This window comes from Ornithodoros turicata, chromosome 7 (genome assembly GCF_037126465.1).
Source record: "Ornithodoros turicata isolate Travis chromosome 7, ASM3712646v1, whole genome shotgun sequence".
NCBI classification, from domain to species: domain Eukaryota; kingdom Metazoa; phylum Arthropoda; class Arachnida; order Ixodida; family Argasidae; genus Ornithodoros; species Ornithodoros turicata.
Genome location: NC_088207.1, coordinates 21,648,910 through 22,185,810, shown reverse-complemented (window position 1 = coordinate 22,185,810; position 536,901 = coordinate 21,648,910). Strand labels below are relative to the sequence as shown.

The 536,901-nt window shown below is 46.3% G+C and overlaps 8 protein-coding genes and 1 non-coding gene across 11 annotated transcripts in view; 7 read left to right on the top strand and 2 right to left on the bottom strand.

Annotated features, from left to right (window-relative positions):
- Positions 1 to 29,839: 29,839 nt before the first annotated feature.
- LOC135400332 (sushi, von Willebrand factor type A, EGF and pentraxin domain-containing protein 1-like) lies at positions 29,840 to 43,435 on the top strand. Its single transcript, XM_064632163.1, has 6 exons — positions 29,840 to 29,965; positions 32,729 to 33,148; positions 34,586 to 34,705; positions 38,525 to 38,731; positions 38,821 to 39,027; positions 40,722 to 43,435. The coding sequence occupies exons 1-6, from the start codon at positions 29,911 to 29,913 to the stop codon at positions 40,979 to 40,981; spliced, it is 1,269 nt and encodes a 422-aa protein (XP_064488233.1). The 5' UTR covers positions 29,840 to 29,910; the 3' UTR covers positions 40,982 to 43,435.
- Positions 43,436 to 47,813: 4,378 nt separating this feature from the next.
- LOC135399678 (uncharacterized) lies at positions 47,814 to 82,667 on the bottom strand. Of its 2 annotated transcripts, none has more exons than XM_064631413.1 (16): positions 82,556 to 82,667; positions 81,721 to 81,872; positions 80,576 to 80,617; positions 77,898 to 77,939; positions 77,823 to 77,838; positions 72,789 to 72,880; positions 71,394 to 71,477; positions 69,678 to 69,914; positions 68,864 to 68,929; positions 66,802 to 66,933; positions 62,119 to 62,357; positions 59,650 to 59,765; positions 57,962 to 58,085; positions 56,412 to 56,582; positions 54,827 to 54,946; positions 47,814 to 48,074 (listed from the first exon to the last, which is right to left on the bottom strand). In XM_064631413.1, exons 1-16 carry the CDS (start codon positions 82,570 to 82,572, stop codon positions 47,886 to 47,888), a joined length of 1,839 nt encoding a protein of 612 aa, XP_064487483.1. In that variant the 5' UTR covers positions 82,573 to 82,667; the 3' UTR covers positions 47,814 to 47,885. The 2 variants fall into 2 exon arrangements, with proteins under 2 accessions (XP_064487483.1, XP_064487482.1); XM_064631412.1 differs by having other exon boundaries at positions 68,864 to 68,935; positions 82,556 to 82,665.
- A 1,544-nt stretch (positions 82,668 to 84,211) lies between these two features.
- On the top strand, positions 84,212 to 91,844 carry LOC135399677 (cell death-inducing p53-target protein 1 homolog). Its single transcript, XM_064631411.1, has 4 exons — positions 84,212 to 84,389; positions 86,523 to 86,853; positions 90,413 to 90,577; positions 91,689 to 91,844. The coding sequence occupies exons 1-3, from the start codon at positions 84,383 to 84,385 to the stop codon at positions 90,564 to 90,566; spliced, it is 492 nt and encodes a 163-aa protein (XP_064487481.1). The 5' UTR covers positions 84,212 to 84,382; the 3' UTR covers positions 90,567 to 90,577; positions 91,689 to 91,844.
- A 16,058-nt stretch (positions 91,845 to 107,902) lies between these two features.
- LOC135400331 (uncharacterized) lies at positions 107,903 to 452,007 on the bottom strand. The gene is made up of 5 exons (XM_064632162.1): positions 451,926 to 452,007; positions 245,086 to 245,217; positions 151,860 to 151,916; positions 113,909 to 114,323; positions 107,903 to 110,519 (listed from the first exon to the last, which is right to left on the bottom strand). The coding sequence occupies exons 2-5, from the start codon at positions 245,166 to 245,168 to the stop codon at positions 110,493 to 110,495; spliced, it is 582 nt and encodes a 193-aa protein (XP_064488232.1). The 5' UTR covers positions 245,169 to 245,217; positions 451,926 to 452,007; the 3' UTR covers positions 107,903 to 110,492.
- Positions 452,008 to 453,136: 1,129 nt separating this feature from the next.
- Trnaa-ggc (transfer RNA alanine (anticodon GGC)) lies at positions 453,137 to 453,209 on the top strand. The gene has a single exon. It is a non-coding gene; the product is annotated as a tRNA-Ala (tRNA).
- A 20,361-nt stretch (positions 453,210 to 473,570) lies between these two features.
- LOC135400525 (uncharacterized) lies at positions 473,571 to 476,939 on the top strand. The gene is made up of 6 exons (XM_064632358.1): positions 473,571 to 474,275; positions 474,838 to 475,024; positions 475,108 to 475,441; positions 475,509 to 475,773; positions 475,879 to 476,401; positions 476,461 to 476,939. Exons 1-6 carry the CDS (start codon positions 473,571 to 473,573, stop codon positions 476,937 to 476,939), a joined length of 2,493 nt encoding a protein of 830 aa, XP_064488428.1.
- Positions 476,940 to 476,955: 16 nt separating this feature from the next.
- LOC135400524 (uncharacterized) lies at positions 476,956 to 477,651 on the top strand. The gene has a single exon (XM_064632357.1). It carries the CDS (start codon positions 476,956 to 476,958, stop codon positions 477,649 to 477,651), a length of 696 nt encoding a protein of 231 aa, XP_064488427.1.
- A 26,671-nt stretch (positions 477,652 to 504,322) lies between these two features.
- On the top strand, positions 504,323 to 508,853 carry LOC135399676 (prolyl 4-hydroxylase subunit alpha-1-like). Its single transcript, XM_064631410.1, has 2 exons — positions 504,323 to 505,664; positions 508,266 to 508,853. Exons 1-2 carry the CDS (start codon positions 504,385 to 504,387, stop codon positions 508,480 to 508,482), a joined length of 1,497 nt encoding a protein of 498 aa, XP_064487480.1. The 5' UTR covers positions 504,323 to 504,384; the 3' UTR covers positions 508,483 to 508,853.
- Positions 508,854 to 536,443: 27,590 nt separating this feature from the next.
- Positions 536,444 to 536,901, top strand: part of LOC135399675 (uncharacterized) — a 2,376-nt gene continuing 1,918 nt past the window's right edge. For both annotated transcript variants that reach the window (XM_064631409.1, XM_064631408.1), the window contains exon 1: positions 536,444 to 536,901. This exon is cut by the window's right edge. In XM_064631409.1, the coding sequence (XP_064487479.1) occupies positions 536,792 to 536,901 (110 nt within the window). In that variant the 5' untranslated portion in view covers positions 536,444 to 536,791.

The window sequence follows — 536,901 nt, the reverse complement described above, 5'->3', positions numbered from 1 at the left end:
GTGACAAAAGTGAAGGGGGGGGGGGCGTTAACGTAGAACGGACACGTGCAGAACGATTTGCCATGCGACCATGCCAAATATCGAAGTGAGAGCGCACGAAACACGGACAAAGAACGCAGAAACAGACAGGACGGGTGCCCGTCCTGTCTGTTTCTCCGTTCCTTGTCCGTGAACAACGTGAACAACGTTAAAGAGCAACTTACCATGAGCAGGTACACCTTCCCGGCCTTTCCATGTCCTTTGACCGGTCAACTTAACTGTGCGAAGACGACGGCTTCCTGATCACAAATAACCTTCCCAAGCAGCACAATGTACCGAAAGTCGAGTGCAATAGGGGTGGACGGTATGTGTCTTATCAATGTTCTTTAGTTTCACAAGCCTGTTCAAGGCCTTCCACCTACCCGTCCACCCCTATTGCACTCGACTTTCAGTACATTGTGCTGCTTGGGTTCACACGCGGACGCACTTACAACACATGTTTCTTCCGTAGGTATCAAAGGTTCGATTCGCTAGATATGGGGCAAGATAAGGAAAAATAAGAAAGTGACCCGCCTGACCTCATGAACCCACTGGAAGGTGTGGCTTGTCGGTTCGTCGACCGTTTATCCGTTCCGGAATGTTCTTTTCCTTTTAGTTTTCATGTTGGCCAAAAGAAAACCTGCCTCCTTCACGAACACACGGAGAGAGTTCAACCTCCTTCTCTTTTATCAATGTAAATACCCAATATGCAATAAACATCATATATATACCGAACGGCATTCTCCTTGCTCACTATCTAGCCTGTGTTCGTAACATACTTGAAACAGACGCAGACGAGACGAGTTAAACAAAAATACCACGGTTGAGGCTCTTTAGCTGACGACACAGACAGGAAACGTTTTATCATCTGCCGTGAATGAAACAATCATAGTTGTAAATCAACAGCTAATCTCCGAGTCCGTGCGATGTACATGCATTATCTGACTGCATCGAACCCTTTGGCGCGTTACTTGAACGCAAGAAGTGCTGAGAGCAGCAGAAAGCACAATAAGATTTTGCGCAAGAGGTACTGCTTTATACGGTACAAGGCACGGTACCTCATAAACTGACCGTGTACCCTTATAAATATGCTTGTACCTCATACATACAAAGCGGGATCCTTTGTCTCTCCCAGTACCTCTTAAAGCAACTGCGGAAAAGCACTGATGTACCTGATATTTACCAGGTACAGCTCGATATGAGGTACGTTATAAGGTACCGAATTTAGAGTGCAGGAGGGCCGGGTGACTGCCCACTGTTTGGAGTGCCGAACAGGTCCCAGCAGCGTCGCCAGGGAGAGTTCCCTGTGGCCTAGGGAAGTGAAACCTGAGGCGAGAACGGCTCGGGGGCCGGCGTGACGGGCGGCCATTTATTTAGTGTACTTAATCACGCATAAAACATGTTTCCATTGTGGTATGAGTAAGCTTCGGTGAACTGGTTCAAACCAATTCTAACCTTAATGTTTTTCTGTTCTGTGGGCCCGAATCCAAACTGAACGGCGCGCTGTGTTTTCCGCAGATGGCACTTCAGCGGCAAGTGAGAGCTCATCTTCCTCCCACGTCAAGGCAGAAAGATCGCGCACCGCCGCCCCGGCCTTGCTGATTTTTCTGAAATGAATTGTGCAATGATAAAGGCAATGCAGATAATGATAATGCTTAGCGAAAATATTTGGCATGGTCGCATGGCAAATCGTACTGCACGTAGCCGTTCTACCTTAACGGCTCCCCCTTGACTTTTATGGCGTCGCGCTGATACCTAGGTCTCATACTTGATCGTGACCTGACGTGGTCCCATCACGTGAAAATGATTGCTACAAAGGCAACAGCCTTAGTTCACGTCCTCAAACGTATCGCTGGTGCATCATTAGGACCGTCTTGCTCTGACCTTCATCGCGTCCACCAGGCCGTCGTGTTGGATACACTGCATCACGGGCTCCACGTCCTGCAAGCCCTAAGCCGAACACGGGAGGGAGCGCTACTTAACATCCTGGCCCGCGGCCTTTGCATTTGTCTCGGAGTACCACGAACATCAGGGGATCATACTATACTACTCTTACTGGAGCACGCGAGACGCCTGTTCCTCTTCTGCGGGATGCCGATAATCAGTCTGTCACGTACACAATATCCAGCGAAGTGCACTTTGCCAATGACAAGATAAACAGGTGAATTTGACTGATCTGCACGCTCTCCTGTTAAATATTGGCACTTGGCAGTTGATGGAGGACAGTTTTCGCAACTGGGTGTTGCAGGCTGCAAGCATTGTGTTCCTTAAACTGGAGTTCTGCTATGTTGCCCACTTTATTTTCCCCATCATTGTTTCAATCAAGCATTCCACACACCTAGATCGAAAATCTTATTGTGAATAAGTTTTAGAAAATAATGGGGTTGTGTCGCAACCAAAAACTGTTTAGAGCGCGGGACTACTCACATTTATTGATAAATACTCCCCAACCGTACACAACCACAATACCACCACCTTTATCCGTCTCAGCCTTGTCTTTATGGGATTACAATCAATTTAATTTATAGCTATATTCTCTGACCTAGACAATTTGGAATTTATGATATCCCTTGATGAGGTTACACATCGTATGTTGCTGAATACCGTTCTAAATCTCCTCAGCCAGCCACGAGTCCCCCCCCCCCCCAGCACGAAGTGTGTGTGAGAATTTACACCAGTCAAGTCACCAAACAATCAATTCACCACTCACCAATAAGCCAGGGGATTTCAATCAAGTGCTGCGCAGAAACCACAAATTTCCCACAGCGACACCATGGCCAGCCCTGTGCTAGGAGGCGACGGTGCTGTTCTATCATTGGTGGCAAACTGCACCTTTTTGATGGCCAGTTAAGAGGCAACGTTTTGGGAACCAGCATATTGTTACAAGAAAGCTCTCACAATAGTGTCGAGTAAAGTGTGAAATCACCCAACAGGGAAATGTCCACGTGAACAAAACGTGAACGTGCTAAAAGTGTGTATGTCAACCTTCGTGGTGACAGATGCTACGTAAAGGGTTGCTAAATTTGGGACAGGGGATTTTCACGTGATCCGCATTGTCCCGAATATGACACCCATTTCGGTGAATGCGAACAAATGTGAACAGAACGCATATGTGCATGTAATTGGGCCCTGACTTTTTAGGGTCTGCATAAAAAACAGGAGTAATGCCCGATATTTCACCCCCGGATGGAAATTGACGATATCAAGGTACCAGGAGCGTCCAGAGTCATCACAACTAACACAGACCATAGAAACTGTGTTGTAAATGCATAAATAGGCTTATGCACACTGTCAAAACAGAGACCCTGCCCCTTCGATGCATGGATAAAACATTGATACTCTGTGTCTACTGGTGTGTCATGTGTGTTATGCTGTGTAAATGTTGTTCAGTGTAAATGCTGGGGGATATGTTTTTCTTAATAAACATATCCCACCCCCACCATGTGTAAACTGAAGATTTACACCTGATTGAGTTCAGTGTAGCCAGAATTGGGTTTAATCAGGCTCGGTTCAGCTCGATTACACCTGAATTATTGAAGTAAAATATAACCCGGTATTTACCCCCTCCCCCCCAATGTTGCAGAAAAATATAACCCTAAAAAGTCAGACCCTTCGAATAATGACTGAAACGTTAAGTTTTAGTTGGTACAGCTCGAGGAAGAGTTAACTGGAACGCCATTTGGACCGGTGGAGTGAGACATTTTGAGGATGCACAAAGCCTAGTGGAAAATTTCGCTGTCCACCTTTACATGTATCCATAAGGTAACTAAGCTGAATGCGAGGAAGGGAAAGGGGAGAACTCTGTGTCATGTGGAGAAGTGTGAGGGAGGCCACAATAGCCCATGTGAGCGGTGTGTGTTTTTTTATTAAAGGCGATGACATCATGATACACATGGTCGACCCTGTTTATCTAGCGCTGCAGTCTCCAGCAGAAATGTTCAGACGGCAGGGGATCCGGCAAAATTAAACTTGAGACTAGCCGACCCATACAATCAGCCCCGCTCTTATAGAGGATGTTAAGAAAACATTTTCACCACCCTGTTTGCTTCCTATAAAACTGTTAAGTAGGCCAGTAACATGCACCATGCGAAGTAATAATCAGTAGAGGGCGGATCCGTATGCAAATGCATATTTTTCCTTGAATATGCTCTCGGGTCTGAGCGATACATAAGCGCATTTCATAGCAGGTAGAGACGATTCAACATGGTTTTTTAGGTGCATGAAAATGCATATTCCGTACATAACCGCATATTTCGCATTTTTGATGCATATTTTCCGTCGTGTCCGATATGACGCATTGATTTGAGCTCCAGGCAACTGCTACCGGTTCATGCTAACCCCACATGATCGTTCCCCGCTCTAGGCCTGGCATTTTTCAACCACTGCTAACTTCGAAAGGCATAGTTTTGTACTGCAAGCCGACTATCTGACGTGCTGCTCGACTCATACCGCCTCTTTGCCTGCTTCCTCAATTTGTTTCGCGCGACGACACTATGACCTTTGACTTGCACGCGCGTCAGTCGCTTGGGCGCCGCCGAGCCGGGAGTTGTCACTTCAAGCGTCTGCGCCTGCCTGGCATGCAAGCGTGGAAAGCGTCCTCCCGCAATGCAGAGACCTAAACCTTCAACTGCGTGTCTGTACAAGAGATGGACGACAGAAAACCCGGATCTGTCTACGGACGGAAAAGGGCTCTTGTGCAGGATATGTGAGAAAAAGGTAAGGGTGGAACCCTTTTAGAGAGACAGGCAGTGGCGTTTCTAGAGCTACCTGCGCCCATGGCAACATGGTTAACATGATGTCCTTGGGGATGCGTTTTCATGTGGTCCGCACTAGGTTTCACACTACAACCTCTCTAAGGCAGCACATCGCAACCCCTACTTGCCCATGCCCTGTCGTCCCACCTGTATTTCGACGAATTCTGCTTCGATCTGTCAGAAACTTTCGTAGCTGCTAATATCCCGTGGAAGAAACTTGAGCACCCGATGCTCAGAAGGTGCCTTGAAAAATATACCCGCCGGAAGTTACCAGCGGAGTCAACTCTACGCAAGAATTACTTGCCTATTTTGTATGAAAAGGTTCTCGATGAAATGGGCTTCTGTTGCAAAGGGCCCAATGTGGGCTGGTGCGGACGAAACGACGGACGTTTCCGGCCGCTATGTGGCACATCTTATTTTTGGATGGCTCGGTGACGACAAAAGCTCTAGACCCTACCAACTGGCATGTCACGTGCTCGAGAAATCCAACTACAGTACGGTCGCTAGATTCGTAAATGACTCCCTCAACACGTTATGGCCAGACGGAGGCGGAGAGGACTTCCGGATTTTTTACACTGATGCCGCCGCCTACATTATAAAGGCTGCTGACTCCCTGAAGGTTGTCTACCCAAACCTTGCGCACGTGACGTGCTTGGCGCATGGTATCAACCGCGTGGCGGAGGACGTACAGAACCAGTATCCACTTACAAACATGATGGTGTCGGTGGTAAAGAAAATATTTTTGTCAAAGCGCCAAGTCGCAGAGGAATATATAGAGCACTTATGCCAGACATTCCTTTGCCGCCCGAGCCCGTTGTCACAAGATGGGGTACTGGCTCGAGGCAGTCAACTTCTACGCAGATCATTTCGACAGCCTGAAGGACGTGGTGAGCCGATTCAATCCGGAAGACAGCAGCGCAGTAAGAGAGGCGCAAAAGCTTTTCGAGGATCTACTGCTTGCTGTAGAGGTCAGGCTAATCAAAACGAACTTCACATTTCTCGCACGCTCCATACGAAAGCTCGAAACGGGTGGCCTGCCCCTCTTGGAATCCCTGGACGTTGTGACCCAAGTTGGCGAAGAGGTGGCAAAAATCACCAGTCCGGTTGGCCGGCATGTTTTCAGGAAATTCGAAGCCGTGCTCCAAAAGAACCCTGGATATAGCACCGTCAAGGCAGTTGGCAACGTTATGGTATCGGCGTCCAACGCTACCCTGCCCGAAAACGTGCAGGACTAGGAGGAAGGACGTGCAGGACGTGCAGGGCGTGCAGGACGCTCCTTCTCCAATTACAAGAATATTTTGAGCGATAGGCGCCAGAAGTTCACAGAGGAGAACATTGAACGCTACATTGTGTCAAACGTTTTCTACAACGGCTTTAGCCATTGAAACCTGCGTTTGCCTAACCCTGGCATTTTTCTGTGTTTGCGAATACGACGTTTTCTCTGTATTATCTGCAATAAAGATGTTGCTGTCACGTTATATAAACTTTATTTCGACAGCTGTACGACGTAACTTAAGATATAGTCAAAACTGTCAACTCAGAAGGTGCATATTTTTACTGCATATTACGACCAATTTTAGTGCATAGTAGCATGCCATATTCCCCGACTTTTTAGTGCATATAGATCCGCCCTCTAATAATCAGAGTCATAATTATCGCAGAAATTGAATTTAAAGTATGTAGCAAAAGGCGTCCGTGCGCATCGGCGGTGGAAAGCAGTATCAGCCTGTGATCTGCCTGGGACCTCGCGCATACGCTACAATGAGAACGCTGCCCGAATGGTCTTGAGACATGTGCCACAGCTCGTCAAAATATAGGTTGAAGATAATAACCACCGTCTTCGAGACGTCCTGTCCTCCATGAGTCGTGCCTGCCTAACACTCACTCACAAAAACTCACTTTCGTTGAAAGATGAAAGTCACTGAAAAGGTTAGCCAGCTGTAGGGATCGAACCCACATCTTCTGGATTGCCGGTCCAGGGCTCTACCAATTGCGCTAAGCTAACACGCCTCTCCAGCCACTTTCGGGGTGCTATGTTGTTCCAGCCTCAGAACATCAGTTTATCTCTTGTTTCACTTTGGTTGTCGGATATTTATTTACAAGATACAGCAAGATACAAGACTACATTTACGAACGTTTTCCAAAAGACTTGACAGATCTGCTGGCTTCCTCTGTTATACCGTAAAAACTTGCCAGCTTGTCTTTGTAGCCTCCAGATTTCAGCACCTTTGAAGATGCACCACCACATCTCTAGGGCTCACCAACCATGCCATCTGTAGGGGAAACCGTGCATTGTGAAATTGTTCCTGCGCTGTCATTTGTCAAAGCTTGCATCAGAAGATTGCACAGTTTTGTGACGCGCTTCCTGGCTCTTAGTTTTGGCGCCTTGTCACGTTGGTTTCTATGCTGTGTTGAGGTTGCTGCACATATAGCCATGAGACATGCCTACCAGGTCTGGCTTTCTCTGCTGTACTGTAGAAACTTGTCAGCTTGTCTTCGTAGCCTCCAGATGCCAACACCTTTGAAGATGCACCACCACATCTGTAGGGCTCTGCAACCGTGCCATCAGTAGGGGAAACCGTGCATTGTGCAATTGTTCCTGCGCTGTTATTTGTCAGAGCTTGCATCAGAAGATGCATAGTTCTGTGGCGCGCTTCCTGGCTCTTAGTTGTGGCGCCTGGTCACGTTGGTTTCTATGCTGTGTTGAGGTTGCTGCCCATATAGCCATGAGACATGCCTATCAGCTCTTGCTTTCTCTGCTGTACTGTAGAAACTTGTCAGTTTGTCTTCGTAGCCTCCAGATGCCAACACCTTTGAAGATGCACCACCACATCTCTAGGGCTCTGCAACCGTGCCATCTATAGGGGAAACCCTGCATTGTGCAATTGTTCCTGCGCTGTTATTTGTCAGAGCTTGCATCAGAAGATGCATAGTTCTGTGGCGCGCTTCCTGGCTCTTAGTTTTGGCGCCTTGTAACCTTGGTTTTCATGCTCTGCTGAGGCTGCCGCCCGTATGGTCTTGAGACATGCCTCTCAGCTCTGGCTTTCTCTGTTCTACTGTAGAAACTTGTCAGGTTGTCTTCGTAGCCTCCAGATGTCAACACCTTTTAAGATGCACCACCACATCCCAAGGGCTCTGCAACCGTGCCATCCGTAGGGGGAACCGTGCATTGTGAAATTGCTCCTGCGCAGTGATTTGTCAGAGCTTGCATCACAAGATGCATAGTTCTCTGGCGCGCTTCCTGGCTCCTACTTTTGGCGCCTTGTCGCGTTGGTTTCCATGCTCTGTTGAGGTTGCCGCCCGTATGGTCTTGGGACATACCTCTCGGCTATGGCTTTCTCTGCTGTACTGTAGAAACCTGTCAGCTTGTCTTTGTAGCGTCCAGATGTCAACACCTTTTAAGATGCACCACCACATCTCTAGGGCTCTGCAACCGTGCCGTCCGTAGGGGAAACCGTGCATTGTGAAATTGTCGCTGCGCTGTCATTTGTCAGAGCTTGCATCAGAAGATTGCATAGTTCTGTGGCGAGCTTCCTGGCTCCTACTTTTGGCGTCTTATCGCGTTGGTTTCCATGCTCTGTTAAGGTTGCCGCCCGAATGGTCTTGAGACATGCCTCTCAGCTCGGGCTTTCTCTGCTCTACTGTAGAAACTTGTCAGCTTGTCTTTGTAGCCTCCAGATGGCAACACCTTTGAAGGTGCACCACCACATCTCTGGGGCTCTGCAACCGTGCCATCCGTAGGGGGAAACGTGCATTGTGAAATTGTTCGTGGGCTGTCATTTGTCAGAGCTTGCATCAGAAGCTTGTCAGCTTGTCTTTGTAGCCTCCAGATTTCACCTTTGAAGTTGCAACTGTGTCATTTGTAAGAAATGCCATGCATTGTGAAACTGTTCCTGCATTGTCATTCGTCAGTGCTTGCATCAGAAAATAACATACTTCCGCGGCGCACTTCATGGCTTTTATATTGGGCGCCTCGTTGCGTTGGTCTCTGTGCGCTGTCAAGATCGCTGCCCGAATGCGTTTGCCCTTGAAATTGTCAATGTCTAGGGCACATATATCGGGCACTTATTTACAAGATATATCAAACCTGCGCCTCACTGCATTGTTTGCAGTCCTTCGTAGAGATTGTTGAGATGACGATTTGTAGATTGTCCTTTCTAGAGATTGTTGCCCGGATGGTCTTTGTGACAAGCCCTCCTAACTTGTCTTCAAGAGTCACCACTGTCAGTCAGCTCCAATGTACAAATGATGTCAAACAGGCTTTCTGCACCTCTCAGTGGTTCTCTTAGCTTGTACAACTTTCGATATTTCGGACTGAGGATTCCAAGCATACCTTGAAGCATTTTTGAAGCATTGAAGCAGTGTTGTTGCCAATATTGTCGTGTGCATGACTGAATGCACGGCTGAATGCACGGCTGAATGCACGGCTGAAGATCTTGGAAATCACTGAGGGAAACCGATCACACCCAGGTGAAATGGAAAAATGGACAGGGCCCCTCCCCTCCCTGTCCGTTCCCGCGGCACAACGCCGCACCACGTCGGATGGCAAGACGTGGACTCAATCTTCGATCTCGTGGATTACACGAGATCGGGTCCGGCCTCATAAATGGGAACCGGGTCTTCCCTCAGGATGTCAGACATCCAATGGACGTGTCTCGACGAGGTGGTCACAGAGAGCGACGACGTTAGGGAAGGTGTTGAAGACCACCAACCGCCGCTCTCTGGAGACTTCGGTGGTGTTGGAGTTGCCGGGGGTGTTGGCGGGACCTCGGTGGTGATCTGGTCCCAGGCGTAGCAGCAGGTACAGATCCCCATGAGGACCAGGAGGGCACCTGCTGCGACTACCTTCCACCTCGTCGCGTCCGTGATGAACCCTTGGTCCCCCTGGGCCAAGGCGTTGCCAGCCATGCGCACAATGAACACAGAGACCTTCATTGTTTCAAAAACCTGTGCGTCAGAATGGAAACTGGTATGCCCATATCTCATTTTTTTGTGAAATAATAGTACCGAATTTCACCATAGAGGGGGTGGAATGATGTCCATCTCATTGTCTATGGTGAAGTGGTAGTACCGCATTTCACCATAGAGGGGGTGGAATGATGCCCACCTCATTGTCTATGCTGAAATGGTAGTGCTGCATTTCACCAAAGGCGTGTCAGAGACCAGCTTGTATAACCTCTTGAGCCTCTCATGCAAACCTGTAGGGACGTTAGGGTTCCCTGTGATAGAGTAATAAATAATTATAATAAGATAATCATAAAATAATAAATAATAATAAACTAATAATTAAGGAAGAATAATTACAAAGAAAGGCAATGAGGGAGCACATTGGTGGACCTGTCTGACGCTAAGAGACCGTACGTAAATTACTTTACTGGTTGGGCAATTCTTATATCTAATTCTGGATGAAAATTAAAAGAGCAAAGGAGATTATATTTGACGTGGCTCGAATCCGTGTTACATTCATAAAGCGAAAGAAGTGTACTTTAAATTTCTTTTTTCTTGTTCTTCTTCTTCTTTTTTGTGTTTTGATGCCATCAATCTACACTCATCAGTCGGACTCATTTTCCCGGGCCTGGATTTGTAGGCACAAACAGGAGGCGCTCTTGACCGCATAGCACGCAGTATGCCAATCATCATCGCGGATGATATCGCTCTGTCTCCCGATAAGCTGAGAAAGGGGGCGCGCCCCGTTTTATGTATCAACATTCCTTCCAATCGAAAGATAAAACAATATGGTTCTAAAGGATGGTTGGCCTAGAATGAATTATCCGACGAGAGCGCCACCTGTTAGCGCCTAAAAATCCGGGCCCTATGACGTACGAGAAGGGCCCTCAGTTTTCAGAATTTTTTATTTATGTCTGGGTGGTGGTGGTGGTAAAAACTGAGTTTTGTTTCAAGAGCACAGAGTAACACTGTGTGATAGCGAAAAAAAACAAACAAACTAAAAGAGCATTTCTCACATTGTAGATGGACAGAACAGCCATGCTGAATATACAATACCATGTAGTACTATCCTGCACCCATATTGGGGGCCGAACTGGCACTTTGCTAAGTTAGCCTTCTAGCTGTAGTCTAAATAACGATGACGAACATTGAGGTGTAAAAACTGGTTTTACCAAGCGTAACCCAAAAAAACACAAGGCCCTACCAATGTGAGGTCTCAATGGCAAAGGCGGTACTTTCCAGCTCACTGAATTCGGTGTAACTGCATAAAAAAAGAAAAACATAGTACTACCGTACTTAGTCACATAATTTGCACACCCTCTGTCACAAAAAGAAGTCTGAAAATATGAGAATGAGCGAACTGCGGAGGAACGTTCGTTACAATGTCCAAAAGAACGCAACATTTTAGTATCCCAGTCCTATGGGTAGTGCCGGATTTACAGTGGTGGGGGCCCCGGGGCATTGTGCTGTGGGGGTCCCTCGTGTATTCTATGTCTATCCAATGTGTTATTCAGGGTCGATAGGCGTGGGCAGAGGGAGGACAGATTTTTACCAAGCTTCCGTTTCAGGGATGCGTTTCAGGCAGATAACAGATTTAAACAGAAAAAAAAAGTAAAACAGATTTACTGGTGGGGGCCCCTTTGTGGTGGGGGCCCCGGGGCAAGTGCGCAGTGTCCTAAATCCGGCACTGCCTACAGGCTCCCCTGAGAGCAGATACTGACGTTATGACTGCATCGCGTGAGCGCAAAATAAGTACAAAGATACTGCACAATCGGTCGCAGTCAGCCTGGTTCTAGATGCAGTGGATGAGTTATCATGAATTTAATAATTAGCATGACAAACATTAGCATATAGGAAGAGAAAGTTTCCCACTTTATTAACTGGGTTTCTTATGCAGGATGTAGCTTGTTAGGTCATGTAATCTTGAAGCATTTCGTTTCTTAATACGCAATGAGAACACAAGGGCCTTCATAGAATAAAGCCAAGCTCCTGTGCATGTTTTCAGCGAATTCGGTAAAACAAAAGTAGTTCTTGAAAAGGAATTTTTCTTCAGTTCAACAAATGTCATCGCTACATCGAACAAAACTATTTCTGAAGGAAACTTTTGATTTGCAGTGAATTTTTTAAAAATTTACTCTCCATTGTGTTGAACTTGAAAGATGAGAAAGGTGGTTAGATTCTTCACAGTTCAGATTATATGGCCACCAAAATCACACCTAACTTAATAACTTTTTTTTCTTGTGCGCCCTCATATTCGCCTATAGCTCCGGCGCTGAAGACTTTAAGCCTCCTGGCTGTGATCGAGGCACAGACAGACATTTCAAACTTGCCACAAGACATCAGGTGAGATGGCAGACGTCTCAGGATATATCATGTTACACTTGCTAACACCAGTATGTGATTTCTGCATTGCAGGTGGGAAACATCAACGATGATAACAAACAACAATATCTCACACCCACTCAAATGACTGGCTGAACGGAGAACTTCACGGTGTTACATTTGTTTGGTTCTGCATGTCATTTCCAAGGACCAGCCACGAAACGTTGCTGGAGAACACAGTGCTGTAAAAAGTGTCAGGTCTTGAGAGAACTGATGATCTGAGGCTGGAACAACGTAGAAGGGGCAAATACGTACAAAGCCTTCTATGTCGAGCCTGCTCCGTCCCTTCTATGTTGTTCCAGCCTCAGACCATCAGTTCTCTCACGTTCAACAGTTGCTGCTTGCGTCGATCCCTGTCGTATGAATGTTTGTATGAGTGAGCAAAAATGTAAGAGTTAAAGGAGGATGAGTAAGAGAGAGTGACTGGTTTGTCCCTTCAGTTGACGTACCCTGGAAGTCGCTGGGAAGGCGCGTTGGCTTAGCTCAATTGTTAGAGCTCTGGACCGGCAATCTAGAAGATGTCGGTTCGAGTGCTACGGCCTGCTAACCTTTTCAGTGACTTTCATCTATCATTGTCAGGTGTGCTAAATGTTCGTCGGCGATCGCTCGTAACTGATCGTCATAGTCCTTACAGAAGAGGCCGAGGATCAGAGAATCCGTGTCAAAGTAGCAGGTCACCAGACAAGTGAGTTTACTCAGCAGGGTTTCATAGTAGAACGAGTACATGGTTAACTTACTCAGTTCTAAAATCGTGAAGCCAATGTGCAGGGGGAAATCGCATCGCACTTTTCTTTTGCGCATTTCGTACATGACGCAATCGGGGACAAAATTTCCATTCGTACATATTCCGCCCGACTCCCGAGGAGACTCGCCGTCTCCTCATCGAGGGCTACTCGAGTATCCAGCATATTAAATTTGTTTAGTAGCGTTCTCCCGAAGACCGCATTATTTGAGATTTTATAAAAAATTTTCTCGAACGTCGTGCTCGAGGCGACGCGTCTAGCAACACTGTCCTCGCTGCAGGGACGCAGGAATGGTGCCTGACGAAATTTTCGAATTCTGTGAATTTTCTTCACCCTCATGCCCAATCTACAATAGAGCGCGAGCAGTGCGTAATGAACGACGTACTCGACGTTGTTCTTGCACATGAGCAGCAGCTTTTTGCTGTTCGCTGGCTGATACATTAACTCTTTGAGGAGCCCTCGCTGGAATGGTGAGAGCCATTCCTTCGGGTCCACCGCCTTCTCGGGAGCCAGGGGGAAGTACCGCGTCAGTGCGTGGATAGGTTTTGGATACTCCAAGTCGCACACGTAAACGTATCCCCCGTCCGAATCCGTGGGGTGACGCTAAAATCCTCGACCCATTCGAAATCGCCGACGGGGAGGTGCTTTATCACACTGAATCTGTAAAGATTGTTGCAATCTATGTACGATTAGTGTCGATGATCAGTTCCAATTTTGCCTGCATGTAATTTAGAGCGCATTGCCATGAATAGGATGCCAGAGAAACGCAATGAAGCAATTGCAAACCGCGCGCAGTCGTAGCACAGACGTCGGAAGTGCTGCATTACGTCAGCATGTAATAAGGCATCCGTTTTCTGGTACGATGCATTATAAACCCGCAGCATCCGTACTGGTAGCCTTCGTCGCTTATATCCTCCCCCGTCAGATCGTTTCGGAATGCGGATTTTGCCGGCAGAGCCAATTCGTCATACACTGAGAAAGAGCTAACGTGACTGTACGGGAATACACCCTTACGAAGCAAAATTTCATAGTCGTCTCCAAATACCTGCTTCAGGCATTGGAACGCCTCTGTGTCCCCCATGGATTTGACGGTTTCCACGAGCTCTCCCAGCGACGAATTTAGGTACAGCATGGTATCTCTGAATAGGAAGGTGCCAATTTCGAACGATTTCGGTGACGTGACGCTGCATGCCAACACCATTAGGTGCGAGTACGCTCTCCGTGTCCAACGCGACGACATAGTTGTACTACTGCATGCACTTTTGCCCATTTCGCATAATTTCAATATGGTTTCGTTTACGTCCGCGCACAGGCGACGATGTTTCACCATGCTCTCTTCCTTCAGGAAAGAGCGTGTGCAACGCTCGCATACGAAACGCTTGTCTTTCCTAATGAGTTGCCGCTCGAGGGATTGATTTAAAAAAAAATGCTGGTCTATAGCCAATAAGTGAATTTTCTTTTCATACTCGAGTTTTGGGGGTCGCGACACGTGCACTCCCTCATAGATGTACTCATACACGTACGCGGATTTCTCGTTCTTGCCTTCGAATTCGTCCAGATCAGAGTACGAAACGGGGAACCCACAAGGCCACCAATACTCCGATGCATAATTGTCATATTTTTTTGACCATGTATTCCAACTCTGTAGACGCAGGAGGGCGAGCGTATTATATTTAAAACACTAACCCTCCTTACATGCCGGTAAATGAATATTCGTCAGAACGTTCCTGCGTTTAGCCAAATGAGCCTTTTTTAAGTAGGGCGATACATGTTAAAAGAGCGGAATAGCGAAACCCCCGAGCTGAGAAAAGAAATTGCCTCCCCTCTGGTACAAGTGCAACCCGTACAACGTCGGAACGTCAAATCCGTAGGTTGGTACCGCTTTAGTGTACATGTTTGAAGTGTAGCGTCAGCGTCTATCTACCGCGATTTTGTAGCGGTAGCTTGCGACCCGTGTCATCTCGTATAGAGACGGTGATTGAGGAAATTTCGCGCTGCACTAATTTAAGGTACTGAACGAGAAGAAAGCTGAAACTCAGTTGTTCATTCGTTCTATCGTATACGAATGGAATTAATTTCAGTTCGAATGCCGCCATATCCCACTACGCAGGGCATGATGAGATTCGTTTATATCATAATAGAGTTAGTGGGAAGATCTATGGTCACTTCGTCGACGTCCATATCGTTTCCGGTAAATACGGTTTTTGTACCAAAGCAGAGTAGGTACACAAAGTAATCGGATAATGTAAGCCACACGTTTTCCCGCAAGCTCAACAAACACTTCCTCGCCCATGCATCGTACGTGAGGGAAGCCTCCGGCTGTGGACGTTCATGAATGACACTCACGAGAGCTTCGGACGTTTTGTAGTAATTTGTTGGAAGTGAAATGTGTCGACTCTCCGTTTCTCGAGTGTTTATGTGAATGCGATATGTCTTTACTATGGGATTACATGTGATGCGCTTTTAGGATCCTTCAATGTGGATGTGCTTCGCCTAAATGAGGTCCAGGAACTCGGTCGACAAGTTGAAATTTGCCGGGGGAGAGAGCAAATAAGTGTTCTCTTTGTATTCCACGCTTGATTCTGTATCGTTCGTCGCTCTGAAGAATTCGTTGAATGTGTCGATAATTAGCGATCGGGGTTCCAAAATTAGATACTTATTGATCACTGTCACCCAGCGAACTCACAGTCAGTCGTTATAGTCGGCCACTATCTTCGGCACTGTGTTGATATAATTAAACTTCCCCGTACTAGTGAAATGTCTGGCTATTCTTTCTCTAACTGCTCTCTGCACACGTTCACAGGAGGCAGCCTTCATTCCACTTTGTGTGGTATAGTCATTTAGTAGTGACCGAAAATACTAACAAATGGGGGAACACCAAAATTCGCTTCCGCGATCCGTGAGAAGAATCTTCGGAATCCCATGACGGAAAACTCGTTGGAAAGCTTTCTCTATGTCCTGCGTGCGCTTTGTGCGAATGGGGACCATGTACAGGTACCTCGATAGCGTATATACAACTGTTAAGATGTACTTGCTGCCCTTGTTAAATTTTGGATATTTACACATATCCAGAAGGTCTGCCTGATATAAATCCCGCACGTGGGTTGCGATGATGGAGCGCCGCTTAAAGTTTTTCTTCACGGGCTTGTGAAGGGTGCAAGCATCTTTTTCAGCTGTTGGATGGCTTCTTTGCGCGTGAGTTTGTGATAACGTCGGTACTGATCCACTCCACCTAACCGTTTCTCTTTGATCTTTCTACAGGGCCCCATATTTGCTCCAGCGAGCAATTCAGTGCATTTTCAGAGCGCTTATAATTTTCGATACTTTTTTGTACCGACTGGGTTTCTTGATGAGCGCGCTATATGATGTGCTAAGTAGCTCACATGGGCCACAATGTTTTGAGCGATTGATTCGCTTCCCTCTATATACTAGCACATTATCCGCCTGCCAGGCGAGAACTTTCTTCAATTCTTTTAGTACAGATTTGGCGCATGCTTTATCAACGCCAAAGGGTAGAAGATTAAAATCGAATTGATTGGGTTCCGGTTCGGGTGCTGAGTGGATAGGTTCCGGAGGAGGAGGAGTATGATAGTGAGCGCGCTTGAGCAAGTAATAGAGGGCTTCCCATATTTTGCCCACCTTTACATCGTCTGAATCGTTGGATTTAAGAACTTCACCTATTTCTATTCTGTGTGCCATGAACGATGACTTTGGATATCGCTCGCCCGGTGACTCCACCCACGAGACTTGATAGCCCTGAGAGGAGCAGTGGAAGTACAGGAATAAGACCACCTCGTTGTCCCCTAATATATTTCTTCAAGTGCCGGGGACACTTATGAAGTAACTTGTAAGCGAGGAAGCGAAGGATTTTTTTGTGTTTCTTCAAGTTTTTATGAAGTTCCATCGAAAGTGGGATATTCCCACGTAGAATGTTAGACAGATTTCTGAAAGGATTCGAATGTCGTCGCAGCTGAGCTCTTTAAGTAACTCTGCGCGGTGCGCCGGTTTGCTGGTGGCCAATACTTTGAGGAGCGTGAGATGTCTTCAAAGGTCGGTTGTCATTGCGCGGGCGTAAACAGGAACTGCCGGTCGTGTGGTAAAATACCCGTTCGCAGGCTATTGGAGGTGGCAAGGAGGTGTTTACGAGTGAAGATCTACAACTAAATAACCGTGTGCCTTCTCCGTCGCCTGGTTATACGCATCGCGAAAATAGCAGAGCCCCTATTTTCCGAATACTTGGCATCCGAAGGTTTCGATCTGTTGTACGGACCGAGCGTTCGGAATCAATACGATATAACTGGTGTTCAGCGATATTGTTCGAAAAGCGGCGTTGTGATAGAACAAGGCTTGTGTGATCAGGATCACAGACGTATTCTTATGGTGGCTACCATGCACAAACAGTGACACTACTTCCGATAGAACCTCCTTTTCCATGATTTGATCGTCAATAACTATGAGAGTGGGATACTGTTCATCCCAATTTGCGGCTATCCTGTCCATAAACTCCACGCCGGCGAAATCCTTTTCCCGTCAGGCTGCATACTTTCGTACCTAGAGTATCTTCTGCGGTGGAATGCTAAATAATCCGGGTGTCTCATTATGTCCTACGTGGGCACCGTCTTGCCACACATGGACCTGCCAGAGATGAGAATTCGAGCGGGGTGCTGGAACTGCATGCGCATCGTGGAATAACTTGAGCAGACTGTGTAGCAAGGTGTGATGCGTCTTTATTTTCATCCATAGCTTCTAGCGCGATTGATGATCGTCTCCAGGACTCTTATTTCTTCCTGACATAGTTCCTGAAGCTCGCGCAGTGATTGCACCCTGTAAGCCAACAGGTACTCATCCAAGATTTCGTGTATGATGTCCTTGTTGCAGCTTGTTTGCAGTGAAACGGGAGCGAGATATGTGGCAAGACATCTCGACGAAGTCCTCTCGCTCGTGTGACGCCTCAAAGCAGAACCGCGTGAAGTTGATGCACCTGAGTCATGACATCTGGTGGCACGAGGTAAGTTTGGACGTATGAGATAAAGCCGCAGCGGGGTCGCTGCCAAGTGCACCATATGCGAGGGCGCTAATGAAGGTTATGTTCAGCGGGCTTAATCAGACAATCAGTGGGCTTAGAACGGGCCAATCAGTAGGCTTAAATTGGGGACGGCCAATCAGAGGGCTTAGAAAGTCTGGAAAATGTGGAAAGTCATCAGTAGGCTTAGAACGGACCAATCAGCAGAGCCGGTTAATTAGCATAAAGGGGTGGAGCTGTGCTCAGCGATCCGCATGCACCAATCAGCGTGAAGTGGGCGGGGCCAAGTAATTAGCATAAAGGGGCGGAGCTATGGCCAATCATCAATGATCAGTAGGCTTAGCACACGCTATTCAGCATGAAGTGGGCAAAGCCAAGCTAACTAATTAGCATAAAGGAGCGGAGCTACGGTCAACCAATCAAAGATCAGTAGGCTTAGCATGGGCCAATCAACGTGAAGTGGGCGGAGCTAATGGCGGCCAATCAGATGGCTTAGAATTGGCTTGTGTTGACTTAGAACTGTATTATGACTTAAAATTTGATTGGAATTGGATTAGAGAAAACTCTTGGCTATAGGACATATATTTATACTACTCTCTTGTGGGGATCAAGTATGGCTGTTTTAATATTTTCTTCAAGAATATGAATCTTTAATGAACTCGCATTGGTTCCAGATAAAGAATTTGTTGGAGAAGGTGGAGGTCATGTGGAAGAGGATACTTCGAGTGTCTATTCGCTGCCTCACTATCTCTGCCACATTGACGACGACTGCCCGGACTCTGCCTTCAGCAAGGTCATCGCGCGCTGCGCGTCACCTTCTGCGCTACCTCTTATATGGCGGCAATGTGGACATTGGCTCGTGCACATATCTGCCCATCCATCCTCGGTCCTCACCGCAAGCGTGAAATTCCCTCACCAGTGGCCCTCCAATTCACTCTAGACTTTCTGCACGCTACGTAACAACCATCGTCTCGTCGACACGGACCGCTCAGTCATGGCAGACAGCTCGGGCGCTACCTTTTTGTATCCCCGACTTCAGCATGCCGTTGCCCTCTCTTACACAATGCCCTCAATGGAAGCATACCTCCTCGGCATACTGTCGGCTCTAAGGCTCTCGCTCGGCCTGCCGGCTGCACAGTGGGTTCTTCTGACTGAGAGCACAGGTTCTCTGTCTCTCTGGCTCTCTTATCGCCCAGCACCATATGCACTCTACACCAGTGGCGTAGCCAGACCTCCAAGGTAGAGGGGGCTCGATACCTAAAAAAAAAAAAGCCCTCCTCCGCTGATCCTGGGTACGCCCACAAACTCATGCTAGACAAACTCATGTTAGACAGACGCCGGTAAGTGATATAACTTTTGCGATCGTCCCGCTGGAGCCCAAGGGGAAAAAATTAGCAGGAGCTCTTTGGCTGCACGTATAGCATATGTTTGTAAGTCAAACGTCGCTATGCCAGTACTGGACAGCTGTTTCGGCCTTCTTGGGCCTCATCAGCAGTACGCAGGCAGGCAACGTTTATATATATATATATTTATTACTTAGGGTGAGGTAAAATGATTATCAAACGGCCACGAAGTTTGACAGAAGTTCAAAAAAAAAAAGACGCGGAAACAGATTTTAGGGAAGTTACAAACACTAGCTTATTACATAGGGAGACGTTAAAAAGTAACTTCCCTAAAATCTGTTTCCGCGTCTTTTTTTGAACTTCTATATATTACTTATATATATATTATTAATGTGTGACGGGCTCGTTATTTTATTCTCCACATTCCCAATAGAGCAGAATAATCACTTCTCCATTGCCTTCTAACGAATCATGCGCGCACATCCCCACTCCTCTATTAAATGTGCCACTGGAACTCCCCCAACTTTACAGCTTGCTGCGCGGAAGCCAACACTCAGCAGTATCTGTTATACTGCATCCAATATCTCCTTAACTTGGTTACACCATTCTTTTCTTTGGCCACTCTGCTCGACCCAGTCCTGCACAACCAGGGGGCGGCTATGACAACCCTCCTGCTTTGATTCATCTGTTTGATTTACCCCCCCCCCCCCCTGCGCTTTCTTCATGTCCTCGGCCTCTCGACCGGCTTCTCAGTACGCTTTTTCTTTTGAATTGCAACGTTCTTAGTTAAACAATAGCGAGTTGAGCCGTACCTGACTAAATATTCCTTGTTATTGACTAAATTGACTAAATATTCCTTGTTATTGTTTTTCAATAGACATATCCCCCTCTCTAGTTTAATCACTAAAATTTGGCGGAAAGTTCGTCATTGTTTTGCAAACGATGTCAGTATTAACTTACCGGTGACTTATGTGCTATGTATGCGAATGCCGGAGAGCTGTCACGCTGAAGAACAATCATTGCACAGAATGATACCATAATTTCCACCTGATTTGTGAGGGACGCGTGGCGTACACCCCTTTGTCGCAATTTTACATCACTAGATAAGTGGCACAAAAAAGCGTGCACCTCCCGTGGGGTGAACAGTGTCAGTCAGAGTTACGGTTTGCTAGGAGCGTGGTATGCGGTGAAGTTCTGTTTAAAGACTACAGTAGTCAGCTCCAGGAATATGCATGACGAAGGCAGAATTTGAGAATGGGAAGATTTCTATGCCCAAAAAAGGCATATGATGACGATTGCCTTTCTGGCTGGACAAACAGAGACACTTTAGTAGGTTTGCGTGTGAGGAAATACGTTTACTGGAACGTACTCAAGCAAAAGAAAGCAACCCAAGATACCCCTTAAGGCACTCAAGGCCCCTCTAGGGCCCGTAGACCCCAGACACTTCAGCACGGTTGTATGCAACCTGCTCCTAGGAAGGAATCCAAGAGTCGCCCCCAGGACGGGATTTTATGTCTTCCGGAAGGAGATTGCATTCATCTTCTGGGATACATGGCCCATCCCTGCTTCCAGAACGAATGAAGCCTTTCTTGCACTTGCAGGCATGGATGCACAGAAGGACGCACCCCAATGGTCGCGGCTGGCCGCAGACGCGCGGACATGCAGTTTCGCACCCGTTGTACTCCATTCCATGCTCGCATTGCGGAGGCTTCCAGTCCTCAAGGACGCTCGCTGCAAAATGGAAAGTGAGACCCCCAGTCGTTGTTCTGTGACCGTCATGTGACGCAAATTGGTGCAATAAATTATACAACGAGTTCTTTTTTATAAAAAATAACATTTGCTTCTGAGTGGGCCAAAAATTTAGAAAAGTACCGCAGCACATATAAAGTTAATATCACGGCCTAACTAAGACGATAAAGCGTTAAGTCTGTTAAAGAAACCATGTTGACCACACTACGCACACACAAACAAGGACAAATTCAACAGGTGTGTGTTGATCTCGTTTCACTCTGTTTTAATATGCATTCAATAGCCTCAGCTTGGTTGCTTTCCGTCAGGTCCACCACATGCCGCCGGCTTTTGTCTGGTGCACCATACGTCTGCCTGTATGTGAGAGGTTATGAAGCAGGTGAGTGCGCTTTTCGGAACGTCTAAATGGGACCCTCAACAAGTCGTCGAGAGGGTTGATCAGCACGGTGTGGTTCGTTGCCGGCACTTCACCGTAAATCATGAAGTGTGGGTTCAAGTACCACCACTTTCTGGCTTTCTCGACAAGTTATATATTATTAATCTACAAATATTGGCTAAACTGTAGTGGTTGCTTGCTCACATTGCTGCTCAGGAGTACTTTCTCCCCGACATTGCATTTATCTCCTTTATTCACTAAAGGAGTGTTGTTGTATACTGATACTGACTTTGTTGCGAGGATCTCTGAGCACAGTCGCGGATAGCATTATCCCCTACGTCACACTCTCCGAGAGAATAGGAAGTTTTAGAATAAGGGGCGCATGCATGGAGTGCCCAAGAGATGGAGCGCACTGCGGAAGCAAACCAGAGCCGTTTATAGAGAGAGTTTGGCCATTAGGAGGAGCCTAACTTGAACCGCGTCATGCAACGTCACGGCTGAACGACCTCCCTCGCCGCGCTCTATTGTTGTCCAGTCGTCAACCGGTCGCCGACGCCATGTTGATGCAAAGCGTTGGTCACGATGCAAGGGGGAAGACACGTGCGTATCGCGTCCTTCGGGACCCCTCCGTCCTTGAATCCTTTCAGTTTGGTAACAAAGCCCCCATTTCACAGGCGCCTGTGGGCCATAAGCCGGCGACTCTGGGAGATTACATTGAGCGCGACAAAAGTACATGCCGACCAGCCGGCGACTCTGGGAGATTACATTGAGCGCGACAAAAGTACATGCCGACCAGCCGGTGAACTGCATCAAGATGGCGCCTACCTGCTGGCTGATAAGCGGATTTCGCTTGGATTCACGCTTTTTGGGCGGTGCAACACCGACTCTGACGTCAAACCAGGCTCCGCCCGTGAAGCGGTAAAAGATCAAAAGATGGCCAAACTCTCTCTATATACGGCTCTGAGTCGGCTGACGTGCGCGCTTGAGGTACAGAAGGCGAAACGCAGGTGATATCAGCATGAAACTACCGCCCTTCGAAGGGGTAGGAGAGGATGTGACCAATCCTGAAGGAGAGGACGTGACCTGTTATGTCATGAAAACATAACTCGAGCTCATAAGGAAGTACTCTTGCTTGCTCCATCCTGTGGGTGAGGGGGTATTGCCGGCCCTGACAATACAATATGTTCAACTATAGATTACGAAAGATACAATTTGCGGGAGAGTTGAATAGAGTCAGACGCTCCTGCCAGACATGTTTATTTCAATTACTTCCCTACCCTTCCTTTTAAAGGAGCAGCGAAAGACCCCTCCGGAAACTTTTCGTTTCTTGTCACGGCAGGTTTGCACAAGAAACAGCAAGCGTCATGCACAAGAAGCAATGATCCTAGGTGACCTGTAGATGACCTTCAAATGGAGCTGTGATCCATGTTCATGAGAATCTGTGAATGTGGCGACATTGTTAGGAAAGTCATTCCAGTCCAGTGCGATGGGAGAAAAGCGATTTCGCTTTAACTTCATATGCATCTACTAAATTTTGTAGCCAGGTGAACTAAGTGACAGGTCGCTCTACAATATTATATTGTCTTGTCTCACAAAGACAATACTTGCATATTAAATTAGCTTTGTACAGCATTTGGAAGCGTTCTGAAACATTACAGAGTTTTAGAATAGGCACTTTTCAGTATCCGCTGCGTCTCGTCGCTGGGCATGCCCAGAACCCAGTCCTGAGTTTTGGGAAGGCGCACTATTTATCGACTAACGTGGCCTCCCAAACTCGTCCCAAAGTGGATCTGCATCGCCCATGCCGGGAGCTAGATGATGCGCGAGAGCACGGAACAAAAATACGCACATAGTTTGGTGCAACATTTTTTTATCGACTACATTTGGGACCGAAACTAGTTGTGAAATTCAATTATTTTCATCCACAAAATGTATACTGTGGCTACCGGTAGATGGTGTTCAAGCGCATGCACTGCAGTGCCGTGTATGCCAAAGGGAGTCTGGTCATTAATGGGACCTGCCTATACCTGAGGCTCCACCCACTTTTTTAAGATACCTAGCCAATCACGGGTTGAAATACTGTTGTCAATTATTACATCCATCCAGTACTTATACCTCACCCTTATTTACTGGGCGCCACCATTTTGGAGAAACTCGATTGGATTCGGATTGGAACGGATATCACTGTGACAGACCAAAACAATGGATTTTGCGCCCACTTTTATCAACGCCATCTGCATGGAGAGAGACATGTTGGGAAGGTTCAGAATTGTAGAAATGGTTGCTGGCAGAAGTGATGGGCCAGGAGAGCGGAGCAACCGCTTCTTCGTAGCAGACGACTGCCGCTATGAAGTTTTAAACCACGTAATGGAAGTAGATCGAATCAAAAATGAGTAAAGAGGCATGTATAAGTAAGATGCAATTATAGAACGCAAGATCCTACGTATAAGGGTCCTCCTTCTTGCTATTTTCTTGGTATCACGGTCTTAGCTAGGCCTAACGTTAGCGACGAAACATCCCATTTTCGCGTAAATAATGCTGGCGGAGCGAAAGATGAAGCTCATTTTGAAGATGCGTACATGAAGATATATACTCACAGGGTGAAATTAAACTAGTCTGTGAATTTTTTTTTGCCACGAAATCTCCGCTTCGCGCTTCCAAGAACCATCCTCCATTTTGGAGAAAAATGGGTGTCATGGCAGCTCCCATGAAAAACAGTAACCAATGAAATGCGCCTAAGTTTGATTGACAGGTCGAGCCTCTTTTTTAGGCTCCTCCTAATGGCCAGACTCCCTTTGGCATACACGGCACTGATACACTGAGGGTTGCGGTAAGGAATCCCTATCCTTGAAATCTCGCATCGGGTTCGTTTGCTTCAGAGCCGTATATAGAGAGAGTTTGGCCATCTTTTGATCTTTTACCGCTTCACGGGCGGAGCCTGGTTTGACGTCAGAGTCGGTGTTGCACCGCCCAAAAAGCGTGAATCCAAGCGAAATCCGCTTATCAGCCAGCAGGTAGGCGCCATCTTGATGCAGTTCACCGGCTGGTCGGCATGTACTTTTGTCGCGCTCAATGTAATCTCCCAGAGTCGCCGGCTTATGGCCCACAGGCGCCTGTGAAATGGGGGCTTTGTTACCAAACTGAAAGGATTCAAGGACGGAGGGGTCCCGAAGGACGCGATACGCACGTGTCTTCCCCCTTGCATCGTGACCAACGCTTTGCATCAACATGGCGTCGGCGACCGGTTGACGACTGGACAACAATAGAGCGCGGCGAGGGAGGTCGTTCAGCCGTGACGTTGCATGACGCGGTTCAAGTTAGGCACCTCCTAATGGCCAAACTCTCTCTATAAACGGCTCTGAGCCGACTGCTCAGGGAGCGCCATCTCGGGGATGCCATCTCGTTTCGCGCCAAGGCGCGCGCGGGAAAATCAAAGTGAAGAAAAAGAAGCGTCTGTTGGTCAACATCGTTGTCCTTTGTTGATCGGATTTTCTAGACTATCATACGAGGTCTCATACGAGATGTTTTGACATGAAATGTACAATGTCGGGCTTTGCATGACGCAGGGACCCAATTGATTCCTAGACCATCATACGAGGTGATGTTTTGACAGCAAATGTGCGCTGGTTTCATACGTGTAGTACCACCCTATATCTTGAAAGGTAAACGAAATATTCGTGAAAAAACTGTCTAGCGGATATCAGGAAGATGTCATGAGGCACAGGACAAAGTATTATGACAAAAATGTATTCTAAATGTAGTGCCCTCCAAAGGGCTACACCACCTCCTCGCGAGTTTTCCGCAAACATGACGCCAGATCATTGACGGAGCTGAGGCCTGGTGAAAAAGGCGACAAGGGAACGCCTTCGTGTCGTCACAGTGTCGCTATACTAACGACACGCACACCTCTCTTTAGAACCGCGTGTTACTGTACCCAAAGCGGAATACTAGTGTGTCTGGAGTAGTGTCCATGTAACTCTCTCATTTGCTTAAAACGACTCTGATCCTGCACTGGCCATCACAACAAATATTCGATACTAGTAACCTCCGCTATAAAAGGAACCCTGACAACACCGAATGTCCTCTGGATGTACGACTCGGATTCGTACGTCCGATGGATATCCGAGGGATGTCCATCGGACGTATGAACTCGTCAGGACATTATCGGTACATCCAGAGGACATTCTGTGTTGTTGGGGAAGTATTCCGGACAATGCACGTACCATCGATGTTCAGCGTTAGCATGCTCAACGCCGCAAGGAAGCAGATTGTGATGAGTGATGACATCGTTCTGAACCTGGTCGCTTGAGTGTACTGAAGCAGCACGGAAACACACTCTGGTTCTCTGAAAGTACCAAGAAACCATTTCTTATGAGATGATGATGATGATAGCGAAAAAATAAAATGGAGATGTTGGCTGCACCAACGTGCAGACCGGTTACTGCGCACACCACGTACCAAAATCAAATCTCAGATTTTGCTCAACATTGACAAAAAGCTTGTTGAACATTGACAAAAAACCGCATAATGTATGTGATAAGCGCACTGAAAATGTTTGTCTCATGAAACTGACAGTCTTATCTTCTCAGGCTGCTGTGCTCTTTAAAGGTTCAGTTGTCACATTGGTCGAGAGCATATTTCAATGTGGCATTTTAAGATGCATATCTGGAACAGTGCACGAGAACGTATTCAGCATGTTCCACGGCAGCACAAAGGGTACAGTTCACTGTACCAGCTCTTCCAACTTTATGGAGGAATTGGCGTTCGTGCGGCGCGTTCAAACGGAACCAAAGAGCGTCTGAATTATAGTTCGAGGTAATATGGACGGAACACTGAATTTCAGTTCCGAAACTACTATAGAGGAGCGAGGAGTGCCCATCGCCTTGGAACCATGGCCGTCTACATGACCGTCTGTGGCTATAGTTTTTTTCTTTTTTTAACTAGGACAGATGTGCAAGGTCCGCCACTGAACCGGCCGAGCACACTATCGTGACGAAGTAAGAAATTTTACAGCTGGAAAAAGCCAAAAGAATGTCGCAGCGACAACTCGCTTTATCGTATGGCTGTACGTATGAATATGCATAAGGTTGAATCGCAGATGATGTGGGTTTCATGAGTGCTTTCGGATACGCCGTAACGTCACCCACGAAACGAAAGGAAACGCGTTCTACACGTATGTCTGACTCCTATTGACAGTATCTAAGTTCTTCCATGCACGCCATACAGAAGTGCACAATATTATTTGTTCTCAGAACTTGTTCTGAGTGCTCTTACGTACATTCCATAAAAGACTTCTCCTCGGGTGGAGTATAGAATCGAGACGTATGCGCCCCTGCAACTAGTTCATTGCACAACTGTACTGCACAATAGCCTAGGCTACCTTATGATTCACATATTGGGAAAAAGAGTACACTTCGAAGAACATGATACCAATTTGAAAGTCAGAATAAAAACGTACAGGACAGACACGAGCCGTACCACCAGCTCTGACTGCTGACCAAATTATCAATCCGTGACTGCTACGTTTCTAAGACATTCCAGTGTCGTACGTACCTACAGACATTCAACTTGATGGTAGAGGTTCCTTTCCCGAAAGTCAAAGGGTAGAGCGATCGGATCGACAGTGTTGTTCCTCAAGTGAGTAGCAGACCTATACAGGCTTTCGTTGGGTTTGACCAAGTGTTCCCTCCTATGTTTCTAGCGCATGAGATAAGGCGACGCGGTACGCGTTGCAACAATAATTACGCACCAAAAGCCAGACATCTCAACATCAAGGCCATTCCGTAGCCGTTGAGAAACGCAGTGTTTCCTTCCCGAAGCGAAAAGCGCATACCTATCGTATATAAGATTATGCGTGCCACATCCGGGCTGAGCCAGGATCATTTGGTTGTTTGATTTCGCTTGTGCATGGTGCAGCCCACTTGAATAAAGTACCAATTTGAGCCTGTTGGCCACACATGATAAAATCTCTAAAACCAGTGACGCATTGCACTTGCAACAAATGTTTAATAATCCGTCACCTTACTCAACATTTCAGCGCCCCGTCGCTCCACTTAAACACACGTGTTTAGTTCGTGTTTTCGAGAAATGCATGCATCTTATCAGAATAAAATACTGAACATGAACTTACACAGTTATCAGCAAACAACCTGATCTACCTGAAGGTGCACTTTCGGACCCGAGTTTCAACATTGTTATCCCGATAACAAGATCGACACAAACGTTTCACTAAAAACTTATCAGTGGCTTGCCGTTGTCGATCTTACAGACGTGGGCAACGTCACGGCTAACGCTCTGAGGGAATGTGCGTCCTGGGCCGACTTCTAAGGGAACTGTGCCAACATATGTCTGACAGTTTTTTTTTTTTTTGACAGCCTTTTTGTCATTTTTGCCGGTGGCTCGACAAGTGTCCCCTCGTCCACCATATGGGCAACACTGTTGCAGTCTTATATGGAGGACGAGGTGGTACTTGTCGAGCTACCGGCAAAAAGGAGAAGTGCCATATGGAAGTACTTCGACTACTCCAAAACGCCCGGAACATGTAAAACGTTTGGCGCGACGCTACGTAAGCCGACGGACACAACGTCAGTTCTCGTTAACCATTTGAAGCGGCAGAAACCTTTCAACGTTTATGAGAAGGAGAAGCAAGAGTGCAAAGACACAAAGCGAAAGATAACTGACACGATGCAGGCCAAAGATCGACTCCCCGCGCGAAGGACAGACGCACCGGACGCTGAAGTTACGCGAATTGTTGCAATCGACTTGCAGTCGCCCTCCCAGCGCAGTTCTAAGCAGTATCTCCCTGTGCGAGCCACATCGGCATCGAGTGAGCGCCCCTTCTCAGTGTTGGCAAATATCTTCATTTACGAAGAAGTTCCGTCAGCCCACAACAGTACAACAGCTTGCTTTCCTGCATGACAACTTGTAGTACTCGTGATGCGTTCTTATCTATGTCCACAAGCACAGTTCTACTATACATGTACAGGGTGTCCCAGCTAACTGTGAACATATTTTTAAAAATATATATAACACTTTTTCCAAGTTGAAATCAATTGCAATATAGCATATGCTGAAGGGGCACTCCCTAGGAGGGCATTAGCAAAGTCCAAAGGCAATGTCTTAATTAACTTTCATTAATTAACTTTTTAATTATAAAAGCTACAAAGTTGTCCCAATGACAGCATCTGTTTTTTTCGGTCACCTGATATCGTAGCCGTTTTCAGAACAAAAATCCGTTCGATAGATCGCCCGCAAAAAATTAGTGAAGGAACGCCATTTTTTCTTTATTTTGTTGATTGCGCTTCTTAGAAGACACGTCTTTCCTTCACCCCCAATGTGAGAGGGAGAAAGAGCACACTATGGCCTCTCGCGTCCTGGAAAGAGATTAAAAGGAAACAGAAAATAAAACCCCAAGATAAGGCCAGTTCCGATAGGGTCACCCGATACATTTGTTTTTGTTTTGTTTCCGCACGTTAAAGCTCATCTTCGACACATGTCGCGGCACTGTACTCCTTTCCCCTCTCAAGTTGGGGATGAAGGAAATACGCGTCTGCGAAGATCCGCGATGAACAAAATAAAGAAAAAAATGGCGTTCCTTCACTAATTTTTTGCGGGCGATCTATCGAACGGATTTTTGTTCTGAAAACGGCTACGATATCAGGTGACCGAAAGGAACAGATGTTCTCATTGGGACAACTTCGTAGCTTTTATAATTAAAAAAGTTAATTAATGGAAGTTAATTAAGACATTGCCTTTGGACTTTGCTAATGCCGTCATAGGGAGTGCCCTTCAGCATATGCTATATTGCAATTGATTTCATCTTGGAAAAAGTGTTATATATATTTTTAGAAAATATGTTCACAGTTAGCTGGGACACCCTGTATGTGACTGTGTGTCTCAACTATATATTACTGTAGTCCCTAATATATAGTATACACTACAGCTCTCAAAAATCGTATTCACAGCTGCTACAATTGTATTCAGCAGTAGAACGAAATAGTCAGACCTATATAGCTTGTAAGCTGACGTAGCGTCGAAACTAGAGAATACGTATTGCTGCGGAATGCAGTGGATCTTCAGACTCCCACTGCCAACATGTTTCATCCCGGCCACATAATGCACACATCAAAGCCTGAAGTAGAGGAGCCTCTTTTTTTTTTTTACTTTTTTGTTTACATCCCGACAGAAAATTCCATGGATGAGGAATAGCTGTTTGCTGACGGACATACTACGACAATTATCTATTCGAAATATTCGAACTAGCATCAACACCAATGCAATTCGATTATTCCAAATGCAAAAGAAAAAAAAAAGTCGAAATGTATTCGATTCGCAATGAAAATTTTGCGATTCGCCCAACTCCAGAATAAAGCGTGCAAACATAAGGCCACACAGAAGATACTCAGCACGTGAGAAGCAACACATCCTTTCATGCTGTAATTCCCATCCGACAGGAAGTGCGATAAGGATGCTTCGATGACGTCCGCGTTTCTGCGAACATTTGTTACCCGATGCGTCATTGTACCCCGTGCAGCTTGATTCTTTTACACCGTGTTTCTGTCGACACACTACATGAATGGCGACGACAACGATACTCTTCGCCATCTTGGCAACTGCATGGGGAGGACACGGTAAGTGATCACACTAAATTGGCTGTTCCTTGTAAATAGTTTTCTTTTATCCTCTCGCCGGTCGTCGTGCACACGTCTGTCTAGCGAGTTTTATTGGAATGGAAAGTGTTCATGAGAACGGTTCCGAGAGATCGCCTTATTCCTTTGAAGTGACTGGCCTCTCGTTTATGATCTTCGATTTGACATATCTTCCTTTTAGCTTATCGCTTTCATTGAGCTCTGCCCATCTCCTAGAACTCCCTTTTTGAGTTTTAATGTTTGGAACTCCTTACCGCGCCCCTTCTACGCGTGGAATGTCTGATCCACCGCGAGTGCATTCCTGGGCAATGGTCGCATACTACACAGCATATAAAAGGAACCGAGATATTCTCATAGTTATTGTTCGACATAAGCACTATCGGCTGCGAGGAGAGCCCATAAACGATAGGTTCCTGAACGCGTCCCCGATGTCACACATGGCGCGTTTACCACATTTGGACCGTCTTCCATGTCTGTTCTACATCTTCACTACTTCGACACTTTGATCTGGCTGTGCGCATATACCTTTCGACCAAACTGCAAGAATGCTAGAACGACCGCTAAGAGAGCATGCGGCTTCGCTTAAAGTAGTGGGAGATCGCTCATCTTCCAATGTACTGTAGCTGTTAGTGTGAACCCGGCTTTTGAAAGGACTCAGGTAATAGGAAGAGCAAAAGGTCATTTCGAAAGATAGATAATCGAAGCGGCTGAAATGAGAAGCGGCTCTTCCAGTTGTATCAGTCCAGTTCTATTCATTCTGATGGATAAGGAACTTGAATTTTTTATTCCAATCATAGGAATTTTGTTCCACTTGTGTCACGCCTTACCACTTCCGTTAGAGTTTTGTTTTTCACGTCCCTAAAAATGCCATTTTGACGGCCTTATCTGACACGCTTGTACGTGTTGTTTTGGCGTGGTGCAATGAGCTTGCGCACATAATTGTGTAGGGTTGTCCTATCATTAAAGTCTTGTTTTAGGCAGGGCTCGGAACCGTTATTTTTTGTGGTTCGGTTCAAGTTCCGGTTCGAGGTTGTCGGATCGATTCGGGTTTGGGTTCAGCGCAACGAAAATAACGGAGAGTTCACGTGTGAAATCTTAATGCACGAAAAACAAAGAGCGTCGCAGAGTGTCAAACAGGTCCGTCGAGACGAGGAATTGCACAAGGATGCTTATGGCAGGTATCAGCTGATTTCCGTGCCAGCACCAAAGAACCTTTTCGGTGGAGTATGGCCGGCGGGCCAGCGATGACACAAGGGTACAACGGCGGTGTGCACTGTACCTCGGGAAGTCTTGGAGTACAGATCCCGACGAAAGCTTACGGAACACCAGAACGACGTATTTCTTGATCGAAGAGACACCCTAGCTGCGAGCGGGAGTGGACACACAAGCTGAGAGGTGCATCGGGTACCCAGTCACCTGTTTGTAAGTCTATCTGCTCATGTTTGCAGCAATGGTGTCGCTCCGTAAACTATATATACACCAATCCGGTGTTCCGCAAACTTTCGTCGGGACCTGTACATGTCTCTGGGAGTACATGATCCACTTCTTCAACTACATCACACAAACCTCAGTTGGGGGACGAAACCTTGCCGAGAAAGTATTGCAGTATATGAGAGTATTGCATAATGTAAAACCCCGCGACTAGCGAACACGAAAGAACAGACGCAACACGAAATCTCTCTCTCTCTCTTTTGAGACTTCGTGTTGTGTCTGCCCGTTCGTGTTCCCTAGTCTCGGTGTTTTACATTATGTATCACCTTCACCAGCTCGCTTGCTTCCTAGCCATTTTTTCATGGGAGTATTGTTTACTGTTCCTATCACCAAAACATTCCGTGTGCGTGTCGCTCGTGTCATCCCGCGAGTAGAGGTCTGTGTACTTTCGTGCCGGTCAGAGCCGTATATTTAAAGGAAGTCTGGTCATTAATGGGTCATGCCTATACCTGAAGCTCCACCCACTTTTTCAGCTTTCCGACCAATGACGTCTTGAAATATGGGGCGCTATCAATCAGCCTATCCTCACTATTTGCCCCCCTATCCAACATGGGCAGCGCCATTTTGGGTGGCAACTGGATTGGATGGGATTGAAATGGATACCTCTCGCAATCTGCAAAAGTAGTGGTTTGTTAGTGCAGATTTGATAAGCGCCAGCTAGGGAGCGTAAGGCACGTCGGGAATTGTCGTCTGCTTCCGTCGTTGTACCGCTGCCGGCAGAACTACCTGCTGGGACACATCCTGTTGTCGGTATGATTTTTAAATAAATCTACATGAATAGTTGGAATATAAGAGGCAAGAATGTTTATATCCATGAAATCCAGCTGTTAAATATAAGATTGTACATCACAGCGCCGTTTTTGTTATGATTTCGTTGTGACCACAGTGTTCACTAGACCAAACACCGGCGACAAAACGTATTATTTTCAGTTAGATATCGATGGATGAGCATAAGATGAAACTGATTTCCGAGAAATTTATGTTAGGATGTACATTTGCAGCGCAAAATCAGGTTAGTCTGTGAAAATCTTTTGTGACGAAATCCCCGCTTCACTGAGTTTGTTTTCGTCGCCATTTTGGGTGGCAGTATGGTGTCATGGCGACCCCCTTGGTAGAAAGCAAACCAATCAGAGGAGCGAAACTGTGATTGACAGGTCGAGCCTCTTTTTGTGACTCCTCCCAATGGCCAGACTCCCTTTTAATAAACGGCGCTGGTGCCGGTGTAACTCCAGTTGTTGTTCCTTACACTTTCAGGATCGAGCATCCCGGAAACACGAAGTACTTCGTGCGCTGTCAACGACGCCTACGGGTTAACCAAGGCCTTCGTCGGCCTACAGAGGATCAGAGATGACGCGAGATTTCCAGATGGGTTTGCGGCTATATTCCACTGCGAGCCTGTAGGCCTAACGAACGGAGATCCGGTACACATGACCTGCGAGAAGGGAGAGTGGATTAAGAACGGTACAAACGTAACGGTACCCACGCCCATATGCTCTCGTGCCAGAGTAGACGATGTCCTCCTTCATGTTCACGGTGACTTCGTAGTCGGTCCAGCTGGTGTGCTGTTCACGAAGCAGAGGACGTTCCTGAATTTGACATGCGAAATTGAAGCGTCGTTGCGGAACAACAACACTACGTGGAAGTTGAAGAGCTACGTCACAAGCAACCCACGGAGTATGTATGTATTTAAGGAAAAGTCACTTGCATATAAATTAAGGGATCGGAAGATTTCTACTGAATTTAAACGCCTGCAGATTTGAAGGCAAGACCTAAACCAGTGTTTCCCAAAGTGTGGTCCGCGGACCCCTGCGGGTCCGCGAGAGTGCCCGTGGGGGTCCGCGACAGTCACTCACATTTCAGTGAGGATTTTCGTCCCCACAAACACGCGCTCGTACATGCTGCCCGATTTCCAAACACCCAGAACTTCCAAAATTGCTACAAACATGCTTCAACGGCTAGCTTCTAATTTCTGATAGAAAAGTCCTGCAATCCACGTTTGTCCGCGTCATACACATACAAACAAGAAGAAGAAACCAGTCCGGAATCGTTTCTGAAGCTGTATCGAAAGCACGCAGCAGCTGACGAGGTTGCTGGTTATGCACTGGCTGTGACGGTGTGTGTGTGTGTGGGGGGGGGGGGGGGGGGGGGGGGGTCCGTGAATTGGTTCTCATCGCTTCCGGGGGTCCGTCACCGCCAAAAGTTTGGAAAATACTGACCTACACAACGTTTGCGTTATGTGGGCGTCTCAGGCCTCTCTACTCGACATGCCGAACCTTTGCAGCCTTGGTAACGGCTGGTACTGCCTGTCGTCCTATGTTGTATATTTTCACCAGTATTCGTGATCGCTGCACGCGCTACGGGTACGGAAAGTGCGTTCACTTCAAAGCCCTTGTGTTTAGCTACCTGGTGGTGGTGGTGGTGGTGAAAGGGCTCGTCGTTGTCGGCCTCACAGAGGTGGGCAATGTCACGACTGACGCCCTGGGGGAATGTGCGTCCTTGGCCGACTTCTAAGGGAACTGTACCGACATATGTCTGAAAGCGTCTGAGGAAAACTCAATGAAAAGCCCCAGCCGGCACAGCCGGCACCGGGATTCGAACCCGGGTACCTCCCATCTACGGGTAGCTACGTGTGTTGCCTATATGACACCATGTTACACCAATAAGAAGCCAGACATGATCCATATGAAGTCATGCGTGCTACATATAAATGCAAATACCTTTCGCATGGCTGCTTATGGTTTTTCAACAGTCGAGCAATCCAATTTTAATAAGTGAATGAAACAGTGAAGACTACGGAGCTGCTCAATAGTGGCTCAGTGCTTACGCAACGTGATTGCGTTTAAAAGCCGAAAGAGTAATTCAAAGGCAAAGTGTCATCTTCTTCCAACAGTGTATTCGATTATATGGAAAAGGACATACATTTACAGCCATTGCCCTGAGGGAATTCGAAAATTGCAAGGATATTCCAACAGACGTTAGTCCGCACACACAGAGGAAGAAAAGAAACACTGCTTTGTCATAACGCCTTCAGTTTCGTCAGTTGAGCATCTGCTGTGACTACTTAGTCCGGTCATATTGAATTTGTTATTGAACTCTGTTTTCGTCTTACAGCACAAACAGTACGAATCATCAAAGGTTCAAAAGTCTCTGTGTCGCTCAACGATTCTGAGGTTGTGGAATGCCAGTGCACGGCGTCTAATCGAAAGAGGAAAATCACAATACAAGCAGGAGGTACGTAGAATTTCAATAATACACCTCTTTGGGCTTGTTGATTATAGGCAGTTACGGTGAGAAAGAACAAAATTTCACCCTACACAAACACCACACGCAAGAAACCTCGCACGCACTCCGAGCGCCCACTTTCGACAATTTTGTCAACAAGATAGGTCGACTCAAATACTAGTTAATTTGTCTGTTCATAGATGGGGCTATAGGGATAAGGCTTGCTGAGAAAACGTTCACATTATCTGTGAAAACGTTTATTCTAGACTGGAGGATGCGACAATGCGCAATGCCTGACCACATCGCGTTCCAAACATATTTATAAAAAAGTAAAAACGAAAGCGAAGTTCAATTTTAGTGCATAAAATTCACATTTAACAATTGCCAAAAACTGGGTGGTCTCTTAGCATATGCTAGTGACGAGTCCACTAAATTCATACATGGTGTGGTAGAATGGCAAAGTAGCAGATAATATGAAGTATCGTCATATCGAGTTATATCTATCGTCATCGAGTTATATCTACATTCACGAACATAGTAAATGACTGCAACCATAATGCTTCAGGGGCTACTAGAGTACTGAACAATACTTAAAGCACATGACTGCAAGCATGCTACAGTACACACAACTACAAACACAAGACTATCGTATGAGGAACATACAGTTCAGGTGGACTTGATCTGAACCATGCATGCTGATTTGTGCACTTAGTAAATTGCGTAACACTCTTGGCTATCAGCTTTTCAGAGATTAAATTTTCTGGCGCGAGTTCGGGCGACAATTGCTAAGCACATCAGGATTGTCGGGGGGGGGGGGGGGGGGATATGTTTGATGCAAAGTAAAAAAAAAAGAGAGAGAAGGGAAAGGTCAGGATTGTCGGCTTTAAATATAGGGACTACCATAGCTATAGTTTCGATGCATTGGATATACTGCACTACTTATGGCTTGGTTAAACAGATAACTCAGTGGGACAAAGAATGTCTATGGTACTCTTGACTACAGGAATATTGATCGCATCTACTCCTGGAGTCTCACCACTCTGGGTACTCTTCATCTCACGCACAATACTGATTATTTCTTCCACAGTAATAGGGTCGAGTACAAAATTAATACTTCGTGCATGATCCAAATAACGTAAGTAGTCACTACAGGGGGTAGCATCAAAAGGATGTGGTAGTCTTTGACCCACAGAAACACAATAACCATTTCGAAATTGTTGCATAGTTCTTCGTGTGTGAGTTGCAGTCCATGTAGATCAGGCGGAGGTGTGTCGATAATTGAATTAACAATCCTCCACATCTTTTTTTTGTTTGTTTGTTTTTACTCTCACTTCTGTATTTATATATTTGTTCGCAGAAATATTTTACTTTAGCATTTCGTATTTCCCTATAGTTGCGATGTTTTACTGACATCAGTGATTTCCTCAGAAATTCACTGCTGGGGGGGGGGGGGGGGTGCCGAGCTTTCAAGGGGGGGGATGCTTGGTGAAGGTTTCACTTGCGGAATTTTTCTTACACACGGAAATAATGGTGGCACAATGCTGACATATCTGGACAGCTTTCCCGTTTTATTTGTACATGTTATTACGTTAGAACACAGTACATTAGAATATAGATTCATTATGAACGGCATATGAACATTAAGATGCATAATCATGCGACCGACAAAGAAAACAAGACTAGCGCCTTGTCTCACGAAGTTCAATGAATACCTAGCAACCAATGGTGAAAACCTTAGACGAAAAAAGCAGAATACCTCGCTCGATTGAGTTGGGCGTAAATGGTTCTTGATGATCCACATTGAGTTTGCGTGCCCGCACGCATTTTTGCTCTTATATGCGCGCAACATATGCATTGAACAGTCACTTTCAAATGATTTTGGACAAATGCATGGTACGATCATCTACATGTCTGCTGTCCTACAGCCCAAGTTTGACAGTACAGGATGTAATTCGCTACGCCGGACTCACTACCAGAACGTGTTGGTGGCCAGCTGGTTGGGGTCACCTGAGAAATTTCAAGGGGGGGGGGGGGGTTGCAAAAATGCAGGGAAATCCCTGATTGACATATATAGTATTATGTATTACGGTCGACCCGCGTTTATCCGGAGGGCTTCGTTTCCTGTGAAAATGTCCGGATAGTGGGGGAACCGGATAAGTGAAACGCGAAATCCCACAGTGATCCTAAAAGGACATCTTTATTGACCATTACACAAAAACTATCCATTGTCATCTGTTTCATTCTAATACACGCATCCAGTTCTTGCAAACCTCTGCGAATGGCATTGACTTGCAAACATATTGTTCTGTTGCTCGATAAATAATAGCGCTGTTCTCAGTGCCGCCCGCTCATATTCTACCGTCACAGTTGCTGCATCTACGCTTTCATCATCCCATTCTTTTTGAAAACTATCGGAAGCGACGACACTGACGATGTCGTCATCTATGATTGCAGCGCAGGGGTCCTCGTTGTGGACCTTCTCAGTCTGAAATCACCAGACTGCTCAGTGCATTACCTTTGTGTAACGTGAAATGTCGGAAAGGGAGAAAATTCTTCCCAGCAACACAGTCTGTGTGTCAGTAAACAGGAGGCCACGACCAAGGTTCTCAACCTCGCTTGACTAAGTGTGCGCCAAGTGTCATTCCTGGATAATGACCGTATAACTGAAGCCGATTGTTGGGTATTAGTCACTTCTGTTCCCTGGAATTCTCGTCCGAGTCCGGAAGCTGAAGTCCGGATAAACGAGGGTGAAATACGTGGGGAGAAATCCGTCCCCGCGCTTTTTTGTCCGAATAGCGCAGGATCCGGAAAAATGAAGTCCGGATAAACGCGGGTCGACTGTATTATATTGACAACTGGAGGGTGGAACATGACTGAAAATATTACAATGTTACAAACATGTTATTGAAATATTAGCTGTATCGGCATTAAAGTTGAAGTCCAGCCACATGGACTGGCTCCAAAGAAGATATGCCAGTATTCGCATCGAAGTAGAAGACCAACCACGTGAGCTGGCTCCTTAAAACGTCCCAAACGGGCTCATACTAGCACAACCTGAACGTCAACCCTCGTTCAGCGCCTATATTTGCTAGGAGGTTGATGTACGTGCGAGTTGTCCCGGTGCAACGGCCCATACCTTCGGAGAACTGCATGCAGGATAACGACACGAGAACAAGGACGGTAGAGAAATTATTGTAAAAATTACAAGTGGTATACTCGGAACAGGACACTGGATGTCACCAACCGCCGCTCGAACCCGACTGCGTCGGGAATGGCAATCTCTCTCTCTCTCTCTCGCTCACTGCAAAGAACGGATTGGGTCACCTCTGTTACGCTACGAGAGTTGCTCGCGTTCGAAAGCGCGCGAGCCAAACCTGGTAATTTATTTCAGTTCTCAGGAGAACAAAGTGCCGCCGGTCTTGTCGTGAGACGAAAAGCTGCGAAAGGCGCTGAACAGTTCTCCGCTGGAAGTCTGGAAGGCCATACAACATTGCGATACGGTACCATAGAGCCCCCCGGGAGAAAACATAAGCTAGAGTATTCGCAGGCTAGTGTGTATTATCACCAAGTAGCAGAACTACTGTATTGTCCTCAAGTAGTAAGACTGCCCCATGACAATACACCAGTTATCCTCCTAGTATATGTTCTTAATCGAGTAGAGAACCTACCAATGGAGGTAGGCCCCATTAGACGTACTCAGACTATTACTACCTGGAAGATGGGACAAGTCGCAACGCTTGACATGCCACGTCCTCCAGGTCCCACTGGATGTGATACGGCGCTATGTCCTAGCTGTAACGGGTGTAATATTGTGCTATTTCACTTCAGATTATCACTTCTGCACTGAGCCAGTACTGTACGGTGGGCTTCGAGTACTGAAAAGAAATGCCACAACTATGGAGTTCATCTGCTTAGATGAAGCGAAATCGTACGGAGAAATGACCATTACATGCTTGGAATCTGGCCAGTGGGATCGTTCGCCTCCAACGTGCCTCCAGACTGAGACCACCAGGACATTGATTGCTTCGTCAAAAGGTAGCCAAATTGAGAAGTTGTGGAGCATACGTCTTAACTCTGAAATATGTTAATTAATGAATGCCAACTCAACTCTCGTTAAATTCCAGGTGGCCGCGAAAGGGTGACCTGTCCCGTCTACGCGTTTCACGAACAAGTTGCGCAGGGTGTTGTCATCGACGCTCAACAGGAGAATGTTCCAGAGGGTTCTGCTTTCAAGGCCCGATGTGATAACCCTGGTTTTGTTGTTGTCGGAGACACAGAAATGGTAGCGTGTCAGAAGAATGGAACATGGAGTTTTGCGAAGAACCTGCAATGTAAGTACTATATTCTGTTTTCTCTCAAATGGCGAAGCAAAACTACTCCTTTGCTGGTCTATCTTCGGCAGAGTGGAACAATGCTACAATCGCATCTGCTGTATTAGAAATGCCTTTGATATACAGTATAGTCCTGAATCCTTCAGCCATGCACTACAACTGCCCTGCTCAAGCTTTGTAATCAACGTTAACCGCAAGCAGAACTTGAAGAAACTAAATATGGATAACAAAATCAAGGAGGTTCAGGGCATTGTTTTCTTTATTAGTATTTTTTTGTCATCGGTGCACATGTAGTCGAGTTGACTGATAAAGTAACAAGCGATATTTCATTCTCATGCATGCAGCAGCGCTTCAATTTGCCCAACGGTGTGTCGGAAAGTAACTGTGCACTACAACAGAGCTTAAATGAGAAAAGATTGTGCCTATAAATATCGGATCGTATTGAGTACGTCAATATGCATGGACTTGTGCTTTGACGTTGTCGACAATCGTCCTCAGGAGACCTCCATATCTTATTGATACCCCTTTAACAAATATGTTGCTTTTGTGTGTCAGAGTGCATCGCTATACCAATTTCGGTATGGTGCACACGCTAAAACAGGAAATATCTACTACTTCCACGGATTTTACATATAACGTAACAGAACGACGGGACCCCTATATGTATGTTGTAACCTCTTGTATGATATTGTTTTTGTGAAAGATATCTGAAATCTGAACGTAGATGACGTAATTATTCAAAGGACGAACACAACACAAGCCTCAGAACAACGCCAAGTTGCCAGATCAGCTGCGATTATTCAATTTTATATATAATTATGGGTACTCATCTGTGCAGCACTATGGCAACGAGGTACAGATAAAACCATTTTTATTAGCGTCGAGGACATCACCACATAGGTATACCGCTACTTTCATGACCCCTAGATCAGTGTTTCTCAACCAGGGTTCAGCGTGCCTTGTCCTGAAGTTCCACAAAACAAGATACTGTTAAGCACCCGCGGGCGTGACTTGACGGTCTACAGGCATTGGGATTGACATTGAGATCGCAGGACTAGACTGCCGCGAAAAGTGGAGCCAGGAGCTGTGGTCTTCATCGGTTTGCTCCACCCACAACTCAACCGGGCAATTTTGACGCACGACGCTTTTGCTCTTCTCTTGTGTTTCGAAACCATTACAAGCACAAAGTCGGAGCTACTCTCCTCCCTAATGGACTTTGGATTTACAAGCATCAGTGGCAATTCACAATGCGTTATCTGCGGGGAAGTATTGTGAAATAGTTCAAAGAATCTGGTAAATCTCAAGCGCCGTCTTACGACAAAACAATGAACAGTTAAATCAATTATAGTTAAACAATTAAATAATCAGTTATACAGAATGAAAATTTGCTACTTGTACGACATCCAGTTCCACCTCACCCACATCTACACAGTTGCCCCAGTGTAGTAGGTTCCTTGAGGTCGTGCCTGCACGACTGTGGGTTCCCTCGAATAACACAGGTTGAGAACCACTGCTCTAGATGTCAAGGAAACATATATACTTTTTGTATATTTTATAACAGTGAATAGAGTAGGTAGCACTCATGACACGCTGTGTGTTGTCACCAGCCGTTACAACTAAGAACAGGAACGTTTGAAAGGACGCGCTAGTCAAGAGACGCAAAGTGCTGACGCTATAAATGTACTTTGTTGCAGGTGTTATAGGCTGTCACAACGTCACCGTCAATGATGAATCACTGATCATCGAGGGATTAAAACGCACGTACCTGTTCGGAGACTCCATTACCTTCCATTGCCCAGAAGGGCAGCGCTTGGAACCGCACGTCGAAAGGGTCATCTGCATTGATTACGGCTGGTTACCAGACACAGTGCCAAAGTGTGTCGTAAAAGAAACGGACACCGAAAAAACCAAGCGAATCATGCATTCGACCAAAGGGACAAGAAGGCCTAGATAATGTGACGACAGTCGTTTTCATGATGTGGAAACGAGTCCCAAGTGCAGAAACGTTCAAGGTTGTGGATTCAGTGGCCACAATGGCGTCCGTGGTCATGTGTGTTCAAGGCGTCAACGTTCCAGACGCCCAGAACTGGCTTTATGTTAAATGGGAGCGGTGCTTCGACCAACGTCTGTTCTTTTTTACATGACACGTGGTACCTCTTATATCATACAGAACACAAAAAATATAGTTAGAAACACAGAGACATATAAATACACGTACATGAGGTGAATATGAGATGTAGTACCTGGAGTGTTCGTCAGATCTTGGTTAGTTCACTTGAAGAACGACGACACGAGGTTGCGGACTGTTGACTTTGCTGTGCGAAAGCTTTGTTTCAATTGCCACTACACACTAAAAAACAAAACAAAAGAAAACGAATATTTATATATATGTCATATAATAAATCAACTTCGGTGAAATACTCAGTGCACAAATGACTACTGCTAGTATAAAGGGGGGAAGAGTGTGTGAAGCACCCAGTAAAGCGCTTCCACCCGCGCCTCATAGAGGGCGCCATAGTCTCACGTTGTACAGAGCCGTATATTAAAAGGGAGTCTGGCCATTAATGGGTCATGCCTATACCTGAAGCTCCACCCACTTTTTCAGCTTTCTGACCAATGGAGTCTTGAAATATGGGCGCTATCAATCAACCTATCCTCACTATTTGTCCACCTATCCAACATGGGCAGCGCCATTTTGGGTGGCAAGTGGATTGGATGGGATTGAAATGGATACTTCTCGCAATCCGTAGAACTAGCGGATTTTTGGTGCAAATTTGATGAGCGCCACCTAGGGAGCGTAAGGCACGTCGGGAGTTGTCGTCTGCTTCCGTCGTTGCACTACTGCCGGCAGAACCACCTGCTGGGACACATTCTGTCGTCGGAATGATTTTTAAACAAATCTACATGAACAGTTGGAATGTAAAAGGCAGGAATGTTCATATCCATGAAATCCAGCAATTAAATATAAGATTGTACAGCACAGTGCCGTTTTTGTTATGATTTCGCTGTGATCGCCGTGTTCACTAGGCCTAACATCGGCGACAAAACGTATTATTTTCGATTAGATATCGACGGATGAGCGTAAGCTGAAACTTATTTCCGAGAAACGTATATGACAATGTGCATTTGCAGCGTAAAATCAGAGTAGCCTGTGAAAAATTTTTGTCACGGAATCCCCGCTTCACTGTGTTTGTTTTCGACGCCATTTTGGGTGGCAGTATGGTGTCATGGCGACCCCCCTTGTAAAAAGCAAACCAATGAGAGGAGCGAGACTGTGATTGACAGGTCGAGCCTCTTTCTGTGACTCCTCCCAATGGCCAGACTCCCTTTTAATACACGGCTCTGACGTTGTAATGTCGGTTGCGTCGGCGGAGAGCATGCATGGCATGCATGGGGAAGCGGAAAGAATCCGTCGCTTTGAGCATGCGCTCTGGCTACGGTCTCGCCTTGACTACAAAGCAAAACCGCAAAACAATCAAGCCATGTTGGTCGTCGAGTTGTGCGTTGTGCTGTTGTGCTATGAGTTGTCCACTTGAGGGTTGAGCATGTCTTTTCGTGTGTTGGTTGTTGTGCGATGAGTTGTCCACTTGAGGGTTGAGCAGGTTTTTTTCGTGTGTTTCCTAATCCGTGTGTGTGTCTTTTTTGTGCTCCTCATACTCGAGGAGTATGATTCTTACAAGCCGACGCTGTCATGCGTATTTTTGTGTAGTTCGGAGACTGCTGCATGAGCGCGAGATCTACGAGGCCATGTACCTAGCGCGTACACAGCGCGACGGATTCGCGTTAAGCCATAATTTGTGTACTTTTTCGGCGTTGTGAAATGTTGTCGTTGCATTGTTACTATAGTGACTACAAAGTTTCGGCTTACTGCGCAGTTTGGCGATAAGGTGACAGTGGCACTGTAACGTCGGACTACGAGGCCGCCTCCATGGTGGTTATACCCACAGAGCTGTCGCTTGAAAATCATAGCTAAACAGCGTAGGAACAAGACGAAGGCACAGAACCGACAAATACAAGCGCTGACTCCCAACTGAAATTTTATTTAGAAGAGCTCCAACAGGTACGTTAGTCAGACATCACAGAACCTTGTTCACCGTCCGTTCCTTGTTCCGTTCCGCCAGTTCATTGTCCGTTAGCATAATAGACGGGGTGCACGTCGAGCTCAATTTACAGATTTCTTGGGCCTCAATGGTAATATGTCTCCCTATCAGATAAGGTAAGATCAGCTATCAGAGAAGCTTGGTTGGCGCCCCCAGGTGTCACACTGTTGGTCCAACCATCCTCCCCTTTTGTTCTTGACTTTATTATGATGTTCGCGTAGTCTGTCATTAAGCCAACGCCCTGTCTGCCCTATATACTGCTTACCACATGTGAGAGGAATTTAATAAATGATATTCTTTTTGCACTCCTTTTTTGCACATTGTTTTTGTGGTTCTTCTTGCATCTCTGTGCGTTGCTGTTTTTTAATGTGCTACGCCTATACAGTTGTCTCAGTTTCTTGGGATCAGAAAAGACCACTTGCATATGAGACCTTCCTGGTATATTCTTAAATTATGGGAAACCCCATGTATATATTGTATGACAGTTACATACCCTCTCCTGCCTGGTTGTGGCTTCTGCTTCTGGTCACAGGTATCGAGCTGTCTGAGAAACTCCTCGCATACTGATGTTAACCGCTGGACCGGATAACCTCCAGTGCGCAACGTCCCTATTTGGTAAGCAAAACTATCAACCATACGATGTGAGAACGACTTATTAAGTCCGTTACCGAGACAGAGGTGAGCAATTTCCCTTTTCACAAGTTTAGAATGGTTGGAACTGTACGTGAGAAGAAAAGTTGTTCCCTCAAGGGAAGCAGACCGAGCGCGCACGTCCTCTATGAAAGATGAAGTTCATGTCCAAGGAACTTGAACTGTCGTGCGGAAACTCATGCGTCGCCACTAGTGACCCTAGGCCAGCCTTGACCACATCTAGCACACCATTCACTTGCGTCTACAGAGCATCAGAATCTCCCGTAAGAAAACGAGATACTCATCCACAAAACGAAATGTCTTAACGACTCTGACGTCATGTAGCACACCTGACAGTCTGGTCAACAGGAAATCACTGAACTGGGCACTGGGCAAAGCAGGATCCCATACCTACCCGCTCTTTTTGGATATAGGCCTATGTACCCCGGGGTTCCCATTCCTTTGAACGTATAGAAAGCGAGAAGTTCCAAGAACCCGCCGGTCGGGGCCCCCGCAGCATTTTGAAAGGGATGGCACCATTCCTGTCTATGCTCTCTTGTACACAATCCACCAGCATGTCATGAGGTAACGAATAGTACAAATCCTTGATGTCGACAGAAAAAGCGTGTAGACTGTCGCTTAACTGTCGATCTGAAGTTTCTCCTGCAGAAACAATGCTACAAATTTCTGCGATGCACACCTCTGGGACAGGATTACTCTATGAGGTATATCCAGCTTTTGTGTTTTAGCAGTGAAAAACACATTGTCATCTTTACCATCACCGATTGCCTTTAGCGCCTTGCGAAGGTCGAGTCAGTTACACACTTCCCTGGCCTCATGTTTCACACGGACGATGGAAATCTTCTCGTGGAACTCGAAAGCCGAAGAAACTGCCTCGTGACTTTTAGATTGTTCCTCTAATAGCACAGCAAAAAACCCTTCTTTGTCTGCAGGGATGACTGAGAGCCTCTACGGAGTCAGGTATTCCTCAGTTTTCCTTACTGGTAGCATCGAGATCATGTCCCTTCTTTTTCTTAGAACATCTACTCCGTCAAAGATGCACCGGTCCTATTCCGAATCGGGAGCCTGTCCTGCTTCCTGATGGACGAGTGATAGAAGATCCGGTGCAGTGAGGCTGGGCTCAACAGCGAACTTCGGTTCCGGGGAAAGCACTGTAGTCAGATTTGGAGGAAACTGCACCCCCCTCCGGTGTATGAATATAGTCTTCTTCTTCGTTGCTCTCATAAGGACAGCCAGCTGCCCGGATCATATAGCCTCTGTGATTTTTTTTCTCCGACGTTTTGATGTTCTCAGAGAACTTCTTTAGCTCTAGGGGCACTATATGTATGAAAAGCTTGAACTGCCAAATAATGTCTGTCGATTCTGACTTGTCTATTCCACTCTGATCTCAAAATCTTGCAGATTACCTTGCCCCGGTGACGGAAGATATGCCAGCGCTACTCTCATCCAGATCAAGGGCGTGGCAGCATTATCGCCATCGTGGTGGCAGGTCAAGACATGAATGATACCGCTTCAACAAGAGTGCTGCTTGTCACAAGAGAAAAAGTACACAGCGACCACTCACAAAGCTGCAAGACGCGGCAACGAAGAAAATAATGCATCATAAGACAGAATTAGGCTTAAGAAATGAGACAGGTCCAGGCATGCAGGAATGCCATTGCTCAACGAGCACTGTCACGCAGGAAAAAATACAGGCTCGGACAACTGCTAGACGTGTCACAAAGGGATAGCAAGCACAGAGAAAGCTCTGATCAGCAGAGTAGGCCTAAAGGAAATACACTTCAACAAAGTGGAAAAGACACTCACCAGCCCAAGCCCATGGTAGCGTCTTTTGGCATCTTAGATGGAGAATACTGAAATGACAGTGGTTGGAGTACGTTCTACGTGAGTAAGTACAGTGGGGTGAGCTATGCTCGTTACGGTGAAGACGACTGGAATTATTTAGTTTGTTTGCCAACAATACCAGAGTATAACCGCTGATACGTCTGGCGTCCATTCCTCATAAATATTGTGTTTTTAATTCAAACCATCTCTCATGATGTGATTGCTCTGCAAATAAGGTTGTAAAACCAAAATGTTTCTCTCTTTGCTACGTCATTCCACTAAACATCACGTGTCCCAGATACGTGCGCCAAATATCACTCACTGGGACAAGTCTTTTCACATCCTGCGGATGTCCTTGGGACATACAATGTCAGACGATATTCAACGTCACATTGTGGACGTCCAGATAACGCCTGGTGGACCTCTTGGACTACGTTATGAAGGAATGAATTGTAAGTGGAATTACAAAGCGTAGAACAATATTACGCCTGTAACACCCGTAACTAAGTACGTGCAGATAGGAGGTCTTACGTCATTTAAAGTGGCACCAAATAGGGAAAGGGAAATAGAGGTGCAGTACAGGTACAGGCAGAATTAAGGCGAATCCTCCGCGCTATTTCACCAAGAGCGATGGCTGTCGAGTCCACCTGGGGCAAAGTTTTCTTTTGTTATTGTTTGGAGGCGTGCTCTGTGGTCGGTGAAGTAGGTGGTGAGGGCCCGTGTGTGTACTTGCGCAAGTACGCGCCATGTAAAGACGTAATCGATGTTGGAGCTGTGTCGAGTCGTGGCCTGTTGAATGTTCGACGTGGGGTAGAAGTCGAAGCCCTTCATAGTGGTCACGAAAGTGGCGTAGTGCGAGTGTGGCGGTATAAGGACTGGGTGGCAAGCCGCAAATCATTGTTGATTTTCGTTCATCCCTCTACCTACCCTTAATATGGTTTCCTCGTCAAGAAAGGGCCTGAGGTCTCGTAACGAAGAGACCCTGGGTACCGGCTTACTCTCCTGTACACAGTCGACTACGTATCCGAATGATGAATGCTGTCTGTTTTATCCGATAATTTTTGGCTTACGTCACTTCGACGAGTGTGGGCGTACGAACTTTGCCGATTTCCTTACATTTGTGGTACAGGAAACTGATTGGTTGCTGAATCTCTCCATCCACCTTCAATATCAGTTGCAGGGCTGTAATCTGTTGCTTAAGGGTCCATTACAAGGGGAGTTACAGGACAGTCTTCCATTGGCCACGTGTTGGCGACGCGTTGGCGGCGCTTGCAACCGTGACGGTTCTTTCCATGACAACTTGTCTCAGGGAGATGGCTCTGGTTAATATGTTCGCAGGGTTGACGTACGTCGGTACATATTGCCAGTTGTCTTTTCCGACATTTTGGTGTATTTCCTCCACTCGGTTTAGTACAAAAGGAAGGGTATCCAGCGTGCTGGATATCCGTGTATCCAGTGTTTAGTGCAATCATTGAGTTGGTCCAAATATAGTTTTGTAGCTCCGGAACAGATGCTATGTATCCTGAGTAGACAGATTTTACACTATCGTTTTTCATGGTGAGCGACCCTGTCCCACTCGTGTCTATTTCTGAGGCTGTAAAAGATTGAATTGAAAATGTCCTCTTTGGAGACCCTGTGCGGTAGGTCATACAGGGCGGTGTATGAATTTTTAGATCGCTACTGTCTGCTTCTTGTGTGAAAGAGTGGATGCATATGTGTATGCATTAAGTCTTCTGTGGCTAACGTGGACACGATTTATAGAACCGGATCCTCAATATATCAATGATACCCTGCTCCTCCAACTCCACGTGAACTCAAAATGTTTGAGCAGTATGATATAGGGGTCCAAGGTGATAGAGGTGTCTGTTGGTGAACCGCAACGTTGGTGACCCATAGCACGTCAGTTTTATCATTGAATGTAGATGCGCTATCACCTGACGCTGCAAAGCAAGAGTTTTAGCAACATCTCTGCTCAAGTATTCTGTAATCATCGTCAGGTAATCGGTATCATTGAGCGAATGTGCGAGTGATGAGCTACCTTGAGAGTTGTCGCTACCACGTTCAGACTCAGCTACTCTTCTACCACAGGTATTTCGCAGGCTTCGTAAACAGTGCCTTCATCATAACTTCTCACGTGATATGTTTGTACTTTATTATTCGAAATTCCACAAACTATGCTAGTAAGGAAGAGTAATTCTATACAGAGTCAAATCATTGATTCAATTTTATTTCCAGCCAGCTGAACTGAGCTAATGCGATATATTCTCGATATGTTCAGTATGATTAACGGGCAGTTCTTTTGTCCCGAAGAAACTCCTTCACCCACATGATTCGAGTGTTGAGGTTTCCCTGATAGTTGGTTGGAAAGAAAAGATTGCATGCCCCTTTCTGATCCTCCAGGTCTACGTCGTAAAGAGCCCATCCTAAAGAATCTTTATGAGTTGGATGAAGTTCTTCGAAAACCTTTTCGATCTGAAACAATACGCACATGCTCTCACTTTATTGGGTTAAACCAGACTCCCCCAGATCATTCCCTCCCGAATCAGCTGAGGGCCAATTCAAATTCAGTTCAATTTCTCCCCGCAATTCAATTCAATTCAGGCAATTCAATTTCTCCCCGCAATTCAATTCAAACTAAGCCATTCAATTTCTCCCCGATTTGCGATGCCATATCGCGTTGTGTCACGTGCACTATTTTGTAGCAGCTTGTACGTACGTTTGATGCAAATATTGCTTGAGTGCAACAATAACACCATGTGGTGCCCGTCACTATAACTGGCGAGGTATCTACGTTTCATCAATGTATGCACGTCAACGGCGGGCGGCTTGGTTTAACTCAAACGGAGGCCACTTCGGATTGACGAACAGATATCAAGTGATTGTAAATCGGTAGAAATCTAGCGAACCCATGGGCGTACCGAGAGGGGGGGGAACAAGGGGTCGTAGCCCCCCTTGGAGCTCCAAGGTCGCTTGTGAAAAAGTCCTGTCTTTAGTCATGATTATTCTCAGATGTCGTAATAGGAACCTCTAAACACCCGCGCAGTCTGGAACACCTGCCTCAGCCTCCAGAACAAAAAAGGCGGGCGGGGCGCTGCACGCTTGCCCCCTTGGAAAAAATCCTGGGAACGCCCATGAGCGAACAGGCTGGGAAGTATGAAGGGAATTGCCTCAGGACGAGAGCCGTCGATATTTCGGAGAGACTGTTCTGTGCCTAGACTGTGTCCACTGTGCCCAGAAGAACAGTCTTTGTTCAAAATATCGGCGGCTCTCGTCCTGAGGCAATTCCCTTTACACAAACCACGTGATTGTTTGATTAAGATTACGAATCACTAATGAAACGTATTTTGGTTTAAATATTTGCCATCTTCAGGAACATCTGGCTCTCTTTGTCCCATCATACTGCTCCCAGTGCCGTCACACACTGCAGTCGTCATGACCAGAAAGCCAACGTCACTTCTGTGTTACTGCTGAGCTGGACTTCGCGTGCTGTGTGTGTGTGCTGCGTTGCGTGCGTCCTCAACAGGTTGCACCACGTCAGCGCATAGCCTGCTATAGGCTTAGGCTATAGTTAAGTAAAGCCCATTGACATTTAGAAGTCGCGACACTTCTAGCTCATTGCTTACGGAGACGAGACCCTCTCGTCACCTCGACCGCTCCGTTCGCCCGCGCTTTTCTAACCAATCATTGGCGCCCCGTGCCGTCGTCCGGACAACACTCGCGATGTGTATGCTTTTCTTGTGGTTTCATTTTTCGTCGGCGCTATTTTCGGTCCATCTGCATGTTTGACGTTCGTATACCAACACAAATGGAGTATCGCTGATATTCCGTGTTGCTGTGTGCTCCACTATGCATTTCAGCCCGGCTACTAAACCGGACTGATACGGGATTTGCGCGGTTCCCAATCAAGAGGTACCAAACTTCGCCTACCAAATGTGCCATGTACCAAAGTTTGCACCAAAGCCCGTGAGGATAGTACAGCATATCTGAATGAGAATGTTGAATTATAAAGATGACAGATAAAGGTGACAGTGTTGAATTAGTTTTTAAAAGTTATATTGCTTCTCACAGAGAAGTCCATTGGAAGCCTCTTCGAACCAATATAATTTTGGGACCACTCGGTGCACTCGAAATGCAGGACATGCTTCTCTACAAACATAACTTTCAGTACGTTTTGTGAAACAATCTCAGCAAATGCAGCGTCGTAACTCCGACACTAGTTCAGTTTACGAGGTAAAGTAGGCACGGCACGATCCGACTGTCGCGCATGCGCGTTAGTTGTAGGACGCATTGGCATTGGCATCACGAAGCAAGATGCCGGCTGTTTCCAGAAAGTGGAAAGTTGATTTGATGAGTTCTAGTGAATGCAATGAGATTGACACGTATGTTGACTGTTTCGAACAATGTGTATCATCTGTGGGAAGTTGTTGGATGTAACGACGTATTGAAGTGGGCATTTCACACGCTTCAATATGAGGCGTACACGGGCAATATGAGGCCCATTTTGGCAGCATTTTCCCTATATTGGCTCAAACCGGGCAATGTGGGGCCCATATTGCCAGGATTTTCCCCATACTGGCGAAACGGGTCCCATATTGGACCCGTATCGCCAACGACCGGCCAATATGGGCCCAACATTGTGTGCTGCTTGGGATGGGACACGAAGTGCTAATGAACTATGCAAATTAGTTTTTGCAATCCCAGCAGACAAAGTAAAGCCCGTAGGCCTCTACGCAACCCCCTTGAGCCCACCGTCAACATGATGTTCAATAAAACCACACAGAACCCTGTACTATTTCGCTCCACCGTTGTTTACAAACAAGACACCGCCAGCCTGATGCGTCTCTGGTCGCTCGCTTTCGCGTGCGCTTCTGCTTTGCTGGAAATATCCTAGCAAACAGGAAAAATTGCTGGAAAATTCTAGGCAGTATGCAAAAGAGGAATACCCGAGGAACAAACATAAAGCCACCTAATAATTGACTGATCAGTTTCTAAATTACATTTAATTTTAATACCATCGAATTTAAATTGTATTTAATTGTCGCGTCTAGGCCGTGCCTATCATCGGATGCATTATTTTTCCTGTTCAACACCGGATAACAATAAGCGCCCGTATTTTGCATATGTCTAGGTGAATGAATAAAGAAATAGGATGCAGACTTACATTGACAGAATAAACCTGCGAAACACGGCTGCACAGATGACAAGAAAGAGGACTAGGAAAAATCTTGCCTTTTTTGCGGGTCTTTACATTTCAGGCAGAAGTGAGATTTTTGTTTCCTCTTGAACGCAAACACCAATCCGGACAATTCTCACGTGCAATAAAGCGAACGTGCAGAGGTACTTGTGAGTTCATGCGCATGGAGCAGCGCCTCTCTGAGACAGGCGGCGTCGAGCAAAAAATGTCGGGTATTGCCCCGTGTCTCATCTTGCCCCACCTTACCCTAGTTGCAACATTCATGTCAGCGAGCTGCTAGATAACAGCAATGTGCGACTTTCTAAAGCACTGGCCACTTTTTATGCCAGCCACCGATGAGGAACTGCATAAACCGTATGTTGCAATTCAGATGCCCAAGGAGTGATGTAGACAGTGCGCGACGATTTTTACGGTGGCTTACCAACGTTGGGGACAATAAATGTTGTTTGTACTTCTGCAGTTTCGCATGATTGCAGTTGTGCCCGGCAGTTTTCAATCACAGGAAAAAAGGGATGGGGCAGCTGGTAAACGAAGGTGCGAATGTGCCGAGTCAGTACACGAGAAAAGGCCATTTGGTCTGTTGTGTCGTGATATCGTCTGAGGTATCATAATATGTGTGTATCGTTAGGAAATAAAAGTGAAAAAGCCCGTATTGCCTTTGTGTTGCTGAATAATGCAGGTCAATAAGGTACCACAGAAATTGAATTGAATCTATTGAAAATTCTGTTTCACGCGTAACACTTGTGTACCAGACTACGGATCAAGACTGTGCAGCAAAGAGCTCAGGTCAAAGTTCAGGACAAGTGTCGTGGGTCTAACCGGAGCCTGGACCGCGGCCAAAGGCCAAAGAACTGTGGGATCGGAACCCAGCCTGCGGGTTCCGGTTTTCTGGTGTGGAGAGCGTTCCCAAACACGAAAAAAAAAAAAAAAAAAAAAAAAACTGTACCTCATCGGCTCGGGTTTTCGGGCCAGTGCTGCTCGTTGCAGCACCCTACTGGCCCTGCTTCGAACGCTAGCTTCTGCTTCACGTGCCTACCACTTTGCTTCGGCAAATTCCCGCTAAGCCCGCTACCGTCTTGTCATCTTTTCTCAAATGGCGGATTACACGCGCATGTCCCCTTTTCTCTGTCGTGCTCCGCTAATGGGCTCAGTGAAAAATCCGCTGGGTCCGTTCAGTTATCCGCTAGGTGAAAAACTATTCCTCCTTGGAGCAACTTTTTTGCCCATGCTCCACCGATGAAACATTCATGCCCCGCTCCTACCATTTTGCCCGTCCACGAGGTAAAACTGACCCGGCTCTGCCAATGGAATGCGTCATTACGCTCGCACGGGACACAGAACAACGAGGATAACATTCAGGCTCCAGATGACTTGTTGACTTTAGTCGCAGAGTGGTCATTATCATATCTCGTGACTACAGCGCAAGGACCGCTGTGCTTTAGTAGTTGCTACTGATGCGCACCATACGGGTTAATTGAGCTCAACAGCTACTCCTTTCAGTCACTGACTAGGCCAGGTGTCGTTGAAGCGGTAAAAATAGCAGAAAGCTTCTTCTGTGCCAGCAACGAAGCTATCTTCGTAGGAAACATAATGTTAATGGGTCGGAACATTAAGATAAAATAGTGCAAGGTATTCTGGTCAACATGCCCCCCCCCTCCCCGGCTTAACATAATCAGGGATATTGTTCATGTCCCTGTTAGGATCCGTGTGCAGATTATTTTTTCACTTTATTGACTATTTGTAATAGCCCCAAGCGCGGAAGTAGAAGTGGAAGACTTCCTCTTCATGGCAGCAGCGTCAGAAATACAGTGAAACTAGGGGATTTTTTTTATTGGTGATTGCTGCCTGCAAAGCTTGAATCTCTCTGCCGTTGCTTTGAGACAAGCGCATGCCGCAGAAAAGGTTCACTCACTTTATCACTTTCCTGTACTTCCGCGCGGGGGTCTTAACAGTTTGCAGAGGAGTTAGAGGTTTGCACGAGGAGATGCAGCGTGAGACAGAGCCTCGACCGTGTTCGCAGAGCTTCGACCGTGTGCGAAGCTTCGTGGATATCTGATAGCTTCGTGGGTACTGAAAGCCCCAATGTCCCCAATGTCCAGGAGAAATAAAATAAAATTGTAGTTCCGAAATGGACTGGAACAGATGCGACCGTCCCTTTAAAGCATTTAATGCACGTAGCAGCGGAATTATGCAATAAACTTATCGGAAAAGTGGCATCCGACATAGCCAAGGTTGTCATATCGTTCTCCTCTCATTTTCCTCTCACGCTGCACGAAGAGCTACAGCGTGAGACAGAGCTTCGACCGTGTGCGAAGCTTCGTGGATATCTGATAGCTTCGTGAGTACTGAAAGCCCCAATGTCCCCAATGTCCAGGAGAAATAAAATAACATTGTAGTTTCGAAATGGACTGGAACAGATGCGACCGTCCCTTTAAAGCATTTAATGCACGTAGCAGCGGAATTATGCAATAAACTTATCGGAAGAGTGGCATCTGAACGATCTGACATAGCCAAGGGTGTCATATCGTTCTCCTCTCACGCTGCACGAGGAGATGCAGCGTGAGACAGAGCTTCGACCGTGTGCGATGCTCTGATAGCTTCGTGGGTACAGAAAGCCCCAAAGTCTCTTTAATCTGGACTTCGCACGCAGTCGGACTGAGTGAGATTTCAATCCGCACTTTCTGTTGCACACAGTTCATTGTGAAGCCACCCACGGCGACAGTTCACCCACCGTAGCAGCCCCCTACTTCAGACGCACCTATTCACAAATATCAGTTTCCAGATAATCTGGCTCGAAGTTTCTCGAAACCAGCTAAAGGGTAATAGTTCTAAAGTGCTGCTGAAGCAAGGACGTTGTTGGAAGTAGCGCCTACGTGTTGTGTAGTCCTTGTCCCAGTAGCGGTTTAAAACTATGGTCTCGTACAGTGCTGGACAAAAGTTTACGGAACACGCTCTGGCACATTCCTTCCTAAGAGTGGCACGCTAGCAGCGAATGCTACCATACGTACTTACAAACAAAGGTGACTGGGTTACCTATAGGCATATGTCTAAGTCCGTACAGCTAGCGTGTTACTCTGACGAAAAAATGCGCCGGAGCGTGTTCCATAAACTTTTGTCCAGCACTGTACGAAAAGGCCCACTTCTCCTCGTTGCTCAGCAAAAGGGGAATGTCTGAGAGTTATTGCCGTATTCACAATGAGGGATATGAAATATCAACATATACACCAACAGATGTATACTGTGGGATATCAACGTGACCTGGAGTCCTGGACAACATGTCTCCAACTTCACATGATGGCGGCTTGTTGAATACGATGTAATTGTTACAACCTAAATAACACTGTTCGAAACCGAGCTACCCTTGGTATGCTATGCACGATGAACAAAGCATCGACATGGACGATACAATTTCCTTGAGCATGAGGATGTGGCAGGGACAGAGTCTTGCCTGGTTGTGTTTTTTGGCCCTATACCACCTCCACATGCTCAAGGAAATGACACTGTCCGTGCCTTTTACATCACGCTTGAAACGCAAGTGTACGTACTTGAATATGCGGAACGAGAATCATTCATCTGTAATGATCTCGCATCGCTTGACCGTTCTGAGACCTATTGCAGCAAATTAACATTCTGGTTATACGCTATAGTAGTACCGGTATGTCACCTTTCCCTTCTGCGATGAGTACAAGTACCTTGCCCCGTACGAATACCAAGTTCCGTGTGGATTATTTGATTAAACCGTCATTTTTCGGCATTGTACAGCTCCGGTCAACCTTAATAATAACACTAGAAAAAATGTGGTCTCGTTCCCGAGCGCGATTACAGCAACCATTGGGGATATGAGGAAATCTTAATTGAACAAAATTATTCAGTTCGTTTAACGCAAGGATTTTGTTCACTTAACATTCCCCCAGTTCGCCAAGGGTGGCTGTTATCGCGCTGGGAAATCAGACCGATTTTTTTCCAGTGTTATTATTAAGGTTGACCGGAGCTGTACATTCATGCATACAAATAGTATATATATGCTCACCTTTACGCGGAGGCTGTCCACGGTTTCGTAAGACCTCCACGTGTTTTTGGCCTTATTAAAATCGTACACGATGTAGTCGCCAGTACCAATGCTGCCAAAGGTCGCACGCGTACTACACTCCTGGAACCCAACAGAGAGAAATACATATTGATACTAAAGGTTACACTAAACGAAAGGGAGACGCAAAAACACTTGCTCTCTCGATGCTTAAGGGCTGTTTATACTCCATCGTAACCTCGACGACCAAGCGCGCGCAACAAGGATGACTGGAGTGGTGCAGAGAATGAGCACAGTCAATCAGCGTGCTTTGGCACGAGCACACTGCACGAGCACACTGCACGAGCTACGTTGTTTGCCGTTGGAGTAAAAACAGCCCTTTACTCGCTATACAGACAGCGATGTCCACAGAACGATAGTAAAGCGCACATTTTTATTATTGCCATTATTATTATTATTGACCGCTGTGGCTTCGATTAAACAAGTCTGAACCAAAAACGACAAGATAAGCAAACGGCGGCGTTCGTAAGAAGAGTGGCCATACTGGAAGACTAGAGCGGGAAGACGTGTCGGACAGAGCGACAAAGATCCGAGTGAGGATTCTGTCAGGCGTACTGGCTCTTCGTAGTGTACGACCGGGTCTTATGTTGCAATATCAGTGTGATTATGAGCACCGCCACATTGGTTGATAATGAACGAATTTTCGGGAACAATTATCACTGATGAAAATAACACCGTTGCTTGATCAATGACGGAGCAACTGCTACATATCTTGCTTTTTCGGATCACCAGGGTGAAGTCCTGAAAGAAGAATGTCTATGGGACTCTAATTCCAATAAAAGCTGAACAGATGGATGGCCAGCTTGGGGGTCTCAATTGCGTATAGCTTTCGTGCATGAATGGCGTAAACTCCGGTCTTTCTGGTATTGATACGGAAGTACATGCACGAGTATTGTGCATCAAGTATCACGCAAATATTGCTTTGACCGCCACTTGGATATTCGTGTCCACAATGAACAACTCAGACTGGTAAAGCCTATGGCCCGTTCGTCCTCTCCTGCGTGCGACTGTCGAAAGTGAGCGAGAGCCCCTGTGTTACCAGCACTCCGTTCCCTCCATGATATTCCATGGATCTCTATGATGCCGCTAAATTTATGGCCTCTTCGACAGTATCAGGGTCATAAAACTTGTGGAGGGGACTGTCTGCTCCCTTTTGAAATAAGAGCGACGTCATTAATTGGGCGCACTTCACCTACACGGTAGAGGGCAACCTAACAGGCGTGGTGCACGAAAACGTCGCCAGAGGTCGCTCGCTAGGCAGTAGTAGTTTGGACGTTATTGCACACCATCTGTAGCCATATGCATATCCACAAACAGAGAGTGAAATAGAGCAGTACTACTACACGTATCCGCTTGCAGTTGTAGAGGAACTCCACCTCCTCTACATTTGGTGACCAGTATTCCTGAGATGTCCGGCTTATATTTGTGAACGTTTACATGTCCTCTTTTGTCAGATCACGCTGCAGAAAAATTCCCGTTCGTTTCTTAACACACCTAGCATCTCTGGTGTTTCAAAATCAGCACGTACATTTGGAAATGGTTCCAGGGCGACGTCTGTGCATCGGACGTTCCAGATGCCCTCAATACCCTTGTTGCTGCCTGGATGGATCTTGTACCTCAACACTCCCATGGACGAAGATAAGGCGAACACGGTTGCGTTCTTAGTTTTCACTCGTCCAATCATGCCAACGGCAGCATCCTAAAAAGTAAAACGTAGTCGTAAGCTGTGTAGCTGGCAGTGAACTAGTGGTATGAAGTTGACCGAGGCGAGCTAGGAGACTGTGGATGGAAAGACGGAAGGGAGGAGCTCTGATTGGAGGATTTTCCTGAGTTAAGGCCGAGATTTGGGCAAGTTGGTACTAAACTACGTAAAAACAGCCCAGAGATGGGACATGAAACAGAAACAAGTGCACACACAGAGCGCTGACTAGCAACTGAAGCTTTACTTCCCAAAGGGGGGGGGGGCAAAACCAAATAGGAGAGAAGAAGAAGAACATGAAAGGAGGACATTAATTGTCCGCCTTCCATGTTCCTCTCTTATTTTCGGTTTTGCCCCCCCCCCCCCTTTTTGGGAAGCAAAGCTTCAGTTGCTAGTCAGCGCTCTGTGTGTGCACTTGTTTCTTTTTCGTGTCCCGTCTCTGCTCTGTTTTTACGTAGGATTTTCCTTCAAAGCGCGTCTCAGTAGCCGCTCTTCGCCGATCTGGAAACGCTGCGTGCGGTACTCTTGGATGTTTTCCAACAGGAGTGCGTATGAGTGAGAAAGACTCCGCGGAGTACCGCTTCTAAAACGCTTCACGCTGCTGAATATTCAACTTGGTTTCTCTTAGCTTCATCTCCAGTAGGGTCCGCATGCCTTTCGGAGGCCAGCAAAATCGCATAACCTGGCCCTTTTCTTTGTAATCTTCACATAATATCTATTGGATGCTACTTCAGGAAACCTCATTGGAGACGAAATAATTTACCTTTTTTTATTATCTTATCTGAAAATAGCCTGCCAAGTGTCGATCGTCAACACAGGTTCGGGATTACATTTCCATCTGTGAGAAAGCCGTGAAGTATAATTTATCTTCCGTGGATTGAGGGCTCCCAGTATTAAAAAACGAAAACTTTGAATGATACCGAAATGATTTGCCATTAACAAAACGACTGATGTGTCAGTGTGGTACTGACGCTGTTAACTTCGTATTTATTCGAAACTGATTTCTATTGCAGCGTACAAATAGGGAACCCTAATTCACGAATAAAATAACTAAAAGCAATCGATCAACAGCGTTCGAAATACATTTCTTTGTACTTTTTGATATTTCCAAAGGTATTACTGCCATTGTAAAAAGTAAGGCTTGATAGTGAATATGTACTAATTAGAACGCGGAGAAGGGCCAGCTACTTCATTTCCTTCTGTGCTTTTCTATAAATGAAATCTCGACGGAATTTTCAGCCTCCAGAGAGGTGTCACTAATGTTTGGAATCATGTTCATTACGAGCGACAGTACATCGGTGACATTGAAATCCAGGGCGAAAAGCCCGGGAAACCTTAGGATATATTCACTGTTCAATGGCGCGATATATCTTCTGTACCATGGTCTGCAGGCTATTGTCGTTCAGGTGTTCGGTCGACCAGCTGCTGATTGGCTGCACCAAGCAGTCCGGACTCTTGGAAGGAAGGGGTGTATGCGAGATGCCGATAAATATATTGACGACTCTGAAACATTGAAATGAACAGTTTTCAGTGCTGTAGTGCATAACCGAAAGTCGATTATTAGGTACTGATTAGCCGGATATACGAAAGGTTTCCTAGGTCATCGGAGCATTCTACTTGTAACCTATCGCCCGGTTTGTTGTTCCTAATTGTGCCTAATTTCTTTGTAGAAAAATGGACAATCCAGCGATCGAGTGAAAGTATAGGTTGAAGCAGAAGTCGCAAGCCCGGTGGCGCAGATATTTCGAAAACGGACAATTATTCGAATCACACAGAAACAAAAAGTAACCGTTCCTCGAAATTTCTCCATGACGTAAGAACGTTTCACTGACCCTTTCCTATCTCTGAAAAATAAGAGAGTCCCCTAAGCTTTATTCTCCTCCTGGTGACCTGCATTTGAATACCTTTTTAAAGGAAGCGTAGAGTGAAATATAACCACCACGTTTTTTGGATAACATCTTATAGAACTCGGCTGTGTGATGACGCACACCGGTCATCGCCTCTCAGTTCTTCCTACTTTTCGTACTAATCGATTTTGAGCATGTCTAAAAACTGAACAGTGACGACGTTTTATACGGCATTTTGCTAGAGAGCAGCCATCTTGCTTAACGTCACCCGACCGCCATTACAGCAGTGTGGCGGCGTCATGCCCGCGCCCACTGATATGCGGCGCAACAAATACGGCAGATTCCTCGAGAGGAGCTATCTTGCCTGACGCCACCCGGTCGCCATTACAGCAGTGTTGGGGCGTCATGGCAGCGCCCGGTGATATTGCGCCGAAACGGATACGTTCGCCGACGAAAACAGCGGGAGCCAGACCCGGATTGGCGGACAGGTATCACGTGACATTCACGTAGTACGTAACGCACATGTGACTGGTTACTAATTACTGTTAGACCTGTGTTGAAGAATAACAGCAACTTTTGAGAAGTTCCGTTTAAACTATTGTAACCTATAAGAAATATATGCACGATGTGCGCCATCTGTTGTCCTTTCTCTCTCTCTCTCCGCGTATTCATGTCGTCTGCTCCTTACGCACTGTCTGGGCGTGAGTAGATTGACCAGAAGACGAAAGCTGTGAAGGTGAAGATATCGACGCTGTCAACGTGCTGCAGACTGCGTGGGAGGCTGGAAGAACACAAAAGCGTGACGCAGACTACGTTGACCACCTGATTGGCCGACGATGCGCTGCATGCCGCTAAAAATCGTCCATTGCGCGATGAAGGGAAAGCGAAACTCGGAGGCGGCTTCTCCTCGGCAGCGCGGCAAGAATTTTCCGCCTCGCGTACTCGTTCCGCGCGCATTTACCGCATGTGGTTACGCTGCCTGAAAGTCGCTTGGTACCGTTACAAAGCGCCATGCCACGTGGACCTGCTCCCATGCAAAGCACCGCAACAACTAGGAAAAGCGGGTCACCAGCGGCCATACCCGGCCTATTCTCCCGGACGGCCAGTCGGACCTAACGGGACCTTGGAGCCTCGGACTATAACGGGGTGGCATCGTGACCTACTTGACTCGTGACATACTAGCGCTGCTGTGCAAAATGGTACTTCGTACTATAACTTACCTCATTAGTCTTCTAATAGCGTTTTCCACCTTCGCACTTCGCTTACTTCTCAGCAGAACGCCAATAAAATAGGTTCCACCGGATGTCGTCGCTGTTTTCATTCCTTGCGCAATGTCCTACGTATATAAAGGGGGTTCTTTACTAGGTTGAACCGCACCTGCTTTCAACAAACATAACAAAATACAGTTAACGTTTCGGGTCCCATTCGGGTCCCATCATCAGAATGACGCTGTCCTGGTCGTCACCGGGTATTTACGTAGAAGAGGAGCGTAGCATTCTGGGAGGGGGCCTGGTTGTCGACTGATAGCTTCTTTCGTTTTCTTTATGTGCCATGGCTCCAGCTGTCTCCTCACCCCCCATTTGTTCTTTTTCGCCAGAATGCATGGGTTGTCCAGGTCTAGTAAAGATGTCCACTCCCGGCAATTGGACTATATTCAGACAACGGGGGTTATGAATCTTCTTTTACGTTTTTGTTCATGACTTCAAGGGGTATCGCGAGAGAACCACACCTGCTGAAAACAAATTACAGACGACCACGGAAAGTGTTGCGATTTCCGGCGGCTGACTTCAGGGCGAACTGTGCCGTCATTCGTCTGGGAAGTCTGCCGCAAAACGCAGGGAAAACCTTAGACAGTAAAGCCTATTGCGGGTTCAAACTAAATCTTCCGCACGACCTTGGCTATACCACCAACGAGAGGGCGCTTTTACACATTCGGCAATGCCACTGATCACTCAGTGTCGCTGCACAGCGCGTCTCTCGTGACAGCGCGTCTCACTGATCTATGGTCGGGTTTGCGGCTGCACCGTATGTAACTTATGTACGGTCACAGCGAAGGGACCGCCCTGTACGCTCTGCGCTGTGCGACAACCATTGCCACGAATGACAGGGTTATCGCTTGTGATTCGAAGAACAAACGGGGCGTACGCCTTTTTGTGGCAATTCGGATATCTGAAAAATGTTGCCACAAAAATGCGTAAGCCCCCTCTGTCTTCCATTCACAAGCGATAACCCTATCATTCGTGGCAATTGGTTGGTGCGCAGTTGGTGCACTATGCGTTGAAGGCCTGTTTCTAGAGTGTGGAACGCTTCTGATGTGTTAAAACTGCGTAATAAGTGCTTTCTTTGCACCGGAAGCAGATACCGCTCTCTAGCGCCGCTTGCGCTTGCCACGCCTGTGCGCGCACCTGCCACTCTGGTTTTCGCCCCACTAGAGAGGAGAGGCGAGGAGGATTTTGGCACACGGACACGGCGATCTCTTTGAACCTTCCCGTTAACAGGTACCACTGTAAAAGGTGCCTGGCATAATACAGGTTGCTATTGGGTGCAGCGAAGGGGATGGTGGGCTGCATCCGGATGCAGAATGACTCGGTGAAGGCCTTCGGATAATTAGGCAGTGCCTAGTCTTCCTCTAGCATAATGGATAGTCATATTTAGTGTCGTATTTAGGTTAACGAACATGTCTTGTCTCAGAGTGGAAATAATGATACCAGTGAATACGTTCGTTGCTACTACAGAAACTATGTCTGCAGTAAGCAAAATTCATACAAGTGAACATGAAAATGCTGTACAAATCTGCCTGATAAAAAAGGTGATCTTGCGCAGTCCTTATTGCATGAAAGGGGGTGAGGTCCTCACAACCTGAGCTTATGGGGGAGGGAGGAGGGGCCCGCCCTCGGATGCCGCCGGTATTTACTGTGGGTGCACAATTAGCATCAGAATATGATGAGGGCCACCTATAACTTGACATGTTCGGCTGGACACTATAGGACTTCGATCCTTATTGTGACGGGGCTCATTGTTTCATTCCCCACATCGCCACCAGCAATGGGGTAGAGTATCGCCCCCTGGCGATGAAACTCCCCATCATCATCTCACAATAAAGTTGTTGTTTAAATTGGCATGTAAACGGGTTAAGCATAACCTACAGAGCAGCCATAGACGAGCTATAGTACATCTGTATAATGCATCTATACTGTTAAAATAGAACTTCACCACATAGCACGCTCCTAGCCAACCACCATTCCGAATGATATCATTCTGTGTCATGACTCCTTCAAGACAGGGGGAGGAGCCTATTTGGGACATGCATAATGTGTCCAAGATATAGGCGCTCCCCCCATTTTCGGCAAATAGGGACACAGAATATCGTTCGGAATGATGGTTGGCTAGGATCGTGCTATGTGGTGAAGTTCTGGTTTAACACTGTACACTGTTAAAACAGAATAATTTCACCACACAGCTCCCTCAAACTAAACCCCATTCCGAATTATATCATTATCTGTCCCGATTTGTTCAAAAGAGGGGCAGACGTCTATCTTAGACACGCATAATGTGCCACCGATAGGAGCCTCCCCCCATTTTCAACAAATCAGGACAGAGAATGATGTCATTCGGAATGATGGTTGACTAGGAGCGTGCTATATGGTTACGTTTACGGATAATTACCGCATCGTATGGCAGATGCTTACCTTAAAAATGTCATTGTAATGATGTGCATCGGCGGCGAATTTATCAGCGTCATTCTGAATCAAGGCGAACCCATAGCCCCGGATATTTCGTTTCAGGTACCTCCTAAGGAGATGGAGTGAAGTGGCGGTGGTCCGAAAGAACGACTTCACTTCCAGGTGTATTTTGGCTGGGAATGACAGCATGTACACAGTCCTGTTTGACCTCGATGATCTGTCTAAAAACGGGCGTAATCTTCCTTCTGGAAAGAAACCAGTACAGCAAGCGATAAGCAGGAAGTGAGAACCCATCGTTATAACGAAATCAACGAGACTAGAAAAATGTTCGATATAAGCGGCAATTCGATAAAGGCGATACAAACGATGTATCCGACCAAAACAAACGTTGTTGATGAGAACATTATTCGCATCCCTTTCAATTTGTGCGTGAAAAACAAGAATACGGGAGCGGGGTTTGCGACCCCACTAATCGGTGGGGGTATACTAACCGGTGTTATACTAACCGGTGTTGCACTAACCGGTGTCGGCTGTCTGTACATTTTGAATAATCCCGTTTGAAACGTATACCTGTCGCCAAAAGCAGCGCGAAATTTATTTTAATGAAAGTGGTGATTAAAAAAAAAAGCTTTCGTAATCCGAGGGTTTAGTACGAACAGCGCACTCGGTGCAGAGCTTAGTGGTGCTGAAATTAAGCTTGAAATCGATAACCAAATATCTTAAAAGCTTATGCGTTTGACGCGTCGCAGAGAATGAGCCACCGTTAATTGAAGAGACCCAATGAGCCACTGTCACTTTTTATTTGCAAAACACTAGGTCCTCTCTTAATGGTTTCGCCTTTGTCTGTGGATGAGTGAAATAGACCTTTCACTGAACGTTGAATGCGTCCATCTGAACTCTCAACTAAGCAGGTTGCGCAAACGTTGAGTCTAAAAAAAAAAAAAAAAGACAGGAAAACTTCCACTGGACCTAGAAGCTTTCTTTATTCCCCATTCGAACTCCGACAATCAACTTCTTAAGGAATTTTTTATTAGTGTATCAGCATCCCCGCGTTACTTTTATCTATCACTATAGGCCAGTGCGGTACCATTCTTCAGATTTGAACGAGCACGTTTCTTATGTTATAGTTTCTACAAAACGAACTTGATCTCATAACACGCTCAGGGTCGCCCAGCATTTAGAATGATATTGCTCCTCCTCATTTGCTGGGGACGAGGGGCGCACGAAAATTTCGTAACAGTTTGCCTGTAGGTAGAGTGTTACATGAAAAAGCTGTTTTCAACAATCAGAAAAAAAAATAACGATATCATAATGAGTGCTTCTTGGTCACGAGCATGTTATGCGTTGAAATTGTGTTTGTGGTGGCGCATTGTCTATGGTGGCGCTATTCGCTAGCTTTTCTACAAACAAGCTATGAAAGTAGCATAGAAACCGTTTTTATAGGCGGTTTATGCGTCCTGGAGGACGTTCTCCCGAAGAGAGTACGGGCTCCTGGATTACTAATTGTCCAAAATTCATTCTTTGATTTGGGTCTTTCGGTCAAACGTAAGGTGACGATTCTCACTGAAGGTCAATCTATCTTTTAATAAAATCCCGAAACAAGCACTTGCGCTGAAATACCCGCTGCCGAATTTCGCATTAGAAATGTGTGGAAACACAAAGCGCGTATCAGCAGCGCAGGAAGGACAGCGTCAGAGGACCTCGTGCTTTGGAGCGATGAAGGAGATTGCAGCACGAGCAGACAAGCTGGTCAGGTCAATTTCTTTGCGGCCCAGACAAGCCGGCGACTGCGAAGGTGACGCGCTCCTGAGGTGCGTGGTTCTGGTTTCGGCTCATTTGCATGGCAACGTTCTGCTATTGATATTTCAGCGAACGCGCTCGTGGCCATGGACGAAGGACGTATCCACTGGCGGTCATTCGAGTCAAAACCGCCATTACCCCTTGTCCACCACGTGACTTTCTTTTCAGTTTGGATCGCTTTGTTATGAGCCCGCGCAATTAATTCCGTACCACCATTTACATGCGTATTCTCCTATGTTGACCTCCGGACAACACCAGATTCACCCGCGGACCCATGCCCGGTTTGCTATTCATCCATGCAGGACGCCATGTTATTTGTATCACGTGTGCGATCACGCGGTATACGGGACTATCCCACAATCCTGCGCGCCGGCTGCAAGCGGAGGCTACGCCGGCTCTCCATAGAAAACCATGCAAGGGGCCGCTCCTGTGTTTCCTTTCCTCCCTGCTCGTGGCTTTCAACGAGGATTTGCAGTTGTCTCGCGACGTGAAGAACCGAATTACTATTATTATCAACAAGGATTGTGTCCCATTCTATTGTCTCAGTTTTGCAGGAGTTAAATAATGAATTTTGTGTAAAAATAGTCGTCTAGTAGTTCAATACTCTCTCCAATAGGATGTCTCCATCGCCGTATAACTCAATTGCAAACATGGCATACTTTTTTAAATGCGCAAAACAGGTCGACGAACATTCTCCAATTATTATGCTCAATGAAAGGACGTAGCTCACGATATGCACACGAAACAATGCCATTCAAAGAGCATAATCCGCGCGAGTCTTTCCTTATCCTCAGAACCGGGGCACGTCACCATGTTCCAACGTATAGGAACACCGTTCTCCAGGCTCTGGGGGAAGTCTCGCTCTCCTACCCAATGACGGACCCCACTGAGACAAGCTGCAGCTCGCGAGGGAACCGGTTGCGGGAACATCACGGTGACCTCGCGGAGCAATACAGCACTGAAAACGTAGTGCGCACGTGAGTGTTTTTGGTGCGGTTTGAACTAGCTATCTTGGATTTGACAAGTGGGAATATGTTTACAATTGACCTCACTTCTCGATATTACAACAAAATTAATGTCTAAGCGTCCCGCATTCTTCTAAGGAGCTGGTCATGCGCGACGTCAAAATGACGTATCGCTATTGTCTCCAGGACATGGCAGGGCTGGGCATGAGGGCGAAAGGGTGCAGTGAATGTTCAGTCGGTTTGGAGCCATTATTTAGTTGTTGTTTTTTTTGCGACAACAATTGTTTGAAAACGTTCACCGTCAGCAACGTATCACAGTGAATTTTATTAAAGTGTGCCTCGTATACCTGTTTATTGCCCCTTTAATAACTAAAATGTAACGAATAGGAAAAAATAAGACCCGGTATACTGTCGATCACCCAGAATCTGCGTGTATCTTCGTGTGAAATTGGCTACTCACACTTGTCGGTTTCCATAGGCTCGTTATGTACTCAGATACTTTGTTGTTGACCTGCGTTTTCACTCGCTACCAGGCGCAGGCCGTGTTTAGGCTTGACGGGAAACAATAGGGATAGCGGTAGCAGTGAGATTTTTGTCACAGTACTCCTCTCTTGTCCATTCTTATCTTATTTTCCCGAAAAATAGCGGGAGATGTAGTGTCGTTGAGTTGAGTTGATTAGAAAAGAAAAAAAAAATGGAGAAATAGGCACTCATTACGAGAGCCGGCTAACTCCAGATCACTTAGGAAAGCACAAATGGCTATCTACAATAAAACCAATGATTGAACAAAGACTCTCAGTCAGCCAGTCACGCACACTGTCCACACACGCTGTGTCCACCAACTTGAAGTGTGCGCAAAATCGCACAAACGCTTGCATGGCGTGAAACTGATGTAGTGTCGTACTATCGCGCCGTTCCTTGTTTTCCGATTTCGTGTCCGGGCAACCAGTGGCTTACTGAGCCAATAGACGGACGAAATAAATTATTCCTTAGCGTGTCGACCATGTGTCCAGTGTGGAGTGTAAACTCACGTATACGTCACTACCAGGCGATGTCTACGTATCCATTGCCTCCGCTGGTATAAATCTGGAACATGGGTTCACATGGATGCAAATAATAGTCTATTATATTTATTCGACTCGTATCATTGGGCGAGGTTTGATCCGTTTAATGTGGAAAGGGGATCCTATATGTGCCTTTGGTGCCGATACTGTTACAGGTGAATCCAACGAAAGGCGACACACGAATCAAGGGACAAGGCATGCTGTGCAAATGACCATGTATTCTATGTACAAGACTCTATGACATACGTACACTCACTACACTGAAATGTATGGCTGGAAAAGTACGTCTGGAAAAAATAAGCCTGCGCGTTTCATCGCAAATGACTATTTACCGTATTCTAGCCTACCACAAATTAAAAGAGAACTCAACCTGCATGACCTAGGAGAACGAAGGAAAAAATCTCCTGATTTTTTCTTTCATAAGTTATTGTGCTCATATCCGTCACGACGATTATTATACTGTACTGTACTGTATTCCTGATATACTGTACTGTACTGATATACTGTATTCCTCCACCTCGGCTCTCATCCCGTCATACTCACTAATGCAAAGTGCTGGCCTCATCAGTTCGCACTAACCGATTCCTGTATTCGCCCCATCAATTTATGATCATTATGATGGAATAATTTACCGTGTGTCATTACCTGTGATCAGCACTCGGGAGAATGTATTGACCAGTGTGTATACTGTTTTTGTTGCCACTAACCAAGCTGAATAGACATTCAAACGTTTGTGCTATTACCTTTGTAACCCCCTATCTTATGTCACGCCCCACCCAGGGCCCTTAAGATCACCATAAAGATGTGATCGAATAAATATGATAAGCGTATGAATATAATGCCTGGTGAAAAGTTCTTACTGGTGGTGGCGGAGACCCACTCTCCATCGCCGAGCGTCACATCTCGAAATACGAGGAAATCGCAGAGCCCATCGTCCGGGTAAGTGGCTCGCCTCCCCTGTTGACTGGTGACACAGACCAAAGGCCGAGATTCTAGAGAAAATATCATCAGGAGCACTGAGCATTTCAGTCGCACAGAGGCAGAGACTCATAAATGATATATGTAGTGTCCAGTGGAAACAGAACGAGGAAATAGCGACGAAAAAGTAAGGAAAAGAAAATAATTGAGTAAGTGGCATTCGATATAAAATAAATTGTTATCGGACATCTGTGGATCGGACATAAACATCGGAATAAAAGAATTGCTACCGGACACGCTATGTGGAATCTAAGCAAACTTCACTATTTAGGGACATCATTTTTCTGCCGAAGTAATGTGTCAGTGCTGACCTGTTTTAGAACGCTCTGACATGAGCGACATTACGTAATGCAACAGTTGCAGTTAAGCGCGACGACGGGAAAATGCAAGTCACGCCGTCATTCCAGCCTCCAGATGTTGAAATCACATGGCACAGTCATCACAGCGCGCACACTCTTAAAAATGAACTTCACCGCATAGCATGCTCCTAGCCAACCATAATATCGAATGATATCGTTATCTGCCCTGATTTGTTGAAAACGGGAGGCGTACGCCTTTTCTGTGACAATTATGAACAGCGTAAGTGTCACAGAAAAGGCGTACGCCTCCCGTTTTCAACAAATCAGGGCAGATAACGATATCATTTGAGATGATGGTTGGCTAGGAACGTGCAATTGCGGTGAAGTTCATTTTTAAGAGTGCACATTTCAGGTTTATGTTTTCATGTATAAGCTGAACCATTTCTTGCAGTAGGCTCCTAAAAATGAACTTCATCGCATAGCACGCTCCTATATAGCCAACCATCATGTCCAATGACATCGTTATCTTCCCTGATTTGTTTAGAATGGGTGGCGTACAACTTTTTTGTGACACTATGCTGTTCATAACTGCCACAAAAAAAGGCGTACGCCTCCTGTGTTCAACAAATCAGAGCACATAACGATATCATTCGAGGTGGTTGGCTAGGAGAGTGCTATACGGTGAAGTTCATTTTTGAGAGTGCACCCACTCAGCACTGCGAGAAATGGGCGTATTGAGATACTGCACGCGCGGGAAGCTTTCCATAATCTCCTGTTCCCTAACGAGAGTCTTTATCCTTCAATTTTTTTTTAATTACTCTCACGTATCCCGGTGAAAGGACAGTGCATGGTTGCATGCGAATCCTGACGCCTCGCGATCAAACTTGATCTTGTCGCCACCACGCTTCAACCTCGTTTTAATTCCTCATCGCAATCAGATAGGTAGTTTCAACTTGTTGGTATCTTGAGAAAACATCACACATATAGAAGCATAAAAAAAAACAAACTCAAATAGACACTCACAAGCCCCTACGACCAACACTAGTGTATTGTACCACATGTCTGGGGTTTTCCCTGGGTTTTTGGCAGACTTTGGACGAATGTCGGCACAGTTTCCCTTGAAGTCCGCCCAGGACACGTACTAACCTCCTGTCCCCAACTCCTTCCTCCTGTCCTCTCACCATCTGTCCACGTGAGAACTTAGGCTAAGTCCTAAACTAACACAGTCCTAAGCTAACCTAACTTAAGTCCTAACACAGGCAAAAATAGCTGCACGGGTATTCGGCACGTCCAACGTGCTCGTGTGGAATTTGCTTTATCATAATTTCCGGTAGTGCAAACGCTATCTGAATATTTCCTTTTAATTCACAACTTCAGTGGTTACCGCGCCCACCGCTTCTGTCCGATGGCGTCAGATGGGTACTTCGATCACCAATGTCAAGTGCAGGCTACCGGAGCATGTCGAACGCGGTAGCCGCGTGATCGAGTGCCTATCCACATTGTGTGGCAGCGCGAACGGGGTATTATCCTCCTAGCTGACGGGTTAATCCTCATCATTCATCGTTCGTCCAGTCACTAACCAATCTCATTCTCGCAAGACTATAGATATTTCATAACAAAATAATTATCACTACTTAATACTTACTTCGAGGTATCGGAGGCAGCGCTATAACTGTCACGTCTTCTTCTGTAGGTGGTGTTGAGACTTCACCTGCACCTGGTAAAACCCAGGTGAGAACTTAGGCAAAATATACCAGGGTCGCTTGTATACGAGCCATTTTTCTCGTTTAGCTCAGTTAACGAAGTTTATAAGCTTTACAGGCCATTAAGACAATGCAGTCTCCATTCGAAATATAGGCAGTTCTCGTCCTAAGGATTTCCCTTGAAAATTATTTTATAGTATTGTTTTCCTAAGGCGGCACATGTATCACATGTGCCGCTGCTGTTGAAGTTTCCTCCTGGTGACGTTTAGATTTACTGTCACACAACAACGACAACACAATATTTATTTTAATGATTCTCGTAGTTTGGTGATTTGCTGAAAATATTCTCACAATTCTCACACATCCTACACTGCCCAGAATGGCGAGCAGTGCTTTTCTGGCAGGGCCTTAGTGAGCCGGATTTGATCGTGGACCCAGAAATTTCATCATAGTGAGGGGTTGAGAGTCTAGCCGAAATAGCGATAATGTAACTGTAGTCATGAGAGGGTCGTAGTGCGGACAATGGGAAATGATGTGAAGATTGAATGATTTTCCAAGTTATCACTGCCGTCACACCATGCAGGTGGTAAACTGAATAGATTGAGGCTTACATAGCCGACCGGTCAACCACTTTCGAACACTGATTACTACACCTGCTTGCCAACACCTTTTCGGTGGAAAATTAAGGAGAGCATGGACCTGCTTCTAGTTTTCATCTCACTAAGACAGGTAGTTTTCTCTCTGGTCTGTTAATACCTGTAGAACTGGCATGGCTTTCGCTCGGTGTTGAAGTCAGCTTTGTTGCCGTACTCTGAGATGTAGCCCCGGCCGTAGTCTTCACGCTCGATTCTGTTGATGTCGTCAACATTCCAGTCGATCGCGTGGAGGACTCCGTGCGTTCTACGTACGGCCCTTCGCGGTTTCCAGAGTCTCCCGTCGGTCGCTTGTACACCACCGCGCGGCGCCGTTCGTTCTCTGGCTCGACGTACGGTTCTGGCAGAAATGTACGTTGGTGGAGATTATTGAAGTGCTACACTGTAACTGAACACTGTATGAACGTTCAAACTGGTTGCGTAACATTGCATCTCCAGGATGATATTTTACAAAATTTGGAAAGCATTACTAAAGATCAAGTGTCAGTGCAAATCTTGCTTCCATTATGTCTTGGATATCGTAGGTACGAGCTAATGCATATATGCATCGCTATCGATAATCGAGCACGCGCAAGTGTCTACAATACTGTTGAACAATGTTGAGATGTTGCAAGACTGAATTTTTGGAGGACAGACAACACTCGAGTAAAGAAAATTTGTGCGAAACCGTGCTCCATTATGATGTTACCAAAATTACACCTGAAAAGGCGTGCGCCATGCACGTTGTTACACCTTTAAAGGTGTCAAAAGATTTAGAGTGTACGCACCGGTGCACAGATGCGGTCGCGCAAGAAATGGTGACGGTAATGAGTTACAATAAGCGCGAGGAAAATATTAGGAGAGGAATTTTATGAAATATTATAGACAAGTGCTTCGGAAGATGGGGGCATCATGTGCGTCCCCCCCCCCTCCCATTCACGGCCACGGGCAGCGGGGGATTTGCCCTCCTTACATGCATGGACATCTTCTGCCTTGTTCTTAGAAGGATTTTATGTTCGCCCGCATCCATTTTGCTTATTGCTGGTGATGCTTTTTGTAGTGGTGAGGAAAATATGTTGGTACACATAAGCGTATTTCGCCCGTCTGATAGAATCATTACAGTTCTGACACGAAACATATTGCAAACGCGTAAGAGGGGAAACCGTAACCGCAATTGCAAGCTGGAAATATTGGAATTAATATATTGGAAATCATTTTGCGTTTCGTGTAACACACGTCTTTCACTTAGACCTTTTCCGTATGCCCTTCGTAAGCAGCGCATGCAATACTTTTTCAGCTGCTTTCGCGGAATGCTCCTGTTATTTTCGACGACTTTGTGTTGTGTGCTTACGCCCAGAGGAAGAAGCAACTGTCCACGTTTGTTTTAAATTGCAATTAATGTAGAACCTTTGCAGGTTTACAGCTCCTGGCAATTTTGCACACTGCGCCCTCCTCTGTGTCTGCTGGTCGATACACTGTTGCGACTTCATACACATTCTAGACACATTGCCGCTTACATAATGTGTTGGAAATAGGCGGATCCATTCAAAACATTAAGAGAGATAACGATGTCATTAAGATCGACTAGGGGTAGTAACAATATATGCGTGCGGCAATAAAGGTAAATCCTGCACGTCTGTAAGACGACTCGACGCCACTGACATAAAATACCTTATAGGTCATTTGCAACTAAATCGGACCTCAGAGACATTCCTGGATCGCCGCCGCGGCTGCCAGCTGTGTGCCAGCTAATGGTGCCATACGTTTAACGTTAACTACGTTGCTACGTTTAACATCAGTGAGTCAGTGAGTTTATCAGCCGAAAGCTTAGGCGCGATACCTGGGATATCATCACGCTTGCGAGGTGTCCCTGAAGTCTTGCGTTCCACAGGCCTTTCTTCGTAGATCACGGCTGACCTGCGCCCTGTGCACAGGACGAAATGTCATTGCGCTATTAAAACAGACCTTCCCCCACACGTTACACGGTCCAAGTCAGGCATAATTTCGCACGATATCATGATGCCTCCTGGTTGGCTGACAACAGGAAGAAGCACCCATTTTAGACATGCGCAATATCTGACAAAATGATATTCTGCCCCAGCATTCGGAATAGGAGTTGGCTAGGAACGAATAACAACAAATAACAATACGAGATAACAATGACAATAAATAACAATAGTAGGTAACACTGACAATAAATAACCATACTATATATGACAGAGGCAAAAATACAAAAGGACGAAACAGATATATTTCGTGAGCACTGACGTGGATGATATTCCGTATCTCGCGTCAGAGTTGGGGTCCGAGCAGACTTCCAAGGAACTATGGATGAACGTCAATTGAACAATCAGCGAGTGCTGTACTTGTGGAGGGTGTACCTCGAAATAAAGTCATCGAAATCCCAGTCGTTGCAAAATAAACTACTGTAAATAAATGTCATCTGCCTATAAAATGCATATTCGCACGCGGGAAACTGCCAACAGCGAACTTAGACTAACCTGGACATAGAAATGCAAACACCCAACAAGGACTAATCTGTAACTAACTTAACCATAAACTAACCAACGTGCTGTTCCTTCATGTCCACCCTGCTAAGCCTAACGGCTGCTAAAATGTGAGTTTGGATCGTTAAACGACTTAGGAAGACATCGAAAACCCGGTGGTTTCAGTGGTTAGTAATGTCTCGTTTTCAAAACACGGGATTTGCAAGCGGCGTCGACTCAAAACACTACTGTGTTTGAGGTTGTGTCTATTTGTCCGTGTCTGTGGGGTTTTTGCCACCTTCCAAAGCAATGCATTTATCGTGCGTTACGAAATCGCGAAAAAATTAATCTTTGGGACCCTGTTTCATGCACGTGTTGCCACCTAGTACACATGCTATCGGGAACAAGCTGTACTATTGTAAGAGCAGGTACATTAGAATGTTATATTGACTGTTCTCTGTACTTCATATTTTACAAAACAAATACAGGTTTTTCACCTAACGTGTTAAAAAAAATTTATGAAAAAATTTACTTGTCTGAAAATTAGGGGGTCAACGGAATCTACCTTTGGCGAGCCCTTGACAACCTTCATCAATTTTCTATCGCAAAAATTTTCTGAATTCAATTGCGAATTGCGCAAACTGAACGTCTCTTGCCAGAAACAGAAAGTGCTAGTCGTCACCGACGGAAGACCGAAAGCCTCTTTGCCAGTGTGGCGATCACAATAATGTGTGCACTGAAATACATACCATACGGACCACCGGTGTGAAAGAAGAGTATCAAGCCGAAAAGAATCGCCAGGCTCACTAGTCCAATGGTCAGGGCTTGAAGGCCATTCGACCTGCATTATTAGAAGTTACCTTGCTTAGAGTCTCACTTGAGGGAACATTGAAAGAGCATGTTTTCTTTTCTCTCTCTCTCTCTCTCTCGTGTGTGTGTTCTGGTGTTTTTGTTTGTTTTTACATTTTCGCTGCTTTAGGAAAGCTTCCACGTGAGGAATATCCCTGTATCGTGTAATTAGTCACGGAAAACGGTGGCCATCATTTCACTTGACCACGAGACATTCGTAGGACGACAGCATGATAGCTCTAACAAAGTACCAGGCGCGTGTTCTGTCTCTTCGTATACTTCACACGTCAGGGGGACGCGAAAGTTACTGCCGAATGCGCATCCCACGTCTTTGCAAACAAAGCACGTCGCAAACTTTTTTGAAACTGCAGTGTTCGATACTGGCTTTTCGACAGATTCAAACAAATTTCAACAGTGTTCAATGGCACTGTAGAGCGAAACGCTACAGCAGTTCATGGAGAGTTTCAGCAAACCGTTGATAACGTGGTTTGCGTCGAACCGGAACCAATCAGTGGATAAGATATTGATTCGCATGCGACTGCGATTGGTTCTGATAGACACGATAACCTTACGAACGGTTTGCCAAAACTGCCTTATAGAGAGTTTTGGTTCATCGTACGCTAGCGCCTTTGCGTACGTAAGGCATAGTGTTGGTGGTTCAGCGCACGCGCGAAACATGAGAGCTTCACAGAGCAAAACATAAAGCAACCACCACGCAATTACGTGCGCTATCCGTTTGCGTATGCTATGATGAGACGGTACACGTTCAAGGTCCGACGGAACAGCAGCATGTTTAAGGTAGTCTGCGAAAGCTCCCGAAGCAACTGTCATCGAGCTGTCACCAACGCTGGTTAACTTTGAACCGAGATCAAGGGTTGCTAAAACTTCAAATTAACACTCAATTCTTTTTTTACAAACGTTACTTGGTGACGTGATGACTATTTCAGTGACACTCTTTTTTAGTAAAGCAGAGTTAAGTGTAAAATTCGAGTAAAGGTACCGTTGATCTCGGTTCAAATGTTAATCGGCGTTGGTGAAACCGGGCCCTACCCAGCCAAAATGTAGCAACAAATGGTTTGGCGCTATTAAGCAGGATGTATGACTTCATTGAAGCTGAGGCTTCGAATACTCATCGAATTAGTATTCTGTTGGCACATCAGCGTATTTGTATTGAGGCTAGTTCGCGACATCACATTTGAGAAGCAGTAGATAAGAAGGAATCTTCTGGTGCCCTAGAACGTATACCCTGGAACATGTCCTCGGCACTTTCGTCATTCGGTCTATACGCGTATGGCCAACCCTAGTACTACCTGGAAGTCAGAATAGGGGACGAAATTTAGGTCTCTATCACGTGAACGTTTCGCTCGTCCATGTTTTTAACGGAGGCAAAACCGACCCGTTGGGACCTACGGGGATCGATTCTCCTTAGCTTCTATTTTTGAACGGATGCAATCGGACGACAAAAACGGGCGTGTGAAAGAGCCCTTAAGGGGGAATCACTTCCACGCCAATAGAGAACGTTTGTTCGCACAGCGCTCAGAAACGGCGTAAAATATCATCAAAACAGAAGTACTGGCGTGTGAGAGATGAAAGTCACTGAAAAGGTTAGCCAGCTGTAGGACTCGAACCCACATCTTCTGGATTGCCGGTCCAGGGCTCTACCAATTGAGCTAAGCTAACACGCCTTCTCAGCGACTTCCAGGGTGCGTCATCTGAAGGGTATTTGTCCCTCCTATGTTGTTCCAGCCTCAGAACATCAGTTCATTCATGTACTGGCGTGTGTTCTCCTTGCTTTCCCCTTGTCAATGACACGTTTCGTAGAATTCCAGGGCTATCCGTTGATTTCTATTGAGCCCGAATTCGCAAATATTTTAGTGTGCGACGCTCTATCGAGATGGCAGCACATGTTCGAGACGCGCCAAACTTTAATTTATTAAAAATCACCGGCTCAACCTTGTCCTCTAATAAATGCGTCATTGACTAGAGAAAAGCTAAGAGAAAACACCGGTACCAACCTTATGATGATAGTTTTGAGCGTTCACGTGTCTTGTGCGAACGAAAATCATCCATAGATTTCTGAAGAAGTGATTCCCCCTTAAGCCTGGTCCGCGCTATTGAGTGTTGCGACGAACGACCCCTCGAAAGCGACGGACGCAGAGGTTCGCGGAGTTCAATTTTTGGACGGAGCGACGCAAGAAATGACGGTCGTTGCCCCGGTAACCGTGCCGCCACGCGCTCTCATCTCACCTCACTTCATGTAGTCGGCTATAAGTCCATAACTTAAAAACCCGAGACTAGGGGACAAAAAACGACAACCACAGACAAGGTCTCAAGACCTTGAGTCTCTTGAGACGTTGTCTGTACATGGTTGTCGGTTTTTTGTCCCCTAGTCTCGGGTTTTTAAGTTATGGATCTATACCACCAGCTCGCTTGCTACCTCTCTATCCTCTGGCTATAAGTCGTTTCTCGTAAAGCAGCGACTCAAAAGTGCGGACGTGAATTGGAAACCTATGCGTCCGTCACACAAAAACTCTGACTGACGGACGTACTGGAACGCCATAGTGCGGACCAGGCTTTAAGCCTACCCAAGCGTACGTGCGACGGACGCAAACGAATACAACGCTTGAGGGAGTTTGCGAATGCCGAAATAGCCTATCCGTGAAAAGCAGTCCTGTTACATCTGATACCACCCAAGATGGGACAGGATATGATTTCCGTGATAGCAACGCTTCAGTGTAATGGTTCGAAATGAAAGGCATTTGAAAGCAATGCACAGTTATTGAAGCCTATCGCAGTACGCGCGTCGCAGTACCACGGCGCGGTTAACCGTAACTGTAGCGCGGGATCGCGTGGCCTGCTTACATGCCACCTCCACCTTGCGTCGACCCTGGGGCGAGCTGGGGTGGAGACTCTGGGGATCTCAGAGCCGTATATTAAAAGGGAGTCTGGCCATTAATGGGTCATGCCTATACCTGAAGCTCCACCCACTTTTTGAGTTTTCTGACCAATGAACTCATGAAATATGGGGCGCTATCAGTCAGCCTATACTCACTATTTGCCCCCTTATCCAACACGGGCAGCGCCATTTTGGGTGGCAAGTGGATTGGATGGGATTGAAATGGATACCTCTCGCAATCTGCAAGAGTAGTGGATTGGTAGCGCAAATTTGATGAGCGCCACCTAGGGTGCATAAGGCACGTCGGGAATTGTCGTCTGCTTCCGTCGTTGTACCGCTGCCGGCAGAACCACCTGCTGGGACACATTCTGTTGTCGGTATGATTTTCAAACAAATCTACATGAATAGTTGGAATATAAGAGGCAGGAATGTTTATATCCATGAAATCCGCCAATTAAATAAAAGATTGCACAGCACAGTGCCGTTTTGGCTACGATTTCGCTGTGATCGCCGTGTTCACTAGGCCTAACATCGGCGACAAAACGTATTATTTTCGGTTAGATATCGATGGATGAGCGTACGTTGAAACTGATTTCCGAGAAACTTGTATTAGGATGTACATTTGCAGCGTAAGATCAGGTTAGTCTGAAAATTTTTTGTCACGAAATCCCCGCTTCACTGTGTTTGTTTTCGTCGCCATTTTGGGTGGCATTATGGTGTCATGGCGACCCCCTTGGTAAAAAGCAAACCAATCAGAGGAGCGAAACTGTGACAGGTCGAGCCTCTTTTTGTGACTCCTCCCAATGGCCAGACTCCCTTTTAATATACGGCTCTGGGGGATCTCATACACGAGCGCCCCCTCTCGACGAGGACTATGCAAGCACGCACGTATCACCTACAAGGCTACCTACTCTGCGGGCGCAACGGAGCAAAGGCACGCTCCGGCAAAGAAGTGCCATGCGGCACTGAGATAATATGCCACTGCAAAGCATGGAGGATGAAACAAAATAAAATTTCAGATAACACATATCACAGTGAATAGAACGCTCAGAGCAAACATGGGTAAGCCCACAGTGTTTGCGTGCGCCTGAAATTTATAATTATTTCAGAATATTGTGCCCCTCAAGCTCGCCCGTTCGCAAACCGGCATTGAGATACTTTTTTGTTCCATGTGAGCGCCGCGAAGCAACTGTGGCTACGAGCGGCGTACAGACGTGGACAGATGGAGAGAAGACAGCAGGAAGGAGCGCGGAACAGGAGGGTTAGTATATGCGTCCTGGGCAGGCTTCAGAGGGAACTGTGCCGACCCTAGCCTGGAAAGTCATTTAGATAAAGTGTGTGTTTAGATAAAACGTACAAATGGACTTGGTGTGCTTGTTGTGCGAGAGCTTTTGGTGACACTATACACAGCTGGAGATCCATCCTACTACGCAGATTCCCGAGCTCATCCCGTCGAGAGGGGGCGCTTCACCCCAGCATCGACACTAGGCGGCGCTGGCATGCAAGCCGGCCACATGGTCCCGTGCTACGGTTAAACATTGGTGGCGCCTGTACTAGAGGAGCCAGATGCATAAACATCAAGGACAACAACAAGGACAACAACAAGGACAGCAACAAGGACAACATCAAGGACAACATCAAGGACAACATCAAGGACAACATCAAGGACAACATCAAGGACAACATCAAGGACAACATCAAGGACAACATCAAGGACAACAACATTATTTGGAGATGATGAATGGGGATCTTCATCGCCTGGGGCGATACTTCCCGCAATACCTTGTAGCAGACAAGATAGCGGCTTTTGGTAGCCTTTCGAGGATTGTCGCGATGTCCGCGGACGAACGGACAGTTCGCAGTTCAACATTCTTCGCGGTTGCGAATTTGTGTTGTCGGGGACGTGACATGGGCGTTCGCTAGTTCCTCGAAGTTCTACTCTGTTCTCGGGTGTGGGAACTAGAACGCAATTCGCGTTTTGTTTCGTTTTTGTTTTTTCTTTGTCGCGTTTTACGAGTGGAATGTCGTGTATACTTACTCCTCAATATCTGAAACTACATCGTATAAATTTATTTTTACAATCCGTTTTGGGTATACCTGAAACTAAACTTACGGCTGTTATCGTCCTCGTCGTCCTTGCGATTGGATTCAGAATCTGCATCGAAAGGAAAGGAACATAGTACGGACAAGCTTCTCATTTCATATACTGCACAACACGATATCGAAATCAACCTGGACTGAGGGACTGAGAATTGTCAGTCCCAATAGTGGCCTTACCCAACCTGCACTCTAAATCCGATAGCGGATAAGTCGTGTTTAATACACAGTAGTAGTATGTGGAAGCAGCGGATAAAAGCGTTACACTGCAAGCTGTATGTACTCTGCATGACCACCGTAATGCATGAACTAAAACCATGAACGCTACAATTTGACGACAACGGAACAAAGGTGCATATGCGAGTCTTCTAGCGTCCATGTTTCTGCCGCACACTAGCGTAGCGGTATGCGATATTTTACCGTTATTTGTGAGCTTTAGTGCATCGTACGCTATCGCCTTTGCGTACGCAATGTATAGCTTTGGCGGTTTTGCGCACGCGAAAAATCGAGCGAGAGCTTTAAGGCCAGTTCCCACATATAGCGCTTTGCTACATAGGACTAGAAAATTGCGCTATATTTTCCTCCTCGCATTGCTACGAACCTCTATGAAACCGCTCTTGTCGAAGTACAGCCCCGGTCAACTTTTCTAGCGCTGTATTGTGCGGTGAGTCTGCGTTAACCAATCGTGAGCGTCTTTCAGCCGTGACGTCGCGGAAGCTGGGGTCTGTTTTGCTTCCGATCACTCGAAGCAGTAAGGCGGGAATGCGGCGACGACGACGACGACGACGACGTGAAAATGGCCACGAGTTTGATTTGCCAATGCATGGGTGTTTGGTTACGCCCGCCATAGTTTGGTTACTACAGTCTGGTATCGCGATCACAGCATCGAAAGTGTCGTCCCCCTTCATGCTACGGATACCCGACGCCGACAGTAAGCAATCACGGTAGCACAGGTACATCACGTCGCAATGAGATATCCCGTGACTCCAGCAGGATAGCGCTATGTGCTCGGTTGTATGTGGGAACGGCAGGCGGAAAAACAGCGCAAGATTTTTAGGGCTATTTTCTAGCGCTATAAAGCGAAGCGCTGTATGTGGGAACTCGCCTTTACGCAGTGCAAAGAGCCACGCGTCATACCCCTTGTGTATACACAGATGCGATAGCGTACGAGGTATTAAAACTCGCTTCGTAGACGCTCGTATTTCGTAAAGAAATAACCCTTAAAACAAAGCTTCATAACGTGACAGCCCTCGGCCAACAATCATCCCAAATGACATCGTTCTCTCCCCTGATTTGTAAAGAGGGGGGCAGAAGGAACGGAAAAGATCTTGCTTAGACCCTATGCTAACCGCATGCAATGTAATTTTGCTACCGCACTTTGAGGGACCTTGCCCTACAAGCACGCCTCAGTCTCAGTGTCTACTTCGGCACAGTGTTACTCGTAGTTTTCAACTTCGATTTTCTAAAAAAAAAGAAAAAACTATAGGTGTGATTGGGACGAAATTTGTGATGTTTTAATCTTGAGGACATCGCCAAGGAATCAACTCATTTTGAGATTGTGCCTCAACTGGTTTCCACTACCTGTAAAGGGACGTTTTCGGGAGTCGATTTCGAAACTGTGGTGTCATTTCATTCATCGTACCACTGACTATGGTATCGAAAGTCCTACGCGAAATAGTGGAGCAGTTGGGCTGCTATTCGATGGAATACACATGACAAGAGCACACGCCGGATGTTGAGGGTTTGCCCGAATCCCCTTTCTGGAAAAATGCAAAATCGTCATTACCTCCACCGCCAATCAGAGCACGCCATTTAGAAAAGGGACGCCGCAGCGGGATGGCGCCTTTCTCCTCTGAGCGAGACTCTCTCGCACCTCGTGTAAGGAAGTGACGTCACACTGATCTCGTTGTCGCCGGAGACTCCGCAGCTGCGGCAGCAGCGCTGATCTTCGAGATTCGTTTATTTAATAAATAAGCTCTTTTCGTCCGAAAAAAAGCTAAGTAGATTGTCGGCAGGTGCCGAACATAGTGGTACCAGCAAAAAGGTGCTAACGCCAGGATACGAACCCGGACATTCCTGATCCTTCAGGTCAGGACGCTACCGTTACACCACGACAGCAGGGCTTTGTCCCGAGCACTTTTTTCCTGAGTTGTTTGATTTCGTTGATTCTGGGCGTTGGAGGCTTACGTGTTTGTCTCGTCCGTGTTTGTAGCCTGCCTCGGCTAATTCTCGTTCAAATCCCTGCGATTTGGTGATCCATTTTAAAAGCAATAAAAATCCCCAATCCGAGGGGACAACGAAAGGGACAAAGGACGAGACAGTACTGCGTTTGTCTCGTCCTTTGTCCCCTCGCACTAGGTTTTTTTTCTCGCTTTTAGAATAATTCTCGTTGTTTTAGTGGTACCTGCTTCATAGACGATATTCCGGATGCGACCATTCCCTTGAGCGCCACAAATGTGCAAAAGATATAGCGCTCGTTTTTTATCGGGTACCGGACTTAGGATTATACGTCCTTATCGATGTTTGGGTATGCACTTTTGCACATCCTCGCGCAGCGTATCTTGTAGAGAAGGGTACTAGAAAAGACATACGTCAAACCACTAACATCAGATGACGTAAACGCTAGCGAGCGGTTTTTGAGTACCTCTTTGTAGTGGCCCTTATCAGGCACATTCACTGAAAACACATGCTCACCTGGTGAAAAGTCTACTGTTTCCATGTCGTCCGACGCGCTGTCTGCAAGTGTATTGAACAGCAAATATTTAATTAAACATATGGGTACCGTATGCACGAGGCATAAGCCATTGTGGCAAACAGAGGACAACAAATTTCATTAGAAAGCATAGCGTTATTTTCTGTTGTTTTTAAGTACTGGTATTTAACGTACTGCGCGGAATCCTAAGAACGGAATCCGCATTTTAATCCTAAGAAATCAGAACTGCAAGCATTGCATGACAAGTGCGCTTAAGTCATTTTACGTGAATGTGTCATTTTACCATTGCGTTTCAATGGGCGCGTTAAGTAGGCACCCTTTTGGCGCACTCAAGTCGGGAGTACGAGACACCCGGAACGGCAAGTAAACAGCGAAAAGCAACTCTTAGCAAACAGCAATGAAACTTTGGGGCGCTACCCCAGCTCGCTGGCTGATGCCGGTTCCTGTTGTCTGCTCATGCAGTGCACAGATGGAGGACACATTCGCTTAGTTTGGACCTATAGTAAACGTTGGAAGAGACTGACGGCGGTTGTCAAGACCTCTTGTAACAGCGAATGGAATCGAAAAGATGGGAATTTGTAACATTCGTCATAGGAGCTGTTTACTGCGAAGATGGCTGCATGGCAAAAGATGGCATTAAAGCGCTGCATTTCCCGCGAATAACCGCCTATATCCGCGTGGAAGTTATAAAAAGTTATGAGTCCGCTAATAAAAAAGCATAACGGTTATAAAAATATTACAGGTTACTGCAATCGGAGCATTGGGTAACGTAACAAGTCCGTACTCTTTGCTTCCGAGCCTACACATCGAAGTTCGTCTTGCCAGCGCTCAACAGGAAGTACGTCACGGAATCGCACTCTTGCGCTTGTCGTCTGCTTCCATGCACCCATTGGAAACGGGAGCGCGAAAAGCGGCACGTCTCACAGTGTCTCACTCTCGGGTGCGTGAATGGCGCATGTGTCACGTTAAGTGAGTGGAGTCTGAAACACTCGCACTCCGGGGCGCCTACTTAACGCACCCCTAGAGCGTGCACGAAATAATGTGAACTCCATGGGCGTTACTCTCACATCGTGTAAAAAGTACAAGAGCTAGCTAACCCCGAGGTACAGAGTTGAATTCTTCCTACCTGATACATAGCGATGTACGAGAGGGCTGCTACGTCGACTGGCCAGCAGTATCTTGTCACGCCACGCTTTTTCTTGCAACATTCTCGCTTTTATCGCTTGTTCATTTCGCGCCGGCACAGGTACGTTCTTGGCTGCCTCTGGTTGTTCATTGCTGGAATATGATTTCAATACTTCGGGAATAATAAAACACACAACAGGCAACACCTCTACCGTACCGGTCCAACTGTTATGGAATAACAGGAAATATAATAGGAAATGACACAATGGCCAGACTGTCTTTGTGAGAGACGCTTTTGCCCAGAGGCGGTGGTGTAGTGGTAACAAACGCAGCGCAGGACATGTCTACAGGGTAACGGGATAAGTGCGTGAACCCTGTAGTACGAACCCAAAATGGCGGTACTCAGTTGTGACAGTTGTGGCGCTGCTCTTCACACGGTGACGTGACGCATAACACTGAAGAGGAGCAGTCTCAACTGCTCAACACAGCCATTTTGACTATTTTGCCTGTCGGGTTCGTACATTCCGCATTACGACTCGGCACCGCGGTGCTCATTCACTGCAAAATTGGGGGGGGGGGGGGGGGGGGGTTTGAATGTTTTTCAGCTCAGAAACAGAGCTTCCTATGTAGATAACGGAATGCTCTGCGTGTACTGGATAATGTCTGGGTATACGGCATGCGCCGGCACGGGTACATTTTCATTCACGGGTAAATGTATATGAGGTACGTTAAACGAAGCTGCATCATCAAATTAGGGGCGTTAGCGTCAGGATCGGCGAGCTAGGAGGTGGAACAGAATATGAAAAATCCCAACGAAGTTATAGTATTGTTATTACCTTCGTGGGGACGCCATGGTGCAGGAACAACGGGTGGAATGTTGTCGCACGTGATCGAGAGCAGTTAAATGATCTTCTTTTTCTCCTGTTAGTGGTCTTCTGACCGTCAAGGATTTATCCTGTTGTCGTTCCCGACGTCCTGTGTTCTAATGGATGAAGAAAGCTAAGTGTTAAGCCTCTCAGGGACTGTTGAGTGGGTAAGGCTTCCATTCTGTAGAACATGTGAAGTAGAGGTGGTGGTGGCATCCCAACTACCGAGTTTTCTGCCTGCCAGACATGGTGACATGCCGCTCGGGGAAAGCGTATTGTTCGTCCTTGGCCGACGTCTCAGTGAACTGTGCCGGCTGTGTTACATGGATGCTTTCCCCTGAGTTTTCCTCAGACACTTTGTATAGACGATTTTAAAAAGATGCGCGCGCCACCCAGCGCGCGGCGCAAAGCTGCATGGGAACTTAACGGACGTTGCTGTCGTCTGCTTCGGTTATGGTTTACCCCGGCTGATGCTACTGCTGCGCGCACCGAGAATGTTGTTGTTCTTCCTCTACCTCCGCCTCTGACCGTTTCGTAATGCTTGAAGGCGCTTGAAGTTCCCATGTGCCTTTGCGTGCCACAGGTGGCGCTAGCTTTTCTAAAGGTCCATTGTCCCATCCTCCAGTTGGCGATACAAGGTCCATTGCCAACTGCAGGATGGGACAAGCTCAATGCCTGTCCACATCACATCTACAAAATAGTACTACCCTCGCCCTCAAAACGGCGAGCAGGCATGCACTACTTTGCCTCCCTTCACGGCGACAATCAGAACGCCCATATGAAGGGAGGCGGCCGTTTCGAGCTTGTTGGCTCTCATCGACACGCATTAAGACAAATGTTGGCACAGTTCCCCGTGAAGTCGGCCCAGGACGCACGATCCCTCCTGCGATAGTCGTGACGTTGCCCGCGTGGGCGTGGCCGAGTACGGCAAGCAGTTCCACCGGTGTACCAGCAGTTCCGTCGGCTGAGCATTTTATTAGGGATACACGCGCTAAAATGAAGCCGCCTTCGTTCTGCAACACGGAACAAGGAATACTTGCGCCACATATAAATCATGCAGCTGAAGGTTTTGCTTTCGGCACTGCATTGCACAGAGTCGATTAAAACGCCGAACGCCGCTCGTCTTCGTAACCGTAAAGGACGGCCCATCGGTCATACATGCAGGGTGGAGCAGCGAGGGTAGGGGTTTAAGGACTTTCGCGAAACAGGACCCGAAGCCTTGCCGAATACTAGCAAAATTTTTCATGAAAAGCGAGGTAAGCTCTAGCACCTGGCCATTTGAACATAAGAAGGCAAAATATGCACTATGCATGCATTTTCATGCGAAACATGTCAATGTTTTTCGTATGTCAATGTCAATATGTCAATCGTCCACGGGCGCCGGTCCCAAGGCTTTGGCTTTTCTTGGGCACGGTACTGAATATATTATTATTATATTATTGATCGTCGTTCCCCCTTCTCATTACTCTCTACATATGGTGTTGAATGAGCGTGAGTTCATAGGGTGGCTCGATATGCTGATAACAAGGTAGCTGGCATGATGTAATGTTTAACTGGTAGCGAATCTGAGCAGAATTCGGAGGGTGTGGATACGAATCCCCACTGCTGGTGCATTTTCAGCAACGGCCTTTGATTAATGAAAAAGATGTTTGATGGAAACAGAAGAACGGGAAAGAAGTGGCTGAAGAAGAAGAAGAAGTAGCAGTCGATGAACGAGGACGAGGAAGAAGAAGGAGCCTAATTGCGACTGGTCTGAATAGTCCCTCGTGTCGCTCATTTTTCGAAACCACCTAAACAATGGCAGGTAAGCAATGCTGGAACTACTGGAACTATAGGTTTACAGACGCACACAAAACGATGGGCTAATGGGAAAGCTTGTCCCAGACCTCTAGATCAGCCCTAAAGTTGATATTCGTATGCATGAGGTGGCATATATCCTGGGCTGTCAAACAAGAGGAAGTCTAGACTCCTCCAAAGATGCCGTCAGGTTATCTCACCGGCGGCTATACTATAGCGAGGGAACTGCGCAAGAGGGCGCTGGAGAGGTGGCGACTTCGCCGGTTTCGATGAGGTTAGGTGAGGTTAGTCCAGGCTGTGTCACTACATTTCACCGGGAAGGAGGGTTTGGGGGCGGATGCCCCCAGCCCCTCTGCGCGATCCGTGTGGGCGGTGCCGGCATTTCTCTGACCCCCGTGTCGGTATCAAACCACTTGCTGTTAGCAGAGGCTCGCATAGCTTGTGAGTATGCTAGGTACGTTGCTTTCATATTTAACCCTTAAAACGTTTCGTAAATATTGCTCATTTCGGTTTATTCACGACAAATTATTTAAAGGACATTCGTACATGTGTAATTTTATGACTTTAGGTTGTGTTACTTCGAGAAAAATACATAAGTCACAATGCTATAGTACTATACCCTTATCGGCTTACACACGGCAGCTGATAAGCTCTCAGTAGGAGCTCTCACAGTGCTAACAGGAGTACTGTATGATAGTCCCTCTTTTATTATGTGTCGTACTTTAGTAACTGTACTATTTTTTTCTAAATGTATGTCGTATCTGCAGTGCAGTACAAAAATCGAAATACTACAAGGATTATAAATTTATAACGCACCGTGTAACGCGTAGTATCTCTGTCACACACTGGCAGTGTAATAATTGAAATTATAATAATTGAAATTAATGGCCGTTGGGCATGCGCGTGGTGCCACCCAGCGTCACCTAGTCTAACCATAATTGAGCCTCTGTATGCAATAAGGGGATAAGTCGAAAAATCCCAAACCGGGAAAACTGCAAGTGAATTTGGTAAAGTAATCGCAGATAAGTTTCCATGAATAACACAAACGCCAAATGAATAACACACATGCATGTGTCTACTCTACATGCATGTCCCATTCGCATCATTTCTGTGTGTGTGATTTAGCAGAAAGTGAACAAAATCCTGGAGCATGACACATCCCCTTTTTCTATATAACAACGCACGCGCAGGGTTTTCGTGCAGAAAAAAAAAAACAGTTTTCACGGGTCGGACTTTCATGGTGACGGCAGGACGGCCGAAGTTACCTTTGTGCAGTGGAGCAGCCTATCGTAATTATCGAGTTGCTAAAGGAGCACAATCGTGGAAATAACGTTCTGTATGGCCAGCAAAATATGACTTATTAGCACAGTGCGCACGTTTTTCCGATTACAACGCTCAGTAGCACTGCTGACACGGTCACGTGAGGTAGGAGGAACATGTTTTTCGAGTGGAAGTCGAAGTTCATTTCCGCATCGTAGCAAATTTTAAGCTACACCATTTGTATGCATGTGTAGAAAAGGGGCCTGATCTAGCTGTCCATCCCATTGACACACATGCATTTCCCGTTCCTTACGTTCCTGTAGCGAGTCAATAAATTGCAATATGGTCATAAATTTTATTTAGCAGGTACATACTGGTGTGTAGATGTCATTGCAACAAAAACATTAAAAAGGGGATAATTCGACTTATCCCCTTATTGCATACAGAGGTTCAATTGAAATTGAATTTAACCTGAAATTGAATCTTCTGGTACCCCTCGTCATATAAGTACATCTATCTGTCCATGCCAAATGATTATATACCTGATGAAGCAGTGTTTCGTAAAGGCCGTCGTGTGCACCATGTGCATGGTTCTTAATTATTTCGTTCCTTATTACCCTCGCTATAGAGGTGGACTTCAATGCGTTACTTGTATTAATGGTAACGTAAACAAAAACAAAGCATATAGAAAAGCTTCACCCCATAACGGGCTCCAACCCAACCATCACAATAACAGCCAATAACATCGTTATCTTGCTAATTGTGTTTCAAAACGAGAGGCATACGCATTTTTGTGGCACTTACCAGGACGTGTTCAGCGCGGTTCAACATCACGTGTTTCAACCAACGACTCATTACCGTTACTTGAATGTCTGTTTAGTGTCAGTGCCTCGACCCCGTGGTCCACCTTCGGCAGCCCCTAAGCCAGCAGTGCCTGGTCCACGTGCACAGCAAGCTTCATCCGCACAGCCGCCAGCTGCTAAACCCACAAATCCTCCACAGCAAGCTCCGCCGAAAGCAGCAAGCCCCGGTAAAGAGGGCTTCCGCGATGTATTTGTAGCTCCTCCACCAAAAAAGCTACCCGTCTTCGGCGAAGATCCCGTTGTTCTGACCTGCCCACAGTGCTTCCGCAGAGGCAGGACCAATGTCGAAAGAGAAGTGGGACGGTTCGCCAAGCTGGTGGCGTTCCTCCTCTTTATCAGCATCATAGGGTAAGTGACTGCATGCAATCTAAGCTGCATATAAACAGATAATGTTCATCCTACAGCCTGCTGGTCGTGTGCATTAAAGCAATAGGTAGCTTTGAAGGAGCAATGAGGTGACACTTAACATGGCTGGAAGTCCTGTTTCGTTTGTCAAGTTGTCCACCAGAAGCATCCATTCAGAATATTCTCTCCGTGCAGTGTATTTAAAGAAACACTCGCAGAAAGCAGCCTCGGAGGGACTGCGCGATCACCTCGCGTCCCGTCGGAATCTCCCTGTGCGCTTTCCTCTTTGTTTCCTTCCTCACGCGACGAAAACCGGCGTATTCAGCATCACGTGAGGAAGCAAACAAAGATGAAAGCGCACTTCATCTCATCTCATCCTTGCTCACGCGCTTATACACCGGCCTCTGCTGCGCCGATCATCGTCACGAGTCACATGATCAAGGGGGATAGCTGGTAGCACGACGTACCCTCCTCTTTCCTTCATTCTCTCACATGATTTTCCATAGAGTGGAGGGTTTTTTAAAGGTGTACGGAATCGAGGTACCGCGCGAGCGCACTGCAGGTCACGTGAGCTCATTTGCTTTGTTGCAGAACACGCCGCGGCAAAAAAAGAAAAGAAAAGAAAAGAACAAAAGAACAGGAAATTGAAAACAGAGAAAGTACGGCAGAAATCGCTGCATAGCTTGTCGTTGAAATGCGTTGCACTTATGAGCTCATCGCGGGCACGTTCCATCACCACGGGTTTCGTTTCTGCAATGAATATGTAGTATCGTATATATAATGAATAAATATAGTATCGCATTTCAACGTCTGTTTCTGCGCAGCGATTTCTGCCGTAATTTTTGTTATGCGGAGTACTTAAAGAAATACCTCAGTGCTGCTTTAATGCGGTTGTCTGGAGCCGTCGACTGACGGGAGATATATGCGTAGTACATGCATTATGCCATATTTTCTTCCACAAAGCCTCCTACGTTTGGAGATAGTTACAATAAACAAAAAAACATGTTCACATCTACTTTCGGTTTTACGACGATTTAGGCGTGAACTGCTGCACCTTCGGGGAAGGCACGAAGCTGAGCTACACACATAAATGTCATTAGGACTGTTTTGAGGTAGAATAAAACGTGATCAGCAAGTTCTGTTTGGCATCTTGCTTCGCAGAAAATTACCCGAACACCCCATAAAATTTTCCCCGAGCATATTTTTCCTGTGTCAGGAAATTCGTACGCGAGACATTTTTCCTGGTTAGAGTGCGCCGTATGTAGCCACGCGATATTCCGTAGCAGACGACGGGACCGATAGTGTCGTCTGCTGCGTGTGCGGTACGCTTCTATCGATATGTTGGTACCGTGCGAATGCTCAACATAACGCGCGGCGGAACTTCTAGCCCCATCAGAGGTTTATAGTTTTTCCCTTTCACTAGAATATTTTGTTGAAACGTAACTCGTGCGAATACACACTCTTCGTCAGCAGGAGAACGAGTGGCCGTGGTCATAACAAACAGAGCCGTGTATTAAAAGGGAGCCTGGGAGGTGCTTGAGAAACAGGCTCGACCTGTGAATCACAGTTGTGCGCTTCTCATTGGTTTGCTTTTTACGATGGGGCCGCCGTGACACCTGACTGCTAGCCAAAGTGGCGGAGAAAGCAAAACTGGCTGTGTTCCAATACTTTGTGCAGGAGAAGCTTTCTGAGTGGACAGCTAGGTAGACTCCTTATGGGCGCAGATTTGGAACAGACTTGCGAACTTGACGCCGCTGTCGACATCTGTCATGGCCCGTAGGAACTGAAATAATTCAGCTCGCATGTCAATGCATTCTCCCTGCGTATCTTTATATTTCAGAGCACCTAGCGACCTCAGTGTCATTAGTTTGCAATGGTCGGCAAAAATGCCGTCACGGCTCTTTGCTGTTACGGCGTAGTCTTTCAATAAATGCGTGTTTATTTTCTTGATGCGTTCCTATCATTCGTATGTGTCTCTATTTCCTCAGTGTTCCTTGCATCCCACTGTTCTTCGCGTTTTGCAAACCTTCAATCCGCCGTGTATTAACCCTAGGCCCTTACTGTACTACAGTAAACAAATTCAATAAAATATCACTTTTTTTGGCCTTACTGTTGAACGCTGTAAACACACCAGACCTAAGAGCATCGGTGTCGTCGAGAAGCGTATTAATTTTCATGGCTGCTGTCAACGACAACCATTCAGACGCATAGCTAGTCTGCATCGATGCAGACTAGGTCAAAGACGCATGAATAGTAGTCTAAGCGGGAATTAATTGGAATGAAACTTAACATGGCGGCGCTTCCGATTAGAGCGCCAAGTATAGTCGACTTACCGGAGTATTGGAACGCGGAGGAGGAGGAGTGTCGTTGGGAGGAACCCGAGAGGTCTGCCTGCCTGATTAGGCGGCATGTTTCTCGGGAAGGGAAAGGTGGTGGAGAGGAGGAGAGGAAAGGGTGAAGTGGAAGACCGAGCGGAATCCGCTCGGGGGGAGGATAGCTGCGTCCATGGGCCGACTTCAGGGGAACTGTGCCGGCATACGCCTATTACACATCTGAGGGAAACCCAGGAAAAACCCCAGACGGCACAGCCGGCCCGCGGATTCGAACCGCGGACCTCCCAGTCTCCAAGCGCACGCGTTAGCGCTGCGCCACCGGAGCTGGTATATTGGAACGCAGCCACGGTAATGCGGGAATTTCGTGCCAAAACATTTTCACAACCACTTCTGATTTTACACAGCAGACGTACATCCTCTTTTTAGTTTTTTGAGAATCGGTTTCAACTTCAAATATTACGTTTCTTTCGTTGTTGTTAAGCTACGTGAACACGTCAGAACGAGGTCATGAGGAAAACGGCACTGTGCTGTACTATTTGGAATTGAAGTGCCGAATTTTATAAACATTGCTGCCATTTTTATTTCAACAGGTCATGTAGTTTAATTATAAAAAAAAATGCACCAACGGCCGAATGCGTACCAGCAGGTGGTTCTGCCGACAACGGAACAACGACGGATAACACAGACGGCAATTCCCGACGTGCCTTGCGTTGTCTAGGTGGCGTTCATCAAAGTGAAACAAAATCCACTAGTTTTGCAACTCGCAAGGAGTATCCATTCCAATCCTATCCAATCCACTTGCCACCCAAAATGGATAGGGGGACAGATAGTGAGGATAGGTTGATTGATGATGTCCCGTGTTTCAAGACGTCATTGTTCAGGAAGCTCAAAAAGGTCGGCGGAGACGGCTGTGATAGCAAGCGCTGGAAATTTCACCGCGAAATTTGAGCTTGCTGGCTACCCGTAAGGGTACTGCTACTGCAAGTAGAACTACGCCTCCAAGGCTACTCCACTCTGCACATGGCTGATGTATAGTGAGAGTGGATGTCTATAGGGGATGCTAGACGAAGAATATTTTGAACCACGAAGTAACGTAACGACATCAGTAACAACAGTTCTAACTGGAAACTAAACGTACAGTATACCTTTCTTTGTGCATAACTGTGAATAATGTGATAAAAGATAAAATGGGGCATGACGCGTGTTTTGCTTTTTACTCTTTTCTGCAGGATCCCGTTCTGCTGGATTCCGTTTTACTCAAACTACTTCATGGACCTGTATCACGTATGTCCAAATTGCAGCGGAATTTTGTACGAACGCTGCGTCATAAAGCCGCCACCACCACCTACTGTAAAGGAAGCCATGGCCAACTGGGCCTATTGACGAATGCACAAGTAAGAAACGCATGACTTTCTGACACATTCAAGTCAAGTCTGAAATCGGGCATAATGTTATCGGCCAGGTAGGCCGTGCCATGTTCGTGCCAGGTTTACATCATTTTTGCTCGAGACCTACTTGTAAACTTCGCTACATACCAAACATGCCTACATACAAGATGGTTCTGCAAACATGTTCCAGCCAAAAGCACGTGCGACAACGGCATTTACCTGTAGGAAACTTTTGCCACGTAGTACGAGTTATTTTATAAAACTCTAGTTGAAATAATAATATTTGTTCGATTGAACTCTGGAAGCTTCCAAGTCGAAGTGGCGTTTTCTTGCCACATTCAAGAAGCGCATTGCGGATTTGCCAAAATCCACCACACAAGGCGGTACCTGGTGTAATGCCAAGTGAAAAAAGGAGAGAGAGAGAGAGAGAGAGAGAGACAGAATGGTTGCTTGAGAAGTGCGACTGCTAAGTAGCGCTCAGTTCGACGTCACATTTTATCGCAGCATGTTGTTATTAGAATTTTTCCATGGTTGCAGAAACACTCTGCATTTGCATGGCGCTACAAGGCTTCCGCACAAAGTTTTTATCGACACAACACTAACTCCAAGCACTTTATAAAGATACAGGCCAAGAGTAAATAATAATAATGCGAGATAAATATTTCGAACATTACATGAAGCAAAAAACATTGCATATTGTGTTCAATATCCCTCAAGAGCCTACTGTGGTAGTGACAGAAGAAAATATATTTCGCGTATTTTGAATGCTATTGTATAATCCTCCGTTTCGCACGTCAACATCATGTCGTCATGTCGACATGTGACATGTCGTCTACCAAATGGGCTGGTGCAGAAATATGAAACGGAACGTTACAAAAATTATGATCAGAAATTGCAAAAAAAAAAAACTAAAACATTTTCAGTTTCCGAGTGTTTCTAAGACAAAACGCGCTGACCATACAAACACGAGACCGTTTGCGCACATGCGACATGTTTATACGGATATATAAAAAAATGTAAGACAAATGCGAAAGATACAAGCCTGAAAATAGAACTACCCTCTCTTGTCCAGCCTCCACGATGTGTGTCTTTAAAAAATCTCCTGTCGTTATTGCAGGTACACGTCTCCAAGGAACGGCTAGGGCTGCAAGTGAAATGCGTCATCTTCCAGAAGGCCAAGGTTGTTCTTAAATTTCATTGATGTCAAGAGTATTCGGAATTTGAACGCAAGACCTGTTAGACAACTAATAAACCGTACACTTGAATCCCTGTCCTTTTGAGTTGATGGTGCATGCCCTGGAGGCTGGAAGTGACCGACATGTTCACGGGTGCATGCCATTAAACAATTAGGTACTTACCAAGTCCAAGCCGTCGCCTTCGTAGGCGTCCAGGCAGTATAGCGAAACTGCAAAAGCTTGAGTACCGTTCTGAAAGCACTGCAGTGATTAGGTCGTCAAAAAATGGACTGCAACCAATGACACCTAGATAACTGGAGGGCGCACTCTTTCAATCGACGTCACGCACCTGGCCCTTCTGTCGCTGTTGGCGATATATAGATGCGACATCACCGATAGAGCGAAGAAGAGAAAAGCTGCCCCATTGAAAATATATGGCTGCCGGTCCAGATGCGTGACTTTATCGAAAGAGTGCTCAGGTCTTCTCTTATCTAGGTGGCATTGCAGTAGCTATCAACATAGTTGTGATACTGGCTATGCGACAAGAAGTGGTTCGCGTGGCGGAAGGGGCAATAATCAGTTGAGGACAGGTCTGGCGAATATGAAGACCGAATATGAAGAAGGTTCTCGTGTACCCAAATCACGGAGCGCCACCTGGGGTCTTTGGCACACGGGTGCGAGCGTTAGCATCCAAGACAAAAGCATCATGTCTTTTCGCCAGTGCTGACTACTTCTGGTGAAGCTGTTTATTTACTTCTCGCATAAGACCGGAATAACGATTCCGATATTCCGATTTCATGGCCTCACCGTGCCCGTGGTTTCATATTGCGAGGTGACCCGGGTCCGAATCCTAGCGTAGGGCGTGCCGTCCGGGTACCTTCCACAGGTTTTCCTCGGGAGCCTCCTGCAATCGTTATTGAGTGCCCTACAGGGACCTGTGTGACAAACTGGTGGCACCGTTGTGGCCGCCGGAGAAAGTACCTGGCGTGACAGCCGTCGGGTATACCCAACTGTGTTCACATGTGAAATGCAAGCGTCATTTTTCGCCACACTGCAACTGTTGCATGGCTAAGTGTGCAAACTCTAAACCCATTTAACACCTCTTCACTAGGAACCAGATGTTTCATTTCTCGTGATTTCTATGCTTCCACTACCACCGAGTGCACCAGACTCGCAGCGCATAGCGTTCGTGCGTGACGCCAGAGCCCAGAGGTGATATTGCTCCCGGTAGCTCTGTTGACGAGTCTCACAGTGAGAACGGAAGTCCTACGTTGTCCAAAAAGTTTAGTATTTACGCACTAACCATTTCACAACCACGGCGGCAGCCGAGGTAAAAAAAAAAATGTCAACGGTGGGCTGCATATTTGTGGTCTAGTACCCATCCGTATAATATCTTCTTTGAGGATATCTTTAGCGTTATTGTTTCTGAAGATATTGGAAAAACTGCAGCGCAAGTTTAGACAACATGTTGTAACTACATGTGTATAGATAAAGCGGACGCACGTTGTAGATTTCAGTGAGGAAGCTTTATGCGCAGTGATGTGCCAAATGGACGAAAGAACTACAAGACTCAGTCTAAAACATGATGTCACAAGTGGCTGGAGTCAGAGAAATGTGCCTAGTCTTTACTATCAAGCCAGGATTTTGTGAGACATCAAATAAGCATCCTCTCGAAGTATCACTTATATGTGTATTGACACAGACGGACGCGAGTGGCTGCATCTCCTTGCGCACTGTTTAGATACACTATAAATATGGTGGTTGCTTCTGTGCAGTTCTTCTCCCTCCTCTTGGTTCGCACCCATGACAGATTCCACATTATTCGCACTTCGAAAATCAGCCCTTCTACTTACGGCGGTCACCACACAAACGTGCGGTTCCACTTGAGAATGTATAAAACGACTGGCGTAGTGTCACGTCGAATATTTCCAAGACCACCGCTGGCGGCGCAGTCGCGACGGAGCAGCGCGCCCCCTTTAAGTGTCGCACGGTCCCTATTGCAAAAACCCGGAAAAAGAGCAGCTCTAAGTCCTCCGTTGCATACAAGGGCAAGAGAAAAGCGCATTTCAGGCGCTGCAATAGAAATGACCTCCAAAGATTGCGTTATTTCTGGGGCCATTTCCTGGCTTTATTGCTTCCATTCTTTCTTCAGAGTACAGCAACGGCATTACCGCATCAAAAGGTAACAGACGTTCAATCTTTTATAGTTAAAAAGTTACTCAGTGAAAACAAATTACGGCAACGCCCCGCGGCGCACTTGGCCTATAACATATTAGTTTATTGTAACTGAAAAAGTATTTCCCTATTTTGTAAAATTTTGTCCATAGTTACCACGGGCACCATCTATATATGTAGCAAAACACCACTGTAGCTCTGTATGCATAGTAGCGTGGTGCTATACAAGCAGTGCTCGTATTACAAAGTACAGTAGTCGTATACGAATACACTTATGCCTGGCTCACACTGACACTTCTCTCCGCTGTGGGTACGGCACACAGATCGAGTGTGGATGCAGTTGCCGTACGGCACGCTGTTCAGACACATGCGTTCTTGATACGGAAAACTCCTGTGTTTGATCAATCGTGTCTCCACTCTTTCTACGGCTATCTCTTTACTCTTTCTCTCTCTCTTTCTTTCTCTCTTCACTGTCCAGTGCAGAGAGTGCAGTGCTCATTGGTCGGCCACGTAGTCGGAGGTAATGATTACCGCATAGAGTTCGGTCGAGCCTACCTCTAGCGGTGCGTGTGCTATTCGGTTCGCCGTACTTCGTTGCCATGACAACCGTGCAACGCCATATCCGTAATTCGTGAAGATCCAACAGTGTGAAGAAGGCATTACTTTCCCAGGCAGCACAATGTACTGAAAGTCAAGTGCAATCGGGGTGGTCGGGTAGGTGGAAGGCCTTCGACAGACTCGTGAAACTAAAGAACATTGAAAAGACACATACCGTCCACCCCTGTTGCGCTCAACTTTCAGTACATTGTGCTGCTTGGGTTGTTCCCAGGCGAATAGCACGTGGAAAGATTGAACAGCGAACATAAAACGTGAAAAAGGTACGAGGTTTCCAATTTTTCACCTGACAAATAGATCGCAATGGCGTGATATCGCGCCCGTGCGATTGCTTTGGCATGAATCGTTGCATCAGCATGATTGCGTGCGTGGAAGCAACCCGTTCATCGTAAACCGCGTTTCCGCCACCAAGTTACGATGAAGGTTCACGAAACTCATTTCCTTCTTCCTGTTGTTCTAGTGGACCATAAATTTTGCAACCCCCTTTGTATTCCCAAAGGCATCCAGGTCATTCCATGCATGTGTTTGACTTACACTGGAATGAGAGTCACGTTATCCAGTCAACATTGGCTTTATCTAGTTTGCCGGCCGTAGCGTCGATCAAGAGGATGAAAAGTCCCTGAAGCAGTTTTGCAACATCGGAAGAGACCCTCATGAGATATGGCTGGTGTGGCTACGCCCACTGGTGGGAATTGCATCGGAACTACAATCGCGACCTGCCCAGTAAACCGTAGACGTCTAGGAAATGCCCACCTGATATCCGAAATTGGATGTCTGGATGGATCATTGCAGAGAGCCCGTAGACGTAGCATGTACGTCCTGGCGACTATGGTTTGTCCCACTTTTTCCACATTCCACGAACGTCACAGAGACGATACTTCGGGACATTTGGATATTCACAGGACGTTTTCAAATCTGCACATATTATTGCTGTAAATATGCTCTTTCAGAAGTTTTCTTTTTTTTTTTGCACCATAAGCGTATGGTAGATGGCAGCCCAGCAAACTTCCACAACCTTTCGGCCTTCCACAACAGCGACATTTCGGTCATAATCCAGAGCGAAAGAGCTTAATGTCGTCTGCATACATCAGAATCCTAGAATGCTGAACGATCTTAACTATATCATTGATAAATATAAAAAATAACAAGGGCCCAATATTTGAACCCTGCGGCACACGGGACCAGGAGATATACAGGGTGTGAAGAACAGAAGGACTCAAAGCGGGTCTAAGTCTTCGCTTTAATCAGAACAAGTGAGCGAGCCCACGCTAGGTTAACTAAAAGAAGAAGCTAAAAATCCATGCAGGTCAGCTGACCACCAGCTCCTCTTTTTCCACATACGAGTTTCAACACAGGGGTTCAAAATTAAGCTTTCACGAGCGCTACGCAAACACAGTGATGACAGGAAACCGGATGATAACTTTACGCTACTTGTGTAAGAAACAGGTGCTGCTAATTATGTAGCACCTGTTTCTTACTCAAGGAACAGAAAAGCAGCACTCATTTTGCTTTTGTTCGCCTATTTATAAAGTGCTAGTGAAAGCTTAATTTTGAACACCCTGTATTCATCAGAGTAACTGCTCAATACTCGCACAACATTTTTCTGCGAGTCCAAATACGACCTAAACCAAAGCCAAAGTCTGCCACACACTCCATACTTGAGCAGCTTGTCGAGCAGTAGTACATGATTGACACGGTCAAAAGCTTTTGTTAGGTCAAAATACACAGTGGCTACCTGGCCACAATTCATTACATAGGGGGCACAGTACTCTACAAATTCAACTAAATTTGTTTCCACCGATTTTCTTGACATAAAGCCATGCTGAGCATCATTTATCTTTTGTTTCAAATAAACAAGCATTCTTGAGTAAATTATTATTTCGAATACCTTTGAAAAGTTACATAGGGTGCGTTTTTTTATTCTACCGGGGTAACTCGGGGGTAACCCTTACTGGGCGAAAAATCGAGGGTGACTGAAGTGACGTCATAACCTACCGGGGAAAATTCAACTTTCGTCGCTCGAGGGATACTCAGGGTACCTACTCTCACTGACCAAGCTCAGCAGGTGGGTAGCAGACGGTTATGACGTCACACGACGTCAAGTGAGAGTCCCGCGTCTTTTAACTTTCGGATTCCGAGCATATTTCGGTGGCTTTAGCACGACTGTTGTTTCGTTGGATGCGTGCCTTTTTCTTCCTTCGTCATCACCTTCCCCTTCGTCAAATGCGTCAAGCAGCACAAGTGCCGCAACTTCTACAATCATGTCCTCGTCAAGAACGTCGTCTGCCTCTGCCGCCATGTTCGCTGAGACTGGCGTAACTCCTAATGGGCGAAAATTTTTAAACGGGAGTACCTACCCACAGGTCACGTGGCATCTCACTCAGGTCACGTGGTGCGTGACCCGGGGGTTACCCGGGTAGACTAAAAATACGCAGCCATAATATCGAAACTGGACGGTAGTTATTTGTCGCAGTAACAAAACCAGATTTATGAACCGGCACTACCACAGCCTTTTTCCACAGACTAGGAAACACACCAGATCGCAAAGATAAAATAAACAGATGGAGTACCGGTACCAAGAGTAACAGCCCTTGATAAGAAAAGCGGGAACGCGATCTACGCCACAAGTGAGTTTCGGCTTTAGCTTCTTGATCGCCTGAACTATATCATCAGCGTCAATCTTATCACATGTTAAGGAGTCGAAGTAACTATCATTGATCTCGCCCAGTTTTGATCCCTCGGAAGGGTAAAAAAAAAAAAAAAAACACTTGCCAAAATGCGAAGCAAACAGATTTGCCACCTCCCGGGGCGCAGAATGGCAACCTGCTTCATCAACCAAGCGTATGTTCTCGTAATGACCACGTGTATGTCTTCTCACATATTTCCAAAATGATTTTGGCTCACGATAGAAGCTAAGCTCAGTTGCAGTATAATACGCATACAAGTCGCGTTTGTACAGGTATTTAACTAAGGCACGACATATTTTGAACTTTTCATACCACACATTGAAACCTGATTTTTTTAACATTTTGTGAAAATGTGTCTTTCGGCGCATGTAATACTGGAGGCTCTTAGAAAACCATGAAGGGTAGCGAGATTGGCAAGTTGTGCCCATGGGTATAAAGAAATCCATGGCTTAAACACCGCGGTGACCTTTCCGGTGACATTTTCGGTGACCGAATCAACGGAATTGTCATCCAGAACAGACGCCCATTGATACCTCTCCAGGGATCTGTACAGACTCAAGTAATCGCCCTTTGGAAATTGCTAAAAACTAGTTGCTGAATAATATGTTTGCCTACCCCGGGCAAAGGACGCAACAAAAGGAGGGTGATAAAGATCAGGCTTGACCAGACAGTATTTAAGAGGCATAATGCTATCAATTGAAGTGTTTGAAAGAAAAAGATCAAGCGCATTCCCTGAACAATTCTTACATACGTTACCAAAACCATAAAAATTCAAAAAATTCAACAATCAGTTAACTTTCTCTCCATCTGGTGAGCCGACATGGAGCAAGTAGCGAAAAGACCGGTCCATACCAGATAGGTTAAAATCGCCATATATGTGCACTTTATACTTTGACACATCTAGAGCCTCGCTCAAATGTTCAAAATGGTCACAAAAAGCCCGTTCAGGAAAACGAGGAGGGAAGTATTAGTTCCCAACCAGGTAATTAAAACCATCACCAGACTGAATTTCAACCCATACACATTCTGGTAAGATTCAAGGTCTTCCCTTCTTATTGTACACATGGGTGCTCGAACCGCAACCAGTATGCCCCCCCCCCCCCCACACACACACACACCAAAACGTTGACCAGTTCTCTCATAATCTCGATCCCGGCGATGTACGACATAATCAGGATGTAAATAGCTGCTGCTGGTCAGTCCCTTATGGAGCCAGGTCTCTGTTATACAGACGACATCATACTCATTTAAGACGACGCTCTCCATGAATTCCTCCAACCTCATACGAATGCCACGGGCATTCTGGTAATACGTCAGCAAATTATTACGCATTAGCAGTTAGCTTGTCGTTACCCTTCCAAATCTGTGATGTATCCAACCTTCCAAAGAACTGGTGAAAAATACATCCTCTGGGCCAGACCTCAGCCTTATTGATATCTTCGAAAAAACGGTCATCGACACATACGTGGAAAGAGGAGTAGCCGTCATACTTGGTATTCAATTTCGTACAACATATAGGACCATCCTGAACAACAGTTTCCAACAGGGCTTTCACGTCATCCACAGATGTGGCTGGTGCAAGCCGTGACACAAATACGGCCCTAGGTACGGTTTTACGGGGAACTGCAGTAACTCTCGATGTCTGAGCAAGACCAACCAAAGGTTTCTGACGACGTTTTCGACTCACCATAGTAAAGCCATCTTCCGTCATCGCGTTAACAGTAACAGCATTGCGAACCGACTGAGGAAAGTTGGATGTCATGCTTCCTGGAACATCATTTTCCACATTAGATGGTGCTTGAAGCGTAACATGCTTAGTTTTTGAAATTTGAGCAAGTTGAGTCGGTGTCAAAACTGCAGCCGAAGCATACGAGGGTGGCACTGTATGCGACACGGTTGTCTGAAATCTGCGAGCGCGCGACAGGCTGGTGTAGCGAACCGAGGTCGTCAGTTAGCACCGCCTTCGCCTCACTTCCGTGACTAGTAGGGCATCCTAGCGGTGACTACGCTGTGACAACGCCAGCAGACGGGAGAGATGGTCTGATAATGTCGCTTCGTCTGCAAGCTTTTCCTCGTGCGCTCTGTTCAGGAGGCTGAGTAGATAAGGAATAATGACTTGTCCGTTTGTTCTTTCCATTCGTTATGTAATATGCGACTTGCTGCATTGCGGTGGCTGTTCTCGCAAGAAGTGAAAGTGGAATGTAATATTGTTATGAGCGTTTTATGATCGTGGGGCTTGTTTTCTGATGTCGCTCTGGCTTAGGCAGGTGGAAGTGTTTGGGCTGAACGCGTTCATCTCCGTTCATCTGTATGAGAAGAGATTGTGAGGCAATTTGATGGTATTAAAATCTCGGCAGATGAACGCGTTCAGCCCAAACTCTTCCACCTGCCTAAGCCAAGGCGACATCAGAAAGCAAGCCCGGTGATCATAAAACGCTCAATATTACTTTTCACTTTCGCTTCTCGCGAGAACAGCCACCGCAATGGAGCAAGTCGCATATTACATAACGAATGGAAAGAACAAACGGACAAGTCATTATTCCTTATCTACTCAGCCTCCTGAACAGAGCGCACGAGGAACAGCTTGCAGACGACACGACATAATCAGACCATCTCTCCCGCCTGGTGGCGTTGTCACAGAGTAGTCACCGCTAGGGTGTCCTACTAGTCACCGAAGTGAGGCGAAGGCGGTACTAACTGACGACCTCGGTTCGGTACACCAGCCTGACACGCGCTCACAGATTTCAGACAACCGTGTCGCATACAGCACGATGCTTGCATGTTGCTGGCATTGTTTACTAGCAATCAAATCACGGAGGTCATAGATTTCCGAACGAAGGTCACGATTTTCCGCCCTCGGACACTTGTTTTCAGCAAGCAAGATACGAAACATACTTTCTGTATTATCAGCGCTTCCTGGTAGCTGTGAGCGTATGCTCTCCTCGTGCGATACACCACCATCACCATCAGCCGTTGTATGCGAAGATTGCGAAGAGTCCACCTCCTCCGGGTTAGGCCTAGTTGGGGAACGCCGCCGCTTAGAACAACATTTGCACTTCAATATACTGCTGCCACTTTCCATTAAGAGATTGTATTCAGTCTGCCCAATATTGACGCACGTACAATGAAAAACTCGCTTGCATCCAGCACACTCTATAAATTGCTGCTTGCCGACAAATCTCATGGAGCAGCTGAGACACGCGCCGTACGGTAACGGCGCCATCTTGATCTCATGAATATGGCCGAAGGAGAAGCTTCACTCGAATGTTTCTCACATCATCTCCAAATGGACTGTTTGAGATAATTTATTCAACGACTCACACTATATAGCACACTAGCACACTGTTAATTATTAATACGCAATTTCTCTTCCACCACCACCATCATGTGACAACACCATGTAGCACCACGGTGTTGCAGTCTAACTTGTTGTGTTTGGCATTTCCAGGCAGCACTTTCCTTTTTCGTATCGTGTACGGCAGGTATTCATTTTGTATGAACAGCTAACCCTCGATTAATGAGCGTTTAACGTTCCTGGAAAAATCATTCATAAATCGAGCGTTGGCAGTATTTTTCGTTCCCATCTATGTCCTTGCATTTTGCAGAATAGCTACCTTCTTATTATAATATCGTGGATACACAATAATCCCCCACCTCTCTGTTGTATCTTCTCTTCCCCATCCTCTGAGTACCATCTACGGACACGCGGCGAGTTTCCACTTTTTGATACAAAATATCAAAGACGTTCTTCTCGAGTTTACCTGTGAACTCATCAGGCATTTCGCGATTACCAGTAATAACCGAGTTTGCTCTCCGGCTTCTATCTTCTAGGTCAGCTACCTAAAGTGCTTGTAGGTCAGTTGTTTTCTGAAGTTACGATACACCCCTATCAGGTGTCTCGGCCTTGTCAACTATAGGATAGATAATAATAATTGGAGGTTTACGTCGCGAGACAACTGAGATCATGAGCGACGCCACAGCGGTCGGTCTGTGGATTGCTTTTGCCCACCTGAGGGTTCTTTAACGTGCGATGAAAGCTCACCACACGGCACCCCGTATTTAACGTCCCTCGCGGAAGACGGCGTGTCTAAGCAACTTGTACCCTGCCACCAAGTTGCTGGCGTCCTCGGCCGGGTTCGAACCCGCGATCTCGGGATCAGAAGGCGAACTACTACAGGATAGAGATGAGCTAACTGGTATCAAGGTCTTGAATGTTAACCGCATGTATTAAAATTATGTTCGGAGTAGGTTTATCTTCAGTACCAGCCTGCTTGCACCCTATATCTCTCTCAGTAATATTCTGTAGAATATCCTTCTGTCCGTTCATGAGTGACTGCAACACCCGTTCCATGTGGTCTGGGGGCGTAATCGCTTCATCGTCGTTACGGTCGTTACAAGCTAACGAGTGGCGGGAAATTAAAAAAGATGGGCACGTGACACATTGCGCGTGACGTGTACCACGGCCTTCACGTATCGCGCGAAGAGCGCCGTGCACGTGTTTTATCACGTGCCCACCTTTTAAATTTCCCGCGAGCCTTTCTGAATTTCCCGCCACTCGTTAGCTTCTAACGACCGTAACGACGATGAAGCGATTAAGCCCTGGTCAGTTACGGTATGCCCACGACAAAGCAGCCACTTCGCAACAAGGATACACTCACGGCATCACTTCACATGTGGCTCTGGGATCGGCAATATAACGAGAAAGCCACTGTCACTAAATATAGTCGGAAAGCAACTAACCTCAACAGTAAAAAGGGCCTGCTTAGCGAACATACTCCGTGGCAATTCGCGCCCTGCTCACTGAAGATAAAACACTGTGGTGGTTCTCAAAGTAGCGCTGCAAGTGACGTCGATATAGAGGATCCAATCAGAGCATCAGCTGATAACTCGATGCTCAAACGTGGCACATACTGTGTGGTCAGGGATCTCAGGTAGACAGGAGTGTTTTCTTGCAGAGTGTTTCAGCAGCACGGATATTATCACTAGGGCTGTTTCCAAGCACAAGACCCAGGTGAAACCACTTTGTACGGAAGCGGTTTAAAGTGGAAATGGTTTCATAAACCACTTGGGGGGGAAATCGCAGACCTTTTCCACCAGGGGAGTTCTTTGAACAATGAAAAGAGCCTGCTTAGCGGACATATTCCGTGGCGATTCGCGCCCTGCTCACTGAGTATAAAACACCGTTGTGGTTCTCTAAACGCGTTGAAAGTGACGTCGATATAGAGGATCCAATCAACGCACCAGCTGATAACCCGATGGACAAACGTTGCACGTACTGAGGAAGGTCAGGGATCTCGGGTAGACAGGAGTCTTTTGTTGTTGAGAGTGTTTCAGCAGGACAGATATTGTCACTAGGGCTGCTTCCAAGCAGAGGAGGTCTTTGAACAATGAAAAGAGCCTGGCTAGCGGACATCTTCAGTGGCGATTCGCCGGGCCCGCTGATAATAAAATATTGATATAGTTGTTTTAGTTGTATGTTAAGTACAATGTATATAAACACTGTCGATCCCTGCTGCACGTGCACACGCACGTACTCTGAAATGGTCCGTGACAAAATTATGTCCAAAGTATAAAACTCTTGCTATGCAAGGATTTTCCCAGCAGCACCCACATCCCCCTCAATACTCCAACGATCTCAACCCACTCCCCCTTCAAAGAAAAAAAAAAGCAGGACTAGGCCTAAATACTTCCAGACTAACAACAATAATTTTCAGAAAAAAAAAAAAAAAGAACAGCTGATAAGGTGACCCATAGGCTCCCACAGAATCCCCAACACCTTCCGTGGCGACAATCGAGTGCATATCCCTTGCAAGAAACAACCTGCTCCAGATAGGCTAGCGTGCATAGCGTGCCCTTCCCCGAACAAGTTCATTATCACCCGTGTTGGAGAGAGCAAAACAATAATTTCGCTGGAGGCGTAATTTCAATGAAAATAACGCTCAACGTACTTTATTTTGATGCACGTGTCGACGTGCTACCACGTTGGTGCCCTCCGTCGTCTTTAGGTTTTTTTTTTTTCATGCTCTTTATGGTTGTTATGAACGTAGCGTTCCACTTTACCCCTGATTACGGAAAATCAATGCAAGAGAATCATTAAAGTAACGAACAACGTCCGTTGAGCAAGAGGCCGTGGTTATCGAATTTCGTTTTACTCTTGAAGCGACATACTTGTGCGCTGGCAATTTTATTTTCGGGGTCATTAGCACCGAGATAAAAGTGTGTTAATTGTTTCCTCCACACACGTGTCTATTGCAGTACGTGATCAGCGTCGAGGTCGGCTTTAGACGAATGACGGGCTGTATTGAATCCGAGGAGCAGTGAAACCCATGGTGCACGATTTTTTTTCTTTTTTGCCTTATTTGGGAGTTTGTTTACATTGGAAGCAGTCTACAAAAACGATACGATAAAAGAATCTGACACATTAGCAATGTGACGTGATATACTTGGACTGAATAAAGAGACCGGAACAGTTCATCATGAACACCCTCCGATCTACAATGACCGTTCAAGGTTCACGGATACTTTCATTTCTACAGATGAAATTGAAGGTCCGCCAAGCCCGAAACTATGACGGTTTTTCAAAGTATTCCTCATGTGCGTCCAGACACCGCTGCCATCGTTGTGGCAGCTCCCTTTTCCTCTGGCGTAGAAATAAATGTGCTGTTGTCGTCGCCACCGCAGGACACCTCTCTTCTGTGCCTTCGTCTGTCTTGAATTTCCTCCCTCCCATAAGAAGGTCCTAAAGAAATGATAATCACTGGGGGCTAAGTCCTGAGGGGCACGGGGAAAACGTACTGTCAAATTGGCCGTACAGGGCCTATCATTGTCACGGAGAAGAATGACAATTTACAACATGTCAGGGCTTTTCTTGCGAATGTCGTATCATACGGTATCCTTCGTCAATGTGCAGCAATACTGGTAATGAATTGGGGCCCATTTCTTCAAAGCATTCACACGGGTAACACCTTGCATGTCCCAGAAGACAATCCCCATGGGTTTTACTGGCATGACGACGGCTATTTGTTTTTCTTGGGCTGCGGTGAAACCTTACGTCTAGTACCGCGTCCTTTTCCAGCACTCTCCCGCCGCGTGAAGCTGGACGTTGCCTATACACTTGCCTGCAAACATCGTCTCGGTTCCACCTTCTTTCCCCTCTGCCCCACCTGTGGAGTGCACGCGCGGCGACCTCCACCACATCATCTTGTCTTGTGGACAGCATCACCAAGACCGTATACTTATGGGCCTGCGACGTATCGATCAACGATCGTTTGACATCATAGAGATTCTCGGACCATGGTCGAACGCTACCCACCAGATGCAAGGCCTTCGTGTTCTTGCGGAGTTCTTGCGCTCCACCGGACTGTCGACAGATCTTTCAAAGTACCCTTTCCATTATCATCCCCTCATTCGTTTCCACAAAAGAATGGGGCAGTGTACCGCCACAACGGCGGTGAATCGCCTACCTAATCATCATCCAACGTATATATGTGCGTATGCGCCCCCCCCCCCCTCTCCATGTTGCTTGTTTTGGTCTCTGGGGTGAAAGGGTGCATCCATGTTTCATCACACGTGATGATCGATTCCAAAATGTCACGACATTTGGTTCGAAACCGATTCAGGAGCAGTATACAGATCGTCATGGGTGTCCCCTTCTGATCGCATGTTAGCTGTCGGGAACCCACCTTGCACCGATACTTTGCGGAACAGCAAGTGCACATGAATGATTGTCTCAACACTGCCGACACAAATACTCACCTGTGTGCCGCAATGTCCCGCACTAGTACTTGCCGATTGTCAAGGATGGCTTGCTTAACACGTGTGACATTGCTTGACGTGACTGCTGTCGGACAAACTTGTCTATGCGGTTCATTTGTCAACGGCTGTCGTCCTTGGCCACTGTTGGCAACTGTTGACACCATTCGTACGCTCTTGACCGTGGCATCGTCTGTTCCCCCCATACTATGCTTGTAATATTCTCAAAATCTGTGGGGCAGAAGGTGTCTTATTGAGGCACGCGGCATACACAACTCCCACGCACAAAGATGTTAACAAAATAAGTTTATTGAACAATCGACATTAGAATCTAATTACAAATCTTCCCGGCATGGCATGGAAGCAGGAAGAATTAGCACTGGACAGCTACACATTGACTGCCACATGTGTGGAAAGACGAGCACTCGGGAGATTGAAATTAAATACTGACAAAAGTCGGCTCTTCCTTTTCAATACAAATCAATGAAAAGTAAAGCTAAAACAATCTCTCACCAAGTGCAATGGACAACATACGGTATAGCATCTGTTTCTCCAACCAGGGATTGTCTGTGTTCTCGGCATGTACAAGCATATTTCCTCTGGACGCCAGAACCTGCTGCGTCATTTTTTCGCATAATGGCATGCCAAGCAAACAATACAAATACACTCAATGGGTAACACGTTCCACGCGAAATTGAGGACCAGCCATCGTTAACCATTGTAGCACGATGTCTGCACTCTGCACCATGAAAGAGCCTGCGTACGACAGTTTTTTTTTTTTTTTTGTTAAATCCTTAGAGCACGCAAGTACCATTTGCTTGTACAGGGAATTATGAAACTGAATAGGATTATTTAATTCGCAACAGTCGCATGCAATGGCCGAATATTTCGCATTTTGTTACTATTTCTTCTATTATACGTGCAACATTGTGACCGCTGTTGTTAGAGGAACTACGGAAAGGTTATTTTTTTTTTTTACAGTTGATGGGTCTCGCGAAACAGCTTGGTAAGTGTCACGTGTACAACAGTGTACAGAATTCGCTACAACGCCTCATCGCGTGGCTTCTCTGGAGCAACGCCAGCTTAGCAGTACATCTGCAAGAAACTCCCAATGCCCTATTTCAGGGATGTGTCATGTCAGCCTAACGAGGCACCGTGCTAATCGTAGCTTCACTCAAGCTTCACAATCAGCAAGCACCAGCGAAGCGCTGCGATAACGCGTTTCAACACACACACATCGATCAGTAAGTAAAGCTGTTGTACGTTAACGAAATCTAATCGAGGCTTTTAAGGAGCAACTAATGAGCGCAACAAATCCACCAAATACTGTGGAACCGATTTAATTCGTTGCACATAAAAATTAAGACGTAACCGAGCTGGTGATTCTCTGGACACGGTGACATTCCTTGAGATTGAGAGACCACAAACGGAAGGGCACGACGTCTGTCTGCTTCATGTCCGTCGTCGTTTGTCGTCCCTTGATGTCATGGAACGTCGCAGTGTCCTTCTCCTTGCTTCCTTCTCACTGCTCTATACCGGAAGGATACTTTTGTTCCAGGGAAACCATGCTACATGGGACTCTTCCCACGCTGTAGCCCCATAACGACGCGTTGAGGTTGACAGACTTCGTCTGCGTGTGTCTGTTCTTGTCGTCCCCATGTCCCGGGTTTTACCGTCATGTATTCTGTTCACCAGCTCGCTTGCTCTTTAGAAATTAACTCGACAAACATTGCTTCCTTGAGCCTTGAAAATCGGTCCATAGTCATGCTTTCAGGTGCTCTTCGTTTGCAACAGTTCTGTCGCAAAGAAAGAAGAAAAAGATTGTCTTCTACTCAAAATACATGATTCCTGCAGTGTTTAAGGTTGCGACTAACATGGTGTGCCATGTAATTTGCCTCTCGCACCCGTCGGTGTAGCTTTACATCTCCGCTTTGCATTTCACGAATGTTGCATAAACCAAGAGTTAACAAGTCCCAATCGTGCGCACTCTCTTCCTGATACACTTTCTCTGCGGAACGTTCAAGCAACCAAGAAGTGAAAACTCAACAAAACATGTGTACATATTTACAATCGGAAACGTATACTCTGTGCACACAAATAAAAAATACGTCTATCTATATTATATATATGTATATTTATGTATAATAGCATTATTAATAGGCGCGGTTATTATTTACAGAATATGACATGCGAGCAGTATTTGTTGATACTAGCTACCTCCGAAATTGAAACACATTAGGGACATTGACGCTTTTGTTCTGCATATCAAATACTATACGAGGAGCAAATCTGGCAAAATTCGTGTGGTAAGACTGTTACGGAGTCGACGGAGTTATCTTAACATCGTTACACCGTGACCGGATCCATACGCAATGACATGGAACGCTTTCAAAGTGTTTTTTTCGAACCGCTCAGAAGAAGGAAATGCCAAGCAAGTACGAAGCATCAACGAATTATCATTGAAAATCCTGATGAACTTGACGTAAGGCGAACCTTTCCCAAGCAAAAGAAGTCCAGACGTTCTCTTTCCGGGATTCGACGTGCCGACAAGGACGCTAAGACACACATCTGGGAAACTAGCTGTAACACGCATTGGCTAGTGCTGTACCACGCAGTTCTAACGAGGAACAGGACGAGTGAAAATTATAACTCTACTAATGTAAGTGGGTGGCTTTGCTTCCCTGACTTCATCACCAGTGCATATTTTGTGAGAAATTCAAGTGTTACCAAAGGCTGCATATAAATTGGGCATGTTCCACTTGAATGGTCCAATGAAAAGTTAAGTGGTGGTGTGCTTCTCGTCGTCACTTTGACGACGTTAATCTCACCAAATCCAGCGTTGGGTGTCGTTTTTCCGGTATTCCTTATCAAAGTATGGTAGATCGTGAGGCTCAAGAACCATGAGGGACAGAAACAGTTGACCAAGCTGTTGATAAGAGCAGTCTTTATTTCAAAGCTCCTGTTTAGCTTACACCTTTTCAGTTTAACCTTTCACAAAGGTTAGGGCACTGTCCAAGCCAGATCGATTTATTGCGGTATCCAAAAATACTTGAATAATGCAAACTCTATGCATCAATACTAGAGTTCTTTTATCGGTACCATAGGCCACAAAGTTGGATAATTGAGCTCTTAAACCTAAGCACTCTGTCAGCTGGAGTTTGCAAAGCGTCACGCATTATACATCATACCCATACGCACAGCTTAATAGCATGCGGAACGTAAATGCATTTTTTGATCAGGAATGCCCACAGTGAAACGGCACTGTAGCATATCTTGACCGGCAGCGTACCTCGTACTACTCGTGTCCGTGTAAGAATTGAGACGCCGCCGCCTACCAGTCATAGACCAGCAACGGCACGTTGCAGGTATGACAACCGCTGCCACCACCCTTCATGATTTTCACCCGTCCAGTCCTGGTACCTAAGCAATTACTGGGATTCGCATGCACATGAAGGGGCGCATCACAGGGAGAAAGAGCAACGCAGGGAGGAAGAGCAACGGAGCAACGCTCCAGTAACACTGAGAATCAACTGTATAAATATTTCTTGCCATGAAAACACACACCCATGGTGGAATTTACGGAGCATTCGTGGGTTTGTATATCTGCCAGTTGGTTCCTGGCAGACTAGGTGCTCTCATGTCATCTGTGCCGGCATACCTGCAGCTCTACACTACGCAACAGTAAACAACAATACAAGGACAGATTCCCTTGGACAGGATAGGCGTTCGATTTTGCATAACTCTCACGTCATGTCAACAGGGCATGACATCAAATTTTGTTAAGATAAAACTGAATGTTGCGTCTTCTTTTTCCTTTTGTTGAAAGTTCCCTAGAGACGACACCTTGCGGCGACAGCTGCCCCTCCAGAGGGCAGATCGTTCGTTTTTATGAAAGGGGTTCAAAAGCAGTAGGTAGACAGATTGTTGGATCGCCGAAGGATATCTAAAACCAATAAACTTATCATCATTAAGCTTCCACTTTATTCTCCTGCAACGCTGTGATCTGGTAATACCTGAGGACCGAATGGTCTGGTATAAAATGAGTCACCTCCACAGGCAGATTTCGTTGATAAAGAAATTGTCAAGGAAGTCAGTGTCATTTTTTTCTTGCATGGGAAAACGCGTATAGGGAACACATTCCTGGAGGCATCATAGAAGTGATTGATACCCTGACACACTACTGCCATGCGTAGGTGCATGAAGCTACGTGGCCTGCACCGTTTCTGGAGTAGTTCGTATCTTAAGAAGTAACACTAAACATATGCGATTGAAGGATGAGCAATGAAACTGTCCTAATACAAAACAAAAAAGAGAAATCGCTGCCCCAGATGCTGCGAGGGAGGCGCCTGAGCGACTTTTGTTCCTCCGATGGCCTTAGAGCGGGACGCCAGCCATTCGATGTATTCATATGGGAGCGACATTCCGCAGAATCTGCCAGCGGAAGATGCGCAAAACAACTTGGCTTTCCTCTGCCACGTGAGCCAAATCGCTCACCTTCACGTCTTTTCGTTCTCTTCTAACCACGAGTAATATCCTTCGGCTCAGCCACAAGATATTCTGTAGCAGACGACAGTGCGGATGGTGTCGTTCACCATGTGTGCAGTGCACCATTTCCGATATTCTAACGCCATGTGCAAGTGCTCAACATAGGACGCGGCTGAGTCTCTCTCCACCCCCCACCCACCCGTGAGCAGTTTTTCATTTTCGTCCAGTAGAATATTCCTTGGGGAAGTCGCTCCTGTGAATGCACCTCTGGTGTTCACTTTCCGGTAGATGACAGTATAGTGGCGTGTAACGACCCCGAAGTCCATACCGCAAGAGGGTGAGCCTAGGAGCCGCCCTCTACGCTCACTCAGGTTCTTTCACAGTGCTGATAGTGGCGTTTCATTGCGAAACAGATGTGCTGAATGCGCACTGTTGAGAAATTTGCGTAACTTCCCTGGCGTATAAAATTACTGCAAAGATTGCGACATCCTAGAATTTGGTATTAATGGAAGCATCAGCAACCTTCGGCATACACAATCTGCGTACTACGAAATCCACTTCTGAACCCACATGACACGACAACAACGTATGAAAAGGACAGAGAATATTTCATTCGGGTAGATCCCTCCCTAGCAATCAAATCATGTTTTGTGGTATGTGCCACGACCCTACGGTGTTGCAGCTCCGAACAACATTTCTCAAGGTTTCTTCTTTAATATAAAAGTCGACCAATTTGTCCCAAAGGCAGCAGCATAGACACTAGATGATGCATATCATCGCAAGAAAAGTTTGCCAGTGTTCTCCTCGTAGTGTATTTGTGCGGTTCACCTAAAAGTTGAGAAACATCCTAAACAAGGGCGCTTCGGGATGGCATCATGGCATTGGCATGCCACTGACAAAATGTACAATGACGTTGGGAGGCAAGAGGCAGGTGGCTTCTGTACAGTTAGGAAGAGGAGGCCGTGTGGGTTCCTGATGCATGCTGGCTTCGCAGTCCGGACAGTCCCTAGGTGGCGTCGAAGTTGGTGTGTTTCAGACCAGTTCCTCAGAATAGGATTCCTGCAACAAGAGACAGCACGATTTACAACAAGCGTTGAAAAAAGTGGAGAAAAACCTCAGCAGCGACTAGGACGACTGTTCGGAACGTTCTGCTATGCATCAAATACATTTCTCGGAAGAGGGTGTCTCTCATAAAGTAACTATACAAGTAAATGTACAAAGTGCGAAAGTAGAGTGCGTCCGTCATACGAAAACACTTAAAGGGGTACTAAAGTGCAAAACATTTTCGTCGCGGTACGAAAAGTGCTGTTACCTTGACATCAATACAAAAGGAACGGGTGTCATCCGGGAGTCATCCTTGCATCGTTCGTAATTTATAAGTGCAAGAACCTGGGACGCTTTCCCTCTACATCTCCTTCTCAAGCAGCCCGACAAGAGAGGCCTTCGATTGGGCTCTGCAAACAAACTTCCGCGATGATTTGACAAATGGCTTGCGGGGACCATTGAGAGCGCACTCCGCATTGTCGGCCATCATTAGACGAAGAGAGAGAGGGAAAGCTTAAGTCACAGATTCTTTTCGCCCAGAGATTACGAACGGAGCAACAGATGACTCACTCCCGTTCGTTTTGTGTTGGTGTCAAGGTAACCCCATCTTTTATTCCGCAAGTAGAAATTATTTAAGCTTAATGCTTTACTGTTGCAGAGAGCAAGGAAGTGCCGGAGCCTTTAAAACAGCGCTATCATGACCCAACTCATTAATGATCGCACAACAACGTACCAACAAAAATTGTAGCACACTTACGAGGAGCGACTTTCGCATACGCTTCTCATAGTCTAGTGGCACATGCAACCGCTGAAAGGACAGTCACGGTCTGGGCTGTAGGGTACTAATATTAGTGGAGGGTTAAGCCCGCCCGCCCTCACTCACACGTGCCACGTTATTGTGCATCCTTGTGCACTGACTTTTCTGTGAACCGAGGTGTGACCGGGCGACCAATTACCATACCTGACCTAAAACCAACGTACGAAAAATGTTGCGGGGTGTAGCATTTCCGTACAATACTGCGCATTTACATGATCAGGCTGAATTCAGTCTTTGTCGACTACGGGACCAAGAAACCTGCCCGTGCCACCAGATCAAACGCATCTCGTGTGTTTTCTGCGGGCATGACAGGTTCCCTTCGTGGACCACGAGGCTATAACTATAACTTGTTATAGTTATAACTTGTCTGCTGTCATACATAGCCTAGATAGTAGATGGGTAGAAATCCAGCGAACCGGTAGAGATGTAGGAAGGGAGTTGCCTCAGGACAGAAGCCGCCGATATTTCGAACAGAGACTGTTCTTCTTCCCAGAAGAAGAACAGTCTCTGTTCGAAATATCGGCGGCTTCTGTCCTGAGGCAACTCCCTTCCTATAGCCTAGATAGCACTTTTACAAGTTGTAGTTTATATATGATGATGATTAGGGCAGACAAAGAAAAATGTGGAGGTGAGTCGTAACTAAGTCGGATTGGCTAACCCAGTACACCTACGTAGTGCAAAGAAGAGAAAGAAAAAAGAAAAAGGAATGACACTAAGAAGAAGAGTTCTGTTGGTGAAAGAAGACGAAGAGCCACGCCATCTAGACATCGTCTATACATGGGCGCCGGCGCAGGCTCCCCGTGCGCCCTTTCCCAGGTTCTCGGGGGAACGTACCCTTGGTGTCTCCACTTAACGCTGCTTGTGAGGCTCTATGGGAGCCGGCACCCCGCACGCGCGCCACTGCTCGAGTTTCCCTCTGTCGTCTGCTTTCTGTTGGTAGTGGGTGGTGGTGGTGGTCGTGAAAGGGCTGCCGTAAAACAAGTCGCCCACCAATCCCGCCAAACGCCATCTCTATGGCCAAACGGTGCATACACCGGAAAATGCGTCACAAGCCGGAAGTCGTACCGCTTTACCCTGGCATGAGACAAGGGGCTCGCAGGGGTACCCGGAAACGCGCATCGGAAGTTGATTTGGTGCTGTTCAGTGATCCCGGGAAAGAGGGAACGTTCCCGGAGCATCAACTTGACGCGCTTCATGATGGCATCGTACCATGAAACTGTCCTTGCGAATACGAGATGTCAGAAGGCAAACCCTGTGGATATGAAACTTTCTCCTTTCTTTGTTTAATTTAACTGTTTGCTTATGTAGTGTGACTGTTTTTTTTTTCGTAGTCCTTTAGCTCGTAACTATTTCCGTAGTGTGTAATGTACGAAAGCCTAGAACTTGACTTTTGACAACTTAGCCCCTACTGTTGCGGTAATCGCAGGTTTTAAGGAGCTTGCACTGAGCAGCTACTGGGTCCGCTACAGCTAAGTAGCGGTGTTTAGCTCCGCCCTCGGTCGCCCATCGTGAATTTCTGCGAATGTCCTGAATGATAGCAAAAATATCTTCACTCTTCTGGCTAAACTGAGGATTCCGGCAGGTATGAAGATGGAGCGTTCCCAATATAGCTTCGAAAAACACCTGTCGCCCTGTGCCCCTCTGTTGTTGCTTGTCAGACTGCCTATACATCAGTGCAGGTCAGTTTACAATACCAAGAGCTTCCTTGCACTGCGTGTAGCATATGTCATTCTGTTTCTAATGCACCGATCCTTCAAACTTCACCCCGTACGGCAATTTGGCCAATCCACATTACCGATATCGAAAGGTAACACCATTCCCAAAACGAAGCTATAGACAGTACAATTTGAAATATTTCGACTTAGTTGAACTGACGTGTGTCGTGGAAGTCGCACTAGTACCCTTTTCAACTCCATACCATTCCCTCTCCAAAAGGACATCAAATGACTTAAAACGAAACGACCCTCAGCACAAATACGCTTCACGAAGTGCTTCGGAAATTTGTTCGTTTACCCTTACATACCCTTGCGGCACTTTCTATTCACGACAGGCATGGATATTATAAGATGAGGTGCCAGAATCAAAGCTGTAAGAGAAGTCAAGTAGGGGAATCAAAGAATTTGTGATGCCCTGTCCGAGCGTACATGTACGACAGCCACCATGACAGACAACGAGTGAAACGCCGCTTCATCACGGCGCTCTCATCCAATCCAATCCAATCCTTGCCGTGTAATTTCGTCTGGGCTGCATGTGTCTTGCCGCCTGCCATCGGGTGCTTGGGTTGCTTTCAATTCTGTGAGGGAAGGGTATTGTGCTGAAGAAATCTTCTACTGCGATATGTGAGATTTATGTTCGGAGATTGTAGGAGGTGTCAATCGTAACACATTTGGGCCACCGTATTACCATGGCGGCTCAGTTGTTGGGTTGTCCTCTCCGGACACCTAGTTTCTGGGTGTCGGGGAGACACCCAGATTACGATCACCAGACAGTTATCCAGACCGTGTTACGCAGTGAAGGTAGAGGCAAGGTTACAGAGGAAGGGTTAGAACGGGATAGTATACTCTTTAGGTATCAATCGCGTCCTGACCTGTGAGCTGAATGCAGACTGATCCACCCGCTGTTGTTGCTGTTTGGGAAAAGTGAGCAGAGCTGAAGCCTCTTCGTCGTTGAAGGTCGGCATGCTGCGCTTGCCGATCCTGTCAAGAATTTGCTGGTTTTTCTGCGCGGTGGCAGTGCGCATCCGCAGTGCCATGTCCCGCGCTATTTGATTTCGTAGGGCGTCTAGTGGTCCAACGATGGACAGCGATGGCATGGAAGACCCCGTCCTGCTGTGCGGCAGGAGGGCCATACGCTTCCACAGTTCGGCCAGGTCCACGTTCTTTGGTGTTGTGCTCAGACGGGGACCCAACCTGGCACCCAACGTCGGACTCAGCGCCACGTCCGCTACCAATAGCGCAAGAAGCAGTGAAGAGCATACCAGGTGCTGAGCGCTCATGGCAGATCTGTATGAGAGAAAATGATATATATTTTTTAGCAATTCATACTATTGTTCTCCTAGTGATTCTGTAAACGTGTGTGTGTAGGGGGGGGAGAATATACATTTATTAAAAGGAAAGGTGTGTAAACGTGGGTTCTTGCGTTCACAGTCACACTTTTTCTCTCTCTGTCACAAGAAAATTTATTGAAAGCTGCGAAACCAAAACTCCTGAGGCGCGCTGCTTTGGTTTCGCCTAATTTCCGTAGCGAAATTTGGCGACAGATGTTTCACGGCACGCGTTCGTTTCAGGATTTTGAACAGATAGAGCATCTTTCAACAAGGATTGTCTCCCGCGCTGTTATCTAGCGCTTTGGCCCGAAACGTCCTCATTAGAGACTTGACTAATGAATTTTAAGTAATTATTCATTTTGTAGTTAGGTCCATACTCTCCCCGTGAGGATGTCCGCCTAGCCGTAGAACTCAAGTAAAAAAAAACATCTAAATAATTAGGAGTAGATTTACACGTAAGGTGAGTCAGCCTAATTGTGTGGCGACGTGCTGCACGTGCCGCAGGGTAGGACCGCGGATAATTTCGACCACCCTTCTTTTGAAAATATATGCTGCTCTCATTGCCTTTCTTTCTTTCTTTTTTGTTAAATCAGTAGATGATGAAAAAATCGCCTTGTATATATACTGTTTGAGATGCTTTCTGCTCTCCTTTAAGAGTGCAGTAATATCTGTGCATTTTCCTACATTGGGCCGACTAGCTCATATCCGCAGTTCTACAGCGTTGGGCGTTGGGCGTTGGCGATCTGATGAACGCCATCATGTTAGCGGAAGTTCCAGCTACAAAGCTGCAACCTAAAATTGTACAATGTGCACGTGCGAAAGCGCCATTAAGTACGACGCGCAACGTTGTGAGACAGCGTTTCTTCAAAAGTATGCCTCAATTATAGGAACGCTTTCGTCACCGTGCCGCGTTGCGTGTACGCGAATTCGAAATAGAAAAAAATATGCAAATTGCTACACTTCACGCGCGATTATAAAACGCCGTCAGAACGAGGTGCGCAGACAGATGTTCACAGTTTCCAGCAGGAAACCCTTTCGGCGGTGATCAATTCCGGCGAAAACGCAAAATTAAAAAGATAACTCAATTCGCTCGGAACGAACGGTATAGGGCTTTCTGGACTACCTTCACGTGATGGCGAAATGATGGAAATGTTAGCTCAGCAGGGGATTGTCCATATTTAAGGCGCGGCTCGTGGAGGACAATGTGCACCTGAATTGGCCCTTCAGCAATGTACGTACTTTGCGAGGCGAAAAGGCAGCAAGACGTCTCTGTGCCTCGCACCACTAACGCACCTCGCACGAGCAATCACACAGCTAACCCCGTTTATTTTGATCCCACGTTATCCAGACGAGGAGACGGGGACTGATTTAATTTCATGCAGTTTGACTCGCTTGTCCCGGTTCGGATTCAGGATCCGGACGTAAAATTTTATGGAACTCCTGAGAATACCCAACAACCGACTTCACGTAACATCCGTGGATGTAACCTAGATAATAGTAGAGAGTTGTAGTACACCGTACACTCTTAAAACTGAGTTTCACCACATAGCACGCTCGTAGCCAATCATCGTCCGGAATGACAAAGTTCTCGCCCCTGATTTGTTGAAAACGGTAAGCGGAGCCTATTTTGTACCATTATGCACGTAATGGTACAAAATACGTGCACCATTGCACGTAATGGTACAAAATAGGCTCCGCCTACCGTTTTCAACAAATCAGGGGCGAGAACTTTGTCATTCGGGATGATGGTTGGCTACGAGCGTGCTATGTTGTGAAACCCATTTTCAAGAGTGTACGCAAAGGCGATACCGTACGTAACAGATAGCGTTGGTGGTTCTAGTCCCTGCGCGCAACCACCAACGCGATCCCTTTCGTACGCAAAGGCGATAGCGTACGTAAGAGATAGCGTTATCGCTTCTGCCCACGCGGATAACATAGAGAAAGCTTTGCGCATTGCCCAGAGCCACCACTTTATCCCTTACTTACGTAAATGCGACAGCGTACTTAGGGGATAGCGTGGTGGTTCTGAGCAATGCGTCAAGCTCTCTTTATGTTTTGCGCGTACGCAGAAGCGACGACGCTATCTCTTACGTACGCTATCGCCTTTGCGCACGTAAGGGATCGCGTTGGTGGTTCTACGCACGCGCAAACGCTAAAGAGAGTTTGGCGCATTGCGCACAACCGCTACGCTATACCCTGCGTACGCAAAGGCGATAGCGTACGATGCAAACTCTCTATTGTCTCGTATATCCTATGTTGTGGCTTTCAGCCACATGCCGAACCCGTGTCAGCGTTGTAGTGTAGAAATTAGTTAGATTTAGTTGCATCAGTACCCTATCCCCTTTGCTTACGTAATAGATAGCGTTGGTGCTTGCGCGCACGCGCAGATCATAAAGAGAGGTTCACGCATTGCGCAGAACCACCACGCTATCCCTTCCGTACGCAAAGGCGATAGAGTACGATGCTCTAAAACTCTCTATTAGCACGGCAAGGAATACCGCGGCCTACAAGGCGAAGAACGACAACACTTAGGTTGGTTATTCCCACGGTGATCTGACCATCCCATTCTCATGCATGTACAGCTATTCTTGCTGTTCCTTGGCACATTATCCACTGTCCAATGAAAACGGCAAGTAGAAAAGCGGCTCTCACTAAAGCCAGTCTTGAATTTGGCAGCTGTGGACGAATCGACCGCTCTGAAGTATGTTACCGTTAATCGACATGATGTCTGAAGAGCCTCGACTGGCCTGTCTGACCTTTCCCCCTTTCTTTATCTTTAATAAACATATCCCCCCCCCTCGACTGGGGATGAAGATGTCATTAATATTATGGTTCCAGTGAAGACCAGCCGCATGAGTCTGACGATGACAGTGAGGAGGTGTTGTGACTCTTCAGAATACGTCAAGTACTCCTACTAAGTACTTCCTGTACAGCTGCCGCGACACTTGTTGAGCAAATGAATAACGATGGTCGTTTCGTCATCGGTTCGTTTTCACAAATGAACTAGCTGCCTGCAATAAATTTACCCAAATTATAGGTGACAATTTCCGAACAAGCATAAGCACCATTTGAAACTGCAGATGCGACGATCTATTTCTTTGGTACCCCCAAAGCAGGGAGCGAATCCTGACGCTAGCTTTATTATTATTATTTATTTATTTATTTATTTATTTATTTTTTGTGGGGGGCGGGTTCGTTAACGAAGCGCGTAACTGGAGAGGAGAGACGGGGAAAACTAATGTTTGACGTACTGAGTTTTAGGGGGCGTCCCCCACCCTTCCCTCCACTGCTCCAAAGCGGCATGGGTCCTTTATTCTAAACCTTCTTACGAAGCCTGCAAGACTTTTCGAAACTAGACCATGTTCCATATACATTAACAGGACTCTGTCAGTGAGACCAAAGTGCGGGCCTCGATTGAGTCCACCGCACAGGCAATCTCCCTTTCCGCGCGTTATATCTTATGCCGCGCGTATCTTGATACCGCGCACGTGAATGCGGGAATGTTCTGTGTACTTGAGCGAGGCTTCGTGTGTTGATTAAAGGATCGCAGAGCACCGTGTAATTGGAAACATCTCTGATAGGTAATCGAGGGATTCTCTTTCGTGTCCCACTGCTGCTTACACGCTTGATCCGTCGTTATTCTATCGTAATCCAACACAGCATTCTGAGACAAGCATTGTGTTTGTATTTTCTGTGCTTTATCAAGAGTGAGTTTTGGTATATCGTACGCTGTCGCCTTTGCGTACGTATGGTATAGCGTGGTGGTTCTACGCAATGCGCAAAGCTCTGCTCGTGTGTTGCGCGTGCGCAGATCCACCAACGCTATCCCTTACTTACGCAAAGTATAGCGTTACATGTTACAGTTACATGTCGTAATTCGTTTTTGGCACGAACATTCAACCCACATCTTCGTTTATAACAGAATATATGCACTTTATGCAAAGTTGCTTCGAAGTTGACGCAAGAAGAACGACCACAGCACATCAACATATTTTTGCGGAACAAACATCCTTTTGGACTCCTTGGTAGCCAGACCTCGTTACCATAAGCGCACTGGAGCAGCAGACACAATGTAGAGTAGGACCAACATCTCCATATTTTTCTTTTTTATACACACCAACCAACCGAGAACGATCGCCCCGGGTGCTGAGCGCCACGGATGGGAGAACTTTTACTGCAGAACTTCAAATCGATTTTTCCTACTAAAAGGTAAAGTCAAGCAGTCGAGGTACAATCTCAGAAGGTTTATCTGTTGGATAGCCTGAGCCGTCACTACTCTTACGTCCCAATTTTCGTCCCAGTTGCTCTCTTAGTTCTTTAGAAAATTAAAAAATTGAAAATTACGGGCAACATTTGTCAAATGCCCAACACAAGAACGTTCGCTTTATTTTAGGCCTTTGCTCGAGTTGTAACTAATCTATTCTTCGCTTCTTCTTCTTCCGATCCGTCGGCGCCCTACATAGGCCGGGGGAGCCTGAAGTTCATCCCTCCTGGGATGGTACTTGCGGATATTTCCAACAGAGGCCAACTGAAAGCGATCTGCTTCGTCGAGGTAACCAATTGTCTTCAAGACACCCTGTTTAGTGGCCGTTTGGACCACAGTAAAGGGACCTAGAAGTGTTCAACGAGGATCGGGTAATCCCTTATGGACCAAAACTTTGTCTCCGACTTGCCGTCTGTCGAAGTACTTCTTCACGGTGAGTCGGTATCTGCGTTCTTCTTGTGGGTCCGTGCGTTTTTCTGTGAGCTTTAAGCCGTCGCAATTCCCAAGTCGTGGTCCGCTCGGAGGAGGGGCGTTGACCGACGAAAAGCGAAGTAAGGTGTGCAGCCAATTGCGTTGTTATGTGACCGATTATGATGGTGGGTGGCTGCTTCCAGGCAGGGACACCATCCGCCAGGAAAGTCGTGATACATATAGATGTACTGCTTTATGTCCCTTATTGCCCGCTCTGCCACACCGTTTGCCACAGGATGGTAGGGTGCTGTAAACTTAATTCGCATCCCTCTTTCTCGAGCCCATGCTTGCATGCGTTTGGGGGCAAAACCCGGTCTACTGTCGCAGACAATGACCTTTGTAGGCGCGGATATATTTCTCTCAAGCAGCTTGATGACGCTGTGGGTGTCCTCACCTCCCGCGCGTGTGCACACGATGGTGGCCTCGTCGACGGCCAGAAAGAATGACTGAGTCCTTTTTACCCACTCCGACTTCTTTCGGAGCTCAGCAAAATCAAAAGGAACCACTTCGAACGGTACCGTCGAATGGTGAGGCAGGACCATCATGTCTCGTCGTCGGCGATATTTGACTTTATGTATTTGACATATCTTGCAGTACCGAACATAGTCTCTGACATCCTGTTTCATTTTTGGCCACACGAAACGTTGACATAACTTCCTGTGTGTATACACGCTACACCGTCATGTCCGTCCGGTTGAGGGCTGTCATGATACACTTGAAGAATCTTCGTGCGTAACGTTGGGGGCGTATCATAACGTCCATTGACCAGTTTCAGTTGTTCTGTGCCCTCCCACATGAGGGGGTCCTCAAACAAGGTTGCTACCACTCCATTCAGTGCAAGCCTTGACAGTGCGTCTGCGTCGGTCAGGGTCTTTCCCTCCTTGTATTGGATTCTGATGTCAAAGTATTGGAGTTCCAAAGCCCACCTTGCAAGTCTGCCTCTCAGTTCAGCCGAGGCGAGAATGCCCACAATCTGCTTGTGATCGACGCAAAGTTAGGAACGGTCAGCCTTCAAGATAGGTGCGAAAGTAGCGCACCGCCTGAACCACGGCTAGTAGCTCCTTCTCTGTAGTGCAGTAGTTGATTTCGGCTTCGTTGAAAGTGTACGAGTGATAGCCGGTCACAGACAGTATAGCTGCTGCGAGGGCATAGATCCGTCACGCTGATACAAAACTGCGCCACTCCCGTATTGTGATGCGTCGGTATGGAGTTCGAAAGGTAGACGGAAATCAGGAATCGTGAGGACCGGGTTTGAGGATATGGCTTCTATGATGTCAGCATACGCAAGCTCGCATTCCGTCGTCCACACGAACGGGACTTCCCATTTCAGCAAGGCTGTGAGACATTTCGTTTTTCTGGCGTAGCTTTGAATGAAAGCGCGGAAGGCTGCGCCTGCGAGCCTCAAAAAGACCCTCAGCGAGTGACCCTCTTCTTCGCTTCTTCTTCTTCTTCTGACCCGTCGGCACCCTACGACATTGTGTCCAAGTGGTCACTAGATGCGCATTGCTCGTGGAGTACGGTGGCAAAACTACATTGCATGCGGACAACACTGGGTCTGAAACGTAAGAAGTTGGCTACGTGTCGGCTACGTAGCCATCATGAGCAGGAAGTCAGTTGTTGCTAGAGGAATTAGCGATTATTTCTCACCAGACGTCGCTTCGAACCGTTATACCTCGATTTTGGTAGCAAATTAAGAAATATTGAGCGTTCTCTGTCGCACGCGTAACTTGTTGCATTAGGTATACAAGCAACAAACAAGTACGCCGTCAACATAAACTGCCATTCTGCTGCTTTGCGGTAGCTTTAACATTCCATCATTTCACTTCTTTGACATTAGAGTTTTCGGGTACAGGTTTAAAGTGCAGAACATCTATGTGGCAGGGTAAATTACCAATCCTATACGCCCCAGCTAAAGGTAGGGAGCACATAAGTAATTCCAACGCCTAAAGTTTTTTTCTGCCTATTGTAAAATCTATAAAGAGTGATTTTAAATGGACAATGAAGAGATCCTCAAAACCTCCTTAAACATACGTAATGCATTCCTGGTCGCTAATACAATGTCAATGCGGACTATGAACCAAGCATTCGTTAGAATAACAGAAATATTAACCAAAAACACCAGCTAAAAAGGCGACTGCAGTGACCTGAGTGCTGGCGTGACGAAGAAACTAGATGTGACGTACAAGCAACCTTGGAGTGATTAAATTATGCATGTGACGTCAGGTCGCTTGTAAGGCCAGGGGGGGGGGGGGAGAGAGGGGGGCGCTCGCCGCTGTTTTTGCGCGTTAACTGCGCCCACGTTGAATGCACTACGGCTAAAATGGCATATGTTTAAGATAAAAGTCACGATTGAGAAGACAACCATTCTCCACCGAGAACTCAAATTCTGGGGAAACCTCTTCATGTCCCTTTAAGGGGAAGGGATGCTTCAGGGCCATCAAGCCCCAGGTGGAAGTTGACCTCAGGGCAGCTTTGGCTTTATAGCTAATCCTCCCACTCCCCTTCATGACGGAAAGGTGTCCAAACAAGGCGCTGATATTGGACTGCTACCCTAAAATTATTCGCATGGCGCGTATTTCCGATGGCGAGTGGCAATGAAAGGTCCCAAACGTTATCTCTACGCATTTGGTCAGCGTCCTCACACACACATCCCCACATCCCCATTTTTTCTTTATCACATAACCATCATCATCACCTTAAAGATGAGTCATCAAGCCAACTGAAACAGCGACTTTAGTTACAAGGAGTAACTAAACTCAGCGATAAACTGTTGCACAGTTCTTCACAGCTGATTATGTGTCATTCAATTTCAGTCAACTCAAGAGCGTGTCACACTAAGAAGAATAAGGTGCTCACCGAGTCCGAAATAGGTCAGCACATCGGGACAGCCCACACTCGTGGCCCACCAGCGCACACAGGAGCATCTCGCCTCAACACACCGACTAAGTCGCCATAGATACACTGATGGCTCATGATAGTTCGAGCGCGGCTTTCTATACCCCGGATGAAGACCTGGGGCACGGTTTCAAACTCCCCTATGTAGTGTCCTCGATAGAAGCCGAACTGTTCAGTATCCTGGCAGCACTAGAGCATATTATGGGATCAGGGCATGAGACGTGGGTCATTCTTACCGACAGCAAGGCATCTTTAAATATATTGTCGTCATCTCGCCCCAGCATAATAAGCGATTTGCACACCACGACACTTCAGAAATGCAATCAACTCTTAGCCACTGGTTACAACATCACGTTTCATCGGGTCCCTGGCCACATAGACCTGTATGAAAATACCGAAGCAGACGCAGTAGCGAGACGCGCTGGGTCTTCGGTCTGGGACACTTCGGCCCTGGACCCTCTGCCGCTCACAGCCTCCACATGCCGTCTACATATTCGCCGTCGGTGTGCCACATGTGCTCGGCAGTTCCGGGCCGAAACTACGACTTACAACCCATTCCTACGGTTTATCGACCCATTTGTGGAGTTTGTCATCGCTTGCCACCGCAGTCGTAAAGAAGAATCCCTTCTCCACAGCCTATGACTCAATGTTGTCTGCACACCTCCAATCCTCCTTAAAATGGATCGGCTAAATTCACTAATCTGCAATGTCTGTGTCGTGGAAGCTGACATCCCACACCAGCTCCTGCATTCTCAGCAGCACCCTCCCCATAGGAACACGCTCCGTTGCCGTCTGCTCCAGATTGGCTGTAACGACTTTTCGTTGGCCGCTCTCCTTGGCCCCGTCCTGCATCCCAACCACTGCCGCTCTCAACGGCTTTCTACGAGTCTCTGGACTCGTGAACTGCATGTGACATTGTTCTGGTGTCTCTTTTCTTCTTTCTTTCCTTATCATTTCTCTCCCTCTTTTTCTTTTCCGTTTTTGTTTATTTTTTCCTTTTGCCTTTTTTTTTTTTAATAGCAAGCCGTCTCTTTGCCTGGATAACCTTTCCTTTCTTTCTTTTCGTAATAAACATATATACCCCCCCCCCCCCCCATATCGCATTTGTAAACACGTCCCAAGGCAAGGGCGAATAAACGATCGGAGTCCCGTTATTTGGTTAGCGAATACGTCAATCACGACATAATAAATGCCTGATTCTGACCATCAATTCGCAACGGCTGTCAGTGGCAGTCCAAGTTAAGGGGTGCGTTAATTAGGCGAGTAAATACGGTACATAATATACTGAACTAAAATTTCAAGGCGGGGTACCCGCTAGTTGGTAATTATCCCTCGAATAATATAGTTCAGCCAAACCGTAAGAAGGACAAGACATACACCAGAGCAACTGACTGAACTCACAACTTCTTTAGAGTTGACACTGGCAAGAAGAATGACACATAGACCAAGTCCCAAGCAGCACAATGTACTGAAAGTCGAATGCAATAGGCGTGGACGAGGGAGGTGGAAGACCTTGAACAGACTAATGAAGCTAAAGAACATTGATAACACACATACCAACCACCCCTATTGCACTCGACTTTCAGTACATTGTGCTGCTTGAGGCTGTTGCTTCAGAATATGCAGAACTCACGTCATCGTACTCCTCCTTGGGGAATGACTCATTATCTAAGAATTCTATCTCACGTTTCAACAGGTATATCGAAGAGCTGCTGATACGCTGGCTTCCTAACTTAATAATGGCTTCTCTTATCTCTCCTTTCGTTTCGCAGAACCTTTTTACAATAACGCCATTTTCCAAAGCAGGCTTGTACACACAGGGATGTCCGTGCACAGCAATGGTGGCCTGAAGGGGACCGCTGTAACGAGGCGTTATGCTCACTCAGTCTGATGTTTATACATTTGTATAAACCTTTTTCTTATTCCGTGCTAGCGCCGCGAAGCAACTGTGGCTATGAGTGACGTACAGACGTGGACAGATGGAGAGGGGACAACAGGAAGAAGTGGGGGACATGGGGTTAGTATGCGTCCTGGGCCGACTTCGGAGGGAACTGTGCCGACACTCGTCTGAAAAGGTTTCGGAAAACCTCGGACCGCACAGCCGGCGCCAGGATTCGAACCCATGTCACCTCCCAGTCTCGGCGAGGAAAGCGATCATCCCAACCACTATGCCACCGGAGCTGGTGTGTATACACCTTCCTGTTTGACCAACATAGCAGTTGCCGCAACAACGCCATGTTCGATCCTTGGCAGTCTTTTTGTCGTCTTTAGCTGCCGTTACGAGGACGTAATTCGACAATACGCATTTGCTGAGGAGTCCTATGCAAGCGTTTCGTAATCGTCATTACAACTACGCCCACGGAGAGCGATCTCTCTTCACCCCTTCCAAGTTTCATTGCGTAAATGCGTCACATGTAAATTCATGGGACCGAAGTTGATCACAAAGCTGCTTCACAAATGTAGCCCCGCACGTCATAATGCAGCCTCCGAGGAGTGGTCAAATGGGCAAGCGATCCCTCGCGTGATTGCAGTGCCGCAGTAGTTTAAATTAGCAGTTGAGTCCCAAGGCCTTTGAGAGCGCCCTTAATGGAGAAGCGAGCGATCATGTAATTGCCCTGTATAGCTGTTCCAAACCCACGGTCAAGAGACCTTTGTCGATGGGTCATCGTTCCCTTGCAGACCACGTTCCAACGTTACCCCCCCCCCCCCTTGCAGACCGCGCACACTATCCAGCTTTTTTTAAATAGTTACTTATACATGGAGTCTATAGTGTGGGGCACTTCGTTCGCTACCACAAAGCCTTTATACGATGACGTTCCCTAAATGTTTTTATTTTCATTCCATGCGAGACAGCGGGTGACTCCGCAAAATATCACTCCTTTTAATTGTTCAAGGCAAGCGTGGACGATGAACACGCGTACAAAGCCATCCTTCATGGCCGTAGAATGAGGTCGCTTTCGCACAAGCCGCGAGCCTCTCCGCGCGACGAACACTGGGAGACTAAGTTCGTTAAGTGTAGAGATAACTTCATGTGCCGAGAAAAATAATGGGAACGCGTTGATTGGACAGCGGGGGGCATGGTGCGCAACTCCGTCCAATAGGCGCGTTCCGATTGCTTATTTCTTTTCTCTTAAAATCGTGGATAACGAGAGATCATCTTAACATTTTCGTAGCCATATGCCCTTCATTGAATGTGAAGACTGAGCTTCGTGCAACAAAACCAAAGAGAAACACCAAGGCAGACAAGACAAACATCATCCGTGTTCGCCCAAGCTCAGGCTTCATCTTGATTGATTTTAAAAGAAAAAAATGGAGATGGTAGTCTCGAGCCACTCGGGACTGGCTACTCCAGGACGCGTTCATCTTCACTGGATTCTGTTCACCAGTTGCATGCTTGTATGACATCTTCAAGCGCTCTCTCTCTTGTAGCTGCTCTGGAGCAGCCGGTTCCTCGATACAACAACAACAACAACATAGATGAATGGATGATGATGATGATGATGATGTATGTTTCCCTGCGTTGAGTGCAGGACCCTACCCCATTCCAAAAAGGTTCACATGAAAGGATGACCTCGATAAGCGGGCCCACATCTCCATATTTGCGTTATCATTATCATCGTCATGTCCATCATTGCTTCAGCATTCGCATATTGCGGAACCCCGTAATTTCGAGGATTTGCTTTTTGGGACGCTTCGCAGCTGAAACATCACGTGGGATGGTTCCGCACGTGGTCTTTGCGTAGTTGTACATGCCACTATGTGTATTTCTACCACTAATCCTGTCTCTTTCAGGACGTTTAGCGTTTTAAGAAGTGCTAGCAGCGAATAACAACGACAGCAAATATGTTATGAGATTATCATGGGCTGTTTCATTGCTTGAGCTGCGGTACCCAACACCATTTCATGAGAGTTGGTATGAGTGACACGGAGATGTATGGAATGTAACGCGCACACAGGGACAGCAGCGCAGACGTCGTAAGGAGCACGAAGGTTCAGTAAAACATACAATATCACTATAGACCCGTGCGACTAGTGGTTTGAAAACCGAAGCGAATACGAAGCGAATAGTTATAGGGCCGAAGCGAATAGACAATTTGGATATTCGGGTACGAAGCGAACAACGTAGAACCGAAGCGAATGCGTAGCGACTAACTTTAGAACCGAAGCGAATACATAGCGAACAACTGTAGAACCGAAGCGAATACGTAACGAATAACTGTAGAACCGAAGCGAATATATAGCGAATAACTGTAGAATCGAAGCGAATGCATAGCGAATAACTGTAGAACCGAAGCGAATGCATAGCGAATAACTCTAGCAACAAAGCGAATACGTAGCGAATAACTGTAGAACTGAAGCGAATGCATAGCGAATAAGTATAGAACCGAAGCGAATACGTAGCTAATAACTGTAGAACCGAAGCGAATACATAGCGAATAACTGTAGAACCGAAGTGAATACATATCGAATAACTGTAGAATCGATGCGAATGCATAGCGAATAACTATAGAACCGAAGCAAATACGTAGCTAATAACTGTAGAACTGAAGCGAATACGTAGCTAATAACTGTAGAACCGAAGCGAATACATAGCGAATAACTGTAGAACCGAAGCGAATACGTATCGAATAACTGTAGAATCGAAGCGAATACGTATCGAATAACTGTAGAATCGAAGCGAATACGCAGCGAATAACTGTAGAACCCAAGCGAATTCGTAGCGAAGAACTGTAGAGCCCATGCGAATACATAGCGAATAATTGTAGAACCGAAGCGAATACGTAGCGAAGAACTGTAGAACCGAAGCGAATACGTAGCGAAGAACTGTAGAACCCAAGCGAATACGTAGCGAAGAACTGTAGAGCCCATGTGAATACATAGCGAATAATTGTAGAACCGAAGCGAATACGTAGCGAATAACTGTAGAACCGTAGTGTATACGAAGCGAATAGTTGAAAATTTGCAGAACCGGACTTATTTGCAGGCAGGCTGAGTGGAAATAAAGTGCAAACGCACAGGAAACGTAAGCAGAGAACAGATATGTTTTAATTTGCGGCGGTATAGAAGACCCAAATATCTGTCAGTGTGCATCCAGAAGGTGGCGCATTGGAGGCGTGCGAAGCATTCGAGGACGAAACAGGGTTCTGCACCACTTCGTTTTGGCTTAATGAACGGGATAGGACGAGTCTACTAATGTACTTAAACGTTGTATCTAGCGGTTTCGCTGTAGATTAATTGTTTGGTCGTGCGTAGCTTCTTGCGCGGCAATTATTCGACTATGTTCGATACGGAAGAGGCATTCGATTCGATTCGCAATTGTAATACCGAAATTCGTATTGGGTTCGGAATTCGAATCGAAGATATAAGTATTCGCTTCGATATTCGAAAAATTTGAATATTCGCACGGCACTAATTATCACCAAGATACAAGCGAAACAGAAAAAAAGAAAGAAAAGAAACAGACAAGTCGCAGACTATAGCCAGGCCGCTTCATGGCTTGTCCATTTTGTACTCACACCTTCACGTACTCACCTCCGCGTACTCACTCCAACAGATATTGTTTTTCTTTCTTTATTTATTTTTTCATCAATCAAAACGGACAACAGAAGAAAATCACGTTGTTCACTAAAGCGTCTGGAGCAGGCTGGTGGTTGTCGGGTTGCATAAATTAACCAAGACTCCGACGATATGAATCCCAATAGTCACACTTCTCTGCGAGTGGCGACTGCAGTTTACAGTTGCGTTTTACCTTCGCTGTCTGTGGAACCGCATGGGCGCGCCCATTATCACCTTAAACAAAAAGGCCTTGATCCACTAATAATAGGTTCTGACACGCGCAGCTGCGAACGCTTTTAAACGAGAATTTCCTCGATTTCGAGGGCTTGCATGTGAGAGGGGGGATGGAAACGTGATGGATGTTCTGCCCTGCTGGGCATGTAAAGCTATTCGCAGCATTCTGTGGCACACCTCTCGCCATAGCTCTGCACACGAAAGTTATACGTTCGAAGTCTTATTCGATGTTCACTATTTTATGGAATACAGTCGTCCGGAACTGTAATTCCATGTTGTTATCAACGCACTAAAGTAAAGTAACTAAAGTAACGCAAAAAAGTAAAGTAAAGTGAACTAAAGTAAGGTGTGTGTTGAAAAGCTTTTGATGTCGACCCAAGCGAAACAACTCATCTCTTGTAGCGTATGCCTCAAAAAGAGAACTTCACCGCATAACCCACTAACAGCAAGCCACCACTCAGAATATCATTCTACCTTCTGATTGTTGACAAGGGAAAGCACAGGGATATTGCCAGTATATTCATCTGGGGGGGGGGGGGGGGGGTGGAGGGGGTCCCGTAAGGGGTGGAGGGGTGACGCCCGTATCTGCTACGTTTGCGGCGTTTTTGGCCTTTCCGGCCAGTATTTTGAGGGGTGCTGCAAGTGCTTTTTTTAGGGGGGGTAGGGGGTATTAGCGGGGAGCGAAGGGTGCTGGGAAAATCCCTGGGGAAGCGTACCCAACCCAACTTAACCTAAGTTTTCCTTCCCATGCTAAGTCACTGTCAGTGGCATGTCACCGGATCTCATGTCAACATCACCTGCACATTGTGCTGTGCCTAGTACAGACAGTCTTGTAGGAGCCGTAGACAAACTAACAAAGAAGAACACCATTTGCATCGCCTGAAGGTCGCAGCATCGTAATGCCGTTAGTGCTCGTGCAATGAGTGGCGTTACGATGCTCTCATCTTCAGGCGATGCCAGCAATGCGCCCCTGGACAACCGCAACTTTCAATCTTTTTTACTAACGACGATACAAAAATAACAACCCCAAACCAATACCACTCCCGCGTTATCTTTCCGGCGACTCATTGATCCTCCTTTTAGCAATCTATTTATCCTATCCACGTCGAACTAGCGATAAGAGCAATCTGTTTTTCCGTGAGTGCAGCCAGCTGCTTTGCTAACACATTTCTATCCCCGTTATTTATCATTGTTGTTTCGATAACATGCCGTATAGATGCCAATCTTTCGATCTAGGTATGATTTCCGTATTTTCAAATGCAGGCTGGCACCCACAAGACTGTATATGTCACGCCAAATGGGACCCTTGGACATACCTATTTTTTACATTCCTGCTCTCTCAATATCTCAATTATTATTAAAGTGAGGTTATAGAAAATGCTGGACAACTACGTTTTACAAGATATGAGATGCTTGGGTTTCTAAAAGATGGATTGCTTGTCCTACTTGATCCTGATAGATCTGCATAGCTTGCTTTTCATGCATGGCTAACCTTGTTCCCTGGTCCCTTTATTAATCGTTTCCGCGCAATAAATTTGTCTGCTGGTTAGTGAGTTCATCGTGTCAGTTCTTTCCGTCACGGTTTGTCCTCTGTGTTGCCCCCAGGCGCAAGACCGTGTTACCCCCGTCATGCTTACACAAGCTTACTTGCACCCTCCTTCTGTGTTCAAAGAGGTCTAGTAGAACGGGAGGTATTCACCATAACCGTTTTGAAAACAGAATACGCCTACTAAGAATAAGCTATCTTATGCTGTTCGTTTTGTGTTCTGTCCGTTCGTATATTGCAAGGACGTGTTGCCCAAGGACATGTTACCAACGGCAAGAATAAGCCAACAGCCGTAATCCTTTGAAATGGCTGACATCACGTCGGAGGTCTTTGATTTGACGACTTCCTTTTATCCCATCGCTTTCCTAGAGTGCTCCCGACCGACGAAATATTCCCCAGTGTATTCGCCAGTTTTCCCGGTACGCTGTTAAAAGAGAACTTTGCCATACACATAAGAACGCCCCCAGTCAAGCATCACTTAGCATCACTGCTGAAAACAGGTGTACGTATGTCTTTTGCGGGGAGTGAACGCAGAATGCTAAGAGCGAGATAGAAGTGGCCAACAGAAACGATCAACAAGAATGCTCGTGGGTCTATTATGCCGTTGTAAAACGGACTTTTCAATGGAATGAAATGAATGGCGATAGAAAGTGATTGGCCGCTATTACGCGTCTATTTTCAACTACCATTGACTCGGATGCTCCTCGACTCGAAACGCCATTGAGGCGCTCAAGGGTCCTCGAAGAGTGTAGCGCTCGGTGAACGCACAAGCACTGAACAAAAGCACGAGAACTGGAACTGATTCAATGAAAACTGATGAAACTTGAGGATAACAGTTAGTATTAGTACATGTAGCTACGTTCGCATTTTCTACTCTGGACACCACACACGGTCAAATAAAACGGCATATTAAATTAGTGCTTACCTATAATGAGCAACTCAAGCACTATTATAATTCCAATGTAGTTCTTTCTCCTTTTTCTTTCTTTTTTTTTTTCGTTACCATCTCTATGGCTATGGCCGCCATTTGTCCACGAAAACCAAATATTGATGGGCGAACGGATGGCTGTCCTCCACGCCTACTGTTAAACAGCCAACTATCATCCCGAATAACAGCGTTCCCTCTCCTGCTTTGTTGACAATGGGATGGATCCGCCAATTATGGACACATTATGCAAAATGCAAAGTATCACAAATATGTGCATTCATCGATTTTGATTATTTTGTTCCGATTACTTTTAAAGTGCACGCTCAGATTTCTTAGGGAAGCGCTTATCTGATTGGCTGAAACCTGTTGCGCAAAGTAAACTTACGTTGTTAATTATATTATGTACTTCCTCTAGCTTGCCGGATTCTAATTTGTTACCCCCAGTGTCATTGTTCCGTCACAACAAAGAACGTGACCTGAGACCGGGCGGAGATGGTTATTCGATGGAAGAAGGAGACGGAGAGAGGAAGGAAAAGGAAAAGAAGGGAAAGATTCCGACAGGGAAAAGGTATCAGGATGTATTGCACGATTCATCTCACCATCCTCCACTTGTAACACTTTCGCATCAAGCTCATAATTTGGTAACCAATAAGCGTTTTGTTTTAGCTCCACTTCTCTACCCATATTACAAAGGGCGCGTTAAGTAGCGACTCCAGAGCGCATGGAGCGCCGTTGTTTTTTACTAAATATCCTTTAGCGGAGTGTGGCGTACCCACAAGTCGAACTGCTTCTCGCGCTCTCCACCCTCTTATCCGGTTGGACCCACGTGTACCTTAATTTAAGGCTGCAGACAGGTGGATCAGAATACGGCTCTGCCAGACAGTGACACAGACCTAGAGTCGATTCGCACACGCAACGCGCTCTTGGCTTGAAAATCCGTTTACCAAGGGCTCCGGTGCTCCCAAAACTGAATGCCAATGCTCGCGAGGTATATTTTCTTTTCTTAACGTGCGCAATTCATCCCTCTAGCCAGTTTCCGGCAGTACGCGCCTGCGTAAAAAAAATTGACAAAATTTATTGTCGTCATACAACTCTAGCGAGCACAAGTCTGACTCCACGGAGTTTTGTTTCCTTTTTTTTTGTGTGTGTGTGTGTGTGTGTATTAACAGGAGCCCTTGCGAAAGACCGACGAGCGCAAGTGGCCAGCAGCGCGCGCGCGAAGTCACCTCTGCTCCGCACATTTTTCCGCTCTTGGTAGGAGCGTATTGGAGAACGAGGGAAGGAGGTGGGCACGTCGTGACGTAGCCCGTTCCTCTGGCATGTGACACGTGACGTAGGCCATTGCAGCACAAGCGGGTGTAATCAGCGCGTGAGCTGAGAAGAAAGAGACAAGGGAGACAGGCACGGGGACTTTGTCGACGTCACGTGAGGATAGTGTCTGCTGTCTACTGCCGCTTTCTCCTACTATTTTTCTAGCTTTCGGTGCGCAGTGACAATACACCGCACAGAGGGAGGTGGGGCATAATTTGTACGGCGAATCCTGACAGCGAATCCTGGACAGCATGACGAATGAGATAGAGTTCCGAGCCATGAGAAATGTCACCTCTTACTCCTTTAAGTATCTTTGCACACCACTAACAATGCGTCGCAAACACAAACTGCGTGGCGCGTATCTTGCGTATTTACATTGTAAAACGTATCTGCTACGGGGGAAAAAAAAGTAGGATCGGACTCCAGTAATCCAGGAGCCGGCTACTCCAAATAACAGCCTACATGTGAAAATAAGCGAGTACAGCTCTCTGAAACGTTATCTTCAACTCGGAGCAGTTGGAGCCCCGCATGGACCGCCCCGGGTATGGGGAAACAGATCGGCGGCGAGGACCGGACGACGGGCCGAGCTGTCAGCCACGGTATCCTGGCGAAGTCGCGCGTCGTTGTTCTGACGGGTCGGGGAACCAACTAGGTGAGGAGTACGGGAGACGTATAGGTTGCAGAGGTGTCAACGGGACGGTCGTACATAGACTCGAGGCCGCGTCGTCGTCTCCTACAATATCGAGCAATGTGCCGCGAATACCGCAGTAGAAGAAGGCGGGGGTATTGTCCGACGGCATCGTTCTGGTTAGTTTCTTGCCAGAACGAAGTTCCAGAGTGAAGGTGAGGGTGTAAGTGAGGTTGACGGTGAATCGGTCGCACCTCCACCAAGATGTGAGCAAGAGAACGGTTTGTGTTTCTGGGTAAGAAACTATTTATTGTGCACGGAGGCGGAGCGAATGGAGCAGGCGTATCATCCAGGGAGAGCGTGGGAAGAAGAACAACACGACGATGGCGCTGGACGCAGGTCTGTCTCACAATATGTTGGCTCGCAGCGCAGACTACTCCACCAGCCGTCACCGCGTTAAGGTTAACGTTGCAGAGAACTGTACATACATTTCTGTGTGTGTTGGTAAGAAGGGGTGTGGTTGGCAGGGGCAAGGGGTTCGTCACCCCGCCCCCCTGTACGTGTAAAGTATTGTGGGAAGTGCGTACGCTTTCCCCCTTCAACAATCAGAAGACAGAACGATATCGTTTTGAGCTCTTGTGGACCTTGACCGCGTTTTTAGAGTGTACTGCGGGGATATCACAGAATGTACTGTTCAAAGATGCTAGGTAGAACAAGCAGCAGGTAACATATTAAGCTTGCTGTCTTCGCTTTCTTTTCCTGTTTTTAACCGCGAGTCGCCTCCTCCATGGACCACTCCCAGCTCCGAAATGTCTCCCGGACTACGGAGTACACCGGGTCCCGTGCCATAGTGGTTAGGATGATCGCTCTCCACACCGAGACTGGGAGGTGACGCCGCTTCGGATCTCCGCACCGATTGTGCTGCCTGGGGTTTTCCCTGGGTGTTTCCCGACAGACTTTCCATACTAATGTCCGAAAACTTCCCCTTGAAGTCGGTCCAGCGCGCTTGCTAACCCCCATGTCTCACACTGCTTCCTGTTGTACTCTCTCCATCTGTCCACGTCTATACGGCGCTCATAGTCACAGTTGCTTCGCGGCGCTAACACGGAGCTTAAAAAAAAAACTACGGAGTGCTCCGAGTTGTTGCAGCAGGAACAGTATTATTGTCTACCATCCTGATTATTAGCACCACAATATTCAGCTTCTTTCGTCCTTCTAAGTCGAAAATCAATATTTCTCGCACTACCTTAACCGTATAGTTTCATTTTCACGTCGAAACTTATTCCTGGAACCATTAATGCACGGAAGCAAAACACCACCAAGCGGTAGCTCCAATTGTCGCTCATTACGGTCTTCTCGGCTAATTGATCATTCACGACGGAATCCCAGAGTCTCAGCCCCAACGGCTTCTCGAAGACACTGGTTACGCGCGAACAATAAGAGCCGTTTAACCGCGACTGCCTTTCAAGCTGAACGGCGCTCAAAGTAAACCCAGGGTCCGAGCTGGTGTGGGTAGCGGACGGTTATGCGCTAAGGAAGAATTAATTACCGAAGACTCGAGACGCGTGGATTAGCGAGGAAACCGTGGAGCTGCGGCGTCTCATTTAGAAGTCTAGGCTTTGTTCGCAGGAATTCGGGCGGGGAATTTCTTGAAGTGAGGTGTGGAGTGTTTGGATTAAGATGGATGTGGGACGTGTCTCGGAGGGTCAGGGAGACACACTGAGATGTGGAACGGGCTAGTCCTAAGACGCTGGTATGGACCGACGAGTGTTACATTCAATGTTGGAGGTGGAGGACAGATGTGGTTATATGGCTGACAAGTCGTAGAAGGTTCTGTGAGATGGAGTCGCTCAGTAGGTTGGTTGAGTGCATCGTAACATGACAGTGACGTCGCTTGCAAGGAGAGAATGATGATGATTATGACGATGATGGTGCCGACGGTCAAGGAAGATATAGAGATGTAAACCACGTGAGAGCAACGACTGCAAAGCGATTATAGGTGGAAGCACATTTAAAGTAATGTGTTACAATTATGTCTCCTCGTCAATTGCAGTAAGAAAAGAAGGAAGTGAACGTTGTGCGGTCTGTCGAGAGAGAGGAGGCAAATGTGCCAAAGCTTTCACGGTGCCGAAAGGTCCTCAATCGATTCAGCAAACGGTTCTTCGTAGCGGCAGCTGACTTGTACACTCTAAGAAAAAAGAAAGAGTAAAAGCGGAAGTAATTGCAGCTTCTGGACCCCCAGACAGCAATATTTTAGCCCGCTAACCCCGACACTTACTCACCAGGACTGCAAATTATCACTGAACTTCGCAAACGGTCTTGCGAATGCAACAGTCTACGGGACAGCTTCAAACGGGATACACCCGTATACCGTTTGAAACACTTAGAAATAACCTTTCAAAAATAAACGCGTAAGTAGCCACGGCCAATGCACAAATATAATCGCTCAAATATCCACGTGTAAATAACAACGCTAAGGAATCCGCGGTTAAGAATATGTCCTTAAAGATAAATCGTTTCAGGACCACCCCCAAAATCAACCATACGGTTGCTACTGTCACGTGGTATGGCCGCGAGTGAAATAGACAACCCGCTTCGACAAATAGCCCCAAAGTCGTCGAATTTAATTGGACTCCTGCCTTGGAGTATACTTCGGACATCGGACTTCCATACTTCCTACGTGAAGCAAGCGTACTTCACATGAATGTCAGTGTAAAGCGAACTCAGAGCACAAGCACGAACGAACGAGTGCTCAGCACTGCCACAGGTCCCGTCGATGCTTTGTCAAGCGAAACAACGCGGTACATGCATATAATGCATGAGCTTTTCTACACTAGGAAGAGAAACATAGCAACAACACACACACATAACAAATACGGCAGCCATGACAGAGTACTAGGTAGAGGGTGAATGCTAACAAGGGCGAAAACCACCAATATAAGCTACGTCTTACTGCTATCCTCTGCGTAGAGATACAGATCTATCACTCCGCTGTCGTGTGGGACTAGAGGATATATTTTGAAACAGTTTATTTGTAACGATATATTTTGCAACGATATACTTTCATGGGGGATTCTTGAGCGATTGTTTCTTGCGCGGTTGATTCCTTATCGGGGAATTTTACGCGGTTTATTGTAAAACAATACAGTTTGAAAGAATTTTTCTTAAATGATTTATTCTTAAAGATTTATTAGTGTAACACCCCGTTTAGCAAATCTCATCTTCAGCACGCCTGTGACCTTCAAGGAGCCCGTTTGCACAACACTTCGAAGGGTATGGGGTATTTCAACATTTGTCGAGTAATAAATCAGAGCGAAAGTTTAGCAGAAGAGAAGGGATGCAAGCCAATGTCACGATGACGTACGTTCGTCTTCTAGCAATTTAGTGATCCATTGCTTCCACACTGAGATTATATATTTTGTGTTTCAACGAGTATATGATAACTTCTAGCTCCAAAGAACGTATGGAACTGGAAGCAAGTTATTCGGCCGCTGCACGTCTCCGCATTCGGGTAAGATACGCCACAGGCATGGAGGACGCCATGTTTTGATGAAGTGCTGCCGTCATACCTGGGTAGTAATGTCATTACTGTAATGAAATTACACTAATAAATTACTTTTTCTGGTAATTTTTAATGTAATGCATTACTTTTGATATTATGTAATTTGTATTGTAATTTAATTACATTTTGGCAGTGATTTTAATGACATTACGCATTGCTTTTTACAAAAGAATCGACTATGTGCTTTGTGTTGTCACTTTGGCAGAAAGAGAGTTGCCGACTGGCGAGTTAAAAGAATTCCAACGCCCACTATGAACGGTGACGCACTCAATCTGGCACAGAATAAAATATGTCTTGTTTTTACAAAGTACATAGTGTTGTCTGACAATGAATTTCCACATCCTCAATATCATTACGATTAAACTCGCAGTAATGACTTTGTAGTGTCATTACTTTTTCGTAGTAATTGTAATGTAATTTCATTACATTTCAATTGCAGTAATGAGTAATCTAATTTAATTAAATTCTAACTGGAGTAGTGAGTAATGTAATTTAATTACATTTTAGAAGTAATTTACCCAGGTATGGCTGCCGTCACGTACATGGGCAACTAACCACAATGTCATGCACCGGTCACAGCCCGCTCGCATTGGGAGAGGCGCTTAGGGTATCTCCTTCGTTTCTTTCCTCCAAGGCTGCCACCTTCGCTCCCACGTGTACCACCCCAGAGCGAACGTCATGCTACGTCACTTACGCGGATAAGAGGTACCCTACACTCTTAAAAATGAACTTCACCGCATAGCACGCTCCTAGCCAACCATCATCTGAAATGATATCGTTATCTTCCCTGATTTGTTGAAAACGGGAGGCGTACGCCTTTTTTGTGACAATTATGAACAGCATAAGTGTCACAAAAAGGCGTACGCCTCCCGCTTTCAACGAATCAGGGAAGATAACGATATCATTCGAGATGGTGGTTGGCTAGGAGCGTGCTATGCGGTGAAGTTCATTTTTAAGAGTGTAGTTTCCTCCTCACTGCAAAGCGTCACGAATCCTGCCCCCTGTGTAACGACAAACATCGATGTATCCTCATTTTACAGCATAAACCAGAGCAGAGCAATTACCAGCACTTGAAATGTTCCGAGGCTTGAGGCAATTCTCCCAGAATAAACGATTCACATTCATGTACATGAAAATGAGACCGCTATTTGAGCGATATATTTCCCTCCTCTCTAGCTGGTTTCGGGAAAGAGCAAAACAAACTGAAACTTTCTCTCTTCTTTTCATTTTGCGTTCTGCAGCTATTCATCTGTGCGTTACCTCATAGTGCATAACTGAACACATCGGTACTTTTTGTCCATTCAAGAACCGTTTTCCTCCCCTATTCACGGGCAACCTGAAGAAGATGCGCTCAACAGTCTATCACAATAGAAATAGGAAAAAAGAAGGCTCCCTTTGTGCACTCCGTTAGGTTATACGAGAAAAATGGGCTCGGCTCTTGCGAAAACCGCATCGTATAGGGAAATGTAGCCCAAGACCCGTTATCGTTTCACACTTCGGGTTGTGTGTTGATGGGCAGCTTTGCCCTGCCCATACTGTATAGGGTTGAGGCGTCGGGCATATATACGCAATACAATGGGGTATACGAAGCGTAGGCTGCGTTAGACTGCATAGATCAGCTGCGTAGATGGGGCTCTGTACATGAGGAGGCTGTTGGCGGGAACACGTTCGATCTGTAACTGACAAGATGACGTTTATGCTGCTCAGAGTGAGGCTTTTACATTATGAAGTTCTATCGGTGACCCACAGTGAAGCGTGTAGGCGATCACAGTAAGTTAGGTGTGTTTCGTCGGACATGTTAGTTCGAATCCTGTCTTACGCTGTTCGTTTCTCTGTTCTGTCTTTCTGTCAGTGGCCGAAGATCGGGGATATGCTTCCTACATAACGTTTTGAATTTCGTAGTTGTGTCGTGGAAGAAATAAACAAGGAGTGTAGTCTGCTATAGGGAGCTGAAACAAAGAACAACTACTTTAGTTTGTTGATGATGGTTGAGGTGTGTCATCGTCGCAATACTCTATTCCCATTGTTCGCTTACGGGCTGAAGGATCCGGCGTTGATCACACAACTACTACTACTACTACTTTAGTTTAATGATAATGATGATTGTGGCCTTACATCCCGAACGTTCATTTGAGAATGGAAATGTTAGAAATGAAAAAAAGAAAAAAAGCCAGAGGCATGAATTGACGAAAAGGTTGCTGAGGGCAAATTTTAGCATTGTACATAGCAACGCTACTTGCACCGCTGCTGTTCTAATCGTTACAGAATGTGCAAGAACGTTTTTAGGCCAGTACGGCGAAATGTGTTTGAGTTTATCGTAGCTCTCTGCCTGTCTGTGAGTGTGCGCGTGTGTGTATGTATGTATGTATGTATGTATGTATGTATGTGTATGTGTGTGTGTGTGTGTGTGCGTGCGTGTGTGCGTGCGTGCGTGCGTGCGTGCGTGTACGTGTGCGCTGCTAAAGTGATGAGAGGAACAGGCAGCGGAAGTAATGTTATATAGTTAATATGAAGCGGATATCTGTAAGTGAAGCAAGTGAGGATGTGGCTTTGGAAAGCTACCGAAGGTCAAAATGGATATCATTGACTGAAGAATCCGGGTGCAGGAACTGTTTACAGATTATAGGTAGGCTACGCTACATATTGTCAGTCAGCTCCCAAGTAATCGCAGTGACGTTACAATTATGCGAAAACGGATTAAGCAGGAGCAGTTTCTATTCGGGCACGTGCAACTGGAAAGTGCGGATTGGAAGTCTGAGGAAAAGTCCTTACCACTTAATATAACGTTAATAACGCTAAATGTTGTTACGAATAACGTTAAATATGTTCCCGGTTAACGTTAACAGTTAGCGTTATCACGAACGTTAACGAACAAAGTTATTCTTCCCCCTTAGTTATCATCCCACACTCAAGTGAACTGCCAAAGCGATGATCGGGAAATTCAATCCCAGGCAAATGGGCACTGACAGAGTGTGTCGGCGATATCAGGCTCATAGAAACTGTTCCCTCGCAAAGATCTATTCCCGCTTGCGTTCAGGCTCATTCTCAGTGCCGTACACCGTAGCTTTGATAGTGCTAAAAGAAAGAAGTACAACGAGCGTAGCACCGTGTGCAAAATGCACTACCGAAGCTACGGAGTATAGCACTGAGGAATAGCCTCAACGTTCCTGGAAGTGGGCCCAGGTACTGTAGATGCCTGCATCCAGCCGGTTGCCTGCAGCCGGTCGTCTCGCCACATAAATCATGAGGACAGCCAAATTTTCCTCACCCTCCAGCCTACCATTCCCTTCCTCCCGGCGTCTCTGCTTTCGAAACGAAAAAAATAAAAATCTCGCTGATTTAAACCATGAGATGGTGATGTGATAAAGTAAAAACATGGGGATGTGAGTTTCGACGAAGTAGCGTAGCATCCAGTGGCGTAGCCAGAAAAATATTGGAGACTTTACATGGGAGTGGAGAATTTCACCCTCATTTCCCTCCCCCAAATAGAGTGCCAAAAGTACGATTGCGCGGGAAAGGGGGGTGAGGGGCTGAACCCCCCGAAACCCCCCTCAGGCTACGCCACTGCCGGCATCATCTGCTATTCCGGCACTCAGACGTGAGAGCTCCTTATCTCATGGTTTCAATCAGTTCGACATTTTCCGTTGCGAAAGTAGACATCACGGGGTAAGGGGCACGAAGACTTACTAAGGACTAAGGACTTTTAAGGACTAGAGATAGGACGAATCCGGAATATCCCGAATCCATGGAAGGTTCTGCGAATCCGGAAGAGAGAGCGGAAACAGAAGTTTAAAGGACCCAGGCGCAAAGAAAAAAAAACAAAAAAAAAACCACCTCTACCGAAAAGTGTTTTCAAGCGGAATTGAGCGGATTTTTTTTTTGTTGTTGTTGTTTAATGAGAAAAAAAAAGAATCGTTCACTTTCAGGAGAAAACGCACCCATGTACTACCATATAATTTATATAACATGTTATTCATCGACTCCAGGAATTACACAAACTCTCGTGCATGAGTACTTCCCAGAGAACTATAAGAAACAATCAAAACCAATACCGACCACCACAGAATTCCAGTCTGCAATAGTAACGCCGCCGGCGAAGTTAGTTGAAAATTCTGCATATCGGTGCAAATGCTTCTCCTGCCGCATATTCGAACTACACTAGGATTCCCAGAAGAGCAGCGGAGGATCTACGCTTGTCGGCTGACTGCGCGCCCGGATTACATTTCATAAGGTTTGTGCGCTTCCTACTTTATTTGTGTTTAGGTTGCGGACTCCGAATACACGTTACGGCGTGACGGCGTTTAAGCTGTCGCATTATTAAATTCTTTCGCGTGTTCATAAATAATTTTTGCAATGTAAGGTATACGAAAGTGCCCCGCGCGTTTTGGGAAACAAAAGAAACGTAACCACTGCTGTAGTGTGGAGGAAAAGGAAATAACGGGAAAAATGCAGATTAGGAAAGATGTTCAGAGTTTTGTGTGAGTCTCATACCTCTCTTGCCTTGCACATGGGACAGGATCAACGAATATCCTAAGCTGTATTATCTTCAAAGGCCTGCATTCTGCATTAGAAATAACCCCAGAGGTTTTCTCAGTTTTATATTTCGATTCCTTCTAAATATTACCCTCCTCCGCACGAGGTCGGAAGGAGTCGGTTATCTAGTAGGGTGAGGTGGGGCAAGATGAAGCAATGGTGGGGAGAGAGAGAAAAAAGATGGGGCAAGATGAAATTTATATGTTTCGTGTTTAAAAAAAAAAAGTAGCAATATAGGCACATTCTCCGGGGTCTAGAGCTTCTGACCTGTAAATGCAGAACCAACGTAGCCGGTCTATAAACACGGAACAAGAAATTCAAAAATACAGATTGTCTCATGTCAACCCCAACCCTCGGGGAAAGACGAGACATCGCGTGCGACAAGGTGAGACACGCCGTGGTAATGAACTACTTCGGCACACCTCGGCATAGGTCGGCCCACCTCTGTGAGGTCGGCAAGGGCAAGCTCTTTCATCACCACCACCACCGGATGCATTACGCAGGTCATCTGAATAGGTGGCGTTGACCATATGGAGTACCCAGTGCCGTGTATGCCAAAGGGAGTTTGGCCATTAATGGGACCTGCCTATACCTGAGGCTCCACCCACTTCTTGAGGTATATAGCCAATCATAGGTCGAAATACAGATATTATTACATCCATCCAGTACTTCTACCTCATCCTTATTTACTGGGTGCCACCATTTTGGAGACACTCGATTGATTCGGATTGAAACGGATACTGGTGACAGACCAAAACGAGGCAGGAGTGATTGGCAAGGAGAGCGGTACAACCGCTTCTTCGTAGCAGACGACTGCCGGTATGAAGTTCTAAATCACGTAATGTAAGTAGATCGAACCAAAAATGAGCACAGATGTATGGATAAAGAAAATGCAATTATATAATGCAAAATCCTACGTATAAGGGTCGTCCTTCTTGCTAGTTTCTTGGTATCACGGTCCTAACTATAGGCCTGACGTTAGCGACGAAACATCCCATTTTCGCGTAAATAATGATGGCGGAGAGAAAGTTGAAGCTGATTTTGCAGATGCGTATGTTGTGACTGACACGACAAACAGGTCAGGAGAGGAAGTAGCCTTTTTAATGTATCGGTGGTCCTAAAGCCAGGGCCGAACTAACTGCTCTCGCGCCGGTGGCGCGTAGCTTGAACCGACCGCGCGGGACGAGAGTTGGCCTCCTCTACACGTACATCACAATATATACTCACAGTATGAAATTAAAGTAGCCTGTGAAAATTGTTTGTAACGAAATCTCCGCTTCGCCGTTCCAAGCACCATCCTCCATCTTAAAGAAAATTTGGTGTCATGGCAGCTCTCATGGAAAACGGTAACCAATGAAATGCGCTAAGTTTGATTGATAGATCGAGTCACTTTTTTAGGCTCCTCCTAATGGCCAGGCTCCCTTTGGCATACACACTCTCAGAAAAAAAGGTAGAATTTCCTATCCAAAGTTGCAGCAGGACGGTACTTCTACCATTTCGTGCCAATCCAAACGCGACTTCTCCCCCGCTGGTATAAGGCGGCGGCGTCCCTTTCCCTTGCTTCTCTCTCTCACGTTTGCTCTAAAAGAAAATGGTAGAATTTCCTACCCAAGCTGGTAGAACGACAGTTTCTACTCTGTAGTTATACCCAAAAGCTAAAACTGGTTGGAGGAGAAATGGCTAGAAAATCATACCTTTTTTTTCTTAGAATGCACGACACTGGGAATACCCAGCTCCATATTTGTGGCACGAAACACAATCGCCAATTCATTTTTATCCAATCCAATCCAATCCCAAGCCATACTAAAATCACGCACATACTGCAACCGCACCAGTGAAGGTGGTGCCCCTGAATATTTCCGCTATTGCCTCTACATGCTCATTTATCGAGTACGAATTTCGTTCAGCGAAAATATGTCATCGTGACAACATAATTGGCAACTGCGCTCATTAACAATACGAGTCCCTTGGCTCTTTGTGGGAATTCTGCAGAGGCGTGGGAGAGGCGCAGCTTCGGGCGGCGAAGGCAGTAGTCACACATTGGTGTTATATAGGTCTCTAAATGCACGCCATGGTCGGACGTTGCGTGCCTGGCTCTAATAAACGATCTATGGTTTATTACTACATCTCAGAGAGACGTTCTTGCTTCCGCACGCACGCATAAATTGCGCGTCCTTGCCACATACATGCATACTTTTCAAACGTGCTGTCGATATTTACAGTTACGTGTTATCACGCGGTGCTGAAGCAGGGCCCGAGAGTAATGGGAATATGTTGTAATGACACTAAGGCAACTGCTAAATGTATTTTTTGTAAACGTTTGAGCTATAAACTCATAGAGCACTATCGCTGTAAACGTTTTCACACCTTTAAAGGTGTGCGCTATGCACATTCAATCTGGTTGCGTAACATTGCATCTCCAGGATGATATTTAACAAAATTCGGAAAGCATTACTAAAGACCAAGTGTCAGTGCAAATCTTGCTTTCATTATGCCTTGGATATCGTAGGTACGAGCTAATGCATATATGCGTCGCCATCGATAATCGAGCACGCGCAAGTGTCTACAATACTGTTGAACAATGTTGAGATGTTGCAAGAGTGAATTTTTGGAGGACAGACAACACTCGAGTAAAGAAAATTTGTGCGAAACCGTGCTCCATCATGATGTTATCAAAATTACACCTAAAAAGGCGTGCGCCATGCACGTTATTACACCTTTAAAGGTGTGAAAAGATTTAGAGTATACGTACAGCCACAGAGCGTCAGCCTGCGTACCATAGCGTACTCTCATATGTTTTGCGCTTATGCTCTCGGTTGGTGAAGCTCTTGCCCGGACGGGAGGACTTCACGTTCCACGTGACCTTGGTTTGGTTTGGTTTTCAGGAAAGATAAAATGGAGAGTTTGGCTTCACTAGTGTGACGCACGGAACTCCACATCACTTTCATCATCCCCATCACTCCCCATCACCAGTTACTTTCGTGGAGAACTCCCGGAATGATGACGCCGGTGAAGGGGGGCAGGATGATGGCGATGCTGATACTGATGATGATGATTCGTAGTGGTGGTGATTCCAACAGAAAGCCCTTCTGATGCACTTCCCCGAACGTTTCCCACATATGCAACCAGGTGGTGAGGTCCAAACGAGACCCAAACGTTACAAGGTTGAGAAATATTTAGAAATATTTAGGAAATACATATACCGTAACAGTAATTGGAAATCAACAAAGGTTCATTCTGCTGGTGCGAATGCAACTAACTTTTATTCAGCTTATGCTACAAGGATCCGGGCATGGCATAAAGCCGACTGTTGGGGTGAAGAAAGAATGCGAAACATTATCGGCTATCACGGACGAACATAGCTCAGGCGGGAAAGCACATATAGTTTAAAGGACAAAAGTACAACCTATGGGAACAAAAAAGTTCATAGAACAATGGCAGTGTAAAGGTTTCAGTGTGGCTGATCGGGTCTATGGAATTTAAATTATAAGACCAGTTGCATGAAATTAAAAGAAATTGAATATAACCCAGAGAAGGGAGGTACTACTGTAATCTTGAGACGGGTAAGTCGGAGGTATAAAAGCGTGGGAAGTCTATAGAAAAGACATGATGCGCTGTTACACTGAACTGCAAAGGCAAAGAGGTGCAGATTTAGAACTGGCATTAATTCCTTGAAGAGACGCATCTGACTGACAATTTGAGGCACCTTCTGGTCCCTCAGTTATGATAAGTGTTCGCACTGGTTCGGGATGCTTGTCTCTCTCCCCCACCCCCAACTAATCGGTACCAACAAGTACTTTTTTATCCCACTGCTTTTCGAAAGGAAAACAAGAGGGGAGAGGACAGGTCAGAAAAGGATATGCATACACGCGTCCTCTTTATGGGTGTTTACGAATTACAAGGCAAGATTACTGATATGTAGCAATAAAGTTAACAACAGATCAATAACAAGAGAAACAACAGCAATCATGCTATTTGATCCCCATCCTTATTGAATGGACCACTACCGAATTGAGCAGAGAAATGGGTAAAAAGCGCGTTTTCCAGATAGGTAACAAATAAGCTACTGAATTGAATTTAAGAAAGCAGAAAAATCTATTTTCATAATTGGCACGCATTTCTAACACAACTTTCACAACGGACATTCTTTTGCAGTGGAAGCAAATTGCCAAAGTTGTTATTATTCATAATGGGGGCGATGGAGGCGAACCCAATTGCAACTGGCCCATTTCCATCCTATACCGATATTTTCTAAGGGTCTCAAAGAAGTAATCTGTCCAGAATAATTTCCCTTCAAAATGTATTTTCGTTACTGTCAATGTGGGTTTAGAAAACACCGTTCAACAGAGCAAGAAAAAGAAATTAGTAGCTCTACGGGGTTTTCTACATTGATCACACCAAAGTATCCGATTTTCTGAGCCCCCAAGCATTATTTACTGAACTCCTGCTGTATGGCGTTTGTGGCACTGCTTAACTAATCCAGTCTCTTAGAAACCGTCAACAATATATTACAATTCAAAATTATCCTTCCGCTTTCTATGGCTCCAGGATACCGCAGGGTAGCGTCCTATAGGGCCATTGTTGTTTATTCTGCATGTTTAAGGCGATGCTAGGCGTGAAAAGTATTACTTATGCAGATGACACTAGCCTCTTCTATAGTAACCACCAGATCTAGGAACGAAAATGAAAATTCCTTAAGGATAAACACTTCTAAAACCAAGGATTTTTCTTACCACCCAAAAACATGACTGTTACTTGTCATGATGAGTTAACGATATCAGATGTTGAAATAAATATCGTGGACAAAATTAGAAACTTGGTATCTTTGATATCTCTTTTGGTGTCTTTCATGTGGTGGTGTACTAACGTTGGTTTTGCTTTGGTATTTTGCGTTGTAATATGTTTGATATTGTATTTGGCGTCTTGCACGTTCCCAGCTGTACGGGTGCCATACCGCTGTCAAGCTGTCTTCATACAGCTTTTTGTCCGTGCCCCCGCGCCCTGTTTTGATGAAATACATTGAAATCGAAACGAAAATTACTGGAAGGAAATATTGATACGAAAATTGTAAGGCAGACGACACACGGTATGTTTTGGAGATCTAGCAGGGAAGCCTTCAACGCTCCTACTGTATTTTCACGCACTTGCCTCCGTCGGACGCATGCGGGCCCAAAGGATATGTCTCTGCCTCGCACGAACTGACGAGCTTCTTTCATGCTGCATCTGTATACTGCATTAAGCACAACCCTGTCCATACGTTGCGTAAACTCACGCGCTTGCGTGCAGCACCAAGCTAAGCTCTTAGATTTTTGTCCCTCTTATTTCATCGGCTTGCCTCAAATCGCTTACCTCTTCCACCCTCGTGCGAATACAAGTGCTGGTCTTGCTGACCTTGTGCTCCCACGATACTACGTCACTCGACGACACTATACTTCACTTGACTGTACGCACCTTCCCTTGCGCCGCATGGAGTGCTAAACTATCCCCCAACGTCCCCTTACCTCACGCGAACTAGCGTTCCTGTATTCTACATTAAATTCGAAACTAATAAACCACCAAACCAGCAGCGTTGCCGGATGTGTCGTAGTTGCTTCTGCTTCTCACAGATGGCAGGAGGCGCGGAAGGGAATCCGATCTGTTCATCTGCTATTTGTCATTACTTTTTCGTTTGCGAGATACGGCACTAGGTTGACTCCTCCATGCCTGAAGGACCATATGTACACTGGAACTAGCTGCTGTAGATCTGCAAACGTTGCACGACAAGATCGAAAATGGATGTACAGGGTGGGTGCAGATAAAGTAGCCCCACAATGCCACACGTGCATGAATGTGGGGCTACTTTATCTGCACCCCACCCTGTACTTCAACGCGGCAAGGCTGCGGCTTGAAATAACTGTAGAGCTGATATTCGTGAGTTTTACAATGAATTGATCTTGAGTTGTCTCGCGACGTAAATCCCCAATTAATAATAATAATTAGAATGAACTCCACAAAAATGATACGATAAAGAAAGTTATCAAATCCAAGCCCAGCAATGTGACGTCACCCGTATCAAAGCAACATGGCGATTGGATTATCATGTTCGGAAACGCTATCATGAACAACTTCCGACCTACTATATCTGGTTATTTACATGGTTGACACGCCAGATTACACAGCAGTACGGATGCTTGATGGTACCCCATTTAAAAACAAAAGAAAAAGAAATACATATAGATAGGGGAAAAAAGACACCAGAGACCGAAGTAGGGAGTGGGGGAAAGCTATTTATTAGGCTGGCATTTAAACTAAGGGTCTGGGGAAGTCTACGTTTCGGCGGAAGCTCCGCCTTCTTCGGGACTCGGGACATTTTGTAGCGTATATATATATATATATATATATTGTCGGGCAAGCGGGGCTTTGATTAGCACAACCTGTACGTGTGATGAGAGACGGCTCATGTATATGAGCCGTCTAATGAGTCTAAGCCGTCTAAGCCGAAAAATGAGTTCGAACTAATTCATTACGTGGATGGACGTGTAAATTTGCCAAGATACCTAGGATTTGCCTAGATTTGCCAGAGTATCTCCTCAGTTTTAAAGAATATTCCACCGATAACACGCCGTTCCCGCGTTTGCAGGTTAGGCGACGCACCGACACACTAGATAGATAAATGTGCGGGTTTTGTACGTCGTTTCAAGAACGCGTCTAATATTATCTTACGAGAAAGTGAACCGCACAATGTCCCGCCTGCACCATGAGCCGTCTCTCATCGTTGAGACAAACGCAAGATTAATGAGTTCGAACTAATTCATTACGTGGATGGACGTGTAAATTTGCCAAGATACCTAGGATTCGCCTAGATTTGCCAGATTTGCTAGGGTACCGAATTGGGAAAGAACATGTCACGTAGGATTTCACAAATCGGGCGGATTTATTTCTTTATTATCTCCCGTAGTGAAAAATTAAAAAGAAAGCTTAATAAGCGAGTAATTAAGGCTTATAATGCTTCGAAGGACTACAAGTGGAGACACCCTGCCCTCGTATTAAAATTTATTTGAGTAAAACGATGAAGCACGGCTTTCTTGTTACCATCGTCATCACCGAATAAGAAAAGCATCACCGTGAAAGAAATTTAATCTCAATGGATCATCGTCAAGACACGCTATCAATGTTGAAAATTTCGCAACAGTTCTCACCGCCTGCACAATAGATTGCCGGGATCCGCAGCTCATACTCTATGTATACCCTCGAATTGTTTTTCCACACTTTACGGTTTTCTCTCATTAGTTGTTATTAGGTTCTCGTCTGTGCTTGCTTGCTTGCGTCATCTTCCGCGTCTCTCCCGGATGTTTTCGGCACGGAAACAAATATAATGAATCTGGCGAAGACGTTGAGCGGTTTTCTTTATCTGTGTCCCGTATTTTGTGCCCTCAGTTTTAAAGAATGTTCCACCGATAACATGCCGTTCCCGCGTTTGGAGGTTAGGCGACGCACCGACACACTAGATAGATAGATGTGCGAGTTTTGTACGTCGTTTCAAGAATATATTAGCGTCTAATATTATCTTACGAGAAAGTGAACCGCACACTCTCACTTGTAGTGGGGTGGATGCGTGTAATCCCCGTGCTATCACATATAGCGACATGAGGCAGGCCTGGAGTGTCTCGAACTCCTTTTACATGGAGGTGTGAACGAAAATTAATATTGTATGGGAAGAATGTGGTTAAAAAGCAAGGGGGGAGCTGCTGGCAAATACCCGCGACGAAAATAAATCAGTAAAAAGAAGGAAAGGGAGGAAGAAGCTAGCGGTCTCTCTGCTGATGTAACGCTGACACAACGGGGAGAAATGCGACGGCGTTGCTGCTGATTCGCTGAACTCCCAAGGAATTACGCGGATATTTCAAAAATTCCGCACAATGGTTTCTAGATATTGCAGAAGTTTAGCAGCAGAATCGCAATGGCTTCCGTTGCAATGACATAGAGAGTACGAAAGCTATCATTACGTTGCACTCCAAGAAATTACACCCACACATATTCTTAATTTGCGATGTTTTGCTCTTTTTTTTTTTATTCAAATGCTGCGTCGCTTCTTCACTACGCACAGCTGCAACACATGCATAGTATAAGCTTATGAGTGCTATTGTAAACTGCAAAATCTGTGCACTTCAACGTACACAGCATAAACCAGAGGCCTCAAACCCAAATCGAGTCGTGGGCGGCATTAATCTTGGATCACATCATGGAGGAACAGACAGGAAAGAAATGGCGGTAATTACCATAAAAGAACCCCGTATATACCGTAAAATAAAAAATGTACACAAAAAACAGCAGGAGTAGTTATTGTGGAGCCTGACGGTGTGTGGAGAATTCATGACTGAAAAACTTCACTTGACGCACCAAGAAAAATATATAAGCTGCCTTTCAAATCCAATACTGCAAATATATTTTAAAAAAACGTTTTTCAGGAAAATACGTAGTTCCTCACAAGGGATTATGACAGTGTTCAGGAGCACTGAAATTACCTCGTATTTGCTCTATCGTTGCCGTTCCTCACAGTTTCAAGTTGTAAAGAGAAATGGAGAAATCCGAGCGGAAGTGTTAGCTGACAATATTGACAATGGAAGCCTTCGAGTTTGCTACCTTAATATCCCTCCTGCAAAGTAAAATACGGTGGCCTTTTGTACATAACTGTTCCGTCTCTTATTTTTTATTTATTTAGACACGAATTTGATCTAGTTACGGTGGTAGTTCACCAAGGTGCTCGCGTAGACCAGGAGTGTGCACGAAACGTAGTGACGTTCATGAGCCACAAGAAGTGCTCATGGGAAAACTCTGGCTAACATGGACAGGGGCATCAGTGCGCCAGGCAAGGCTAAAAGCAATGTCTGAAAATCTGCTTTTACTCCTAGTTCTTCATTAAAGCTCTTGAGAGGGTAGCTTCCTTCTCGTTGGTGGTCAAGGACCAGAGGGCCACAGAACAGGCCATCGAGGGCCATATGTGGCCCGAGAGCCGCATGTTTGAGACCTCTGGTATAGATCGTTGTGATACGCCGTAGTGTTAGTAGGCGATAGATACAGTGGTGTCCGGGTATGACGGTGAACTTTTGTCCGCTGCAAGACTGGGTCCAGGCCCGAACGTCCTTGTTAATGCTGGGCCAAACATGGCGGGATACAATGGCCTTGTGCGTTGCACGCACGCCGGGGTGTGCAAGATTATGCTTGTGATGCGTCGGGACGAAATGGAAGCTTGATACCCGTCAGAAGCAAACCACTGTTAAGGTTTACGAGCTGGTAAAATAAAAAAAAATCGATCCGTATATACTATGTATATACTGGAATTGTTTTGTTCTTCGCTGTCGTGCTAGCACGTTTTTGCCTGCGTTGAGACGCGAAGGCTGACGTCATTTATCTGGGACCCATTCCCGATGATGAAGTAGAGGTGTTTACGCCCTTGTTTTCTCTTCTACTCACTTACTTCACTGTAAGTAGGACACTCCAGAAGGGTACTGTCTCGAGAGCTGCAGAGGAAAAACGGCATTTTGGATATAGTATTCAGCCGGTGACGGTATGCTGTTTCATATTACGTCAAACCCGTGACGGTTTTCAATGTCATACGCCATTTTTTTACACATAAATGTGACGTTGTTATGACGCCAAAGCTTTATATGTGAACAGCAGCATGCTGTACTCGCAATGGGTAATTGCTGAGCACAGCGTGTCGGCACGGCTAAACTTTTTATGGGTCGCCACGCTCTATTTTATGTAGATATACCCGGGAATAACGAGCCTGCTCTCACAGCACGGCCATGGAACTGCAGCACTCCCATAAGACGAAAAAACCGCCGCAAATCACTGCATTCAAGGCTACCGTTTAGAGGGGTCGTACGCTACGTAGTTTGCTGATTACTCTGAGAGAAATGGATAACTGCGCGACATATAGAGCCGTTATAGGGCCAATGCTAGTTAACTTTGAACCGAGATCACGCGTTGCTAAAACTTGAAGTTAACGCTCAATTCTTTTTTTGCGAGCGCTAGTTGGTGAGGTGACGAATGTCACAGTGATATTATTAACTGCCTTTTGTGAAGCACAGTTAAGCGTTAAATTCAAGTTAAGCGACCGTTGATCTCGGTTCAAGTGTTAATCGGCGTTGGTGAAACCGGCCGGGCCATGGAGGGGCAACGGTGTTCGTGTAGTAAGCACGAAGGAGACGTGTCAAGCGTAATTTTTTTCGCTCCTTAATCTTCAGAACATCGTAGGGATGTGACATCATAGTGACACCCTCTAAAAGCGTAACTTCACCGCATAGCACACTCATGGCCATGAAGCGCTCAGAATGATATGGTTATGTCTTCTGATTGTTGAGATCAGGAGGAATACGTCTTTTCTGTTGCACTTTCCACCCACGCCAAGTTCTACAACGTTGATGTACGCGCCTCGTCGTCAGCAAATTGGGGGACCGCGTGGGTGTATCATTCTTTGTCATGGTTGGCTTTGAGCGCGCTCTGCGATGATGTTCTGCTGTCTTGCTCAACGACCCATCTAATACTTTGCTCTCCCCGACGAACTCATGCACCCTCTACGCATCTTCATCCTTCATTCTTCATCCTCTATCCTCCGTCCGTCCGTCCTTCTTTTTTCTTTTTTGGCTATTGTCGTGACGACGCCCACTTCTGTGTGGCCGATCCTGCCATCACCCCCGCCCCACCCCCTCTGCTGTCAGACATATAGTCGACACAGTTCCCTTAGAAGTCGGCCCAGGACGCACATTCCCCCACAGCGTTAGCTGTGATGTTTCCCACCTTTGTGAGACCGACAAAGGCAACCTCTTTCGAAAGCACCACCACCATCTGCTTTTCGATAGTACAACATCTCACTTCCCTGCCCATATGTACTCTAAACTCTAAACACTCACTAACTGTACTAACTAATAACTACTAACTACCTAACTAACACTGAAACTTCACTCAAAAAACAGACCTTCACCGCATAACACGCACATGGCCACCCGTAATTCAGAATGACAGTGCTCTCTTTCCTGGTTTCCTGGCGTCATAGCCATAGACGCTTTTGCGCCAAGGAAAAAAAAAAGAAATAAAAAGAAAAAAGAACTCCAACTCATTATCCTTGGTGTGTATGAGTGAGCAAAAAATGTAAGAGTGAAAGGAGGGTGAGTGAGAGTGAGTGGCTGGTTTGTCGTCCCTTCAGATGACGCACCCCGAAAGTCGCTGGAGAGGCGTGTTAGTTTAGCTCAATTGGTAGAGCACTGGACCGGTAATCCAGAAGATGTGGGTTGGATCCCTACAGCTGGCTAACCTTTTCAGTGACTTTCATCTTTCACCAACTCATCATCATCCCCACCATGATTACTAGTTCATTGAAAATTCGAAAGTGCGCGCCTGTTTTGCATCTTGTTTGGAAGACTGTAGGATGGGACAAAACGATTATCGTGCCAATTAACACATACACAGATAATTTATTGATTTTCTTTGTTTGTATGTGTGCTGTTGGCTGATTAGACGAGTCCCCTTGATTGAGTTCCCTTGAGTGCGAAATACTGAGTGAAATGTAAAGGAGTGTTTACCTGAGCCGGCCCCCATCTTTGTTTACAAAAGCCGCCATGAGAAGAACAGTCCAGGAGCTGGAAAGAGAGGGAAAGAAATGTGCTGCATAAGTCACCAGTAGGTGTCACCAAAGAGCCATAGTATTTCTGTTTTTTTGTGGAATTCCACGTAATTGACCTTCCCGACCCAGTATTGCTTTGTTGCTAGATGAGGGAGAAACCAGGACAGCTGTTCGCTGGATGCTCGTCAGAGAGCAACCGAACGAGCGCCGATTTATTTCTCGCGCGCGTTAACAGGCTGCGCGCTGACGATGATAATAGCGCTAAACTTCATTGTTTATCGTATGTGATATATCGGTGATAGAGTGCCAGTGGAAGAGAGCTCAATTGTTGTACTTGCACATAACTTTAACTTCATTCCAGTGTCGTCACTAAAGTATGCGTCACCCGGTGTGGAAGCTCCGTCCCCCCCCTCCCCCCCCCCCGCAATAATGTGTCCCTATCCATTCGAGGCGATACACGATAAATAACAGTATCCTATCGTACGCAGAAAAAAAAATCACATGCTCGCCAAGGGCTTCTTATGTTGTTTTTGGCGTCACCTCGCTACAGAAAAAGAGAGGAGGAGGCGGTACTGGTGCAGCACGTCACCCCCTTCTGTCTCATCACCCGGTGCGGACTGCACCCCCCGCACCCCCCTAGTGACGCCACTGCTTCATTCTCATATCTCACATCTGATGTTTCGCGTGTAATGGGGTTGTGTGGTGCTCTCCAGTGGTGAATCACCACAGGTCATAGTCATGATTTATTTTTTGTTGTTCTGTTTCATCCTTGGTGTCTGGGGGTTTTCCTGGGCTTTCCTCTGACGCTTTCAGACATATGTCGGCACAGTTCCCCTAGAAGTCGGCCCAGGACGCACATTCCCCCAGTCGTGACGTTGTCCACCTCTGTGAGACCGGCAACGGCGAGCCCTTTCGCAACCACCACCACCGCGCGTTAGTTTGTTTTTATTATTATTCCCAGCGTTGAAAGAGCGCTTTATTCACGCTACGCGTACTACAGTAAAGAGTACTACAGTTTTACGTGCAAATTTACGTGTTCCAGTCTCAAAGTCACGAGCAGAGACAAGAGAACCACGGCTAGCACGGGTGCCATTAAGACTTGAAAGCGGCACCTCCTAGGGCTGCCGAAACAAGTATTTGGCTTGAAGTGCATCAAAGGATGGCAAAACACCAATACGCTTTTTATCCAGTACGTGAGGGACAACGGAAAAGGTGCATATTTGCTAAAGTTATTAGCCAGTTTCGTTGCGTAATTGAATTCCATCTAACTACATAGGGAGCCGTACTCGCGTGCTCTGCAACAGCCTTTTCTCTGCGACTGTAACCCTTCTTTTTGACTGACGGCTAAATAACCGTTCCGTGCCCCTCTTACGTCACGTTCGGCGCGGATGTGTAAAACGACGTCAGGCAGACGGATTTGTAAGACGTCTAGCCGCGATCACACATGCGCTGTTTTGATGGTTGTCTCCGATGATGGATGCCATCGCGTGAAGATGACACGTAGGAAAACTTGCTGTGCGAGGCAGATACCGCACTGACCACGAAACGCGAAAACGACGAAAAGTTACACGACGGCAGCACCAACGTGTGCTTGTTTTCCCAACGATCTACCCTTTCCTAATCACGTGATATATTGGTGTGAAGTGGTGCGGCGGTGCACTACACTACTCGCGAGACGGTTGTGCGCTGATGGAAGATATCTGATAGTTTTCTGATAGGGGCAGGGACAAAGGATCAGAATAAAGTTGTTGTGTTCGCGCTCGGCGGATGTGTAAGAGATAGAGAGGGAGAAGGAGAAGAGAAGTAAATAAATGGAGGGGGGTTCACCATGTTGGAGACGTGAGCGTAGAATTTACTTTGGTGCACTTTGGTGATGTTAATTGCGTGAAAGGGGGCACTGAAGTGCGAAACTTTCTCCACGTGGAATGAAATATGTCGTTACTTTGAAAACAACGTAAAAGGAACTGGATCCATTGGTTGAGCCGTTCGTGATGTATGAGCGCGAGAAACTGCTTTTTTCGCTTTCCCTCTTTCTCTTCTTCTGAAGAGAGGCTTCGAATTTGGCCCCTCAAACGATCACCGGCGATGATTGGACAAATCATAACTGAGGCGACCAATGAGAGCTGGAAATGAGAGATCAATGGTGTACGATGAATCTGATAACAAATAATCGCTTGGCATCTTCTGCAGCCTTTCTTGTAGTCAGATGACGACTGGCGCAAGTAATTCCTTCCACGCGTGACAGGGTGCCGTCGGCTCGGCTATAGGCGGTCCACCTGCCCGGCTGGGGTCGATTTCAGAGTATCGGCCTCCACTTTTGAAACGGTAATATCACTCAAATGTGTTCGATCGACTTGGGTAAAACTTTACTGCTGCTGCTTAATGCATTTCGCGGCTTTCAGCACCGGGTTTCACTAGATTGAGAGAGAAATCGATGCACAAGTACTTCTGAACTGTTTCCTCGATGCAGAAGTGCGATGCGCACTCCATGTAGCTGTTCACCGAGTTTTGTTCCAATGCAGGGTACAACGGTTTATGTACAGTTTCCTGGAGTCGCCAAGTGTCTTTCCTGGAGTTGTTGATGCTTCGTGTCTTGTCGTACACTCTTAAAAATGAACTTCACCACATAGCACGTTCCTAGCCAACCATCATCCCGAATGACAACGTTCTCGCCCCTGATTTGTTGAAAACGGGAGGAGGAGCCTATTTTGTGTAAAATAGGCTCCTCCTCCCGTTTTCAACAAATCAGCAGCGTGCTATGTGGTGAAGTTCATTTCTAAGAGTGTAGTTTCCAAAATATTTTTGGTAACGTTAATCTCCAATTGACAACATGATTTCGCATTTCACGTAGCTTATCCGCAATTATCATCCGTATTTCCGAACGAGAACCTCTCTCATTCCTATCGAAGCTATTAATGGGGCAGATCAATGGCAGGATCCCATCAGTGCTATTCTTAGGTTCATCTGTCCGGTGCCGAAAGGAAGGTAAACAACATCGCCCAGTGAAGACCAACAGCCCCGCGGCTCGAGTGTACGGAAGTGGAGAAACAATCACGGACAGTAATTGAACGATTCGCTCCCGGCGACTCCAAATTGCAGCAGGCTAGACGAGAGATGGATGTCGATTCGCCTCGCCTCACATTCTCAGAAAAAATGGAGGAGCAGTTACACCTTTTAGGAGGTAATAGTTGTAGCATATGTTGTGCCTAAAAGGTTGCAAAGTTCTACCTGCTATACCTCACTCTCTGCCACGAATGATAGGGTTACCGCTTCTGACTCGGTGAGCGAGAGGGGCGTACGCCTTTTTGTAGCAGTTTGGATATTTGATAATTGTTTTTACCACCCATTCACACCCTTTATCAGACGCTCTGTTGACCTACACTCGTAAAGATGAACTTCACCGCATAGCACGCTCCTAGCCAACCATTATCTCGAATGATATCGTTATCTGCCCTGATTTGTTGAAAACAGGGGGCGTACGCCTTTTCTGTGACAATTATGAACAGCATAAGTGTCACAGAAATGGCGTACGCCCCCCGTTTTCAACAAATCAGGGCAGATAACGATATCATTCGAGATAATTGTTGGCTAGGAGCGTGCTATGCGTTGAAGTTCATTTTTAAGAGTGTAGGTGATAACTATAGAAGTTACCACCTTTTCACACCCTATTTTCTTAGGGTGCACCCTTTTTTCTTAGGGTGCACCGGCTATACTATACGCTTTTAGTTTGTCTTTACAAATGTGGGAGGTCTACACTCTACAAACAGGACTTCACCACATAACACGCTCGGAGTCAGCCGTCAGTCAGACTGATATCGCTTCTTCCATTCCTGATTTGTTGAAAATATGAGACGTATGCGTTTTTGTGGCAGACACTTTTGCGCATTGTGGTGATGGTGTGGAAGCTAAGATGAGAAGGTCAGAAGAGATGAGCCGATTAGAAGGATCTACGATTGAACGGTACTCCAAGTCTAAGATACGCCAGGATACTAGAGGTCAAAGGCAAGCCAGGATGCTATTTGCCAGACACTCGTTATAGGCAGACGACATCGTTAGATCTCTACGCGAACGAGAGATCACGCCTTTGTCCCGTTAACGGAAACAGCGCGTCACGTGAAACGTGTCACGCGCCCGTCTTAACGAGTGCGTCGCCCCTCGTTAGCTCGCTAGACGTGAATTAAAGGAGTACAGAGGGCCATCCAAAAAAAATTCAGATTAAGATACCTGATGAAAGTGTGTGTGTCATTATACCGAATAGCGCGAAAGGTTTTGATGTGTGCAATTTGTTTCCCAGAAAAAAAAACTCACATAAACATAGCTCCGCGCCTTCACCCTTAACTCGCCACTCCAGCTATAACGAGGATGAGGAGGTATGATGCCACGTCACCGATGACGGCATAAGGAGACTCGTTCTGGTTTGCCAGTCAGTGGGGGTCAGCGGGGTCCCTTTGCCGCCGTAAACCTGTTTTGCCAGTTTTCTCGGAGAATTGGGGAGAGAAGGAGCGGCCGAAGCATTACCGAGCAAGGAGAAAGGCTTTATCAGAACCCCGAACAGCCGAGTAGCAGACGACAGCGGAGTAGCAGACAACATTTCTCTAGGCCAATCAGCGAGCGTTCTCCTTATAGCGTCAGCGCGAGGTTCCAGGCAGATCACAGGCTGGTACTGCTCTTCACCACCGTTGCGCACGGTCGCTTTTTGCGGCGTATTTTAAATTCAATTTCTGCGATAATTATGACTCCGTGGTGTAAATTACTTCGCAAGGTGCATCTTACTGGCCTACTTAACAGTTTTATAGGAAGAAAACTGGGTGTTAGAAATGACTTCTGTGCTACTTTAAGCCCTCAGGGCCTCTTGTCAAAGGTCATGGCTCTGGAGGGACAAAAGATTGCTTGAACTGGAATAGAATTAGAGTACTGGCCAACCGCAGACCAATCCTTTTACCGAATCCTACCCTCATCTCTGCCCATCATTTTGACGTGAAAACGTCTGTAAGTTCAGTTCGGTAGCGAGGTCAGAATTTACGATACAACGAAATTATATGCCGAATTTCATGACGCGATAACTCGGTGAGTAATAAACCGATAGCAACCAACAGGCTATATTCAGATAGCTTCCACATGTAAGAATCGAGTTAAACCAGGTAATTGCAGCGGCTGACGCAATCTCGGGGTGTGGCGTGCTCGCGCGAGAGAGACGGGAATACAGGGGTACGCGTAGCTTCCGGGCAGTCCATCTCGCGAACGCGTGAAACTACACTCTTAAAAATGAACTTCACCGCATAGCACGCTCCTAACCAACCATCATCTCGAATGATATCGTTATCTGCCCTGATTTGTTGAAAACTGGAGGCGTACGCCTTTTCTGTGACAATTATGAACAGCATAAGTGTCACAAAAAAAGGCGTACGCCTCCCGTTTTCAACAAACCAGGGCAGATAACGATATCATTCGAGATTATGGTTGGCTAGGAGCGTGCTATGCGGTGAAGTTCATTTTTAAGAGTGTAGGACGTCGATCGAGGTGCCGTTGGAAAGCGCTTGAGAAGGTCTACACGGACCTTATGCGATATCGCCTCCAACAGCAGTAGCCAAAATTTTATAAAGTTGCAAAGTTGAAATGTGACATTGTGACTTGTGAAAGTGACCTACAAGGACGATGGAGCGCATCCAGAGGTTGCAGCCTCAGCACCGTGTAGGAACCAGAGCTGAGCAAAGGAATCTGAGATCCTGACGTTTTCATGTAATACACTACTGCTTGGACACGACTGCGCCCCCTATCTTCCAGGTAGTATGGTGACGTTCCCACAATTCTGAGCGCTACACAAGCACTACAACCCTTACCATCGTAACTGATGCCACCACCATATGGCAAGTAAGGGCCACCCGAAGGCCAGAAGGAGGCGTACGCAACTGCCATTTTCCACAAATCAGGAAATAAAACGATGTCATTTCTGAATGACGTGGTGGTGGTGGTGGTGGTGATAGGGCTTGCCGTTGTCGGCCTCACGTATGTAGGCAACGTCACGACTCACGCCCTGGGGGAATGTGCGTCCTGTGCCGACTTCTAAGGGAACTGTGCCGACATGTGAATGACGTGTATTGAATGACGTCACGTGAATGTGTGTGAATGACGTGTAGTCCTGAGAGGGTGACGCGGTGAAGCAAATTCCAACAGCAAATCATCACTTCTCATCTTCTGGCACTTGGCCCGATCGGCGCGAGTAATTTGTTCCATGCGTGCCATACGCGTGCCATCGGCACGGCAGGCGGTCCACCTGCCCAGCTATAGGCTCGATTTCAGAGTATCGGCCTCCACTTTTGAAACGGTAATATCACGCAAATGTGTTCGATCGACTTGGATCCACTTGGACTTGGACGCAACTATCGTCTTTAAAGGGAAGGCTCCGAATGTCCCGGTCGAGACCTTTTCGTCCAGCAAGCTATATGCGTGTTTTCTTGCTTGCTAGCTTTTTTCCTTGGATTCGATACCGTGAACCTTTTGCTACGGTACACTTTTCCCCACAGAAATAGTAGACAACAACAACAACAATAAATGAAGAAGTGATGATGACATGGAATGTTTTCCCGTGGTAGCCACAGGACACTACCCCATTTCACAGTGGTTAATGTGAGAGGATGAATTATGGTGAGAATGAGGCAACGACAGGTCGGAGTTCTGTTTAGAGCTCTTCAAGGAGTCCAGTGGCCTGCATGAAAACAAAAAGGGAGCGAAGAGCCCGGCACTGATGTTCAGGGGAGCTCCATGGGCCAAGTACTTTGGACAAGCTGAATGGTCTATGATCGAGGAGTTCAAGTTGGCGTCGAAGTACCCGGCGTTCACACGTGTACCGCTCACAGTCCTCGATGATATGGGGGATCGTAGCTGGGGTGCGGCAAGCTAGGCACAGCGCCGTGTTACTGTAACCCAGCTTAGCACGGAACGCAGGGGTGAAGGCGACGTTGAGTCGTAGACGCCGCAGGAGTGTCGTAAAGCTGCGAGGGAAGCCAAAGGGGGTAGACAAAGAACAAATGCGAATCCTTGAAAAGGGTCAACGAGACGCGTTGTGCGTTGTATACTTCTACACTCTTACAAATAGGGGGGGGGGGGGGGGGTCGAGGTAGCTTGCCGTTGTTGGCCGCACTCAAGTGGGCATCGTTACGACTATAGCCAAAAAAAATGGAAAGTGGGAGAGGGGAGTTGAGGACTTCAAAGTGATGCATAGGCAGGATGACTGATACTGATGGGATGGAGGCACACTGTAGGTGAGAGGTGCACTAGAGTGGTCTTTCCGCTAGGCCCGTTTCTTGAAGAAAGCGCACCAGGCGAACTTCACCACATAGCACGCTCCTAGCCAACCATCAACCCGAGTGACATCGTTCTCTCCCCTGATTTGTTGAAAACGGTAGGCGTGCGCCTTTTTGTGACAATTAACATTTCCGCTCAAGTGTATCCCTCGCTTTCCACAGATGAAGAGTGATAGAGGTATCACTCGGTGCAGTGGTTGGCCTTCAGCGTGATATGTGATGAAGCTTTGTTTTAAGAGCGTACATCTGATCACAACTTACAGCACCAAGACCGACAGAATAAGAACAGAAGAAAGTCCACAAGAAAAGAAAGAAAAATGAAAGTACCCCAAAGGCCTCCCATGAGGTGCGCTATGATCGTTTTTACCTGCAAGATCATGTTTCGTATTTCGTTCAGCGTCAGCTGTTTCCTCTCGATCTTCTCCAGCTATTCCACTATCTGACGGCGAGCCGCTTGAAATCCGTTCGGCAGTTTCGTTCGTATCATTTCGGGCTTGCGAAGACAGAAAAAAAAAAAAAAAAGGAAAATTGAAGAAAAGAAAAAGAAACGTAGAAAAGATCTTCCGTTACGACCTGGGTGCCGTTCGCTCCTATCTTTGTTCTGCTATATAGATACAGTTCTTGTTAGCCTTCTATATTATTTATAGTTTTCTTCGCCTTTTGTCACGTGACAGTTTAGCTGTTTTCACTTTTCAGTGCGTGTCGCGGAGACGATCACCTTGCAATACGAAGTACAGATTCGTACCACGCGAATTCTGTTTTTTCTTCTTTATTTGCACTTATAGATGCCGCAAAATGCACCGGGTACCAGTGCTTCCCGAACTCTGCTAGCCTGCAACCCATCAAAAATATATAGGATATCGCGTCGCGGCCCCCTACCCTCCGGGCTTTTCGCGATGCCGAAACTTTTCGATTTCAGTGCACCAACAGTAATATCAAAACTGATGTTGGCATTTCATTTGACAGTCAGAGTGAATCAGCCGGACTAGGAACCTTAGTAAAATTTCCTGGGTTTTCCTCAGACGCTTTCAGACATATGTCGGCACAGTTTCCTTAGAAGTCGGCCCAGGACGCACATTCCCCCAGGGCGTGAGTCGTGACGTTGCCCACATACGTGAGGCCGACAACGGCAAGCCCTATCACCACCACCACCACCTTAGTAAAAAAAAAAAAAAAAAAGAGAGAGAGAAAGAGAGAGAGAGAGACGCATGACAGCAGGAATGGCTGTTCCTACCAAAGGGGAGAGGGTGTAGGCAAGCTGGTATAGGCTGATGGTATAGGGGACCGAGAGACACGGAACAAGAAGGACGGACGACGAGATCTCAGACTATCCAAGCTTTTTTTCGGTCACAGCGTAGTGGGTATAGAGTATGGTCTAAGGACATCATTTGCTGTCCCTTGCAAGTACATCGGGCCGTTTAGCGACCCCCCGCTAAACCTGTCACGACTCCCTTGGGTTTGGGTGGTCGCGACCCGCAGTTTGGTAATTACTGGGGTGCTTGTTTCTTCGCAGGTAATGTCATGCATCGTGTATGTTCACTACCAGTTGCATACTATGTGAAAGGCGGTAGCCCGTTCCATACGTTACCTCTATAACGCGGTGGGTTAAATATAGTAGAAGGTTTTAGTGTAGCGTACGCTATCGCCTTAGCGTAGTAAGGGATGGCATTGGTGGTTCCGCGCACTGCGCGGAGCTCTCTTTCTGATATGGGCGTGCGCCGAACCTTCAACGCTACCTGTTACGTACGCAAACGCGAATAGCGTACGATGTAATAAAAGTCTCTAATCTATTTCGCGCACAGAGTATGCGGTATGCGTAAAGATAGCGGACGTCTAGCAGACGGGCAAGCTTTCCGGTGACTGATGACTTGGCACTTGATGATTAGTTGTGTATTATGTGCACTTATAAATCGTGTATTGTTATCTTATTGAAGTTGTATTTTCTCTTTACTTTTCTGTTCTCTAGCAGGACACTTTTTCATGGTCATCCCTCTCTTATGTCTTCCGCAAAGAAATGGGACAGTGCACTCCCATAACGGCGGCGAATGGCCTATCACACATCATGATCCCATGTATACAGGGTGTTTTTTTTTTTATTCGTTACAGCGTTTTTTATTATGAATCAGCTTTTCGAGCAGCAACCATGCCATTTGTTCAGGCGGGTTGTACGGCCGGACGGACGTCCAGTAGCTACACTCTTAAAAATGAACTTCACCGCATAGCACGCTCCTAGCCAACCATCATCTCAAATGATATCGTTATCTGCCCTGATTTGTTGAAGACGGGAGGAGTACGCCTTTTTTGTGACAATTATGAACAGCATAAGTGTCACAAAAAGGCGTACGCCTCCCGCTTTCAACAAATCAGGGCAGATAACGATATCATTCGAGATTAATGTTGGCTAAGAGTGTGCTATGCGGTGAAGCTCATTTTTAAGAGCGTACTGGACAACAAATTAGGTGATATTCATGGATTACTCATTAATGAGACTTGTTTTTCTTTTTTAAATGCGAGATAGCAGAATTGGATCCAGTCATTATTCAAATCCATCGTCCATGTTGAACACCTTAAGTAGCGGACGTACCTTGAGATATAAACTGAAAAATTTTGCTACGCAAATGAGCCCAAACCATAACTACGCACTACCCGAGCGACAGAAAGAGCGACAGGCATTCCACGCGAGAGTGTCACGTGCTTATCAGCGATGGAGATGATTGGCTAGTCTGTTGACCAGATAGACCCTCTCCGGCTCAGGTAAGGCCGGAGAGGGTGTCGTTTATGCGCTCGAAAAGTGCGTATAATTCTGGTCTCGGCGCATTTGCATCCGCGAAATTTGTCACTTCATATCTCACGGTACGTTCGCGTCTCTTAGGGTGTGTTAATAAGGACGATTAATAGAATAACTACAGGCTCCAATCCTGCTATCTCGTTTTCCCCAGAAAACGTCTAATTAATAAGTCAATTAATGAATGTTCGCAAATTAGTCGCCCAGTAGTTGCGTACGCTGTCCTATACAGTATGCCCACCTGGCCGCATAATGTGCCTGCCAAAATTGCATCAGCGGTGCTCTTACAGATTTTTAAAGAAAAAAAAATCTGCAACGAATCATATAAGACCCCGTGTGTGTGTGTGTGTGGCGCTCCATAATAACAAACGACTTCGGTCCCCTTTACGTATCATCGATCAACAAGGATAAAAAAAGCTCATTTCTGGAAATTCATTCTTATGAAAAAAGTGCTGAAAGCATCTTTTGCTATATGGCATCCACCCGGAACCAAAACCATGTCCGCTTTACGCGCAAACCCTCCATTCGTGTCGGCTACTTATCGCGGCCGGTTTACCGAGCCAGCAGTGACGTTATGCAATGAAGTTCTGTTTCTTCATTGCAATCGCGTCTTGCATAACCAGAGCCATTCTTGCTTCATCTGCACAGAAGAACGCTATATCGTCAGCCTTGTTGTGAGCACGCTAACCCGGACACGATGAAAACGAAATTCTCGCACATGTCGTCGTTCAAAAATTGTGCAGACAGGATGTGAAGAAGAGAAAATAAATGTGTTATATAAGAGTGTATAAACTGTATAAATTCCACATTGAACAGGTGCAACGCCGTCCGAACTCCAGGCGGACGTCATCGTTCTGCTCAACGGACTGTGCATTCTGTCTTCTCTGTAGAGAGTTCATAACGGAGAGTTATTTATCTTTACTTATATGGTCGCGTATGATATATTGACTTATATGTGGGCGCTGCACCGTACTGTCTGGGCCGTTTTCCGGGTGGCCGACTAGCCATTGCACAGGACCCCTGATGTGATGAAGTGTCTAACGAGGCGGAAAAGCAGCGAAATTCTTCATAACCTTAAGCTCTGTCTGTAGTTGTGCTCTTCCTGCAATGATGTCCTGTCACTTTGCCAGATACTCCATTTATATTTGACTTTCCAATGAAATATACAAGCGATCCGAACTCCAAAGCGGACTGCAAACATTTTTAGTTTGGAGTAGTACCCCCCCCCCCTTCTTTATATATATATATATATATATATATATATTCGAGCCTACAAGGTAAGCTATGCTCTCTGCTGTTGACTTAGTTTATAATACACTCTAAATCTTTTCACACCTTTAAAGGTGTAATAGCGTGCATGGCGCACGCCTTTTTAGGTGTAATTTTGGAAACATCATAATGGAGCACGGTTTCGCACAAATTTTCTTTACTCGAGTGTTGTCTGTCCTCCAAAAATTTAGTCTTGCAACATTTCAACATTGTTCAACAGTATTGTAGACGCCTGCGCGTGCTCGATTATCGATAGCGATGCATATATGTATTAGCTCGCACCGACGATATCCGAGACATAATGAAAGCAAGGTTTGCACTGACACTTGATCTTTAGTAATGCTTTCCGAATTTTGTAGAATATCATACTGGAGATGCAATGTTACGCAACCAGATTGAATGTGCATAGCGCACACATTTAAAGGTGTGAAAAAGTTTACAGTGTATAGTCCCATAGTAACGGAAACTCTGCAGCTTTCAGCCGACGAAAAGTGTAAGAAGATTTTGTGTGCGGAGTTTTCGGTGCCACGTTGCCTGATCTGCCACCTTCGGCCGGTGTCTTATAGAAGGGAACGACCCAATGAGAAGACGTCATGGATGGCAAAAATCGACCGACGTTAAATAGGTACTAGTAGCCTCCTGTACGTTGCTGTAAGAGCTGTCTATAAGGGTTATAAACAAGGTATCAAGCAGGGCAAAGGAACATATCTATACCTTATCATCATTTGTTGCGGGGAAGGTTTCGTTACAGTTAAACGGTAATTTCAGTAACAAAAACACAATAATTAACACGGAAGTACTTTAATGAGTAAAGGAGTGATTTACGGCAGCTTATTTTCTGTTCCTGAAGTAACCAAATCTACGCGTCTTCACATGTAAATTCACTTCTCGGGTGAAAACGTCCCCACAGTTTGGGAAAGCGCTGTGTATTATATGCGTATCTCTTCTCCAACAAATACCAAACTCTCCCACATTTCTTACTGCTCGCGTAATCTGCACGAGCTTGCACACATGCTTTGTGAATATACGTTTCTTTTACCAATCGTATTCCAGCACACCAGTCTACACAACAGTTAAAAACAAGCTGGTTTCACGTTCCGGAAGTCCTTCGAATTCCATCATCTTTTTTTTTCTTGTTAAGTTGAGTTTGTGTAGATATTCTGTCCAAATATTTTATTTCCTTTCTTTGCTCTTGTGGTTGTTGTTATTACTAAAGTACATTTCCTTCTAGTTCTTTTTTTAGTTTGTTGCAACTTGACAGGGGCAGTACCGATTTGATACAGCACTCAAATAACGTCATAGGAAAAATCATTTCGAGCCACCATGGATCTATACCACCAGCTCGCTTGCTACCTCTCTATCCTCTCATTTCGAGGTCATGTGACTTTGTTTACATGTCGTTCTAGCGGTTGCCGAGATATTCCCGTCGGCATAAAGCCAAGAGATGAACGTACTCCGCCAGCGAAAACTATACGGTGCTTCTTCCGTGACATGGTAGCCCATTTCTCCTTGGTTTAAGTAGATCGCATCGGCTTAGTGTGTCATAATGCCGGGTCGTCATCTCATCTGTAAAAGTAGTCACAGTACGAGGCCTGATATACAAATCTGCGCGCTTAATGCGAGATTATCGGATGAAAATAATTGCCGAGGTCCAAAGACGCCCGAAATGGTGCACAGAAACTGTAAACGCTTTGTTTCCAAAGGATTTTGCCGCCGATCGCGGGTGCGGCCATCTTTAAGGTCACGTGTGCGTTGACGTTTGCTGTCACGTGTGACCAGAACCTGTCCAGAACGCGTTGCGTTCGCCCAGCACACTTTCATCTATCGAACAATACATTGGAGGCCACCGCTCTGTTGGGGAGTGACGTGTTCTCGTCTTCCCAGGGAGGCAATTCCGGAATACTCTCAACATCCGGCGTCTGCTCTTGTCATGTATCCTGCCGAATAACAGTCCAAACTACGCCGCTATTTCGCGGGTGATATTCGGTACGGTGGTCAGTGGCCCCGGAGTAATGGTCTCGATATCGTATCGACTGGAACGGATGCGACCATCCCTTTAAGGAATGTGCCATTAATACCTCAAAACACCATTAATACCCCGAAGGAGAGCACTAAAGGCGACGCTGCTGGCTGGCGACACGAACAGACAAGCAGTAGAATCTGTAGAGAGCGGACAGAATATTCTCGACGCGTAGGCCATGCTTTCTTCGCACTCGCGTCTTCACCGACATCTCGCCAGACAAAGTCGCTCGCGCAAATAACCGGTGAGAGTTTCAGGATGGACATCACTGTCGTACACCTCTCCACCCACCCGTACACCTCTAGGACGTCATTCAAGAAGTGATCTGTCGCGGGGTACATTTCCCTTTGCCACTGACCTCGTAATTTGCAACATTCGCCAGAGTATAGGGTAACGTAATCTGTGTAAACGTCCAATGCGGTCGAGACATGTTCTAGCAGAGGCTTGAAATCTGCAGATATTGCGAAGACTTCCTTAGGAAAAATAAATTTAGAATTTACAAATGCAAAATTACAAATTTACGATTAAATTGACAGAAACGCCATGAAGAGGCAGCCATGAGCTGTGCAGTGCGACCTCAGAAATCCGGCCCGATCTCCTCACGTGACGTAATGCGAATTGTGTGCTGTAGATTGAACTGTTTCACTTTGGCCTTTTTCTTTTTTCAGATACAATAAAATGAAGCCAGCAAGCTTTTTTTCGAATCGATGACTTAATAGTCGTAGCAGTAAAAAAAGCAGAAGACATAGAGACTGACGCAAGGGCTGCGAGGTCGTTGGTTAAAATACAATAATAAATAACAGGGTGTAAATTTAATTGAAACATTTCACACGGTGACGCTGAGCATCATGAGAAAGAATGCGACACCGTAGGGGGGGTGTCGCCTTTAATACCACATACAAATTTTAAGAAGACAGCCTTTCGAACATGCAAGCACGCGTGTGTACTTCGTTGTTCCGTCCCTTGCGACTCTCTCTTTCTCTCTCTCTCTCTCTCCCGTAAAACACAAGGAAAATGTCACCTTATCCGACAGCCTTTCCGTGCGCGATGTCTCCATTCATAAGGTAGGAGTACATCACTGCACGCAGCAGTATCTTCTTTGGTTTCCCATCATGGCTCTTTATCTTATTTCAATTTCAGATTTTTTCCGTCGTTAATGCAGTTTTCTTTTCCTTTTTTTTTGCGAACATTGTTCTGTGTATTGTTGACTCTATGAGATGAGCCACAGAAGATTGTGTACTCATCTTCCTAAACTTTCCCTAACCATTTATCCCGCTTCTTACCCCACTTGTTATTCGTATATCTTGCCTATTTCTATCCTTGAGTCAACAACTGAGACAAGCTCTAAAACATTGCCACATTGTTATCGCACTGAAGTGCAGCATCCCATCGCAGCAACGTCGTTCTTGTTCGTACATGGACCATAGTCCATCATTACGTCGCAGTCGAGCTTAGCAGCTTAGCAGACACGCTAGACGATTTGCGAGCCTGATCACCGTTCCATTAACACGCTTTTGAACGGGTGACCCAGGAAACGCTGCAAGCACTTCGCTATTCGGAAGTTTCACAGCCAACCACAGCTGGAAGGGTTCCCGCGGTTGGCGCGTTCCGAGATCCCAAACTAATGACCCGTCGGCGTCATTCGAAAAGCCTTTATTTTTCCCCTTCGCCAATTTGCAGGCGTTATACGGGTAGTGTGCGATAGCAAGGCAAAGGTGTCAAGGACGGAGAACGCGGTTAGCAATGCGAAACCGACCGTGTTCGAGCGGGCGTGTTCATAGCAGAAACGGTTCTCCATTTAGGTAACTCTGGGAATTGGGTGTAATAAGTTATCAGGAACATGCTGTTAGATTGCGTAGGCTAAAACAGGAGCGAAAACTCAACTATATTTGTGGAAGCAGATACTCCGCATCTGTTATGGAATTGTCAGCGGCTCAGTTCCTGTTCAGAGCTGTCAGTTCCTCGTGACGTTCTCAGAGGGCGCCCCGGCCTAATGTGGAATGTGCGTACTTCCTTCCGCAACATTATTCGGCATTCGCTGCGAGATCGACCTATAGGAGGCGACACCGGTCACCTTTTTAGTGTGGATAACACGCCGGCCGATGTTCGGAGTCGGTTCTTTTCCGTATTTCTTCGGTATATTCACCGGAAAATCACTTGTGCCGCGATGGTACGCGATACTGTTCAGTTCCCCAATGCTGCACCTGCTGCACTGAACGCGGAATAAACGTGTAAAAGCAGACGACGCGAGGAAGCTATCCACACTGCGGTAGTTCATCGTTTCTCCGCAGCGCGCCGACACCGTTCGATCTCGGAGCGAATACGGCACCTGCCACAGTCGAATGCCAGTAAAGCGGTACTCCGCTCCCTGAGAGACGCCGATCTTGTGAATATCAGCTGAATTAGTGGTGGTGGTGGTGGTGGTGAAGGAACTGCTTGCCGTAGTCGGCCACGCTCAAGCGGGCAACGCACGACTATCACAGAGAGGATCGTGCGTCCTGGGCTGACTTCACAGGGGACTGTGCCGACATTTGTCTTAAAGCGTCTGACGAAAACCCAGGGAAAACACCCAGACAGCAATGCCGGAGCCGGGATTCGCACCCGGGTCACCTCCCGAATTAGTGGACCGCATTAGTGACGAATTATTCTGAACCAATGGCCAACCGCCAGTGAGATTTTTCCCTTCTCCTCTTTTCATTGTACTTTTTCCTGTCTTCTTCTTCTTTTTAGCAAATAGCAAATCCAGCTTGTGTTTGACTGACATTTCCTCTTCTTGTAATAACAACAACATATATATTGTGATGATGAAGTGGGGAGGTTTTCCACTCTAGGAGTGGAACGCTACCCCATAGCTAGGGGTCCAAAAGGAGTGGTGACAATGATGAGTAATGACGATGAATGATGACGGGAATCTTCGAAGCGGCGACGGCGATGCTGAACGTGATCGTGATGGTGGGAATGTCTGAGGGCGCTGCTGGGGTCATAATGAGTCCTTTAGGCCTGTCGCCTCAAAGAACTCAACCACATGATGTAAGGCCGCCCTGGAGTCGGCCGCGGTGTCCCAAGGGCCGAGGATGGTCGACAAGTTGAAGGGGCGGCAGCCTAGGGTGGCAAGCTGTGACTGCAGTGTACGCCTCTCGTTGATATAGGTCCGGCAGCGGAGGAGTATGTGCTCAACGTTGGCAAGTACACCACACTCGTTGCACATAGGGCTAGCCTCACAGCCTAGCTGGTATCGATAGGACGGAGTGAAGACGTAGCCTGTGGATGAGCGACTTCAGAGGACGAGGAAGCTTTGCAGGCAGCCGGTATGACAGCGTTGGGTGTACACTTCCCAAAGAGGACCTAGTTGGAATGTCGTGTTGCCACTGTAGGGTAGACCAGGAATCGGACAAATGCCTGAGGAGGGATCTTCTGTCTCCTCTCGAGAGTATAATGAGCATAGAAGGTCGTTGTTGGTGTGCAGCGGCAGCGTCGGCCTCGTGGTTCCCAGTTATTCCGCAATGCCCTGGAACCCACTGAAAGGCAACGTAGTGGGAGCGATCTGGTAGGGACTTCAGGGCGCACAGGATGTCTATCACCACTGAGGAAAGGAAACCGCGGATGCCCATGTTTTTAATGCACAGGAGAGCTGCTTTGGAGTCGGTGTAAATTACCCAGTGCCGCGGTTCGCAGTCTTCCGCATATGTCAAGAATAATAAGATAGCATAAAGTTCAGCGGAGGTCGATGAGATACGGTGAGATAGACGACACCCACGTGTAACAGACTCTGATGGAATGGCAACGGCAGAAGATGAAGTGTCCCTGGTCGACGATCCATCCGTATACAGCGGTACTGTTGTGGTATTGAGCCTCGATGAAGTCAAGGGCAAGTTGCCTAAGAATAAAATCAGGATAGCTGTTTTGTTGTTCTTGAGGCCGGGGATGGAGACAGTGACAGGCGCCGATGTCAACGTCCATGGAGGCACTCTGGGTGCCGTCGGGTCGACTATGAATTTGGGGATATGAGGTCTGAATGATGTCACAGCAGCATGAACCATCGCGTTCCGTCTAGCGTGAAGCTTGCGAATCAGAGAGTGATGGTTACGATGGGCACGGAGACGCAGATATTGGTGCAGTTTCCCGAGTACGGAGAACCTCAATGGGGATGTCCCTGGCCTCAGCCACTACTAGACGGGTTTCAGCGCCTCGCGGGATCCCGAGACATACCCGAAGATTGCGCGCGAGCAGGGCTCGAATAAACACACTATATTCCCTGTCGTAGACAAGTAGTTGTAGACCTTATACGATGCCTTTCTATTGCACTAACGGATCGCCACATCGATTTGAAACCAGCATTCCTGTCCGTTGTGCCTCTCAAGCAGCTGATAGAAGTTACAGAGCAAGTATTTAAAGGGACCATGAAAGGATATTTGACAAGCCTACGATCATTTTCAATTCGTTCCTCTGTACTAAAGCATCCACCCTGTGAAATATGAAGTTGGAAATCGTTCAAACAGCGAAAATATTCGATATTAACCACGGCCGTGAACGGCGGCCGCTACGACCCGCCTGCGAGGCAAACTGGCCGTGACATCATACACAGAGGATGTTCCCGATTAGCGGACGGTCTTTTGCGAGCAAATTGCAAAATTTCCAAGCAAGCTTGCAAACTTCGCCATGAAATATGTTTAAATTTGACCTGGAGCTAAGATCGTATCTAATCGTTGACACAGAATCCTACGAGAAGTGTAATGTAGCCGTTCTTTGCTTCTTGAAAGCGCAGAGTTTGAGCTTTGGTGCGGATCGAGCGCCGCTTGCTCTCCCTTCCCAGTATATACAGACGAGCTCTTTAATCAGTAAATGTCTTTCTATAGTTGCAGCAGCGTGTTTCGTGTGCTGTATCCCTTTAGTTGTCTGTATACTGCGTGATTGCCTGGAAGTGACCTTCTTTTCCCTTTGTCTACGGTGTCACAGCATGAATCCCATGTGTCCTAGGAGCCATACGATGAAGCGAGCTTGCGTGCCGTCTTTTTCCGACTTGCTTAGTCTGCGTGCTTTCGACTTACCCTTTGGCAAGGATTCGGCTGCGGGTTCCATTTCTGCCGATATCTGGCTTTTTTCGATGATATCTTTCGCCATATTTATCTTTCATACTCTTAATTTTAGGCCGCCGTTAAACAAGACCTACCAGGGTCAAACGACATCCGTGCGTACATATGCGACGCAATCCGCAGTTCCAAGAAAGAAGTTCTTGCGCCATTTTCGCAGTCGTTTGCAGCATCGTAAAACGTATCTAATCCTCAGGAGGCCTTATTGGCAAAGTTTTATCGACAACGCGTGAATGCAGCGAGATGTCGCGGGGTAAGAGCTTCACGGTGGAGAATTCCATTATCGGCTGGGTAATCGACAACCGACTCTTCCCATTGGCAACAGAAGGCTTTTGTGGGATTTTTTTTTTCTTTCTTCTTTCACTCTGGAGAAGACGTCGTCTCGAACGAGAAGCCCAAATTATTTTCTACGCCCGGAAAAGGATCTGGTGGGAGACTGCAAACTAGAAAAGAGTTGCGATTTGAGCTGGGTCATTACTTAACTGCGCGCGAGGTGGGATTCGCTGGGGATACCAACTAAGTACTCATCAGCCTTGCACTGTTAATGAAATGGAAACGGGATTTTTTTTCCTGCTACATACATGTAATCTGAGTGAACTCTATGGCTGTGGTCACATACGTTGCTGTGCGATCTTAGTGGCCAAAATCCTGGGGTCGTGGCATCAACACGGGAGGTAACAGGTATCCCAAAATTCCGGAACGTTGACATTGACTCTCTTCGTTCCGAGATCGAACGATGTCGGTGTGCTGCGGAGAAACGATGAACTACCGTAGTGTGGATAGCTTCCTCGCATCGTCTGCTTTTACACGTTTATTCCGCGTTCAGTGCAGTAGATGGAGCATTGGGGAACCGAACATTATCGTACCATCGCGGCACAAGTGATCTTCCGGTGAATATACACTAGAATTACGGAAAAGAACCATCAACACAGCCGGCGTGTTATCTACACTAGAAAGGTGACGGTGTCGCCCGGTATAAGTCGATCTCACAGCGAATTGCACTCTCTTCTTTGCCCTTCCTTTTTATTCTGTTCCTTCTGTTGACGAATGAGAGCGCGTAGCAAATAACTAACGAAGAAGCAAACACATCACGGGACTGATTCGCAACTGAAAATACTTTATTTACATGGACACTAACTGGTTAAACACTACTTCCTCTAATTGGTTTTCACGTGTGCCTACCGACATGTGCAAGGCGTAGTATCTTCGTTCCCATTCTTCAGCACAGTTCTTTTCTCTCGAGTTTGGAATAACAGAAATACTACTCACGCATTTCTTTTGTCCTGGTCATCAGGCATGCCTGCTGTATCTAACACGCACTATTTTTCTGGTTAAATGTCAATAGCTTTTGTCCTGAGACCACGAGAATCCGCCACTTTTTAAAATGTTAACGGAACATGCGCAAGGCAGTCGCGTATCTCATCGGGACATTGGCGAAACACTTTGGTTGTCATTCGTCGTCGGCCATCACGTATGCACATGATATTGGGTTGCACATTTTTGTGGTAACAGGCAGCATTTCGTGAGTCTAAGGAGCGGAAGGCTTTTTAGTAAAGATGGTAGTAGCATGTTCGTTCAGCAGTTGCAAAGTACAACAACGGGGAGAATTTTGACTTTCTTCGGTTCTCGTGCAAACGACTGAACTCACGGCGGAAGAAGTAGTCCAGCATTTGCTAGCTGCTCGGGCACAGAACACCGGTAATAACCTCGTTCCAGCCTGCCATAACAGATAAGTACCCCCAGATACGATGTTGCATCCCGGACGCTCCACATGAACTTCAGATTATGTTCAATTAACCCTTTATGACAAACGGTGACACATTGTTTTAGTTCACGCCGTGATTGACGACCGCTCTATTTCGCCAGTTAGCCATGCGGGGGCGCCAGCTCTTTCAGAAAAGGCGGATTCCACAACGGACCCGCATTGTTGAGAAATAATGGTCATACGATCCGACGGTGCGCCCTTATAGCCTGCTGCTATGCTGCTGTAACCTGGTGTCGATATATCACACCGTTTGACCAATGCATCGTCTCCAGCGCTGCAGGAGTACAGTGTACACACTGGTGGTCATCTGCTGTCCGTGTAAATAAATAAAGCCTTTCCGCGTGTTGTGTTTGCTTCTTCGTTCGTTGTTCCCTTCGCGATGTTATTGCGAACATTCCGCTGCACCAGCTACCCCTCCTTCTGAGTGGCACCTACTTGTGATGTGATGTGATGTGATGTGATGTGATGTGAATAAAGACAAAAATGGGGATGTTAGTTTCGACGAAGTCAAACTGGCTACCCCAGTACACTTAATACACCTACCTACCTACTTGGATTGGATTGGAAAAGAAAGAAAAATATGGAGAGGTTAGTCCCGGCCCAGTCAGAACTGGCTACTCCAAAACGCGTTTGTTGGTAAACCAAAAGAAAGAAAAAGGTCAGCTACGAAAAATAGGACAAACAAACAAACAACCAAGAGGATAAAGCCTTCCTTTACCTACCTACTTGCTACAGTTGCCCCCATTACTTCTTCAGATTTCAATGTTTATCCTTCAATCCCGAAGCAGACAGCAGCAGGAACCACGTTTGTGGAGCTATCAGCTCCATATTTTTCTTTCGAATATCCATCAATCCATACACCCGCCCAATGTACGCCACGTGTGTCGACTGCTTTAGTGAATGAACTGCGCATCGCTTCATGTAAGCCCATATTCCTGCCACCTGGCTCATCTGCTACATTGCCTACGATTTATGCGAATAATAAATACACTGCTTTCCTAGTCCTCCTTGCGTCCCGGAAGAAAGAATAATGCGACGCCATTATGACTTAGATCTCCGAGAAGGAAGCTATCGAGATATTGCATCGCCACCGCACACATCAAGGGGGGGGGGGGGGGGGGTCGAGGTAGCTTGTGCCGTTGTTGGCCGCACTCAAGTGGGCATCGGCAAGACACTCGGCTTATATGCTTGGAGACCGAATCATAGCTACCCTTCGTCCCTGATTTACAACCGCATTACCAGAGCCAGGTTTCCCACGGCCAGTAACCGCGCATTTCTAAGGCGAGGGTGTACGAAGCGTGGCGTTGCCCCATTCAGCTGTCGGGAAAGTGCTCTGCACGCTGGGAGCGCGGACGTCGGCGGGGAAGCGTTGAGAGAGAGTAGATTGACTGTCTTATGGGCGCGACGGTAGGTAAAGACCTTATCTTCAGGCTCTGAAAAGGGACGTTTCGGGTAACTTGAAGTCGAAGCCTAATGCACACACCGAAACGCCAGCCCTTGCACTCAGGCTTTCTTTTCCACTCTAATTGCAGAACTTCAACGCGGAACACGCTCAGAATATGATATCGTTCTCTTTCTCGAAGATAGGAAGTGTACGTTATTTTGTATCAAATAGACGATTTCAGAAATTGCACGGATGGCCCGCCAGAGAGCGCCGTGTTGCGAATGCCCCACTGCATCTTGGGATTTAGTTTTCATGAGTCAGACAGAAGAAGAAGAGCGCAAACGGTTTCGGTTTTCCCTCCTTCCTTCGAGCAACAGGCAGGCAAGCACGAATGCAAACCATTTCCCACGACGCATTGCGCGATGCGCGTGACTTGGGCGACGGAGGGCCCTCGTGCGGAGCACAAGAGCAATATCTGAAATCGCCTATTGAACACATCTTAACTGGCACCAAAAGGTGTACGCTTTCGAATTTTAACAGATCAAGAAGCAGAATGACATCGTTATGAATGAGCGTTTAGTTCTCTGAGCGTGTTATGCGGGGAAGTGTGGTTTTTAGAGCTTGGTTATGCCCTAACTGTCCCTACACTGTTAATAGAGGATCTGATTGCGCTCCCAGGGCTGTTAAAATTACGTTTAAAAAGTATCTGAGATACAGTTACAGATAAATAGGTTCAAAACCATCTAATGTTAGAGCTATACATATACCCCATGTGAAAAATTACACTCATACAGTTACAGGTACCCCGAAACAAGTACTCAATGCCTTTTCTCCATCATATCCAAGAGCTAATACAGGATGTACAGGAGCATACCGTTTGCCGTTCGCAGGGGGGCATCGTTATCAACTCGCTGAACGGCAATAACATATGCTTTGTTGTTCATCACGACTGTATATATATATATATATATATATCTTGAAAAGTTGGAGTTGGATCGGACGGCTACGTAATTATAGTTGAAATAAATGGGAGACAGAAGACGACAGTATGGGAAGTAACAAAAAAGGGGTTTATTAAAACTTAAAAATCATAAAAGTTAGGGAGGATGTCTACGTTACGGCGGAAGCTCGGCCTTCTTCGGGACAAAAGAGCTAAATGTGGCAAATGTGGCCACATTTAGCTCTTTTGTCCCGAAGAAGGCGCAGCTTCCGCCGTAACGTAGACATCCTCCCTAACTTTTATGATTTTTAAGTTTTAATAAACCCCTTTTTTGTTACTTCCCCTACTTTCGTCTTCTGTCTCCCATTTATTTCAACTATACATACATATATATATATATATGTTACACGTACTGACCTTGAGCACACATCGAAAAGTTTATAAGAGCACATATCGAGCAGTTTTTGAAGCTGAGGACGGTGTCGAATGCTGTGTGAACAAAAGGGCCGCGAAAGCCGTAGAGTTCGTGAATGAATTCCAGCCGTTCGCGGCTTTCTACGTCGCCGTGTAAGCGTATATCACCAGCCAACAATCATTACGCGTACTATCTTTCTTTCATCCGATGTGTCAGAAATGGGAGGCACACGCCATGTTTGGACACTTTGCATCTTGCCATAATTGTTTAAAAATGGCGTACACATTTACACAAAATCACGTTTTCGAAAAGTCAGGACCGCAGACCAGTCTCCGTGCTGCCGAGTTCCATGTGACCTTCTGACCTTGCTTCACACCACAACATGTTTAAAAATAAATAAAGAGAAAGGTAACCAAAATGATGCGCGACAGTGCTCAAAAATGTTAAACGGGTTATGAAAGAGGGACCTGAAAACGTATTACGTACTAGGCTTTTCCGAGCAGAGCGTGCCGCGCTAAAACCTTTCCCTACACTTTGTAAGCATTCAGCGAGAGCTGCACCATAGTTTCAGAGAACGCTGGGAAGTGCCCTAAATTTCATTTTACTAAAACGTGCTTCACCGAGGCCCTGAAATGGATTTTTAAGCATGAGGCTTCGGTGAGTCCCTACTCAGGGCCTGAATCATACCACAAAAGGACAGTCTGCTTTCCGCTGGACTTCTTTCCCCCCCCCCTTTTCCCCTTACATGAGTTCAGTAAAACCTGTTTTATCTTGTGGCTTCAGAGCGTGTCGTCGCATTTTCGGATCGCAAGTGTGTTGAGTAGCACTCAGCTCACGGATTTTCTAAGGGAACGCTTTCTGCGTAAGATCATTTCACCGAGAGCTGTGATTAGTCGCCGCGTAAGAAAGGGCGGCAAAATGTAATGTAATGCAATGTAAAATGTAATGTGATGAAATGTAATGTAATGTTGTTGTGGTGGTTTGTTAAATAACAAGGGGAGGTTGAATTCGCAAAAGCGAATTCTGCTACTCCACAAAAAAACAAAAAAAAAACAGAAAAAGAACAGAAACAAAAACAGAAAAAAAAACAGAAAAAAGAAACAGAAAACAGAAAAAAAAAAAACAGAAGGTGCGAGCGCACCGCAAAAGTTCACCGGGGCGACCACGCAGGACCGAGCGCCCCGTTCCCATCAAAGGATCATAGTAATGGAATGTAAGTAAATGTAAATGTAGTAAGTAAAATTTCGTGTTAGCGCCGCGAAGCAACTGTGGCTGTGAGCGGCGTACAGACGTGGACAGATGGAGAGAGAACAGCAGGAAGGAGTGAGGGACAGGGGGGGTTAGTGTGCGTTCTGGGCCGACTTCATGGGGAACTGTGCCTACATTCGTCTGGAAAGTCTTCGAAAAACCCAGCTGTCCGATTCGAATCCGCACCCTCCGTTTTCGGCTACAGATGCTACCATACCAGCTACCCTCTTTGTTTATTTGTTTTCAGGTGTTTATTTAGAAACCAAACAATATTTACACCCTTCACAGTTCACACGAAGCACATGCATAGCACATTTTAGTGAAGGTGCATGCGCGAATGTATGTGCATTTTTATTCATTCTCCATACGTTGAGGGCCCGCTGAGCGGGTACAACACAGCGAAGGGTGACCACTACATAACAGTTCCCACATAAAACATACATTAATTTAAGCACGAAAACGTAATATCATACCCATTCGTCTTATGATTTATCTAACTAGATTTAAGTAACTAACGAGATTTAACTAACTAATAATAGTTTTGCACAAAACTATTAGAGGCAGACAAACTGATAGCAGTAAAGAAAAGAGGCGCACACACGCAAAAACAGGAAAACGACGAGTGCAAAAAAGAAAGTGAACTCAAGAAAGCAAAAAGTAACCGAAAGGAGAAATACCGTTTCGTATCGCGCGGCTGTTTACTGGTTTATTGCTTTTTTACATGCACGTTACATTTTACTCGTGCTAATACTAATGGTGATAATAATGCTCTAATGACTTTGAAACACCCTTTCCTAGCTACGCTCTCACCAACAAACCAAGCCATGCTAGGAAACACTGGGACACGCCCTCGCAGTCAACACATCCTCTCTTATATTGCTGCCAGTCACGCTCAAATTCATACAGGCCAACCGACTCGTGGCCGTCTTTCTGAAGTAAAATCACAGTAGGTGAGGCAATGAAACGCAGGAGGAAAAACATCACCCCAAAAATCAAAGTGTATAGATTTGTGTAGTTTCCCTTCCTTTTCTGAATAACGCGTCCTGGAGTAGCCAGTCCCGAGTGGCTCGGGACTAACATTTCCATTTTTTTCTTTTACAAATCAATCAATCAAACAGAGGAGGACAAACACAACACTTATGCCTCACAATGCCCACATGTATACTTCGATTTGGTACTTGATGAAACTGAACGAGAACAAGGTGGATCCTCATTTTTCCTGAAGCTGCAGAAATTAAGTTACTTTGTTTTACATAATTTTACAAGTTGAACGTATTTATTTATTACAAAAAAATAAGAATCAGTATGCTTGCAAATTTAACGAGCTACTCCGTACCAGTGCTCACTAGTCGGGTATATCTGGACGCTGCGACAAGAACTAACAACTGCGATATCGATACCGCAGATTCGCCACCCATTGAGCCGCGCTCACACGACGCTTACTCGAGCTGCGATGCACAGACTTTTCTCTGACCACTGTGCTCGGCCCACTACGAGATCCCACACAGCGGTCTGTGAACAAAACAGTTTTGACGTTCCTTAGCGACACAGGTCTCAGGAAAAGCCTGTGAATCAAGTCGATGCCATTTCATTCTTCAGTGCCCCGCCCTCACCTCTCACCCTCACACCCATTACCGTCATCCTTTGTTTAAAGTCATATTCGTCTTTAACCTGTCTCATCTTGCCTTCACACTTTGTTAGTTTATCCTTCATTTCCCAATTCTTTTATTTCCTTTCTGTTTTACTTTTATTTATCCTCTTTTGTTCATTTCTTTGTTTCTTTATACGGAATAGCAAGCCACATGACATTTGGCTGACCTATCCTTCATTTTTTGCCCCTTGTTCTAATAAATATATCCCCCTTCCCCACCCCTCCCGATCACATATAACGTTCCCCCAGATTAACTAAGCAAGAATGATATTGCCATTTCCCCTTAACTCTCCTTTTTTTGTCGGTCGTACGTATTCAGGGACGACAGCGACAGGGGCCACGTGTTTTGGGGCGATGGAGACGACTGGAGTAGTTGCTGGCCAAACCAGCCGCTTTGTGGTGCAGATAAACGGAAACCAATTTTCCACCCCAGTTATTCCTGAACGGGCAACCCCACAAATGTTTTTATTTTTATTTTTATTTAATATTTGTTGTTCACAGCGCATTCCAGTGAATTACAACTAAACGATTGACAAGTGTGAGTGTTGGCGACCGTGATGCAGATGCCGACGGGTCACAGTACAGCGAGCAATTCGCACTTCACATCCGGTCGTCAGGGCGCACTCCGGACCACTACTAGACAATCCAATCCAATCCGTGTCAAGTCATAAATTGTGACTGTTTTTATGTATGACACGGGAAGTAACGCCGTGAACAACGAGTTTGCCTACGAAGCCAATCTTGTTTTCGGAAACGCTAACGAAACCTGGAACAGAAATAGCTGAGAAACGAAAACAGAAACAAAATATCTGCTTCAGGTGCGGAAACAGACACCAATAGCAAAATTCGATCGGGAACAAAAACAGAAGCGGAAGCAATAAGCGGACATCTTCGGGTATCAGAAACATAAATGGAAGTATTATTATTGTCGGTATCAATCCCTGACCCTTGAGTAAGACACGCCTGTGGTGGACCGTCTTATACACTCTTAGAAATGAACTTCACCACATAGCACGCTCCTAGCCAACCATCATCCCGAATTACAACGTTCTCGCCCCTGCTTTGCTGAAAACGGGAGGAGGAGCCTATTTTGTGTCCATTATGCACGGCACAAAATAGGCTCCTCCTCCCGTTTTCAACAAATCAGGTGCGAGAACGTTGTCATTCGGGATGATGGTTGGCTAGGAGAGTGCTATGCGGTGAAGTTCGTTTTTAAGAGTGTAGGGTAGCAGATTAATCGCGTTTACTACTCTTGCGACTTCTCATCCTTCAGCGCTATCAACACTGAAAAAAAAAAAAAAAAAATGTGAACGTTTAGCAGGGTGTCTCATTCATCGTGCAGTCCCTTTGTGTTTCGAGTAACCTATAGATGCGCCGTGGAAACTGAAAGAGAAGAAAACAAAAGAAAGGCACACTGAGACGCTACAAAACAAGGATTAAAAAAAAAAGTCCGATAACAGATGAGGGAGTGGTATTCTATTTTTGCTTCCATGGAGCTCCACGCAATTAGTTCCGGCCGAACGCCATGTGTCTATAGCAAAGGAACGTGCGATCAAAAGAAGCCATTATAGGGTCTCCCACTGTTTGAGTGGGCAGCTTTGGTCTTTCGCTTTGGTGTACTGCCCATATCAGAGGTAGCCTCGCAGCACAGTGCTCGCCCCAGTTTCGGAGAAATTTTATTCCTTTGTCTTCGCGTAAAAATACCGTATTCTCTTGTGTATAACGCGCTTCCCAGAAAGTGTGTGAAGGACAAAAGCGAAACTGTGCTGACAAGCTGGTGCAGGGCTGCGAAGTAAGACCCTCATCTCGGGTCTTACTTCGTAGCATGTGAAGTTTGAACATGTGTAACGCGATGTATAGCGCGCTCCACCTAGGTAAAAATACGGTAATAGGTGTGGTGTGGTAATAAAAAAAATAGCGGTAACGGTGCATAAAAGCTATGAACTCTACGCCGTCGCACCCCTGATATACACATCCCTCGTACATGTCTCATTGCTCAGTTTTCTAAAGTACGCGGTTTGCGCTGCTGTAGTCAAGAGGGAAAACCGCCTTCTTCGATGTTCATCATAATCGCGAACTCCTTAAGCGTGAATGTCTATGTCGTGCAACAGTGTGTCTTTACGTGACCACTTCCGCATGGCAACAACCACGATATCTGTAAATCCCGAATCTCAATCTACACGTGCAGAATGGACCAGCACATGTCTAGTCACATTTTTTTCAACGAACATGTCAACTTTTCCGAATTGATCGATTCCACATATGTACACCAACAGATATCATCCCTTGAAGTCCTAAAATATTTTCGGCTCTTGCGTTGTACAGAAAGAAGAAGTGTTGTACTAACGCGGATACCTCCCCCAGCGAGGAGAACATGGAATGTACATCGCAGAAGCCGATGATATTATAGCGTCACATGGGCATTCATTTGCATATTTACCTCTCTGCAGTTATCTACAAGAGATCCGAGCAGATTTTCTCTCCACCGAAGCACACATGCGCGATCTTACTGCGGAAGTTTCTCAAAAATGTGAGGAAGAAAAATAAAGAGAAAGAGGGAAAAAACAGGATGCATAATGCAATAGTATCTGAATCCTATATCGCGCCTTCCTCATGTACCGATTACCAGACGAGCGATAGCGCATCTCATACGTGTGCCTCTTTCCACGCAATCCGCCACCGGATTCTTAACTTATGCGATGCGATGAAGCTACATATCGATGGGCGACGATTACAGCCCCGAGGGAAATTCAAATTGGCGCCAAAATTCACAGAATGCTTTCGGCGATGCTATCGTGGCCACACAAAGTTTGTAGGTTGTTTGTTTTGTGTTTTTTATTTATTTATCGGGAACTCAGTGTCGTATATAGCCAGCTCATTACAACTGATACACGTTTGTAGCCGTGGGCCTCCTGTATGTTCATGGTAAATTTCACTCTCCTGTGACGCTCATTTTCGTTTCTGTCCTCCTCCCCAGATGGTGCTCCACATACCTTACCATGGTGACTCTAAACTACTGCTTGCTACCCGTTTCCCCATACATCAAAGCGTTATTCCCTCCCTTATGAACTCCAAAGTGATGTACATATAAAAACGGAACGCATTTACTTCGTTCTTCCTATTACGTTGAAAGTACAGGGTGTTACCCTATAAACGTATACCCGTGCCGCCATGCCGTACTCGCCAATTACTCAATGCAGGTGGCACATTGTGCGATCTTCATATAGAGCTCATCAGGACATTTAATCTTGGTAAATTTCGAAGTGATTGAGCGCCGCAGCACGAAGTTATAACTCAAAACGTGCAATTCCCGTAGTCAAAACAATCAAGATGGCGGCGTTGAGAAGGGCACTTGACATGCTGCTCCCCAGACGACGACGTGTCGCATATCCTGCCAGCCGGATGGAACTGTAGTTCTCACTTCGCTTTCGTGTAACTGTCGTATTTTGCTCGGAAGTAAGCAACGGGAGCAACGAAAAATGCCGAGGTACTCGGCAGACGACACCCAAAACAGATGTCGTCTGCTTACTGAGAGGCGCCATCTTGGCTGTTTTGACTACGGAACCTCACGTTTTGCGCTATAACTTTGCGTTTCGGTACTCAATCACTTCAATATTTACCATGATGGAATGTCCTTATGAGTTTTACACGTAGGCAGTACATTGTACCGCCTGCATTGAGTAATTGGCGAGCACGGCATGCCGGCGCGGATGGACTTTTATAGGGTAACACCCTGTGCGTTTTGTTGCGAGCGGCCTTCCGGTGTCGTGCACGCACATGGGATGTCGTCACATACCGTCCTGGAGTTACTGGTGAGGGAGATGCTTCCGTCCTATGAATGGTATACTACGTGGAGTGTGCGCAATGCCCGACCGATCGGATGCGAATGCTACACGGTGTAATTTCCCCCACGACACCTTGAAACTGCCGCCAAAAGGAGTCACCCCCTCCCCCCCCCCCCTAACAGGGTTGAGAACACCTGCCGTATGTTGCAATGATGAATATACACCCGATGAAGTGCAGCCTCTGCACGATAGCTCATCATTGAATATTTTATTTGTGCTTCCTTCTTATTCGTGTAATTTTCTTTTCGTTTATTTAAAGTTCAACACAAGGGATTCAAACAGTACGGTACTATTAAGGTATACTACTACAGTAACAGTACGCTACTATTAAGGTACCGTGGTACGGCACTCAACAGTGCAGCAGCGCAGTGCGGCAGTTATGTGTGTGTTGTGCTTGTTGTATAGTACCCATGTGACATCAGTTTAGTAAACCTCTCACACACAGAACAGTAAAGTTACCAGCTTCCACGCAATCGGAATTGCAACGGCAGCAATTCTATATGCAACTAGGCAGAACTGAACACATACCTGTGACTGTATAAGGAATTAGAGTTAATCTCGATTAACTTACGTAATAAAAAGTCGGTGAGACGCGTAATATGCCAGCAGTGATGCAAGAATACTCCAATGATTAAGTGAAGCAATTTCTAGTGCTTGGTTGATTTTAGCCATTGGTAAAAGTGTAGTCAGTTAGTACTGGAACAGAATTATCTGAACAGTCACCTCAAAATTTTGACCAGGTAGATGAAGTAGCAAAATAAGATTCCACATTTTTCGTTTCATAATTCGACTCATCATGCGCTATTCTCTTCCGTTGCACGCGCACTGGGCCCTTTGACGAAATAACGCTTCCAACTTTGTGCAGAAAGAGAACGTCTCCGTAGTAAGTGTGTCTTACATGTTAGCATAGCATTGCTGTACACACTCGAAGAAGTTCTGTCGTGCTCTGCATTTCCTCTTCCATGAATTAGCATGATGTTGCTAATCTATACTTCTATTTATGCATTGGTGGAGCAGTATCAGATGAAAAGTACACGCGCCTTGAGAATAAAGCGCTGGTTCTTTGTAAAGTGCGCTTCACGTCAGCATAGTCAAGCTATACAGTCAAAGCACACTTTACAGGGTCGCCACGTGAAGAGAGACTGTTTTCCAAAAGGAACCAACTCATATTTTTTTCCGAATCGAGACGATCGTGTGTCCACGATTTCCTGATTTCCCCAACCGCCTCGCTTTTTGTGCCGGAATTTAGAGCGGACATGGAGCTTTTGGGATTATTTCGGCCTTCTAAACTACCAGCCCTCTTGGGGCCCTCTTTTGACCACCCACGCCAATTTTGGCGAAAAATAAGCTACAGTTTAGTCATTTGTGGAACTGAGCGCTTCAAGTCACATCAGTATTCATATGCTATCAAACCCTACGGCACAATATAAATGACCGTAATTCCTTGTTAATTTTTTATTCTTTATTTCATTTTTATTTATTTTTTTACAGCGACAGCTGTAAATGATTGATTTCGTGAGGATCCTGTCGTGTACGTCGCATCGCCGAAAACTCTGCGAGATGAAGCGAAGAAACGAGATAATAGATATGACGAGACACTTTCCAGCCACAGCTGTTATCTAGTTCCTTGTTGATAACTTGCAATCTCGATGTCTATGACGCAATGGTAAATGTGGCCACCTCCATCTTGAAGCACATTGACTTTGACGAAGAGGGAAAACCGATGCGCGTGTGGCTTCACTTCGAAGGAAACGCCAACAGCACATAAACAGCTCTGCCGCTGTCGTTGGTTTTGATGCCACTGTAACTTGCATAATGTCTGCCCGCTTTTTTTTTTTTTTTTTAGCTTGTGATAGAGTATTCTCATGGTGGTACAGCTCGAACCTATAGTGGTACTGACAGAGAAGGAAACTTTAACGAGTCGAAACTTCCATAGAGAAAACTTCTACCTAACCTCACGTATTTTCAAGTGTGAACCCGGCACATCACCAAATTGATAAAAAGAACAACTACAACAACTAGATAATGCTGCTCACATGGAGTGTTTCAGCACGGCGGTGCGGTACCAACCCCATTCAAGCAAATTGGAACAGCACAGGAAGGTGATAAGAGATGAAATAAGAATAGAAAAGACGCGCGCAGATTAAAGCCAAGGGAAAGCCTTCTGTTCAGAATGTATTGTTTGAGAAAATTTATTAGACGACTCATACTATAGAGCACACTACGAGTATTAATACTAATATTAATACACACTAATACACTAGTTGGAATGTATTTGCGGTACAGAATACATTCCGGCGCACCAAAGTACATCGTTCACGCGTGCTACATTACTACTATTACACGTGCGATACATTGCTTGGACGTTGGTAAGACTTAAATGTTTGTCTTAATTGATCGCTCACCCTATGGCATTTTACGTTTCTATTATTTTCTCATACAGCGGAAATAAAATGGATGCTGATGTTCTTTAACCTTTATACGATACACATCTGCTAGATCCCCATTATTTGATCTCATTTAGTTACAATTTACAAATACAATACAATGTAGCAATAACACGATTTACAAATGATGTGCGAAGCTGGAGGAGCAGGAGTGGAGTGGTGTAGGAAAATATTATTTGTTCAACTGTCCTCAATACTGAGTTTGAACGAGGTAATAATGTCCACAGCAGACCATCGATGTATAAGTTCTACATGTTGTATCGCGCGTAGACCACGACTTATCACGAATAATTACGAGCCCTACATTACGACACCACCACAATTAATATTACAACATGCAACAGTAGCAAGTACGCAATACAAAAGCTATGGAAAGTAAGAAGCATCTGATTTTTTTTTTCTTTTGAGCAATGATATACTTATGACGCTTTTTGTTTCCTGGATTTTCTGCAGTACGGTAAGATAAGCATTTGAAGTGCTCATCAACAATTCCGACGATACCGATATACCGTCCGAACAAAAGCCATCGTTAACAGTGACCTATTGAAGACTAATGTAATAAAAAGCGGGCTGTTATTACAAAAGATCGTCGTCGGTTTAAAGGAAATGGGTTGCCAACCTCTTCTTTGAAAGTCGGGAAGGAGGAACACGTGCCCGACATATTTCGAAAGCGAGATGAACCCATGGCGGAAGAGCCGCAAATGAGTGGCACACTGGTTTGGAAGTCACGTACGCGTAGGGAAGTTCCCGGATGCTCATACATGCACGAAGTGGGACATGCAAACTCATATGTATAAGGCAGTCACGTATTCCCATTGTGTGGCTGGAATAATAACCGGTGGCCAGCACCGCATGGGAAAATCTTAAAAGTAAGCGGCCTTGCATACCTAAATTCCCGCGTACATGTGATAGAGGGGACAAACTTAGATGGCGTTCATTAAGTTTCCTTTCTGTTGAAATAATTGAGACGAATCGAATTTATATCTCATTAAACTAACCTACTCCGGGATGGATTTAGGAATAATAACATAGTACGATTACGGCGCAAAAATGCAACGTGCGGTCCTGTCCCGCCTCACACGTTGCACCCATTTGTTTGAAGTTGCATTGCTTTTTTATTCTTTGTTTTTTTTTTAGAACGCCGCAGTCATGTAAAAACAGGCGTGCATCACTCGAAAACCGCTATTTTTTCCCTGGTTCTTCCAGTTTCTAATCACTGCCCACAAAATTAGCTTTGAATTAATATGCAGGGTGCATAGAGTAAGTAAATATTCGAGTAAAACGCACAAATATAGTTAAGACACGCACACATAAAAAGACGATGATGAGATGAGGCTGATGGCGGCCAACAGGCTGGGAGCTGCCCCGGAAGGAAAGATGGTGATGGAGATGGCAGGTCAGGTGATCAAAGCAAGAAAGGGCTCTGTGACTATTTGAAATCGGGTAAACGTGATGTGTAGAGATGTTACATATTGAGGAAGAGAGCTCCATCCTCGTATGGCGTGTGTGGCAAGAAACCGCTGAAAAGCAAATGTTCGACAGGAAGGAAAGTTTGTCATAAACTGGCAATATAAAAAAAGAAGATATGTAAGGCGCAGGAAGAAGTAATGGCACAAAGAAATTAGCAAAGAAAACCAGCTTGTATAGAACAAATGAATCGCCTACAACTGAATGATCGTGTTGGATATAGTTTTCGGTATGTTTTCAACCGTTATTATTAGCCGTTTCGAAGAAGAAGTAGTTAGTCACATATAGAAGACAACAAAGTGGTGGACATAGACACCTCTTCCTTACGTTCGTTCTTTTTCTTTTCTTTTGTATAAATGTTTCGGGTATCACCGGCTTGTTTTAGCTCTAACGTGGCTAAAATGTTTGTTATAACATTTGTAACATGCGCGTACATAACAAATGTTTGTTAATAAATTCGTTATGTCGCTTTCTTGCTAACCCTCAGCCATATTTTCACACGCGAGAGGAGAGATGAGGTGCAGCCAAGCTGGTAATGAAGCAAGGTACCGGAGGACTGTGCGTGCGTGCGCGTGTGTGTGTATGTGCGTACATGTGTGTCCGTCCGTCTGTCTTTCTGTGTCCATTCCTCTCCGTTCTCCTAATCAAGTTTCAACGCGTACTATAGTGAGCCGTAAAGACTACGAAAGATGCTGATATACATGGTGTTTCACGAAAGATCAGCCAAAGTATCATCGCACACCAAGAAGACGGACTGCATAGTGTTACCAGTGGTGTGAGGATACTCAAACTATTTTTGTTTAGTAATTAATTAATAATTAGTGAAATTAATTAGCCAGTTTTTTTTATTATAAGGATTAGAGCCAAAATGCCAATCAGAAAGTTGTAGCGGGCGATACGACAACACGAAACCCGTTAATTGCAACTTTGTACCTCTAACGGACCCGTTTCTTTTCCGGCTCCAAAGTCTAACTTTCGGGTTTGAAAAAAATCGACGCGGGAGCCTCTGTTAAACCAAAAACGTCAAAATGTCAATGAGAACTGTGACTAGTCTTCGTTCAATAACAGGACGCTCGTCAGCGCTGTGATCCGGCCTTCCTCGCGCATCAGCGACAGGTCCCGCGTCGAATTTTTGCATACCCGAAAGTTAGTCTTTGGAACCCGGGAAAAGAGAATTGCGTAAATGCAGGCTAGCCGGTGGATAAATTCCATGATAGGCAAGCCTGAGCGATGGGCAAGACACGTAAACAAAGCGTTCGTGTTTGTGTTTGTTTACGTGTCTTGCCCTTTGCTCAGGCTTGCCCATCATCCGGGAAAAGAGGATCCACAGACCGACCGCTGTGGCGTCGCTCATGATCTCAGTTGTCTCGCGACGTAAACCCCCAATAAAAAAAAAAAAAAAAAGGGAAAAGAGGACCCGTTAGATGTACAAAGCTGCAATAAACGGGTTTCGTGTCCTTGTATCGCCCGCTACAACTTTCTCATTGACGTTTTGGCTCTAATCTTTACAAGTAAAACAACTGACTAATTATTTCTATTAATTAATTAATTAATTGCAAAACAAGACATGGTTTGAGTATCCTCGCACCACTGGCAACACTAAGCAGTCCCTCTTTTTGGTGTGCGATGGACCATTCTATTTTTAAACTTTGGCTCATCTTTCGTGGAACACCCTGTATATTTCAAGCAGCTACAACTTTAATGGCATCTTTCGTAATAGACGAGTTCAGAATATCCCACAGTGCTTAGCGCCGCTTTGAACTGTGGGAGTTTACTAACACGAAAAAAAAAACTAAAAAAAGAACGGGTGGCCACCAAACAGTTCCGATTTCTCCCCTACCGGTCCATTGTCCACGACGTGTCAAGGTCAGGGAAAGTAAAATGTGAAGGATTATTCTTCGTTCCCCCGCTCAGCAAGCGCCCAGGATGCAATGCGGGCGCAAAGAGCACTGGGATTTTCTGAACTCGCCTACTGAACTGCCCACAGAAATGTAACTATTTTTCACACCCGTCTGAGGTCGTCGACTTGGCTCTCCGAAGGACCGCGTCCCACTTGCTGGCGAAATAATTATAGGCTTAACTACAGCTTACGATGGATAGCCAATCGACCAGGTCTGAGCTAACGATTTCACCGCACACCATTACCCTTCGCACAAAAACAACGTAAAAACGGGCAAATTGCACTGAGGTCTCTTGCGGTTGAACAACAACAAAAAGAAAGAAAAAAAAAGCAGTGAGGTGGCCCCCGTATTCTTTATTTTTTTCTTTTTTTGCTGTGGCGTGCTCCGCAAGAAATAAAAATGAGCTTCTGCAAAAGAACGTCGAGCATCACGCACGCGAGGCCTCTGTTCTGCGCGCCTTAAAATAATCATCCAATCTGTGAAACATCGTGTAGGAGAATGAGAAGGAGAGAGGAAGGTACGTTGTGACGTCAGCAACCCCATTGACAGGTCAATCATGTGACTCAGGACCTAGCGCCGCGCAGCTAAAGAGGGTACATGTAGAGTAACTAAATAAGCTACTTATAATAATCTACTAAATAAGCTACTAAATAAGCTAAATAAGCTACTAGATAAGCTTATTTAGTGACTAGAGGTACATGTATAGCGCGTCAGCTGAAAAGAGAGAAAAAACAAAGAACGGACACAGTGAGTCGACGATGTCATGGCAGGGGTCGGGACGTCCGTCTGAGGCTGCCACACACCGCACACACCGCACAGCCGTGTTCGAGCCGCGCTATGTGTCACCTCATCGTTCCTCTTAAAGATTGTACTGGATCCGTAAATAATTTCCTTAAAATTCCCGTATAGACACACACACACACACACATATATATATGTATACACACAGGGTGTCCACCATAACTACAGAAGTATTTTTTAAAACTAGAAAAATCACTTTTTTCCCAGTTTTAACCAATGGCGATGTACTCTACGCCTAAATGCCCACCTTAAGAGGGCACAGGCAAGCTTCTGTGTCGACGCACTAATTAACTTTCGCTAATTAACTTTTTAGTTATCAACGACAGAAGACTGACCCAATGAGAACATCGAATCCCTTGGACGCACATTCCGCCAGGGCGTCAGTCGTTACGTTGCCCACCTCTGTGAAGCCGACAACGGCGAGCCCTTTCACCAAGACCACCACCACCACCACCACCACCACCACTGCGGGAGATGGAAAAATCCATAGCGGGGACAATGGCTCTGAGGTATAGTCATTTGCGAGTGCCACAGTTCGACGATACCGAAGCAATTTATCTGCAGCAGACCGCCGTTGGGGTCTCGCGCTGTTCCTTCACGTGAAAACAACATCAGAATCCAGGTGGTGGTGCTGGTGCTGGTGGTGCCGGAGTGCTCTTTCCGTGCTTTATCTACACTCTTAAAAATGAACTTCACCGCATAGCACGCTCCTAGCCAACCATAATCTCGAATGATATCGTTATCTGTCCTGATTTGTTGAAAACGGTAGGCGTACGCCTTTTTTGTGACAATTATGAACAGCATAAGTGTCACAAAAAAGGCGTACGCCTGCCGTTTTCACCAAATCAGGTCAGATAACGATACCATTCGAGATTATGGTTGGCTAGGAGCGTGCTATGCGGTGAAGTTCATTTTTAAGAGTGTATATTTATTTGCGATTCTGCGAACTACACATTTTTTTTAAAAAGTCTGCAACAGTTTCAAGCTCGTCCAGTGTGACTGACAGTTCGCATATGACTTTCTACGCGATGCTGAAACGTCAATGGCGTACACCACTGCTTAGCCCTTTCATCATGTTGTGCACATTGTTTGCGATCAACGGCGTGCACACTGAGCAGCATTATTTGGTAGGCAACACAGATCAAGGTCGCGATGAAAGGAGTACTGCACGAATGACTGATTGGCTTCGCTACAGGTTCCCTTTCAACACACATGGCCCAAGTAGACGGAAAGAAATTCGCCGGAGACGGCATCAAAATATCCCCAACCCCCGGGGTTGTGCTCCGAGATTGATTAGGTACGACAGGTCGATGGTGACCACACTAGTATGCGACGTCCTGTTCATATGAAGAAGCGGTGCGAGATTGGGTGGCGCTCGGAGGCGAAGAAAACTACCTTACGCTTGACTCGGATGATGTACTTTCAAGTAGGTACAACTTAAGGACACCACACGTGGGCATAACGCGGTCCCTCTCGTTTGTGTGTTACGCATTAGTTTTAGCGTGCTTCATCGCTTTTCGCATTGCACGACCTACAAAACCACGATGTTCATTGCTTCCCTCATCGATGTAGGACATGGAGGTCACGTGTTTTCTTCTTGAACGTCCCTTAGTTCTTATACCATGTACTGACATTAGACAGAACCTTGGTAATCAGGAATCGCTTGCTCCCTTTTGACTCTTATAGCGCAGCATCGGATGTGGCTAAGGATAATGAAGGCGTAATTGAGCGTTTGACCAAAAGTTTTTCTTGCTTTTCCTACGTGATTGCACATGGCGGCGATGCCTGGCGCTTCTCCCTGCTGTATGAATAGGCTCCAACTTTGATTGAAAGCAGCGAAGAGGGCTCTAATGAGGAAACCGGTAATCAGCAAAATAATCCAAACATGCAACAATTTGTGTCTCCGAATCTTGTTCTGGTGTAGAGAACACACACAGAGACATACATAAAGAAATAATGGTGAGACAAACTCTGAATGCTTCTCGCAGAATCTCATTATTCGAAAAATAGTAGTAAAAACAGTAACTACTTTCCGGTTCTTCTCTTTGCCATCGTTTCGTTGACTGCAGCTCATCGAGTTGAGTGGTATACTTCGTAAACACCAGCCTACCAGTGTTTCATTTTATAATATTTCATTTTAGAATATATAATCCGCTTGGTTTCCCTCGTGTACTCATCCAGCTTGTCACGACGTGAGCTGTGAACGACAACGTTCTACTTTCGGATCTTGAGCGGTTTACGGAGGGAAGTGGTACGCTGTTCATTGGCCCGAACAGACACCCGTTTCAAAAGATTAGCGGCCCACGCTGTTAGGAGCATCATTACGCGGTATTTTTATTCGCTGCGTTTGTACGCCTACGATAGCACGCATTTCAAGCACAGTCCCCTGAAATGCTTTCCGACGATCATGAGAATGTCACTATTTAAAACATCGCTTATTTTCCGTAGGGGCCATTCGCCCTTTCTTTCTCCCTCTCTCTCTCGATATGTGTTTGCTTGCTTTAGAGCGTCTCTACACAACCCAGGGAAAAGATCCTCATTGTTTACGCCTACCATGCTTTTCCAGCTCTATATATCGTTTCGCATCCAACATAACAGGGGGGCCCCTTATCCAGATCCTCCCGGAACCCACAAAATAATCTAACTGATTCTAAATGACCTTCGGCGTACAAAGTCAGATGTCGCCATAAGAGCGCGTTGCCCTACTTCTACTAATTGCTATCCACTACTTCTGATTGTCAGAGGACGGTTCATTACAACTACTTCACCTGTTCTCAATACCAAGCACCCTTCGCACTCCAGCCTAATGACCGTTCTCTCAAGCTGGCATAAAAGTACGGTCAAACAATGTCTGCAACGAGGCTTTGAACTACAACAACAAGTCGTGATGCTCACATCCGAATGAGTTTTGGTCCAAATCGTGTTATACTCAATGGTCTCAGACCAATAACGTCAGGATCGGTTACGCCAGCGAGCCCCTCACTTCTGCTTGTCTACCAATCAAGGATCTGTTGAAACGGAGTTTCGGGCATTAGGGATCGAGGGTAACTGGATATGTAGTAATGAAGTTGACCATGGTGAATGACTTTATCGGTTTAAGGATATATTTAGAAAGTAAGACAATACGGCTCTTGAAGTTCGGAGGTTCTTTGCTTCTATAGCAACTGAAGTACACCGCTAGCACCGTTTCATAACGTTTAACTTCATTGAGCTTTGAGACTGTTTACGTAAATCAGTTGCGTAACGTAACGCTGTTCAGCGGACGTCAGCCGGTACAAAGCTGGACAACATGAAGAACTCGGCGAGTGTCCTAATACCGATGTCCCTATGCCCGCCATTCCGAAGTACGGGAAGTCTTTATTACCGGATACGTGGCTATACTCCTGAGACTCAGCGTTTCATATGTTACACTCTAAGACAAAAAATAAAGAAAAGAAGAAGAAGAGCAATTTTAGTCCCTTTGGGATCTAAATGCTTTTTCACAAAAAATAGTCCATTTCGGGTCTAAATGACTAATAATGACTAATAATAATGTCTAAAGGGTCTAAATGACTAATAATAATGAATAATTGATTAGCGTGCTGGCCATGTCACGTCGAGACTGGGAGGTACCCGAGTTCGAGTCCCGGTGCCGGCTGTGCTGTCTGGTGTGTTTCCTCAGACGCTGTCAGACATATGTCAGCACAGTTCCCTTAGAAGTCGTCCCAGGACGCACATTCTCCCAGAGTGTTAGTCGTGACGTTGCCCACCTCTGTGAGGCCGACAACGGCGAGCTCTATCATCATCATCATCATCATCACCCGCCCCCGCCACAACACTATATGACGAAAAAGATGAAGCAACGTGGTTGTGGTGATGATGTAACTACTTAGCGTAGTCGGCCACGCTTAGGCCTGCAACATCACGACTCTAGCTGGGGAGATGCGTCCTGGGCCGACTTCACAGGGAACTGCGCCGGTCTTAAAGTGCCTGGGGAAAACCCAGGAAAAACACCCAGGCAGCACAGCCAGCGCCCAGATTCCAACCCGGGTCACCTCCCAGTCTTCGCGTGGAATGCCATCACCGTAACCACTGGACCACAGAAGCCGGTGAAGCAACGTGGTGGTGGTGCTGATGAAAGGGCTCGCCGTTATCGGACTCACATAGGTGGGCAACGTTACGACTAGCGCCCTGGGGGAATGTGAGTCCTGGGCCGACTTCTAAAGGAACTGTGCTGACATATGTCTCAAAGTGTCTGAGCAACGTGGACCTCACGTGTAGTTGTCGTGGTACCTTATTTAAAAGCGATCCAATGAGATCGTTCTACGTGGACGAGGGGAAAGGGAAGAGCAGAGGGGCTGCGCGAAAGGCTGACCTACTTGTATACTGCATTACATGTCAGCTCTGTAAGCCGAATCACTCAATTCCACTGAGACTACCGCCTGGCGACTTTTGCGTCGAAAGCGTTCGAGGAAAGAGCTTGCGGGCCGGAGCCCGGTTTATTAGAGCGTGTTTTCGCACCGTCGGACTTTGAAAGCGTAGTGTCGTATCGCAGCGTATGAAAAACGGTACCGTACGATCCAATAAATGAGCAGGCCTTCTCCGGTCTGACAGGCGTTGCCGCTGCCGCCTACTATATCGGCTACTATCTCTAACACATAGAGTGAATGTATGTTCTACTAACCGTGAAAAAGAGTGAGGAGGAGAGCGCGACAACCACGCTGTAGAAATAGCGAATGAAGAGCGCAACGCCACCCTGTGTGTCAGGACATCTGAAGCGCTCACAGGGTGCAGTGGTGTCACACAGAACCATGAGAATGGTGCTCCCGGGTATTGCGTCATTGAGTTCTGCCGCCATCTTGCGGTGTTAATAGTAATGGATGCGTTTCGTTTAAATTCAAATACGAGAATTCCGTTCACTCCTCGGGCACAAAACTATACTGTTAATTACATCTCCTTCAATTATTCCTAAAACCCTTCAATGGCAAACAAGATTCAATGTGAACAGAAACAAAGGGGGTGTGTGAGAAATATCTTAATATCCTACTGAACCCTATATTCTTTTTGTTGGCCTTGTTGTTTGGAATAGCAAGCCGACCCTCGTCTGGCTGACCTTTCCTTTCTTTTTCTTAATAAACATATCCCCCCCCCCCTATATTCTTTCGTAAACATTGCTGTCACCGATTTTGCATACGTTGAGATAGAAACATTCTTCGTCATTTTCAGAATCCTTCGCACGCTGTCGTGCAATATGTATAATTTGAGTTTGCGTCACAAAAAATGAATAAATAAATATAATAAAATAACAGATAACCGTGCGGTATGTAGTTCCGCTCGCGTTACCTAAGCCTACGTTCTCGACAAATGATAAAGCGTGTCTTATATTTGATGGAAGTACGGAATGGAAGTACGTATACCTCTCGCGTGTTGGTACACCTGCAAAACTGGATGCATTTCTAAAACTTCTGCTTCACGGTAAACACCTCCCAGGCAGCACAATGTATTGAAAGTCGAGTCCAATGGGGGTGGACAGGTAGGGGGAAGGCCTTCAACAGACCCGTGAAACTAAAGAACATTGATAAGACACATACCGTCCGCCCCCATTGCACTCCACTTTCGGTACATTGCGCTGCCTGGGTTGAAGCGTACTCGACTGTTATATCTAAGATAAGAGTACACGTTGATGGGCGTAGGCCGTATTACGAAAACCTCGTATAAAAGTTGGAACACATTAAAAATCGAACAGACGCAAACATCATATACGTCGCTTACTATAGGATTACCTTTACAGTCTGAAGATTGGTACAAATTAGCCAGGTTGGTCCATTATTAAAACGAGTAAAGACCCTCAGTGCAGGGAAAAAAAAAAAAAAAGACGACGGACGAACGTCAGTGCCCTGTTCGTGTCGTTTCGTATACATAGTATTATTTGTTTTCCTTGCACTGAAGGTTTTTATTCGCTTTGAAGTCTGTATCTCTGTTTTCTTATTCTTTTTTTTTCTTTTACAGCGATCTGTTATTGCCTTGTTTGCCGAGATCGCGGCGTCCGCGTCCGCAGGTGGAAGGATATTTACCTCCTCCTTCACGTTCGGCGTAGAGGGCGCTTTGTATCCTGCATTACATCATTATTAAGAAGGAAATGCGGTATTACTGACGACGTGGAGAATGTTAGCGCGACGACGGAAAACGTTTACCGAAAACACCCTTATGGCGAATTCGGGTGGTCATTTCGTGGCAACTTTCTTCTTTTCTTTTTTTGTCAGATTCCGAGCAGGCACGTTCGCTTGGTCAATGCGCAGCAATACTCGTATGTCCGCGTGGCGCTTTCCGAGCGCTCTGAATTTGCCAGTTAGCACTTTTTTTTTTCGCCCTGTCTCGATACGACCGGGCAGTGGTTGCCCAACCATATCCGGTGTTGTCACATCCGCACTGTGATGATGGCGAGGGCCCGCATTGGCCCGCACGTCTAAGTTCACGTGGGTTAGGAGACAACGAAACCCGGAGGTGATGCCGACCGCGATGCCCCCAGCGTGATGCAAGCGACTAAAACCGTTAGATTCCTGGCATTCATATTCGTGTGGCAGCTGTCACCTGACCCAGCGCGGGCAAAGGGCGAACAATTTCCGAGGGCACGGCTGTATTGCCACATTTTGATGAAGCGAATTCGCCATTAGTGATTCTGCTTCAAATACCATGGAGATATCGGGTCTTGCTGACGCACAAGCTTTGCGGCGGGCACGGGAACGCGAACAGAAAGGCAGAGCTCGCAAAGACCCAGCTCGTCGTGCAGCCGAGGCCGCAAACGAGAGAGTACGACGTACCAACGTGCGTGTCGGCGAAGCTGAGGCAAGGCAGACTCAGCGGCAAGAACCTGCAGTACGTGCCACGGAAGCGGAGGCAGAGAGGCGTCAGAGACAAGCGAAACCCGGTGGGCCCCACGAAGGACTTCACTAGGCAAGTCAAGGAGAACCCATTTGGGTGCAGTTGCTCGGTGTCCGATCGCTTGTGGTTCAAGGAAGACCTCAGAGCGCTGCCATTGACTTGTCACGTGCTGCTTCGAGTAGAATTTCTAACTGCCGACTTTACCACCCTCCGCTTGATTGCATCGTGTCTCCAGTCGGTGCGCACCGTTTCAGGTGAATGGCTTTCGGTATAGCTGTGCCTCTCGACGCGACTGCAAGGACCCAGCGGCCGGAGTGACCACCAGATGTGAGAAGGGGTCAACGCTTCACCCCTAGACTTATTTGCTGACTTCGAAGACGTGGGTGAGGTGTGTGCGGTGCAATTCGAGAGTGGACTCACCGTCGTGGCAGCCGGCTTTGCCCCCGCCGCAACAGTTTCACGCGTTATCGCATAACCTCATCCCTTAACAGTGCACATGCCATCGCCGATACTGCTGCTGGGGGACTTTAACATCGACGCAAAGACCACCAACTTCATTATCGGTCTACAAGAAGCGCTGATTTATCAACTCGCTACCAGAACACGGGCCGTAACAATGAAAGATGAAAGTCACTGAAAAGGTTAGCCAGCTGTAGGACTCGAACCCACATCTTCTGGATTATCGATCCAGGGCTCTACCAATTGAGCTAAGCTAACACGGCTTCTCAGCGACTTCCAGGGTGCGTCATCTGAAGGGACAAACCAGTCACTCTCTCTCACTCATCCTCCTTTCACTCCTACATTTTTGCACACTCATACACACATTCATACCACAAGGATCGACGCAAGCGGAAAATGTTGAACATGAGAGAACTGATGTTATGAGGCTGGAACAACATAGAAGGGACAATCACATGCAAGCCAGCTGTAGCCAGCTGTAGGACTCGAACCCACATCTTCTGGATTCGGTAATCCAGAAGATGTGGGTTCGAGTCCTACAGCTGGCTAACATTTTCAGTGGCTTTCATATTCCATCGTTAATTTCTTAGGCAACTTGAGATGTATTGTTGTGATTTGTCCCTTCTATGTGGTTCCAGCCTCAGAACATCAGTTCTCTCAGGGTCATAATGACCTCGAGAAAGACCTGCATCGATTTGGTCTTCCAAAACCGAGACCTCGTCAAGAATATCGACCACATCACCGCTCACTTCACAGATCACAAGGCAGTCACTTCTCCATAAAAGTGTCAACATTCACCCAGAACAGCTGTCGCTGAAATTCAGGTTACACAACCGTAACCGTACTGTGAATGTTTCTTTCTTTTGGGATTAGCAAGCCTCTAGCATGGCTAACCTTTCCATATTTTCTTCAACCATTAAATATATCCCCCTTTAAAGTCATCATTATGCCCTTCTACACTTGATTAACCAAATCAATTATCCCGGTACACCAATGGTGGTAGGCATTCAAGATAAGTTTGAGCCATGGGAATTATTTCCTGTATCGGTCACCGACGCAAATATCACCTGGTTGACCCGACACAGCTGTTTGACCTGATGTTATGCGGTTTCATATATCCCCTGAAATCATCCAGTTATTATTTTATTATTATTAGGAGAAGAGGAAGAATAACGAGTGTGTTGCTCTTCTGCTCGCAGAAACATGCTTCAGCAATGCGTTACACACTTGCCCCGTCCAACGGTGGCCTCCAAGGAAAGCCAAACATAAACGCCAATTCTGATTTTACCCTTGGCCCGGTTACCTTTGATCTAGCACTTAAAGAGCACCGCCCACACCATCGAAGTATAGCGTAAGGAACCGAGGCGAGTTACGGCAGCTGTGCTCCAGGGTCTATACACAACACTTTGATCTTCCGACAGCCAAGCCATGATGAAGTTCCTTCCGTCGTTCGCGATCGATTCGCCTTTTTTCCCAAATAGCCTATCACACTGAATTATGCTGGCAGGACAAATAGCTGTAGCGTATTTAGCACATTTGGCATCATGTCCAACTAACGTTGACTTTATTCAATCTAATATTCTTTGTGACACAGATAATTCGCAGAATCTGTGGACACGAAGAACGTGAAGAGTGCTGAAGAGTATTAACATGATGAGTTACGTGGGCAGGAAACTGACGAAGCCTCATCTTTGTAAATTTTAATGTGTAACGTCCCCTTGGGTAAGTTCTGTCTGTTTCAAACTCTATAAGGCAAATGTTGGCACAGTTCTTTGTGAAGTTGGCCGACGATGTCCCCCGACAACATGTCGCTACACCGCCTGGCAGATCGCTCGGTAATAAGCCACCACTAACCATGCCTTGTGCTACTTAGTGCTAGTTTGCTGTCCCCTGTGTCCGCGTCTTTTCTTGCGCTACACTGCCACAACTATGTTCCAACACGCCCATCGTCTCACCTTGTTAACTATACCTATTTTAAAGGGACCATGAAGAGATCCTCAATACATCTACAAGCATTTTAATGCATTCCTGGGCACGGACAGATTGACTAGCCGGAGTGTCAGCCTAATATTCGTTAAACAACTGGGATGTTAAAAGGGGATATTAAATATTAGAAAATTAAAGACATTTGTGGACTCCAAGACGCGGCAACCCCGAGGCGTCTCGCGCGCAGTCTATTGAGAACGCGAGCAACTAGGCCATAGCCAGCTGGCAAGTCATGGCCAACTGCAATGGGCGAGATTTTGCACGAAGCTGTGATACCAAAGCGACTTTCACAGCTTTCAACTTCTGGTCACTCAATTCACGCCGGGACAGTGTGTAATGGCAGAGGAGCAGACTAAATGAAGACGCGGAGAGAGAGAGAGAGAGAGAGAGAAAGGCCAACGGATGGCACACGTCGCGCATATATTCTTGCAGGTTACAACAGTTTAAATCGAACTGCTCAAGATTAGCTGTTGATCTCAGGAACTAGTAAACTGTCTTGAATGCGTTACGTAGTACTTCAATATCACGTGATACTGGCCCACCAATCCGGACGCGGCTTCCGATGTTTAGCGTGACGGACGCTGCGATCACGAAATTGTCGGTCTTGAAAGCATGAAAAATATGACGCATTGAGACGTGATGGTCTGTGTGTGTCATCGCAAAGCCGAGTTTACAAACATGGCGTTCGCATTTCACTTTACAGTCCCACTATGTCAGAACCACGGTCAAAAAAGGCGACTGCTGCAACCGGACCAGATTCTAGAAGTCACCCCATAGGCAGGTGACCTCCCATTGGCTGACTTAATTTGGATTAAGGGGATGATGCCAGCAACTTCAGGCCGCTTGTAGGGGGCGTGTCGGGGCGGTTTCCGCAATATCGCGTGTGAGCCAAACCTGCGCGAAACACAATAGAGCGAAAGTAGCTTGTTTCAGACAAGTCATTCTGCAGAACTATGCTCCACCGAGAACTCAATATCTTGGAGAACATCTTCAGGGTTCCTTTAAGAATGCGGTACAACCGAACTACGACCGTATAATAAAATTCTCCAGACGTGGGTCAAAAGCCGCAAACTGTTCACACTTCTGCAACTTCCTAGTGAAGTTCTAGACAAAGGCCCCGCCATAATGTGCGGCTTAAATATATATAGGTCAGACACTCTGTAGACTTCCTCGAGCAAGAAGGCGCCCTTCAACTGTTAAGTCTCGCAGTCAACGTACACTCTTCTGATGGAACACACAAGACCGCGCCTGTCTGCAATGTATAACACACTGCAATCCTTTGAGGCTGAATTCCCCCCAGAGTCGCCCAATGTCCACATCCTTACGCGCCGTCCCTGCGGGGAATCCGAAAGTAAGCAATGCAGCGTGGAATCCTGAGTGGTCGAATGGATCGAAGGAAATCGTCGAGAGTAAAGAAAGTGAGAGAGGTCACGCTATTGATGTGTGCGGATTCCCCGTCCTAGCCCTACGGTGCTGCCCCCCCCCCCCCCCGCTGTTTAGTGTCTGCTTCGTCGTAACCTTGTAGAACGCATTGCGAGATCAACGTTAAAGAGCGACCCGTGCGTTGAACGCCAATTGGACTTGAATCGATAACGGCGTTCCCCGTTCCTCTTGTCATCGCGGCTCTCCTTCTTATGCCCGTAATGAGCCGTTTATCGTCCACTTTCCTTTCTTTTCATTGCAGCTCTTTATAATATTTCTTTTTTTAAATCCAATCTTGACGATTTATTGACTACGAGAGGTCGAGCGCCGTTGACAGTCAAAATTAGGTTGTGAGAAGTGTTGGGTTGTGAGGAGAAGGCGCGCGTGGTTTGGTCTGAAATGGTAGAAGTACTGTCGTTCTACCAGCTTGGGTAGGAAATTCTACCCCTTTTTTCTGAGAGCAAACGTGAGAGAGAGGAGCAAGGGAAAGGGACGCCGCCGCTTATACCCGTGGAGGAGAAGGCGCGCGTGGTTTGGTCTGAAATGGTAGAAGTACTGTCGTTCTACCAGCTTGGGTAGGAAATTCTACCCCTTTTTTCTGAGAGCAAACGTGAGAGAGAGGAGCAAGGGAAAGGGACGCCGCCGCTTATACCCGTGGAGGAGAAGGCGCGCGTGGTTTGGTCTGAAATGGTAGAAGTACTGTCGTTCTACCAGCTTGGGTAGGAAATTCTACCCCTTTTTTCTGAGAGCAAACGTGAGAGAGAGGAGCAAGCGAAAGGGCCGCCGCCGCTTATACCCGCGGAGGAGAAGGCGCGCGTGGTTTGGTCTGAAATGGTAGAAGTACTGTCGTTCTACCAGCTTGGGTAGAAAATTCTACCCCTTTTTTCTGAGAGCAAACGTGAGAGAGAGGAGCAAGGGAAAGGGACGCCGCCGCTTATATCCGCGTAGGAGAAAGCTCGCGTGGATTGGCCCATGGTAGCAGTACTGTCGTTCTACCAGCCTGGGTAGGAAATTCTACCCATTTTTTCTGAGAGCAAACGTGAGAGAGAGGAGCAAGGGAAAGGGCCGCCGCCGCTTATACCCGTGGAGGAGAAGGCGCGCGTGGTTTGGTCTGAAATGGTAGAAGTACTGTCGTTCTACCAGCTTGGGTAGGAAATTCTACCCCTTTTTTCTGAGAGCAAACGTGAGAGAGAGGAGCAAGGGAAAGGGACGCCGCCGCTTATACCCGTGGAGGAGAAGGCGCGCGTGGTTTGGTCTGAAATGGTAGAAGTACTGTCGTTCTACCAGCTTGGGTAGGAAATTCTACCCCTTTTTTCTGAGAGCAAACGTGAGAGAGAGGAGCAAGGGAAAGGGACGCCGCCGCTTATACCCGCGGAGGAGAAGGCGCGCGTGGTTTGGTCTGAAATGGTAGAAGTACTGTCGTTCTACCAGCTTGGGTAGGAAATTCTACCCCTTTTTTCTGAGAGCAAACGTGAGAGAGAGGAGCAAGGGAAAGGGACGCCGCCGCTTATACCCGCGGAGGAGAAGGCGCGCGTGGTTTGGTCTGAAATGGTAGAAGTACTGTCGTTCTACCAGCTTGGGTAGGAAATTCTACCCCTTTTTTCTGAGAGCAAACGTGAGAGAGAGGAGCAAGGGAAAGGGACGCCGCCGCTTATACCCGCGGAGGAGGAGGCGCGCGTGGTTTGGTCTGAAATGGTAGAAGTACTGTCGTTCTACCAGCTTGGGTAGGAAATTCTACCCCTTTTTTCTGAGAGCAAACGTGAGAGAGAGGAGCAAGGGAAAGGGACGCCGCCGCTTATACCCGCGGAGGAGAAGGCGCGCGTGGTTTGGTCTGAAATGGTAGAAGTACTGTCGTTCTACCAGCTTGGGTAGGAAATTCTACCCCTTTTTTCTGAGAGCAAACGTGAGAGAGAGGAGCAAGGGAAAGGGACGCCGCCGCTTATACCCGCGGAGGAGAAGGCGCGCGTGGTTTGGTCTGAAATGGTAGAAGTACTGTCGTTCTACCAGCTTGGGTAGGAAATTCTACCCCTTTTTTCTGAGAGCAAACGTGAGAGAGAGGAGCAAGGGAAAGGGACGCCGCCGCTTATATCCGCGTAGGAGAAAGCTCGCGTGGATTGGCCCATGGTAGCAGTACTGTCGTTCTACCAGCCTGGGTAGGAAATTCTACCCATTTTTTCTGAGAGCAAACGTGAGAGAGAGGAGCAAGGGAAAGGGACGCCGCCGCTTATACCCGTGGAGGAGAAGGCGCGCGTGGTTTGGTCTGAAATGGTAGAAGTACTGTCGTTCTACCAGCTTGGGTAGGAAATTCTACCCCTTTTTTCTGAGAGCAAACGTGAGAGAGAGGAGCAAGGGAAAGGGCCGCCGCCGCTTATACCCGCGGAGGAGAAGGCGCGCGTGGTTTGGTCTGAAATGGTAGAAGTACTGTCGTTCTACCAGCTTGGGTAGGAAATTCTACCCCTTTTTTCTGAGAGCAAACGTGAGAGAGAGGAGCAAGGGAAAGGGACGCCGCCGCTTATACCCGCGGAGGAGAAGGCGCGCGTGGTTTGGTCTGAAATGGTAGAAGTACTGTCGTTCTACCAGCTTGGGTAGGAAATTCTACCCCTTTTTTCTGAGAGCAAACGTGAGAGAGAGGAGCAAGGGAAAGGGACGCCGCCGCTTATATCCGCGTAGGAGAAAGCTCGCGTGGATTGGCCCATGGTAGCAGTACTGTCGTTCTACCAGCTTGGGTAGGAAATTCTACCCCTTTTTTCTGAGAGCAAACGTGAGAGAAAGGAGCAAGGGAAAGAGCCGCCGCCGCTTATACCCGCGGAGGAGAAGGCGCGCGCGTGGTTTCGTCCGAAATGGTAGAAGTACTGTCGTTCTACCAGCTTGGGTAGGTAATTCTACCCCTTTTTTCTGAGAGCAAACGTGAGAGAGAGGAGCAAGGGAAAGGGACGCCGCCGCTTATACCCGCGTAGGAGAAAGCTCGCGTGGATTGGCCCATGGTAGCAGTACTGTCGTTCTACCAGCCTGGGTAGGAAATTCTACCAATTTTTTCTGAGAGCAAACGTGAGAGAAAGGAGCAAGGGAAAGAGCCGCCGCCGCTTATACCCGCGTAGGAGAAAGCTCGCGTGGATTGGCCCATGGTAGCAGTACTGTCGTTCTACCAGCTTGGGTAGGAAATTCTACCCCTTTTTTCTGAGAGCAAACGTGAGAGAGAGGAGCAAGGGAAAGAGCCGCCGCCGCTTATACCCGCGGAGGAGAAGGCGCGCGTGGTTTCGTCCGAAATGGTAGAAGTACTGTCGTTCTACCAGCTTGGGTAGGAAATTCTAACTTTTTTTGAGAGTGAGGGAACGTCGTGACGTACTGTGTTCCCCTGGCACGTAACTCGTGACGCGGACCGGCGAGACTGAAGCGAGTTTAAGCAACGCGTTAGCTGAGAAGAAAGAGACACGAAAGGAATGCAACGGGGACTTTACGACGTCACGCGTGGATCGTGTCGGTCGTCCGCGACTGCTTTCTCCGACAGTTCTTTTTTTTTGTGTGTGTGTGTGTAAATTTGATTGCCCAGTGACAATACACCACAGAGCGACAATATTTTGCATGGTGACTACTGATGGACAGCTTGATGAATGAGACATGGTTTCGAGTCATGTTGAATGTCACTTCATTGCTACTACTTTAACCTTGACTTGCACTGCTTATCAGAGGGTAGGTAACATCTTGCTGTCGCACATGTATTGAGGACAAAAAAAAAAAGCTAATATTGATCTCTGACCGTGTGTGGGTTCGAATCTTACTGCGAGTGTCATTTCACCAATTGCAACTGTTTAATATAAATATGCTACTAGGCATTGTGATGTTGTGTTTGTCCTTTTATGTTTCACCGCACAAACTACTATTGAGCGGTAAACCGTAGGGTGTAGTGTCCAATCCCACTTGTGGTGTCTTTTCGATGAACCGTCATAGTTTAAGCCTCCGGAACTCCGAAAACTAGACGGTAGAATAGCTTCTAGACGCTCATTTCAAAAGAGTACTGAGTCGATCTCTACAGATGTGCTTTTTCCCTCAAAGCCATCCAGCCAGAACAGAGGAGGAGGAGAGGAAGGGGTCTTCAGGCTTATATTTCATTCAAGTAAAATACATAACCAAGCAATAATTCACTTAGACGAACAGGGTCAGTGCAGGACTTGGCCTCGCTGTTGCAAGCGCATGCAGTGGACCGTCTCCTCAGTGATTAAGCATCGTCTCATGTGACGCTAAAAGGGGAGGTATTATACGACTACTAAAGACCTTGTTTAGTGGAACAGCTTTAAGAATGAGAGCTAAAGCAATTCCCACAGGACGAGGACAATGAGCGCTCAATTAGATTCCAGTGTCAGGCAACAGGACACGTGTCGGGGAAGTCCTTGACCATTGAAAAAGCGGACGGCTGATCAACCACTTGGTCTCCGCTGCACCATTCTTCATTTCATTGGGCGCTTAGAGAACCGCGCACATTCCGTTAAAAAAAAAAAAAGAAAACATCTGCCTAACCCATTAACCGGTATGACGTGAAAGTTGCGGAAAGAAAACGTTTTGTGTTTCGTGCGTATTTGTTTCGCATGATTCCTTAAAATTTGCGGCGCCTCTCCCAATTTTTTTAAAAAATATAAATTAGGATACACGTTCGTACTGTAGTGGCTGCAGCATTTGAAACAAAAAAGTACGTTTTGCTAGCCGCACAGTATACGGGCGTACAACATCCAATAACTGCAATTCTCCTTCCGATATTATGTGCGTGCGTGTGTGAATGTGCGCTCCGTGCATTTGCGTCACATCTCACTCACATAATAACACACACGTAACCAGGGGGGATATGTTTGATGGTGAAAAAAAGGGAAAAGTGAGCCATACGTTACCGGATTATGTACAGCAACTCCATACGTGAAACACCTCACGTCGCTATCATCATCTGTTGTTGTCGTCGGTGTACATAAAGTTAGTGACTGACACGCAATCGTATATTACGACTACGAATGAGAACATGCTGGCTCTTAAGAAGGAGTGAAACGAGACGTTAGAGAATGAAGTTTGAGTGTGCTACGAAAAAAAAGGGAGGAAATTAAGTAGTTTGTTCTATTGCTGCTGTTTTTTTTTTGTTTTTTTTTCCTATCGAAAACGTGCCAATATTACCACTGCTCGCAGATAAGTTGGCAGTGATGTACGGCCATCTGAAATGAATTCATACGGAGACAAGTTTCAAAGCTGTTGTGTGTGCTCGTAAACTTTCCGAAAGCAAAAGTACACCCGAATATATCATCCAAAAAAAGACAAGCAATATCAAATATCGCGGGCAACATATTCGTACGTTTCAAAGCAGTCGGTGTGCAACGTGAGACGAATCAGACATCGTAAGTAACTGATAGAAGAGGAAAAAAAAAAAAGAAAGAAAAATAATATGAATGCTAAAAACTATTTTGACCACCACTGAACGCTTTCCGCATATTCGTGTGCGTACCTCTACGCAGTATATCTATTATGTACAGCATTTTTTTTTTTTTTTGCACGCGTCGTTCACACAAACATAGCACCGAAGGTTGCGAGACCCTTTGCGTGAAGACACATTTGCTCTCGCGAATAGCCGTTACGATGAAGTGGGCCCCTTCATACTATGCAATGCACCGTTCATTCTAAAAACAGCTCATTGTATTCACATATACGCGAATACGTAAACGCGGTCACTGAAGTGCCGGCACACTGGCTCGTGCTTTCCCCCGGAGCATCCACCACTATTTCTATTCGGCAACCCCTCCCAGCACTGCGCGCGTGAGCGTCGTATGCAGTATGCAAATAGAGCCGTCTGTACTCATAGTTGATGTTGGATGCAAGAGTTGGAACTGCATACCAACGACCCACGAATGTACGTCGACCGGGGCTTTACAGGTGCTATTCATTTTTGGTCCGTGCCTGTATTTTGTAAGGATAACACGTTTTTGGATCCTTGCGCGCTATATACTTCCGAAAAGAATTCCTTAGGGATGTACTTTTTTTTTATTTACGTAAAGAGTATACGACTAGTAAGGTACAAGCTGCAACATACCTCGCGGAAGGAAATAGAGATAGTTAATGATTTGCTCATAATGCGCCCGTGGGCGGTATTAAAGCGAGAGGTACCTGTCGTATAATGTGGAAGAACAGCATCAGTCGGGAACACCGACTTCAGCCTTTCGGCTTCAAGATGATTTCACCTGGATTTTCATGATTTCAGGATTTTCCATGATTTCATCACCCTGGATTTTTAACTTTTCGATGGCAAGGGAAAGTACAGCCATGATTGGCCGTACATTTTTGACGGCACCCTTTTCCAAAAAGATATTCCTTTTTTTTTTTTTTAATGAAACGAAGACTTTCAATAATTTGTAAAATCTTTTAGTTTCTTTAGATTGTTACTGCGGTGGTTACACAATTTCAGAGTACTTTTTTTATCATTTGTTTTAAATTCCATGTTGGCGCCGCGAAGCAACTGTGGCTATGAGCGGCGTACAGACGTGGACAGATGGAGAGAGCACAGCAGGAAGAAGTGGGAGACATGGCGGTTAGTATGTGTCCTGGGCCGACTTCAGAAGGAACTGTGCCGACATATCGCCACACTCTCTGGACATTCACGCCGACATTCGTCAGGAAAGTCTTCGGAAAACCCAGGGAAAACCTCAGACAGCACAGCCGGTGACAGGATTCGAACCCGTGTCACCTCCCAGTCTCGGCGTGGATAGCGATCATCTTAACCGCTATGCCACGGGAGCTTGTTTTCAGAGTACTTCAGAGTACGCTCAATCTTGCGCTCACGTGGTGTCAGCACGTGGCAGGCTACGTGGCCCGAAAAGCTGTTACGGACGGACATACAAGGCTGTCGACGTTGGTGGGTGCGATACCGGGTGTCTCAGTTAAATACTCGGGCTAAATAATTCGCGAACCGGTGCACCAATCGAAGAACTTTCTTTTTTAAAAGTATCTGTCCGATAGTGCCTACAACCTGCGCACCGTGTGAATGAGTTGGAGCCGCTTATTATTTAAATAAAAATTCAAATGCGTTTCGTGAAAAACCATAACTTCTAAAGCAGGGCACCGTCGGCATTAAAATGGGTACTACCCCTTTTGGGATCTTCAGTGGACACCTTTTAGAGAAAAATCTGCCACCGAAGCGGGTCATTTGTTGCAGTAATTAATTGGTTTCGGTTTACATATTTTTGTCTCGGCTGGTCGCGGCGAAGTGCAAAAGGACGTAATTCATTGGTGTGTATGGACGTAATTCATTGGTGGACATGCGAGTGGAAGAGCGTTAATTGACACAAGAAGGCGCATGCACTCTCTCCTCAGATAAGGAGCGATAACCCAATCATTCGTGGCAGTAGTTGGCGCACAGCGTGCTATGCGGTGAAGTTCTCGTTTCGGAGTGTGAAAGGGAACAAAGCGAAAGATTCAGGGTACACTCTGTGGGCGATGAGTCGTGCGTATGTCATTAGTGGTGCACGCACGATCAATGAGAGCAGGTTCAGCGTCAAATAACGCGCATAAACAGCAGCAATCTATCATATGGGAAACAGAGGGCTACGCCCGAGTTTGTGAGCGGAGATGGGACGCCAGAATGTGTGACATTCAAAACATGGTAGATAAAGCGATGCTTAAGCGTTGACCTCACGCAGCCCGCGAAAATCTCCTGACCTCTGATTGCCATTACGTCGTGTACCGAGCGCTTCAAAGCAATCTTGTATCATTCTTGGTGCACATGGCCAGCGCTAACCTCGACCTAGTAACCACTCCTGCCCTTTTACTGTTATTTTATGAAGTCATATCTTCACTGCACATTCGTGCTAAACATAACCCCTAGAAGCCTTAGAATAGAACTTCACCGCATAACGTGTCCCTACACTCTTAACACAGAACTTAACCACATAGCACGCTGAAGGCTAACCATTGCACAGAATAATACCAATCACTCCTGATCTGGGGAAAGCGGGGGGGGGGGGGAGGTCTTTCACCATCACCTACACGCCTTTTTGTGACGATTATTACAACCGTGTCATCATAAGTGTCACAAAAAGGCGTACGCCTCTCGTTTTCAACAAATCATGGGAGCGAACGATCACATTCAGGATGACAGTTGGCTAGGATCGTGATATGCGGTGAACTTCTGTTTTAAGCTTGTAGCCACCCATCATCCCGTTCGCTCCCATGATTTTGTGAAAACGAGAGGCGTCAGCCTTTTTGTGACACTTATGTGGTTACGAAAATTGGCACGCAAAAGCGTACGTCACGTGCTTTTTCAGACATCAGGAGCGACAACGGCATCAATCTGTGCAATGGTGGTTAAGAGGGGGAGGGGGCGGGGGAGAACATCACAAAATAACAAGAAATGGAAGAAGAGATCCAGATCTCGAAAGATATACAAAGAAGCAAGAAAGCAACGGGAGAGAGTAAGTGGTGTGGATCAATACGATGTTCCCAAAGGCAACGATGCTTATCATGCAAGAAACGGTCCGTGCATCAATAAATAAATTTGGACAACTTCCTATTTCATTTCAACTCGTTATTAAGCTACTCTTAGTGTGTCTATATATATTTTTTTTTTATTGCGTGTTAGCGCCGCGAAGCAACTGTGGCTATGAGCGACGTACAGATGTGGACAGACGGAGAGAGGACAGCAGGAAGGAGTGGGGGACAGGGGGATTAGTATGCGTCCTGGGCCGACTTCAGGGGGAACTGTGCCGACATTCGTCTGGAAAGTCTTCGGAAAACCCAGGGAAAACCTCAGACAGCACAGCCGGCGGTAGGATTCGAACCCACCACCTCCCAGTCTACAGCACGACCTTGGTTATCACCAACGAGCGGACGCCTTAGCCCACTCGGCCATGCCGCTGGTAGCGTCTATATTTTTGTATCATTGGTCTATGTGGAAAGTTCCTTGCTTCCTAGATAGGCTCTGCTTTGCGCATGTACCACGAACGGCACGCGGGGAACCCCGTGTATTACTGAGGTGATGACTCACTGCAAGATTCAGCACACATTATGAGCATTATTAGCACGCTTTTCCTGGATGTGTCTCCACCATTCTGACGTCATCATCTATCTACTTATTCTTAGCCCAGACTGCAGTCGTTACGTCAGAAGGATACTGTTTTTTTAATTGTGATGTCAGATTTCTGTGGTTCCGTGAAGGTGCTTCCAGTACATTCTTTGATATTGTCTGTTCTCTTTAACTGAAGCAATGCATGCTCCTCTGCTTAATATATTGCTGGCTGCCTTTTAATACGTTATGCACCTGTTGTGTATCTTCTTTTGCGTTTTGCTAATGTTTAATGTACAGTCTCAGCGAAACCCTTGCTATCTTCCGTCCGTTATCTGTCCCGTCTTATTTATCCTGTAAATTTAACGTAAAGCGCATGCTTCGAAAGTTGTGCCAGATCAGAAACCCGTAGGTCTCCAATGTCGATTGGTGATTTCATTATCTTCTGTGCTACCCTCCGTGGTTCCCCACAATAAACTGAATGTAAAGTATCGGTACTTTCCGAGATATTTTAGGAGGGCGGTAATTGGCAGCAAAATATTTGGTTCATTTCGGTTTAGTAATCGGTTTAGTAACAGCTGTCAACAACAACAACATATATATTCTGATGATATGTTCATATATCCAACGCAAAATCCGGTAAATTGAGTGTGTTATCAGGCGTGCCGCAGGGTTCGTTATTAGGACCGTTGCTCCCCATTCCTCCCCGTTGATGTGGGGAATGAGGATTAACTATAACAAGACAGTGTTCATGACTATAAGTAATAAATAGCACGTCACAGAGTTCACTTATTACATTAACAATAGGATGCTTCAAAAGGTTGACGAAGTTAAATATTTCAGAGTAACGATAATGTCAAATTTAAGTTGGAATAAGCACATCCGAGAATATCTGCAGTTCTGCATTGGCGGCAGCGCTTCTAATGTAAGCCTGCCTCTGCGTAGTGCCACCTCTCTCAAGACTCTCGGCGTTTTATTCGACCGAAACGGCCCCATGCACGACAACTGGCTGCAGGCTTTGCAAGAGTTCCAGCAGTCCAAGTGTCAAGCCGCGCGGAACCCTTCGACCTCTCGTAGCTTGAGCGCGCCTACTTGGTGCGAACTGTTTTCTGTGGGCGCGTATGGCACATGAGCCACGTGTTAGTCGCACCACACCAGATAATAGCGAGGCTGCACTCCGCGATGCTCTCGTTCTTCTGGAGGAGGCGTCGCAGGCCAATTGCACGGATCTTGCTGTCTCTCCCTGCTTCGCGTGGAGGAGTGTCACTTCCTGACATTGGCCTTATGAACAGAGGAATCGCCATGAGAACTGTGCTTCGTGTTCTAAATAGCGAGCCGTCGCCAACTCAAGTTTTGTTGCTCTACTGCATGGGCCGCCTCGCACGGGATCTTGTTGCGCATGGCTATGACCCAGTGGCTCCATCGGCTGCGTCACCTCCACAGTTTCATGCAGCCGTGCACTCCTATCACGACAAGCTGTCCTATATTCTACCAAGTCCTTTGCTGTCCTCTTCTCCTAGATACAGATCCACCGCCAGACGTCTCGCAGCACCCTCGCGTTTAGCTCAGACGCTGTAGCGGCAAACACGTTCCTCCACTCCATCGACCCGAGGATGGAACTCACCCCCTCCCAGCGGCTGTCGCGACAGGAGGAGTCGATCCTACATCGCCTACGCCTCGATGTTGCCCTGACCCCGCTGCTCCTCTCTAAGATGGATAGACGGACGTCCGCGATGTTTCCCTGCTGTGCTGCAGTCGCCGACATATGCCAGCTTCTGTTGCACTGCAAGCAGTACGCCGGCCCCCGAGCCGTTCTCGCCAGAAGTCTCACTTCCCTAGGCCACAGGGAACTTTCCCAGGCGACGCTGCTGGGATCTTTCCGGCACTCCAGACAGTGGGCAGTCACACGAGCCCTCCTGCGCTACCTGAAGGACACTGGGCTGCTCAGCAGCCTTTGAGCCACCCCATCGTCCCCTGCCACTTTTTCTTTTCCTTTTTTGCTCCTTTTTTCTCTTTTGGGAATAGCAAGTCGGCCTTGGCCTGTCTGGCCTTTCCCCCTTTCTTTCCTTTATCTTTAATAAACATATCCCCCCCTCTTCTCCTTGCGTGCTGTCGGAAGCAGTGGTTTGCCATGAAGTGGAGAACAATGGGTCCAATAGCGGGCGACGCCCAAGAAACATGTGGTCGGTGCTGGTCAGCTCGTGGCTCCCTGGACCCCTGCGTGATGTGATGTGGTGGTTTGCCTGCGACATACTGCCCACACGCGACCACCTCTTCTTGTGGAACCTGGTGTCGACCAACACTTGTCCATATCGTGCACACGTCGAGACGAACAATCATGTGCTCTACGAATGCCACACGGCGAGGATCTTTTGGTGTCTTGTTCGCCGTCACACAAATGTCGTTTGCCCTGTGTCATTCGACTGTCGCCGTCCGTCTCACCGCCTTAGTGTTCTCGTGACTGCTTCTGGCGCCGACATATTGCGGACAGCACGCTGCAAGGCGGTGGAACAACGTCGGAATCGCGCCCCATTGTTCTTGATGCTGCGACGCTTGCGCGTGAATATGACGAATTTCCTGCAGCGGGAACTACTCGTGCTCGGACGTGATCGTTTCGACAGGCTATGGGAACACACCCCTCAGTTTGTGCACAGGACGGCCACGTATCCATCGTGGGAGCCCCACCTTGATTGTACATATAGTGTACATAGTGTACGTCGTATAATTATTTCTATATATAGCCGTATATAGTCCTTTAGTGTAGCCATCAAATTAGTGTGTGTTGAGGACCGCTTGTGTATTACGTTCATAATAAATTTTCCCTTAACAAGCTCCATTCACTCAGGAGGAGCGTAAGACGTGCCCCACCGGATGTTAAGTTAACGGCCTATAGAACATATCAATCATCATCATCATCATCATCATCATCATCAAGAGCACGCCACAGTTGTATGGGGGGGTATATGTTTATTCACACAAAAGGAGATGTCAGCCAGGCAAGTGCCAGCTTGCTACTCCTTGTATGGGACTCGTCCGCGAAAAGACACACTGACATGCTCAAACGTGTTCAAAGATGATACGCTATATTCATTTACTCAAAATACAAATATTCCGACTCCATTTCGGCATTGTTGCAACGGGCACACCTAGAGTCGCTGCAGGTCAGATGAAAAATACACAGGTTGAATTTTTTTTACCTAATTTGTAATAACCGACTCGGTATCGATTCGAGAACGCACCTTTTCCCACCTACCCGCCAGTCGGCAAGACTCAACCACAACACAATATTCGTTCCTTATTGTGTATCTTGTGATATGTTTAAATATTCTTTTTTTATATTTTTGAACTACAGAAGAGTGGAATAGGTTGCCGTCTAATATCGTATTCATTGATTTTATAATATGATTTGCTTAGGCTGGTCACACCTTGCTCAGATAGGCCATCGTCAGCATCTTTTGTTGTTGTTGCTCAGATAGGCCTCTATTTTGCGTATTTTGTAATATGTTTCGTCTATTTCTTTAATGTCATTACTAGTTGTGTGTTTTACTTTTGGTTGTTGTAATGACACCTGCTGGGGCCCGAGACGGGCTCACAGTATTGTTAAATAAATACATAATTGTTTGTGGGCGACCGGCGCCCTGTCCATCAGTGGCATTTCTGGTCCATTATAATCTTTCATAATCTTTCCCATGTCCCTTTTTGATTGCACCCACTGATTATTTGACACCCCGTCCTCACATCAACTTTATTTTTATGATTATGATTGGGGAGTTTCATCGCCGTGGGGCCAGTTCTTATTGCAATTCATTCCCCAAATTTTATTTTTTTTATTTATTAATACTGTAAGCCAATATGTGGCCCAAACAGGAGTGGCATACATGTTTGACACCATACTCAACAATGGTCAACTAAACAGAGCTCAGTAAATTGACCCATCAAAACACGATCATACACTATATCTATTAAATCAACTTTTTATCAACACCGCAAGGCATTCTATTCAGAACAAAAATAGAATTTCTCCACGTTACTTATAAAATTACCTGACTCGAAAACGCTTCCGGGCAATGAATTCCAATCTTCTATCGTTCGAGGAAAGAAACTATATTTAAATGCATTAGTTCTTCCAAAAATTGGTGCTAGCATTTGTTCCCGCTGACTGTGTCGTGTTCTTCTCAAACAAGGACGGTTCCACAGAATTTGGTAAATTTAATGCGACATTTCCCATCAGACCCTTACGTGGAAATAATATCCGACTAATTTTTCGGCGCAGTTCAAGTGTCTGAATGTTGTTTACCTGCATCAGCTTACTAGGTGAGTCAGTTCTGTATTTCCCAAAAATGAATCTTATCGCTCTTCTCTGTACTATCTCCAGTAGTGTAATATCCCTTTTCTGATACGTTTCCCAAACTACTGCTGCATATTCAAGTTTTGATCTAAGAAATGTGTTATATGGGAGTAGCTTTGTTTGTGCCGGTGCATATTTAAGTTTCCTTTGTATAAATCCTAATTTCTTCAGGGCTAATGCACAGATGTCAGAAATGTGATCAGACCGCGTTAGTCTACTATTGATTGTCACCCCCAAGTATTTATGCTTTTCGTCATTTATTTACTACTTTCGTACTTTTACATTTATAAATTTTCGTCCTTTCCACAACAAGTACACCTCGATCTTTCCTCGGTTGCTTTTCTCCCCGATAAATCAATTTTGTTTTGTCTTTATTTATTTTCGCATCAATAATAGCGCAGGAAATTATTATTTAAGTTAGTTAAATGCCTTTTCTTGATCTAAGGTCAGCCGAAAGCCTTTTATGCACGTATCGTTTCTCCGCTCTATAACGTCCTTTATTCCCCATATCTTCCCGTGGATTCTCCTACTTTTAACTGCAACACCTTGTAACGACGACAGCCACTTCTCCATATTTCCTTGTGTACGGTTAACTACTGTTTTCGCAAATATTTTCTAATCTATGTTTAACAAGGTTATTGGTCTCTAAGCTCCCAACTCCTTTTTACGTTGCTGGCCCTTGCGCAGCAGAGTCGTTATATCGCTTCCAAAATGTTTCTGGTCGTAAAGTAGTTTCACGAGAGAGGGGCCCATGACTTTCCAGTTTTGCGAAGCGGGCAACATTTCCATTAGTTTTAAGAAAACAAACAAGGCACAAAGGACGCGACGAACTGGGCACGTGGACACGTCCCTCCTTGAGTATCCTTCCTCTCGTGTTTGTGTTCCTCAAGCTCAAGGAAATGTTGTCCAGGTCACTTGCCTCTTGCTACTTCGCTCATCCTCCCAATATATTTTATCTAACTGTCCCACAACCCTGCTAGGTACTGGAGGCTTCGCAGTATCCAGGCCTCTAATCGCCTGCTCCACATCTTTACGATCAAATTCTATGCCTTTTGTTGGGCATTTACTTGCATTTCCACACGTACCTTCGTAGCATTATATTGCCCCGTTGGCTATTTCACCCTGTTCACTCTTGGTGACTCTTTTGCCCTTGTCTAGAGAGCCTGTGTGCGCAGTTGTTTTGGGTAGTGTCCGCGGGACCAGAAGTATACAGAAGGGCTTCCTGTAGCACCAAACTTGCTTCTCTAATTTATCCCCCGGAGCCACATACCTTAAGCTCCCCCAGGGGTGGGGTTCAGGTGACATTTGTCGGAGGTACGAGTAAACTCCCACGCCGAACTCTTACAAACACCGAATATGCTCTTGTAGACATGCTTATACTACTGACCTTAATTAGGTCCCCTGATCCTTTCTGTTCTGTTTCGTGCTGTTTTTCAACGGCCCGTTTAGTTCCCATAATTTTAGTTTAGTACGTCTCCAACCTGCTGCAGTACCACTTCCTGTTTTTCTTCATTCTCTGACCGGCGAGAGTTCTCCCATAGAATACTATTTGGGTCAGACACTGAGAGTATAGCCTAGATGCAGGCCAGCTGGTGGGCAAACTCCGTGATGTGAAAAACCTGAGTCTGGGTTGCTCTAGAGAGACAGTCGTGCGTTTATCGTGTTCCTCTAGTCGTTGCCCAGACTCATGCTTTTCATATCACTGGGCCTGCCACTCCTGCCCCAAGCTGGACCACTTGCACCTGCAGTAGCATTCCTTTCGCAGTTCCTTGCACAATTCCCTGCAGTAGGCTCCCTTTGTTGGGTGAGAGACGGGCGAGGTTTTAGGCGTAGAATTTAATTTGGTATCTTTCAATTAAAGTTCGTCCATAAAGTAAATAAGTATCGCGCCAAACATCCTTCACTTTAACGCTACAGCAAACCGTAACCCCAAAACGTCACATGAACATTTTTAGAGGAGCGTGGAAGAACTAAAAAAAATCTTTCAGGAGCAGTAGAAGTTAGAATTACAAGCCCTGGGATGCACATTCGCAACAAAAAGTACGCGTGTAGCGCCCAGTCCTTGTGCGTTGCATCTCGCAGATCAGAAAAGCTCCTCCCCCCGACTGCCTGTCTGTGACGTCACGTTCTTCTGGCCAATAGTGATGCGCGCGCCGCCCGTTTCACGTCTCGACTGGTCGCTCTCGCTAGCAGACAACTCTCCGCGGCCAATCAGAAGTCATCCGGTGACCTGACGCCACCACACGCGAGGAGTAAGAGGGCGAGTTTGCCGCCGCTGCGCGCATTCTCGTAAGATAATTTTCTCATGAACTTTGCACTTCCCCAAGGAAATATTTTGCGTGACAGCTCCTGAAGACGTCCGTATAACGTCGTAAAAAGAAGAATATCTGTTCGAAGTGTCTTCCATTCTCCTTTAAAGGGACGGCCATTTCAGTCGATTTCGAAACTATGGTGTCATTTTATTCCTCGTGAACCACTGACCACGGTATAGGCGACCTGAGCGCCTGCGTCATTGATTACGTAACGCCACCGCGCAAAGCATGCTGGTGGCAACTATCAGCTTTATCACCCCATCAGTCGACGCGATTTTCCCGCTTCTTGCCCACCACAGAAAAACATGACTTCGAACCGGTGCTCTCACGACGTCACATGTTTGAAAAACACAGGGTAGTCTATAGAAAATCCCACGCGGAACAGTTGTGCAGTTTGACTGTTATTCGATGGAATACATCACAAGAGCAGGCTCCGGATGTTGAGAGCGTGCAGGAATTTCCTCTGTAAAAAGAACGAGACCACGTCACTCCCTAAGAACCAAGGCGGGCGTGACCTTGAGAAAAGGAATACCGAGGACGTGCGGGCGTCTCAAGGAGGCATGGGATGTCTGGCCGCCGCCTTTCCTCCTCTGAGCGCCTCTCTCTCTCACTCCTCCGCTTAGAGGGTGACGTCAGGCCACCGGAGCCTCTGCAGCTGCGGAAGCAGCGCTGATCTTGAAAATTCGTTTATTTAATACCTAAGCGCTTTTCGGACGACAAAATTAGCATAGTACACTGTCGGCCGATGCGGAACATAGTGGTATCGTGTTTCATAGAATGTTCTCCGGATACGACCGTTCCTTTAAGCGACAGCCACGTAAACGATGGGGAGGTACGTCAAAAATATTATGGGGGTGGTGGTTCCATACATGTAAAGCAGTCTTCTGGATTGAAAGGCGCAACGGCACAACATTATCACCTGACCGAAGAAACCGCTCCGCAGCTCTTGTCATCTGGTCCAAACGTTTGTTCTACAGAGTTCGTGCTCAAATTCGAATTTATTTGTGTTATGTATCTACACACACAGATAGGTATATACGGGTGAAGGAGCCAATGGGAATGAGTTCCCAGTTAAAGGGTCTTCAACAATGAATGCACACGATATCTGTGAGCGTTAGATTTACTATCCAATAGTAATTCTATGAAATATTCCTTTTGTTTTCTTTCTATTTCTATTTCTCCTGAAAACTGGAGGAGTACGTCTCCCGTTTTCAACAAATCAGTGCAGATAACGATATCACTCGAGATGATGGTTGGTTAGGAGCGTGCTATGCGGTGAAGTTCATTTTTAAGAGTGTATTCTGTCAAATACTCCGGAAAATGCCTGGAAAAGCGAGAAATACGTCCTAAATATAGTCCTAAATATACAAAATAACATCCATACATAAACATGAACAAACAAAATAATTATAGAAATTATATACGCCATATATAAGACAAAAAATCCATACCATTCAACAACGTGATGAAACGTGTGGAGCTAATAAACCTTGTTCAGCGGCGGTTGAACCAAGTATAAGATATTTAATTCGTCACTTAAATATGTGAATAAGTTTACTGTTCCGTATTTCTGGTGGTAATTTCTTTTCTTCTGGTACGCTACGAAACAGAAATGACAGTTTTTCATATTTCCATAAATGTAACTCCAGGTTCAATACGATTGGTCTCTATGAATATTGGAGAGAGTTTCAAAGGACTCAGTCTCTGGGCACAAAGATACGGAGTAACACCTTTCCTCTCAGTTAAATGTGTTAAATGTTTTCATTGGAACTTCTCAGTTCACGGTATAATTAGCTGCGTTTCTCAACGCACCACTACTGCATCTACATTTCAAATACTGCTGCATCTCAAGCGACTTCACAAGTCGTTCATACATCACAGCTGCTGTGACAAGAGATGTTTCTTGAAAACGACAATAAGATGGATATATACAAAAATATGGGGAAAGAATACCAGTTTGAACGAGTACGCGTTGAAAATACGGTCGCCATATTCAATAAAGAGCCATACACCTCCTCTACTGCAGCTTCGTCGTGAAAGTCAACACTAAAGGTTTCTACCTTTGATCAGCCAAAAGAACACTGCAGATTTAACCATATTGAAAAAGCGCTGGTTATTTCGTTCACCGCGATTCGGCGGTCTTCGGTGGTGAATATTTTAAACGTGAAGACACCCGGTGAAAATGGTCGTGGAACAAAACAGGCATTGTTCTATGCATACAGTTCGCGTAACATTTCACTTGTATTATTCCCGTGGCAGTACTTATGCACTCCAAAATTCGCAGCCTCGTCTGCTTTCTCCAGGAATCTGGCCTCGCTCAAAGGCAGTGAGTACTGCTCAGGCTTCTCGCCAACTCTGCAGTGACTGCCCTATATCTTAACTTTCGGCCGTCATCATTCCCCCTTCATCTGTTATCACATCATCTCATCTCATCCTGGCTACAGTCGTGACGCAGCCCACATACGTGGGGCCAACAACGGCAAGCCGGTTTTAGTCATCACCACCACCACCACCTCACTTTTAAGATTGTAGGTGTAAAAACGAAGAGCGTGATAAACAGCCCTCATCTCATGACCGGGGGCAGCTTTGTACAGCGCTGCTTATCCACCAGCCACAATCATCGTTTGACACCATATCCCCACCAGTACACATTGCTATCTATAGTGCAGCCTATCGCAATAAGAAAACTCGAGGCAGATCAACCAATCAATAAAAACAAAACAAAAAAGAACTGTTCAAACTGGTTCAAAGCTGTTCTTGCGCGTTCCCGCAACAACCCATATGTGGAAAATGAGTTTGTTTGTTTTCGTCGGCTACTTTTCTATAATCTAATATCGCCCACACACATTGTTCGTATCTATTTCCAGCGGTCCTCTGTAAACACTCACAACCATAAGATGAGAGAATCCTGAGCGTTGGCGACAGGTGAAACAGGCGACACGAAGACGCACTGTAGCAGGCGAAATTGAAAGCAAACCTCGGAAACGCCAAGGAAATCCAATTATCGGTGGAGAATTGAATCGTGAGCGTAATCGCTCTAACCTAATTCCTTCGTTCTAGACGATTTCGCTCTAACCGTTCTAAATCGCTCTAACTTGAGTCACTCGACGCAGGACGTTAAGCAACCCTGCCTGGGACGGTAGCACGTTGTGTTCCAGATTCTTGGATTTCCTCCCTCAATCCCATCGAGATTCGCCGCTTTCGATAAGCTTTCGAAGTGCTTAGTCCTGTATGAAGGATGTGCCAGGACCGAAAAGATTCGAGGAAGTAAAGGCAGATTGCAAAACTAATATCCTGCTGTGAAGCTTCGGAACTGGATAGTTGTTTGGGCTGCTCAGTGCCTGTGGCTACCACGGGGGAACATCCCATGTCATCACCATTTCTCTATCGTCTATTCTTGTTGTTATCAGTACATTTCTCGTGTTACTGCGCACATTTAAGGAGCTCCTTTGGAATACGATACACAGGAAGCGACGTGGATGCCTGCCTAGCCTAGCCTAACCTAATCTAACCTGAACTAACCTGACATAGCGTAACCGAATCAACCTAACCATCCTCTAAAAACAGGTCTTCCTAACGTATTCAGAGCTAATCGTAATTGAGAATGGAGGCGTACGCCATTTTGTGCAATATGGATGCTTGATAATTGCCACAATAATTGCTCGACCCTCTCCGATATTTATGTATATATTAGCTAGTGCTAATACACCACGACCGCACCCTATCAGAGATAACATTCTGAGTCACGGTCTCTGTCATTGCTTCCGGAAGGCACGGTAAGTTAACGGTGACGTTTTCAGCAGTCTACTAACATTCGCTGCTTACTACATCCTCATTCTTATGTCATCCTAACACATGCTTACATCGTTCGGCGCAATGTTTTGCGCACAGCGCCTTATGCTGTGAAATTCTGCGCTTAGAAAGCTCGATAACTAGAAGATCGATAGAGAAGCTCGATAAGATTCAACAAGGGTGACATGCAACTATTGCAGAGAGAGAGAGAGAGAGGAGGGGGGGTTGCATCACATTTGTTGTAGACTTCAAACTATCTTACGATCAGCTTCAGTCGCGCGATTTTCAGCTTCATTGTTGGAGTAGAACTTGACCGAGTAACACAGCCATCATTCCGTATCTGTCTCTGTGCATTCATTGTCCAAAACGGGCCACAACATAGACACAACGATGCTGACGAAACTATACAGCAGTCAAACGACACGGCGTATGCACACGCCACTGTCCACACAGCGTCTCGCAGTATCAATCTTCGTTTGCACAGGCAAAAAAAAAAGAATATGATGGATATTGATTTTGCTCTTACGCGGGTCGGTTTAGGTCAATTGCGGGCATGAGGTCGTGGAAGCTGATAGGCTTCCGATTTCTTATCATGTGCATACCTCACAAGGTGTATATATCGAGTCTTTCTTTGATAAGGTTGCGGGCCCGGGTGGTTGGGGGGGTAGGGGGGACCACGTTCGACATGACCTCCACTACTTGCACCGTTTGCACTACTTCAGAAACTGAGGCCCAATTGACGACAGCTAATGTTTCCCTCCCCCACGTCGCTACTGTCCTAGACCGGGATTGAACACGCGATCTGGAGCTCAGCAAGCCAACACGTTACCGACTGAGCTACCGCGGCCTTTTTTGTCTCTTTCTCTTCTTTTGGAATGTGCCAGGGCAACCTTTTAATAGCGTGCATTGTTACAGAGAATCCTTACAGCACATCATGATCCTTTCCAAATTATGTCACTGGTGCGGAGGAGGACGCTCAAAGCACAAGCTCGGAGTTGTTGTCTTCTGTAGAATGCTCGCCCGCGAGATGTAATAATATGTCGCATAAAGTGTACTATAAATGACGGGGAGCAGAAAAAAAAATCTAGAAGCTTTCTTCATCGTCATTTTATCCCGTTTCATGCAATGGTGCTGCTATTTCCCCGCCTTTCCCAAACAAAACATCTCACGCCTTGCTTATACCCAGTGTTAGCATCTTTACCTATCCTTCGTAAAAAAAAAAAAAAAAAAAAGAAGTATGCGCGAACCAAATCAGAAAGTTGATATGCTGCAGGAGTAGGGGGGCATTTGTTTTTCCTGGAAGCGTGTAAAAAGGAGGAAACTGGGACGGCATTTGTGGACTACGGATGTGGATCATCTAATTATCGCTTTTTATCTCTGTCGTTCTTAGCACCACCACGAGAACTGTATATGTTGGAAAGCAGGTGCAAACTTCTTATCTTTCTTGCTTTTGTGCGTCACATAGCAATTACACGTACCATAGCAATTTTGCACGGCCATCCTGGCGCGAGGAAGAAACGAAGACGTCACGCGATATTCTCCGCGCTCCTCATTATCTTGATACCGTGGTTTCTGCTGATGTGAAACAAAAAGGGGTACAAAGAAGCCACAGAGAAGGTGTTTCGGTGGTTGAGTTTCTTCCCTCTGCGTTCTGTCTAATTAAGGAATACAAGAACGGAAGCGTGGCTTCTTTTTTTTTTTTTTTTTTTTTCGCGCTCCTTTAAGCACGTATACAGAAAGGATTTTTCGTTACGACGAACGCTAATGGCTGAAAACAATGGAATTGCTCCTGGACAGTTTTACTGATAAATCCGGTGCTGCTATCTCTTTCTTATCTGGTGCCGCTTCGCGCTGCCACCAATCTTCCCAGAAGACGTCGTGTTGGCTCCTACGCTGGTAATGAGAATGCATCTCGCTGTAATTTACTGTGTAGCGCATATCTATTCTGGCGTTTCGATAGCACCTATCATGAACCCAATCTTGAAGTATGGCACAAAATAGCGTTATCGTTGCTCTTAAGTTAATCGTTATCACATGGTAATGAGAATCCATCGCGCTGTAATTTACTGTGTAGCGCATATTGTATTCTGGCGTTTAGATAGTATATCCATCTTGGATCCAGCCTTATCACATAAGACAGCGTTCTCATTACTCTCAAGTTAATCGCTATCGTTTCGTTTGCGTGCTTCAAACGCCACTCTGCGGCACGTAGAATCCGTTTCGTTGGCCGGGAGTTTAAATAAATATTGCGATTGGCCAGCAGTTCTATCACCCCCAGCACAGCGACTGGCTACGCGCAAGAGCTCGCGGCACGTCACGGGGGAACCAAGAGCTACGAGACTGTAGCGACCATGTCATAATCGGCAACTCCCAAGCAGGAGCCCGTCTTCATGATTCGCTAAGGGCGTTACTCATCGGCCCGCGAGATCTCCATCACGATTGGATAGTGCAAATTTAAGTTTTGCAATTGCAGAAGCAGCAACTGGTAGACAGCAACAGAACAACTTACAGCGAGTAGAGCACATGGGAAGTATGTATGGGAGGTTGTGGGTGAGAATTTATGTTAGGAGTAGCAGAACAAGTCGGGAGACGAGGTCAATTTCGGCTCTTTTCTTTTCGTTACAAACAAACAAACAAACTTACAGCCAGTAAGACTTATCCACACACCCCTACACCCCCCTAACACCCCCAAAATCTGCAGGAGACCCCCTAAAATTTTGTGAGATTGCGCAATATTTCGTCAAACGTATGTAAAGACAACCCTTGCGGGGCTCAACCCCCCCCCCCCCCCTCCTAAGGACGAAATTCTGGGTAAACCACTGCTTACAGCTCCCGTCAAAACGAATAAAGTGATGACTATTAAGGCCCGAAACTTCATGCACAAAAAAAAAGTTTTACAAAATATGCATGCAAATATGCGGCGCGAAACGTGCACAAAATATGCAGAAATATTATGGTGCCGGGAATGTTGGTCCGGAAGCTTTTGCGTGCCTTGGAACTCAATGAATGTCCAAATCGTCTGAAAACTTATCTACAAATTAAAATGCACATTCCTTATTGGCAGTTGGAGCGTACGTTCACGCGTGCGCACTCAGGTAGTCCTTGTTGGTCGTTGCAGTATATGCTACCATAGCCATATACTCAGGTTTTTGAAAAGTGCACAAATACGCACACATACATTTTTACACCCGGGAAGATCGAAAACTTCACACTTTTAAAAAAGCCATATGCCACGAAAATGTGCGCTTTGTCGCGCGCTGGATTATTATTCGGACGAATAGACGATTTCAGAAATGGCATGGATGGCCCGCCAGAGAGCGCTGTGTTGCGAATGCCCCACTGCACCTTGGGATTTAGTTTTTATGAGTCTGACAGAAGAAGAGCGCTAATCGTTTCGGTTTTCCCTACACTGTTAAAACAGAACTTCACCACATAGCACGCTCCTAGCCAACCATCATTCCGAATGATATCATTCTGTGCATTGATTTGTTGAAAATGGGAGGAGGCGCCTATCTGGGACAGAATATCTTGTCCCAGATAGGCGCCTCCCCCCTGTTTTGAACAAATCATGACACATAATGATATCATTCGGTATGATGGTTGGCTAGGAGCGTGCTATGTGGTGAAGTTCTGTTTTAACAGTGTAGTTCCTTCGAGCAACAAGCAGGCAAGCACAAATGCAAACCATTTCCCACGACGCATTGCGCGATGCGCGTGACTTGGGCGACGGAGGGCCCTCGTGCGGAGCACAAGGGCAATATCTGAAATCGCTTATTAGCTAGCTACCTAGCTCATCTGCGGCATGTTGTGGTAGCCAAGGCCGTGCTGAAGACTGGGAAGATGGTGGGTTCGAATCTTACCACCGGCTGTGCTGTCTGAGGTTTTCCCTGGGTTTTCCGAAGACTTTCCGGACGAATGTCGGCACAGTTCCCCCTCAAGTCGGCCCAGGACGCGTACTAACCCCCTGTTCCCCCACTCCTTCCTGCTGTGCTCTCTCCATCTGTCCACATCTGTACGCCGCTCATAACAACTGCTGCTTCGCGGCGCTAACACGGAATTTAAAAAAAAATCTGCGGCATGTGCAGACAGCTCTTCGTTGTGATGTTCGTTGCCTTCTGGGTGCTAGTGGTGCATGCCGAATCCATTGATTTCGTAGCACGAAGCAGCCTAAAAGCAGCGCAGTCGCATAGATGTGTAGCTGGAACACGGGTTTTGGCCTGTGAAGCCCCTTTTGTGATAACGTGAGCAGTGACAAATTAAAGGGAACGGCAAACGTTAAAATGGTTGAAATGACGACAAAATATGACATAATATGCGACCAAATGGCGCTGGAATATGACATAATATGCAACTGTCATATTATATGACGAAATGAACGAAATATGCCGAAATATGCAATTATATGACACGCGAAACATTGTAAACGTCGTAATTGGTAGTGCGTAGAGTAACGTTAGAATATCCGTTAGAAGCTTTAAAATATATGCGTTTTCAATGAACTCCCGTGCCCTAATGATGATAATCAGTTCACAACTTCGGCAAGAACGCATCCCCCATGGGGCATGCACCGTTCGTACAAAAATCCTAAGGTTAGCTGAACTACAAGGCATTATAGCAACTGATGAAATAATAGACCGCTAGCTTCGAAATGGCGGCGTTGGGAGGGGTGCAAATGACATGATCGCTTTAATCTAGTAGGTCGTGTGGGGAACAAAAGCATTTATCGCGCGCTACGCGATATCGACAAGATTGTTCCGTGGACTAATCTGGAGTAATGGACCAATGAACCGGTGTTGCTCGTGATCATAATTGATTCACGACATAAAACCGCTAATTATCCTAACCCCTTGGTAGTCATCATAATTGGTGCGCAGGGTGAGGACAGTCGTGTCTCCACCCTCGGCGAGCCCTTTTTCGTACCCTTCGAGCCCTTCGAGCAGGTATGTACTAGTTGCCAGTATTTCGGTATCTGTGACGCACCCTAATGGTTCTTGATCGTGGTTAGTGATCGTGGCTTCTCGAAGTAGAGGATTGTTGTGACTTCTGTCGAAGTTAAGGGTGTTTTGAGGTGCCAATAGCGTGCCCCCAAGAGTCTGAAGAGCTCAGTAGGCTCAGCAAAAGTACCCTCTGCCTTCTATGATTCATTAACCGCTGTGCCAGCGTGGCATAATGGTTAGCGCACTTGGTTGGTAATCTCTGTGAGCAAGTACAGGCCGTCACGAAATAACAAGAAGGAACAGATTCAGATTCAGATTTTATTTATGCACAATAAACAATGCCGAGACTAACTGCAACAAATGTGAGTTACCGCCAGAAACTTTTACTTCGCATGATTGTTCATGCAATAGTACGGAACGTACAATTACTACTGATGGGCCACGTGACACTGATCGTTTTTCCTTTTTATTTTCTCTTCGTTATCTGTCAACGTGTTCTGTAGGAGCAGGTTTCAAGACACGAACGCTCGCGTCTGAACCGCCGAAGCCTGACGCTGCGTACGCAGCCCTGGACGTAGACGGAATAGTTTTGGAATGCACGAAAGAGCTGCTCTGAAACGTCTACTGTTGGGAGTACGACGCCCTAGATTGCACTGCGGCCTCTCTTGAGTACACACTTCTATATGACTCCTACGTGGGGCGCGGCCGATGTCTCTCTCTCTCCCCTCTCTCTCTCTCTCTCTTTTGCGTAAAAGTCACTTGTTTCTGATCATGGCTGTGACACTTAGAAATTTAATCTAATGTTTTGACGTTAGAGTTCAGTATAAGGTTAAAGCGACTATGAACTCTACCAAGCTAGCCCGCACACACTGTCGGCTCCAAAGGGCGATTTTAGCTTGTTGGCCTTCACACCCTTTGTATAGATGAATCTGATAGGTCCGTATCTTCACCACATATAGCACGCTGCTAGCCAACCATGGTCCCCAATGACAACGTTCTCGTTCCTGATTTGCTGTTTACGGGAGGTGGAGCCTGTTATGTAACTATTATGTACGGCATTATGGCTACAAAATAAGCCCCGCCTCCCGTTTTCAACAGGGATGAAAATGAGGGTAGAGCAGAACGTTATGTGACGTAACAATGGATAGAGGTATCTGGATGGAGGTACGTCTACTCGCCCGTATCCGAAAAAAAGTGCGTTTTTGTATGAACGCCATACACGTTATGAAGGAGAAGTATTAAACAATAAATCGTAAATAGAATTACGAAGCGTAGGAGAACAATATTACACCTATTACACCCGTAGCTAAAAACCTGCAGATAGGAGTTCTTACCTCCTTTAAATCAATTAAGCTCACTTAATTATTAACTACTACTTACAAGTTATATAATAAAAATCAATTTGATTAAATTATAGGTCGCCAAAGCAAACGCTACAGACCAAACCTCACGGACCTCTGCCCCAGAGAGAGTCCCCTCCCGCAAATTTTCCTTCCTTCTCTACCCCTCTCTCTATCGATGTGGGGAGCCCATTCCATAAAGGTGGCGCATAGATCCGGCAGAGGTCTCCTGTAGAGCGTGCTTTCGCTGCACTACGGCGGTGTACGCAGGAGAAGTAACGAAGCGTTCTAGCGCACTTTGCGTGTGGCTGAGACCCGAGCGTGTGTACAGTACACCGGGTGTCTGAGTTAATTCCCTGGGCCTAAATAATTCGGGAACCGGTGCACCAACCGAAGAACTTTCTTTTTTACAATCATCTGTCCGATACCGCCTACAACCTGCGCACCGTGTGAATGAGTGGAGGCGCTCATTATTGAAATAAAAATTCAAATGAGTTTCGTGAAAAAACGTAACTTCTAAAGCAGGGCGCCGTCGACATTAAAATGAGTACTACCCCTCTTGGGACATTCAGTGGACACCATTTAGAGAAAAATCTGCCACCAAAGCGGGTTATTTATTGCAGTAATTAATTCGTTTCGATTTACATTTTTTGTCGCGACTGGTCGCGACTTTAGATGCAGGCTTTGGGGTCCCTCCTTTAGAAGTTACGTTTTTTCACGAAACTCATTTGAATTTTTATTTCAATAATGAGCGCCTCCCACTCATCCACACGGTGCGCAGGATGTAGGCGGTATCGGACAGATACGTGTAAAAAAGAAAGTTATTCGATTGGTGCACCGGTTTCCGAATTATTTAGCCCAGGGATTTAAGTGAGACTGTGTAGTATACTTCGCCATGCTAGCCGTGCAGACAAAAGTTAAGTAGGACCGTGCAAACGCATGCATTTTCATGGCCTATCTCACACAAACACCACCATTTTCTCTTGTGTCTGCTTCACATTCACATCACCTCACGCAGGCGGTGCTGCCTACAACGATGTCAGATAACCCTGCTGAAGTTACGCACTAAATCACTTCTTCTGTATGTTGGCGCCACCTGTGTGTGGTGAAACGAGAATGATGCGCACACAGGAGAAAATGGCACCTTCTGAGTGAGATGGGCCATAGAAAATGCATAGAGTGAGATTTTGCTTGATTTTTGAAACATCCCACTACATCATCATTACTTATTTGTTGTTGTTGTAGTTGACTTTTAATTTTTGTTAAAAAAACATAATGCTCACAAAAAATTCCAGCAAAACTTCAGACAAATGGCTACCAAGACTGCAAAGTTTGCAGTCGCCTGAACCCGGACTTCTATTTTTATGATGGGATTGAAATGTGTAACGTGTTCCACACTAGCCCTGTAGATGCACTACCATACGTGTACATTCTACTATGGCGGGCTAATTCTACAAGCGCACATTAAGCACAGTGTTGCTCAATGAGCGCACGACGTGCAAATACCTGTGGCTACCTTAAAGGGGCACTAAAATGCAAAAGCAACTTGTTCTCAGATAATAGCTCGAGTCGCAACAATCACTATGAAACCAAAATTATTTTAATTCGCGCTACCGTTTGTCATGAAAACACCCTGTCGAAACATCCACGAGAATACCGTAGTTCGCGGCGGCCAATAGGATCCTCAAGACGCAGGAACGGCGGCAGCCAATGGGGCAAAATAACATGTGCTTGCGATCCTGTCGTGTACCGTTGCGTTTTGAACATAGCGAGCATGTTGCCTCGTACACGTACCCTGCTTCATGCGCATTGACACCGTTGTAAAAATGACTCGCTTGCCTGCCATTGGCTACATTAACGAGAAATGTTCCGATGCAGCCAGCTATCCGTAAATCTCACCAGTAGGTGCCAGAGAACGACACTATTTCGTTTGACCGGTCGCACTATTTCTTTATAGCTGAACCACTCCGCAGTGGTGCATGCATATTCGGGAGTGCAACTTCCCGATGCGCGAAGCGATGTGATGGTCGCAGAGTGCTGCCGAGAGAAGAAAGAGATCGGTACGATTTTGATTGTAACTTTCCACCTGAATAAAAATTTTGAGTAATAACGCCCACTACGAAATGAACGCGGACTTTAACGTAGTTTAAAATAAACTTGTGGTGGGCACTTTACTGCCCCTTTAACAAGCATCCTACAAACTTGATGAAGGCATGAGAGAAACGCGCTCAAAATGGACAACCTTTCCATTCGAACAATATTTTTTTGTGAGGATTTAATTCATTGTCTGAAGCTGGCGAGCACGTGTTCATGTACGAAGTGTGAAAAAATGGGGAGAGTCTTCAAGGCTTCTCTCGCGTCAAGTTTGCCTAACGTAATCCTAGTTGGAGCAGAAGCAAGAGCGGTTCCATGAAAAGTATTGCATGTACTATAGCCATGATTGCAGTCTCTGGTGCTTGTGTCGTCAGATCGGAAAAATCTGAACCACTTGAAATATTACTTCAAGAGAGGGGGGGTCATGGCACACACAGAAAAATAACCGTTCGAGAAAGAACTTTCTAAAGTTCTTCGGCTTGTCCATATTTTCCACCTTTAAAAGGTTCTTAAAAAGTATGACGCCAGGGATCCTTAGCCATTCTTCCGTTCTCGAAGACAGGAAAGGTTCATAGAACGGTTCTTGCACTATGAACAACTCTCGAAGAACGGTTATTTGACCGGCTCGTCGTTGTTGGCCACACGGATGTGGGCGTCGTCATGGCTTCAAGAGATTCCTTCGAATGTCAGAAAGCGACCGAGTCACAGACTAACGAAATGAAGAAACGGGGAGCTTGGAGTGCTGAGCAAACTTTGTTGGCGCTTGTGACGTAAAAATAGTATTTCAGGATTATTATTATTATTATTATTATTATTATTGCTTCGATACTGTGTGTGACTCTGCTGCGCAATATACCATCCTCCAGTACTTTTTGTTATGAGAAAGCTTCTACGGGCTAAAAAAGAGTACTCTTCAGGGTGGGCCTCTCAAAAGGAACTATGGAGCTGAGAAAAGTCCTACGCATGCGCTTTGGTGTTTGTGTGTTTATCTTTGTTGTTCTCCTCCTTCGTAGCGACAAATAGATACCTCATGCGATGCACGTCACGATGGAAGTGATCAGAAGTTAAAGCGTCTCTCATACTTATGGAGGTTGATTATTAAGGACAGGCTTCTAGCGGTTTTCTCAACAGGAGCGAACATGCATGCCTGGAATCTATAAACAGAACCTCACTAAAGAACCATGCGAATGATAACGTTCTCTACTCCGAATTATTACGAGGGTGGTTCAAATAGTAACCTTAAGTAATACATCGACGAACAATGAAAATGAATATTTTGGGAAACAATCAGTTTTCTACTTAGTTCCCCTGCTTTTCAATGCATATGCGCCATTGTTTGGAGCGCGGCTGTAATATATAGCACGGAAGAGACTTTGTGGTCGGCTGGAGTAGCCATTAATGCACCGCTTGCTAGGGGTCTACGTCGGAACCTATCTTCAATTAACCAATCGCCAAGGTCTTCCTTAATTGCGTCGGATATGTGACAGTCCCACGACGCAAGCTCAGGCGAACATGGCGGATGTGGAGGGCACTCAAATCGAAGATCATCTGTGCTATGAAACTGGAGTACACCTTTTTGTGACTTATGCTTTGTGACTCTGTAGAGAAGGTTGGTGTCCCTCTACATGGGTCACGACCGGCGATGATGGAATGTCCCAGCGGGCAGATGTGCTTGGCCTCACGCTATAGGACGGTGCCGGTAGAACTGGTGAGCCAGCGCAGTAGCGCGTGGCAGCAGCGGCACATCGTCGTCATCATCGGTGGCCACCATAACTCGCTCTGTTGTGACCCTTGTGCCATGTTAATGATTACAAGAAACCGTACCTTTCGCGCTTTCCGCAAATCAGTGGTGATAACAGTATCATTCTGTGCAATGGTTGGCCTTCAGCCTTACGTTGTTGTTGTTGTTGGTGGTGGTGGTGGTTATGGGTTCTAGGCGAGGTTAGCCAAGACAGGACTGGCTTGCTACTCCTATGCAGCGCATTTTCGTCTAGGGTACCGTAAAAGGTTTGAGACGATGTTCGGAGAGTACTGAAGATTGTACATTGTTTTGCTGGTGAGCAGAATAAGCTCACAATGGCATTAAATTAGATTAGATTAGAGGAGAAAAAAAAACACTCAGTTACTAGTTTCGACGTGGCAAGGACTGACTACACCAGTACTCGTGGTCTGCGAAAATATATACAAGAACAACAGAAAAATATCTCATAATCTCAATATATCGCCTTGTTTTCGTCAATATAACCGACCTGATAAGATAACAACACGTGTGCATCGTAAAACTCTGCACGCAAGCCAGTAGTGAAAGTGCATAGAATGTGCTCCCATAATGGAATCTTCCTCGGCCACGTTCTGGCGTGCGTTGAACGCATTCTGTTTGTATAGCGTGACCTGAACAGCTTGTGAGAGTGCGTGGAATTTGAAAAAACAGTTGTCGCTTTTTAACATTACCGCTTGCCTTCGCTTCTCGTGGTACAAATAATAATAATAATTAGGAGTACAGTGGTACAGTTTAAAACGGTAACTATAAGTACCGTGCAGTTTAACAGTGTTAGGCGCCTTTACGCATCGTGAACCGCGATATGATAGCGCAGGTCAAAGGCATGACATTGGTTATGAACTATTCATATGCAGTGTGCACGCTTATTCCCTTTGGAACCTCCTTCCTGTGTAAGATGTGGTGTGCCGTGTGTCGAGATTTCGGTGCACGTTAAAGAATCCTCAGGTGGGCAAAATTGATCCTAAAGCGGCAAGCGCATACGACGAATTCTCGACGGAAAACCGGCCACCGTCACCGTTTTTCCGGTGAGCCGACGGGAGCAATGGGAACGTCACCGATTTCTCCACGACAGCGACGGACAGAAAAATCCGGTGGTGGTGGTGGTGGTAGTGGTGATAGGGCTCGCCGTTTTTTGGCCTCACAGAGGTGGGCAACGTCACGACTGACGCCCTGGGGGAATGTGCGTCCTGGGCCGACTTCTATGGGAACTGTGCCGACATATGTCTGAAAGCGTCTGAGGAAAACCCAGGAAAAACCCCAGACAGCACAGCCGGCTCTCGACGGCACCAATAGGACCGCTCCACGCGCTACGGTTCCACGAGCGGACGTGGCGGGCATTTCGGATGCCCGTATGACCGACCTGGGAACTGGGAAGCATGCTGTCGCCCGCCGGCTGCTGTCTGAGGGCGCTTTTGTAGCGCTTGCTTTGCGAATATGCTTTGACCGCAATAACTTCTTCTGTATGCTACTATAACTTTTCTATGCGTAGCAAGATATTTATGAGTTGATCTGAAGTCAATATTTAACGCGGAATAACGAAATGCCCGCTAAGGCGCCACCGTGCGCCGTAGTCTGTGCATGCGGTCCGTCCCGCCGTTTCTCCGTCGAGTTGTCGTGCCGGTGGGAAAGTTGGCCGTTTTTCCGTCGAGAAATCGCTGTATGCGGCTACCGCTTAAGACCCGGCCGCTGTGATTTATTGATTGATTGAAAGAAAGAAAAAAACGACGTCGTTCATGATCACAGTTGTCTCGCGACGTAAAGCCCCGAATTATTACTATGTAAGACGGTATTCGAGAGCGCTCTTAAAACAAAAGTTAACCACGTTACAATCAGAAGGTCAACCGTTGCACAGAATGATACCGTCGTCATTCATGATTTGTGGAAAGCGCAGGGCGTACACCCTTCACATGATTGCGTAAGTGTCATCAAAAGGCGTACGCTTCCCGTTTTTAACAAATCAGGGAACAGAACAATGTAGTTCGGAATGACGGTACACTCTAGAAACAGAGCTTCCAAGCATAGCACGCTGTGCGCCAACAATTGCCACGAATGATAGGGTTCGATCGCGTCTGATTCGAGGAGAGAGGGGGGCGTACGCCTTTTTGTGGCAATTTTAATTGTCACAAAATGGCGTGAGCCTCCCTCTCTGCTCGAATCAAAACAGATAACCGTATCGTTCGCGGCAAAGATTGGCGCACTACGTGCTATGCGGTGAAGTTCTGTTTTTAGAGTGTATGCTAGAACCGTCTTATGCGGTGAAGCACTGTTTTAAGAGCGAATAATATAGTCAAGGACAGTCGTAAGTAATGTCTTTTCGTACTTTTGGAAACAAGAAATAGAAACAGAAAGCGCCCAACAAGAAAGGTGAGACCATCGGGGTGTTATATGAGTCCTGAAACGCAGTCCTATATATAGGAAAGAACGGCAGAACAAATAATAGGGCTATGTAAAAGAACAGACACAGAAGACGGGCAGAAAAAAAAAAATATTATGTCAAGGCTCCCATAGAGTCAGCCCAAGTGTTTCCCTCTCTTCATTATTATCTAACGCACTCAGTACAACACACTCTCGTTTTGTATCGTTGACTCTGTGAGATGAGGCACAAAAAGATAGTATACTCATCTTCCTAAAGTTTCCCTAAACGTTTATCTTGCCTATTGCTATACCTATTGCTATTGTCAGGAGACGCTGACCGGCGCGCATGCGCAGGCTCTGGTCCTGCTGGCTTTCCTTTTCCTCCCGAATTAAACAACAAAGCTAAGGGTGGCATTGTCTGTGCAAGAGAAGTCGCGGTGTCTCATGTTGGCAGCGAACTAGCAGTCTGAGCTGCGCGGATTACACACGTAAGTGGATTAAACGAGTCGTCCTTCCTTTGAATTTCGCTCTGTTTGTGTTCCGGCTGTGTTCGCTGTGTTGCTGCGGCTGGGGATAACGGAGGTCGTGCGGTGAAACCCGGTGGGACTCGAGAGACAGTTGACCCCAATTGGGCCGGAACCCCGGACCTCACGAAACAAAAGTAGTCTTTTGTCTTTTGTGCTCTCTAGCGACAGAGCTACCCGGGCTTTTTTTGTTTACTTGTTCTCTTGACTAACAACAAAGATGAACGTCAAGGTAGTACATTGCGAAGCTGCCGACTGTTAGTGAGATTGGAGTTTTATTCGATTGCATGTTACGTGCACGTGTTATATACAACAGCGCTTTCCGTTTCGCTGTAACGTTTTCTGTGTTAGCGCCGCGAAGCAACTGTGGCTACGAGTGGCGTACAGATGTGGACAGATGGAGAGAGGCCAGCAGGAAGGAGTGCGCGACAGCGGGGGTTAGTATGCGTCCTGGGCCGACTTTAGGGGGAACTGTGCCGACATTCGTCTAGAAAGTCTTCGGAAAACCCAAGGAAAACCTCAGACAGCACAGCCGGTGGTAGGATTCGAACCAAACACCTCCCGGTCTTCAGCACGACCTTGGACGAGCTGGACGCCTTAACCCGCTGGGCTTTGCCGCTGCAGTAATGTATGATGCACTGCAAGCAGCGAAAGCAGATGCTCATCATGAAATCCTACGCGCTCATGAGTCTGGCTCGTTATTAGGAAAAACAACAAACAGGAATAAACATTGTTTCTTGCAAGTTTGAACTTGGTAACAGTGTATCAGCAAACGCAACGCATTTGTCTTTTCTTTGAGCAGTGAACATGTTTGTCAGGACGTTGAATGAATACGATGTATAAAATAAATCTTAGCCAATAGTTGCTTCGGTTATTTTAGAATAACGAATATATGGGCCTCATGCGTGAAAACCAGTAAAAGTCGATTCTAGCCAGGAACGGCCGAAAGGCGATCCAAACGGAGAAGCTCCTGACTTGCCAACTATACAGGTTTTCCGTGTATTTTAGTCCAAGTGCCATCTGAATTAGTCCAGGTGCCATCTGAATTAGTCCAGGTGCCATCTGAAATAATCCGAGTGCCATTCAATTTAATCCGGGCACCATCTGACAAAGTCCAGGTGCCATTTAATTTAATCCGGATGTCATCTGAATTAATCCATGGTGTTTTAAGCACTATAATCGTGTACATTACACCGAATTGAACATATTGAGGCGTTGTTCGAAATTCGCCGTGTTTATTCCGTTCACCTCACAGTAGGCCGCTCCATGTGCGGTCGTGTCTTACAATTGACAAATTTCGCTTCCGTTGTCCTTTAAAAGGGCTGCGAAACTTCGTCTGAAGTCGTTCCGGTTTGTTGGTTTGTTGGTTGCTTGGTACAAAAAGAAAACTATGGAGATGGCCCAACTCAACATTGGGCCGGCTAAATGTAAAATGCAATTATTTGCATTGATGTCAACCTGGCATTCCAAGTTCTACAGCAAACAAGGTAACAGACCCGGAGAAAACCTTCAGGTTTCTATTTTCCTTTCAATCAGCCAACAGATCAAAAATGGCACCACGCATAACGCGTCCTGGAGTAGCCAGTCCCGAGTGGCTCGAGACTACCATCTCCATTTTTTTTCTTTTAAAATCAATCATGGCACCACGCATACAGACAATCACGTAGCTCTGACGTAAAGGCAGGCGCCTCCGCCAGTGAGGAAGCGCGAGAGAGGTCACGTGCATACGACTACCAATAGGAATGGCCGTAGGTGTGATGTCGGAGCTTGACGAGTACGTGTGTTCAAGTGTTTATATCTCGCCAAGTACGACAGGTAGAAAAATAATTCTGATGTGAGTGTAATACAATGTGTGCATGATGTAACGAGCCACATCTATCAAAATGTTTTCAACCCCTTTCACAATGCTTTTTCCGCAGGCGAATTTCGCAACCACATGTTTGGGGGTGCTCTTCCGAGAAGGATTGCCTGTGGTCGTCTATACATATACTAGACAAAAAAAAAAAAGAAGAAAGAGCACAAAGGTCTAGTAAGTTCCAGACAAGCTTTTACATCAAAAGAGCGAAATGGAAAAAAAAAAAGACAAAGAAGTAAGGGATCATACGTTTGCGTCGCCGGGAGGTAAACGACCACAAACACTGACGAAACTAACTCGACGGTGAAACGAATGACAGCGTGCAAACACCGTGCGTCAAGGCGAAGGCTGACAAGGATTTGGAGAACGCAAAAAATATCCCTCTTGTCCCCGACGCTCCTTGGGCCATAGTATTATTATCACATGAGAGAGGAGGTTTGCACGCAAGGTGAGTCAGCCTATATTAGGATGGCGACACGGCGCATGCACCGCAGGGTAGGACTGTAGATCAGCTCGACCACCCGACTTGCGATAGTGTCCCCTGCCAATCTACAGAGAAAGCTGACTCCACATACTAGCGACGTCATTGGGATCGCACTGAAACGCGTGTACTTGAATGTACATGTACAGTAATGTACATTCTGGTGGCAAGTTAAGTGGAAATTTTTCTCACTCAGTGTCATTACTAGAGCTGAGCGCGGGTGCGGGTATACCCGCGCGTACCCGCAGCTACCCGCACATCGTCACGATTTGCGGGTTGGAATTCGCGATCGCTGCGGGTAGCGGGTGAAATGCGGGTGTACCAGCAATGCGACCGCGGGTAACGCGGGTGTACCCGCACTCCATGGCCAACTAAGTGATTTCTCTCTGTCGCACACGAGCTCAGCAGTGCCCTATGTCGTTGGCCCTATAAATCCATGTGCCAGACTGCAGCAGGCAAGTGCTGACGGGCGAGTCAGATTATTAATGAAGACATGAAGTATATGGCTCTTTGTTGAATTGCAGTTTTATTGGCATACGATTGAAGCCGTCCGAGACACGTAGCCAAAACTCAGAATTTCCATTGTTGTAAAATAGAAACAGCGATAAAGTGGACGAGGGGACGAGTGGACGTTCAATAACGAACAGAAGGAACGCATCCATTGATTTGGGGTAAGGCTGGTGCCTCGTGCCCGCATCGTCATCTTCATCACCCAGAGGGTGAACAAGAAAACGGGGGTCCGAGCTGGAGGCCGATGGCGTGTATGCCGCTCACTTCCCCCTGCGGGTCCCAATGCGGGTATACAGACAGCACTGCGGGGGCGAGTCGCCCAGATTAAATTCTTGCGGGTGCGGGTGCGGGTCACACACGCGCGGGTACTGTGCGGGTGCGGGTCCAAGTTTGCTTACCTGCACTCACCTCTAGTCATTACATGTATTTGTTGCGCTCATGATCTCAGTTGTCTCGCGACGTAAACACCCAATTATTATTATTATGTATTTGTTGTTAGTGGTGTAATGTAATCGAACAACATGCTCGTACTTTACACGTGTAACCAAATCCTGAAGCGTCCGTGTGCATACATCATTAATATATTTCATGCCGACTGTGTTTGCATTGCACCAGTTAGATGTGAGCTCGCTTAGGAAAAGATGCGCCGAATGCGTTGGTGTTGCGTGGGATGACAGGATGACACCAATAGCTAAGAAGCGAAAGGCATTGTGATCTTTATGGTCGTCTTTGAGCTTCCTCTGCTTTTTGTTTTTGTTGTTGTTGTTTCAGTGACATTTGTTCCGAGGCCTGCTTCAGTTAAAATGCTGCCGCGGTATACAAGTGGGAATTGCGCATCTAAGTTTGTTATGACTTCGATTTTTTTCTTTTTTTTTTAATGAGCACATGAAAAGCAAACAAAAACAGCAACTTACAAGCAACGCTTGTACGCTTTCCTGTTCAAACAAACTACACCACATATAACACCGCCCAGAGCCAACCTTTCATTTAGAATGACAAATTCCTGTCACCCGATTTGTCGAAAAGAAGAGTTGTACGCCTTGTTTGGACACATTACGCAGAACGTAAAGTGTCCAAAACAAGGCGGGTTCATCCCGTTTTCAACAAATCAGGAGACAGGGTGATATCATTCGGAATGGTGGTCGGCTAGAAGCGTGTTATGCGGTGAAGTTCTCTTTCAAAGGTCATCGGGTTCGAATCCGGGCGCCGGATCTGCTGTCTGGGTATTTTCCCGGGGTTGTCCTCAGACGCTTTAAGACAAATGTCGGCACGGTTCCCCGTGAAGTCGGCCCTGGACGCACGATTCTACCCCCCCCCCTCGCGATAATCGTGACGTTCCCCGCCCGAGAGCGGTCGACTACGGTAAGCAGTCCCATCACAATCACCATCACCAATACCACCTGCTTTAACAGTATATTCCGCCAAACTGAAGTGCACTCTGTGAATGTGGCCGTGTGCCGAAAATGGAGCCCATTTACAGCCCATTGACAGCTACTTTCCGAACTAAAGTTGTCAGCCTGAGACACTAAAGGTGCGCTACGTACACGAAAGTCCTCCTGTGCCCGAAGTCCTGGCACATGCACACAGTGAAATTCCGCACAGCTTTTCCCCGCCTATTTTTTTTTTGCTCTGGCAAACGAGAAAAGTTTCATCGGAATGGCACCGTCTCATTTAAATTCCTTATTATGCTGTGGCCTCCAATTTATTTTTGATTTTTTATTCTTCCTTGCTCAGATTATTCGCCGCGTAACACCAGAATGGACTTCAGGGCTGTTCGGCCAAGTGAACTAGTGAACTTTAGTGAGGCATTCGTATTACTCTGCCTCTTCTTAGTAAGTAGTCTTTATTCCAATTGGTCCGTTCTTTCTATACCGAGAAAGCAAAAAAAATAAAAACATTTCTGCGCATCGCATTGGACACACTAGGCAGCAATACTTAGTAGAGACGCAAAGTTTCCGGAAATTTTGATCGGATGAAGAATTTTTTTTCGCTTTCTCGAAAAAGAAAAAAAAAATCACGAAATCCTCTCTCTAGGACGACTTGGATCGAGTAGAGGAAACACGAGACAACAATTCACCACAAATACCTCAAGTTCGTGCGGTGTACTACTCAGTATAACTATAGATTTTTACATGTTCCCACAAAACTACGAAATATAGCAGATTTAGGTCAGCCTAAGCATTAGCGGAGGGCTTGACTAGAACTAGGAAACGAACGAACTTCTTATGTGGAGATGCATAGTTCCTGGTAATTTTAACTTACTGAAATGAAACCCGTAAAGACGAGTTTTTCAGGTTTTTTTTTTTTTCAGCAAGGAATCACAACAAGGAAAATCTGGGAATAAACTAATGTTTCGTTATTCAGTGAATAAGATTCGTAGGGGTACTATCGTTCCCCATTTTTATAAAGAGTGAGATAATATTTGATTCCTCCTACTCCAAGAGAGAGAGAGAGAGAAGATACATGATAACGATGATATGGGGATGTCTTCCGCTCATTGAGCAGAATGCTACCCCATTGCTATTGGGGAAAAATGAGAGGATGGTGATGAGGATGATGCTGACGGCGCTGACGGGGTCTTAGAGGGAGTCGATCAGGCTGGTAGTTTCAAGGAATTTTATAAAGGGCCGCAAGACGGACATCTGCTTTCGTTTGTACCATGGTCCCAAAATGAGTCTGAGGTCAAAGGGTCGGCTGTCAATCCGCGCAAGAACGCCAAATATAGGGTACAGCAAACCAACTCACATTAAAAGAATAAGTTTAATAGATGATTATAGATCGATTAAACGGGCAATCCTGGCCGGGTTATATTTGGCGGCGTTTTTTTTTTCCCATGGGAATTTTTTCCACGTCGAGAAAAAATCGGGGCAAAACCGTTTTTCGTTCTTTATTTTCACCAATTCGCATCTCTAATCTTAAGCTTATTCTGAACGTTACACACGTTCCAAAAACAGAGCTCCGTCAAATTAAGCGCGCCGAGGGGGACAGGACATCCCCGGTCACAACTAAGGACCCCTATCATGATCATTATTCATTCAACTGCTGATATTGCTGTTGTAGCACGCTCATCATTTCGAATGACATTGCTCTCTCTCCTGATTTGTTGAAAGTGGGAGGCTTACGCCTTTTTGGACACTGAATTTTAGAGTAATTGTCCGAAAAAGGCGTACCCACTTGGTTTCGTCAAGTTAGCAGTTGTTCACATAACTCAAGTCCGCCCATAAATCTAAAGACACATCTGTGATTGGCACATACCAGGGGCCGAGAACCTTCAATTCCCCTCGATCCATCCGTTTTTTTTTTTGTTTTTTTGCTATAGTCGTGACGATGCCCACTTCTGTATGGCCAAAGACGGCGAGCCGATTGAGACATTACCCCCCTCCCGCCCCTCAATCCCAAAGGCCACACTTCACCACCACCCCTCGTCGTTTTTTTTTTCCAAGGGCCGCAGGTATTTGAACACATTCTAAAATAAGTCTATAGCATGCCGGTCTTATTAATCCTTCGAACAAGCTGAACGTTTGTAACTATTACTGTCTAATAAGTGTTAGTGTACTGAAAGCGTGCGTTTTCGACGGCTTGTTGCATTCACAAAGTTATGGAATACGACAAACACCTTTTTTAATCTTATTAAGAGTGTCAGAGGCAACATTGAGAGAGCGGTTTTGACTGAGGAACTCGCCTGGCCATGCCGCGCTTTCTGCCAGTCAGCTCAGCCGCGGGATCTTTGTCGCGCGCTTGTTCCGCGCGGGGCCGCAGGTTCCCGACCCCTCGCTTCCACGAACGCCGCGAATAGCAACGTAGTGGGCTCGCATGCTCCAAACTGTTGCCTGTGCACTGATGATGTTCCAAAAACAGTACAAAGCTACACTTACTTACTACACTTACTTTCAACTCATCTGGATACTTTTAAAGCAAACACGTAAAATATTCGTCTTAATAAAACGTGTGTATTGTCCACACCATATACCTGGCGTCCGGCACATTCTGGTATGCCCCACACTCTTAAAAATGAACTTCACCGCATAGCACGCTCCTAGCCAATCATCACCCCGAATGACAACGTTCTCGCCCTAGATTTGTTGAAAACGGGAGGAGGAGCCTATTTTGTGCCATTATGCCCGGCACAAAATAGGCTCCTCCTCCCGTTTTGAACAAATCAGGGGCGAGAACGTTGTCATTCGGGATGATGGTTGGCTAGGAGCGTGCTATGTGGTGAAGTTCATTTCTAAGAGTGCACACTCTTAAAAATGAACTTCACCGCATAGCACGCTCCTAGCCAACCATTATCTCGAATGATTTCGTTATCTGACCTGATTCGCTGAAAACGGGGGCGTACGCCTTTTTTGTGACAATTATGACCAGCATAAGTGTCACAAAAAAGGCGAACGCCTCCTGTTTTCAACAAATCAGGGCAGAGAACGATGTCATTCGAAATGATGGTTGGACTATACAGGTGGAGTAACGGCCGTTCGGCTAACGGTCTTAGGTTTGCCGTCTGACAAGGGTATGAGTCAGAAGCGATAACCGTATCATTCGTGACAATGGTTGGCACATAGCGTACACTCCTAAAAATGAACTTTACCGCATAGCACGCTCCTAGCCAACCATAATCTCGAATGATATCGTTATCTGACCTGATTTGTTGAATACGGGAGGCGTACGCCTTTTTTGTGACACTTATGCTGTTCATAATTGTCACAGAAAAGGCGTACGCCTCCCGTTTTCATCAAATCAGGACAGATAAGGATATCATTCGTGGCAATTGTTGGTGCAGAGCGTGCTATGCGGTGAAGTTCATTTTTAAGAGTGTACTACGCGGTGAAGTTCTATTTTAAGAGTTACGCGTGGAGCGAACCACTTTTCCGGATGACATCGATCTCTTGAAAAAATGGCTAGGAAACAAGCGAGCTGGTGAAGATGATGCATGATGTAAAACCCCGAGACTAGGGAACACGAAGGAACAGACACAAACACAAGACTTCGTGTTTGTGTCTGTCCCTTCGTGTTCCCTGGTCTCGGGGTTTTACATCATACGTCGTTCTCTTGTTTGTTGAAAACAGGAGACCTACGCCTTTTTGTGTCACTTTTTCATCCATTTAATTTATCACAAAAAAATTCCCAGTTCTTTCCACAAATCAGGCGCGATAACGATGTCATTCTGCGCAATGATTGATCTTCGGCGTGGCGCGTGGCGAAATTTTGTTTTAAGAGTGCAGCAGCGTGTTGAAAAGTGCGCACATCTTACTCGCTTCTATCCCCCACCACTTTCAACGAAACTTCAATGTTATCAGGCCATTGAACGTCAGCTGCGCGGTTTACTCTCGTGCTACATTCCTTGCTCCTCTCTTCGGCAGTTCCATCGAACGACGGAAAACGTTTCCTTTTCTCGCAGTCCACCGAGAGTTGTTTACATTGCAATCGCTCCAAGAAAAACATTGATTTACCCGTAGTAGTAGTCAGCTCAAGCTTTCCACTGCATACACGCCCTGGGGAATTTCAGCGCCTGCGTCGCCGTCAAAATGGAAGTAAGGGAAGAAACAAGAATCGAAAGACGTCTGCGTGTTTCTGTCTACAATGATGGACAGAAGAAAAGCGACAGCGTGAATCGACTTGTTTGGGATCTGTCTTCTTCGGCGGTCTTTCTTTTGCTCTGTTCAGGGTGAAAAACCGATTGTTCCTGGCAATGGCTTCACTTCTTTTTCAAGTGCAACGCTTTCCTGCTACAGTCTTAAAAATGAACTTCACCGCATAGCACCCTGTGCGCCAACCATTGCCACGAATGAAATCGTTATTTGCCCTGATTTGTTGAAAACGGGAGGTGTACGCCTTTTCTGTGACAATTATGAACAGCATAAGTGTCACAAAAAAGGCGTACGCCTCCCGTTTTCAACAAATCAGGGTAGATAACGATATCATTCGAGATAATGGTTGGCGCAGTGCGTGCTATGCCGTGAAGTTCATTTTTAAGGGTGTATGTCGAGGGATCTGATCCTAACTACTCGTTGCGATGGTGGTGACGGTAGCCGCTTGCCGTTGTTGGGGGCAGTGAAGTGGGCAAGCTCGGTGGTCTTGTGCGACGTCCGATTAGAAACCCGAGTTCGGCCTGAGTCATTATAGATGCCTCCAAGGCAGCCTCGTTACGCACAGAAAGTCCTCTGTATTCAGGGTCCTCCTGCACTCTGGGCAGTCCTGCGTCTCGCGGAGAGGGTGTAAAGTGGTCTGCAGGGTATCGTTCTTGCAGTCTGCAAGGAATTTTTGGCGCGCCCGTTCATGCGCGCGGTTGTCCGCTTGGATGAGTTTGATGGTTTCAGGCTCATAGCAGTGCTTGCAATTCGCATCATCCACAGAGCCAATTTTGAGAAGAAAGAAGTTAGTAAACGCTTACCCGATTCGAAGCCTGTGTGTCATTGTTTGGAGTTTCCATGGAATCCCTGTCATTCGAAGTTCTGAGCGACGGTTTACCATGATATCACGGATTCCAGGGTGTTCTGCAAGGAGTATAGGTCTGTGACGAGCATATATAGCGATCGTTGTCGTCGGGTATTGACAGATATGGGATTGGCATCAGACGTGGGCTCCAGGTGCCAGTCGGTTAGCGTGTTCGTTGCCGCTGATCGCAACATGCGAGATAATCCACTGCAGAGAAATCTCAACGTCACCCGATGATAGCTGAGCACACAATCTCCTGACTCAGCGTGCCAGGATGTTGTCTCATGCAAAGTCCGTAGCCTTTTGAATTGCGCTGCTGGAATCAGTGAGGATGACTGCTTTACTGATGGCGCTGACTTGGATGGTAGCGGCTGCATGTAGTACTGCAAGAAGTTCTGCACCCGTGGAGGATATTGGGTATCGCAGAGATTTCCCTTGCGAGGATACGTTGAGACTTGGATCGTATAGTAGGCGCAGTTAGCATGTTTGGCGTGGTGGTCAACGGTGCCATCGGTGAATATCAGCATGCGCTGGGAGTACACGTCGCTAATAAAGCCATCCGCAGCAGCTTTGGCTTTGAGTGGGCTGGGTATTGCACTCTTTTTTAGGCCAGCGACGAAAACGAATGCGCGCGGTGTCGGCTCGCGACACGGCGGGCCATACGGACTTACTGGCCCGGGGAAGGGGAGGAGTAGGATGCGGTCACTCTCCAATACGGCCCGTTGACCAACAGCTGTGCTAGTACCTGTCCTGTAGATCTGCCAGGAAGCTATCTCGGTTCTCCAATAGAGCGATGATATCTATTAGCCGAAGTGCCATGCGTTCTGAATGAATGAAGACCGGTGTCTCCCTTGACTCTAGGAATGCTTGGGTGGCACTAGTGACGCTGGGGATCCCAAGGGATGTTCTAATACCTGCCCGATAGAGACACTCCAAGGCCTGCTGCTGCGTGGGTGACAGGTCGACCTATGGCGTCATATAGAGGATTTTGGATAGAATGAGTGCAGTGTTAGCATGTACTCTTAGGAAAAAGGGTGGAGCAGTTACACCTTTTAGGAGGTAATAGTTGTCGAATATGTCGTACCTAAAAGGTTGCAAAGTTCTACCTGCTACCTACGAATGATAAGGTTACCGCTTTTGATTCGGTGAGCGAGTGGGGCGTACGCCTTTTTGTAGCAATTTGGATATATGACAAATTGCTTTTACCACCCTTTTACACCCTTTATCAGAGGCTATGTTGACCTAGGTGGTAACTATAGAACTTACCACCTTTTCACACCTTTTTTTCTTAGAGTATGAAGCGTGAGCTACAACCCCATGCCATATCCGCGATTCTCCTCGGAAGTTTAGGGTTTTCGCTCCGCGAGAGACTTGTCGCCAACTTGCTTCGACCAGCGCAATGCGTTATACTGTCGATTGTAATGCCGGGGTACCTACACGATTTGCATCTTGGGATAGGGACGACATTGACGCTGAGCACAGGGAAGTCCTTTCCAACACGCTTCCAACGTGGAACGCAGAAAAGGCACTGGGACTACTCAGGTTGCTAGTTCCAGCCCTGTACTAGACAGAGCCGCACTGACTGAAGCAAGAGCAACTTCTGCCCAGTCACGGATTCTTTCCCTGTTCCGCCCTATTATGCGGAGACAGATATCGTCAGCGTATAGACCGTCAGGTGTAGAGAATACGGAGTAGGTCGCAGGCATCCTAACTACTCGTTTTAATTTCTACGCCCCTACAGGCCAATAAATATGTCGTTTCTGGGAGGGATTAATTAATTGGTTTCGGTTTACATATTTTTTGTCGCGGCTGGTCGCGGCGAAGCGCTAAATGACGTAATTCATTGGTGGATAAGCGCGTGGAAGGGCGTACTTTTGCGCTTCACTGCGACCAGCCTCGACCAAAATTATGTAAACAGAAACCAATTAATTACTGCAACAAATGACCCACTTCGGTGGCAGATTTTTCTCTAAAAGGTGTCCACTGAAGGTCCCAAAACGGGTAGTACCCATTCTAATGCCGAAGGCGCCCTGCTTTATAAGTTCTGTTTATCACGAAACTAATTTGAATTTTTGTTTAAATAATGAGCGCCTCCCACTCATTCACACGGCGCACTGCTTGTAGGTGGTATCGGACAGATACTTGTAAAAAAAAAAGTTCTTCTATTGGTGCAACCGTTTTACGAATTATTTCAACCGCGGATTTAACTGAAACACCCTGTATAAATGAAATGTACAAAAAAAAAAGTGTATTGCATGCCCGTATACAATTCCGGGGAAGATCGCGATGATCGTCACATATCGTAATTATTTGGCCACCTGGCTTCATCAAGATAATAGCTCTGTTGAGTAATAATCCGTCAGTAACAATCCTTCTCATGCCTTTATTTTCTTTTTCCTTTGCTGTATTTTCTAACGATTTACCTACGGAATCGCAAGCTGACACCCCGTGTGTGAACTTACCTTCTCTTTTCTTTTACCTTTTCTTTTGTCTTCTAAAAAATATTTTCTCCCTCCCCCCCTCCCCGGTCAGTTGAACTTTCGGCGTGAGGTGGTGGTGAAAGGGATCGCCGTTGTCGGCCTCACAGAGGTGGGCAACGTCACGACTGACGCCCTGGGGGAATGTGCGTCCTGGGCCGACTTCTAAGAGAACCGCGCCGGCATATGTCTGTCCTTTTTCCGTGCCCATGACAGCACCCATAGGAAAGCGCGGAGACGAAATGAAAACCGGCATTTGTATCCTTACTCTTCGAAATATTTTCTAACAGATGACGCGTTGCATTCAGCTGCGCGCCTATATCTCCACCTCGGCGTGTTTTTACGAATTCGGCAACCGCTCTGAAACAATCAGGAAACGTCATGCAGCGGTCGCAGGCCAGTGACATCCCTATCCATCTCGCGCATCCCTCTAATGGAAGCGATCCCCAAGAGGGAACAGCACGTCGCTGTTTGTTCCACTGCAACAGGCAGACTCCCTCTAATTGACGAATGACAACACACAGGGGTGCGGCACATCCCTCCTCCTTTTATTTTCTACCGAGCGACCAATGAGTGTACGAGAAGCCACGGCGGTCTACATAGCGATGGAGATCAGCGCATGCATTACGCTGAGAGGCACGGAAAGCACAAGGGAGGTGATACTTGAGGGTATTGTGTGATACAGATACAGCGTATCAATCGTATTCAGCCGTCTTTATATAGGGCTGGCAGCCCCATCTTCGTATGGAGATGGCATACGAAAGGCTGCGCTGTTTGGGATCCTGTCACGTGCCACGTAGGCGTCAGACAAACGTAGTAATCGTGCTATAAAGGTTTGATAAAGCAGAGTGACCAGAGTGAATATCATGTCCATATTGATTTGCATTCTTCTGGCAGTACTGCGACGAACCATGCATTAGGGCACGGTATCAAAATATCATCACAGCGCCTATAGGACATTGCCAAGGATAGCTTATCGCGAGCACAGTATATGAAGGAATATTCCGGAGTGTCGATGTCACCCCCCGTATTTGTTTCTTCGGTGTTAGCTCCTCGAAGCAACTGTTGCAATGAGCGGCGTACACACGTGGATAGGTGGAGCTAGGACAGCAGGAAGGTGAGGCGGACGGGAGGGGGGGTCAGCATGTGCCTTGGGCCGACTTCAGAGGGAACTCTGCTGACATCATCTGGAAAGTCTGCCGGAAAACGCGGGGAGAACCTCAGGCTGCACAGCAGGTGGTAGGGTTCGAACACACCACCTTTCAGTCTTCAGCACAATCCCTGGCCCTACCCCCAACCGCCGATTGGTTTTATGCACCCGTGAGGGGGGGGGGTATGTTTAATAGAAAGAAAAGAAAGAAAAAGAATTGAAATGTCAGCCAGGCTAACGCCGGTTTGCTATTCGAAAAAAGAGAGAACCTCAAAATAAGCAACAACAAAACCAAAAACACAAAGGAAGAGAAAGACAGAAAAGGAAAACGTAAGGGGGAAAAAAAAGAAAGAAAAACAGTTAGTGCAGTAGAGGCACGACATGGCACAAGAAAGCCCAGTCAGAGGGCAGACGCAAGGCCTGAATCTTTCAGGAAGCGGAGCAGGGCTGTGGTGACGGCCCACTGGGTAGGCCGAGGGACGGGACCAAGGAGGGTGGCCATGGACATTGTGTTGTATCCACTCGGACATTCCGCTGATGTGTCGCCCCACCTATTGTAAGATGCTAATGCTCCCGTTGCCCCACTAAGTCTAGAAGCATGTTACGTGAAACACGTCACAGAACTCTTTTATCAGATCCCGCACAGACCTCGTAGCCAGCAACAGTCTCAACGAAGCAGACTGGATTGACTTAGATATCACGTGAAAACATACCAGGCAATACTCTCGTTCTGCAGTGATCCTGTAACTTTGGCGACGGAAGCCAAGCGTTTTTGCAGGGGAAACATGGCAACCATGAGAGATCTCAACCCTCCTTTAGATGGACAAAGGGTGTGAGGAGACGCCCTGCTCCAGGAAAAAGCGAAGTCGAAATTCGGGTTAAGCCATGTGACATCACCGCTAGTTTTTGTTTGTTTGTTTGTTTCTGTTTCACGGTTGTCGGCATAACTGTTTGAAACTTATTTTCAAAGTTGCCAGATAAATATGCCCGTATCACGTTAAAATAGTCCAAAAATTGCCGTTTGCGAAGCTTCTCATTGGTCTTTGCGGGTAACGTGACCCTTGAAATGTTTCGAGGACGCTAAAACTTATCCCCTATCTCCACGTCACTCACCCTTTCCCTTTATCCTCTTCCAGACGCCTAATTCTTTTTAATGCTGGGCTCCGGTAGGCATACAGTGTGTGTACTCAGCATTTAAATCTAGGGCTCGCTCTGCAAGCACTGAAATCCGAAAAAAATGCTTTCAATGGCACCGCGCTCCATGCGCTAGGACCATAGGTGGGGAAGTTACTTTTATTTTGTAGTGCACTACCGTTACTCACTACTTTTTCGAAAAGTAACGCGTTACGTTATTCGTTACTGTTGCGGTAGTAGGTAACGAGTTACTAACGCCGTTACTTCTGATAAGTAATGCCGTTACTTTTGCATTACTTCACCAGTTGTCCTAATAATATGTTCCATTTTTGGTTGAGTCACATAAGTGCATTCCGCAAATCAATACAAGCAATGTTGGGCACAAACAAGGGTCACGCATGAACACAACTTACATGTACGATTTATTGCAACGCAGAAGTAGTTGATGTTCAAAATTTTCATCGGTGAGCTTCGCCCGTTGGGCTGAGAGGACGCCTACTGACCAGTGAGCGCTCCTTGTCAAGGTTGATAGAGACGGTGACCTTTTATCTCATACAGTACAAATCCAAACAGCCAATTCCTTGGCTTGTTCAGAGGGTAGAGGCTATGTTTCTGCCGCTTTTGCCCCATTCATCCGAAAAATACCAGAGGGAGTGAAAAACAGAGGTGGTAAACAAAGGTGACACCTCAACAAGGTAGGTCAACAACCCTTCTTTTGCGTTCTTCGTGGGTGTCGATGTGACCTTCTTGTCATTGTTGAAGATGAATAGAAAAAATCGGGGATTTTCCCGGATTCTGCAGGCACGGTCCTCGCTCAAGCTTTCAAGTTCCCGACCACGCAGTAACGCATAACGCCGTTACGCGATTGTTGTTAAAAATGTAATGACGTTACGTTACTCATTACTTTTCTCCCAAATGTAATGCGTTACCATATTTCACTACTCGAATGTAACGCGTTAACAGTAACGCACTACTTTGTAACGCGTTACTCCCCACCTATGGCTAGGACACACCGCGTCCTCATGCATAGCATCTGCGGGGTGCAGAGGCACTTTTCGCCTCAACTCCTGTTCGCTGCATGCGGTAAATAACCTGCCATCATTAACACATACGCAATATAGACATACCTATGATGTTGTTGTTGCTGCTTTCAGTGGTTCAGAAGATTCGTTCTTGTTGTCTTTATCGATTTGATACATGTGAGGGATCTAAAGCCCATGCGTTTCAAACAGAAAGAAAGAAGGGTTGCTTCTTCTTATGGCTGGGCGAATATGCGACGGAATTTCGGAGTTAAAAAATACCGACGTTGAGAAATGCGGAGCTTTATCCGCCTTATATTCACCACGGAAGAACGGGCATCTTCTTTCCAGGAATAGTAATGGCCATACTCAAAAGGCAGCGAACAGGCGTAGCTTTTTCGAAGGAACAATAGTTCGCGGTGCCGTTTCTTTGTCTCCGACGGAAGAAGCTCGTAGTTCTATCGAGAGCCTATTGGGCGCCGCACATACCCCGGCAATCCGGAATCCAATCTCGAGTATTACACGAAATCATGGCTGAAATGTAGATTTATGGGTGCCAAACATCTCCGCCGAAACCCCTTCACGTTGCGCTCCCGCGTCACGGAGTTTCATGGCATTTCGAATATCAGGAGATCCTCTCACTCTTGGCTATAGCCTCCTCCTCGCCCGATCGCGGTATGACGTGTACCGAGCCAACACCACCTATATATAGATACAGAAAGTAGTAGTAGTAATGAACTGCTAAAAAAAAAAAAAGAAGAAGGGGAAGGGCTTGGAGAAGGGTGGCTGCCTTGACGGCGCCTGCAGCTCCATCTCATTTAGGTGGTTTTGAGGTTTATGATATGTGGTTGCCAGTAGTGGTTGTGGTTATATATACCGCATTCCTTTAAAGGACGACGGAAGCGAAAATAGGCTGCAAAGCTATTTGCCTCATATTGCGATGTGTACCAAAACAATCCGGAATTCGACTTAGATTTGCGTATATTAGTTGAAATGCCGCCACAATCGCGATATAACATTCGGCCGTGGAGCACTCTGAGCCCCTGGTGAGCGTCGCCGCGCCGCCGTAGTAGACCACGGAAGTGACGCACGTTGGCTCTCCTGTTGGAGTTCCTGACTTTCATTTGGCGTTTCGGCGTACGTCTAATTCCCGCCACGGGGAAAGAACGGAGACTAAGAATCATGTACGAACCCATCTCTCATAGGATATATCGCCTTCAGACTTTCACGAGATCTCCGTATCGAACATCTTCAGGCGTTATTCAGAATTCGCCGTGTTTGTGCCGTTTACCGGGCAGCCGCGCATGGAGCGCGAGAGATATTTGACGTCACGCGCTCCTCAGATTTTCCCGCAATGCTTGGCGCGCTCCATGGGCGATCGTGTCGGGTGGGCGGCCCAGCGCGCTCGTAATCGTCAAAAATATGCCCATCCGTACAGCGTACTTACAAAATACTAGTGGCACCATAATTTTACATAATATTTACACCTTGTTCGGTCCCTTTTTTGCAATGGACAAATTTCGTTTCCGTTGTCCTTTAAGTAGACACACAGTGCCTTGAGTGCCTTCATCTCTTGTTCCTTTGTGGGCCATCTCCAAATTACTTTGCAGTAAGAGAGTGGTCTTTTGTCCAGCGTTTGAAGTACCTGGGACCGACTATGTGGTGTATGCTCCCCAAGGCACTAGAAGTCGAGTGCTGCTAGCAGTCCGCAAGGAACTACCATCTGTCATGTTGCATTCACCTACTGGCCCCATTGAATACATTGCCGTTAAAATCAAGCTTCTCAGCGGCCATATTACAGTTATCAGTACATGCACTGCACCCCATGTCTCCATCAACGAAGCAATGCTCGAAGAGATTACAGTCAACAGAACCCAACCTGCAGTGATATCTGGAGACTTGAACGCTCACTCCCCTCCGTGGCGAAGCCACCGGACATGTCCCGGACATGGAAGAAAAATTTGAAAAATGCTCACTCTACCTATAGATACAGAAAGCTTGCTTGCTCGTCGACGTGACGTACCAACTAAGAGTAAGCCAATTGGTGGTGGCGGTGGTGGTGATAGTGGTGATAGGGCTCGCGGTTGTCGGCCTCACCGATGTGGGCAACGTCACGACCGACGCCCTGGGGGAATGTGTGTCCTGGGCCGGCTTCTAAGGGAACAGTGCCGACATATGCCTGAAAGCGCCTGAGGAAAAGAGTAAGCCAATTACGATCGTGATTCCAACGGTCATAGCCAATCACGAACGTGCTTTCAGCGGCGGTAACCATGAAGACGAGCCACCGTCGGCTCCATGGGCAGCAACTGTCGTCTGCGAGTAAACGTCTGCGTCTAAATGGGAAAACAAAATAAAGCGCAACATGGTCCCATATTTTTCTCAGGACTGATTAAGGCGTGTTGCACTTTTAGTTTACAGGTTCAAATTTGCGGAATTAGCTGCAATGATTTGCAAGTTTCGCAGGACGGCGAATCGCTGTAGCAGACGAATTTTGACTATATATGTCGACGTAGCGAAGGAGGGAGAGGAGGTAATAAGCAGGCCTTCGGTATTTAGGTGGCGTCGACCCATTGCGCAACGGAAGTACGTAGTTTCCCCTCCTCATGACGATGCCTGTAAACGGGGACGCGGCGTATGGTGTACTAGAGTAATGTACTACAATATTCTAGTACACCATAGAGGCCCGACGGACTTCTCGGAACGGAAGCGGAAATGAGCGGAAGCGGTATCACATAGAGCCGTAGAGCAACCGGTCAGAGCCTCACGGCGTCACTTCCCGCCTATTTCATTGAGCTCCTCGGCACTGCTTGGCGCCACGGTCGGCGGAGGCCTCGAAAATGTAAAATTTTTAAAACTCGGTAGCGTAAAAAATAACAGGACGTGGGACTACATCGACTGACAAGATGGTTGTTCAGTGGCAGAAGTACGCCACTTCACACTCTTTGTTGCACGGTCTGCATTCGTCACTTTCCTTCATGGAAGTTCCCTCATCAATCGCGACGTTCTTTCGCAACAGTATTTCACCGTATCTGGTAGCATTTCTCGTTCTCGGCGATTACGTTCACCGAGGTATTACGAGGTATGACGAAGATAGATGATGAAGAGATATTATCTTGTTATCTCATGGTTTTACAGGTCAGTGCAGAGTTCTGCATATTGGCACAAAAGTTTACGCCGTAAACTTTTGTGCCAATATGTTTACGGATCGCGGCACTGAGGCATTTCTTCATCGGAGCGGCCCCCTGTGAGCTATCAGGAAGAGATCGAATAGGAAACCTGCGATGTACACAGTATGTGTGTTCACTCCTGTTTACTGCTAAGCTGTCGCTCCTACGGAAAAACGCAACACCCAGGTGTTCCGCAAACCTTTGTCTCAAGCTCTACCACTGTAAGTTGGTTTTGAGCTCATATTTTGCCTCATCAAGGGAAGCCTCAAATGCGGTGTCGTGGCGAACACCCAGCACATTCTTATGGAATGTGCACTCTACTGCGGATACTGTGTGGTGAGCTTGCACGTATCAGCAAGAGACCGCTCAATTTAGCTGCACTCATTGGCCCCTATGAAGATCCTGTGCTCCATCGTGGGGTTCTTGACCTATTCATGGACTTTCTGTCGTCCACTGGAGTGCTCCAGACGCTTTAAATTCTTTCTCCTATTTACATATTTTCTTCATCATCTTCATATAACGTTCCATGTGCAATGGGGTAGGGTACCGCACCACTGCGGTGAAACACCCCATCTCATCGTCATAATCTACTGTTGTTGTCAAAAATTATAATCGCTGAAAACGAGGAAACATAGTTATGTCAGTTGCTAATTTTAGTTAGGTCGGATTTACCCGTATGCGTAGACATCGTCGTGGTTTTACAACGCCTGGCCTCTGTTTAACGCGTTAAAGCTTATACAAGCCACATGACGGAGTGTCTGCCCGCTCGGGACTAACATCTCATTTTTTATTATTATTTTTTATATGTCAAGTGTCTGTCCGATCACGAGGCTATAATGAAGGGCCAGTCGCAGGGCGGCATGTGTCGACAGAGGAAACCACGTGGTCCTCACCTGAAGTCTTACTCCTTATTTGAGAGAGGAACCAATGAGGTCGCTCCACGGCCAATAGGGCAAAGAGGGAGCCTGTGGAGCTGCGAGGCGGGGGGGGGGGTAGACCGGCGTCGTGTACTACGGGTCGGTTCACAGGAGAAACCACCTGGGCCTCTTGGGCTTTTACTCCCTGATTTGAAAGAGGGAACAATCTGGTCGCCGTAGGGTCAAACGGGGGAGCCGCGAAGACAGCCGATCCCCACCATCTTGAGAATGCCTGAGCGATGTGTGACGCAGAGCTTACCTACTGACCTACAGCTCATCTGTACAGCTGACGTACTTGTACAGCGTATTATAATCTTAGTTGTTTCTCCCCTTTGATTTCACATTTTGGCAAGAGGAGGACGGCTGTTACGACTTGTGAACGTGTACACTCTTAAAAATGAACTTCACCGCATAGCACGCTCCTAGCCAACCATCATCTCGAATGATATCGTTATATGCACTTATTTGTTGAAAACGGGAGGCGTACGCCATTTTTGTGACAATTATGAACAGCATAAGTGTCACAAAAAAGGCGTACGCCTCCCGCTTTCAACAAATCCGGACAGATAACGATATCATTCGAGATGATGGTTGGCTAGGAACGTGCTATGCGGTGAAGTTCATTTTTAAGAGTGTATAGTCACAGTCCGCTATGCTGAACTAGACCAGCTTTCGGCACTTTACAAAGTAATTTTAAGTAAATAACAATAATAATAAAATTAATAAGAGAACACGAATGTGACGCCAAGCACAGACCTAAAACTTAACAGGTCTATCTCCGCTCGGTGATAGGTATGCGACGACCTGAACGTAGAACTTGTTTGACTTGATTAATAATTCTAATTATTTAATATTTAAGTAGCTATTGCTAAATTAATGGCTATCCACTTATTAAAAAATTACACAAAATATTTTAAAATGTCATTAATTGTGCGAATTTTATTAGATTAACACCGCGCAAGAACGTTACATTAAATTTCTCAAGTGTCAGCCACATATCCGATAGGAAAGCCGTAAATTCTGCGTGTAAAATTAAATAACCGGGAAACTTCCCGCAAACACAGACAAGTATAAGTGAAAACGACCTAAAAAAAAAGAAAAGGAAAACGAGCACGAAGCTGTCGCCTCGAGGGAGGACTCAATCTTCCAAATCTCCGCAAATAAGCAGACAGACGGGGACAAGATGCATCATTTTGTCCTCGTGACAGTGATAATGGACGGGGGACATTCACGGTGGCAGCTCGGCGCAATTTTCTAATTACGAGCCGCCCTGACCGTGCTGCGACGACGACGACGACGACTCGGACGATTACTTTAATAGTGAACGGCGGTGGCCCCGTTATTCGTAATGGGAGGGCCTGCAAGTCTAGCGGTTGGGTGAATATATATATATATATATATATATATATATATATATATATATATAGATACTCATTGAACGTGCAGCCATAGAAGCCATCTTAACTGTAAGTTTGAATTTCAAACACGTCTAGCATCATTTACCTATTTTTTTAATGGCTTTTCCCCCTCTTTATATATATATATATATATATATATATAAAAGAAAAGCAACGCCAAACAGATTCACTGCACTTCCTCCGTCCTTCTTGCCGCAAACGCATCATTACGGAAAAGGATGCATAGCTCTTCTTAAGGCGCGTGTTTTTGTTATAAAGTCGGGTGCCAGCTTTATGGACCCGTTGGATGCGACCCCTGCGTAGACCGCTCTATTCAGTCAGAGCCGTGTATTGGGAGAGTTTGGCCATTCGGCGGAGCTTGACGTCATGATGCGCCATTTGACGCCACGTGTGCTTGGTGGGAAAGCAACACACTCAGACTGAGCTGCCATTTTGGCCCTCATTCGTGCCGGCGCGTTGGTTGTTTCTTAAAGCAGTCAGCTTTCTTAACCTTATATGATGAAAACTGAAATTAGTTTCTAACGTTGAAGTGTATGATTCATACCAAGTGATGGAGCGATGACGCGTTTTACGGAACAGTGCGCCTCTGATCGCCTGCGGCAAAAGATCGCAGCATGGCCAAACTCTCTCTATACACGGCTCTGTACTCGATACGTCGCTCCGCAAGCCAGCTTTGATTTGCGTGCGTTGTGCACTGTTGAAGCAGGACTTCATCGCTGGAGGTGACTGGACGGAAGGATTATCATTATCAATGATTATTATCATTCCTCACATGTGGAAAGCACAGGCCCTACGGCTTTTTGTGCCACTTCAGGCACACTCTAAAAAAAACAGAACTTCACCCGCATAGCACGCAGTGCGCCAACCATGGCCACGAATGATAGGGCTATCGCTTCTGGTGAGAAGGGGGGATGGGGCGTACGCCTTTTCGTGTCAATTATAACGCACATATCCAAACTGACACATCCCTCTGTCTTCGAATCAGAATGTGTAACCCTATCATTCGTGACAATGTTTGCCGCACACCGTGCTATGTGGCGAAGTTGTGTTTTCACAGTGTAACTACGTAAGTGTCGCAAGATATTCAGGGAGCGAACGATGCTATTCGGGATTGTGGTTGGCTAGAAGCGTGCCATGTCTGTCTCATTCTCTTTTCGACTGTTTCGACTCTTTCTCTGTTCGACTGTTTGCGTGTTGCGTGTTCTGTTACATCTCAGTGTGTGCGCATTTGTTTTCTGTCGGAATCATCACCACCACTAATCATCATCGTCATCATCACCGTCCTCCTCCTCTTCATTGGCATCATCATTACATGAGTAACTTGTAACTGGTGGAAGTAATGTGGAGTTGCGGGCCTCACACTAGTGAAGCCAAAATCTCCATTTTATTTTTTCTTAAAATCAGGTTGGCTTGGTGCGTGCTATTCGGTGAACTTCATTTCTAAGTGTGCACCACAGCCGCCTTCTCTATCCGGATTTGTTGAACATCCGAACATGAGAAGCGATCGCGTTTTATGGACACCGTTCGCATCTTGCATTAATTGTCCAAAGATGGCGCACGCCTCCTGCTATTAACATGACAGGAGACAGTACGATGTCATTCTAAATGACAGTTGCCTCCACACGGTCTTATGCGGATTTCGGTTATAACATTTTCAAATCTTAGCCTCTGAAAACAAGAATTTCCCCGCAATGCACGCTCTGTGCCAATCATCGGCACGAGTGATTCGAAGAGAGAGGGGGGCGTACGCCTTTTTGTGTGAATTTGGATATATGATAATTGACACAAAAAGGCGTACGCCCCCTCTCTCTTCGGATAAGAAGCGATTATCATTCCTATCATTCCCTATCATCACCCTTAAAAGAGGAGGCGTACGCCTTTTTGTGACACTTATGCTGTTCATAATTGTCACAAAAAAGACGTACGCCGCCCGTTTTCGATAACGATATCATTTGAGATGATGGGTGGCTAGGAGCGTGCTATGCGGTGAAGTTCATTTCTAAGTCGTGACGACGCCCACTTCTGTGTGGCCAACAACGACGAGCCGATCCTGAAATAACCCCCCCCCCCGCCCCCCCTCATTTCTAAGACTGATTCGTGGTAATGATCGGCGCAGAGCGTGCTGTGTGGTGGAGCTCTGGTTTGATTGTGTGCCAGATAGGATAGCCATTACGTAATGCCACGAATTATCAATTATCAATTATTGTCATAAAGAAGCGTAACGCGTGTGTCAGTATCTTTCGTCAGATATATATATGTAGAGAGAGTTACACAAGGTATATGTCGTCAAAATATTTTTCTGTTATAGGAAAATTTAATGAGACAGGTATGAGACAGGTATGGTCACATGTTCAGGGGCTGCAGGATGACGCAACGATTATGTACAACGGTTATTTACAACATGGTAATCGATGAAATGATATGATATAGTTCACGGCGGCGTGCCCTTGATCGTAACGCAGCCACCTCGGGCTGAAAGCGACGGATGGAAGCGCCATCGACGAAGAAACCTGTCATCTCCAATAGCGAACAGTTCCCGCTGCAACTCAGTAGTGAGCAGTATGCGCGCTCTCCGCACCAAGCAAAAAATGGGCACATCTCGACGACGTTGCGCGACTGCCTTACAACGAGCCTCCCAAAGCACAACCGCGCCGCAAGCTGTGAGAAGTACACTAAGGCGGTGTGGGTGACGTTGGTTAAAGCGCACTGGGCATACTATGTTCGTGCTTCGTCGGACAAGGTTCCAAAAGACGCGAGCAATGCGGCAGGCAAACAACACGTGCATGTTTGTCTCACGTTCACTGCAGTAAGGGCACAAATCTGTCGCTGTTACGTGCCACGAGTACAGGCGGTCCCGTGTGGGTTGCACGCCCCACGCGAAAGACCACATGGTGTCCCCCAGAAATCCAGGGAGCCATGTAAACACCGTCCATGCTATGTTTGACGCCTGCTCAACACGCACTCGAAGGCTCTCGCTCGCTGACACGGAGTCCAGCAACAGCGCACCAGCCATCGAAGAGGGGGAAGCCGCAACGAGGCTGCCATCAGGAACAAGGGGCGAGAGCTGTTGGTAGTACGTATGAACCGCGGCGTGAAACCCCAATGGTGCTACCGCCCGTGAACCACTGACAGGGTTTGGCCCGAGGAGTTCCACCCAGTAGGTGAGCAGCACTTTCGCCGGCGAGTCTTCCTCAGCGTGCACAATTCGCAACGTGGTGCTGAGAGCGATGCCCCGATTCATAAGCCCGATATCTGGAAGGCTCATCCCGCCCTTAGAATTCGTAAATGCCAGCATGGTCCGTAGGACAGGGCCTCTCCGCTTTCTCCAGAACAATGACAAGAGGCAAGAGTGCACCCGAACGACGACTGCACGTGGGGCAATAGAAACGTGACTAAGATGCCACAAGCGTCCCGGTAAGACAGTACGTGCGAGGAACGATCGTTCACAGTACGACAGGTCAAATGCCTGTGTCGCATCACACTTCGTCTGGAGCTCCTCCAGCGCCCTGAACCAGTTATCGACCTTTGGGCCGCGGCAGTCGAACACAATGCCCAGTATTTTTAGTGACGCGCTGAACTGGAAAGGCAGTGATGAATACGGAGAAAAGCTCCCGAGTGGCATCAACTTGGTCTTGGCGAAGTTGAGCATCCCACCGGAAAGTGCAGCATAGGACTCGTAGACTCGAAGGACCTCAGACGCAGAGCTTGCATCCCGCAGAAGAACCGTGATGTCATCAGCGTACGCACTGACCTTCCATTCCCCGGATCTGGGAAGCGGAAAACCGCGAATGCACGGGTTGGTCTCAATGTTCCATAACAGGGGATCAATTGCCAAGGTGAACAGAGCTGGAGAGAGTGGGCAGCCCTGCCGTACGCCCCTGGAGACTGGGAACTCCCTAGACAACTGCTGCATCATGTACAGGCTGCTGCGATGATTGCGGTACAGCTTGGCGATGGCACTGATGAGCCATCCAGGGAACCCGTACTCTCTGAGGACAGCGAACATGTAACTATGCACCACACGGTCGAATGCTTTCTTCTGGTCAAGTGAAAGTAAGCAACCATCCGGTACACGTGGAGTGGCGTAGCTCAGTGCGTCTCTCAGCCCTGACAGCGCGGTGTACATCGTGCGGCCTGGCACTGAACAAGTCTGAGAATGGTGGATTACTGCCGGGAGAGCATTTTGGATTCTATTGGTCAATACGGAAGTCACTATCTTGTAATCGCTGTTCAGCAGCGTTATTGGCCTCCAGTGTTCGGGACTACCAAGGTCGCCGCTTGTCTTCGGGAGCAAGACTATATGTCCATAACCAAACGACTCCGGGAAGTCGGCACCTTCGAAAGCCCTTCGAACAACGTCGAAGAGGAACTCCCGAATGCAAGGCCAAAACGTAGCATAGAATTCGGAAGAAAGCCCATCAGGTCCTGGACTCTTGCCAACTGCCGCACATCGGACCGCCATGTCCAGCTCTTCCAAACGCAGAGGATGTTCTAAAGCGTCGTGGTCGATCCGGGGAAGGACCGCAAGGCCCTCGAAGAATGAGCTTCGCGAACTGCTGACAGACTCGTCAGTGTACAAGTTCCGAAAAAAGTTTTCAAAGCCGGCGAGCACCTCCCCGGGGTCTTCAGTCACACTGCCGTCTGGTCTTCGGAAACGAGGAAGCTCACGCTGTTCGGTGCGGCGCACGGAATCCAGGTACCGGACCACGCCAGGGCCAGCAAGCGCCCGAGACCTGAAGTAATTTTGTCGCGCCCGTCCAGAAGAATCTTGAAGCAGTAGACGGTAGCGGTGCTGCAGCGCCGCGAGATACTCCTCCATCATGGGTGTCAACGGCGCTCCTCTGCTCACAATACGTATTTTGGCAGCTAAACGCGCAAGCATGGCTGTTCGCGCCCGCGCTTTCCGGCGTCCCCACGTCTGAAAGAGGTCGCGCACCCAGACTTTGAACTCATCCCACTCTGCTGGAGTTGGCGACCGACTTGCTAGGTACTCTGCGATTTTACCCTTGATCTCCGAAACAACATAGTCGTCATGGAGAAGCGAAGAGTCGAGACGCCAACGCACTGCATGCCCAGTGCTGCCGGGAAGCTGTGAAACATCTAGAATCAAGATCACAGCATGATGATCACTAACATGAGCGCCGAGCTGGGCAGTGCTGATTACGCTGCAGCCAGTAACGTACGGCTGAAGGTCCCCAGGTATGTAGAAACGGTCCAGACGGGACGCAGAGCCTGCACGTGACCACGTTGCCACGAATGTATCCCCATGCACCATCGTCCAGGCGTCGCGCAGACGGTGTTCTTGCAGCAACCGACGGAGCTCACGCGCGTTCCAAGTTGGGCGTCCGCGCCCGGGGCCACGAACGTCACAGTTAGAATCCACCACACAGTTAAAGTCACCACACAGGACGGCACCACTAGGTGGTATGAAACTCGTACGGAGGTGATAAAAGAAGGTGTTGGTGTCACTTGTGCGGGATGGAGCATACACGGTGATGAACGATAGCTTCTTCCCCTGGATAATGAAGTCGAAGCGCAGGGCGCGACCTTCCGCATCATGCCTCGCAAAGCAATGAGATTCTAGGCTCGGGTTGAGAACCACAACGCCCACGCCACTCCGATGTACAGTCCCGAAGCTGAAAAACGCGCGGACGTTGCACCTCGCAGTAAAGCCAAAGACGTCAGCATACCTTGTGAAGTGCGTTTCTTGCAAGAAAAGTAGATCGCAGCTCAGGCTGCGAGCGAACTGAATAACGGAGACCTGTTTGGCGGGCGACCGGAACCCTTGGACATTTAAGGACATGACGCGGAGAGCCATAACAGTGAGGATGAAAGAGCTGGATACACTCATCATGATTCGCCGTCAGACGCAGGCGGCATGTGGACGCTAGGCGGGGAGCCCGTACGTGACTTCGTCCGACCACACTTCTTACGCTTCGGCATGGGAGCAGCAGCCGCGTCCCCAGACGAAGACAAATGCTGATGTTTTGCGGCTCGAGGCTCAGAGGAGTTCTCATCGACGTCCGAACTCGCGATGGAGTAGAGGGACGTTGAAGAATCATCCATCCCGTCATCATCAAGCACTGGCCAGGCCTCTGGGCCCAACAGATTGCAGTTTTCTTCCGTGCCTGCTTCAGAGCCACTGAGCTGGGGAAGACCGCCAGCCGCAGTTACTGGCACTGTGATGTCGGGCAGCTTGTGAGTGCATGACGTGTCCAAGCCCACAGAATCAGGTACCGACTTAGGAGAAACAGCATTGTCCGTCACCCCAGCCGCCGATGCCAAAGCCGGGAAGTCGGAAACGCTATCCACAAAAGTAGGGGTAGCTGTAGCAGCAGTATCGTGGGCATGATCTCCGGTATCAGGCACTGCCGGTTCCAAAACTGGGAAGCCAGCAACACTGTCCACAAGAGCACGGGCATGACCTCTATTATCGGGAGACGGGGTCTTGGGCCTTGAGTGTTCCCCTTTCGCTGCTGAGGAATAGGACCGACGCAGAACGCAGTCGACTGTGGCATGGCTCTGACCACATCGAAGACAGGGGGCTCGGCAGCCCACAGTTGGATGACCAAAGACTCCGCATCTCTCACAGCGTGATACCTTACAGTCGCCTCGGAAGTGGCCTTCCGAGCCACACCTACCGCACACTTTCTTTAACCCTTTGTAGTCTACCATAGCACGGTCCAACCCAACCAGAAGGAAGTTTGGGACCGGCTTCCTCATATCGAACTTGACTACTCGGATTCCGTTGCGTATAGTTGGGCGGTCTTTGTAGACCGGGAACGAAAGATCCTTCACTATTCCATACGGTGCAAGGGCCCGCACAAGTGCGTCATCCGACACGTATTCTGGTAACCTTTTGACTGTCAAATACGTGATCCTTGAGCTTGAAACTGGGTCAAGAGAGACTTCCTTGTCTTCATACACCACCTTTGCGGCTTCGAGAAGAGTATCACGGGCTCGCCTATTTTTGGCAAGAACTTGGAAAGACAGACCACCCTGGTGTTGAATGGAGTGTACATTGTCGTGACCTACCAGGTCACAGACGGCATCCATGACGCCATCTACGGAAGCCTCGTCGGGCACGGTGAAGATGAAAGCATGGTCCTTTGGGGGCCTTACGGTGCTTAGCGCGCAGGACAGTGCGGCGGACATCGTGAAGAACCCTGGGGTGGACTACGAGAAGTCAAACCCCAGGCAAGCGAAGTTAGGCTTAGTATAGCAGCAGGAGCAGAATGAGCGAACGTCTGTACAGATCAACGTCGTCGTCGTCGTCTTCCTTTTCAAGCAGTTGTATAGTAACGCCCGGATAAATTTCGAATAATTTACTTCTATAGTGCAATTCTTGATAGCAACAAGCGCTTTGAACATGCCTACTATTGCACCCACTCGTAAAAACTAATAGTTTTAAACATCTTAGGCATTTATTCGCCTTTGTTCGCTAATCAATATTATCAGGCGAGAATAAAAGTGGAGCTCCCCCTCCCACCAAGTGGGGTAGTTTTCCGAACCGCACATTATTATTTGCTTAGAGTGAGCCCCAGCTGTACCGCTTAAAACTTCTACCACGAACAGTATAAGCACCGGTAACACGAACAAACAAAGCCAAGAAAGTGCCTACGCGAAACGTGCTGTTCAGCATTGCGAAGACGTCTGGAATTTTCGCATTCGGAGCTCGGAGCTCTCATAAACTAACGATAAGAGAATTTGCTCCCTTTCCTATTTTCTCTTTGTTGGGTTTAAAGCTCGCGTATAGGGCTTCGAGAGGCCTTCGGCGTTCCGGTTATTTGAGGTTCTTCCCAGCGCGAGAAGGAACTTAACCGCATGCCGGAGCTAGAACTATTTCCAAGAATTTACGTCTGCGTGTCCTCGAATATAAGCGAGAGCGAGGTAGACAATAACAGTGATTGACGCGAGATAATCACGTGTGTACGTTTTCGAGCTTGTGGTGGCTAGCTGTCTTTTTTTTTTTTTTTTACTATTTGGCAACAAGCAAATTTTATTTATATTATTTCTATTATATATTTATTTCTGTTATATAATTTTATAATTTGGCTGTTTTCACCCCGTACACTCTTAAAAATGAACTTCACCGCATAGCACGCTCCTAGCCAACCAAAATCTCAAATGTTATCGTTATCTGCCCTGGTTCGTTGAAAACGGGAGGCGTACGCCTTTTTTGTGACAATTATGAACCGCATCAGTGTCACAAAAAAGGCGTACGCCTCCCGTTTTTAACAAATCATGGCAGATAACGATATCATTGGAGATAGTGGTTGGCTAGGAGCGTGCTATGAGGTGAAGTTCATTTTTAAGAGTGTATAGCACGCTCCTAGTGGAGCGTGTGAATTGAATTTGTGGAGCCTATTTTCACCATCATGTAACAATGGCACAAAATAGGCTCCGCTTCTTGTTTTAAACGAATCAGGGGCGAGAACGTTGTCATTCGGGATGATGGTCGGCTAGGAGCGTGCTATGTGGGGAAGTTCATTGTGAAGGGTGTAGGTAGCAGCGAATGTACCTGCAGGAGTATTAATTTTCGTGCTACCGGTACATAGAGAAATTCGGCACTTCGATGTACGCCTTCCACAGAATCCCATTGTGCGCAAGTCATATAGGAAATGCTTCCCGACCGTCACATTATTGGATCTCTTCCCACACAGCATTAATGCAAAAGGTTACGGCGAAATGTAAGGGACTCTTAGTTACCCTTATATTGTCTTCATTGCCACTTCAAGGAGTGGAATGTGGAGTGTACGCAGGTCACGTGCTCCCACTTGGGCCCCTTCAATGGGATTACTCATCAACTACAGAAGGAGCGAGGCCGCAGAAGGAAACAGAACAGGTAGAAAGAATTGGAAGGCGCTACACTGTTAAAACAGAACTTCACCACATAGCACGCTCCTGACCAACCATCATACCGAATGATATCATTCTGTGTCATGATTTGCTCAAAACAGGGGGGAAGCGCCTATCTGGGACAAGATAATCTGTCCCAGATAGGCGCCTCCTCTCATTTTCAGCAAATCAATGTACAGAATGATATCATTCCGAATGACGGTTGGCTAGGAGCGTGCTATGTGGTGAAGTTCTGTTTTAACAGTGTAGGAGCGTTTGGCTATTTTCTTTCAAACCGAAACGTGGCCCATATTTCGCCTCCGTCACTCTAAACAGAGATGGTGGTGGTGCACTCTTAAAAATGAACTTCACCGCAAAGCACGCTCCTAGCCAACCATAATATCGAATGATATCGTTATCTGCCCTGATTTGTTGAAAACGGGAAGCGTACGCCATTTCTGTGACAATTATGAACAGCATAAGTGTCACAAAAAGGCGTACGCCTCTCGTTTTCAACAAATCAGGGCAGATAACGATAGCATTCGACATTATGGTGGGCTAGGAGCGTGCTATGCGGTGAAGTTCATTTTTAAGAGTGTGGTGTGCTGAAAGAGCTCACCGTTGTCGTGCAGAACAAACAGAACTTCGCCATATAGCACGTTCTTAGCCAGTCACCATCCCGAATGACATCGTTCTGCCCCTGATTGGTCAAAAACGGGGGGCGTACGTCTTTTTTGGAACACTAATGCACTTCAAAAAAAAAAAAAAGCGTACGCCCCACGCTTTCCGCAAATCGGAAGTGATAAAGGTATCATTCTGTGAAATGGTTGTCTTTCAGCCGTGCTATGTCGTGAACGTTCTGTTTTTAGTGATGCAAACTGTGCCAAAACAGACAGTACTCTCAATAACCTACACTCTTAAAAATGAACTTCACCACATAGCACGCTCCTAGCCAACCATCATCCCGAATGACAACGTTCTCGCCCAAGATTTGTTGAAAACGGGAGGCGAAGCCTATTTTGTGGCCATTATGCGCGGCACAGAATAGGCTCCGCCTCCCGTTTTCAACAAATCAGGGGCGAGAACGTTGTCATTCGGGATGATGGTTGGCTAGGAGCGTGCTATGTGGTGAAGTTCATTTTTAAGAGCGTACTTCTAAACATCCCTTCTCATTTACAACACACAACACAGGGCCTTCTACACTCTTAGAAATGAACTTCACCGCATAGCACGCTCCTAGCCAACCATAATCTCGAATGATATCGTTATCTGCCCGGATTTGTTGAAAACGGGAGGCGTACGCCTTTTTTGTGACAATTATGAACAGCATAAGTGTCACAAAAAAGGCGTACGCCCCCTGTTTTCAACAAATCAGGGCAGATAACGATATCGTTCGAGATTATGGTTGGCTAGGAGCGCGCTATGCGGTGAAGTTCATTTTTAAGAGTGTACTTATATATTAGTTTATTTTTCTACTAGTACGGGACGCAATAAGCAAGCGAGAAACAACACAAAAGCTTCAACGCCTAGAGCTTTCGCTCATGATGTTCTACGTACTGTTGATGATGACGGATTGCGTTGTCCGTATATGGGCCTGCATCCACGTGCAGGTAATGCCTCATAAGATATGTCACGAGCGCGACTACATTGTCGTCTTAACGACCGACGGCGCAAGAAGTTTTTGCTTTCTATGCGTCATTTTTCTTATTTATACGTAGTGTCGCTTAGACAGACACATTCTGGAAGCTGTCATGTGTTGTAGAATACCAAGATAAAGCGCAAAGTGCAATTTAAAATAGCGCGTTTCAACCAGACATGCATCTACAATATAGGATAAACATGTGTCTGAATACGATACTAAATACTGAAGGGAAAATGTAATTGAGACAGAGTACAAATACTTTAGAAATAAATCAGGGTAGAGTAGCAAATACTTGAAAAGTACGGAGATAGTGAAGGTACATTTGAGATACTTGAAAATTTGTCAGAAGATTTTGTCAGAGAGTTTGTCCTTTTATTTTATTTAGATATAAACAGTACTGGCTCGTCGTAGGAGTTGCATATCACAGTGTTCGTCAGTGAGCCTTCCCCCCTTTCTTCGAAAAAGTATCCAGTTGGTCAATAAGATGTTGTCAAGAAAAAGATCACGGAAGCAAGGGCACCTTGTTCTGTATCTCAACATGATATGAAGACAAACCGACAAACGAAAAGTAATTAAAATATTGAGTAGAAAATACTGAAGAAAGTATTTTAAATTGAGTACAAACTCCTGTCAGAAAAGTGCCGAATAAGATAATAACGCACGAACAAAAGTATTAAAAATACAGTAACTCAAGTACGGTACTCACGCTATACGTACTTCCAAGTGTGGGCCCGTTTGCAAAGAATTTGAGTACGAGCCTCACACTAATTCTCAATAGCTTTAGCAGTACGTGGCTTTGCTCTGAGAGCGCGCTCAATGCTATGAAGCTATTGTCGAAGCTATTGACAGACCCGTACTCAACTTTTATGCAAACAAGGTCTTGTTTACAACCACAAGCCGTGTGCGGCGATGGATAGAGTTTCTACAATGGATGCGTTTAGTAGGCGCCCTCTTTTGGCGCACTAAAATAGGGAGCATGAGGCACCCGTAGTGGCCACTAAACAGCGAAAAGCAACTTTGTAGCGCTACAGTGCTCGCTCGCCGATGCTGCTTCTTTTGTCTGCTCACGAAGTGCACAGACGGAGGACGCGTTGGCTGAGCTTGAACCTACAGCAACGTTGGAAGAGACGACGGCGGTTGTTTCCTTGCAACAGCGAACGAAATGGAAAAGATATGAATTTGTAACAGACGCCATAGGAGCTTTTTGCATGCAACCGGGCTTATGGACATCCTATGACACGGTGAATGTGTGATGTGTCCTGTGTGTGCCCCCGGTGATTCCGCCACTTTACTCTAACTTGGGCGCAGCTCTTGAACTTTTGACCTACATGTTGAACTCAATTATCATCTCTGTTCGTCTCTGGACATCATCCTTTTGCGTTTTCATCATCTCATCATCAGATTGAACTTTCTGTATTAAGTGTACGGGGGTAGCCAGTTTGACTTCGTCGAAACTTACATCCCCATTTTTTTCTTTATTCACATCACATCACATCACATCGCCATAGGAGCTCTTTCCTGTGAACTTGACTTCACGGCGTGAAGAGGTCTGCATTAAAAGACTGCATTTCTCGCGAATATAACCGCCGATATCCGTGTGGAAGTTGCCCACTAATAAAGAAGCATGATAACAGTTATAAAGATATTATAGTTTACTGATATCGGAGCATTGGGTACGATAGTAAGTCCATATTTTGCTTTCGAGCCCACATTTCGCAGGTCGTCCTGCCGGCGCTCAACAGGAAGTACGTCACGGAAAATCTCAAGCACCCGAGCGCTTGTCGTCTGCTTCGATGCACCCATTTGAAACGGGAGCGCGAAAAGCGGCACGGAGTCTCGCATACTCGAGCGCACGAATGACGCTTGTGTCGCGTTAAGTGAGTGGAGTCTGGAACACTCGCGCTCCGGGGCGCCTACTTAACGCACCAAATGAGTACGCTCAAAGCATTTACATTCTTGACCACTTCGTTTCACACTATTCATCGACTTTCTTGATAACTCCATTTCACATTATTCATCGTGGCGTTGTGCATTTACCGGGTTCGACGCACCTTCGTGCGGCTCAACAGCATGTGGTCATACTGCATGTCGCCGACAGCTGCGGACCGGTCGACTGCGTTCGCTAAAGCCCAGCCTTCCCGTTTACAAGATACGAAGCACTGAATTATATTTTGAACGTATTAAAGTGAACAATGTTTCATCATTGTTGAGTTATCAGATGAGTCATTAAAAGCTGAGTTTATCTTCCGTAACGCTTAGCCAATTAACTCCAGTTTCCTCTGCCCCGTTTTCATGCAAACGTTGTAATGTAGGCTATATTGTGTCATTGTCATATGAGGATTTAATGGTTTTCGATCGTAGCTTTAGAATATGGTATATATGTAATTTTAGCGCACCCAATTGAACGTATGGCGGACGCAGACGATATTATCGCGAGATTATTTTACAATATAGGGTTGCCCCGTCGCAACCCATAACACAAGCTCAACGCGCTCGCAACGCCATCAGGCGGCAGCCGCTGCGCTCCTTTCGTGTTCATTAACCTGACTAACGAAACGAAATTCATTAACGAAATTGATGAACTGGAACACTGCAAGTTTGGGTCCTAAAGAGCGTTTCTCAACATCATGACATCGTCATTCATTATTTAATCGGTGCTGTTGTTGAACATCAACTGATTGCGTGTGCTTTTCAAGCATTACAGAGGTCCATCCAAAAAAATTCAGATTAAGACGTCTGATTTTAACGAATTTAACGAATAGGAGGAAAGGTTTTTCAGGTGTGCAATTTGTTTCCCAGAAAAAAAACTCACATAAACATAGCTCCTCGGGTTCCCCCTTAACTCGCCACTCCGCGTGTAACGAAGAGGAGAAGCATGATGCCACGTCACCGATGACATTACACAGTCCGTGCGTTCTGGTTCGGTGGTCAGTGGGGGGTCAGCGCCCTGTCCCTTTGCCGCCGTAAACCAGGTTTGCCGGTTCTCTCGGAGAATTGGGGATAGAAGGAGCTGTCAAATCATGACCGAGCCGGGAGCAATGCTGTTTCAGAGCCCCGAACAGCAGATTAGCAGACGACAGCTGAGTAGCAGACAAATTTCTCTAAACTAATCAGCGAGCGCGGACTCTGTGGCGTCAGCGTGAGGTCACGGGCAGATCACAGATCACATATCTTCACGCCTAGTGTAAATAAACCTAGCGCGTGCAGCGAAATAGAAAACTTCCAATGTGTCTCCCAATGAATAAAAGGGCAGAGTAAGGTAAGGATAAACTACTATAGCCAAGAGTAGCAAGCCAGATATTGGCTGACCTCTCTCAACACTTAAAAAAAAAACTACTCTAATTGAATGATGGTATTTATAGAAAAGGCACTACACTCTTAAAAATGAACTTCACCGCATAGCACGCTCCTAGCCAACCATAATCTCGAATGATATCGTTATCTGCCCTGATTTGTTGAAAACGGGAGGCGTTCGCCTTTTTTGTGACACTTATGCGGATCATAATTGTCACAAAAAAGGCGTACGCCTCCCGTTTCCAACAAATCAGGACAGACAACGATATCATTCGAGATTATGGTTGGCTAGGAGCGTGCTATGCGGTGAAGTTCATTTTTAAGAGTGTAGCAGCGGAATTCGCACCCATGACCTCTGATTTGTCTGACTGACCTGACCTCCGACCGGCAGTCAGAGGGCGTGGGTTCGAATCTCACAGCTGGTGCCTTTTCTTCAACTGCCATTATTCAATTGGAGTGTATGCAACTGGGCGTTGCGACTTGTGAGGCTGCTGTTTTGTTTATCTTTCTACGTTTAATTGCCTCATCTACTACGTCATATAAAGTACTCGTAGTGAATTTCCTCGTGTCGAGGAAGTCTACGATCTGCATCGTGATCGCACAACATACGCGTGCGATCGCAAGAAGTGCGTTAATCGTGCTGTGTCTCACTTTATCGTCCCCATATTTTTTTTTCTTTCCATTCTTTTATCCATCAACATCAACATCACTTCATTGCGTTGACTTAACGGGTAATTTCTCGTGAAATTATGTCTTCTACCTTCGTATAGGTAGCCGTATAGCAGAACTCCTGTCGAGGACGCGGAAAGAAGAATCGGTAACGGAAGGCGTTAAAAGAACAGTCATCTCACGGGTTGCGTGCTCAGCGAGGCGCGTAAATTTCGCAAGCGCTAAACCTTGCAGCCTCTGTTTCTCTTTATATGTACCCCGCGTTTTTTTTTTCTTTCTTCTTCTTATCACTTATCTCTTTCTCTCCCTAACGTAAGATTATTGTTACTCCGTGAGAACTTTCTTTTTCTTTCCATTAATCGTAGCAGCTGCTACCCCCTATAGCCACCTGTTTCTCTTTCTTTTCCATTTTCTTTCACTTGAGACAGGAATGAAGTAAAGTTTATCGCGATGAGTGAGTTTATAATGGAAAATAACGCTCGCTCCTTTGTCCGTGCCCCCTTCGTTATTACGCCCTAATCGTTGAAAGAAAAAAATGCTACAACTAACCCAAGAACTGAAAGACGGATAAGAAAAGGGTGATGCATGTGCATATGTTATATTAAATATCTTCTGGTCAAGAGAACGAAACCTTATTGAAACATGTACATGCACTGGTTATAGTTCTGTCGGATCTCACATCTCCATATTCTTTATTTCGCAATTAATAAATCAATCAATCAATCACTGATTATAGCACATGTAAGGATATCTATATACAACGCTCAAATTATTGAGCTCAGTTGTGGACGTTTTCTTCTTCTTTTTAGTTAATTCTCCAGAGGCGTTCGATTACATAACACTCGCAAAACGGCTAATAATAACGGTTGAAAACATCCCGAAAACTATATCTAACAAAGACAATTCAGTTATACACTCTAAAAACTAAACTTCGCCGCATAGCACGCTCTACGCCAACCATTGCCACGAATGATAGGGTTATCGCTTCTGATTCGAGGAGAGAGGAAGGCGTACGCCTTTTTTGTGGCAATTTGGATATATGAAAATCGCCACAAAAAGGCGTACGCCCCCGTCTCTCTTCGAATCAGAAGCGATGACCCTATCATTCCTGGCAATGGTTGGCGCACAGCGTGCTATGCGGTGAAGCTATGTTTTTAGAGTGTAGGCGATTCACTTGTTCTACACTCTTAAAAATGAACTTCATCGCATAGCACACTCCTAGCCAACCATCATCTGGAATGATACCGTTATCTGCCTTGATTTGTTGAAAACGTGAGGCGTACGCCTTTTTTGTGACACTTACGCTGTTGATAATTGTCACAAAAAAGGCGTACGCCGCCCGTTTTCAACAAATCAAGGCAGATAACGATATCATTTGAGATGATGGTTAGCTAGGAGTGCGCTATGCGGTGAAGTTCATTTTTAAGAGTGTACAAGCAGGTTTTCATTGCTAATCTCTTTGAGCCATTACTTCTTCCTGCGTCCCACATATCTTCTTACCGGCCTCAGTGGCTCAGTCGGTAGCGTGTTCGCCTTCGGATCCCGAGATCGCGGGTTCGAACCTGGCCGAGGACGCCAGCAATTTGGTGGCAGGGTACAAGTTGCTTAGACACACCGTCTTCCGCGAGGGACGTTAAATACGGGGTGCCGTGTGATGAGCTTTCATCGCACGTTAAAGAACCCTCGGGTGGGCAAAAGCAATCCACAGACCGACCGCTATGGCGTCGCTCATGATCTCAGTTGTTGTCGCGACGTAAACGCGCAATTATTATTATTAATATTAAATTTAATGTTACGAATCATGCTGAACCACACATTTTCAGTAGGTCTCGCCAAAAGTATAGTTGTGTTAACTAGGAGATGACATTCCTTGGGGGGGGGGGGGATATATTTGAGGGAGGACAACGACGAACAAGAATCAACATGACAATTAGTTGTTTAGTTCTTGGAAATGCTTCGTTTCATAATTCCAACAAAAACAACGACAACGCAATTAAATTATGAGTGATGATGTCATGGGGTGTTAATGTAGCAAATGGTCATAGAGATTCCAAGCACGAAAAAAAAGAAGAATGAAAAAACGGCAAAATGACAACCGGGGGCTCCACGTGAGGAAACACAAGAATGACGTCTTGTATAAATCATGATGCAGGCGAGACGTTGAGTAATCATATTATACTTTCTTATACGCATCTTTATGTCATTTTTAAATGTTCGAAACATTATTTTAAGTAAGTAGGAGGAACAGGACGTTCGCAGACAAAGTTCCGAGTCAATGAAATGAAACAACCCAAGAAAACGGTGCTGACGGCAGGATTCCAACCTGGGCCTTCTGATATCCGGTCAGATATACTATACCGCTACACCACACTCTTTAAAAAAAAGGATGTACACCCTTACCACAACCTTGGGGAGTACACCCTTGCCGCATATATCACTCCCTCTGGAGTGTACAATTTCTATCTAGTAGGGAGTTAAAGGGTCTCCTCACTCCCTTCAGGGAATGAGGAGACTCCTGTTTCGGAGTAATTCTACACTCTTAAAAATGAACTTCACCGCATAGCACGCTCCTAGCCAACCATTATCTCGAATGATTTCGTTATCTGACCTGATTCGCTGAAAACGGGGGGCGTACGCCTTTTTTGTGACAATTATGACCAGCATAAGTGTCACAAAAAAGGCGTACGCCTCCCGTTTTCAGCAAATCAGGGCAGATAACAATATCATTCGAGATGATGGTTGGCTATGAGCGTGCTATGCGGTGAAACTCATTTTTAAGAGTGTATTCCCCAAAAGGGAGTGATATATGTGGCAAGGAAAAGGAGTTAAAGTACACCTTTTTTTTTTTTTTTTCACTCGCTCACTCATTGGGACCGAGGCAGGGCGACAACTTGTGGACGCAACGTAAACAACGGGAGGCGGGCTACATTTAGTGAGTGAGTGAGAAAGACGTAAGAGAGAATGGGAATAGCGTGATTGGTTGTCCGTTCCCCCTGTACTTGAGCCACTGTAGCTCAGGAGAAAGTCCCGCTGTCGTGGTGTAGCGGTTGCATATCTGACCGGATGTCAGAAGGCGCCGTTTCAAATTCAGGCGTCAGCATCTCCTTCCTGAGTTGTTCGATTTCATTTATATTCTTGGGCGTTTGGAGTCTTACGTGTTGCGTTTGTTCCTAAATGTAGCCTGCCTCGGCTAATTCCCGTTGTTTACTGTCTGTCAATATTACTTCATATTATAATATATTCATCAATATCATTCTTGTGAGAGCTTAACCCAAATAACAATGACTGTACAATGACTGTAGAGTCATACTCTGTATCTCAATGAACATTGGTGCTTCTTTCTCTTCTTCGTCTTCCTTTTGAGCGCCGCAGCGCAGCCAGTGGAGGACAGCTCAATAGGTCTCTACCCGAGAAACGTCATCATGACGTTGGTAGACAGACTGAGATCGAAACAAATTGGAAGGGGAGGGCTGGGTTCCACGAATGGGCACTTGTTCGCTGCCTCCTATTGAAAGAAAAGTAGGACCGAAGTATAGCCGAAGGTCGCGTCCCTTTCAGAGACCATCGTAATCCCTCAAGACCGTGGCTTTCGGGCGCGACCTTGTTCGCCCCTAGCTTTGAGCGTAGTTCAACTCTACCAAATTGGTGGCGCTGTGGAATACTATGACGTCATTTGTTTACAAACAGGGACAGGTCTGTTGTTGTGCTCGTACCTTGCTCGTAACTTTAACTTCATTCTCATATCTCACACACGCTTAGAAATTAACTTCACCGCATAGCACACTCCTAACCAACTATCATCTCGAATGATATCGTTGTTGATAATGTTGTTGATATCGTTGAATGATAATGTTGTTGAGAACGGGAGGCGTACGCCTTTTTTTGTGACACTTATGCTGCTCATAATCGTCACAAAAAAGGCGTACGCCTTCCGTTCTCAGCAAATCAGGGCAGATAACGATATCGTTCGAGAGTATGGTTGGCTAGGAGCGTGCTATGCGGTGAAGTTCATTTCTAAGAGTGCATGTGCACTGCTCTCTGGTGAATCACACCATGTCATAGTCACGACTTATTTGTTGTTGTTGGTCTAATAATGTTGAATAAGTCCTAACAAGTGGTCCACTCTCCGGCTCTACATCTCTAAATGAGCTCACCTTGTTTGCCATTCACGAAGCTGAAAAATATATGCATCGAGACACCCTTGCGATCGGCAGCTGAAATTATGTTCATCACAGAGTGTTGAAAATTCCACGAGATCCCTCTCCTTCCATGCGATTTGCCCGTTGCGGCCGTATCCCGTGATGCACACATCCAAAGCCGTGAGGGCGATTTCAAACGAAGCACTACCACATCGACGACACAGCGAAGATATGCGGAATAATGCATGAAGGTCCTGACAACCACGTCGCCGCAGTGTCAGCGTGGTATATTCCCTTTTTGTACGAGTTCCACGTCGAGCGGATAGAATACGACGCCGGTCGAATACACAACTTCAAAGCACATTCACAATCAGGAACCCAGTATTTCTATGGCAGCACAAACAGCTGAAGCTGCACCGCTGCAGCGGTGGTCTCGCACAGCGCCATGCTGAAAGTAGATTACACATGTGGACGCCCTTTTCGTGTATTTAGATCACAGGTGTGGCGAAGAGCTGACAACAGGTTCCACCTGTTGCTGTTGCAGGGGATATTCCGTGTGTGGAGGGCGGGGGGGGGGGATATGTAAAGTCAAAATACGCGGAGAAGTGTTCGCGGGTTGTCGAACACGACATCGATCACATAAAGCAGACTCTTTACTTCGGAGAGGCCAGCGAGGTTCTGGTCGTGGGCTTCACTTGTGGGGGCTTTTCTATTAGTTATTTTATTTTCTCTTACGGTCTTCCCAAACTTAACTCGGTAGCTATTGTTAATTAACGAAGAGTAGTCAATTAAAGTTCAGTTAAGCATATTCACTTAATTAATGTACTCCGAAATGGCAAAGAATACGATTGGGAGCCTCTATATCTACTTATTAATTACGAGACTTTCGTGCGTGAAACTGCACTTCATGTTAGCAGTTAAGTCAAGTGCAGCTTGATGCGCGAAACTCTCGTAATTAATAAATAGATACAGATGGTCCTAACAGGCATTTCTTTGTTTTATAATTACTATGTTGTCGGCAGCTTGACGTTGTTCTGTCTCCTTCTGCGATAATGAGGCTCGTGCGCATGGTGTCACGCGCAGCCTTTGAGCGCCTTTGAGTCACGTGACTGGGGAAAACATGGGGACGCGTCGCAGGTGTCGTACTGCGGGCCGAATGAGACGATAGCTTGTGTTCTTTTTTTTTTTTTTACAGTATCCCCCCCGTAATTGCACGCATACCACAAAGGTTCACCACATGCCCTCCTTCTGTGACTCCGGCGCGGCAATATGGTTTCCCGACTCACGTGACCAAACGTGACGTCACAGCACGAGCCTCATTTGCCCCTACACCAAACCGTAACGACATATGCTACACGAAATTTACCAGTGGCATGACCGAGCGGATAAAAGTATCAAGCTTCAAGGTCGTGCTGTAGACTGGAGGTTGAAGGTTCGAAACCTACCACCGACTCTGCTATCTGAGATTTTCCCCTGGGTTTTCCGGCATAATTTCCAGCCGGATGCCGACACAGTTCCCCTTGAAGTCTGCCCAGGACGCACCGTAGCTACCCCTCCTTTGTCGCTTACTCTTTTCTGCGGTCCTCCCGTCGTCCGGTCACGTCGGTACGCCGCTCATAGCCACAGTTGCTTCGCGACGCTAATACCTCCTGTCACACGGCAAACTGAATGACAGCCGCACCGAGTGTCATTCGTCTGTATGGCATCGAGCTACACGAAGAAACAGAATGTCATTCGCGAATGATGTCACTGTCGATAATTAAGACGCCAGGGCAGAACATATGAAGCCTTATACAGGTACATTCGATATTTATATATATGTTTTCTTCTTCTGCTTTTTCTAGAAGCTAGCGAAACATTAGATTACTTCACAAAATCGTTGTGTTTTCGATGACACTCAGTTGGCTAAGTATCACAAGTAAAGACAAGTAAAAAAAAAAAAACTATCTGCACCACACTTGACAACATATGGCGACGGGAACCACGGTACTCTCCGAAATAGAGTGCTAAGTCTTCCTTCCTTCGTGTCAAGAGTTATTAAGTTCGTCATAAGTAGAGATGTAGCCAACCTCTCAAAGTTCAAATTCGCAAAAGTATTCGCAAATTCTAACTTTTCTTCAGAAAATTCTAAAAGGTTCGCAGAAGTTCGATTTCGACTGCGCATGCGCGCCGATCTCGTTACCAGAAGCGGAAGTATATGTTTTATGACGCGAAAAGCCGCCGAGAACTTGTGTTTTGTTTAAGTTATGACATTCTATATGTTGTTGTGTACTATAGTATACTTATTACACTAGCAAGGCGGCTTCAAAAACTTAAACGAAAAAAAAAAAAAATATATGCGAGTCACCTGTTGACGCGACTGAGAGACGCCGACGGACAAGCTACCCTGTATTCCCGTGCCTCGTTTGTCTTCATAATATGCGATTACAAACTATTCCGGAGCAGGCGCAGGTAGACGATATAAGGGGTAGGTTGGATAGATGCGGAGCGGTTATAAAAAATGTTGTTCTCGGTAAACTTTCCGTATATAGTTGCTAGTGAGCGCCTTTGTGGTGTAATTCTTTCTCGATCGGTCCCTCTCCGTGCTCTTCGTTAGTCGGGAACTTGTACCGACTTGCCCAAAATAATGTTTTGTCATGTTTGACAAACAGATATAACTGAGGCCGCCTTGTCACGATTGTCACAAAAAGGCGTACGCCCCGTGCTTTTCACAAATCAGGAGTGATAAGGCTATCATTATATGCACTGGTCTGCCTTCGGCGTGTTATGCGGTAAAGTTCTGTTTTAACAGTGTAGTATACGGTAGTTCGCGCGTGTTCGCATGCGATCGATCATCGCCCCTTTACCATAGGCAAGGTGCTGGTCCCATGGTCTAGTCCAGCTCGTACACGCCAAGGTCTGCGTCACCTCTGGGACTTCTTGTCATCAACAGGCCTCTCCACCCTGCTTTGATTACCGGACCCCTTATCATATCCATCATCATCTCTCATCACGTACAAGTGGCTCTGGGGCAGCGCCCAGCCTGCTGGCCGGCATCAGCCCCATCTCATCATCGCATCTCTATTTGTGTGTGTGTGTGTGTGTGTTCGCGTGTACTGGGTACTAATGGCTGGAAGGGCCAGCGCGCTAGATAACCGCCTTCCATGCAGGGACTGGGAGGCGACGGCTTACTAATTTTGTCAGCAGCTGTGCTGTCAAGTAAATTTCATTGTACCCAACACACAAAATTCTGCGGCTGCGCTTAAGTACTCACACCGTGTCCATGTCTGTTACAACAACGTGAAAGTATAACGTTAAACATAAGAAGAGGAGGCAAGCTGATGTGACCAATCATACCCAAGATCGTGCCCACGTTGCTCCTCAGACTCGAGGAGAAGTTACCGTTTAATCACAAAGTAAAAGCCTAAAGGATCATAAGAGAAGCCTTTGTCAGTTCTCCGCGGCTTTTGGCTACCTCCTCCAACCGGAAGGAAAATGAACTATAACGGCGAAAATTGCTTACAATAAGCTAAGAATTAGCCATCCTCATATCATCGTCATCATGTCTCTCTCTCTCTCTCTCTTAACCATCTCCGCTTGTGTATTTCCCGGGTTTGCGATTAAATGCCATTTTGCGCCTTCTGCAATCGCCCGAATGGCATCATTGATACGGAGCAAACGCCTCGAGCAGTTCCGCTAAATGAGAGACGCTTTCGTGGCGGCGCGGACACATTGCACATCCGCCTCCCTCGGGAGTTGAGCCACGCTCCATTCCTCGAATCACTGGCTCGAGTTCCCCGGGGTGGTATGTTCCACGAGAGAAACGACGTACCACTGACACGGTACGACGCAGTCGTCGAAACAAGCCCGCCAGGGGCGGAACTCGAACCTGGACTTCCTGATTGCCAGGGCTTCAGCGTTTGGATCTGCTTGCCTCGCCTTCATTACCTTCCGGCGTTGTGGCGCTCGAGGAAATGTGCAGGTGTGTACATAGCGGCGACTGTGTGGGTAAACGAAGGTTTGCTTTCATGTTCGATCGCATAATTAGTTTACCTCTTATTGGACGTAGAGTTGAAGAAGCAAAATATCGGAATTTTGATTATCGATAAATATCCATTTCTGAAACATAAAATCGATTAAAAACATGATACTTTATCGATATCCATGAAAACAATATCCATATTACCGGCGTCGGAGAATGAATTGAGTAGTACGTTATTATTAGTAGATGTATTGGGATGCGCTGTGGTGTACTGATACGAAATGGGACACACGTATGTCATTAATGTTGGAGAGGTTGCGGAATGTTGCCTGCCTTATTTACAATACTAGAGCATTCACTCCTTATGCCATTCGTAAAATCATATTGCGATCTTTAGGTTGTTCTGTCTAAATAGTATAACAGCTTATTTTTTCAACTGCGCGTCCAAGTGGAACGAAAGAATTCAATCTCTCCCTATTATTTTTTTTTCGCCAACATAAACATCATCAACCACCTTGTAGAAAATACTCTGCCCAGCGTTTCTTATGGCAGCGCATATTGATAATGATCATATTTTTCATGCAAATAGCTTGCAAACGTTCCACACACTTTTCTTTCATACTGTATTCTCACAAAACATTACTTGTTTCATAACTTCAACAACCCCGATTCTTGTCCCCGGTAGTCAAGACATACGTTGAAGCGCACATATTATCACCAACACAACAACAACAACTATAAATGATGGAAAAGTGATGATGATATGGAATCTTTCTCCGTGGTAGTCACAAGACCCTACCCTACTTCAATATGTGAATCATATATGTGAAAATATATTCAAATAAAGAAATAATATGTATGAGCGGGTGGGGAAAACGTGTGATCGATTATCTAATCGCGTGCCCGACGACACGGTGATTTACGGACTGTTGATAGCAGTGACGAAGGGTACGGTTTCCAGTTGGTGCCGGTGCCACGTGTTGGCAAAGGAGGCGGTGTATTACTGGTTAAAAACGATGCCGCGTTAGGGTACATTTATGCTGCAGCATCGCTGCTCGCTGCAGCTTCAAGCACATCGCTGCTCGCATAACCGCTAGGGTGCGTTTACCCTGCAGATTGCTCAAGATGCTGCTCGCTTTCGCTATATCAGTCGCCTAGCAGCGTTCACTGTGGAAGGATGGAAACGAGGAAAAGTGGGAAGGAGGAAACCGACTTCATCACAACCAATCGCAGGTCGGATTTCAAGACGCCAGTCATCAATGATACCAGGAAGACAAACATGTTTACATTCCTAGGTGCAGCGAGCAGAGCGGCAAGCAGTGGCGAGGATAAGCGAGCAGCCAGGCTGCAGGGTAAATGCACCAACAGAAAGCTCTGTGTTTGACCTGTCATCGCCAGAAGTCAGGTAGTCCCCGGGCATGTTCAAACATGTTTGGCAGCATTGTTGTGGCGATGATCATGGCGTGCATCTTTGGCAAGCAGCGATGCTGCAGCATGAACGCGCCCACAGAGATACATGTGTTTGTTTCGTCATCGCCAAACAGCGATGTGCCATGTGCCAGCAGCGATGCTGCAGAAAAAATGTACCCTTAGGCAGAAGGGCTTTTTTCTCTCGGGACGTCGCCGGGAGCGGACTGCTTTGTTCTGGCACAGAAAACGGTTTCTTCTTGTACCCGGCATTCTGTTGGTATGTTATTAAATGGACTGTTGGTATGATCAGAGTTTGGTTTACTTCCCCAGCAGACGGATTCCCATAAGCGTAAGTATACTATTCGAGTTCTTTTTTTTTTTTTTTTTTTTGGCAAAAGAGGTCCCGACCGTCATGCTCGTCACCAATAAGGGTGGAGCGATTTTGCGCACTCTCGGGGTCATTTTGAAAAATATAGCGGCAGAAGGGCAACGGAGTGCAACCGGCGTGAACAACACATTACACACGTTCAAAATGATCCTGTCTAGTTTCTAAATTTGTCTCTTTCCCGCTTTGATCGAATTACGAACTGTGAGTCTCAAAATAGCCCGGTGGAATCGCGGAGGGAAAGCAACAAGGTGACATTCAGAAAATAAAAGTTGCTGAGAAAAAAAGAAAAATAAAGGAAAAACGCTGCGCGAATGTTGGTCCCAGGAATTTCTTTGCTTCACTCCCATGTGCGCCTTTCGTTGCCACCCACGTGATACCTACGTGTATAGTGGACACAGCAAAAACAAACAACCAAAAAACAGGTATGGCAACACTGATGCTGTAGTATAAAGGCGTTATCCCAAAACAGCGAAGTTTTGTTCCATAGCGCCTCTCCCTCTCTTTCTCTCCTCCACGCAATGCGGCAAAACAGCCCGTGTCAGAGTTGAGATCCTGTTAACTCGTTGAGCGCGATAGACCTCTACCTGTTTGTAAACAAATGACGTCATAGTGTTCCACAGCGCCACAAATTTGGTAGAATTGAACTACGTTCAAAGCTAGTGGCGAACAAGGTCGCGCCCGAAAGCCACGGTCTTGAGGGGATTACGATAGTCTCTGAAAGGGACGCGACCTTCGGCCCTACTTTTCTTTCAATGGGAGGCAGCGAACAATTGCCAATTCGTGGAACCCAGCTCTCCCCTTCCTATGTGTTTCGGTTTCGGTCTGTCGACCAACGTCATGATGACGTTTGTCGGGTAGAGTGGTGGTGGTGGTGGTGGTGATAGGGCTTGCCGTTATCGGCCTCACGTAGAGGTAGAGGGTAGAGGTGGTGGTGGTGGTGGTGATGGTGAAAGGGCACGCCGTGAGGGTAGGGTAGGGTAGGGTAGGGTAGAGGTTTATTTCTAGCGCTCGACTTCTTTTGACCAATCACGGGGCCTCGATAGCCATAACGTCGTGCACGCCATGTTTCGATTCCGGATTTCACCGTGTCGTGGTGACAGCCGCGTTGTGAAAATGGCGAGTAACTTTCCGATAGTCCATTAGTGTAGCGATCAAATTACTGTGTGCTGAGGACCGCTTGTGTATTTCGTACATAATAAATTTTCCCTTAACAACAACAACTTTCCTGTTGGTCAAATGATCGGACTTGTGCGTCAACATAACCTCCTCCGCGACAGGTCCTCGCCTAATAGGCCTCTCCCTGTTTACAAACAAACGACGTCAGATGGTAACAACAGCGCCGCCAACTTGGTAGAGTGGAACTACTATAGCAAAAAATCAAGAAATCACAAGATAGCCACGTTTAAATGTGGCTCCTCATATTGTAAGATTTTTTTTTTAATTCTTTACGTATTATTTGTTGTACGGCCTTGTTCTGCTCCATTACACCAGGAGCCCTATCTTTTCGGTAGCCCTTTCTAAATATGGCTACCGGGCTCTTCCACCGTCTGGAGTCTGAAGGACAAGAGTTTCTCTCGGTGTGAACGTGGTGTCCCTATACAAAGCGAGCGCGAACTAAGTCGTAATGACATTGCCTGCCAGCGGTACGAAGTCCACCGATCGAGTCTCCGGCGCCGCCTTGCTCATCTAGGCTACCGAGAGCTTTCCCTCGCGGTGCTACTTGGCCCTACCCAGCACGCTGAAGTCACGTCTGCGCTGACACGATTCCTTCGGGAATCTAAACTCCTGGGCATTCTCTGATGCCTCCTATGCGCAACGATTAGTGAAGGAGCTGTTTATTCTGTATTTTTGATAATTTTCTGTATCCCAGCCGTTTTCTTCTGTTTGCTTGAAAGCATTAGGGAATAGCAAGCCCACACCGTGGCTAACCTTTCCCTTCCCTTTTTTTTCTTACTTTGCATTAAACATATCCCCCCCCCCCCCCCTCGTAATGACAAACCACATTCCGCACAGGATTACCACGTTGACTTTCAGACGATGCAGCTCTTGGGATGAAGCCTTCTTTTCTTTCCACGGTGGACTGGGAACGCGAATGAAGATACGAAAGCGACTAAAAACGTGACCTCATTTGTGTGTACCACTAATACAAAGAAGCCACCCATGGCCTTCTTGAAGGAATATGGCTTTGTGAAACGGTGGTTGTTCTCCGCCAGCGCTGTTTCGGTTTCACCGTGTCTACCAACGTCATGATTACGTCACGGTGACGTTTCTTCGGTAGAGGTCTATTTCGAAGCTACGTGGACCGTAAATACTACACAGATGAGAGATGCGGGTGCGTCACGCTGCCAACGGGACCTCGCCTGAGTGGCGACCGCTGAACGCCGAGCTGCGCAAGGGAGAACACGAAGGCGGAAAAACATCGGCTGGTGAGCGCTGTTTTTCAGCGCTGCAGAGTAAATCACCCTATGTGGGAACGGGCCCTACGGCGCTGCCTTCTAGCGCGTGTTTAAAGTGTATGGTCCTATAGTCATGTTCAACTGAAGAAGGAAAAGAAATCTAGTCCGTCAACTACATACGCCGTTGGAGATAAGGGGACGCGATTGCACGCCCAGCGCCACCATGCGCCATCAGTATTGTAGCGCACATTCTGCTGCAGCGTAGTGTCATGCGTCCACTCTTAACAGCCAATACGGAAGCAGAGTGAGTACGAAGGATTACATTATCTCGCGTGGCCACTCTACGTCCAGCCATCCTATCTGCGGCGCAGTAATATTTTGAGATCTGACGGTATATAGGTTTCTTTTCCTTAAGTTGAACACGACTATATAGTCTATTTGTCCATCTTAGTTTTTACCTTTTTGTTCCGTATTTCACGGCCACCCAGGGACACCTCACTTGTCCTGTGCTTACATAGCTTCATTCTCATGCCTAATCTCATCTAATCAATCTCTTCTATAATAACATCTAATGTCTCGTGTTTAACAGTTAAGGGTACCAAACCGCAGCGGTGACACACCCCATGTCATCACCATCATCTATTGGATGTTTGCTTTTGGTTAAATATTACTCCAGCATGCAAGTTCATGCGTAAAGTCATATGCGCAAAAATGTACCCGCAGCGAAATGTCCTAGCTTATGCAATAACGACACACTTTATTCATGATCCGGAATATAATTTCTGGAATCTAAGGTAGCATATTTTAATAGAGGTTGTGAGCGTGTAGTTTTCCAAGGAATATTCCCCCAAATGCAACAACCGGCACACGTATCCCGGCAACACTACTAAACCGTTACACACGACATTATACTTATTCCTGCAAGTCTCCTAGAGGCTTTTCTCACGTTCTGACGTATAAGCTGACGTGGTGCACTTCGCTCAAGGTAAATGAACCATCACGCGAACGAGGACAGCGGACAAAACAAGCGCAGGTCGCCTACTGATTCCGGCAGTTTGCTCTGGGATAAAAGTTTACGGAACACCGTAGTGGTGTACATCGTCACCAGAGCGCGCGTTATGTAGCGGCCCTATCCAACGCACTCGGTGTACTCTGTCCCTCGTAGTCCGGTGTCTCTACTTAACGGTCTTTCAGAGCCACGAGCACGATACGTCCCCCGGTGAAGTTTCCAAGGCGCCTGATTGGTTTTCCGGTATCCCCTTCCTCTATACGTCACGGAGCCAGAGCAGCACTTACGCGCGCCGACCTGCACGTTGGAGCGTGAGAGTGCATCAAGAGCGCCACGCTCCCGAAAGAGAGTGATACCGTTTAGTAAAAAGGAACGCACTCCCTACGCTTTGGACCCGCGCGCGCCGCTGATGCCTCCGCTTCGTTGTTCATCCAGGCCCCTTCACTGTGGAATGGTGGTGGTGGTGGTGGTGGTGATAGGGCTTGCCGTTGTCGGCCTCACGTATGTGGGCAACGTCACGACTCACGCCCTGGGGGAATGTGCGTCCTGGGCCGACTTCTAAGGGAACTGTGCCGACATATGTCTGAAAGCGTCTGAGGAAAACCCAGGAAAAACCCCAGACAGCACAGCCGGCACCGGGATTCGAACCCGGGTGCCTCCCAGTCTCGACGTGACATGGCCAGCACTTCACTGTGGAACCTCCTCCCAGCAGAGGCCCGTTTTCAACAAATCATGGGAGAGAACGATGTCACTCGGGATGATGGTTGGCTAGGAGTGTGCTATGCGGTGAAGTTCCTTTTTAAGAGATTGCGCGTCGCCAGGTGTATCAGCTTCGTAAAACTGTCCGCTTTCCGAGTGAAAAACTTTGGTTGCGTGTTAAGGGACACATCGTCTGCCAAACGAAAATGATCCAAAAACAAAACAAAAACGAAAAGTGAGGTGAAATTGAATATGGCTCGAAACCCTGTCTCATCTGTCAAGCTGCCCATCAGGAGTCACCATGCAAAATATTGTGGCTGCATGGTGTATTGCCACAGCGCAAATCAAATTTACAGAAAGAGACGGAGAAAGCTTCCGCGGACACGATCCTCGCGTGACGTCGAAATGCCCCCGTGCCAACACGACCTAGATACAGAAAACCTGTGCGCTCGTCGACGTGACGTAAAAATTAAGGGGGGGGGGATATGTTTATTAAGAAAAAAAGAAAGGAAAGGAAAGGAAAATTAAGGGTCAACCAATCAGGATCGTGTTTTCGACGGCCGTAGCCAATCACGAACGTGCTTTCAGCGGTCGTGGCCATGGAGAAGAACCACTGTCGTCTGCGAGTTGTGATTGAACGTCCCCGTGTACTAAATGGGAAAAACTTGGAAATGAAGCGCAAAACGGCCCCAATCTTACTCAAAACTGATTTTCTGGAAAGCGTCTCGCACTTTTTGTCTAAATATTTAGGTGTGCAGGTTCCAGGTGAGCTCCAATCATTTGCGAGTTCTTGAATTCCCAGAACGGTGAATCGCAGTAGCGGACGAATTCTGACTCTTAATTGAAAGACGGAGAGGAGGCAATGCGCAGGCTTTCTATGTCTAGGTGGTGTTGCACGTGCCCTTCTTCTTTATTTCCTTCTTCTGAGCTCACGCGCCTGCTTCTTCTGCGCCGGTGCACGCCACGAGTGACCCGATCGGCCCTGTCAGGTGGCGCCCCTCGTTCTTTCGAAGGAACTTATTTTATGCGTTTCAGAACACCCCAACGGAACAAAAAGGAAAGAGAGAAAATATTATGATAGGTCTCCAGAGTGCTCCTCTAAACTGCTTACAGCGAAATATATTTTACCTCCGGGATGTCACGAACCGCACGAGTTTATTAGATTACACATTTCTGACACAGGTATGTCCACACACTGCACACTCTGTTCGCTACTTAAAAGTAATTGTGGAGAATAATGTTTTTCGCTACTATCATCATCGACATCATTACGGAGGAAAAGTGCCGCCGACGAAGTGTAGACAGCGCCTGGGTCTTCATTGTTGAAGTAAACAGCCAGCTGCACGGAAACTCTTAGCTTCTTTTTATTCGCAATACATTGTTTTTATCAGTCGTGCTGGAACATGAGGATTGCATTCGTTTAAGAAGCGGCATTTCTTAAACGGCGATGTGCACAGTCTGTCTCTTTGCTTCGCTGAACATTCGGGGCTGACAGAAGCAAGGCGTCTTAGCGAGCTATGCAGGGTATTTTTCATTTTATTTTTAGCTTCATTTATTCTTTGTTCTTCAGTGTAGCAATTAACGGAGTCCGAATGACGGTTCGTGACGTAGAGCCTAGCCCATATTCCGCGGTCAAAAGCTCCGAGAGACCCAAACACGGCTCACGGCAATCTCAAGTCAACACGATAGAAGTCACTGTTCTCAAGGTGGAATACGCGAACAGGCGAATATAATGCCAGCCTCTGGGTGCTTAAGAACATTCCTGTCGCTGCCTGACTTTTTCAACGAGGGCTCAACGAGGGCAATTTACAAAAAATATGATGGCGATTCATGCTATGACAATGCGTTAGCGTTAGACGTTCTTCTTGCTTCTAATTGCTTCTCTTATGCTTCTTATATTTTTATAAACTTTGACTAGTATTCTGACTAATAGAAGGTCCGGGATGCATTGGAGACCGTTGCAGTTTAAACTGCCACACGACATGAGACACAAACTCAGCCGCTCGTGAAACTCTCGGAGAACGCACGAGACACGTCTGAAAACGTCCAGAGACGAGACGCAAATGACGACGGTTACAGCTATACACTCTTAGAAATGAACTTCACCACATAGCACGCTCCTAGCCAACCATCATCCCGAATGACAACGTTCTCGCCCCTGATTTGTTGAAAACGGGAGGAGGAGCCTATTTTGTGCCGTGCATAATGGGCACAAAATAGGCTCCTCCTCCCGTTTTCAACAAATCTAGAGCGAGAACGTTGTCGTTCGGGGTGATGGTTGGCTAGGAGCGTGCTATGTGGTGAAGTTCATTTTTAAGAGTGTAGCTGAGGAGCTCCGCGACGGGTGCGCCGCCGCGCTTCCACGTGACGAAGAAGAGCGAATCAGCTTGTGGAGCGCAGCCTCATTTGCTCTTCTCTATCACGTTCCGCGCTGTACACGGACACCACAGTCACCCCGCTACGATGCCAACTTTTCATCAAAAAGGGGGGGGGGGGTCTAATGCTGATAAGAAAAAAGAGAAAACAGAAGGGAAAGGTTAGCCATGATGTAGGCTTGCTATTCCCAAAAGCAAACAAACGAACAAAAGGAAGTGAAAAGCAGCAGATACACAGAAAATTATGAAGAAATACAGGAAAAGCCAGCTCCTCCACTAGTCGTTGTGCAGACTGTCATATAGGAGGTATCAGAGAGTGCCCAAGAGTTTAGATTCCCGAAAGAATCGTGTCAGCGCAGACGTGACAGAGCTTGTAACCATAGGTGGGGAAGTTACTTTTATTTTGTAGTGCACTACCGTTACTCACTACTTTTTCGAAAAGAAACGCGTTACGTTATTCGTTACTGTTGCGGTAGTAGGTAACGCGTTACTAACGCCGTTACTTCTGATAAGTAATGCCGTTACTTTTGCATTACTTCACCAGTTGTCCTTATAATATGTACCATTTTTGGTTGAGTCACGTAAGTGCATTCCGCAAATCAATACAAGCAATGTTGGGCATAAACAAGGGTCACGCATGAACACAACTTACATGTACGATTTATTGCAACGCAGAAGTAGTTGATGTTCAAAATTTTCATCGGTGAGCTTCGCCCGTTGGGATGAGAGGACGCCTAATGACCAGTGACCAGTGTGACAATGACCAGTGTCAAGGTTGATAGAGACGGTGACCTTTTATCTCATACAGTACAAATCCAAACTGCCAATTCCTTGGTACTTTGTTACTTGTTCAGAGGGTAGAGGCTATTTTTCTGCCGCTTTTGTCCCATTCGTCCGAAAAATACCAGAGGGAGTGAAAAACAGAGGTGGTAAACAAAGGTGACACCTCAACCAGGGTAGGTCAACAACCCTTCTTTTGCGTTCTTCGTGGGTGTCGATGTGACCTTCTTGTCGTTGTTGAAGATGAATAGAAAAAATAGGGGATTTTCCCGGATTCTGCAGGCACGGTCCTCGCTCAAGCTTTCAAGTTCCCGAACACGCAGTAACGCATAACGCCGTTACGCGTTAGTTGTTAAAAATGTAATGACGTTACGTTACTCATTACTTTTCTCCCAAATGTAATGCGTTACCATATTTCACTACTCGAATGTAACGCGTTACCGGTAGCGCACTACTTTGTAACGCGTTACTCCCCACCTATGCTTGTAACGGGCTTCTAATGCTAACGCATTAATACACAGTTCTCGCTACTTTTTCCGGCTATTTTTCTCTACGTTAACCACCACGTGTTCCCGACAGCCTTCGTAGGCTTCATTCGTGAGTATGGGGAATATTATGACTTTCCTGAATGACTGAGACTTCTCCGACAGGCGCAGCTATATACCATATTGGAACACGCGTTCTCTCATTGTTCCGGCGGCGTGGTTAAGTGGATGTACCATCCGCTCATTTGTGGCATATTCAATGCTATGCTGAAGAGTGGGAGGGGCTGGTTCAATTACTTCCACCGGCTCTGACGGCGCTCGGGCAGTGTCTGACTCAGTGTCCGAAGACACTGACTCATTGTCTGACAGTGTCTAAGTTTTTCCCGTCAGGCTTTCCAGACGAATGTGCTGCTCCTGATAACATAAAGCACGTGACAAAAAACGACCGATTCTTCCCCGAATTTCCGTTCGAAGAAAACGCCCGATTTTTACCCCCCCCCCCGAATTTCAAAGATAATAAAACGGAGAACCCTATACGTATACTCTACACTCTTAAAAATGAACTTCACCGCATAGCACGCTCCTAGCCAACCATAATCTCGAATGATATCGTTATCTGCCTTGATTTGTTGAAAACGGGAGGCGTACGCCTTTTTTGTGACACTTATGCTGTTCATAATTGTCACAGAAAAGGCGTACGCCTCCCGATTTCAACAAATCAGGGCAGATAACGATATCATTTGAGATGATCGTTGGTTAAGAGCGTGCTATGCGGTGAAGTTCATTTTTAAGAGTGTACGTCAGGGCATGACAAACAAACAACGCTAGAACGAAATGTAGCCCGGTGAAAAAAAAAAAAGTAAAGCTTCACGAACTCCGTCCCACGATTAACCCTAGGTAGAAATAACAACACTGCCTCAAATTAGAAATTTCCAAAGCAGGAAAGAGATACAGTGTGAAAAAACTTTCGTTGCACAGAAGCTGTAAGCCCCAGTATGGTTGCGTGTATCGACAATGCCCACCAAGTGGTGCCTTCTCTCTTTCGATCTTTCGCCCTTTCCCCTCAGCAACACAGCGGAGAAACTTGAGCTGTCTGTGCCGCACACGAGCCAAATGGTCCAATTAGGAAAGACTTAACACCGCAAGGTGCTCCTTGGCGTGTCATATGAGACAAAGTGAAATGGAGCATTTGCTGAGCTTTAGCACCTTCTGCGGGTCGTCTCTTTCTTTCCTTTTTTTTTTTTGCACAGCGATAAGCGAAAACATGGCATTGAAAACAAAGCTCGAGTAGCTGCCGATTGCCTGATCCTGTCAGCTTAGGCTAGAAAGCGGATTTCTGGCACGCGGTTCAGTGTCGTGGCTGAGCCTCGTTTGTGCGAATATCAGAGTAGCCTTTTGCGAAACACATGTACGGGGATGTACGTTGTTGAAAGATAGGCATGTGTGCAACGCGTTGGCGTTGCAGTCTTTGGAAGAGCGGGTTCTCATTAGTCCAGTACCACATTAGCCCTTGTTTCGATGCCTATTTATACTCCCCCTGTCTGTACACAGTCTAAAAGTAGAACCAAAACACCTGAACAGGTTGGTCTTGTTTGTTTCACAATTCGGTACGAGCGTCTTGTCCCTACATTGTACATGTAGCGGGTAGAAGGCAATGAAATTTGATTCTCTACGGGCACGCAATTCGAGCCTCGTCCAACCTTTTCCTTTCCTTTTTTTCCTTAATAAATCATCATAAGCCCCCCCCCCCCCCACCTCCGCCTCGTGCATCGTGCCGCAGAATGGCAAAAGTGCAACATCACCGGTCCGTGCTTTTAGAATGTCCCGTATACATGCAGGGTTGAAAAAAACCCGAGTATTTTCGAAAAGATCCTGCCCAGTGGGCTTTTTAGGATAAAACCCGGATATTTTTGGAGAGTTTTGGAGAATATAGACAAGCCTCGAAATGGTGACAGAGTAAAAACAAACGTGTTTTGCTGTTCTTCTTGATTTCGGGTGACCTCTCATAGTTTCGGTTTATGAAATTAACTGCCTGTCCCAGTGACATTGAATGAGTTTCCATTGTTTTCCGAGAGGTAGAGTCCAATGCACGCGTGGGTGAATGGGGACGCTACACGCCTGGATTAGCTGTCGTACTTCGGTTACAATGCCTCCAGGAACCAGAAGAAAGCCACTTCTTGAATGGGCAGAAGTAGAAGAATACGAGAAAAAGTTCAGTCTTAAAAGTTCCAAAAGTCAAGTTAAAAAGTTAAAAAAGTTCAAAGTTAATGTTAACGCATACATGGGCTTTTGTAAACAGCCAACTCTACAATAAAATAAAGCGGGTGTTTTCCGTGTGATGTTGAATTAAGATTATCTGTCACGTCGTATCTGGACAGAATCTCTAAAAAAATCCGAATTAAATTTTGTGGATACAATCCCAAAAATCCATCCGATAAAATCCATGTGGATTAAATCCAAACAACCCTGCGTACAAGTGTTAAAGCAACAGGTACAGCTCTGGAAACAGCACTTCGCCTACGGGCACAGCGCCAACCTTTGCGTCGAATAATGCGGTGTTCAGTTATAATGTGTGTGCACTGGCCGGCATCAGCCCCATCTCATCATCCTTTTTTTATGTGTGTGTACGTGAGTGGAGGGGAGGGGAGATTAGGCAGCAACTTTCACTCCAGCACAAAAAACAAAAACAAAAACGTAAATCCTACGGACGATTAACCTGTATCTAATAACCTATTAACCCATGCTGATTTAACCAAATTAACTAATGTCGGATTAACCAAAATCCAAAGCACAACGAAATTACGACAGTCCTGCGGACGATTAATCTCGGTGAAGTTAACCTGTTGACCAGATCACCTATATCCAAATAACCTATATCCTATCCGCGTCCTGGAGTAGCCAGTCCCGAGTGGCTCGAGACTACCATCTCCATTTTTTTTCTTTTAAAATCAATCAATCAATCAACCTATATCCAAAGTGCCACGAGAAAGAGTCTCCCATTTTCAACAAATCAGCGAGGAGAACAATATCACTCTGAATGTTGGTTGGTTCTAAGCACCTTATGCTGTGAAATTCCGTTTTTAGGAGAGCATATCAATTAAAAAATAAAAAAAATAAAATCGAGCGTTTTGAAATTTGTATGCCGACCGAGTATATTTGCGGATTGTTTATGGAACCTGTTTCCCTATATTGCAGCTACAGGGCACATATTCTTCTGCACGACATATAGGTCCATGAAATTATTCTGGAACTCTCAATAAGGTGACTCGTCGTGACTCTCCGGGCATCCAAAGCTCCTCAAGGGCACGCGATGCTCTTCACTCACTCTCCAGCCTCGATTCATCGCTCTTCGCGCGACGCAGTGTTACCCTAAGATACTGTGTCCTTGCCAGGCAGTGGGTCCCACGAAGCTCGGTGAGTTGGAATATCTCTGCATTCAGAAAGACAGAAGCATTGTGCCTCCGTCTCATGACGGGTGGAAGCGTTCTTCTCCATCTTTTTTTTTTTTCTTTTTTCTAATGCAGCGTCCTTTTGCAGATAGAATTATCTAACAATGTCTTCAAAACTCCTTTCACAATTTTCGAAGTGGCTCAAGCGTGAAGCGTGGACTTCCATGGAATTCAAAGTAACACTCGTGCTTAAAAGAAAGGTCAGGAAGTTGCGAACTTGGAAAGTTTGAAGATATGCAGCCATGATGGCCCGTACGGCAGAATGCTTACAGATCATAAAGAGACGCTTTCAAGCCTGCTTCGAGGCCAAAAAAGCAGCGTTCGCAATAAAGTTATACAAACAGTTAAACGATCTGCACAAGGAAGAGCTTTTTATAACTATTGTAATATTACATACTTCCACGCGTTGTATTTATTGCACTTTCTCTCTGACATGAGGGGGAGGGCGGATAATAAACAATAAATAAATAAATAAAAAATCAGGCGATGTGGTTGTTAAAAGAAAACATCTGATCGGCTGCTTTGCGTTCATGGGGTGTTGTTAGCAAACGAAACCACGCAGGGGTATCCAGTTGGCATGACACGCCTAAGTGTTGAAAACTAGGGCCATGCCCCTTTTCGTGTCAATTCACTCCACCTCATGAATAACAAGTTCAGGCCCTGCATTCAACAGCTAAAGCCTCACCTGCCACGTTTTCAAGTTGAACCCCAGGCGCGTTCAACACCACCTTGGACCCTCCCTCTGCCATCTGCTTCACTATCCGTTCCCGGGCTGCAGAGAAAGGATGATGTCGCTGCAGGTGTGTCCAAGGCGCTCACACTGGATATGATGAGCGAGCTGTATGCAGGCTTTACTCCTGTTTTTACGGATGGCTCGTCCACAAAATCCAGCTCTGCATGCGCCTATATTATTCCGTCCGAAGACATAACTGGTATCTTCCGTCTCTCGCATCTGACGTCGTCAACATGTGCTGAGCTACATGCTTTGCTCTTTGCCATGCGCAAGATCCTGCAGTGTTCATCTCGGCCATGGGTCTTCTACACAGACTCGAAAGCTGCTATCCAATGCCTCGCAACAATGGGCATTCGAGGTCCTCTCGCGTCCATTGTTGCTGACGTGCTTGAAACTTACAAGGAGCTGCTAGACCTGGGCCACTGCGTAGTGTTACAGTGGGTACCTAGTCATGTCGGCGTACCCGGCAATGAAGAGGCCGACCGGGCGGCCCTGCGGGGTCATCATATAGCTTCAGCCCACTCTATCATCTTGCCCAAAGGTGATCGTCAGGCCCTCGTCCGTGCTCTCTCTGCAGACAAGACAAGATCACAGTGGCTGTATGACATTACACCCTACTCTCTGCTCCACGCAGTGGATCCTTCTCTTTCACTGTCGCTTCCTCATCGCCTTCCGCGACACTACGCATCCCTGCTTCACCGCATGCGGCTGAATGTTGCATTTACACCAGTTATGAGGCAGCGTCTTGGCCGTGCGCCCTCAGACCTTTGTGCAGCATGCAGTGTGCGTGCAGACCTGCACCACCTACTTATGGACTGCCCGGACTACCAGCGGGAGCGTGCGATATTGCAGCACGAACTGCATGCGATCGATCATCGCCCCTTTACCATAGGCAAGGTGCTGGGCCCATGGTCCAGTCCAGCTCATACACGCCAAGGTCTGCGTCACCTCTGGGACTTCTTGTCATCAACAGGCCTCTCCACCCTGCTTTGATTACCGGACCCCTTATCATAATCATCATCATCTCTCATCACGTACAAGTGGCACTGGGGCAGCGCCCAGCCTGCTGGCCGGCATCAGCCCCATCTCATCATCGTATCTCTATTTGTGTGTGTGTGTGTGTGTGTCAATTAACATCACTGCATAAGTGTACAGATCCCGATAAAAGTTTACGGAACATCAGAGCCACGTATTTCTTTGGTCTCATCGACACCCTAGCGGCGAGCGGGAGTGGACACACTTACTGAGAGGTGCGTCGAGTACCCGGTCACTTGTTTGCAGACTTGTACACGTTACTAAAAAAAAGTAATTGTTACCGTTACCGTTACCTTGTACGAAAAAGTAATTTTTTACCGTTACAAATTACTTGCCTGAAAAAGTAATGAAGTAACGCCTTGAAAAGTAACGCGTTACTTTGCCAATTACTTTCGATATCTGAGAAAACGATTTGAACAAGATGTTGTTTCTGTCCTTTCGCTCCAGTGCTCTGAACATGCCGGATAGCTGAGGCCACGGCGACAAGTCATTGCAGATCGTCGATATCGTTGTGATATCGACAGTATTCCGCAACAAGACTGACAGGGGCTTATGGTCACAAGAGTGGCATTAGGTTATCGGGGTCGAGAGTTCTGTGAAAAATGTGTCTAGAGGTTGAGAGTTTTGTGAAAAGAGTCCCAACTGGAACTCCCACAAATAACTCATCAGGTTCACGGTACAACATACAGTCCAACTTACTGCATACAGGCCGTTTTACGGATAGATAGTACACATGAATGGGGAGAGGACAGTGGACTCAAAAATACGCTACACGTGCGGAACACTGTGGCAATTGACCTCGGGGTCCTCGGGTAAGTAATTGTTGCGGGAAAAGTCCTAGAGAGAAGACAGCTGCCTTGCACCGAACTTGCAGAGGGCAGTTGGTTTTGTCTTCTCGCGACGGTGAATCATCCCATATATACGTGTGTGCGTCGTCCCGAACAATGTGGATTCTTTAGTTTGCAAGTAATCGATTACTTGGTAATTGATTACTGAAAATTGTAATTGAATTACTCAAAAAATTACTGGGCCCCCAAAGTAATCGATTACGTTACAAATTACTCAAAAAAGTAATTGATTACTAGTAACGCAATTACCCGTTACCCGTTACGTACAAGTCTGCTTGTTTGTAAGTCTATATATGCTCCTATTTGCAGCAACCGTGTCGCTCAGATGACTATATACACCACTCCAGTGTTCCGTAAACTTTTGTCGGGACCTGTACCTTGACGCTAACACAAAAGGCTCATCGGTTGCGTCGTTCCGGAGTTACTTATGAATCCCTCCTTTCCTTGTCCCTCCCTCTCGTCTGTAATGGTCGACCTTCAGCGTATTATACGCACGCGGTTTGGTTACGACATAGCATGACGAGGATGCGTGGACAAATAAATAGTATACTCCCAGGTGAGCAGATGAGCACATGGTTTTGACGCCATTGAATAATATAGCGTTGTTCTTGTAGAGTCACGCGGCAACACGGAAGCTGCAGAGGCATGCAGAATTGTACGATGTACATGACGCGCAGCTAGAAGCACTTCTGTTCGACAAGTTTCGGTTTTCGCTAACGAAAGGCATAGTTGTGTGACGATAAAGAAAGCTTCCGGAACGGAACAGGCAGGGAAATCGTCGGCGTCAGGGCAAGCGTGACTCCAGAGAAAAGGGGACTCTCACGTGGCGTGTTCATCCTACCAGCAGTACGTTATAACGGTACGCCAGTACGTTGCTTGTAAAGCGTTGTAATACGTTGTTAAAGTTTGATGTTCTCCACAGGAGTGTAGATCACCCTTCGGTCAGAATTTTTCTTGGGATACATCGAGTAGGTAATTAAAGTTTCTACAGAATCTGAGAACGTAGGAAACAAATAGAACGGTTGTGCGAATAGTGTCAGACTTTGCGAATAACTGTGTGTTCGACTCGATTTCCGAACTGAATAGAGAATTCCTGGATATTCGAATCTCGGATCGAAGCGATGTCTCTTCCAAACCGAATATATCAGAATCGACCCCAAGCTTCATGCGCAAGTCCGAAAACGAAAGAAGAAATCAACAAATAAAACTGTGCTAACCAGACTCTGCGTAACGAAAGCAAAGGTACGCAAACTCTCCTCCTCGTGCATATCGAATGGGGCATGGCCGTTCCCACGCGGTTGCGTCCATCCGGCCACCGGCCACCGGCCACCGGCCATCGGCCACCGGCGCAGAAACCGAAATGAAATCAATCAACTGAAGTATATGCAAGAGGGCGCTGTGAGGCTTGTGTTGTGTTTTGTTCCTGTATATGTTTAAATGCCGCATCCACCAGAACGTTACATGATAAAGATGCCACCCGCCACGAGTATGTTCGTCTGTGTGAATGTAGGAGTGACTGGCAACAATGTAAGCAAGAATGTGTTGAGGGTGCGTGGTGTTTCCTATAGCGTATAGCTTCGTACGTTGAAGAGAGGGTATAGCTAGCATGGTGGCACCTCTGACCGGCCATCTGAGTTGGTGTAGGTTCGAATCCCATTCCCAATGCTGGTGCCTTTTCTTCAACTGCCATCAGTCAATGTCGTTGAGAATGGTGAGTCGAAGAGGACGTGTTCTCATCGCAACTGTCGAGAACGATAGGAAGGTTGCAATGCGATAACGCGTTCTATCGGCCATCGGGATTTGTCAGTGGCACGAAGCTGCGTCAAAGGGGTCGCGGCACCTCGATACACGTGGTTGGTTACATTGAGCACGCCCTTTGTCACACGCCAGAGTACTATCACTTAAATAAATTAATCTATTAAAATAATTATGCCAAACAGTTATCTTTCCAGGTGATGTAGTCGGCGAGATATAAACGCTTGAACGCGCTTCCGCGTCCAGCCGTGATGTAAGAAGAGTGAGAGAGCCACGGCCATTTCATTGGTTCGCACAAGCACGTGACCTCTCCCGGGGTCTTCTGGTTCGCAGAAGTGTCCGCCGTTATGTCAGCCGGATGGGTTTCGCTGTTCGTGCTGTCTATTTTTCACGCGCCTACTTCCGACGTGCAACAGCCAAGCAATGGTTACTCTGGAGGAATGAAAGGAGACTGAAGAGCAAAACGCATCAATAGGTAGGAAACGCGCATCTGGATATAGTGTGCGCTAGTTAAGTGGTACATCGTATACGCGATCTCGTCGTAACATTAGCTGGAAAGGCTCGGATCTCACATCTTCACATTTTTTATATCTCAATCAATCAATCAATCTCGATACCGTCCCGAAATCACGAAACTGTAAAAGCGACTCGGGATAACGTGGAGGAGGAACGTCGCTGCTACCTTACTTTTCACTCTTTTTCTTGCACTTTCGTTCGTTCATTGGGAAATATGCCGCGGACATTCGACCTTGGAAACGAGTGTGGGAAGGAACAGGGGAAATATCGGTGCCCTTTACAGGTTTCCTAGAGTCAACAAGACGCAAACAAAAAATATAGAAAGTGTGGGAAGCAGTATGTACACATCAGGAACAGCCGCGCTGAGGCAAAGGTGTACAAACATGCATTTCCTCGCCCTCCTCTCCCGCTTTCCGCCTCTCACCCTAACTCTGGCAGCAGATAGCCCTACTTGGCTTGGAGAGAAATTTTGCGTAGGCTAGAGTTATGCGAACTCCGTGGGCAAAGTGCAATTTGATGTCTGACACTAGGGGGAGAGCAGACTATACCTTTATTTTTGGGTGGCGTACTACAAGGGAGCATGCCACACTGGAATCATGATGAAGAAATTTCTTTCTGACTGTTGTTTTCGTTTCAAGAACCAAACAAGGAACATGAGGGACTATACATCGGATGAAATCAGGAGAGCACGTAAAAAATGAACTGTTTTTGTTGTTGCTTTGGAAATAAGATGTCGTTTTTCACGTCTTTCGCTTCACCAAGACAATAACAACAACATATAGATGACGACAAAACAATAGAATAGAAAATATTCTTACAGCACGGATAATGCCCTCTCCACTCGGCAAACTTAATGCATTAAACGGAATGGCAGTTACTTCAGCTCCTAGCCAGCCATGATCTCGAATGACCATGATCTCTCCCTGATCCATGATCTCTCCCTGATTTGTTGACAACAGGAGATTATGGAGAACAAATTGTGACAGAAAAGGCGCACGCCTTCTGTTTTCAAGAAATCAGGGGAGAGAACGATATCATTCGAGATTATTGTTGGTTAGGAGGTGGAGTAAATGCCATTTCGTTTAATGCATTAAGTTTGCCGTGTGGCTACACTCTTAAAAGTGAACTTCACCGCATAGCACGCTCCTAGCCAACCGTTATCTCGAATGATATCGTTATCTGCCCTGATTTGTTGAAAACGGGAGGCGTACGCCTTTTTTGTGACACTTATGCTGTTCATAATTGTCACGGAAAAGGCGTACGCCTCCCGTTTTCAACAAATCAGGGCAGATAACGATATCATTTGAGATTTTGGTTGGCTAGGAGCGTGCTGTGCGGTGAAGTTCATTTTTAAGAGTGTAGGGTATAAGTGGCACTAGGTTGTTCGGTATTTTGTCGCTGTGCAGAAAATTGTTTTGCTGCTGTGAGACGTAGCAAGCCAAAGGAAAGTTAAACACACACACACACACACACACAACCGAAAATATTGATGACATCTTTATCCCTAATCGCACTTCGGGCATCATCATGCTCATGCTGGGCTGTGGCCGATTTGTTCGCAGCTGTCGAATTCAGTTCCGCATTCGAGAACGCATCTCTGCAGGACAATATTTTCCGTCGGAGTGTGGATTCGCATAGCATAACCGATCCAGCCGCTGTTTTGAGAGTTTTTGAGTTATTCGACGACGTTGCAGCTCTTCCGCAATAAAGTTTTTGTTTCGGTTCCTGATCGCTACACTTTTATGGCGCCGAAACCCGGGAGGAAGCATCGCCTCATATCGCCCACGGACGAATGGACTCCGGGAACAGGAACACGGAACGACCCAAGAAGCTGCGAGCCTCTGTTCGTTTCGCTACAACGAAGCTTGCAGAGGACATTAATGCATATAGTTCCCACTTGATGACGCTCGACGCGTCGCTTGCAGGCGGCGGAAGTAGACGCGCATATCCGGCGTTCTTGAGAAGAGAGACGCCGAGCCAAAAAAAAGTTCGAGATGTCCAGCTCTCAAGACGGCATACTGCGGCGTTCGCGAGATCTCGCGCGACCGATATTTTCTCGGCCAATGAGGTGACATGTCCAAACCACGCCTTCTAGTTTCCTGTCTGATGTTTTTCGCCGTACTTGTGCCAGTTTCTTTTTCTTTTTTTTTGACATTACTTTGATTTCCTGACGCTTGTATCATTAACATAATTATAAGTTAAACGTAATGAGATGCAGAAACATCGAAATGAGGGAAAATGCGCGCTCACTATACATGAAGGATCCGCAGAACACACTAAAAAGAGAGCGGACCAAAGAAATATCCCGAAAGGTCTCGTCAACGGCGAGATATGGCAGGAAGCTCCCTGCAGTGAGAGCACGAAAAACGTGCTCTCTCCCAACGTCCACCGACGTCACCATGGGCGCCGTGAAGTCGCGTCGGGCGTCATCAAGTGGGAACAAGGCATAAGGGTGTATTCCGTCGAACCTCTCCGTCCGTGAAAGGACTGCAGCTCAGCCTTTCTTTGCTGACTTCGGAGGCATCTCTGCTGGCTTATGTGAATCGTAAGACTGCAGTCGTCGTTGACGATAACGAGATAGACAGAGAAGCGGAGACCTGCGACTAACACCTGGATATTATAGCCCGAGCTACGTTAAGTGCAAACCGCTGTCTCTCAAGACTACCTGCCACTCCTAACGGTGACCGAGGAACATCTGGAACCGGCTATGCAAAGGCGACTTAATGTCGGGAGGAGGGGGGGTGAATTTATTGGCAGAAAAAAAAGGAAAAGGAAAGATAAAAGGGGAAAGCACGCCGGCTTGCTATTCCCTAAACAAAAAAGAAAAGAAATATAACATAAAAAATAAATAAATAAATGAAAACAAGAAACATCATATCGGGATCACTTTGCTTCCCTAATACATGAGGACCCAGGATTCGGAGAGGACTCGCCCGAGGGATTCGAAGATACACATTCAGGAATGATGGGGCAAGACGCATTCCAGCAAAAGGAGGAAAACATGGATGAAATTGGTGTTTCGTGTCAGGATTTCACAACGACGCAGGATCGTGCTCCGTTTCAAGACATTAGACAAAACGACGAACTTTTGACAGCGGACTCTACGGTCAGTCCGTTTCCATTGCCCGCTGAAGCTGCAAAGTTTAACGAGCCAGATCAAGAAGGAGCAGCGTTTTGTGAGAAGGGCATTGGATTGCAAGACGAAGGAGACTGCGAGTAACCGAGATTCTTGAACCCACAGCATTTCAGTAGTATGATGAACCCTCTTCGCGTGGTTCACATCCCGCTGCTGTACGGCTTTTATTTTTTGACGACTGTCATATTTCTTCTTTGCCTGTTTCCTCTGACGATGACGTCCACACGCTACGGCCCATGGAGGATTCTGTACTATACCCGCATCTTGGTGTGGAACATGGTGACTGGCAGACGTTATTGCATGCTGGATATCGTAATTGCTACAGCCACACATACAATTCGATGATGGTGCCGAAACCCTGGAGAAGACTTTCGAAGAAATATGGCAACTGGACCGTGCCTCTCGAATGAACCGCGACAACTTCGGGAGCCTATCCCAGAGAGGGTCATGACGCTCACTTCAGAGATATCCGACCTGCTCAACAACCCTTCTTCGACAAAGGTTCTTAGCACTCAAGGTAGCCTCAAGGTTCTCATGCCTAACGCTAATATTTTGCAAGGACCGGATAGGGAGATTTACGAAACTATCGACCCGAACGAGCTCGAAAACGACTTGGAGGCCTGCGAGGAGATCACAGATCCTGTGATCCTCACTCTGGCACGCGCAACAGGTTCCTTGGTTGTTGGTTAAGAGGCGCCTACACTTGGAATGCGCGTATTGTAGAAATATGGCAGTCATCAAAAAGCCAAACAGCGACGGGATTTGAACCACACGGTGGTGGTGGTGGTGGTGATAGGGCTTGCCGTTGTCGGCCTCACGTATGTGGGCTACGTCACGACTCACGCCCTGGGGGAATGTGCGTCCTGGGCCGACTTCTAAGGGAACTGCGCCGACATATGTCTGAAAGCGTCTGAGGAAAACCCAGGAAAAACCCCAGACAGCACAGCTGGCACCGGGATTCGAACCCGGGTACCTCCCAGTCTCGACGCGACATGGCCAGCACGCTAACCACTGAGCCACGGGAGCTGGAACCACACACTTCTTGATTGCCGGTCAAGTCCCCTACCAATTGACTACGCTGGCATCTGCTTTCCGCTGACTTCCTCCAGGGGTCTCATTAACTAATGGAAAACAGACTCACTCCCACCACACACTCCTACATGTCTTCTCATACGCACACACATACATGCAACGCAAGTGCGAGACAGCGGTATCTGGTGAACACGGTGGAAAGTGACTGTTCTGAGGCTGAAACAGACAAACACAACACAAGCCTCGAATGCCTCAGAACATGAACAAGTATCGTTAGCTCTCTTATCGTTGCAGCTCCGCATCAATAAAGCTTTTTTTTTTTCTTTTTTGGTGTTGTTGTTCCTGATCCTTTCCTTACAACATACTAAAGAGGAAACTGGAATATGAGTAAAAGTAGTCCTGAGGGATTGATCGCCGACAAGAACTCAAACCGTACGTATAGACTACGTGACGCAACAGCTTCATAGTAATAAAGATTATAACGGCATGAAGACAGCCCAAACGGCCGAAAGCTTCACTCGCGACACAAATGCAAATACGAAATAAAAAGATTCCGCGGGAACAAAAGGAGGGGATGTCAAAAGAAGTCAACCTCGCATGAGAACGGGAGGAATCTGGGAAGAAGGATGAAAATTCCCTAGCAGATTGAGGGCCTTTTCACCTCTGACCAAACGCTTTCTGGTTACCGGGCGAGGTATTTCAACAGACAAGTTAAAATAATTTACCATTTTCCTTCACCCTCTCTGTTGCTTATTTCTTATTTTCTTGGTTCTTTCTTTCTTTCTTTTTTACTTTTTCTTTCGACAAACGAAACGATACCCCCCCCCCCCTTTTTTGCTGCTTTTTTCTCCGGATTTTTTTTTTTAGATATTTGGGCTTCGCTGATAACTACGAGTTTATGCTGGATTGATCTGTCCTCGTGTGCTCAATTATTTGTTACATACGCTCGCCTTCCTGAAAGTTATCTTACCTTATCGGAACATACTGCTCGCAAAACACGGTTGTCTGAAATCTCCGGCCTGTGACAATGCGGTCCCCTATCGGCGGTGTCGCTTGAAGGGTCTATACCAGTACTGACTCCGAGGGGAGGCCGCGCTCAGCCGCCACCTGTCGGAAGAGATAATCGTCGGATACCCGGGCATCGTCTGCAATCCGGAGAGAGCGAGAGATAGCGGCCTCCCCTAGGAGACTGTATTCGTATAGTTCCTTCGTGTGCGACACGGCCGATAGGGAACGGCTTCGCCACGGGCTGAAGATTTCAGACAACCATGTCGCGAGCAGTACGTTCATTGCTCTTCGCAACACTTCGTTTTCACACCATACCCTATATTATGGTTCCAGAAAAGGTTCTGCACAGACGCATACACACACAAAAAAGCGACCTAACCTATAGGAGAAGGACAGTAAAGCCAAACTGCGTAAGCGAGAAACACTCGGGGTACGCGCACACAAAAAAGGAACACAAATAAAAAAATAAGATCGTGGCGTCTTTTTACCCATTGTTACGAGAATCGCAGATTTCTTAGCCAGTAAATGATATATAAGACGCGGTTCCACTTTTTCCGCTGCGTTCTTGGTAAGCGACTCGAGCGATATTCCAGTCTACAGTAATACTCAGCGGTGTCTCTGTATGTTCTTGCACTGCACTGCAGCGATCAATTTTGTGATGGTGGTACAGTGTCCGCTGTTACTATGTATTGTATTGATTGGTATCTTCATTGTCATGTTGTAGATCGTAATGTTGTATGTCTCGTTGAACAACGTTCTTTCATTCACATCATACACATCACGTACTTTTTTTTTCTGTGTGTATATGGTACTCGTCATTTCATTTTGATCTTGCACGTTTGTACTTCCCAAAGCATTCGTTGCATTGGATGTCAAGGACCATTGGCGCTTCTTTCATGTGCTTCTTCCTTTTGTGCGACGTATAGCGTTGCGCAGCCAGACGACGGGAGTTCGAGTTGTACTTGCACATAACTTCATTTTCATATTTCACATCTCATGCTTCTCGTGTAATGGGCTAGGGTACTGTTCTCAAGCGGTGAATCACCCCAGGCCATAGTCATGATTTAGTTGTTGTTGTTGTTGCATTGGATGTCAGTCTGTGTCCCTGAATAATTTAACAAGGTAACTTTTATAGCAGACAGTGAAAAATTGTCCTTGATGTTCTTGGCGAAGGCATCTTGCTCCATGAGTGATGCACATGATTCTGTGTCGATGAGAAATCTAATGGGCACGCCTTCTACATGGACATTCCACATGGATTCTTTTCTCGCTCTTGTCTTGCGTAACTGGGAGGGCGTACACTCTTAAAAATGAACTTCACCGCATAGCACGCTCTTGGCCAACCATCGTGACGAATGATATCGTTATCGGCCCTGATTTGTCGAAAACGGGAGGCGTACGCCTTTTTTGTGACACTTATGCTGTTCATAATTGTCACAAAAAGGCGTACGCCTCCCGTTTTCGACAAATCTGGGCAGATAACGATATCATTCGAGATTATGGTTGGCTAGGAGCGTGCTATGCGGTGAAGTTCATTTTTAAGAGTGTAGAAACAGTTCGATCAAGTGAAGGGAATCCGGATTGAGGCGGAACTCCTCTAAAGTCTTCAAACATACAAACTCGCATCGGATTCTATGTGGAATACGTCACTCGAAACAGTGTTGGAGTTGTTAGACTGTATCTCGTCTGGACTACCGTGTCCATAATTTTAACTCTATTGTTTTCGTATTAAAGGAGCTATGAACTGCACCAAGCGAGCCCGCCGACTGTGTCGGCTCCAAACGTCGATTTCAACGTGTTGTCTGTGACACCTTTTGTATAGGTGAATGTGAATTTGGTAGGTGCGTATCTTCAGCACATAGCACGCAACCATCTTCCCGAATGGCAACGTTCTCGCCCATGATTTGTTGATAACGAGAGGCGGAGCATAATATGTATCTGTTATGCGTGGCTACAAAATGGGCTACGTCTCCTGTTTTCAATAAGTCAGAGACGAAAACGCTGTCATTCGGGATGATGGTTGGCTAGGAGCGTGCCATGTAGTGAAATTCATCTTGAAGAGGCCATGTAGTGAAATTCATCAAGAAGAGCCAGCTCCCGTGGCTCAGTGGTTAGCGTGCTGGCCATGTCACGTCGAGACTGGGAGGTACCCGGGTTCGAATCCCGGTGCCGGCTGTGCTGTCTGGGGTTTTTCCTGGGTTTTCCTCAGACGCTTTCAGACATATGTCGGCACAGTTCCCTTAGAAGTCGGCCCAGGACGCACATTCCCCCAGGGCGTCAGTCGTGACGTTGCCCCCATACGTGAGGCCGACAACGGCAAGCCCTATCGCCATCACCACCACCACCACCATCTTGAAGAGGGTAAAGCAGAACGTTATGTGTACCTCCACGTTGGCGTCTCATTGGGTGCTACAATTCTTCAGATGACGTAACGATGGATAGGGGTATCTGGACGGCGGTGCGTCTACTCGCCCGAATACGAAAGAGAGTGAGTTTTTTATTAACGCTGCACAAGTTATGAAGCAGAAGAATTGAACACTAACTTGTAAACAGAATTACGAAGCGTAGAAGAACAATATTACATCTATTAAACCCGTAACTAAATACATGCAGATAGGAGTTCTTACCTCCTTTAATAGTCCATGTTAACTATCTATCTAGGAGGTAAGAACTCCTTTAATAGTCCATGTTAACTATCTATTGAACGAGAAGGAGAGCGCAACATCGTCTGGCTACAGCATTACTACTAACGGTGGGCCGCTTACTCGGTTCCAGGAACTGAAATCTGTATAGTGTTCTTTCTCACCATAGCCAACCCAACCTAACCTAACCCAGTATCACCTAAACCGACCTACTAGCGATAGGAATGAACCCATTCCCAAGTACAACGAAGTTTCTCATCAAACATCGGACATGTACCCACGTACGTAAAACATTATCAACTTACAAGCTAATGTTTCCATTCTCCTCTTCTTGAAATTACAAGAAGCGATAAGCTAAACATCCCTCGAAGGGTACAACTTTTGATGATCTTGCGAGTTAGCCAATTCTATTAGGGAACAGCCGAATCAATCATTGCCACTGATTCCCAAATAATTACCTCATTACACGCGACTCAAGCGTGGTAACGCAATCATTAACGAGAGCACTTAACAAAAGAACGCTTATAAATACGAGAGGGTATCGAGTTTCCCCACATTTTTCTTGTCATCATCATCAGCTGCAGAAACTCGTGTTTCCGGCGTTCTTATAGGAGTCGGAAATTGCTGATTTCCTAAACGTCCTTTGGTATTTCAAACTTTGGTAGTAGTAATGGCGTATTAGTGAGCATCGGCTTCTGGTGGGATTAGTTGTGACTTGGAGGGCGCTAATGGGGCCTGATTTTCTGTGACAAGAGACAGCGGTGTGCCCCTGGGCGAAATACGCAAGTTTGATAACAACATCCCACAGAATCACATTTCTTATGTGATTTACGTCAACCATTCACCAGCGTTCCGGTAACACATATATTTCCTCAATTATCTTTACAGCTATGTTTCCATTATTTTTATTTATTTACCTACACATATGTGGTTTAGGCGCTTTGCAGTAACCGGCATTGTGATGGAGACTGTATCATCATGGTTGTCTGTTTTTTTTTTCTTTTTTTGGTAATGTATTACTGTTTAGTTGAGAGGTACAGCCTTTAATGACAATTGTTTGATGACTTCATTTCGATAGTGTGCTTACTGGGAAGATAGAATCAAATTTAATATAAAAAAAGTGACAGAATATCGGAATATCTAGCTCGGAATCTCTATTTCAAGCTGGCTTTACAACTCGCACTCGAAACACCGTTGAGACAGCGAAACTTTTTGAAGAGTCGATAACATGGATCTCCTGAGCTGTACTACCCGAGCCTCAATTTTACATTGTGTCTGCACTCTTTCAAGCTTTTTCTACCGATATCAGTGTCCTTATATTGAGAGAGCAGAACATTGTCCAGGAACAAATCACATACTCTCAGCGCAGAAGACCTGTTTCCCGTTCGCACGACAGACATAAGTGATAGTTTTCAAAACACATCGGTTGGACGAGACATCAAACGAGCTGTCGTTGATATGGGTTTCGAAAAAGACGGCGCGTCAAGTGCACTATTGGAAAATATCCCGCGAGGCCCGTTTTGCGATACGGCTACCACAGCACGTGTTTCTGTCCCAAGGAGATATCGCCTCCGTGAGGACCGTTCGATGGCGGAATGGCGCCTGAGAGAGAGAGAGAGAGAGAGAGAGAGAGAGAGAGAGAGAGAGATCGACAATGTTTCTGGCACACCGGAAGACAACGTTCCCATATCACAAGGTGAAATGTGACACTGTGTCAGTCATCTTCGCTGCCTCGGTCTTGAGTATTCCTATACGCGGTGGCTTAGAAGAGCGTGGACGTGAACGTATATTGTTCGAAATAAGGTTAAAATTCGGGCGTGTTGGTATGACATCTTTTAAAATGGATAAAATACCCCAGTGCGAAGGTAAAACAATGGGACGAGACGAACACAGACAAAGGGATTTTGGTTGCAGTCAGTGCTGTGCATCGTTCCTTTGTCTGTGTTCGTCTCGTCCCATTGTTTTACCTTCGCACTGGGGTATTTTATCCATTTTAAAAGGTATATTGTTCATCGCGTGATACGAGGAGACTACCTTCGCGAAGACTACACGGGAACTTTATCGTTTGGGAAGCGCGCATTTCCCGAAAAAAGAAAAAAAAAATACAACGGTGAGCGCAGTGGCAGCTATCTCCCCCAGCTCCCTCTAGCGTATTGTGGCATCAGATCATTCGAGCACTTCTACGGGCTGCCGCGAACCGTCTGCTACTGCGCGAGAGCAGGGCGACCTGCTCTCGCGCAGTCCGCGTCCCGCGTCGGCTACTCTGCTTCAGACGCGGGACGGCCTGCGGCAAATACAGCAGCAAGAAAAAAAGGAAGAAAGAAAACGCGCGCGCCTCACTATTGGGCGGAAGACGTGACGTCACGGGCAGGGGCAGCCGACGGAAGGGATATCGTATCTTAATATCGTGTTGTATCCTTATGATAATCCTAATTTCGAATCCTCTTTACATATTCTCCCTTTCGAGCCCTTCTATGTTCCTTTAAAGTCCGCTTGTGTATGCTTTACCTTATGCTTTTTGCTTATGCTATTTGTGTGCACACTTTATGCTCGAAAGTGCTCTTTTAAGGGCCACTCGATTGTCCGCACTACCAACCTTCCAGGACTACACTTACAGTGTCTTGAAGGAGCAATGAAGTGGCATTTAACATCAATCGAAATCCTGCCTCGTCTGTCAAGCTGTCCATCAGGACCCATCATGCCAAATATTCGATGACATTCTCGGGTAAACATAAACAGGCCCCCGCCAGAACTTCCGGTGCCACGAAGACTTCTGGTCCTTCCGCTACTAAGGACGCTCGGAACCAGCCGCCTTGCAGAATTTTATCTTTTCCTTTCGTGATTTGTTGAAAACGGGACCTTCTCTCTCCTCAAATCAGAAGCGATAACTGTATCAATCGGCCGAGTGGTTGGCGCAGAGCGTGTGTGCTGCGAAACCGGATGTCGTTTTGGCACCAAACCGGAAGCGGCGAAAACGGCATGTATACTTACTTTGCAATCAAATTTACAAAAACAGACGGAGAAAGCAGCCGCGGACGGGCGACGTTACAGTCTCTTCACGGACTCTACAGGGACGACGATGCAAGTCGAGGAACGGAAAATAAACTGCTTGTTATACCCATAGTCAGACGGCAAACTTAAGGCCGTTAGCTAAACGGCCGTTACTTTACCCGTACACTCTTAAAACAAAGCTTCACCACATAGCACGCGGAAGGCCAACCATTGTACAGAGTTATACCTCTATCACTCTTTATTAGTGGAATACGCGGGGCGTACGCCTTTTTTTTGTGACAATGAACATTTCTGCATAAGTGTCACAACAAGGCGTACGCCTCCCGGTTTCAACAAATAAGGGGAGATAACGATATCGCTCGGGATGACATTTGTCTAGGAGCGTGCTATGTTCTGAAGTTCATTTTTAAGAGTGTATTCCAACCATCCTTTCAAATGCCATCGTTATATGCTCTGATTTGTTGAAAATGGGAGGCGTACACCTTTTTTGTGGCAATTATGCAGTTCACAATTGCCACAAAAAGGGTGTACGCCTCCTGTTTTCAACAAATCAGGGCAGAGAACGATGTCACTCGAAATGATGGTTGCACAACAGGTGAAGTAAAGGCCGTTCCACTAACGGCATTAGGTTTGCTGTCGGACTAGGGCATTACTTGGTTTTTCACTTTCTATTGTGTCTTCCCTGCACTCTTGAAACAAAGCTTCAACGCACAGCACGCTCCCAGCCATCGGTCACCCCGAATGACATCATTGGTATGTCCTCAGATTTGTTGGCTTATGACGATGACGATGGCGGTGGTGGTGGTGGTAGTGGTAGAAAAAATCTCGAGATTTTTCTCAGCACAATGTCATTCTGTTTGTAGCACGGCTAATTCTCGCGTTGTTTTGGTACTTTCTCTCAGGAGCTTTCTGTGGTTGCTTCAGGAGAAACAATTCTTCGACAAGCCAGGCAAAATGGACGGTGGGGTGAAGTTTGTGGAGCAAGTTTTGAGAGTGAGAATACCTAGCCTGTGCACTTTGTTGTTGAATTTGCGTTCCCAAGTTCAATATGACAGAGTTGTCAGTTTGGGTGTCACGAAAATTCAGTTGTATGTATGTGTATTGTACCTGTCGTATAAAGGCAATATCGAGCGGTCTGCTGAATATCTCTCATGACCATGTGCTCGTTTAATGAATAAATGATCACTCTGTAGATACCTGGATTTCGACAAACTGCTGGAACGGAAAAAACATAGACAAAGAAAAAAAAGTAACAGCAGCTCAGTCGCCAATAAAGAGGAAGAGAAAATAGAACAATAAACGATGTATACAAGGTCAGAAACTACGAGAACTGACTTGAACCATTACCGAGCAGCTGTGGAAAACATGCGGGCAAGATTCCAAGTTTCTACGCATAAGTGATATCACTGACTCAAGATCGTTGTCTGTGGCTCTCAATAGCAACGCAGTCGGCGACGCCGTCTCTATAGTCTCCGCAGTTCTTTTATAGGTCATGTGAGAATCGTTACGAAAAGAAGGGCAAGTTTTTTGAAGCGTCAACCCCATATGCCTCCGTGGGTGCATTGTTCGCTGACAATCGCCCGTTTTTTTCCATTAAAATACCCTATTTGCCCCTTTTCTCTAAGTCACGCGTATTGATTGGAATTGTAGCCGCTTTGCCTGCCAGAGGGTCTCCGAACAAAACGCGAAAGAAACGTTCGAGAAGGGACACTGAAGTGGCCGATGACGTGCTACAGGAACATGAGTGGTCGCAACATGATGGTCGCCAGTGGTGTTTTCCTCAACCACTATACGAAAACACGCCAATATAAAGTTGAAGATTAAGTAATCATTTTATCTCGAAGTCTAGCTCACGAAATGTAATATGTATTCAATTCCATTGTCAGCGGCACATAGGCCTGTTGCGCTGGGCCAGGTGGCGCAGCAAACCTTGTGTGTCAGCGCCGCTAGTGGCGACCTTTTCAACACACGGCCGCTCCCTAGCAGACGACACTCAGTCTACGCTGGCTAACTTGGTGTGGCGTTATCGTTTATCATCTGTTTTCCGGATAGAAAAATGTCAAAAGGATCGATAAATTATTTCTAAAAAAGTCGCTGAAACATGTGTACAATGCGCGGCACGATGTACATATGCAGGACGCGTGTCTGTCGCGAATGACGCTGTTTGTTAGGGTGTTTAGTGTGCTTCTCTGGTGCGCTGGGGGTGCCAAAGTATAAATTTCATTCTGAGAAAAATCAGGCTTAACAAGAACGTGGCAAAGATTAATTCGAAGGGTGCTCATCGAATTCAACGAGGACATAACAAAACGCTCGCCGTTATAATTGAAGATAGTTGAACAATATTAACGGGACATCTAAAAGAAACACAAACTGTTTTGTGGTTCAACACCCAAATAGTTGCTCTTCCCTGGGACCTCTGAGCGAATTTCTCGACTATTTAGATTTGGAATCAGATATCATATGTCCCCCTCGTTCAAACAGACGTCTAACTTTTTCTTAATGCGTACGGAAACAAAGGTTGTGCACATATACACGAGGCTATATATTGTATATGTATATGTTTGCAAGAGCTCCAAAGAGCTCTGGCTATATTTTTTCATTGTATATGTATATATGGAGTTTCTGGTCGCGACGACCCATTGAAAGAATTGATAAAATCAAGTGAGCTGGTGAGTGTAATTCATGACAGTAAGACCCGGAGACTAGGAACGACGAAAACAGACACATACAGATGTCTCCAAACTCTGTCTGTGTGTGTCTGTTTTCGTCTTCCCTAGACTCGAGATCTTACTGTCACACAGCGACAATTATTCGAAGCATCGGCTGCACAGTCGACTTTTAATATAAAAAGCAGAAAGCTGCAAAGCAAATACAAGAAAACGAAAAGTATATCTTGTCAAAGTTTTTGTGTTCGATTTCATTAGAACGGATGCCGATATTTGTCTACTGCAATAATTATACCTGGACATTACATAGCCGCAATGTAAGTCTATGACTGAAAACGGTAAATGGCGGCAGCAGTCAGGAATAATTATTTCAGGGCTTCATATTTTAAGAATTAGCTAGTTCTGGAGTACAAAAGATAATACAGCCGCCTGCATATCGCCGGCAGCAGGAATAGCGCTGCCAGTCGGGGACATTTCTTTCGGGGACATCTTTTCCGGGGACTTTTCTTGGGCGGGCAAGTTTTTGCCGTAGCCATCTTCTTGCTGCTATGCGTACGACACAATAGCAGTTTGCGATTTTTAGTAGAGTTCTATTCCATTCGACTAGAGTTCGATTTCGGAAAAAACAAAACAAAAAAACGGCGCACTCTTTGACGCGTCCTACCCGTTGCTATCAGTTATGCATACGGGGCGAGAGCGGCCGCGTGTCGTAGCATTCCGACGGCAGGGGTCCGAGTGGCGCTCCAGTCGCCCTCCTCAAACTTTAGCGCAACAGCCCTATACACGCGAGTACGCCTCATCGAATGGCTTCTACAACATAGAAACCTGATGAATGAACCATAGTGAACTTTTGCGATGCGCTCGCACCTTCTGTTTTTTTTTTTTTTTTGTGTGTGTGTGTCTTTTTCTGTTTTTTTTTTGCAGGATTCCCTTGCGCAACTTCAAACTCCCCTTGTTATTTAACCAACCACAACAACAACAACAACAACAACAATAGTATCCTGCGCTCTTATCTGACTCGACCATATAGGAGCAGAAGTGTTTTAATCGGTTCAAGTTCAGACCTCCGAAAACAGCGTGAGTCACGGATCTTCGGCGCTTTCTTTGGGGGAAGGGAGGTGGGGCAGTGAAGATATCTGCTGCCCCAGCTGCGGGGTCTCGTAAAATAAAGCAGATACAGCAACGAAATGCTTGCCCTGTGTTGCCAGTCCGTGTGAATATTTTCTTGCGTTCTCAACCATGTTTGTTTGTTTGTAAGGAAAAAAAAAAGAAGAGGAGAAATTGAACCCGTCTCCCGACTTGTTCTGCTACTCCTAACATAAATTCTCATCACCACCCCACCACCAAAAAAAAAAAAAAAAAAAGTAAATACTTCTCACGTGCCCTACCCCCAAGTTCGCTATTCACTATTCAGAAGTCCACTATTCTCAACCATGTTTGACCCTGACCGACACGCTCCTCATGTGCTATTCCTGCTATATATTGATATATCATTCATGTCGGTGCGGTCATTCAATGGGGTTGTATCTACACGACGCGAAACCAGGACTGAAAAGTTTCAAATATTTAAGACAATGGTATGTGACTACAGTGGCCTTTATGTTTAGGTTAAGCGCTGTTGAACTTACGCGTGCGGTGACGGTGTTATTTCGTTCTGCGTATCGCCGTCAGCAGTATTGCACTACGCTAATGTCGGTAACTATACTGAAGTCATGAACACGTCTCAACACAAGAAAGAAAAATTTATAATCAAGTAAGGCCCCATCTTTTGTGTCTAAGCATTGCATTTGGTACATATGGAACAACTATAACAGTAGATACAAATATAACGTTATTTTATGTAACCATTTTTCTATATGTCAACTACACTCATAAAACAGTAATACTCATACTTGCATAATGCTTGTTGTCCGAACGTTACTTAGTGGAGTAGCACCTGTCTTAAGGACGTGCAGTACCAATTCAGAGCATACCAATGCAGTACCAAGCAGAGCTATAGTTATAAAGCGTCGATTCCACTTTCTAAATGTTTTTTTTTTCGGCCCTCCAAGCACAACATTGCCCGTAATTAATACTAGCGTGCCGTCGCATTCGTTGGATGTCCCTGTGGTCTCTGCTTGCGAGGGAACTTTGAACTCAATTGCAAAGTACTACACTGTTAAAAATGAACTTCACCGCATAGCACACTCCTAGCCAACCATCATCTCGAATGATATCGTTATCTGCCCTGATTTGTTGAAAACGGGAGGCGTACGCCTTTTTGTGACAATTATGAACAGCATAAGTGTCACAAAAAAGGCGTACGCCTCCCGTTTTCAACAAATTAGGGCAGATAACGATATCATTCGAGCTTATGGTTGGCTAGGAGCGTGTTATGCGGTGAAGTTCATTTTTAAGAGTGTAGAGTGCAGGGGCGCTGGTACGCTGCAAAACGAGGAAGCCTGAGACAGAAAGCAAAAAGGAACACAGCACAACACGTGCTCAAAAGCAGAAAACCATTTGCTGCGTTTGAGAACGTGTTGTGCTGTGTTCCTTCTTGCTCTCTGTCTCAGGCTTCCTCGTTTTGTAACGTTCAATCATTTGCGGTGCCTGAAGTTGCCGACGCAACGAAGTTAGACGGTACACCACATTTAACTTGGCAATTTTGTATAATCCGATGTAACCCAAATAGAGTACTGTCGCAAAGCCATTATAAAATACTTTTTGTTGTCACTCTCTGGAGCCCAATGCTCCGCGGATCGCTTCTGTGAGCAAAGTTTACGCCTTCTCGTTTTGTTTCTCCTACTCCTATCCCATTTTCTTGGAACCGACGGTTTCCGGGGAACTTCAGCGGAGCTCAAATAAGGAAACGCAGTAACGGACCTGAGGGAATGACAGGATCCTTGGCAATACGCCGAGAGTGGCTGCACGTGTACGACTGCAACGACGGCTCAGTGAAGGCAATCCCTTAACGACCCGAATATATTGGCACTATAACCGCAAGCGTCCCGAAAGCTGGAAGGCGGGAAACAGTAGAAAATGTTGTTCCTAATGTATTGTGAGTGATCTTATACAACCAGTCGCGCGTAAATTCGTGCACAGAGATGATGCCGGGACTGTTCTCCACCATAAGATCTAACCTCTGTCGCGCCGTTTCACAGACGAACGTTCAAAACGACGTTCAAAACTAAAATTCAACGCATTTCCGCCAAGGTTTCTGTGGTAGCAGTTATAATTCACGCACAGCCCTCACCAGCCAGGTGGTTCTCAAGAGGTGGCCTTGAAGGGACCATGGGTGTTCCGAGAGGCGGTAACGGGGGCCGTGAACCCCAACCCCTGGAACTATCCTATGGAAAGTTTTTATGGAAATCATATGGAAATCCAAGCGCCAAGACGCAAGATCCTATATGAAAATTGCCCGCTGCTTACTCGCAGGTCGTGATTATTAAAACACAGATGTTGTCATCAGATGTTGTCATCATTGTCATCATACTGTGAAGCTTAACCGCTTAATCATCTGCATATCAGAGGCTTCAGCTATTGTCATTCTGTTGCCTAGTGATTGGTTGGACGTTTTTGCAACTTCCTGAAATTTAGTTGCCCTCCGCTGGAACAATTCCAGGGGACGCCTATGGAAAGGCCGCTCCCTTGCCCTCTGAACCTGCCATTACTATACACTGCATCCTTACACCTTACGCGGGCAAGCAGCGCAGCAGGTGACGATGAAAGCCGTGACAGAGTGAACAAATACCACAGGGGTGACGCAAACCCGCCATTGTTGTAACTACCCTCAAGCGGGTGGTTTTGGCAAAACTGCCATCTTGTCGTGGTCGCACGTCATAGAAAACGTAATTTTGAGGTCATGTGACTTCGTTTACGTGTCGTTTTGCCGCTTACCGACATATTTTCACCGTCATAACACCAAGAGATGACCATATTTTGCCAGCGTAGACTATGCGGTGCTTCTTCCGCAACATGGTAGCCCATTTCACCTCAATTTACGTACATCGCATCGGCTCGTCATCACATCTTTGGAAGCTGTCAACAATACGAGGCTTTATGTGTAAAACTGCGCGTTTTACTGCGGGATTATCGGATAAAAATAATTACTGTGATCGAAAAACATCCAAAACGTCGTCCAGAAACAACAACCGAATTCTTTACAAACGGTTTGGCCGCCGATCACGGGCGCCGCCATCTTTAAGGTCACGTGTGCCTTGACGTTTGCTGTGACGTGCGACCAGGACCTGTCCAGGATGCATTGCGTTTGCCCAGCACGCTTTCGTCTACGGAGCAATACATTGGATGCCACCCCTGTGACAAATACCCTCACTAGTACGAAGGCATACAACCACCCCGGTACAAGATCAAAGTGTTGACAAAGCATGCGTCCTTCTTTAGCGTCAGGTGCCCGCAAAGAACGCAAACGTAGCGGTTATTCGCTTAGACGTTGCACTTTGCTAACACTTCTCAGAGCAGCAAGAAAAATGCCCTCGAATTCGCCCCTTTTGTCTCTTAGATCCGACGTACCGTGTGACCACAGGATAAGCTCTCAGTGCGCCAAGAGTGAGAACAGCGCCGAGAAGACAGAGAAAGACAGAGAAAGAGAGAGAGGGGGAAATGTTGACTCTCCCTCCGCCTCCACTCATTTTTCGGCGTACTTTATTCGGCCTTTCGGCGCGAGACGCACCATCTCGTGGGAGTCCCTATTATAGTGAGTGAATGCTGGAACATCAGAAACGTGTCGCCCATAAGAAAGCGACTTTACGACCAGCGTCTTGCTGTATTTTGCTGCACTGGCGGGGGCACTTGGAGGAAATTTGCCGAGTTTCGTGTGAGGCAGGAAAGAAATGAGTCCTCAATGCGACCAAGTACGCGGGGTACGCGGAAAAAGCCGCATCACATTTGACTCGGGTGTACAGGTGGCGTGACTGACGGGGAGACCAAAACTACAGCTACGAGTGGTTCTAAGAGGAAGAGCTTTTAGTCGATTACGGTCGGAGTCGCGAAGTGTCGCAACATGTCACCGTGGAGAATTACATAAGAGGTCACGTGCGTTTTGCAGCCATTCGCAAGCGTTCTCATAGAGGCGCCGTTCTGTTTTAAGGGTGTCCGCTCTTAAAAGGAAGCTTCACCCCATAACACGCGCCAGGCCAGCCGTCATCCCCGACGACCTCGTTCTTTCTGCTGGTTTTGTTGAAAACGGGAGGCGTACGCCTTTTGTGACATTTAAGTGGGTATGTTAATTGCCAAGAAAGGGGCGTACGCCCAGCACTCTTCACAGTTCGGGGAGGGATGAGAACTGTATATTTCTGGCGCTGCTCCCCAGCGTTCTATGCGGTGAAGTTCTATTTTAAGGGTGTATACATAAGTTAGGGACTCTAAAAACAGAACTTCACCGCATAGCATGCTGAGCGCCAACCCCCATCTCGAATGATATCGTTATCAGCTCTGATTTGCGGAACACGGGAGGCGTACACCATTTTTGTCACAATTATGAACAGCATAAGTGTAAAAAAAGTGGCGTACACTGTTAAAACAGAACTTCACTACATAGCACGCTCATAGCCAACCATCATTCCGAATGATATCATTCCGTGCTTTGATTCGTTGAAAATGGGAGGAGGCGCCTATCTGGGACAGATTATCTTGTCCCAGATAGGCGCCTCCCCCCTGTTTTGAACAAATCAGGACACAGAATGATATTATTCGGAATGATGGTTGGCTAGGAGCGTGCTATGTGGTGAAGTTATGTTCTAACAGTGTACACTCTTAAAAATGAACTTCACCTCACAGCACGCTCCTAGCCAACCATTATCTCGAATGATATCGTTATCTGCCCTGATTTGCTGAAAACGGGAGGCGTACGCCTTTCCTGTGACAATTATGAACAGCATAAGTGGCACAGAAAAGGCGTACGCCTCCCGTTTTCAACAAATCAGGGCAGATAACGCTATCATTCGTGATGATGGTTGGTTAGGAGCGTGCTATTCGGTGAAGTTCAGTTTTAAGAGCGTAGCTTTGTCGCTCCTGATTGGAAGAGAGACGGCGTCGTACGCCTTTTTGTGTCAATTTGGATATATGTTAATTGACACAATAGGCGAACGCCCCATTCTCTTTTCGAATCAGAAGCAATAACCCTATCATTCCAGGCAATGGTTGGCGCTCAGCGTGCTATGTGTTGAAGTTATGTGTCTAGAGTGTGCAAGATTAGAAAACGCGACTCCTCACAATATCCTGCAGCTTTCATTCGCTTGTGACGCACGGTGTTTTTTGTTGTTGTTTTTTGTTTGTTTTTAGACACCGGTGCACGTCAGCTTGGACACCCTGCACTCTAAAAACTTAACTTCTCCGCATAGCACGTTGCCGCGCCAACCATTGCCACGAATGATAGGGTTACCACCTCTGATTCGAAGAGAGAGGAGGGCGTACGCCTTTTTTAACAATTATCATATGTCCAACTTGCCATGTGAAAAAGGCGTACGCCCCCCCCCCCCTCTCTTCGAATCAGAAGCGATAACCTTATCGTTCGTGGCAATGGTTGGAGCACAGCGTGCCATGCGGGAAAGTTAAGTTTTTAAAGTGCTGAGTGCCCAAGCTGACGTGCACCGGCGTCTAAAAACAAACAAAAAAACAACAAAAAAAGAAACACCGTGCGTCACAAGCGAATGAAAGCTGCAGGATATTGTGAGGAGTCGCGTTTTCTAATCGCCTGCACTCTAAAAACTGAACTTCACCGCATAGCACGTTGTGCGCCAACCACCATCTCGAATGATATCGTTATCAGCTCTGATTCGAGGAGAGAGGGAGGCGTACGCCTTTTTGTGTCAATTATCATATATCCAAATTGACACAGAAAGGCGTACGCCTCCCTCTCTCCTCGAATCAGAAGCGATAATCCTATCATTCGTGGCAATGGTTGGCGCACAGCGTGCTATGCGGTGAAGTTCAGTTTTTAGAGTGTGGATTGGCGCAAAGCGTGCTATGTAGTGAAGTTCAGTTTTTAGAGTGTACAATATAGGCGAGAGATCAAAGCACGGCTTCGCTAGCACATCCTGTGACGCGTTTGCTTGCTGAGCAGAAGATCGCGGCTTCGATCCCGCTCGAGGGCAGTAGCGATGTGGGGGAAGTAAACGTTGCTTTCAGTACAGTGGGTCTGAGATGCACGCCCAAAAGAACCCCAGGTGGTCTGGTCCAAATAACCCACAGTCCAATTACGTGCAGCATATCGCCACTCGAATGAGCTGACACACCTTACACTCTTAAAAATGAACTTCACCGCATACCACGCTCCTAGCCAACCATAATCTCGAGTGATATCGTTATGTGCCCTGATTTGCTGAAAAAGGGAGGCATTTGCCTTTTTTGTGACACTTATGAACAGCGTAAGTGTCACAAAAAAGGCGTACGCTTCTCGTTTTCATCAAATCAGGGCAGATAACGATATCATTCGAGGATACACTCTTAAAAATGAACTTCACCACATAGCACGCCCCAAGCCAACCATCATCCCGAGTGACATCGTTCTCTCACATGATTTGTGGAAAACGGGAGGCGTATGCCTTTTTGTGACAATTAACATTTCTGCATAAGTGTCACAAAAAGGCGTACGCCTCCTGTTTTCAACAAATCAGGGCAGATAACGATATCATTCTATATTATGGTTGGCTAGGAGTGTGCTGTGCGGTGAAGTTTATTTTTAAGAGTGTATGGTTGCGTGCTATGCGGTGAAGTTCATTTTTAAGAGTGTACGTGTTACGTTACGTTACGAGGTGTAACGAAGAAGAAGATGCAGTCATCACACGGATTTACGCTTGCTTTTGAAACCCACTGAAACCCTTTTTCTTCATTTAGAACAAAGCCAAGTGCAGAGTGAGCCCCACTGAACCATATATACGGGCTTTGCGCTCCGGGAATGAATTTTTTTTTTCCAGAATTGGTTCGAAATTGATCAATGTCCGCTGACGACAGTCGACGAACACGACACGTCTCCTGCTGGGCCCTTCTTTTTTTTTTTCTTTTTTCTGAGATTTGCTACTCTCGGAATTGCCTCCCAAATTGTCAAACACGTCATATTTATCTTTGTCGGAAGAAAAGTCTTCGTTCCTCTGTCTAAATTCTTTCACCCTGTGTGGTAATCTCTCTGTCGTATCTCGACAAGTTCACTGAGTGTACATTTGGGATTTGGCAGTTCGTTAGACAGAACCTCCGATTTATTCCGTTTCATTCATTTCGGAGATTCTGTCGATGCAGCCCAAAATATATCGTCCTTTTTTGTCTCGAAGAATCAAACAATGTAAAATGCATGGGGCCAAAGACTTTCGCATTGCTTTTATCTTCTCTATGGATGTAACAAGGTATCAATGTGTCTCAATTACAAGCGTGGTAATTATTTTGTGCAGGAGCAAGTGTTGAAGATGGGATATTCTTTAATTATCTTCTATTGTACCTAATTCGTGCTCAAACACTTCTTAAATCCTCAATTTTCTCACGTTTAGAATGTGTATTGGCGAATAGGGTCACCCATTTCATTTCAATTCCATTCCAAGAAATGAAGATTTTTTATAATTCCATTCCTTTCAATTCCTCGGAATGAAGAGGTATGGTCAATTCCCACTCCTGGAATAACTTGGCAACCCAATTCCATTCCTTTAATTGCATGATAAAAGAAAAGGGACCGGTAACCGTACTGGCTAGGCCAGCAGTAGTGAGTTTTAGTATACCGTTGATAAGGTTATCGTGTCTATCGGAACTAATCGTAGTCGCGCGTGACTCAGAATCTTATCCACTGATTGGATCCGGTTGATACGGTTCGACGCAAGACACGTTATCAACGGTCTGCTAAAACTCTCGAATGTTAGAGGAGATTGACATTACCCAGCACGGGAAATGCACAAGACCCTTGACCGTGTGCAGAGTTGCGGTGCGTGTGTGCAAAGCACGCGAGAGCAGAAACCAGCGGGAGGGGGGGGGGATAGTAGAAAAAAAAAAATTGTTTGAACGAAAACTACCAGTGGCGCACCCAAAACATTCCGTTCCAATTCCATTCCTGCGAAGAAATGACTAATTCCATTCCCTTTGCATTCCTAGGAAAGTTTCCGCCATTCCGTTACAATTCCGCTCCGGGCTCTGATAAATCTCGAATGCTTCCGGAATTATTCCAACTCCGGAGTGGCAACTCCGCAACGCTGGTGCATACTATTGCCATCCCACTTAGCTTAATTTTGGCCATCTGTATAAGATGTTGACTTTAGTTTCCTCGCGTTGTGCTCTCTCTCTCTCTCTTTCTCACGCTCTTTCTTACTCTCTCTTTTTTAAGGACAATTTGGCATGAGGAGAAATCTAAAACGCATTCCGTCCACTCTGCTTTATAATCTTCCGTAAGAAATATTCGTCAGAGTGAATGACGACGAATGTGTGCACGCAGTAGGGAGTTTTCGTCAAGTCGTTTCCCTTTCACCTAACACTTGAATCTGAAGTGCTCCCGTCTCCTCCGGAACCTATACCGTGTCTCGACCATTATTGGGGCTAATTGTTCTGGAATGGGAGACGTGCCCAGTTACCGGTTTAATATAAAAGTAGCGTATAGGCAGGCGTGAAGAGTTATTTTAAAACCGAACCGGAATACGAAGCGAAGCGTATGTAGTTGTATTACCGGACCGGAAAAACGCATGTGTACATCATGTATACGCAATATATTCATACGGATCAGTACACAAAGTAGCGCCCCCCCCCCCTTTGTTTTATGTCCCCCATTGTACCGTTTTACGCCTCATACGTGTGTAGCTTCAACTATTCGACTCTATACGATTTTGAATAAACATCGATTCGATTCGAAATTCGAATATAGAATTCGGTACTCGATTCGGAAATCGAATCGAATACTGAGTTATTGGCTTCGATATTCGGAAAATTCGACTTTTTGCACTGGCCTTGTTTCTTGGCAGGCCAGTGCCTTGTTTCCTTGGCCTTGGCCGTGACTGTTGTTGTTGTTGTTGTTACATACAAGCGAACTGGCGTGCACCTGACTTTTGCAACGTGTCCCTGAACTTGAGGTAAAGACCAAATGAGCAGAACACAAAAACCAACAGCGCGAAACGAAGTCCACAAAATGTTATTTTGCGTCATCAGAGACTACTGTAGCCACAAAAATGCCTCGCCCATGAGGGTCATTCACAGTAGTTTTGAAGAGTAAACGCTTACTATACGCCGTAACATAAAGAAACATGTCGCGTGGCTATAAATTTTGCGTGGGCTGCCTTTCATAGAAGCCAACATTTCGCGCTTTGCCGAGTAGCAGAACAACTGCCTCTATAGTGTATCTGGAAAGTTAAACATCGACAGTAAGAGACGCCGTTCTTTCTCCTCTGGGGAAAAGCAACGGCGATGTGTTTTCGTCGTCATGGCCACGGCCTTTTACAAATCTTGGGGACTTTCGAGATTTGTAAAGAAGCCGTGTCGTAGCAAAGCTTGCCCGACGACCGTTTCCGATTTCGCTGAAAGAACAAGCGTAATCCTCATGTCTGCGGAGGAAAAGGAGTAATAGTCTACGGTTAGGCTCGTTCTAAGTTTGGGCTTTTCCACTTCACAGCGCGTTCACGAAATGCTTTCACCTGGACGCTTCCGACCTGTTCGTTTTCTTGATGCGCTCAAAGCGGTAAATTGTAACGTCCCATGAGGTAGCCCCGAGTAAAGAAGGGGAAACGAATCTAGCAAAGCGTGTCACCAGTTCATCCACGCTTCCATGATGAGTAGCGCCTGAGCTTGGGCAACGAAGAAACACGAAACACAGACGAGAGCTCCTGTATTGGCCTCGAGAACAAGCTTTGTAAATGTCGCGTCGATCGCCCAAATAGTGAGCATAAGAGAACGCGCGCAGCGTTCCGCGTGCATAGAGTCCGAACGCCCTATATGTACTTTTTCCTGTTGTAATTACGGTACTGAAAGCATGGTGTGGTTCTGTGCGGTACCGCAGCGTCACCACACGAAAACGTCGGGTCTATCCTCACTATTGGTGTTGTCGCGAGGGGGAGGCTCTGTCGGTTCTCGAGGCCAATAGGCTCTCGTCTGTGTTGTGTTCTGGTGAGGCGACGTTTGGGGCTTGTAAGCACATGTTCTACGTGCAGCCAGAGCACCGGCTACCTTTCCCCCCATGTATATGTGCTTCACTGACTTTGCACTGGGCTTTCAGTGGTGAGTCTCTCACCCTGACGGGAGGACATCACGTTCCACGTGACCTTCTCACGTCACCCACTCAAACGTTTGTAGCGAAAGTCGCAGTTTATTCGAGCGGTCGCCGCTTAGTGGGCGCCTGTAAGGGTGCTTTTCCTGCACAAAACGATGGGGGACCAGCGAGGCGGCGGAGAGGAAGACCTGAGGAGGAGATTGGAGAGGGAGACAATGGAAGATGGCGGCATGACATGTTGCGCGTGTGTGACGGTGTTCACGTTTGTTCTTTTTTTAAACAGTTTACAGGCGTTTATTCTATATTAATGTATCCCGGAGGTCAATAAATCCATCCGGTGAGGTTACACGTTACCCACCTGCGCACTGCTGAAAAAGACAAAGAATGCCAAAACAGCTGTCCAGTACTGGTGTGGCGACGTTTCGGACTTGTAAACACATGTTCTACGTGCAGCCAGAGCTTCGCTACCCTTTCCCCCCTTGTATACATTGTATCTGTACTTGTTGGCTTTGCACCGCGGCCTCCAGAGGTGTTGCTAACACCCTGGAACATTGATGTCTCGCCGAGACACACTATTCGTGCCGATCCTAAAGCATGTCACATCCCTACACTCTCAGAAATGAATCGCTTAAAATACCACTTACAGCATTTTTAACGCCTACTTAGATGTAAAACGCTAAAAACGCGACAAATTTTAGTCGTCAGGCTTACCCTTGCGTTTATTACGAATAAAATCAGGCGGTATAAGCGTTAGGACTTTCGCTTTAGGCGTAATATCATTTATTTTAGCCGTCATTTCCAGATCGAAGCGTCCTTACACTTAAATTATTATACCTAAAATGTTCTGTTGACGGTTAAACGCTCACAACAAGCCCGAAGGCGTTTTCACTGCATAATCTCCTTGCCGTCCCCCTTCACCTTTCCTTTCTCTTTCTCCCCTACACAAATCGCGCTTAAACGTTACAGCGAGAGTTTCGAATTTCAGCTCCAACGCCTCCATCATGGTGTCGACGCCGAACTGTGATCCTACGAACTGCTTGGCTGGTGTTTCACAGGACAACTGTAGGTATTCCAGGGCGAGTTGTACACGTATAACTTGGAGTGTGTGAACAACAACAACATATATATTGTGATGATGAAGTGGGGAGGTTTTCCACTCTAGGAGTGGAACGCTACCCCATAGCTAGGGGACTAATATGATTGGTGACAATGATCAGTGATGACGATGAGAGATGACGGGAATGATCGAAGTGGAGATGACGATGCTGGACGTGATCGTGGGGGTGGGAGTGTCCGAGGGCGCTGCTGGGGTCATAGTGAGTCCTTCAGGCCTGTCGCCTCAAAGAAGTCAACCACGTGACGTAAGGCCGCCCTGGAGTCGGCCGCGGTGTCCCAAGGGCCGAGGATGATCGACAAGTCGAAGGGGCGGCAGCCAAGGGTGGCAAGCTGCGACTGCAGTGTACGCCTCTCGTTGACATAGGCCCGGCAGCGAAGGAGTATGTGCTCAACGTTGGCAAGTACGCCACACTCGTTGCACATAGGACTAGCCTCACAGCCTAGCTGGTATCGATAGGACGGAGTGAAGGCCACATTCAGACGTAGTCTGTGGATGAGTGACTTCAGGGGACGAGGAAGCTTTGCAGGCAGTCGGTATGACAGCGTTGGGTCTATATTTCCCAAAGAGGACATAGCTGGAATGTCGTGTTGCCACTGTAGGGTAGACCAGGAATCGGACAAATGCCTGAGGAGGGATCTTCTGTCTCCTCTCGAGAGTATAATGGGCATAGAAGGTCGTTGTTGGTGTGCAGCGGCAGCGGCAGCGTCGGCCTCGTGGTTCCCAGTTATTCCGCAATGCCCTGGAACCCACTGAAAGGCAACGTAGTGGGAGCGGTCTTGTAGGGACTTCAGGGCGCACAGGATGTCTATCACCACCGAGGCAAGGGAACCGCGGATGCCCATGTTTTTAATGCACAGGAGAGCTGCTTTGGAGTCTGTGTAAATTACCCAGTGCCGCGGTTCACAGTCTTCCGCATATGTCAAAAATAACAAGATAGCATAAAGTTCAGCGGATGTCGATGAGGTACGGTGAGATAGACGACACCCACGTGTAACAGACTGTGATGGAATGGCAAAGGCTGAAGATGAAGTGTCCCTGGTCGACGATCCATCCGTGTATACAGCGGTACTGTTGCGGTATTGAGCCTCGACGAAGTCAAGGGTAAGTTGCCTAAGAATAAAATCAGCGATGGACAACCCAAGACATACCCGAAGGCTGCGCGCTAGCATGGCTCGAATCCTTTGAATCAGTGTCTGAGGAAGTCCGTGTAGGACGGGAAGGCTGTACATCACTGAGCCACGAACCAGGGCATTGTGCAGCATGAGGAGATCCTTCTCGTCTCGCCCCCATCTCATACCTGCGAAGTGACGAATCACGTTGACCCAGCGTTGGACTTTCTGTTCAATGACGTCTATGTGGCGCTTCCACGACAAATTCCATGATAGAGTCACGCCTAGGAACTTGTGATGTGTCACCTGCTCCAGTGGGCTTCCACCAATATACAGGCGATATCTATGCATGTCTTTGCGCGTGAAGGCTAGAACTGCGCTTTTCTCTACGGATATCTCCATTCCTGCCTGGAGTAAGTAGAGGCGAATGGCATCTAACGTGCGCTGAAGACGCTGACGGAGTGCTGGACGGGAAGTGCCTGTAGTCCAAACACAGATGTCATCGGCATACAGGGACAAGTTGACTTTCCGCTGAATGCAGGTTCCAATGCCCGCCATGACGGCATTAAAGAGGATCGGACTTAGGACGCTTCCTTGTGGCACCCCCTGAGAGATGGGGAATTGCTCTGTGTCGCCTTGTCTTGTACGGACGAAAATGCCTCGTTGACTGAGGAAATCGGCTATCCAAAGCAACGTTGTACGTGAGAGCGCAGCGCTGTATAGAGCATGTAAGATTGATGGATGGCTAACGGTGTCGTATGCTCTCTTAACATCAAGAAATACCGCCGCCGAGATCTTCCTGCCTCGTCGTGCCTCTTCCACCGACGTGACCAAGTCGAGGACAGAGTCTATCGAACTGCGGTGCCGTCGAAACCCAGCTTGTTCTTGAGGGAAGAAGGCACGGCTTTCGAGCCACCACTCAATTCTACGCAAGACCATTCTTTCCATTACTTTCCCCAAGCAGCTGGTCAGAGTTACCGGGCGAAATGATGCCAATTGGGATGGGTGTTTTCCTGGTTTTAGCAACGGTACCACTTGGCCGACTTTCCACTGCCTAGGAACCTGTCCATGCCTCCACGAGTGATTGCAGATGTTCAGCAGGGCCTGAAGGGAAGTAGGGTCGAGGTGTCGAATCACTGTGTATGTAATGGCGTCCGGGCCTGGAGAAGACTTCTTGCATGCAGCTGAAATGGCTGACGAAAGTTCTGCCACGGAGAAGTCCATATCCAAGGCAGGGACAGCTGCTGGGTTGGAGTGTGTGAAACTTTCAAGGAACTCATTTGGAATGAATATTCTGCAGTCAGCCACGAAGATATACAGGTAAACAGCAGCAGGGCTTTCGTTTGGACGTCTTCGTTTGGGCGTTTTCGTTTTAGATTTGTTTTGCCTGTCGCTTGGACGAAATCGACTCACGGTGTGCTCTACGCGGTCTTTCAGGCCTCCCGCTTTCAACGTACTATGTTGGAGGCGGAAGTGTCAGAGGGTTCGCTGTTTGTGGCGAGTCGGTGTGGAATTATTTGCAGTGTGCTTTATAGGTTTGAATGAAACGAGTGGGTGAATGTCAAATATTTATGTGCATATTTCTGATGGGCAGTCTTGCTATTTCCATCGTTTAACTCAATTTCTGTATTACTTTTACTAGCTTTCTCTGCCTGCGGAAATTCAGCTTGCCAAACGTAGAAAAACACATGTCGGAAATATTGGTTGCCATTTCACACGGCGAAAAGGGACGGTTATCTCCGCTACATTTGTTTCGATTTCCTTCCGGATATGAGCTGATACTACCTGTGAGTAACGTCGTTATTTCCTAATGCAGAAGTGCTGTTTAGAAGTAAGCGAACTAGAAAGTGACATTTTGCTTTGCTGTGTTTCACGTGTTCTCTACGCCTGATCTTTGGCACATTTTAGATTACATACTGTACCTCTGAAGTCAGAGATTAGATTTCATTGGTACAATCATAGCCCTCTTTGTATTACCCCCTCTTTTTTCTTCCTATTGGACAGGTGTCAACTCCTGTCAGATACCTAAGTGTTCCTAGAGATATATTAAGGTTGAAATAGTGAATGGCGGACTGCACACCTCAGTGATACTGTTCTGTCTTGTCTTTAGCTTATCGAATATGTAATACCGACTATAAGTCATATATAGTTCTTGACATAGCGCAGATATCGAGTGTTATTGACAATGACTCTTCCTGAAGATATTAGTGAAATATATATGTAATGCGCAGACCGAAGCAAGTTTTCATGCACGTTTATGAACAATAAAACACGTTGCGATGTGCACTCTGGCGTCCGTGTATGTGTATCACACAACGGAAATGTCGAAAGGTCATAATATTGCAAGGAAGAGCTGTATCGTCCCGAGCAGCGTCACAATGTCTCATCTCTAGAACTATGATGCGACAATGACGCTGCTCGACATGAAGATTACGATTCTTCCATTAATTGCGCAAGCGGTATATGTAGAGGCAAAATAGGTACAAAACATATCAATTAAGAATCAACAACTGAACTATATGCAGAATGGGAGGGGTGCGAAGCTAAAGTTCGTTTATTACGTTTGGCAGTCGACTGACACTGTGTATACACAGATGGTGTGGTTGGTTGGTTAGTAAAAAAAGAAAAATATGGAGATGTTGGCCCAACTAGATGGTGTGCTTTGCATTGTTTTTCATGGGTGTTCTGAAGCGATGCGCGTCTGCCTGTCAGAGCACTGAAGAGAACATCCGACGCACATGCAGGTGTTTCACCACCATGATTCTCGATTAGTGTGCGTCAAGCGAGGCGCAGCAGAAGCACAGAAACGTCACCTGAGCAGCTCCATACTGGTCGCGGACGTCGGGGCAGTCGCATGTGGTAGCGAACCTGTTGGAACGCAAGCACATACGGCAATACATGTCCAAGATCACCATCCATGGAACTGTGAGGTGACGTTTTTACGCTTACTGCCTGCTCCCACTGACGCTTACTAAGCGGGATGCGGGACACGGTGAGAGGAAAAATAGCGGGGATTGCTTCACACTTGCCGTATGTGTAACGTAGTAGCCCTGAAAATAGGTGTCAAGAAACGGTCCATTTTTTTACATTTATTAAGAGTGATGGAGTATGTGTAAAGCTTTTACACCTAAATAAGCGTCATGGTAACTTCCGTTAATATTTTACGCATAAAATAAGTGTCAAAAAGTGAACTGTTTCTTGACACTTAGTAGCCGATTTATTTCTTAGAGTGTACGCTGTGCCGATGAGAGCCAACAAGATCGAAACGGCCGTCCACAGCTGGGATTGTGGCACGCTTGACATGTAAACATATGTACATACATATTTATATATGTTTATAAGTTGATCGCGCACTCGCAGCTGAGTACAGCTGCTTCGTCCTAGGTGGGATTCGAGAGCCCGGCACAGTCACTTCTCTGCGCCAGGCTTTCGAGTCCCAAGTAAAACGAAACAGCTATACCCTGCTGGGAGTGCACGGTCAACTTATCAACATATTCTCCACGTGCAGCCCCAGAGCTTCGGCTATTTTCCCTTTGTGCGTGTATATATCCTGGGTGTATAGGGTGTATAGAGTGTCCCAGCTAACTGCGAATAGATTTTTTTTTTTACTATCTTCAAATTAGATTTCCATATTTCCACCAATGATGACACGTTCTACGGCGTGGGCCCATCTTATGAGGGCATCAAAAAATTCCTTGGTCGTCGAATTAATTATTTTGCACTAATTAACGTTTCAATTATTAGAGATAGAGGTTCTGCTCAAATGTAACATTGGCAGATCTTGTTCCCCTGGTGCCATTGGTGTTTTCAGAATCGAAATCGGTCCAACCGTTGCTCCACAGTCCTTGGCCGAAAAACCATGTGTTTTTTTTTTTTCGTTTTTGTTTATTTTCGGGCCCTCAGCGCGCGCGTTTCCCTCGCCTTATGATGTGACAGATGCAGGGGCATTCTGGGGGCTGCAGGCGAAAGACGGTGTTGCTCAGGTCTTCCGTTTCTAAGTCATGTGAACATATGTGCGCCGAAAGCTTAAAATTGCAACTTGAAAGACCTCGGCAGGCTTCCCTGGCAGAAAGCTCCTAACCATTACTAAACGCCTCCTCCTCTCTAGACAGCCAACATCTGATAACCCGGGCAAAGGGCAACGTGTTGTGCGCATACCCTATTCACATGGTTTTGCCCACAGGGTAAAGAAAGTGGCTGCCGCCTCCGGGTTGGAGGTTGTCTTTCGCTGCCCGTACAAGCTTTTAACAGCTGCAAGAAGGTAAAACATCACAAAAAGTTTGTTGACTTTCCCTCGAAGTGCGACAAACAATAAATAGTTAAGATATCACATTGCGTCAGCATTGGACTTCGCCAGCACAAAAACAAGGTACGATCTCTTTCCAGTGACGTGCCTCTTTCTCTGACAGCACATTTCAGTTCCTGCCATGATTGCCAATTAAACTTTGACCAAAAAAGTGTCAGGTGAAGACACCCTTTCCCGGCGCAGCAAGGAAATAGTTGGAGCGACTCTCATTGCGCTCTCCCACAGTAATGTGAACCGGCGATCCGTACTTCTATCTCCTATACAGATACCGCTTTCGTGGCGAGGAACTTGCAGGGCTTGTCGTGGCCGTTTTGATTTGATAAACTCGGTTGCTAGTGTGCCGCTCGCCCGTGTGTGTCCTCTGTACTTGTCTCCGTCGCTTTGTCCCATCATGTTTCAATGTACGGCTCGCGTCACTGTTAACTTGAACACCGTTCCAGCCCGCGAAGCGGGAAGAGATCCACCCTGCGGACGCAACTAGTAGAAAACAACGCCTTCATAACGAGGGCATCCCCTCTACCTGTAAATAGATGACCAAAACATCCTCCGCCGTTATATCTCTACTAAGCACCACCAGGGTCCGCAGGCCGGAATGGCGTTCAACTTAACTCTGATGCGGACTGTACCAAACAACACGCTCTATACACCTTCTCGAAATGAAATAAGTACCATTTTGGTAGCCTCTAGTTTAAAGAACGTAGACACAATTGCACGGACCGACCGCAGCGGCGTCGCTCGCGACCATGGATGTCCCGCGAGGTAAACGCAGGAATAATTATTATCCAGAGAATTAGTTCGGGGGAAAGAGGGTTGGGAAGGTATGTTAAATGGTAAAAAAAAAAGAAAACAAAGGGAAAGGTTAGCCATACTAGAGGCATGCTATTCCCAAAAACAAAGACAAACAAGCACAAGAAAACACAGAAACACAGAAAACTATATAGAGGAATACAGAAAAAGACAGCTCCTTCAGTAGTCGCTGTGCAGGCAGTCATCAGGGAGGTATCGCAGAGTGCCCAGGGGTCCAGCTTCCCGAAGGAATCGGATTGTGGGGTGGGCGGGGAACGTTCACCTTTTGTCCCACGCTTTACCCAGCTGGTCCCAGCTGGTTCAATTCTTCAGGGCTTATTAAAACGGATGGCGCATCTCGGTTCTCCTGCCTTCTTTATCGATAATCATTTATCCGGTTTGCGACATTTGTTTGTCAGACCGCACCGAGACCTTTAGCATTGAAACAATGTTCTCTTGGGCGACAATTTATACAATCTGTTCCCTCTGTCCAACATACAGGGTTCGCCAAGATAAGCTTCGGGGTTTATAACGAAGATAAAACAAATAGAAACAGTGGCGGAAAGCTAAAGTAGATTTACGAGAGTACGTATTATGCACCAAAATTTTATGTCGGTACTGCCACGTGGTTCGTTTCTCTGGAGATAAATCGTGAAAATTAAAAAACCGCCGCTGCCTAAGATTTCTAATCGGCTATACCTGTGTTTCAGCTCCTTCCGTCAGATGGCGACACGGTCGAACGCGGCGTTGCAGACGACTTCACACAGTAGTCCTGTGCATCCAGTTCCACTTGTTCACTTGGTTTCGGTATCGTCTGCAACGCCCCGTTCGACCGTTTCGCCATCCACAGGAAGAGCTGAAACACAGGTACAGCCAGCAGCGGCGTTTTTTTTTTTTTTTTTCACGATTTATTTGCAGAGAAACGGACCAAGTGACAGTATCGACATAAAATTTTGGGGCATAATACGTCCTGTAACATCTACTTCCCGACACTGCTTCTATTTGTTTTATCTCCGTTACACACCCCGAAGTACATTTTAGCGAACCCTGTACATCATGCCGCATGTTAAAGGTTGCTCACAATCCACCCCTAATTGGCGGGTGACACGCATGCCCTTGTATTTCCACCTTTCCACGGAGACTGGGAGGTACCCGGGTTCGAATCCCGGTGCCGGCTGTGCTGTCAGGGGTTTTTCCTGGGTTTTCCTCAGACGCTTTCAGACATATGTCGGCACAGTTCCCTTAGAAGTCGGCCCAGGACGCACATTCCCCCAGGGCGTCAGTCGTGACGTTGCCCACCTACGTGAGGCCGACAACGGCAAGCCCTTTCACCACCCACCACCACCACCACCACCACCACCACCACCACCACCACCACCACCACCACCTTTCCACGACATTTCAACCAACACTTTACGTTGCCGCTAACTGATGGCACCAACGACGCCAGTCTCCCAAGAGATCCTGTCCTGTGAAGACCCCAAATCTTGACGCCCTCTTCCCGAACTTCGCCTCCAAAAAAGTTCGAACTTTAAAAAAATCCCTCTCGTGAATTAACCTACCGAAGAACAAGATCAGGTACAAACATAGTATGCGCAGGAAAAGGAAAACAGAAAAAAAATGCGTGAACCTCGCGAGACGGAATGCAGATTAAATTACTGACCGATGGCACAAGCGCTGTCGATTCCGCCTGGTGCGTTTTAATAATGTCATTGCCTCATTCCAGCATAATTGAAGGGCTCAAATACCTTTTTTGATAAATGGCCATTTGTCGACTGAGTGCTTCTCGTGCTAAGCTAAGCTCGTCTATGGAGGTACATGACAGGATAAATTAAGCGTGACGTAATTTCATTCTGCACGCATTAATCGAGGGAAGCAGAGCATAAACGTGCCAGCGTACTTAGATTAACATGAGATGGAAGCTGTTTGACGAGCCGGATGTGAATGTACGTGAACAACGGTTTAGTCACTTGGGTGTGTTCGTGTACCAGCGGTTCAGAATGGACGGCTGGGTGAATGTAATTGTGACGGAGTGAGGCCCTTCCGGGTACAGTATGTACCCAAACAAAAACAAAAAAAGTATGCTGCCACGTGCTCTACACTGTTAAAAATGAGGGGGGGGGGGTGTCGAGGTAGCTTGCCGTTGTTAAAAATGAACTTCACCACATAGCACGCTCCTAGCCAACCATCATCCCGAATGACAACGGAGCCTATTTTGTGCCGTGCATAATGGCACAAAATAGGCTCCTCCTCCCGTTTTCAACAAATCAGGGGCGAGAACGTTGTCATTCGGGATGATGGTTGGCTAGGAGCGTGCTATGTGGTGAAGTTCATTTCTAAGAGTGTACTATGACCCTTACAATCTCGGTGCAAAATATTCCAACTAAATTCGAAAGGTAATTACTGTACAACCTTTTTATTTCGCAAACCCTTAATTTTCGCGAGTAAGAAAAGTTCGCCAACTTTAAGGGCACCTCGAAAATTTCGCTGAAGGCATGCACTCTTAAAAATGAACTTGACTGCATAGCACGCTCCTAGCCAACCGTCATCCCGAATGACATCGATATTTCCCCTGATTTGTTGAAAACGGGAGGCGTACGCCTTTTTTGTGACACTTATGCAGTTCATAATTGTCACAAAAATGGCGTACGCCTCCCGTTTCCAGCAAATCAGAGGAGAGAACGATGTCATTCGAGGTGAAGGTTGTCTAGGAGCGTGCTATGCGGTGAAGTTCTGTTTTAAGAGTGTGACGCATAAGGGGAGATACAAATTAGGGAGGTAGGGGGCGGCGGCAAATTTTATCACAGAACATTACGACCGTCTACAACATTATTATCGCATTTTTATTAAAATGACGTTATTTCCACTACTACCATAATAAGCATCTTAACCGCGCCGGTAATAAACATCTTAACTCCAAAGCCAAAAATAAAGTTGTTGTTGTTGCCTTAACCGCGTTCAGCAAAAGGGTGTGAGATTCGAGAACTGCGGCGCGTCCGCATATAACACGCTCCTGTCCAACCAACATCTCGAATGATATCGTTATCTTCCAAGATTTATTGAAAACGGGAGGCGTACGCCTTTTTTTCTGACAATTATGAACAGCATAAGTGCCATAAAAAAGGCGTACATCTCCCGTTCTCAACAAATCAGGGCAGATAACGATATCATCCGAGATGACGGTTGGCTAGGAGCGTGCTATGCGGTAAAGGTCAATTTTTAAGAGTTAAGAATCGGGTGGACGAAACGCGAGATGGAGGAGGAACGTGGAGGAGAAGAGAGAATGTGTAAAGGAGAGGAGGATAGGTCTGGAGGCGATTTCAACCGCGCGTGGCTGGAGAACGCCGCACTTTAATGGGGAAAAATCGTCATGTGCGAGTTTACCGGCAGGAAGAACCGTTTTCCTTATTCTTTTGTTTTTAAGAGTGTTTGGCAAATTCCATAGTCCCTTTAACGTACAGCGAACAGGACCAACTGCTTTCCCGCAGGGCTAACTACTACCTTTCGTCTTTGTGGTCGGACTTAGATGTATGTCAGCACCTGACACGCCGGTAAGTCCCAACAGCCAAATGTCGCCATGGGATAGATATTTGTGGAGTGCACGTGAGGATGTGAAGCTCTACCTCTCTTTCTCTTTTAATTCCTGTTGATCTGCCGGTTTGGTTCGGTGTAGGAAAAAATAAAGTGGAGAATGTGGCTCTCATGAGGAGAACCGGCTCCTCATCGTTCAGTCAAATATTCAGTGAAGTAAAGAAAAAAAAAAGTAAAAGTAACAAAAGGGTTGAGCTCCTCGTCCTCTCTAATAGCGTTGTTTTTTGGTATGGTGCGCATTTTTTCTTTGGTATACTCTAATATCGTCTATTTATTTAGTAATCAAAACTGAAAAAGAGGGCTATAAAAATTACTGCATATAAATAATAGTACGTGCATAGAATAATATCAATATAAGTAGCGTATATAAGTAGAACAAAATATAGAACTGAGCAGAGTACAAAACAATGCAACCACAAAAAGTCAATACACAAGTTTAAAAACAAATACTTGCAGTGTGTTGCAACGTGAGAGACGGCAGTACATTCAATAGATGTACGATCGACTGGTACTGGCAAGGACAAAACACCCAGACAGCACAACAGCAAGAAAAGAGATGTTTGGAAAGAGAATGCCTCCCACTCATGAGAGTGATCCGAACGGTAACTGGTATAATGAGGTGGGCGGATGTACGACACAACAACAACAATAAATGATGACGATGAAATCTATGATACATACTGAGCAGGACAAAGCTAAAGCTTATGGAACACCACCAACAACAAAAAAAAAATGTTTACAGCGTTCGGCGGTGTTCCGCGGGTTCAAGATCGAAGGCAGACGTAAGACCTGTAGTCCTATAGTGACAGAGGAGTGTAGGCAGAGACAATAAAGCGGACAGAACGGTTTTGAACAGATTCAAAGACGTCGGAAAAGAAGGCTTGGTGAGGGGACCCAGATAGAGCAAGCGCATTGCAGCTTGGGCGAACGAAACTGGCGTACATGAAACGCTTACCCCGAATTGCTGCACTTAGTCTGCCGATATTGGCTTTCGGAGTGCGCATAAGTTAGCGTGGTACGAAAGGACCTAACGAAGGTACATTCTTCAATGAGTATTACTGAGGTATACACCAGGACTTATTGTGGTCAAGCTACTTGCGCGACTACTTTACCTGTTCGGAAATTGTGACTACCATACAAACATAATTGTATACAATGATTGCAAGGAGCACAACAATATCGGACCAACATTGACTGGGTATTGGTAACACTGGTTCAATATTGGTTCATTATTGAACCCGTATTGCAGATATCCAGCAAATATTGGCCCAACATATTTTGATGGGGGATAGTTGATCCCCGCTTCGCACATCATATATCATTCTACACAGTTAAAACAGGAATTCGCTGCATGACGCCGTCCACAATCTTTAAAAAAAAAGGGTGTACAGTAACTCCTCTCTGGGGAGTACACCCTTGCCACATATATCACTCCCTTTGGAGTGTACAATTACTCCCCAATAGGGAGTTAAAGGGTAGGTAGTTAAAAGGTAGCTAACAGGAGTCTCCTCACTCCCTCCAGGGAGTGAGGAGACTCCTTTTTGGGAGTAATTGTGCACTCAAAAAGGGAGTGATATATGTAGCGAGGAAAATGAGTTAAAATACACCATTTTTTTAAAGAGTGCAGAGGCAACCATTTCTGTCTCCTGACCTGACGAAAACGGAAGGTACGACACCTCTTTTTTTTTTTTTTCCGTCAATTAATGCAAAATGAAAAAAAAAAAAATGCAACGAAAAGACGTAAGCCTCCCATTCTACAACTTTTGAAGAGACACAACAACAAATGAGGCAGTTTGTGGCAACTTGAGACAATTGTTTCTGACAATCAACATGAATGCAAAGTGTCACAAAAAGCATGCACCACCCCCTTACACCCTTAAAACAGATGGTGGTGATGATGATGAAAGGGCTCGCCATTGTCGGCCTCACAGAGGTGGACAACGTCACGACTGACGCCCTGCGGGAATGTTCGTCCTGGGCTGACTTCCACGGGAACTGTGCCGACATATATCTGAAATCGTCTGAGGAAAACCCAGGAAAAACCCCAGACAGCACCGCCGGCACCGGGATTCGAACCCGTGTACCTCCCAGTCTCGACGTGACATGGCCAGCACGCTAACCTTCTGTTTTAAGGGAGTGAACTGCTGTAGGTTGTTTACTCCCTTAAAACAGATGTTCACCGCGTAGCACGCTGAAGGCCAACCATTGCACAGAATGAAATCTTTATCACTGTTGATTTCTTGAAAACAGGAGGCGTACGCCTCTTTGTGACACTTATGCAGTTATGTTAATGGCCACAAAAAAAGGCGATTTCTCCACATCAGCTGTGATAAAAGTATCCATCTGTGTAATGGTTGGCCTTCGATGTGCTATGCGGTGAAGTTCCGTTACAAGCGTGTCGACACTCGACTCTAAAAACTGAACTTCACCGCATAGCACGCTCTGCGCCAACCATTGCCACTAATGATAGGGTTATCGCTTCTAATTCGGTGCCGACATCATGAAAATATGTCCTCGTTCTTTCCGTGTTATTAAAGTCAGCAGATTACATATACGCCCAAAACATATACTCACTTAAAGGGACTATCCCATCCTTCCCCGCATCACCACCAGCACCGTAACACCGTGTTCCACGCATCATGGTCACGTCAAAACTGACACTGGTAAGCGAAAGTCGGCGTATTTACCGATGACTTTTCTATTAGAACGTAGCGAGCGCGAAGCAGACGACATGGAAGACGATCACCTGCGCTGCGCTCCCATTCGTGTGCCCTTCTTACGTCATCCTCGCTTAGCTGCAGAGGGAGCGCGAATCTTTAAAACTCGTTTATTTAATATGTAAGCTGTTTTCGGAAGAGAAACTTGGCCAGGGGGGGGGGGGGATATATTTATTGAAAAAAAAAAACAAAGTGGGGAAAGGTTAGTCAGGCATAGGCCGACTTGCTATTCCTTCCATAAAAGGAAAACGAAAAAAGAAAAAAAAGAAAAGAAACACACACACAGACACACAAAATGGCCTTAGAGGCTGGTCGAGATGCCGGTGGCACGGAGAAAGCTCAAGAGGGTAGTTGTAACTGCCCCCTGATTGTGCAGGAACTTGGCCAAGTGTATACTGTCAAACCATGCCGAAGATTACCGTATCGGTCCAATACACACCTTTCCGGATGCGATAGCCCCTTTAAAACCACGCCGACTATATGAATACATTGAAATTCACCGATTCTGTAAATCCCACCGCTCTTCGGTGTTATTTAAATATGCACGTCGTGCGTACAACCGGTACGCTGAGTTCGGAGTTATACTCCAGTCTATTTTGCTATTGCAGGCAAATTCGTCGGCAATATCCTTCTATAAGAGGCTTTGGATGATGGTGGTGGTCGTAGTGTGAAAATAACAAGAAGAACAGTCTTTGTTCGAAATATCGGCGGCTTCTGTCCTGAGGCAACTCCCTTCCTGTGAAAATAAGAGGCTTTCGAACTAGCGATACGAAGATCGGCTTGTGGTGTAGAGTCCGATATTGGCCCACAGGAATACACTGGTCGGCTCCGCTCCTAAAACAGGACCGCATAACATGGTCCTAGCCAGACAGTGGCGGGATTTGAACCACGCATCTTTCAATTGCAGATCCCTCCTCGAGGCTTGTGTTGTGTTCGTCTGTTTGTGTGCTTCAGCCTCAGAAAAGTTACTTTGCATCATGCTAATAGTAACATACCGGATGAGCTGAGAATTTCTACGAACCGCATCTGTGTTGTGTTCCTTTACTATCCTGAAACGTTCGTTGGTTCAATGTTTGTTACACATCATCGCATATTTCGTGAACTGTTTCCCAAATCCTGAGTCTGGCACGCCGAACTTTCCGTTGTTTCTTGTCCTTCGGGAAGTCATGAAAGCTTGTTCGCGGTTGAAAGCGGTTGGCTTTTTCGACGTCTGCCATCTTTCTATATGTAATGTTTTAAGGCAACTCTATGCTTTCTTGTGTCCGCCGTTCCGTGTTCCAGTCTCAGAACGGCCTTCCATCATGCGGAACGCAGCAACAACGGACAATTTCTCCACAGTAGCTTCGAACGCTATGCAGATCTAACGCGCCATCCACGCTATTCGAAGCGTCCGCAGCGCCGCCCATAGGCCGTACTCCTCGTCAATATCCGTATTCATATCCATCTATTCCAATAATGATAAAATGATAAGTTGAGAATACGCAACTTAGCAGCCACTAACCGATTTCGTGTTACAGTAGACACTTAGAACAGAACCTCACCACGCAACACGCCGGAGAACAATTATTACACGGAGTGATATCGCTATCGCTTCTGATTTGTGGAAGGCGCATGGCGTACGCCTTTTTGTGACAATTAGCATAAATGTCACAAAAGGAGTACGGCTCCCGTCGTCAACAAATGAGAGAGTGATGATGGGTGGCTACACCCTTAAAAATGAACTTCACCGCATAGTACACTCCTAGCCAACCATCATCTCGAAGGCGTACGCATTTTTTTTTTTTTTTACACTTATGCTGTTCAGAATTGTCACAAAAAAGGCGTAGGCCTTCCGTTTTCAACAAATCAGGGCAGATAACGATATCATTCGAGATGTATAGCTACACTCTTAGAAATGAACTTCACCGCATAGCACGTTCCTAGCCAACCATCATCTCGAATGATATCGTTATCTGTCCTGATTTGCTGAAAACGGGAGGCGTACGCCATTTTTGTGACAATTATGAACCGCATAAGTGTCACAAAAAAGGCGTACGCCTACCGTTTTGAACAAGTCAGGGCACATAGCGATATCATTCGAGTTTATTGTTGGCTAGGAGCGTGCTATGCGGTGAAGTTCATTTTTAAGAGTGTAGGAGCTATGCGGTGAAGATCTGTTTTAAGAGCGCAGTAAATAGCCTCATACACAAGGTTCATACCGGGTTCGTACGGGTTCATACGGGTTCAACAAAAAGTTCATACCGGCAGCCGTCTGCTACGAAGAATCGGTTCTACAGTCTTAAAAATGAACTTTACCGCATAGCACGCTCCTAGCCAACCACCATATCGAATGATATCCTTATCTGCCCTGATTTGTTGAAAACGGGAGGCGTACGCCTTTTTTGTGACAATTATGAACAGCATAAGTGTCACAAAAAAGGCGTACGCCTCCCGTTTTCAACAAATCAGGGCAGATAACGATATCATTCGAGATGACTGTTGGCTATGAGCGTGCTATGCGGTGAAGTTCATTTTTAAGAGTGTACTGCTGTCCTGGCCAGCCACTTCTGCCAGCGACCATTTCTGCAATTATGAGCCTTCCCAACATGCCTCTCTATGCAGATGGCGTTGAAAAAAGTAAAAAAGTGAGAGCAAAATCCGTTTGTTTTGGCCTGTCACCAGTGATATCCGTTTCAATTCAAATCAATCGAGTTTCTCCAAAATGGTGGCACCCAGTAAATAAGGGTGAGGTATAGGTACTGGATGGTCTGCAATAATAGGGAACTGTATTTCAATCTATGATTGGCTAGATACCTCAAAAAACGGGTGGCGCCTCAGGTATATGCGTGTCCCACTAATGGCCAGACTCCCTTTTAATACACGGCACTGCCCTGAAAGAATACGCGTGACTATGCTGGCTGGAAACCGTCGAAAGCAGTAACAACAAGGAGTACACATTGTGCCAGCCTCGTTTTTTCTATGCCAATTATTTCTTAGAGCTCACAACGCGTTGCGTTCACAAAAGGCGAATTTTTTAAATTTCTTTTTCGTGTTTTTTTTTTTTGGCAAGTGTTAGTTGCTAAGCTGTCTGCGCAAGCGAAGAACGCAAGCGCGCCGCTCTGCACTGTGAAAATTACCATTATTGTTACTTATTCTGTAAGCCGTGCACATGAAGGGATCGCTACGCGCATAATAGCGTTCGCATTTTAGGTCCCCTTATTCTCTAACACCCTATGCTAGAACTCTTTAATGGACCCGCAGGCCATCAGCATATCAATAGACACCTAAATAGCCCCGAACTACCTAAGTATTCTCACGGGTGCTTGTAATCACGAGCGACGCCACAATGGTCGATTGTTCCATTAATTCTCCCCATCTCAGGGTTATTTAACGTGCGCTGAAACTACAGCACACAACATCACGCAGCTCATGGTCTGCGTACGCACCGGCTTTGAGGTGAAACGCGCTTTAAACACTCTCATCTTATCATAACCGTGTATTCACACGCGCGACATCCTCACGGAACATTCTAGTGGAAGAAACAGCAAAGAAAGTTCCGCCCCGTGTTATGTTGAGCATTCACACGGTGCCGGTATAATCTGGATTGGCGTACTGCGCACTTAGCAGACGACACTTAGCAGAAGACACTGTCAGCAGCTTTTCCTGTCGTCTGCTGCGGAATATGTTGTGGCTGTGTCGCAGGATATTCCCCAGGGTTAGCAGTGTAGGTGAAGACACGACAGCGGAAAGCTATGACGTTTCTTGCACGTTCCGCTGCAGTGTTCCGGGGAATGTCTCTCGTTCGATAAGGCTCTCTGGCGTTCCTGTCCTGTTGCAAACGTTAGCTCCATCCCGCGAATCGTCGTAATCGCAGATAGAGCTGAGCGCGGGTGCGGGTATACCCGCGGGTACCTCAGTTACCCGCACATCGTCGCAATTTGCGGGTAGGAATACGCGATCGCTGCGGGTAGCGGGTAAAAAAAGGCAGGTGTACCCGCAATGCGACCGCGGGTAATGTGTGGTATACCCGCATTACCCGCACTCCATGGCCAACTAAGTGATCCCTCTCTGTCACACGCGAGCTCAGCGGTGCCCTATGTCGTTGACCGTATAAATCCATGTGCCAGACTGCAGCAGCAAAGTACGGGCGGGCGAGTTTGATTATTAATGCAGATATATATGGCTCTCTGTTGAATTGCAGTTTTATTGGCATACGATTGAAGCCTCCGAGACACGTGGCCAACACTCAGAATTTCCATCGTTTTAAAATAGAAACAGCGGTAAAGTGGACGAGGAACACTTCCCCCTGCGGGTCCCAATGCGGGTATACAGACAGCACTGCGGGTCACACACGCGCGGGTACAAGTTTGCTTACGCGCACTCACCTCCAGTTATAACTACGGATTTATTTCCGTATGGTAAAAAAGCTTACCTCACAGGAGCACATGTTGAGCTCTTCGGTAACAATGCAGTTTGGTCGGACGGGAACGTATAGTAAGGTATTATTTCCGCCCGAGATTTGCAGAAAGAGCCGAGCGTCTTGAACCGGACATTCGATCGCCGATACCCGCAGTGTATCTCTATAGTGCTAACGTATATACAGACTTGTGCGTAACGCATTACTAGTAATTGCGTTACTTGTAATCAATTACTTTTTGAGTAATTTTTCGAGTAATCAGTTACTTTAAAGTCAAAGTAATTTTTCGAGTAATCAATTACTTTTCTGAGTAATCGATTACTCAGTAATTGATTACTTTCCCAGCAGAGACTAACTCATCTTTTAAATGTTCTGCCCCAAGTCAAGACCTTCGTGCCGTCAGCCTTTGTTCTGGAATTTCAGGGTTTCTCCCCCTAATCTGTTCCTACACCAGTGTGGTGGTACCTTTGTGGTAGCTTTGGAGGTTTAGTGAGTCATGTGGAAGTTCCACGCATGATCTTCCACAATCGGGCCAACGTCTTCCCGGGCGATAACTACAGTAGACCTACATATTTTTGGGTTATTTCAGCTGTTCCACTGTTGAACTTTTCTTTTTTCTTCTTCTTTTTTTTGCTGAGGCACACAAAGACGGGTATAATTTGCGTTAATGCAGAGTAACGACCGGAGTAACGCGTTACTTTTCTACTCGTTACTCAATTACATTTGAAGTCCTGTAATTGGTAACGGTAATCAATTACTTTTTCCGTACAAGTAACGGTAACGGTAATCAATTACTTTTTTCGAGTAACGGGCACAAGTCTGCGTATATACAAAGAAACATTTCCGAAAAACTCTGCGCGAACTTAGATACACGAGTGCAATCTAAAAGACAGTGATAAAACGCGAAGACGAATAATAGCGAGAACGCCAATAAACGATTGCTACCAAAACTGTGCACCTCGCGGGCGTTGTTATCTGAACCAAGTTGAGAAATGTTCCTTGAGATGACGTTCGGCCCACTGGTACGTGGGAACCCATTTACGAGTTTATCCCCGAACAACCTGCGGCTCTGTGGAATGGAATGGAGTGGGTATGTGAAGAAAAATATGGAGTTGGTGATCCCACAACTATGTCAATTGTTTGTTTCGTAACTTGTTCATCACATTCTTTTCTATCCATATATCACCGCTCCCCCTTAATCTTAAAGGCCCAGTAAAATTGTACTTTCACGCCGCATTCCGCCGTTCCTTAGTAGTACTGTTTTGTTCAGAATGTTGTTTATTACTCAACTGTATACTGCAAGGTACACACACTAATACACTTTGTCACACACACACACACACACACACATCTGCCCGGTCCTGTTCTGTTCTGTCTACTCCATCTATTCCATCTCTGCGCGCGGCACCTGAACCGTTATGCACGCAGAGATTCATTTTACCAGACTGATCAATACTGACCACGAACTATCAAGCAAGTTTGTTAACGACGATCCCTCGCGCTTCTACGTGGCTGCTTGAAGCGTACATGGTCCGTCTATGTTGCAACATTCCACGCTTCGGAATAGAAACATGCAGCCTTGAACAACAACTCTGTTTGGAAGACCACTGCTTTGTTTTACAAGCACGTCTCTCTTCCTCCTTGAACTACATCATTATGGCGTCGTCTTCTGTCCTTCTGACCTGTCCCGCGAAGCACGCGAACCTTTCAATGAAAGGATTGTGCTTTCTCCGTGACTTTTCTGCGTGTCCTTACCCGATTCTCTCTCGCAAACAAAGCGGCTGCGCTGGTTGCTTGCGTACTCTCTTTTCATTTTGAAAAGGATAAGAAAAAATCAAAGGCACTTTGAAACCTTTCTTCAAACTGTGATTTCTGCGTATGAATGGTGTTCCTTTTTTGTTTTTAAATTCTTCCATCCTGCCTTGTATTGCCGTGGATCAATCCGACCGCCTCCCGATACATGCGTAAACATAGTGATTTGAGGTTAGAAAGGAGACAGTGATCCGTCCCGATTGTTATGCACGTCAACATGTCTTTGTGCGGGGGCGACGGACTAAGGTACTATTTATATGCACGTCTCCTCAATTCGTCTCAGCAGAATCGTAGTACGTCGTAGTACGTGTGTCGTAGTACGTGGAACATACAAAAATAATGCACATGATGCCGACAAAGTTCTTCAGTCCGGCTTCTTGTAAGCCATCTCATTTCTTGTATGTATCCAAGATATACTCTTCTGTCGGAACGCATCCTTCTCAGGAGTGCATGCGAGGTTGTTCATTTCTGTGTTTTTGTCCCTGCTTCCCCTTTTTGAATGGCAAACATGCCAACGAAGCATGGGTTGTAGTACGAAGACTAGTGCTATATATCCGTACTATGAACACTCAGAAAGGCAAGGGAGATGGAAGTATTTATGGATTCAAGTGGGTGCCGTGTCATGCAGGCGTTCCTATAGCAATGATGGGGCAGACGGGGTACCGATCCAGAGCGGGTCGTAGATTTCGCCCATATTCGCTAAGAATTCGCGGGCGCGATGCCAGCACGACGTCACACCACATTCTTGTTATGGGAAATTTATAAAACATCCTGACCACGCATGCCCGCACATATCACTGATCTGTTTACATACAGGCCCGATTTATGATTGTTCGTACGATCATGTGTGAAATGTACGAGAATCACATTCCTCGTTACACGCTGCGCGTGGACCGTTGGGCCCGATATCCCCACAAATAGTCGCCGCCCGTTTCATTTCATTTCATTTTATCACCCTAAATCGCGCCCTCACTACAGAGGGGAGTGTGACAAAAGGAGCCAGAAGACCACACAAAATATAATAATCGAACCTCTATAGAAAGCATGGAATACAAACACACTGCTATGACAGCAGAAGCTGGGAGGCTGCATTTCGAAGCGAATTGGGTAAGTTATCTGGACCATGCTACGTGGAAGGTGGTTCCAGTCAGCTACTGTACGTGAAAAAAAAAAAAAAATTGAAGTAAAAATTAGCGTTACATGAAGGAATGCGAACTTTACAGCAATGGCCAGTGCGAGATGAAAGGCTAGATGGACGAGTTATCATGAATTATGTACTCAGGTCCTCGCGCTGATAGATTTTATGAAAACGGTGGTAGACTTAAGGTTTCCTTCATTGATGTGATACTGCCGGTCCGTTGGCTTTCATAATTCACCATATGCGGTTGAATAACGACACTTCCTTTTTCTGATTTTAAATGAGGAGCTTTATGCGATTGAACGCGCATTTCCGCCTGTATTTAAACAGCGTCTTGACCTGTGAACGTCTGGTGCCACCGTGCGTCAGCAGCTAAGTCTCCGTCTCCCGTGGAACATTTGGATGAAGACGCGCTACGCCAGCGAACTGTAATCGGTTAACCTAATCTAATATTAATCACCCCACCACTTCTTTCAGACGGCCACAGGGCAGAGGTCAGCCTTGATGACGGAAAACAGTCCCATATCATCATCAATCACCTCTTTTTCTTTCTCTCTCTGTCTGCTTCTGAGTTTTGCGTGCATGGAAAGCTACTTAATGTTGGGGACACGGTTCTCTGCAATCGCCTGTCAGTAGTTCCGCAGCCCATATTACTTTTGTTGCACTTGAAAGTGTTTTGCCAATATTGTATTTGAAAGTGGACCATATGCTGCACGTGTTTATTACTGAAAAAATAGTCTCGACACACCTGGGGATTTGAAGTGGGATAAACCACGGAGTGCTGATTTCAGACAAGCGTGTCCCCGACAAGTACGTAGAAAAATAACGGCAAACGTCATCTAACACACACATAGAGATACGATGACGAGATGGGCTGATGCCGGCCAGCAGGCTGGGCGCTGCCCCAGTGCCACGTCATCTAAAAGTTGCAATATTCCGGCTAAAGTTTGTTTCAACATGAAATATTGTAACCACCTTAGTTGAGAGACCTTCGAAGTCGTGGTCATAGCTATCGACGCTTCATGTAACTGTATCAAGTCCGTAGTTGTCGACAACATAAAAATAAAAAATAAAAAAAAAGCTCTGGAAAGGATCACGTCACCGTCAAAAGTTGAATAACAGAAAGCTGTGTCACTTAGCACTCCCAGCTTCCAAAACATTTCCTATATCGGTGCGGTTTATGTACAACAAACACACACCAAAAGGTTAGTAAACTACAAAAAAAAATTAAAAAAAAAAGCGGGCGAAAGCCTTTCCATCTCTACCGGAAGACGAGTCATATAACGGACAACGTTCAATGCCACTACTCTGCACAAAATGAGAGAGCCCTCATGATTATGATAGGATCACGATCATGCACTGCGAGGACAGATAAATAATAATTGAGAGGGTGTTTCATTGTTGTCGCAACGAGGACGCGAGGGTTTGAGTTTAACGGAAATGCGCGGTTGACGTGCCTTTATAGTGACGAACAAAAAGATCGACAGCGAAATGGAATCTTTTTACGGCAACTTCCATGTAGTGGCACTGCGTACTTTCATTCCTGCTCCGCCCCGTAAACAGCAAAATATCTACATTAAAGTGTGCTCTCCCCACATACAAGCGCGTTATGCAGGCAAAGCACGCTTTACATGGGCCTGTAATCGTTTGGCACGCAGAAGTCAGCCTTTTCTTGGTAATGGGTAGGTACCTGTAAATCAGCGTCGGCGTTTTCGCCACCAGTCTATACCGGAAGCTCACAGCTTCACAGCAGCACTTAAACTTTCAGAATCTCCACCCTCATCAAACCAAGGTTACGCTAGCTGGCAGTCAAGCAATGGGAATATGGGATACACTCTTAAAAATGAACTTCACCGCATAGCATGCTCCTAGCCAACCATCGTCTCGAATGATGTCGTTATTTGCCCTGATTGGTTGAAAACGGAAGGCGTACGCCTTTTTTGTGACACTTATGCTGTTCATAATTGTCACAGAAATGGCGTACGCCTCCCGTTTTCAACAAATCAGAGCAGATAACGATATCATTCGTGGCAATGGTTGGCGCAGAGCGTGCTATGCGGTGAAGTTCATTTTTAAGAGTGTACGTAAAAGAACTAACTTCAACGCTAAAGACTGACGAACGCCTGAGCTACTTGAAACAAATATTTCAGGTGCATCGATTCCCGGCGAGGGACATTAAACAAGAAATGCCACGTGCAGTGACTTCAGCGCACGTTAAATACCCCTGTGCACGTATCTAAAATTAAACACGCTGAACAGCAGTGGTAGAGTGAGACAATAGCCTGCAGTTGAGCAGGAAGACTTCGCGCTTCCCTTAAAGGAGCAATGAGGTGAAATTTAACATCGGTCGAAATGCTGTCTCGTCTGTCAAGCTGTCCATCAGGAGTAGCCATGCAAAATATTTTCGCTCTGCGGTGCGTTATAGCTGTGCAAACGACTTTACAAAAAGAGTCGGAGAAAGCAGCCGCGAACGGCCGACACGATGCTCTCGTGACGTGGTGAAGGCTCCGAGTCTTGTTTCGTTGTTTTTTCTTCGCAGCTCACGTGCCGCTTATACATGCTTGAGCTGCGCCGCTTTACGTCACGTGTCACGTAAGGGGAGTAGCATACGTCACGACGTCCTCTCGTTCTGCAACGCGCTCTTTTCACGAGGTGAAGAATTTTTCGAAGGCGTGCGTAACACAGCCCTCGTACTCGCTTGTAGATCACCTACGCTCATTGTTCTTTCGCAGGAACCCATTTTATTCGTTGGAGAACACTCTGCACCGAAAAACAAACAAAGAAAAAAAATTGGGGTCACCTCAGTGCTCCTTCAAAGAATCAATGGGTGCAAACGGGGCAGCTGGTAACAGGTCACGATGACAAAAACCGCCAAAATAACACTGGGACAAACGAAGGGACTATAATGGGGCCACTAATAACACTGCAACGCAAAGGGAAGGATCACGCAGCTGCTACTCATACCTGAAAGACTGACTTTCAACGCTTACAATAATGGGGCCTAAATAGGGACGTGCGAGCTCACTTAGAACGAACCGCTTTGTCTTGTCATGGCGGAAGGATCGTTTGAGGACAGCAATGGTAGGCCGCTCCGCATTGTCACGTTTCTTGGGAAGGGGGGTAGGGGGAATCTATCTATTTTGACAGGAAAAATCAGCCAAAAAGGACGTCTTGCTATTCCATGTTGTTCTTGAGAAGGACGGAAGGGGAAGGCGCAAATATCGCGGTATTGCCTTCGCGGAAAAATCACGAAACTTTATTTTGTGATTATGATTGCAGAGATCGCGAACGACGTGACAGATGAGCGTCTTTCGTTTTGTGTTGGTGTAAACGTAACGACATCTTCATTGCGCATTCTTATTGTTGGACAGGCGACAACAACAGCAGGAGTGAAAACCTCCACACGCACGCTATTCTTTTTAGTAAAGTCCCTGTTCAATCCGACCTGTAGTCACCTCCGTGTTTACTGCCGCTCAAGACTTTTTCATTTTTTTTAACTTGACCCGTTAACAATATACTTAACCGCCATGACAGAATCCTTCTCCAATCTTACCATATGAAAGGGTCCTTGTCCGAGTCATGGTGTGCAATTTACAGGCGTACACGGAAACCAGAGGACAGCTTAGAAACCTCGGAAGCAAACAAGTCAAGTATGACCCCAACGATCTGCACCCCCCCCCCCCCAATTCAATGGCTGAAAATGCAAACTACTATGTAGATTAATCGAAAGCGCGCCAATATTTAAAAAAAAAGCGCAGATCTCGACTGCACTTTCTCATAATTTCGTCTGCACAATTACGGTATAACGCTTGACGCAGCAGAGGCATAATTTATAATCGGGTTTTATAAAGGCAGGTCAGTCGTAACGAAGCAGGAAAACAGTAATTCAACAAAGGATTTGTCAGATTCCATTCTTCTGACGGGTTGATTCAGCTCAGACCATAACATCAAGTTTATTGCGATGACGATGATCATGATAATCAGGTTGTTTCATTTTTCGCCACAGGCGATACTCTACGTCGTTGTTCGCTGTAATTTTGTGAAAATGTAATTAAGATCAGATGAGTGCTGGGAACAGCGCGGACACTGTTTTATCGACAAGTTCCGTTATGTCACAAAGATTTCAGCGTCATTTCGACTATGTAAAACTTCACTCAATAAATTATTGTTACATTATCCCCTTTCTTCTTCTTCTTTTCAGGATCGACATGTATCACCCCAGTAACCGTTGGCATCCAACCCAAACAATTCCAAGGACGATGACGTCACTCCAAAGAGGATTTCGAGACCATCTCCGATCTTTATCTAATAATCACAAACGTTATGTTCTCTGAAATACGACTATGACGTCATAACACTGTGGTTCATGATCTTCTTTCGTCCTGAAGAAGGCAGGGCTTCCTCCGAAACTTTGACGTAGTCCGTTTAGGTTCATGCGATTGCGATTCTCTTACAACACTTAAGTTACAACACGATAGCTAATGTCCTGGCTTCCTGAAACTTACAGGTAAACAGGTAAAAACAATGGGTAAAAAGGAAAAACGAGTAAAGGCGAAGCACTTTTGAATGCGTGTTTTTGCGTGAAATAAGGAAGATGAAAATTACCTGCACAGAACACTGCAAAAGAGATGTACAGAGCACTGTGTAGGTGTGCGTCTAACTGTGTCCCTGTGTGGGTTTAAGTTTGCACTGAACGATTTTTATCGCTTTTATAATGCATTAATAATGCATTACCAAGAAGTCAAGACGTGCATATTTATGAGGACGACTACCACCAGATCTTATGCCGCAAATGAGACATGCATATAGACAAACTGGTTCGTACCCGAGACAAACTCTGTGTACATAGTTCATGCGGTTATAACTACGATCACCCGCTCCCACTACTACTTTCCTCGCTGTTCTACTTTATTATCTTATCTCACTTTAGTTAATATTTGATTAGTACATATACTGTTGCTGTACTGGGTAGCCAGTCTGACATTTTCGCCACTTTCGTCCGTACATCTTTTTTTAGTTTTGTTGTTTGCTCCTATCATTATACGCCGACCGAGATCAGTGGCAGAACATGAATTTTTTCAGCAGAATAATTTTGTTCGCAGAAGTCAGCATCCAAACAAAGGGAGATAAGAAACACTGGAGAGGGGAGGAATATTTAAAAAGATTATGTGGTCGGTCGGTTTCCAAAAATAGGTCCTGCTTCTCTGCATCCATGGATTGTTACCGGCTAGCTCAAAGGAAGCAATCAGTATTCAATGCATGGAGACGCAGAAGTATCTGTTCCTTGTCGAGTTACAAGCCTACCACTTATGCCTCAAACCTACGCAATGGTCTAGATTATTAAAGATTAATTTTTTTTCTTACAAACAAACAAACAGACAAACAAACTAAGCATTAACTGGTGGTTGCTGGCCTTACACTAGTGAAGCCGAAATATTCCTTTTATTTTTCTTTGAAATCGACCGATCAATCAATAACTAGACATTACCATATCAAGACAGTTTCCCAAAGAAGGATACTCCAGGGCCTGTTGTAATACAGCTCGCACACGATGCGGTTGCTCAGTACTCCGAACTCCAGCAGATATTTACAGATGCGTCCACATCGCAAGAGTCGTCGACATGCGCGTTCGTCATTCCATCATCGGGAGAGCACCGTGCGATATGTCTGTCTCACAGGACGTCCTCAACTGTGGCAGAGCTCTACGCCACCGAGGCAGCTCTCCTACACATAGCGTCAAAAGAAACCCCAACTTCGTGGGTTATTTTCTCTGATTCAAAATCTGGCCTCAAAGCAATGCAAGGTTCGACGACATCCTCACTTGCGCCTCAGTTGTTACCGTCCTGACATGTTATCGCAGCATATAACTCTGCCGAAACAGAGGGTCACAACATCACCATCCAGTGGAGCCCAGGGCACTGCGGTATCAGCGGAAATGAGAAGACGGACCAGGCTGCTCGAATTGCTCACCATAAAAGAACTACTCATAAAATCTACTTCACGCAATCCGATGCGAAGTACTTGCTGGCCTCGTTACGTAATCGACTCTCTAAAACCATGTGGACAGGCGACGTCATGAATCACTCGTTCCTCGCACGAATCGACCCCAACTGCACCTACTGCCTCCCATCGAAGATGCCAAGGCCGTTAGAGTCCGTCATCCATCACCTGCGACTGAACGTCCCGTTCGCAGCAGCATTCTTTCATAAGATAGGTGTCGTTGGATCGCCGAACAGTTTAACTTGCGGAACTGTGGAGGACACGGAGCATGTGCTGGACACCTGCCGACGCTTCGACTCTAGTCGACTATCACTGAAGAACGCCCTCGCAAAACTTGACAAGCGACCGTTGAGTGTTGAGAAGGCACTGGGGAGCCGGCCAAGGCAGCACCAGCAACCTGCGCTGTGTGCGGTCACGACCTACTTCAAGGACATACGTGCTGATATAATATTTTAATTCATTCAGTGCTTCCACACGTCAACCGTCCTGGAACAGCTGGTCGCACCAGTGCGACCTACGTTTCCATTTTTTTGTATTTCTATTATGCTCTATTCTCCTAATGATTTCTCCACGACGCAGCAAACATGGCTCGCATTGCGCCTTGCTTGTTATTCGTTCTATCTCGTTGTCGTCGCTGTCAAGCGGCTTAGTTTACCTGTGATATTCGCCCTCAATGTCCGCGCTCAAATCTCCACCATTTCCAAAATGACAGAACCAGTATCAACCTGACGCGGCAACGTATAATCTGTGATACCAAGTGAAAGATGGTGCCTTAAACCAACAAAGTGCACTGTCGGTGTTTGCTATTCCTGCAGAGAAAATTAGCCAAAGGACCACATGACGATAGCGCACGCACTGCGCGGCACCGCCGGGGATAGAAAGAACACATGCCCAGCGTACCTTGGAGGAAGTAGTCTAATGTAATAAATGAGAGACCCCTACAATGTAAATAGAGTCGTCCTCGCTACCGTTGCTTTTTGAAGAGAGCCGTGGAGAGTTACTCAAGAAGAAAAGGCTTCGCGCCTGTGTAAATCGGATAAGGATTTTTTTTTTTCATCGTCTTGAAAAAGCAGGTTCACAAACACAATGTCTTCGAGTTCGAATCAATGAACTGCAATTGATCCGCTCGCTCGCGCTGTTTCACTGTTAGCTTTGTACTGAAGAGAATTGGAATCAATCGGGCAGGCAGACAGGAGCTGCGACTGTTTAATATAACTACTGTACGGCTCCGGATGTAGAGTATTGTAAAAAAAGGGGTCGCTATGGCAAGAAATAAAAAGAAAGGTAAATAAAGGAGAAAAAAAAAGATGAACAAATGAGCGACTGCAGCTTCAAAGACAGAATCTTTGTTGCGTGACAATGAGAACCGCTCAATATTATGCGCTGTATTCTTTCTTTTGGGTTCATTTAATTTCTATTGCATTTTTATTGGGGTGTGCCCACTTGTCGTGCACTGTAACGCCATCTACACACATTGTGACGTATTCGCTGCGAGATCGACCTATAGGAGGCGACACTGTCACCACTCTAGTGTGGATAACATCTGGGCCGAAGTTCGGATTTGATGGTCCTTTTCCGTAATTCTTGTGTATATTCACCGGAAGATTAATTGTGCCGCGATGGTACGATACTATTCGGTTCCACCTACGGCACTGAACGCGGAATAAACGTGTAAAAGCAGACGACGCGTCCACACTGCGATAGTTCTCCGTTCTCCGCAGCGCGCCGACACCGTTCGATCTCGGAGCGAATAACTGAGTCCGCTTGTTCTGCGTTACCCGCACGGATCAATACCAACTGTCCCGTTTCCGGACGTTAGTACACATAGTTTCGGAACTTTATTACTGCCTGAAATATACATTTTTTTATTTTCTGAGACTGTATTTATTAATGGTATATCAATTAGTACAAGACTATTAAATATATCTATTGCACTTTGCATGTTACTAAAACGCATAAAATATTTACGGCAATCCACAAAAGAAGACAGTGAGTCGAGAAGAACCGGGGATGCTGCTGACAAAAAAAAAATTAAAAGAAAAACAGATGTGCACTTTTATAACGGTAAAACTGCGTAAGACAGGATCCAGAATGAGCCCAAAGCGATCACGGGGATGTTCCTCGGGTACTGTAACCTTTCATGTCACCCTGTTTTTATTCCTTGTGTCCGCATCCATGTATGCGACACACAGTACCGTTCCGGCACCCCAGCCTCCCCCGGACTAGTCGAATATTGGTTCCAGTAGTTTATCCAGTATCGCAAACATGGAGGGAAGTAGCAAAAAAAAAAAAAAAACGGGGGGAGGGAGGAGGGCATCATTACAGCAATGTCGTAAGAAAAAAAAATTCGGGGGGCGTAAGGTGTGCTGGGGGCTCTGGATAGATCACTGATTGGTTCCCTTCTGACACGCTAATCGGGCGCTAATCAGAACCATGCACGGAAACCGGAAATTCACGGTTCATGCCATGTCTCGGTTCACGCCACGAGTTTACACGGTACGGTAAAGGTCATCTGCAAATATTAAAAACGTGAAAAGAAATAGATACAGAAAAACACATAATAAAGGATAAACGTGTGGAGAGGTCAAGACAGTATTGGCGGGGGAAACCTGTCAAATCTGGACCACCGCATAAAATGAACCGGCACTGATGATGATTATGATGATGGACAGAAGAAAAAATGGGGACGACCAACGCTATTTTGACCAAACTGTGCAATTACCTAGTGTGCAATTATAGCACCAACTGTGATGCACGACTAGATGAAGTTCTGGAGCACAACGAATGGTGCACTGCGCGCCCCGGCGTTGATAAGCCTCGAGTGGAACATGTGATTGGATTGTGTTTCTGTGGCTCGTACGTGTAATTTCACCCCGTGTCCTGTCAGATTGGATTGGATTGGAAAAAGAAAGAAAAATATAGAGAGGTTAGTCCCGACCCAGTCAGAACTGGCTACTCCAAAACGCGTTTGTGGATGAAAAAAAAAAAAAGATGATCTAGAAAAAAGAGAAGAACAAACAAACAAACAACCAGAAACAGGAAACAGGAAAGGCGTAGAGTGTAAAAAGAGGGGTAAAGTGTAAATTTGTACGATAAGTTCTCGATGATTATGGTCTATTCAGTTTATTCACGTTACCACTGTACAAGGTTGGGTGGTTTCGGTGTCTTCAGCAAAATTCTGCTTTCGATTGCCGGAAGAGAAATATGATAATGCAGCACGAACACATACCGGACGAGAATCCGCAAAGGGCAGAAACAGGCGCGAAATACGGTCGTTATAGAGGAAGTCTATAATTTGCCCCGAAGCAGCCTTTCTATATTCAAAGCACCTTTAATATATTCGCCAAAAGGAGAGGATTATAATAGAGGACTTCGCTCGAGACGGTACGGAAGTTGCTCTCCAAAGAAGCTTTCCTGTGATGAGCAAAACTCGTAACCCACCGTGTTTAAATTTTCTCTTAGTAACGGAGGCAAAGCCCTTGGAAGTGTCCTTTCTATGGCTTATTATTTCCTGTTTGCACAACTATAAGCATATATGGGGTATGTACCAATGTTGTGGATCTCAAATACCCATCATGATTTAAATCTGAACTTCAATCTACATGAGTGGCATGCGAATTTGATTCGCGGCCAATCACTCGGTAGAAATTGGATTTGATCACGTTCTTGAAGAGGGTTTTGGATTTGGATTGAATCCTTTTGCTGAAAGGGGGATTTCCGCTTGTATTTAATCACTTTTCTGCAGAGGGATTTCATTTAGAGTACGATTGAATCCTTCTGCTCCAGATGAAAATGGACTTGAGTTGAATTACTTTTTACATGTGAACCTCAACTGTCACGCCCACGATCCATATATACCACACGCTCCACTGTCATCTTGCAAGTCCAAGGCTCCACACTATAACTCACCCTACCCCAATAAGCGCACAGGTGTATGTCAAGAATACAGCTGTGACGTAGTTGGTTACAAGTAACTAAGTGAATCAAATTAATTACTTTTAGAGTAAATATAATACACCTAAAAGGGTTTCAGGTCCTATAGTAACTCTAGCTGTAATTTAGTTATATTTTGCTTGTAACTTGTGCTCTCGGGATGGTTACTTTCTGCAGTTGTTAAACGAGTTCGATTAAACGTCTGTCTCCGATAATAGATGTTTTGAAAGGCTGATGACTTTCTACCGCGTTCTAAGCTTTCCATCTTTCTCATAGCTGTACTGCTCTGCATCACTTTTAGCACTCATCTGTAACATAGCCTACTCAAGCGATGCAACTGTTCAGCTCAGTTCATCTGACACCTATCTCAGCTAGTTAATGGTGTAGAGCTTTCCCTTCTGTTCTCATAACTTTAATTTATGGTGGTCTGTGTGCACCGCTTTAATATCAGGCGTCTAGCCAGAGAGAAGTAGTAATTTCCCAGCAGCGTTAGAATGCTCTCCCTTTTGAGCTCTGGTCAAAGGTACCGTTTTCAGGCGCATTTTTCGTTGTGCGCATAAATATTTGCGTAGTCTGGTCCCTTATCTAAATACTGAACTTTCAGCGTGATAAAAACATTTATTTAAGTTATCCACCGGAATGCGTTGAAATGTGCGCCTACTGTAAAAGCACATAGTATAAAGTTAACGGAGAAGACTTATTAGTCACCTAATTGCATTAAAAGAGTAACTGTACCCGAATTACACTTTCGTTTCAGTAACTGACTTACTTTCAAATCATGTAACTGTCATTGTACCTTTTTTCACCTCTTATTTGCTCCCTTATTGCCTCCCATTCTCAGGAAACTATGGCAGAGAACCCCCACCTCCTGTCCCCCACTCCCTCCTGATGTCCTCTCTCCATCTGTCCATATCTGTACACCACTCACATCCAGAGTTGCATCACGGCGCAAACACACAACCAAAAATGAAAGAAAGAGAGCGACATCATTCCGAATGACGGTCGTTTACATTGTATACAACATAAGGACGGTGAACAACAACAAAATAATAATAATAATAATGTTACAACGACTTAGCTAGCGCCACCCTAGTCGGCAAAAAAAGTGTTATGCGGTCAAGTTGTACTTGAAGAGTGCACGAGTGCTCGAAACGGAGTGAATTTTCTGGGGTCAGCGATTACGATTAGACCAGGTGAGCAAAGCAAACGAAAATCGTCGTGCCAAACGTGTATCTGATATTCTATCTTCTACCTGCCGTGTGAGGACTCATTTTATTGCTGCGCATCATCCTGACTCGAGAGCGCGGCAGCGTACAGACGTGCGAACGGCATTGTGTGCTTTGGTCTCACTTCCCTTTGTTACGCAATAACGGTTGGCATACGGGGCATTCACCTGAGATCTCAGTCGTAAAAGCGCTCTCCTGGTGACCGTTTCGATCACTCCAGCACTCTGAGGCGGTCGACGGCACACCGTCTGGATTGAGGTAACGACCTTCACAAACTGACTTGCAATGAAACGTGCTAAACCATCAACCCAGGCTGTCAGATTTTTTTTCCTGCATAGTCAAAGGGTGCTTTCAGGATCTGCAGGTCAGTTTGTTTCCATTGTAGGGCATAATGCCTTTCTTTTCGTTCGTGTTGCGCAATCTAGTTGTACAAATCATTAAATGAGTCAGTGGTGCCGGAACTAACGTGCTTTATGTGCATGACGGTTTGACTGAATGAGGTTGTAGGAGCGACGTCAGGAGGTCATGCGGTCAGATGACCATAACGTCGTCTTCCTTAACACCAGTTTAACTGAAATTAGATGTGCCAGTATTACATAGATGTATGCGAAACGACGTCTTTTGTTAAAGTGCCACCCTGGAAGCAATAATGATCTCCATTTTATTTTATATTAGGGACCTACCTATAGCTCAAAGTGTCACTACGCAAACTACAAATTCAGTTGACTGAATATTATATGCTTCCTCGAATTTTCGAAGGCAAAAACGTCACAGTTGCAGATTTTCCAAGAGTAGGTGACGTCACATTGACCTCTGCCGTCTGTCTCCTATTCCTAGCAACGAACGCTGGTCTCCGCCCTCCGCCCATGTTGGAAGACTGCCAGTAGCCACGGTGAGGGGACGGAAATCGACCTGAGAAGCAGCGCGTTTGCAGACTGGGCCATCCCATAATGTCAAACTTCTTAAAACAAAACAAATATATATATATATATATATATATATATATATGTATGCATTGTGATATATCAGAAACAATGTTTTTTGGAGACATGTGGATCCGAATGACATAAAGCAGACATAGTTGGTTGGATTCTGAAGCTCACTTTAAGTCCCGCAAAAACGGCTTACCCAACTACCCTATCAACAGTGAACGGTATATACACAGAGAGTGAGTGAGTCAACAAATAGTTGCAAAAATATATACTAGTCCAGAGACAACGCATTCGTTAAGAACTCCAAGCATCTATTACTTAAGAGGAGCTGCAAGCGTTGCTGTATATAATTTTCACATGCGCATAGCCTTTCGTATGTGCATTACGTAGCCATGCATCTTTCAGCTATTAACGTATTCAGGTTGCGTTGCAAAGACGCCTTCTGTTCACGTCAAGGCACTGGTGCATTTTGTATATGATAAGCCCACAAAATGATTGTCAAGATCATTTTCAATCAGTCAATCATGATCATCGACCAATTACTGGGTAGCGTCAATGTGTCAGGAATGCCGTAGAATGTGTGAGTGTGTTAGTGCGATACGTGTGTGTTCTTCGTGCGTGCGTACGCATACACTCTTAAAAATGAACTTCACCGCATAGCACGCTCCTAGCCAACCACTATCTCGAATGATATCATTATCTGCCCTGATTTGTTAAAAACGGGAGGCGTACGCCTTTTTTTGTGACACTTATGCGGTTCATAATTGTCACAAAAAAGGCGTACGCCTCCCGTTTTCAACGAACCACACTCTTAAAAATGAACTTCACCACATAGCACGCTCCTAGCCAACCATCATCCCGAATGACAACGTTCTCGCCCTAGATTTGTTGAAAACGGGAGGAGGAGCCTATTTTGTGCCGTGCATAATGACGCAAAATAGGCTCCTCCTCCCGTTTTCAACAAATCAGGGGCGAGAACGTTGTCATTCGGGATGATGGTTGGCTAGGAGCGTGCTATGTGGTGAAGTTCATTTTTAAGAGTGCAGGGCAGATAACGATATCATTTGAGATTATGGTTGGCTAGGAGTGTGCTATGCGGTGAAGTTCATTTTTAAGAGTGTACACGTCCAAGGTTGGATGGAGAAGGACATGTTTATAACCGAAAGTTGAATCATTGTGAAGATTACACCAGATCTGCAAAGAATAAAGAGTTATTTACAGCCGGTGACTCCGCGTAGCGCAGCGAAAGATTAAATACAGACGTTCCAACTTTCAGCCTTTTCAGCTGTTACCATCCGCTCGTATAGTCTGCCGGGAGGCAGAGCCTATTTTGTAGCCGTACATGATGGCCACATAATAGTCTCCGCCTCCCGTTATGAACAAATCAGGGGCAAGAACGTTGTCATTCGGCATGATGGTTGGCTCTGAGCGTGCTATATGTAGAGAAGATACGGACCTATGGAATTCATTTGTACAAAAGGTGTCACAGCCAACAAGTTAAAATCGCCGTTTGGAGCCGACACAGTCGGCGAGCTAGCTTGGGGGGGGGGGGGATATAGGTTTATTGCAAAACGTATCGGAGCTAGCTTGGTAGAGTTCATAGCCCCATTAACTGCAGAAGTGTCACAAATAGGCGTACACTCTTAAAAATGAACTTCACCGCATAGCACGCTCCTAGCCAACCATCGTCTCGAATGATATCGCTATCTGCCCTGATTTATAGAAAACGGGAAGCGTACGCCATTTTTGTGACACTTATGCTGTTCATAATTGTCACAGAAAAGGCGTACGCCCCCCGGTTTTCAACAAATCAGGGCAGATAACGATATCATTCGAGATTATGGTTGGCTAGGAGCGTGCTATGCGGTGAAGTTCATTTTTAAGAGTGTACGTTTAGAGGTTTTCGACCAGTCAGCAGATGGAAGGAGGTCTTTCGCGTTGATAGCTCGCGGTGAAGTTCTCTTTTAAGCGTGTCAGCGCGGTAATGGTTCTTCCGCTCTTTGTAACACGGAAAAATAAATGCCATTTACAGCAAAATGCCATTCGCACTGGAGGGCATTCGTTCTTGCTGCGTTCGAGCGACACAGCGAAAAGGAAATGTGTTTTATGTTTCTTTGGTATGTAGAACTGTATAAATTATGGCAAAAATGATCCGTAAAGTAGTAGGACCGCATTACGCAAAAGCATATGCGACTTTTCGTCTTTCGGAAAAAAACAAATTGTTTGGAAAGAGCAGCGCCTGTAGATACTGGTCGCTGGATCATATTCATAATCTACACAATTATGTTCTGCATTCCCCGTTATGGGGATATGTATTAAACATTATCAGTAAGCATATGCACAGCAAGTGCTATACATTAACCACTACCGCTGCAAAGTGCACACGTGCTAGAACTGCCTTCCTAAATTCTTAATTTGCGTCTTACGTCACCGTGGCGCGACACTTAATTCATGAGGATTATGGGATACGTAACACTACACGAGTTACAGAGCACGACGGACCACTAACGCTTTCTGCACTTCAAAAGTCGAGGGGCTGGGACCGCAAAATTTATGATATCGAAAATGACTAAGGAATTATGGTGCGGCACATATGAAACACATTCCCTGTGCGAAAATGGTTTCCAGTGTGAAAAATCGCGTGGTTTGGAATGGAAAAGAAGAAAGCGGAAAACGATTGAAGATTACTTTGATACATGGCGTTTAACACGAGAGAGCCTACACTCTTAGAAATGAACTTCGCCGCATAGCACTCTCCTAGCCAACCACCATCTCGAATGACACCGTTATCTGCAAGGATTTGTTGAAAACAGAAGGCGTACGCCTTTTGTGACACATGGGGCAGTATACTGCCATAAGGGCGGGGAATGACCCACCGCATCATCATCCCATTTATGTGTGTGTGTGGCACTTATGCTGTTCATAATTGTCACAAAAAAGGCGTACGCCTCCCGTTTTCAACAAATCAGGGGGCTTAATCGTTTCACACGTTCAACTTAACGGCACGAGACAGCTGAACGAGTCGTTCAGGCTAACGAAACGAGCAACTTTATCGATTCTTTGCTGTGGTCACAATCTGTGCTCCTCGTGAAGCTTCTTCTTTGTGGTTATTGTGCACGTTGCGAGCGCTCACGTGTTGTGATGTCACCGCCCTGAGCGAAGAGCAGGCTGGCAGCGAGGCTGCATTTTCTTCGACCAATAGGACTGTTTCATTTGTTCCGATAGCTCGCATTCTCGTGCTCTCATACATGCTCGTTCCGTTCCAATAGTTCCAATGTTCGTTCCCATGCTCGTTCATCATCTTCTTTTTCTTTCCGTCTCAATACATGGCTCACTAGTCGTGTGAAAACGGTGAACAAACAACTCCGTCCTGTAAGGATAATCGTCGAGCAATACGCAAAACATTGTAAATCATATTCCTGCCCTGACACCCCTGGCTTCCCGCCAACGGACAACCGACATTGTTCCCCCCTCTATGTTGAGCAGAGTTGATCCAACGCTCGCTTTCCGCATGCCACGAAACACCTCTCGTCAAGATACTGCATTAATCCACCGAATGCGCCTCGATGTGGCCTTTACAGCTCAGTGGCGTTACCGCTTGAGACAAGTTGACTTTCCCACCTGCTGCCACTGTGGTGCTCTTGAGGATCTGGAGCATATTCTTCTTCATTGCCCTCACTACCAACCTTCCCGAACCACACTCTCCGAGTCTCTTCGTCAGCTGGACTCTCGCCCTTTCTCCCTATCGAAATTGCTTGGTCCCTGGTCCAATCCAGCCCAGCAACGCTCTGCGCTCAAAGCTCTTCTGACATTTCTGGACACCATCGGACTTCGATCGTTATTGTGAAGGGGCTCGTTATTTTATCCCCCCCCCCCCATTCCAACCAGCAATGGGGTAGAGTATCGCCTGTGGCGATGAAACTCCCCACTCTCCAAGGTAACAAATAAAGTTGTTGTTGCTGTGTCGGGTGACAGGCGCGCTGAGTGCTAAGGCACATGGGAGTTCAAGGGCAGAAAGGGAAGACGTAGTGGTATCAGAAGTATCAAAAGAAGAAAGAAGAGGATGATGCCCTTTCTCCTCAACGAATACACTTTAGCGAATTAGAGTGGTCATTTCGTAGCAACACGGCCGAGCGCTCGGAAATTGCTAGGTCGGCGACCGATCTGGATCACGTGACCGTTTCCATCCGAACATGATTGCTAGGAATCTAGCGGTTTAGGCACTTCGATCGCGCTAGGGGCGTCGCGGTCGCACGTCTTCGAGTTGTGTCGTCTGCTAAACCGCGTGATTTCAACATGCGGGCCAATGAGGGCACTCGCCACCGTTGCAGTGCGGATGTGACGACACCTGATACAGTTGAGCAATCAGTTGCTCGATCGTTTTGAGACCGGGCAAAAAAAGTGCTATCTAGCAAAATCCGAGCGCTTGGAAGGCGCCACGCGAATACGCGAGATTTGCTTTATTTTGACCAAGCGAACATGACTGCTCGAGATCTGGCAAAAAAAGTTGCTCCGAAATGACCACCCGAATTCGCCATTATTTGATTACCTTTATGTAATTTTTTTTCCTTCAAACATGGAAGTACAACGCGCTTTCTCGTCTTGATCTTCTCTTCTTCTTATCTTCTCTTCTCTTCTTCTAGATCTTCTCGAGAATATCTCACAGCCTTCATGAAACCACTGGTGTGAATACCATGAAAGGGAGAGGATGTCCTTTTGTACACAGTCGTGGAGCAATACATGTCCGTTCCTGTAGAAATTCTGTTTCTGCAAATCCCCAAACGAAGATGTTTAATATTCTAACGAGTGGGTCGACCCACTCGTAAGGCAAACGATCTCCTTCGATCGTTACTAGACCGAGAGATTACGCCCATGTCACGTTAACGAGAAGGGGGCGTCATACACCACGTGCTCGAGTCCACGAGTGCCTCGCGCTTCGTTAGATCATGAGCCATGTAGGCGATGAAGCGTGAGCATGTGAACACATTCGTTAGGCAGACGACACCGTTGGTCGTTACGCGAGCAAGAGATTACGCCTTTGTCCGGTTAACGAAAAATGCGCGTCACGTGTCACGTGTTCGTGTTAACGAGAGCCCCGCCCCTCGTTGGCTCGCGAACGATGGAAGTGATTAAGCCCCCAGGGCAGATAACGATATCATTCGACATCTGCCCTGATTTGTTGAAAACGGGAGGCGTACGCGTTTTTTTGTGACAATTATGAACAGCATAAGTGTCACACACACACACATAAATGGGATGATGATGTGGTGGGTCATTCCCGTTATGGCAGTACACTGCCCCAAGTGTCACAAAAAAGGCGTACGCCTCCCGTTTTCAACATATCAGGGCAGATAACGCTGTCATTTGAGATGATGGTTGGCTACGAGCGTGCTACGCGGTGAAGTTCATTTTTAGGAGTGTAGATACTGCCTCACGGATACACCACTCCGCTTACTATCTCATCTCGAAAGTGTCACTCATAGCAGAGACTAGAGTCTCCGTGGAATGTTGTTCGGGATGTGTGTACTGAAGAAGAGCACGTGGAAATGAACGTGGCACGTAGAGCTACCTTTATCGCATACCTTCGACGCTTACGCAGAGTGCACCTAAGGTCCCAAAGTGCCCCATAGTTTGCAGAAGGTCACTGCGATTTCATTTTGATATTTCTCGTGTTACTTTATTATTAAGTGCCTAGCTTTTTGTTACCGTGTTCCCTTGGAGAAATTGAACAACACGGGAGGACAATGACGTGATATATGGAAAATGATAGCATCTGATGATAGCGTTCTCTCGCAAAGTTTGCATCGATGGAGTCGCGTTTCATGTTGCCACGAGAATTGCTACGAATAAAATCTCGCTCTTGAACGAACGTATAGCAGACGACAGTGATTTACAAGCATTGCCCGAGGTAACGTCTAGTAGACGAAAAACTGTCCCATCGTCCTCCTTCGTTACGTATACATATTCTGGCAAAGCACACGTTGACGCAACTCATGTGCTGCTGAATAAACTGTTGGCCACCGACGTGTCAGGACTGTGCTATACTCAGTCTGTGCGCCATCGCTTCTCTAAAATATTCAGTCGCCGTGTCGTCAGCTTCAACTAATCGCCGCAGACGATCTCTATTGGCTACGAGTGGCTGCTCATGGGGCTGATGGTTGTTCTGCGCCATGTATGGCTACGGCCGCTGAAACCATGGCCATGATTGCGAACTTCTAGTGACGTCACGTCACGCCAATTGGCGATCAGGCATCGCGAATGGCGAATTTCGCTCGTCGATCTAAAGCATTGTTCTTTTCTTTTCTTCTCCTTCCCTGCAGACAATGCATGTTCCTCTGGTTGATCCGGAGCGTAATCGCAGGTTTCGCTGGCGCGCTTCACGATGCAACGCTCTTTCTTGATCCGCCGAGAAACCTCGTATACGACCGAACTCAACAATGTCGTCACTTCCGCACCTTCCGCAAAACCGACTAACAGCGAGTGTTGGGCTCACTCACTGAGTTTGCCAGAACGACGTCCACCGGCATCCATTACGAGTGTATCTCCCTCTCTCTCTCTTACACACACACACACACACCTGTGCGCTTTCTTCACCGGCAACATCCTCCCCAAGATCTTCCAACCTTCCACCCCAGCAACGCAACGAAACGCTGTCGCGCATCAAGAGGGATTGACGGATCAAATGCTCCATGTCCAGTACGCGGCACACAAGGCCTGCGCGGTTCCCACGCCACTCGGGCAGATAGCATGATGAATCCATGCCTTCCGTTTTGTTTCGGAGCATATTTTCCCCATTCATCACGTGCTCCAATTTGCCAATGCTCGCTGACAAAACATAAATCATAGCTCACGCGTGCAAGTTATGACAGCCCCACACTTGGTGCGAACGGTACAACTTTGCTGGCATTTTATTCGGACCGCTATCGTGGGCGTTTTACCTGTTATTGATTTCTAGGCGCAATACGGAGCACACTTCTTCGCATCGTATTTAGCGATTCAAATATTTCCGGTGATTCTCTTCCGCTCTTTTCTCGACGTGGAGACGGTAAAAGTACCGGACAAAATTCCTATGTTGTTCTTTTTTTCTGTTTTCCGTATAAAGTTGCCATGAAGAAACTACGCTTTTGAATTTCTCGACGATGTCCGGACCGGCTACTGCAGTACGCGTAGATAGAAGAGACACTATAGAGGAACAACGCACAAAACCAACGGAAAGAGCGAAACTAATTCAACCCAAGCTGTACAAGAGGCGTAACAAATTTGCCAACTGGGTCCAACTAATGACTGAGTCCAGTCCGAGTCCAGGACCGAGAGCAAAGCTCAAAAGTCCGCAGATCGAATACGGTAATGACCCTCAAAGCAAGACTGCACAATGTACCTGCCCTCAGAACAGTAGCCGAACAGAGTGATACTTCAGAGCGTGTAGATAAGGTCACATGACTTTCAAAAATGCACACCTGAGTGCATGGCCGACTGATCTCATACAAGCAGCGTTTGTCACGTCAGCTCTGATATGCGCATGTACATTTTCTCTCCGGTTCTCTCCGTTCTCTCCGAATATGAGGGAGAGAGAGAGAAATACTTGATGACGATGAGTTTCCCCATCTAATCCGGGAATTTGTGTGTGTGTGTTTGAAATTATAACTCGGTGAGTGAGAATTCGAATGTGAAGGATCCAAGGTCTAATATGCAAAACGTTCGTGATAGACTAGACCCGTTGTTGCATGGCAATATTTTTTTATAGAGTACACAAATCTCAAGCACGTTTTTTTTTTTTTTTTTTCGTTTTCGAACACCTCCACCAACCCTTTTCCCTGTGCACCCCGTAGAGGGGGGACCTCGCTATTTCAGTTGTGGCGGACTGGGGACAACGACGAGGATGGATACGCTCCTGGAGCAACAGCTCCTCAGTTCTACACCGGCACAGTCCTTGCGTGAGACCGCGAACATCTGCAAGTTGGCACATTCCATCACCGTCGGTCAAGACTCATGTAGAGGAACAACATCTCCTCTACATTTGGTGGCCCAAACGATGAGTACCATGTTCGGCGCAATTTTATTTTCCCAGTTATTATTATTTATTATTTTATTTATTATTATTATTATTTCCCAGTTATTCCCGCAATTATTTTCTTGTATCATCCCAGGCAACCTTCCCGCAAGTCAAGCTCCGACGGCACGCTGCCGCGCAGCTTGGATGCCCCTCTACCGTTACCTGAGCGACCGCTATACGATAGCTCTGTGACACGACAACCGATCGAGCCTGATGCTCTCTGCGTATCCGCAACCACACCGGTCCAGACCCACTGCCATGGAATGGCATGGAGGAAACTGTCCTGGGAATGGAATGGGAATGGAATTAGGCCCTTTTTTTTCGCAGGCGGAATGGAATTGGAATGTAACAGTCTGGGGGCGACACGGTCAAGAGCGATGGTTTGGTTTGGGTTTAAGCAAAAATAAAATGGATATTTTGACTTCACTAGTGTGAGGCCCGCAACCCTACATCACTTGCACGAGTTACTTTAGTGGAAAACTCCTGTAATGATGATGCCAATGAAGAGGAGGAGGAGAGGAGGAAAAGAGGAGGAGGGCGAAATAACCTTCTCTTTGTGCTTTTTCCGTGCTGGGTAATCTCTATAGCACTGCTGGGCTAGCTAGTACGGTTACCGGTCCCAATTCTTTTATTGGTGGAATTAAAGGAATGAAATGGGGTTACCGAGCCATTGCAGGAGTAGGAATTGGCCATACCTTTTCATTCCGAGGAATTGCAAGGAATGGAATTATCACAAATCTTCATTCCTCGGAATGAAATTGGAATGGGTGAACCCATTTTGCAACCCTGGTCCACACGTTCCGAAGGCATTCCTTGACAAATAACAGTGCACTAACTTCCGATGTCGACAAAAGGATCGTTACACCGTTCCCCTCCTAATGGGCTTCCCTGAAAAGCTTGAGCGTGGATGGGCAATTACTGCATTAAAAAGACAGCTGGAAATCAATGCAAGTAAGATGTTCTTCTCCTTCATATGTGCGTTTTTGTTTTTTTCCTCCTCGCGGCTGGGAGAACGTCGCAATTTTCTACTAGCAAAGTTTCTCAACGAAAAGTACACCGCAATGGAAACCGTCAAGCGGACAAATTTGTTCATCCGCGTTCTTGATTCAATACACGTTTCGCCGCAGCCTTATGATCTGATACTGAGGCCGTGCGTTCTCCATTTTAAAGCGAGATTATCCAATTAGGGAGCGCAGATTTCGGAGACCACCTACAACGCAGTCCTTTTCGACTTCCCCGTGAAATCTGAATAAAGCACTACCAGTAGCGCAAACACTACTGCTCATAAAATGTCATTTTATTACCCGAGAAGTTTGTGGGTTTAACAGTTATGCAGATAATGTTTTTAAATGAGTCTCATTTGTCGATGTTTCGTTTTGCTTCTTCATTGTGTGTGTGTGTGCGCGTGTGTGTGTGTGGGAGTGCTGAATAATATTCCTTATTCGTTCACCGGAGAGCAGACTTCGACTGAGAACGAATACATCTGATGACTCCCCGACCTTTATGGAGCGTGGGGCAGGATAGACCGGGGGGAAAGGTGTAGAGGAAGTCAATCGTCGGTGACGGACCCGATGTCCCTTGCTATCTGCCGAACTCGATAGATTCATGAATACGACAGTTGGAAAGCATACGCACAAACACATTTTACTAAACTATCATAGATGATACGTACAATGAAAAACTCATTACCTAACCATTTGGGCGTTGAAGGACAAGACTCGTCAGCCAACAAAAGAGGTAATAAGTCTCCTGCTGCCAGCCCCTCTACTCCAATCACCATCGAGTAGGAGTAATAACGTCATCACGACGAATAAAACATCGATGAAAGATGAAAGTCACTGAAAAGGTTAGCCAGCTGTAGGGATCGAACCCACATCTTCTGGATTGCCGGTCCAGGGCTCTACCAATTGAGCTAAGCTAACACGCCTCTCCAGTGACTTTCGGGGTGCGTCATCTGAAGGGACGACAAACCAGCCACTCACTCTCACTCACCCTCCTTTCACTCTTACATTTTTGCTCACTCATACACACATTCATACGACGGAAATCGACTATGATATGAATGTGTGTATGAGTGAGCAAAAATGTAAGAGTGAAAGGAGGGTGAGTGAGAGTGAGTGGCTGGTTTGTCGTCCCTTCAGATGACGCACCCCGAAAGTCACTGGAGAGGCGTGTTAGCTTAGCTCAATTGGTAGAGCCCTGGACCGGCAATCCAAAAGATGTGGGTTCGATCCCTACAGCTGGCTAACCTTTTCAGTGACTTTCATCTTTCATCGTTGATTTCTTAGGCAATTTGAGGCTTTGTTTGTATCTGTCCCTTCTATGTCGTTCCAGCCTCAGAACATCAGTTTATCTCTTGAATAAAACATGCCTCTGTCTTGACCGCAACTCACTATAATGTGTGGCAGCGTTGAGAGCAGCCTTGTCTTCGGAAAGCTGAAACTGGACGACTTATATCGTGAATTGATGAGCGTGTTAACATATCGTTCGGAGGTGCCGCGCGTTCTGTGCATATACTTAATAAAGAACTACGTCGACATGCGCCCAACATACGTGTGAGGGAAACTCAGGAAAAACACCCACGCACGCCGGTCCCGCAATTCCAAACCCGGGCCATCTTCTAGTCACGACTATTTGAAGCCTGCGCCTTACCAGTCCCCTCGCGCCCTATAGTAGTTCATATAGTTGTCTCACGACTTACAGCCGCGAATTATCAGCCTCCTAGTACCTGCACTGCACCAAAGCTGTACCACTGATAATATTTTGATACCACACAACACTGATACCACGATAATTGCTTTTTCGCGTAATGTGAGTCTGCGTTGTTGATGTATTAGAAGCTCCCGTTCTGCGCCCAGACCTGCAATTATTTGTGGTTCATACTGTCCATATTCGGAAACAAAGGGGAGTGGGGGGGGGGGGGGGGTCGTTATTACATTTTTATGTTCAACGTTTTAGTGGATGATGCCGTTAGACATAGAAGGACAACACAAGAAAACAACGCCCACTTGCATACTTCAATTGAAGTACATGTTCAAGCTGTGTGAGCTTTATGCACCATTGCACTCTCAGAAATGAACTTCATCACATAGCACGCTCCTAGCCAACCACCACCCCGAATGACAACGTTCTCGCCCCTGATTTGTTGAAAACGGGAGGAGGAGCCTATTTTGTGCCGTGCATAATGGCAACAAAATAGGCTCCTCCTCCCGTCTTCAACAAATCTAGAGCGAGAACGTTGTCATTCGGGGTGGTGGTTGGCTAGGAGCGTGCTATGTGGTGAAGTTCATTTTTAAGAGTGTGCCTACGCGTGTGTAAAGTTGAAATAACAGATACCTCCTCGTAGGAGTACGGAAGGGGATAAGGAAGTCTAGATGAGCCACTGCTTGATATTCTGGCTAAAGTACCAATGGCAAGCATCATTTCAGCTGATGCAAGGTTCGCTTGACCCATTCTGCCCTTCCGCATGAAATTCTGGGGAATGACAAGCGTAAAAGCGCAGCAGAATGGATACTCAGCTTTGATCCTATATCGTCTAGCCATGCCCTGAGGCACAAACGCATCCTAATAACAATGCCTTTTGTCCGCCACGCGCAGAATTGCGGTGTAAGTGGTGCACACACAATACGAACTCCAGATCGTTCTGCCCCGAAGACGACCCACAATGAAAGTTCGTGTATTCGTAGTCATATTCTGCAACGCATGTCGTCTGAGTGCCAGTGATATGGGTCAAAGCTGTCTCGAACTAAAACTTCGGTTTTTCGACAAGCGTCGGAGCCCGTGCAGTCCTTAAGCGTCCTATTTTCTGAGGAGTTGACTTTTTGGTTTTTAATCCTATGCAGGATGACGTCTTTCTTTCACGTACATGATACACTCTAAAAAATAAAATAAAAAACAGAATTTCACCGCATAGCAGGCTGTGCGCCAACCACTGCCACGGGTGATAGGGCTAACGCTTCTGATTCGAAAGGGGGGGGGGCGTACGCCTTTTTGTGTCAATTATTGTATATCCAAATCAACACAAAAAGGCGTACGCCCCCTCTCTCTTCGAATCAGAAGCGATAACCCTATCACTCGTGGCAATGGTTGGCGCACAGCGTGCCACGCGGTGAAGTTGGGCGCGTTAAGCCTCACTTTGAAATCATCAACTCTCTTCTACCCCCCTTTTTTTTTTCTTCTTCCCCCTTCTCTTCTACCCCCTTGATTTTTCAACCAGTCAGCAGATAGAAGGAGGTCTTTCGCGTTGACAGCTCGCGGTGAAGTTCTGTTTCAAGCGTGAGAGGGTGGTAATGGTTCTTACCCTGCTTGTAACACGGAAAAATGAATGTCATTTACCGCAAATGGCATTCGCACTGGAGGGCATTCGCTCGTGCTGCGTTCGAGCTACACAGCGAAAAAGAAATGTGTTTCTTTAGAATTTAGAAATGTATAAATGATGGCATTAACGATCCGTAAAGTAGTAGGACCGCATTGCGACTGTTTTATTCCTTTTAGTCTTTCTGAAAAAATAAAAAATGAAATAAACTTCGAAACAGCGTGGAAACGCAATTTTCGCCCGTAACTGTCGTGATAACATACAGGTTCAAAACACGCTCAACAGATAAATGTGGCCTGCAGCAAATTCGTGCGCTGGAGCTGAATATGAACCAGGATAGTTCTTTGCAAAAATTGTGTGAAGCCGTCATTTCAATGTCAAAAATAAATAAACTTGTAGAACTCATATTGGTCATATAAAATTTGTTATTACTATTTGGTCTGGCATAATTGTCACAAAGAAGAGGTACGCCTCCCGTCTTCAACAAATCAGGGGAGATAACGATGTCATTCGAGATGATGGTTGGCTAGGAGCGTGCTATGCGGTGAAGTTCATATCTAAGAGCCCTATCGCCATCACCACCACCACCACCTCATATCTAAGAGTGTAGGAGGTGAAGTCACTGCTATTCCGTTTAATGCATTAACAACAACAACTTTATTTTCGGCCTTGGAGAGTGGGGAGTTTCATCGCAACAGGCGATACTCTACCCCAGTGCTTGGTGGAATGGGGGGAATAAAATAACGAGCCCCTTTACAATAACGATCGAAGTCCGATGGTGTCCAGAAATGTCAGAAGAGCTTTGAGCGCAGAGCGTTGCTGGGCTGGATTGGGCCAGGGACCAAGCAATTTCGGTAGGGAGAAAGGGCGAGAGTCCAGCTGACGAAGAGACTCGGAGAGTGTGATTCGGGAAGGTTCGTAGTGAGGGCAATGAAGAAGAATGTGCTCCAGATCCTCAAGAGCACCACAGTGGCAACAGGTGGGAGAATCAATTTGTCTCAAGCCGTCTGTGCCTGTCTGTGTCTTTGCCGTGTGGCTATAGGGTATTACAAGCTGTAGCATCCGCGCGAAAGAGTATTCCACTGTATCACGAATAATAACACCCGCACATGCAATAGAGGAACCATGCACAGTACAGTACAGTAGTAACGAAGGTACAAGCGACATAAACCAATGCAGGTATCTCAAAGACAGTTGTTGCCCGCTTTCGTTGTGTATATTTCCTATACACTCTAACCATCGCTAGTGTCTCGGGCTTAAAGAGGTTGCGACAATTCGCCCCAAGTTATTCCAAAGTACAATTATTTGCTTCGATGTTTTACAGCTAAGGAGGTAATATAAGCGCAGAAAACCGACATCACGAATACCGAACCACAGGTTGTTGGTGGTGGTGGTGTAACTGCTTGCCGTAGTCGGCCAACGTCACGACTAACGCAGGTTCGTAAATATATATATATATATATATATATATATATAAAGAGGGGGAAAAAGCCATTAAAAAAATAGGTAAATGATGCTAGACGTGTTTGAAATTCAAACTTACAGTTAAGTTGGCTTCTATGGCTGCACGTAGAGAAACAGATACTCATTGAACGATGCGACAGCACCAGAGGACACGTGTTTCGCCGTGTTTGCGGCTCGTCGGCCCTGGGTAGCTGCGCATCGTTCGGGATTGGCAGACCAGGGGTCACTCAGCGAGCGATATACACCTGGGAGGGTCAACCTCCCAGGTCCTGGATCGTCCTGATCGTCCAGATCAGGATCGTCCTGATCGTCCTGGCTCAGAGCGTAGTGTCAGAGTTCCTGCGAACATCCAACTTGTGGAGCGCCTGATCCTGAAGGACTGACGGATAACATGTCTCGAACTGACTCGAAAAACGGACCTTTCTGTGGGAACGTTGAACACTATCATTCATGAACACCTCCAGTTTCGGAAAGTTAGTGCCCGTTGGGTCCCGAGGCAGCTCTCCGTGTTTGACCTGCAGGGAAGACTGGAAATCTCCCAAGAGCTAAGGTACCGTTTTGACACTGAAGGACAGCCGTTCCTTGATCGGATCATCACGTGCGCTGAAACGTGGGTGCACCATTTCACTCCTGATTCTAAAGGCGCATCAAAACAGTGGAAGCATCCGGGCTTGCCAGCTCCCAGGAAGTTCCAAAGCACCCCGTCTGCGGGTAAGGTCATGGCCATGGTTTTCTGGGACAAGTCTGGCGTTGCATGTTGATTTTCTGCCCAGTTGTACCACCATCAATAGCATATTTATAGCATATCACAGCAGCACATATTTATAGCATATCACAGCAGCACATATTTATAGCATCGATAACATATTACAGCCAGGTTCTCAGGGATGTGCATAAGGCGCTGAAGCAAAAGCGGCCGGTCCTCATCACCAAAGGAGTCCTCCTCCTACAGGACAATGGATACCCGCATACCGCGCATCTCACGACACGCACCTTACAGGAACTTGGCTGGGAGTCGCTGCCACATCCCCCTTACAGTCCAGACCTCGCCCCCAGCAATTTCCATCTCTTCGGGCCACTGAAGGCGTTCCTTGGGGGCTGCCACTTCACCTACGACGACGAGGTCAAGAATTCAGTCCGATCATGGCTGCTGCGCGCCGGTAAGGATTTCTACGCTGCTGGCATCCAAGCCTTCGTGAAACGCTGGGACAAGTGCGTTAGTGCAGTTGGAGATTACGTTGAAAAATAAAACTAATTTCTCGCCTGTAAGTTCATTTAACTTTTGCGAAAAATGAACAGTGCCGGTTTGACTTGAACACCCCTCGCAATACAATGTGTGCATGACGTAATGAGGCGTATATATGCAAAATGCACGACATGTCGTGCCATGGGTCGCACAATCCTGCTGCGACGACCTATTTCACAGGAATCCGCTCCAGCATGCTTCGCATTGCGACCAAGGATATTCCCAGGATTTCGTCGCGGGTGTTGGGGTGCGGGGGTGTGGTGTTACTATCCCGTAGGGCGTCTGTGACACCTATATCTGCAGCTTTTCGGGCAGGCATTTTGGAGAGGGGTTGGAAGATTTGAAGCGCATAAGGGGCGTGTGTGCGTTGGGGGGGGGGGGAATCCCTCGGTGCGACGCGTTGCGCATTTTGTCCTACTTGCGTCTCGTCCTACTTGCAACTTTACGTCTCGCCGACTTGCTGTGCCGCGGCACAAAATGCGAATGTGGCATAAGCGGTACGGCTGTGCGTATATAGTCATTTTAAAACCGATGCGAATACCAAGCGAATAGATATGTAACCGGAGCGAATAAGACGCGTATGGTTACATAACCAACCTGAATACATTTCAGCATTTCACGTATACATTCGTATGCATACGAATCTTCTTATGACGCAAGAATGACGCAAGACTCACTTTGTGTGCTTCCCGGCTTACGCGTGCGGCATTCGAACTGTTGGAATATATATTCAGTCTGAAACAGATAATTCCTTGGTTCAAAATTTGAATATAGAATATCTCATATTCGATTCGGAATTGGAACTGAATACAGGATTATTCGCTTCCGTCATAGAAAACTCCGACTGTTCGCACCCTTCGCACCATTCCAGAAGAACTAGTAATATTTCAATCGCGCAGCAATTGCCTTGCAACTGAAGCGCGTCAGTTCACAGAGCACGGTGGAAGGAACCCGAACTGGAAGTTTTTACATGGATCGTCACGTCCACGCGCATGTTATAATACCGTTAGTGTAATGTGTTACTAGGACTTGTACCCAACCGTAAAATGTATGAGCAGAAATTTGACAAGACTCTGACGGTCGCTGCTGCTGTGGAGACGCCATTTGTGACCGGAGTGTGCTCATTTCATTTCCCTGCCTCATTCTGAAACCTGAACAATAGAACATATCTTGCGAGGCTGCCGAGCGTACCATTCTGCGCGCGAAGCCCATCTCCCTCACTCCAGCTCTGGCACGCTAGCGGACAACCTCTGCCCCGGTGGGTCTTATGCCGAACGTTCCACTAAAGCAAGAAACCTTGTTCTGTTTCTGCACGAGGCGGGCCTTGCTCAGAGACCCCTCTAACGCTTTGCTCTTCCCGACGAACCCATGCACCCTCTACGCATCTCCACCCTTCATCCTCCGTCCGTCTCTTTTTCCCTTTTTTGGCTGTAGTCGTGACCACGCCCTCTTGTGTGTGGTCGACAATGGCGAGCCGATGCTGCTATTACACCCCCCCCCCCGCCTCATTCATTATCATCATTATATTTGTTATTGTTGATGCTGTTCATTTCCCTGCCTATTAAATCTCACTCTTCAAGAGACTGCCAGCTGCCAATCTTCCTCCTCTTTATATCTATCTTTCTGTCAGCTTCGACACCAGAAACCAGAAATTAATGCGTAATAAAACAAAAAAATATACATGTAGTGACAATGAGCGAGGAAAGTACGCCGTACTTTCGCCACTGATCACTCATCTCTCATCACTCAACTGATCACTCTCACTCACTCAACTCACCACTCTCGTCACTCTTGGAACAGAGCTTCGTCACATAACACGCAGAAGGCTAGCCATTGCACAGAATGATGCTGGCATCGCTCCTGATATGCGGAAACCGCTGGGCGTACGCCTTCTTGCGATAAATGCTTAAATGTCACAAAAGTTCTCTTTTAAGAGTGTAGTGCTCTAAAAACTGAACTTCACTGCATAGCACGCTCTGCGCCAACCATTGCCACGAATGATAGGGTTATCGCTTCTGATTCGAGGAGAGAGGGAGGGCGATGGCTACTTGTGTCAATTATCATGTTACCAAATTGACACAAAAAGGCGTACGCCCCCCACACTCCTCGAACCAGAAGCGATAACCCTTTCATATTCGTAGCAGTGGTTGGCGCAGAGCGTGCTATGCGGTGAAGTTCACTTTTTAGACCCCTCAACGACTGCTCCTTTAACACTTTGCTCTCCCCGACGAACTCATGCACCCTCTACGCATCTCCACCCTTGATCCACTATCCTCCATCCGTTCTATTTTTGGCTATAGTATGTCTTGATGACGCCCACTTCTGTGTGGCCAACAACAGCGAGCAGATCCTGCCATTACCCCCACCCCCCCCACCCCACCTCACTTTTTAGAGTGCATCAGTAGGCGATGAGTGATATGTATGCGATAGGTAGGTAGGTGATAGGTATAATGATGATGATGACAGGAATAGGATCACCATCAGGCTTCCTGTACGATGACTGCAACAAATAGGCTTGCTGTAGGCGACGTCCGTTGTCCCTATTTTCCCGTACCACTCCTTGTCTCACTTTCACGAGCGATCTAATGGAAATGCTAGCATCCGATCGCGTGTAAGAGCCTGATGTGATGAAGTGTTTGTTGTGTCGCATCCAGGGAGCGATGACAAGACGGCCATGCAGCTCTGGCAGGTGGCGTTGAAACAGCGCATCTTATCGTCGACACCCGGAAGTCTGGGATGTGCGCATAGCGATACAGTAGGGTCTAATGGCCGGGTGCCCTTGAGAGGGTACCTGTCACCTCACGCCAACCGTGGGTATTACGGGAAAAGTGCTTTCGTTGGAAGGAGTGTCCGACGGGTGTGTTCGTCTATCGAGTGCGCCAGCGAAGCCTGCACGACGTGATTAAATCTCTGAAGTTTGGAAAGCCTTCAACCTTCGACGCATATTGAGAGTCCACTTTGGCAGCGCTTTTCTTAACAGAGTTAATAAATTTCCAGAACCCCGAACAATTTTCGGACTAGACATGACACCGGGGTTAGGTGGATTTAAATATTACACTTTTACTATAGCAACCCAGCCATTGTACAGGAGTTGTAACTATGGACAGATTTACAGGACGCTCGAAGATTTCGCATTTTCGAGTCTTTTATACTAGAACACAATAACAACAACTTTATTACGTGATGATGGCTGGTGAGTTTCATTGCCGGGGGCGATGCTCTACCCCATTGCTGATGGTGATGCGGGGAATGAAATAATGAGCACAGAAGCTCGGTGCGGTTTCGATTTTTGCGGATTACAGGTCTCAAGGTTGTGCTCTACAAGTTTGCAATTAAACCATCGACCTATTGTCACTAATTAATGATATTAATTATGGGAGTTAATTAAACGTCGCACTAATTGCTGGCAAAATGTTACCTTTAAGTAGGCCATATCGGGAACAATAATATGCAGTACCTCTTTCGAAGAAAAAAATATCCACGAATTTAAGAAAATTTTGGTCAGTTTCTCGTGACGCGCGCTGTATGTTGTATATAGAATGAGAGAGCATTTGGTGAGAGGGACAGAAAAGAGAAGAAAAACATGAAAAACATGCACTGTAATCCTACTCACGTTCATCAGGAAAGGGAGTTTTATTTACGTATTTATTTATTTACTGGCCTTTACGGGTTTAAGTAGGAGTGGGAGTAGAGGACAAGAAGATAGGGAAAGAGAAACATAATTAAAATGAAAAAAATCTGGCTTGCTGTGCTCAAGATCGATCCTGGCCGAGGACGGTAGCAGTGCGGGGAAGGTAAACATTGCCTGCGGCCCCGCGTGTCGGTGACTGCCGCGCACGTCAAAGAACCCTGGGTGGTCGAAATTATCCGGAGTCCACTTGTATGCGCACGCAAATCGTTACCACCGATGTGCGATCTTTAATCGATCTTGTAAGAATCGTGTAAGTATCTTCGCACGGAAGTCTATAATCTTTTTGTATACAACGCGTCTCTCGACAACCGTCGTGTATTTTATATCGATCTTGTAAGGTACGATAAGCGACAAACACTACCGAATTTCTAATATTTGCGCTGAAACGTTACCTGAATATGTTACTTTAGGCAAACGTTCAGAGGTACACTCTTAAAAATGAACTTCACCACATAGCACGCTCCTAGCCAACCATCATCTCAAATGATATCGTTGTCTGCCCTGATTTGTTGAAAACGGGGGGCGTACGCCTTTTCTGTGACACTTATGCTGTTCATAATTGTCACAAAAAAGGCGTACGCCCCCGGTTTTCAACAAATCAGGGCAGGTAACGATATCATTCGAGATTATGGTTGGCTAGGAGCGTGCTATGCGGTGAAGTTCATTTTTAAGAGTGTAGGCTGTGATGCATACGCGAAACAAAGAAGCCGAAACTTTGAAGGAAACCTTTGTTTCCTTTTATTTTTAATTATTATTATTATTATTATTATTTTATGCCAAGCCGACCTCTGTCTGACTGACCTTTCCTTTTTCTTCAATAAATCTTCATATCCCCCTCCCCCCCCCCCCCCCCCGAAAAAAAAGAAAAAAAAAACGTTTTAGCTTTGTTTCTAAGAAATCCCCTTCGAAAAACCAAACATGGGACCAATTAAAATAATAACCTTTAAAATAAAGCTCTGTGGACACCGTTCCCTAGTTCACGAAACGAGTATACTTTCCTTATGTTACCTTTTATCCCATTACAGTGACCGGCTATTCGGGTTTTTTCACGCTTCATCAAATAAGCCGTTAATTTAGATTATATCTACTCATTGTCTAACCACCAGAAATTGGGAAGTTTCCTTTTCGAGCGAACAAAAGGAAAGCTGCGCCTAAGTTGCGAATGGAGAACAATTTCTGTTTTTCTCTCATCCGATACAAGTTTATCATCCGGACTGTACGCAAGACCTGAAAAGAGAATTTCTGATGACCGAGACGTAATACCGACGAGTAAAAGTGGTCACGGAGGTGACACAGGAAGAACCACAGTTATTTATTGGAAAAGCCGCGAGGCAGACTGTTTATTTTATACCTTCTGCGAGCTATCCCGAGCTATTTCGAGCAACCATTTCTATTTAATTTCTTCCACTAAATATATAATGCTCCATCCGCCTGCGCACATCCGTCGTGGTTTCATTATATTTTCCCCAGTGGGACGTAGAGGGAAACCTTCTTTCCTCGAGGAGAGAAGGTCTTCCTTTACGTCGACACCGGTGTCCGATTAATCGGACGCCGGTGTGCGATTTATCTGTCGGAATCACACGGGCATTTTTGTTTCATTTTGAGCGGAATACGCTGACGAAAACAGAGTGGGCTTATGTTTGCGAAGGTTATACCCCGTTCGGATCCCTCTTCAGGTCAAGATCCCATATTTTTGAAACTTCGAGGGAAGGAGTCGCGTATCATGTATATCAAGCTCACAATGTGGGCGACCAATTGAGCTTTTCTAGAAACCAATCAGGGCTTCGGCGTTGAAGTTAAGTTGAAGTGTTGTTGTCAAGGCAATGATATCTTTCACTGCACGAAGAGATTTTCGCACTTCAGTGCCACCTTTCATTGAAACTCACCAAAGCACATATACATACGTATTTCAGATCGTCCACTATTTCACACAAATTCTTCTTAGCGTACTTGCAGCTTTAAAACAGGGTGGAGGTGGTGAATGGATTGCTTGCCGCAGTCGGCCACGCTAAGGCGCGCAACGACACGATGCGTCCTGGGCCGACTTCGCAGGAAACTGTGCCGACATTTGTCTTAAAGCGTCTGAGGAAAAACCAAGGGACAACTCCCAAACAGCACAGCCGGAACCCGGATGCGAACCCGGGTCACCTCACAACAGGTGGTAGTGGTAGCGACGAACAGAACTTTACCGCATGCCACGCTCTGCGACATTAACCGTATGGCAGTGCTATCGCTTCATATTTGAGGAGAGAGCTTAGTGTGCGCCTTTTTGTGACAGTTAACGTATATGCAAATTGCCACAAAGATAACGCCTTTTTGGAAAGGGGATGCGTACGCCATTTCGTGACATTTACGCAGTTATGCGAATTGTCACAAGAAGGAGTACGTCCCGCACTTTCCACAATTCAGTAGTGTTGACGGTAGCCGTGCTATGTTGTAAAGTTACTTTACATCACCATCACCACCACAACCACCTAAGAGTGTGACCATCGTGGATACGCTAGGCGTCTGGATAACTCTAAACTCGGACAATGAACTCTCAACGCGCAATTCGTATCACTATTAATCTGTCAATCAATCTATCAATCTGTGTACGCATACACTCTTAAAAATGAACTTCACCACATAGCACGCTCCTAGCCAACCACCATCCCGAATGACAACGTTCTCGCCCCTGGTTTGTTGAAAACGGGAGGAGGAGCCTATTTTGTGCCGTGCATAATGGCACAAAATAGGCTCCTCCTCCCGTTTTCAACAAATCTAGGGCGAGAACGTTGTCATTCGGGGCGATGGTTGGCTAGGAGCGTGCTATGTGGTGAAGTTCATTTTTAAGAGCGTAGCGCTATAAGGTATCATGGCGATATAGTTGCGTTTTTGGGCTTCATTTGTACTGCTTATAGTTAACCTGAAACCAATGCCCACTACATCTGCCACATAAGCTAGGGTAGGATGACAGTTAAATGGACTGATTACATGGACGCCTCGGAAATTGATTGGGGATTACTCCTAATACCCATACGTCCCAGTTGCTAATACTGGGAGCTGAGCTGCATCTTTGTCGTAAACGCACCTCTTTTGTTTTGTTCACGCACCCCAGTTCACCCTAGTTCCGTGCTGCACCCAAAGTTCACCACAACGTTTATTGCAGGCTGTTCCGCTTTCAGCGCCATCTAGGTCTTTTGCAGTGACCTGCCACAACGCGTTGAACGCCACTCGGCCTCTTACTTTCTCTCCGGCCTCCTTTTATGTTCGTTTCCAGAGAAAGCAGCACCCGCAGAGGGCACGTCAACAGGAAGCGATATCGGTGTCCCGTTCGACGAAAAGATATCTTGCCAAATTGGTTCAGTTTTGGTGGACAACACGAGCGTCGTAAACACACCGACGCATTTTCCATTGATATGAAAGCAGCATAAAAAGTACGCAGGGGATACCTCGGTGTGCCTAAGGCGCCTTGACAACAGCGAGAAAATCTCGACGCACTCATATCTTATGAGTAGGGTCGAGTTGTCGGTGCGTTTATTGTGCGACGAATCCGGAGCGTGGTTTTCGATGTTTAGTTTTTGTTGAGAAGTCGTGGTTTTCGACTAATTTGCTGCGTCTTTTTCGCTTACAATCGTGAGTGAGCATATGGGCAGATAAGTTCTCCGCACAACGGGCACCCAGCCACTATCATTTCGAAATATATCGTTTCTTTCATCAGATATGTTGAACACGTACTTTACTTTTTCCGTCGTTCTAACTTATATCTATCTATGAGGCGTACACTTTTTTTTTCTACACTGCGTTGATGGTAATGAATACAGAAAGGTGTACAAACCGTCGTATCCTCGAGATGATGATTAAGATGACCATAAAGAAAAACAACAAGAAGAAAAAAGAAAGAAAGAAATAAGATGGGGCGCAATTCGCAACAACGTCCAACTATGGCTACCTCCAGTACAGCTGTTTTCCAGTACAGTACAGCGCATTTTTGGGCACTCACAGGGGGCGCTCCTGACCGCATTGCACACAGTATGCTAATCATCATCGCGGTTGATATCGCTGTGTCTCCCGATAACCTGCGAAAGTGGTCGCACACCTTTTTATGCATCGACTTTCCTTCCGATCGAAAGATAAAACGATACGATTCTGAAGGTTGGTTGGCCCGGCACGATTTACGCGCCGAACAGCGCTACCTATTAGTGCCTAAAAATCCACTCTCTTATATTAATTGACACAAAAAAGACGTACGCCCCCCTCTCTCCTCGTATCAGAAGAGATAACACTATACATGCTAATGGTTGGCGCACAGCCTGCTATGCAGTGGAGCAGAGCGTATCTGGTGAGGTACTGTCTCTAACGTTTACCGCCGCCAATCGATAAATAAAAGGGTACGGTTAAACTTGGCACTCAACACATATTGTATACTTCTAGCAGAACTTCACCACAACATAACACGCTGAAGGCCGACCATCGTACACACTCTTCAAAATGAACTTGACATCGTTATTTCCTCTGATTTTCTGAAAAAACGGGGGCGTACCCCCTTCATTGTAGCATTATGCAGTTCATAATCGCCACAAAAATGACGTACGCCTCCCGTTTTCATCAAATCAAGGGAGAGAACGTTGTTATCCGGTATGATGGTTGGCTAGGAGCGTGCTATGTGGGTGAACCTCTGTTTTTGGAGTGAAGGATGGTACTGTTATCGCTCCTGACTTGTAGAAAGCGGCAGGCGTTCGCCCCCTTTTTTCACAATCAGCATATTTGCATAAGTGTCACAAAAAGGTATACGCCTCCCGTTTTCAACAAATCAGGGGAGAGAACGACGTCATCCCAGATGGTGGCCGCCTACACTCTTAAAAATGAACTTCACCGCATAGCACGTTCCTAGCCAACCATCATCCCCAATGATATCGTTATCGGCTCCGATTTGTAGAAAACGGGAGGCGTACGCCTTTTTTGTGACACTTATGGTGTTCATAATTGTCACAAAAAGGCGTACGCCTCCCGTTTTCAACAAAGCAGGGGCAGACAATGATATCATTCGAGATTATGGTTGGATAGGAGCGAGCTATGCGGTGAAGTTCATTTTTAAGAGTGTAGGAGCGTGTCATTCGGCAAAGTTATGTTTTTAGTTAGTGTGCGTGTGCATATACAGGGTGTTCAAAATTAAGCTTTCACGAGCGCTACGCAAACACATGCGATGACAGGAAACCGGATGATAACTTTACGCTAGTTGTGTAAGAAACAAGTGCTGCTAATTATGTAGCACCTGTTTCTTATTCAAGGAACAGAAAAAAATAGCGCCAGTTTTCTTTTGTTCGCCTATTTATAAAGTGCTAGTGAAAGCTTAATTTTGAACACCCCGTATAAATCGAAAAAAAAAAAAGGAACTTCACACGCAGAGCATGCCCCGTGCCAACCATTGCCACGAATGATTCCAAGAGACAGAGGAGCCTTCGCCTTTTTGTTGCAAGCTCCATCAGCCGCGGCAATGGTTTGCGGAGGGCGTGCTACGCGGTTAAGTTCTGTTTTCAGAGTGTAGGAAAGTGCTCCCACCTGCTTTCGACATTTTTCTCTTAAAATGCTCTGCCGAAAATTTCAACGGCGTATGTTCTTCGGCATTTTTTTCCGGTAAAACAGAAGAGACACTTCGTTACGTGTATTGACGTATGGCTTTGTGGCACTCTGTGGCTGTCAAACTTAATTTCAGAGAAGAAATTGGTTTACTTGTTGAAGAAGTTGGTGTTTTGAGGAACCAATCTAGGGAATTTGACAGGCCGCATGCGGTCCACTTCCGGCAAGAAACGCGGGTAAAGCAGTATTTGACGTGCGCATCTTACATTTCGCATCAACGCTTAAAAACAACAACAACAACAACAGTTCCGACACAGTCGCTAAGTGGGGTAACGCTCGCTCAGCGTAAACATCTGTTTTGTTGGCGCACGAGTGGTACGGAACGCATATTGCGCGTTCGCTCGAGGAACGTTCTGTTCTGTTCTTATTAGCGTACACACACTGTAAGAAGTATTCGGAAATACCCCAGCGTAGTCCCGGATTTTTGTTCTTTCTTGTCGTTGACTTACCATATCTTGAACAGAGCAGGATATACAGGGTGTATGCTATAAAAGGTCAGTGACATTTTCGCGCGTGACACTATATCTATTTGAGAGACGGACTTGTGCTGCCATACAGTGAATCACTTATGCCAGAGAAACCTACGAAAAAATTGTGGTTACCATTCACTGCGTAATAAAATAAACACGGCCACGGAAACTTTCGTCTTCATGTGTTTCCTATGCGCAATACCGATGGATGGAGGTGAAAGTTTGCATGGTCATATTTATTTTGTTACACAGTGCTAGGTAACCACAATCGTTTCGTAGGTTCCTCTAGCATAAATTATTCACTTTGAGGCAGAGGAAGTCTTTTCATGATAGAGGTACAGCATCAAGGAGGTATCACTTCTTGCACGAAAATGTGACTGACCTTTTATAGCATACACCCTGTATATGCTGGATAACAACGGAACTTTACGGCACAGCACGATCATGGGCAACCAAACGTTCAGAATTGCTCCACACATTCTACGGCACTATTTACATATGGTAACCTCTTACAGGTTTTTCCCGCGATTATGCGTGAAATGTGCAAGAGTACGGGTAACATATGTCGTCATGGAAGATGCATGACTGTGCGAATGACTATATACTTACACTTGGCTTGACACTTTAGTACACTTGCGGAGGTAATATCCAGTTACAGTGGCACGCCATCGACTGTAACACATGCGCCCTTGGACGAAACGGCATGAATTTTTCCCGAATTTATTATTTTATCTTTCGAGTGCAAAGAGTATGAAATAATGTGGGAAGACTTTGGAGGACGTGATGGAAGGTACGAAACTATTCTGGAACACAAAAACACGAACGCAGCACAAGCCTGAAATGCCGAAGAACATGAAACATTAAAGTATGAGATTCGTAAAAAAAAAAAAAAAGAATAGGCTCCGCCTTCCGTTTCGGCAGTGACCCCGAGCACGGCGTCATGATCTTCCTCCCTGCTTTTTTTCTTTTCTTTCTTTCTTCCTGCGCAATAAATTAGGGCTGAAACCGGATAACGCTCTCTTAAATGAGCATACAAAAAACAGATCTTCTCTTTTTATGAATACGTTTGAAATATCCCGTCCGACTGCCTGAACGCGTTCATTAAACGTAAAAATGCTTTCCCAGTAAGAGAGATCATTAACCAGACACATTCAAAATGACGTATGCGAAACAATTAACGTAAGCGTACGTCACTGAGGTAATTCTCTTAAGGAACTGTGACGCGAACCGGGAATTACCACAGTGCTCCGTTTCGTTTGTGTTTCGAAGGGTCCCTAGTGCGAAGGCCCTCAGCATTCATATCTCTTGGCATTAATTTAAGGTGGGATGCAATTAAGGACAGACTTAGTTAATTCTCTCACAAATGAGGCTCATCTTAAATTAAACTGCTCTCTCTTGCGCAGAGTCGACCTCACTTAAAAATCCACTCCAATGCTACAAGTTCGATGGAGAACGAAGCGTAGTCTTTTGCCCTGATATTATATTTTCCTCGAGCTCATCTTGATTGTTTATGTCACAGAAAATAAAGTGGAACCCTCGCGGTACTGATCCCTTAATGGAGGTAAGAACTCCTATCTGCATGTATTTAGTTACGGGTGTAATAGGTGTAGTATTGTTCTTCTGTGCATCGTAATTCTATTTAGAATTTATGGTTCAATACTTCTCGTTCACAACGTGTGCAGCGTTAATACAAAAACGCACTTTTTTTCGGATACGGGCAAGTAGACGCACCGCCATCCAGATACCTCTATCTACTGTTACGTCATCTGAAGAATTGTAGCATCCAATCAGAAGACAACGCGGAGATACACATAACGTTTTGCTCTACAGTCTTAACAACGAAGTTCACCACATAGCACGTTTCTAGCCAACCATCATCCCGAATCGCAACGTTCTCGTCCCTGACTTGTTGAAAACGGAAGGTGGAGCCTATTTTGTAGGCATAATGTCCTACATAATGGCACATAATAGGCTCCGCCTACCGTTATCAACAAATCAGGAGCGAGAACGTTGTCATTGGGGATTATGGTTGGCTAACAGCGTGCTTTATGTGGTGAAGATACGGACCTATCAGATTCATCTATACAAAAGGCGTCACAGCCAACAAGTTAAAATCGCCGTTTGGAGCCGACACTGTCGGCGGGCTAGCTTGGTAGAGTTCATAGCCTCTTTAACATGTACTCTCATATAACTGAAAGTGACTGTATGCTCTGAGGTTGAAACGCATAAACAGACGAACACAACACAGTCCTCAATGTGCCTGAGGACATGAACAATTGTACATGAACATGAAGAGTTGAGTTGAGGGCCCTTAGTAAGTCGTTGGAAAGCAGATGCGAGCTTGCCGTAGTCTACCACGCTTAGGCGGGCAAAATCACGACTATCGCACGGGCGGGATCGAGTGTCCTGGGCCCACTTCACAATAGACTGGGCCGACATCACGCACAATTTCACTGCATAACACGTTGAAGGCCATTCATTGCACAGAGTGATACCGTTATCACAGTCTGATATATGGGTAGCATGGGACATACACCTTTTTGTGACAGTTAACAGGACAGCCTAAGTGTCACAGAAGGCGTACGTTTCTTTCTTTTTTTTTTTCATGAATCAGGAGTCACGATGGTATCATGCGCAGCAATTTTTTACCTCCAGGCTGCTATGTGGTGAAGTTCTGTTTTAAGAGTGTGCAGGTCCCGGCTGCAGAGCTCGTTCCGGTTGTTGAAAAGTGGAGACCAAACCCAGTCTACGCAACCTATTTACGTGGCCATGTCATCAGATTCCTCTTGGACGATGGGGCGGCGAAGCAATGTTGCAGATGAACCGAATATGCCAACGTCACCATATTTTCCCCGTACCATCACATCACTGTATACGTTTGAGCAGCCGCGAAAATGGCCTGCTTTTTCTTGTGGAACATCGTGTTATTAACCTAGCGGTCTCTCCTTTTTTCCCGCCCATTTACGCCTTCGTACTTTTTTTTTTCTTTCTTTCTTATGGTAGGAAGCTCATTGATCCTGGCGATGCACGTCATCCTTGAGCACGGTTAACTTTTTAGAGCCTTTATACACCAGCTCGCGTGGCTCAGTGGTTAGCGCGCTGCCCCTGTCACGTCGAGACTGGGAGGTACCAGGGTTCGAATCTCGGTGCCGGCTGAGTGGGGTTTTTCTTGGGTTTTCCTCGATCACTCTCAGATACATTCTCAGCACAGTTCCCTTAGAAGTCGGCCCAGGAGGCACATTCCCCCCAGAGCGTTAGTCGTGACGTCAGAGCAGGTAGTGTCGTCTACAAACCCTGAGGGTATACCCCATTCCTCGTGTCCTGCTCTTTATGTACGCTAGTTCGCAGTTTATTCTTAATGTTGTTCTTTTTGATTAAACTACAGAAAGAAGTACTCTTTACGGAGCGAGAGCTACATGCCGTTGTTGCTGAACGCAAGTATAATGAAACAGAATTCTGTAAGATACGATTCTCAACTGTGGATCTGTAGCGACCGCCCGCGAGTCTGCAACAATCACATATACTATCGCACCAAGTCAGTACGAACGTCTAACGTTTCAAGAAAAGTAATTCAGGAGAACACGATATGGACATACACAGAGCCTCAAACGAACAAGAATAAATGAAATTCAAGCAGCTCACAGAACCTATCCATTTTGCCATGTCTTCTCCATCTCTACTAAAGAGGGAGGTCAGTCGTCTTACCATCCTGGGATGTTGTGAAGGTTCAAACGTTCTTAGTAGCGTTTTCTTCACAACACGGTTAATGTACAGGGCGTTTTCCGTTGTGTCCACGAGCGAAAATGTAATATATTATTTGCATATCGCGTTTATGGCCACGTTGCCTGTTGAGGTTTGAGAACAACTTCCCTTACTTCATTTACAGTTCGCATATACTGACTGGTAGACTGACTGAGGTCTCGTAACCTTGGTTTGCATTTCGTCCTTATGCCAGCACACCGCTACAGCGCACGACCGTCGAACCTCTTGAACACTTGAAAAACGGCTGTTTTTGCCAGGGCTTCTCAGTCATTACTAAAGAAGGAGGTCAGTTGTCCAACTTCCTTGCGACGTTATGAAGGTTTCAACGTTCTTAGAAGAGCTTTCGTCACTACATGATTAATATGCACAGCATGTCCTTCATGGTCTGCACAAGCGAAAGTGTAATATATTATTTGCAAGCCGCGTTTACGGCCACGTTCCCTGTTGAGAGAACACCACTTTAGTGAACAACTTCCCTTACTTTTTACAGTTCGCATACAATGACTGGCAGGCTGATTCAGGTCTCGTAATCTTGGTTTGTATTTCGACCTTATGCCAACACACAGTTACAGCGTACGACCATCGAACCTCTCGTACACTTGAAAAACAGCTGCTCACGAAAAGTGGAACCCGAAAGGCACCCGAAAGGTGAACACCTCTTTACGGATATCGCCTCTCCAACTGGCTGCTCGCCACCTAGCGGACGCCAGCAGAAGCACTCAATGAATCACAGTAACAGCAGACGACAGGTATATTTCGCGCTGACTCAAAACTGCCGCAACTTCCCTTGGTGTGCGACGGAGCCTCCTGGCTTACAGAACTCAAACAGCACTGCCCAATTCCGAAGTGCAAAACTACAGAAGAAGAGAAGAATATTCAATGCCGCGAAGAGAAAGAGGAAAAATATACTATCACAGGAGCGGCGTGAACGAAAACAACGAAGACAGCTGGAAACCACGCGCGAGTTGTGTTATTTGTACAATTTTTGAAGCATGTCTCGTGGAAAAAGACATGATTGATTTATTCATAGGCAATCATTTTTTTCTCCGCCATCTTGAGGACGACGCGAGCGCCTCTACATGTAGTTGCAGAAGCGAATAGTCAATTTTTTTGTGGCCAAGCTTTCGGCATGACATTTTCTTTTTATACGTATATATATAGATAACGTCCCTCTCGCAACCTATCATTACTCAAATTTGCGCTCTGGGGCACTATAGAAAGTACTCCGCGTAATCAAAGGAGCAAGAATAATCTCAGAGCATCAAAAGGCATATTATTGCATTTGGACGTCGTCGTAGAACGCATTCCAGCGATTTCCTTTGCATTGTTTGTTTTCCAACATTGGGATGGCAGAAATGCAACGCTCCGAATGAAAGTAAAACCAGCGTTATTCAAACAGCCAGATAGCTATAGAAAAAATAAACATTTATCATTCTGAGCGGTCCGGGATAATGGAACGTCGTTGCGTTCAGCAAACATTCTGTTTGCACTACCTTCGTCTATAAACGAAGGGCATTCCGTAAAAGCACATTTAGCCTCGACTCAAAATATGCGGCTGAATTCGCGAATCGTTCTCTGTTAAAACAATGACAAGAAGTAGTTACGTACCAACCGCGCAGAATTTAATCAATTTGGACGGCGTGGAGAAGGTAAACAATTCGACAAACAAAACTCGAAACTCGGAGAGCTTAGAATGTGTATTGTTTTCACAACAGTTCGTTTGCCAATACTTTGTTCCGCGCGCAAAAATGTAGACAAAATAATGCGAACTTAGTGCAAACATTGGAGACTTTCTTCAAGGTCGGTGAAACGCACTAAAGCATCGTCATCACATATGCGTTGCTATTTTCGAACATGTGGGTCACATTCGGGTACATTTCAAGACAGTTTTCGAGCATATGTCCCACGCGCTCGTAACTTAGTGAATGACTTATATCGGTTGCGACTTTTTGGAATATACAGGGTGTTTCACGAAAATCCCCCGGCTGAATAATTCGTGAACAGGTGGCGCCATCGAAGAAATTCCGTTTTGTTAAAGATCCTTGGGAAGTCGGCTATGAACTGAGTAGCGAGCGGCTCATTTGCATAAGCTCACTAATTAAATAAACATGCTAACTTTTAACTTTTACTTCGCACTCCTACGGAACCTCTGTCTTACGCATCAGGACCTTCAGCGAAAAACATTGCAAGAAAAAAACCGCATCGACATTTAGTGATTTTTCCGAGCAATTAATTGGTTTCGGTTTACATAGTTCTTGCGCGGAGCAATGCACTAATGCGCTCTTTGGATCAGCTATCTGGCTGTCAATTTCGTGTTCATCCGCATGGTTGACACCATACAGTACCATACATTCAACCATACAGTCGTACATCCATACATTCATACGTCCAATCATATATTCATACTGCATACATTCATACAGTACAGTATGCATTACACTCCTGCACTCTCAAAACTAAACTTTACCAGATAACACGTTCCTACTCATCCATAATCCCGAATGATATTGTTCACTCCCCTGATTTGTCGAAAACGGGAGCCGCACGCCTTTTTGTGACACCTACGCAGTGATGTTATTTGTCACAAAAGGCGTACGCCCCGCGTTTTCCACAAATCAAGAGTGATAGAGGTATCGCTCTGAGTTTGTATTGAGAACAAAAAAAAAAAAAAAATAACCATTTTTCTTTGTGTCGTAATTGTCCAGATGCAAACTCTGGAAGAAACCTCGATCTATGACATCAGAGAAGCGAGAGAAGCGACAGCGTTGAAGATATATAAACGACTCAGCACTCTAAAAACAGAGCTTCACCACATAATACAGAGAAGGCCAGCAATTGCACAGAATGATACCGCTTATCACTCCTGATTTGTAAAAAGCACTGTGCCTACGCCTTTTTGTGACAATTAACGTAACGACATAAGTGTCACAAAAAGCCGTACTCCTCCCGTTATGAACCGACCAGGAAAGACAACGATATCATTCTGATTGGCTGAGCGTGTTTGGCGATGAAGTTCTCTTTTTAGAGTACAGTCTACCGCACCTCACCCTTCCCAGCTCGGGGGAGGGACGATTCCCGTCCCCAATCCCTTCGGTAGGGGGATGGGAAGACTCGTAATCCGGCGGCCCACAGCAGACAAAATTACATCACGTCACACCCACGCCCTACGAGAGCAACATACAAAAGGCACTGACGGCAGATCTGCTTCGATACTCTTGCACAGGATGTAATAGAAGCCTTCAAACGAAACGTCCCATTACACTGGCCAACAAGGACAGAGAGACAGGTGCAGCATAGGTTTGGAATTGACGCAGTACTGACCAATGGATTACATCACAGGGAAGACACGTCACAAAGGCGAAGGTCCGACCAATACGTAATCAAACCGAAGGGACTAGCCGGTCTCACACTACACGGGGCCTACACATCCGGGTTTTCTTGTACTTCGCATCGTCGTCATTACCATAATCGTCGTCGTCATCAACCAACTGTAGAAATCGCGTACACAGTAAAATTATGTCCTTTTTTAGTTATGGCGAGGAAGTCATCCCCACACTCTTAAAAATGAGAGAGAGAGAGAGAGAGAGAGAGAGAGGGGGGGGGGGGTAATGCCAGGATCGGCTCGCCGTTGTTGGCCACTCAGAAGAGGCGTCGTCACGACTATATATAGCCTGGGCGATGTGGGAAGCTACACACAGGACAAACACACAACAGCACGAGGTTAAGTCATTGTGTGTTTGTCCTGTACTTGCCCATTCAGGTTCATCATGGGGTTAGCCGCCAGCTTGCCTGCGTTTATGCCATTCTCTCTTACTCTGGGATGCTCGCTGTGGATGGAAGGAATGACCGAGGGAAGAAAGCGAGCTTCGAACACGTGTTTCACTGCGTGTATCCTTTCAACGCAAATGTACCCCTGCATCGTACGTACAGGTACCTAAGACTTTAGTGGCAAGAAAAAAAAAAGGGCATTTGATGTGATGCATACTATAATGGATGAAGCACCGTGGAACGGTTTGCGAAGCGTGCTAGACGCGGCTGTGTAACTTAAAAGATAACAACGCCATTAAATTAACGACCATTAACAGAGCACCACGCTGTCTTCATAACTGACAAAGCTGCCTTCCCTCGCATTACTAAATTACGCAGGCACACTTTTAAGCAAGACAGCATCGCGACATTATGGATTACAGAGATCCGCGAGCAACAATTACCTTCGCCTCGTGAACTATTCATGAAAAAAGCGTGGGCGTATACTGGCGAATTTACGCCCCGTAGTAACATAAATGGAAACACGAACAGCATCCACTCCCACGCAGAAAAGCACTGAAAATGAGAATATACACCTACGTTTCCCTGGTATGTATCCATTCCCACGTCCTTCATGCTCGGCGATAAAAATGATTATTGAGCCCGCTGCCCGCGTAGTTGTCGACAATTAAGCGCAACCCCAAACCAAATTTTCCCTGGTCTGGTGTTTCCCGCCGAGGGCAGTCGCTTGCGGCGGGAACGACTGGAGTAATGCCTTTAAGCATTTTCCGCAGGCGTGGGTAGTTAACCCGAGTGCTTTAGGGTAAAGAGGATTTGCTCATTACACGAGGTAGGACGGGAATGCAGTAAACGTGACCACTACGAAGCTTTCGCACACAGGTTAGCTCGGGGTTTAAGCTGTTCCTGGCGCAGCGTCATAGGAAAAGTTCTGCTGATCTACCCGCTACATGGACTGATCATGGCCTTATCACTCAACGTGTTTGGCGATGACTACCCGGAGTATTATATGCTCTTGATGTGCTGCTCTAGAAAGATGATATGTTATAGCTTGCTTTACATAATCTGTTCCAGAAGTCTACCTATGCTGAAGGGGAAAGCATGTGTGAATGACTGACCTCTCTGATTTTTTTTGTCTTTTTCAATCAATCCATCAATCAATCAGTCTCTGTGTATAAGGGTGTTTGCTGGCGTCCCTTCCTGTTTCTATTTTTTTTGTGTGTGTGTGTGAAATTGAGCCTTGCAAGACTCTAGACTTTCCATATTTTCTTTCTCTCTCTCTCTCTCTCTCTCTTTTTTTCAGTTGAGTAAATGTGCTGGTCGGCCTAAGTTGCAGGTACTAGTCGCACATAAGCATAATTTCGGCACCTGCGTTTGTGCCGCAGCATATCTAATTGAATATGAAAAAAAAAATTGCCAGTGAGCCGGCCCTGATCGAATGTGTTGCGTCGTTCAAGTGTTCTTACTGAGCCCTTGATTTCGTCTATATCGAACAGAGTGTCCAAAGGACACGTACGGCTCTCGCAGATTTAAAACATATGAGTTGAACGACCGCGGCGTTGAAAAGGACATCCGTTTTGCGCGACACCTTGAACTTTCGAAATCTTCACACGGAGAAAAGAAACCGAATAGTGGAAAGCCTTTCAGCAGATTTTCGATAAACCGGATTTCCTCTATAAGCTGTTTGGCGTTGGCGTCGTTATTCCTTTCGTCTCTTTTATATTTTACCCAGATTACGATAAGGTTCTTATAAATATATTCAACCTTTCTTTTTAAGTCGGCAAGATAGAGAGCGATCTCACCCACCGTGTATAAAGCGTCTGCGCAGCAGAGTTTGCCGATGCAGTACCAGGGGCGGATCTAGGATTTTTCCGAGGGGGGGGCCCGCCATGGACAAGTGCCAGGTGCATGCTCGGATTGGTCAATTGAACATTTGTTCAAGTCTGGAATTCATGGGGGGTCAGGACATCCTGACCTCCCCCTAAATCCGCCCCTGTGCAGTACACATGCGTGGCGAAAGACTTCTAACCGGATGACCCGTAGAAAAACGCCTGTTAAACGGCTCCACCGCAACACTACGTACTACGACCAAGATTATACGCAGGAAACGCTGGGACACTTCAAACACGTATCTTGGAAATGGAAATAAGAAGCGCATTGAGTGGTCCCGTAATTTAATTTAAGTGTAACGAACAATAGGCGTGTAATTTATTACAATGACTTTTATCAACAGCCTTACAAAAACTCACGATGACGATGGTGATTGGAGTTTCTATGACGCAAAAGCAACCATGACTATAGAGCCAATGGTTGTAATCTGCACCACAAGAGCCAAAAAGCTAAATTTCCAGACTGCTGTTTCGTTCCGAGAAGTTATCCAGGAAATTAAACCGTTCCAAAATTTTAGGTGACTTAGAAATGCGCACAGTTTGGCTGCACATTATGGTACGCAGAACAGCATCACTTTTCGCCACGACCAGCGGCATGGCCGAGTGGGCTAAGGCGTCCGCTCGTTGGTGGTTACCAAGGTCTTGCCGTAGACTGGGAGGTGGTGGGTTCGAATCCTACCACCGGCTGTGCTGTCTGAGGTTTTCCCTGGGTTTTCCGAAGACTTTCCAGACGAATGTCGGCACAGTTCACCCTGAAATCGGCCCAGGACTCATACTAGTCCCCCTGTCCCCCACTCCTTCCTGCTGTCCTCTCTCCGTCTGTCCACATCTGTACGCCGCTCATACCCACAGTTGCTTCGCGGCGCTAACACGCAATTAAAAAAAAAACATTTCGCCACGAGTGCAAGAGTCGAACTCTGCAAGGGTTCGGACCAAGGCATTTCGGGATTTCGCGGAGACAATTTCCCGGGATTCCGGGATAATAAATTACGGCTTTCCTGGGAACGAACGACTCACCAATGCTTGTTTTTAGACGTCCCTTCGGCATAAAAATGTCCACTGCAGTTCCAAACAGAACAAACTGAGTCGTCCAGGATACGCACGAGAAAAATGTTACCGGCTGACCCAGCTCACAACAGAGCCCGTAGTAGAGAACAGCCGTCAAGTAGCATTAAGACTCCTAGGACACCAGAAGAATTCTTGCTATCTGCGATCTGATTCCGGTCAACGCAAAATGTTGCCGATATTCGCTCTTACCGCCCCCCCCCCCTTTTGATCTTCATCAACACGCTGACCCAAAGCGAAAACGAAAATGGAGGCACCCTTGCAGAGAATGAAACACGGCTGCTCCAGGTCAGAACACGACAGTTACCGTGTATTCAGACAGCGATATCTTCACGGAATATTCTAAAGGAACGAAAAAGCAAACCACTGCTCACAGAGTTGAACTTCCGCCCCGTGTTACGTTGAGTCTTCAACTGCTGTCGGAATGTCGGTACCGCGCACTTAGAAGACGACACTGCCAGAGCGTCTTTTCATGTCGTCTGCTACGGAATATCTTGTGGATATGTAGCAGGAAATTCCCCACGGTTAGCAGTGCAAACACCACCTAGATACAGAGAGCTTGCTTACTCGTCGGTGGTGGTGATGGTGAAAAGGGCTCGTCGTTGTCGGCCTCACGGAGGTGGGCAACGTCACCACTTACGCCCTGGGGGAATCTGCGTCCTGGGCCGACTTCTAAGGCAACTATGCCGACATATGTCTGAAAGCGTCTGAGGAAAACCCAGGAAAAACGACAGACAGCACAGCCGGCACAGGGATTCGAACCCAGGTACCTCCCAGTCTCGACGTGACACTCACCGGGCTTACTCGTCGACGTGACGCAACAACTAAAAGTCAGCCAATCAGTATCGTAACGGGGTAATTGCGTCGAGCTTTCTGCGTTATTAAGAAATGAGCGTCTGTGTGGACATCAAATCCACGCCATACGCAGGAATGGGGAGCTAGTACATCACTGGTAATGATTTACGTCTTGGATCTTGGTAATGAGTAACGCTAATGCGTTACATTTTGTGGAGGAGTAATGAGGCATGTATTGTCATTATATTTTCGCCGAATAATTCATAATGGCATTACTCATTACTTGGGTCGAAGTTCATGCAACGTCGTTATACGTATTGTGCCTGGTAGAGGCAAAGCGACTCCCCAAGCTGTCCCAGTCATCTGTCTCAATGACCAGGTCACCAGGGAGGAGGACAGAGCCCAAGAAGTGTCTTCGAACGCCAACTCCTTCAATGTTGCATCTCATCTTATCTGTGATTGTTCAGTTCGATTATGCATACTCCTCTCATCCCTCGACAAAATCAATCATACTTAGCGATCTTGCACAAACTAATTACTGTCACCCGATACTGTTGGTGTATCGAAATAATGGCCAAACCACGTATCTCTACCAACGCGAGCTTCAAATATCACGGATGACTGTGTCACAAACTTCTGGGAAAATGTAACGCCAAAGTAAGGACATTAGTAACGCATAACTGAGCATGAAAAATAAAATTAATGAGCAATGCAACCCACGATTAAACGCAGTAAAATCCTTCAGTGCAGGTTTTTTAAAACAACTTTGACGTGGGACGAGCAAAACACCAACACACAGTAAGGGGGCCCCGGATTACAAGCATCGTGACACGACGCAAGAGGCCGTTCTTTGCGTATCGGATTGGCTGACGTAACGACCTCTGAACGCATCAGTTGCCCGTCACAGAGCAGCAGTGGGGAGTCTACAGACGTCACCTTGTCTTTTTTTTTTTTATCGCCTTCCTGCTTGTCACAAAAAGAAATGATTCGGTCAAATCGCTTCCGCCTTTCGGAAACCTGATAGGAGGAAGAAAAGGCTGCACGGCGTAATTACACAACAGAACACGGGATCCATCGGCTAAGGAATGTTGGCGAGCGCAAAAGCACTACACTGATCTCAAGTCGCCGATTAACGAGTTTTATAATCTCACGATGCCACGATGAAGAAGGAAAAGACTACGAGAAGATTTGTGGCTGGTGTTGCGTGGTTCTCGGTTGCACAACGGAAACAGGAAAGAGATGAGTAAAGGTGTGCGCGGGTGCTGGTGTACACGCGTATCAGCGCGGCTTTGCGCACTAATTTCGGATTTGCGGGTAGAAAACGTGACTTGGTGCGGGTCGTAGGCTACCGGCGTTCATGCTTTCTCGCGAAACAAACGCGCAAAAGACCGGACTTCCATGGCGCTTTATGCTAATTTGATGGCCGTTCTTTCAACAATTGTGTATCATGCATTTCGAGTACCAAATGTAAGATGCGATTAAACGTTCACAAACGCTTTCATGTTTGTCTTCTTTGCGCAGCACTACTCTAACCTGTGCAACTCGGCTTTAGGCACAACATATGCGACAACTATTACCTCCTAAAAGGTGTAACTGCTCCACCCTCCTGTTTTCTAAGAGCGCAGGACCTCAACATGTAACACAGTAGCGGTGAAGCACGATTCCAAGTGCTTCGTTCCTTCGTTCTTAAAAGAGCTAGCACTCAGGTGACCCTGAACCCTTCCCCCCCCCCCAAATGTTTTGTTTTTCGGTGCAGAGTGTTCTCCAACGTATAAAATGAGTTCCTGCAAAAGAACGACGAGAGCAGGTGACCTACAGAGCGAGGGCTGTGTTCCGCACACCCTCGAAAAAATTCTTCTCCTCGTGAAAAGAGCGCATCGCAGAACCAGAGTACGTCGTGACGTATGCTACTCCCGTCACGTGACGAGTGACGCACAGTGGCACAGCTCAAGCATGCGTAAGCGGTGCGTGAGCCGCGAAGAAAAAAAACAAAGAAACAAGGCACGGGGCCTCCAATTACGTCACGCGAGAATCATGTCGGCCTTCTGCAACTGCTTTTTACGGCACTTTTCTTTGTTTGTTTTTTTAATTTGATTGCACAGCTATAACGCACCGCAGAGCGAAACTATTTTGCATGGTGGCTCCTGGTGGACAGCTTGACAGGTGAGGCAGGATTTCGAGCGACGTTAAATGACACCACATTGCTCCAATAATGTTTGGAAATGTGATGTGATGATGTACCTTCACATGATTATCATGCGATAGGACAAAGTAGAAGAGAGTAGAAAGAGCACACGTATACGTGTGGGTTGTGTGAATGGAGAGTGGAGAACGAGCCCACCTATCTTGGGGGACGAAACGGTACCCTGGAGCATGATGGACATCATGATGCAGACGAGCTACGGAAGAGCTTTGACATCAGCTTACAACCTTACGGCTCCCTGAAAAACAGTACTTGCAGCTGGGCCAGTGCTATATGTCGGGCCGTCCGGTACAACTTCGCATCCGACGGGTCTCGCTGGACAACAACCGACGCATCATCTATGCAGGGCTCTCTCTCACCTACCCTCTTCTGCTGCGTCTGGATCACGCAATGAGCCTCCAAACACATAGCTGCTTCATTCCACTGCTCATCTGAATTGCGCGTTCAGCCTGCCTTCCCGTAACTGGTAGTAAGCTTCTTGCTAGTCGTTCGTGTCTCGCAGTTCCTGACCGCGTCCATGCTCTTACGCGTCCTAGCCTTATGTGATGGTGCGACCAACCATGTTATATCATAACATTACAATGAGAGATTGCATTGCTATTAATGGTCGCACGTACGCTGTCGTAACCTGATTATGCGACGTTTTTCTTTTGATTTCCTTTTTTTTTTCAGGTCGGAAGTGGTATGTCGAGAACTTCTGCTCAGTACAGCGTGCTTCCTTTACGATATGTATGGACCGTTACGCAGGCACCAATGTTCAAAGCTGTGAGTGTGCCAGTGTTTCCCCTGCCTTATATAAGCATTTTCATTCATCAGTGCTTGCGAAATGGTAACGAAAGCACAACGCTGGAAGCAGCATCCCAGGTTAACAAGGTTTTAATACATTCACGACACCCAACACAGGAAGTTCTTGTTTTTCTACATGGAGGATAGGACAAGTCGCAATGCTTGACCACGTATACATCATGTTCTGTAAGAGGTGTTGTCGAAACTAACTGCGAAAAATAAGAGTAATGGAATAGTGATGTTACACGTAGAGTTTGTCTCCGAAGCAGAGAGCAATTCCTTGCCTTCAGAAGCTGAGCAGCGAAAACAGTGGCGTGCGTCGCATCTTCAGAAAGCATATCCGATTATATGGCGAGGATAATACGGACGGGCAAAAAATGAAGGAAGCGCGTCGTTTTATGTCATAACGTGCATTTGAAGAACCTCACCTCAGAAATTAAGCTCGCTTTGTAGTTTCTTTACACCAGTGACCTACAGTTCGCAGCACGCACAATCACGCAGATGGCACGTAATTTTGCTGATGTCGATCACCGCAAAAAACGTAAGCCCAGCAAGCAGCTGCGTGGATGATGATTGGACACGCCGGGGTTCGGGTCACATAAAATGAGGTCTCAAACTGTTCTTTGAGCCGTGTCTTTGAACGCGCGGCCGATAACAAGGTCGTCGGGGCAGTACCGCTGGCGGTGCTGTTCCGGGAAGATCTTTTCTTGATCTTACTATACTTTGTTTAGCACTAGGTGACAATCCACTCTCGGTGTATACTCAGCTCAAAATACTTGACTGCGACAACTTAAGCAGGTACAACGTACTCAGACTGTCCACTCCTAGGTTCGGCTTGAAAGTAGCGAAAACAATGCGTTAGAGACGACGACTATAACGTAATGGCTTGTAATAAACACTGTATCAATGATGACTGTGATGAAAAACGCATAGTTGACGCATGGGCTTTGACTTGGTAATCAAATCCCACGAGTCAACTACGAGTCTTTCACAGTAATGGGTTAACTAGCGGCTGTGAAGAGTTTACACTTTTTGTGCAGCATCAGCGCCGCCATTTTCGCCTTAGTGGTACCCGTCATCAATCGATGCGCGTTATACACCCGTCATTTTTTAAATTCCGCAGGTTTTCGGTACGTGTTATTCGTCGGTACGCCTCATACGCAGGAAACCACGGTATACAAGCATACATGCAGGAGTTACGCCCAAAAGAAAACGTTTGACTAAAAACAGCGAAGGCTGGAAAGATGTTTGCGAGCACGCAACCATTGAACTCGCTCGGTTGAGCTCGATTGAACTCGTTCCAGATTTTTCGGATTTCGGAAAAACAGGATCGCACCCGAAAAATCGGTCCGGATCGAAAAATCCCGAAAATATACTCCGGTAAAATTTAAACCAGTTCGGATTCACCCGAAAACTCTTAGCAAGAAAAGCAACGCCATTCATGACCGGTTTACGGGGGTTCATTTCGGTTTGTGTCGAGACTGCCTCGAATCGCGGCTTATCAGCCCCTGCAAGTAGGAACGGGGGAGATCTCTTGACCACAACTCATTTGGCAGCAGTCTTATTTCTCTTAATAATGTGCGGAGAATTCGTGCAATGTGGGTGAACTCCATTGCTGCCTAGCGGCACCTCGACATCAGAGTGGCTAAAAACGGAACCCTATTTACTCGGCATGGATGCATTTTGAGGTCATTTCGGTCATTTCCGATGTGGACCTATCAACGAGAGTCACGTCAACCAAGACACTAGACGGGATAGGAGCGACGAGGTGCGATAACTCGATACGGTGCGCTTCTATCGCAGTCATTTAACCGCGGCTTATGACAAGGGCTATCCGGATATCGTCTTTTCGTCTTCCATTGTCGTTCTTTTTGTGAGCACGTCGTTTAACGCCTTTTCTCCCAATTCTGGATAATAACTGATGTGTAGCAAAATAAACGACGAAAAACTCCGAATCCTTGAGAAATAATAATCTCCGAACAACACTCGACCCAGGAAAACAGTCTCTGTTCGAAATATCCGCGGCTCTCGTCCTGAGGATGTTCCCCTTGGCATTTCCTCATCGGTACGCTCGATACCTTTCAACACCCTTTCAAGTATGCCAAAGAATAAACTCCGAAAACCCAGAACCCTGGTTATAACTTTGCGCCTTATACCTTATAAGTAAAAAAAAAACGTGATAACCTATACATGCACATAAATATCAGAAGCGTTAAAAAGGCCGAATAATAGAATATATGCCAATTGTGATTGTTGCTGAAAGCCAAAAATACTCTTTCAGTGGCCTCAATTGGAGTCCCCGGTCTTGTCGTATTCCCCGTAATAAACGTACGCAGTACGTTCTCCATCGGCGGAGATATCACCTCAGTGACGGTAACGCTAACGTTACCTCGGAGTACAGTCACCGGTATACACGCAATGTACTACAAGAAATGCAAGTTTCTCTCATCGACAATGGTTGGAGAAAAGCCGTTTAAACACAACCTCCTCGACGAGACTCCAGCGAATTTCTCACTCCTCGTGCATTTCATTAGTCCCGCAGCAGAATGCGGACCTATCCAGAGGGGAAACCGTTCACTTACCAAGTCGGTATCTTAATCTCGTGAGAGATCCACTACTGTTTCGCAATGAATGAACTCGAAACTTTGTGAAGAACTAAAGGCGTTTCCCTGTGACGTAACAAAATGGTCGGGGTCAGTCAATGGAATTGCAGCGGGAATCGCTGTTCTATTTCATTTCGATAACAGCTATGAACGGAGATAGTCTGTGTGACGTGCACTCTTAAAAATGAACTTCACCGCAGAGCACGCTCCTAGCCAACCATCACCTCAAATGATATCCTTATCTGCCCTGATTTCTTGAAAACGCGAGGCGTACGCCTTTTTTGTGACGCTTCATAATTGTCACAGAAAAGGCGTACGCCTCCCGCTTTCAACAAATCAAGGCACATTACGATATCATTCGAGATGATAGTTGGCTAGGAGCGTGCTATGCGGTGAAGTTCTTTTTTAAGAGTGTGGGTCTCGAACTGTTGAACATCTGCAGTCTAATCCGGGCGCGGATTTATTGTATAGTTATTTAAGTAGATTATAAAATTTTCCCTATCATCCGACAAAATTTACGCTGAAACCGGTTCTTCCTGTCGAGACACTGTCACACCTGTTTGCTTTTTTTTTTGTGTGTGTGTGTTTTTTGTTTGTTTGTTTTTTTACTACAGTGCAACGTTTTTCAACGCATGCGGATGAAGTCGCCATCCGAACCCATCCTTTACGTTCCTCATTCCTCTCGAGCGCCCCCTCTTCCTTCTTGACTACTACACACGCGAGTTTTGTGTGCATCCTTGTGTTGTGTTTGCACGCGGCTCGCACAAAGGAGTGTCGGCCAATCATGGGTGCACCATTCGGTGAGCGGTGACGTCGTTGGCTACGTAATCGGGCACAGCGGTGTCTCCGCATGACACTGCCGCCGCTCGCAGTGGTGCGTCGCCAGGAGTATCAGCTTCGTGTAAGTTCGGTACTTCGTTCAATTTCCCTCCTGAGGGAAACTTTGTCGCGTGTTCGGAAACATCTCCTCTATCAAAAAGAAGAAAACTATCGTTTTAACGTCCCTTTAAGAAGCGATTACATGGCCATATGGGAGGCTTTAGAGCACGAGTGCGACCACTGGTACACAGAACACTCCCGGCACTTCCTAGCAATAAATACTTTTTAAAAAAACTATAAAAAAACACAGTAACAATGAATTCCGACGACAACCATTATTGGCCAATGAAGGAGCTTGTGTGAGAATGAGAATTTAAAAAAGGGCTGTACTGAACAAGCCACAAAGGAAGTGTTAGAACTTTATCGAGATTTTTTACCGCCATTATTACCGTCGTCGTTGACGATTACAAAAATGCGGGCAATAAAAACAACGGAGTTTGAAATCCTTTATCGACACACCGCTGTGAAGTGAGCTCATCAAGATGCTCTTCATTCGGAGCGATTCTTCGGTTGAGGCCTCTTCGGGACAATAAACAACAGGCAAACCTAACATGAGGTACAAAATGTCCTATATGTTTTACATCACTTTGTACGAATCAAGCTTTGATTCTTTCATAATAAAACCTCTAGTCTGTGCTGGTATGCAGATATGATTGTAAGAGTTGGACATTTTAGAAACCCCGCGAATATTGTGCATTTCCAACTCAGTGTAATAGCCACCCGACAGAGACTCGGGGAAGGCACGTTGGACGGGGACACTTGACACCTCAGGGGGTCTTTGCGACCAGATGCTCGCTGGCAATAAATCAGTAGAGTGGGCCAAGGAAGATGCACTGTCCAAAGTTGCATGGTGCACGGATTGACAGCTTGGTCCGTTACCCATAAATACCGAGTAGTGGGCGGACAATTAGGAGGTGCCTGGTTCGTTCTAAATTCAAACTAGGCCAACCATGAGTTGGAGACGTTTGAACCGGGCTTCTGGGATTGGTGTTTGCTGGCGGGGGGTTGTGTCTCAAATGTCACCCTTTTAAGCGGAGGACACACGAAAATTCGTGTGTGGAAGCCGCAACGACTTGATGAAGACGAGGCGAAAGCCCCGTGACTTCAGTCGCTATAGTATTGTCTTGTATATAGTTATGTAAATAACTATGTAAATAAAGCCCAGTTATTGTTCGAGAATACCGCCTGTCGGACGTCTCTTGGGAATATCTCCGATCTGTGAGCTACATCAACGGACCATCTTCCAGCAACAACGGAAGAAACTCTACTATGATGATAACGATGATACGAAAGGTTTTCATCAAGGCCATGCCTGGCCTGTGGCATTCGGAAAAGGTTATGTGATAAAATTTGAACGGCAAATGGGTCACATGACTTATCTTCGCAAAGAAGTCCGCGAGCAGGCAATAAAACGTTCGTCCGAAATCATTAATTTTTATGGACGTAGACATGTATAGGTCGTGTGATGGAACAGCGTCGCCACCATGCAGCTGCTGCATGAACTGCGTTCACAGGACATAATGGGGTAGAGCTACTTTTATTCTCTTTTTAGCGGTAGATATCGCTCGCAGACGCGCGTGGAAGGGAATATTTCTATTGATTGAGTTTCCCACATTGCTTCAAAATGAACGAGAGAGTTTTGGAGGACATTTTGAACTTATCAAATTCACTATGACTGGCTCGCTTCTAGGGAAGAAAACTGCAGTACGAAGCAGCTTTTTACAGCATGCTGATCCACCGCGGCGCATTCACTATGATTCCGATAGAATAATTACGGTTGCGTGGCCAGTGCCGCGGAGCGCTGGCTGCTGGGTTCGAGACTATATAGGTCGCAGCGCGCATACAGCACAGCCGGTGGTGAGAGCAAGAGCAAAGCAGAGACTAATTAGGTGCGAATACTGCCCACAAAGCATGCCGAACCGCCGTTGTGAAGCGGTCTATACCTCAACCCAGTCTCATACCTGTGTTTCGGACGCACTCTCAAACACAGAAGGTAACACTATACGGCGCTGACGCCTGCACAGGACATGCGCTCGTGCATTGTATTGCCAACTGGAGAATGGGAGAAGCGCCATACGTGCCCACATCACGCTCGTGCGTCACGGTTGAGCCTGACGGTGGCTGTACATCACCGGAGCCAAGGAGGTTGCTCTTGCGATGTAGGGTAATTGAATATTTGTAAAGCGCATTTCGAGCCGCTGTAGAGGAACAATTGATGAGGTGACGGGTGGGACACAAAGTTGTGTGTATGCCGTACTCGGCCGCAGTTGCCGACATCATCTGCGGCAGTCGTGTGCCTACGCTAAACTAAACATTGGGGACGACGTTTACGCAAGTATACAATCAGAATATGTAGAAGATGTACAGGGTTATTCTAGCAAACGTTACACATTTCGACCGCACTGTAAAAATAGACGACTAGATTTGGCCCATCCCAAACTTTGCAGACTGATAGCCATTTGTCTGAAGTTTCTTGAAATTTTTTGTAAGCACTACGGTCATGTAGAAAGAAAATTAAAAATAAAGCAAAAACTCGCACCATGCATTTTCAATGGCCTATCCCACACAAACACCGCCATTTTTTCTTGTGTCTGCTTCACGTTCACATCACTTCGCACAGGTAGCGCTGCCTACAACAATGTGACATGCCGATTCTGACGTTATGCACCAATCCTCTTGTTCTGTATGCTGGTGCCACCTGTGTGTGGTGAAATGAAAGTGAAGCGCAAACAGCAGAAAATGGCGACTTTTGAGTGAGATAGGCCATAGAAAATGCACAAAGTGAGATTTTGCTTGTTTTGTAATTGTTCTTTTACGGGACCATAATGCTCACAAAAAATTCCAACAAAACTTCAGACCAATGGCTACCAGTCTGCAAAGTTTGGTGTTGGACAAACCCCGTCTTCTATTTTTAAGATGCGATCAAAATGTGTAACGTTTGCTAGACTAACCCTGTAGACAGCAGATATTCTCATTCCTCTTTGAGTGAAATGAAGCAGAGCGAAGATGAACTGACGACATGCAAGCTTAGAGTTTCGTTCTACGCGACGTCCATGCCGTTGCGTGAAAGAAATGTGTCAAGAACGCCGAGGCATATTGAAGGCCCTTAAGAGCATTTCGTGCCGCACGGTTGTCTGTCAGTTCAGCCCACGATTGTTCCGTGTGACTTTGATAGCAGCATCTCCTTGCCTATTATTATCACTGAATGCATTCTAGTTGAACGCATAAACGCAAAAGCAACCGTTATGCCGTAGCGCGCGGAACAAACGACTAGATGTGGACTCTTCTTTCCTTTTACGCAGAAAAGCAATGCTATAGAACCTGTCACGAATTGATTATAGACTGTTCAGTGCCTGATGTAAATCGATGCTAAAACTTCGTTTTGAGTTGGACAGGTCGATAGAACATCGATGGCAAACAGGTGCATGCATTACTCCGTTCACTTCGTGCTCATTTGAACGAGCTCGGTTCCAGTCACGAAGAGCAAACTTGAGTCGTTTAATGGATGCGCAATTTGCTTAGATTTCCTTCTCTTCTATTCTGTTCTTAACGCTGTCGACACGTATAAAGACGAACGAAGTTTATACTGTCTGCTCCGTTTCTCGGGAAAGTGGGGATTTAGAGAAAGAAGCGTATACGACCAGGGGGGGTGGGGGGATATAGGGCTTTCGCTAAAGAGTGACAATTTAGAAGGACTTGACGGTTGAGCTGGCCTCTGTAGCTGAGTGCTTCCTTGCTGCTCTGAAGATCGCGGGGTCTCACCCTCATGCACATTACTGTCATCCTGATCTCGCATTACTGTTCTTTTCCATAATTGATTAATTTTGTTTGTTTACTTGTGCAATAGCAAGTCCATACTCCGTTTGTCTGACCTTTCGTTCCCTTTTCTACCCCTTTTTTTTTGTCTCCTAATAAATATGCCCCCCTCCCTTCGTATTCGAATCCGGCTTAAAACAGAACTTCGCCACATAGCACGCTGACGTCCAAACTTTGTACAGGGTGATACCTTTAGCACTCTTGATTTGTGGAAAGCGCGGGGCCTGCGCCTTTTGCTGACGATTAACATAACTGCATAAGTGCCACAAAAAAGAGTACACCTCGCGTTTTCAACAGATCTTGGGAAAGAACGATATACTTTTTCCCCTTCCATATTTTTCCCCATCCTTGATTATTTATCATTCATTGCCTCTCATTCGTTAACAGCCGCATTTTGCATCGTCCTGTACCGTTGATCTCGGGTTGTGCTTGTTGTATAGTACCCATGTGAAATTCGTTCAGTAAATCTCTCCAACACAATTCAATGGATGAAGCACACGCACACATGCCGGGTGTAGGCATACACTTGCAAGCATACGCCACCGAATGGACATGAAATGCACTACACACACTACACATATGAGCAAGTATCGTCGCTGACAACTACAGTTCAGCTAACTTCGCCCCACTAGCGGTAACTGTCCCCTCAGAATCTAGTGAAATGTTCCCAACAACAGATAAATTGGTGATGATGAATGGGGAAATGTTCCCAGGCATCTACACAGTAAAACAAAAAATGGGGACCCCCAGGACCACAATGCACAATAACAGCATCAGGATCACAATAACAACATAAATGGAATAGCATGATCTGACCACTATATAAAGAATTCGAAACAAGCCGGTAGTTGTTGAGACCTTCTGAAGTGGTTTTAGAACCTGACGGTGTTGCACAAGGTTCCGTGAAGTGCCTAGAAATCCAGCGGAGCTGAACGGCTATCAATGGGTGTTATGCCCTAGTCAGACGGCAAACCTAAGTCCGTTAGCGGAACGGCCGTTACTTCACCTGTAGTCCAATCATCATTTGGAATGACATCGTTCGCTGCACTGATTTGTTGAAAACAGGAGGCGTACGCCTTTTTTGTGGTAATTATGAAGAGCATAATTGTAATAAAAAAGGTGTACGCCTCCCATTTTCAACAAATCAGGGCAGAGAACGATGTCATTCCAAATGATGATTGGACTACAGGTGAAGTAACGGCCGTTCCGCTAACGGACTTAGGTTTGCCGTCTGACTAGGGTATTATTCAACTGAGCCCAGCAAAAGGCGGCCTTGCCTTGAACGAACGAGTATCCTACACAGCACGAGGTGGCGATGCGGCGCCACCTTGTGCTGTGTGAGCATAACATTCATCCTACTTGTCGTCGTCGTTGCATACTTCACGGCCGTGCCGTACTTGTGTAAAGCGTGCGACCAGTAAAACTGGGTGCATTTATGCGGATTTCGCAAAACGCATTTAAACGCATTTTTAAATGCGGTAGCTATGCAGGGCTCCCTTCCGATCCTGATCCTCGGGAGCTCGCACCCAAGTGGTTCCACTTGTTTTTTCAAGTGTCCCACTTGGGATTCCAGCTCAGATTTTTGCATGAGTCTGCACAACTGTTACGGACGGCATCGATTGGCCCTATAAACCTGTCGCTCAGTTAAAATGTAAGGTATACAATCATAGAGGGATAAATGAAACACGAACCCATTATACATGTAACCGTACTGGGCATAATGGTATGAAAATTACTTGTATGATTTAAAATCGTTTCATGCGCTCAATATCTTGACTTATTGTTCAGTCTGCATATACAGTGTAAGGAAAGAAGGAATACATGTTTAGACCAGATGCACTGCCACAACCATTACTCTCTTCCAGGATAAAAGCGCGCGGCAGTTTATAGTAAGTTTATGGACTATATACAATATTTGCAGTGCTGAAGGGTAAATGTCAGGGTCTGGGGACTAAACTGGCCAATGATAGCAATTTAGACTAACCCAGAAGCTGCAATTGCTCTTTTGTTCCCCTTAGAGTGTACAGAGAAGGCAATAATAAGCAGTCGAAAAGACCCTCCCATAATTTTTTTTTTTAGTTTTCCGTTGCGGTGGATTGCACGAGAATGCAACGAGCGTTCTTGAAAAAAAAAAAAAAAATAAGTAAACAAACAACGATCTTAGCTAACGATAAGCGTGCGAGAGAGGACTTTAATGCCTGCACCCCCTCTCCCACTCCTCTTCCTCCCACTTCCCCCTCACCCGAGCAACATGCCGCCAGTCAAGGCAGGCAGACCGCTCCTCTACCCAACGTACCCCCCCCCCCCCCCTACCCACCCTCTCGAAACCCCTCAGCAGCTTCCTCAGAAAGCTGGGTGAGCTAAAACGTCACAAAGCCATGAGGCTGACCCGGGGGAACCCGATTGGAGTGTGGCTCGGGTGGCTGTTTTCGCGGGTGCTCGCTACGCTGCTCCCACATGACCTTGTGCTCTTGGCGTCGCGTCAGCAGTCCTGGGCGAGCCGTCAATGTCGCACAGCGCCACACAAGGCTGATTCTTTTGGGCGTTCTTGTAAAATGATATGTTTTATAAATTCGGTGTTATAGCGCCGAGAAGCAACTGTGGCTATGAGCGGCGTACAGACGTGGACAGATGGAGAGAGGACAGCAGGAAGGAGTCGGGGACAGGGTGGTTAATATGCGTCCTGGGCCGACTTCAGGGGGAACTGTGCCGACATTCATCTGGAAAGTCTTCGAAAAGCCGAGGGAAAACCTCAGACAGCACAGCCGGTGACAGGATTCGAACCCGTGTCACCTCCTAGTATCGGCGTCGAAAGCGATAATCTTAGCGTCGATTACAATGTAAGCAACACACTAGAATGTTGAAATTACGGTAACATACAATGCAGATGCTTTTGCGAAATATGCTCTTCTTCGAAAATAGACCGGTAATGTCTGTCTCACTCTGTTGAGAGGAACATCTCGAAAAGGGAAAAGAAAATTGAGGAATGATAAACAGACTGTTATGCCTCTCAGAAAACCTCAAGTTTAGCATGTAAGCTTAGTGATGATAAGCAGGCAGAACATCTACCATTTCTGTGCATAATATTGCATTCTTTAGGGTGTAATTGTTGAAAGGTGCGTAGGAAGGTTATGGCAGTCATACTTGAAGTGCCGCGGTAATCCCCTGAGCCGACTGCAAACACACTCAGAGTGTATGACACCAGCCTTCAGTATGAATTTATTTAAGCAAGTGTTATGTTATTAAAAAAGCTTAGCCGTGAGTCAGCAGTCGTCCTGTGTTTTGTTTGCTCCTACTCGGTGTGTCTGTGACGCTTGCCGAGCTGTTTCGGGTTCCTACATATCAAATTACCAACGACCCACGCTTTCTACGTGACCGCAAATGGAGGTGACAATCTCACCTAACCCTTTCGAAAATGTGTGTGTGTGTGTTTTCCATGGCACCTTGGCAGAGCCACACTATTTCATTTCGCCAGTGCCATATCCTCGAAAAGTATATTTCAAGCGGCGTTCTCCGTCTTCCGAGCACAATGGAATGAAAGCAAGTTTCGCATTGGATTTTTTTTTTCGCTGTATATATAAGCAACACACCAATCGCAGCTGCTTTACGAGAAAGCCGTTTTTCACAAACCAGCGGACATCAATGAGGCTCTGGAATTCCACTCCGCCGGTTTCTCGGCAGACAGACGAGGAGGAGAGATACTGGGACGTGCAACAGGCTGTGGATCGACCCATGGGCTGTCTGTCTATTCCACTTCTCGCGTCGATGTCCTCGCGTTGGCACTGAAGTCTCATTATACTTCTATTGGATTGGATTAGAATGTACTGCACATTCTGACTCACAACTACAGCACCACCGCGTGAAAACAGCGAAATGGCAATATTCTTTTAATGTGGCGTAAATCGAATAGGTTACGAATAATTATTTAATATGTTATGTGCCCTATGTCGCTTAATTTTGAACGTCTCGCTGTCTCGGGTTTCGTATAAAAGAAGCACGAAGAAAGGATCTACGAGAAGTAGTATAATTTAAAACGATCACTCTAGCCCCTTATGCTAGACATCCTGTTACCGGAGGAAGATTTCGCTTGGAAAGCTCATTTCCAATGCGAAGATTGAAGGCATTAACGGAGAAAAAAATATGACGAAGAAAGGGACAAACTGCAACGTCATACACAATTGACGTCAGCACATTATTTCTATATTTTCTTCATTTTCTCCATCGCGGCATGCAACCCTTCAGAATAACTGTACTAAATGTATTAGCATGTCTGAACTTTGCCGTCGACAGCGATAAGCCAATTATCGGGAAGTGGGATCCAGCACCGCAACTCGTACTGTTCAGCTAGAGTCATTAAAGGGACCATGAAATGATTTTCGCGAATTCCGAGCACTCTGCAAGAAATCGTTCTCATGGTCCCTATCGTACACACATCGACTTTTAACCGTATTCAGTACAACGAGGGCGCAGTTATCACAAAAAAAAAAAAAAAAGCAGGGCGTGACCGCTGGATATATGCTTTCGAAGCGGGCTTACGTCATAGCCATCCAATTCTCTCAGCCAACTGTGAACGACGGGGAGGACACACCCCGCGGGACCATGTGGGTTCATGGTTTCGGTTCGGACAACAACGACGTCGTATATCTGCCGTCGAAATCGCTCGAAATATGGTGAAAGGCAAATTGCCAGCAATGAAGGAAGAGATTATGTGACACACATAGCGTCTATGGATCGTTCGGCACTCAGCAGGTCGTAAAATGTCACCGACGGAGGTATGTTATGACGAAGAAGAAGTTCAAAGAGGAAAACCTGCTCCGGTAACCATGCTGACAATCAACGGCTATATTACATTTCTCGTAGGATTCTGTGTCAACGGTTAGACACAATCTTGTCACCAGGTCAAATTAGAACATACTTCATGGCGAAGTATGCAAGCTTGTTTGCAAATTTTGCAGTTTGCTCGCAAAAGCCCGTCCACGAATGGGCAACATGTTCTGTGTATGATGTCACGGCCAGTTCGCCTCGGAGGCGGGCCGCAGCGGCTGCTGTTCACGCCCGTGTTTAATGTAGAATATCTTCGCTATTTGAACCATTTTCAACTTGATATTTCACAGAGTGAATGCTTTACTACAGGGCAACAAATTAAAAATGATCGCGGGGTTGTCATATATCCTTTCATTGTCCCTTTAAACAGGGGTACAGGGTATCGCATCCGTTTTCCGAGCCGGAGCCGCAGTTTGGTGTCCGCGATTGGGCCGATCGCGTCACGTGGTTTCTCCTTCCAAGAACGCGCCGTCCATGTTGAGTCCCCTCCGTCCAAAACCGGTTTCCTGGGTTGCGAGCTGGCTCGGCCATAGAAATCTTAAGGAGTATAAGTAAGATTTCTATGGGCTCGGTTACGCGCGTTCTCCACCGGAGAAGGGGGAGATTGGCGTCACGTTGCTAGGCGACGCAGCCGCGCGGGACACAAGATGGCGGGCCCGCTCGCCGGTGTGGATCAGTGTCGCTACTCTGCTTCCTATGTAGTGACTCTAAGTGCAGCGTGCTGGCACAATGAAAGCAAAAGCTGTCCTTGTGACATGAAAAGGTGTTCTCACGCCGGCCACCTTGCGATCTCCCTCAGAGTCCTGGGAGGTTGCCGGCATGCCTTAAGTTTGAAAGCGCACTAAACTGCGTAGCCTCCTCATGTCACATCGCAAATCTCAACACGTTTCCTTGTAACTTTCAATGTACTTCCTTGTAACAGAAAATCCAATAAGGACATCACTAAACCTTCGGGGAATAGCAACAGGTCATGCGATTACAACTCGCTTACTGTTGTGCGAACGCATTGAAGCAATGAACAGTGCTGAAGTCCTTCTAGAAGCCACAGAGCGCAACATTTTTAAAGCAGTTGCACTTACACATCGTTCCAGCGCAGTCGATCCACTTACACAATTCACAGTAATGGCTTTAATCTTCTCCGGACTTTCCGAACTTCCTGCTTTGATGATTCCAAGAACTCTGCATTGATACACGTGTTTTACCTTTGTGGTTCATCACACTTTCTTTGGAAACCGCTTCTTTTCTTTTTTTGCCTTCTTTCTGGAACCCTGCCCAATTTAGCTAATCGGATAACACCGGCATTAAGCTTTCATGATAGCATAAAACATTCCGCCCAATTTCACCCAGATCTTGTTAGTCTACTTCTGAATGATTGCGCTTATTGGAGACAAACAAGAAGGAAGTATGCGAAAGTCGGGTTAATATCGTAGGCCTTGTCGTTCTAACTCACGAATGCAGAAAGCTACGGTATATTCAGATACATGGGTTATGCTGACTTGTTCTGTGGACCGGATCAGTACTTTATTCTCTGGTGAATAGCTGTTTACGTTTCATGGCTGCAACGGTTCTCCACTTTTTATGTCCGCTCCCAATCACTCACGTGATCAAATAAATATTTTATTATAATAACTCATAGAAATTCTATACAGAGCAATTTTTATACAAAACTTTTATCACTTACTGCCTTTTGAAATAGAGGAAGACTCTTAACGGCACGGCACGGCAGATGACGTAAGCGAAATTCCATTAAGAGAAGTGTTCGAGATAAACAACGGAACAAAGTAGTCGTGCCCGTCTGATATGAGCATAAACAGACTGTGGTGGGGAAGCATTAGTGTGGAGCGCCCTTTCAAACGCCTCAGCAGAGACTTGCACATCATGCCAGACGTCAGAGCGATATGTGATGAATATGAAGCCAATGAATGAAGTCTGAAGGAAAAATAAAAGTTGAGCACTTCGCTTCAGCAGTGTTTTCTTCTTTTATTTATTATTATATTTTTATGGCAACCTGAAGACGTAGGCAAAGCAGAATCCACTAGGTGCTGACTCTGATCCACACAGCAACAACTTTATTTCGGTGATTGTACCATTTGTGATACCATTTTGTGATATTTGGTGATTGTACCATATAAATACACGTAAAATTATTCTGTTTATTCTAAAAACAAAAATTCATCTGGATAATACTGGGTGCGCGACGGACTATCGCCGTCGACCTTTTCACGTGAAACATGTCGACCAGTCCAAGGTTCTACCACAGATAGTCATCTTCCGAATGTGATATATCTTATGCACGCTACAATCAAGGGTCTGCAAGTCTGTCTCCTATGGCAATCAAGGTGCAGTGTAAGAAAGCCCTTAAGCACTCAAGCACTTCGACAAGCCACCGGTCTGGTTACGCTGTTGATGTAACAACTCTCTCAGCAGTGTACTATATCTCATCTGGCCGAGTGAGCAGTGGCGTAAGGAGGAAAATTTAACATGACAGACGCGAAAGGGAATCGGATGTGATCAAGCGTACTACAGCAGGAACGGTAATTTGGCCTTTTCTCAGCATGATACCGATGGTGTACAGCAGGACGTACCTCAAAGAAGTGTCAAGTTTGGGAATAGGTGGTTTCAGAACCTCCCAGTGCTCCTTGCCAACGCGTTGCATTCTGGGAGATTACTGGAATGAACTGTTCTTCACGTTTCCTTTTCGCTGACCTTGACTCCTCGTGAACAGTTCCCATAGCGAGTTCCCCTAGTTCAAAGCGGCGCTAAGCTCTCTGGGATTTTCTGAAGTCGTCTATTCGAACAACCTAAGAAAGACGGGCCCTCGTGCCTCGCGAGCCCGTGCTCCACGCTATGTGACCTGAGGTATAACCGTCATTCAGATCTAGACTTAAGAAGGAGACCACTGAAAGACCATAGAAATAGATTGATTACAGATTGAACGATACATGTTGCGCGAGTACTATACCACTGACTGAATTACCTGTACATGACAAAAACGACATTACGCTTCGCTGTAGTACATGGTATAAGACCTCCTCCACCACGGAGCAATCCATCTACATATAGTCGTGTTCAACATAAGAAGGACAGGAAATCTAGTCCGCCAGCTCTCAGAATATTACTGCGCCGCAGATAGGATGGCTGAACAGAGAGATGTCGCTCTCCCTCCTCCGCCAGATAATGTAATCCATCACACTCACTCTGCTTCCGTATTGGCTGTTAAGACTGGCCGCATGACACTACGTGAGCCCTCCCACATGGCGGCGTTGCAGTATCTCTCCTGGCGCGCTATTGTGTCTCCTTATCTCCAAAGGCGTATGTAGATGACAGACTAGATTTCTTTTCCTTCTTGAGTTGAACACGAGTATATAGGGAAGTCCGCGCAAACATAAGGCTCGGTATAGTCGAGGAAAGAGGTTGAATCTCTCTCATCTTTTCTTAGATCCTCGCTATCTTCTTTTTTTTTGGTTCTGATGCAAATTCCAATACTGTTAAATAAGCTTCACTATACCGTACGACAAAAAAAAAAAAAGCAAAACAGAAATCAATCCACAATAAGGGACAGGCGCAAACAGAAATCCATCATTGCTCGCAAACAATAGGGCCCGTATATTGATCGTGATACAACGCCTCGCGGGCGGTCTGGAAACAAATTATTCCTCGATATATCATCGCAACAAGGAGCGCTTCCGGCGATCTGCACCTGCAGAAGCAGGTACAGGCAACCGGTTGCATTTCCCACGGTACATGAAGAAAACGTTTCACGGGCTCTTCTTCTATTAGGGATGCACCATTAATGGATATGGAACGGAATAGTTTGTGTTTTTGAACCATTTGCATTTGGACAAGTACTGTACGTAGCAAGAACGAACACTGTTGTGTTTTTTTTTTTTGTCTTTGTGGGGCTGTGTTCCTTCAGGTGCTCATGAATTTAAACTGGAAAAGAAAAAGAAAAACATTGATATGTATCTGTTTTTTTTTTTGTTTAAATTCTGTCAATAAAGACACGCCTGCGTTACATAAACGCAAGGATTATTCATCACTACAGCCGTCAAGTGGTGCCATTTAACGCATATACATTATCAACAAAGTCCCAGATTGTAACGTCTTTCTTTATTTTACCACTTACTCAGTTTCTGAATGGTGTGTGTTATTCATTGATTTTTTTAAATATTTCTTTGCGATTTTTATGTTGATGAATGCATGTGCAGATGTAGAGAACACTTCATTTCAAAGACATAACTTAAATACCCAATTCTGACCACGAACAACACATGTGTAATGCTGTTTCCGTTGACTGACTGCATTACAGGTTCGATCTCGCAGTCCCAAATAAAACTTCCCTTGTTATGCTTGTTAAATAATGTATTTCGTACCCCGCTCTATAAGTTGCCTTTTTGAGGTTCGGTTCAGTTTCAATTCCGCAGCAGCACAAATTCAGAAGGGAGGTTGACACGCGCTTGAACAGGTTCACCGGAAATTAATGTTGAGTTGATTGCTACCGATTCAATGCAGATGGGGATTAACTTTCTGCCTTTTAAATTGATAGTGACACTTTGAGTGGCTCATTATATCATCTGAAAAATGAGAGTTGACGCTACAACGTCCACAGTGGTTTGGAACTAATATAACCATTTTGTCCTTTTACCAATCAGTCAATCAATCGTCCACACAGTGCGTTGCACCCGAGAGGATAGAATAAAAATGTTCTATTATTATTTTATTTTTTTAATGAGGAGCGAGAGAAGAGAGAGCCTCGACCATTCCTATTGGATCTCCTAGTCACGTGACATAACGTTGGCAATGTTAATGTCGTATTAGTGTAATAGAAAGCTTGCCGGAAGTCACCTGCTCCATTTTTTCCCGCGCAAGACGAGGATGGAACAAAAATCAGCAGAGCCACGTTCGAATCCTCATGCGACGCAGTTGCTGACTTTCTAGTGTGCCGTAGGTACTCCTTCACCGATGAGCATCCGAACGCGCGCTCTCAGAGCAATATCGCTGGCGTCACCTGGGAAAGTGCCATCGAAAGTTTTCAACAAGTGTGTACTACAACAATTTCCAAGCTTATATCTGCGGCAACCTGACGCAAAATTATTTTGCGTATCACCCATTTTCAGTTTGCAGACGATATGCGGAACAGAGTCCCGTCTGCTTCGAAATTCTCTCCTGATGGGCGCGACACCAAGCGCCCGCAGCAGAAGACGTGAGGTAGCCGTGGGTGAGTAACCGTTTAATGACTCTGACATGAGATGCAGGGAATGAACATGCTGTGATCGGTACGCAGCCAAGTCCAGAAGAGCGACATATTTTTGCAATATGGCCCGTTTTCCCACAGACATGACACTCTTCCGTGCGGAATCTACATGATTCTTGGAGGTGATTAGGATTGCCGCATCTGTAGCAAGTCGCGCTGCTGGCGTCCCTAGTTGCCACCGTATGCACGTCCGTCCCCACATGTAGTTGCTTTGATTCAGCCTCCGCGGCTAAGCAGCTTTCAGCCAGCTTAATTGCTGGTTCTGAAGACAAATTGTTTTCCCAACACCAGCCGGGTACGAACACGAGTGTCATTAAGGCCAACAATGAACGCAGTGAGGAATGAGCATGCTCGAACATCCGTTTCCTTTTCGTATTCGCAACGAGAAATGACTGCATATAATCGCTGAACGAATTCTCGGACTGATTCACCATCTTGCTGATGCGTGGAGAAGAGTTTGTACCTTTCCAACTCCTTGAAGCTTTTAGGCGTAAAGTGCTCAGACAACTTGTTCGTAATCTCCGAGACCGGTACCTCTGTGATGTTTCGAGGCTGCGACAAGCAGAGCCGTTTGAAGACGTCCGGAGTGAGCGCCGGAGTGAGCGCACATCGCGAAGCCTGCGTCGCAAGACGTCGTGGTGCTCGCTTTCGTTAACATATTCGAAGTCTTCAAAGGAGACTCAAGAAGGCGGAACTTCCGGTATGCGAAGGCGCACCTCCTACTATTCGAACGTGCCCCTGTAATAACTTGTTCCGTGTCCAGCACCTGGTGGCCTCAAAAGGTTCAACATGACGTTCTTAACGTAAAACAAAAAATTGAATGTTTGAATATTTTCTGAGTGCCACTCGTACTTTATACGCCGTCGTCAAGGGTCCACGTGTCGCAATTTATCGGTAACGTTCCGAACTGCAACAATTTACAAAGCGACGCGAGTGGCACTTAACACGACCTTGGTGCTCCCTTGTACAGCTTGAGTTGCGAGGAAAATCACTGAGACATGTCGATTATCTATTATGAAAAAAAATTCGTAGACTTCCGAAGACCAAAGCTTCCTTGGGCTTCGCACGTAGCGATACGAAGACGTTAATATAATTCCGAACGGTTAATGGTAGTCAGGTATGCGGCAATTACCGGGAAGCCTCTTCTACAACTGCAGCGATCGTCGAGATTATCGGGTAATTTAATAACGAGAATGCCTAACAGAAATGCTCAGGTAAAAGTGCTGCATAGGCTGTGTACGGGACTGGTCGTTACATACTCCGATAACCGACGAGTGGAGCCGGATCCCTTAGGTGCTCCTCGAGGTGCATTTGATAAATGGCGGGGACTCTCGCTTGTCTTAAGCGTATTGCATCACGTAGGCAATCATCGTTCTTTCCGCCGTCACTTCTGTGTCTCAATTAACACGCACCAGGATGTGAAGAAAACGGAGCGTTCTTATTTATTTGTTTATAATACCCTGCAACGCCGAAGTGTACGCAGGAATAAAACCAGCTGAATGTTGTTAGCAATCATGTATCGTGCTCCCCAGCACTTCATGCTAATACATACTCTGGCGAGGTTACTGAAACGCCCTGTATAAAGAAAAATACCCCCCCCCCCGAAATTCCGGGAAACGCAAGGGTGACTGCCTATGGAACTGTTCCTTTGCGGGATGCCAGTTCGTCAATTTAAGTACGATATGTTAGCGACTCCTAAGTGGCGGTGCCAGGGAGGATGAATTGCCAGAAGGCCAAGCTCATGCCTCCTGGGAAGTGTTGACCCTGTGGTCGACAACTCAACTTCAGCGCTGGAGGAGATGAACGAAATGAGAAACCACCGTCCCCTGTAAGCTATGAAACCGTGAGCGAGCGTTCCTTGTTCGTAGTATATTGTCGGGCGGCTTGTGGCATCTCAGTCACATTTCTATTGTTCCACATACAGTTGTGGTACGAATTAGTGTCCGTGCGTAAGCACATTTATTCCCACACAATACTGTCATATCTCGACTCTAAAGGCGGGATCAACCTACCAGGTATCGGCCTCGTGAAACCGGGTATCGTCCTAGCAGTATTGCGAGTTCTCCTTGGCGAACAAAAACACGCCAATGGAGGCGTTATTAAGGTACAGGGTGGAGCCTTCAGGGTGAAGTTCAGGGAAAATAGAGGGTGGAGACAAGAGTCTACTCTAGGCTCCCAAACCACTCGACCCCCGCCAGCTGCAGCACCGCCGCGTTGCCACGCGACTGTTCGTGCGGACCACCAAAAGCTCCTTGTCCCCGCCGGCAGCCTGGCATCTACCGTAGGTCAATGATGGGATGCCAAAAAACAGCACTGTAGGGCACTATCTCAACGAGTCTGAGCCGACGGGTACACAATGTGTAAGGCGAACGCGAACGACATTTGGGTGCACCTGGCTCCCAGTACCAGGGCGGTACATGATATGGTACTTTGCTTGGAACATCCAGACCCTTCGTGATTCGCCCCCATGCACTCGTGCAACGTCACCTCAACTGAGACTTGTCCGTACTGCAACCAGCGCGGAACCGACCAGCACGTTGTGTTTGAATGTCGCAGTGCGCGCACATTATAGAACTTAGCCGCACATCGTACACATACCTGCTGCCCAGTGCAATCGAATTAGTGACACAACAGCATCCGCACAGTCTCAATGTCTCCAGCCGCTGTTGGCACCTCGTTGTGAACGTGTAGTTCCGATTTTCTAGTTTTTCAAGTGTTCCTAGTGTTTCAACAAGTACTGTTGAAACAAGCGTTCCCTCCGCACGAATGAGCTACAACGTGAGCTGTTAGCCCTCGGTGAGGAGAAGATGCTACGTCGGTGGCGGTTTCATCCTTCGTTCGTTTCTTCTGCGGTGTGTATCTGTAACCATTACCGGTGCATCTCCTTTTTAAATGGGCTCTAAAGAGGTTGGTGTTTGTTGGTCTCATAGGCTACTGGTATATAGGTATATTCTGTACTCAATACTCGTTATTTCGAATACACTCGCAATGCAGCGCAGGAAGAATAACAAGTGCGCGCTATCTCGCGATGCGCGCTGAATGGGGGCGGGGGGACCTGTTTATTTTCGCAGGAAAAGTCCTCCAGAAACTACGGCTTGAAAGTTGTGTACAACGAGGAGTTTCAAAATGTCGATACGCTGTAATGACAAAATGGCCCATCTGCCAAACGAAATAACGTACGATTTTGTTCAGGAGTTTTCTCACCAGAAACCGTATGTTTTGTGTGGAAGAGCATTGTGGAACGTGCAATATAAGAGATGGACCTCATAATCACGTAACAACGCTATTATAACCGTCCCACCACTGCTCTAATCTATACAGCTCCGCTCGCAGTTGGTAGGACTTCTCACGGTGACTGAGTACCCTCTGTTTCGTAAAATTTCGTTTTTTGAGCGTAGGCTGTAATTTGTACGTTTGATGACGTTGATGCGCTGATTCGGGTCCTGTAACCTTGTATGGCAGTGGAAGCGAAAGCTATATAGCTACTACGGAATATGCATATGGTATGTGTCCCTGCAAGGTGTATCCCTACGCGTCACAGCCAAGTTGGAGCCCTCCTCGTATCAAAGAAATACAGGAAGGGACAGTTTGCGCAATATCTTTCCTTTGACAGCTGGATGCGCTGTGGACGTTTTGCGCCGATTCGGAGGAAGGAAAGGGGGAACTTCCAAACTGTCGCCTTTAATCACGTTTTAATTACAAACGGCGCAACGGGTGAATCCCGTTCCTGTTGCATTATTGTCATGAGGACGGAATCTTTCATACCGCCAAGAGCAATTTTTGCACCTTAGTGCCCCTTTAAGTCTGACAATCCTTTATTTTCATCCTTCATATACACACAGTTTTCTCGTTATAATTGGTACGTATATATAATTGGGTGTTTATAGCGCGAGACAACTGAGATCATGAGCGACGCCACAGCGGTCGGTCTGTGGATTGCTTTTGCCCACCTGAGGGTTCTATAAGGTGCGATGAAAGCTCACCACACGGCACCCCGTATTTAACGTCCCTCGCGGAAGACGGCGTGTCTAAGCAACTTGTACCCTGCCACCAAGTTGCTGGCGTCCTCGGCCGGGTCCGAACCCGCGATCTCGGGATCAGAAGGCGAACACGCTACCGACTGAGCCACCGAGGCCGGTAATTGGTATGTATGTACATATGTAAATACATAACCATAAAATAGCAACTATTGCCTGTAGGGCCTCTGTGTAGGAGCTCTGGATCCAATTGATAGGTAATTATAGAGCAGATTTGCACGAAACGTGTCTGAGCCTATAGATGGGCCTATACCACGTGCCGCAGGGTACGAGTATGGTGAGCTAGTACGAGTGCGGATGATTTCGACCACCTGGGGGATCTTTTGACGTGACATGACGGCCAGTTGATGTTTGATCTAATCAGTTTCCGTTTCTTGCGGCGTGATTCTACGGCATTTGCTTCCTCATCAGCACAACAGTTTTTTTTTTTTTTTTTTTTTTTTCGGATCACTGTGCTAAACGGCACGTACGAAACCCTCTCCGAGTTGACGTCGACAGTGCGTTGATGGAAACGAAGTCATTCCCAACCTGGAAGAGGCAACTGCCACAAAAATAACACGGGCTCATATTTCACGCCATCGGCCGGCATTTGTTCGTGAGATGACGGGCACAAAGGAACAAGAATCGATCAACCTGATGAGCGCACGTAGACCAGGTCCACCCAGCGTCTATTTCCGTCCGGAACCAATCACCCAATGATATTCACTCACCCAGGCACCACAGCGTTCAATGAAGATATTACGGCGCGATTCTCCCACTTGATTTCCGCTCTACTTTTGCCTAATGAGCTTCGTCCCATTGATACGCGCCTCTGGCGTTGATGACTTAAGCGAAGCAATGCTATCTATATATGCAAAGATATCTGGAGTGGGACAGCATCTGCATATGGGGTCGGTAAGTAGTCTTTTCTATTGCAGGCAGAAAGTCATTGACGAAATGATTTGCAAGAGAAACGATTTATATCGTGAGATGAGATTAATTGAAGGATAATGTTAATTCAAACGGAAATGGAAAGTTCTTTATTTATTTTTATTTTTTTACATAACGACGTCACCGAATTCAATTCATTACTGCGTACAAGTCGAGAAGAGTGGGAAAGCGACAATCACAGAAAAGAAAAAAGAAAAAAAAACATGGCGGCGTCCGCTATTCCCCACCCATTGTTGCAAGACTGTCGCCGTCTTTCTTCGAATGACCGGTATATGAGAGGAGGACCGACCTTTGTATTGCCAACTGTAGGATGGGACAAGCGCAAGGTTGCGCGCATCACGTTTCAAAATTAGCACAGCCCTCGCCCTAAAAACGAAGGCATGCACTACTTTGTCTCCATCCACGGCCATCATTAGAACTCCGATCTGAAGGGAGAAAAGGAGAAAATAGGGTGAAAAAGGTGAAAGAAGTACGACCAACGTTTCCCTTTCCACGGGCACTCATGTGAGCATTTTGGCCACATTGACCCATGAATTAGCGGCTCAGTTAATTAGCCGGTGAGCAATCTACGTTCGACAAATCACACGCCCGGAAATCAATATACAGAGTGATACTAAGGGCGTCGCTACATCCTAATACTATACGAAGATTGAAGGACGATACTCTCGAACTCCCAGACTATCGCCCCCACTCTTTCTCACAAAATTGCTTTGTCCCTGGCCACATCCAGCCCACCAACGCTCTGCCCTCAAAGCTCTCTTCACCCTTCTGGACACCATAGGACTTCGATCCTTATTGTGAAGGGGCTCATTATTTCATTCCCCGCATCACCACCAGCAATGGGGTAGAGTATCGCCCCTGGCGATGAAACTCCCCATTCATCATCTTGTAATACAGTTGTTGTTGTTGAAATCCGAGATGTTGAACTTCTGTTTTACAGCGGTGGTGGTGGTGAAAGGGTTTGCCGTTGTCGGTCTCGCGTATGTGGGCAGCGTCACGACTGACGCCCTGGGGAAATGTGCGTCCTGGGCCGACTGTGTCTGAAAGCGTCTGAGGAAAACCCAGGAAAAACCCCAGACAGCACAGCCGGGATTCGAACCCGGGTGCCTCCCAGTCTCGACGTGACATGGCTAGCACGCTAACCACTGAGCCACGGGAGCTGGTCTGTTTTACAGCGGCAGTTGTTACAGGGAAAGTGTCATTGATTGGCGTGTCTGTGGCACAAAACATGAGCCAAAGCTGCGTGCAGAGCGGGTGAGAGGGCGCGCGCATAGAGAGAGAGCATAGAGGAAGGAAATACAGGAGCGGCCGTTTCGAACACATTTCCCTGGGACCCCTCTGGCGGTCGCTCTTGTCAAAACCGCCATTAATTCCCGACCACCACGTGATCCTCTCTAAAGTTTTCGTTTTAGCAACGCTTTGTTGATCGCGCTACTTCCCGTGCTTTTATGCTTTTCCAAAGCCATTTACTCTTAAAATGTGAGCACCATTGCGGAACCAACGTTTTGTTAACGTGTTCTTACTGCGGTTGTCGTTCAACAGAGAGCAGCTCTGTCACGGGAATGACGTTTCATTCGTGAGTACGTACTTGATCGGTTGTTTCGTACCCCTGTCTGTGAGAGAGTCATCTTGTATCGTTCGTTTGCAAGCTGGCGCTGTGCTACAGCTGCAGATTCATTTGATTTCCTCCATTGTTGTACAACTTTGATTACTGGCATGCTTTACCACTTCAACAACAAACACACTACACGTGGCCACGTCGTCATGCACACAAACACAAACGTCGCCACACGTCGTCACACAAACGTCGCTGCCACGAATGATGCGTCTAGTCCTTCGTGTTTGTCCTGCAGACCGTCACCGGTCTTGTAGTAGAAGGGTAAACCAAGAGTAAACCTCCGAGCACACTCAAATAAAACTGGATGCGCGGCGTTCATCACAATGCAGATATCTGAACTGCAAGACAATCACGACTGGCGTCGTCCGCTTTCGGAGCTGGCCTGCGCGTGCTCTTGGGGTCACGTGAGCGGTCACACGTTAGACAGGTGCATCCCAGAATGCAATGCGAAGGCTGGCACGCCCGTCCCAATGGCAGAAAGTTGGAAGGGCCGCTCCTGCGTTTCCTTCCTCCATGGGATCGCGCCAGTCATATGCTCCATACTGCTGTTTCTGCGGGCCAGGTGGCGAGAGTGAGCGGCAACCCAAGATATGCAGCGCGCCAAAAAATCAGCGCCCCCAAAATATGCTGCGCACGGTGATTCAGCAGACGACGGAGGCACCTTCACTTGGTCTCGAGTTGTTCGCACTTGGCAAGATGGACCACATTTTCTGTGGATTTGCTACAGATTTTCTAGCTTTTCTTGGCGCCATAACGCTTGAAGCACCATGCAGAACCTGCTGATGACACTATGTTGACTGTTGGATCCTTGGCCGCATGGGCACGAAATGGCGCTGTACAAACCTTGCTGCAACAGGGGGGAACTGGGGGTCAGGGGTCTTGTCCATAGCGGACCCCCTCCCCCCCCCCCCCCTCGGGAAAATCCTAGATCCGCCCCTGGCAACAGCCCATGCGTTACGCATTTCAAAAGACGATGACTTCACGGCACGAGTCTAAGAGCAAATGTGTTTCCTGCTCCGAGACGACGTGACCCACCAGGTAACATAGCGTAATATTCATAAAGACGTGCATGTGACACCATACGCGTGACATACAGTGCGCCCTTCACGTATCACGCCCGTTTACGCTCAGTATCACGTGCCCTTATTGACGAGTGCCGCACTAGTTGGCTCGTTTGACATGTAATCGCTTAAGCCCCAGCACTGACTTCCTGATGACCGGATTACCATAAATCAATAGACGATTTTAAAAGATGCGCTCGCCACCAAGCCTCGGGTCGGATTCACAAACAGGATCGTAAGTAACGATAAAATGCGCCTAAGACGTCGCAGCCTGCGACGGGCGTACGACGGCGTCGGAAGCGGACGGAAGTTCATATTTAAAAGTGTATCCCTTATGTACACTCTTAAAAACGAACTTCACCGCATATCACGCTCCCAGCCATCCACCATGAAGAATGATATCGTTATCTTCACTGATTCGCTTAAAACGTGAGGCGTACTCCTTTTTCTGACAATTATGAACAGCATAAGTGTCACAAAGAAGGCGCACACCTCCCGTTTTCACCAAATCAGGGCAGATAACGATATAATTCGAGATTATGGTTGGCTAAGCGCGTGCTATGCGGCGAAGTTCGTTTTTAACAGTGTACGCAAAGGCGACAGCGTGGGATATTATAAAATTCATTATTGTTGTGCAGATTTGTACCAGCATTTATGCTGCCTCCGATGTTGTTGTACTGTGTACATCTCAGATGTTTCTATTCCTGTTTTTGCGACTCGCTACATTCCATTCCAGTGATAATGGTGCAGCTACGACGTTCCCGTTGCTTCGCTAACATGGTTGCTTTCTCTGCTAATTAGCGTCCACCCTTATATCGCACAAACCTTGCTCGTCATAACGGAATACAACGGGCTACATTCGTATTTTTGAAGCTTTCTTTGCCTTCGCTACTTGCCTCTCTTTCCTTTTGTAGTTTGTACTGTCCTTCAAAGGCCACTAAAACAAACGCGTTACGCAACAATTAAGCCACGCTTTATGTGGGGAAATTCTGTTCTTAGAAATTCTCTCATGGTTCCAGACAACTATTACTGGCTCCGCCACGTTAATGCTCTGCGTTAATGCGTGAAGCTTTGAGTGCTTGGAGCGCATTTACGCGAGGATCATAGTTGCCGTGAACGGCACAATTTTTACAATGGACGCCTTGAGAAAAGACAGCGCCACCTGTGGCGCCCGAGATATCAATGGAAGTTGGAGCGCCAGTTTCCTGAACGATAAAAACCATAACTTCTTCTACGGCTCCACCACATCTGCAGTGTTGATTGTGACTTCTATGATCAGCTGTACAGAATGAAACGTTTTTTTTTCATTGCCCGCGGATATCCCTCACATCTTCTTGATAGAGCATCAGCCCGAGCAGCAGCCATCCCCAGGTCTGCAGCTCTTAATCCTTCATCATCCAAAAAATGGTTCACACTTCCCCTTGCAGTTGGATTCCACCCCACCATCCCTGTGTTTCCAATGGGTACCCAGTCACACCGGCCTGCACGGAAACACCCGCGCAGCATAGTTTTCAAAGTGTCAAACCCAGCTCACTACCAATGATGATTTCTATTTGGCGAAAATGCACGCTCTGTGCTGTACTGCACGCCAAGAGTATTAAGGACAAAATAATTGTTTTCCTAGATGTTGTAGTTGGCGAGACACAAATTCTTGAACAAACTGCTTCGTCCAGCTCTGACATAACAGGAGCGACACCATCGGCGATCACTATTGGTTCTCCTATCCACGTGACATATCCCACGGCCGCCTCATTGGTGAAGACGCAATGCCGTGATGTAACAACCGGATGAGTTTCGATATTCGCAGGGCCGATCGCCTATGCGTCCATTTTACACTTTGCCGTAAACTTTGCGATGCAGGTTCACATTCATAGAAATAATTCAGTCTTTTACATATCCAACATAGCTTAAGGCGGAGTGTACCATCCTCTTTTATGTATTCGTCTAAAGCACACACTCTGTAGATAGCTCGAATATGCGCAGAACAAGCAAAAGGCCCCAATGAAGCCGAAAGATATCACCTTTGAAAATGCGGCAATATAATCTAAGTGTAAATACCTTTTGTGTAGCGTACCTTTGCAAGAGCGATGCCTCACGGAGACATAAAGAAGTGCGGGTGCAATGATAATGCGGGTATATAGGAGATATGTTCCGCGATATTTCCCTAAGAATCGCATCTCTGTAAATATTTAAGTAGGACTCGTGCACTTCGCCGAACACGTCCCAAATCTGCACTACTGATCGAACACACGCGAGATATATCCAAAGTTTTCTATCGAGGTTTCTACCTTCTGTTATTTCATTTCGAAGCTGTCACAATCTCTAAGATGCAGCCTCTTCGGTAAGGAAGGTATGGCGAAACGGAGCCCATCTATGTTCCGTTAGAAAAATAGGCGATGTCAAGTTGCCGGTGATGAGTAGATCAAAGAGTGATATTAAACGGTAGGAACAACTTATTTATTTACACATGGTAACAAGACTTTCGTGCACGAGACTGCACTTCTTCAGGTTACAAAAATATATTTTTGTAACCTGAAGAAGTGCAGTCTCATGCACGAAAGTCTTGTTACCATGTGTAAATAAACAACTTGCTCCTACCGTTCAATATCACTCTTTGATATGATCCGTTACGAAGACATGCATGTGTTGACCTTTATGCCTCACTACCTCTGAGCAGTTGCAATGTTTATCGATTGAAATATCCTTACTATTCCGTATCCATAGCGTACGTACCGTACCAAATTTAGAGAAGCAACTTAGATTAGAGCTAAGTACACCCTCTATGGACCTTTTTCACAACGGCCTATGCGCATGACCTTGAGGCGCCGGAGAGGGCTATCTCAGTCTTCACTAGATGGCGCAGTACGGGGAAGACAGAAGTGGGGACCTGTGGGGAGGCCGCACGAACAGCCAGTGTTGCCAAATTTGGGGAAAGTCGCTAAATTTAGCGGATTTCGGGGTCTGTCTAGCGACAAAATTTTGTATTTGGGATTAGCGGATTTTTTGGTGACTTTCTGATATGTTCAGCGACTTTTTAGCCACACGAATATTCCTTCATGAAGTCAGGAAGAATCGTGATTTTCCTGTCACATTTCGGTGGACGACAAGCTCTGTGGAAGAATAATATGAAATCGCGCCACCTTTTGCCGGCCGTAACTGCTCTAGGGCCAGTCCCACGACACGGAGAGCTCCAGCGGCTCAGCGTAGTGCAGTTTCGTTGCTGCTCTTCGCAGTGCTAGTTTCTTTGAGCTATTGCCAGTTTGCCCCTTTTCTGACGAGCAGCGTGGACTAGACGCAAGCGTTTTCCAAAATGCCTCCTAAGTAAGACCAGAAGTATCGCAAGAGCTTGGTGATGCTGCTAGTATTCATGGGATAGCTTTGTCCAGTCAAAGACTGTGACAAAAGGGCCCTGTGCATCTATTGCAAGTGTGAAATTTATGCGAGGTTGTCAGACATAAAAAAACATAGAAGGTCGCAAAAAGACGAGAAAGCATCGGAACCTTTTGCAAGCAATAAACAAACCACGTTCGGTGCCTCCGATGACAAAACCAGAAAAGGTTTTGCAGAAGATATTCAAGGTTCCGAATTTCCTTTACTTTCTCTCTTTCTTATCCACTCAGACCCATTTTTTCATGTCCTCTCTTGGCCGTCTAGCACGCTCATTCGCCGACACATCCTGGTTGATCTGTCACTACATTGTTTCACAACGTGCAACGAACAAAAAGGGCACAGTAGCGGCAGCGACTTTATTAGCGACTCAGTTTCGATTTTAGCGACTTTTAGCGACTTTCTGCGAATGACATTTGGCAACACTGCGGACAGCGCGAGCTCGTCGGTTCTACTCAGGACTGGTTTTGGTCCTTTGTGCTATCCACGTGGATTGGGTTTTGCGCGCGCCGAGCGTGGTTCGCTGGAGAGCCGCTAGGATACCATGCGTATGTGAAAAAGGTCCATTGTTTCTCTTCGTTTGTTTTCATTATTTTTTCTCTGCACTATGAATGCCGGTGTTAACTACACATTATAGTACCGCCGCTTCGTACCCCATTCCCTCCCCACCCGTCAAAATATAACTCTATAGAGCCTTATTAGTCAATGAACATGTCCAATTTGAATTAATACGCACGCGCACTTCTTCCACAGGCGCCCCCCTCAAATGGAAGTTCTTCATAAATCAATCTACGATGCAACGCCAATCATACGGTAGCTTATAATTGAACCTGTGTATGCAATAAGGGGATAAGCCGAAAAATCCCAAACCGAGAAAGGGGACCTGAGCTGATTGTCCGCCCCATTGACACACACGCATTTCCAGTTTCTTACTCTCCTGTAGCGGGCCAGTAAATTGCAATACGGTCCTGAATTTCCTTTGGCAGGTACACACTGTCATGTAGATGTCATTGCAGCAAAAATAGTAAAAAGAGGATAAGTCGACTTATCCCCTTATTGCATACAGAGGTTCAATTATGGTAGCATATGGTCCTAAGCTTTCTGTATAGTCACTCTAACAAAAAGCGCAGATTTATCTGCATGCCGTCGCAAATTTTCTGCCGCAGCAGTGTGCCACCTGCGGTGCCAGTGCAGTAATCTGAAGCAAATTTTATCATTCATCTCAAAATAGCAACAATGAACAACAAATGTATTACGATGAGATGAGGTGCTCCACCCCCACATCACTATAGTGTGTACCGCAAACTAATACCTTTCGTCGTGGGAGGACACGGCTGCGTTCCCCGGACGCTCACATTAACCTCCGTGTAAACCTCTGACAAGGACCGAGTGCGTCTCGCCCATGTTTGCGCTTTAGCAGGCTGCAGCCTCGATACAGCGTTTGATCAACGTGCCTCTACAATCTGTGCTGCGCGGAAAATAGTTCGCCCTGCATGGTTTATCCAATCACTAGCTTCAGTGGACGCTCTTGAGATAGTGGATCGCTAATCATTTCGCTGCTATACGAAAATTATGACCCAAAGTTTGTCAAGAGCAATCGGGGGGTCTGAGACGGTTCCCGGTTTTCGGGATTTATTATTTTTGAGGTCTCACGAAACGCGGCAAAAATGAGCGGCAAACCAAATTACAATGGTACAACCCAAGGTGGTCCGACATTGCCAATATTGGTCCAATATTGGGCCAATACGTTGTGCTGATTGGGAAGGTTGAATGGGCTTATAACATCATGAAATAAGGGAATAACTTCCCTCTGTTGCCAACACCTGCCGCATTTCGGAAGGTCTCAAAAAATTAGGAACACCGAAAACCGGGAACCATTCCAGGAACGCACAGACACACAACGCTTGAAGGCAAGAACAGGTAAAAACCACGCGCTTTCTGCAAGCGATAGGAATGCGATGTCGCTTGCCGCTGCTGATAGGCACATATTTAGGTAGTAATGAATTATTATTATGATTAATTATTATTAATTCATAATAATCATGAATGATTAATTATTATTACGCCATATGGCAGAAATTATGTACCATCTTCTTTTGGATAACCGCTATAAGCCTCATCAGATTGGCGAACAGGTGTGGACAGATGGGGACAGCAGAGCTGGAAGCAGTGGCAGACAAGGGAGGTTAGTATGCGTCCTGGACTGACTTCAGGGGGAACTATGCCGACATCCGTCGGGAAAGACTGCCGGAAAACCCAGGAAAACCTCAGACAGCACAGCCGGTGGTAGGGATCCGAAACCACCATATCCCAGTAAACAGCATCAGACATATATAGCGTTCGCAACTCGATACCGCCCCCCCCCCCCCGCCCCCCATGTAAATACTCAGGGGATTCGATAATCCTCTTTCTTTCAGGTCTCACAAGAGAGAAATGCTTAAAGAAGGTCGTGAGGAACGGAGCGTGTTCCGTCCCAGTTTCCATGGGAGTTGCCACGTTTAACTTTCACGAACTCCGTTGATAGACTGTGGTCTCGGAGGGTTCTTCGAAGCCCAGACAGAAGTACACGGACTACAACCCTTTTCTGCCACGTGGAACATTCATGGAGCGTCAATGGAACGGGCATCTCCATCACGCTCTATTGAAAAAAATTCTGAGATAACCTCAGAAAATCTTGGGGTTACCACAAAAATCCTGAGGTTCTGCCGGAGTAACCCCAACAACTCCTAGGCTTACGCCAAACACGCCCTAAGGCTATCCCAAGACGTCCCGGATCACCCTAAGGCGTCGTGGGGATATCCCCAAGAGTCTACGTGGTTATCCTACAATGTCCTGTGGTTTACCCAAGAACACATTTTCAATAGAGCGATGTTGAGAAATAGAACATACTCTAACATACTCTCGAGAAGAGGCCGATAAAATCTTAGCATCCCTCATGTACTTCGTTCTTCACGTATTGCAATTAGTGGCGTAGTCCGACCTCCAGGGTAGGGGGGGAGGGGGGGGGGTGCTCTGTACGAAAACCCGCTGCCACCCCTGCTGACCATGAGTGCGCCAGCACACACAAACCTGTGCGTACAGCGAGGTAAGAGATGAAAACCTAGGATATTTGAACGTTAAAAGAGCGATTATACGATAGGCTGTCAAGGCCGGCGATGTCGCGTCACGACATTGGAAGTAGTTTGAAAACCACATAATTTCAAAACTATTCAAGAATGCTTAGATAGACGCCAGGAGCTGTAAGAACTTTCGTGATCGTCATACCGAACCCCCAAATGTATATTTTTTTTTTCTCCTCTGATTTGCGCAATTTGAGTTTGTTACGACCCGTGGCAGGTAGTTGGGATCGAGCCTTCCCGTGGCTACGTCACTGATTACAATGACAAGAAGGTCTGCTGCTAAAACTGCGTCAAAACACATTGATGATCATCATGATGATAGGAACAGAAAAAAAGATGGAGACGTCAGTCACGCTACAGTATTCACAAAAAAAAAGGTATTAGAAAAGGAAAAACAAGTGGAATGGGAGAAGAAAGCACTACCGGGAGAGGGCAAAAATCCAATCGATGTGGATCACCAGTGGAAAACAGTTCCGAAGTGACCGTGTGCCACTTAAGTAGCGAAAGTCTCTGCGGCACGTCTGACGTTGTAATGGAACTTATGTAAAAGAAGTAGGCGTACAGTGCACGAGGGATATTCAGCTTATATTTGTCTGGTCTGTTAGTACGGCTACACTGAGGGCTGAACAGTCTCTTTGAACAAGAAGCATAAAAAGAGAATGCCAGTGAGGTGTTGTAAGATCGACGTTGATAGCGTGTCAAATGTTCTACATGGACAGTGTGCCGTTGTTTTAGAAAAGGAACGCGTGGAGGACTAGCGGTTTTAGGAGAAAAGGAGGTACGAAATGAACAATTAAGGAAATACGTTCCGCCTCTCCGTGATTATTTCATAAGGTTGTTTACATTATAGTCGTGTTCAACTTATGAAGGAAAAGAAATCTAGCCCTTGATGACAACATTGGCCTGAGTTTGAGGGAAGACACAGGACAACGTCCTAGCTGTGTTTTCCCGCAAACTCAAGGAATGTTATCATCAAGTCTTGCCTGCTCCTGTTATGTTCATCAAATGTAGTCCGTCAGCTCTCAAAATATTACTGCGCCACAGATGGGATGGCTGGACACAGAGAGGTCGCGCTCTCTGCCTGCGCGAGATAACGTAATCCATCATACTCGCTCTTCTTCCGTATTGGCTGTTAATACTGGCCGCAGGACACTATGCTGCAGCAGAAAGTGCGCTCCCATAGTGATGGCGCATGGTGGCGCTGCAGTATTTCTCTTGGCGCGCTAATGCGTCTGCTATCTCCAACGGCGAATGCATAGTTGGCGAACTAGATTTCTTTTCCTTCTTAAGTTGAACACAAACTATGGTATGGTGATGAGGCATGTTTGTACAAAAAATTCAAGGATACCAGCGCAGACTTACTGTTTAGTACTACTGTACTGTTGTTATAAGATAATTTATTGACACCACCGGTTGGCTGGTTTCACTGCTGGGACTGCCTCTACTTCAACTGTACTATACTGTACCGTTTAATGCAGAGGTCTCAAACTCAACTCGACTTACGGGCCGCATTCACCTTAGACCGCGCCATGAAGGGCCGCACAGGAAAGAAATGACCACAATTAGCGTAAAATACCTCAAAAACTGCATCAAATAAAAGGTGGGGCCGGACAGCGTGCACAATTCATTTCTAACAAAAAAAAAAAAAAAACACGTGACACATCAAGAGAAATAAATAAGCTGCGTTTCCAAATCCGGTGCTGAAAATATGAAAGATGACTCAAGAAAAATACGTATACCATAGTTCTTCACGAACGATTATCACAATGTTCAGGAGCACGGAAATTGTCTCCTATTACGGTTGGCTTTGCTACTACTTTCAATTTGAAAAAAGAAACAGAAAATCAGAGAGAAACAGACAGAATTTAAAAATTAAATAGAATGACCCTTGTACATGACTTGTCTCTATCTATCCATCTTTTTCTTTTCTTTTTTAATCTCTGCCTCTCTCTGCTGCTTTCTGATTTCCCGCGGATGACATATGAAGCTGCTGCTCCTGTATGCTTATAAACTTAGTGTAAAAACAAAGATCAGCCCATCCTCACATTATATACAGTGTTGCTTTACCGAGGTATACGCGAAGACCAGGTTTCTGTGACCGCAACTTGTAGAGGTTCATGATTCAGAAGATGTTCTCACACGCGTATGTGATGTCTGTCTCACATGGATAGATCAGCATAAGCCGAGCAAGGGTAAAGACAATGCCTCAGAACCTGCTTTCATTCCCAATCCTCCTCCTCCTCCTCCTTCCTCCATTCCCTTCCCTCGTCATCCTTTCATGTGAACCTTTTTGGAATGGGGTAGGGTCCTGCACTCAACGCAGGGAAACATCCCACATCATCATCATTATCCATTCATCTATGTTGTTGTTCCTAATTCTTCATTATTTATTTGTTTATTGAGAAGGCAGCTCTCTTCTGTCGTTAAAGAAAATTTTATTAAACACATTCTGTTTGGTCCTCAAGGGCCCTAGGGCCACAGAATAGCTGAGTGCGGGCCTCATGCGGCCCGCCCCTGGTTTAATGCAATGATAATGAGACTCGCTCAAAGGCGGTCACGAGGGCATTGATGCCGCGACGATGTCATCTTCCTTAACAGCGTTTCTTGCATGCCAAACAAGTCCCAAGCAGCACAATGTACTGAGAGTCGAGTGCAATGGGGGTGGACGGTATGTGCCTTATCAGTGGTCTTTAGTTTCACGGGTCTGTTCAAGGCTTTCCACCTATACACTCTAAACCCGGCACCCGATATATGTACCGCATGAAAGAGGACCCGCACCTTGGGCCACGCGGTACACATGAGGTACAGTCCTCAACCAGCAGGTACAGTTCGCGACCACTGCGAAACTCAAGCGGTACAAGGGCTCCGAGACCCATCCGCACCGGCTAGGTACCTTTTAAGCGCGTCTAGTAGCTGTATCTCATGTGTACCGCGTGTTTCCGGCGCTTGAGTACGAACGTCTTCTCACGATATCCATGCGCTGCAAAAATATTTCGCATGATTCCGAATACCAGTCAATAAATTCCCTTATGCAGCAGTGCCGTAAGGGGTCAGCACTACCATTCTATCAAAGAAGTGCAATAACTAGAACCCGTGACCGTGAGGGATCGCACGTTTGGGAAGAATGCGTTTCTTGCAAACGCTGGCAAATCAGTTTGCTTTGAAACGTCGGGGAGCGAGGACGATCGTGCTCGGTCTTTGAAGAAACTCGTTCGACGCTCTCAAGATTGGAGTCATTTAAGTGCGTATTATATCTATGAAGTAATTATTCGTCCGCACGACGCATTTTCGTTCATCTTCGCTCTGATTTCCAGTGGTCCTGATCACCGGCAGGCTGGACACAACGACTGAGGGACGGCAACGAACTTTGCGCTTCATGCACGAACGTTGATGCGTGAATTAGAGAAGCCTAGATTGCACTTTATACCTGGATTACACAAGCAAGTAGGCATGTTTTTCAAGTAAGCTATTTCTGTTGTTGGATTTTTTTACATTTGTATTTTCTCCTAGGTTACGTCCAGGCAATGTCGTAAATGGGTGAGTCAATCATCGTCTGTGGTTGGTGTTACGTTCTGCGGAAGAAACGGAAGTTGGGGAAGAACAGCAATCCAAAGGTGTGGAAAAGATAAAGAAGCGTGACCACAGAGCAGCAGCAATAGTGAAGGAGAGATGCAGTGGTCAGCGTTGTGCCCCGTGTGTTCGGCGTTTGTGCATCATGACAATGCACGCTCGCGATGGACAAGCATCACCCCTCAAAATGGATGTAATTTTCGAATAAAGGTATTTGTTTGTTTGTGATATTTATCGTACAGCGTAGCTTCCTGGGGCTGTTAATATATGGTAGAGGAGGGGAACCATCCCGACGGGTAGGCCTAAATCGCTGCGCGCTATCACGTACCGCATGTGAGGCCGCGTGTACCTCTTAAATTTAAGAGGTACATTTTTTTAAATGTACCTCTTGGTCAAGCGGTACTTAACCGTTACATATGCCTTACCTGGTTTCTAGTGTATCCGTCCACCCCCATTGCATTCGACTTTCAGTACATTGTGCTGCTTGGGGTGGGTTCGGTTCGTGACCTTGGCGTTATCATTGATAATGCGCTTTCTTTCAAGTTACAGTCGAACGTCGTTAATATGACGCTGGTTAATACGACATCCTCATTCCATGACCCCTTTTCTCGGGAACCGTTCCCTCCCAATGACCTTCGCATGTAGCTCTTTTTGGTTAATATGACATTTCGTTTAAATGACGATGACCTGTACCTTGCCCTCGTTACTATGACCGTTGGTCACCGAACCGGCTGTTTTCCTGTCCTATAACGGCCAAAACGCCGGCCCGCTTTCGGGGTGCTTATGATGCCCCTGTCTCACCTGCTTAAGACAGCACTGCCCTTGGTCACGTGGTCATAGTGACTTGTCATACGGCATTCATCGACCACATGTCAGAAGCACAAACGAGCAGCGCTGACTTGCGGAATGAGGAAGCAGATATGCGTCAGATTCAAGAGTAACCATGCACCCACCAGGATCTGGCAGACTACCACTTAAAAAAAAATAAAGTGTAATATACTCTTTTAAAATGTTTCATTACTCGTATTCCCTTACCAGTTTATGTAACCTTCTAATTTTGAACCATACGTAAATGGTATTGGACGACTCGAATCACGTGTTCGTTAATATGACAGTTCGCTTTATGACCAAAATCCGCGGGAACGGTCGTGGTCATATTAACGTTTCTGCGATATGTATGTCATATAACGTAACGAGTTTCGACTGCACATGTTAACAATATAGTCCTCGTTAAGATTAAGATTAGTCGTTAAGATTATTGGACGCCTGACGGGTGGGTTTGGTAAGTCCAGGGCTTTTGCTTATGTTATACAAGAGTCTAGTACGTATAGCAGGACCGGATTCTGTAGAACGGAATGGAAGTGTTTAATGAAATCGCTCTCTGACGAAGTAGGGCCTGTACAACCAACGAAAGCTGACAGGAATTATATACGGCAGACACATTTGAATCAGGTTATATTACGACTATCATGATACTGCTGAAAGGCTTGGGTCGACCTTCTTCTCGGAACATACGGTAGATTTAGATCCGAGATTTTTGAAACCTGTACTTCACGGGGAAGTAGATTATGCAGACTGGTGTCGTCTATAAATTAGTTTTCTTTGTTTGGGTAGAACGAGTTCAAGACGTTTATTTCATGTGGATCTACAACTTTGCAGTTCACCAATGTCACGCCTTCCAATGGGTGTGTAACACTTTTGTGGGTAAGCGCCATATTTTCTGAAATTATAATTTTGTTCTGGCAACTCTGTTCAGGGCTTTAGTTCCTACTTAGGTGTTTTTTCAACGTAGGTAGTTTGATGACCAAATGTTATATTATTTGGTTGTGTGTACTTGCGTAAATTGTACGTGTGCACCACCGTCTAAGGCATGAGCCGTTGGTGGGCACAAATCAAAATAAAGATTGCAGATCACAGATAAAGGCAAGCTATGTTTCCTTCCACAAAGGCGACCAAAAAGTAACAAATATTATCAATTACGGGGAAAGAGGCAAACGGAAGCGTGCGGCATGGCCTAGGTTCCACATGACAGCCTCCCAATTTCCTCTTATCGCGCGTGCAAAACGTTAGTTTCTAAACAAACCGCTTCTCATTACGGGTTCTCTTCGTGAGCAAGAATAGTTGCAGTTTCATAAAGCATTAATCCACCTTCGTTCAGGTTTTGTTCCGTTTGAGATAGTATCTTTAATTTCCTGTGGAAGCGACAACACAGGAAAGACGGGACGCGTATTTCTTTTTTTTTTTTCCTATGCTCCTATCCCACTGATTATGAAGCCTATTGAGGATTACCAGAATCATCATGACATGACACCATGTATGGTTGTTAAATTTTGTTCGGCATTGTAGTTTACAAAACCGGATCCATAATAACAGAAGTACAATACAAGTGTACATGGTAGCAATGACCACGAAACTTCTACGCAGCGATCTGTGCACAACGTTTAGGTACAGTAAGGCTTAAGGCGAGATTTGTACATATCTATTGTATAATACAAGCCACACTACCATGCGTAGGGTTCCGACGCTGACATGTCCCCAAAACAACACGAACCGACGTACTGAGACTTATTGTTCTTACTAAGTTGACGCACTGACGCGTGGAGTTATACCAACAACAACACATTGAACGTTACTGATAACTGATTATAACTGCGACCATGCATGCTCCTGATTTTAAGCAAGCTGCGACTCAGTGATCGGTTGGAGTTGTAGGAGCTCAAGGACACGTAACCTAGACGAGTATCTTGCGGGACAAGAGAAATTTGCAGAGTGAAACTACTTATACGTATCCCCTAAAGAGGTGTCATGTACGATTCAACAGGAGGGTGGTTTTACCTCCTGAATTTCCAGTTTTTCCCTTTTTTCCCTTTCACCCTTTTCCCCTCTCTGTGGCAACTTGTCGCCCGTCTCGGCAGGCAGACCACCTCCTCTATCTTATTTTTTACGCCCCCCTCCCCCCCAATTAAAAAAGGGGTAGGCAACAGCGAATTTCGCGGCGACATCTTTGCTGATTATAAGCTGAATGAAAATAGGATGACGTCTGACGACGCGTCAGTGTATGTTATAGAAACAACGTAAGAATTTGTACAAAAAACAAAAAAAGAAACATGGAAAAGCATCGCGAAATGACATGCAAGCCTACCATTCCCAGAGCTGGTACTTATCCTCCTGAGTGAAAACATCATAGCATATCCACTCATCCTACAAGTCATCTACATTGCCACTAGAAAGCGCGCGCCACAGCAAGTGCAGAGTCGTGCGTTTGCTTCGAACTCCAGTATTATCACTCTATGAAGACGCAACAATCGCTTATTAACTACTACTCTACTGTCATCTTCCGTGATCCACGCTGGTGATAAGAGGATACACGCTGAGTAAACAAATAAACGCTTGCACAGCACAATACGAGTGGTATCCTTTAAAAGTTGCATTTATTTTACTGGTTTCTTTCTCACTGAGCGTTTTGCGGAACAATCCGTCGCTTCCATCACAGCGAAAAGAAGACATCGTACAAACTTTCACGTAATATCGATTTGATTAAGTCGAAATGTGTTCACGATAACGATTCATAAAATGTCGGTTCCCTAAGTACGACAAGCCGATCGCCTCGTTGCCTTTGTAGTATAGCTCACCTTACGCCGTTGCCATTTGATTTAACAGCATTCGTTATCGTAACGTTTTACTGGAGTGCTTCCACTCTATTAAAGCACCCTATTATTACGCGCGAAACGGTGATCTCTATATTGGTCGCATTCGGCGCTCATTGTTCAATCGGAAACGCTTCCGGCGGGTGGTTATCGGCTTTACGTGCTCCTTATTTACAATGCAACCACAAGCATATCCCAGAAAATCCCGCCAATTCACTAGTACCACTAATACTGCTTAAACTAGCGTGACGTAATCAACGCCACGATACTCCAAACGGATTCACGCTCAAGCGAGGCAAGGTTCAAGGTGCTTTAAAACGCCTCAGGGCTAACAAGCTTCAGAAAAATCGTCCTCCTTGAAACCCCAATTAACGACGCTTGCAGGACTCTGAAACCCAGTTCTCTGCGTCATGATATTTGGCATGCGGCGCACATATTACGACAGGAAACAAGCATGTGCAAGCGCAACAACACACAGTTAAGGAAAAAGGCGTACACTATACAGTCAGTCACTTGAAGTCGTGTCCAGGTCGAAAGGGAATAGAGTTTACTTTAGATTGTACAGCACTTATGGACAGAAAAATTCGTTATGGCGTAACGGTACCAGTGTGAACATTTCGATGTTAAACTTTGCGTACTCATACGGCACAGTACTTGAATATCTACCTATCCCGCGTAATGAAACAAAAAATTAGGCTCTTCGCAGATTATTCGAAACCATTCAGAACTGCGGTGTATGCTGTTCCCGACATTTTAACAAACTTTTTACGCAAGCGCTGGAACAGTACACGGCTTGTAAACTCCTGTCTCCACGGCGGATGTGTGTACTTCCAAAGTGCGTGCACATTCGCGTGAAAAAAAAAAAAAGTATCGTTGCGTACTATTGTAGGTGAAGAGAAGACAAATTGTAGGGCTTCACGAATAAACAAAAATCCACACTCCATAACACATACACGGCGTGGTCACGCGAAAAGTGTCGGTGTCGAACTCGTTAATGACGTGCGACGTGGACACGCGAGTAATAACGTCACATTAGCTCGCTACACACAGCTTGCTTTTCCAGCGCTGTCAGCGACCGGACACTGAGAGTTCTTCTTTAAGATCATTCACTATTCCAATCTCCAAAGAGAGAGAGAGAGAGAAAAAGTAATTGATTGCGGGGTAGCATACACAATGAACTTTCGTACCACTTTCATGTCAAGCGCAAACAGATATTCTTATCTATGTCGGTCGGCGCAGACACATCCCAAGCAGCAAAATGTACTGAAAGTCGAGTGCAATAGGGGTGGTCGGTATGTGTTTTAGCAAAATACTTCAGTTTCACGAGTCTGTTCAAGGCCTTCTACCTACCCGTCCACCCCTATTGCACTCGACTTTCGGTACATTGTGCTGCTTGGGATTGTCCCGCCGCGGGTGTTCGGAAGTTTGGGACACGTTTCTTCGCGCGTTCAAACATTTCGCTATTCACACCGAGTTCTCTCTCTCTCTCTCTTTTTTTTACTCTCCTTTCACAACACTACGACGTGGACGTGAATGAGCATGCAGCTCACCTTTCCAGACCGGTAGAGTCAACAATGCGGTGATCTTTTGAGCGGCGCGGCTGATAACACGGACAGACCAGCAGCACTCCGGTTAGGACCCGCACTTCACAGACGCTCACTATGATCTCCCGCTTCGGCGGCCGCTCGTCTAATAAAGCTCGCCGGTCATTGGTTGCGTGGGTTGATGCTCTGCACGCATGCGTACTGTCACTCTCCTTCCATCCACCACGCGGAGACCCCGGGCTCAAACTATGCGCGACCCAGCGCTCAACAGTTTGTTGTTGCATCTTTCGCACTCCGGCTGTAAAAACCGCGTGGCTTCTTTACCCTTCTTTTTTTGGCGTCGAAAGAAATACTCCGCGGTCGCCGCAATTGAGTAGAGTGAGTGTTGCTGAATGGGGGTTGGGAAGGGAGTTCATTTTTAATGCGGTTCATCTTCAAGCCCTCGTGGTTTACTGGTTTATGTGGAGAGTGGAACTTGGTGACTGGCTTCCTCCTCATTTTTTTTTTTTACTGCACAAGTGGGAAATGTTGCCGTAGTAAACCGCGTAGTTTGTGGAGGCCTTCCGAGGCCTTATTGGACGCAGCGTGAAAGTATTTTATTACGCCGGCTGTTACGTCTAGATGAGGTCTTGCAGACAGTTCAAATATTCGACTCCGTTACTTTTACGGTTGTGATGACACATGCGCCACCGGTAAAGTTACGAAGTTGGGAAACGACTTCACGAAATGTTACTATCTTTTCACAATTTTGCTTCCCCTTTTTTATCTCTCTCTCTCTCTGTCGTGGTCAAATGACGTAACCTCCTCCAGTAACAAAGTGGTGGCCCAAGCAGTGCAACATAGAAGCACGTGCACAACACTTATGCGCCTGACAATGCCTATTTGCATACTTCAGTTGACTGACTGACTGACTGACTGAAGAAAGAAATATACGGCGAAAATTCCGCATTTAAAGAACACAGTTGATGAATAGTTGACGAACAATTCCCGCTGCAATTGCCTTTTCGTCAGCTCCTGTTCTTTAATTGACGTTAGCTTCAGCTGGACTTATGTAGTTACGACGTCGTCTCCCACATCATTGGTCACCCTTCGACTGTTGAAAACTTTTCGCCTTGTTAATGTCTGAATATATATGGGGCAGCAGTAGCAACAAATAACTGAAGTGACGATGAATACGGAATTGCATACACACGTAACTACAGGTTGTGTGCAGAAAAACATGACCCGCATTTTTACATGTAACTCGTTGTCTACTTAGCCGAGGAACTTCCGGTGGCGCACGACGGCGTATTTATGCGTGCGAAAGCTACAAAAAAATCCTGGAAGCCATACTCAGTGTAAAAAAATAAACAGAGCGCGAAAACATGGGCTTCCATGCATTAGAATACGGCGGTCATGACAGTGCATGGTAGTGCATTTCGGTCTCATGAGAGTTATGTGCAGGCACCGCTAGGGGTACTGCCGATGAGCATCCATGTGGGACATCGTTTCGATTTATGCACCGATAGTTCCCCTAGCGGTACTTGAACACAACTCTCCTACGTGCACCATGTTGCCCTTTCACATACACCCGGTTGTCCACCATGTTGCCCTATTCTGATGCACGGAAGCCGACGTTTTCGTTGTTCCGTTTATTTTTTAAGCTGGGTATGGCTTCCACAATTTTTCTACAGATTTCGCACGCACAAATGCGCCATCGTGCGCCACCGGAAGTTCGTTAGTTAGGCAGGCAACAAGCTATGTGCCTAAATGCGGGTCACGTTTTTCTGCACACACCCTGTACAAAGAGACACGAAGAAAGAAGTTCAAGAAGTCGCGGAGTAGCACATGAAGATGAACAAATGGGAGAATCTGGCGGCATATGATACAAGAAGATTGTGAGGAAATGTTTAAGGCATATAGGGATCGAGCTAGGCTTGAGACGAACTCACAAGAGAGAGAGGCAGACAGGACGAGCGCAGCACTTTCAACAAACGTTATTTGAGTTAATACTATAAACGTTCAGGGCAACGCTGCAGAGACATCTTCTATAGGTTACAACCAGCCTTGGGAACAGTTCCTGTAAAACGTGACTCAGTCACAGTTACAACACGAAAAATGTAAGTAACTTAGCTAGTTAATTCTTGCTCAGAGTAACTGCATCTAAGTGTGACTTCGTTACTTCACAGTTACTTTCCCAATTGTGAAACACTCAAGTCCGAAAGCTTTTCTTCCAAATTATGCGCTATGTGGAGCTGTACGGTAGATGTTGCACCTGAGAGCACTGAGCACCTGAGAGCACCTGAGCTCTTATAAACAATTTGTGTGAGTAGTACCCTTGTCACACAGACTAATTTAGTGTCACTTTCAGCGAGTGACACTCGCACTTAGTGTGACCTGTGTGGTGTCACACGGAATGTTTTAGTGACACTTTGCGGAAACTGCACTAACGATATAGAGACTTCCCCAAACTCACTTCACTTCTCTGCGGCGGACCGAGTGCGTAGCCTCGACAGCAGGCTTTGACGTACGAGTTAAGTTATTGAAGAAAAGCGAGAGGCCAGAGAGAATTTTTTTTAAACAAGTATTTTCTATAGCGCGTTTATTTTTCTTTAAGTACAGAGTAACATTCTGTCCAACGAACACATAATTACTTTCGTTAACAGTGTGTGAAAGGCTACGTAGTGTGGCGATCTCTCCGTGGTGTGGCGATTTGTTGTTGTCATACGGTAGTATATCAGACACGGAGCAACGTTGATACGCTGAACGAATTTGTGTCATGTCGGAATCTGGAGGCGCTGAACGATGTTTCTAGTCAAAGAGAAATATTCTTTAGACGGGATTGTGACGCCTAAAAATTTAGCGTCTACTGCTGCACCGTAACCTTACCGACGCTTGGACAGCCCTGCGCGGGTCTAAATACTCGGCGACTTTGTTCACGGGCGGGGTCGTCGAGCAGGATCGACCGCTTTTATATACCCTCAAGTCTCCGCTCTTGTCTTGTGGACTGTGTTGCTGTCCCCACCAACCAGCTCGGTGTTCATGTGAGCGACCACAGCGCGGTCCTGCTATCCTTGGACATGGCGCACTTTGAAGCTGCCCAGGGCACGCGCTGGAGACTGGACACTTCGCTTCTCTACGATGACGCTATTGTGGCTGAGGCCCGATCCAGAATAGCTGACTACCTCTCTCGTCATTCTCCTTCCCCGGAGTCGTGGGAAGCTTTCAAGATATGGACACGGCGCCTGTTTCAGTCGCTGGGCCAACAGCGGGCCAGGAGGCGGAACGCTCTTCTGAGACGGCTTGCTATAAAGATACGTGCAGTGCGCAGGGGGCGCACGTTAACCCCTTTGATGGAGGAATACCTTCAGAGTCTCCAGGAGCGATATAGGCTCCTCCTTCGGTCGTCAGCTGGGGCTGCTCGTATGCGTCACACCCAGTCTGAGGCGCTTGCTGGTCCCGGTGTCGTGCGCTACCTTCACTGTGCTCGCCGTTCGCACAGCAGCCAGCTGCCACCTAACAGCTTTCGTGACGCCGACGGCACTATTACTGAGGACCCACAAGAGGTAGTAGGCGGCTTTGAAGCTTTCTTCCGCTCTCTCTACACCAGCACACAAGTTGCGAGTACCGAGGACAGTGATTTTCTTGACGCGTTGCCGTCCCTTTCACCTGCAGATCAACGTTCTGTTGAGGCTCCGCTGACTATTGAAGAACTGGACTACGCTGTATCCAGGGCAGCTTCTGGTACTAGCCCGGGCCCTGGTGGCCTGCCTGCTGAATTTTACGCAGCTTTCTGGCCTACCATCCGCCTTTTCGTCTTTGAGCTTATGCGACTTTGCCTGGGTGGGGTGGCATTCCCTGAGTCCTTTGGCTTCGGGCACATTATTGTGCTCCCCAAGAACAGCGGTGACCTCGCGTACCCAGAAAACTGGCGTCCTGTTACGCTTTTGAGTTGTGATTATAAACTTTTGTCATATATATTGGCCCAGCGCATCCAGAGTGTCCTGCCGGCAATAATACATCCCTCCCAAACGTGCAGCGTTCCGGGCCGGAGCATGTACGACACGCTCTCTGGATTACGCGATGCCCTGCATTACGCTGCCGCCACCGGAGTTGACGGTTGCCTCTTGTCTCTCGATCAAGCAAAGGCCTTCGATCGTGTGGAACACTCATACCTGCTTGCTGTACTACGAGCGTATCAGTTCCCTCAGTGGATTCGAGACATCATCGCTCGGCTGTATAGCAACCACCGTAGCTGCCTGTACATGCTGCGTCACTTTTCTGGGGAGTTCCGGGTCTCCAGGGGAGTCCGGCAAGGATGTCCGCTGTCACCTGCTCTGTTTGTATTGTCCATCGACCCTTTTCTGTGGAGCATTGATACGGCCACCAATATACGCGGATTGCCCCTTCCTTCGTCTGGATCTTGGAAAGTCGCAGCTTATGCAGATGACGTCACCCTTCTTCTGCGAGACCCGTCTTCGGTGTCTGAGGTGCGTCGCGTCTACGACATCTACGCTGCTTACTCAGGTGGAGCTCTAAACCTCCGGAAGACCCATCTGCTGCCGCTGGGTCACCGTATGTCCACCGCGTGTCTACCCTTCTCGTGCACTACTTCCTTAAAAATTCTCGGTGTCTTCTTTGACAGCACCGGGCCCACGCCTGCTAACTGGTCGAGCGCTTTGCAAGAACTTTGCGCGAACTGCGAGGCTGCCAGCGCATTCAACTTGACGTACCTCGAGCGCGCATATCTCGTGCGGAGCGCCTTCTGTGGACGCGTGTGGCATCTGAGTCATGTGCTGATCGCACCGCGCTCAGTTGTCTCGCGGATCCACACTACCACCTTAGCCTTCATTTGGCAGAAGAGGCGCAATAGGCCTGTGGCCCGCATTTTCCTTAGTCTTCCAGTGTTTCGAGGGGGCCTAGCCCTTCCGGACTCACCGGACTTCCGGACCTCATGAATCGTGGAATCGTGGAATCGTGCACTCAAGACCGTTCTGCGAATCATCTGTGGAGAGCCATCGCCCACGCAAGTTCTTCTAATGTACTGGATGGGGCCTCTGGTGCGCACTCTTTCACCGGAGTCGTTTGCACCGTCGCGCCTGTCAGCGCGATCACCACGGCGGTTCCATGCTGTCATTCACGCTTACCATCGCGTGCTAGCTCGCATCACTCCCCCTGTGAACCCGAACTCCACCAGCCCCGTTCATATGTCGCAGGCAGTTTTGTGGGACGAGGCGTGCAGCAGCACAATCTGGGCCCACCGTCGTCGGCAAGTGGACACCATCGCGTGGAGCAGGGTTGTGTGCTCGTGGCTCCCTCCTTCCTTGTTCGACACACTGTGGAGTTTTGCGTGGAGCATACAGCCGACGCGTGATCGCCTCCACGTGTGGAACATCACTCCGACGAATATCTGCCCATACTGCGCCAGTGTAGAGACCAACTGTCATGTGCTCTTCGAATGCCGCATATTCTGGCAGCTAGTCAGGCGGCATACAAACATTATGTGCCCAATACCCCTTGACCGGAGATGTGCCAGCCAGCGGTACAGTGTGCTTGTGACGGCTTGTGGGGCCCAGGTTTTGTGGGGTGCCAGATGTAAGGCTGTGGCGCAGCGTAGGCGCGACGTCCCGATCTTCCTGCTTGTGAGACCTTTGCGGGTTCGCGTCGTCAGTGTCCTCCAGAGGGAACTGTTTGCGCTAGGGGAGGATGGTTTTGTGCGCTGTTGGGGCCATCACCCTTCGGTTCGCGCTGTCGGCGGTCTCGTCACCATCGCCGGCGTCCCGTCATAAGAGAATTCATATTTTGTACATATTTTTTTCACCATCCATATTTTTTCCCATCCATGATCATTTATCATTCATTGCCTCTCATTTGTTAATATCCGCAATTTGCATCGCCCTGTATCGTTGATCTTGTGTTGTGTATGTTATGTGTGTGTTGTGCTTGTTGTATAGTACCATGTGAAATCCGTCTAGTAAATCTCTCCCACACAAAAATTTAGCCGCCGTTCATTCTCATCTATCATCATTGGCATCATAGTCTAGTGACACTTAGCGTGCTGCAAGAATGTAGTGAAAGCGACATACGCTTGGGAAGAGTTCACTTCACAAAAAGGACATTAAATTAGACTGTGTGACAGGGGTAGACCCGTGCGAATGGTGGTTTGAAAACCGAAGCGAATACGAAGCGATTAGTTATAGGACCGAAGCGAATACTGTAACGGATGTCAGTTTGGCGATAAGCTATCGTCTGTCATGCTCACGGCCCCCGGCGGTGTTGTACTTAAACGGCTATCGCCGAATAAATGGGATCAGTCTTGTTCTGCTCGCCTGAGCGTCAGTGCCTTCCACAAATACAACAACAACAACAATAAATGATGGAGAAGTGACGATGACATGGAATGTTTCCCCGTGGTAGCCACAGGACCCTACCCCACTTCACGGAAGTTGTGAGAGGATGAATTAACGGAATACGAAGCGAATAGCCGATTTAAATATTCGAATACGAAGCGCATAACTGTAGAGCCGAAGCGAATACGAACGGAAGAGCTCCAAAAAGGAACGGTTTGCACACACAGGCGGTGTGGACATAGTGCGCAAACATACAGGAAACGTTAGCAGAGAACAGATGTATTTTAATTTGCAGCGGTATACAAGCGCCAAATCTCTGTCCGTATGCATTCAGAAGGTGGTGCATTCGAGGACGAAACAGAGCGCAGCGCCACCTCGTTTTGAGTTAAGGAAAGTGATGGGACGAGTCTACTAGTGCACTTCAACAGCGTCTCTGTCGGTTTCGCTGTAGATCAACTTTTTGTTCTTACGCTGCCTTTTTCCGGCAGCTATTCGAATATATTCGGTACGGAGGAGACATTCGATTCGATACGCAATGAACCATTTGCATGAGAACGCACAGCGCATGCGCGGCTCTCATTCTGGCTGAAAACAGCCGGAACCATTACTACTACGCTAATACACTAACGCTACTATATACCATTTTCCCGTTCCTGGAATCCTTCCGTGAATGAGTGAGGCTACGCTTCCCGGGTTTCGGCACCAAAAATCTAGGGAAGGGACCCAGGAACGATAACGAACAGCTTTAATGTAGAATGGCTGCCCACTACACTCAACAATTGCAAGAATTAATCTCCTTCCTCTTCTTCAAAACAGTGCTGCACAGCTTATTGGTCTGGCATGGAATGGCTAGAGTCACTAAATAAGCTACGCTTCAGAGTATCGACACTGAGCCGCCATGTTGTTTCGGATGACCTCCAGCGCCATCCATTTAGCGCTCTTCGAAGTGTTGTGTTCCTCAACTGCTGAACTTCATCTTCATCTATTTCTACTGCCAAAATAGAGGTGGGGCTGGAGGTCATCCGAAACAACATGGCGGCTGTTTTTGCCTCAGTGTCGTTACTCTGAAGCGTAGCTTATTTAGTGACTCTAGGAATGGCATGGCAGGTTCATGTTGCATACATCAAACGGACACTCAAACTTCGCGCAGAGAGCAGCAGCAGAAACTGGTCTCGAAATCTAAGATGGATACTCAAAAAGTTAACACACGCAGTACGCTGGAACGAAAGACACGAAAACTTAACGAAAACGAAACCGCAGCGCCTCCTCACGTGCATTTGTTTTCGGCCAATAGCAGACGACACGCGAGAAGGCGTCACATCTCACGCAAATGGTCCATTCAAATACCGAAATTCGTATTCGGTTCGGAATGCGAATCGAACATATGAGTATTCGCTTCGATATTACAAAAATTCGAATATTCGCATGGCACTAATAAGTTTGTCGCACTCACGGAGTAAGGAGAGCAGACTGCGCCACGGCGCCGTTGAGAAAGCGTGGGCATTAATCATACGAATCGTTCGTGGCCGCAGCGCCGCGCTCGAGTTCCTTGGTGGACTGGTTCGTTGGATCTTACGCCTACGCCTATAGGTAATAGGTGTCTGCAGACGTAACTTGGCACGCCGATTGGAAATGCCCGTGGCTCTGGCCTCGTTGACTGCCATTGATGTGGTGCGCTTATTGTGTACGGCACGGCGCTTTATGTAACATTCACAAAATTTTGGCCGTAAAGCGGTCCACAAGCGCGATCTTAAAGTCGAACGATACAAAATTTATTCTTGTACCACATAGTAAACATTCACGCGCGTATCTCAATAAGCGCGGGTGTATATCGTTCGAAATTTGGATGCAGGTGATATTTTACAGGGTCAGCTGAAGACGGGCGTCTCGTGATCCCCGCCTAGCGCTCAGAAATTACTAGCTCGGTGCCCGCACTGGATCACGTGACCGTTGCTACCCGAACATGAGTGCCAGGAATCTAGCGGTTTTAATCGCCTGGATAACGCTAGGGGGTATCGCGGTTTCTCGTCTTCGGGCTCCGTCGTCTGCTAGCCCTCGTGAACTTCGACGTGCGGTGACGTGGTGACAACCTGGCGGTGCGGATGTGATGACACCGAATATGGTTGGGCAATCCGCTGCCCGGTTGCTTTGAGACCGAGTGGAAAAAATCGCTATCTGGAAAATCCCTGGTGCTCGGAAAGCGCCACGAGAACAGATGAGATTGCTACGTTTTGACTAAGCGAACGCAGTTGCTCGGAATCTGAAAAAAAAAAAAAAAAAATCTGCCATGATGTGACCACACGAATTCGCCGTATGTCTTTCTGTCTCGTTGCGCATAATGCGCTGAGTGACATAACGAAGGCTCGACCCAATTGGCCGATGGACATCGCTTGATGAAGAAGCATTTCAACCATAGTATTTATAAGAACCATTAAATATTGATATGCACACACGTTACGCTAAAAATCACATTACAATTGCGTAACCGTCCCTTAATTTTTTCCATCTCAGCTAATGCGCTTGGTACGTATAATAGAGGAACTGTAAAGTGAATGGCAAACCTTTAGAAACCGTATGGTTTTCTGGAAGCTTGTAACTTCGACGTTTCAGATGCGTAATAGTTCTGTATATTGAGCATTTTTTCAGCAATCGAATTTCAGAGATTGCTACGCAAAGCAAGCTAGCGGACTCCAGAGGCGCCCCAACCCTGAGGCGACTCGAGCGTCATCTATTGAGATCACAAGCAACTAGACGATACATCCGGACATCAGACGAAATACTGCGTTTCTCGCAAGTACAGTAATACACTTCGTTGGGAAGGTGCGCGGTTTTGTGTGTTCCGGAACACAATAACGCAAACCACACATTCGTTAATCACTTGGCTGCGAGGTTTTGCAAACAGCAGCGATACAGCGAGCAGACGACACATAGACGCGGAAAGAGAGAAAGGCGAACCGATGGAGCAGATCACCTCGCAGGCATGGAACTCGGACGTTACAACCGTCCGACGTTACAACCGGACGTTACGACTTCTCAAGAGTTGCTGTTGTCCTTTAAAAAAAGTCTAATGGTAATTAGTAACCTGTCTCAAATGCGTTACGTTGTACTTCAATATCACGTGATGTCTGTCCGTCAATCCGGGGCCGACTCCAATTTTGTTCTTTATGAACGTTGGGGGTCGCCACCTTTCAGTTTCTCAACGCGTTCAAAGTTAATTAGTGCGATAAGTATGAATAACTGAGAGGTAGTGACTTGTGTGTATGATCACACAGCCAAGTTCCACGTGATGGTACCTTGAAACATTTTGGTTATATTTCACTTTACAGTCCCTTTAAAAATATTCTGAATAGTGTAAACTTGATGCTTATGTGTCAGGGAAAATTCGTTTATTTTTATTTTTATCCAAACATTGTTTTAGTTCAGAAAATAAATGCTTACTTCTTGCACTGCTCGACGTGCATGTAATTGATTGAAAAGTCTAAGAAAGTGCCTCCCAGAGCCACCACTTGCGAAGTGAGGGATGACTAGACTACTTACGGAGTGTTATGCCATCATTGTCTCAGTAGCGCTGTAGGAGCACACTGACGAAGATAGAGGAGAGACGAGGACATTCTGACGCGGACTATTCTCGTCTTTCACCTTTCTTCGTCTGTATTTTCCTACTGCGCTACTCAATGAATGATTACCTTCTACCAACTAGCCTAATCACGCGATCTTCCACGCGTCTGAATGTTATTAATCATGACAGGGAAAGAAGGCTGAATAAAATATAAAAAACTTATTTCTGGATGCTTCCAGTGCATGTTTGCTGTGCAGTGCGTCTGAATGTGGCCTTCACTCCGCCCTATCGATACCAGCTAGGCTGGTATCGATACCACCATCACCAGCTAGGCTGTGAGGCTAGCCCTATGTGCAACGAGTGTGGCGTACTTGCCAACGTTGATCACATACTCCTCCGCTGCCGGACCTATGTCAACGAAAGGCGTTCACTGCAGTCACAGCTTGCCACCCTTGGCTGCCGCCCCTTCAACTTGTCGACCATCCTCGGCCCTTGGGACACCGCGGCCGACTCCAGGGCGGCCTTACGTCACGTGGTTGACTTCTTTGAGGCGACAGGCCTAAAGGACTCACTATGACCCCAGCAGCGCCCTCGGACACTCCCACCGCCACGATCACGTCCAGCATCGTCATCGCCACTTCGATCATTCCCGTCATCTCTCATCGTCATCACTCATCATTGTCACCACTCATATTAGACCCCTAGCTATGGGGTAGCGTTCCACTCCTAGAGTGGAAAACCTCCCCACTTCATCATCACAATATATATGTTAGCCGGCCCTCGTGATGAGGGCTACAATCCCCGTTTTTTTTTTCTTTCAATCATCATCATCATCAATATATATGTTGTTATTGTTGCTTAACTAACTCCCCATTTGAGCGTTTCAGCGTAAAGTATGCAAGCGTAAAACATAGCATCGCCCGAACGGGATCTTCGGAGAGGTAGTCCCCGAGGGAACGCGAGCGCCACGGCGCGGTCGCAAACGATTCCTTCGTGGGATTCGGGTCGTCATTTGCGAGCCGAGTTCGGTCTCCTTCCTCGTCCTCCGTGGTCCCAAAATATTGCAAAAACATCCTCTCCCACGCTGAACAACTACTATTAGGTAGTATGCCCAGACTTGTCAAGCTGTCGAAAAACCAACAAGGCAACTCCCTTCCTACATTCTACCGGTTCGCTGGATTTCTACCCATCTACAACAAGCAAACAAGTTTTTTGGTGCAATCCGAATCAGCCTCAGAACCGTTGTTTTCTATCAAGTGGGTAAGAATACCTATTCTATCGTCTATACAGCTACCTATCTGCACTTGCCCATTCTTGCTATCACAGGAAAGTTACTTACAGCCCTGAAGATAAAATAAATAAGTACTGTACTTAGACTGCCTCTCTTCCATGTCAACGTGCTTGGTAGCGCTAAAATACACGGACGACACAAGACGGACACATACACAGACGTGTTACGTACGTGTAGGTACTAATAAAACGCAAAAATGGAAAGTCTTAACTCTCTTCTATCTTTCGAATTCTTCAGTTACCGAAGACATATAAGGCCTTTCGAATCAAAGTAGTCGCGACACGCCGTTGTTTCCGATTAGTGGTGATAAGTACACTCCTTTCCAAATATCAACAGGGAAAGTAGCAGCCGGGGTGCATTTTATTTGTTTATTTATTACAGAAAACCCAACATCTCCACAATTGTGGCATGTCGTAGGAGAGAAAGGACACTGTTCAATCTATTTATAAAAAAAAAAGCGACATGCACCAGTACAGGATACCACCTGAATATCACAAGCTGGAGTGAAGGGAGGACACCCTATTTATAAATACGTTACTAGTCGTTGACAGAACAAGGTCCCGAGAAAGGTGGTTCCATTCTGGGACAGTTCGGACACACACACTAAAAAAAAAAAAATGAATTTTTGAAGACTCCGAAGCGCAAATAGAATGGTTCAATCTTGCATTCGTGAGCAAGGCTATCGGAAATGAAAACAGGAGCCAAAACCTATTCATTTCTAGGGATTCCATTTAACTCATAGAAAATATCGTAAAATACTTTCAAACCAGTCGGCGATCGACGACTTTCCGACGGAACGCGTCCCAGAATCGATTGTAATGAGATAGAACGAACGTATGGTGCATAGTTGTTCATAACGAATCTTGCAGCTCGACTTTGAACTTTTTCCAATCTATACTGTAAACCAATCTCCGCGGGATCCCGGACAACGTTTGCGTATTCAAATTAGACGAACATAACACAGACAGACGACCTCCTTAATGTCTCTCGGGGCAAACTTGAAATTTCTTCGCAAAACAACTAGTACCGATGGGTCGAATCCAGAATGTTTCGAATCCGAATCCGATTCCACGAATCTTACGAATCCTTTCTTAAAAAGGGGTTTAAAACGCCAGGGGAAAAACACTTCCACTAAAACGTGTTTTGGCAATACTTGATATCTTTGTTTAATGGAAAACAAATTATAAAATAGATGGGTAGAGATCCAGCGAACCGGTAGAGATGTAGGAAGGGAGTTGCCTCAGGATAGAAGCCGCCAATATTTCGAACAGAGACTGTTCTTCTTCTGGGCGCCCAGAAGAAGAACAGTCTCTGTTCGAAATATCGGCGACTTCTCTCCTGAGGCAACTCCCTTCCCAAATTATAAAATAGTTCACTTTCAGGAGAAAACATACTTATATCCTTCTTTTTAAATGTAATTTATTTAACACCTTGTTCATCGGCTACAGGAAATACACAAACTTCTCGAGCCTGAATTATTTCCATAACACTAAATTCAAAGGTAGGAGTGCAAGGGTGCAGGCGAGCTGGTACATTGTAAGACGACGATAACCTGAGACACGTGTTGTCTTTCTCTGTTCCGTGTCTCAGGTTTTTATCGTCGTTTTACTAAATTCAAGTTTATTAAGGTTGTTATGGTGTTAAATATTATATACAACGTTATATATTATACTATACTATTATTATTATTTATTTATTATTTATTTATATTATTATTATTATTATATTATATTATATTCCATCATAATTTAATAAACATGAGGAGGAGCCAGAGGGAAAAGATCCCGGTTGAAGGCTCCTCCCAAGAATGATATCAAAGAATAATAAATGCATTTCACAGAGACATGTTAATAACAGCGAATATTATTCAAATGAATCCTAATAACAATAAAAGGTCACAGACGTGACACACGATTATGGTTAAACAACATGACATTATACATAAAGCATCACATTACAAACAACATCCTTATTATAGAAATAGTAATAAAAGTCATTGACGTAACACACAATCATTATGAAACAAAACAGAAAGGTGGCTATGTGTTTTGTGTGAGATGCATTTTATAATGGAGTATTAAAACTGATAACCACGTCATTACTAGAAATTTACACACATTCATCTGCGGTAAGTAAGTGACGTCTACGTGATTTTCTGAACAGAGATAGCTTGTTCATGAGTTCTATATCTGAAGGTAACTTGTTCCATGCAGGTACGCCATAAGATGTGAATGAAAATTTGCCGTAGTTCGTTCTACATTTTGGTGTATTTAATATACCAGTCATCCCAGCTCCGGTACGGTTACAGAGAGTAGGGCTAGTGAAATCAATGAATGGCATAGTGTAAGGTTGCTCTTAGTGGCACGGTAGGTTATATTTAGAGCATTGAAATTTATGATTTCGTTAATACTGAGTATGTGAAGGTGTTTGAGAGAAACGTGAAAGTCCAAAGGCAATTTGAAGATGATTTTGATGGCCCAGTTCTGAATGGTTACGACAGAACGTAAATGTGATTTATATGTAATGCCCCAAACAGGAGCACAGTATGTTATATGAGAATGAACAAAGGCATGGTACAAGTTAAGTAGTATGTGTGTTACATAAACAAAAGTTAAGAAGCGATAAAAACCGGGCTGTTTGGTGGCATTTTAAAAGCGATAAAACCCCAGTGCAGGGGACACGAAAGGACGACACACACACGATGCCCCAAGCAGCACAATGTACTGAAAGCCGAGTGCAATGGGGGTGGACGGTATGTGTCTTATCAATGTTCTTTAGTTTCACCAGTCTGTTCAGGGCCTTCAACATACCCGTCCACCCCTATTGCACTTGACTTTCAGTACATTGTGCTGCTTGGGGCACTGCTTCGTGGCGACAAATAGTGTCGGCTTCTTGTCAGAACACTAATTCCATATACCATTTTTTTGCACTGACATGTTTAATGTGAGAGACAAACCTTCGGTACCGATCAAGTATCACTCCAAGAACTCTAACTTAATCCTGAAATGCTATAGGTTTGCCTTCGAGAGATAAGTCTCTCGGTGGGCTAACCTCTCGACTGAGTGAGAGCATGATATATCATAGAGAATGTCTTGCCTGCATGTATGCTTAGTTTATTGTTTGTGCACGAGTTAATTAATTTGTTAATATCGAGCTGTAGTTTGAGTGACAACTCATTCATAGTTTTGTCAGTTAAAAGCAATGTGGTGTCGTCTGCATAACGAATTACCCTAGAATGTACATTTGATTAGGGAAGATCATTGATGTACAATAAAAAGAAAAGTGGACCTAATATTGAACCCTGGTGAACCCCGACGTTTGTAATTACAGGAGGTGAAAAAATATATTGATATTTAACGATGTGTATCCGGTTACATCAATAAATTTCGATAATCCTAAGTGCAAGACCAGTTATTCCGTAGCTATATAACTTATCCAAAATTATCCTGTGATTTATGCAGTCAAAGGCCTTCGAGAAGTTAACAAATAAGGAAAGAGATATTCCACTCGTACCTAGTGATTGTTTTATTCGTTCCGTGAAAGTCAGTAAAGCTGTCTCCGTCTACGATCCGCTGCGAAAACCAAATTGGGTTTCACATAGTATGTGAAATCTGTCTATATACTTGATTAGTCTATTATATAACAATTTTTCTAAGATTTTGCTCAGGCCGGGAGAATAGAAATCGGTCTGCAATTGCTTATCTCTGGAAGACTACCTTTCTTGCGGATTGGTACAATAATGTTCTTAAGAGCTGTTGGAAAGTTTCCTTCTTTAAATGACAAGTTAACGATATGTGATACAGGGCAGAGATATAATTTTTAACGAGTTTTAATCTGGAGGCACATACGTTATCATAACCAGGTGAGGTGTTGCACAAGGAAAATATGATGGCTAATACTTCGGAACGTGATGGGGTCGTAAAAAGAAAGAATGGGATTGTCGAGGCAATCTAGTAGAAGTTAGCACATCAGGTGAGCGATTGGTAACAGACGAAAGTAGTAACTAAAGCCGACAGCAGTATCGAGAGGGTTGTTGTTACAAAAAACGTTATATAAAAAATCTTATCAGTTTGTTTTGGCTTGTTGTGACGACTTAAGAATTCGTTGACCACTTTCCACGTGTCTTTGATATTATGTGCTTGATGTGATCTGGGAATGATAATAATCCCGTTTTGAGCGGTATATAATCCTGGACAAACACCTCGAGTATGAAATACACATTTGTTCGAGAGTTCAATTAAAAAGGCTGTTTTATTAGTTGTTTTCCCCCAGGTTGCGTTTTCTTTTTCATACTCCTTAAGATACCGGATGTAACCCATGGGGTCCCAGGCCCGAGGTATTTGTTCCTGGACGAAGATACCGAACTACTAGCATCTAAGGCGTAAGTTACACTCTAAATCGCGCACCCGATATGTACCGCATGAAAGAGGACCCGCACCTGGGTCGAGCGGTACACATGAGGTACAGTCCTCAACCAGCAGGTACAATTCTCGACCAGTGTTGCGAAATTCAAGCGGCACAAGGGGTCTGACACACATCCGTACCGGCTAGGTACCTTCTAAGCGCGGTGTAACAGCTGCACCTCATGTGTACCGCATGTTTCGGGCACCATGAGTACGAATGTCCTCTTACGATCTCCATGCGCTGCAAAAATATTTCGCGTGAATCCGAATACCAGTCAATAAATTCGCTTTAGTGCCGTGATGACTCTGCACTGCCATTGTATCGAAAATGTGCAATGACTGGAATCCGCGACCGTGAGGGATCGCACGTTTGGCAAGAGTACGTTTCTTCTAACCGTTTGCAAATCAGTTTGTCTTGAAACGTCGGTGAAGAGCAAAGACGATCCTGCTCGCGGTCTTTGAAGAAACTCGCCCATCACTTTCAAGATTGGAGTCGTTTGAGGTGCGCATTATATCTATGAAGTAACTATTCGTCCGCACGACGCATTTTCATTCATCTTCGCTCTGACGGCCAGTTGTCATGACCACCGGCAGGCTGGAGACAACGACTGAGGGATGGAGACAACGAACTCTGCGCTTCGTGCACGAACGTTGATGCGTGAATAAGAGAAGCCTGGATTACACTTTATACCTGAATTACACAAGCAAGTAAGCATGCTTCTCAGACAAGCTTTGTCGGTTGTATTTTGATTGATTTTTTTACATTGTTTTTTGCCCTAGGATACGTGCAGGCGATATCGTAAATGGGTGAGTTAATCTTCTGTGGTTGGTGTTACGTCCTGCAGAAGAAACGGAAGTTGGGGAAGAACAGGAATCTAAAGGTGTGGAAATATGAAGAAGCGTGACCACCAAGCAGCAGCACCGGAGAAGGAGAGATGCAGCGCTCAGCGTTCATCCATACATTGTGCCCCGTACGTGTGTTCAACGTTTGTGCATCATGACAATGCACGCTCGCGATGGGCAGAGCACTCTTGAAATGCGTGTAATTTTCGAATAAATGTATTTGTTTGTGATATTTACCGTGCAGGGTGGCTCCCTGGGGCTGCTGGGGCGTAGAGGAGGCTAACCACACCAACGAGTAGGCCTAAATGGCTGCGCGCTATGCGTTTCATGTACCGCATGTGAAGGCGTATGCACCTCTTAAATTTCCCTTTCCTTTTTCCCTTTCTTTTTCTTGATAAACATATCCCCCTCACCTAAATTTTAGAGAGATTTTTAAAGAAATTCACCTCTTGGCGATGCGGTACTTAACCGTTACAAATGCGTTACCTGGTTTAGGGTGCACGTTTTGTAAAAACAGTTCGTAGGCTTCATCGGCAGATGGACATCAGCTGGTGTGTTCAACATGGTCTATAAAACGTACGGCATTAAAGCTTTCAATTGTCGCTAAGAAATCTATCAATTATCGCGTGAATGAATGCAGCAACGTGCAACAACAATGAATTATCGCTTGTTTTAAGCACTTACGATATTGCATGTCAAAGAAAGCAGATACAGGGTAATGATCAGTAATATCGATTTCGAGCACCTCAAATTTCGGTAAATTACGGTTTTTCATTCAGATGGGTGTCAAGTAGCGTGGATGCAGTAGGCGTGACACGTGTTGGAAAGCTAGTTGTGCAGCTGTAGCCGTAACAAGTGACGCAATTCCTGAACATCGAGGATGAATGACAACGGCCATCAAGAAGATCAATGTTAAAGTCTCAGATAAGAACCACACTCTTGTTTTCACCAAACAGACTTACCAACACATGTTCGAGAGCAGATATGAAGTTTTACACCGATACAGATGGAGGCCTGCACATGACACCGATAACAATATTTTTGTATGGGTCAGAGAAAGAACTCTTATCTATCAAACTACAAGCTTTCTCAGATAATATTATCGAAGCTTAAATTGTTGCGGAGAGAGTAACGAAGCTGAGAAGCAATGAACTGTAGTACAATGTAGTGAAAGTCGAGTGCAATGGGGTTGGCCGGTATGTGTCTTATCGATGTTCTTTAGTTTCGCGAGTCTGTTCAAGGCCTTCCACCTACCCGTCCACCCCTACTGCACTCGACTTTCAGTACATTGTTCTGCTTGGGTGGTTGTTGTTATTGCGACAAATACATTCACATTCCTTATGAAAGATGGCAACATCAATTTGACAATTTCTCACATTCACATTCATATCCTTGTAGTTGGTTCACTGCTCCGAAGCCACGTCTCACTCAATGCGATTGCAGAATACTTATTATCACTTGTACATAAGAACGAAGTAACGTCATCAAAATGCTTTCTGAGGCTCCTAGCATTGAAATGTATTATCGATAAATCCATTTACTTCTACTTTTTTTTTTTTTTTTTTACTGACACATTGCTTGTACACTGATGAAATGTGGGACTACGAGGCCGCAGCCTGTTATGTAGTCCCGTTTGGGCAAACAATATGGAAACTGCGTTACATGTCTTGTGGGTCAGCCTATATCAGCACAAGTGTAATAAAGTGAAACCACAGGGATGTAACAGATGTACAACAAATTAACAGCATCAGCAATAGTTCTCAACTACAACGCTAACACCTAAAGTAAAATGACTAGTGACATGCATTACTAGCGACAACAATATCATACAGTAAAACACCCACGTAAGCTCACTGTTCTACGTATCACTGTTTTACCCACGTAAAACATTGACAAAAATAGCGGTGTATCAATGCCCGGTTAAGTGTGCTCGTAGTCGCTGTCTAAATAAGAAAAAGTTATTTGATTGCCGAAGCTCTTTTGGTAATTCATTCCATGCTTTTGGACCGCAATAACTAAATCTATATATACCAAAATTTGTTCTTGGGAAGGGCATTCTAAGGTGCATGTATGTTCTGCGCGATGAATAAGTTGTGTTGTAATATGTAAGAGAAACAGAACTAAGTACACTAGTGGAGTACACCAATCTGTGTACTAGTAAAATTAATTTATATTTGATAATTGTAAAGACATCCATAATCGAAAATAGGGAGAAGGCGTGTGTGATCGAGTCCCTAGGACCCTTAGCCAGTATGATTCTCAGTGCACGCTTCTGAACTATTAGCAAAGGCTGAAGTACACTGCTATAGGTTAGTCCATATGCCACGAGAGCATAGTTTAAGTGTGAGTGGATCAAAGCATTGTAGATATTGACCAGTATGCGTGCGGGAAAAAAGGTTCTCACCTTCGACAGTGCCTGTAGGCCGCAACACATTTTCCCTCTAATGTAACTAACATGTTCTTGTCAATTAAGGTGCTCATTAAGTGTGACACCCAAAAACTTTACCGACACTGCCCGAGAGAGCCTGTGACAACCAAAATACACACTTGAATTCTCAAGATCAAGTGATCTCTGTACTGGTCGAAACACTACGTAGCTAGTTTTTGAAAAATTCGGAACTAACTTATTTAAAAACAGCCAGATTGACAGTCTGTTAAGAGCTTGGTTAGCTTCGTGGTGAAGTGTTTCTAGGGTTACGGCATCCACAAACACGCTGGTGTCGTCCGCGTAAAGGGTACGCTCTGCTGACAAGAACTCTGGCAGATCGTTGATAAAAACTAAAAAAAGCAGAGGGCCCAGGATTGAACCCTGAGGTACCCCAACTATGTTTTGTAGGCTAGTAGATTTATCATCGCCTATTGATACGTACTGGGTTCTGCCAGTTAAGTAGCTATTAAAGAGTTGAAGTGGCGTACCTCTTATTCCGTACAGTTCTAGTTTCAGCAGTAATATCTCATGATCTATGAGGTCAAACGCCTTCGTTAGATCTATAAATATGCCCATTATTAATCTTTTTCTATCTATGGCTGTTCTAACTTACTCAACAGTGTTGTGTAGCGCCAAATCTGTAGATTTATCTGCGCGAAACCCGAACTGACATTCCGACAAGAAGCTATGCTTGTCAAGATACTTTAACAGCCTATACGATGGAGAAGCGTTTCGATCACCTTACTGAGTGAACTCAGCTCAGCTATGGGCCTATAATTGGAAATCTGGAGCCTAACCCCCTTTTTGTGTACTGGTATGATTTTAGCGACCTTTAGTTCCGCCGGAAACACGCCTTCTAAGAAAATGTCATTTATAATACGAGACAATGGCCCTGATAGACAATGTCGAAAATGTTTCAAGAACCTGGGTGAAATGTTGTCGTACCCAGTGGATTTTTTTTTACTTTCATGTTTAACATGATAGTTTCCACTCCCTCTGCACACGTTGGTTCCACGAAAAATGTTGGTGAGCGCCCTTTCTGGTAGCATAACTAAATCATTTCTCGCTGGAGGTATATACTCGAATTGGTCTGTGACGCTACAAAAGTATTGGTTAAAGAGGTTACACATATCGGACGCATTTGTTATAATGTTGCCGTCATCATTTCGCACAGCAGACACTTCTACATTGTCGTTTGACTGGTTAAGTGCACCTTTTATCAGATCCCACACTTTTTTTTTTGGTTCCTCTCGCATTCACTCAAGGACCGCGAATAGTAATGCACCTTAGCCTCCCTCAGTATTTTGGAAAGAACATTGTTGTGCTTTTTATACCTCAAGTACAGTGCATGGTTTCCTGGATTAGACAGATGTTTTTTTTTTATAGAGATTGTATTTATGTTTGATTGACCTCAGGAGGCCACTCGTGATCCACGGTTTCCTTGCCCTATTTCGCTTAGTACGCGTAACATAGAGAGTCGACTCTGTGATAATAGTTTGCAAAACATTGTGGAAACATCTAAACTTGTCTTCAGCGTTCAAGCTGTCTGGGAACTCCCACAGCTGTGTAGACAATTGTGCTTCAGCAATGGTGTAATCAACGAACGGGTGCCTTACTCTATGTATTTCCCTTATGCTTAGAGCTGCACGAGACACATACACGAGTTCGTGATCACTGATGTCACATGCAGGAACACCATAAAGCAAATGGTCCTCCGATCCCTGATCTGAGTTGTCTCGCGACGTAAACCCCCAATTATTATTAAATGGTCCTCCCTGAGGTTGGTAAGAATATGGTCTATCAATGTGGAAGATGTTGAGCTCAATCTTGTCGGCGAAGTTATAACTTGCTGAAAACCGTAAGAACAATAAATTTCCTTATACGCTATCGAGTAAGGGTTGTTACTCAAAAGGTCAATGTTACAGTCTCCCAGAAGAACCAGATTGTACTTGTGTGATCGACAAAAGCGCAATATTCTCTCTAATTCCTCTAGAAAAGGAGGAATTAAGTTCTGGGGCGACCTGTACACTACCCCAAATAGCAAAGGGTGGGACATGAAGGATAACGCTTGTTCCCCACATTGATAGAACGCATGATTGGTGTCAGTAGGAACCTCAATAAACAGGCTTTCGCAAAGGGGTGTATTAAATGAAATGTCATGTCGACAGAGATATGGAACGTGGTTCTTAATATATAATGCTACGCCTCCGTGAGCATCATTTTTCCTATTAACAAATTCGTGGGCATAACCATCAAGCTTACAAAGTGATTCCTTGGTGCTCTCTAACCACGTTTCGGTTAACGCAACAAAGGGTGCCTTTTGTTTCAAGATTTGTGAACACAGTAACTTCATCAAGGTGTTCCGCCAAGTCAGTCAATGTTACAGAGTTCATAACAGATACAACAAACTATACGCACAGCCTATACAGAATGACAAAACCATGCAAACTAAAGGGAGTGACCAAGCCTACAGCAATGCGAGGTCACCTACATGGGTTACGCGAATTGCTTTCGCACCTTCATGTTTTCTTACAAAGATTCGACCATTTCTCACCCATACAAAAGTAAACTTTTTCTCTTTTGCAAAGGTTCTTGTCGCTCCGAGCAAGAGTTTATTGGTAGCTGTTAAGTTCTCACATATGAACACTGGCTCTTCGCTTGCACAAACACTATTTCTAAGTTTCTTGGAATTTTTTAGCCACGTGTCTCTGACATGCCGTTCCTTGAATTTGATCAATATTGTTGGTTTCGTGCTATCAGCCTTTGCTGGGAGGCGGTGGGCTGCTTCAACATCTGATAAGGTCAAGTGTGTAACGCCGATGTTCGATGCAATGTTGTTTATCTCTTTCAGGATATCTTCTCCTGGTACACATGGAAGACCTCTAATTTCTACATTCCATCGGCGACTGTATTGTTCAAGGTCGCCCAAACTAGACCTTATCGTTTTGATTTCATCTTCCTTACTTTTTAATGACGCTGTTGTTTTTTCTAACTGTTCATTTAGGTGCATTATCTGAACTTCATTGTTTATCACACGTGATGTTAGGGCTTCGTGTTTTGATGTTAAGTCGTCTACTTTCTTTTCTAGAGCATCAATTTTCTCGAGTGCCAGGCTCATTTTCGCACCATTCTGACGAACCTCAAGTAATATGGTGGACAGGGACGGTTCTACCGATAATGACTTGGATCCCCACTTATCGCATGTGTTACATGTACCACAGACCCATTCACTTCGTTCTGTATCTGTCAATGCTTTCAAGGAGGTTTTAGTCATATTTCAACATTTCCCGCCGTGATACAGACTGTGGCACCTAGAGCAACGGATACAATTCATATCCACTGTAACACTTTGCATACAAGAGAAGCACAGTTCATTCTCTGTCGTAGACATATTTAAACACTCTGGAATGATTCACTCAAGCAGTCTTGTGGGGAGTAGTAGAGGAAAAACCTTAAATTGCTAGATACACTGAGGAAAGTCAGACTCACCTAAAACAGTGCAAGAACACAAAGATGAGTTGAAACTGTCTGAAATCCCCCACAAGACTGCGAGGCCCGGTCGCTCCAACAACGCTTACACCCAAGCAGCAAAATGTACTGAAAGTCGGGTGCAATAGGGGTGGATGGGTAGGTGGAAGGCCTTGAACAGACCTGTGAAACTAAGGAACATCGATAAGACACATACCGTCCACCCCTATTGCACTCGACTTTCAGTACATTGTGCCGCTTGGGAATGTACTGTTGCAGCATGTCGTCACAGAATTCACCGATTGCAGATGCGAGTAGCTGTAGCCTGGCAATTGGTAGAGCGTTATCGTCGAGATAGTATTGTCCTCTCTTGCGTGTTGCTGTAACTTTGCAGTTGTTATCTAAAACAGTGCAAGAACACAAAGATTAGTTGAAACTGTCTGAAATCCCCCACAAGACTGCCAAATGACTTCATCTGCCTTCACTTCACTGCCAATCTTCATGACTTTTACGCTAAATTTGTTAGTTTGACCGAATCTTAACACGATCAGCTTCAGTTTTAATGCGGATGACAGGGCTAGCAGTGACGTATCTGATTTTGACCCTGTTGAATTTGACCCTGATCTGTCTAGACGAATCTCTAACCACAAGCTTTAGCGGCAGCCCTTGCCCTAGCATCGTGTTCGGCTGAACGTTGCCCTCACCCGTTCCAAATTGGGCCGCGTCCCATCTCCCACTTGCCCCTGCTGCGCCGTAGATAGAAGACGATATCTCCAATCAGCTCCTCCACTGTCAGCGTCACCTTCATCATCGGGCGGTGCTCTGGCAACGCCTTTCCGAGCTTGGGTGCACGGACGTTTCCCTCGCAACACTCCTTGGCCAAGAGATAAACTGATGTTCTGAGGCTGGAATTACATAGAAGGGACAGATACAAACAAAGCCTCAAATTGCCTAAGAAATCAACGAAGTGGTAGAGCCCTGGACCGGCAATCCAGAATCGTTCATTTCTTAGGCAATTTGAGGCTTTGTTTGTATCTGTCCCTTCTATGTAATTCCAGCCTCAGAACATCAGTTTATCTCTTGTTCAACAGGTGCCGCTTGCGTCGATTTCCGTCGTATGAATATGTGTATGAGTGAGCAAAAATGTAAGAGTGAAAGGAGGGTGAGTGAGAGTGAGTGGCTGGTTTGTCGTCCCTTCAGATGACGCACCCCGAAAGTCGCTGGAGAGGCGTGTTAGCTTAGCTCAATTGGTAGAGCCCTGGACCGGCAATCCAGAAGACGTGGGTTCGATCCCTACAGCTGGCTAACCTTTTCAGTGACTTTCATCTTTCATCGTTGACTCCTTGGCCCCGTGCAGCGAGCAATCCAGTGTAGTGTCACAAAGGCGGTGCTCCGCTTGCTCCGTGATACGGGCCTCCTGGGGTCCCTGTGAGCAGCGTTTTTAATTGATTTTTGTTTCTTTATTTTTTATTTATTTTCTTTCATTTATTGTAATTTTTTGTTTACGGAATAGCAAGTCAGCGTGCTGCATGGCTCACATTTCTCTTTTATCTTTCCTTTTCCTTTTTTTTTCTGCCAATAAGTCCCCCCCCCCCCTCCTTGCCTTAGCAAACAACTTCGTAGTTTCAGGAGTAAGGTTGTCATTAAAATAAACACAGGAGTTGTACCTAGTCCTGCTCCCAAGTCTGCGACAGATAATCTAGCACTTTTCGGTTTCAGTTGAAAGTCGCGTTTTTTTTTCATTCTAGAGGAGACACAATGCGGACGATAGTATCTGAGATACACACATAGATGGGACAGATACAAACAAAGCCTCAAATTGCCTAAGAAATGAAAGATGAAAGTCACTGAAAAGGTTAGCCAGCTGGCTAACCTTTTCAGTGACTTTCAACTTTCATCTTTGATAGTATCTGATTCGCTTGTTTTGTTGAACACCCGTACACGACCCAAGCAGCACAATGTACTGAAAGTCGAGTGCAATAGGGGTGGACGGGTAGGTAGAAGGCCTTGAACAGACTCGTGAAACTGAAGTATTTTGATAAAACACATACCGACCACCCCTATTGCACTCGACTTTCAGTACATTTTGCTGCTTGGGGATGGACGATATCAAGAAACAATCGAAAGTAAAACCATTACATTTAAACTTGTAATGTAAGAGTCCCTGTCTTTCAAAGTCCAGAGCAATGTAAACAAACAAACAAGAAAACACAGCTGAAAGTTTTAAATGAATGCTGATTTTTGTTCAAAAACACCGGCATTCTCAACCGCTTAGGGTATACCCTACTGCGTTTTTTATCAGCTCTGACGCCCGATGCGCTGAAGGGTCCTTCTGACATTACTATCGGTGGGAGTGCGATCAGAAACTTTTTAGGCCAATCAAGCTTTCGGCGGACTCCGGAGGCGCCAATTTTAAAAAGAAACGAACAAAACTGGTTGATGGATTCGAAAGATTCGATTCGCCGTTTTGGGCGCTGGGATTCGGATTTCCGAATCTCGAAGTCGAGACTGGGAGGTACCCGGGTTCGAATCCCGGTGCCGGCTGTGCTGTCTGGGGTTTTTCCTGGGTTTTCCTCAGACGCTTTCAGACATATGTCGGCACAGTTCCCCTAGAAGTCGGCCCAGGACGCACATTTCCCCAGGGCGTCAGTCGTGACGTTGCCCACATACGTGAGGCCGACAACGGCAAGCCCTTTCACCATCACCACCACCACCACCGAATCTCGAATCCCTGCCTAAGATTCCCGGATTCCCGGATTCGCAGCCTTACTAGCCTTATTAACCATGACACTGTTTGACCCACTTTAGGTTGCTAGTATTGTGACTCCCAAATATAGATAATCATCCACTGTGTCAAGGATGACATTATTTAGTTTGTAACCGAGGATACGCCTTTTTTTTTTTTTTTTAACGCGACGCATTTACACTTTGGAGTGTTGAAAGTCATGCGCCAGCTGTTACACAATGATTCAATCTGCGCTAAATCATTCTGGAGAATAGTAGCATCCTCTTCTGTCTTGATGAGTCCATAGACAGTATGCAGAGTCTGTAGGGGCGCTGCTTCTCATACCCCTCGTGGAGAAATGCTCCAATTGTGTTGGGAGCATAGTAGCTGACGATGCTGGGCATTAGCATACATGGCTATAGTATAAACGTTTCGGTGGGGTAGGTTGCTTTATAGTAGATACGACATGTCCGATTTCCGACCAGGAACTCTTCGAAAGGGAGAAAAATTGTACGAGAGTGGGCAAGTCCATCATGATGAAAGATGAAAGTCACTGAAAAGGTTAGACAGTTGTAGGACTCGAACCCACATCTTCTGGATTGCCGGTCCAGGGCTCTACCAATTGAGCTAAGCTAACACGCCTTCCCAGCGACTTTCAGGGTGCGTCATCTGAAGGGACAAACCAGCCACTCTCTCTCACTCATCCTCCTTTCACTCTTACATTTTTGCTCGTGTATTTGTCCCTTCTATGTTGTTCCAGCCTCAGAACATCAGTTCTTTCATGTTCATCAGTTGCCGCCTGCGTGGATCCCGTCGTATGAATGTGTGTGTGAGTGAGCAAAAATGTAAGAGTGAAAGGAGGCTGAGTGAGAGAGAGTGGCTGGTTTGTCCCTTCAGATGACGCACCCTGAAAGTCGCTGGGAAGGCGTGTTAGCTTAGCTCAATTGGTAGAGCCCTGGACCGGCAATCCAGAAGATGTGGGTTCGAGTCCTACAGCTGGCTAACCTTTTCAGTGACTTTCTTTCATCATTCATTTCTTAGGCAAATTGAGGCCTTGTATGTATTTGTCCCTTCCATGTTGTTCCAGCCTCAGAACATCAGTTCTTTCAAGTCCATCATGTTTCGTGCCGCGTGGAAGACAACGTGGGTGTGGGGGAAAATCAACGCCTCAGCCAAATTTCAGCAAGCATACACACAGTTGAATTACCTGTAAGTGCCACCATGCAACGCTTCTGATTTATACAGGTGCTTAGGCATTTATTCAATGCTCTCTCTAAAACCCTGTCAGCGTCGTCAGCATCATCCTCATCACCATCCTCTCATTTTCCCCCAATAGCAATGGGGTAGCATTCTGCTCAATGAGCGGAAGTCATCCCCATATCATCGTCATCATGTATTTCTCTCTCTCTATTCAATGCTGTCATAGATAAAGCAGCACCGTATAACAGAGATATTTTCATTGTGTATTTTCACTGCATATCACGAGCGAACCCTACACTCTTAAAAATGAACTTCACCGCATAGCACGCTCCCAGCCAACCATCATCTCGAATGATATCGTTCTCGCCTGTGGTTTGTTGAAAACGGGGGGCGTACGCCTTTTTTGTGACAATTATGAACAGCATAAGTGTCATATAAAAGGCATACGCCCCCTGTTTTCAACAAATCAGGGCAGATAACGATATCATTCGAGATGATGGTTGGCTGGGAGCGTGCTATGCGGAGAAGCTCGTTTTTAAGAGTGTAGCCAACCGTCATTCCGAATGATATCATTCCGTGTCTTTATTTGCTGAAAATGGGAAGAGGCTCCTATCGGGGACACATTATGCTTGTCCCAGATAGGTTCCTCCCCCTGATTTGAACGAATCATGACACAGAATTATATCGTTCGGTATGGTGGTTGGCTAGCAGCGTGCAATGTGATGAAGTTCTGTTTTATCAGTGTACAGTGCTCTACACTCTTAAAAATGAACTTCACCGCATAGCACGCTCCTAGCCAACCAACATCTGGAATGGTGTCGTTATCTGCCTTGATTTGTTGAAAACGGAGGGCGTGCGCCTTTTTTGTGACAATTATCAACAGCATCAGCGTCACAAAAAATGCGTACGCCTCCCGTTTCCAACAAATTAGGGCAGATAACGATGTCATTCGAGATAATGGTTGGCTACGAGCGTGCCATGCGGTGAAGGTCATTTTTAAGAGTGTACAACTTCGTGTAAAAGACGTGACAGTTTACACTATTTAGTTCTTTTTTCTGGAAAATGGTTTCAGCTGTAAGGTATTTCTCTATAAAATTGTGAAACAGTGAAAAATAATTACGGCTGCTTCCCTAATAATAAGGTTTCAACTGTCGACAGGGCTGTCGCAAATACCGGAAGTGAACTGCGTTCACTTATGTGTTTGTGTCAGTTCTGTTTTTTTTTTCTTTTTTTTTTTTTCAAGTTTTCAACACTCAAAATGTAGGCAAACCGCGCAGGTGTGGTGTAAGCAATAACGTTTGTCGCCGTGAGATATTATCGCCGCTGATGTTTTAGTACGAAGAAAGACTGCAGATAAGCGAGCTCTTCTTGTAAAGCAGGATCTAAGCGACACATTCGTGAATGATGAGCAATACAGTTCTAGCACCGCAAAAGAGCAAGCGCGTGGAATAAGGCCCTCGGCAAAACATCAGGTGATTCGCAAAAGGTGCGCTCGGTTAGGTAGATCTTAGTGGGCGTAGATCAGATTTATAATGATCCGCCCACACGCCTAAAGAAGGTGGCACCAGAATGACAGTACCGCGTTTGACTGCGTTTCAAATTGTCAAGGTAAGAGTTTCACGATGGGGACTGTCCTGCAGGGTTCGCCCTCACAGTCCCGTTTCTACTGTGCACAATTATGTGCATTTGACAATAAAGGAATCTGAATCGGAGTGACCGGATGTCATAGTCACGATTTATTTGTTGTTGTTGTTGTTGCTGTGTCCTGTGTGCTGTATCGCGTCGCCTGTTTTATTGTTGTTGTCTCTTTGTCAGACCGAACATAGACCTTAGGATTGCAAACAATGCTCTCTTGGGTGATAATTTATGCAATCTGTCCCCTGCGTCCAGTATACCGTCATGCCGCACGTTAAAGGAAACTCACAATCCACCCATAATTGGCGGGCGACACACAAGACCATGTATTTCCACAATTTCATGACCTTTTCATCAGCAGTTTACGTTGCCATTGACTGACCAACGACGTCAGTCTCCCAAGAGATCCTGTCCTGTGAAGACCCCAAATCTTGACGCTGCCCTCTTCCCGAACTTCGCCTCAAAAAAAAAAAAAAAAGCCTGAACTTTGGTTTAAAAAATCCCCCTCGTGAATTAACCTACAGAAGAACAAGGTCAGGTATAAACATACTGAATGCGCAAGAAAAGGGAAATAGAAAAATGCGTGAACCTCGCAAGACGGAGTGTTTCGCGTGTAATGGTTTAGTGTACTGCTCTCCGGCGGTGAATCACCCCGTGTCAAAGTCACGATTTATTTGTTGTTGTTACGAGGTCGAGCTAGCGAGTGTCTTCACAAGGGACACTGATCACCCGTTTTTTTCTTCGGCGGCATGAAGGTATAACGTAAAGAACTAATCCTTGCGCGGCCCAGGTACTGGAAGCAATAGAACGACCTAGGTCAGCTGTCGCAGCCTATTGCTCAACAAGGAAAGCTCGAACACAAAGTCACGATTCACGTGTGGGGGAGCATTAACGGCGTGGTGCACAACACGAGTTTGTCCTATATGGCCGGGACACAACCGCCGACCTGTACTCAACCTAACTGGAGCGAATGCATGTGTTTTCGTCCCGAAAATATCCTGGCTTGATCGCTCGAAGGAGGGTACTCGTACAGGAAGACAATGCCCATTCACGTGTGGCGCATAAAACCCCCGGAAACAATCAAAGAGCTGAAAAGCATCAGAGTAACGCCGTATCCGGCGTGTAGCAGGCACTTCGAGCCCAGCGACTACTAACTTTTCCGGTCCATGGCTCACTTTGTTCATAGCGCCCATAGCGTTCAAGCGGCCGTTCAACCTAGCGAAGATCCTCGGTCCGTGGTCGAACGCTGCCCACCAGACGCAGGGCCTTCGCCTTCTGGCGGAGTACTTGTGCTCCACCGGTCTGGCGATGGCTCTTTGAAATCCCCATCATCATCCCTTCATCCTCCCCCAACGCGAAATAGGGCAGTGTACCGCCTCAGCGGCGGTGAATCGCCCACCCCATCACCATCCAATGTATGTGTGTGTGTGTGTGTGTTCATAGTGCAGTCGGTTCTGAAACCAAGGTGAGGTGGAAGTTAGAGTCCTAGAGAGCTTTGTCGCAAACCTCAAGGGTGTGGTACCGTGCTGGGGTCCAAAGTTTGGTTTAACGTTGAGTGGAAATGGTGGAACACAACGACTTTGATTTAAAGGTTTGAAGAATACTGCTATTGTTATAATGCTTTAAAATAGAGCCCTCTCAAAGGTATCAGTATTTTTGGTTCATCCTAGTAATTTACATGTTCCACCTGAGCACAGTTTAGCGCATATCACATCTTGTTTGTTTGTTTGTATGATAACATCACATCTTCTTGGCATGGTCATAAATAAGCTATGGTATAGCTCCACTAGGTATCATAATATTCCCACGTTCCCCATGTTTTCGATAACTCCTCACTGAGTTCAAGTGTGTATTGAAGTCATGTAAGGAAGCTAAGATGTGTATTGTCATCAAGTAAATGGACTACGTATCGAGATAGACCCCTTAACACCAGTGGACACTCACTCTAACAACAGTTTTAAGCCATGGTAGATATATATCTATTGTAGGAACAGCTCCTTCAACACGTGATATAACGAACCGTTAATAAAGCTCCGAATTTATAATCATGAGGGTATCAGAAATTTGACGACTTCCACTATGTTGGGACAGGTCCATGTGGATACAAATGACATTTTTTTCTGTCACGAGTATTGGGCCTTTCAAAATATTGCTCGGCCTGTCATCCATGGCTGTGAACTAACATTACTGCGGAGCACAACTGCCTTGATTTCATTGTGTATCCGCATCCAGGTTTTTAAATATATAAAGAAAATTTATTACATTGATCTATGCCATGTATCATAAAAAACAGTGAACAACAGTGGTATATACAATGAAAAAAAAAAGAATTTATCAAAGTGCTACAAACAATGAAAAGCAGTCAAAGGAAGGGGTAAATTAATTAATTAATCCCTTCCAAATAGGGCATTCTGCAATCGCTGTAAAAAGAACATCAAGCTTTCCTTCTGAACTGATGCACGTCCTCGACTCAAATGCGTCAGGAAGTAGGCAGTATTTGAGACATAGTGTCGACGGTCCTCTGCAGGTCGCCGGGCACACTCACGCGCGACAACAGACCCTGGTATGAGGTGCGATTGATCGCACACGACCACCTCCAACACGGGAGGCCCACGATGCGGCCATGTACTCGATACGACGTGGTCTCCACCGCAACGCCTACACAAGGCATCGACACCCTCATGCCCCACCTTGCCACCGCGGTACAAAGCGGGGCTACACAGTCCTTCTTGAAGTAACCCTCCACGTTGCATCGCGAGTACACTAGCCTTAGGCCTTCATAATTGGTGATCAAGCGCTTTCCACGGACACTAATGAAATTCGGAACGGGGGATCGCATTTCCATAAAAAAACGACGGTTATCCGCTTCTATTCCTTCTAATTCCTTCTGGAGGAAAGTCTCATGGCTCAGCTTGGTGACTGACCCATATCCCATGACTGCAGTCTCTTCTGCGATATCCGGAATGGGGTCTGGTACCGAAATAACTGTCACTGTGACCAAGTTGGACTCGAGCGAGACCATCTCAACCACGCTGCCCTTCACTGAAACTGGACCAATGGCTTTGAGCTTTTAAGCGGCAGCCGTTGCCTTCACTATCAAGTCGCGCGCTCCGCTCCCAATATGGCGCATGCTCTCGACGACGTTCCCTACTTTCTTTACTAGCGGAAGAAGGAAACCTACCCGTGACACGCAGGGAGGCAGTATCACGGAGAACGCTAAAGGCTGGCTGGCCATAAGTCAGAAGCTGTTCAACCGCCGGCGGTATACACTTTGCATTCCTCACATTGTGAGGCTGCTCCAAGAAAACAGAAGAAATGAACAAACACTTGCCCAAGCGAAGCAACCGAAAATTACCGACCAAGGCAGCAACGACCAGAGAACACGCCGTCTTCCTTGCAATGTTTTCACAGCATAATCCAAGGAACAACCTCTAATGCTATGCTCCCAACTGTAGGATAGGACAAGCGGAATGGTTTCGAATGAATGATGTATGAATATGTGCATGTATGAATGGATGCTGTAATGTTGTATTTTTCCAACTGTAGGATGGGATAAGCTCAAGCCCTCGTCCTAAAAACGCCCAAACTGCGCACTGCTGTTCATGGCCCAATAGGAGACGTGCGCTTCTCCAGGGGGCGCGTCGAACACAGCGGCGACACCGCCAAAGTGGAAGAATTTTAACTCTCCGGTCTCTCCCTGCGTCGCCTTATCCACCTCCCTTCATCGCCTCATCACTACCGACTTCACTGCCATTCAGAAAAGAAAGAAAAAGAAAAACAGGTAAGGAGAGGAAACGAAATGTGGACGATTCTTGCGAACAAAACAAGCCGTAAACGTGCGTTTGTGGAAAGTGCAACGACCGCTTAGCACCTTCTTTCTCCGCTCCGAAAGTTTACAGTACGGTCCCTATAAGGCCGAAACAGCTGGGAGTTTCCCTTCAAATCGGCGATCCAATGGTCGCCGTCGAGGGAGACAAAGTTGTGCATGCCTGCTCTTTGAATGCTGCAATGTTACTGCGACGATCATGGCAACGAGGGACATGCAACGTGTGTATCGTCATCAAGCAAGAGGGCTACCTATGCAGGTAGTCCCCTTTTGGACAGATACTAACTTCGTATTGCCAACTGTAGGATGGGAGAAGCGAATTCTTGCCCACATCACAATTCAAGAATAGTACTGCTCGCGCCCTGAAAACAAACAGCAGGATCAACTAGTGCTAGGTAGGCTGTTCCACGGGACTGCCAATGCCAAACATCCCTCAGGAGCCTTCATTGGGATCGCATCAGGTTCTTCACGTTAAATCCTACAAGTTAGATGACAATACCCTCTAGGAGAGTTTGCATACGTATTGGCATCGAGTCGGAAGTCAAGTCACAAGGACTGGCTCCCAAGGACTGGCTGGAGTTTGCATGTCGTGTTGCCAACTGTAGGATGGGACAAGCGAAAGCTTGCCCACATCACATTTTAAAAATAGTACTGCGCTCACCCTAAAAACGAAGAGCAGGATAAACTAATGCTAGTATTGTCATCGAGCAGGAGAGCTGGAGTTTGCGAGTGTGTGTATTGTCATCAAGCACGATAACTACCTATAGAGGTAGCCTCTTTTACACAAACGCTATATCTTACATACCAGATAACAACGCTCCAAGGGGAGATTGCTTTTTGTACGTGCCATACCCTGCGAACAATCCTGAAACTCCGGAAATGTCGCTACTGGGGGCAGTGCAGTCCTAGTGAGCTTACTAGAACTTGATATGCCACTCACCTTGATCATGATCAAAGAGCCGAGTCGCTGTAAGCCAGCGGCGACAGCACTCCACAGACCCAAATAATGACTGCTGACGGATGATATGTGCACGTAGCCCGGCTCTCACTGCCCGAAAAATAGCCATGCTTCCAACATCTGGGCCGCCAAAGGACAGCCGGCACCGGCGACTCCAAATTTGGAAGTTAATTTCCGAAATCAGCAATGCTAGTGCTTCCGCTCTGCGCGTGCGACCGGCAACGGCTCCAGGTACCTTACGGTGGCCCAATCAACTGCCGGGAGCACAAATATTTGCGCCGCCCTACTCCACAGTAAAAGTAGAGTATGGCATCGCAAAAAACAATGTTCTGCTGTCTCAGACATGCCACAAGGTGGACAACCGTCCGTGCGACATATCCGAAAACGGTGCAAACGTTCACGCAGTGGGAGGACACCATCGGCCACCTTCCACTGGAGAGCGCGCCGTGCATCGAGCCAGCCAGCAGTGATACGCCGCCAGGAGAATTTCGTTGGCACTGCTGGCCTTGCGGGACACGGTCGCATTTCCCTGTAGGCGGCGTAGAAATCACGGACGCTCCACAAGGAAATGTCTTCATCTAGGCATTCGACACGCTAGCGCCACACGTCAGCAACACATGCACAAAAATAAGCAGGGACTACTTCCGCCTTGGGACGAAGCTCGGGAGGCTTTCGAGGAACCACCTCGTGGCGTATCCTAGGAAATACTGCACTAATGCGTAGGTCGGGTGCTCTGACGCACGGAGCACCTCAAAGAGAATACGCGATTGAAGCGCCAAGCACTTTTCTGGCACAGCCGGTACTCCCAAGCCACCTAGATCACGGCTTCCGTGGAGTTGAGACCTACAGACTCATTCAACGGATCCGCCCCACAGAAAGCGGAACGCGTGTCGTGTGATAGCAGCTTGTATTACCACTGGCAAGGATGAAACAGCCGCTAAAAACCACAAGCGACTGTAATACCATGCCGCTAACAACCGTGCCCGAAAAGTGATCGGCAGTTCAACAAACTTAAGTTCTCGCAGCACAGCACTACAGCGGCTGAATACTCGAGACAGTTGACAGCTGAGACCCCTGCACTGTCAAAAACAACTCCCAGGATTTTAACCTAAGGTTTTACAGGGACTTGAAACGGTGCAGCACAGGTTGGTTGAACATTTAAAAAAAGAGCGACACTTTTGGACCTATTCAATCTTGCCCCAGAAACTGTACCGTAGTCTTCGAACGCTTTCAACACTGGCTCTAGGGAACTCTCGCGCAGTAGTATGACGGAGACATCATCAGCGTACGCAAACACAGGCGGTAGGCATCTATTAGGTAGCCTTAGTATAACTGAGAGAGAACACAGCCTCCCGAGGAGAGGGTTGATGGCAAGGGCATACAAGGCGGGGGAGAGAGGGCATCCTTGTCGGACACCACAAGTAACGTCAAACGGAGGCGATACGAAAACGACACTTTTTGCGCCTTTGTATAGCACCTCAACGAAGCGCACCCAACCATCGGCGAAACCAGCGTTGAAAATAGGTACATGTGGCGCACATGATCGAATGCCTTCGACTGATCGAAGGAAGCCACCACTGCTGCTGTGCGTGAACACATTATCCAATGGATGGCATCACGTAGCGCTATCCTGTGGAGGTCAGACGACCTGCCAGGGACCGAACACGCCTGGCACGGGTGTAGCACCTTTTCTGAGTGCGGCGAAACACGCAAAAGAAGTGCCTTGGATAAGATTTTGTAGTCGCATGCCAATAGAGTGATAGGCCGGTATGCATCCGGATCTCGTTATTTGGACGGTCCTTGCACAAGAGGATAACCACTCCACTCTGCATGCTAGAACATAGCATTCCTCTGGACAAGCATAGATTAAATACCCGAGTCAAGGAGTTACCAATTACCCGCCAGAAACGTTTGTAGAACTCAACTGGGAGGCCATCAACGCCGGGACAATTTCCGTTCGGCATTGAAGAGACGGCTGCTAGAATTTCTTGTTGCGTGAGCGGCCCTGAGCCTACATGCTCTATCTTTCCCTTCGGCAGTGGGCACTCTCGGCTGATAACGGGCTCGTCGGGTGATGACTCCTTGTAAAGGGCCGCGCAATGCTCACGCATCGCTGCTTGGATATCATCAGGTTCGGTTAGAAGTGAGCCGTCAGCTGACCGGAGCTCGGCTATACTCGAGCCCAGATTTCCTGCCACATAGCGCCGCAATGGCATGCGGGAACAATAAGCTTCCCGACACCAGCGCTCGACGTTTCTTTGCGCTACGAACTTACCCCAAGAGTGCATACGAAGATACGCAAGGCGCCTTTGCACATCCTCTGTCTCAGAGGCAGTATCATAGCTGCGAGAGCCAGGGTAGCGAAGAATAGCTAATACCTGCCTGAGTGCATCTCTACACTGCCGATGTTCACGCGCACGCTGTCTCCCCCAAGACCGAAGACGGTGTGCTGCTCCCTGCTTCAAAGCCTCCCAGTGATCTGGCCCAAAATCGGGTGCGGAACACTATTCCGATAGCCAATCTTGCATATCACTTTTAATTTCGGGATCCTCGAACAAGGACACGTTCAGCCGCCAAAAACAACAACCAGATCGAAAATTGAGCAGGCCAGATAGGGACAAAAGAACGCCGTGATGATCTGTAAGATCCCCAGCAGGTCGGGTCGCACAACTAGAGATGAAGTCTGCCAAGCCTGGCGAGACATAAAATCTGTCTAGTCGGCTATGGTGGCCACGTGTGTTAACCCAGGTGAACTCATATGCATTAGCATGCACGTGGGACCAAGTATCAATTAAACCAATCGAGTTCACCAGGCGCTCCAGCTCTCTGTTCGCCTGCCGGCCGTGCTGGCGGTCTATCGTTCAGTTAAAATCGCCTGCAAAAATTGAGTTCTGATTTCCATAGAAAAACGTGTCAATTCTGCGAAAAAAAATCCGGGCGCTCACCGTGGCGCACGGGGGCGTAAACATTGACAACACGCAGTGTTTTACTCTCATGTTCCAGCTCGACAGCCACAACCCTTCCCTCGGTGTCCGTGTCGAACCACCTGATAGATCCTTGTATCGCCAACTGTAGGATGGGACAAGCGTTAGCTTGCCCATATCACGCTTCAGATCCCCGCTGATAGATCCCCGAAACGACTGAAAAACTAAAATTCCCGTTCTGTTGCTCATTACTTTTAGCTCTTGATCTACAACGCATTTCAGTACTGTAGCCAGATGGTACCATAATGCTGTTGTCACTTGATTTTCGTGGTGTCCTGGATATGGACTCTTGCACATGCTTCGTCGTCTCGCACATTGTGAACTGAATGCTCTTTGATTGCTGTAATGTTACTGCGACGATCATGCAACGAGGAATCTGCAATGTGTCATCATGCAGGAGAGCCACCTATGGAGGTAGTCCCCTTTTGGACAGATACTAACTTCACGTTCTTCACATTACAATCCTACAAGCTAGATAACGATGCAGTAGGCACAGGTAATATTAGAATGTGCTTTCGTTGTGAATCCTCCGCCGCATTGGCCATCGTTAAGTCTGTAGATGAAACCACGCTCGCGACAGATTTCTCCATCGTCCTAAGGACACCAGCGGCTGCCTCAACGTCTGCAGTGCACCACAGTTTCGTCCAGAGCATGCAGACAGAAAAACACCAAGACTGGCCCCGTCAACCGGCGCTTACGGACCGCGACTTTACTCTCATTGAGCTGCAGACTGCGTTGAAACTTGTGAATGTGCGATCGCCCCAGTACCAGATAAAATCACTTACGCCGCACTGCGAAACCTTGACGAGCCGTCACTTCTAGCTCTCCTTCATGTTTATAAATCGTCTTGGCGACAGGAATCCGTACAATCTACTTGGTAGGAGGCTTTAGTTGTTCCAATCCTGAAACCAGGCAAACCCCCAAATACCCTACCCTCCTTTCGCCCCGTGAGCCTGACAAGCTGTATGGGCAAACTGATGGAGAGAATGGTTTTGCACCGCCTCGACTGGTGTCTCGAAACACAAGGTGCATTCCCTCAGGAAATGGCTGGAATTCGCCGCCACCGAAGCTCTATGGATCCAGTTCTCGATCTAGTCTCTACCTTCCAACATGCTCGTGCTCATCGGCGGATCGTTGTATCGATCTTCCTGGACATTAAGCGCGCCTATGATGACACCGTCTCGCACGTCTGTGTCCTCCACGGGTTGCGGTCTTTTGGAGTATCTGGTCGACTTTTCAGCTGACTTCACGATTTCCTTACGGACCGAACTGTCGCTGTCCGCACATCCCACGGCCGAAGCTCCAAGCACCCTGTTCATCAAGGCGTACCCCAAGGAAGCATTCTCAGTCCTACACTTTTTAATGTGGTCATGGCAGGACTAAAATCGATAGTTCCACGCAAGGTCGCATTCTCCGTGTATGCCGATGACGTTTCCCTTTGGGCTGTAGGCAAGCACGCCCAGCCATTCAGCGCCGTTTACAAAAAGTCTTAAACAACGTTCATCTCTACCTTACGAGACTTGGAATGGACCTTTCGCCCGAAAAGTGCGTCAAGCTCCCTTTCACCCGCAAGGCTACGAGTAATTTCCCTCTTTGGGTTGGTACACGGAAGCTCGAGCCTGTGCGTTCCCATCGCTTCCTTGGTGTGGTCCTGGACTCCCACCTGCGCTGGGCTCGCCACATTAAGCACCTTGAAACCAAAGTGCAGAGATGCTATGTGAGAGAGTGCAGAGATGCAATGTGCTTTACAGCCTTCCAGTCTTTCATAGGGTTTCTACAACATCGTTCAATACCCTTCAGTCCCTGTTCGCCCGAAGCCTTCGTCGCTGCCTTGGCGTTGCAAGAATGGCTGAAACACGGCAAGACCTAGCTGAAGCTGGAGAACTCCCGGTGGAGGTCCTCCGTGAGCGGGAAACGGCTCAACACTTGCTACGTTTGCGTGCGGACGTTCCCCGTCACGCACTCCTCAGGAAAATTCGATACCGTCCTGAAAGTGATTTCCATCGCGTGGCGCGGAGGACACGCCACGCTCTCACCAGACTCACACTTAGGACTGTCACACCGCCGAACGCCCCCTGGTCTCTGCCTGTGCCACCCACCTTCCCACGTCTTCCTGACCTCCAGGTCCGCAGAGCTCAGGTTCCCCCTCAAGTCCTTCGAGCCCATTTTTATGCTCTCGTCGACGCGAAGTTTTCCACCTCTACCGCGGCTTACACCGATGGCGCATTTCGAAATGGCAAGTCCGCGTCAGCATTTGTCATCCCCGACGAATGCGTAGTTCAAGGACGTCGCCTTTGGAATTGTACATCATCCACAGCTGCGGAACTCTACGCCATACTTTTCCTTTTGCAGCACATCGTTCCATTCCCACCTCGGAATTGGGTTGTCTTTATTGACTGACTCAGCATCTGCGCTGCAAGCAATTGAAAATTCTGGCATCCGAGGCTCCTCCGCCCCGTTGTTTATGGATGTGTTAACCGCTTACAAACTTGTCTACGAAGCAGGGCATAGGCTCGCTCTCCAATGGGTTCCCGCCCATTGCGGTGTCGAAGGCAATGAACTGGCGGACAGCGCCGCCGAAGCAGCTCTCTCGTCTCGGGGACACGGACGCGTATTGCATTGCTGAGAGGCGATCGGCGGTCCATACTTCGAAGCCTTGTGACTCCTCTGGCTACCCGCCAACGGACCGCCGACATACTACCCCCGCCATGCTGAGCAGAGTTGACCCAGCGCTCGCTTTCCCTATGCCAGCATATATCTCTCGTCAAGACGCCGCATTAGTTCATCGAATGCGCCTAGACGTGGCCTTCACAGCACAGCGGCGCTACCGCTTGCGACAAGTTAACTCTCCCCACTGCAGCCACTGCCGTGCTGTTGAAGATCTCGAGCACATTCTTTCCCATTGCCCACACTACCACCCTTCCCGCTCCGTACTCTCCGCCTCCCTCAACGAGCCCGACTCCCGTCCCCTCTCCCTCACCAAATTGCTTGGCCCCTGGCCGCATCCAGCTCACCAACGCTCTGTCCTCAAGGCTCTCTTCGCTTTTTTGGACGCCACAGGACTTCGATCCTTATTGTAACAGGACCCATTCTTTCATTCCCTGCTTCACCTCCAGCAATGGGGTAGAGTATCGCCCCGGGCGATGAAACTCCCCACTCATTATCCTGAAATAAAGTTGTCGTTGTTGTTGTTTGCCTTCGTTGTGTTTCAGCCAACGGGAGTTCACCCTCAGAGCTTGAAGTATCAGGCATTCCCTTTTCACCGTGTCTGTTGGAGCTGACGGGTTCTTCAGTAATGAATGACTCCGAAGACGATGTCTCGGCAGAGTCAGAGATATCGTGTTTTCTACATTCTTCTACTCTTTTCTCTGGCTCTGATGCTTCTGAACCCGGGTAGGACGAAATCTGACCTGGGGCTGACCAGTCTGCAGGACTCGCAACTTCTGCGTTGACAGAAACCACTTGAAGATCTTCAGACGGCAGCGTGGGAAATGATTCATCGGTCGCCTCCACGGCAGTCTCCGGATTCGGTAGTGGAGTATGGGTTTCCTCTCTCGAAGCAGCTGTCCTCGTGGTCGTCTGTCGAAGTACGTCGGACATAAGTCGTTTCTTTCGAAAGCAATCAGCAGTAGCATGTTTTCCCCCGCATCGTCTGCAGAGGGACGTGCACTCAGGAATCTCATGACCATATACTATGTCGAGCAACAAGAACAGAAGGGTACCGTGCATGCTGCACGCATGTGGCCTTCCCTTTTGCAGCGGGTGCACGCTCTCCGAATGCCATAGTAATCAACATGTGACCCTGTAACCAAGCACCAGAAGGAAGTTGGGTACCGGGTGTCTGACGTCCATCTCCATTTCTACAATGCGGTTTCCGTTACATACTGTGGGGCTGTTCTTGGAAAAAACCCATTCGATTTTCTTGACTTTACCATGTTGGCCGAGCGCTCTCATCAAATACTCATCCGGCACAAAAGTCGGCAAATATATGCATGTCATCCTTGTAACTTGCGATTCTAACGGTTCCAGAGTGCAGGGTACTCCAGCAATAAGGAGGCAGCACTAAAGAAAAGTTTTTCCGTGCAAAAGCAGCGCCGTGTGGTCTTTGCGCGCTACTTGAACGGCAAACTGGACGGAAAATCCTTATTTCTGCAGGAAATTCCGTTATACCAGCTGTCGGCCATTCACAAGAAGAATATGGGGGTGCTCCGAGAAAATACAATAGAAAGTACTCCACTGGATCTCGATCTGCGTCATGTATGCTATTAGGGATGCTTTCCCATCAGTGCGCTGACTTGTAGAAATGTTGATGTCAGCATATTTTCATTTCTTGTTTGCTGCAAGTTTTCCTCATTGCTTTATCTTTGTTTTTCTAGTTTGTTCCTGGAGGGTTAAGTAACCTGTGGGCATAGATGTATTTGTAGGTTAATCTCATGTCTCAATTGTATATGTGAGGAGTAAGTAAGATAATTTTCATCAGTGTCATTCAGCTGAACTGTGTTCATAACCTTTTAGTATACTTCTTAGTGACTACGTTTCTAAATGTCAATTAATATTTGAACCAAGATTGGGATTTAACACTTAACTCTGTTTTGCTAAACGGAGGACTTGTAACTGATTCATTATCACGTCATCAACTAACATTTGTAAAGAAGGACTTGAGGGCTGACTTCAAGTATTATTAATTCAAAGTTAACCATGCACCATTGTTGTGCGCATAGTACTCCAAAATGGCTAAATAATTTATTGCATAAGTTCTCTGTTACTGTAATTGAGCTGTATTTTTGTAAAGTACTTTTGACAGCCGTGCAAATTGAAACTGGCTTCAGTGTACACTACAAATGCATCGTAACATTTAACTGAAATATAATATAAGAGCAGAAGCAACATTTTGTCACAACTCAAACTATATCTTTATTTTTTATTGTCCAGGGATTTAGGAAACAGAGTAGGACTTCCTGCCTTCTGGTGTTATGACGTACTTGATAGAGTTGTAAAACCTGCAACAAAATAAACCAGAAGTATTAGTAGTTTCGTCTTTCCATTTTGAATTTAACCAGCTAGTTATATTTTACCATTTGTGCACTTTTGTATTCTCTGTTGGTGAAAAGATTAAAGGAACAATAATGCTGCAGATCCAACAGTGACCTGTCATCTTGATGAAGGTGAGAACTTTTCTTCATGCATACTAAGTGAGACGAAAGAAAAGTACGATGAAGGTTGTACAAAAACAGCAAATCTCCGTCGACTAAAATTTTATATATGTGGATGTTACCACATCGTGTAGTTTCCATCCAAAAGTAGGAGTAGGCAACGTTGTTTGGTTGTTGTTGGCATGTTGATGTGCTATACCGTTATGGCACATTAATATAGATAGAGGCAAACACAGTAGACAGCGTGATGGCTGCAAACTCTCAAGTGAAGATTTATTCAACAGAAGAGGAACCTGAAAGCATGAGTAGAAAAAGGCAGTGCCCATGCGATGCATGGAGAACCACATTAATCTCTGAGAAGGTAGGATCGGGAAAGCAATAAAGAGAAATGACGATTGCGTCTGAGATAGGGGAACTCTACAAATTTAGGACCAATATGATGTGGTAACCTTGCATGGCTCACTGCAGCAGTGACACACACTGAACAGTTCCAGTAGTGGGGCTTAAAAGACAATGAACTTTCACTGTTTCAATGGTCATTCAAGTGTAGAGGATGCATCTCTAGAAAATTAATTAGCGTTCCTTAGTCATAACTACACCTCTTCACACAGGAAGTATTCTTCTACCCCTCAAACAAGCTAGCAGTTCTCATCGGTTTCTTCTCCTACTGTTGACGTCGTACTAATGTTCTGCACCTGTCCAAAAACTCCGTAAATGTCACAAAGTCTGCAACATCTAACAAATCTACTGCTTCCATATCTGGACTTTGCGTACCTGCTTCCAGATATTTCTGTCATGTCAACTTGAGTGCCTGGATCACACAACACGAAGCAGTCTGGCGCCACTTCAACACTGGAAAGCCCCTAAAATTAAATTTGTTGATGTTGATAATGTTGAGTACGGGACAAGTAGGATAACATAAGTTAAATGGAATACGTCATCGTTATATTATAATTAATTTATACATGTGTGACGCCTGTACATACCTAAGAGTTGTGTTGAACACGTCACGTCGGTGAAGCAAAATCACTGGTACTGAACGGCAGTTTGCTTCGGACGCCTTCGCAATTCGCCGTCTACGACATCTTCTTCGTAGTCATCGGCAGCAAAATAAGCTCAGCACACACGACACGACTGCTGCATCTAATAGCCGAGTATTTCGAACCACATTCGTTCTCGCGCACTCTCCTGTAGAATCTTGTGGCAGAAAAATCATGATTTCTGCATCCCCGAACACCAAAACTACACCAGGCATATGTAGGTATCCCGAATACGTGACACAGCAGCCACGAACATGTCATTTGCTTCCACTTACTATTTCGCGCGACCAACATGTCCACCCACGACGTAAACGATAAACGCGATAACACAGACGGCCTTGCAGATGGCGCGGTGGATCGTAGCCCGTAGCGGCGAAGTAGCTGAATGCTTTATTAACGAAGAAACTATGGAAGTGAGCGTCATTTTTAAAATGTCGTTTAGCTGTAAGATCCTGTGCGTCAACTTTGTGCTCCATAAAATTAGTTCTCACGTGGTAAGGATTGACCAATCCCTGGGAGGCCTGGACCGGAAACCGCCGAAACCCAAGTTTCTCTTTTTCGTCGTTTGTTGGCAGCACCGTCCATGTTCCGGCAATCTTCAAAATATTTATACGTAAAAAATATGCCGAATTCAGAAGTAATGCTTTGTGTGTCTTATCAAACAATGATGTTGTGCACGACAGTGGGCAAAAATATGGGGGTTATTTTTCACTTTTCGGTCCCTTTAAGGTCCCTCGCGGAAGACAGCGTGTCTAAGCAACTTGTACACTGCCACCAAGCTGCTGGCGTCTTCGGCCGGGTTCGAACCCGCGATCTCGGGATCAGAAGGCGAACACGCTACCGCCTGAGCCACCGGGGCAAGCAGAGGTATAAGTGGACAAGTAAGGGGGATATAAGAGGTTAAATATAAATGTAGTAAATGATTTGAAATTGAAGAAGTTGAAGACAATTAAGAGTAAGGGGTAAAGGATAAGAGTAGTTAAAGGTAATTAAAGGCAGAAAGATGAGTTTAAGGAAAAAGTTTAAGTATTTGAGTATTTAACATCACCATGGCTTTACTCCCAGCACAGCTACGTAGCCATACCCGTATCACCTTCTATACCGCCGACGATATCTGTATGTGGACTTCTGCCATCGGCCGCTATACTCTTCAGCGTCGTTTGCGGCACGCTCTGGACACCATGATATCCTATCTCGGGGAACGCGGTTTCTCCATTTCGCCAAGTAAGATAATAGCGATGGCGTTTAGGCGCCGCTGTTTCCACATATGCCCAAAAATTTGTGGAGGGCTCTGCTCTGCAGTTTGTGTCCCACGTCCGCTATCTTGGCGTGATAATTGACCCTGGGCTCACGTGGGCACAGAAAATTAGGGCGGTGGTGGAAACAAAAGCAACGTTGTCAATGTCATCCGGCATCTATGTGGATCATCCTTGGCCCATCGAGTGCTGACCTCCGCTAGGTCCACTCTTCGTTGGTCCTAGTCTGTTGGGACTTTGTTAATTGATTGTGTGAACGTTGTAGCATAGTCTTGATAACGACGAAAAGGAAGGTGGTGGCTCGCGTGCATTGTGTGACGTAGTGCTTTGTTGGGCTTTTTTGGTTGGATGGATACGAGCACGTGGAGCTTTGGAATAAACACATCTTCTGTGGCTCATCTCATAGAGTCAACAATACAACAACAACAACACATTCAGGAACGGTTGGACTGGATCTTCTCCTTTGACGCTGCTTACGAAAAATTACCGATCCGTAGTTATTACATGGTGCCGAAACCCGGGAGGACAGCGGACTCCTGCAACGACTTACTGAACTTTGGACGGCGTTGAAGGATTGGTCAGCATGTCAAACCTCACGAAAAATCGACAAGCTCTTCGGTCTCAACTATCCCGTCTCCTCAACGAAGCGAACGGTTTACTTGGCGGGACAGGACAGATCGCACCGGAAGAGGCGGAGGTACTGATCGAACGCTTGCTCACGTTTCAACGCTAACTCAACGGTGTGGATGCACAAATTGAAGAAAGTGGCGTCGAGCAAGAGGAGCAAGACTACGCACGAATATGCGAGTACGACGATAAGGTGGTCACCTCCATAACAAAGTTGAAGTACAAAGGCAATCAGGTCCAGCAAATCATGCCAACGCCTGCGATGACTGAACGAGGATCAGTGAACGTGAAGCTTCCCAAGCTGGAGTTGCTGAAATTCGATGGGAAACGGAAGGACAGGGACCCTTTCTGGGAGCAGTTCGACAGGCTGGTTCATCGGAACGAGGACTTGCCTCTGAGTGACAAGTTCAGCTACTTGAAGTCGTTGCTGACGGGCGACGCAGCTGCGGCGATGGGACTGCATGTATCCGCGGAGTGTTACAAGGACGCCGTGGAACTCCGTCAGAAATGTTTTGGAGCTGACACAGCGATCATACAAGAGCACATGGAGGCACTCCTTAACATTCGACCTATCCAGTCATCGGGGGATGTGCACGAGCTACGAAAGCTGCATGACCGTCTCCGAGCGCACATGCGTGGTCTGAACGTTCTTGGTGTAGCTGAGGATTCCTATTGCTCCCTGCTTTATCCTGTACTGCTGCGGTCTCTTCCGAAGGACCTTGTTCTACAGTACTGCCGGAAGACAGCGGTGGACTCTACACAGTACGGGACCAACAGTTCGTCGATCAACGAAACCGGCGATAACGTGGATACTAGGACTTCAGAGTCCACAGTGACGAACTATCGGAAGAAGGTGGCTGATCTTCTGCAATTGCTGGGGATTGAAGTGGACAGCCGAGAGCGCTTAGCTTCAGTGCAGAAGACCGACAACGGGGGTCACTCTAAGGGCGTGACTCACAAGAAACAGGCGAGACAAAACGCAGCTTCAGCAGCGGCATTGCAGCACGTTGCAGGGCGACAGAGTTGTTTGTTTTGCAAATCCAGAAAGCACGGAACCGAGGACTGTGACGCCGATATTGTGTTCACCAAGAAAAAGGAAATACTAAAGTTGGAAGGGAGATGCTACCGATGTACCAGACCATATCACCAGTCAAATGCATTCAAGAGAAAGATACGGTGTCAGCGATGCTCTGGAAGACATGCATTTTCAGTTTGCGATCCGGGTTACCAGCCGAGGGAGCCGCGCAAGGACGGTGGAGAAACAGAAGACGCTGTTAAGTCGTCATCAGCACCGGTCAGTCTGCACTGTACCGCTGGCAGCACAGAGCATACACGGTTCTCCTTCAAACCGCAGCAGCCTGCGTAGCAGGCCGAAGGGCCACGTCGTTAGCAAGGATCATTTTTGATGGAGGAAGCCGGCGGTCCTTTATCACGAAAAGAATGTCTAGGAAACTGGGGTAGCACTGGAGAGCAGAACTAAAGGGAACTTTTCGGTCGAAGTTCTCGAGACGGGTCACATTTTCGAACAGTTTCTGCCAAGAGTCAGCACAGACATCAAAGGAAAACCGGAGGACCTTGGTTTGCTGGTCGCGGACGTACAATCGGGTGTGGCGAGAGAGATTTCTGTTCTCGTTGGTTGCGGCTACTACTGGGAGTTCGTCAGTGGGAAGGTCTTAAGCCTCGGAAAGAGACCCGGGGCCACTGAAACAGCATTTGGTTGGTGTGTCCAGGGGCCAGTCACTGGAGACGGCGCGGTGGTGCACTGTAACAATACTATGGTGCTGCGGACTGCTGTCCAGGAATCACATCTGAAAATATTGTATCGAAATTCTGGGAGCTGGAGAGCATCGGAGTGGCAATCAACTCTCTAGGAGACCAAGAAGGCTCAACGGACGGTAACGTCCTGATATCGTTCAAGACTACAGTAAAGAAAGTGGATAACCGTTACGAGGTACGGTTGCCGTGGAAGAACGATGTGTATCTAGACGACAACGAACACGTCGCACAGAAGCGGCTTCATCATATACTGAAGAAGTTGGAGAAAAATCCAGAACACATGCTGGAATATGACAACGTTGTAAGACAATATCTCCACAATGGCATAGCAGAAGAAACCGATCCGGACACGTCACCGTACACAGAACGTACCGTAAAACAGAACGTATTACATGCCGCATCACGCGGTGATACGGGAATCTAGCAGCACAACGAAGCTCCGGGTTGTCTTCGACGCTTCATCGCACGAATCGGATGCACGATCTCTGAACGACAACCTGGAGAGTGGCCCCAACCTCAACTCGGATTTGGTCGCCTTATTGCTAAATTTCCGGAAGTATCGGGTAGCGTTAGTTGCAGATATTGAAAAGGCGTTCCTACAGACTAGCATCAACGACAACGACAGGGACGCGCTCCGTTTCCTCTGGCTGCAGGAAACTCCTACACCTGGTCATCCTCTGCCGGACATCGTAACGTTTCGGATGACAAAGGTGCCGTCGAGCCCTTTCTTACTAGCAGCCACTCTCCAACACCACATCGAGACTATGGAAGCAAAGTAACCCAGCACCTGCCAGCTGCTCAGGACATCTCTCTATGTCGACGGCCTCCTAATTGGAGCATCGGATGAGGAGTCAACCGACAAGATTTACCTTGAAGCCAACGACATCTTCCGGGCAGCGTCCATGAAGCTCCACAAGTGGGCGTCTAACAGCAGTCTGATGGGAGGCCGTTTTCAATCTGAGGCAACGGGAGCTGTGCCACTGGGTGAAGTCACTGGGGTCCTCAAGGTGCTTGGTCTGACGTGGAATCCAACAGTGGATACGTTCTCATCAAATGATGTGCTCCAATTCGCGCAGCAGCGGACGGATACAAAGCGGTCCCTTCTTCAAACACCGGCTAGACTTTACGACCCGATGGGGTTCCTTTCACCTTTCCTTGTGAAGGAGAAGATTTGGTTTCAACGGACCTGGCAGCTCAAGCTCAACTGGGGTGATGCTCTACCGAACGACATAAAGCAGAAATGGCACGAGTGGTGCGAGGGCTTACCGCTCCTACAGACGACACAAGTTCCACGATTCTATGAGCACGGCGTGGATGGCAACGTTGTCAGCAGGATGCTGCATATCTTCGCGCCAGTCCCTTACCGTATGGTGCAGCTGCATGCATTTGCGTCAAGGATGCAACGGGTGAAGCAACCACTTCGTTACTTCTGGCAAAAGCGAGGGTTGCACTGTTGAAGAAGCTGACATTACCCAGGCTCGAACTCATGGCGTGCCTCATCGCGTCAAGGCTGTTTAAGTACATTTCCAGCCATCTCAAGTTGGAGACCGACGAAATTCACTTCTGGAGCGACAGCACGATTGCTCTGTACTGGATCCAGGGGAACGCAACCAGGTGGAAGCCTTTTGTGCAAAATAGAGTGGTCGAAATTCAAGAAAATGGTTCTTCTCACCCTTGGCACTATTGTCCTAGCAAGGAAAACCCAGCAGACCTCATGACCAGAGGAATCACGGCAAAAAGCCTAGTGGAGAACGAACTTTGGTGGAAGGGCATACAAGCTACATGTGGAAGCTACATCAACGGTACCCGTTCTTTTGGAGGCAAGCAAGTTCAGCTGGGCGGTAGCACTTCATAGGACTACAGCATGGATCATGCGGTTTGTGCACAACCTCCAGAGTTCAGAGAAAAGGAACGGTCCGCTTTCCACGGACGAAATAGAAGCGGCAGAGGCCTACTGGGTCAAGAGAATACAACACATGACGTTTCATCGTGAACTCAGCAATATAAATACGAACGTAAAGCTACCGAATGAGTCTCCTCTCAGGGATCTGGCGCCATTTCTCGACAGTGACGGGCTTCTTCGTATAGGTGGGCGACTTCACTTCAGTGACGGGACGTATGACGAACGACACCCTCTAATCTTACCGGGAAGCCACCACTACACCAAGCTGCTTGTCATGCAGGCACACCACCGCTTGCTGCATGCCGGTGTAAGGGACACACTGGTTCACATATGTGAAAATTTTTGGATCATACGGGCGCACCAACTGGTTAAGGGTGTGATCTATCAGTGCATCATCTGTAAACGGCTCCAGGCTAAGGCCGCTGACCAGACGACGGCCCCTTTACCAGCGGTCCGGATAACGAAGTCGCAGCCATTCGAAGTCGTGGGAATCGACTTTGCGGGGCCTCTGATCGTCAAAGTGGACGAAGACGTCGGCAAGTGTTACATCGTGTTATTCGTCTGTGCAGTTGTGAGGGCGCTGCACCTGGAGTTAACCAGCGATATGTCGACCAGGGCTTTCCTTCAGGCCTTACGGAGATTCGTCTCTCGACGGGGACTTTAGGACTGTGAAAACTTCCCTGAAAAAGGTTTTGGGAAGGCGGCTTCTAGACGCTGACGAGATGCGTACAGTGCTAACTGAAGTAGAGGCAGTGGTAAATTCACGTCCCATCACCTTCATTTACGTGGACAGTGCAGAGGGCACCCCTTTTTCTCCAGCGCTTTTCTTCGTGGGAAAGCGGTTGACGTCGCTCGCCCAAGCGAGACGAGACTACTTCTACTGAAGCTGCTCTGCACGACCTGTGGACCAGTCGGCAAGAAGATCTTGCTCACTTCTGGAAACGGCGACGCACAGAATATTTAGCAGTGCTTCGTCCAGCTCATGCATCCAAAACAACCAAGTCTTCATCGTCAACATCACTAAAGATCGACGACGTTGTTATCCTGCACAATGAGCATCGACCACGTCAGCTGTGGAAGTTGTGCAGAATCGAAGAGCTATTTAGCGGCAGAGACGGCAAGGTCAGGGCGTGCAACGTACGGTTACCAAACGGGACCACACGTACACGACCCATTCAATGTTCCGGAACTGTGCCGGAACTGGAAAATGTGCCTCTGGAACTGTCGGACGTCTGGAAATGAGCAAGAACTCATTTGGGGGGAGTATGTTGGGACTTTGTTAATTGATTGTGTGACCTTTGTAGCATAGTCTTGATAACGACGAAAAGGAAGGTGGTGGCTCGCGTGCATTGTGTGACGTAGTGCTTTGACGTACACGCTGAATCAGCCCATCGTACATCAAACCGTCCCTGGCATTGCTAACAAATACAGCATACCATCTGTCGCTGCATGTCTTACCGCCTGGACAACATTCATGCCTTCCATAGCCATAGAATGATATCAAACGGTAGGAGCAACTTAATTCTTCAGGTAACCTGAAGAAGTGCAGTCCCGTGCACGAAAGACTTGTTACCATGTGTGAATAAATAAGTTGCTCCTACCGTTTAATATCACTCTTTGATCTACTCATCACCGGCAACTTGACATCGCCTATTTTATAGCCATAGAACGCAGGTGTACACTGATCAGTGCAGAGCCGTATATTAAAAGAGAGTCTGGCCATTAATGGGTTATGCCTACACCTAAAGCTCCACCCACTTTTTCAGCTTTCTGACCAATAGAGTCTTGAAATATGGAGCGCTATCAATCGATCTGTCCACACTATTTGTCCCCCTATCCAATATGGGCAGCGTCATTTTGGGTGGCATGTGGATTGGATCGGATTGAAATCGATACATGTCGCAATCTGCAAAACTAGTGGATTTTTGGTGCATATTTGATGAACGCCACCTAGAGTGCGTGGGGCACGTCGTGATTTGTCGTCTGCTTCCGTCGTTGTACCGCTGCCAGCAGAACCACCTGTTGGGGGCACATTCTGTCGTCGGTACGATTTTGAAACAAGTCTACATGAATAGCTGGAATATAAAAGGCAAGAATGATTATATCCATGAAATCCACCAATTAAATATAAGATTGTACAGCACAGTGCCGTTTTTTGCTATGATTTCGTTGTGATCGCCGCGATCGCTGTGTTCACTAGGCCTAACACCGGCGACAAAACTGCACAAAACTGCTTGTGAACTGCAGAAGTAGCGTGAAAAATACGGTGGGCACAAGCCCGCGGGTGACATACCATTCGTGTCCGGGGATATGCTATGAAAGAGACAGGAGAAAGTCATGAATCGCCGCGGTTCGCCGGGTGAAGTAAGTGTGTTACTTTGGTCGGTAATGAAAATTTTGATGCTTCCTGTGAATAAAATAATTTCTATCGCTTCGGTCTCAGTCTGACGGTACGCCATGGCAGCCGACAATGAAAACTGTGATATGCAGCCATCACTTTGTTGAAAATGAAGCATGCCGTACATTCCGACAATCTCTGCTGATGTGTACAGGAGGAAGACCCCCAACGCTTCAAGAAACAAAAAGTGTGTCTTCTTTGGCATGCACTGTGTACAGCACAGTCAGATGTATCACAATTGTATCGCTCTAACGAATGCAGAAAAGCGTTTTATGCTCTACATAATTGTTTACAACAGTAAACAGTGTCCCTAAAGACCAGCACGAATGATTTGACGGCACCCCGCGCTTCCGAAGTATGGGCCACCAAACACTAAACGCACCGGTTAATCCCCACTTGGAAAATAATTTTTCGTTACGAGCAAAGCGAGCTTCGTCTGTTCGTTCCGTGCAACAGATAGAAGGTCTAAAACCTCACAGTGACCCATGCAGTCAATGGTATGTAGGCCATACAGATCCAGTGCCCGGCTCCAAAGGTGTAGCGAGGTGTGGCATTGCGAAATGACACACTCCGTCGGCCCGGAATGCTTGACAGCGGTCAGGGCGGCAAGTGTTCAAGCGCCGTACAGGAAGCCCCCCTTGAGCCATCTTCCACTGGAGGCTGCAACACCGAGCACCTAATCAACCGGCAGTGATCTACGCCAGCCACACTTAGAGGGCCCCTCAGAAAGGACTCGCCCCGCAGGAGCTCTGCTGATTTCACCAAGTGCCGCATAACAACTTTATATTGAGATGATGAATTGAGAGTTTCATCGTCAGGGGCGATACCCTACCCCGTTGCTGGTGGTGATGTGGGGAATGAAATAATGAGCCTCTTCACAATAAGGATCGAAATCCTATGCTGTTAAAAAAGGTTGAACGAGCGTTGAGGGCAGAGCGTTGGTGAGCTGGATTTGACGAGGGACCGAGAAATTCTGAGAGAGGGGAGGGGGCGAGAGTCCAGCTGAATAGGAGACCCGGGGAGTGCGGCTCGGGAAGGTTGGTAGTGACGCATAAAAGTCACCTATCCCAAAGCGATGTCATCACCAGGAAATGTACTGCGGCGAACTGCATTTATGGAGTTTAAAAGACGCAGAGTGGGTACTCCTGCTCGCGACCTGGCCTATACCGAGGCAGAAAAGAACCCAACGGAGTATCCTAAAAAATTGGGAAAGATCTTTCTAGGAACAACAGCGCAGTACTCCCTTTTCTTTTTTTTTTTTGCTTCTTCTTCTTCCATTGTTGACTCCATGAGATGAGCCACAAAAGATCGTGTACCCGTCTTAACAGTTAAAGGGAGACTTCCCAACCAAATGGATTGCAAGCTTGCGGTATTCCCACAATCATTTACAGGAACTGAGCAAGTTGTGAAATATCTCACTTGAAAACGAAGGTGGAATCATAAAAAGCTTAGAAATTTGAAAAAGTCTGGCTCCCACCCATGCGTCGATGGAAGTATTTCTTCTTTCTTTCTCTGGTCGTCCAACGTCACCATGCGCAGTCAACTTAGTCATACAATTCCTGCGCTGTTTTGTGACTCTCAGGGAAGCAGGTGACCGCTGTTTCTTTCCAATGGTGTCTGAGTAATCTGATCCCGAATCTGATCCCGAAATGTGACACAGCGACTACTACTTGCGTGGTATACTACTTGTCCTCTCCATGCAGGGTGGCGTAACTCGTTGGCCTTCGGGGGAGTTTCTGCGACTCCTCTCCACGTTCCTGTTTCGGTTAGATTGCTCGCTTATTTGAGGCATAATTCGTCACACGAGAAAGAAACAAAGTTGATGGCAGGTATACTGTGGCTGTTATGTACCAACTACGATGTGCAGCAATTTTTTCACCGATCGTTACGAAGTGTCCCTTTAATGAGACTAATATAAGGCTTTCAAGAAGTGCTCCTGCACCAAGGTTTTCAAGAACAGTTGGTCACGGATAATGGTCCACGGTTCACCAATACTGAATTCAAGAGCTGCCTAAAACTCGACCGAATTCGTCACATTGTAACGTCACCCTACCGTCCTCAGTTGAATCGTCAAGGTTGAAAACTTTGTAAGGTCACCAAAGCATGCCGTGCACCGCGCCCACAATAGGAAGAAGGAAGATCCTATCAGGACGTTTGTGATAAAGTATAGGTCCGCTTCTCACGTTCAGCTGGGAAGTCGTCCTGTGAATTGTCAAAACAGAAAACAGAAAGACCATCCAGAACGAAGTTCGATTTGTTTCGACCATTCCACCGAATTGGCAGAGACACTTTTCCATATACGAGTCCAGTCCAAGTCGAGATTTTGGTATTTCACAAACGGTGTGGGTATAGGATCCGACACGGAAACACAATTGGATTAAGGACGTTGCCGTTGATCGTGTAAGCAAGGTGATATACGAAGTAGAGTCCAAAGGAATAGAACATCGTATAGAGTCCACGCTGATCACATCAAGAGCAGGGTGTCCACCGACTATGTCTTACAAATCCATAGTGAAATCTGATGTAAACTTGATTCTCTACAGGCGTCGGAGATGACCTTAAACTTAGCCGTGGGTATTGATCTGAATCCTCTGATCTCAACTGCAATTCCTGAGGCTGCGGATTCTCCCGTGAGAGACCACTCTAGAAGCCTACAACGTGCTCCTGCTCAGAGGTACCCGAAGGCGTTAAAATCATCCAATTATTTTGTAACACCCAGACCAGTTTCGTACACCACCTGTGTTGTAGCAGTTCACAACCTTAGGAGGGAGAAATGTAACGGATGGCGAAGACTGGGCTACGAGTATAAGGCTCGTGCCAATGCCTCCTGTATTCTATATACCTCATAGGCGGCACTGCTCGTTCTCTCGGACACAGTCTTGCTTCTGACTGTCAGATATTCGGCATCAGCTGATCAAACTTCCAGTAAACGCTGGTCCCGCACGAACCCTCACGTATTGTGGTTATTTAGCAGTCACGGCTGTTACAAAAGCCAAGCTAGTTGACTAGGTGCTGCAACGTCCCACTCTTCAACAAGTGAATCGGAGCTTCGAACGCAAGGCCAGGACAATGCAGAGTCTTGCTGACACACAAGAATGCTTCTTTTGCAAGAAAGTAGGTCATGAAAAGAAACTGTCCTGCATGGAAAGCGCAAAAAACTTTGTGAACACGTCAGGTGGCCTCGTCAGCCGGACGGGAGTGTTCTCAAGAATCTATTGCTGTACCTTAAACTTATTTGAGATCTCAAGCTGAGATTTTGTATTGAAACAAGTTCATTACGTGGATGCGGACTTGACAGGAGCTTTACAGACCGCAAGTCGACTAGTGATTACCGCATTCAGCTGGAGACAGCGCCATCTCCCGGTCAAGCTATCCCGGACAGCTGCTACCGCGGCGCTGTCGTCAAGAGAAGCGGAATGCGTTCCAGCAGCATACGTCTCACAGCAAGTTTTGTGGTTGCGGTAACCGCTTGTTTTATGACAGAATGCGCATAAGCCTACATGTTTATTTGAAAACAACCATCAATATCGCTCTTAGTGAAGGCGTCAGCGCAAGGACGAAACTTATCGGCGTACTGCATCATTTGCGAGACCTGGTTGACTGTCAACTCATGCACGTGCGATACGGTCAATCTACCGACGTGAGTACAGATGGCTTAACCAGGCCTCTTCGGCCTAGTTACTAGAAGTTCTTAGAGAACATATAAGTGTTGCCAAGGGTTAGTTCTCGATGGCGCAAGGAGAATGGTTTAAGAAGGCGACGACGACACGACCATAGTTCACCACGGTCCCATCACCCGTCCATGCGCACCTGTTCACGCTTGTTCGTAAAGTAACTGTAACGAGTTGATGTCTAGTTACAGTTACTTTAGAATTTCATGTTTTTCTCTCTTATTTCAGAAACTAGTCACCTCCTCGTTTACTACCTGTCGTTGCCAAGTATGCACCATGGTCCTTGGTGTCTGAAAATGAGTTATTAATTACCGTTACTGGTCAATTGCTCAGTAAGTGATTACTTGTATCTTAGTTACTTAAACAGAGTGAGGAACTGGGCTGTTTGGTCGCACGTAATTAAACGTAGGACAACCTACCAGTGCTCGGGGAACGAAGAAGGACGGCCGACAGGGTACTGAACTGACAAACAGTGTTTATTTTAGAATACATGCTTATAAAATCTAGCCCACCAATGCCCTCTATAGTTAGCAACCCAAAACCTGCGCCGGGGACACGAGTCAAAACAGATTCGTGTTACCGCAACTATCATCACTACAATCTGTCGACAACCTTATATAGCATATGCCACGGATAAAAGCAGAAAAGCAGCCACCAATATAGAAGCCAAGAACCCTATCATCAAGCCCCATTCATTATCATTGATATATCTGTTGTTGAGAACCCTATCTCCCGGATAAGACCCCTTCTACTTTGCCCGAAACAGTCGCGGAAGGAGCGCTTATACAATTACTTCCCGCTTTCTCTATTAAAAGAACCTCCATATATAGAAGTTCCCCAGTTTTCTTTTCTTTCTGGACCGGAAGAAAACGTTTGTATCCTTAAATTTTTTAGCGTAACCTTTGCAACCCCAAAGGTGTTCCGCCAACCCCACTTTTTGCGATTTCCGGTTTTCATTTAGCTTTACATTTACACAGCGTTCCAAGGGAATCTTATAGACTTCCCCAACTTTACATTCGACAAATCTGTGTTCGTGTTTTATCTCGCACGGCTCCTGTTTATCCTCCTTGACCCTCCACACAAAATAGCTAAGTGCTCCAGATTTCATGAAAACTACGTCTACCCCGTCTCTGCTAGCCAGTGCGTTGAACCGAACCGGAACCGAAACCGAAAACCGGAAGTGACTGCTATTTTTTGCTGGAGCTGAACCGGAACTGAACCGTAATTACTAGTACCATCTTGGTGATGAACCGGAACCGAACAGATCTAAAAACTTCGGTTACCGGTTCGGGATACCGGTTCGGTTCAGGTTGGTGTGGTTGCCGCCTGTTATCTATCCCATCTTCTGGTGGCGATATCCGTTTTATGGGACATAATACTCGAGATCTGGCGGTCCATTCGGTAGCGCGGGACATACAAGGCCAAGGGTGAAGGAACACTTAAAAAGAGAGAGAGAAGAGGGTGCAGGAAGTTGTCCTCTCGCCGCCGCTTATGGAAGAAATCATGTTTTGCCATTCCTGCCTTCGAAAGTTTGCAGCAGCAGTGCATTGTAACAACATCATGTGGAACAGTAGAAACGTAGCCAAAAAACCACTATGTTCAATGTGGCTGCACTGCACTTCTGCTGCACGTGTGCCTCTACTCGCCCTGCCACAGCAGTTCAGTCCTTCCATTTGCAACTTGGAAGTGCCCCGGCGTGGGGTATACTTTCATAGTTTCGATTTTAGAGGTGTAAACGCTGGCCGAAGTTGTGCCAATCTGTCAGAACGCAGACGCAAAGAAGGCGAAAGGAAACACACTTAGGTAAATGCAAGTTTCAGTGGGTGAAGTCCCTTCAACTATATACATATACGAGTATGTTAGTGCATCAACCTAGTGATGCCCAGGCAAGTCTTGAGACTTCGATGGGGCGTTGGAAGCATGTATTGACTAGTTCATTTGGCATATGAAGATGCGACATAAAAAAATTCCAGAAACTAGCTCTGACATCCTTTGTCCTGATGCCCTTTGTCCTTGTTCCGATGTTATCCTGACATCTGACGTATAAGGTACCAAAACATATTTCATGCGGACGTTCCACTTCCAGATAGCGTGTTACCGTTGTAATCTAGGCATACCGTTTTATTTTTATATTTTTGTTTTCCGCTATATAAATCATATCCTGTTGGTCGATTAACAGAAAGAAATGTATAAAAAAACTTAACTAAGAGATCCTGTATCATTTTTAGTGGCTACCTATAATATTGTAGCACATTAGATCCTCGAACCGGTTCCGAACCGATTTACAGCCTCTGAATCGGGTTAATTGAACCGATATATGTGAGCTTCGGGGCTGAACCGGAACCTATCCCTTATGGCCAAACCCGAAACAAACCGAAAAACGTTTCGGTTCGGCGCTCTGGTGCTAGCTACTTTTTTGAGTGGCTCATCACTGGTCACTCTATCGGTGTCCAATCTTTTTTATTAACCTTTTGATGACACCGTTAATAACGTACCTATGATGCCCTGCATTCTCCAACCTTCGAACCTGTCTCACGCAGCTAGCGTCCAAATTAAGGGAACAGGAACGCCTGACAACATTACGCCAAGATGCTAAATGGAAGGCTAAGTGAACACCGAAATTGCGCAAAACTGGCCGGTATAGTAGGTTGGCTGAACACCTGGGGGGTTGCAAAGGTTGCTCTTTAAAATTTAAGGAAACGAAAGTTTTGTTCAGGTCCAAAAAAACGGGGACGCTTTTATATGAGGAGACTCTTTTAATAAATGAAGCGGGAGGTAATTGCATAAGCGCTCTTTCCGTGACTGTTTCGGGCAAAGTAGAAAGGTTTTTATCCAGCCAGATAGGGTTCTCGACTTCTATGTAGGTGGTTGCTTTTCTTGCGTTGTCTATGGCGGGTGCTAGTGCTATTGACATATTGTAGTGATCGATAATAGTTGCGGTAGCACATATCTCCCTGAACTCGTGTCCTCTGAGCTGGTTTTGGGTGGGCGACGGCCGAGGGCATTGGGGGCGAAGTTTTATAAGCATGTATTCCCCTTTTTTCAGTTCAGTGCCTCGTCGTCCGTCTTTCTTTGTTCCCCGAGCTCAGGGGGTTGTCCTATTTTTAACTAAGTGACTTGTCTAGACTGTCGCCAGACTTGTCCCATCCTCCATGTAGCAACATAAGATATGTCTAGAAAATGAATTAAACAGGAAGGAAAAAAAAACTTTTGGTGTCTCACTAGTCCCCCCCCCCCTCTTTGTGTTGTAGATACCCCATTTTGTTGAAAGTAGCGATGGCGGAGAAAGAGTCTGTCGCTAGCCCAATTTGTAGCGGAAATACTTTTTCCGCTACTAATTAAAAATGTAGTGGGATCGCTACTCCGCTACAGAAAAAAGTAGCGACTACGATACAGTAGCGCCGCTAGGCACAACAATCGTGTGACTCGTATGTTTTCTGCACCTAAGAAACTTTCCAGCCCATGTGCTCGTATGTACAGGGTACTTTTTGTCCTTTAGAAAATTATTATTTAAAAAAAAATTAGGAAAGCAGCATAGATGTCGTTTTTGCAGTTGAGTTTTACGGCCAGGCGGACATCCTCTCGAAGAGAGAATATATGTAACAACGAGCTGACAAATTACCTAAAATTCGTTAGTTGACTCTTTAATTAGGAAATTTTGGGCAGAGGCGAGATAGCGGAATATAGCAGACATGGCATCTGCCAGTGTGTAAGGCACCGGGCGTTCTCCGACGTGGTGTAATTTTTTCTATACATTGGTGCAGTCCCGGAAAACTTTGGGTATTGAACTATCTGTATGTTTTGTGATAACGCTATGGTGAGCTCACCGTAACAACACGTTCGTCGGAATCATCATCACCACAACCATAATCATTATCGTTCCAATGGTATTTCACCAATGCAACTGGTGCAACTGATGTGGAGTCGCTGGCCTCACACTAATGAAGCCGAAATCTCCATTTTATTTTCCCTTAAAATCAAATCAAGTCAAATCAATCTTGATGAGCCCATACGCCGTGTTCGGTGCACTTGTACTTCGCAAACAAGCCACTGCCAGTCTGTTGTGCAGCACGTAGTTCGCTGTCTTTGGGCGCTTTTGTTTCGCTTCACACACGTCAGCGGATTAGACGTGTACCAACAAGAGAGGCGCAGAAAGCAGACCCCTTAAAACCCCTTTCCAGTCATTTGTCTTCGTTTGTCTCTCATTGGCCGTAATAATTATCTCTTACCGCTAGACTGCGCGTACAAAATTAAGCCTTGCCAGTTTCGAACGTGTAATTTATAAAGTGGTCGTCTTTTTGTCTGTGTCAAAACAGTATTTCAGAGGAGCCTTGCTTGCTTTAGCGATAATATTGTTCTAGCGATCATAATCTTGCTTTAGCGATAATTTTCCAAATGTTTTATTTGAGCTTCATTCTGAATGATCATTATTCGCATTCTTGTCCTTCTTATTTATGCCTTGCTTTTCAAGTTGCTCGAGCGTGAAAGCTATGCAGGCTTGTACACGATACTAAAACAAAGTATTGAAGTTCAGTTACTGAGTTCCAGGCCAAATGTAACCTAATAGGTAACTAAGTGCTTAACCTTGAAAAGTATTTCAGTGGAATACCAAGTATTCACAAATGTAACTTGTTACTTTCAACATACTATCAAGTTATTCGTGAAATGTACGTACTGCCCAACAAATACAAACAAAGCGAAGATGAAAACGCATCGTCGGCATGTCACTCGTTTCCTCGCGATATCTTCTTGGAATATGCTCTCCTCCGTGGACATCTCGCCCGATAATGTCTCGCGCGCGCGTGTACCCGATGTTGTGCACAGAAGAGGAGGAAGAGAATAGAGGAGGGAATGGATGTACTGGAGAAGGAAGAGAGAGCACCGGAATACCTGAGATAAAACGTAGGCACTAAGTGCCATAGCGCCCAACCGAAACTGAAAAAAATTAATCTTTTTCTCGGCCTAAAAATGAAAGGGAGTATGTCAGGAGTAACTTAAGAATTGACAACAAGTTACTGCTAAAAAGCATTTAAGTTAGGATACCAAATTCTGGCCTTTAAAAGTATTTGTAAGATACCAGGTTACTCCGGAAAGCATTTAAAATAGAGTATAACACGAGTAGGGTATTTGAGTTACATACAAGGCTGCAGCTGAGCATTTTCCCATGCATTGCCCCTCTCCCCCTGCGCAATGCCACCTACACTCTTAAAAATGAACTTCACCGCATAGCACGCTCCTAGCCAACCATTATCTCGAATGATATCGTTATCTGCCCTGATTTGTTGAAAACGGGGGGCGTACGCCATTTCTGTGACACTTATGCTGTTCATAATTGTCACAGAAAAGGCGTACGCCCCCTGTTTTCAACAAATCAGGGCAGATAACGATATCATTCGAGATAATGGTTGGCTAGGAGCGTGCTATGCGACGAAGTTCATTTTTAAGAGTGTAAGTGTAGCGGGGTATTGATAATAAATACATTATTATATATTTGAAGAATCGTATCTTCTTCCAATACGTCGAGCAGTCACCGATTTCTATACCGAGTATGAAAGTAAACGCGGTCATTTGGTGCGTATTTATTATCCCTGGTTACCCGGATGTACTATGCACACGACACTTTCTTTCATAAACTCCCACGCATTCAGTCGCAGTAAAAGCCGCAATTTGACGTTATCTTTATGCAGCAGCGGCAACGGCCATTAGCGAGCTCCTGCACGTTTTTATCTTTCCTGGAAGATTCCACCTTTACGTTCGCGTTCAATGTTATGCATGTTGCTCTTGCGAGCGCGCATTGCGAACGCTATACCTGGAACAGGAGAGTATTAATAGCACCGGAAATCACTGATTACGATGAAAATGACATGCTTTTGAGATGCGTGAAGAAAGCATCGATGAAGCAAGTCGGCGCCATTGACTATCAGTTGTGTGTGGAGGCTGTGTTTAGGTTGTTGTTTTCCATTTGTTTGTTTGTTTTTTCCTTCTGGCTCTCGACGGGAGATCACAACTGCATGACGTACGCCCCTCCTGAAGTACGCATCATACCCCTGAGTTTGGAAGTAACATGCCCTTATACGTACACTCTTAAAAATGAACTTCACCGCATAGCACGCTCCTAGCAAACCATCATCTCGAATGATATCGTTATTTGCCCTGATTTGTTGAAAACGGGAGGCGTACGCCTTTTCTGTGACACCTATGCTGTTCATAATTGTCACAGGAAAGGCGTACGCCTCCTGAAAATATTTCGAAAATATTTCGGCAGGATGTCCCCGGGGTGAATACTCGGTATCTCCGTGATTCACATTGGAGAACAACTATTCACTTTCTAACTAACCAAATGCCGTAAGTAGAAATATATTTGGAGCCATTCTTCATTGCGTGTAGCTTGTGCCATTCTCATTACGCCACCTTTCTGTACACAGTGTTGCAGTCGTTCGAACTCCATCTTTTGCCCCCTGTGACGGTGGATTTTCGAAGCACCGGCCTAGCAACTCTGACCGCGTGCAACGACATTTCACAGCCTTTTGTCCTGGGCGCTTTGCCCTGTTTCGTCCTTCGTCTCTGTCCGCGCCGCCACAATGGACATCCCAAACCAACTAGTCCAGTTTGCTTCTTTCCACTGAAACGTGTTGGACATTTCACAATACAGCTTCGTGAATTGTCGTCATAGTTTGTCATCGCGTGGTGTACTCCGTCGATTGCTTCGCATGTTTATGTACGGCAGAGACAAGAGACGTGCTGCGGTTGGTGTCCGAGAGTGCGGCGCGTTTCTGTGTACGCAGCTGCCGAACGCAACTAATAAGCGGGCTGGGGTGTTAGTTTGTAACAACTGCTTCTTTCGCTCCCGTGCTTCCTCGCAAAAGCCATCGACGAAGGCAAGGGAATATATCGCGTCTCTTTATTGTGTCCCGCTATTCGATGTGGCATATCCCGACGCTTTAAACTGAAGAAATTGCAAAAGCCCAAGTGTCGTTCTGCCATATTTATAATTTTCTTGCAAATCGAATAAATAGCTGAAAATTGTGTAAAAAAATGTTTCGGGTCATCCTGATGAGAAATGACCACACACGCGCGCGCGTTTACTGGCAGCTCCACAACAATCGAGCTTACAATGGAGAAGCTCGTGCCCCTTCTCAGCCAACACCACCTAGATAAAGGAAGCTTGCTAGCTCGTCGGGTGGTGGTGGTGGTGGTGATGGTGAAAGGGCTCGCCGTTGTCGGCCTCACAGAGGTGGGCAACGTCACGACTAACGCCCTGGCGGAATGTGCGTTCTGGACCGACTACAAAGGGCACTCTTCGACGTGAAGTAACAACTAGGAGTCAGCCTATGAGGATCGTGTTTTCAATTGCCGTAGCCAATCACGAACGTGCTTTCAGCAGTCGTAGCCATGGCTTCGAACCACTGTCGTCTGCGAGTAGTCACTGGTCGTCGCCGCGTACTAAATGGGGAATAAACGTTCCCATATCTTTCTCAAAAGCGTGCTGCGCTTTTTGTCTACAGATTTGACTCTGCAGGTTCTAAGTTAGGTGCAATGATTTGCTAGATCTTGAATTCGCAGAACTGCGAATCGCAATAATAGTCAGACGAATTCTGACTTTATATATCCACGTAACGAAGGAGGGAGAGAAGGCAATAAGCAGGCCTTCTGTATCTACACTCTTAAAAATGAGCTTCACCGCATAGCACGCTCCCAGCCAACCATCATCTCGAATGATATCGTTATCTACCCTGATTTGTTGAAAAAGGGGAGGCGTACGCCTTTTCTGTGACAATTATGAACTGCATAAGTGTCACAAAAAAGGCGTACGCCTCCCGTTTCCAACAAATCAGAGCAGATAACGATATCATTAGAGGTGATGGTTGGCTAGGAGCATGATATGCGGTGAAGCTCATTTCTATCCTGCGCTCACATACCAGCATTTCTGCGCGAATACCTATAACAGCTTACTTCTTCAACATACCGAGCTCCTAACAACTTCTAACAAACAAGCAGAGAAACTCATTTCTCAGCTTTACCATGCGACTTTCTTCTGCGCAAAAGCAGTGATTTGAGGAAAGAACAGCAAAAATTGCACGCACTTGTGCTTGACTTCAAAAACTGAAGCATATGCTAATAAACTAAGAAAAAGACACTCATGTCTGGTATCAGATAATTTTTGCATAATGCTACATACACAGCCGCATTGTCCCTTCGTAAAGAAAGCTCAGGACAAGGCCACACAAATTCCATTAAGCGAGAAGGAAAAAGGCTTAAGACGGAGCGCTCAGGAATAATAACAGTCACCGGACATCGCTACGAAACTCAACGACTAACACAAGATAACAACAAGATAATAGCGGCGGGTAAAATTGCAACACTGTTAAACGAGCCCCAACATGCCATGATGACGTCGCAAACCAGGAGAAAAGCACGCACACACAGACATCAGCTCAGGAATGCACAAGGAGAGGTGCTTTATTGGAATTTCTCCTCCACGCTCACATACCAGCATTTCTGCACAAATACTTATAACTGCATTCAGCTTACTCCATCAACATATCGAGCAAAATGAATACTGACACTCAACAACATATAACAAAAAAAAATCCATTCTCATGAACTCTCCTCTGCCGAGCGGCTTTCTCACGCTCTACCTGGATGCTGACTTTTCCCCCTCACCTACATTCTGAGTAAAAGCAGTGAAAGAAGAAAAGAACCGCGAAAAATTGCACGCACTTTTGCTCGCATAGCTATAAGAGAACAAAATAAAATAACGAGGCACACGCTAATAAACTGTGACGAAGACACCCATTTCTGCTCTCAGATAATTATTGCATAATGCCACATACACAGTCGCATTGCCCTTGCGTAAAGAAAGCGCAGGACAGGGATACACAAATTTCCCTAAGTGAGCAGGGAAAAGGCTTAAACCGAACCGCTCAGGAATAATCGGAGAATCACCGCTTATCGCTACATGGCTAGCACAACATGACAGCAACAAGGTACTAGCCAAGTGTAAAAATTGCAGCAAGAAAGACACTACTGAACAAGTCCAGACAGTGACATCGCATACAAAATACTGCTCATCGGGGAAAAGGCCTAAGCCTGCGACAGAAACTCATAGAGCATACACAACTTCATTTTTCTATTTCGCGTGAACTAAACGCGGTCTGCTTGGAAAACGACGCATAAATTTTCTTAGAGAGCAGAGAAATATAGGAATTTCTACTTCGTGCTCAGATACCAGCATCTCTGCTCAAAAACCCATGACTGCAAAACTAAGCACTGCTTACTTCATCAAGATATCGAACACACAACACACACATTGCGGTTCAGAGAGTAACCGCAAGGGGCACTGGTGCATGGCTTTACCCAGTCGAGGAACAAAGCGTCATTATTCAGTTATCTTGCTGGCTCTCGGATGGGACGGACACGTCTCGATTAGCTCGTTGTATGTAGCCATTGATGGAGTTTGGATATTTTGTTCTTGTGCAAATCTAATTAAGTAAGACTTTGGGAATGAAATGTTTAATTCCTACAATCAGCTTTCATGCATGGCGTTTTTCTGCAACCTATGCAATCGTTATAGTAGAATGAAGGAAATAATTTTGGGATTGTGATTCAATAAATAACAGGTGCCCTGTCTAGAGCGTACGCGTCCTTGAGCCACGCAGCTGCATGATGACGTAATACTGCGACACTATAGTTTCAGGTGGACCTTGTCCAGAGGAGCATTAGTGAAAAAAAAAAAAAAAAAACAGTGTAGCCCTCAGATAATAGGCTGATGTCACGACCAATGAGCAAGGCCTGCAGGGGGCGCTAGGATTGACTTCTCTCTTGGACACTGACGGGTGTGGACACATTAATTCTGTTCCTATCAATTGTGTTGGCCGTTAGTGGAAGAGCGTACCGTCGGTGGGGTTCCGTCTGCCTCTGATGGGGTGCGGATGTGTGGTTCGTCACTGGTGAAAGGTGGATTTTGTGGCGAACGGATTTACAATGAGGGAATGTAGTGAACGTGAAAAATGAGGGTGAGTGTCTTTTCCACTCTGTTCAAATGGTTTTCTGTGATTGATTTCCTCTGGTGCCCGGAGTCGTGCGATTTGTCCTCGTGTAATAGCGCTATTGACAGGCCCCGACATGCATGCTTTCCTCTGTTGACGCTTTGTATTTTTTTTTCTTTTATGGACACGAAAGGTTCATGTTGATCGTTCTTGTCTTGACGATGATGCTAGTGCTGCTGCACCCTTGATTTAAATACGAATAATGGCAGGACGATTCTTAATAATTTTTCGATTGAATTAGTTCAGAAAGTAACCGCAAGAGGGACAGATGCATGACTTTATAGAGGAGAAAAAGCATTACGATTCAGTTCCGTGCCTGGCTGCTGGATGGAGTAGACGCATCGTTCTTCGCTCCTTGTTACCCGTAGTCTGTGTGTTGAGTGCCTGGTCCTCTTATTAGCCATTGATGTAGTTACATGTTAGGATATTTTGTTCTTTTGCAAGTCTCATTTAGTGAGACTTTGGAATTCCTACGATCAGTTTTCATGCATGGTGCTCTTCTGCAATAGTTTCCTATGCAATCGTTATAGAAGATTAAAGGAAATAATCTTGGGATAGTGATTCAATAAATAATAGGTCCCCTGTCTAGAGCGTACGCGTCCTTGAGCCACGCAGGTGCATGATGACGTCATGCCATGGCTTCATTGCAGATTGACCTTGTCCAGTTGTGTCGACCGTGTGAAAAAAAAAAGCGGTGTAGCCCTGGGACATTGGGATGACGTCATGTCCAATGAGCACCGCAAGAAGAGGGCGCAGGAATGCACTTCTCTCTTAGCCTCTCGCAGGTACGGTCGTGTTACTTCTCACTGGTGGTCGCCACAGAGGGCGCTAAGAGCGCGCGCGCATGCGTAGCGGCCGCGGTGCGGCACCCCAGTCACTTGCTCGCTGGAACTCGTGGAGTGCAGACGTGTCCTCAGTCGCTCCGCCGTCCCCGCGCGACTCAGTTTGTGCTTGGCTGTCGGATGGAGCAGTCGCATCGGTCTGCGCTCCTGTTGTGGTGGGTTGATTTGTTGTGTAACTAATTCTTTCGCAAACTTTGTCCCCCTTTTTTTTGTGATTTTCATGTCCGTGCGTGTCGGGCGCTGGTTGCTGTTTTCCGGGCATCCCCGCCAATCTTCTTCTGCCTTGGGAACGAGAGTAGCGCAGGCGTGATTCTTAATAAGTTTGCCGTGAAATTAGTTGAGAAAGTAACCGCTAGGGGGGCTGCTGATGCGTGACTTTATACAGGAGAAAAAAGCATTATGATTCAGTTCTGTGCCTGGCTGTCAGATGGAGCAGTCGCATCGGTCTGCGCTCCCCGTGACTGCTGTTGTGGTGGGCTGCTTTGCTTCTGTGTCTGATTCTTTTTTGGTTGTTAGCTATTGCTGGTTAGCATATTTACTCTTGCTTTCCCAGCCTCTGTATTATGGGTGTTTTTCTTAAGCATGTCCAGAGTTGTCCTAACCTGCCCAGTTGCCACATGCCTCTGCAAGCGTCCTGCTCCAGTCACCCGCACCGGAGTTATTTTTTCCAGATGGCCGTCATGATTTTCAAATAAATTATTTCTCTCTGTCTGCTCCCTTACAGTTTAGTTATTGTTTTTTCTACAACCCAAGTTTTACATAGAAAATCCACGGCAAGCCTTGCACTGAGTTAGATTTTCCACTATTTAAAAATTTCAAATTTTAAAAAAATTTAAGTAATATTAAATTTTATTAGATTATTTTAAAATAATTTAAAGTAATTTTAAAGTAAAATGTGCAGTACTTGCCGTGGATTTTCTATGTAGAAATTGGGTTGTATAATTACTACTGTGTAAAAGCTAACATCCATGCATATATTACAATGACTAGACCTTCTGAGAGTACGGAGTAGTATGGAATTCCTCCGAAATAATTTTAGTTTGCAAAGTTAAGTGGGCCCAAAATATGACAACCATGCAGGGTGAATTTAGCAAATGTTACACATTTTGATCGCGTCGTAAAAATAGAAAGGGACGTTTCTGGCGCTTCAAACTTTGCAGACTGATAGCATGAAGTTTTATCCATATTTTTTCCACATGCTATCACTTCGTAGAAAAAAAAAAGGAAGCAAAGCAAATTCTCAACCCATGCTTTTCCTTTGGCATATACCGCTGGCAAACCGCCATATTTTCCTCCGTCTGCTTCACGTTCACATCACCACGTATAGGTGGCGCAGCCTCGAAACCCTGCACCTGGTCCATCTGGTTGTTGGTTGTTCCATAGGCTTTGCTTTTGCTTCGTCTCCAGGCAGCGCCACCTATACGTGGTGATGTGAACGTGAAGCAAACAGAGGCAAAAATGGTGGTTCGTGAGCAGTATAGGCCGTAGGAAATGCATGGGGTGAGAATTTGCTTTGCTTTTAACTTTTTTTCTACAAAGTCATAGCATTTGAAAAAAAATATGGATTCGAACTTCAGGCGAATGGCTTTCAGTCTGTAAAGTTTGAAGTGCCGGAGACGTTATCTTGTATTTGTACGACTCGGTCGAAATGTGTAACCTTTGCTAAATTCACCCTGTAGGTTGGTTTTCAATTGTATGAGAACGGACATGAGTGTAACAGAACTAAAAGCACGCACGTCTGGGATGGAGGAACCTATGAATTCGCAGACAACAACTATGATTAAACTTCCTCGGAAATATTCTTAACTATAAAAATGTTATTGTTAAGGACACATATTTGAAAGCTCCGACGTTCATTACCCCAACGTTCGATCATTTTCAGAAGGTTCTAGCGTATTTATGAAGGGAAGTGCCTGAGAACGAGAGCGAAATACCGTGCGGCTCTCGTCCTGAGGCAATTCCTTTCATACTTCCCTACTGGTTCGCTGGATTTCTACCCGTCTACTATACTAGCGTGCTGATATTGGACAGACGCTTTTAAGCGTTCCTTCATCCCAAAAACGATAAACTAGTTGAACCGGTTCAGAATTGAGTCTTGCTGCTGGTCGCACTGGCGCGACCTTACGCTCCTTTCTTTATTTCTCTTTTTTTTTTTTTTTTCATTTTTTATATTTATGGGTCGGGTGGTAATTTGAATATTAGACGATAAATCTTTCTCGTAACTATACTGTGCATTATGTACAGTGCTGGACAAAAGTTTACGCAGCATGCTCCGGCGCATTCTTATCAGCGAATGGTACAGTACGGACTTGCAAAGAGGCAACTGGGTTACATAGGCGCATGTCTATAAGCCCAGACATGTGCCTATGAATGCGCCGGAGCATGCTGCGTGAACTTTTGTCCACCACTGTACATGACAATGACTTAATATTATTGGTTATACACATGTTATGCGTACACGTGTATGCATGTGTATGTCTATTTCCCCCGCATTGTAAATTTCAGCGATACACTTTCTGAAATAATTCCACCCAAACCGCCGCAATAATATTTTCCACGCCAAAAAAGAAACGAAAAAGGCTCCTACAGTAGTTGTTGTCAACGTTGGACAACGTTTCTACCAATACTGTCTCTCATCGCCTTTGGGACATGCGCACAAGTGGTTCTCCTCTCCTGGATGGGGATTAGAAGCAAACAAGACCCCGTGCGATGCTGATTAACACCAGCCCGTGACAGTTTAATCGCGATGCTGTCGCGTACTTTGATCACTACCCTCGAAGGGTTGGAGGCACAGAGCAGGTCGCGTAAAAGACCGACGCCCGGCAACTTGGAGAAGTCGTTGGTATTGTTGGTATTGTGCGCAGTGCGTGTGTAATGGATGATTGCTATACGTACGGTGATGTTTTTCTGTCCTCACCAGTGGAGAGCAATCAGACTGTAAGAGATTGTAAGCAGCTGATATCGTGTTGTCCTGAAACAGAACATCACTATACACAAAAATAGACGGTTTTTATTGCGTCGTACGCTATTGCCTTTACGTACGTAAGGGATAGCGCCGGTGGTCCTGCACATGCGCAAAACAGCTTCGCGCAAGCTTCGCGCAACGCGCAGAACCACAACCAGAACATGATAAGCCAATCACCTGATTCCGTTGAAGTTGCTGACATCACGTTGCCGATATCTGATTGACTGACAGCAATACGGAGTCGGAACTAGAGGGCGCTCACGATTTCCTAAAACTCCCTAATATAACTCCATAACATCAAGCTCAACCAATGGACAGAATTATACCGTTTTCTTCCCTCAGGTGGGAAAGACGCTACGAAAACGATACGCTAAATGAAGCCGTCGAACCGAAGATCAGCGAGGTGATATCAGCTACCTCAAAGGAATAAGGCGATTGGCTTATCTCCCTCTAGTAAACCTCTCTATTTCTCGAAACTGGGAATCCTTCGCCTTTTTGGAACACAACATTTACCGCGATGGTCACAGGAATCCATGCACCAGGCTACCTCCTAGGGTCACAAGTTATAACATCACTATCATCGATCAATCAATGAAGTCTTTTTTTTTTATCTAAGCCCCGTATTACAGTATCATTGTTTGCAGAACATATTTAAGAGGACCTTTATGACCTTTAATGACTTTCAGTGTTCTATGTGGTAAAGACCTGCTTCTGATGCCAATTACCTACTTTACTAATAATGGAAATGCTACTTTCACTAACTAATTTGGACGGCATGAAGCGAAATTGAGTCTGGCGAAAAAAGCATTCGTCGTTAAATTTTACGTAATGCACCTGTCAAAGAATGCATAATGTAGAAGGGCTGCGAATAAAAAAGTCGAAAACTTTCCAGTTTAGCAAATATATTCTCCGACGAACTTTAAGTGCAGGGTGAATTTAGCAGAGGTTACACATTTGGATCGTATCGTAAAAAATAGAAAATTACGTTTCTGGCGCTTCACACTTTGAAGACTGGTAGTCATTTACCTGAAGTTGTTTGCATATTTTTCTTTTTTTTTTCCAAATGCTATTACCATGTAGAAAAAAAGTTAGAAGCAAAGCAAACTCTCACCTCATGCATTTCCAATGGCCTATACCGCCCGCAAACCGCAATTTTTTCGTCTTTCTGCTTCACGTTCACACCACTACGTATAGGTGGCGCTGCCTCGAAACACTGCATCTGGTCCATCTGGTTGTTGGGGATTCCACAGGTGTTGGTTTTGCTTCGTCGCCAGGCAGCGCCACCTATACGTGGTGATGTGAACGTGAAGCAGAGAGACTAAAAAATATCGGTTTGCGGGCTGTATAGGCCATAGGAAATACATTGAGGTGAATATTTGCCTTGCACCTAACTTTTTTTTTTAAAGAGTGACAGCATTTGAAAAGAAAATATATATATATATATATGAATAAAACTTCATGCGAATGAATATCAGTCTGCAAAGTTTGAAGCGGCAGAGACGTTATCTGGTATTTATACGGCAGTTTCCTGGAGAGCAGCCATCTTGCTTGACGTCACCTGGTTGCCATTACAGCACTGTGGGGGCGTCATGACCGCGCCCACTGATATGGGCTGCAACCATTACGGCAGTGTGGGGGCGTCATAGCCGCGCCCACTGACATGCGCCGCAACCAATACCGCAGTTCCCTCGAGAGGAGCTATTTTGCCTGACGTCACCTGGTCGCCATTACAGCACTGTGGGTGTGTGATGGCCGCGCCCGGTGATATTGCGTCGAAACCACCGAAATGATCGAAATGTGTAACGTTTGCTAAATTCATCCTGTATACAGGATGTTTCACGAAAATCCCCCGGCTGAATAATTCGTGAACAGGTGGCGCCATCGAAGAAATTTCTTTTTGGTAAAGATCTTTGGGTCATCGGCCATGAACTGAGTAGTGAGCGGCTCACTTGCATGCACTCACTAATTAAATAAGCATGCTAACTTTTGGCTTTTACTTCGCACGCTTACGGAGCCTCTGTTTTACGCATCGGGACCTTCAGCGAAAAGTATCCCAAGAAAGAAAGAAAAAAAACGCATCGACACTTAGTGATTTTTCCAAGTAATTAATTGGTTTCGGTTTACATATTTCTTGCGCGGAGCAGTGCACCAATGCACTCTTTGGAACAGCTATCCGGTTGTCAATTTCGTGTTCGTCCGCCTGGTTCACGCACGGAGGCCACGGAAGATTAGGAACAGCCGCAAGAGACGCTTTGGTATTCGTTCTCAAAGCGACTGGTAAACGGCGTTGGTGGTTCTGTCGTTCCGTAGGTATGATAGCGTGGTCTTATTATGGATGATGACGAATGCGCCACGAGCGCTGTAAACTAGCGGGGTACACTCTTAAAAATTAGCTACACCACATAGCACGCTCCTAGCCAACCATCATCCCGAATGACAATGACCGCACGCCGTTACAAGTGCACTAATCCGGTCGCACGACGGTTGGCGATAAAAGGGCACTGGGCACTGGGCAAAGGTCACTGACTGTTGTTACTGATGTTCGTATGCTGCCGAAGTAATTGTCAGAAAACTCTTGCGATCCCACAGTGAAAGCACGTGGTAGTTTGACTCTATACCCAGTAAATGCGGTAAATGCTCTTTTAAGTGCCAGAAGGTTTGGTGCTTTGTGTACCCTAGGAAGATACCCACGCTCGATTCTGCTCTTCGCGACTTGTTTTGCAATCGCTCGTCCCCCAAAGATTAGGACGATTGAGGAGGCGATCGGGCATTGGGGGGTAACTGTCAGAATAGCATAAATGCCGGCGAACTGGTGGAAGGACTGCACACTGCAAAAAAGCATGAGACGCAGTCCGAAAAAAAGCACACTGCGAAAAGAGCAAGGCAAAATATTTGCCCAAACTGAGGCTTTTTTGTAGTATAGATATTTGTGGAATGGACTGGACAGCAGCATTTATGATGGCGTCTGTGATAAAGCTGTTGGCTTCTTTGAAGCCCATGCTCTGAATGCAGATTTCGAGTGAGGTATTACCGGTAATGTGTTACATACCGAGTGATGCTAATGCATTACATTTTGGCCGGACAATGTTGTTACTGACTACTTGTCTTGAACATTCAGGCATTGACTAAAGACACCAGTTATGAATTGTGGCTGTACAAGGAAATACTTTATCCGATTTATTTCAACCTGTCTTTCATTGTGTCCTCCGTAGGGCGTCTCTCTGTGAGTGTACAGCACGACCTATTAGATTATAACGATCCATATCCAGCTACTACTCCGTCCGCCAGGGGCGCTACATATCGGTCTGCGAGATCTTCATCATGATTGGATAACGACCATTTGAATTTTCAACATGCTGAAGCGGACACGCGACCGTAGAAGTTACCTGCAGATCTACCCTGCGGCATGTGCAGCATGTCGCCACATAATAGGCTAACACACCTTGCATGCAAATTTACCCCAATCGCCTTGTTTTTTCTTTTTTTTATGACCGTAGCAGACGACAGCAACAGCTCCCATGAAACTGCGTAGAATGATGATGATAATCAGTTGACAGCTTTAGCAAGGACACACCTCTCGTCGGACATGCTCCCCTTCTACAAAAGTCCCAATCTAAGCTGAAGAACAAGGTGTCGTGGCAATTCAAGAATCAATAATCCGGCCGAAGCGCAGCGCCACCGCGAGCTTCCAAATGCAGCGCTGGGAAGGGGTGCAAGTGGTGGTGGTGTACGGTTACCATCTTTGCTCTTATTTATTTATTTATTTCCATACACCTCAAGGGCCCAGAGGGCATTACATGAGGGGGGTGGGCCAGGCAACATGTACATACTAAACAACAAGTGTACAACAAGAAAAAGAAGAAAAAGAGGAACTGGAGGGAAATAACACGAAAAAATTCTGTACAAAATACAAAAATGTTTATGACACAGCGAAGTGACGCTGTAATGCAATGCGGAACTGATGGGGGTCGATGACATTGACAGTGTCCTGAGGTAAGTTGTTCCAGTCGATGATAGTATTAGGAAAGAATGATTTACTGAAAGAAGTGGTGCGAGACCGAATACGGGAAACCTTGTAAGAATGATCGAGTCGAGCTGAAATGCGAGTAGGAGGTAATATGTAATGGGGGCGTAACGAGTTCGAGCGATAAATGTGGTTGAAGAGACAGAGACGAGAAATCCGTCGACGATGAGAGAGGTCAGCTAGCTGAAGACGTTGCTTTATCTGGGATACACTAGAGAAAGGAGAATAATCAGATGTAATGAATCGGGCAGCCCGGTTTTGAATTTTTTCGATTTCAGTGATTAAACATTTATTATGCGGATCCCAGATAGCGGACGCGTACTCCAGTTGAGGCCGCACTAATGTGGTGTAGGCGAGGAGTTTTACATTAGATGGTGATGACTTTAGGTTCCTACGCAAGTAACCTAGAGTTCGATTGGCTTTTCGAGACACTGCCTGGATATGCTCTACCCACGAGAGATTCGATTGAAGGTGAACACCAAGGTATTTATATGAAGAGGAACATGGAATAGGGCGCCCGTTGATGGAATATGTGCGCAAGGACGGTGATGTAATGCGGCGAAAACAGACATGAGCACATTTATCAATATTTAATGACATTAGCCATTTTTCACACCAGTTATGGACTAAGGTTAGGTCTTTTTGTAGGGCGATTTGGTCAGTATCAGAGGATATTACACGGTATAAGACGCAATCATCAGCGAACAAGCGAATAGAACTAGAAATAGAAGCAGGTAAATCATTTATGTATATGAGGAACAGAAGGGGGCCGAAGACGGAACCCTGGGGAATACCAGAAGTGACAGGGTAGAAATCGGAAGAGAACTGGCTAACAGTGACACGCTGTGAACGGGATGTGAGAAACGCGGATATCCAGGAGAGAATAGTAGGGTCAATGTTTAGATGGGATAGTTTTAATAAAAGGCGCTTGTGTGAAACTCTGTCAAAAGCTTTAGAAAAGTCGAGAAAGATGGCGTCGAGTTGAAGGCGATTGTCAAGAGCTTGATGAATATCATGGACGAATACAGAAAGTTGCGTCTCACATGAGTGACCCTTACGAAAACCGTGTTGCTGTGGGAAAATTAGGGAATTTGCCTCCAAGTACTTAATTATGTTAGAATGAATGACGTGTTCCAATATTTTAGATGGAATGCTTGTAAGGGATATCGGACGGTAGTTTTGAGGGGAATGTCTGTCGCCCGATTTATAAAGCGGTATAACATTAGCAGTGCGCCAGTCATGAGGGACGTAACCATGGTCTAGCGACTGCTGGAATATAATAGACAAAAAAAGGCTCGACAGTTGCTTCGTACCTTTTAAGATTTTAGAGTTTATGTTGTCGAGACCACACGATGACGAATTTTTAAGTGACTCAATTACTTTCACAATGCCAGACGGGGAGATAGCAATTGAACCCATCGGTTCGGTATTTACCCTAGAAAGAGATGGTAGGTCGTTTGTGTATTCAGAAGTAAACACGCTGGCGAAGAATTTGTTGAATATATTCGGGCATGCATTTTCAGGGATCTTGTTGCCGCGATCGTCTGTCAAGGATGCTTCGGGGGTATGCCTAGGATTTATCGCGTGCCAGAACTTTTTGGGGTCAGTGTTGATGAACGTAGCTAGGTCTTGACCATAAAATTTTTCTTTGGATTGACGAACAGCTTTCTTGTATGCACATGCACAAGAGTTATACTTTTCCCAAGCAGCATCAGTATTTAGGAAGTTGGCCCGTCTGAAAAGCCGCTTCTTTTTATTTAACAAGGACCTAATGGTACGGTTGAACCAAGGAGCTGTCGACGAAACGACTATGGTAAGAAGTGGGATGTGTTTCTCGACTAGCTCAGTGATTTTGTCTTTGAAAAGAGACCAGTTGTCCTCTACGGACCGAGTGGAAAAGGTAGAGACAAAGTAATCCAGGTAGTTTGACAAACCTTCGTTTATGGCTGGAAAGTCAGCTCTGTTGTAGTTGCGTATAACTTTTTTTCTTAGTTGTCGCTTAGGCAACGTGACCGACACTAAGAAATGGATAACCTGGTGATCACTGAGAGGACCAAGTGAAGTGATGTCAGCAATTGTGTCGGGATGATTTGTCAGGATTAAGTCGAGAGTGGTCGATGATGATGATGAAATTCTAGTAGGAAAAGTAACCATTTGCTCTTTCTCTAACTGCTGTTCCAAAGATTGTTGAAGAAAGAAGGGGGACCTTTTGCTTGCTTCTTGGTAGCGCATGCTTGGTCTGACTTTGATGCATGATACTTCTTTTTAGAATTTCCATTTCGAGCAGGTCCTTGTATAAGAGTGGTGATAAGCTCGTAATACTCGCACAGTGGTTAGCTCCAGTGCACTCTCTTCCTTTCTTTCTTTTTTCTTTTTTTGTGGTCTTGTTGGCTGCAGCTTGCGCAATAGGGAGAGCCACGGCATGCATCGATTTCTGCTGGACGTTACGCTGCTTACGTTACATAGGGCACTTCTCGAGACCGTAAGTAATACCGCCTTAACTATTCCTTTCACTCGGACCGAAGTAGCTGCGTGTGAAAGAGTCAGGAGTTCGGCAGTCGTAGAGGTTATCGGGTATCGAGCTGATCTCCATTGCCAAGCCACGTTCAATGAAGAGTTGTAGTATGTGTAGCGCTTCTATTACGGTCGTCGGACCCATCTGTGAATATCAAAGTATGCGACTGTCCTAAAGTATAGATGTCAGATATCAGGTACCCTGTCGCCTTTCGGGCTACCGTGGGGTTAGGCTCTGTCTTTTTTCACCGCATCGTAGTGGTGGTGGTGTAAATGCTGAGAGAGCTCGTCATTGTCTGCCTCACACAACACAAATGGGCAGCGTCACGACTCGGAAGTGAGGGTCCTGGGCAGACTTTTAAGGGAACTGCACCGACACAGGTCTGATAGTACAGCCGTTGCCGCCGTGGTGGTGCCGATGGTGAAACTATCGCCGCCGTCGGCCTCACAGAGGTGTGCAACGTCACGACTGACGCCCTGTGCAATGTGCATCGAGGGGCCGGCTACTAAGGGAACTTTGCCGACATATATCTGAAAGCGTCTGACCGCCGCCGCCACCGTGTGTGTGTGGGAGAGGGAGGGGGGGGGGGTTGTCGAAGTTTGCCGTTGTTGGCCGCACTCAAGTGGGCATCGTCACGACTATGGCAAAAAAAAAAAAAGTGGGGAGGAGAGGAGAGCTGACGGTTTCAGAGTGGCGCATAGGCAGGATGAACGATATTGATGGGACGGAGGTGCACTGTAGATGGGAGGTGCACTAGACGTCACGACTGACGCCCTGGGGAAATCCAGAACCACCACCCCGGAGCAACAAAAGCCGCTCCAAGTCGACCATTGGGATTCCCCGTTTATATAGTTTCCGTGGTGGAAAAGGACGAAGATTCACAGCCTCACGCGCTCTAATGCCACAGTAGCCGCAGTTCCCAGAGAAACAAATATGGCTCACTTCTATTCACTTTATGTGCTTTGCCTGCTGACTTTCAGCTTTGCGTATGGAAGGTACACGGACGAAAAGTTTGCGAAGACCCACCGTGAGATTTCGGAATGGCTACGCCGGTACATATCTGCGGAAAAGCAACGTCTCGGTACCATTCGTAAAAGACTCGAAGTGTTCGAAGCAGCCGTAAAAGCAGCCGAAGGCGTCGACCCAGAGGAGTACCTCGGTCTTCCCATGAACGCCTTCTTGCTGATCAAGAGGTTGGCCAAGGATTTCAAGGAAATCGTTGAGATAGCGAAGGACGAAACGAACTCGAAGCTGCTCTTGGAAATGAGACCCGACGGTAAGAGAGGACGAAAGCTAAGGTTCCCAACAAGAAAAGATGTCCTCGAAGCCTCGCGGAACGTGTTGAACTACCAGAAAGAAAACGGCCTGACGGCCGCGCAGGTCGCTGATGGCATTGGAGCCAATGAAACAGATTTGCAAACGCAGCTGTCGGCGAGGGACTGTTATGAGATAAGCATAGCAGCGAAAAGGGTCGGTGAAATCGAGCAAGCCAGAGAGTGGATGCAAGTGGCTGAATCACGTACGGGGGATGCGACGATGGACAGCGTTGTCGTAAATGAGTACCTGGCAATTTTTGCTTTCGAGCTCGGGGACACTGAAAATGCCATGGCGTTTACGCAGAAGGTTGTTGCAATGGATCCAAGAAACGTCAGGGGAATTCTGAACCTAGAATTTTATGAACAAGTCGCCACGAAGCCGTACGGGGTTGGGTATAAGAGACCCGAGAACAGAGAGTTTCAAGATTTTGTTCAGGACACGATTTCTTTCAAGCCTTATTGTCGCAGAATATCGTACAGACATAACGTACGATTTCCTGGCAATGTTTACGTTGAAACAATTCGGGAAGAACCTCCAGTTTTGCTGTACAGAAACTTTTTGGGCGAAAGTGAAGCCTTGTTTCTTCAGGAAGCGTTTCAGTTTGGGAGTATAGAACTTGGCAGTGGCGGTGAGAACATTTCCCCTGGTTCAAAGAGCGCAGCGATGCTTCAGGAGCTATCTGGCAGGATTGAAGGTGTAACCGGGTTGGCATTAAATGATGAGCAGGCACCCTGGAGAATAATTAGGACAGACTGCCAGTATGGGACGTTGCTTAGTCCAGGTCAATACTTGAAGAGGAAGCCCTTGGCGACGTGGTGGACCTTCTTGTCCGAATCTCAGTTCCTCGTGGATCAGGACAACGGAACACAGCTGTTCATGGGACAATCGATTTTGCGGTAAGAAGTGTACATCACCATCGCTTGCTATTTGTCGAGGGAAGGGCCTCAGGACAAGAGCCGCCGATATTTCAAGCAGAGCCCGTTTTTCTTCTGGGCACCGTCGTTATTATTAGCATGATATTTAAAGGGTCAGGAAAGAGATGTTAAAGGGCTCATGGGTGTTATGGGTCAACCGCATGCGCGGGTCTGGATAATCCAAGCAGACTTTTACACGACTGAGGTGAAGAAGCTGCGTCCTTGGGGTGATTTGTTGTGGCGCGAATCTGGGTAAGGTGAATGGATGTCTCCACACAAAGATGTAAAGATGCATTCATTCATCGAGCCCACTCCCACACCGCAACCAAGCGCCTCAAGGACTCAGGTTTGTTCACCTCAGTCGTGCAAAAGTTCATTTGGATTTTTCCCACCAACGCATGCTGTTGACCTGCAATACCATGAACCCTTTAGCACGTCCTCCCTATCCCTTTAAATACAGTGCCAGTGATGTAGAAAGGTCTCTGTTCGAAATATCGGCGGTGCTCGCCACAAAACTCTTCCCTCAACGGTTCACTGGGATTTCTACATTTCATTACTTATGTATGCTTATATCGGTCATAGCAGGATGGCTGCGTGATTTCCTTATGGAAGAACAAAAATGCCAGTTGCAGCAGAAGTAATGTCGCTTTGCTGTTATGTTTATTTTCCTAGAGATGTCATTTCGGCGCCTTAAAGCGTTTGCATTCTTGTGCACTATTTACACGTTGCCGGAATCAGCTTTCCTGCTTCTTATTGCGCACTTTATCATTAGGAGGAGGAATGTGAGTGCGATGTTGCGATAGGTGGCGAGACAGAGAAAAGTGCCATCATCATCCTGATAATACGTTCCTAGCTATGAATTTCACAAGCGGTGCCGTCGATGCACCATACTTCTGAGCTAATACGTTCACTTTCATGCATTGTGAAACTTTCTGGTACTTAAAATTGCAGAGTGCATTTGCGATGCTTGTCATCTCGATTCATTTTGTTTTACATCCGAATTTTCGAATGTCGTTTTTCATAATTTTGATTCTCTGCAGACAACCCGTGGCGGTATTCTGGTAGTCAAATAGAGGGTTTTTTGGCAGGTGACCTGATAGGGCAGGTCCACATGTATTTTGTTGACGGGAATCAGATTCAGATCAGACATTTCGAACCGAGTACTTCCGATTCCATCAAGCGACTTCGTTTAATAATGCAAATGTGTAGCTGGCAGTAGTGAGGCCTAAAGCGAGATTCTGGTCAGATCACAGACCATAGCTCATAACACGCTGACTCGCGCTTCGTTGTAATTCTCAGATCTACCGCGCAAAACATTTCAAATTCGCAGCCAATTACATGTAATTGAATTTCACACCAACAGCTTTCGCTGTCGTGACATTACTTCCAATCCAAAGCCACCGATTTGAGACAAAACTTCCGCATTCTCCACCAAGGCAGCATCCTTGAGTTTGAGGGACGAAGGGACACGAAAGACACAAACGAAACTACACAGGAGACTCATAAATATCTTCATGAGTCTCCTCATGACTCTCCTGTGTCGTTTCCTTTCTGTCTCCCATGTCCCTTCGTCCGCCAAACTCAAGGATGACTGCCTTCGTCGATTTCACACCAGCTCGGCTGCCTCCTCTTACGTTGTTCATCTATGCTTCCCCATGGTTTTGCTGTATCTCAAAACAGTCCTGAAACAGCGAAATCGAGGCCGGAAGCGGACACATCGTTCGTTTTTCCTCTTTATTAAAAAACAACCACGTTTAGCTGGATGGCATTTAGCACATGTCGCTTAGAAGTATCTCACAGCCGAATAAAACTCTAGCCTCAGAATCAATCAACGGCTACAGATAGTCCCATTTAGATCCTCCCTAGGAGTCCTCATTCCTGAAGAGCTTGTTCTAGCCCAGAGAGACGAGAGAATGTGGTCTTTCTGGGATACCGCAAGCGCTTCGAATGAATTGTCATCAGCTATACCCCGCCCTATTCCGTTAGTTCCACCCTCCTGTTCTGTCCTGTCCCATGGTCCCATGGACGTAGGCGCCACTAGGATTTTTTCTCTAAAGGGGGGGCGGCAGAATGTTTGGCGTGGTGGCGCGTCAACTGCACCCGCAACTATGTTGTCTTGGCTAAGAAACCCTACACTCTTAGAAATGAACTTCACCACATATCACGCTCCTAGCCAATCATCATCCCGAATGACAGCGTTCTCGTCCCTGATTTGTTGAAAACCTATAATAAACCTATAATAAAACCTATATAATAAACCTCACAAAATAAGCTCCACCTCCCGTTTTCAACATTGTCATTCGGGATGATGGTTGGCTAGGAGCGTGCTGTGTGGTGAAGTTCATTTTTATGAGTGTACGTTGCTGGAAGCCGAGGGGGGGGCAATGGGCGGAATGCCCCCCCCCCCCCGCCCATTGCCCTCCCGCCCCCGTGACGGCGCCCATGCCCATGAACGTCATCCAGACTTCTGCGTTTGGTTGCGGTCTCAGCCACAACTACACGTTTATGACGCACTATATTATTTGGTGCGTGTGCCCATTATTGAAGACAACGGGCATGACATTGGAAACCTTTCTGTTCCAGGTACCACGTGGGGATGAACGGACACCGTGAGTCCGAAATGATTCAATACAATTGCAGTGGAAACAGTGTCATCCTCGCTAAGCGCATCATGCTCGAAGGTCAGCAACAGTTCTATTCACGTCCCATCAAGGCAGGGTCCTTCGTCGACGATGCAGTGGACAGCCTTTTAAAAATGCCCAGCGCTGCATGGAACATGACCATAGGACTAGTCATGTGATATCGTTATTCGTACGTCATGCAGAATGTTTTTGTGCAAACAGTTCCACTTTTCGCTTTGTTAGTGTGCTGACTGGTCAACTGGAATTGAACGTTCTTGTGTCGTTATGCGCTGAACGCAATCGCTATGGCTTTTACAAATTACCGTGTAATGGGCGACATTGAAGCGCTCTTGCGAGGCCTCCGAAAGGAAGCAAACTGTGAACTACAGCTGGGACGTCGAGGGCGGTGAAACAGCACCGCTATTTTTTTTAGAGCGGTAGGGGGATGAGTGATCTTTATGGGCGTTACTATAGTGATAGGTTTCTTTGCTCACATTCCCTTCGTGATATACAAAACCGTACGCTTTGCTGTAATAAAGGTCCAAGCCAGTCCAAGGCCCAAGTCAGTGTAGCGTACCGCTACAGTAGGACGACACGATTCGTGCGGCGGAGGAACAAAATGATTTCATTCAAGCGCCACCGGGCACACGCAGTTGGCGTTTGCAGCTTCCAGCGTCGTCTTCGGACGCACCACACAGTACCCGAAGTTGTCTATTCTGCATTTTGTGGAATATTTTTTCGAATTTGCTAAGTTGAAAAATTTTAGAATGTTTAGGAAAAATTTAAAACACGAACTGTTGTGCAGCTACAAACTTTATCGCCACAAGTGTTTGTACAAGGTGTGGTTTGCATTGTTTTCACTGCGGCGTTCGTGCACTACGATACTCATTCACTCCGAAACTCATTCACTCCGAAACTGAAAGAGAGAGAGAGAAAGACAATTGAACGGTCTTGTAGCGCTTGATACTGTGTGCACATCAGAATGAATAATTGCGGGCGCGCCATGACGTGTTCGCTTAACATTTCTAGGTCGCTACCACAGAAAGCTGTTACAATTTCTGAGGCTGTCGGCACGCACGACACTGTTCAATTCACCGCCTAGAAGAATCAAAGTACTGTCAAAGGGGTTTGGGATAGAGGAAGCGTAAGGCAAATAGAAATGACTCGAAATAGCAATGAGTTTGAAGGTTGGATATTAGGAGTACTATTAAGGCAAGTCATCTGCTTTTTTTTTTTGTACAAGAAACAACCAGTGAATCCCTGGTGAAAATGACAGCAATTCATCAGCAGCAGTTCATTGCAGCAACTAGGAATGCTACAAACTGTAACCGCCGCGAGGGATACCTTGAATTCCTTCCAGGAAGGTTCGCTGCTGGGATCGAGCCACCTCCCTGAAGTAACAGTAGTAGTAAGGAGCTAATTTGAGCACTTTCAGCTATTATCTGATACACTTGAAAAACAGCAGCGTACCAGAAAGCTCAATCACCCAATAGGCTAGACGAGTGTGCCGACAAGTCAACGGGGAGCGACGCTTAAAATTGGTCAGCAACAAAAAGCAGACCAAACTTTATGTCCAATGCCGCTGCAACGTCGTCTATGAAATACCTCTGTCCTGTGGGAAGGCCTGTGTTGGTCAAACTGGACGGCGTGTCAACGACAGACTTCGGGAACACGCAGGTTCACTTGGTTCAAACACGGGCAGCAATTTCCCCATTCATTCTCGTGACTGCGGATGCTTGCATTCGCTTGAAGGCGCAGTAGAGGTGGGTCATTCGAGCCGTAGTGTAGCTCTTAGATTTCGCTGAAAAAAATTATGTGCATTCCCTTAGGGGTGTGTGTGTAGGCTATAAACTTTTTTTTTTTGCAAGATTTTGTTTTCTTGAGCATTGCGGGCGCCTCGAACTTTTCTCCAACGTGAAAAAGCGTTGTTCGTTCCGCGCGTCCTTCTAACACATACAGACGACATCTCTGCGCTTTCTTTGTCTGGTGTTAGAGGGGAAGGGTCCATCTAGCTTCCGGAAGATCATATGGAACTAGAACAAATCCGGCGACGTCCGTCGTAAGAGCTCAAGAACGGAGCGCGTTGGGCCAAGTTTACGATAAATTTTTCTCAAGTTAGCATTCTCTCAGGAGCTCTAGATTACTTTTGCTCGTAAACTAGTGTATGGAGATTCGCCTCACGTGAAAGTTGGAACCTGACCTGTGTTCACTGCTTAACTAAACAATCGAAAATATTGACCATTCGTAAACAATGACGTTCTTCAGATTGTATTTTCATGTCTAGGAAGTGAAAGAAGTCGTGCTATTTGTAGGACAGATCATCTCCTATAACATATTGAAGATCTACATGTGTTTCTTTTTTTTTTCTTTATACGAGAAAAAATATTTTTTTCGTCACTGTACTCCGCCGTAGGTCATTCGTTAGTTTTTTGTTTTTTTTTATGCTTCCTTAATTTTCCTATATAATACGCAGTCATTGGCAAATAACCTAATTTTTGAACTAACAGAGAACGTAATATCATTAATAAAAATAAGAAATAGTAAAGGTCCCAGAACTGAACCCTGTGGGGCTCCTGAGCGCACATGACACTTCGAAGACTTTTGCCCTTGGACTACTCCTCATTTTGTTCTGTCTTTCAGATAGTCCTTAAGCCACAGGAAAACGTCTCCATCAATACCTAAATACGAAAGTTTGTGCAATATGTAAGCGTGCGGTACCATATCAAATGCTTTCTTAAAGTCCACAAAAATAACATTTGTTTGAACAGAATTATCATAGGACGAAACTAAGTCATGGTAAAATTCTGTTAGTTGCGTGGTACGTGAGTACTCTTGTCGAAAACCATGCTGAGCTTTGAAAAAATAATCGTAATCACTCAAATGCTTGATAATACTCGTAAAAAATATATGTTCCATTATCTTGGAGGGCACAGAAAGAAGAGGAACTGGACGATAGTTAGCAACATCATGCCTGATGCCAGCCTCAAAGATAGGGACAATATTTGCTAATTTCCATTCGCTGGGCATAGCATGGTCACGCAAAGACTTACTACACAAAATGACAAGGTATGATGCAATTACGCTCGCACAACGTTTCATGACTGGCGATATTTCATCAGGTCCAACTGCTTTTTTAACATCAAGATTTTCTAACAGATGCAGAATTTCCTCATAGCTAAAAGACACTTGTACCATCGTATCGGTAATATTTTCAGTGGTCTCTGGGAGAACGGTTGGGTTACATGATTTCAACACAGATGAAAAGTAACAATTAAACAGTTCAGCGTTCTCTGCGCTATCTGATATACACGAGCCTTCATGAAAAAGATCTGGGATGCTGGCCCTATCACTTCTGCTCGACCGCAGAAATTTCCAAAACTCCTTCCTTGCGTCCATTCCAGAGCTAATCCGCTGGAAAAATGTCTGTTTTGCTTCATTAGCCTTGGTTGTAAACTGACCACAGAGCTTTTTGTACTTACAAAGATGGAAGTGACTACCGGATTTTCTATATTTTACATATGCAAGTTTCCTACGCTTAATTAAAGCCCGTAGCTGTGAGTTGAACCAACGCTTATCGCTTACACGTCTAAGATTTAAAGTCCTACTTGGAATATGTGACGCTATACCGTCTTTAATTACGGAGTGAAAACAGTGCCACAAAGAATTTATACTAACAACGTTAGACATTTCAATGAACCGGGGAAGAAACATGGAAAGTTGAGCCGACATTGATTCATAATCACCACGATCATAATAATAAACAAGTCGTTCATGGTGGGTGTTACAAACAGGGAACACAGTCGATACACCTGCTGTTACAATATGATGATCACTCAATCCTGGAAGCGTCCTCACACATTTAATAACATTGGAGTTATTACATAATATTAAATCCAAGATGTTCTGCGTAGCATTCGTGCATCTAGTGGGAACATCTACAAATTGGTGAAAGTCGAAAGACTGGAGAAGGGTAACACATTCTTCGTGTAATGCGTCACGCGGGAAAGAAGCGGCAACACCTTCACCACTTAATGTCAGGTAGATTAAAATCTCCACACAGTAATAAGTAGTCACTGCTAATTGACACAAGAACATCATTTAGAGTCTGCATAACGATGCTATCACTGTTAGGTGGTCTGTAGAAGGACCCAACTGCTAACATCTTCTTATTATTTAACTCAATCTGCACCACACAGTTTCAATTTGGTTTTCAATAGTGATAATTTTGCGACTTTGACCCGCTCATCGATAAGCACAAATACTCCTCCCTCATGCCCATGCCTGTCCTTACGATATACAGAAAACCCACCTGGAAAAACCACGCCTACTTTAATGTTTTCGTGAAGCCACGACTCCGTACCAACAATTATTGTTGGCTGAATCGAAGAAATAAGGCCAATAAATTCAGACACCTTGTTCCTCAGACTGCGACAATTTACAACCAGGACAGACAGAGGCAAGTTAGGCTTAAAAACATTTCTCCCGGGTAACTGTCAATGTTGCTGTACAACTTCCCTCTCACGTACGCTGTACATATATACCTGATTATTTATAAACAGTCTGTTGTAACGCAACTTAAACGGCTTGTTAAGTGTCTTTCCATACTCGAGTAGTTTTGCTCGCTGATATCGTATATTAGATGAAAAGTCCTCCCTTATCGTGTAAGGTGTCTCAGCCAGTTTCTTGCTGGCAAACAAGATTTCCTGTTTTTTTCTTAAAAAAAGAGAAGTTCGCTTTTATGGGTCGTATCTTGCCCGGTTTGTATTTACCGATTCTGTGTGCTCTTTCTATTGCTAACGTGTTCAAAGAGATATCAAATTTATAAACACAAAGTTCAATTATCAGGCCTTCAGACTGTTCCCAAGTTTCACTGCCCCTATCTTCCAGACAAAAATAAAAACAACAACATAGATGAATGGATGATGATGATGATGATGTGGGATGTTTCCCTGCGTTGAGTGCAGGACCCTACCCCATTCCAAAAAGGTTCTCATTAAAGGATGACGAGGGAAGGAAATCCCTACAGTTCGTGAAGGAGGCCGGTGGCCCTCAGTAAAGGAAAGAAAAGCGCCAAGTGCACGACACTGATGTCCAGGGTTACTCCATGGGCCGAGAACTTTGCAGATGTTGAACGGCCTCTGATCCAGCATTTCAAGTTGACATTTAAAGGCCCGTCGCTCGCGTACGTACTGGCTGCAGTCTTCGAGAATGTGTCGGATTGTTGCCGGAAAACCACACGTTGTACACAGCGCCGTGTTGCTGTGGTCCAGCCTATACCGGAGTGCAGGGGTGAATGCGACGCTAAGACGTAAACGAAGCACGAGGGACGTAAAGAGGCGAGGGAAACCGCCTGGCATTTCAAATAAAAGCGTTGGGTCAACAGTATACAGAAGCGACCACCGGGTGTTGTCATGACACCATTCCTCATCGGCCCAATGCGACGTCAACGCAGACAAGAGGGAGCGCCTATCCCCATTCCAGAGTATGATGGGAACTGCTGAGCGGCGATAGTGGGCCGCAGCAGCTGCCCGATCCGCTACTTCATTGCCTCTTATGCCAATGTGGCTAGGGACCCATTGGAGGGTGAGCCGGTGGCCCCTGTCTTCTAAAACCTTGAGCGTCGTCAGGATGTTCACAACCACCGGAGCCAAGGAGCTACTGATGCCCATGTTGTCTATGCACTGCAGCGCTGCCCGCGAATCTGTGTAAACCACCCAGAGGCGGGGGTGGTGATCCAAAACAGACTTTAGGAATAGCAGGATGGCATACAACTCCGCAGAGGTGGCCGAGGTGCGGTGCGATAGGCGGAACCCACGTGAAATTGACTCCTCTGGAATTACAAATGCCGCAGATGAGCCGCCAGTAGTGGAGGAACCGTCCGTATATACGGCGGTTTGGTTTCCGTATGCAGCGTCCATCCACTCCAGAGAAGCCTGCTTGAGGACTGGAGCAGGGATTTCGCTCTTCGGCCCCTTGATCCCCGGGATGTGAGACGAGATGGATGGTTTCGGCAGTGTTCATGGTGCTACTGAAGAGGATGATGGGGCAACAGTGAAGGCAGGTATATGGTCCGTTAGTTCAAAAAACAAAAGATTACACCGCCTTGACCTGTTTTCAAGGTCGTCATTGCGTTGCCTTAATTCGTCCACGAACCTTTCAAAGTGTTCTACTGTTTTTTTTTGTTTGTTTTTTTTCAGGTCATCCAATTCACTACCAACAGGTTTAATGTGTGAAAAATCACTCTCAATCTCGGTCAAACGATCGTTTACGTTTTCTTGCCACTTCCGGATCGCGTCAAATTCATTCAGCATTTTAGCCTGGCCTTCTTCCAAGCGCTTAAACATTTCGGCTATTGACAGCCCCTCCGCACTCCCAGAAGGCTTAATATATCAAGGACCGGGATTTGTTTCAACATCCCCTCCCAAAAGAATCCATCCACGCAAAATTAACGCAAGACACACTTCAGACACAGCTACTAACTTATCCAGAATGACAGGAGGACACAACACAGCAATTAGATACAAGTTCCTCGACCTACAACACTTAACATGGTCAAATGAACCAACCTGTAATACGAACAGAGATGAATATGCCATCACAGCCGTGCCGTGCCCAGTTGAAGCGCTGTCTTGCAGTCGCTTATATGTTGTTGGTATATCCCATTGTTGACAGAGGACGTCGTGCTTCTCAGATGAAAACTTGCTGACTGTTCTTGACACAGGAAGCATACGGCGCGCTGGTAGTTCCGATGGATAAGGCAGGCACGCCGAGCAGATCAAGAGACATCTTGGGTGCGTTCCACAACTAACCCTCGAGTAGGAGTTGGTCACGTGACAGAGTTGTACCACGTGACCATGGGAGTAGGGTAACCCTCGGGTAGGTTGTGGAACGGGCGCGAGTACGACTCTCAACATGGCGACAGCAGACGACATTGACATTTGGGCCCCGCGACATAAGAACCGCTGTCCGCTGCTTTGCTTTAGTGTGACGCTGTTGACTTCGGTATGGGGACATCTGCGTGGGTTCGTAAAGCATTCACGCCACGAATTAGGGGTATTTATCGCACGTTCCGAGAAAGGGTAGCGCTGTTATCGTCCGCAGCTAGCTCTGAAACGCACTGAAACAGGTTTCGGCCTTCACATACAACGATCTGATGTGTGTTTTATGTATGGTTCCGTTCATGTTGCTGTGAAGAAAACACCAGGTCGCAAAATTCGCACTGGAACTTTCCTGGGTCCGCTATGATGCTGCCGAGACGAGCAGCAGCAAAAGCAGACGACCGTAGATTTCAACGGGGGTCGCGACGTCATCGAGTAGGTTTTGGAACGCGGAGAGTAGCTACTCCCTACTCTCGGGTCGACCCGGGCAAGTTCTGGAACGCAGCCCTTATCTGGAATACGAACAGAGATGAATATGCCATCACAGCCGTGCCGTGCGGTCGTCTAGGAAGTAAAATAAATGTGCCTTTGTGGAAGACACCCTCTCTCATAACATTTTAAGAGTCTACACGTGTATTTTTTCTTAAGCGAGAAAAAAAATCGTGAGCGCAATCATACCCTGTCTTGATCTTTAGATCAAAATGTTTAGATAAAAATTTATATCCTACATGCGCACCCCAAAGGGAATGCACACAACCTTTTCCAGTGAAAGCTAAGAGGGTCGAGCTACACCTCTGGCTGGTTTTTGGCCGGAATGGCCCAGGTGATAACTGTGTCAGTGTGCCCTCAGTTGACCTCCTTCCCCAAGTGGCATGTATGTTAATCACTAACCCCTCCCCTTTCTGATGTTTTTCCTTTTTTCTTCCTTCTTCTCTTCCTGACAGTAAACTTCAGTTGCTAGTCAGCCCTTCGTTTGTCTGCATCTTGTCCCATTATTGCGCTGTCTCATATCGTGTTACTACGTACCAACTTGCCCACACAGTTGCTTTGAACAAAAGTATGAATATCCCAACGAACCACACGGCCATAGACAGCGAATGTGAGCAACCGCGAGCGGACACGCGCCGAGCCGAGCGCAGATATAGACGATCGAGTGACATAAGTCGTTGGAGAGAGGCTATACAGCCCTCAAAGCCCGCATCCAGGAGCACCTAAAGCACCTTACCACATTGAACTGCAGGCACACCTGTTCAATCATGACCCCCTCAACCTCCGCAACCCGCTTGTGGCAAATAGTCAAAAGACTACAATCACTTCCCATGCAAACATCCCTCTTCCTCTCAATCGCTATCAAGACAAGTACATCAGAGGAGGGAACTGCCGACGACTTTCTAGGCTCGACATTAACCCATTCTGAGGCATCTCAAGGACTGACACATCAACGGTCCCTAAGGGAGGCTACAGTCAGGCTGAATATAGCCTTCCATCAAGGTGACCAAAATGTTGACAAAGTCCTTACCCGTGCCGAACTTCTCGAAGCCATCAAAGCAGCTACGTCAAAAAAGTCATCTCCTGGCCCTGATGGCATCACTTATGAAGACATCGCCAATCTCGGACCGGCTGGAACGCAAACCCTCTTGGATATATTCAACGACAGCTGGGATACAGGGAAAATACCAACAGCATGGAAATCAGCCTTAGTAATACCAATCCACAAACCGGGGAAGAATCCACAGACCATAGATTGATACAGGCCGATAAGCCTCAACAGCTGCCTCCTGAAAATAACGATAGGAATCGTTCTTGGTCGACTGCAACGGCTGATCGAAAAGAAACAAACTTTCCCAGACGAATTTGAAGGATTTCGGCTTGAGGAGCACTGTCGAGCACAGCAAGGCAACAAGCAACATTTTTCTTTGCCAAAATTATGGGCAACTGGAACACAACTAGACAGCAAAAAGAAGCATTCCAAGCACTGTGCAACTTCCTCAAGGACACCAGGATTACACAAAAATACTGATCGTATGCACTACTCGACAAACCACGACCCCTGTTCGTCAGCATATGAATTCGCGTTGTCGAGAGCGTACATCTCTAACGAGGGAACACTCTCCGATCTACCAACCACTTTTCGCCTCTTCATTTCCTTTCCGCTTTCCCTTCCCCTCTGGTCATTTCATCATTGCCGTTCAGGACACGTGTAGAGGAAGACCATCTCCTCTACATTTGGTGACCCTTGGTGGTAGCCAACGTCGTGCTGAAGACTGGGAGGTGGTGGGTTCGAATCCTACCACCGCCTGTGCTGTCTGATGTTTCCCCTGCGTTTTCCAAAGACTTTCCAGGCGAATAGTCAGCACAGTTCCCCCTGATGTCGGCCCAGGCCGCATACTAAGCCCCCTGCCGTCCACTGCTTCCTGCTGTCCTCTTTCCAACTGTCCACGTCTGTACGCCACTCATAGCCACAGTTGCTCCGTGGTGCTAACGCGGAATAAAAAATATTATTGAAGGGAGAGCGCTTTAACTTATGCGCCATTTTGAATCAGGGCACGCTCAAGCGTGGACGTGCGATCTGATATGCCTTTCATGCTTCTCGCGTTCTTATCTACACGAGTCTCGGTTCCATTTTGCTTAGCTGATAGTGCTGCGATCTTCGACTACGGATCGGCCATCTTTTCAAGAGCAGTCGACACTTTCGCACCGTTGCTATGTATCCCCAGCAGAGTAGCTGTGAGTGATGGTTCTGTTCTTGATTCTGCCTGTTGCGTCCCTACATTGCTTAGAACACATGTAGGGCAGGACTGAGCTTCGTATTCAGCTGTAGATAACGCTTTGAATGACGTTTTTGACAGGCAAGAGCACATGCGAGCAAGAAAAAAAAAATACAGCAGCTTGCACATTTCATGACTTGATTCTCCTTCGAGATACGATGCATATACGCTAAATAGATGTCCCAAACGAAGCAAGACCTTATGTGGAAGTGACATAACGAAATCCTGCAGGGTGATACAATAAAACTAGTTAGCAAAGTAAAGGTAAAATGATCTTTCTCACCTACAACAGTGGGAAGAATATGATGAGCGGGTGCTGCCAACACCACCTATAGATAGAGAAGGCCTGCTTATCTTCGACGTGACGTAACAACTAATAGTCAGCCAAGCAGGATCGTGTTTTCAGCGGCAGTAGCCAATCACGAACGAGCTCTCAGCAGTCGTAGCCATGGAGACGAACCACCGTCGTCTGCGAGCAGTTACGAAACGTCCCCGCGTACTACACGGGAAAACTTTCAGATAAAGCTCAAAACGGTCCTGTATCTTTCTCATGACTGATTTTCTGGAAAGCGTGTTGCACGCTTTGTCTACAGATTCACGTCCACAGCTTCCAAGTTAGCTGCAATCATTTCCGAGTTATTGAATTCGGAGAACGGCGAATCGCAGTAGCAGTCGAATCCTGACTATATATGTCCACGTAGCGAAGGAGGGAGAGGAGGCATTAAGCAGGCCTTCTGCATCTAGGTGGCGTTAGTGCTGCGGTGCTCCCCACGGGACAGCGGCCGAAGCGATCTTTAGCAGCGTTAAATATCAAATGTCGTCCCGGCAATGAAGTTGAATCCGGAAGTCTTGTGTGTACACCCATGTGAGCGGAGTAGGGTGTGTTGCCACAGGTAGGGTCACTAAATAAGGTTCGCTTCACAGTATCGGAGATACCGGTACACCACACCGGTGCCATCCCCCGTTGAGGATCAAATACGGCTAACATCTTACTCGCTGTGGGATGGAGTAGAGTCACTAAATAGGGGTACAGGGTGTCGCATTCCTTTTCCGCGCCAGAGCCGCCGTTCGTGTCATGTGGTTTCTTCTTCCAAGAACGCGCCGTCCATGTTGAGTCACCTCCATCCAAAACCGGTTTCCTCGGTTGCGGGCTGGCTCGACTGCGCGGTGTTCTCTTGCGAAGAAGGGGGAGATTTGCGTCCCATTGCTAGGCGACGTAGCCGCGCCGGACCTATAAGATGGCGGTCTCGCTCGCCGGCGTGGCTCAGTGTCGCTACTCTGCTCCCTATTTAGTGACTCTAGGATGGAGAAGCGTGCATGACTGTTTTGCGATAATCCATGTATTGTGTACCAGAACGTCTCGAGGATGTCAAGGTGAGCTCAATGCCGTCAGCCTTGATGAGCTGCTTGCAAGAGAAAGGAACATTTTACGCGCGCACGACAGATGGCATCGTGCGCTAAAGTGCGCGTGGCTACCGTGGCGCAGTAGCGTATGTTAGCGCCGCGAAGTAACTGTGGCTATGAGCGGCGTACAGACGTGGACAGATGGAGAGAGGACAGCAGGAAGGAGTGGGGGCAGGGGGGTTAGCATGTGTCCTGGGTCGACTTCATGGGGAACTGTGCCGACATTCGTCTGGAGAGTCTTTGGAAAAACCAGGGAAAACCTCAGACAGCACAGCCGGTGACAGGATTCGAACCCGTGTCAGCTCCCAGTCTCGGCGTGGAAAGCGATCATCTTAACCACTATGCCACGGGAGCTGGTGGGGGGGGGGGGGGAAATATGGCCAGCAGGTGCTGCGGTGCTCCTCATGAGACAGTGGGAAACAAGAAATAAAGGTAATCTAAGTATCATCTGTTCCCGACAACAACAACACAGGATTTCTAGAAAACGCGATGTGCGTAAAATTAATCGCATTCCTCGCAAACTTGTGTATGCAATCTTCCAGCGAACGGCATACAACTATTGCCTGCCGTCCTTTTTGTTGGCAGCTTCGCTAAATCCGTTAAAATAATTTCTACAACGCTTGCGTAAGAGTTGGACATCCCTTAATTCTGGGAGCTGTCAGCAAAGCCGCTAAGTGGTTGCTGTTTTGTGTATTGTGCGGGCGACGCTCATTACCTAAGTGTCTCGGCGACTGTGGCACACTTGGCATCCGCGCATTCGTGATCACAATACGTAATTCGCTAAGCCCTAAGCATGGTGGACACTACGATGTCACATGTCCAAGATGGCGAACCAGATTATTAGGTTAAAATTGCCCTGAGGTGAGGATTTGACGTTGTAACCATGTAAGCAACCTAGTCATTTTAGCCAATGGAGTTGTTGGTTTCTTTTCCTTGTAAGCGTTCTCATTGGATTGTGAAAATTGGTAGGAGCGGTCAATTTGGCTCTTTATAAGCGGAGTGCGGATTTTCGAGATGCAGGAAGGAGGAGTTCGCAAAGGGAAGGTCTGGGGCACGTTCGTCGTTCCCATCGATTCCACGGCGCTGGGAGCCCATGGTCTACCTTCCGTATGCCAATTTGATCTTGTTGTAAACAGCGTAAATAAATCCCTTTGTTGTTGAGCACTTTGCCCGTCGGACGTCATCTTTCGAGACCAGCCCTGACCGTCGAACACCGCAACCGACCAAATTCTCAGCAGACCGAGAGACCCGGGGGACGAAATTGTACTGCTCGGTTCGCTATATCTTGGTAATCATAAAAGAAAGGAAGCATGAAAAACAAAGATCCCCGCGGCGAATTTTAGACACAAGGATTGAGACAGTGGCTGAAGATAACTACCTTTGGCCCCACATTTTGCGGGCAAAAAATCACTTTACGGCGTTTATTTATTTGTTTATTTATTTATATACCCCCAGGGCCAAGAAGGCATTATAGATGGGAGAGGCATCTTACAATAGCAAGACAAGAACAAAACACAATTACACGTGTGGCAAGTACATGGTATTATTTGAAACACATATAACTTTATAAGTAAGTAAGTAGTACTGTTCTCCAGCGGTGAATCACCCCAGGTCATAGGCATGGCCATGTTGTTGTTGTTGTTGTTGTTACACAAATAAGTAATACAGTAACATGTAACAAATGTATTACGAAACAAGAAACATACGGCGTACGTAAAGTTAAAAGAGTTAACAAAACAAATCGGTTAGTGCATCCTTAAAAGGGGAGGCCTTTAGGTGAGATACCCTTTCTACGTATTTTGCACCTTTTCGCGCAACGCAGGCTAAGAAATAAAAAAAAGAGTAAACTGGGGGTAATTGCAGCTTCTAGTTCCCTAGATTGCAATTACTCCCCATTTTAGAACCCTGGCCCTGACATTTCCTACCCAGAACTCCAAATAGTTATTACACTTCGCAAATGGTCCTCTGAATGTAGCAATCTACGTAAATGTGAATTTGATTAAACAATGCTATACACGGTCTTTTAATCCGTTACAGATAAAAAAAATGCTGTGGGAGCATCACTGATGCCATTTTTGCGAACGGGTTACACGGCCAGGCGGACGTTTTTTTTTTAAATTCCGTGTTAGCGCCGCGAAGCAACTGTGGCTATGGGTGACGTACAGACGTGAACAGTTGGAGAGAGGACAGCAGGAAGGAATGGGAGAAAGGGGATTAGTATGCGTCCTGGGCCGACTTCAGGGGGAACTGCACCGACAACAAACAACAACTTTATTTTCGACCTTGGAGAGTGGGGAGTTTCATCGCCACAGGCGATACTCCACCCCATTGCTGGTTGGAATGGGGGGAATAAAATAACGAGCCCCTTCACAATAACCTGAAGACAGCTGAGGTCTTGGCGAAGGTCTTCAACTTCTGGTGTTAGTGGCTCGTAATCGGGGTGCTTTCGCGTTGCAGCTTCGGTGAACGATGGTGTTAAGAGGCTTACATGCGGCGATGTATTCCTTGAAGTTGTGGAAGCAGGGCTAGGGTTCGTAGTCAGGTCATGATTTGTCGAGAGGTAGCGCTTGGCATTCAAAGTTACTCGTGTGATGAGTTCCAGGTAGTTGTCGCATTTCTCTGCCTCACTTTCAATTTTTTTTTTTCTGTCAGCCGACGACTTGCACAGAGCCGAGCAATATTGGATCAAGACTGTACAGCAAGAGGTATTCGGGCCAAATCCTGCCGTTCACGAAAATCTGCGAGACCTCTCAGGCTTCATCGATACCGGAGGTATCCTTCGCTCGCGACTCGGCTAGTTTTCAGTGGGCTGAATTCCTCCACGATCAACCTTATAATTCTTCCCGGCAAGCATTATTTCACGTGGCTCATGATCACGTACACCCACGTAAACCAGATACACACCGGGGTTCAAGGCACCCTCGCTCAACTGCGTGAGAGGTTTTGGATCATACGTGGACGTTAAGCAGTCAAAAGAGTCATATACGCGTGTGTCGTCTGCCGCCGGTTCGGGAGTAAGGCCACACGCCAAGCCACGGCTTCGCTTCCTCCGGATCGTCTCTCGAGAAGCGAACCCTTTCATGTCACTGGGCTTGACTTCGCCGGCCCGATCTACTATCGTACTGATCGCTCGAGCACCACTCCGAAGTCATATATTCAGTCATAGTAGTCAGTCAGTCGTATATAGTCATAGTCCTATTTACGTGTGCTGTCAACCGTGCATCTAGAATTCGAATTGGCATCCTCAATGACCACAGACGATTTTCTACAAGCCTTCAGACGCTTCATCGTTCGTAGATCGATACCTTCCAAAGTGTACTCTGACAACTTCCGGACATTCAAGCGGGCCTCCACTGACCTTGCCGAACTTGGCCGGCTCATCCATGCCGAACCCGTCCAGCGCTACTGCGCAGTTTACAATATCCAATTCATCGGCGGGTATTCATCGGGTATTCATCGCCGAGCGCGCAGCCTGGTGGGGCGGGTTCTGGGAACCGCTGGTGAGATCAGTCAAAGACGCCCTGCGCAAGACTTTAGGACGTAGCTCACTGACGTTCGAGCAGCTCACAACCAATATATCACAGCAATATCGTACCCTTCAAGGTGGGCGAGCTAGTGCTCCTGTCCTCCAAACCGCAAGGAAGAGCAGTGTGGCCACTTGCACGTATCTCTGAGGTACAGCCAGGACGGGACGGAGGCATCGCCTTCCCTATCTAGGACGAAAGGACTGCAGGAACAGGACGACACATGGAACAGCTCCAGACGCTAGGTGCCCCTCTTCGTTCCTGTGTTCAGAAGCTGGTGGATGACATCACGGCATCACTTCAAGAAACAGCTCCATCCAAGACAAATATCCAGCTCAAACTCGCCTCACTAACGAAGAAGTCACCCCTGCTCGCTGATCTGGATCATAACATTGCAGCACTCATAGACGATGACGAAATTGAAAGTGAGGCAGAGTCATGCGACAACTACCTGGAACTCATCACACAAGTAACTTTGAATGCCATGCGCCACCTCTCGACAAACCATGACTTGACTACGAACCCTAGCCCTGCATCCACAACTTCAAGGAATACATCGCGGCATGTAAGCCTCTTAGCACCATCGTTCACCGAAGCTCCAACGCGAAAGCACCCCGATTACGAGCCACTAACATCAGAAGTTCAAGACGCCCTAGATGACAACGACCACCCTGAATATACAAATATGAAAGTTGAAATGATAGAAGAAAATATATCGACTAACTCGACTACCACGAAGGGAACGATCAAACGGAACTTGTTCGACATCTTTTGGACAACGATACCACAACCGACTCTCTTCAAGGACATCCAACTCCGGGAAGCGGAAATGCCACCGGACTCCAGTGTCTGTCCTTTGACGCTAAAGTCCGATCGGGATAGAAACCTAGCAAGTCGTCGACCCCACTGAATCGTCCCGTACCTCAAGGCTTGCTGTTACAGGACATAACACCGCCATCTACGGCTAAATCTTCCCGACTACCCATGCTCATTGCAGCCCCACCTCCGTTGAAGCAAGACCCACTGCATCCTTTATACCCAACGGATCGCGCATCCTCGCCTTGCATCATATATTGCAGCAGATACCGCAGCCCTGCAAATGCAAGGACTACTCCCTTCAGACCTCGTTATCAGAAGCCGTCACCCCGTCAGTATCGTTGCTACTGTCACAAGAGACTGTACCATCTGGCCAACCACAGGCTCCGTCTTACCCATGCGCCGCCCGGAGTGTAAGAAAAAGGAAGCTGATGTTTCGTCCCTTGACGCTCGTGGCCTGTGCGCGCTTCACCCGCAGTTGTTCCCATCGTCATCCGCACAGTCGGTCTTAGTAATCTGCCATTAAACGTTACCTAAAGCTTTCCTGCTCCTTTCCAGCATTCTGCGCCGACATTCGTCTGGAAGGTCTTCGGAAAACCCAGGGGAAACCTCAGACAGCACGTAGAAGGACGTCCTGTGGGAGAGAGCATGGTATCTACTGGCCGACTACAAAAAATTCATTAATTAACTTATTAATTACCTAGATGTTTTCGTAAAAAAGCAAGACAGCAGCATAGGAAGCGGCCATTATTTGAATCCGCCCTGTCTCTCAAAAGTCCTCAAACGAGCATGTAGTACTATGAGATATAAATCGCCAAACTTTGGAAAGTAAATGAGGCGAAACCAGAACTACGAATTTCTCGAGCATAATAAAACATTTCCAGCGAAGTTACGACCTCAGAAATCTACCCATGCACAACCAGTGAAACCTCTATCTGGTGTCTTGGTTTGTAACCATTCATGACTGCCATTCCAGAGGTTCCTGCAAGGTGGTGCTGAAGTTCAACCAGAACTGAAAGGTACAAAGCTTTCTCAGTCTGGAACAACATAGAAAGGACAAATACATACAAAGCCTCAAATTCCCTAAGAAATTAACGATGAAAGGTGGAAGTCACTGAAAGGTTGGTGAAAACAGCCTGGCTAACCTTTGCAGTGACTTCCATCTTTCATCGTTAAGACTGTTGTTCGAGATATTGCGCATTTCCCAACCTCTACTCCACCGATTTGCTGGATTTTGCTTGTGTCCGCCTACATTAAACATACCATATGTTCTCCAAAATATTCACATATTCATTTGAAGACAGGATCATATATTTCTTTGCGAGGGAATATTAGTTTATTCTATATACGAAACAAAATAAGCGAAGAAAAGTAGGAAAGGAAAATAACGGTGCATGAGAAAAGGGCGCAAAGAAAATTTCACGGATGATTTGTCACTGATTCACTTATGTGGTATGGGGCCAACATAATATCGCCAAAAAAAAAACAGAAAAAAGACATGTATCCCGGATCAGCTGAGCTCCATCTGAGAATGTCACGGGAGGCGGCTTACGGCTGACAGGTGAATAGGAGATGTTTCGCATGCGCCAATGGGGCAGTTCCCTTGATGTGTCTTGAACAGAAGCAGTGTTGTATACATGGCGGAACTATTAGCGCCGCTTCCGTATTCGCTACTTTTTTCAGTAGTGGAGTTGCGATCCCGCTACATTTTCAGTTTCTAACGGAATCAATATTTTCCCTTGTCACTTTCTTCCTCAATTTCACGAACTCTCATGAGCTAAGCGCAATCCAATATTTAGGAATGTAATTTGTGTTGTCCTGCGCATTTTTTCTTTACATTTTAACTCGCATTTGCTAAACACAAACAGTTACGTATAAGTATAACATACTGCAACACAACAACAACACCAATAGATGATGACGATGTGATGTGGTGTTTCACCGCGGTGGTGCGGTACCCTACCCCACTGCACGTGGAACATTATACGAAGATGATGAAGGAAGGATGAAAATACGAAAAAGAATTAAAGCGTCTGGAGCAATCCAGTGGACGACAGGAAGTCCATGAACAGGTGAAGAACCCGACGATGGAGCACAGGATCTTCATAGGGGCCAATGAGTGCAGCTAAATTGAGCGGCCTCTTGCTGATACGGGCAAGCTCATCACACAGTATCCGCCTTTGCGGGCAGTAGAGTGCACATTCCATAAGAATGTGCTGAGTGTTCGCCACGACACCGCAGGTGGAACAGAAGCTTGTGTAGCAGCACCTGATCATGCATACTGCATAGTGCATAATATGTGCTACGAAGCTAGTTTCCGTCATACAATCAGTTGGAAAACCACTGTGAGCGTGTTGATACCCCATTTAAAACACTTTTGCAACTTTATCGTTCGGAGCAGATAAACAAAGCGTCGTGTCTTTTGGAACAGGAATTACAAAATAGTATGTCGGAAACGAAACGATATATCGCGATAGCCATCATACTCCAAACGTACCGCCGACTTTGCTTTAGTGTGTTTGTCCCGAAGTGAAGCATTACGGAGGTTGCCGAACCCGATCCCGTTATTTTCTCACATTAAATAGGTCACAATGTAGGTAGTATATGTGAGCCGCACAAAATGAAGAATAATCTTATTCGGCTTAGGCTTCGTTCACACTTGCGTTTCATCATCCGCTGACCGTCCGTTGCTTTGATCCGTCATGACCTAAAACGAACGGAAGTGAGCGGATCCGTTCAGCCGCCCATTGGTTTCAACGGGTGACTTTTGGCGTCCGTCCATGCCGCATAGCGCACTCTATGTCGCAGTTCCGTCTTTTCCCGCGTATTTCCTTTTGTTTCCCCCCTCGTGTGGCGTGTCAATGTAGCCTCCTTTCTTCGCAGCTTTGCGCTCAAACTACGAACCGTCAAAAAAGAGGCGGAGCCAAGGACTCATTTTCACGGATTTTCGGCGAATTTATTTCGGCAATGGCCATTTTATTACGAGTGGGATTATTTGCTATACTGAGCAAAATGACCACGGGGAACCCATTTCCGCAAAGAAAACGTTAGGTTGCCTTGGGAAATTTCGGAGTTCAATTCAAGAAATTAACTTTCCGTCAAATGAAATCAATGTTACCATGATGTGGCAAAAGTTATTGGCAGAAAAAATCCCTTGACCGTACATCTCTCCGGGTCCTACGTTTTTTACTACGAATTTCTATCATGATTGGTGGGCCACATTGTATATATTTTTTTATTGCACCTCCCCTTGACTGGGGAATGTGAGTCGACGGCACTGCTCAGAAGACCTAACTTACAGCCCGCAAAACAAATCTACATAGTATTTTTCTTCCCCGTGAGGATGTCCCGGGATTATTCAGGGATGTCCCGAAAGCGTGGGTGGAACAGGTTGGAACCGCACCTTGCTGGAACTACAAGCACGAAGAAAAATGAACAAAAATTGGCATACTTATTTTCTCAGAGTCGTCTGATTCTAAATGCAGTGCTAAGTGCTCTATTTTGGCGTCCTCCATCCCCCGCAAATTCTATACGCCACGGTGCTCGCGTCGCCTGTCTGTCCCAAAATAACCCCATCTCGAAAGTACCTAAAGCTACGTACTTCGAAAAAGCTACGTCAACCTACGTACTCAGTCTCAGTAGATAGTGTTTGCTTCATCGGAACACTCGTGCCAAAATATGTAAATCGGTGGCGCGCTCTAAACTCACCTAATACCGGGTCAACGTTCCCAGAGGAATTAGTACATAATACAGATGTGGCACTAAGGGGATCTTCTGGGGATTGTAAAGATATTCTTTTCTGGAACTTTCGTTAATGAAGCTACAATCTTATTCCCGGCGTGTGTAATTAACGTCGATGAAAATATGACTGAGAGAGAGTTTGAAGCAGTAGTAGGCAGTAGGCTGTACTCTGAAAGCGAAAGTGATCCAGTTCTGAGAGTCGACGCCCTAACACAATGCGAGTCGTCCATAGAAGGTTCTACTTTTGGCACGTCGGGTGCAGACATTTTGCTACTGATTCGGCAGTATGTAAATTATATTTAGAGCCACTGTATGGGGGAAAATTCTCCACAGACGAGGGAGAAAGTAGTTAGCAAACCTGACCACTCGGGACAATAAAAAAAAATAGATTTGGAGTCAACCTGGACCTATAAATTATCTGGTCGTAGTCGTGAAAAAGTCAATAAAAATGTAACTATGCTACAGTTAGCGTGCAAAAATAGTAACACAGTTGCAGTTACTGTCACTCTTGTTAAATGTAGCTAGTTGCAGCTATTACCAGGGAACAGTAATGGTAACGGAAACAGAACGGTATATTACCGAAATAAGAAGAGATGGTAACGATACCGGAAACGGAAACGCCGGTCCTCCATTGTTGGAAGCAGAAACGAAAATGGTCGTCAGGTATTGAATTCGCGTAATGGCTATTCCTGTTAAGGATGGCATGAGTGGCTTCATTTTATTTTTGTATTTTGGCACCTCCTTTTTTTCTTTTTTTTCTTTTGTCCTTTACAGATTTCTATAAAAAGCTATGAGAGCAGCACTGATGCCATTTTTTCCTACCATCATCATCATCATCAACAACAGCCATTTTTTTCGGGCGAGATACGCGGCCATCCTCTCGGAAATAGCACGTAACTACTAGACGGCTAATTACCTCAAATGGATGAATTAACTTTTTAACTTGATGTTTCCACGGAAATGCGAGACAGCTGAATTGAAGGCAATCATTATTTGAATTCGCCCTCTTTTTTAAAAAAAACCTTAAACGAGCGCGTACTCTCAGATATAAATCGTCGAACTTAGGTATGCGAATGAGGTGAAACCAGAACTATGCGCTTCTCCGGCGCAGAAACGACATCGCTTCCACTTATCTGGACCGGAAACCGGTAGTCTTGGGCGGGCTTCTAAGGGAACTGTGCCGACATATGTCTGAAAGCGTCTGAGGAAAACTCAGGAAAAACCACACACAGCACAGCCGGCACCGGGATTCGAACCCGGGTACCTCCCAGCACGCTAACCACTGAGCCACTAGAGCTGGTCTACATTACATAGAAACACAGAAATAAATCCTTAAACGTAATAATTAGGAGCTCGCCAATCACGGCCGTGCTTTCGGCGGCCATACCTATGATGATGATGATGGTGATGGTGATGGTGGTGGTGAAGCTATGGAGTCAAACCGCCATCAGCCGCATGGGCAGCCACTGGTAGTCACAGAAAGCCCGTCTTTCGAATCGTAATAATTACCCCAAGAACACGCTGACATCCCTCACTTATCCTGAGGATGTCATTGCGGGACAGCAGTGACATCCTGGGAATATCCCCACATAATCCTCAATTTGTTAGAAAAGTGTTACAATGAGACTCCAGAGATGGTCCTAGGGACAACATCTGGGGACAAGACTGGGATACTCTCAGGAGCACTATAGGATCATGTAAAATTCTCCAGTAAATCTGCTTTCATTTCTCACTTTTAGAAGTGTGCAGACGTTTACAGTGGAAACGGACTCTCTCTTTTGCGGTTTTCAACCTCGGCCACCAGCTTGTCATTTTCCGTCTCTCATTTTTGATTGTTTTTTGATGACGAACAATGGGTGGCGTGGTATAAAATGCAAAAAATATAAAAGGTCATGTGCCACTAAGTGTAAGACTAATACCCCTGCCAGATGGCATGCTCGAAGGACTTCGGGGAATTTTCATTTGCAAAAAATGACCTCTGACAGCCGTGTCAGACTGCAGCTCAAAGGACCTTTCTAAGAAATGACCATCAACGCGAAAGGAGGCCCCCAACGACATTTGAGGAGCAGAAAGGAGCAATCTCGACAACAGTGTTAAGCGCGGACCCCATAACAAGAGACACGCGACGCGCTGCAGAATTTGTCGCTGTCGCGTCTGGTCATGGCGCGACTTCCTGGTCCATTTGAGCAGCGACATTTCGTCACCGAGAAATGATGTTTTTGGAGAAGCAATGCTTATTTTATTCGAGCTAAGTTGTAAATTGCCATAAATATACCAAAAATAGTATTTCATTCGTCAAAACGAGGAGAAATTGTAATGAAGTTGCTATGTAATATTCGCCGTAACGCAGTGGCGCTGCGGTTGAAGTACCCAACGCCCCGCCCACTTCTTCGTCTGCTAGTTTTGTTGGTTGCCCTCTCCACCCTCTCCCTTGCCCACGCGTTCAGTTCTTGTTTCACGCCGCCAAATCTAGCTGGTTTTGTCAAACAACAGGCAACGAACTCGACGACATGCTACAAATATCTACTGGGAGTAGATGCAGAAATATTCAGCCGCGACTGAGCTTTTTTGACGCTCGTGTGGCGGCAGTGACGTCGATTTTGTCGCTTCTCGCGTGTATCTGCCGCGTGTCGCTTGTTATGGGATTTGGGCTTTAGCCATTGTACCCTCGCTACCTTCGCAGCTGAATGTAGGAAAACCTATAAAATGCGGATAATGGAGTGAAACTGTGTAAACGTATTTAGATCCTATTTAGAGAAGTGCATATTGCTTCTGCATCTTGATTTGTGGCGCACAGGCCAACTTCAAATTTCCACAGCAGACAGGGAAAACGAAACCGAAAATGGGAGCCGGTGAGGGCAGTCAGTTGAGGAGCACTCCTTTCCCGCCTGTCTGGCAGGCGCCCCCGAACAAAGGTCATTTGAGAGGCCGAAGGCCATTTCTCGCAATTGACATTTGAAATGCTGTCTGACTAGGGTATAATACCCCTGTCACACGGGCATCTCGAAGGCCTTTGGGGCTGTTATTAATTGACTCAGCTGCCAATTGTGCGCTGCCACACGGCGTTTCGGGATGGCCTTCGGCCGACTTTGAAAGGAGTATCCAACAGTGGCATTTCCTTTCGCAGATAAATCATATACTATATATCTTATCTTGCGAACTTCCGCATATGCAAGAGTCTTCCTAGCATCGCACTCAAAACCTAAGTGAGGAACCTAAGTTTAATTCAATTTCATATATAAGTAACAGACCAGTGACGAATTCCTTGAAGTATAAGGATACAACCAAGGTAGCGTCCGTGTTTCCTACTTAGTGGATTTAAAACATCCACCGAATGTCAAGCACGCGCTGTAATATGCCATCACTTTTCTGTATCTTCCACGGAAATGCTCCGTGCAGCATCCCGTCAGGGACCTTGCACGGATGTTCATGGCAACGAGGTCACAATGAAAGGTCTAGTAAGCTATATTTTATCGCACATTGAACCCAGTGCATGGAATATCCGTTGAAATCATTAAATTTGTATTTGTATCGCTGTATTTTTGTATTTTCTCTTTCTATTCTACTATTCTCTCTTTGTAATATTTTGTAGTTTATACATGATCACTGCTGATTTGGTTCAATTTCGTTATGACAAACAAACCGAAACACTAATTAATGGACGCAGGCATAGAAATGCACATCGTATTATTAAACTAATTTACTTCTCCTTTATATGTCCTCCGGCTGGCGGCCGCAGGATGTACGCAAATGACTATCACTGGAAGATCCCATGATGACATTCTCCGGATCTCCTCCGGACATCCCATCACGGACGAGAACGCGATGACACTTTGAGGACGTCCTGAGGATCGGGAGTGTTCTTGGGGTAGGAGCTCACCAATCACGGCCGTGCTTTCGGCGGCCATTAGCTATGAAGACGGGTGATGGTTGTGAAGCTATGGAGACGAGCCGCCATCAGCCGCATGGGCAGCCACTGGTAGTCACAGAAAGCCCGTGTTTTGAATCGTAATAATTAGGAGCTCGCCAATCACGGCCGTGCTTTCGGCGGCCATTAGCTATGAAGACGGGTGATGGTTGTGAAGCTATGGAGACGAGCCGCCATCAGCCGCATGGGCAGCCACTGGTAGTCACAGAAAGCCCGTGTTTTGAATCGTAATAATTAGGAGCTCGCCAATCACGGCCGTGCTTTCGGCGGCCATTAGCTATGAAGACGGGTGATGGTTGTGAAGCTATGGAGACGAGCCGCCATCAGCCGCATGGGCAGCCACTGGTAGTCACAGAAAGCCCGTGTTTTGAATCGTAATAATTAGGAGCTCGCCAATCACGGCCGTGCTTTCGGCGGCCATTAGCTATGAAGACGGGTGATGGTTGTGAAGCTATGGAGACGAGCCGCCATCAGCCGCATGGGCAGCCACTGGTAGTCACAGAAAGCCCGTGTTTTGAATAATAATAATTAGGAGCTCACCAATCACGGCCGTGCTTTCGGCGGCCATTAGCTATGAAGACGGGTGATGGTTGTGAAGCTATGGAGACAAGCCGCCATCAGCCGCATGGGCAGCCACTGGTAGTCACAGAAAGCCCGTCTTTCGAATCGTAATAATTAGGAGCTCACCAATCACGGCCGTGCTTTCGGCGGCCATTAGCTATGAAGACGGGTGATGGTTGTGAAGCTATGGAGACGAGCCACCATCAGCCGCATGGGCAGCCACTGGTAGTCACAGAAAATCCGTGTTTTGAATCGTAATAATTAGGAGCTCGCCAATCACGGCCGTGCTTTCGGCAGCCATAGCTATGGAGACGGGTGCTGGTGAAGCTATGGAGACCAGCCGCCATCAGCCGCATGGGCAGCCACTGGTAGTCACAGAAAGCCCGTGTTTTGAATCGTAATAATTAGGAGCTCGCCAATCAAGGCCGTGCTTTCGGCGGCCATTAGCTATGAAGACGGGTGATGGTTGTGAAGCTATGGAGACGAGCCGCCATCAGCCGCATGGGCAGCCACTGGTAGTCACAGAAAGCCCGTCTTTCGAATCGTAATAATTAGGAGCTCACCAATCACGGCCGTGCTTTCGGCGGCCATTAGCTATGAAGACGGGTGATGGTTGTGAAGTATGGAGACGAGCCGCCATCAGCCGCATGGGCAGCCACTGGTAGTCACAGAAAGCCCGTGTTTTGAATCGTAATAATTAGGAGCTCGCCAATCACGGCCGTGCTTTCGGCGGCCATAGCTATGGAGACGGGTGGTGGTGAAGCTATGGAGACGAGCCGCCATCAGCCGCATGGGCAGCCACTGGTAGTCACAGAAAGCCCGTCTTTCGAATCGTAATAATTAGGAGCTCACCAATCACGGCCGTGCTTTCGGCGGCCATTAGCTATGAAGACGGGTGATGGTTGTGAAGTATGGAGACGAGCCGCCATCAGCCGCATGGGCAGCCACTGGTAGTCACAGAAAGCCCGTGTTTTGAATCGTAATAATTAGGAGCTCGCCAATCACGGCCGTGCTTTCGGCGGCCATAGCTATGGAGACGGGTGGTGGTGAAGCTATGGAGACGAGCCGCCATCAGCCGCATGGGCAACCACTGGTAGTCACAGATAGCCCTTATTTTTTAATCTTCGACGGCGATTGGCTGACGCCCTGACTTTATATGTTCACGTGCGAAGGAGTGAGAGAAGGCATTAAGGAAGCCTTCTGTACACTGTTAAAACAGAACTTCACCACATAGCACGCTCCTAGCCAACCATTCTTTGTGAAGGAAATAGCAGGACAGGTGACAGTATACTTTCTGTGTAACACCCATATGTTCATTGCTGGTAAAGTGATGACATAAAGAACTCGTGCATCTGTTGACTATGATGCAATAAAGTGTTTTCTACAATGGCATATTGACATTGGTAACGAGAGGATAGAGAGGTAGCAAGCGAGCTGATGGTATAGATTCATACCTTAAAAACCCAAGACTAGGGGACAAAAAAAAACGTTTTTTTTTTTTCACACTGCCACACCTCCCCCCCCCCCCCCATATAGTATGTTCTCCTCGGACTTGCACGATTTGTGTGGGTCGGTCGGTGACAGGTAGGGTGGGCTCGAGCCCCTCCTAGCCCCCCCCCCCCATATAGTATGTTCTCCTCGGACTTGCACGATTTGTGTGGGTCGGTCGGTGACAGGTAGGGTGGGCTCGAGCCCCTCCTAGCCCCCCTCCCCCCCCCCCCCGTGGCTACGCCGCTGCATAACGCTCCGTGGACAGAGATCAGGAAAGGCCCGTTTCGGCTGCCACTTGCGGTGCCCGAATGTATGTGAAGAGTCTAGCGGATCGTTTGTGCACGCATACGTACGCTGGCATCTGCACGCTATGAAACAAAGTAATGCGAACTAAGCTTTAGAGTTCATAATTCATCGTCCGTGGCTTAATGTCTCGGTAATACCAATATTCCTTTTCAAGAGAGGAGTCGCTGGTACGCCAGATAACCAAACTTGTGGAACACCCGCGGACACGGGACGCACCCTGGAGTACTGTAGATGCTTTGCATGAACTCCCTGGACAGGCTGGACCGTCCATCATTCAACGCAGACAAGGTGCTGAAGGTCTGTCCAGATCCGCAAAGGCAACTCGTACTTTTCGCCCTTGTGCGCTTTCTGGAAGGCATGGGCGCTGCTTCTATGGTTTAATACACACATTATCTCGAGAAAGTGATTATAGCGTCTTGGTTTAGCACGCACACCAAGTGTGCTGAAGCCGCTGGCTGTAGACCAGCGCACGTCCCCATTTATTTCTTCTGTGCCTTTCTCTCACCCTCTCTCATTTTTCTGATGTGTTTGATGCTTAAAGGGACTATCGCATCCGTCCCGGTCGATTCCGAATCTGTAGTGCCGTTTTACTCCGCGTTCATCACTGATAATAACGCCGAAAACCCTACGCGAATTGGTGGCGTTGTTCCTGTGCAGTTTGATATAAAACTTGCCAAGAGCAGACGACGCATTCCAAGATTCTCTCTCTGAAAACATCACACGAACGAGGCCAATCACTGCGCGCCCTGTGATGCGGAGGAGACCAATCATGGAGCGGCCGGAAGAACCTTGGTAGCCTTGGCGACCGACCAACAGGCGGGCGGGCGAGCCGGAACGCTAGGGGACGGCGTCCTCTCTGTGATCGGCTCGCGGAATGTTGTTTCTGATTAGCGTCGAACGTGTTCGTACAGCCAGGAGCGTAACACAGTGTTTCACACAACATGGTTACGTCTGGACTCACACTGGTAAGCGAAAGTCAGTGTATTTACCGAGGACGTTTCGCTTAGTATATTGCGATGCGAAAGCCAAGCAGACGGCCTCGGAGACAATCGCCTGCGCTGCGCTCTCATTCGGTGCCTGGCTGACGTCATCATCGTTGAAATAAGGGTGAGTAGGCAAGCGAGCTGGTGAAGGTTCGACGAAGGCATACCTTGAGCTTGAGGGAACGATAACACACGAAGAAGTAGATTCTTCGTGTGTTATCGTTCCATCAAGCTCAAGGTATGCCTTCGTCGTCATCATCGTGCTGGCTGCAGATGGTATGCGAACCTTTAAAACTCGTTTACTTAATATATGTAAGCTTTTCCCGGAAGAGAAATTTAGCCAAATTGACTCTGAAGCGCTGACGAACATTACCCTATCGGGATCATACATACGTTCCCGGATGCGATAGTCCCTTTAAAGGGACTATGAAACGATTTTTTCTTCGTTTCGTTCGAAAGAAGACATTTTTCTGAGTCTAGAACCGAAATTTTACTTTCGTCGCGCGAGCGGATTTCTCGGGAGCGAATTTAAACGGAGCGGCGAAGGGAGGACAGCTGGCGCCGCGCCGTGACGAGCTGCCGAGCGGAGACACAACGGGTAACTTGACGCGACCACGGCCGGCTCAGCAACACGTCATCGTGACGTGTTGCCGAGCCGAGGAATCCCGCCAGGAGCATGCGCCGTAGGATCCCGCGTATGCGTTCATCGGGAGTGGAAATCTCCATGACAGCAGCTTTCGCGCGATCGGCAGATTTCGGCAGTGGCGGCAGCCACAGCGCGAGCTCGCGGCATTACTTGCCATTGTGCAACACCGGTGACGTAACGGGGAACCGAAGAGCGGTCCGTACAGTTACACCATCGGCAGGGAAATATGCGCGGGAGAGGAGGAACGCGGAAGAGACATTTCCAGCGCGCGCTCCTCGCAGAGTGGAGCGATTTCGTCCGGAAAAAATTGTGGCATATTAGTTTCTCTGCGGGAAGAACAGTTTCCATCGAAAAAAGTATGGGGGTTCGGGAAATTTCATAGTCCCTTTAAGCGCACATTCCCTTAGAGATATCTGCATTTTTGTACAGCTACAGAGAGATAAATTTCATTATTATTATTGAACTGAATTTACTCTATCAAATAAGTACGCAAGACATAAATGCCGTCACTGAAGATTATGCGCTTCCACGAATTTCCGAAAGCCGCGAGGCACCTTAGATCCCTATTCTCCTAGGGCGCGTGACGTCATGGAGAGTTGGCGCCTTTCTCCTAGCAAGCAGCGTGAGTGTCTTCGCTCTTCTCTCAACATTGGAAGCATGGAGGAAAGAATGCTAAGGAGACCGAGTAATCCGGCCGAGTGGAGGGGAGAAGCGCTCCTCCACTTCAGGAGTAGTGGGACTTCAAGGAACCACCGGCACTACCGTGTAGTACTCGAGGAAGTACGAAGGATTTCGTCCCCCAGCAGGGCCCTTCGAGCAAAGGCCAATTTTTGAAGCACGAAAAAGTTTCCAAAAGCACCTCGAGTGGGGGGTTGAATACAGGATCGTTCAAGAAGACATAAACAGTACAGCCGATGCTGGGCCGATGACCAGCACTCAAATGTTATTGTTAGCTGTGCCAAGGTAAATGAAAGTAAATCAACCTTGCTGCTGCTGGCAGTCAGAGCTTGTGTACACACGCACGTCCACGACGTCATCTTTGTTTTTGTGGCGCAGTAGATCGCGCGAGGCACGATATACGAACCAAATGACATATCACACACACGCGCCGGGAAGCTGTTCGCTCAACGCTATCGTCAAAGGAACAACCGAACCATACACGCCAGAGAGTCATTGCATTAGACGCCAACGCATGTTTCGCGTGGACGACGACAGCAGCACCCCTCTACGCAGTAGAACAGTCTAGGATTGGAGCCAGGAAGAAAAAACACGAACCATGACAACTATGGGTGCTTTCGGGGACTCAGCCATGCTCATCTGGAGCATTCAGGTATTGGCACTGATCAAACCAATCTCACCCTCTCTAGATCACCATCATGTTGTGAGGTCAGAAAAAAAAATCCAAGTCATTCTATCAGGACACTCAAGGGGAGATTATAACGATGCTTCGGAAATATATATCGGCCGAACGCGAACGTCTGTATAAGGTCCGTCTCCATCTGGAATCCTTCGAGGCCTCTGTAGAAACTGCGGGTGCTGTCGAGCCTGAGGA

Coding starts and splice junctions, on each gene's coding strand:
- LOC135400525 (XM_064632358.1), top strand. CDS start 473,571: ATGACTGAACGAGGATCAGTGAACGTGAAGCTTCCCAAGCTGGAGTTG. Junction 474,276..474,837: donor GCGTGACTCACAAGAAACAG/GCGAGACAAAAC, acceptor ATTTTCGAACAG/TTTCTGCCAAGAGTCAGCAC. Junction 476,402..476,460: donor CTATGAGCACGGCGTGGATG/GCAACGTTGTCA, acceptor CGTATGGTGCAG/CTGCATGCATTTGCGTCAAG.
- LOC135400524 (XM_064632357.1), top strand. CDS start 476,956: ATGCGGTTTGTGCACAACCTCCAGAGTTCAGAGAAAAGGAACGGTCCG.
- LOC135399678 (XM_064631412.1), bottom strand. Junction 80,618..81,720: donor CGTACATCGCTATGTATCAG/GTAGGAAGAATT, acceptor ATACACTTGCAG/ACAGCGCGTCGGACGACATG. Junction 54,947..56,411: donor CCCTGGAACCATTTCCAAAT/GTACGTGCTGAT, acceptor GTTGGGTTCCAG/GAGTGTAGTACGCGTGCGAC.
- LOC135400331 (XM_064632162.1), bottom strand. CDS start 245,168: ATGGTTGCCATGTTTCCCCTGCAAAAACGCTTGGCTTCCGTCGCCAAA. Junction 151,917..245,085: donor CAGAACGAGAGTATTGCCTG/GTATGTTTTCAC, acceptor CTCTCTTTCCAG/CTCCTGGACTGTTCTTCTCA. Junction 110,520..113,908: donor AGTCTGCATTCAGCTCACAG/GTCAGGACGCGA, acceptor CTCTTGTTGCAG/GAATCCTATTCTGAGGAACT.
- LOC135399676 (XM_064631410.1), top strand. CDS start 504,385: ATGGCTCACTTCTATTCACTTTATGTGCTTTGCCTGCTGACTTTCAGC. Junction 505,665..508,265: donor ATGGGACAATCGATTTTGCG/GTAAGAAGTGTA, acceptor TTTCTGTTCCAG/GTACCACGTGGGGATGAACG.
- LOC135400332 (XM_064632163.1), top strand. CDS start 29,911: ATGGCGACGACAACGATACTCTTCGCCATCTTGGCAACTGCATGGGGA. Junction 33,149..34,585: donor CGTCACAAGCAACCCACGGA/GTATGTATGTAT, acceptor TTCGTCTTACAG/CACAAACAGTACGAATCATC. Junction 34,706..38,524: donor AATCACAATACAAGCAGGAG/GTACGTAGAATT, acceptor ATTTCACTTCAG/ATTATCACTTCTGCACTGAG.
- LOC135399677 (XM_064631411.1), top strand. Junction 86,854..90,412: donor CTCTTTATCAGCATCATAGG/GTAAGTGACTGC, acceptor TCTTTTCTGCAG/GATCCCGTTCTGCTGGATTC.